We start from the raw sequence: 464,565 nt of genomic DNA, 5'->3' as shown, positions 1-464,565 counted from the left end.
AGAACTTGCCCTTTCTGGACTTCCTGGTCCTTATCGCGACGGGGCTTGTATTCCTTGTTACTCCCAACATGGCTGTGCCAAGTGACTTGCCTCGCACCAGCCTTTACGTTGGACACGGCGCGTTCTATAAATTGGCCACCCCCCTGCGGCCCCGCGCGTCTCAACGCTATCATTAGGTAGTGACTAGACGTGTGTGTGCTGTTCGGCGAATACACTATTCCTAGTTTCCTGGTCCCTTCTTCCTTCCTTTCACCTTTTCCCTCTAAATCTGCTCCCGGAATCCTCAACCCTAGCGACCGCTACTTTCTTCCTGGACATCCTGGAACTGCGACCTTCCTGGAACTCTGAACGCGCTCTGGAGCCGGACGAGACTCGAGCGAGCCTATACAAGACCCGATCCGTCCACAAGAGGAATCCTCCCGTGGAACAGAGCAAGAAGCGATCCCAGGTGAGACGGGGGAGATTTACGACAGTTTGAGACGCCAAACGACCGACACTGATACTGCTATGGAGAAAGCAGTCCAGGACCTTGTACGTGGCATGCAAGAACTAACAACTGAAGTGCAGAACTTAAAAGCGGAGAATGCTGCGTTAAAGCAACTTGTTTTGTCTCGCGACTCCGCTAACAAGGAGAGTGTGTTACTGGGTGGAGTGGTAGACAAATATGATGGCTCGGCAAAGTCCTTACGTGGATTCCTGGATTCTTGCTTGGTGCATTTTACTTTTAAGCCCTACTATTTTTCAACTTCCAGGGCGAAGGTGGGCTTCATAATCTCGCACCTCACAGGGAACGCGTTGACCTGTGCCACTCCCCTAGTCAGCTCTGGAGATGCCCTCCTGGATGATTATGATGGATTTATTCAGGCACTCAAAACTATGTTCGACCGACCAGAACAGGTTTATAGTGCTCAGGAACGCTTACTTGATTTCCGACAGGGATCCCAGGATATGCTAACGTATGTTACTAGATTCAAACAACTGGCCAAGGAAGCAGATTGATCCTCAGAAGCAAGTTTCACTCTATTTCGCAGGGGTCTAAATGAGGATATAAAGGATGAATTAGCCAGAGTGGCTCGTCCTAGCTCATTCCAGGCTCTTATGGATCTAGCCATGCAAATAGACTTCCGAATCCAGGAAAGAAAGGCTGAAAGAAGAAAGACCAAGATACCCTTTCAAAAGAACTCCCTTGAGACTTCTGTAAAAAACGATCCTGCCCCAACCCCTGACATAGATCCGGAACCCATGCAAATAGGAGCCTTCCGTGGACCTATTTCCCCACAAGAAAGGATGAGAAGGATCCACACAGGCCTGTGCATGTATTGTGCCTCGGATAAACACCTTGTTAGAGAATGTCCTCTAGACCCTCCACAGCGTTCGGGAAACGCCAGCTCCCGATCCTAGATGGAGCGAGGTTTCGGGAGAGAGATGTTTGCTCCACATCAATTCCATCCTTGAACTCTCCTGGACAAAACAATTTGGTGATACTACAGGCCTTCCTGTCGCCCTCCAAGAATAAGACCTATCCCATTCTGGCCTTGATGGACTGCGGAGCTATGGGAATTTTCATTGATCAAGACTGGGTTGTTAGTCATCATATTCCGTACGAGACATAAAGCACCATGCAGCCGGTGGAAGCAATCGACGGAAGGCCCCTCTCTTCAGGACCCATAAACCTGCAGACAAAAGAGATTCAACTTTCCATAAACCATCACCAAGACCGGATTACATTCAACATCATTAAGTCAGCCCATTACCCCATGGTATTGGGTATGCCCTGGTTACAAAAGCACAATCCGTATATCAATTGGACAGCAGGGTCACTATTCCTTGGCTCAGAGTTTTGTATGACCCACTGTCTATCCCTGGATCCCTCCTCAACACCTCCTAAAGAACCACTAAGAGAACAAAAAACACCACTCATGGTTTCCAATATTGTACAAGTCCCAGAGGCCTATCAGGGATATGCTGATGTATTTTCAACTGCCATAGGCCATGCCTTACTCCCTCACAGACCTGAAGACTGTGCCATAGATACAGATCCCTTCGGCAGAATGTGCATTCTTTCCGAACCTGAGAAAAAGGCCCTCTGAGAATACCTGAACACCAATCTTGAAAACGGCACCATAAGACCCTCAAAATCTCCAGCGGGTGCTTTGTTGTTCTTCGTTCCCAAGAAGGACACCAAGGAACTCAGACCTTTCCTCGACTATCGTGGCTTAAATCAATGCACCCTCAAAGATCGGTACCCACTGCCCCTGATTTCGGATATCCTGGAAGCTGTGAGAGGCGCCATAATATTCACGAAGTTGGATCTCCGGGGTGCCTACCATTTAATCCGTGTCCGGGAAGAAGACGAATGGAAAACAGCCTTTAGAACACCCTTTGGTCACTATGAATATCTAGTCATGCCCTTTGGACTAGCTAATGCTCCCTCAGTCTTTCAACGTTTTATGGATAGGGTGTTTTCTGACATGTTATTCCTCTTCGTCATTGTCTTATCTGGATGACATATTGATCTTTTCCAAGGATCCTCTAAAGCATGTAGAACATGTAAAGGCAGTATTACAACGACTCTTTGAACACAAACTTTTAGCCAAACCCGAAAAATGCTTGTTTCACGTTACTTCTGTTCACTACCTAGGTTTCATCCTTAGCCCAGAAGGAATTGGTCTAGACCCTTCAAAGGTAAAAGCCATACTGGCTTGGCCCGCTCCCACATCTGTGAAACAAGTTAAATCCTTCCTGGGGCTTGCCAACTTCTACCGGAAGTTCATTTCTACCTTTTCCGAGATCGTTCAGCCGATCGTTGCTCTCTTGAAGAAAGACACCCCCTTTATCTGGTCTACACCGCAAGATAAAGCATTCCAACGATTGAAGACAGAGTTCACGCAAGCCCCCATCCTGGCCCAACCCGACATAAATCGCCCATTCCTAGTGGAAACGGATGCCTCTAACTACGCCAGAGGAGCGGTCTTGAAACAGGTACTTGAGGATAAACTGGAACACCCCATTGCTTACCTCTCACGAACCCTGACTCCCAGTGAGACACACTATTCCGTCCTGGAAAAGGAACTGTTAGCCATCCGCCAAGCCTTCACTGAATGGCGACATCTACTTATGGGTGCTGGATATCCAGTTCAGGTCCGCACAGACCATCGGAATCTTCAAATTCTACAGTCGTTGGAGTGCAGGAACAGTCGTCAGGCGCCTTGGGCCTACTTCTTTGCCCAGTACCAAAACCAAATCACTCATGTTCCCGGATCACAAAACATGATTGCTGACGCCTTATCTCGACGTCCTGACTATGTAACCACTGAAGACAAGGCCTATCCTAAGATGTTTCCCCACACGATCTTTGTAGCTCAAGCAGTCAACCTCCTGGAAGAAATCCGAGTGCAAACCCAGTCCTCTGACCTCTGGAAGGATATTTCAAGGAAGAATCCATGGAACCTAAGAGTTAAGGAAGGATATTTATTCAAGGACAATGCACTGGTCATTCCTACACAGAAATTACAACAAAGAATGATAAACCTCTGCCATGATACCCTTCACTCCGGACATTGTGGTATAACTAACACCCTCCGTATTATACAAAGACAGTTTTGGTGGCCTGGAATGAAGACCGACGTACAACAGTACATCAAAGCTTGTGCTGTCTGCAGTCAAAACAAACATGATAGCAAGAGACCGGCGGGTCTTCTACTGCAACCATCGCTGCCAACAAGACCATGGGAATTCATTGCTACAGACTTCATTGTGGAATTACCACTTTCCCGAGGATACACGACCATCATGGTAACCATAGACTTGTTCACTCATATGGCTCATTTTACGCCTCTGTATAAACTACCATCCTCCTCAGAACTTGCTGGAATCTTGCTGGAACACATTTTCCGTCTTCATGGACTTCCTTCCAAGATCATATCGGACCGAGGATCTCAATACGTCTCACAATTCTGGAAACATCTGTGTCGTATTCTAGGGATCCAACGCGCTCTCTCATCATGTTATCACCCACAAACCAACGGAGCCACAGAACGTGTAAATCAGACGCTAGAGCAATATCTTCGTTGTTTTGCCACCAAGGTTCAGGATGACTGGTCTCTCCTTATGCCCTTGGCCGAGTTTGCCTACAACAATTCCGATCACTCAGCAGTCAAGGTCAGCCCTTTCTATTGCAGTCAAAGTTTTCACACGTCCGTTTTACCTTCTGTTCTTCCACATCCCACACCAGTACCGACTCTCGACTCATGGATTGAGACTCTCATCAACATACAAAAGGAAGCCAAGGAACAATTGGAAGAGGCCCAGACACGCACTAAGCGTTATGCGGACTCCAAAAGAAGACCAGCGCCTTCTTATTCTGTTGGTGATCAAGTCTGGTTATCCTCGAAACTATTACCACGACATCTACGTCCAAACAAATTAGCCCCCCGGTACTATGGAAATTAACAAGGGGGGTCCTGGGAGTCTCTCTGCCAGACATTAGTCCTGGTTGCGAGAGACTTACCCAGAGTCTTTAGCTCACTATCTTTCACAGAGAAGAAATATCCTAAACATATTAGTCTTTGTCCTGCCCTGGGGCAGTCCAGCACCGAAATGCTAGGCAATTCTCCTCTGAACAAGAGTACCAACAGCATCCCCAGACACGTGTTTCGGTCTGGTTGGACCTCATCAGTAGGGAGGAGCTGTGCCTCTTTCAGAATAGTGAGCAAGGGGTCCACGCCTGGATTCCCCTAGTAACTTAGGGTGAGACCCAAAGTTACTTGCATATGCAAATTAACAAGGGGGGTCCTGGGAGTCTATCTGCCAGACATTAGTCCTGGTTGCGAGAGACTTACCCAGAGTCTTTAGCTCACTATCTTTCACAGAGAAGAAATATCCTAAACATATCAGTCTTTGTCCTGCCCTGGGGCAGTCCAGCACCGAAATGCTAGGCAATTCTCCTCTGAACAAGAGTACCAACAGCATCCCCAGACACGTGTTTCGGTCTAGTTGGACCTCATTAGTAGGGAGGAGCTGTGCCTCTCTAAGAATAGTGAGCAAGGGGTCCACGCCTGGATTCCCCTAGTAACTTAGGGTGAGACCCAAAGTTACTTGCATATGCAAATTAACAAGGGGGGTCCTGGGAGTCTATCTGCCAGACATAAGTCCTGGTTGCGAGAGACTTACCCAGAGTCTTTAGCTCACTATCTTTCACAGAGAAGAAATATCCTAAACATATTAGTCTTTGTCCTGCCCTGGGGCAGTCCAGCACCGAAATGCTAGGCAATTCTCCTCTGAACAAGAGTACCAACAGCATCCCCAGACACGTGTTTCGGTCTGGTTGGACCTCATCAGTAGGGAGGAGCTGTGCCTCTTTCAGAATAGTGAGCAAGGGGTCCACGCCTGGATTCCCCTAGTAACTTAGGGTGAGACCCAAAGTTACTTGCATATGCAAATTAACAAGGGGGGTCCTGGGAGTCTAACTGCCAGACATTAGTCCTGGTTGCGAGAGACTTACCCAGAGTCTTTAGCTCACTATCTTTCACAGAGAAGAAATATCCTAAACATATCAGTCTTTGTCCTGCCCTGGGGCAGTCCAGCACCGAAATGCTAGGCAATTCTCCTCTGAACAAGAGTACTAACAGCATCCCCAGACACGTGTTTCGGTCTAGTTGGACCTCATCAGTAGGGAGGAGCTGTGCCTCTCTAAGAATAGTGAGCAAGGGGTCCATGTCTGGATTCCCCTAGTAACTTAGGGTGAGACCCAAAGTTACTTGCATATGCAAATTAACATGGGGGGTCCTGGGAGTCTCTCTGCCAGACATTAGTCCTAGTTGCGAGAGACTTACCCACGGTCTTTAGCTCACTACCTTTCACAGAGAAGAAATATCCTAAACATATCAGTCTTTGTCCTGCCCTGGGGCAGTCCAGCACCAAAATGCTAGGCAATTCTCCTCTGAACAAGAGTACCAACAGCATCCCCAGACAAGTGTTTCGGTCTGGTTGGACCTCATCAGTACGGAGGAGCTGTGCCTCTCTAAGAATAGTGAGCAAGGGGTCCACGTCTGGATTCCCCTAGTAACTTAGGGTGAGACCCAAAGTTACTTGCATATGCAAATTAACAAGGTGGGTCCTGGGAGTCTCTCTGCCAGACATTAGTCCTGGTTGCGAGAGACTTAAGTAGAGTCTTTATCTCACTATCTTTCACAGAGAAGAAATATCCTAAACATATCAGTCTTTGTCCTGCCTGGGGCAGTCCAGCACCGAAATGCTAGGCAATTCTCCTCTGAACAAGAGTTCCAACAGCATCCCCAGACACGTGTTTCAGTCTGGTTGGACCTCAACAGTAGGGAGGAGCTGTGCCCCTCTAAGAATAGTGAGCAAGGGGTCCACGTCTGGATTCCCCTAGTAACTTAGGGTGAGACCCAAAGTTACTTGCATATGCAAATTAACAAGGGGGGTCCCGGGAGTCTCTCTGCCAGACATTACCCAAAAACACGTGTCTGGGGTTTCTGTTGGTACTCTTGTTAAGAGGAGAATTGCCTAGCATTTCGGTGCTGGACTGCCCCAGGGCAGGACAAAGACTGATATGTTTGGGATATTTCTTCTCTGTGAAAGACAGTGAGCTAAAGACTCTGGGTAAGTCTCTCGTAACCAGGACTAATGTCTGGCAGAGGGACTCCCAGGACCCCCCTTGTTAATTTTCCCCGGTACTATGGACCATTTTCCATAAAGGAAATCATCAATCCTGTTTCATTGCGGCTCAAGCTACCAGACTCCTGGAAGAGAATACACCCAGTCTTTCACACTTCTCTATTAAAACCCTACATCCGATCCACCTGGAAAACCTGCAGACCCAGTCCTGTGATTGTGGACAATCAACTGGAATATGAAGTGTCCAGAATATGCAATTCCAGGTATAAACGGGGTCAACTTCAATACCTGGTTGAATGGAAAGGATATTCTCCTAGCGAGAGAACCTGGGAACCAGTTTCTAACCTAAATACCCCTCGATTGCTTAGAAGATTCCATTTCATAAACCCGGGCAAACCTGGTGGAACAGGTCTTCAGAGGAGGCATGCTGTCATGACCCACAGAACTTGCCCTTTCTGGACTTCCTGGTGCTTATCGCGACAGGGCTTGTATTCCTTGTTACTCCCAACATGGCCGTGCCAAGTGACTTACCTCGCACCAGCCTTTACGTCGGACACGGCACGTTCTATAAATTGGCCACGCCCCCGCGGCCCCGCGCGTCTCAACGCTATCATTAGGTAGTGACTAGACGTGTGTGTGCTGTTCGGCGAATCCACTATTCCTAGTTTCCTGGTCCCTTCTTCCTTCCTTTCACCTTTTCCCTCTAAATCTGCTCCCTGAATCCTCAACCCTAGCGACTGTTACTTTCTTCCTGGACATCCTGGAACTGCGACCTTCCTGGAACTCTGAACGCGCTCTGGAGCCGGACGAGACTCGAGCAAGCCTATACAAGACCCGATCCGTCCACAAGAGGAATCCTCCCGCGGAACAGAGCAAGAAGCCATCCCAGGTGAGACGAGGGGAGATTTACAACAACATAATTCTTGCTATGATGCAGATTGCCCACTTCTAGATTTGAGTATTTTCTGGCTGAGCCTCCTGCCCTCCCAAGGCCCTCCAAGCCCAGCCACCATAATCCATGGGACCCGTCTAGTCTGAAAGACCTTCGTTTTATACAAGATGGGATTATTGGTATACATTACTGTGCTACATCATAACTTGTGCGTGTTTGTGAGGGAGAATCATGGAAGTTGAGTGATCGATGCAACTAGATAATGCTGAATTCTGATACAGAATCCCAATCCAGATTCTCTCCCCTTTCCCATGGATGATCTATTCTGACAAAAAAATGTAATTCTACCATGTATCCCTCTTCAAGCAATGGCTCCTCCCTAACAATTAGGTCCTCACATCCTCAACACCCCACCCTACCTGAGACTGGGTGATCGGCTCCCCAGTGTTTCCCCCCTGATTGCTTGTAGATCCCTTTCTGCCACATTGCCTGCCCTGTTGTTAGCTCCTGACTTCCTTGTTTGTCTGCTTCTCTCACAGTGTTCTCCCAACTATGATTGTATAGTGCTCCCTTCTTTCCTGAAGCTAAGCCCACGCTCAATAAATAACCACAATGGTCCTACAGAACATCAAGGACTGGATAAATCTTGGGGCATGGCAACCAGAAAGCCCACAACTAGCCCCAAAGGAGCAGAAAGAACGGTTGGGTCATGCTGGAGCCTGTCTCATCAGAGAGAAGTTGGGTAACTCCTCTGAATCTTTGCAACCATGATGGCAGAGACCTCAAAGCCTATACACTTCCCGGAGAATGGAAAATACTTTGCATGGCAGATGGTCATCCTAGGGTTTGTTGTTTGCCCCAAGTTATGCCCGAGGTTAAGATTAATTCTAAACCTTCCAGCATTTACCTCTTTTGTGTTGCTTTAGGCAGCCAGAGAGGGACAGGTACACCCAGACATGGGTCCAGAGCCTGCTGGGCTTAGAACACCAAGCTACTTCTCACTGATCATGCCCAATGAGGCTGAATCAAGTCTGGAGATGCTTGTGGTCTCGTGTAGAAGGGATGAAACACTTTGGCCTAGACTGCCCCTTTTGGGTTGGGACCAAGTCTGATTTGTATATGCTCTTCCCCTTTCTGTAATGCCTTGGCAGGCTGAATCACGGAGGTCTGGAAGGTTGGCCAGAGCTATGCCACAGGTTAAGATTAATTCTAAACCTTCCAGCCAGCACCTCTTGTATTAACTTTGTGACCTCGAGTGGCATGGGTATGGCTAAACGTAGATCCCAAACCTTCTAGGCCTAGAGACCCAAGCTACTCCTTCCCGCCATTGTTAGGGAGAATTCTCAAAATGTGCTAATTCCTCTCTACCTTAGAGACCTCCAGCTCTTTTGCTGAACTTTGGGACTCTGTACTTTTTAATTCTGTTTGTTTTCTGTGTTTATTTTCCTTGGTTATGGAGTTTTAACCAACTCCATAGGCATCATCTTTTTCTTGTGTGTCACACAGCATCATCAGTGCAGTGGCACAGGACTTGTCTTTCAGATAAATACCTTCTCTGGGACCGACTACTGTCTCCCAGTGAATGTAAAGTTAAATTGACTTTGCTAGTGTTTTTAAATTGCTAGACCCAGCACACACTGCCTTACAGCAGAGTGCTGGAAATACCTAGTATTCCCTATGCCTAGAAAACTCATGTAGCCCTCAAAAGCTACCCTTTCAGAATGGCTGGTGGCAGTGGTATTACCATGATTTCCCCGGCCGCGACCCGTTTAAATGCTCTGGTAGCTGAAATCCACCGGAGCCATATTTTTCAAGATGGCGCCTGAGCCCCCTTTGTAAAAACAGGTTCCGATCGATTTTGTTCGCCATTTCTTTTACGAAAGGTCCTTCTAGTGTTTGTCTCTGCGCGCCACACCAGGTTTGGTCCCTTGGCTTCTGTACTAAAGCCCCCCTCTGGCTCCTGAGTTTCTGGGGTGGACAAGATGTGAGGGAGGTGCCCGAAACTCCCTGTGCTTAGTCTCCTATGAGACCCAAATGCACTCTGGCGTGATTGGCTGGCTGACTGTCTGGCAAGGTCAGCCACCCTGCTGAGTGAGTGGCCGTAAGGCTGGAATGAATGGGAGCAAACTGTTTAAAAGCAGGTCTCTGGGACTTGGAAGGCAGAGTCGACCACTGGAATGAAAGAACCAAGACAAGCTGTAGGAAGACGACTGCTGCAACTATTGGACCGTTGGTTTGCCCGGTGAATATCTGCTGCAGGTCCGAATTGCCTGAAACTCCCTCGACAGAGAAGCCCCTTCAAGGACGACTTCTTCCCTTGAGCTTCAGAGTGCTGTTGAAAACCGGATAGCCAGTGAGAAGGATACCAGCTTGTGGGCGTTAAGGCCCTCACACCTTAAACTGACATTTTTCCAAGCTTGTGGATCCTTCCGTGTGCAGTGCAGGAACCTCCCGACGTCCTCCGTCTTGTCCCCACGACTGAGGCCCAGGAACAGCAAGATCTGCAGGAACTGCCAGGAACAACTGCCTCAGTTACAGCTTTTCTTCTTTGCCAAGGTACTGTGCAAATGCGGTTGAGAACTCCTCTCTGCCGCGGTGAAAGTTCGTGAAACTTTGCCAACTTTGGAGTCTTGTTCGCTCCTAATCCAACCAATACCTCTTTTTCGTGCAAACTACTTCTAAGAACATTGGCAAAGGCTTAACGGTTTACTACCAGAACTGTGCTATCCTATCCAATACACTGATCCATTGACTTTGTCCCAGGCCTATTGAATTGAACTGGCTCTTGTAGTGAACTGAAATTATTTGCCCTGCCTAAGAAAGTAATTGGGCCTCATTACAATTCAGGCTGTTCGGAAATAACGATGGCGGTAAAGCCGCCGCCACCGTTGTTTCCGGACCGCCTGATCCCGGCTCCTGCGGGAGGTGATGTTCCCGCCAGGTCTGACCTGGCGGGTTTAACACCGTCCGCCTGTAGGCGGACGAGGAAACACCGGCAGCATTACGAGATGCTGCCGGTGTTTCCATGATCTCCATTCCCATCGAGTCTGATAGGATCGATGGGAATGGGGATTAACACCATTCCGCCTCCGTGATTCCCGGAAAACCGGGGTTGTAATTCCGGGAATCACAGAGGTGGAATGGTAATACGAGTCCGGCGGTAACCAGGTGGTGTTACCGCCGTGGTTACCGCCGGACTCGTAATGAGGCCCATTGTGTTTGATTCTTATAACCTTTGTCTTTTTACTCCCTTTTGAACGTTACTGAAGTGCCATTTTGCTCCCACTTCAGGGGAGCCTAACTTTTTGAGAAACGTATTGGTTTAGTACTGTAGTGTATTACAGTGTGGTATTGAGCTGCTTATTGCTAGTGGAATGTTTTCTAACTAACTGTGTAAATAAATTAATGTTGTTTTACCAAGAATCCTTGAGTAAGTGTTTCTTTGAACCACTGTGATTGCAAGTCCTTTGTGTGACACCTTGTACTGCTCACATTCCTCTTGAGATAAGCCTGGCTGCTCAGCCCTGCTACCACAAAACTGTGTAGTACAAACTCATACCAAAGGTGAGATTGTGCTTACACCTGTAGTCTTAATTGTGTGTTGTGTTCCCAAAGAGTATTACATGAAATTCTGCCTAACAGCCATCACTTCTTTTGTGTTGCTTTAGGCTCCCAGAGAGGGACATGTACGCCCATACATGGTTCCCGAGCCTGCTCGGCTTAGAGCCCGAAGCTGTCCCTCACTGATGAGGCCAAAACATGCCTGGGGATGGTTGTGGTCTCGTGTAGAAGGGATGTGACCTAGCAGTTCAGGCTGGACTCCCACTTTTGGGGTGGGACCAAGCCTGATTTGCAAATGGTCTTTCCTCTTTCTGTAATGGCATGGCAGTCTGAAGAATTATGATCTGTAAAATTGCCCAGAGCTATGTGTAAGGAACTCATGGTGGCAACAGTAAGGACAGACACAAGTGATCACAGTTCAAGGGTGTTTACAAAACTGTAAATGCAGGGTGGGAAAACACCTAACCTAAATCTAAAATGGGAGCAAGCTTCGACCATCAAATGAAAATAAGGTAGTCCTGTGGTGTCGTGTCAAAATAAAAGGGCCTATACTAAGAAAACCCTATTGCCAATCCTTACTCTAAATACAAAAAGAAGTGTGGGATAATGTTCTCAAGTAAAGAAAGAAGACTTCCCTTCCTACCCAAACTCATCGCTCCCAACCCTCCCTCTGACAGCCTTTGAGAACTCCCCAATACACCATGACATGACACCCCGCCCCCTATCAAACTCGAAAATAAGAGCCACACTCTGGCGCACCAACCACCTCCCTCCTCTGAACCCCATTCATCCCCTCCACTCCCACCCAAACTCATCACTCCCCACCCGCCCCCTGACTGCTATTGAGAACTCCCTAATACCCCTCGCCATGACACCCCGGCCCCTATCAAACTCCCAAGACAGAGGAGCATGCTGGCGCTTCAAACACCTCAACCCTCACCTTCCTCAACCCCTACCTCCGACCCAACAGCAATCATGCCTCCCTTCCTTTCCCCTCCCCATACCTCAGAGTCCCTATCCCCTATCCCATCACAGAAATGTGCAGCCCCCTGCCCACAACCCTCTCCAGCCTCACCCGCCCTCCTGGTAACCTCTCCTCGACACCAGCCAACATCCCCCCCACCATATCAGTTCCCCTCTCTAAAAGCTGCATGTCTCGCTCTCGCAAGCTGCATCTCATTCACCCCCAACACCCCCATCCTCTCTCACATCCCTACTGCTCAGAAACCCGTGAAAAGTAGAAAACAACCCTGGTCCGCCTCCATGAGTATCTACTCCTCACCACTTCTACCCAGCCTCCCAATCTCTCCCTCCCCGCTGCACTCACCCCTGCCCTCGCCCTGCTTCCACCCCATCTCTCTTGACTTCTCACCCTGCACTCCGGACCCCCCCAATCCTTGCAGACTCACCCGAGACTCTCACCCCAAATGTCCCCTCCCACACCCCTCACATATCCTCGTCCGCCCACCTACTCTTCCCAGACCCACAGACTTGCCTCCACCCTTCGTCACTCTTCCTCCTCACCACCCCTCATCTCCCTGCCTCACTGACCTTGAGCACACCACCACTCCCTGCCCCCACCACCACCCACCCACCTCTTATTCACACCCCAGCACCCACACCACACTCCGAAGTCAAGTGCATCCTTTTTAATGCCTGCTCTAAAACGAAAAACAGACACAGCATCTTCGACCTCCTCTCCTCTGACAAACCTGACCTAGTCTTTATCACTAAAACCTGGTTCTCGGACGTCTTTTTCCCTCTAGCACATGAGACATTCCCCCCCCCGGCTATTCCCTCATCCCACTCAACAGACCCTCAAGAGGAGGTGGCGTGGCAGTCCTTTTCAAATCTCACTTCTCCGTCTCACTCATTGATTCTCAGACATGCATTCCATCACGCGAATCCTTCCTTGTTAAACTCTCACTACCTTCGACTTTCTCCCACAGTTCCCTAATCATTTACAGACCTCCTGGTTACGATAGACATTTCACAACCAACCTCTGTGACTCAGTAGCCACCATGCAAGTAAATCACCCCTGCCTGACTCTCCTAGGAGACGTCAATATCTGGTAAGACATCCCCACCAACCCCATGACCCATTCACTGATAGACAGTCTTGATGCTCTCAACCTCTCCCTTCACATGAACAGTCCAACCCATTCTAAAGGACACACCCTAGATGCTATCTTCAGCTCCCATGACGTGATACATCTAGCCCCCCCTTACATCTGGTCCGACCACTTTGTTGTCCCTTTCTCCATCCTCTCCCCTGCCCCCATCCCGCAACCTGTCTCCTCCCTTCAACACAAATGCTGGAACAAACTAAAGATCATCCCTGACCTAGCCGAAGCCCTGCTTCTCAGGCCCCCCACAACACCCCCCGACAGATCTTTAACCTTCGACTCCTTCGTCTCATGGCTCAATGATTCTCTAATTCCGCTCACCCCCTCCTACTCCTCTTCCTCACGCCTCGGACCATTTCCCAAATGGTTTACTCCGGAACTGGGGAATGCCAAAAATTAAATAATTCCTCGGAACGCAAATGGCGAACAGAAAAAAACAGTCTCACCAGATCCACCTTTGCATTGCACCATCGCAACTACAAAGCAGAAATCCGGAAAGCCAAAAAAGCCCACTACAACAATCGGATTCTCAACTGTGGAAACCGCAGCAAAGAACTCCACAAAATCCTATCTGAATTTGTCAAACCCACTTGTTCCTCTTCCCAATCTACCCCATCGCAATCGCTCTGCGACTCTCTCTCCCTCCACTTCTACACCACTGCTCTCGACAGAACGACTTCCCTTAACAACAAACTGTCCCTCCTCTCCCCGTCCCATTTACCGACCACTCCAACAACCACCCCCCCTCAGCCGCAACCCCCACATTACCCACCTTTGACTCCTTCAAACCTATATCCAGAGAAAAATTTCTTTACCTTCTATCTGCTCGCAAACCTTTTAGTTACCCACTAGACCTCTGCCATGCCTCAGTCCTCCAAAGAAATGTTCTCATCGACCTCCGCAGGAGAGCATGCAAAAACCATCCTAAATGACTTTCCAGATGCCTTCAAAATTGCACATGTCAAGCCTCTTCTTAAAAAAACATCCCTTGACCCCCTTAACCCCAAAAGTTACCGTCCCATCTCAAACACAAGATTCCTTGCAAAACTCATCAACCGAACAGCATACTCCCAACTAAACGCCTTTGTCGAATCCAACAACCTCCTTGACCCTGCCCAATCAGGCTTCAGATCGCAACATGGAACCAAAACCACTCTGGCCTCAATCTGGAACAATCTTAAGATCACTGCAGACTCTGCAGGGTGCGCTGCACTAATTCTGCTCGACTTGTCTGCAGCCTTCGACACGATTAACCACTCAATCCTCCTTGACTGCCTCCACTCCCTAGGAATCAGTGGAACCGCTCTCAAATGGATCGCCTCCTTCCTCAACAACAGGAAACAAATAACCCTCCTCTCCCCTTTTGCCTCGGATGCTCGCCCAGTTAATACTGGAGTACCGCAAGGCGCATGTCTATCAGCTCTCCTATTCAACCTCTATATGTCCACCCTCCCTGGAATCATCCGCCCGCACAATATCTTGTGCTACAACTATGCCGACGATACCCAAATCATCCTTAACTCCACAACTCAGACTCCAACTCTCAGCCCGACCTTGCAGCCTGCCTCCTAGATATCGACTGTTGGATGACTAAAAACCACCTCCTTTTAAACGCTGCTAAAACCAAAATCATGGTGTGTGGCAACACTGAGCTTCAACAATGTATCTAAATCTTGTCACTACCATCTCAAAATTCTCAGTCGCATTTTCCCCTACCTATCCTTACCAAACAGACTTGCCACTGTTATGTCTATTGTAATGTCAAGACTGGACTATGCCAACTCCCTTTACCTAGGAGTCCCGGCATACCACCTTAATAAACTCCAAAGAGCGCAACAGGCTGCTGCTAAAATGCTCCTAGCCCTGGGTCCAAGAGACCACACCTCTCCAGCTCTTAGAACCCTCCACTAGTTCCCAGTCGGACAAAGGGCCACTTTGAAGGCCCTGTGCATCACTCATCATGCAGTGCACAAGACCGGCCCTCTATACCTGCAAGATACATTCAAACCTTACCTCCCGCACCCTAACATCAAGCTCTGCCCTCCTTTTAGTTATCCCAACCACTAACTCCGTCAGGATCGGAGGATCCTCTTTCTCTGCATTGGCCCCGACTCTGTGGAACTCGCTTCCACCTCACATCCGACACACCCAAGACTATATGACATTCTGCAAATTACTAAAAACATGTCTCTTTCCATAACACCAACAACAACCTTAAAGATATGTCTGAACTCCCAACGACCCAATGACTAAATACACAACGGGAATCTCTACCATGTCTTCAATGAATTCACCCTCTGATTCGGCTATAAACAACCGTATATGAATACTGAACAATGACCTCTGATCCTACCCACAGGATAGGATGGATGGAATGATGGAGGGAGCGGTTTGATGAAATGGATGGAATGGATGGTGTGGATGGATGGAAGGAAGGAATGGATGGAATAGATGGAACGGATGGACGCATGTTAAATGAATGGATCGAATGTATGGCTCGGAAGTATGTAGAATGAATGGTATGTATGTATACGGAATGGATAGAATGGATGAAATAGAGAGAATAGATGAAATTAATAGAACGGATGTGATTAAATGGATGGGTAGATGGAGTGGATAGATGGAATGGGTGAATAGAATGATAGATGAATGGATGGATGGAATAGATGGAAGGGAATGAATTGATGGAATAGATAAAAAAATGGACGGATAGAAGGGATAGATGAAATGGATGGATACATGTGGAACAAATGGATGGAATAGATGGCGTTAATGCGTGTGGAATGACTGGAAGTTATGTACACAGAATTTATAGATAGGTGTGGATGGAATGAATGGATGGAATTGGATGGATAAAACGGATGGACGGGGTGGACTGAATGGATGGAACTGATGGAGTAGACGGAATGGATTGAACGGATGGATGAAACGGAAGAAGGAGATGGAATGGATTGAATGGATGGAACAGATGGATGAAACGGATGGAGTAGACGGAATGGATTGAATGAATGGATGAAACAGAAGGAGTAGACTGAATGGCTTGAACTGATTGAACAGATGGATGAAGCGGATGGAGTAGATGGAATGTATTGAATGGATGGAACAGATGGATGAAACAGATGGAGTAGACGGAATGGATTGAATGGATGGATGAAACGGATGGAGTAGACGGAATGGATTTAATGGATGGAACAGATGGATGAAACAGATGGAGTAGACGCAATGGCTGGAACAGATGGATGAAACGGATGGAGTAGACGGAATGGATTGAATGGATAGAACGGATGGGGTGGACGGAATGGATTGAGTGGGTGGAATGAATGGATGAAACAGATAGAATAGATGGGACGGATGGAGTAGATGGGACGGATGGAGTGGACGGAGTGGATTGAATGGATGGAACGGATGGATGAATCGGATGAGAAATGAGATGAAACGGATGGAATGGAAGGATAGAATGGATGAAACGGATGGAGTAGACGGAATGGATTGAGTGGATGGGGTGGATGGATGGAGTGGACTGAATGGATGGAGTGGATGGGTGAAACGGATGGAATGGATGAAACAGATGGAGTGGACGGAGTGGATTGAATGGATGGGTGAAATGGATGGGGTGGACAGAGTGGATTGAATGGATAGAATGTATGTATGAAACGGATGAAATGGATGAAACGGGTGGAGTAGACGGAGTGGATTGGATGGAGTGGATGAAACGGGTGATGTAGACGGAGTGGATTGGATGGAATGGATGGACAAAACGGATGGAATGAATGAAACGGATGGAATGGATGAAACGGATGGAATGGATGTAACAGATAAAATGGAGGAGATGGATGGAGTGGGGGAAACGGATGGAATGGATGCAACGGATGGAGTGGTGTCGGATTGAGTGGAGGAAACGGGTAGAGTGGATGGATGGGAGGGATAGGAGGAAACTGATGGAGTGGAAGAAACGGGTGGAGTTGAGGAGATGGATGGATGGAATGGATGAAATGGATGGAATGGAAGAAATGGGTGGAGTGGTTGAAATGGAAGAAATGGGTGGAGTGGTTGGAATGGATGGAATGGATGGAATGTAGGAAATGGATGGGATTGATGGATGGAACGGATGGATGGATGGAATGGATGGACGGAATGGATGGACGAAATGGATGGAATCAATAGAGGATGGAATGGGTGGACGCATGTGAAATACATGGAGGGCATGGATGCATGCAGAACTAACTGAATGTGTGTATACAGAGCTGATTGATGAAGTGGATGGAATGATTGAAGTATATGTATATGGAATTGATGGATGAAAAGGACAGAGTGAACGGAATGGATGGAGTGGGTGCACAAGATGGATGGAATGAAAGAGATGGAGTTGATGGAAGTGACGTAAGGCATCAGATGGATGTAACGAATGGATGGAATGAGTGGATGAAGAAATGGAAGAAACTGATGGATGCACTGACTGAATGGATACATTGAACAAATAAAAGAAGAAAAGGAAGGAATGGATTAATGCATGGAGGGAATGGATAGTTGCTGGAATTAATTGATGAAAAGTGGAGGAAATGGATGGATGCAGTGATGGAGTGGATGAATGGATTGAATGGATGAAAATTACCCTACCCCCTAACTCCCATGTGCCCCACGCACATGTCTGTGTACCCTGCTTTCCTATCCCCCATGCGCTTGTTGTACATCCCTATGTCCTACCCTATTGCTATAATCCCAGCCCCTTATCACTGTGTTCATTTGTCACTGGGCTCCCTGCCATCCTGTTCCTGTGATGTCGCTATGTATCCCAATGTATCCTCTCTTCACCATATGTGCCCACCATGCCCATGTGTCACTGTTGTACTCTGCTTTCTTGTCCCCCACGTGGTTATATATCCGTATGCCCCCTCCTGTCACCATAAGACCAACCCACTGTCACTGTGTGTCGATGTGTTCCCTGCCATACTGTTCACATGCCTGGTCTCGGGCGCTTTAAAGATGAACCATCACTCTTATCACATCACTACGTCTACTCTCTTCTATACACCATCACACAACTAGAACACAGCTATACCCCTGATAAATTCGGCCTAGCTGTTTACATACGAACACTAACCCATGAACACCTCATCACCCTAATAAAATGCAGCTATCCCATGACACTCCGGCCTAGCTGCTCACATAAGTGTCCCTCAGGCCTAACACAGCCAAACCCAGTCCGGATGTCCAACCACCAGACTGCAAACACATCCAACTATTATCCTCAACACCACACCTAACGTTAGAATGCAGCTACCATCCGACATCTACACCAGCTGCACACATAACTGGTGCACCCACACACCCTATGACACCATCTATCTCTACTGACCTGAACTGCTGCTCCCGAGGGCGTTCAACCTACCAGTGCTTTGAGGTCATACCAATAATATATAGAGCGCTATATAAATTGCAAGTAACATAACATAACAATAATACATCAGCATGTGATTGCAAGGGGTCTCTCTTCCCCATGTTTTGAGCATGGGACAAGGTGGATCTCCTGAGCACAGCACACACTCGAGCCTTCCCAGAAAAAGTCAACAGTTCTGTATTAGGTATCAGGTTCTTCGATGGTTAAGTCTCTTTTCAATAAAAGTCTCTTGCCTTCGAGGGCCTGATGCATTCAACAAACAAAGTTCTGTTCCCAATATACTTTGTGTGAGAGCTTCACTCCTGGGTCCCCCTCTTCCGGACGCAGACCCATCACCAGTCGTATCCCACAAAACAACTCAACAATTCCTTTTCTCAAAGAACTTTGGGTGATGACTTTTCACCTCTGGATCTCCCTCAGCCAGGCTCGGACCCAACTGACAAGGGGGACAACTCACTTCTCCTGGTTTTCCAATATTTCTTGCATTCAAGAATCTTAATGTCTTTTTAAACAGTTCTTCGGGCTTTGCCCCTGGTTGTCGGCTTCCCTTTGCCGGGTTCACTCTCGCCAACTTTTACAGATAGTTCACTGTACTAATTTCACCATGAAGAATTCATTTCCCTTAGATTTCACAATCATCTGTCAGTCAAAGACCTTCAACGGTACAGAGGTTTTTACAAGACCCCTGTATGACCACTTTCATCTATCTCCGCCTCTTCCCAAGGCCTACTGGTTATGGTAGTCTCTACCATCAGGTAATCACCCAGAGTTTCCTGCGTGTGCACCCACGTGGCGCTGGACGCCACTGTTGCTGGTTTTTCCCTCTTTCGTCAATAGTTTCTTTAACCTTTCAAAGTTCAATTTAGCCGTTGGCTACTTTTCATTCAACACAGTTTGGTTTCTTATCAACTCTCTCCTCGACTCACGGGCTGTGATGAACCGCTTGGCTTTCTTCTCTTTGGAGTCACGGTTGGTACCTCCGAGACAAGCGTCTCTCCCCGGCTTGGTAATCAGCGGATGAGGGTCTTGCGTACCGCTGAGACCTGCTGCAACACACGCTGACAACTATTCGAAGTGTCATGTCTCCGTCTGCGGATATTTCATGGGCCTTGGTCGGTAAGGGCAAGGTTGCTTCTCTCCTTGTCACCCTCTTGGTATGCGCTGTCTTTTGCCTCCTCTTGAACTTCCGTGCTGAGTTAGCTCTAACGTTGTGCGGTCTGCCTTGCTCATCCTGTGCTCTCGTGCTCCACCTTTTATCCCTGTGGGGAAGGCAAAGGGCCGTCAGGTGTGTGTGATTGTGGTCAATTGCCCGACTTTGCCTAACCCTTGTATTGGGACATGTCAGGTAAACGGCTCTACTGTTAGTCCGTTGTCTTTCGTGTTGTGCGAAAGTGTTTGGGCCTCATTACACGGTAGGCTGTAACCATGGCGCTATTAGCGCCATGGTTGCTGCTGGTATTTTACCGTGTCCGCCTTGGTGGATGGCGGAATTACCACCCTACTCCAAGGTGAGCGGGGGCGGTAATTCCCCATTCACCAAGGCTCTTACCCATTCCCATTTTTGCCCCCATAGGGCATAATGGGAATGGGTAAGGTGCTAATTACGGTACCACAAATTGCGGTACTGTAATTAGCTCTGAGGTCCCTTTGCGGCACCCAACTTTAACGGCTGGTAAAAACAGCCGTTAAAGTCGGGTCCTGCAAAGGGAACTCGTAGTAAGGCGGTAGGGGTTTACTGGTACCGGTAAACCCCTACCGCCTACCGTGTAATGAGGCCCTTTGTGTCAAAAAGGGGGGGGCAGTGTTTTGGAAAATCCTACATGGTAGGATGCGGAAGAGGTGTTGAAAGAAGGGGGATACCGTGTCTCACCCGTCAGTGTCCCACTCCCACTCCCCAAGGACCCCCCCATCCAGGTGATCCTCCCTCACTGGTCCACCCCTAGGAACTGTACCAATAGCCAAGGCGTGTCCTGGCCACCTGGATGACAGATCCCCGGGGCCTAGCTAGGGAGACACCTTCAGGTTTTTCACATATGCCAGAGGTTAAGATTATTTCTAAACCTTCAAGCCATCACCTCTTTTGTGTTGATAACATTTTGTGTTAGCCCACCTATATTTACAATCCCACATAAAGATCTTGAACTCTAAGCACCTGGTCTTGGCATACTTCTTACTACTTCTTAATGCCAAATGTACAACATTGAAGCACTAGGAAAGTGTCTGGTGTCTCTTCCACATCTCTTTTGCTCCCAACCAAACTGCCTGCTTATCCTGAACGGACGTGTTTTTGTCCTTTGTCTCCTGCTTCCACCCGTGTGCCTTGATTTACTGTTGGTTTTAAGGTAAAGGTTTAAACAATGCCGCAAAGGAGTTGTAGCATGATTCCCAGAGTATTTTCTATAGAAGTTCAAAGTCCTAAAACGCACAAAATGTTGATCTTCTATTGCATATTCTTTCTGATTTGACTTCGAAACCTGAGCTAAACATGGAGCACCTTTGTAGTCTAGATGCTGCAGGAAAACCCTGCTCAGTTAGATTATGTTAGAAATGATGGATCAGGAAATGTTGCCATAAATAACTTATTTTAATAAGCATAGTCAGACGTACATCAACCATATATGTAATGAGTAAAAAAGAAAAGAAAAGGTCAGGCGCACACTCTAGTTCCCAGTCTTTTTAATCCTCTAACCAGTAATGACAGGGTTTGATCCCAGCAATGTTAAAAAATAACAGGGTTAAATCCCAACTGCCACAAAATGTTCAAAAAGAAATATACTGCCACAACTGCCAGTTCAAATGCACAATAGTTCTGCTCCTCCAAGTACTTTCGAAACTGGGAACTAGAGTGCGCGCCTGATCTTTTCTTTTTACTTAATGTTGCAGGAAGCCCGGGTCCTGGAGGCAGCAGCACCAAGGGTTATCATGCCCTCACTTTGAAGAGCCATAATCATGGTTTTTCCACCTCCCCCAATTTTGGGTAAGATGTGTGTGTTTGGGGTGGGGGGGGAGTTAGTTCCTGGTCTCCTGAACAAAACATTGTGGCATCACTACAAAGACCAGGATTTAACCCTGTTATTTGGAGGAGCAGAACTACTGTGCATTTGAACTGGCAGTTGGGATTTAACCCTGGTATATTTTTTGAACATTTTGTGGCACTGGGATTTAACCCTGTTATTTGGAGGAGCAGAATTACTGTGCATTTGAACTGGCAGTTGGGATTCAACCCTGGTATATTTGAACATTGCTGGGATCAAACCCTGTTATTACTAGTTCAAGGATTAAAAAGACTGGGAACTAGAGTGCGCGCCTGACCTTTTCTTTTTTACCTAATATATGTAATGAGAGTTGGGCTGATTTAATTCAGATGCCAATTTAAGCACACTATGGAACTGTGAAGCATCCAGGCATTGTAAGGTTCCTTAACTATACAGAAAATAACATACATTTTAAATGCATAGCCTATACAGTAAATGAACAAACTGTCCATTGGTCATCAGGATATATGAACTACTATCAATACACAATTTAACTCCATGTCAATCTTAGAAGTCTGTTTAAATGTAGCATTCGTATTTTTCTCAAGGTAAATTTCTTAATACCTACAATCATCCTAAATGAATGTAATACATAACCAAATCAGAGTATGCTATTTGTTCAGGCAACATCTAATGCAACCATCTGATTACTTATAGCATTTTAATATATTAAAAATGTTTGTGGTTATATGATTTCAGTGATGTCCCAGATAAACTTGATTGGCAGATCCTTCAGCCGTTCCTGAAGCACGCTATCAAACCTTTCATTTTGTGCCACTGTCATTATGTTTTTCCAGTCTCCAATAGTGCCTAGTGAGAAAGAGAGAAGATGCAAGAAGGTGAGATGTCCATGCGTTTATAACTGCAGTGATAACTGTGTGAGATGACGGCAACCATGAAAGCCAATAATGGGGGGCGTTAGAAGTTGAGGCAAAAACATATCTTCAGTACCTACCTTACAACAATATTGAGCTTCATTCTCAGGAATGTACAACAAAGTATTAGTTCAATACACAAAATAAATATATTAAGATTGTTGCCATGCTACTTAACAGCTCAGTGCTTTATAGCATTCCTACTCGGGAGGATAGCCCAGGGGCAGTACACTCGTCTTGGAAGCTCATCTGCCTGCTAGGCTCCAACCTGCCTCTGTCCCTCATTTCCTCTGCCTCCACTCTAGCACTTCATCCATCATAGTCACACTCTGAGCACAGCTGGCCGTATCGCCTACCTGCACTTAACAATGTGCAGTGTTGTGTGTGAAACCAGAAGGTGTCTCACCTACTAGTCCCTGGGGATCTGTCATCCAGGTGGCCAGGACAGAGTATCCCCTTCCCTGTAACACTTTTACCCTATCCTACCCGGTAGGATATTTAGGAACTCTACCCTGCCCCCTTTTACAACATGAACACTTTCTCACTGAGAGTCCGCTCTGAGGGAACACAGACTAACAGCCATATACCTGAAGTGTCCCAATATAATGGTCAGGCAATTATTGTCAATCACTCAGACCTGATTTTGATTGCACTTCCCCACACAGATAAAAGGCAGAGCACGAGATCACACTGAGCGAGACAAAGCACACAGGGAAATATCAGTTCCAAGATAGCAGTTTAATGTGAGGAGAAACACAGCAAAACAGAAGGGGGTTGCACTGAGGAAAGTTCCCTTGACCTTTTCAACAAGGAACCGTTACTTCCACCAAACCTCGAGAGAGAAAGCGTAAGACCAGGATACCAGGCTGAAGAATCCTGCATTGTGTGTCGGAGGTACCCAGGGCCCTCCTGCGTCAACAATGAAGGCGAGGAGAATCTCCAGCCACTGTAGTACTGTCCTTAGCTCCAAGAATAAAGCCACTTTGTGAAAGCAACACAGCCGGTGAGTTGGGGAGACCGATAAAAGACGGGTCTATGTTGAAACCAAGGTTGCAAGCAGCAACATTTTATAGCAAACACTGGAACGGACATTCTTAAAATGTGTCTGATAAAAGACGCAAATGAAATGAAACTGCTGATGAGTGATTGAACTTTAAAGCAAGCTACAATACCTTTGAAAGGTCTGGCACCGCATGGGTGCTCAATCTAAGGTCTCTGTAGGGTTCCCAGCTGAGAAGTGATAAAAGCAAATTGAAAGAGAATTAATAAATGTGAATCAAAGTGCTCCTGCATCGGGTCAAGTCAAATCCTGCGCAAAGTCAAATGTCTTGGATTTCGATTAAGTATATAAAGTTTGGGAAAAGTACATGGATTTGGTCCGAGCCCGACAGAGGGAGATCAAGTGAAAGCATTGTGCTAAAGTGGTCTGAGCCCGGCGGAGGGGGGCCCCGGGTGAATCAAAAATCACCCAAGAAGTTGTACATAAGAATCCTGTGGAGAAATTAACTTTTTAATGTTTGTTTGTCACATCAGGCCCTCTGAAGTAAGAGACTTTGAATGGCAAAGGGACTTTGACATAGAAGGCCCTGATACCGATATTTGAACTGCATCCTCCTGCTAGAGAAGCCAGAGACTGTGCTACGCTCGAGTGTGCCACCTTGTCCCGTGCTGAAAACGTGGGGAAGGGAAGCCAACAGCATGAATTTCCTAAAATATCAATTCTTTAACACTTCTCAGCTGGGGAATCTTATCAATAAAAAGATTTGCACGCTGCATGCGTTGCTTCAAAGTGTTTTTCTTTATTCTTTGTTGTGTAGACACATGGTCTAGGAGTGGTCAGCCGACATGTGTTTCGACCCAAAACGTGTCCTTCTCAAGGCAGGTTGAATTAAGGTGAGGGCTTTGTTGCCCCAGTGTTCTATAAATAGAGCCATATGGCGAGTTTATCCAGGGTTGGTTTCTGTTCTAGTCCATGGCTTTTGCCGCCGTCTGTCTGAAGTCCTGATGGCGAATGGAGGGATCTGCCTCACCTTAGCAACAAAGCCTTCACCATGCGTCTACACAACAAAGAATAAAGAAAAACACGAAACACTGCACCCAGCATGCAAATATTTTTATTGATAAGATTCCCCCCAAAAAAGGGGGAAAATAACATCCAATTGCAAGGTAACCAGGACTCTTCATTATTAGTATAAACCCGTTTGACAAGACACCACCAGGACTGCATTATTATTTCAAGGTCATAGCTTGCTCCCGTCTTTAGAATAGGTTTAGATAGGCGCTTTGAAACCCGATTGAAGTTCAATAAACACCCTTGAACTGTGATCACTTGTGCCTGTCTTACTGTTTGAAACCATGCCTTCCTTACAGTTGGCTGTCTTTAATCTAAGTGTGTCCACTTTTGTATTGTTTCCGGTGACTGTACCATTTACTCCCTTTCACAACCTGGTGAGAAAGTCCCTAAAACTCACCCCATTGTAAGAAGCATACCTTAGAAATTGGAGTCATCCACCATATTTGTGACCCAAACTGTTGGCTCCCTATTTATGCTCAAATTCCTGGGTAAAACATCATGGATTTTATATAAACTGCACCCTATCCATGTTAACTTTAGTTAGGACTGTATCCAGTTCTTGCATCTTTCATTTATGTCCTCAGCTCCCCATTTGAGCACTGCTATCCTGCTCACACCTTTACGCCCTCTGCGTCACACCCATGGCTCTGGATCCCTTCTATAATCCAGCAGATTAAGAACATCGTGTACCTACACCTATGCTGCTGGTGCAAATTGCACTCCACTCCACAGCGAACTGCCCTCAGTAATGCTTTTCCAGTCCTTTTACTTTTCCAGCCTCCTTTACTTTCTGTGATCTCACCACTGCAAACTCTCCCCTATCACCCAAGGCCTCCTGGCTGCCTGCAAGCTACTGATTCTACTTCTCATACAAGGACTCTAAGATTTTGCAGCATCCTCACTGCCCTTGTCACATGCTCATTTTCCACACTGCTTTTCTCCTCTCCTCTATCCTGCCTTCGTCCCTTCCTCCCTATCTCACCAGCTGTGCTGGCTCACTTTCTTTTTAGCGCCAAACCACTGTGCAGCCCGGTTCACCCGTTTGACCCACAAACTATGAAAGAAATAGTATTTTTAACGTAATCCTATCTCTCCTCCCTCTTCAGCCTGTGCCTTCAGATTCGGACCTTCCTGGCCTGTGACAAAGTAGCCAGTGTTCCACATGTCTTCAAGAAACCCTCTATGGACCAGAATAATCCTGTCATCAGTCTGTTTCTGTTCTTCCCCAGTAATTAAATTCTGGTGTGTGGTTTTCAGTTAGCTCACCAGTTGCATGGAAGTTAACAGTCTCGGTTGTCCACTGCAACATGTATTCTGTAGCCATCTCTCCACTAAATTGGCACTCATCAATGTCTCAAACTTTCTCACTAGTGCTCATGCCCTCTCTGATTGCTCATTTGCAGACTCCTGGAACACACAGACATCGGAACCCTGCATTCTCCCAGTGGGCATAACCCAGGTTTCCACCTTCAACCCACTCTTCCTCCTCCCTTGGTAAACTCATCCCCTCTTTTAGGTTTTCTTATCACTGCTTTTCTGATGGCACTCAGACCTTTAACTCCTCTCCTGCTTTCACCCTTTCACCACTTCTCTAGGATTTCTGACTGTTTTTCAGTCATCTGCCAACGGATGGCACTTTGCTGTCTTATGCTCAACACCTCTGAGACCAAAGTCCTATGTATCCTTGCCCAGAATTGGCCACCCCCTTTGGAAATATGTGCTCACATGACCTCGTCATCCCTACCCCAAAGCTCACAATTTTGGGGTTCTTTTTGACAGTGATAGGAATCTCCACCAGTTCATGACCTCTGTGGCATACACTGCTTTATGGTTGCCCTGAAGATGATCCTTGAGCAAAACACGCATTGCCAAAATGAAAGAGGTTTTCACATGAGTAGCAATGAGTCCCAGTAACCCTTGTATTCGCAATTGGAATAGTGTATGTATAGGATGGCTATGAAGTGGCTTCCTCTCACAAATCTGTTAAAGGTTCATTGAAAAAAAAGATTTAATATATAGCGATCAGTCCGTACACATCTTACTCAGGCTTGTTAGTTTTTAACATATCAGACAGGGTGAGAAATACAAATATCAGGAGGAATAGGACATACGCATTGTTGTTATTCAACATACAGAGGCAAGATTCCTACCCAGAACCCATTTAGAACCAGCTGGTGGATGTGGCTCATTTCAGGCAGAACTAGAGTTCAATCTTGCACAAAATATCAGCAGGAGAGTTGTTCCAGACCTATGGTCATTAGCGAGAACGTGCTCCTTCTGTGTACCTGCCAAATTTGATCTATAACATCTTTTATAGTCTTGAGCCAAGCATGCAGAACTTGTAAAACTTTGTATTGCATTCAGAGATGTACATAGAGAGCTTCTTTGCAGGTTAGATGGGCCCCTGGCATCCCATAAGTGGCACTAAGTGCTCCATTTGATTGAAACACCTCAGTTACTTGCAAGAGGTGGTATACATAAAATGTAATGTACCACTTCATGAATGCTTTTAATCCATTTTATTATGCAGCTCCAAATAATTGCCAATTATTTCCTGCTCTGCCCCCCCTCCCCAGTGCAGCCTTGAGTCACCCCTGTTTTGTCCCAGCTGTCTCTTCTTGTCACTCAAGACCTGCTTTTTACGAACAGAACACTCAAAAGACAGAAAAAACGTGTCCAAAGGCTTTGTCTTTGGGGATAGATTGGGTAAATTCACAAGTGCAGAGAAAGGGGGTACACAACATTAAAGGGTAGATTATTTGTGGATGTACCATGCCAATGATGTATGGGTGCAAGTGGGAATAAACACACCTCTAGTGTGGGAGCATTGCATTACGTGACTAAACCTGGCTTGATCCTTTCATCCACAGTAGTCAATGTCCCTCATGGGATTCAACCCCCATCGCGAGGATATGAGTTGGAAAACTCTTACAGGACTTAAGGGGAAGAAGCTAAAACCACAAGAGGGAAAACCGGTTGCTTACATTGTCTGCATGTAGGGGTTAACCGACACACAATGAAGGTTCCATTCTTAGAGAACCTGATGTCCCAGATCAAGATCCATTCTCTATTCTAAGTCACAAGAGCACATGGTTTCATCACCTCATGGCCTCCTTCGGTACACTCAGTAACAGATTATTTATCCACCCTAGCATGATTGGTCTTCACAGTTGCTCCTTGGAGTATTTGGTCACTTTCCAAGCCTTGAAGTCATAGGCACAGCAAGCATCTACCAGCAAAATATTGTACAACATCGTGGTTTTAGGGGACACACAAGACATCTCGTCAAGTTTTGCTGGCCTTAGGATCCCATCAAAGTCTTTATATGTGGACACCAGAAAGCTGACATCACTCTACTCAAATCTGGTAGTCATTGTTTCCCACCAGGGTCTTAGTGAAAGCTCCAAGCTCTGGGCAAGGAACCTCCCTGGCAATGTCACACACTGAGCTAAACTACGCAGCAACATCCTCCCGCTTCATCACTCTTTCTCTCTCTCTCTCTCTCTCTCTCCAGCTAGAACTTTCTGCCTTTCTGAAAACACACCAATTCTCTGGAATGCCACACTAGCTCCCTCTCTGGTGGCTTCCTGGTGTCTCCTTATATACTGATTCCACTAGATTAAGCATCCCAATAAGGTGCCTGATGACTAGGTTCTTTTCAATGGGTGATGTGATTGGGCAGTACGTCATGGTCCCAATTCTTTTTGGCGTGTTACCTCTCCCATTCTTACCCTCATAGTGTGTAGAATATCTCATGGTCGCTTGTTTTCACTCATTGATTGATTGGTCTCTGTTCAGTAGACTGAAGTCATAATACGGCCAGCCTTCATCTTAGAATAAGTCAAAGTCAACAATATTGCCAGGGGCCTCTGCAGTTTGGATCCTTGCACTGTCGCTGGATTCTTTCCCTTGCTAGGCAACCCTCAGTTGTGCATATAGCTCACTCAGTCTCTATTGCCCACAAGCCACTACCTCTCTTCTGTCTCCGATCCCTCTTCCATATGTGGACCATCGAATAGGGAATCCTCTTGCACACCGTACAGGCTAATGTCTGTAGTGCCATGTCTGGAGTTCAGAACACTTCTGGCATCCAGCTCCTGATGCCACTAAAGTTGCCATGTGCGGGATCCTATTATGTCACACATGTATCCCAACATCTGGTGCACAAAAGGAGAGTGTTTGTACTCCGAGTTGTTTTGGGATGTCCAGGTGGAGGAGTTCTCTGCATAAGAGCACCAGTGCTTAGATCATTAAGTTGTTGGATTTTCCTGTCTCCCACTGGCCCCTGGATCTCTCCCATAGCCTCCTGCGAAACTGCATAGTAATCCTTTCAACAATAAGATCTTACATGATGAAATCAAGTAATCAAGCAGGTGTGGCACTCTAGCTTGTTTGATATGTCCGGCTTCTCGTGGGGACCCGGACTACAATGCACCAAAGATGATCATGACCTTAGTCATCCAAATTCATTATATATCAAACAAATTGTTCTCTTGGGGTCAATAAAAAAGCTATTGCTGAATTCTCACATTCATCATTTTAATATATTTTAATTTAACATCTTGACATTTCATTGTCATACACAACAAGATGCAAAAGATATATAATCATAGAGGGAATACCAATATCTAAAACACTTTATAATGATGTTTAGCGTATTGTGTTTGTTCCCAATTAAGAACAGACGTATATTTGATTCAGCACCTAATCCCCTCACATGAAATGGAATTGTTTTTAATGCTTTTTGTAATATTGTGTATATTGAAATGATGAATTTGAGAATTCAGCAATCGCTTATTTACTGATTTGAGAGAACAATTTATATATAGGTCTTATGATCAGCTTGGACACACCATCTGCACCCCTTCCACTTTCTGATTTCCCTCCCTCTTCATTTCAGCGTATATTGGTCTAACTTCTCACCCTCACCACTCTTAGTATCCTCGTCATCTTCCATCAACCAGGCAGACTCAACCTCTTTGTGTCTGATCTTGAGATCTTACATAAACCACTCACAGCTGATGTCGCTACTGTTATAAGGGGCGGCCTCAATCTCTCCAATGCGACCAAGGCCCAACAGCTCCAACTTGGGTCCTATCTCTTTGTCAACTCACTCACTCATCCACTACATAACCTTCTAACTCTGACCCCAGGCAACTCTCGCAACCTCATATTCTTCCCCGAGTCTCCCGTCCCGCTCCCTCGTTTATATCACCAAACCTATATTCAAGCCAAACTCCATGGTCACTTACCTTGTCCAAGTCATCATCTTGCTACCAGCTCTCTCTCCTCCACTTGCTCACTCTACTAAACTTGCCTTTACAAATTTGCAGCTCTGCACAATCTCCACCCTTCAATGATCATGACACCGCCTGTTCCTTTGCCAATTCCTACTGGCATCCTCAATCGTGGATCTCTCCTGAAATCCAGCTTCTAATGACAATAACGTATCGCTTCTTACACTTTTGGCTCAAATATCGATTTCCCACCCTTCTCACTACCTACAAGAGCTCCCTACTGATGCTGACAAAAGTTCTTGACATAGTCATATATTCTTATTACACTAATCTTGTTTTCTCTCTCTCCTTGCACCCTCACAAAATATCCATGTTTCTCCAGGCCATAACCCTCGCCCAAGAACCACTCAATTTCCACCTCTCTTTTCACAAATGAAGTTGACTCCCACTTATCCACTAAAAACCACCACAAATACGGGACACCTTGTCCACCATTTTACCTGCATGACTCTCTTCCTCATTCTCCCCTCCTCTAATCTTCCCCACTTTCGCCTCTCTTTCTTACTACTCCCCCATTTCCCACACCAAGCTTCTACCCATTATTTGCTCTTACAACCCATCCTTTGCTCCAGTTGACAGCTTTGCACCATATATTTGAAGTGACGTGCACCTGTAACCTCTGCTCATCACCTTAATCAACCTAGCTCTGTTAATTGGTTTCTTTCCAGACTGTTAAAAAACAGCCACTTGCATGCCTTTCCTAAAGACCTCAATAAACCCCCATTCTACAGATGTGTCCCTCTTCTTCCCTAGCACTCTAACATTCTCACTGGCTGACCACCTTTAATTTGGATTCGGATCCAAATACTCCACAGAGACTGCACTCATCCAATCACCCCCATCGTCAATTCTATTACTACTGCCCAGCACACTCGCCTCTTCTCCATTCCGATTCCCCTAGCTCTTGCAGCTGCCTCTTACACCTTAGATCATCCCTTCCTGCTTCAAACTCTTTCCCCCACCACTCCTTCATCTCATGTGACTCCAGCAGCTTTTCTCCAACACTTCTATTTTATTTATTTATTGCATTTGTTACTCGCCCAGACCCTTGGGTATCACAGCGAGGTTACAGACAGCTTAAAATACATACATTAACGGAGCCAGTGTGGCGTAGTGATAGTGACACAAGTTACATGGCATAACGTAAAAACATGTGATTACAGTTATTAGCAGAGCAGAACTATATACATAAATGTAGACCTATTTGCCTTCTATGCCCTCCATGGTGCCCCTCAAGGATCAGTCATGGAACCCCTTATTTTGACCCTATAGTAATATTAATGTATATGTTAAACAGGGTTACACACCCATAGGTCAGAGTGCTGAAATATCAGAAGACATTACTATCTCACAGAGTGGTACTCAATTTATGGACCCCAGAAGAATGAAAGGCTGAGTTGACCCTGCTGGGATTCGTACCTGCCACAATAGGCTGTGCACAGATATCAGGGGCAAGCACTTAGCTCACTGTGCTATCTGACTGGTATAACCCTCCTTCCTTGACAAACTAATTTCCTCTTTTTGGTTTAATTGTCACCTCACTGACAATATTCAGATATTCTTCTGCTTCCTCTCCTTCAATCTCCACACACATAACCATTTTCCTAACCGCAATATACTACTGGATAGCTCTAGGCTGCCTCAAGCTAAAGTCTTCAAAGACTGAAGTCAGCTTTCTTCATGACTCCAATCACAACCTCACTCTCCCCTGTCCCATTTATTTCCCCTGACTTGTTCGCCCATGGCTTGCACCCTTGGGGTTCTTTTTAACAGATCTATGTGATCACTGCGCCACCCATAATGTCGGCTTTCAAAAAGCTGACTTCCATTACGGTGCGGCACATTGATCACATAGATCAGTTTGCTCTGCAGCCGCAAACCCACCACCTCCTGCCTCCCCTACTTACCCTTCGGCGGGAACACTTCTGTCTGTGTGTGCCGCCGACTCATCTCTGTCCCTGCGGCGTCAGTTACCTTTGACTAACGTGATCTGGAACTGGCGCTGCAGGCTACTTTCTCTTTGTTTATTAACTTTATTGTCCCCCGCAAACCCTGACTCCCACTACACCGAATAAGGGGAGAGGACACCCCCGCAACACCTACTCCCCTTATTCGGTGTAATGGGAGTCAGCCTTTTTGAACGGTGCAAAGGCGCAATAATGGATCGGTTGAAATGTTCCTGTCTGCATTTTAGTACCATCCCTTTTTGACAGGGGCCTGAAACTATACCAGTTCATCATGGCCACTGCAGCTAGACTCGAGCTACTAAACATTAGAAAAATACATTCACACCCCACTCAACTAAAACCCTTCTCTCTTTTCTTGGTCTCAGCAAATTGTTTGAGCCGATTTCTTGGACTCCGACTTTATCCTTTTTGTCAATTCAACAAAGTCCTTCCTTTTGCAACATGCATCCCCTTGAACATTGTTAGGGAGAATTCCCATGTATGGCTAATTTCCCTTACCTAGTGAGTCCCTCAGCAGCTTTGCTGGATTTCTGGGGATTATTGATTATTTTTTCCACCTGGTAAGAGTGTGAACCTTTTTCCCACTCTTACATGTGTTTTGCTATGTGTATTTCTACTGTTTGTGTGATCTTGGGCTCTGGAGCTACACCACTCCATGAGCCCCACTTTGTGTGTGTTACTCAGCACCTTCAGTGCACAGGGTTGTCTCTAAGACTTCCCACCGACTAAATTTTTCTGGGACGTACTACTGCCCCCAGAAACAGGTAAAGTTGCCATTTACGTTATGTAGTCATTTAAACTGCAGACCCAATACACCCCATCTTACAAGGAGTATTGGAAAGGTTTAATTCCTACCCCTTTTTGTCTGTACATCTCTCTGCTCTCTTAACACTAAGACTTGGCTGGTGGCAGTGGTATCTACCCTAACTTTTCCACCGTGATTATACTATATAAACAAGGTACTGTTTTAGGCTATTGTATTAGCCTCAAACTTAAACCCGCTTCACCAAATACTTTTTATTTTGGCTCAGTTCGGGTTTTATCGCCATTTCTTTTTGTTAAAGTCCTTCTTGTGTTTTACTTTGCGTGGCAAACCAGGGTTTGCCTTCTTTGTTAGCCGAACTTTGGCGGGCTTCTGTCCAGAAGCCCTGATTTGGCGTCTGGGTGTCTAGGTGGGCTGAATGTGAGGGAGGGGTTTAGTCACCCCCTGCACAGGGTCTCCTTGGAGACCCAAGTCACACTTTGTGTCGATTGGCTGAGGTGGCTGTCCAGGCCGGAAACCCCCCCCCGCTGAATGATTGACAGCCAGGCTGTCTGAATGGGGGATTTTGGCATAAAAGGCAGGACTCTTGGGCTGGAAGTCAGAGTCGCCACTGGAACTGCAAAGAACCGAAGAGAAGCAGAGAAGAAGACGGCTGCTGCAACTCCCGAGTCTTGGTGAAGCCCTGCTGCAGTCCTGAGCTATCTAACCTTCAACGACAAGAGAAGATCCAGTCCGGAGTCTTCTTCCCTTGAGCCTGGTGAGATCAACCAGCTCACGTTCCACAGCCAGAGGTCCTTCTTCTTGGTCGAAATCGCTGCACACAGCTTTAGTGGGCCGGATAGCCATCTGAAGTGAAGAGCCTCTCCTGTTTTAAAGGAGCGCACCTTTTATTCACTGTTGCTTCGCTGCTGCTGGCTTCATCCCTGGGTAGTGCAGATCGCTCCAGACGTCGTCCTTCTTGTCCCCACGAATGAAGCTCCAGGAACCATGAGTCTGCAGGAACTACCAGGAACAACTGCCGTAGCACCAGCTTTTCTTCAAACGAATAAGGTACTGTGTCCACTTCGAGGAATTGGGATGAACCCTTTCTCCTCACCCAAGGCTTGCCTTTGTCTTCCTTCCCTCTTATAACTTTTGCTTCCCTTGTGACAAAATCCAAGTACTCCTGGCAATCTCGAATCGTGAACTGTTCGAACCTTGTGATCCTCGACAACAGGACCCTGTCCCATTTGACACTGGCGCAGGTCTATTGACTTTTATCTACGTTTTAGAAAGTGTCCTCTGATTCTATCTGTCTTGACAAAAGTATTGCCTATGATTTTTATCCCCTATTCTCTTGTGTTAATTCATGTGCTAAGTGTGTTTGACTACGGTAACATTTCCTCTCGCGGGTACGCATTTCTTTCGTAAGACCGAACTGTCATTACTGTCAAAAAGTGATTGCGTAATAACCCACGGTAACGTCTTTGTTTCATAACACCGGTCTGTCAAATCCAAAGGTACTTACCTTGAATTGTTCTGCACAAGGGGAATCGGTTGTGTGTAGTGTATTTGAAGTGTGGTTTTAATTTAATAGAAGTGAAGTGTTTTGTGAACAGATAGCCTAACAATAAATGTACTTTTACTTTTTAACCAGAAACCTTAACTCAGTGTTTGCTTGAGTCACAGTAATTGTAGTCCTTTGTGTAATCTCTACTACTGCTCATTTGCTCTTGAGGTAAGTCTGGCTGCTCAGCCATTGCTACCACTTTTTCTGTGTAGTACAGGCTTGTACCAAAGGTGAAATTGTACCACCACTTGTAGTCTTAATTGTGTGTAGTGGTCCCTAAGGGCACTGCACAGGATTCTGCCTAACAAACATACCAATATTCTCGCCCACCTCTATGTACCATCTCCATGCCAGATGGCTTTCCATGTAAAATTGCTCTCTCTTTAAATGCATGCTACTTATTTATAAATCCATCAAAATTCTTGCTCTCCACTAGCTCAATGTATGCATCTCACTGTTCTTTCCCTCTTCAACGCTCCACTCCTCAACTTTTCACAACCTATCAGATCCCTTCCACCTGTACCTTCCCCCACTTGTGCGCCTTTTCCCTAGTTGCATCACTCCACTGCAATATAGCCATAAAAGCCTTCTCTTCAAAACGAGGCTCAAACCTCACCTGCTAGCAATGGAAGGGGTCCCCAATCCCTCCCACCCTTCTAGTTGAAATAGTCACCCAACCCACTTCTCCTACATTCTGCCCTCATACTACAATCTGTAATTTGTACATATGTAAATTCAGGCTAGTACTCTCAGTGTATTAAATGTTTTAATGTCCTCCATTACCCATCCCTGATTTATCCTTACGTCCCGCACCTCCAGTATGCATCATTTATTACATGTAAAGTCACTGTCTTGTAGGACTGCCTCTGCACTCTGTAAGTAATTTATTTTCAAAATAACACCCTGACACCCTGTTCCTAAATAAATACAAATAAAGACATCACTTTTTTCCCCAGGAACATGACCCACACCATCAACAAAACCTAGCCTCCAACCAAACCCTTTGACACGTTTGCAAGAAAAAAAGAAAGCAACTGCACCAGTATCTGATCAGGAACATGTCATTTGATATACTTGTGGGATCATGGCACACATTGCAAGAATGTGTTCTACCCACCCTTCCCCATAGCCAAATTATACTAGATTTGTGTTTTAGCACTAAAGGGTGAGTAAGAGCAGAAGGCATAGTGGCCTGCTCTAGCCAGGTAAAGGAGGGGAAAAATACAATATACCCCTCAAGTTGGGTGACCAACCAGTACCAGTACTTCTAGACTCTGGTAGTCGGCAGTCAGCAGTGAGTGTCGATTCTGTACATCCAGAACAGTTACTCCTTGGGAGATTGGTACCCATAACTTGTGTTCAAGGGAGTCCATGAAGTTTATCCCGATGTCTGGATCCAATTTCAGGACAAGAACGTATATTTCAATGCCGAAGTAGCTGTAATGTCCAGGCTACCCGAAGAGATACTACTCAGAATATATCTTCCACAATTTGATCTGTGGTCCCAGGGAAGTCAACAATTAGGAGGCACACAAAAAAGCTAAATTGAAGGGACAAACTCAGGGGAGAATGGACTTCTGAACAGGGGAAATTGGAATGACCTGGGAGTGGCCACAAAGTTAAGGAAGAAACCTAGGAATATAAGAGACTCACAAAGGTCCAATTACAATCCCTGTCATAGAAAAAGGAGGGGGAGATGTGATGAGCCTTGCTTTGCTCTCAGCATTGAAGGGGGAACCAAACGTGCTGAGTATTGGCAACCGATACGTGATGCAGGACCTGAGGGAAGAGTGTGGAGGATTCTCTGGCCCACTGCACCCTATCCTACGAGCCAGGCATAGACTTGTCACTATCGCCTAACTATCAGCATGCCCACTTTCAGAAGGTTGGATCAGTATTTGAAGCTTTACCAGGACATGCAAGCATTACCCACCGAAAGAACAACCCTGCAAAGCAGAAACTCCCAAGTGTGCATTTCCATGGAAGATGTTTGCGATCCGCGTAATAGAACAAACTTGTTTACGGGCATCAGGACTTCCAAACCTGATGTTCCTAAGCCCTCATACGTTATTGCACGTATCCAACGAGGAAAGCAGAATGGTGCACAGGCTCCCAGACTGCCAGGCAATCACTGCAGCCACAAGCAATGTCTGAAAGTACAATATGGCAGATCACCTTAAAGAAGGCTTGCTCCATGAAGAAATAGGCGGGCCTACAGACACAGACACCAGGGTAGGACCACCAGAACAAAACACTGCCCAGGAACACTTTGATATGGCCAACAATCCCCCCATAATTCCATCAAACAATTCAGGAATTAAATAAGTGCAGACTATAAAAACTGAAGAACAACCCAGTCGTATATGGGATTATTTTTCAAGACAACTGATTTACCCCTCCATTAACTTCACACCTAAAGCGTTGACACTCTTTTGATGCTACATTAGAATTAGAATTATGTAATCCTGAAACAATTATTACAAATATATACATGTATTAATGATATTTACACATGATCAACTATTCTGTAAATAAAGGCCTCAACACCAACATCGAGTGGTGACTATTTATGCGCTAAAGATCTGGCATAAGCACATTTTTATTTGCCATAGTTACACCTATAATCTTCACACTGGTATATGTATCTTGGGTCATATCATTATCTGCACATTGTCTCACACTTAGCAAAGCAGGTCAGGTCAAAAATGCTGATCCGTGGGTGAAATATCTGGGCCCTGGTCATCCTCCTCCTCCTGCGGTGTCCCTGGATGTTTGCTGCAACAAATGATGCATTAATCGTGGCTGTATCTGTGCGTTGGTTGTGCTTGCATGATTTATATGCATTTGTTAAGGTGCGCGTTGCCGTTTACAACTGTTATGGTGTGGCGTATCTGTTCCAGGATTTGCGAATGTTTTTTCGTGACCTGACGTTCCCTGTTCAATTCCATGAATACGTTTATTTTGTCTGCATATGGGTGGTGCGATTGTTTGACGGTGGAAAGTCTCTCGTAACGCCCACATTTTTGCTTGTTCTTCCTCATTCCATGTGTTCCGCCCCTTTTTAGGTGGTTTGGCAGGCCCGGCCCACCCGCTTCTTGGCGTCTTGCACAAGGCGTTCGTCGAGTCGCAGTGACATTGCGGACAGGCGCAGATTCCTCATAAGCCCTGCGTATTGCTTTCCATGAATCGACAAAAAGGGATGTGAGCGTGATTTCGCGCTTAAGTCTCTTGGTTTCCACGCAGAATATTCCATGAATCGGGCCCACTGTCTCTTCCACAGGTTTTTCACCTAAATCAAATCAGTAAATTCAAGAATAAAAGAAGAATTATATTTAAGCAGCAGATGTGTTATAAACAATTGAACCACATCGTTTACTAACACTATGATACAAAAAGTTTTATATGTAATGCTATTTATATGTAATGTTAATGTTGATATGAATGAATTTTGGTATAAAGTAATTGTTATGTGTATAAACACTGTCTCTTTTTTACTTGATCATGTGTAAATATCGTGAATACCAAGAATCTATGTATTTGTAATAATTGTTTCTGGACTACATAATGCTAAATCTAATATAGCATCAAAAGAGTGTTACCGCTAATAGGTGTGAAGTTAAGGGATGGGTAATCAGTTGTCTTGTATTGAAAAATATTAAAGGTTCCTTCCCCAATTGCAACTGGTCCCCCGTAAACAAAAATTGGGAAGTACCAATTATTAACACACAGTCGTACATGGGAAACATTAAGGGCATTCATTTTGTGCAAAACTAGAAATAAAAAAGCCTTTCTTAGGGCTTTGTACAAGGGGCAAAAAATAAAGTGGAGCAGTGATTCAATTTCAGTAAAACAAAAAGGTCACTGGCCCCACAAGAGTTACCATACCATTTTGAACATACTGTATTGAGCGTAATACATTTACAGAGTCTGGTCATTGGCATTCTGTGCACAGCATGGAGAGACCAGTTCAGATATTCTCGTGTGTCCCCCAGATTAGTGATTGGTTATAAGGCGTCTGTTTGTCAATTTAGACAATTTGATTGCTTCACCAAACTTCTTGAAATTATCCAAACTTAGGTGGCCTCTCCACTGGGTACCTATTACGCATTTACTGTGTTCACTGTGCTCTCCAATTTGTGGTAAAGTAGGGCTTTTTCTCCCCTCGCAGGATTCTCAAACTTAGGTGGCCTCTCCACTGGGTACCGAATACGCATTTACTGTGTTCACTGTTGTTTTGAATGTGGTAACTAGGGCTTGCCGCTCACTCCCTGTCCGCTTGCTCTCATCTGTCCCCCCCCTCCCTCCCATTCCATGGTGCTCTCTATCTCGCCTATCTTCTCTAACTGCTTCTCCATTGACTATCCTGCTCACTAAATCTGGTAGCAAAAAATAAAAAAAAGGACATCCTGGTCTCCAACCCATGCCTCCCTATCGCTGACACCTACACCAGTGCCTCCTCCAAGGAAACTCTCACTGACATCCGCATTTTTGTGCCTTCTCCTGACCTATATACCCTTCATATGGTCTCTGTGCTCTCTCCTTTCTCCTCTTCTCCCATTAATAGTGGCACCCGTTGAGATGTCCTCTTGGCCTCCTTCCACTCTTCTAAGGCCATCATTAATGTCTACACTAGTGGGACCGTCTTGGTCCAAGGCCCTCAGGCCAACCTTCACCTTTTTGATAGACGCTTCCCACGCCTCATCAAATTCCTTTCCTCTCCTGCTGTCCCCCCTCCTCTCTCCTCAGCTACCTTGCCTCCACCCTCCCACCCTGCCCCATCTTGTTCTCCTTCTTCACCTCCGCAGGGCATACTGCTGATCTGTACCCCTCCCCGGAAGTCCTTCAAGGATGGCAACCTTCTCCACATTGCCACTCTAAACTCTCGCTCTGCCGTCAAACATTCCTCTGACATCTGTCGCCTTCTTGAGGAACTGGACCGTGACGTCCTCGGTCACACTGAGACATGGTTCACGGCCAGCTCTGTCACCAGCTTTGACACACTCCTACCTGACGGTTACAAGATCCTCTCCGTGCCCAGGCCCAACCGGGGGTGTGGCCCTTATCTTCCCTGAGTGGATCCCTGCCACTGTCACTCCTACGCAGACTTACTCCTCGTTTGAATATCTTGTCTGCCGACTCTCTCTCTCTCCTAGCCATTCCCTTACCGTGGCTACTATCGGCCACCTGGCCAAATTTCCTCCTTCCTCTCCGAGTGGGCGGACCTCTCCTCCTCACTACTGTCCTCAACCACTCTACTCCTCTTTCTTGGAGACTTCAACATCCACCTGGATGCCTCCTGTCCCCCCTCTGGACTCTTTTGCGACCTCTGCGACTCTCTCTCTCTCTTTCTATTCTCCCGTCTGGGCCAACCCATTCTGCAGGGCACACTCTTGATGCCCTGATCTCTTCTGACCTTCCCCTCTCTGTCCCTCTCTCCACTCCTCTCTCCTGGAGTGATCACTTTCTCCTATCCTCCCACCTCACCTTCCCTACCCCACAAGCAAAGCCACCCTCATCACTGCCACCGTCCTTCTCGGTCATCCAACCCATGAAGTGCGTGTCAGTTGAGGCTTTCGCTGCCACTTTCTCGCCCCCCCCTTCAGCTGACTCCCACCCTAACACAGCCCTCTCCACGCTCCACTCTGCTATATCTGATACTCTTGATATCCTTGCCCCTGTCATGAAAATCTGCCTGAAGCCCAAAGCCAAATGTAACTCCTGGTATGACTCGGATCTCGTCACCCTTAAACGCAAGTGCAGGGTGGCAGAGAGGAAATGGCGTGCTTCATGTTCATCCTCTGACAAACTGGCCTGCCGCCTGCTCCAAAGGCAATACCGGCTCTCCGTTCTGACCAAGAAGAGAGCCCTTATCCAAGCCTGCATCTCTGCGGCATCTAACAATTCGGCGGAACCCTTTAAAATCTGCAAGGAGCTGGCCAACCCTGCTGCAGTCTCTACCTCTCCTGTCCCCTCCCAGGCCCTCTGCACGGCACTGGCCTCTCACTTCATTTCAAAAACTCAGGACATCCTGTCCTCACTCTCCTCCTACCACCTCCCCCCCTCTATTCCCTGCTCTTCCTCTGGCCCTTCTTCACCCCCCTCCTCCCTTCTTCTCTGCCTTTCCCCTTTTTTCTGCTGATGAGGTTTCGAGACAAGTCAGATCTATGAAAATCTCATCAAAACAGGTCCACCCCTGTTCCTCCAAAACTATCAAGGACGACATCGACGCCTTGGCTCCTGCACTGGCTGACTTCTGCAATCACTCCTTCGCCACTGGAGTCTTCCCATCCCCCCTCAAGCACTCCCTTGTGCACCCCCTTCTTAAGAAACCCTCTTCCGACCCCTCCTGCCCGGCTAACTATCGCCCAATCTCCCTTCCTGGGCAAGCTCCTGGAGAAACTGGCCATCTCCCAGCTCAATCGCCATACCGAATCTGTTGGTAGTCTTCATGACCATCAGTCAGGCTTCAGAGCTGCCAGAAGCATGGAAACTGCTCTCCTGAACATCCGTTGGGACCTGCTCTCGAACCTTGACTCTAACACTCCATGTGTTCTCATTTTGCTTGATCTCTCTTCTGCCTTTGATACTGTCAACCATACCATCATGCTCAACCGTCTCTGTGATAACCTGGGTATCACTGGTCAGTCTCTGGCGTGGCTGACCTCTTTTCCTCTCTGATCGACCCTCCCAGGTCTAACTGAGGTCCTTCCTCTCTGACATCTTTTTCTCTACCTGTGGTGTCCCCCAGGGATCTAACCTCTCTCCCTGGTTGTTCAACTAGTATCTGGCACTTCTTGCTCACCGCATCGCCACTCTCTGCCCCAACTTTCAGTGCTATGCGGATGATACCCAGCTTATTTTCAGGCTACCCTCGGCCCCCTCTTCTCCTTCCCTCATCTCTGACTGTCTTTCTGCTATCCAGGAATGGTGTGCCGCAAATGACCTCTGCCTTAATGCCAGTAAGACTGACATTCTACTCATCGGCACACCCACTCCCTCCTTCCCTGCAGCTCTCTGGCCGGCCTCTCTTGGCCCTCTTCCTGCTCCTACCTGCAAAGCAAAAAACCTCGGGGTCATCTTCGACTCCACACTCTCTTTCTCTCTTCACATTTCTGACGTCTCTAAGAAGTCACACTACCAGTTACACCTCCTCAGAGGTATCCTTCCTTTCCTCTCCTTCCCCCAGAAGCTCACTGTCTCCAGAGCTCTGGTTCTCTCGAAGCTGGACTACTGTAACAGCCTCTATCTAAATCTGCCTGCCTCTACTCTCCGCCCTTTGCAACTCATCTAGAACAGGACTACGAGACTTGTCCGTGGGACCGTATATCTCCAGGACTGCAATCGCTACACTGGCTCCCAGTGGCTGCGAGGATTAAGTTCAAAACCCTCTGCATTGTCCACAAGGCCTTCTGGGGCCAACTCTCTCTTCCTAAGTATCTTCCTTCTCAAGCTCTTCGGTCATCCGCCTCCAACTCCCTCAGGGTCAGCCGCTTCTCCAAGCAACGAGTTGGGGGTAGATCTCTCTCCGCAGCAGGGGCCTCCCTCTGGAACAGCCTTCCTGCCTCCCTGAAATTTGAGGAGAACCATCTTCAGTTCCGGAAGCACCTCAAAACCTTCCTCTTTGCCTCCGCTTTCTCTCCCCCTCTCCCCTGCTAAAATTACTGAAACTGCACTGAATCTGCAACTGGGCCACTCACCGATCTCAGTCCTTGGCCCAGCCACTCTACCCTGCGCTGCCTCCCTGGCAACCCCTGCACTTCGGGACTGTCTCTGTATCCCTACAGCCCCCCCCTTCCCAGCACTTGTCTGCACTTGCCACCAGCTCGCCCTTAGTATTCATCTTGTTATTCTACTAACCCCGTACTGCACTTTCCCCTCTCCCTTCCCCCTTGCACTTTTCCTTTCCCCTCTACCCTTGCGCGATCTGAATGACACCTGGACTAATAGGATCGTTGTCTTGTCTCCCCTTTGTTCCCCCCCTGCCTCGTCGCGCCTTGAAACACTTGTGTATAGGCGCGTTACAAATGCCATATCATATCATATCATATATCCTTAATTGCTGATTCTATTTTGGGTATATTGGCTTTCCCCAAACAGTTTGCTGATAATGCATTATTTAGTTTACAGTTCACATTTATTGAAACCAGCACCTTGCACTCATATGCCAGCCATAATGACTGACAAGCACCACCTGCCTTCCAAAGTGATTGTACTAACAATTGGGATAGTCAGGTGGTATTGTGGTTTACAATTTTTAGAATTATGAGTGGTAAGCCTCAGGCAGACCCCCTGGACATGGCAAGGTACAGACTAATATCTAAGAACCTGAACCTATCAAACTCCCAGGACGGGTAGCAGTTCAGCTGCTACATGACTATGTCGAACATCATCAAATTCTGGTCAGGCATAAAGCGTGCTTCCAGCCTCTGCATTGGAAATAATAAGTTGTGGTCTTAATACTGGATAATCTTGTACTTGACTTGCCATCTGACATGCCATCTTCCTGTCCGTCTATAGAACTTGAGCATCCTGAATTTAGCCTTAAAATGGGTTGCATCTTTTCTTTCTTACCGTCATCAGTTAATGACGAGCCACCCATTTGAGTATAAGGAAATAGTTTTGATTTTGTAGTACCTCAGAGCTGTGCCTTCTCCTAATTTCACTTAAACTATATAAACCCACAGCTGGATCTGATCTAGTCTATTAGTGCCAAAGTGTTCTACTATGCTGATGGCTCACAACTCCTGCTTAAGATATAACAACGATCATCATATCCCCTTATCAACTTTATGAATTGTATATCTGCTTTCAAATTCGGGACAATGTACTAAGCCATTCAAAGTAGTGTACAAACTGACTCTTTTAGAGAAGGAGCCAAGTACCCCCACCTCTAGCACTGCTCCCATGGTGCCTATATGTTGGGAACCAGAGTGTGAAATATGTGCAGTGCCAATGAAGATACCAATACCAAGGAGAATCCTGAAAGCAAGGTTCCCATTGATAAAACCATACCTGCATACACGACAATATGATGGCCATTTGGATGAAATCCCAGAAGAAGAGGGAAAAGGGAGCAAAAGGGAAGATTGGGGATGTCACACGAAGCAGGGCTGACACACCCAGAAGAGATGAAGAGGCAAGAGAACATAAACATTCTATAGGTGTTAAGAAAGTGTCGGAGATAAGCAACATTGCGAGATCGAGGTGAAGATGTTTATGTTACAGCAACAATGAAGATATCAAGTCTTTTTACATGTGTACAGATGCAAGAAACACAAGCAGACAAAGTATTCTTAAGGCTAGCTATGTAGTGAATAGATTGCGGCATGCACCAAATATATATATATGTATAGGAGTGAACTATGGATGATTCCACTACACATTTTAGCAGAACTGGAACCAGGGAAAGAAAGGCTTTTTCGATGTGTCGCAGTTGAAAAGCAATTGAATTACAGAGGTGAATCAAAGAAAGGTGAGGCTGGACCAGCACCAAGAAGCCAAGGTCGCTCTGGGCCTGAAGGATCAGACAGTGGTTACAAGTGTGTGAAAAGAACAAACTCCTGTTCAAGAAGACGGGCACGAGAACAATGAAGACGTCAGAGGTTTATTAAATAAGAGTATGTTAAATGCAGCAGAACTCTAAAAACATGGGCTTCAGTCATGTGGATGAGTGAAAATAGATAAGCATAATGTGCTAGGACACCTCCAGGAGACAGAGTATGCTATACTCACTCTTATTCCCAGGCACGAAGAACAAATTCAAGGCCAATCTTCAAAGGGCTAATTGACTGGCAGACAGAGTGATGATGGATAGTAGGCTAATTGTTGGGAAACTATGGTCAAGACCAACCCACCAGCACCTGGATGCCAGCCTGTGTGCTACTGGAATATGCAGAAAAGTACTGATGGATACAAGGGTGGCAACCAATTATAGAGGGCCACATAGTGAAGGGCACTATACTTTGTGTAACCAATGGGACTTTGTGTATTTGATGAGGTTCCTAAAGACCGGCACTAGATGAGGGCTTAGTCGTCCCTCCTGATGTTAGAGACCCAATCACTTTCCCGACAAGTATGGAACGTATACCTAGATGTTCCCTCCAATCTTATCACTTTCCCAAGTAGGTTTTTGTAGTTTACTATGTAGGATGATGTTAATAATGATGAGTTTTTACTATATAAACTTTTTTGTGAAACTTACTGAGCGAGAAGATCATGAGAATTGTCGATGTTGGTTGTAACTCCCTGTTTTAGACAATTGCAAATAAAACAGATGTGATTTGCCAACTTCCTAGTTTGATTATTGATGTTTGAGTATCTTCTGCATCCCCATCCATCTCAAAGTATTGCTACCTCGTCTTAAAGGGCTGGGTCGACAACCCCAGTTTACTGTCATCCTAGTAAATGAGCTATCTGTGATCCTACAAGTGGCACTTGCTGACAAAAAGAAATGTTATAATCTTAAGCGACTTAGGTACATGTTGCCTTAATTGACATTTCCCTTCCAAGTGGAGGCAGATTTAACCTGGACATGTATAGCTATGACTGTGATAAACTATTTGCAGTGTGTTTGAAACAAACACACTGGCCTCCGATGTCACATTAATAATCCCTTTTGGACATATTCTTCCAGCCATGAGCTCCTGGGATTGACATTCTATGGAGTCTCATAAGTTCAATGGGGCCATGATGCATTGATCTTTCCATGAATAAGGTCCATTTTTCTTCAGGAACAGAATTATGAAATAGCTAGTACACCACACACGTAGGCCAGCAACAGCAGGCATCAGGTGGTGTCCAGTTTGAAAAGAACTAGAATTAATGTCAGAGCCTTCTCTGTGGTGACAGCCAGAAAGTAGAATGTACTATAACTGAAAATGAAGGACTACCATACTTTCCATATGATGATTAAACCCCACCTCTTCCTGTTATTTTAATACTCAAATTTCCAGGTGTGGTGAACGGGTGTGGGTGTTGCAGGGGGGTGTCACAACCCTTGCCCAAAACCCCCTCTGGCAAACCCATTGGCGGGTGGAGTCAGGACTCGGGCCTCTAGAGCCTGGCGTCCTCTTCAAAAGCCCTCATGGGGCCAGTCCTGGCACCTATGGCGCCAGGCTCATACACCATGAACAACAATGTGCTTGAGAACTACTTTATTGTATTGTCAGCCAACATGGAGGCATCCACATAGCTTGGTTCCTAAGAACCAAGCTATGCGGTTTAGTGTTTTGGGTGTGGCAGGCCTGGAACTAGTTTCCCTGGTACTACTATACCTGGGCTATATAAACCACACCCTGACTGCAGAACATGCTTCGTGTTACTTTGCAGCTTGCAACGTGACGCTCACCGTGTCCAGCTATTCCCTTGAACCTCGGAGAAGCAGAACCTGCAAGGAGACAAAAGGAACATCATTAGCAGCAGCATCTTACCTGCAGTCTTCATCTTTAAACACTTGCAGCTACTGAGAACAGCTTCCTCGAATCTGCACGCCTCCCAGACAGAACGACCTGAAAGAGGAAGATAGAGGCACATTAAAGAAAGCTGTAGAGACATTTACAAATTACGAACTGCTCAAAAGGCTTACCTGGCTGATCGCCTCTCAGCTGGCACCACTCCGGACATTCCACTTGCGCTGAAGAACACCACGACCTACAAGGAAGGAAAACACAGTTTAGCAAAGGCAAGACTTCGCAGCGCTGCGCATAGTGCTTACTTACTGCATCATAGCGCTCTTAATACACCATCATTTACCAGCGGGGCTCAACCAAGCCAGTTCGCCACGCTGAAGCTCGGCATACCTAAGGGAGAAAAAAGAGACATTTTAAACAAAGAAAGGCATGCAGGATAGCAACAAAACTAAAGAACAGCAATAAGACCTACCAGAACAATATCAAACGGGCTGGCGTCAGTGAAGTAACTGGACCGCACTCACCCATGAAAGACAACGCACCCCTGCAAAGAAGAAGTTGAGGAGGGGGCGCCAGAGGGACTGAAAGCATACAGGGGTGGAGGGAGGATACTTACCCAAGTCGGTCAGTCTTGAACACAGTCCTCCTGTATTTTCAGGCAGAACCTTCCCCGCAGACCACATCAGGGCAAAGCTGAGAAGCATACCAGCGAGTAACCCAGCTGGATGGCGTCCCTGTGGATACTAGGTGAGCATAAGAGAACACAAAGCCTACCATAACAAATCCACCTGGGCGCCATGGAAACATTAGAAATGGACCAATTGGCCCAATTACTAGGAGAGCTTCGTGCTGAGGTTCATTCTGCCCGACAAGAGACTAATGCCCTCCGGAGAGACCTAATAGTGACCAAAGAACGCACTGAAGAGATTAGCAGGCAATACTTGCAATCACAGGCAGGACAGACGCCTCTACCTGGAAGCAATCCAACAATGCAAAACCCTGCCATATCACCCGCTCTGGTACAGATCACATTACCTGGAACAGTGCCCCTGGCACCACCAGAAAGGTTCTCAGGCGACCCACGGAAGTATGCGGCATTCATCAATCAGTGCCGCCTTCATTTTCTTTGTAGGCCTAGAGCATTTCCAAACGACCAAGCTCGGGTAGCTTTTGTCTTATCATACCTGAGTGGTAGTGCAGCAGATTGGTCGGTGCCATTGGTAACCCATGACGATCCTCTATTACATGACTTTGGGGGGCTCCAGAGAGAAATGGAAAAACTTTTTGCTCGCCATACCCAGGAACAAGCAGTAGACAATGAACTCTTGTCCCTCCGACAGGGGAATCAGGACTTGTTAACGTACATTGCTACCTTCAACAGACTGGTTGCCGAAGCTAGGTCGCCAGAAAACAAAAGAACCACGTTATTCCATCGAGGCTTACGAGGCGAATTAAAGGACGTCTTAGACCAGGTGGTTGATCCACCCAGAGACTGTGCAGAATTCATAAATCTGGTCGTACAGCTAGACCACCGGTTGCAGGACCGAAAGGCAGACCGGTCTAAGACGGACCCTCGGACTGTGTATGTTCGACTAAGGGAAAACACACCCTGTCTATCTGAAAATGCTGTAGAACCCATGCAGATTGGAGGGATACGGCCTCCATTAACAAAACAAGAGCGGGACAAAAGAAGACAAGAACAGCTTTGTTTGTGTTGTGGGAAACCAGGACATTTCCTGATGGACTGTCCAGTAAAAGCCCCTAGAAGAACAGTCGGGCCACAGAGAAGGATGAAGCTAAGGAATCGGGAAACTACCAAGCTCGACAAACGTAGAGGTAAGTTTGTAGAGTGAGAAGAAAGAATTGCTGACCTCGCACTTTGCAATACCAGTGATCTTAATTAACCACCAACAGTCGTCAAGAATGCATGCCGTTGAAGCATACATCGATAGCGGAGCAGTTGAAAATTATATTGATCAAGAACTGGCAGCAGAGATGGGGCTTCCTTTGTGTTCTAAGCCAACTATGGACAAGGTAACCACAGTGGATGGGACAGAAATTGCTTCCGACCAGTAACCCAGTGCACAGCCAGGGTAACCTTGCTGTGTCAGGACGGACATCGGGAATCTATTTCATTCGATCTCATCAAGGCACCCCAGTTCAGGCTAATACTAGAGATGCCATGGTTGGTTGCTTACAACCCTTTGATAGACTGGCGGGCACGAAAATTAACCTTCCCCGGTGACTGCTCCCCTGCCTGCTATTACCAAGAGGAGAAACCCGACGTCTGTATCCCCATGACTCCCGGAGCGACAGTATCAACCCTGGGAGCAACTAATACCTTGCCAAGTTAATACCATGATTTACAGGATGTTTTCCAAAAGCACCAAGTCAATACATTTACTGCTGCACAGGCCCTATGACTGTCAGATCGACCTTGTTCCTGGTGCACAAATCCCTTGCGGCAGGATCTACGCTCTCACAGAAGCAGAAAACCTTCATTTGAAATCCTATTTAGACCAATACCTTGCAAACGGATTTATCCGTCCTTCGAAGTCCCCCGCAGCCAGTCCTTTGTTCTTCGTACCGAAAAAGGAAGGAGACTTGAGAACCTGTATTGACTACCGCACATTGAACCAGGTCACCATGAAGAACCGCTACCCCTTGCCACTTATCCCTGAGATGCTAGACCAAGTTAAAGATGCCCAGATGTATACCAAATTGGACCTTCGAGGAGCGTACCACCTGGTCCGAGTCAGAAAAGGAGATGAATGGAAAACCGCCTTCCGTACTAAGGATGGCTTGTTTGAATATCAAGTCATGCCCTTCGGGTTATGCAATGCTCCTGCGCCATTCCAATATTTCATGAACGACATCTTAAGGGAGTTAATTGATGTGTTCGCCTTAGTGTACATAGACGACATCTTAGTATACTCAGCCTCGGAACAAGATCATGTCAGGCACATTCATTCAGTCCTCACAAAGCTCCGTCAACATCGCTTGTTTGCAAAGCTTGAAAAATGTTTTTTTCACGTCACCGAAGTAGAATTTCTTGGTTTTATCCTTACTCCAGGAGGCATCAGAATAGACGTGCACAAGGTAGATGCCATTCTTAAATGGCCTTCACCGACGTCTCTGAAAGGGGTACAAAGCATGCTGGGCTTTGCGAACTTCTACCGCCGGTTAATCGCAGACTTCTCTCAGGTTGTGCACCCAATCACAGTACTATTATGAAAAAACAATAAAAAGTTTGCTTGGACCGAAGAAGCAGAAGAAGCCTTTCAGGAACATAAACAAAGGTTTACCTCCGCTCCAATCCTGCGACATCCTCGTCCAGACCTCCCTTATGTCGTTGAAACTGATGCGTCCAGTCTCGCAATGGGGAATGTCCTTTCACAGAGAGACCCGGAAACCGGCCAGCTACATCCTGTGGCCTTCTGGTCGAAAAAGTTCTCACCTCCAAAGATGAATTATGCCATCACGGACAAGGAACTCCTGGCTATCAAATCCGCCTTTAAAGCCTGGCAGCACTACCTTCTGGGGGCCAGACACACCATTACAGTCATCACAGACCACCGAAACCTGCAATATCTCGAAACAGCCAAGGCCCAGTCCTCGCGCCAATTACAGTGGGCTTTTTTCTTCGCCGAATATGATTATGTAATCACATTTCGACCAGGAGTCAGAAACGGAAAGGCGGATGCCTTATCTCGCATGGGCATAGATGAAATAGTATATACAACACCAGACCCAGTACCTATTATACCTGAAGACAAACTCTTGGGTATCACGACAGCCTTAACACAAGCAGAACTATGAAAAGAAATCCAACGGGCAATGAATCCTGATGCCTACCTCGCATGGCAAACTCAAGGAGAACAATATACCATCAAGGACCACCTACCCTTTTTTAGGGATCGCCTATATGTACCCAAGAAGGAATTACAACAGCATATTATTTCAAACTATCACAATTCACTGATCGAAGGACATCCTGGGATCGCCAAAACCTTAGCTAAGGTGAAAGAGAACTTTTGGTGGCCTACCTGGCGTAAGGACATCATTCAGTATATTCAGTCCTGCAGTGTCTGCGCGCAAAATAAATCACAGAAACAAAAACCACCTGGTCTACCACAACCATTGGACAGTCCTCCAGTTCCATGGCACACTCTTTCCCTTGACTTCATCACTGATCTACCACCAAGCCAAGGGTTCAACACCATCCTTGTAGTTGTGGACTTATTCTCGAAGATGACCCATTTTATTCCTCTCAAAAGCCTCCCAGACGCAGCCACTTTAGCAAAAGTGTTCCTGGAGGGCATGGTTAAGCTACATGGCTTCCCTTCGGTTCTGGTCTCTGATCGAGGCAGCCAGTTTGTTTCAAACGTCTGGAAAAAATGCTGTGCAATGGCGCAGATCGACGTTCGGCTATCTACCAGTCACCATCCCCAAACGAACGGCCAAACCGAGAGAACCAATCAGACACTCGAGCAATATTTAAAGTGCATGCTGCACCACGAACAAAGGATTTGGAAAGACCTACTATGGATAGCCATTCCTCCCTTCTGGTCTGGCCATTATTTGTGACCCAGAGTGAGTGCAAGGGGGGCCTGAACCTGAGTTACCGTGCACCCACGGCCTTCAGGTGGGGCCCCCACAACGGCCCCCTGGGATTACCCACAGATTTTTTCATAGCCATTCCTCCCTCCTGGTCTGGCCAGATCCTTTCTAGATGAACCTGTGCCTGCTGCTGACTTGTTAACCCCTGGGTGGGGGGGTCTTGACAGTGTGGCCACCGCTGATCTCTTGGATACCCTAGCCAACGGCTGTGAAAGGATTTCCAGGAACATTATACATTTGACTGGATGTCGTGTTCTATTGGCCCCATCTCTGGTGCTGGTGTTTGCTCACTCTCCTTTTGTCCCAAACCCCGTCACAGTTCCACATGCATCACTGGCTCTTCCTGAAGCCCACCCCCTCCTGTTCTCTTGTGCCCCCGGCCTTTGATCCAGGGTACCTGGGCTCAGAAGGTTTGGAAGAGGGAAAGCAGCTTAGCCTTCCATCTAGCACCTGGAGCAAGCCCATGCCAGAATATCCCTCGTGTGCCAGCTCTTTCCTACGTCTTAGTCCTCTTTGGGTTCCCAATCCCCACCCAAAAGGAGAGTACTGCATGCCAGCCCTATCTCCCACAGCACCTGCCAATATAGCAAGTTGTTCTTGTCAACACCGGCTCTCTGATCTGGCTGAGATAAAAAATCTGTTACTGGTTTTGATTAAGGGGGTGAGGAGGTTATGGGAGAGGGAGGCGTGGGGAGGGGTGGAGAGGGTTCCTTAAGGGCTAGGTCTGAGGGGTCTTGTCCAGCTTCTGACATAGGGAAACATCTCTCATGCTACCGTAACCCCCTTGCCTATGCTGATCTGATTCCCGCACACATGAAGGGTCGACCAGAGGTGGTCCCACGCCTAGTGCCACCCTCAATGATGGAGCCCACAGGGAGCCTAACCATGGGGGACGAGCCCCCTCCATCGCGTAACATTGTTCTGATGGCCAAGGGCAACATGCACCCAGTGAGGAGGGTGGCTCATGCTTTAATCCCCAGTCAGGGGAGCTCTTTGTCTGGGAACCCTATACATGAAGGTTGTAGTAGCTTCATGGTGTTCCTCCATGGGGTTCCAAAACGATCTCAATCTACAAGAGAACCAAAGGATGCCCTTCTGAATAAATGCCTTCATTGGATGCAGGATGTGGGGGACTGTGGGTTTGTGTCCAGGGGCTCTATGTTAGAGTGCTCCAGACTGTCCAAGTTTCCTGCCAAAACGGACATTGTTAAACTGGTCTAAAGGGACGCCCACATGGCAAGGGATGTCTTGGCAAAATATAATCAGCACGGGCGGATGAGAAAAAGTGGGATTACAGTCAGCTCCTCCCCTGTCTCTGCACTTGGGTCCCCCCTGGGTGACCCTATTAGTAACAGACCCCTCTCTGGGGCAAATCTTACTCCATTGGGTCTGAGGCACATTGGGAGCTAAAAGAGGCATAGAGACGTTGGTTATTGATCTTTGGTCATAAGATTTGTATTGTTGCATTCAAGGAGGGTGCACCTCCTTCAGGGGTTCTGCTTGTCTATCTTTTTCTTTTTTTCTGTTATGTTTGCTGTAATTATGTATTAGAACTGTATTATTAGGATGTACTTTGATGCCTTTTAGGCCAAATAAAGTTGTTTGACTGACTGATGGTGTGGTGATAGTATGTGACATAAAAATACATAGGATAACAAATCATTGGCTCTATTAAGGCAATTCCCAACGGGTTAGATTCACATTCAAGCTTGTCTGAGAATGTGCATCTTCTGGATGTATGTGGTCCTTACTGGGTCAACTTGCAATACCAGAATTAAACTGAAAGGCCCTCTCTGGTTCCTGACAAAGGATGGCACATCCAGCTAATGCTATCCTTTATGCACAATCAGTAGTTTCAGAATTTTCCAAAGTTGGTGTCTGACCAACTACTGGTTGCAAGGATTTTCTGATGAGTGAGCAAGGCTCCTTTATATTCCTGACTTTTCTGTAGCTTAGCTTGCTGGTGCTGTTGGTGTCTTGGTAATGTGTATAGGATGTTATCAACAGCTTGTGTCCTTCTCCTAAGTAATATTTTTCAGTCTCACCAATGTCCCCAGCTCTACTGAGCTTTGGTGCACCAGGACATCCAGGATCCTTTAATGTATCTTCAGGACATACTCTGGTCTTAGTGACAAATATTCTATATTCATGTTGCCTCCCTTTACAATTGGGAATATTCTACCTGGATGGTGTTACAGAGCAGGTTATGTTTATACCTAGGCCAGATGTGAATGAACAGTCTTAATACTTTTTTAGCCTGACTTAAAAAGGCAAAGGAAATTCATGTTTTGCACCTAGAATGTGAACAAAATATCTAAACTTGTGGCAGGATAGTCGTTCACCAAAATATGGGCAATTATCTGGGGAAACTCAAAAGTGAATGTGTCCTGGGGAGGTTAAAAAATGTTCAAAGCAACAAGTTGAGTACTGGTCCTTCTTGAAGGATTCATGCAATAAAGCAAATGTGGCGAATAGGTGCAGGTTGATCTAAACAGACCATTGTTGTCTCCTGATCTTCCCATCACCTCTTCTTTCTCACATCTCCTTTTAAATCCCTCATCTTCAGATTCTCCTTTCTAGGCACTTTCAGAGCCTGCTTCTTCACCATCTCTTCCAGGACTACCCTCGCCACCACCTCCTTAAATTATATTACCATGTCTCCTTTGGCATCCCTCACCCACTTCTCCTGGACCGCTCTCATCCCATCCTCCTTTTGAGGCACCTCTATATTCAGGGCCACATTTATTGCTCAACCTCCTGGGTTTCTTGCGTCCCAGTGTCCTTGATGTTTCTCCATCCCTTTTCTCTGGGTCTCTTTCCCCAACTTCTGGGTCTTTTCTTTACTCTGTTCCGTTGGTATCACTCTGCACGCAAAGCTTCTGAGTCTGATATTCCATAGCAACCTGGTCTCTCTGTCTGTCTGTCTCTCTCTCTCTCTCCAATCTCTCCAATCTGTGGGTTCTTCTTTTGCCAGTAAATTGTGTCCTACTCTTCCCAACACCCTGGATCTCTCTCTCTCCCCCTCCCCCCAAACATGTGGGTCTTTCTCTCTCTGCAACAGTCTGGGTATCTCTCATCCTCCACCTTTATCTTCCTTCCTCAGCCTCCTCCATTCTTCCCCAGCCTCCTTTTTCTTTCTTCTGGTCTCCTGTGTCCTTCTACTTCTGCTCTCCTCTCTAAAAATGGCAAGTGAGCTCCTATTCCAATCTCCCACGCTCTTGTGTCAAGGTCTCTTCCTTTTATGAGCACTTGATCCCACATCCCACCCGTGCTCTGTGTTTAGAGAACTTAAGTGTGTTTGCCCATGAAATCGGGATTGGTTGTCTTTTATCAACTGTGCCTAGGATGGCCTCTCCCTGCTTTGAACTTGTCCCTTTCCCCTGACATGTGTTTGGTGTCGATAACCATGGATGGTGGCTCAGAACAACAAGGCATGGTTTGGGAAGCGCCACCCCTAAGATGTAGAGCCGTAGTCCAAGCCATCAGGGTTGCCATCTAGGGTTTTACTCCTGCACATGCCGGAAGCAGAACGTGCGTACAGGATCTCCCCGCTGTTGAAACATCTCAGGAACAATTCTCTCAAATGTGTAGCTACACTATACGTATGCTTTCTAGTGTCTTGGTATTCATGAATGAGCTGTTGGCTAACGTTTCTCTATGAATAGGAACAAAGCAAACCGATTTCCCTGAGGCAATAGCAGGCAGGTTCTTAACACCAGGGATCCCAGGTAATATGGACATTTTGTAGCAAAAGACTGCTGATGTTCCCACACATTGAGCCATACCATGAAGTTCCCTTAACAGAAATGTGACGAGTCCCTGCGTCCCACACATAGCATAATGAGAGTAGCCAATCCTCCTGATGTAGCCCCTACACCAGCATCACATAGCCCAAGATGGCGCCCAGCCCCTTTGGAAACACTGCGATCCACCCGTAAGGCAGGGATTTCATCACACAGGCCATTCCTTTTAACCAGGACATTTTCATCCAAGAAATAGCCTACCTTTAGGCAAGCTCAGCGTAGATGGGGATGAATGCCAGGAGCATCAAGCAGTGTTTCCGACGTACGGGCAAAAACCTCCTGTAGGCACCCAACCAAGCAAGCCCAGATGGCCCACGTGGATCAAAGAAGCTCAAAGTCTCAGTCCATTCCCTTGTTTCAAACTCCATTCCAAATGAAATCCCCTAGCTCCCCACCTGTAATGCTACAACACTATTTAGCATACAGTATTCCAAACCTTACCTGTCGAGTCCTATGAAGACAGCTCGTACATGTGATATCAGTCCGGCTACATGGAAGGGAAGTGGAATGGCGGAGACAAGCAGGAATTTGGGAGAGAACGAGTAAACCATATTGCAATTTTTTTAAAATTTTTGCGGAAGGCCACGAGTATTTACCATCTGGCACATATCACAAATCAGTCTCTGAACAAGGGATGTCCGGGGGGGGCCTTTGGGGGGGGTTGGAGGCAGGAGGTAGGAGTGAAGATGGTAGACCTGTGAGAGAGTGGAACAGTGGCATGTAACAAGCATGAGGAGGCAGGAGAGAGGACTCTATATGTAATAATTGAATTATATCATAAGTAACAGTTATTATGGATTCAGGTTTCTTTTTCATGTAAGCACTACCTTTACGCAGGAATTCTTTAGTTTCTTTATTAGTCGCAAAGTTCAACGCGTAATTGGCCAGCGGGTCTTTTTTCATGTTCCTAAATGTTGCTTGTTCCACAATTGTGTCCACAGTTTGGTCATCCAGCTGCTTTCCCAGGAAACTGCATATCTTCTGTATGACACCTCTCAGATCCTAAACCAAAACAATCTCATTACAATACTAGCAGCTGGAAGAGAGCTCACCCTATTTCTCATCAAAGAGATTGTATCAAGAAACCCTCAGACATAGGCTCCTTTCCTGTTTTGAGTTAGGCAGCATGATATTACTATGTTTCCACACTGAGCAGAGGGGACATCACACTTGATCGATCCAGCTGAACTCATATCACAACTTGCTCTATTGACCACTGTCAGTAGTGCACACGTATCATGTATCTCACCACATGCAGTCCTTCGTGAGTCAGTCATGCAGGAAAGTGGCGGGTGATGGACCTTCAAACAGCAGGGGCTTCAATACCCACAAGCTTAGGCAGGTCCTTGCCACAAATCATTTTTGAAATGTATAATGAGATGCCCATGAGCAAGTCAGATTTGCACCTGCTACCTAACACCCACCTGTTTCACAAAGCCTGAAAGATGCTAAAATGTTTATATGGAGGAAGCAACTTCCAGATGCTTACGTGTAAACGTGATTCGCATAGATTTGCTAAAGGGGACCTCAGAGAAGCTCCTGGCATCTTCAGGTGTGCTTCAGCTGCAGGCTTTGTGAATCCAGTAAAAACTAGCAGGCACACATCTGAGAGGAGTATGTGTATCCCAGCGTTGGTTCTAGTGCACATCTTTCTGAAATACTACCAATGGTCCATATGGTATATTTTTCACAACAGAAATTGAATAATAAGATATTGAATGTTTAGACAGTTGGGAATAGGGACATATGAGCCATTGCAATGTTTCAGAGACCACGACTGTGACATTAAATGGAAAAATGTATTTGCAAATGATGCATGTGCCCATTGGAAATGTTGCACTCAATAGAACCACATGATTCATAGTAGACACTGGTTTTCCACATCACTGAAGTACTACCCTGTATCCATCAGGGTAACATGCAATCACAATGCACATCCCTGTTCCTGCCCTAGACATAAATAGAATTGGAGTGCTGGAAGTGTTGCTGTCTGTCAGTATGCTACCACTTTTCAACCAGATACGTCACATGTATATCTGTGTTTATCTGTGTCTTGATCAAGAATCCGAGTGTGCTGTCAATATCAGAGTATTGCTCAAATATTACAGGTCAATGGTTAAAATAGTAGGCTTAATGGGCAGATTTGCCATTTAGAACTAACCCAGTTAGCACATATTGTCATGCCCTTTTCTACAGTGCCCCAGAAAAACGACCATGCAGTTTCCATATCGCCCATAGAAAATGGACATGCTAATTTCATGTTTTCTCCATTAAATATTAATTTGTTCAGGTATTACTGCTAGTCATGTGTCAGTTCCTACTATTATAAGCATTGTTTCTCGCCATGACGACAGGTCAGTAAGTGCATCATATATCGAGATTACCCCACAGTATCTCCCATCCCAGATGAGGGCTTTGTTGCCTTAACACATTTGTTATTGCCATCATGTGTCTAGGACTGATAGTGACATAACGCACGCACAGACTCTCTCTCTCTCTCCCTCTCTCTCTCTCTCTCTCTCTCTCTCGGACTATGGGAAAAGTCTTGAATGTCTCCTATACCAACCATTATATAGCAATTAGGAAAAAGGGACCTCACAAAGAACTGTTTAAAAGTATTCTTTGGTCATTGTTTCTTAGCATTGCACAAGCTCAAAACTCTAAAACTCACTTTGAGAGACGCTTTGCATTATACAAGAAATTAAGAGTGACAGAGAAGGCAATGGCATTTTAAGAATAAGCAATGCAAGGTTCAAACATCTTAGAGCAGGAAGAATTCAGCGACTAACGATCACAAAAGATTAGATAAACCACTATAAGGAAAAAATAGAGACAATTATTTTAACAACTCAGTAAATTAGAACGTTATTAAAATTGGCACCACGTATTATCCCCCCATTACCCCAGTATACTTTGCAAATTTGCTGTCCACCTCCCCACCATTCCTGGATCTTCTCTTTTGACATTACCCTTCACTTCGGGCCATTCTGTTTGCATCACCACCTACAGAGAACCGTAAACATCACTACGATGGCTCCTCAGATCGGTTGAACATGTCCAAAAGAAACACATTGCAAAAGATTCTCCTCCAGCTCTCCTAATTGCAACTCGCAACTGTCCCCCCAAATCCCCAAGGGCAATCATTCATCCTATTCACATTACGTGTCATCAGAAAACTTTTTTCTCTGCCTGTCCATACTTCCAGCGAAGACGTGGGCAAATTCTATTCTGACAAGATGTCCTACTGCCACAGTGGCATTTATGCTGTCTATTTTTCTCAGGTTACCCGCTAATCCCTGCCCCTCACCAACATTAATTGGAAAATATTCGGTTTCACCTATTATATAACCAATGACACGCCATGGTTGGTATCTCCATGCATAAGTGTGGATGTCATGGTTTATCCATCCATTATTTCTTTAATCCAGCAATTCATAAAGCTCCCCAAATCTCCTTTTGGCCTTTTCACAGTGATCTTTAGTCCACTAGAATAATTGGAGGGGGGACAATTCTGGACAGTTACAATCAAACCAAATGCAAATGTGTTTGCTTATCCATTTTCCCCAAACTATCATCTGTGAAGGTGCAGTCATTTGTCAAATCCCAGCCTGAATTGGTCTGCCTGAATGGTAGGTGGACCAGTCGTTCCCACATGGTGGGATGAGTGTGTTCCAGAGTGTAGGCCCTGGAAGCAAAGTGATCTACTGCCATGTGTTTGACATTTGAAAAATCATAAAACAATTGCGTGAGAGTGAATTGAAGGACCGTTCCTGGCTGATGCTTAGTGGGCAGCTAGTGTTTGCAAGTGCTCGGTAGTGTTGTTCAGGCTATATGAACCAGACAATATTTTGAATTTGATCACCGACTCCACTGGAAGCCAGTGCAGTACTTCCAGGGAGGGCTTCACCTGGTCACTTTTCTGTAAATTCAGAACACCTCTGAATGCCTTATTCTACAGCCCTTGCAATCTGTCAATAAGCCCAAAATTGATGATCTTGCACTAATATTACCAAACCACGACAATGAGCAATTGTAACTGTAGGGTGACAAACACATCTATGCAATGTTCTTGCTGTGAAAATGACATGCCTGCCCAAATATGATTCCCAGATTTCTTAGTATAATGTGATGTAATCTACTGTGCTCTACAGTGTGTCTTCTGCTATGTGGATGGCCTCTTGGTGCTAGTGTAGCAGTGGACATGGGAGAAAGCAGGGTTCTCACAGTGATAGACCAGTCTTGACTCTGCCCTCCCTGGTATATGGGTCTCTTATTTGGCTTCATCCGGGCAGAGGCAAATCACTGTCATTCATGGCAACAGAAACTAGGCACCTAAAGGGGTTGTGGGGTCTCCCTTTCATTCTCCCTTTGTAAATGGATGTGTTTTTCATTTGTTCATGTACATTATTGATCATGGAAACGGGGCAAGAGGACCCATGAAGAACAAAGGTGGAGTACGGGAGAATGCATGGCACCTTTTGAATGGCACCAGACGTGGAGCCAATTCTGTTGTATCAATGCATATTTTTTGGCTTTCTTGCAGAGTTGATTAGGCCCATTATAAGGCATTACTGGACACTCATCTTGTTAATTCAATATATGTGCTGTTGATGTTCCATGCAATCGCTTGTAAACATTGCGGCATGCACGAGATTGCTTGTGGTTGGAAACCTCAGGTACTCAGGCAACCTTAGTTCAACTGGGCACAAATAAAGTTGTTATCAGGATAGAACCACCAGATTGGTGTGTTTGGGGTGCACAGTCGAGCACTGCAAAAGAACATTGTAACTAAGTCCCCTGACGTTCCCTGTGGATACTGGATGAGGTGGTAATGGGGGACAGATGTGGCCACCCATAGCGTGATGCTGGTCTCAGAGGAGGCACACAGTGGATTCCCAGACCAACCTGCAATGCCCCAGATTAAGGCAAAGGACTGTGACTAGGGGCATAATTTTAGCTTGCAGGTCCCTTTCAGGTACTCTATTTGTGTAGCAGACCCCTCCCTGCGTGGCCCTTTGCATTATGACATGCATTACTTACGTAATAGCATTTCTGATGATTGTATCTGCTTATATTCACATGCTGTGCATATGGTCCGACATCCAGTGGTAACCGCGGAGTATTGCATCTTGTCTTTCGGGGACCGAAAGGGGACGTCAGCATAGGCGTGTCTGTAACACTATCCCTATTGTGACGTTTGTAGTACCCAAAATCCCTCACGCGCCGAGGTCCCTCCGATTGTATTTTTTCTGCCATGAGGGAGCCCAAGGCTATAGTGAGTGAGTACATAAAGAGAGAAAGTAGTAAGAAGTCTATGTTCCTTCCACCCCGAGCGGGGCGGTTGGGTCAGCGCATGTGAATCTAAGCAGATACAATCATCAGAAATGCTATTATGGTAAGTAATGCATGTCTTCTGATGCTTGTTAATCTGCTTAGAATCACATGCTGTGCATAGACTAGCGAGCAGTACCTGGAGTTGGAGGTGGGTTGTGAGAAGGAACAGTAGAGAAAAGATGTCTTAGTACTGCTTGTCCCACCTGAGAATCAGACCTAGAATGAGTGTCTAGGCAATAGTGTTTTGTAAAGGTGTGTACAGAACTCCAGGTTTGCCGCTTTGCAAATGGACTCAAGAGGAACATTTGCAATGAATGCTATGGATGCCCCAGTGCCTCGAGTAGAATGTGCTCTAGGCCTGAAGGGCAGTTCTCTATTCGCAAGAGTGTAACATAGTGTGATGCATTTGTCAATCCACCTTGAGATAGCTGATTTAGAGACAGGATCCCCTTCTCTACCAGCTGCCACTGAAACGAAGAATTGTTTAGTCTTTCTTAGTGGTTCAGTTTTCTCCAGGTAACATGACTGCCCTGCGCACGTCTAGTGTGTGAAGGCTTCTTTCGGCCATGTTAATAGGGTTCTGGAAGAAAGTGGGTAGTTCGATTGACTGGTTCACATGGAACTTCGAAATGAATGTAGGCGCAAACCTGGGATGTGTGCGCAGATCTACCTTATCTTTGTGGACTGTAAAAAAGGGGTCTAAAACAGAAAGAGCCTGTAGTTCGCTAACCCTTCTGATAGAAGTGATAGTCACTAGGAAGGCTGTCTTATAAGTCAGGTCTTTCAGACTTGCTTTATGCATAGGCTCGAAGGGAGCTCCCATGAGCCTGGTTAAAACCACATTCAGATCCCATCCAGGGGCTGCGTGAGAGATGGGAGGATAAATTCTCTTAACTCCTTCCCTAAAGGCTTTAATCACCGGTATCTTCCACCACAATACCTTTTGCTGTGATGTGGTGTAGGCTGACAAAGCAGCCAGATGAACCTTTAGGGAATTAAAGACTAACCCAGAGTCCAACAGGTGGGTTAGATACAACACAATGTGTGAGGGTGAGCAATCGATAGGATTGACACCCTTGGAATTGCACCAGATGACGAAACTTTTCCACTTGCTAGCGTAGCAATAACATGTATTAGGTTTCCTCGCTTCCCTGAGTATGTCCATGCACCTCTGAGGGAGTTGCAAGTGCCCAAACTCTATGATCTCAGGAGCCAGGCTGCTAAATTCAGGGTTTGGGGGCACGGGTGTAGGGTTTCACCCCTGTCCTGAGACAATATGTTGTACGGGCAGGGCAGCTTGACTGGTGGGGAGAGGGACATTTCCATCAGGTGAGCGAACCATGGTTGGCGGGCCCACATGGGGGCCACTAGTATCATGGTAACTGGTTCCTGGTGCATCTTGTGCACTATCTTGTTGAGAAGGGGAGTCGGTGGGGGGGAAAGCGTAGACAAATTTCCCCGACCAAGTTATCCAGAGACCGTTCCGCTTGGACCGGTTCTGGGGCTACCTGGAGGCGTAGTCTTGGCATTGGGCATTCTCCTGAGTAGCGAACAGATCGATCTCTGGGAACCCCCATTCTGCGAAGACGCTGGATACAATGTCTTCGTGCAGTCGCCATTCGTATTCTTCTGGCAGAGGAAAATCTCTGCTGAGTACATCTGCTAGAAGATTGAGTTCCCCTGGAACATGTTGGGACAACAAAAACATCTTGTGTTTAGAGCCCATATCCAAATGTTTTGGGACAGCTTGGATAGCCCTGGAGAGTGAGTGCCCCCCTGTTTGTTCAGGTAATACATTGCTGCAGTGCTGTCGGTTAAGTTTAGCACCATTTTCCCTTGCAGTTGTACCTGAAAGGCTTTCAATGCTTTGAACACTGCTAATAGCTCCAGTAAGTTTATATGATTGGATGCTACTTGAGGGGACCACACTCTGTGTGCTGTCTGCTGAAGCAGGTGAGCCCCCCACCCCATGAGAGATGCGTCTGTCGTGAGAGTGGCTTCCACTGCAGGGGTGGTGAAGGTATTCCCCTTGAGGAGGTTTTCCCTCGACCACCACTGCAGAGAGAGAACAAGGGCTGGCGAGACAACTACCAGATCCTCCCATTGTCCGCTTGCCTGACACCACTGGCTGTTGAGCCACTCTTGCATGGGACGCACGCGCAGTCGCGCGTGGGGAACCAAGTATATACATGACGCCATCATCCCGAGCAACCGCATGGCTTTGCGTACCGTCACCTCTCGACTGGCAACATATTGAGGAATCTGAGAGAGCATGTTCTGAACCCTCTCGCTGGAGGGGAAGACAAGACCATCTTCCGTCCGAATTAGTGCCCCCAGAAATTGTTTTATTTGGCTGGGGACTAGGCTGGACTTCTTTTCGTTGATTGAAAAGGCCATGCTGAAGAGGAGATCTACTGTTTTTTGGGTGTTCGAAAAACAAGTGTCGAACGAGTCCCCCGAAATGAGCTAGTCGTCGAGGTAAGGCTAGACTGGGACTGATAGTCTGCGCAGGTGTGCTGCTGCCACTGCCAGGACTTTGGTAAACACCCTTGGTGCCGAGGAAATTCCGAAGGGGAGTACTTTGAACTGTTAGTGTTTGTTCTGGATCATGAACCTTAGGTATTTTCTGTGCGCTGGCAACATTGAAATATGAAAATATGCATCTTTCATATCCAATGTTGCCATGAAGTCCCCCCCGTTTCAGCAATGGGATCACTTCTTGTAGTGTTATCATGCAAAACTTCTGGGGTTTTATGAACTTGTTCGCTGGGCGCAGATCTAGAACAGGATGCATGCTGAGATCCTTTTTGGGTACAAGGAAGTACACTGAATAAATACCCTTGTTTACTTGAAGAATAGGAACGGCTTCTATGGCGTCCTTTGCCAGCAGTGCTTCCACCTCTTGAATCAGGATGTTTAGATGGTCCGGTGAAAGGTGCCGTGAGCTTGGCGGTCTGAACTGTGGAGGTCGGGAGAATTCCACGCAATAACCGTGGGCGACCATCTTTAAGACCCACTGGTCGGAAGTTATCCCCTCCCATGCATTGAGGAAAGATATTAATCGCCCCCCGACCGGGGAGGCATGGGAGGGGACCTGGACTTGGTGGTCATTTCTGACCCGAGGCTGTGGCTCTTCTGGGATTGGGGTCTCTGCCTCTACCCTTGCCACGTTTCTGACCCCTTGAGGGATAGTAAGCAGGGCTTCCAGATGTTTGGTTATTGTTGAAGCTGCCCGTGCCATAGTTGTTTTGACCGGCACGAGCTTGTCCTCGAAAGGACCGCTGAGAGTTATACCCCTCTGGGAAGAGGATTTTTGTGTAATTTGTTGCAGAGACTTTAAGGTCTCATGCTGCTTCTTGGCTGTCTCCAACGCTTCATCAACTGCTTTCCCAAAGAGGTTTGACTCTTTGATGGGCATATTAATGAGGGAGACCTGAGTTTCAGGTCTAAACCCCGATATACGCAGCCATGCGTGTCTCTTCAGAAGAGTCCCTTGTGCAAGGGATCTGCCAGATGTTTCCGCAGTATCCAGGATGTTTTTAACCACATTCTGGTTAACCAGTTTTCCTTCCGCAACAATGGCGAGAAGCTTGGTTCCGGGACCTCCTGAAGGCCTTCTTGGAGCATGTTCCACTGGGCATCAGCATAGCTTGCTAATAGCGCAGTATTATTAGCAACCCGAATGGTATATGCAGCTGCTGACGTGACACGTTTGCCTAGGGCATACAATCTTTTAGACTCCTTGTCCGAAGGTGATTCTCCAGTGGCAAGGGGTACCCCTGCCCTCTTACGAGTAGTGGTCACCACCAGTGCATCCAGGATGGCATGCCCCTTGATATATAGAGGGTCGGAAGGAGAAGGCCGAAATAATTTTTCGACTCTCGGGTTCACAGACCTTGTCTGGGCAGGTGTGAGCAAAGATGGACTATCCGCCTCTTAACAGAGTTAAGGAGGGGAATGGATTGACTTGCCGGAGGTTTTTCCTTAATAATGTCCTCACAAAATCCTGCTCAGGCAAAGCCTCTTGAGTGGCAATTTTGAAGAATTCTGCTGCTTTTTTGAACATGGTGTTGAAAGCCATTTGGTCATCCACAGGGGAGGACTGGCGAGCTGGAGTGGAAGCAGGAGAATCGATGCACAAAATATCAGAGTCCTGATCTTGATGTGACCAAGGATCCTGTCCTTCTTGCTGGGTTTCCTCCCAGTTCTCCGTCGTCTCTTGTTGATCTTCTTCATAATTTTCGAGAAGAGAGGATTCCTCTTCTTCAGTATAAATGTCCCAGTATGTGTCCATGTGGGCCACGTCTTCCTGTAGGAAAACCTGGGGCTGAACATCTTGTATTTGAAGGTTGGGGTCTACCCAAGTCTTTTTCGGCAAAGGCTGGTCAGCAGAACTGATAATCTGCTCCAGCCGATCCATACATCCCTCGAACTTTTCAGTAGTCCATTTCGAGGACCTAAAAGGGCCTAGGTGGGGAGAAACAGCGTTCTCCGCCCTTTGGCGTCGAGAGGAACTTCTCAGGTTGTCTGAGAGAGGCTGTTGACTATCCACGTAAGAGTCATCGGAATCGCGGCCCAAGTCTGTCGAAATGTTTCCGTGGCCTGGCCCATAACTTTCTGCGGGACCGGGATAAGGCCCACCGCCGCTGTGATCCTACCGATGCTCTTCCGGATAGTAACCAAATCGTCGTGAGACAAAGCCTCCGATGATGTGGCGGTAGCTGAAACCCCGTCCACGGCACCAGAAGGCCCAGCGGTCGGAGTGCCGGGTAGAGGCCTAGTCATAACTTTCAGGCCTATCGAAGCGTTGGAAATCGTCAAAGTTTCGGACTCCAAAACTTCGGCGTGTGTAGATTGGGAAGTAGCGCCCTTATTCATTTTTGTTTGCCCAGTCGTCATGCGCTGTTGCGGATGCGGGGAAGGCTTTGGATCTACACGATACGAGGGAACTGTCGACATTTTTGACTGACCCGTTGCCGCTTTCGGCTTTTTCAACGAAGGGGTCGAAGATAGCGTAGGGGTTGTGTGTTTAGTGCGATGTTTATGTACGCCCTTGTCGCCGGGTGTAGTCCCTGTAGCAAGTTCAGAGTCGAGCCTGGAAGGGTCGGGGACGGGCATGGAAGACCTAGAAGTGTCCACCTCAAGGTCTATAACATCCGCATTGGACGTTTGGGCATCCGAAGTATCCCCGTCACTTTCGGCTGGTGTTGCGGTAGGGGAGGGAGGCTCCACGCGTGACATGCCGTACAGGGCCCACCGCTTTACACGGAGCTTGCACGCCGAACACCGCTTTTCGTTGTGCTCTAGGGGGAGACAGGCGTTACACGTCCTGTGCTCGTCAGCCAAGGATATCTGACCCTACACTTAGGGCAGAATCTAAAAGGAGTCCTTTCCATAGCAAAAGGGAAGGATGACCAGACTGAAAGGGAAAGAAGTGGAAAGGAGGAAAGACATAATAACAATATGGCCACCCCGAACCCACTCTCCCTACTGTATAGGTCGGCCAGAGGGCTCGACCACGTGGAAATCCGGCCGCCGGATCTTAGGCGCCGAGACCACAGCCGTAGATGATTCCTCCGTAGTCTTCGTCGAAGATGTTCTTATTAGGAAAGTGACTTAACGGGGCATTAAACCGAAATTCTGTAAAGATAAACAATGTCTCTAGTAAGAGCTCCGCTGTAGGGCGACCAGTTATTTGGGCGGAAAAAAACAATCTGAGGGACCTCGGCGCGTGAGGGATTTTGGGTACTACACACGTCACAATAGGGATAGTGTTACAGACACGCCTATGCCGACGTCCCCTTTCGATCCCGAAAGACAAGATGCAATACTCCGTGGTTACCACTGGATGTCGGACCATATGCACAGCATGTGATTCTAAGCAGATTAACAACCATCAGAAAGATCTGCTTCATGTTGGCCTAACTTGGGAAGATATCTGAGAGGCTACAGGACCTGGTGAACTCTGTGGAGAACTGCCATGGGCATTCCGAGGAAACGTGTAGACAGACATTACCAATTCATACTTGACAGCGTGAAACAGTCTGCCTAGAGCATCCTGGGAAGACATAAAGAGTCTCAGCCAGTACGCAGGAGAGCACTCAACGGTTGTCCACTCAGTGGCATCGGGACACAAGTATGATACCAAGATGAGGCCAAGCTTAAAATCATCTTGGTCCGCATTGCTGCACCCATGGCAGAACTGGATTGCGTTCAGCTGAAATTAAATTCAGATAACTGCTCCCCATTATGTTTACAATGAAAATATGAAGGTGTCCATGCTTCTGGATGTGGTGACCCCCGTGGCTGGGGGTCCCATAAAGGGAGCCAGCAGATTGACTGGGATGTGAGTGAAAGGAGTTGGTGAACGAGCAGCAGGGGTGAACGAGAAGGAAAGAGTAGTCTGTGGTAGAGGTATGGAGGCAAAGGAAATAAAAGGCTGAGGTAGCGTTAAACAAGAGGAGTAAAAATGAGCCTGTCGTGGAGGCAAGGAGGCAGAAAGAAGAGGTTAAGTCTTTAGGAAGAGAGAGCAAAGGGAGGCTAGGACAGTAGATGAGATTTAGTCAAGCTGGGAGAAGGAGTTTGGAGAAAGGAAAAGTGGTGGAAGAAATGGAAAGAGAAGGAAGAAAAATAATTTAAAAAGAAGGTGAAGTAGACAATAAGGTTGGTCAAAGGAACAGCAGAAATTAAGTGGAGTGGACAAAGTGAAAGGAGGTAGGAGCAAATATCTGATAGAGAAAACAAAGAAAACACAAGGATCATAAGAAAAAGGAGTTGGGAGGATGTAACAGAAAAATAGAGACTGAACGCCAAGTTAGAGTAAGACATTAGGAGGAGGTTACAGTTGATACAGAGTAGGGTTTACGGAAATTTGGCTTCAAATGAGTATTCGGCCGAATTCAAGCAGAAAAACAGATATTCGGCTTCAGCCGACTACTTAATTTCTTTTCCACTCAAAGCCGAATAGTTTCCCCTTCAAAAGACTAAATGGTTCTTGGGCTCGACCTTTTGGGCAGCTAGACTTATTGGGTAATTTATAGAATTCGGCGCAGAAGTGGCGCACGCAGCTGACGCACAGAGTGTGCGTGCGGCAGTCTGCGCCAGCCGCGTGCACCAAAACCCATTTCAGTGCACAGCGTATTCATGGATTTCAACATCCATGACCAGCCGTGGCGCAGAGCGGCGCAGCGACCCTGCAGCAGTGCCAGTAATGCCCCCAACCCCGCCCATGTGCCAAAAACATCACACAAATCCCCTACATGGCGCAAAGGCCAGGGGACCAGCATACAGCCCCCCAAGCACGAAAACATGTGGAAAACTCCCCGTGCACCCCTCGGAATACATGTACCCCGCTTGCGCGAGTGAAAACGCGTGCAAAACTCCCTGCGCACTCCTCGGAATACACGTACCCCGCTTGCGCCCGCAAACACACATGCAAATCTCTTCGCGCACCCCTCGGAATACACGTAACCCGCTCGTGCCAGTGAAAACGCGTGCAAAACTCCCCATGCACCCCTCGGAATACACGTAGCCCGCTCGCGCCAGCGAATACGTGTGCAAAACACCCCGCGCACCCCTCGGAATACACATACCGCACTCGCACCAGTGAAAACGTGCGCAAAACTCCCTGTGCACCCCTCGGAATAAACGTACCCTGCTCATGCCAGCGAAAACGCATGCAAAACTCCCTGCGCACACCTCGGAATACACGTACCCCGCTCGTGCCAGCGAAAACACGTGCAAAATTCCCTGTGCACCCCTCGGAATACACGTACCCCGCAAGCATTGGGTAAAATGCATTGAAAAAGTCCCCGCTGTGGTGTGGGATGCCTGTGGGGCATGGAGAGGGTGGATGGGCTGCCTGTGGGGCATGGGGAGGGTGGATGGGCTGCCTGCGTGTATTCCGGGGGTGCGCGTGGACTTTTACACGCGTTTTCGCAAGCACGGGCATTGTACGAGTATTCCAGGGGTGCGCGGAGACTTTTACATGCAATTTGGCAGTGTGGGCCCTCCCCATGCCCTGCAGGCAGCCCATCCACCTGGACCATGCCCTGCAGGCAGCCCACATGGCACCATGCACTTGTGAGCCCCAACACATGTCCCCCCCCACCAGTGACGGGCACCTGCCAGCAGGCCCCGACTCATATCCCCCAGAAACCAGTGACGGGCACCTGCCAGCAGGCCCCGACTCATGTCCCCCAGCCACCTACCCACCCACCAGTGACGGGCACCTGCCAGCAGGCCCCGACTCATGTCCCCCAGACATGCACCCACCCACCAGTGACGGGCACTTGCCAGCAGGCCCCGACTCATGTCCCCCAGCCGTTCACCCACCCACCAGTGACGGGCACCTGCCAGCAGGCCCCGACACATGGCCCACCAAACAACATGTCATGAGTAAACAGACCCATGGCCCTAATGCCAACCACAATCCCCCCTTCCCCCCAGTCCAAGCATGCAAACATCCACTGTGCCCACTCCCAAATTACCCATGCCATGACAGTCTTAAAAGAACCACCATGCCCATTCATAAATGCACAACGCAGCCACACAGTGGCAACACATGACTGAGGCAATGTTCATTGAGACATGCACAAAACCAATGATAGAACACAACACCAATCATGAAGTTAGGAAAAATGTATTAAAACATAACAAAGTAACATAAAGGACATCAAACTTGAAAATCAATATACAATGACAGATATGACCAAAAATAAATGGTAATCCAATGAAAAAGAAAATGAACATCATATTGAATGAAAATAGTGGTCCATTGCCAATGTCAATAAGAAATAATCCAAATAAAAGTAAACCATTGATCCATGGAAAAATTGAAAAAGAAAGTATGTACAAGTCTTGAACTATCTACAATCCAAGTCCTAAGGGTGCATGATCCCCAAAGCAAATGAAACCTACAAAAAGGTCCTATGAAGAAAAAACTATATACATGAAGTGGAGCAATGTCCATTTACTCCAAAATAAAATAAAAAACAAAGGAAACCTAACACTAATGTACTATGTACAATGGCAGCGGGCAAGTCCTACGGCTCACTCTTTGATGTTCCGGGCCAGGGCATCATCAAACTCCTCTTCAACGTCCCGGAGGCGGGCCTCTTCCCTGGCCTCGAGGTCTCGCAGGGATGCAGCCATGGCGTCCTCAAACTACCTGTGAGTTGCCTCGAGGCACTCAGCCCACCTCAATGCCCTGCGCATGGAGTTCTCTGCCATGACCATAGTGAGCCGTGCATTTTCCACCCCCACCCGCCGCCGCTCTGCATCTATCCGCTGGCCCAACCGCTACCACACGGAAGACGCTCCCAATCCAGGGTCCTCCTGCCCTCCGGCGATGCCTGCCCCTGTGATGTTGATGGCCCCGAGCCATCTTCGCTCCCACCTTGAGCCTGCTGCTGCCGTGCATGTGCCCTGCCTGTTGATGCCTGCACGTCCTCCTCCTGTTGAGGTCCAGTTGTTGGGGTCGCCACCCCTGCTGGACCTCCGACTCCTGGCTGTGGCAGGGATGTGTCCTCCACCAGTCTGGCCGCTGGGTCAGGGACAGCTCCACATGATGCCCAGATGATACTTGGGCAGGAAGATGGCAAGGAGGACGACTGGTGCATAAGGGGTGCAGTTGAGGAGGGGGTCGCTAGAAGTTCCAGCACACACACGGAGGAACCCAGCCTTGCTGACCCGTCCTAGTAGGTCGAAGTGGTCAATGAGGTATTCGAAATTACATGCATTGTCCTCACGAGAACCCTGCACGTCATCCCGAATACCACGTTGATGCAACGCCACTCCAGCTAGGACAGGCTCAACACAGCCCCGGATTGCCACGTCCGGAGGGAGAGGAAGCCCAGTAGTTGTGTGCGCATCCCCTCCCTGAAAACGGGTCTGGACGAAGGCATCCCTGCTGGTGGCGGATGATGCAGTCACAGGATTGGGGACAGGATTACACACAGGCACCTCCGCGGCGGCCTGTGCTGCCTCCTGTCCCTGTCTCTGGACTGCACCACTAGCACCAGTGGAATCCCCCGCTTCCAGGCCCCGTGCGTGGGCCTTCCACAGCCTCCTTCTCAACCGAACCCCCTACCAACCTGGATGACTCTGTGCCATCTTCCTCCATAGGCCCCTGTGTGGGCTCAGCTGTCCCTTCTGCTGCCGAGGAGTCCACCTCCGACCTCCGCCTCTTGGACCTTCCCTCGGCAGCTGCGGCCGCAGACGCGGCACCAGACTCCTCACTCCCAGAAGAGATGACAACCTGGGAGGGGAGCTAGGCCTTGTGCTTCTGGCTGGAGGTGGGATCCCTGCCGCTGTGCTCCACAGCACCGTCTCCGCCCTCTTCATCAGTTGACGCTGCAGACAGGGAGAGACAGAACACAGGCATCAGGGCACTGTACAATGGTCTGATACACACATGACATTTGCACATGAGTGGCAGTGTCAAACTTCACAGATGGCATCACACTCCCCAACACACATATCATTTGAACCGGTTATAGGTCAAATGTTTGAAAACATAAGGCTTGAATGCCTTTTTTTCAACAGTAAAAGGACTGGAAAAAAGGATCACATTTTTTTTTATGGGGGTTCCCTCTAGCCCCCCATTTTCCTTTTATAAAAAAGTTTTTTATACATGCTAAACTGAAAAAATATACAAATAAATACATTTTAAAAAATTCGATCCTTTTTTCGGTCCTTTTACTGTCGATCAAAAGGTAATTCGATCCTTTTGATCCGAACATTTGACCGGACACCATTTGAAACCACACACATGTGCAAATTAACAGGAATGTTGCAGCAGGCAGCAGCATCAATACACATACAACATCATGAACATCCGAAGGTTAGGCTGATGTCACAATGAACACGGGAGTGCCAAACACATGCACACACGCCACCAGACATACATGCATCTGTACATCTCCTTCAAACAAAAGAAAGAGATAGAGGGATAAGGAGCACTAGCGCACCCCCAAACTCAAGGGGTTAACCCTTCACAAGTAACAACACAGCTACTGCTAATCGTGGCTGCTCACTCTGGGTGGTCCCTGTTCCTGGTCCCTGTTCCTAACTATTATCCGCTATTCGGCGCAAGAGCAGAAATTACTTCAATGCAAGTTCAGTTGTAAACGTATACATATTTTATTATTCAAATATACAAAAAGATATACAAAATGTTTTAAGAACACCAAAAGTGTGCGCTCACTGCCTAATTCATAAATATTAGCAATAGATCTCTAAAAAGTAGATCACTAGATTGTAAGCGACAACTTCAATCCTTCATTTAAAACACTACGTGATTTTGGTTCAAAGAGGCTTGTAGAAGAGTACTGTGTTGTGTAGTATTTCACACACGGTCATACCTTGTTTCACACAACTCACTTATTCTCATGTTCACTCACTCTCAGAATCCAACATAAATTTCATTCAAAACACACACATCTGTACATCTCCACCACCTCTCACAGTGAAATCATGGGCAACTATGTCACATCTGCCAATCAGCCTCTGACATGTCGGTGTCACATGCATCCATGGTGTATCACAGTCGCACACATGTCAAATACACACACACGCACATGTACACCGTGCACGTACATGAAGGTTGAACCAGCATCCATGTGTCACAACCCAACCATGCCATAAAACATACACAGAAATGCTAACATGTTTGCATCCCCACATGCATTTGCCCATCATGCATTTGAACACATACACCATTGATGTGCCTCACACCTGAATGGACTCACATGCAGCAGGCTCATGTCCCTGCACATACACATCCATACATGGGCCTTTCCAGACATATGTCCAAGCTGCTCACTCCTGGCACACCTCAAAATGCACTGCGTCCAATCAGTACGCATGGACACTTACCACTTGACTCCGGATGGGTCTGCCTCTCAAGGACCTGGATGTGAAGCACTGGGCATATACATTCCAGGACCCTCATCTGGTCATTGGTAAGGCAGACCCGGCACCCCTCTGCATGCGCTGCCTCCAAAAGGCGCCGGGCCTTTCTGAGGATCCTGCACCTGAAGTCCTCACAGTGCTTCCGGACGTGCTGTATGTCGCGGGCTGCCACCCCCCCCCAAGTTGATGGCAGTCACAATGTCCTTCCAGATCCTCTTCCGTCCATCCTTGTCGGTGTGTGGTCTTCCGAAGAGGGCATCATAATGCACCAGGACTTACTCCACCAGGATACCAACTTCCGCGGCACTGAAGCTGGTAGCCCTCCGCCTCTCTGGCTGGGGGTTGCCAGTGGTCTCTGATGGTGTTTCCCCCCCGACATGGCAACCCCTGAGGCAGGTGTGGGTGGGCAACTGGGTCCTGGTGCTGGGATGTGGAGCGATGGAACTTCAGTCGGGAGTCTTCTGTTGCAGCAGGGGTGGTCACAGCAACTGGACCCCTGCAGATGGCTGACGTACAGGCACCAGATAGCAGGGCACGTGGCTAGCAGGCGCGCAGGCAGCATCAGATGGCTGGTGGGAGCTGGCTCGGTACTCTGGGGGACAGGAAAATGGCCTTCTGGGCAGGAGCGTGGTCTTCTGTGTGTTGCCGTGTGGCCAGCTTGATACAGAGTGATCTGGCACGTGAAAAAACAGCACGTCTGCGTGTAATTGGAGGAAAGGCCCTTAGCGCGTAAGTGCATCTGTGACGTAATGCGCACAGGCGTTTCCCTCCAAACGGGTGCATAGTGATTCCACACGTGCAGAAACTGCACGTCCGGGTGTCACTGCGTGTAATTGGAGGAAAGGCCCTTAGCGCGTAAGTGATGTGGCACGTGTGGGCAGGGTTAAAAGGTACGCCTAGGACGCCATTTTCTTGTACGTGCTTTTTGTGGAGAGCGAGCGGTTGATTCTTGTACTTCTTGTCGGTTCACACGAGATTACTTCACAACAGTTGCAGTTCGTACTCCTTGTTTACTCAGACAGCGTTCAATTCTTCTTTTGGTCGGGGTGTTGCCAACGCACCCACACGTGTCTTTTTCACATTCTTTTTCCAGGCAGATGGTGAGTCGCACACATATTTTTCAACTGTGGTTGCCCTGTGTGTCGCGTACCCATTCAGAGGTCATTGTAGCCTGTGTGTACCACGCATACGCTTATTTTTGTGTTTCTGGCTTTTTTCCACGCACGTGGGCTACCAGGGGTCACATGCACGTTAAATTTTGTTTTTGGGGTGCCTGAGCATTGCGTGACCCGTCATCTTCCCCAGGGGTCACAGACAGCCTTGCTAGAGCACAGGGGTACATATTCCATCTAATACCCTGCCCCCTTCACCCCAATTGGCCAGGACAATTGTTTACTGCACCTCCCATTCGCACAAGAACATCAGTGCCATGGTTGGGAGGCGACCAAGTGGTAAGGGAGGCAAAGGTGCCAGACCTCCAAGAGGTGTCCGCGGTAGGGGGCGTGTCCAGGATGTGCAGAGTGGCCCAAGAGGCCAGTGTGTGGAGGACCAATCAGGGACACCTATGCCCCCCCCCCAATGGGTGGGGGAGATGCAGCTGACACCATCCCAGCTCAGGCCCTGTTAACCCGGCCCATATTGTTCACCGAACTGGCACGGGATGACTCACAGGCCGACTTCCGTGTCATGAAGTCAAAGCCACGTGTGGCGGTGAAAGTTGCTGTCACCAGGCCACGTGAATCACGCAATGTCATCTGCTGCTCAAGTAGCCAGGGTGAGGAGGCTGCAGGGGCAGCTGCAGCTCAATCCACCCCAGCTCTGAGTCACCCAGCCGGGACAGCCGCAACAGCACCCAGCAGCCAATGCCTGCAGTGAGACCTTTGGTCATTGTGCCTTTGCCTACTTCCAGTGCCCAGTCCAGCTGCGCTTCAGCCCTTACTGACCAGAGTGGTGTAAGCCACTCAGGGTCCGCACCACCTCCCAAGAGGAAGAAGCGTGCTCTTGCGGAGCAGGCTGGGACTCCAGACGCGGCTCATCCCTCTGGCACGTCAAGGAAGCGGAGTTTCAATGATGTGGAACTAGATGCACTTGTGGGCTACGTATCGGCCCACAGCCGCGAAATGCGGGTGACTGCAGGGTGCAAGACTACGAATGCTCAATGTAGGGCCCACTGGCAGTGCATCGCGGACCAGATTAGTTCCCTTGGATTCGTGAGGCGCACAGCTGATGATTGCTCAAAGCGGTGGAATGACCTCAAACGCAGAGCAAACAAGAAGCTGGCTTCCAATCATGCCTCTACTCTGGTGACTGGCAGTGGGTCTCCACCAGAGGAGGAAGTACTCACAGAACATGAGTGAATCGCTGGAGACTTGAGGCAATGCCCAGTGAGTGGCCATGCATGTGTGTGCAAACCATGTGTATGTTGCTTGGGTGATGCGTTCTGATTGAGTGCCAGGTGAGGCTGTGTAGTTATGACTGCTATAGGTCACCCATGTGGTGCCTCCAAACCATCCCTCGCCCTTGGGTTTGGGTTTCACAGTATCCCTTCTGACTGCAGTTTTCACTTTGCACCTGATTACTGCACTTGCCCTTCAACTGCCATCATGCCACAACATTGTTGATACTGTTTTCCTGTTCATTCTGCCTGATTGATGGAATCATTTGCATGATAAACACACATTTTTGTGCTGTTCTGCCCCAAATTCACCATACTTCAGACATAGATTTCACCCCACAATGCCCCACATGTGTTTACTTATTATGGAAATGATTTCATCCATCAGGCTGATTGACTTTTATGCACCTACACATGCTCTGCACACGATCACTTCAGGGCCCTGTTTGAATGTTCATCATGACAATTGACTCCTGTCATGTTTAAGTGACCAACCATTGATGTATCCATGTGCTTGCCATCACTGTATTAGTAAACACTGGCTTTGTTGCAGCGTGTCACACATTCGTGTTTTGTCACACTCTTTTGCATGTTCTATTTCATGATGTCCATCTCACATGGATGGGGGACAGTACTGATTTCCTACCATCTGGGTGTCCTTGTCAAATCTGCCATGGCTATGCTACGTGACATCTGTGTGCTGGCATGTGTCATGTATGTGGATTGTCCATGCCACTAACAGGCTAATGTGTGATGCAGGTGCTATGCAGCATGCAGCACATGTGTTGCTTTTCCATCTTGGAGTCCTCAGTGTCTGCTTTTAGGGTCCCCTTCCACTTCATTGCCAGGGCATGCATGCCAGAGTTAGTTTCATGTGTGACATGTGTCATTTATGTATTCGATGTGTAGATTGTGATGCCTATGTGTGTCGGCTATGCTGTTCATGCCTGTCTTCATGACTTTTTTTATGTTTGTGCAGGTGATGAGGGACTAGATGCTGTTGAGGAGGAGGAGATGGCGCAGGGGCAGGAGTACTCACTGCCCCAACCAGGCATCAGTGGAGGACGTGGGGTGGTGGTGGGTGAAAATCCATTAGTCCTACAGACCATCCTGTCCACGGGTGTCTCTGGGTACACCTCTGAAGACCTCTATGGCTCAGGTGCTGAATCTGACATTGAGACAAATATCCTGTCGCAGGTGAGTGTTTCTGGCAGGGATGCTGCTGTTCTGTCCAACCCACCTGCACTGGGGGTGGACCCCTCTATGGGGCATTCAGTGTTGGAATGTCCGCCTGTGGCGGTTATGGAGGCAGGGTCACACTCCACTATATTTGCTCCTGTTCCTAGGCCAGCAGATCAAAGGAGGAATGCAGTCCTGCAGCCTCAGGCAGTGCCAGCACAGCAAGGTGCACATCACCTTGCCCCAAACAGGTGTGGTGCCTGCAAACACGGTGGGCGAGCGCCACCAGGCAATACTGTGTGGGAGAACTCTATGTATACTATTGCAGCACAACAGGGGGCATCGTGTGAGATGATGGCTCAGGCCGTGGATAGGGTGGCCACTTCCATTCTCCCCCCTGAAAGGAAGGTGGAGCTCAAGCAGCAGACAACAGAGTCCATGTGCCGCTCACACAGGGAGGACATGTTGGCGTCCAACAGGGACCGACGGACTGCACTGGAGACTCTGCGCACAGCCATATCTGCAGAGTCACAGGCCCGCACAGGTGTCCTGAGGTTAGAACACAGGTCCCTCAGAGATACTCTGGGTGCAACTGAGGTGTCCCAGAGTACAAGGTCAGAACAGCAGCTGGAGCAGCTAACACGCACAATCTCGGCTGAGCTCCAGGTAACCCGTGAGGAGATCCGGGCATCACGCGAGGCCTTGCAAGCAGAAGTCTGTGCTACCCGTGAGGTGCTGCATGGGGATCTCCGGACCATCATCCTGCAGAACCAAACCTTTCAGACCGGCATGCTTGCTGCCATGGAGGAGCATGCCAGGGCTTTGCGTGGTCTGCCTCCCATAGCACGCGCACCTTCTAATGTACCACCAGAGGGTGATGACAGCGACGGCAGTTCTACCACTATAGGGTACCGTGCAGGCCATGAGCTCATGGAGGGTATTTTTTTCTTTTTGTCGCAACATCCACGCATGTGGGTGTTGGGGTGCACCCTGTACCTCCTCCCTCCTGGGGATACTATTTAGATTTTTCCAATTTTCATTTGATTAATTTTCTTTACTTTTCACTTTTCATTTTCAATTTTTTTCTTATTTTTCATTTAATTATTTTAAGTTACATTTACTTTTCTGTTGATAACTATTTTCTTTCAGATTGTAAATTCATCTTACAGTGTGTTGCTTTGTGTGGCTCCCGCAGGCATCCACTGCGTGTTCCAGCTGGGCACATGCAGGCTTGTCCTGTGTTTGGGTTTGAAACTTGTGTTCCTGACATATATGCCGCTCCTGCTTCCCCTTTCCATGGGCTCGCAAGGTTGTGACCAAGTGACAGTAACTTACGCAGAGGCGTTGGGCTTCCATAAATTGTGTGGGCAGTCTGTAGTCCAAACTGTGTATACACCCCTAGTGGGGATTGGTGATGATTTCTCCACTGCATGGTGGATTTGTATATTAAATTCCATACAGGACATTTTACATATTTGCATGTAGCTTCTTCATGTCTTAACGAGCCGGTCTCCGTTGCAGATGCAGTTCATGTTGTATGCAGTACACTGCCACATTTAACCTTCCAGCAACACACTGGAGATGCAAGGGGTCGATGTGCTGCCTTTGTCAGGTAGTGACACTTGCATTACTTTCATTTTTTACTGTCATACGATGCCACTGTTGGGTCCTGTACTAAAGCTTTGTCTTGCTGGTAAGTGTTTGTTTATGTGTGCTGTTTCTTTTTCATTAGTGAGAGGGAATTGTCTCTGTCCTGTTTCCATTTGGGACAGTGCACTTTGTGAAACTTGTGTCATGTGTTGTGCATTCATTTGGTTGCTTTCACATTGCATGCCATGCCATGGTGTGTTGGGTAGCTGAGATGGGGTTAGGGAGGGGTTGGGTGACATGGCACTATTTGGGTGTACTATTTTGTAAGGGGGTAGTCCTTCATGCTGCATGAATGTGTGCCTTTTACTGACACAGCACTGGGTGTGTTTAAGTAGCTAGGGATGCACACAATCTAGCACTTCCAGGTAAACAATCTCAGAGTGGTATAATTGTGACAGTTGACTGTCCCTTTTGTCATCATCATCAATTGTCAGCTGGTATGTGCCAGGCCTGTGTGCACTCCACAGAGGTGGGATTTTAGGTGAAGAAATTTGCCACAAGCTGGGTACGGGCTGCCTCACCACGTGCCCTTTCCCCTCCCATGCGCAGCAGGCGTGCATGTGGTTGGGGATGTGGGGGCACCACCATGTCCACTGGCACGCCCCGCCGGGTTGCAACGTTGTGCAGGACAGATGCTGCCACTATGATCCTGCACACCACTGGGGGCGCATATAGCAGCTGCCATCCAGAGCGGCCAAGGGAGCGAAAACGTGACTTGAGCACTCCGAATGTGCGCTCCACTATGCCCCGGGTTGCAATATGGGCTGTGTTGTATCTTACCTCGGGTGGTGTGGTGGGGTTCCGTATTGGCGTCATCATGTAGGTGCTCAGAGGGTAGGCACTGTCCCCTGGGGAGATGATAATGGTTGTCATTAGTTGGGTTTTCCCATTTCTCAGTGTCTGACATGCATGCATGTGCAGAGGCATTTGTACTCACCAATGAGCCATGTGTCGCCATGCCTCCCAGCTTCCAGGTCCCGGTTTAGGGGTAACATTATGAATAGGAAACTATCATGGCTGGACCCCAGATAGTTGTCATATACTAAGGTGATGATTCCCTTGGCATCACATACAACCTGCACGTTGATGGAATGCCAGTGCTTGCAGTTTTGATAGATGTGCCGAGTGGCTCTGGGAGGACGTAGAGCCACATGGGTGCAATCAATGGCAACTAGCACTTTGGGGAAGTGTGCCAACCCGTAAAAGCCCTGGACCACGGCCTGCCTTTCTGCAGGTGTTCTGGGCATGTATATGTGCCTGCGGACTGAGGGGCGTTCAGTCATGATCGCCAACACCTGGTGTAGGCAGCGTGACTGCGTGGCCTGTGAGACACCCCCAACTATGGCACATGTCAGCCGAAATGACCCAGTAGCCAAGAAATGCAGTACATTGAGCACCTTTTCCAAGGGGCTCAGTGCTTGGGAGCACAGGGTGGGTGATGTGAGGTCATCCTCCCACTCCCTGACCAGTTCTAGGATTATTATTGGTGGAAACCTGTACCTCCCATAGACCTGCTCATCAGGCATCCCAAAAAGGCTGGTCCTGGGTAAAATAATGCGGGCCTGGCTATCCTCCTCCTCCTGCGGTGTCCCACGACCACTGCTGCGAGGAATGGTATATTCATCGTAGCGTATGAGCTTGTTTGTTGTTTGCGCGCACTTTTATGCTGCACAGGGGCCGCTTCCGCCTGCTTCCTGCTGGCGTACGTGTTTCCGGATTAGCGCGTCTTTTTTGGCGCATGGGTTTCCCCTGTTCGATTCCATGAGTACGTGTTGTTAGTGTGCGTGTGGGCGTTTTGCAGCCTTTAGATGCGGTACTTCCCCCGTAACGCCCACATTTTCACGCGTTGTTCCCCATTCCGCGTGTTCCGCCCCCTTTTGTTGTGTGCGCTACACGTTGTGCGCTTGCAGAGCGCGTCGCGCACAGCGTTTAATGACGTGTGCGCCCGTGTGCGCCACCCACGGATTTGGTGCACATCCTGGGGTAAACACGCTCAGCGCATTCCATGAATCGACAAACGGCTGCGTGCGCGGCTTTAGCACGCGTGCGCTTCGATTTTCGCGCTTGCGCTCCCCTTTTCAGCGCACATTAATTCCATGAATTACCCTGTTAGTTACTTGGGCCCTGGCCACCAAATTACACCTATGGATGCACAAAATGACAAAGTGGCCCGCTATTGAGCTGTTTTTTTCTCTCTCTGATATGTGTGTTTTATGCTTAACACAAACAGTTCTTTAGATCACAAAAAAAGAAATAAAACAAAGAATGGCTATACATATTTAAACGTGTGGTGTTCATTTACAAAGTGTAATGTTTTGCTTGCAAACTTATGTATTAAAAAGGCTTTGTATTTGGCTTTGGCCGAATAATTTTACCAACTATTTGGTATTCGGATGAATATTAACAGGGTCATTCATAGAATTTCGCAGAAAAGTGTCGCAAGCGGCTGGCGCAGAGTGTCCATGTGCGATTGTCTGCGCCAGGCACGTGCGCCAAAACCAATTTCGCGCACAGCGTATTTATGGATTTTAGGCTCCCAAACCAGCCGTGGCGCAGAGTATCGCAGCGACCCTGCAGCAGCGCCAGTAACGCCCCCAAGAACGCCGTCGCGCAAGGAAAAGCCATCAAAATGGCTAAATCATCGCAAAGGGCTGCGCTAACCCTGGACCAGTTTACAGGGCTGCCAAACAAGGAACGCAAAGCGGGTAACGTGCATATCAGGGGTACGCGTGAAGTTGTACACGCGATTAGCCAGGGTACGTGTATTACAGGGGTACGCGGGAAGTTCTACACGCAATTGGCCAGGGTACGTGTATTACAGGGGTACGCGTGAAGTTTTACACGCGATTAGCCAGGGCACGTGTATCACAGGGGTACGCGGGAATTATCACACGCGATTTGGCTGGGTACGTGTATTACAGGGGTACACGGGAAGTTTTACACGCGATTCGGCTGGGTACGTGTATTACAGGGGTGCGCGGGAATTCTCACATGCGATTTGGCCAGGTACGTGTATTACAGGGGTGCGCGGGAATTATCACACGCGATTTGGCTTGGTACGTGTATTACAGGGGTGCGTGGGAAGTTACACACGCGATTAGGCTGGGTGGGTCCTCACAGGTGTTCCCTGTACACCCTCGACGGCCCCTGCAGGCAGCCCACAAAACAGGGGACTACCCTGCACACCTGCTCATGTCCCCCTGCACCCCCACCCCCCAGCAGTGCAGGGGCAGCCTCCACCAGGCCCCCACCCATGTCTCCCACTACCCCCACCCCCCAGCAGTGCAGGGGCACCCTCCACCAGGCCCCCACCCATGTCTCCCACCACCCCCACCCCCCAGCCACCAGGGGCACCCTCCACCAGGCCCCCACTCATGTCTCCCACCACCCCCACCCCCCGCCACCAGGGGCACCCTCCACCAGGCCCCCATCCATGTCTCCCACCACCCCCACCCCCCAGCAGTGCAGGGGCAGCCTCCACCAGGCCCCCACCCATGTCTCCCACCACCCCCACCCCCCAGCCACCAGGGGCACCCTCCACCAAGCCCCCACTCATGTCTCCCACCACCCCCACCCCCCAGCAGTGCAGGGGCAGCCCCCACCAGGCCCCTACTCATGTCTCCCACCACCCCCACCCCCCAGTCACCAGCGGCACCCTCCACCAGGCCCCCACTCATGTCTCCCACCACCCCCACCCCCCACCATCCAGGGGCACCCTCCACCAGGCCCCCACTCATGTCTCCCACCACCCCCACCCCCCAGCAGTGCAGGGGCAGCCTCCACCAGGCCCCCACCCATGTCTCCCACCACCCCCACCCCCCAGCCACCAGGGGCACCCTCCACCAGGCCCCCACTCATGTCTCCCACCCCCACCCCCCCAGCCACCAGGGGCACCCTCCACCAGGCCCCCACCCATGTCTCCCACCACCCCGACCCCCCAGCCACCAGGGGCACCCTCCACCAGGCCCCCACTCATGTCTGCCACCACCCCCACCCCCTAGCAGTGCAGGGGCACCCTCCACCAGGCCCCCACTCATGTCTCCCACCACCCACACACACCCAGTCACCAGGGGCACCGTCCACCAGGCACTCACTCATGTCTCCCACCACCCCACCCCCCACCATCCAGGGGCACCCTCCACCAGGCCCCCACTCATGTCTCCCACCACCCCCACCCCCCCAGCCACCAGGGGCACCCTCCACCAGGCCCCCACTCATGTCTCCCAGCGTGCTACGTGTATTTCAGGGGTGCGCGGGAAGTTCCACACGCGAATAGCCTGGGCGCGTGTATTTCAGGGGTGCACGGGAAGTTCCACACGCGAATAGCCTGGGCGCATGTATTTCAGGGGTGCGCGGGAAGTTCCACACGCAAATAGCCTGGGCGCATGTATTTCAGGGGTGCGCGGGAAGTTTTACACGCGATTTCAGCAGGGTACGTGTATTTCAGGGGTGCGCGGGAAGTTCCACACGCGAATAGCCTGGGCGCGTGTATTTCAGGGGTGCACGGGAAGTTCCACACGCGAATAGCCTGGGCGCGTGTATTTCAGGGGTGCGGGGGAAGTTCCACACGCGAATAGCCTGGGCGCGTGTATTTCAGGGATGCGCGGGAAGTTCCACACGCGAATAGCCTGGGCGCGTGTATTTCAGGGGTGTGCGGGAAGTTTTACACGCCATTTCAGCAGGGTACGTGTATTTTAGGGGTGCGCGGGAAGTTCCACACGCGAATAGCCTGGGCGCGTGTATTTCAGGGGTGCGCGGGAAGTTCCACACGTGAATAGCCTGGGCACGTGTATTTCAGGGGTGCGCGGGAAGTTCCACACGCGAATAGCCTGGGCGCGTGTATTTCAGGGGTGCGCAGGAAGTTTTACACGCGATTTCAGCAGGGTACGTGTATTTCAGGGGTGCGCGGGAATTCTCACATGCGATTTGGCCAGGTACGTGTATTACAGGGGTGCGCGGGAATTATCACACGCGATTTGGCTTGGTACGTGTATTACAGGGGTGCGTGGGAAGTTACACACGCGATTAGGCTGGGTGGGTCCTCACAGGTGTTCCCTGTACACCCTCGACAGCCCCTGCAGGCAGCCCACAAAACAGGGGACTACCCTGCACACCTGCTCATGTCCCCCTGCACCCCCACCCCCCAGCAGTGCAGGGGCAGCCTCCACCAGGCCCCCACCCATGCCTCCCACCACCCCCACCCCCCAGCAGTGCAGGGGCAGCCTCCACCAGGCCCCCACTCATGTCCCCTATCACCCCCACCCCCCCGCCACCAGGGGCACCCTCCACCAGGCCCGCATCCATGTGTCCCACCACCCCCACCCCCCAGCAGTGCAGGGGCAGCCTCCACCAGGCCCCCACCCATGTCTCCCACCACCCCCACCCCTCAGCAGTGCAGGGGCAGCCTCCACCAGGCCCCCACTCATGTCTACCACCACCCCCACCCCCCAGCAGTGCAGGGGCAGCCTCCACCAGGCCCCCACTCATGTCTCCCACCACCCCCACCCCCCAGCAGTGCAGGGGCAGCAGGCAGTCAGGCAGCAGCAGATGGCAGGTGGGAGCGTGCTCGGGGCTCTGGGGGGCAGTAGTTCGGCCTTCCGGGCAGGAGCGTGGTATTCCGTGTGCTTACGCGTGGCCAGCTTGGTACGGAGTGATTTGGCACTTGAAAATCCTGCACGTCAGCGTGAAAACCGAGGAAAGGCCCTTAGCGCGTAAGCGCGTCAGCACGCATACGCGATTCTATTGGACCAAAGGCCCTCAGCGCGTAAGCGCGTCTGTGGCGTGACCCGCACGGGTGTTTCCCACACAGCACGTGATGACAGAGCACACGTGGAAAGACTGCACGTCAGAGTGTCATCGCGTGTGATTGGTGGAAATGGCCCTACACGCAGAAGTGACAAAGCGTGTAATTGGTGGAAATGGCCCTAGCGCGTACACGCCGCGTAAGTGACGCTGGACGTGTGGGCCTGTATAAAAGGTACGCGTAGAACACCATTTCCTTGTACGTGCTTTTCGTGGAGAGCGAGTGGGTGAATTCTGTACTTCTTGTCGTTTCACACGCGATTTACTTCACGGCGTTTCAAGTTCGTATTCCCTGTTACCTCTGACAGCTTATTCTCTTTTTTCACTTTAACTGGTTTACCTGGGCCTGTTCCCTCAAACAGTGTTACCTACTACTGTTGTCCTGTCTCCTCAGACAGCGTACAAATCTTCTTTTGGCGGGGGTGTTGCCAACCAAACGCGCTCCTTTTTCACGCTCTTTTATCTGGCAGACGGTGAGTCACGCACGTATCTAACATCTGTGCTTGCTCCGTGTGTAGCCTACCCCTTCAGAGGTCATTCTAGGCTGCGTGTGACACGCATACGTTCATTCTTGTGTTACTGGGTGCCACAGCGTAGTTCAGGTTTTTCTTTCTGCACACGTGGTCTAGGAGGGGTTGCGTGCACGTCATCTCCCTTTTTTGGGGCTCCTGTGCGTAGCGTGACCCGTCATCTTTCCCCAGGGGTTACAATCAGCCTTGCAAGAGCACTAGAGTACAATTACCATCTGGTACCCAACCCCTTTGATCCCCAATTGCCCAGGACAATATTTTACACCCACTTCCATACGCACATTAACATCAGTGCCATGGCTGGGAGGCGAGGATTCCGTAAGGGTGGCAAAGGTGGAAGAGCCACAAGTGGTGGCCGTGGTGGATCCGGTAGGGGACGTGGTCGTTACTTGCAGGGTGAGCCTGTCCCCCCATGTGTGGAGGACCAGTCAAGGGCACCCATAATCCCCCCCCTCCCGTTGAGGCTGATGTGGCTGACACCATCCATGCTCAGCCCTTGTTGGACCAGCCCATTGTGGCACCAGACCTGGCTGACTCCATGGCTGACTTCCAGGTCAGCAGGCCTATGACACGTGCGCTGGTGCACGTTGATGTCACCATGCCACGTGCATCTGTGGCAGCAAGGTCATCTGCTGCACCAAGTAGGCAGGGCGGAGAGGCTGCAGGGGCAGCTGCGGCTCCATCCACCCCAGCCCTCACACACCCAGCCCGGACAGTGTCGGTCCTAGTCCATGCTGCTGACATTCCCCCTGACACCATCACACTAGAGCCAATGCCTGCACCAACTCCCATGCTGAGTGTGCAATACCACACTCCTGATACAGAGTCCACCAGGGCTCCTGCCCCTAGTGTCCAGTGCGGCGCAGGACACATAGGATCACCACCACCTTCCAAGAGGAAGAGTGCTCGTCCGGCACAGGCTGATGCCCCAGACACGGCTACACAGTCCGGCCCATCCAGGAAGCCCAGCTTCACGGATGACGAACTGAATGCACTTGTCCATTATGTGTCCGCACATGACAATGAGATGGTCATTGTTGCAGGATCCAAGACCACACCTGCACAACGCCAGGCACACTGGCAGACCGTTGCGGACATCGTAAGTGCCCTTGGAATCGTGAGGCGCACAGCCAATGATTGCTATAAGCGCTGGAATGACCTGAAGCGCAGGGCAAAGAGTAAGCTGGCCTCAAGTCATGCCGCAACTCTAGTGACTGGAGGTGGGTCTCCAGTAGTAGACATGGAACTCACTCCACATGAGTCAGTCGCTGGGACCTACGTCACGGAGGAACAGATCCAAGGTGTGGGAGATTTGGCTGATTACGAGGCATTGTCCGGTGAGTGCACATGCATGTGTGTGTCATCCATGTGCATGGTGTGTGTGAGGGCTTCTGTTTGTGTGACAGGTGAGAGTGTGTGCACCTGAGTCGTATGGGTCAGCCATGTGCTTCATGCAATACGTCCTGCGCAGCTGCATTTGGCCATAGCAGTATCCCTTTTGCCAACAGTAGACATCTAGCCCAACTGCACGCCAGTTGCCCTTGAAGTGTCACCCTGCCACAACATTGTTGCCTGATTTTTCACTGTTCATTTAGTCAGATAGTTTGCATTCCACCACTTTTACTAGGCATGTCGCAGTCCTCTAGTCACATGTCTGACATGGCTATGGTAAAGTGGAGTGACTTTGTTACCTGGATATCATTTGTTCAAACATGTCCCTGTGCAATTGCACCATTTTGGACTGGCAGCTCCAAGTGAAGAATCTGACCTGTTTGAATAAGAAAAGCTATTACATGCGGGAACTGGACTGAATGAATAGGTGCTGCCCTCCTCTCCATCTTCACTCAATAGCAATGGTACATGCCATCTGTGTAATGGCATGTGTGTTTCACCTGCCAATCACAGGCCAATGTGTGATGCCACTGCCAGGCAGCATGCAGAAAATGTGTTCATCTTCCATCTTGGTGTCATCAGTGTGTGCCATTTGCCTGCCCTTCATACGCAGTGAGGGCGCATGCATGGGAGGGTTTTAGTCATGTGGGACATGTGTCAAACAAGTACTGGTTCTCTTGCTTCTCAGCCCTCATTGTGTGCCATGGTGCTAATGCCTGTTTCCATTTCTTTGTTTTCATGTCTTTGCAGGGGAAGACGCACCTGATACTGCTGGGGTTGTGGAGATGGTGCAGACCCAGGAGGGGTCCGAGGGCCGACCAACCACCAGTGAGGGACGTGGTGTGATGGTGGGTGAGAACCCACAAGTGCTGCAGGTCGTGCTCTCAAGGGGTGTCTCTGGCTGCATCTCCCCCGAGCTGTACTCAGGTGTTGATTCGGATGAGACCTACGTGCCGTCGCAGGTGAGTGTTCCAGGGAGGGATTCTGTTCTGTCTCACCCACCTGCACCAGGGTCAGAACCCTCAATGGGGATGTCAGTGTTGGCAGCTACGCCTTTGGTGGTTACGGATGCAGGGTCACACTCCGCGACATCTGATCCTGTTCCTGGGCCAGCAGATCAGAGGGGGAATGCAGTCCTGCAGCCTCAGGCAGTGCCGGCACAGCAAGGCGCAGTTCGCCTTGCCCCAGACAGGTGTGGTGCCCGCCGACGTGGTGGCCGTACGCCACCTGGCAATACCGCATGGAAGCAATCCATTTACGGTATGGCAACCCAACAGGCAGCATCATCCGAGATGATGGCTCAGGCCATGGATAGGGTGGCCACTTCCATTGTCCCCCCTGAAAGGCTGATGGAGCGACTAGAGCAGGCAACCGACTCCATCTGCCAGTCACACAGGGAGGACATGTTGGGGTCCAACAGGGACAGGCGGGCGGCACTGGCGACTCTGCAGGAGGCCATCTCCATTAAGTCCCAGGGCCACAGGTAAGCCCTGAGGCAGGAGCTCCTTCACCTCAGGACGACTCTTGTTGAGCTTGAGGCTTCAACACACCAAAGGACAGAACAGCAGCTGGAGCGTCTCACCCGTACGCTCTCAGCTGAGATGCAGGCAACGAGGGCGGAGGTCCGGGCATCCCGTGAGTTGTTGCATGGGGACCTCCGCACACTCATCCTCCAGAACCAGACCTACCACACCCGCATGCTTGCAGCCATGGAGGAGCAGACTAGGGCCTTTCGTGGGCTGCCTCCCATAGTGCAACCACCTCCGGATGCAGCTGCACAGGGAGATAATAGCGACAGCAGTGATACTCCCACAATAGGGTAGCCGTGTGGGCCATGAGCCCATGGAGGTGTTTTTTTTTCCCAGGATCCACGCAGGTGGGTTCCGGTGTGCATCCTGTCCTCGGACCTCCTGGGTGGCCTCCCCAACCCCCCCGGGCCCTTCAATGGCCATTTTTGATTTTATTTTTATTTTCATTTTTATATTTATTTTTATTTATTTTATTCCCAATTTTTTTGGGACGATTTGTTGGCTTCCGTGGTTCCTGTGGGCATACGCTGCATTGTGGCTGGGCACATGCAGGCTTGTAATGTTTTTGGTTCCGATGCTTGGGTTTGAGTCACACACACCCCTCCTGCTTCCCGTTTCCATGGGCTAGCAAAGGGTGTGCCCAAGTGACAGTGAATTACACAGTGACGTTGGACTCCCATGAGCTGTGTGGGCAGTCTGTAGTCAATACTGTGTATACATTCCTAGTGCATATTGCTGTTGTGTTGTACACTGCATGTTGCATTGATGTGTAACTCATCTTCTGTGTCTACCTCCCAATTTGCAGGTCCCTTCCTCATGTCGACACAAGGACCTCTAGTCTGGAGATGTGGTCCCTGTTGGCAGCAGTGCACCTACAACTCTACATGGCGCCAACACTGCACAGTTGGTAGTGGTGGGAGTGCAGGCATTTCCAGGTGGTGAGACTACTAATATTTAACATTAGTGATGTCATGTTAATGGTAGTACGTGCTCAACTTTGTTGTTGGTCCGGCATTACTGTGAGCATTTCAGGTGTTGCAAGTTTCTAATAGGGACACTGTACATTGTGACCCTAGTGTCATGTTGTGTGGATTACTTTGTTTACCTGCAAATAGCATGACATGGCACGGTGTGTGGTGTGGCGGTGCTGGGGTTGGGTTGGCTGACATGGCACTGTCCTCTTGTTGCATTTTGCAAGTGGGTGTTCATTTTAGCTGCTTGAATGTGTAACTTCACAAAACTGCATTGGTGGTGTCTGTGTGGGTAGGGATGCACACATTGTGACAATTCCAGGTGAACAATCTCAGGCTGATATGGTTTTCACGGTTCTTTCTCCAGATATTCAGGATCAGTGTCAGGTTGAGTCATCATTGATTGTCAGATGGAATGGTGCAGGGCAGTGTGCACTCCACAGGGGTGTGATTTCTATGTGAAGTAATTAGCCACTAGCTGTGTACGGGCTGCCTCCCCCCGTGCCCTTTCCCCTCCCATGCGCAGCGGCTGTGCATGTGGTTGGGGATGGGGGAGCACCACCATGTCCACGGCCAGGCCCCGGCGTGTTGCAACGTTGTGCAGGACACATGCTGCCACTATGATCCTGCACACTACTGGGGGAGCGTACAACAGCTGCCCGCCAGAACGGTCAAGGGAGCGAAAGCGTGACTTCAGCACTCCGAATGTGCGCTCCACTATGCCCCGGGTTGTAATGTGGGCTGTGTTATATCTTACCTGGGGAGGCGTGGTGGGGTTCCGAATTGGCGTCATCATGTGGGGGCTGAGAGGGTAGGCACTGTCCCCTGTGGAGGTGGTGATTGGTATCATTGGTGGGGTTGTGACCTTGCTCAGCGGATGCCAAGGGGCGCCGGGGCCACTTGTCGGAAGAACAGATGGGGGTCCTGGAACGCATATCCCCAGCGCTCCACGTCCAGGTCCTAGAGAAGCAGACCCGTCTGGAGTCGAGCGGTGAGTGTACATGCATCCTGATTGTGAGCAGTGCGTGTGGTGATTATTCGGCATTGTGCCGGTTGCACATCTGTTTGTATGGGGTCGAGTATGGGTGGGGGTGTACAGGGCCGTGGGTCTGACACATGCGAGGGCTGTAATGTGTGAGACATGGATGGTGCTTGTGTGTGTGGGCTTGCATGGCAAATGCAGTTGTGCGTGCACACATGTTTGGATGAATGTGCATGTAAGTAGACATGTCCGTGATGTCAGGCATGTATGTTGTATTCGGCTGCATGTATGTGCACTGTGTACATGTGCATGTGTGTATTTGTCAAGGGTGCAACAGTGATGCTACATGGATGCATGTTACAGCGGTATGTGGAAGCCTGATTGGCGTGTGCAGTGGCATTCATACTCACCAAGCAGCCATGTATCGCCATGCCGCCCAGCTTCTAGGTCCCGGCTTAGGGTGGACATTCGGTAAATGAAGCTGTCGTGGGTTGACCCGGGATAGTTGGCATATACTGAGGTGATGATTCCCTTGGCATTACATACTACCTGCACGTTGATGGAATGCCAGTGCTTGCGGTTCCTATAGATGTGCTCAGATGCCCTGGGGGGACGTAGAGCCACATGGGTGCAGTCAATGGCACCTAGCACTTTGGGGAATCGTGCCACAGCGTAGAAATCCAGGGCGGCAGCATGCCTTTCTGCAGGGGTTCTGGGCAGGTATATGTGCCTGCGGACTGATGGGCGTGCAGTGATGATGTTCAAGACCTGGTGTAGGCAGCGTGACTGGGTGGCCTGTGATACACCACCCACAATGGCACTTGTCCGCTGAAATGATCCAGTGGCTAAGAAGTGCAGTACATTGAGGACCTTCTCCAGGGGGCTGAGTGCTTGGGAGCACAGGGTGGGTAATGTGAGGTCATCCTCCCACTCACTCACCAGGGCCAGTATGATGTGTGGTGGAAACCTGTACCTCCCATGCACCTGGTCATCAGGCATCCCGAAAAGGCTGGTTCTGGGTGTGAATATTCTGGCCCTGACTATCCTCCTCCTCCTCCTTTGGTAGGCCACGCCCACTGCTGCTAGGAACGGTATGTTCATCCTGGGTCTGAGCTTGTTATTTTTTTAGCGCGCAAATTAATGCGTTGCGCGTGTTGTAGGCGAGCGTGTGACCCGCGCACCCCTGAAATCCAGTACCCAGTCCAATAGCGTGTGGAAATTCCCGCGCACACCGGGATACAGGTGCGCTGACGTACTTGCGTGTGTAAGTGTCCGCGCACACCTGATATACACGTACATAGGCCAATCGCGTGTACGCGCACTTTAGTCCAATTATACGTGATGACACCCTGACGTGCAGTCCAATTACACGCGATGAGACTCTGCCATGCTGTCCAATTACACGTGATGAGACTCTGACGTGCTGTCCAATTACACGCGATGACACTCTGACGTGCAGTCTTTCCACGTGTGCTCTGTCATCACGTGCTGTGTGGGAAACACCCGTGCGGGTCACGTCACAGACGCACTTACGCGCTGAGGGCCTTTGGTCCAATAGAATCGCGTATGCGTGCTGACGCGCTTACGCGCTAAGGGCCTTTCCTCGGTTTTCACGCTGACGTGCAGGATTTTCACGTGCCAAATCACTCCGTACCAAGCTGGCCACGCGTAAGTACATGGAAGACCACGCTCCTGCCCAGAAGGCCGAACTACTGCCCCCCAGAGCCCCGAGCACGCTCCCACCTGCCATCTGCTGCTGCCTGACTGCCTGCTGCCCACGTGCACTGCCATTTGCTGCCTGCACATCAGCCAGGGGTGCTGTTGCTGTGACCACCCCTGCTGGAACCGAAGACTCCCGACTGGAATTCCATCGCTCCACAGCCCAGCCCCAGGACCCAGTTGCCCACCCACTCCTGCCTCTGGGGTTGTCATGTCGGGGCAAACACCATCTGTGACCACTGGCAACCCCCGGCCAGAGAGGCAGAGGGGCACCAGGTTTCAGTGCCACCGAAGTTGGTGTCCTGGTGGAGCAAGTCCTGGGGCAGTATGATGCCCTCTTCGGAAGTTCCCGCGCCGACAAGGAAGGACGGACTCGGATCTGGACTGACATTGTGACTGCCATCAACGCGGATGGGGTGGCAGTCCGGGACTTACAACATGTCAGGAAGCGCTGGGAGGACTTCAGGTCCAGGACCCTGAACAAGGCCCGGCGCCTCTTGAAGGCAGCGGATGCCAAGGGGCGCCGGGGCCACTTGTCGGAAGAACAGATGGGGGTCCTGGAACGCATATCCCCAGCGCTCCACGTCCAGGTCCTAGAGAAGCAGACCCGTCTGGAGTCGAGCGGTGAGTGTACATGCATCCTGATTGTGAGCAGTGCGTGTGGTGATTATTCGGCATTGTGCCGGTTGCACATCTGTTTGTATGGGGTCGAGTATGGGTGGGGGTGTACAGGGCCGTGGGTCTGACACATGCGAGGGCTGTAATGTGTGAGACATGGATGGTGCTTGTGTGTGTGGGCTTGCATGGCAAATGCAGTTGTGCGTGCACACATGTTTGGATGAATGTGCATGTAAGTAGACATGTCCGTGATGTCAGGCATGTATGTTGTATTCGGCTGCATGTATGTGCACTGTGTACATGTGCATGTGTGTATTTGTCAAGGGTGCAACAGTGATGCTACATGGATGCATGTTACAGCGGTATGTGGAAGCCTGATTGGCAGATGTGACATGGATGCCCGTCTGAACACTGCGACACTTGGCAGAGGTGTAGACATGCATGCAAGTGTGGTGGTGTGTGTACATGTGTGGTGCACTTCCTGTGTTGCATGTGATGTCTGGCTCCCCTTTGGCTGCTGATGCTGTTGTATGTGTATGGATGGTGGTGGCAGTTGCGATATGGCTGTGGTATGGCTCATGTGTGCGAGTTGCAATGACATGTGTGTTGGGGATTGTGATGACATGTCTGAGGTTTGCCAATGCCACTCATGTGCAACTGTCATGCGTGTATGTGTCCATTGTACAGTGCCCTGATGCCTGTGTTTTGTTTCTCCCTGTCTGCAGCGTCAACTGATGAAGAGGGCGGAGAAGGTGCTGTGGAGCACAGCGGCGGGGATCCGACTGCCAGCCGGAGACGCAAGGCCCGGCTCCCCTCCCGTGTTGTCATCTCGTCGGGGAGTGAGGAGTCCGGTGCCGCGTCCCAGGCCGCAGCTGCCGGGAGGAGGTCCAAGAGGCGGAGGTTGGAGTTGGACTCCTCGGCAGCAGAAGGGGCAGCTGGGACCCCACAGGGCCCAACAGGGGAAGATGGCACGGAGTCATCCAGGTTGGTGGGGGGTTTGGTGGAGGAGGGGGCCGTGCAAGCACCAGAGACGGGGTCTGGAGGTGGGGATCCCACTGGTGCTAGTGGTGCAGTCCAGGCCCAGGGACAGGAGGCAGCACAGGCGGCCGCGGAGGTGCCTGTGTGCAATCCTGTCCCCGATCCTGTCCCTGCATCATCTTGCACCAGCAGGGATGCCTACGTCCAGACCCGTTTTCAGGCAGGGGATGAGCTGACGTCAACTGGTCTTCCTCTGCCTGCGGACGTGGCCATCCAGGTCCGGGTTGAGCCTGTCCTGGCTGGTGTGGCGTTGCGTCAATGGGCCATGCGAGGTGACCTGCAGTCTTTTCATGGAGAGACTGCACGTCATCTCGAATGGCTCGTTGACCACGTCAGCCTGCTGGGACAGGTCACCCAGGCCGGATTCCTCCGTCTGATGGGGCTTGCTCCGACCCCCTCCTCAACTGGACCCCCTATGCGCCAGTCGTCCTCTGTGCCATCTTCCCACCCATCAGTCACCTGGGTGCCCTGTGGAGCTGCCTCTGACGGTGCGGCCAGGCTGGTGGAGGAGGCATCCCTGCCACAGTCGGGAGTCGGAGGTCCAGCAGGGGTGGCCACATCAACAAGTGCACCCCAGCCAGCGGAGGATGTGCAGGCAGCAGGAGGCAGTGCACGGGCAGAGGCAGAGCAGCAGCAGCAGCAGCAACATGGTGGGAGACATGAAGGCTCGGGGCTTTCGACATCGGAGGGGCAGGCATCGGCCGGAGGGCAGGGGGACCCAGGACAGAGAGTGTCTTCCGTGTGGCAGCGGTTGGGCAACGCCTTAGGTGCGGAGCGGCGGCGGGCGGAAGAGGCACGGCTCACAATGGTCAGGGCTGAGAACTCCATGCGGAGGGCCCTGAGGCGGGCCGAGTGCCTCGAGGCAATCCGCAGGGGGTTGGAGGAGGACACGGCGTTGTCCCTGCGGACCCTTGGGGCCATGGAACTGGACCGCCTCCGGGACATCGAACAGGAGTTCGATGATGCCCTGGCCCGGGACACCACGGAGTGAGCCGCTGGACTTGCCCGCCGCCTTTGTATATAGTTCTTTAGTTTTAGGTTTCCTTTCTTTCTTATTATGATTTGGAGTCGACGGACACTGCTCCACTTTTTGTATATAGTTGATTTTTAGGTAGGTTTTTTAGTAGGTTTCCTTTGTTCAGTTGGGCTCATGGACCCTTGGTAGTTTTTTATATAGTTCTTTATTGCATGGAGATTTTTTAACTTTTGACTTTGGGCAAATATTTTTTGGATTCTGATTTGCAGTTTTGTGTTTTTATACGGACATGCAGCTTTTTTTTTCTCATTCACATTGTAGTTTGTTTTCTTTCTTTAGCATTCTTTATTTTTTTCAATACAATTTTGTTTCCATACTTCACTGTGTGGTATCATCTCATTGGTTTCATGCATGTCATGTTGTGTGTTTTCCCATTCAATTGCAACCATTGTGTGTGACGGACATGGGTTCATTAGCTTAATGAACATTGGGGGTGTAACATGTGATTTCCATTTCCATGTGGGTGAATGGGTTACTTGGTAGGGCTTTTTGGCTGTGGAGGCTGTCCATTACGCACATGATTGGGGATTGTGAGGACCTGGTGGGGGCTGCCCATGGTGGCTGGGGGGTGGGGGTGGTGGGAGACATGAGTGGGGGCCTGGTGGAGGGTGACCCTGCACTGCTGGGGGGTGGGGGTGGTGGTAGACATGGGTGGGGGCCTGGTGGAGGCTGCCCCTGCACTGCTGGGGGGTGGGGGTGGTGGTAGACATGAGTGGGGGCCTGGTGGAGGGTGACCCTGGATGCTGGGAGGTGGGGGTGGTGGGAGACATGAGTGGGGGCCTGGTGGAGGGTGACCCTGGATGCTGGGGGGTGGGGGTGGTGGGAGACATGAGTGGGGGCCTGGTGGAGGCTGCCCCTGGTGGCTAGGGGGTGGGGGTGGTGGGAGACATGAGTGGGGAACCTGGTGGAAGCTGCCCATGGTGGCAGGGGGGTGGGGGTGGTGGGAGACATGAGTGGGGGCCTGGTGGAGGGTGACCCTGGATGCTGGGGGGTGGGGGTGGTGGGAGACATGAGTGGGGGCCTGGTGGAGGCTGCCCCTGCACTGCTGGGGGGTGGGGGTGGTGGTAGACATGAGTGGGGGCCTGGTGGAGGCTGCCCCTGCACTGCTGGGGGGTGGGGGTGGTGGGAGACATGAGTGGGGGCCTGGTGGAGGCTGCCCCTGGTGGCTGGGGGTGGGGGTGGTGGGAGACATGAGTGGGGGCCTGGTGGAGGCTGCCCATGGTGGCAGGGGGGTGGGAGTGGTGGGAGACATGAGTGGGGGCCTGGTGGAGGGTGACCCTGGATGCTGGGGGGTGAGGGTGGTGGTAGACATGAGCGGGGGCCTGGTGGAGGCTGCCCCTGCACTGCTGGGGGGTGGGGGTGGTGGGAGACATGAGTGGGGGCCTGGTGGAGGGTGACCCTGGATGCTGGGGGTGTTGGGAGACATGAGTGGGGGCCTGGTGGAGGGTGACCCTGGATGCTGGGGGGTGGGAGTGGTGGGAGACATGAGTGGGGGCCTGGGGGAGGGTGACCCTGGATGCTGGGGGTGGGGGTGGTGGTAGACATGAGTGGGGTCCTGGTGGAGGCTGCCCCTGCACTGCTGGGGGGTGGGGGTGGTGGGAGACATGAGTGGGGGCCTGGTGGAGGCTGCCCATGGTGGCAGGGGGGTGGGGGTGGTGGGAGACATGAGTGGGGGCCTGGTGGAGGGTGACCCTGGATGCTGGGGGGTGGGGGTGGTGGGAGACATGAGTGGGGGCCTGGTGGAGGCTGCCCCTGGTGGCTGGGGGGTGGGGGTGGTGGGAGACATGAGTGGGGGCCTGGTGGAGGCTGCCCATGGTGGCAGGGGGGTGGGGGTGGTGGGAGACATGCATTGTTGATCAGTAGTGCAAGGTGACATGTGGGTTGGCTGGGGGGCATGCCCATGGTGGATGGGCTGCCTGCGGGACATGAGCATGGGTGCAGGGTAGTCCCCCGTGGTGTGGGCTGCCTGCAGGGTCCGTGGAGGTTGTGGAGCGTACACCTGGGAGGGGCCACACAGCCAATTCACGTGTGGTACTCCCCAGAACCCCTGAAATACACGTACCCTGATGAAATCGCGTGTGGAACTTCCCGCGCACCCCTGAAATACACGTACCCTGCTGAAATCGCGTGTGGAACTTCCCGCGTACCCCTTAAATACACGTAACCTGCTGAAATCGCGTGTGGAACTTCCCGCGCACCCCTGATATACACGTACCCTGCTGAAATCGCGTGTGGAAATTCCCACGCACCCCTGAAATACACGTACCCTGCTCACACTGGGCCGATCGCGTGTGGAACTTCCCGCGCACCCCTGAAATACACGTACCCTGCTGAAATCGCGTGTGGAACTTCCCGCGCACCCCTGAAATACATGTACCCTGCTCGCACTGGGACTATCGCGTGTGTAACTTCCCGCGCACCCCTGAAATACACGTACCCTGCTCGCACTGGGCCAATCGCGTGTGGAACTTCCCGCGCACCCCTGAAATACACGTACCCTGCTAAAATCACGTGTGTAACTTCCCGCGCACCCCTGAAATACACGTACCCTGCTCGCACTGGGCCAATCGCGTGTGGAACTTCCCGCGCACCCCTGAAATACACGTACCCTGCTGAAATCGCGTGTGGAACTTCCCGCGCACCCCTGAAATACACATACCTTGCTCGCACTGGGCCAATCGCGTGTGGTACTTCCCGCGCACACCTGAAATACACGTACCCTGCTGTAATCGCGTGTGGAACTTCCCGCGCACCCCTGAAATACACGTAACCTGCTGAAATCGCGTGTGGAAATTCCCGCGCACCCCGGTATACACGCACACGTATTTTTTGTCAGCGGGTGTCCGTGTTTGTGGGTACCCCTTTGCACGTCATTTGTCCTGGAGGGCCACAGTATAGGACATTCATCATGGCAGTATATAGGTGCTATTTGTTGGCACACCTTTTGGCGCACATTTCTTACAGCCGCAGAGACGCTACCGCCTGCTTTCTTGTGGCGGTCGTGTTTGTACCTGTGCGCTGGTTTGAGCGTGCGCTTTTTTGCCTTATTCTATTCCATGAATACGTGTTGTAGGCGAGCGTGTGGGCGTTCCGCGCACTTGTGCCCTGTACTTCCCCCGTGACGCCCACGTTTTGGTAAGTTGTTCCCCATTCCGAGTGTTACGCCCGTGTTCCGCCTACTTTTGTTGCGTGCGCCGCGCTATGTGCGAATTTCGCTGTGGCCTGTGCGATTTTCGCTGTGACCTGGCGCACGCTGTTAGATGGCCTGTGCGCCAACGTGCGCCGCGCTCTTTTTTATCGCACATCCGCTGGTTTTCTCGCGCACGGACTTCCATGAATCGATGTGCGCTGCTTTTCGTGCGATTTTCGCACTTGCACTGCGATTTTCGCTATTCCACTGCGATTCGCACGTTTTTGGCCACTTGCACCGCGCTAATTATTCCATGAATCGGCCTGTAAATGTACTACTTGGCACACCCCTAAAATAGAGGTAATTTCAAGGAAGTACTAAGGGGAGCGTGATGGAGCCATTGGAGAGGAAAAGTGTATTGCCACCTGTGTTGCAATGCAGGAGGGGGCGTCCATCAGGGAGGCTGGGGGGGGTTTGTTATCACAGTGCGAAATTATTCTGGATATTCAGTAATTAAACAGTTGGAAATGGGGAGAAGTTTGTTGGCGGCTATCCTTAGGGGTAATTTTAGGGAGATTATCATTCATTTTTTGATGGTCAATATCTACTGGCAGAGAACCCATAGTGACCTTCAGGTTTTTTGGGATTGCTTTCCTCCTTATTGGAAGAATGGTACATAACCTACCCGGGAGGCCAGATTCATGTAGTGGGGGATTTGAACTCAAATTAAAGGGAAGAGGTACATGCTGGAATTACCATGAGAGGTGGTGGGGGTGGAGGTGATGCCTCAATATGGATTGCTTAAAATTGAGCAGGGCATTATGTGGAGGAAGCTAGTGGAGGATGGGGGTCTATACATATTGAATGAACAGCTAAAGGCTGACAAGGGTAGTATTCCAACCTGGCATGGGAGTTCCACCCCATCGATCATTGATTACATGCTAGTTAGCAAGGGCCTGTGTGACACCTGTCTAGAATTTTATATTAAAGAAACTAGGCTGAACGACCACAATATGCCCATCGCTAAACTGAGTGGTGATTCAAAGGCTGGCAGTCCGAGTGGCAAATGCTCACTTGTGGTTAATTGTGGTGGAAATAGGCTTCAGTAGTGTGATAAAAATATCTTTCTTTTTAATATGCAAATCCAGTCAGTGGTCGAAGTGGGCGAGAATGGTTGGGAGCACTGCTCCTCTACTTTACAAAAAAAGGTTTTACTGCTCCTATATTTTTATTTTAAATAGAAACCGGTCCGGAATGGTTTTGTTTTAAAGTAAAAGTGTAGGAAGAAGTTGAAATTTGTACTACAGTGCACAGCACTGAACATTCCCTTAAATAGCAGTTGTGTTTGGTTGGGGATTTTTATTCCGCATGGAAGGGGGCGTGGTGATGGGGTTTGTGGGTAGGAGGGCAGGCCACCAAGGAACATAGTTCTATTACTTCTTGTCATACACTTCGACCACTGAATCCAGTACACATTTTTTAATACAACTCTGGAACAGAAATTAAAATGTATATAGTGAAAGATATGAACAATGTTGTATCAAAGATTATTCAGTCTCTACCTCAGTGCAAGGCAAGACTTATAGGGGCCTCATTACGACTTTGGAGGCAGCCATGCCCTTATTAAGGGCATGGCTGCCTCCAAAATCGGGTCCGGGTTCACTGAATGGGGAATTACCGGGCCATTCCGAGTTTGGAGGGCCCGGTAATTCCTCCTACAGGGAACCCGGGCCTGGACCTTCCCCATTCCCATTTGAGCCCCAATAGGGCTCAATGAGAATGGGTGCGGGAGCTAACAACGGGCTGATTACGACCGGCCCGTTGTTAGCTCCCTGGTCCCCTCGCGGGACCCGCTCTGGACATCTGGTAAGACCAGACGTCCACATCGGGTCCCGCGAGGGGACCTTGTAATATTGCGGAATGGTGTTAATGGCGCTGCCTCCATTAGCGGCGCCCGTTAACCCATTCCGCAATTGTCATAATGAGGCCCATAGAGTCTAAGCACCACCTGCATACATTTGATGTTAGTACAAGAGCAGAAAAAGCAGAGCAGGAAAGCCATTAGAGTTATAAGAGAGAGTGATCTGGACTGCACCTATCTGAGAATCTCTATTAAGAAAGAAAAAGTAAGACTGAAAAAATAGCTTAAAGACTACAGAATCCCGCTCATGCAGCGGGACAGGGAAGCTATGTTGGCAATTGCTTTTAGAAAAAGTGAAGCTCCTTTTTGGGCCTTAATTAATGACATGGAAGTCCATCAGGCAGAGGTCCAGACAAAATCAATATTAGAGGAATTCTGAATGCAATGGTTCTATGATTTGCATGAGAGTAAATCAGACATGTATGGCCAATTTATGGTAGCGGATAATGTTAATTGGCAGCTGGATTTTTCATTGGATGATGTTGAAAGGTTTATTAGGCTTGTCAGTGGCTCTGGGGCTGCTAGCCCAGATCAGTTGTCCAACAAGATTTTTAAGGAATCCCGTGAAATGTGTTGAGTATTTTACTATGCATTATTTAGTAACGTACTCTTGGAAAAAAAGCCCCCAAGGACTTGGAAGAATGCACATGTAATTACAATTTTTAAAAAAGGCAATCGATATTTCCCAGTAAATTATCGTCACATAACACTACTTGATGTGGACAGCGAACATGTTTCCGCCATTTTGTTGGAGAAATTGGAGGATTGGGTGTAGGACCAGAGAATTTTACTCAATATCAGACTGGTTGCAGAAGGAATATGTCTCATGAATCACAGAATGCGCCCCTTCTGGACATCCTGGTCCTTATCGCAGCGGGGCTTGCATTCATTGATACTTCCAACATGGCCGTCTTGCGTGACACGCCTCGCGCCAGCCTTTATAGTGGACGTAGTACATCCTACAAAAAGGCCACGGCCCTGCGCGTCTCAACGCTATCACAGGTAGTGACTAGACGTGTGTTTCGTAGCTTGGTGAACTTTTCCTCTATCCAAAATTCCTGGATCCTTATTCCCATTCGTTCCACCTTCTCCTTTTCACCCTGTTCCTGGATTCCACGTACCCATTTGTGCTCGCTTCCTCCTTTCCTGGACGTCCTGAACCTCTGAGTATACTGGAACGCTGAACGCACGCTGGAGTCTGAAGAGACTCGTGCGGGCTTGTACAAAACCCGATCCGTGCGCAAGAAGAGTTCCCCTGCGGAATCCTGCAAGAAGTGGACTCAGGTGAGACGGGGGGAATTTCATGACAGTTTGAGACGCCATACGACCGACAGTGAAACCAATATGGAAAAGGCCATTCAGGATCTCATGCGCGGCATGCAAGAACTAACGACCGAGGTGCAGAATTTAAAAGCGGAGAATGCCGTATTAAAGCAACTGGTTCTGTCCCGCGATTCTGCTACAAAAGAGAGTGTTCTACTGGGTGGCGTTGTAGACAAGTATGATGGGTCTGCAAAAACCCTTTGTGGATTCCTGGACTCATGTTTGGTTCATTTTACATTTAAGCCCTATTATTTTTCAACTCCCAGGGTAAAGGTGGGCTTTATAATCTCATACCTCGCCGGAATGCTTTGACTTGGGCTACTCCCTTAGTCAATTCTGGAGATGCCCTCCTGGATGATTATGACGGGTTCATACAGGCCCTCAAGGCCATGTTTGACCACCCAGAACAGGTTTATAGTGCCCAGGAACGCCTACGTGACTTTCGGCAAGGATCCCAGGACATGCTAACATATGTCACAAGATTCAAACAATTGGCCAAGGAAGCTGATTGGTCCTCTGAAGCAAGTTTCCCTCTCTTCCGCAGGGGCCTAAATGAGGAAATAAAAGACGAATTAGCCAGAGTGGCTCGTCCAAGCTCATTCCAGGCTCTTATGGATCTAGCCATGCAGATAGACTTTCGTATCCAGGAAAGAAAGGCAGAGAGAAAAAAGACCAAGGTGCCCTTCCAGAAGAGTTCCCTTGAGACTTCATTGAAAACTGATCCTACTCCAGCCCCTGACTGTGATCCGGAACCCATGCAAATAGGGGCCTTCCGTGGACCCATATCCCCACAAGAAAGGATGAGGAGGATCCACACGGGTTTGTGCATGTATTGTGCCTCGGATAAACACCTGGTTAGAGAATGTCCTCTAGCCCTCCACGGCGTTCGGGAAACTCCAGCTCCCGATCCTAGATGGAGCGAGGTGTCGGGAGAGAGATGTTTGCTCCACGTCTATTCCATCCTTGAACTCTCCTGGACAGAACAACTTAGTGGTTCTACAAGCCTTCTTATCATTATCGAAGAAGGAGACCTACCCCATCCTGGCCTTGGTGGATTGTGGGGCTATGGGAATATTCATTGATCAAGATTGGGTGTTTAAGCACCACATTCCATATGAAGCACAGAGTATGATGCAACCTGTGGAGGCAATTGATGGAAGACCCCTCACTTCAGGACCCATATCCTTGCAGACCAAGGAAATACAACTTTCAATAAACCATCACCAGGAATTGATCAAATTCGATATCATCAAATCAGTCACTACCTCATGGTACTAGGCATGCCCTGGTTGCAGAAGCACAATCCATACATCAATTGGACAGCAGGTTCTTTGTTTCTTGGTTCAGAGTTTTGCCTGTCACATTGTCTATCCGCGGATCCCTCCTTCATACCATCTGCAAACACTCCAACAGATCAACAAGGCCCACTTATGGTTTCGAACATCGTACAGGTTCCTAAAGCCTACCAGGGCTCCGCTGATGTAGTTTCAACTGCTATAGTCCAGGCCCTACCCCCTCACAGACCTGAAGACTGCGCAATTGATACAGAACCTTTGGCAGTGATTCCCTTTGGGAGGATGTTCATTCTATCCAAACCAGAAAAGAAGGCCCTTAGAGAATACTTGGACACCAATCTGGAAAATGGCACCATAAGACCATCTAAATCTCCAGCTGGAGCATCATTGTTTTTCGTTCCCAAAAAAGACACCAAAGAACTTCAACCTTGTCTTGATTATCGTGGATTGAATCAATGCAACCTCAAGGATCGCTATCCCTTGCCCTTAATATCGGATATCTTGGAAGCGGTGAGAGGAGCTGTAATCTTCACTAAGCTGGACCTCAGGGGTGCTTACCATCTGATCCGTATCAGGGAAGGAGACAAGTGGAAGACGGCCTTTAGAACACCCTTTGGTCACTTTGAATACCTGGTTATGCCCTTCGGGCTCGCAAATTCCCCTGCAGTTTTCCAACGCTTCATGGATAGGGTGTTTTCTGACATGCTGTTTCTCTTCGTCATCGTTTACCTGGACGATATCTTGATATACTCCAAGGACTCTCAAAAACACGAAGAGCATGTGAAGGCAGTTCTACAACGACTACGTGAACGTAAACTCCTGGCTAAACCCGAGAAATGCCTTTTTCATGTCACTTCTGTTCATTATCTAGGATTCGTTCTTAGTCCAGAAGGAATAGGAATGGACCCTTCAAAGATAAAAGCCATACTATCTTGGCCTGCCCCCACTTCTGTGAGACAAATTCAATCCTTTCTGGGGCTTGCCAATTTCTATCGGAAATTCATACCATCTTTTTCTGAGATAGTTCAACCGATTATCACCTTATTGAAGAAAGATACGCCCTTCCTCTGGACTTCAGCCCAAGACCAAGCATTTCAACGATTACACAAGCTCCTATCCTTGCTCAACCCGATATTAATCGACCATTCCTAGTGGAGACGGACGCCTCTAACTATGCCATAGGAGCAGTTTTAAAGCAGGAACTCAAAGACAAATTAGAACACCCTACTGCTCATCTCTCACGAACCCTGACTTCTAGTGAGACGCATTACTCCGTCTTAGAAAAGGAACTGTTGGCGATCCGCCAAGCCTTCACTGAATGGCGGCATCTACTACTGGGTGCTAAACATCCTGTCCAGGTCCGTACGGACCATCGAAATCGTCAAGTGCTGCAATCTTTGGAATGTAGAAATAGCCAACAAGCCTGTTGGGCTTTTTTCTTCGCCCAGTACCAGTTCCACATCCATCATGTTCCCGGATCACAGAACATAATCGCAGATACCCTATCTCGGCGTCCTGACTATGAAACCCCTGAAGATCAGGCTTACCCAAGAATGTTTCCCCACACAACTTTTGTAGCCCAAGCAGTCAGTATTTTGGAAGAGATTAGAATGCAAACCCAGTCTTCTGAAATCTGGAAAGAATTCACAGGAAGGAACCGATGGAAACTTAATTCTAGAGATGGATATTTGTTCAAGTCCAAGGCCCTGGTCATTCCCACACAGAGACTACAACTAAGGATTATTAACCTCTGCCATGACACTCTGCATTCCAGACATCGTGGTGTCACCAATACCCTTCATCTCATACAGAGATAATTCTGGTGGCCCAGGATGAAAACTGATATCCAACGCTACATTCAAGCCTGTGCAGTCTGCAATCAATACAAACATGACAATAAGAAACCGGCAGGTCTCCTACTGCAACCTACACTACCCTCTAGACCCTACGGACTTTATTGTGGAATTACCGCCATCTAGGGGCTGTACAACGATCATGGTTACCATAGATTTGTTTACTCACCTGGCCCATTTCACACCATTACACAAATTGCCATCCTCCTCAGAACTCGCTGGCATTTTCCTGGAGCATATATTTTGTCTTCATGGACTCCCTTCCAAGATCATATCTGATAGAGGTCCTCAATACATCTCTCAATTTTGGAAACATCTCTCTCGAATTCTAGGACTACAACGTGCTCTCTCATCAGGTTATCACCCACAGACTAACGGAGCTACGGAGCGTGTAAACCAGACCCTGTAACAGTGCCTTCGTTGTTTCGCTACCAAGGTGCAAGAGGACTGGTCGCTCCTTATACCTGTGGCTGAATTCGCTTACAACAACTCTGATCATTCGGCACTCAAGACCAGCCCTTTTTATTGCAGCCAAGGTTTCCACCCTTCAGTCCTACCTTCCATTCTACCACAACCCACACCTGTACCAACAGTTGATTCCTGGATTGAAACTCTCATCAATGTTCACAAGGATGCCAAAGAACATCTACAAAAGGCCCGGACTCACACTAAACATTTCGCGGACACCAAACGAAGACCAGGTCCTCCTTATGCCATCGGTGATCAGGTCTGGTTGTCTTTGAAACTACTGCCTCGCCATTTACGACCAAACAAACTAGCCCTCCGTTACTATGGTCCTTTCTCCATAAAGGAGATCATAAACCCAGTCTCCTTCTGGCTCAAATTACCTGATTCCTGGAACAAGATTCATACAGTTTTCCACACTTCCTTACTGAAACCTTACGTCCAATCTTCCCGGAAATTCTGCAGACCCAATCCCGTGCTAGTGGACAACCAACTGGAATATGAGTTATCAAGAATATGTGATTCCAGGTTTAGACGGGGACAACTTCAATATCTGGTCGAGTGGAAAGGATACCCTCCAAGTGAAAGAACCTGGGAACCAATATCAAATCTGAATACCCCTCGACTACTCAGAAGATATCATCTCATACACCCGGGCAAACCTGGTGGGACAGGTTTTCAGAGGAGGCATGCTGTCATGAATCACAGAATGCGCCCCTTCTGGACTTCCTGGTCCATATCGCAGCGGGGCTTGCATTCATTGATACTCCCAACATGGCTGTCTCGCGTGACACGCCTCGCGCCAGCCTTCATGGCGGTTGTAGTAAGTCCTACAAATAGGCCATGCACCCGCGGCCCCGAGCGTCTCAACGCTATCACAGGTAGTGACTAGACGTGTGTTTCGTAGCTTGGCGAACTATTCCTCTATCCAACATTCCTGGATCCTTATTCCCATTCCTTCCACCTTCTCCCTTTCACCCTGTTCCTGGATTCCACTTACCCCTTTGTGCACGCTTCCTCCTTTCCTGGACGTCCTGAACCTCCGAGTATCCTGGAACACTGAACACACGCTGGAGTCAGAAGAGACTCGTGCGGGCTTGTACAAAACCCGATCAGTGCGCAAGAAGAGTTCCCCCGCTGAATCCTGCAAGAAGAGGACTCAGGTGAGACGGGGGGATTTTCATGACAATATGAGGGTGGACTGTAATAGGTTTTTAATGTACTATGTTCAGAAACTGACATGGGATAAGGATGTGTTGCAAAATTTTGCTGTCTCTTTAGATTTAACTTCAGTATTTGACCTGTTATATATTGATCTGTTATAGTCAAAATTACGTATCTTGGGCCGGATGGGAGGCAGGAAATACTCAGGTAAGATACAAGACGCAAGTAGGTACAAATAGAAAGCACATTTAATTTTGCAGTATACAGGTAGACAGATAGTGAGGAGAAACAGGCAGATACATCTTTCTAGTCAGGGCTCCAATGCAGCAGTCCGCAACCAACATCCGTGGAACCCTCAGGTCCCTGCATGTTCTACATTCCATTAATTTCTTTAATTGCATAAGCTATTGCACACACTCACAGTAGATGGCATCCAAGTCACAACATACCTCCCTTTCTAAAAGGATACAACAGAAATACAACAACTCACACTCTTAAAGGCTCTCTCCAACTAAACACCAAGCTAAACAGGACAGGAAATGTAACATCTTGAGAGAAAAAAATCGCCTTTTGCCATGACTTGCTATGGCTGCCACACCTGAGAACACTCTGTCCATAAGAGGACAAATCTGTCTACACGTGGACAAAGCCAACATCTAACATCCACAAACCCTCTACAGAAAACCTTTACTCCTTCAGCCTGGGTCTGCCACCCCTATGCAATAGGACTGCCACTCTTACGTACACCATCACTCCGTGAACAGAGACTCCAACTCTGCAATAAGGAGCAACCATTCTGGCATTCAAACTTCCTGTCAAGTCACCCACAATAAATCACTAAGCCAATCAACCAATAAGCTAACAACACGGCTATGCTGACACACCACACATCCAGACCTCTAACACCACTAAGCCAATCAAACAAGCTAAACAATTTCACCATGATGACAGTCCACACTTCAAGACATCTAACACCTCAAAACACCTAACACCACCTCCTCTCCTGAAAGAAAATAATTAAAAGGTAGAATAATGACAGAAAAGCAACAAACTAGACAAGGAACCAATGAAAATACAACCAAATGGTGCGTCAAATAAGCATACAAACCAAGGTTGGCCATTCCTTCAGCCCACATATGCAAAAACATTGTCCACCGCACCTACCAAGCTAGAGCGGCAAACTATTACACTAAAATGGATCAGCTACTTCCATCTATATGCAACTATCAATTCAATTTAAAACCAAATATGTCCACTAGTCATCTCATGTATTTCCACTAGTCATTGCATGTTTCTGTAATCTACATACCACAAAACATAATACAAACACTCCACTTCAACATAAACTGGCAGGACATCTCCGGAAACCTCTATGGTCCCAAAAAATAAACCTGCTAAATGCTCCAATGTTAACTCACTCAGTATCTCTAGGCTACATCTTGTGTCATTAACACTTACACCCGAAAAGGTGCCCGAGGCCAAATACCCCAAATAACTTCAAGAGTTAAAATACTGCACACCATGTGCTTGGCCCAATCCTGGCTATTCAACAACTAGAACACTATGGCCCTCATTACGACGCTGGCGGAAAGTGACTGACCGGACCGCCACAGCGTAACTAGCGTTTCCGCCATTGCACGAAGGAGCAAAGTGCGGCCCATTCCGACCCATCGGGCACGAGCACCACGGCATGGCGGAAGTGCAAAGTCCGCGATGGCGGAAATGACCCCAAAACGGCCCACACCGCCGCCGTACGGCGCCCTAGGTGCAATACCGCCACCCATCTCAGCGGACACCGCAGTGTGCGCCTACCGGAAAGTACGGTGACCGGAAATATACGGAAACGGAAGTTAAAACATGGGCCCGGAACGGGAAACATCCCGCCGTACACCCATAAAACCACGAAATCCACACAACCACTATAAACACTACCCTGAGACACACCTCAACCCGTCATCCACCCTAGCGAAACCAAGAAAAATGGGAAAAGTAGCGAAGAAAGCGTGCGACCGCAAGCAGCAGGTCCACTTCTCCCGTGAGGAACTCACCGTGCTAACAGAGACCCTCCAGGAGAATGCCGCCGCCGTCTTCTCCACGCAAATGACCAGGACGGCACTTGCGAACAAGAAGGCCATATGGGCTCTGGTGGCACAGCGGGTAAGTGCGGTGGGGACCGCACCCCGCACCCCACAGCAATGCCGTAAGCGATGGGACGACCTGCGGATACGCGTCCGCAGCATACTCTCTGCCAACCGCAACATTGCCACAGCCACCGGGGGAGGTCCTGAATCACCCATCAAGTTGACCCCCTGGGAAGAAATCTGTGCCTCCACCATCGGAATGGAGAGCATAGAGGGAGTCGGAGGGATGGAGAAAGGAGTGCAGACATCCGAAGATTCAGGTAGGTGGCCCTAACAAAACAATGCCAAATCCACAATGTCCAATCATGTGAAGTACCATGCGTCCACATAGTGCAACAGAAACACATGTCCAGGAGAACGTCCACACACATCGGCCTGATAGCGCACGTTAAAACCCACAATAAATACATAAATAATTAAAAACCCCTAATACACGCACTACACGTGCAGCAGGCACACCCTAACTGCAGGCTGCCACACAACTGCACCCTCACTCCACACACAAATGAAACCACCTCCAAGGCCCCGACCCAAATCACCCTCTGGTACCACCCCAATGCATGTGATACAATGCCATTCCAATTCCCACAGACCCATCAATAACCCTCGGCCTCCTTTACTCCACCACAGGGTCCGATCCAAACGACGAGCTCCAGGACACCCCTACCAGCACACCTGCAAAGAGGGCCAAGACCAACGGCCAAAGACCCTCCACCTCAGCTGCACGCATCAAGACACGGCAGCAGCACAAATCAGGTGCCAGCACACAGGAGGGAACATCAACAGGCACCCCAGCAGCCAGCATGCCCACACCACCACCACCACAGGTCCCCCCAACGGATGCCACAGAAGGCACTGGCTCCGGTGGCAGCAGCACCATAGGTGACACCCCATTGATGGCAGCATGCTCCGACACAGAAGACGGGGATGTCGAAGTCAGATCCATCCATGACCTCTCCCAATCCCCCTGTCTGTCCGATCCCGTACAACCTGAGGATACCACGCAGGGGCACCCACAAGACGACGACCGGCCATCCCCCACAAGCCCTGTGGCAAGGCAACATGAGGACAACAGCCCCTCTGTGACACCCCCGCAAATGGCCATGGCCCAGCAGAGGCAACAGTCCCTCAACCAGTTAATCGTGCAACAGCAGCAACTGGCCACGCTCCTCAAGGACCATGCCGATGAATGTGGGGGCACTAAGGCAGACATAGAAACATCAACTGAGACACTTAGGGCAGAAATGGAGAGAGGTACAGAGACACTAAGGGCACAAATGGAGAGTAGCACCGAGAGCCTGAGAGTCCAAATGGAGAGAAGCACCGAGAGCCTGAGGGGGGAACTGCATGCGACGTCCAAAGACGTATGTGCCGAACTAGCCGCAGTGCGCCGTGTGCTCACTGAGCTCTCACAAACCCTTAGGGACATGCATGGACGTGAGCAGGCAGAGACATCATCCGTTGCAAGTTCCGTCCAGGGCAGCCCCCAACGTAGATCTGGGAGGAACCTGCGCTCCACAGGCAGGGGTGCCCCTGATACCCGCAGAGGGGGCTTGCAATAGCGACTGCCCACTGACAATGAGCATCTTTGGACACTGGTGTTCGGGGGGGAGGTAGGAGGGTGGAGGGGGTGTGTTGGGCTCACTTGGGTGGCGGGTCGATAGGGTGTTCAACATGATATCACATATGCCATAAACAGTGCACGATCAACCAATGAGATGTGTGGACATTGATCTTTGTGTACTAGGCCATCATAGGCGTACAGTCCATATTGTGCATGTCCCAGACACACACAGTGCCACGAGTCCCGTGTCCATGTATCAGCCACCAGGCGTGAGTGCTAGAAGCATACATCAATGAGATGCTGACGAATTTCACGGGCCTCCTGTGCCTCACCGACTCCTTGAGGTGCTGCCACATCCCCACCCTCATCCTGACCATCTTCAGGTGCATGCAGTTCTGCGTCAGGGGGCATGGGCACATTTCTACGTACGCACATGTTGTGGAGCATGACACATGCCATGACCATCTTTGCAACCTTCTCATGGCGGTACAGGAGTGCCCCGCCAGACCTGCTGAGGCAGCGGAAACGACCCTTCAGTAGGCCGAATGCCTGTTCAATGACTACACGGGTACGTGAGTGGGCATGGTTGTAGTCCTCCTCATGCTGGTCCCGTGGGCTCCGGACTGGTGTGAGGAGCCATCTCTTCAGTGGATATCCAGCATCACCTGTATGTGGATGAGAAACGTATGATGTGGAATGCCATTGCTACGTACGCACACCCCCCCCCTTCCTGCCAGGTCATTGCCGAATCACATAGCCCACATTATCATGCATGTAATGAGACTCACCGAGTAGCCAGGATCTGTTCCCTGCGTGTCGCTCCATGTAGCGTGGTATTGTAGAGTTCCTCAAGACCATAGAATCATGGGTTGATCCAGGGAATCGGGCACAACAATGTGTAATGATCCTGTTGGAGTCACACACCATTTGTACATTCAGGGAATGAAATTGTTTTCGGTTGCGGTACTGGGCCTCCATGGCATGTGGGACGACCAATTCCACATGGGTGCAGTCGATGGCACCAATGCAACCCGGTATGCCGGCAAGTGCATGGAATCCCACTTTTGTGTTCGTAATTTCCTGCTCCGAGCGTGGTAGGGAGATGTAGTCGTCTGCGTGCTGCAGGAGGGCATCGAGCACTTGCAATAGTGTCCGTGAGAACAGTGGCTGAGAAATGCCATGCAACTGTCCGACTGTGTGCTGGTAGGTGCCTGTGGCCAGGAAGTGTAGTACAGACACCACCTTCAGTAGGGGTGGGATGGCGGTTGGGCTATCTATCATGCTGACAAGGTCAGCCTGTGTCATGTCCACAATGGCGGCTATGGTGTCCCGGTCCAGACGGTAGAGGGTGTGGATCTGCTCATCAGTGAGGTTGAACGGATGTGCTCGGAGGCGTGGGATTGCGGGCTGCCTGCGTGGTGGTAGTGGCTGTGCTGGCGGCCCTTGCTGGCCCTGCCTTGGCCTCCTCCTCCTCCTGCGTCTCCACCGTGCGGCCGGTTGTAGTTGGTGTTCGTCTTCTTCTTGGAGTTGGAGTACTTGCAGTGCTATCAGGTCCCCCAGGGCCAACATCGCGAGTCCTGCCGGTAGCATTTCGGTGTGGTTGTGGGAGGAGACTGGGTGTGCAATTTATGTGTTTTCAGGCTGTATGGCCTCCACCTGTGGTGATTCATTCCACCTGTGCAAACTGCTCTCCCCTTTGGCCGAGCACGTCCCGCGCACAACGCTGCAATTCGGGGAATGGCATCTTGCTATTGCAATCATGTATTTGTACCCGATGGCCGTGTAACATTGGTTGACATGTTCGTTCTGCTGTGGTCCCATTGTTTCACATACTATCTGTGCAGTCGCGAACAGACTTGTGAAGGGTCAGTGGAACGTAGTACTCGAGTAACGGTGGGCCCTCATGCATCACTGTACCGAGTTGCAACGACGGGCGGGGTGTCCCATTTGTGGGTGAAGGCAGCTGCCATTTTCACACACAGCCGCACTCGATGGATTAATTAGTGATTTCAAGCGGCCACAGATGCCTTTTCGCCGTGATGTTGCAAATGAGGAATTCGAAGGGCGGCGCTTTCGGTTATCAGCTAGCGGCGAGGAGATGCCCACAGGTCTGACTGCAAATATAACGTTCTATTGTTCAATGTCCTTGAGACAGGGGCCATGGCGAGGATGCATTGATTGATATGAATAGTTTGGGATGCGCAATAGCGACGTGGGCGATGAGGCCGGCCGTTCCCAAATACATGTTACTTCACAACACTGGAATTACGGGCTGGGGCACTGTGGATTTTGCAGGCTGCATAACGCACAGACTCAATGGATGTTTCTAATGTTATGTCAGTAATTATTCAGGCGTTTTGATCCCGGGATGAGGGAATGATGAATGGATGCATGGGCAGGTGATTTGATACAGAGTTTGCCATGTACAGGGCTTCTTGGGATCTATCCGCCTCCCCTACGCTATGTGATGCAGGGCTGCCATAGTGGGACCATCGTCTATCTGGCCTTGTTGAGCCCTCCCTGTCTCGACGCGCCCTCAGACACTTGTGTCCATGCACGTCAACATTCCCATCTGATGGATTCTGTTTTGACAGACGCATGCACAGGTACACTCGTTTGTGATGGTGTTTGCACCTCGATATAGATGGTTATGAGTCGCTAGTGGTTTTGGGGTGGTGATGATCCTTTGGAGTGGGCTAGCATGCATATGGCTGTGGATTTAGTGTGATCATTGAAGTGAGTTGTTGGAATGTAGTTCTGATGGCCATTCTGTTCTTTTTCTTTTCTTTTGGTTGACAGGTATCTCCTCCCCTTTTGCCACTGCCATCTGTATGCCACTCCTGCAGATGGGTTTTACTCCCGACACCTGCTGCTTCGTGTTAATCAGTGGAGCAGCATTACGATCTTATGGGACGATCGCCAATGGGCCACATGCCCTTACGCAGTACTGGTGGCTCGGAGCAACATTTCGGCCTTTCAGCTGGACTAGTGCCTCCCCATTGGGACGGCCCTGCGGTTCTGTGCGCTTCCATGTTGCCTTTTCGTACGTGAATGTGGCTCTGTGTACCATGAGGGAACAGGGCGTCACACAAGTAGTGGCTGGTCATTTCTTGCGGATGCAGCCCACAATGGTGAAAAGTGTTTTGGAGTTCATGGCCTGATGGCTGTATGGGCTTGGTGATTTTGATGTGCATTAAATTTCTATTCTGATTTGGCCCGTGTAGCGTTCTTCTTTGCAAGTGATGTGGCATATGCCTATTTGGGGGGCGATGTATTGTGAGGAGATCTGCATTGGGTTCCAGCTTCGGAGTTTAGTTGCGTGGTACTGTACTGGGCGCGTTTGCCTACGAAGCCCGTGAGGTCAGGGATGGGGGCTGCCAATATGACAGTTTGAATGTTGTCATGCTCAGGGGCGGGGGATTGGGTTTTGTGTAACAGATGCCGGTCAGCTAGGTGGACTGGTGGAATGATGTGATTCTCGGAATATTGCTGGTCACAGGTGCCTGTGTTTGCGTGCGTTTCTTGGTGGGGGACTGTGGTCATGTCCATTGGGATGGCTTCTGTATTCGTGCCATCTGTGCCCTGCAGCTCCCATTGGCCCCTCTTGTGTTTCTTTTGTTCGTTGCCATGCATGGGTGACTTGTACATTTCAATGGTTGCATTGTGACTTCATTGCACCTACGGGGAGTTGTACTTTGTGGGCAGGGAGCGGTGTACAGGCACTCAGTGGGGCCGTTTACGGTTGGTTCGCGATGCCGTACTTCTCACCATGGCGGTATGGTACATTCCGCCATGCTTGATGGCGTTAGGTACATGTCCGCTAGGGTCGGAATTGGCGTACCCTTGCACCATGGTGGTTTTTGCGGTTTGGCATGGCGCGCGCGCGCGTACTTGGTGCAGTTAGCGTTGGCGTTCACTACGGTGTCGCTAATGGCTTCGTACTTTGCGGTGACGGGTCATAATCGCACCGAGCGCTATTCGATGGCGGTCTTGCATTTCCGCCATCGTTTTTCGATTTCCGCCAGGGTCGTAATGAGGGCCTATGTGTTTTGACTACAAAACTCCCTGCACTCTGGTGCTCACACAAAAAATTGCAAGAAACGCCTAAAACCATAAAACTATGTGCTAATATACTTATATACACACCTCGTGCATTTACATCATAATTCTGACACACTCTCATGTCCCCTCAAATTCTCACAAACATGTGCATAGCATGTGCTTAAACTACTACATAAAATAAATTCTAGAGCACTTAATCGCTACTTATTCTCCAAATGTGCTAACTTCTAGTGCTCACTCACACTCTCTGACACATCACCTAACTCACTGAACCTCAATTCACGCCACATTTTACTAACAGACACCTACCATAATCAACATACTATACATATGTGTGGATGTCTACAACTAGAAATGTATTCTAAAAGGTCCCACAGTATGATATATGCTTTCTAGTAAGTGCGTGGTGAAATGTCTCCAATTTAACGTAGCTATGCATTTAAAACACGTTTGGTGCGTTACTCTTTAGTGCTTTCTCTGCACTCATACACCTCATTCCACAAATGCTACACTCCAACACACCGTCAACACTGCATTCACAAACACTAACATATAATACAGTGATCTAAATTGCAATATACAGCATAACAATTGCACATTATACAACATCCACTTCTGTTAATGAACAGTCACTTTTGCTTAAATCTCCTGCACTAAAACTACTATGGCATATTCCATTCTCATGGCATAGCAGCTACTAAATAAACTGCGACCGTGTCATTACATTTTCCTTCGTTCCCACCACTCAAAACTGCTCTTGTAAAACTGTGCATGATATTTTAAAATACCAAAACCCATAACTTCCTAGTACGCCGCAGCCCAGCCTGCTGCGTTAAATAAGAAGACAAAATTACATGGGGCCTCATTACGAGTATGGAGGTAGCCATGGCGCTATTAGCGCCATGGCTACCCCCATACCGCATACCGGGTCCGGGTTCCCTGAATGGGGACTTACCGGGTCATTCCAACCTTGGAGGATCCGGCGTTTCCCCATTCAGGGAACCCATCCCCATTCCCATTGGAGCCCCCAAAGGGCTCAATGGGAATGAGGAGGGAGCTAACAACGGGCCCGTTAATAACGGACCTGTTGTTAGCTCCCTGGTCCTTTAGCGGGGCCCGCTAAGGGACCTCGTAATGCGGCAGTAAGAGGTTAATGGCACCGGCATCCTTACCGGCGCCTTTAACACCTTACCGCCGACCTCGTAATGAGGCCCCATGGTCTCTGCAGTATTCCCCAAACATTTCAAACAGGGCTGTGCTGTATCACAGTCCCTTCACAACATTAACATATCTCCCCATGAGTTGCTGCAGATGCTTTGCACACCGAGCATCAAATAGTGTCACACCTGAGAAGACACTCCCTCCTGCGCAATTACAGTAGACTTCTAGTCATCACCCTGCTCACCGTGATGAAACGTTTAAAAACATCAACCATGTAAATATCTGATAGAAAGTACCCAAAATCTCTTAAACTCAAAAACTGTGCCATGAATCTGTTACAGGTATACAAGTGGGCCGAAGGAGGACATGACACCGGAGGTTGGAAGGAACGTCTTCTCTTTATTAACTTCAACTACAAACTAACTTTTCCCTTTTAACTCCTCCCTTTCCACTGTCCTTCTCCCGCTTCCCACCGAGTCTCATGTCTCTTCCTTAAAGGGGCAGAGACCTATAACATCACCACTGGACAAATGTTGAGACGTCCGGCTTAGCACTCTTAAACAAGACGAGCAGGTCTCCTGATCATGCCCGGGGGGTGGGCGTTTGTATAACTGTGTCCTGCCGGGCCTGATGCCTCGAGTGTCTCTGGCACCCGGTGTCAGACCTCTTCCGGGGGAGTCCACAGGTCATCTTGCAGCTCCCTTGCTTCAGGGTCTGGTTCTGGAGGGGTTAATTCAAATTCCTCTCTTTTGATGAGGTGCTTGAACTGTGTACTGTTCCTTGTGACTTCACAGTCCGCATTTTGGGCTGTCACCATGGTTCCTCAAATAGCGACAACATTCAGTGGTTTCTGCGAATATCTTGCATCGGTTTTCCTTGTCATGGCCTGTCAAACGAGGCCCCTACTTGGAAGTCTGTGGGCACAGCTCTTTTTCTCATGTCTCAGTCCACCTTTGCCTGTTCTTTCCTTTCAGTGTCCCTCCTTATGATCTCTGAATCCCCTTTCTCTTGTGCCTTGGTGTTCCTCATGATGTGGGTGTGGACCTCGTAGCGTATCATTAGTTCTGCTGGCGCCTTGTTGGTGGCCTCATGCAGCGTGTTACGATAGTCTCGAAGTAGCCTGCACAGTGCTTGATGTGGGTTGGTGCCTTCTATGCAGGCTTTTTGGACTGTCTTTTTGATGGAAGCCATGAATCGCTCTGCCATTCCATTGGCCTGCCTCCATTTGGGGGTAATCCTTTAGTGCGTAAATCCCATGTGTTTTGCGAAGGCTGTGAATTCATGGCTGTTGAATGGGGGTCCATTGTCCGATTTGATGGACCGCAGAATGCCCTACTGACTGATTACTTCTCGAACGTCGCTGCCACTTGGGAGTATGCTGTTGTTGTCATCCTCTTGACAATGGGGAATCGTGAATATTCATCGATGAATAGCAGAAGGTATTCACCCGACTACATCAGCCCATAAAAGTCCACCGCTACTCTGTCCCATGGCCGGTCTGGAATGTGCGTCAGCTGTAGTGAGATGGGGGCTTCCACTCTTGCCATGCATTGACATGGCAGGCAATTCTTGACCCAGCTGTCAACCAATGAGTCCATCAAGGGGAACCATACGTGGCATTGCAGCTGCCTTTTCGTGTTATCAGATCCTCTGTGCCCTTCATGTGCCGTTTTAATGACCTCTGCTGCGAGAGCCGCGGGATGATTAGTCGACACCCTCTCAGTAGAATGGAGTGGTCTTTGACCGCAAGTTCTGTGTGTATTCTCGCTAGTCTATCTAGCTTCTCTTTGCACACCCCCGGGTGGTTCAGAACTGCACAACGGTAATCCTTCTACTTGTTGTTGCACGTCAGGCTGATTGGCAATGCCATGGATGGGTCAGCTGCAGATGCAGCTGCAACAGTCTCGAGTGATATGGCAGGTGGTAGTGCGTTTGTGGCCACGTAGTTGATGTATTCCCTAACTCCCTTACGGGTGATCAGTGTACCTGCTGGATGGCGAGATAGCCGGATTTTGGTCTCCACCCGGCCTGTGAATGCTGTTATAGGCATACTCCTGCAATCTGATTCCCCATCTTTCTATCCTGGGTGGCATCTTCGTGCACAGATTGTCAAAAAGGGATTGTAGCGCCTGGTGGTCGGTGATAAGCGTAAACTCTTCCCATTGATGAAGCTGTGGAAATGTTTACAGGCCCAGGCGGCTGCTATGGTCTCCTTTTCGGCTTGCGAGTACGCGGATTCAGTGGCCGACAGGGCTCTGCTCGCATAAGCAACGATGTGCCTGAGGTTTGTATCGGCCCGCTTGTCTGTGCCAAGATGGCTCCAAGTCATACGGGGCTTGCGTCTACTATGATTTCCATGTGCCAGTTAGGGTCGAAGTATGCCAGGCGTCGCGCTTCTTCTAGGGCCTTCTTGATGGAATCAAATGCCCTCTAGCAGTCTGCGGACCAGACAAACGCTGACTCTTTTTGCAGTAGTCTTCGTATTGATTCAGTGAGGGACGTATAGTGAGGGATGTAGCGTGCAGAGTAGCCGCCATCCCAAGCAATGATCGAACATCTACTGCTTGCGTAGGGTTCCCGTAGGTTAGTGATGTCAGGGTCAGGTGTCATGCTGTCAGCTGAGAAAATGTCAGCAAAACATTTCAGTTTCCTCTTGCTGAAACAACACTTTTGTTTTAGTGTTGGGCCTGCTTTCTGCAGTGCTGTGCAAGTCGCTAGCATGGCTGTGTTGTGGTCCTCCCCTGATGTACCGAATACTAGTATATCATCGCTGTAGTTTAGCGGGCCCTTGGTGGGTCTGATCACCTGTTTTATGGCCGCCTGAAAAATCTTGGCTGCAGAGGAGATGCCGAATGTGAGGCACCTGTACTGAAATAGACCTTTGTAGGTGGCAAATGTGGTGATGCACCTTGACTCAGGGGGCAGTTCTAGCTGGTGGTAATCTTGGATTAGGTCGAGTTAAGAGAACATCACAGATTTGTGGAGCAGAACGATCATGTCTTCTATGCACGGCTCAGGGTGGCGCTCCCTTTGTATGGCGGTGTTCGCCATCCTCACACACAAGCGCAACCGTCCACCTCCTTTGGGCACGATGACCAGGGGGGACACCCATGGAGTGGGGCCCGTCGCTTGCTCAAATATACCGTTGCCGAGTAGTTGATTGAGTTCTTTCAAAACGGCCTCTTGCAGATGAAATCCTACCCTTCTAGGGTGTTGGGGAACAGGCCTGACGGACTCATCTATGTGTAATTGGACAGTAGCCACTTTGAGTTTCCCAAGTCTTGTGCATAAGTGCGGGAACCTCGCTAGGATCGTCTCCTTTGTGATGAGGTTCGACCATGTGGAGGTGGTGTTGTGTAAACCGTCTCTCACTTGTCACCTCTCGATGCGGCCAATTGAATCACCTCACCTTCACGAAAGTGAATGTCGATGAGGCCTAGGCAGGACGCTGTATGGTAGCTGAGAAGACAGCGCCCTTTTGTCGGGCTACGGATGACATGAATGGTGGTGGCCACCGTTAATCCCTTGTGTATGAGCGGTCTTTTGAAGTGTCCAATGGAGTGAAGGGGCAATGTTGCCCCCCACTGAAAAATTCTAGAGTTGGTTTTCTCAAGTATAGGCCTCTCAGGTATCTGCAGACATTCTTGCTCGCCCATGATGTTAATTGTTGCACCAGCATCAACTAGAAAACAAAACTGTCTGTTCCCGATGTTGACTGCTATTCTGGGCACCTCTCTCGCCTCACGGTCATCCTGGATAAGGTTGAAGTATTCGTCCTGGTATGCCTGATCATATTCATCCCTTCCGTGAGAGGCTGTGAACTGCTGGTGTTCATGTTCATTGTAGTCCTGATATGCTTGTGGGGGTTCATCATACTCATCCTCAAATCAGGGGGCTGATTATAGTATTTGTAGTTGTGGGCATAGTCTGGTGGGTGGTATTCTTCCACAGCCCTGACGTATCGCCACTGTCCTGGTTCGTAGAACCTGCTTTGGTAGAGTGGGTTTTGCGGGGGGCGTCTATACATCCTGTTCTGTGGTTATGGATTCATTTTTGGGGTAGGGAATGGTTTTCCTTCCCTGCAGATGGATTGAAAATGGCCTTCTCTCCCGGATTTGGTGCATCTTTGTGAAAGTGCGGGGCAGGTACCCGAGTGTGGGAAACCCATTCCACAGCAGTAGCATTGCCTTTGTAGCCTGGGCCCTGCTTGGCTGGCCACTTTGTAGGATGTGGCCCCTCTGTCTCCTGGTCGCTGGCATGCTGGTTGGACAGCAGCAATTTGTTAATTTTTGTCCTGTTTTGCGTTGGGGCTGCCTGTCATGGAGGCTACTTTTGCGTCTACTCTCTCAAAGATTATCACCATCTCTCTCACTTCGAGGGGCTTCTTCAGCAATTTTTTTCTGAGGGCTGGTGATAGGCATCCCTCTATCATGCGTAGCCGTATCGCTTCATCAACGGAAAATGCATGAAACGGACAATGGGGACTCTTCACCCAAAGGCGGGTGATAAATTAATCAACTGTTTCTTCCACCCTCTGAATACACTGATTAAATAGTCACAATTTGGTTAAATTATGAGTTTTCTGTTCAGGGCGTTGATTAGCGAGGCAAAATGCGTTTGATCTTCTGGGGGAATTGTCTTGACAATGGTCTTTATTTCACTGCCAACTAGGTTGATAAACATGTCGTGAAAGTTTGGTGATTTCTCCTCCCCCGACCCTTTTACAAAATGGTTAAAGTGCTCCATCCATTCGATCCACCTCAGGCCTTTGTCAGATTGAGGGGTCATGGTGAATGGGAGTGGCATACGCAGCAAGGCTGCTTTGGACGTGAGCGTGGGGGACGGTGTCCCTGGGTTGCACATGGTGGCAGGGGTTATAGTTCAGGTATGGGTCACACTCTTGCGAGGCAAAATGCGTTTGATCTTCTGGGGGAATTGTCTTGACAATGGTCTTTATTTCACTGCCAACTAGGTTGATAAACATGTCGTGAAAGTTTGGTGATTTCTCCTCCCCCGACCCTTTTACAAAATGGTTAAAGTGCTCCATCCATTCGATCCACCTCAGGCCTTTGTCAGATTGAGGGGTCATGGTGAATGGGAGTGGCATACGCAGCAAGGCTGCTTTGGACGTGAGTGTGGGGGACGGTGTCCCTGGGTTGCACATGGTGGCAGGGGTTATAGTTCAGGTATGGGTCACACTCTTGCGCCTGTACTCTGTTGTGATCGACGTGTCAGTGCTCTTGGTGATGCCAGGCAGCAATTTGTGAGAAAATACCAGAGGGTGGTCCTTCTCCCGGTGTGGAATTGGGGCCTGGCAAAGTACTGAAGATGTGGCTTCGGCTTGTAGTGCACGCGAGTGCCTTGGGTTCTTGTGTGAGCTGGTCGTTATACTGGGACCTCTTGTGGGTTAATGTTTCCTGGAACGTTTGTATGGCTGGACTCCTGTTTCTTTTTTTTTTAGTGAGGAACAGGAGTTCACTTTCCTTGTGCATGCTTCCGTATCTTACTAGTGAGCAGCCATCGTGAGGAGGAGACTGGCTGTTTGGTCAGCGGGATCGCTGTTTGAAAAGGCAGGGGTGCTGCTTTCACTTACTTTACAGGACCTGCTGCACACCAGTGCGTGTCACTGACATGTCTTCTGGGACCGGTGGCGGGTTGCCGTGGTGGAGGCATGGCGGGGTGGGGGCTGTGTCACTCTCTCATGCCGGGATCGCACGCTCTATGGAGCACTGCAGTTAAGACACCTTATGCTTGTTCTCTGTCCGCCCGGGATCGGGCGTAGCCCTGTGCCATGGGATCGTTGGCACCTGGAAAATATACACGAAAAGGCATATTCTCTTTGGAGGGATAAGAGGCGCGGTGGGATCACCGGCCAGCTAGCAGGATTCTGGTCCATTGAAGACAACCTCGTCGCCAGTTGCTACAGGTATACAAGTAGGCCAAAGAAGGACACAACACCGGAAGTTGGGAGGAACATCTTCTCTTTATTAACTTCAACTATGAACTAACTTTTCCCTTTTAACTCCTCCCTTTCCTCTTTCCTTCTCCCGCTTCCCACCGAGGCTCATGTCTCTCCCTTAAAGGGGAAGAGACCTATAGCAGAGTCTACGCCGAGACAAAACTCAAGGCATGGAGAAAATTCTCTTTGCTAGTAACACTTCATCAAAATACGGCAATCCGATGCCACACATGGTTCTCCAAAACCGTGCCTGAAACTACTCTGTCAAACTCCATGCAGTAGTGTTCTTCTCTGTTGCGCACATGTTGTCATTATGCGCTGCCAGCATGTATGGGTGTCTTTTTCAAGGCCTTCAAAGCAGGAAGAAAACGTGTCCCACAACGCAAAACTTCAGAACGCAGCCTTTGGCGTTCTGACAATCGCCATTCCAATTTCACAAAGGGATGACGTCACCAGTGGCTGCAGTATCTTGGAGCTTGGCAGAGCTCCTCCTATACTATTGCTCCAACGGACATTCATCAAATGACTGGCGGTAAATGTCCATTTGCTGGCACTTGCACGGCCTAAACATCACAGAGACACTGCTGGCAGCTTCACACACCCCCCGAGTGCACCTCCTCTCCAACGTGTCAACAGTCCCACACCAGGTACTGACCTGGCAGACAACATCCCACAATCCTACTGGGTGAGTGCAATGGTGCTCATTAACTGTATTTCCATGCTGCAGTCCCCAACCGACGTCCTTGGAACCCTCAAGGCCCCTGCATGTTCTACATTCCATTCATTGCATTCATTCCGTAAGCTATTGCACACACTCATAGTAGATAGCATCCAAATCACAACACAACATTTGACAAGTGGGGACTGCATCATGGGCTACTAAGTATAATGGTCTCTCTGCATAAGGTGACAAATATACAGGTGAGAAAAAATTATGAATGCTGAATGTCCAGGAATATTGAAACAAATGTGGGTTTATGGCAAGGGTGCATGTTAACGCAGTGCCTTTTGAACTTATATGTGCCTGATATCCGAGAAGGTTTAGAAGTACCTGCTTTCATCTGTGTTGGGGAGATGAGGTTATCGTGGCCCGCTTATGATGACAACTTTATTCTCTTTGATAAATCCCCACTTGGTCTGCAGCATTTAATTGAAGGTTAGTCCCACAAAGAAAAAAGTTCTTAAATTCTGTAGGATAAAAAAGAACTGTAAATATACTTAGTTTATCAATGTGGTTCTTCTAGAAACTATGGATAGACTTGTTTATTTGGATCTCCCGATTTTGGCCCACACATATAAAGCCTTTTATCAGGATTCCTTAAAGAAGAAAGCCATAATCCTAACTGCCCAGATGAAAAGTGTCAATAAAAAATATGGGACATTTTCCTTAACACCAGTCTTAAAATGTTATATTGGTAAAGTCAGCCCCAAATTGCTCTATGGGCTGGAAGTTCTCCCCACCTGTTCTCCTAATTTATCAGCAGGGAACCACCTTGTTAAGATTATTTGATAACTTGTTTGTGACCTTTGGCGCCTCGCAGGGGTAGAAAGGCCTCAACCTTAACCATCAGCTGAAAGATACTGTATCCTTTGCTTACTTGCTGAGTAACTTGCATTGCGCCTCTAGGATTCAGGGTCACTCAACTAGTGAAGTGTCAATTTCCTAGGCTGAAGTTAAGGGCACGTCCTTTGTGGAAATCTGTCAAGCTTCTACCTGGGTCTCACCTTTGACCATTGCTCTATATTTTCATTGGAATCTCTGAGGGCATGAGGACCAGTGGTCATCCAATGTCCTCCTGAGGTCAGCCTCCCAGAGAATGGTTGGCACTTTTGATTAAAGTCGCTAGGTATGCATGTATCGCTTGGTAGGAGTGTCTTTTTTATATTTCTTGTCTGTGGTTGAATCAACTTCTTGCTGTTATACTACATGAGTAATGAATGGTATGAGGAAGAGGGACACAGAGGTAATGGCGTGATTACTTATCAGTAATCTTTACCACTCCTTTTCCTACTCTTCCACATCCTACTACCTGCACCACAAATCCCCCCTCCACAAGCTTGGTCAGGAATTTCATCAACCATATTATTAGGATAACAGGGGAATGATGGATAACTACCCTGCCTTATATGAAAGAAGAGGGGTGGCGACTGAGAAGGGGCTCAGAGATATGGCCATACGTAGTTGGAATCATTGCAAGAAAGCTAGGGACATTCATGAATACGTTCTGGGAGGAGGAAGAGAAGGAAAAGGAGTAATGAAGATAACTAGTAAGAACACTCCACTCTTACATTTCCAGTAGAATAATTTGTTCATGCATTTGTTAAAGCCACTGTAACAATGATGGTGTTTGCTAAACCTATCCAAATGCTCTAATAACTAGACTGTACTGCACTGATGATTTGCTTGTAGTTGTCTCCTTCCTTAGGAGTTCTCGGTCTTGGATTTATAAAGCTGTGTATAAAATAGTGCTGCTCTACTAGACAAAGGCAACATTAGTGACTAACCATGTTTGCTTTTCAGATAATGTAAAACCCACAATGCATTGCTAAGCGGCTCTGAACTGGAGGTAAACATCTAGCGATAGGTACTGGGTGGCAATGCGCATGTGTGGCTTGTTAGCTGAAATGGCCTATTCTACTCTCACAGTTAAGTTAGTAGGGTTTGCCAGTGCATTTTTTTAACCCGCTATAACATTGATGGTGCTTGCCATATGTGTTAGCATCATTAATGCCACTGATGATGCCGTTTGTGACGTCATGTTTGTTATTATGAGCAATGCATGGTCAGGATGCATGCCAGGTTTGCATAGCATAGCAAAACTGACAGGTCTATGTTTTAGATTTTGCACTGCAGCCATAATGTCCCTTCAGATAAAGGTATTCCACTGAATGTGCATGGTCTTTAAAGTGAAGGTTTAACCATAACTTCCATCCAATTAAAGGACAAAAGATTGTCAGCAAATGGACCCTGTCACAAACGAACCCTCAAATTGTTATTTTATGTCAAATGGGATTTGGATATCACACATCTGCCTTAAACATAACATTGGGTCACTAAATGTGTTTGGTGAAAGATACATTACTTTTTATCAATGTGTCATTGCCTTTTGTTAAAAAGCAGAGAAAAATAGAACAATAAATAGCCATGCCCTTAAATGCTGTTTCACATAAAAAGCCTTTTGTGATTAACCCAACCATACACTGTATTAGTCCACTTAATATTGGCAAATAAACACAAATGCATTTTCGAACCAACATCACAAAATAATGCCATGAAATTAACAAACATATGTATTTATTAAATAAACAGAAAAGTAATGGGAAACATTTTATATAGGCACAAAGAAATTATGTTTCCATTAGGTTAATCAAAAGAAAACGGACAAAGGTATCATCTATATATAATGAACACCTTTGCTAGCAGGGAGCCCAGCTCAGAAGTGAATTTTCTCCTCCCAGAGCCCTCCGGTCGGCCTCCTCCAACTCTCTGCGGGTGAGCTGCTTTTCCAAACAGAGATTTGAGGGTAGATCCTTATTCTCTGCAGGTGCCTCCCTCTGGAACAGCCTACCTGCCTCTCTCTGTCTTGAGCCAGACATCCTTAAGTTCCAGAAACTCCTCAAGACTTTCCTCTTCTCTTCCCCTTTCTCTCTCCCTCTCCCTTGTTAACCTCCGTTCTCTTCTCTCCTTCCCCTACTTCGTTCTCATCCCCCAACCTGTTTAGTCAGCTGACTGGTCACCTGGTGCATATCCAGAGCCTCAAAGGTCCCAGGCTCCCCCACCAGTCCTGCACTTGCCTCCGGGCCACCGCACTCTGCCTTGTATTACTGCAGTCGGAATACATTCCAAGAGAATGCCACCCACTCTGCACTGAACCCTGGCCACTCCTGGACCGGGCACACTTGTCCCCCTCCCCCTCACACTTCTGTCTGCGCACTTGTGCTGCCTTGAATGTACTAGGCTTAGCTTGTCTGTCTGTCATGTCTTCCTCTATCTCCTCCATCTCCCCTCCCTAGCCTGCTATGCCTGCATGCATAGATGCATTGATCACCAACCTTTGTGTCTTGTATAGCCCTCTCCCTCGCCCCTCCCACCCGCTTCTCCCCCCACTCTTTGTCACACACTTATACTAGTATAAATGCCCTGGCCTAGTATGCTAGTTATTGCTGTTAGATCATTCAGAATCTTCAAGGCCTATGAATGACGACGATATCCCCTTGTTCCCTTCTCGCCTTGAAGCGCTTTGAAGAACTTCACTTGTGTATAAGCGCTTTACAAATAAACAATTACAATTACAAAAGAGGATCAAAGATGCAAAATAAAAAGAACGCTCCAATCTCCCCTCTCTATCTGTTGCTCACAATACCACAAATCAATGCAGTGTGACAGTGTGACAAGGGCTGGAGGTAACCGAGGCAACTTCGAAGTAAAACATTGCAACACATACATGTAATGTGGCATGTGATGAATATGATATAAGCTGCTTGGAAGTGCACATTTACAATAGATCAATATAATGTGAAACGTGACTGAGATGACCAGAACACTATATCCTGACTCAAATGCCATTGAAGACCTTACAATATTCCCTACCATTAGCTTTCCCTTAAAGAAATGTTGTCAAAGAGACACCTATGAACCATAAGTAAACAAAAAAAGTGCACATTTTATCAAGAGGCAACATCCTATGTCTAGAATTAATGTGCTGAGAGTCACGTGTGTGTCAGGAGACACTGATTTTTAGAAAAACGATCAGAAAGCTTGTTATCCTCTGCCTGTAAACTGGCACAAGTCATCTTACTATGTGAAATCTGGCATGCCTGTAATTGGCATGGTTTTAATTTGCAAACAGCAACATTCCTTTTTTTCTCCACATACGCCACACACTATAGTGTATGATTAACACTATAGCTTAGTCAGAGACACACTAAAATAGAGATGTCAATGAATGCACCACATTCACACTTTTCAATTAGGGCGCACAATTATTTTGACAATGACTTCACTTCCCTTTTTTACTTTTAAGGTTTTAACGAGACATGTGCACCCCCTTTCACTTGTTGAGTATTTCAGGATCCCTTGTGTGATAGCCATAGGCTGCAGAAAGTTCCACTTACATCAATCAGAAGGCAAGTGTTTGTTTCAAGTCACTTAGATTTCATTGAAGAAATACATGTGAAATCCTGTCTTTAATGGTGAAGTATGTAAACCGTAGGACTACTCTGCCTACGGTTGCTGCTCTATATGGTTATGTGGCCCTTTGCCATGGCCTCCGGCATGGATCTGCAACATATGGTTCTTCAGATGTTTTGTACTACAATTCCTATCAACCCTAACAAGCCTAGCCAATGGTGAAGGGCATAGGAGCATAGTCCAAAACCTCTGGAGAGCTGCAGGTTGCAGGCCACTTTACGTATTCTGCTCATAAAACGCTATATTACTGTGTCTCTATCTGTGGTTCTTTCACCTCTCACCCACCACCTTTCTTCAAATAGCATGACAGACATTTATATTTATTATAATACAATTGTCGGGTTACTAGGTTTTTGATTGGTTGCTATAGTGAATGCCTTTGTGTCGCCTTTTTGGTAAATCATTCATTTGCAGGTATCTGTGATCAACTACAAACTGTTATTTGCTGAAATGACCTTTCTTAGTCTCCGGGTGTCTATCTGCCCTTTGCTTCATCGCCCCTATTAATTGCAGCATTTACAGATGTTATGTTTCATTTGTTCCTTGCATACTGCAGGGCTTAGTTGAACTCTCAAAGTATCCATTAAGTACCGATTACTAAACTTATTAGAGACCGGCTAAAGAGAATAAGAATTGACGTTCTTGAAGGGAGAATATTCTACAAATTCTATGAAATAATTGTTTTGCTTGCCACCTTACAGCATACTGCATTGCACCATTTAGTAGACATTTTCTGAATTCTCAAAAACAGACTTACAGCATTTTCACTGAATACAAAAATACATCAACTTTCTACCAAGATTTAGGGTGTCAACTTTGCAATGGAAGCTAGGCTGTAAGTGCAGGCCATGTTGTGCAAAATACAATATCAATAATATATTTTATATAGCAGTTCGATCTTGTGGTCTTCTGCGTCTTAGGTGGTCTACCCTTCAAGGGTGTAGTGGCCCTCTGGAGGGGAGTGAATATGCAGGTTTAAGAGACAGTAGTAAAATTTAGAAAGGATGGCTGCTTCGGAGCGAGGAGAGGTAAGTCAGAGAGAATGATTGGAAAGAGAAAAGATAGAATAGGAGGACATGGCCATGATAGAGAATATCACAAAGGGAGGACTAAGTTTCATGGGTTGAGACCACATGAGGTAGAGGTGAAGGGGGAAGTGGGAACTAAGGAAGACCTACCAATATAATCAGTGAGAGCAAAGGCAACTTGGGCATAAACAATGATTATGCACTGCAAGGAGTGTGAGCTGTAGGGGTATGAAGGCGCATGTATCGGGTGGTGGCAGAACTGTTCAGTTATGATACATGAAAGGCAAGGACTTGGCCTAGGATAAATAATGAGCAACGAAAATAGACAGGGAGGAACACCAGCACTCTGGATGTGGTTCTACCAAGACCCCACAAAAAAATCTCCACTGCGTTCTTTCAACACAAACAATTTCATATAAGTAGTGTAGGGCATATTGTGATTGCTCACCTTAATCATCTCTTCATAGGAGAGGAAAAGAATATTAAATTCATCTTTGTGGGCATACCAGCCGCTGACGTGGTCAATCCATGAACAGGGAAATACTTGTGGAAAAAGAAAAGAAAAAGTGTTATTGTAAATATCACAAAGGTATCCACCAGCAATCAACTGTGACACTGGAACACCATGAAAAAAGAAAACAACATAAAAGAAAAATTGGGTCTGCTCTTTTTTAAATGTATTATTTTTAGAAAGGTTTTCAGAAACATGACTGCATTGAGAAAAGCTTTGCCGTTTTTAGGTAGCAGGTTTCTTAGAACATCAGGATTTGATCACACTCCTGGAGAGACTGTCCATTTTCAATGAATGCCCTTTTTTTTCTAGTCCCCTACACACCTGTTACGGCACAACCATAGTTGGCTGGAAAACATCTGTTTCATCTGCATAAGAAGTTCAAGGAACTGCAATAGTTGCTAAATATTAACCACAAAGTGTTATTAAAAATATTCTGTCACTGTGAAGATTAAAGTGCCACTGATTCTATTCCCCAAATATATATATATTTAATTTCTGCCAACACTCCAAATGCACTAAGTACAATTGTGGGACACCAAACAATGGGCCAGAATGGCAAAAGAAAGGTTTCTCAATTCCCAAGGTATATTTAGACGTCGCTTTGTGTCCCTTACCAGAATTAATAACTGTCTCTTGACTCAGCTTGTACTATGAATCATGGCTCTCCCAGATTAACACTGTTTGTATAGTATCCTTAAAGCGCTTCAGTAGTAGAGTGGGATACCTTTCATCAAGCATTTCAAGAGACAGGTGGACACACCCCTTTAGCATGCCCCTGAACCCCTAAACATTTGATTCAACGGCTATAAATGTAATGACCCCCCAAAAAATGTTATATACAGTTTATACACACACAATAAGAACCCTGTTGTAGTGTATATAACATTTGGTAGAAATGTATCCAAACCCCTATACATTTTATTGAACTCCAATAAATGTGATGACCCCCGAAAAATGTTATACATTTCATATAAATTAGAAAATAATCTCAATGAATTTGATATAATTCACCCGAACCCCTATACATTTGATGACCCCCAAACATGTTATATACATTTAATATACATTTGATAAGAATTCCAATAAACTTGATATAAAAATACAACCTTGATAGCACCCCTATAGTTTGATATGGTCTATGTGCTAAATAGTCATGTGTCTATTGCCAGGTTTAAGGCTATGGCGCTATTAAAGAGTGGGGTTCTCACAATACGGATATATATCTGTTATTGTAGGCCTTGAAAACACGTGTGCTCTTCAGCCTGCGCTCATGCACAAATGCAACGTGCTGTCAAGGAAACTGTATTTATGAACAGCTACAGTTACAATCAGGAGAAAACAGCCCCAGGCACCACTAGCAATCCCGATGATAGTTATTTACCTTATGGCCTTCGAAGAAGATACAACAGTCTTGATGTAATGGACAACTTACAGACTTTGATGGCAGACTGTGAAGATTAGGAGTTTAGGAGAACATGTCTACACTTTCTGTGAAAAGGCAGCTGCCTTTCAGCACCACTGTCATTGGGCGGTCTTTTGGATATGTCCTTCAAAACACTAAGGTGAGTGTAGTCGAAGATATGGCTAATTTGCAAATGGCTAACAGTGCTGACGCTGTGGTTCTTGAGCAGCCCATGGGTGTAGAGCCTGTGCTATCATGTTTAGATATGCAACATGCTGAAATGGAGTCTGAAGACAAAGGATACAAGTCTATGATCATGCAGAATGACAGAGTTGAGGTGGGGGAGAGTGACCCCAACCCCCTTAACATGCACGCAGAAAGACATGAGTCGTCGATATCAAATTTCGTACCATCCGGTGAGTATATTTTTAAAGCAAGCGTTTGTACCTTTTTAGGGTTGTGAGACCTAACCGGGCATTAAAACCATGCTTTTCTCTTTTTGTCTACAGCTTCTAGCTGACAAAATGGACGGAAATGACGAGAGCCAAGCTGTAGCAGACACTGTCAATATTTTCTGTGTTGGCTGCTCAAATTAAATTGAAAACCGAGGAAATCTCAAAAATAAACTGTGTAAGCAACATATCACCATAATGGAGACCCATCGTGTTAAAGACGATGGGGTCACATCCATTGTGACCTGGCCTGATATCCTAGCCATTCAGGGCTTCACAGCCAGAGTGGTGAAAACACGTTCAAAACAACACTTTCACAAATGATGCGATGGGCATAAAATTGACGATCTGCAGCAGGTGACTCATGAATGTTTGCAAATATCCTATACATATATATCTTTATGTAAAATATGCTACATGTTGAGCCTAAACATCTTTTATAAATGATGCAACTAAGACAGCCGTCAACCCAGCTAAGGGCTACGAAAGGTGCGTAACAATGTGCGTCTAAAAGGTTGTGGGATATATAAGTGGCATACAAGCCCCATTTGAAAATGACAGGGGGGGTCCACTGTGTGCTATAAGTATACTTGAGAAAACTGTTTGCAAGTGGGGGGGATAAGGTATATGTAAGCCATTACAACAGAGAAATGTGATGGTGCCTCATAAACTGACCTAGAAATGTTGACAATGTAGATAATTTACATGTATTTATACTTATTTGCAGGGAATACAAAATTAACACCTGTTTAGAAGCTGCCAATTTAATGTCACAACCGCCAGCGGATGTGTGCATCAGTTAATGTTGGCTTCACTTAAAGAGCATCTAGGCAGTGTATCCCCAAGGATGTTGTGTTTTCTGCAAACACCACCATGGGCATATAAACGTGAATGTAACAATGTTCTAAGTATTGTAAACATATGTTTCAACAGATGTCACACTGTACAATGTATATCTACAGTCCAACCTCCTTCTTGACAGGCGTTGACCGTCTCATTTCAATTCCCTCCCTTCTTCTGCCACTCCACCTTCTTCCATCCCCCTCCATCTTCCCCCCTCCGATGGTGGTACCCGCCCCTGTGCCCTTCCTCGCAAAACCTTTAAAGGGGCCAACCATCTTCACTTAGCTACCCTCAATTCTCACCCTTCTGACATCTGTCACCTCTTTGAAGACGTTGACCGTGATGTCCCGGCTCTCAATGAGACGTGGTTCAAGGCCAGTTCTGTCACTGCTTTTGACACTCTTCTCCACAAGGGCTACAAGATCCTCTCCAATCCCATGACCACCTGGTCTGGGGTGGAGTGGCCCTAATTTTCCCTCAGTTGGTTCCAGACACCATCGTTTCCACTCAATCCTACTCTTCCTTTGAATGCCTCGTCTGTTGGCTGGGTTTCACTCCTACCCTCTCCCTCATTCTTGCCACTATCTATAGGCCCTGCGGATCTACCCTCCCTTTTCTCTTGGAATGGGTGGACCTCTCCTCCCCTCTCCTGGCCTCCTCCCCCAAACTTCTCTTCCTTGGGGACTTACATCCATCTTGACTCTCCGGATGAGGCCACTGTGCACTTCCGTGACCTCTGTGACTCTCTCTCCCTCCCAATTCTTCCCTCGGTCTGACCCAATCTGCCCGTCACACCTTGGATGGCTCATCTCACCAGACAGCTGTTAGGGAGAATTCCCTTATAAGGCTAATTTCCTAAACCTAGTGAGTCCCCCAGCAGCTTTGCTGGATTTTTGGGGTTTGTTTTTTTCTCCTGCTAAGAGTGAGACTCTTTCCTCCCACTCTTAGGCAAGATTTGAGGTATGTCTTTGACTTATTGTGTGCTTATGGGCTATGGGGTCTTTTACTCCATAGGGTATCATCTGTTTTAGTGTATGTGCTACACAGCACCCTCAGTGCAGTAACACAGGGGTGTCATAGTGACCCCCAAACATAGACTCCATACCCTGGGACTGACTACTGTCTCCCAGGGTGTGTAAAGTCACCATTGGCTTTACTAGTCCAAAATTGTGAACAGAACCAGTACAAACCATCATATTGTGGAAGTACTGGAAGGGGTTAATTTGATTGCCACTGGGTCTGTTTCCAAGGGGGCACTGTCCAGTCCCCCCTTGTCGAGTTTCTGGCTGGTGGCAGTGGTTACCACGCAAAATATTCCCCTGGAATATTTCCTATGGGATTTTCCCATTGGTTTTAAACGCACCACTTTTTTGGTGCAATGTTAAAGATACCGCCAGTTTATTTATTTAATATAAAATCACCGGTTGGGTCTTTTTGCCAAAACTCTTTTCCAAAATGGCTTTTGTGTTCATCTCTGTAACTCCAACCAATGTTGGGCCCTTTGTTCCACTTTTTTGGCGGGCTTCTCCACAGAAGCCCTCCAACTGGTGCCACTCTGTCTGGGTTCCACAGGATGTGTGGGTGGGGGAAATGGCGCCCTGGACTGCGTTGCCTTAGCAACCCAAGTCGCACTCTGTTCTGATTGGCCCAGTGGTGAGTCAGGCGGCTCACCACTTAGCATGTATGAGTGACAGCTGGGCTGTTGAATCAGGGTTTTTCTGCATAAAAGCAGGGCTTTTGGGACTGGAACTTCAGAGGTCGCCACAGGACCTAAGAAATCCAAAGAGGGGAGAAGCTGAGCCATCTGCAACGACGACACCACCGGTGGGGCCCTGCTGCAACGACCTCACCACTTTCCCGACGACAAGAGAAGATATTCTGCTGTAAGAGTCTTCTCCCTTTGAGCTGGTGGGGACAACCAGTTCGCCATTCGCCTTCCAGGACGTCCCTTGGTCAAATCGCCCGTGCAAAGCACCCCAGCGGCCGGATAGCCAAGCTTCACCACTTTGACCACGAATCAAAGGAACGCACCTTTTAACCGAACAAACTCCGCGTCTGGTCTTTTCCCTGGGCAGTGCAACGGCTCCAAGTTTCCTCCTCGACGAGATCTTCTCCTTCCCTGGTCGAAACCACGAACTGCACCCGCTGCCAGGAACAACTGCCACCGCTGGAGCTTCCTCACTCTTTAAGGTACTGTGTTCCGCCTGGCCTCCCTTTCTGCTGATTGCTAAAGGTGACCCTTAAATCCTTGGCTTTCCAACTGGGTTGGCCCCACGACCTTCTAACTTTACCTTTCGCATCAAACAACCTCCTTTGAACATTGCTGCAAAGACTTGAGTGCTTTTTAAACTGTGTGATCTTGGGCACATTTCACCTTGCTCCATTTAAAGTGGGCCTGGCCTATGAACTTTGGCTCTACAGTAGACTCTGCCTTCACTAACTTGCTGTGGTCTTAGAAAAGTGTTGGGAACTGTTTTATTTTCATGACCCGCCTTTTTCTCTCCCTTTAACTTAATTATTGGAGTGCCATCTAAGTTACGCGCTCACATCTGTTTTTACAAATAGCGGTGTTTTGACCTAGACTTGTCTAATAATTATTAAGGGAGGTGTGGATACTTTTTCTGATTGTGTTTGAACTTGCTTTGATCTATAGTGCTTAGTGTATTTCCTAAAGTGTGTTTTAAATAAATAATTATATACTTTTGATGCCAAGCTCTGGTCAGTGTTTGCTTGCTCTACTGTGTTTTTAGCCCTATTGTGTATCCTCTGTATACTGCCCTACTCATCTTGAGAGAAGTCTGACTGGTCAGCCACAGCTACCAGGTAAATCTGGGTGGTGCAGGTTGCTACCAATTGGGTTTACTGCTTACTCCTGTAGTCTTAATCTTCTTGCAGTGTTCCCCAAGGGAACTGCACGAGATTCTGCCTAACAACAGCCGTCTCTCAAACCCTCTAACTGCTCCTCTCTCATGGTCTGACACTCTCTCCTCTCCCCCCATCTTGACCTCTGGGGCCCCCCACTGATGCCTCTGCCCGTACTGCCAGTCTCCTTCTCTCTCATTCAACCAATGAAGCATGTGTCAGTCGCTGCATTCATCGCCACCTTCATCCCTTCTCCCACCCCTGCTATCAACACTCATACTAACTCAGCACTAGCCACGCTTCATCTCACTATTTCTATAACTCTTGACATCCTTGCCCTGTCATTAGGATCTGCATGAAGCCTGACTCCAAGTGCAACTCTTGGTATGACTCTGACTTGGCTGCTCTGAAAAGCAAGTACAGAGTTGCTGAGCGGAAGTGGCAGGCCTCAAGTGCACACTCTGACAAACTGGTCTGCCGCCTGCTCCAAAGGCAATATCGACTCTCCATCCACTCAAAGAAGAGGGCACACATCCAAGCCTGCATCATTGCGGCCACCAATGACATGGCTGAACTTTTTCAAAATCTGCAAGGAACTCGTCAATCCAACTGCAGTCTCCTCTTCTCCTCTTCCCTCCGAGGCCTTCTGCACTGCACTGGCCTCCCACTTCTCCACCAAAACTCAGGACATCCTGTCCTCACTTTCCTTTACTCCCCTCCCCCTTCCTCTCTTGCCTCCCTCGGCCACCCTCTTGCTCCCTCCAAAACTCTCCTCCTTCTCTCCCATTGTACCGGACAGGGTCTCTAGAGTAGTCCGCTCTATGAACGTCTCCTCCAAACAGGTGCTCCCCTGCCCTTCCAGAACTATCAAGGACAACATCTCCGCTCTTGCCCCTGCCTTGGCTGACTTCTGTAACCATTTCTTTACCACTCATTCTTTCCCACAACCCCTCAAGCACTCTCTTGTGCACCTTCTCCTAAAAAAGCCATCTGCAGACTCTTCCCCCAGCTGTCACCCTATATCACCCCTTTCTTGGGCAAACTCCTTGAGAAGTTGGTCATCCCCCAACTGACCCACCACACTGAATTGGCTGGCTGCCTCCACAACCACCAGTCTGGCTTCAGAACATCCAGAGGCACGGAAACTGCTCTCCTGAACACCCGGGAAGACCTGGTCTTGAATTTGGATTCCAACTCTCCCTCTGTTTTGATCCTTCTCGATCTTTCCTCTGCCTTTGAAACTGTCAATCATGCCATCCTCATACATCATCGCTGTGATTCCCCGGCATCATGGACCGGGCACTGGCCGGGCGGACCTTCTTCCTTTCTAACCAACCTTCCCAAGCGCAAACACAGCCCTTTCCTCTCCTACACCTCATTCTATACCTGTGGCGTCCCTCGGGGCTCTATCCTAACACTGTGGCTCTTCAATATCCACCTTGCCCTCTGGCCCTATTGATCTTTACCTTTGCTCATCACTTCCAGTGTTATGCCGATGACACACCGTTAGGCTTCCATCCTCTACCTCCTCCTCGTCCCCTCTCAAACCTGATTGCCTGACTTCTATTTAGGCATGGTGCTCTGCTAATGATCTCTGTCTTAATGACAGTAATACAGAGATCCTTCTCATTGGGATGCCTGCTCCCTGTTTCCCTCCCACACTCTGGCCGCCCTCCTTGGGTCCCTTCGCATCACCCTCTTGTGAGGCAAAAAACCTTGGGGTCATCTTTGACTCGTCTCTCTCCTTCTCTCCTCACATAATGGACCTTTCCTAGAAGTCCAACTTTCAGCTCCACCGCCTCAGAGGCATTCTCCCTTTCCTCACCATTCCCCAGAAGCTCAATGTCTCCAGAGCTCTGGTTCTCTCTAGGCTGGACTACTGCAACATCCTCTTCCTCAATTTGCCTCTTTTCTCCCTTTCCCCTAATCTAGAATAGGTCTGCAAGACTTATCCTCGGCCTCAAGCCCAGGTGCTGCATTTCTCTAGCCCTAAATTCTCTCCACTGGCTCCCTGTGACCGCAAGGATCAAATTCAAGGCCCTTTGCATCATCGACAAGGTTGCCGGGTGCCTGAGATCTCGCTACATCCATCTTTCTCTCCCTAAATATCTCTCTGCAAGCGTTCTTTGGTCCACTAGCGCCAACTCTCTGCAAATCAGACAATACTCGAAGCAGAGAGTGGGGGGTAGATCTATTTCTTCAGTAGAAGCCTGCCTCTGGAATGGCCTTCCTATCCCCCTCAGACTTGAGCCAGATCTCCTTAAATTCTGGAAACTTCTCAAGACTTTCCAATTCACCTCCTCCTTCCACTCCTGTGCAAATTGTGCCCCTGCTGCTGCGACTGGTGCCTGGTCCTTTATGAGTCCTGCAGGGACACAAAAGATTAAATCTAGAGGGTCGTAGATATGTTTCTGCTGCATTTGGCATAGGTATAAAATAATGAATCCGAAAATACCATGGTAGGTTACCAGGGGTTGCGGTGGTGCCCCTCGCACTCCTACTTCGGTATATTTGGGTTCGGGGGCTGCAGGGGTTTCCCCGCATACAAGAAACAATGTCGGGGACAAAACAAAAAAAAAAAGAAAAGCTCGGATTGCAAAATGTGGCAGAGTGGGCCTCAGTATTTTGAAATTTGAGATTTTCGTCTACGTTCTTTTAACATACATCCTACCCCAGCACCCCTAACCAGCACTTGCCCTCGGGCACCCTTCCCGGACTAGTCTTTATCTGGTCCACCCCGTCCATTGCACTAGCATTCCCTTTACCTTGGTTTCCCTTGGCACTTGCCCTCCTTGGCTCCCCTTAGAACTTGTACAGCTCCTTGGGTCCCTATCTCCCACAGTTTCCCCCAACCCTCCTTCCCTTCTCCCAGTCCTTCCGCCTTACCTCAACTGCCCCTTGCACTTTTTGTCATTGCACTTTCACGGTCCGAATGTCATAAGTCCTAGTAGGACTATTATTATTGTTGTTTTTTCCTCTGCCCCCACCCCCCTTTCTGTCTTGTGGCACCTGGAAACACCTGTGTGTTGGCACCATAGAAATGTACAATACATACAACTACTGGCAAAATCCCTACAAAGGGGGTTTCAACGATTTAAGGCTGCCTGTGGAAATTTCATTGAAGTTGGCGCTATATGACCTGCGACATCATTTCCTAGCCGTTGAAGGATATTGGTTGGCTGATAGGGAGCTTTATGAATTTCTATCAGCCACTTCTATACTTTGTATGTTTGTTATCGATGCATTGAACGGCAGAGTGTATGAAGTAAATGAGCATACTGCAGAATTAGTAGCCCAATGGATAACTGTATAGCAATGAACAACCCCAGATATGCAATATGAATAAAAATATAATGGTAAATATCTGAATACAAATCTAATGTTGTAAATGTCAATAGAAATCTGTTGTTTGTAAAATGTAGTTGGGTCTTTATGTCCAACTGCTATATGAGGTGAACATGTCTCGTGTGAAGCTGTCCAAAATATATGGAGGAGGTGTTGGTAGTTATGGAGGGGTTGAGGGATTGCATTTTAAACTGGGAACTGATGGTAAGAATGTGTCAAGGAGCGCTGTCAAGATGTGGCTTTCGGATCAGGAGTCCTACTCTCTACACAAGCCGTTTGAAACTATTTTAAACAATGAATGACTGTGATATCTCATAAAGATCAACAATGGCAGTCTGATCGTCTGGATATAAGCTAGTTTCAGGGAGACAATTATGACTTCCGATATATTGTAAATAAAAGGAATTGTGGGCACCACCCTGTTTATCAACTTAAACTAATTAACCACTGATAAATTGCTTAATACTTCATCAATTTATTTAGGCGCACACCAGTTCCCATCTTGCACATCAATGAAAAAAACCATATAAAACAACATTTCTTGGGTAACCTGCCAATATGCTGGATGTGCAACTGCAGAATACAATCTACAATCAATTACATACATGTGCAAATGTTTTTGAGAAAATTCTTCACTCTTCTTCTTCATTATAAACCATCAATTTATAGTTGGCACCATATTCCATCTTTAAAAAGTGAGGCTGACAGCGATTGGCTAATGCATTTCAGACCAATGGTCTGTCTTCAGGGCATCAAGCTGAAATAAGTATAACATACTCAGTCAGACTGAAATCTATTGAAAAACACAATAGCATACTACAGAACAAATATATATACAGAGAACATATTAACCACATCGGAAACAATCGCATACCTGTCAGTCAGTAGCACTGAGATGTACTTCAATGGAACAGGGTAAAAAAACTTTAAATATAATGTGTGAAATAATAAAAGATATGAACAGCTTTATATGTAGTGATCACCTCCCCAAAATGGTACAATCCACAAAACAATTACAAAAGATCTATATTAGTCAGCCAATATATGACTACACATTGGGCCTCATTACGACCCTGGCGGTAAGGGGTTAACGCCAGCGTTAGCTGCGCCGACCCCTTACCGCCAATTACGAGGTCCCCTAGCGCCATGGTGCTTCTAACACCTGCTTTTAGCAGGTGTTAAAATCCATGGCGCTAAGGGACCATGGAGTTAATTACGCCACCGTAATTTACGGTGGCGTAATTAACGCCTTCCCCACTCCCATTATGCCCTATGGGGCAAAAATGGGAATGGGGAAGGGTAAATGGGGATTGGGGACTTACCGCCCCGCCAAGGTCGGAATGGGGCGGTAAGTCCGCCAACCACCATGGCGTAAACGTAGTTTACGCCATGGTGGTAAAGTCACGGCCCAGGCGGTAACTTACCGCCTGGGTCGTAATGAGGCCCATAGTGTATCTCACCAGAGAACTAATGTGAACATGGGCTGTATTACTCATGCCAAAGGTAGTCTGTGAAAAAATCCAAACCCAATGTCGAACTGGGAATATAATTTTGTTTAAACTAAAAGTTATGTACACTAAATACTTCCAGTCTAACTGTACTACAAGTTCTCAACACTCTAAAAGCTCATCCAAGCATTACCCAAAGACTGTGCTGTATGAGACAGCCACCGGTCTGAACGTTGGTATGGTACTTAAAACGCAGACATTTTAAATGATGAATGACCGTGGTATCTGATATCAATCAACAATGGCAGTCTGACCTTATGTATATTAGCCCGTTCCAGGGAGACAATGATGGCTTGCGATATATTCTAGCCATCATTGATGTCCTGTCAAAATGTGCCTATGTTGAGGCTTTTAAATACAAGATGGGACACAGTGAAGAAACAGCTTTTAATGCATATTTAAAAGCGGGCGAGTATCCGCTAAACTAAAGATATACAGCAGTAAGGAGTTTCTAAATTAACTACTACAGATCCTTCTAAAAAAACATGTGGTGCACAATTTCGTAACACACTCCGAAGTTGAAAACTCTATTGTAGAACGTTTTATATGAACTTTTTTTAAAACCGTTTTTTATTGGTTTTCAATGCTTACAACCATATCAAATAACATCCTCAACTTTTTTTCCAGCCCCCTCCCGCCCCCCCTTTGCCTCCCCCTGCCGGAAGGGTCTGTCCTTGCCACTCAGGTTTTGTGGTCGAGTTCATGAACCAAACAGGTCTAGTATTCTTATTTTGTGTGTGCACCATTGTGCCATATAGTCACTTTGTAAGTGTGTGAGTAGTGCCCCCCATTCAATTTTGAATTTGTCTTGGTCTCCCTGTAGTTTTTATGTGGTCCATTCCATAACTGTGAACATCCAAACCCTTTGTAGCCATTCATAAACGGATGGGGGGGATTTCTGCTTCCATTTTTGCGCTATGGGAAGCCAAGCCGCAATTAGAAGTCCCATGAATATCCCCTTTTGAGTTCTAATTAAGATTTTAGACCTGGGTCCCACAGCCGACAGAGCCAGACTTTCCCATCTATCCCCTGAGGTCTTGGAAGATCTCTGCCAACTGGGATTTCACTTCGGTCCAACATTTCTGGATTCCTGGGCACTTCCACCACACATGTCTCCAGTCCCCTTCCTGAACACAGCCCCGCCACCAAGTACTTGAAGTGTTCGGGTACATGACATGTAGTTTCTCATGGGTGTAATGCCACTGGACAAGGATTTTTATCCACATTTCACTGGTTTGTATTGCCCCAATCAATTTTGGGAGTGCCCTCCACAGGTGTTCCCAGTGTGTTTTCAGGATTGTGTTCTGTAGTATTTTCTCCCATTTCTTCATATAGCTCCATTGGATTCCCTCTCAATGAGGATTCGGGAATTTGTATACATTTGAGACCAACTTCCTCGATCCAGTGCGGGTCGTTAGGTAGGTTTCAAAGGGAGCCAGCTCTATCTGCGGGGTCAGCAGCCAGTGGCATAGTTGTTCGTATTTGTATCTATCTTTGGTTGTCAGGCCAAATACGGTTTTGCACATGTCAAAGGATCTAACTTTCCGCTCGTGGAACATGTTTCCTATTTTGGTACACCCTGCCTCTTCCAATTTTCTATATGCCCACTTTTCCATCCCTGGCGAGAATTATGTGAACTTTTAAAACATGGATCTGGCATTTATTCACAGTTAAAAACACCCATAGATATGTGGACCTGGTACCCGCATTTATAAATGTGTAGAACAACACACATCATAGATCTATTAAAACTATTCCCGTAGCTGTTACACCCCATAATTCATTGGCGGTTCTGGAGAAACCTGTATACCAAAAGACTTTTTGAAAAAGAGGCAACAACTCCCCTTAAAAATGGTGATCATGAGCAGATGATTTCGAAACTCAAGGCCTTCTTTACAAAGGGGTATGGATGGAACTATAGAGATGAGATCTTTATCATCAATGGAGTGGCTCTCCAGGAAGGTCTTTAAATTGTGCAGATTCTTCAGATAGCTTCACTTCTTCCCCAGAGAGAAACCCTTTCCATGAGGATAGGGAAGTGAGGCCACTAACCAATATTCCCTTTAGGGGTGGTAACATGAGGGAGGATCTCATGGGGAGGGACTCCTCTCCTGGGGATAAGGATGCAATGGGGAGGCACAACCCTTCTGAAAACCCAACATGTAGGTTGATGGTAACGTCCAAACCTTATAAAAAATAAAATCACCTCTGAAACAATGTGTTATTGTGAAACATCAATTCGATCGGATCAAAAAAGCACTGAGGCGTAGAAGCAATGCAAAACACTACTTTTGAGTGGGATGGAAGCTAGAACGGCTGCTGTCAATCAGAAGGATGTTACATTGAGGACGTGCCCGCAATTTAAAATCAACAGCAAAGACAGACTGTGCTCATCGTTTTTCACTTACCCATTCGGCAGTGGCCTGTGCAGTTCTAGCATGCTGTGAAACAACCAGAGGGAGAACCAGGTGACTGAGGTGGCCGCATCAAAGCCTGGAAGTCTGACGCAGGGCTTCGGGAGACTACAAGAAGACTTGTCTTCTAGGATGAGCAGAGGAATAGTGGGACACCCAAGGAGTGTTTTGCAAATCGGTTGGGGAACCGACACGATAAGCTTGCAGAGACTGAGAGGTGGTGGCACAACCAGTAGTGGGTGGATCGTGCCGTCCGCTAACAGTGCCGGGACTGCCTATTGTGGCCTACAGCAGAATCACGTAGGTTACTATCATGAAAGAATGAGAGACAGTAAAGATGGCGTATCCTGCCATGGCGGGACCAAACGGTACGACAGCTATGCTGAGTCGATGCAAAATATCTAGAGGCGGAGAGAGAAGAGACGCTGAGGACATCTCAGGAAAGAAGTTGAACTAAGAAGTGTGTACCGGCAACCCCTGGTGAAACTGGTGAAGAGTTCCCCAGGAGAAGGTAACGGAAACACGCAAAAGTCCGGAAGGGTGCCAGGAAGTTACAAGCAAGTACCTATGTTGTAAAGAAGTAAAGAGAAATCTAAACCAGTTTGTGATACAAGTCCCATGCCAATTCCCTAAAACTGTGGTAATGGAAAATCGTGCAGGACTTCTAGAACAGTTCCATTGTCCCAGTGGGGGCGGGCCAAGAACTGTACCGAAGCTAGAGGTCAGGAAAACCTGCATGAGGGAGCTTGTTATTAAGAAAGGTGAAAAATCATTGGGGAACCAGCTAGGAGAAGGGAGTCATTCTCATAGTCCTCCAAGAACTTTGTGTAACTATCTGTGTTTTGTTGATCACTGAACTGTTATGGAACTTTTGTTTTGAAGAATCTGAGACGAGCCTTTGTGACCAGGGTGGTGCCTTTTTGTTTTGACTCATACAGACTTTCTGACAAGCACCTGAGTTTCTTCAGTTTAGTCAGGGAAACCCCCTTAGAGTTAGGGACAGACAGATTTCATGTATTATTTAATAAATATTTATAGCAATCATTATGGCACCACTTGCTCAGTCTCTTCATTCCTTGTCACCACAAATGGTGTCAGGTGTGGGATTCTGCCCAACTGACAAAAATGTAAAGACCCTTAGATTTACCAAGTTGTCCAATAGAGCCTCTGACCCGACAGTAGCCACCCCTGAGTCCATCGGATTCAACTTAATTATTAGTCAAGACCTAGTGATTGAAAGTGGAGAACGACAACTGATACCCACAGGCTTAATTGTGTCCCCATCGAAAGGCACACGCATACGGCTTGTGTCTAAGTCTGGCCAGCCTGGAGGCATGGACTAGATGTGATAGTGGGGGTGGTCAACCCTGATTATCTGAGGGAACATGAAGATTATGCTTGATAATCAGGGGGAAAAAGTGTACCATATAACAATTGGAGACAATATAGCCCAGGGTGTTTTGGAGGCGGCTCTGTTTCCCAAACCCGTAGAAGTCCCCTAACAAAGAATTTAAAGAGTGGGGTACTAAGGGTTTTGGGAAAGCCAGGGAACCTCTCCCTGAGGAGGTTATCCCTCTGATAAATCAAGACAGTACAGTTAATGTGGAAGTGTTAGGTCCCATTGTGGAAGAAACAGGAATAGTCCTGGATCTAGCGTTCGCACAGCAGTACAATCTGAGGCTTTTCATCAGACCATTTCTGAGGAAGAGGTTAGAGACAATGGAGGCCCCTTCTTCTTTGTAAAAAAAGGTCTCTTTTATCGGGGAGATGTTAGTCCTAAAGGAATATCGAGAACACAATTGGTGGTGCCTACAAGTCATAGGCACATTGTTTTGGAAATAGTACATGGCCACTTAACATCTGGACATCAATAAGATGCAAAACCAAATAATACCCAAATTCTACTGGTCATACGTACATGCGGACACTAAAAACCTTTTTGCCACATGTGCCCTATGTCAGAAAACAGCTCAGGACAATGCCCCCAGCCGCTTTACAATCACTTCCCATCATAAATATCCCATTTTCAAGAATAGGGATGGATATTGTTGGCCTGTTAGAAAATTCCTGCCTATTTATTTTATTTTTATTTTATTGGTCGTTTATATAGCGCCTATACACTTAAACAAGCATTTCAAAGCACTCCAATGCAGGGAGGTTTAAAAAGATGGACATTCTTAATAGTCATTGCTACATTCAGAATGGGCAATTGCAATGAGTTCAGTGGTACAACATCGGACAGGAGGAATAGAAACTATTACAACATAAGACAAAAAACGTATGCACGTTGCCGACGGTCGTTACAATAATGCAAGCGCTACACATGAAAGAGAGGGAGGGGGGGTGTAGGGTAAGACTAACAGAGAAAATAAGTGCAACAAAGACATAGGTTAGGGGAGGCAAAGAGTGGCACAACCAAAAAAAAAGAACCTAGAATCGATTTCATGCACAGGCACACTAACACATGAAAAATGGAATGTGGCTCAGTTGTTAAACTCACCTAAGATCCACTTTGTACACATGCACACTAACACATGGAAAACGAAAAGTGGCTCAGATGTTAAACTCACCTGAATTCCATTTTGTGCACAGGCACACTAACACATGAAAAACAAAAAGTGGCTTGATGTTAAACTGACCAAAATTTCATTTTGTGCACAGGCATACTAACACATGAAAAACAAAAAGTGGCTCAGACACAATGTCAATGTTAATCGAAGTAGGTAAACTGCCAACTCATGAGTGAATCTAACGATGCCATGCATTCTGGCGTGTCATGCAGGGCAGGTCATAGACAGGCTCCAGGTCCAAGTGAAGACAAGATGTGCTGTGGTGGAAGGACAAGAAGAGGGGCGGGTATGGACCAGCCAGGCCCGGACAGGCTCAGACAGGGGACTTAGGGTCGGACTTAGGTGGGCCTGCTTAGAGAACAAATATATTTTGTTCATTGTTGATTACACAACCCATTATCTGGAAGTGTTTCCAATGAAGAGCAATAACTCCCAAAAGATCTTAAAATACTGTATACCTTTTCTATTACATGTTGGTTTCCCGAAGGAGATTCTAACAGACCAGGGGAGTGCCTTTATGTCAAAACGTATGGCTGAGGTAAACGAAATCCTCCATATTACTACACTCTGCACCTCTGTATACCACCACAAACAGATGGGCCTGTGGCAGGATTAAATCAAACCCTAAAGGACATCCTCAGGAAGTTGGTTGAGGTTGATGGCTGAAATCGGGATTTGATGGTGCATTTTGCTATCCTCAAACCCCTCCAAGGCTTTTTAGGCTTCTCTCCATTCAAACTTTTATATGGACCGGAACCGAAAGCGTCCTAGATATGCAGAGAGAAACTTTGTAGGAACGCAAGGAGACTATCTTACCTCCATCCCGGATGGCCCAATGTTTGAAGGAAAATATGACAGAGGTCAGGAGCCTGGTTCATAAACACCTGAAGAAAGCCCATGCAGCTCAGAAAACTTATTATGAACAGAAGATGCAAACAAGATCGTTTTCTATTGGTCAGAAGGTTGTTGGTATTACTACCAACCTCAGAACACAAACTGACTTCAAGGTTCGCATAGCCCATATGAAATCCCAGAACAAATAGGACCAGTTAATTTTCGGGTCTCACAGCCGGATAGATAGAGGACCCACTGGAGAAAACAGCAGTGGTAATGGTGGTTCTTTTGTCAGAAGGGACTGCCGAACAGAGTTCAATACCCCCAGGGGTTACCGCTGGAAGAACTGCAGGTCCTTGCTAATAGTCCTGGTCGCCAAACCATATCAATCGTCGAGATTTTTCATAGATTTCCACAAACTCAACGAAATATCCCAGTTTGACAATCACCCCATGCCTTGGATCGACAATCGTATTGACAGACTGGGATCTGCAGCTTTTATTTCCATGATTGATCTGACCAAGCACTATTGGCAGGTCCTATTGAACCCCTCCGACAGAGAAAACAAAGCTGTCTCCACTCCTAGGTGATTATTTCAGTTGAGAGTCCTACCGTTTGGAGTCCACAGCGCCCCAGCAACTTTTCAATGTTTATGGATAAGATATGGTGGCCCTATTCCAGCTTTTGCACCACATATCTTGAAGACGTAGTTATCCATAGTCAAACCTGGGAAGAACACCAACGCCACTTATACAAAATTGTAAGGACTCTGAGAAGCAGGGTTAACTTGCTAACCCCAGGAAATGCGACCTGGCCCAGTCGGCTGTTAGATACTTAGGTACTTTGTGGGGATGGCTTAGTAAAACCCTAGGCCGAGAAGGTTAAAGAAGTTATCGAACCCCTCGCCCCTAAGAAAAAAAGAGAGCTATGAGCATTCTTAGGCCTCAACACCTATTACCAGTAGTTCAAAACCGAATTACTCAGGCATTACGTCCTGCTTGACAGACAACCTAAAGAAATGCTGAACTGCAGAACATTTGGTGGGACAAATGAGATCAGAAGGAAGATATATGCAGTGCACAACTAGTTCAACTCTCTTTATAGCAACTACTTGTTGTTAGGGAGAATTCTCATTCTATAGCTAATTTCCCTTACCTATAGAGTCCCCCAGCGGGTTTGCTGGATTTGAAGGGTTTGTTTTTTTCTCCTGCTAAGAGTGAGACTCTTTTTCCCACTCTTAGGCATGTTTGCTATGTGTGTGCTAGGATATTTTTTGTGTTTAATGTCTATGGGGTTTATCTCACCCTCATAGGAATCCATCTTTATACACACGTGTTACACAGCACCCTCTGTGCAGTAACACAGGGGTGTCCTAGGGACCCCCAAACATAGACTCCATACCCTGGGACTGACTACTGTCTCCAGGGCAGGTAAAGTCCCCATTGACTTTACTAGTCGATCTTTATGAACTAAACCAGTACAACCCATCTTACTATGGAAGTACTGGAAAGGGTTAATAGTTTTTCCCTTGTGTTCATTTTCGAGAGGGTATTGTACAGTCGCTCTCTCAAAAGTTTCTGGCTGGTGGCAGTGGTTACTACCAAAAATATTTGACCGCGAATATTTCCCTATGGGATTTTTCCATTGTTCGAGGCTACCACATTTACTGACAGCCTCTAAAATACCGCTGGTTTATTTTTATATTAACTTTACTCCGGTAGGTTTGATTTGGCAGAACTTTTATATGAATTCTTTCTCGTGTCTTTCTCTAAGATCCTAACCCATGTTGGGGATCCTTTGTTCGTCCTTTTGGCGGGCTTCTGCCAAGAAGCCCCCCTTTTGGCGCCACTGAGTTTGGGGTGGACCCATTGTGTGGGAGGGGGAGTAGGCCCCCTGGACAGGGTTGCCTCAGCAACCCAAGTCGCACTCTGCCCTGATAGGCTGGAGGGTCTCCCGCCAGGATGACCACTCTACTGTGCGAGTGACAGCTAGGCTGTATGAATGGGGATCTTTTTGCATAAAAGCAGGGTCCTGAGGACTGGAAGAGCAAGACGTCGCCACTGGAACTAAGAAGCCGAAGAGGAGAGAAGCCAAAGACAGCTGCAACGACTGAACCACCGGTGAAGCCCTGCTACAGCATCTCACCACTTTTCTCCACACGACGAGAGAAGATCTTCATCTGCAAGAGCCTTCTTCCCTTGAGCTGGTGGTGCCAACCAGTTTGCCAATCGCCTTCCAGGACCTGCCTTGCTCGAATCGCCAGTGCCCTGCACTCGGAGACCGGGTATCCAGGCACCCGTCCACCATGGCCGCGATTTAAAGGAGCGTACCTTTTAATCTGTTTCGGCATCACCGCGGTTGGCTTCTTCCCTGGGCAGTGCAGTAACTCTAACCTTCCTCCAGGACGAGAGCCTCTATTCCTCTGCTGGACAACACGAACTGCAGGAACTGCCAGGAACCACCGCCACTGCAGGAGCCGCTTCCACTTTTTCAGCTACATTGTTCCGCCAGGCCTCCTGTTTTGCAGGGTATTGCTAAAGGTGTTTGAAATCCTTTACCTACCTCCTGGGTTGGCCACCCCTATCGACTAACATTGTCTTTCACTTTCTGCAACCACCTTTTCGATTCGTTTAACAAAGACTTGACTGCAGCTACGAGAACATTTTGCTCCTACGCACTTAGTCCTGTACCACTGACTCTGGCACAGGCCTATTGACTCTGGCTAAATCTGTTAGAACTGCCTTCTCTAGATTGCTTCTCACCTAGAAATGTGCTGGTGCACCTAACTCTTATAACCACCTTTTCCTTCCCTCTTTTTAAACTTGTGAAGTGCCATTTTGCTCGGTTTTCACCTCAGTATTATACATGCTAAAGTACTGCCTTGCCTAAACTTGTTCACAATCTTATTGGGAAGTGTTGCTAGGGTGTTTAAGAGTATATTTCTGTATAACGTGTTCTTTCCCTCCCTTGTGAGAAATTGTTAGAGTGCCATTTGTGTTTGGTTTTCACTGTGCCATTTTGCTCAGTTTTCACTCTTGCTCAAACTTGTCTACAATTTAATCAGGGAGTTGTGTATACTCTTCTTGGCTGACTTTAACTTGATTTAATACTATGATTGATGTGTTGAACTAGAAGTGTGTGAAATAAATATATATTCTTTTTAATACAAAGCTTTGGTCAGTGTTTCCTTGTGCCATAGTATTGTAGTCCTATTGTGTAAACCCTGAATACTGCTCATCTCCCTCTTGAGATAAGTCTGACTGCTTAGCCACAGCTACCAACTAAATCTTTGTGGTACAGACTGATACCAAAGGGTATTTATTGCATATACCTGTAGTCTTAATCTTCTGTAGTGCACCCTAAGGGAACTGCACAGGATTCTGCCTAACACTGGTGTACAGCAGTGAGGATAAAAGTATTGGATTTACATTTTAGAGTGCTGCTAGTACCTTGGTTCAATTAACCACAAGTCTAACAATCACAAAAGTTTATTTTAAACAAAGTCAAAGTATGGAAAGGTGCAGGCAGGAGACCCTCCTTACTAATACTGCTGATTATTTAAGGTATCTGTGTAGACAGAAAGGTCTTCCTGTCAAAGGCAAGAAATCAGAAATGATTGATAGAGTGTTAGAGAAACAAAGTCTGGATAGTGGTGCTGTAGTGCCTACCCCTCCAGCAAATGTAGCAAACATTGAGGATGATAATGTTGATGATGTTATTGTTGAAGCAGATGAGGAAGAGGAGGATAACCATGTCACCCCCTCTGGCCCTCTGCCTGCTCAAAGGCCTCAACCTGTGGCTACTGGACCTTTGTCAGGCCCCACATTAAGTCCTGAATTTATCACTCTAGAAAAAATGAGACTTGAGCTAGAATTCAAAATAATTAGTGCCCAAACTGAACAGAGACACCAGGAACTAAGGCTCAAAGAAATGGAGCTCAACCATGAGCTAGAGATGAAGAAATTATCTTTGGAAAATGCTTCTCTCCCCGAATCCTTTAGATCTTCCAGTCCAAAAGGACCCCGGATGCCTAAAGAGATTGTGGGTATGTATGAACCTAAGTTGGATGTATTAGATTGGATAGCTATGCTTGAATACAATCATAGTCTCCAGGATATCACAGGAATCAGTTGATCCCCTGGTAATTCTCTAGGCTCCCCCCTGTTGCATCTGATGTGGTAATGAAGTTGGGGGAGGTGGATAGGATGGATTATGAATGTGTGAAGCTAGCTTTAATAGCTAGATTTGGGAAGACTCCTTCCCAGTACCTTAAGAGGTTTAGGACCCTCAAAAAGCATGATAGTACCCCTTGGGCTACTTGGGTGAATGAGTTTTTGAAGAACTTAGAGGGATGGATTAAGGGTTACAGAGTGGACACTTATGAAGGAATGAGAAATCTTGTAATGTTGGAGTCTATCTATGATGCCTGCTCTCCTGAGCTCAGACAGCACTTGGCTGATTCAAAAGAACTAGATTCTAGGAAGCTACCTAAGGCTGCTGACTTGTGGGTTGCCAACAGGGCTACTCACAAGGATTCAGGAGTCACTCAGAAAAAGGATGAGGGAAATCAGCCTAAGAAAGACAACAAAGAGAATTCAAATAATTCCAATTCCAAAGAGGGCCCCAAACAAAATCCTAAGGGTAAGCCACAAGGGAAACCTAATCAGGCTAGTGTACATTCTGGTCCCAGACCAGAAGGAGGTCAGAACAAGCCACCATTCATAAAGACATTTGGGAAATGTTATGTTTGTGGCTCTACTGATCATGTGAAAGGGGATCCCAGGTGTAAGGGTAAACCTTCAGGGGTCCACACTGTCTCCTTATCCTTCGCTCCAGAGGAGGCAGTACATATGGCCAGTGGAAACTTTCAACTGCTAGCTGTAGACCCCATCATAGTCTCAGCTAGTGTATCTTTAGTATCCCTATGGTTGTGGGAACAACAGAATTTAGATGTGTATAATTATATTCCTCCTGATACTAAAGAGTATTATAAAGACAGTGTCCTAGTAAATGGTCAGGAGACCCCTGCCATTAGAGACACTGGGGCAAGCATAACTGTGGTGGATGAATCTTTTGTCAAGGTGGAGGATGTTGCTAAGGCACCCAAACGCCTCACCAAGTTAGCTGGTATGCCTTTGCAGATGCTTCCCCAATTATTAGCTCCCATCCAGTTCAATGAAATGACTGTGAGGATACCTGTTAGTGTGCAATCGGAAGTGCATGGAAGGGTTTTTTTAGGGAATGACATTAAAGATCTTGGAGTAGTGTCAAGTACTCCTAGACCATCCAGCAAAAGATTGCAGGAGCTCACCAGACCTGCAAGGGAGAGGACCTGGAGGGGCTCTCCTGAGGAGATGATGGACAAAGAAATCACTCCTACTCCACTGGAGTTACTAACTGCTATTTCAAAGCAACCAGAAGCAAAGGGGTAATCCAAGACTTCTAAGAAAAAACCTGCAGAAAGCAATCCAGTGCTTCCAGCCAGGAAATCTCCTAGGTTGTCCAAAATCACACCTGTGATTCCTCCTCCAGTTGAGGCTGAGAGTGAGGTACAACCCTGTGTGGTTGAACTAGAGCCTGAGGATTCAGATCTAGTAGAAGGCCAGGATCTTATTGGAGATCTGGACCCTGTGAACCATCCTGAGCTGCAGTCTTTACTGGCAGAAGGTGGCCCCAACAGGGCAGACTTCAGTAGGGGACAAAGAGAATGCCCAACTCTGGAAGTTCTTCACAACCAGGCAGCTTCTCAGCTTGAAGGGCAAGAGCCTGGGAAGTATAGGTTACACTGGGAAGATGGCCTCTTCTATAGTGAACCAACTGAGTCAATCCCTGGAGACTACAAGAGACTTGTAGTGCCCCAAGAGAACAGACTCCAATTCTTGCAACTCACCCATGAGATACCTTTGGCTGGCCACTTGAGTTTCAAGAAGACCAAGGAAAGGCTCTCTCTCTACTTTTATTGGCCTAAAATGGGGGCTGAGGTAGATTTGTATTGCAAGAGTTGCCACACCTGCCAAACTTCTGGTAAGAGTGGCTCCAAGAACGTGGCACCTTCAGTGCCTCTCCCTGTGGTGGGAGTACCATTTGAGAGGGTAGGGATCAACATTGTTGGTCCTCTTGACCCTCCAACCTCTTCAGGCAACAGGTTTATACTTGTTGTAGTAGAGCATGCTACTAGGTACCTTGAAGCAATTCCTATGAGGACTGTTACAGCTCAGGCTGTGGCTAAGGCCCTCCTTGGTATTTTTACCAGGGTTGGATTTTAATATCCGACAGGGGGTCACATTTTATGTCCCACTACATGAAGGCCATGTGGAAAAACTGTGGAGTTACCTACAAGTTCTCAACAGCATACCACCCCCAGACAAATGGATTGTTAGAAAGTTTTAACAGAACATGAAAAGCCTGATAGGAGCTTTAGAGGACCCCTTAAGAAAAAGTGGGATCTTCTACTGCCATGCCTTCTCTTTGCATATAGAGAAGTCCCTGAGGAGGGAGTGAGTTACAGTCCCTTTGAACTTCACTATGGCCATCCGGTCAGAGGTCCATTGGCCCTGATCAAGGAGGGGTTGGAGATTGCTCCTTCCCCCATGCCAGTCAGAGTCACTGACTATGTGATAGGACTCCGGAGGAGAATGTCACGCATGATGGCTGAAGCAAGTGATAACTTGAAAGCAGGTCAGGCTCTGGTTAAGCATTGGCATGACCAGAAGGCCAACATGGTTGAGTTAGCTCAAGACCGGCTAGTTCTTGTTATGGTACCAACAAGGCAGAGGGCCTTGCAGGACAAGTGGATAGGACCCTTCAGGAGTGTGGGAAAACTTGGAGAGGTGAACTATCTGGTGGACTTCCTAACGAAGCTCCCTGAGTCTTTCACACTAACCGTTTAAAGGCTTATGTCTCGAGACCAGAATTGGGAACTTTGCTTCTAGCTTCAGCTCAAGAAGAGGAGGAGAGTGAACCTCTGCCTGACCTTCTCAGAGGCAAACCTTTAGATAAGAAAGTAGAAGGTGTTAATCACTCTTCTAATCTGACATCTGAGCAACAGGAGGAGTGCAAAATGTTGTTAAATCAATTTGCCCCTCTGTTTTCTCTAGCACTAGGCTTGACCCCTTGGGGCCAGCATGATATCAATACTGGTGACTGTTTACCTGTCAAAAGCAAGGGTTACAGAATGTCAGAAAATGTAAGACCCCACATCAAAGGAGAGGTCAACAAGATGCTTGATCTCGGGGTAATAGAGCCCTCTACTAGTCCATGGTCTAGCCCAGTTGTGTTAGTACCAAAGGCAGGATTCAAGGAGTTGAGATTCTGTGTGGACTATAGAGCCCTAAATGCAGTCACTAAGACTGATGCCCATCCTTTGCCAAGGACAGATGAGCTGGTGGATAGACTTGGTTCAGCCAAGTTCCTCAGCACATTTTATCTCACTTCAGGCTATTGGCAAATAACCATGCCAAGGAGAAAACTGCAGTCTCCACCCCAGTTGACTTATACCAGTTTAAGGTTATGCCTTTTGGACTAAAGAATGCACCTGCTACATTTCAAAGGATGGTTAACGCGGTTCTGAATGGGATGGAGGACTTCTGCATGGCATACGTGGATGAAATTGCAGTGTTCAGCCCTACTTGGAAAGAACATGTTGACCACCTAGGATATGTTTAGCAGGCTCTTGAACGGGCGGCCATCTGACTATAAAGGCAAGCAAATGTCAAATTGGTCAGAGTAAAGTGGTCTACCTTGGGCATGAGGTAGGAGGTTGTAAAATAAGGCCTTTGCTCAGCCAGATTGAAGCTGTGCAAAATTGGACAACCCCTTCTACTCAAACCCAGGTGAGAGCCTTCTTAGGCCTCAATGTGTATTACAGGAATTTCATTGAGGGCTATGGGTCCATAGCTTCTCCACTGAATGTAATCTCCTCTCCAAAATTCCCTAAAAAGGTCAAATGGAATGAAGATTGCAATCAGGCCTTTGAAAGCCTGAAGAAAGCCCTTTGTCAAGCTCCAGTTCTCAGAGCTCCTGACTACCACCAACCCTTCATTGTGCAAACAGATGCTTCCAATATAGGTATAGGTGCAGTGCTCAGTCAACTGGATGAGAAAGGTAGGGAGCATCCCATTTGCTTCATCAGTAGGAAACTGAAAGAAACTGAAACAAGGTGGGCAACTATTGAGAGAGAATGTTTTGCCATTGTGTGGTCTTTGAAGAAGTAAGTTTGGACCATACTTGTATGGATCTACTTTCATTATTCAAACAGACCACCAGCCCTTGAGATGGTTGATGCAAATGAAAGGGGAAAACCCAGAACTGCTAAAATGGTCAATCTGCCTCCAGGGGTTTCATTTTACCATTGAGCACAGGTCAGGATGTCACCACCAAAATGCTGATGGTCTCGCTAGGATGTTTATAACCGACTAGAGGTAAGAGACTCATCCAGGAGTGGATTAGATCCTCCTGTCCCTTAGTCTGGGGTGGTGAGTTTTAGGGAGAATTCTCATTCTATGGCTAATTTCCCTTACCTATAGAGTCCCCTAGCAGCTTTCCTCGATTTGAAGGGTTTGTTTTTTTCTCCTGCTAAGAGTGAGACTCTTTTTCCCACTCTTAGGCATGTTTGCTATGTGTGTTCTAGGCTATTTTTTGTGTTTAATGTCTATGGGGTTTATCTCACCCTCATAGGAACCATCTTTATACACATGTGTTACACAGCATCCTCCGTGCAGTAACACAGGGGTGTCCTTGGGACCCCCAAACATAGACTCCATACCCTGGGACTGACTACTGTCTCCCAGGGCATGTAAAGTCCCCATTGACTTTACTAGTCAATCTTTATGGACTAAACCAGTACAACCCATCTTACTATGGAAGTACTGGAAAGGGTTAATAGTTTTTCGCTTGTGTTCATTTTCGAGAGGGTACCGTAGAGTCCCTCTCTCAAAAGTTTCTGGCTGGTGGCAGTGGTTACTAACAAAAATATTTGACTGCGAATATTTCCCTATGGGATTTTCCCATTGTTCAAGGCTACCACATTTACTGACAGCCTCTAACATACCGCCGGTATATTTTTTATATTAACTTTACTCCGGTAGGTTTTATTTGCCAGGACCTTTATATAAATTCTTTCTTGTGTCTTTCTCTAAGATCCTAACCCAGGTCGGGGATCCTTTGTTTGTCCTTTTGGCAGGCTTCTGCCAAGAAGCCCTCCTTTCGGCGCCACTAAGTCTGGGGTGGACCCATTGTGTGGGAGGGGGAGTAGGCCCCCTAGACACGGTTACCTCAGCAACCCAAGTCGCACTCTGCCCTGTGTAAGTGATTTCAACCGGGCACTCCACCTAAGTCAATGCCTAGCGTGTGATGCACAGCTGGAACCCTTAATTATTTATTTATGTCCATAAGTGCTTTTATTTCTGAATGATGTACCCTTATATCACGCCCCTCTCTTTGAATCCACCCCGGTCACACTGAACCAGGAAGCAGGCTGTTTTGCAAAGTTAAACATATTTATTTTATGGATTTCACAATATATATATATATATCACTATTTTAATGGTTATACAATGATCACCAATGGGGTGATGTCGCAATAAATCTCTTTAATCACACGGAGTAATGATAGGAAAAATAATGCAGCATAGAATAATACTTTGTGTGGGTTCAATCAAAATGCAATGTGATCACTCTTTCTCCCTGCACACTACTCAATCCCCCCAATATGCAATATAAAGAGATGGAAGGAGAGAAAACAGGAATCAGGAATACAGAATTCAAAAAAGGAGTAGCAATCCCAATTTCCGCCCAGCAACACAAAAAACAGGGATGATTGCAAACTTGTCAAATGGTTATGAATTTGGCTTTGAATGGAATGGTAAAAACACTGAAAATTGATTTAATTCACTAAAATTGTTTTAATACTAGTGGGAGCCGCTTGGTATGGTATCAAACAAACACTAGCAATGAATATTGAGTAACTAGCCGGTTGAAAACTTAATTCTGAGGTCAGATGCAATGAACAGCTATTTCACACGTGATAGATTTGAGCCAAACAAAATATTTTTCGGCAAACTTTTCTGTGTGCGGTAAGTGCGATTGCGGAAAAACTATAAGGAGTTTGGATGCGGTTTTGGATTCGTTGGAAAGCTGAGGATGTTAGCTTCAATTAGACACTTCAATTTTTGTTTCTAGCATATACATTGAAGAAGTTACAGAGGTTTTTGTGGAGGTCGGGTTTTTTCAGAAAGAGTCAAAATTTTGCAAAATAAAGATGCGCTTTTAAAATTTCAAAGATTTCTTTACACTAGGGAGATTATGAAGCCGCAAACTACACGACAGCACAGCCACCAGCCCAGCGACGTCTCTGGATGGTTTCTGCCTGCCGAGACGCTCGCCTTTCTTCAGAAAATATATTAGCGCAAAGATGAATTTTAACACTACTATTACAGAGACAATCCTATGCTATCGATACTCACTACCAATGTTTGGAATGGACCCGTCAGAGATCTAGTCAGGGGTACTTTCTGGACTGGAATTCTGCTAGCACACCGGACTGGACTCAAGGCGCTCTGGTTCTGCAATCAGCAAGGCACTCTGGACACTGCACGGCGGGATTGGACTGGATCTCACGGGTTCTGGTTCGCAGCTATCTGGTCACAGCTCGGTTCTACTGGTTTGGATCTTTGGATTCTGGCAATAATTTTGAGCAAGAAAGCAGCACAACACAGCCAGGCTGTTCTTTTTGTTCCGCCACTAAGTCTGGGGTAAAATCTGGTTTCTGGATTTTAAAGGCAAGCTGGGAAGGGTTCAGCTTTGGAAGTGGGCCTTTCTGCTTTCAAAGTTCTGGAGTCTGGAATATGGATTTCTCTTGCAAAGTGCTCCGCCAGCAATCGGATGGTGGGTGAATGTGGGTCTGCTTCTAGGTCCCAAGCTATCTCTATTTATGTATTTTCTAAAAGGGTGGGTATGCTGAATTATACTAGGCACACCCCTAGGTATTCTATTGGTTAGGGGCTTTCCTCTCCCCTGATTTGAGAAGAAAACAGGGTGTCACCATGACGCTGTGTTTTATGGTCCAGGGAAAACCTCCCCTTTGTTTCTGCACAGGAAATCTATTTTCATACAAGACATATTTAAAATTTTCCAAACTTGCTAGCAATAACATATTTATATCCCATATTTGAGGGAGCAAGTATTTATCTGAGCCCTGTCACGGTGAGAGCTTGGGTGTAGATTTGGCAATTTTTCGCACTTTTGGTCTGGTACCCAATGTCGGATTTGTCCACAATTTTACACATGTGCGCATGATATCTGGGCATAATCATGTGAAGTTCCATGTTTCTGGCATCACCACAATTGCTACAAAACCACACAATCTGCAGTCATGTCCCTGAACATAGCACAGAGTTCTGAGTACTTTTAAAACGTGACCCGAAATTTCACATTAACAATCCTGCAATTTTACAATTTTTACAAATCCGCACAGTTCTGTGTCAGTCCTTTTCAAAAATATACTTTTCTGTGCTTTCAGAATAAACAAAACTGTCCCGCCCCCAAGGTTTTGGTGGCTCAAGAGCAATCCCCGCCCCTTTCCTCTGGCAGGTGGTGCCTACAAGTCATAGGCACATTGTTTTGGAAATAGTACATGGCCACTTAACATCTGGACATCAATAAGATGCAAAACCAAATAATACCCAAATTCTACTGGTCAGACGTACATGCGGACGCTAAAAACATTTTTGCCACATGTGCTCTATGTCAGAAAACAGCTCAGGACAATGCCCCCAGCCGCTTTACAATCACTTCCCATCATAAATATCCCATTTTCAAGAATAGGGATGGATATTGTTGGCCTGTTAGAAAATTCCTGCCTATTTATTTTATTTGTATTGGTCGTTTATATAGCGCCTATACACTTAAACAAGCATTTCAAAGTACTCCAATGCAGGGAGGTTTAAAAAGATGGACATTCTTAATAGTCATTGGTACATTCAGAATGGGCAATTGCAATGAGTTCAGTGGTACAACATCGGACAGGAGGAATAGAAACTGTTACAACATAAGACAAAAAACGTATGCATGTTACCGATGGTCGTTACAATAATGCAAGCGCTATACCTGAAAGAGAGGGAGGGCGATGTAGGGTAAGACTAACAGAGAAAATAAGTGCACTAAAGACATAGGTTAGGGGAGGCAAAGAGTGGCACAACCAAAAAAAAGAACCTAGAATCGATTTCATGCACAGGCACACTAACACATAAAAAAGGAAATTTGGCTCAGTTGTTAAACTCACCTAAAATCCATTTTTTACACATGCACACTAACACATGGAAAACGAAAAGTGGCTCAGATGTTAAACTCACCTGAATTCCATTTTGTGCACAGGCACACTAACACATGAAAAACAAAAAGTGGCTTGATGTTAAACTCACCAAAATTCAATTTTGTGCATAGGCACACTAACACATGAAAAACAAAAAGTGGCTCAGACACAATGTCAATGTTAATCGAAGTAGGTAAGCTGCCAACACACGAGTGAATCTAACGATGCCATGCATTCTGGTGTGTCATGCAGGGCAGGTCATAGACAGGCTCCAGGTCCAAATGAAGACAAGATGTGCTGTGGTGGAAGGACAAGAAGAGGGGCGGGTATGGACCAGCCAGGACCGGACAGGCTCAGACAAGGGACTTAGGGTGGGACTTAGGTGGGCCGGCTTACGGAACAAATATATTTTGGTCATTGTTGATTGCACGACCCATTATGCGGAAGCGTTTCCAATGAAAAGCAATACCTCCCAACAGATCTTAAAATACTTTATACCTTTTCTATTACATGTTGGTTTCCCGAAGGAGATTCTAACAGACCAGGGGAGTGCCTTTATGTCAAAACGTAAGGCTGAGGTAAACGAAATCCTCCATATTACTACACTCTGCACCTCTGTATACCACCACAAACAGATGGGCCTGTGGTACAGGATTAAAATCAAACCCTAAAGAACATCCTCAGGAAGTTGGTTGAGGCTGATGGCTGAAATCGGGATTTATTGGTGCATTTTGACAGAGGTCAGGAGCCTGGTTCATAAACACCTGAAGAAAGCCCATGCAGCTCAGAAAACTTATTATGAACAGAAGACGCAAACAAGATCATTTTCTATTGGTCAGAAGGTTGTTGGTATTACTACCAACCTCAGAACACAAACTGACTTCAAGGTTCGCACAGCCCATATGAAATCCCAGAACAAATAGGACCAGTTAATTTTCGGGTCTCACAGCCGGAAAGAAACTAAAAACTCGGATTTACAATGTAAATCTGCTAAAATAATGGATAGAGGACCCACTGGAGAAAACAGCAGTGGTAATGGTGGTGCTTTTGTCAGAAGGGACTGTTGAACAGAGTTCAATACCCCCAGGGGTTACCGCTAGAAAAACTGCAGGTCCTTGCTAATAGTCCTGGTCGCCAAACTATATCAATCATGGAGATTTTTCATAGATTTCCACAAACTCAACGAAATATCCCAGTTTGACGATCACCCCATGCCTTGGATTGACGATCGTATTGACAGACTGGGATCTGCAGCTTTTATTTCCATGATTGATCTGACCAAGCGCTATTGGCAGGTCCTATTGAACCCCTCCGACAGAGAAAACAAAGCTGTCTCCACTCCTAGGTGATTATTTCAGTTGAGAGTCCTACCGTTTGGAGTCCACAGCGCCCCAGCAACTTTTCAATGTTTATGGATAAGATATGGTGGCCCTATTCCAGCTTTTGCACCACATATCTTGAAGACATAGTTATCCATAGTCAAACCTCCTGGGAAGAACACCTACGCCACTTATACAAAATTGTAAGGACTCTGAGAAGCAGGGTTAACTTGCTAACCCCAGGAAATGCGACTTGGCCCAGTCGGCCGTAAGATACTTAGCTACTTTGTGGGGAATGGCTTAGTAAAACCCTAGGCCGAGAAGGTTAAAGAAGTTATCGAACCCCTCGCCCCTAAGAAAAAAAGAGAGCTATGGGCATTCTTAGGCCTCAACACCTATTACCAGTAGTTCAAAACCGAATTACTCAGGCATTACATCCTGCTTGACAGACAAACTAAAGAAATGCTGAACTGCATAAAATTTGGTGGGACAAATGAGATCAGAAGGAATATATATGCAGTGCACAACTAGTTCAACTCTCTTTATAGCAACTAGTTGTTGTTAGGGAGAATTCTCATTCTATGGCTAATTTCCCTTACCTATAGAGTCCCCGAGCAGGTTTGCTGGATTTGAAGGGGTTTTTTTTTGTCTCCTGCTAAGAGTGAGACTCTTTTTCCCACTCTTAGGCATGTTTGCTATGTGTGTTCTAGGCTATTTTTTGTGTTTAATGTCTATGGGGTTTATCTCACCCTCATAGGAACCATCTTTATACACATGTGTTACACAGCACCCTCCGTGCAGTAACACAGGGGTGTCCTAGGGACCCCCAAACATAGACTCCATACCCTGGGACTGACTACTGTCTGCCAGGGCATGTAAAGTCCCCATTGACGTTACTAGTCGATCTTTATGAACTAAACCAGTACAACCCATCTTACTATGGAAGTACTGGAAATGGTTAATAGTTTTTCCCTTGTGTTCATTTTCGAGAGGGTATCGTACAGTCGCTCTCTCAAAAGTTTCTGGCTGGTGGCAGTGGTTACTACCAAAAATATTCGACCGCAAATATTTCCCTATGGCATTTTCCCATTGTTCGAGGCTACCACATTTACTGACAGCCTCTAAAATACCGCTGGTTTATTTTTATATTAACTTTACTCCGGTAGGTTTGATTTGGCAGAACTTTTATATAAATTCTTTCTTGTGTCTTTCTCTAAGATCCTAACCCACGTCGGGGGTCCTTTGTTCGTCCTTTTGGCGGGCTTCTGCCAAGAAGCCCTCCTTTTGGCGCTACTGAGTTTGGGGTGGACCCATTGTGTGGGAGAGGGAGTAGGCCCCCTGGACAGGGTTGCCTCAGCAACCCAAGTCGCACTCTGCCCTGATAGGCTGGAGGGTCTCCCGCCAGGATGACCACTCTACTGTGTGAGTGACAGCTAGGCTGTATGAATGGGGATCTTTTTGCATAAAAGCAGGGTCCTGAGGACTGGAAGAGAAAGACGTCGCCACTGGAACTAAGAAGCCGAAGAGGAGAGAAGCCAAAGGCAGCTGCAACGACTGAACCACCGGTGAAGCCCTGCTGCAGCGCCTCACCACTTTTCTCCACACGACGAGAGAAGATCTTCATCTGCAAGAGCCTTCTTCCCTTGAGCTGGTGGTGCCAACCAGTTTGCCAATCGCCTTCCAGGACCTGCCTTGGTCGAATCGCCAGTGCCCTGCACTCGGAGACCGGATAGCCAGACACCCGTCCACCATGGCCACGATTTAAAGGAGCGTACCTATTAATCTGTTTCGGCATCACCGCGGTTGGCTTCTTCCCTGGGCAGTGCAGTAACTCTAACCTTCCTACACGACGAGAGCCTCTCTTCCTTTGCTGGACAACACGAACTGCAGGAACTGCCAGGAACCACCGCCACTGCAGGAGCCGCTTCCACTTTTTCAGCTACATTGTTCCGCCAGGCCTCCCGTTTCTTGGGGTATTTCTAAAGGTGTTTGAAATTCTTTACCTACCTCCTGGGTTGGCCACCCCCATCGACTAACATTGTCTTTCACTTTCTGCAACCACATTTTCGAATCATTTAACAAAGACTTGACTGCAGCTACTAGAATATTTTGCTCCTAGGCACTTTCTCCTGCAGCACTGACTCTGGCAGAGACCTATTGACTCTGGCTACATCTGTTAGAACTGCCTTCTCTAGATTGCTTCTCACCTAGAAATGTGTTGGTGCATCTAACTCTTATAACCACCTTTTCCTTCCCTCTTTTTAAACTTGTGAAGTGCTATTTTGCTCGGTTTTCACCTCAGTATTATACATGCTAAAGTACTGCCTTATCTAAACTTGTTCACAATCATATTGGGAAGTGTTGCTAGGGTGTTTAAGAGTATATTTCTGTATAACTTGTTCTTTCCCTCCCTTGTGAGAAATTGTTAGAGTGCCATTTGTGTTTGGTTTTCACTGTGCCATTTTGCTCAGTTTTCACTCTTGCTCAAACTCGTCTACAATTTAATCAGGGAGTTGTGTATACTTTTATTGACTGATTTTAACTTGCTTTAATACTATGATTGATGTGTTGTACTAGAAGTGTGTGAAATAAATATATATTCTTTTTAATACAAAGCTTTGGTCATTGTTTCCTTGTGCCATAATATTGTAGTCCTATTGTGTAAACACTGAATACTGCTCATCTCCCTTTTGAGTTAAGTCTGACTGCTTAGCCACAGCTACCAACTAAATATTTGTGGTACAGACTGATACCAAAGGGGATTTACTGCATATACCTGTAGTCTTCATCTTCTGTAGTGCTCCCTAAGGGAACTGCACAGGATTCTGCTTAACACTTATCATATGTAAATATACTTGGATCCAAGGGGGTAACACCAGTCCTGAAACGTGAACCAGAATAGAAAGACTACAAAGAGAAGGTCTAAAAAAAATGGAGATTCCATTCCCCTGCACACCTTTGTCCTTTAAAGACAGTTAATGTTTCAATAAGAAATGTTACGCTCAAATGTATACACAACCATTTTCCCAATCCAATAAAACGATTATTTATAAGCACACATTTATAGATGACTCGAGGTACACATTCTTGTAAACTTCATCTTTTTATTTCAGTGTTGCCAAAGTCAATATCCCAATGCGTTTCGGGAGGGAACACCCTTCTTCAGGAGTTGTCTACAACATTAGTGAAAACATCAAATTAGTATTTTGTAAAGGAGGAAATTATATCAATCAAGTTTTCAAAAGAGATTCAAGACACTCACTTATTCATGTCATCCTATACTCTCAAAGGTTCTTCAAAAAAATATATAACATGTTCACCAAACAATTTTAAGAAAAATATAGGTGCCATAGTACATATTCTTTATTTTGATATCATAGTTAGACATATAATGCTTAGTAAAGCGATATTCTAAATGCTTGTAGAAATTATTATCAACTCATATTCTAAACAATCATCACCTCCTAGCGATAGAGTAATGCCCTTACAGAAACCTGTTCCACCAAGGGTGACCCAAAGTGATCAAAGTACTTGACAATCTTGAAGTGGTAAACACACTCCACTATAATGTAAATCCACCAAACTAAAAAAGTATCCACCAATCTAAAAGAAGAAGAAATAAGGTCAGGGAAAGAAGTATCCATACAAGGTCACACCTGTGGAAAGGGTTCAAGCAAAGAAATGCCTGGTATATTTTTGAAAATACTCCAATCTGTTATGGAAAGAGGACAAGTTCCAATGTAGGGACAAAACATCAAAAATATAGAGTAAGTAGAGAAAGGAGCAGCAGGCCCCAATGGTGCACTCATCAGTAATATAAAGATAACTTGAATGAAAGCCTCACTACCCGATAGTTCCACTAAATCGGAAAAGCGCCGTAGTACCATGTTCGCAGGAACCTTCCAGAGTGAAAGAATATAATAGTGTTAGTAATCACCTGATCGAATCTACGTTCCAAGCCACGCAGTCAGCTGATAGCATATTTGCGAGTCGGACCGTCATCAGGTTGTAGATGAGCGTGTAAAGCCTAGTTGAAAACAAACATGAAAAACAGACTAATGGAAAAGCATGTCATCTAAAGTCCTAGCCTGGCTGCTATAGACCATGAACCAACATTGTTTAAATGTAAAAAGATGGCAACATGTTTCTAATATCGCTCTACATCGCATGTACAAAACTAATACAGTGCGATGATGTTAATGTATCTCGTATATCACCTAAAAGACATTTAATTCACAAATAATTTTTTAGATTAATAGGTACAGTCATTAGTAAGTTTAAAGACATCATATTCATTAGATTGTCTGCACTCATCCTCTGCAAAGACATAAGTATTTAACGAATAATCTGGGAATATGTATTGAAAAATTCCAGCTACAGTTTTTGTGAATTACAACATTAGCTATTGTATCCATCAGCGTTATCATTAATGAAGATTCCATACACTGTTAACATGGGAAAAGTATTTTTTTGTGACACACCCATATAAATAGGCAAATAAAGGTAAATCTTATCACAGCAGTACATGTTAATGTTAAAGAATATTTGTACCGTGCACTATCACCACCGGAGTGGTTCCCTGCCGCTCTGGCGGTTCTGAAAGAGGAGGGGAGGTTGAGTTAGGGGGAGGAAGCAGGAAAAGTGCAAGAGAGCAGTGATGTGCTGTTGGCGGCCTCAGCCGGTGGGTCCGTTGGCTGGGCCTGGGGTGTTTGCGGCCGGTAGTCGTCGTGTACTGTTGTGCAAGACTATGTGTGTTTTTGTTTTGTTTTTGCAGTGTAGTGAAGTTTGTGCGGTTTGTTGTGCTGTAGGTTTGGTTGTGTTTGGTTTGAGAGGTGTATGCAGAAAGGGAAATTGTTAGTAGGGTTGGTTAGTTTGCATCTCTATCCTGAATTGAGGCGCTCGGCTTGAGTGGTCTCCCCTGATGCTGCTCTGTCCTGATCTGGGCCCGACTGGCATATGAGGTTCCTTACTCCTCTGACCCCCACCTCTAACATGCTCTCTTATAGCTCCCCTTATCCTCCCTTCATACTCCTGTGGCCAGTGGACCTGCAAATGTCAACCTCTCAGGTAGTGTGGTGATTGCCAATATCTCGACAATTCCACACCACTGTGGTACCTGGCGGTAACTAAGGGGCGGGCGAAAGTGTTGGTGGGATTGTTTGGGGTAGTTGACTCAGTCTGTGTTCCAGTCTATCCGGTGTCACCCGTCCAGGTGCCGTGGGAGTTACCCTCTCGGGTCGGGGATGTCCGTGTCCTTTCCGGTTTAGTCATCCCTTTTCCGGTTTTGATTTCCAGATTTAGTCTGTGGTGTTGAAGAGCCAGGTTTTTAGTGATTTCCTGAATTTCAGGTGATCTTCAGTGTTTCTTATTTCTTTTGGGATGTTGTTCCAGGTTTTTGCGGCTAAGTGGTAGAAGGAGGTGCCTCCAAATTTTTTCTTAAGGTATGGTTTGAGTTCTAGGAAGATTTTGTTGCTTGATTGGAGGGGCCTCGTTGGTTTGTAGACTGTTATTTTCTTTTGTAGGAATTCTGCTCCTTGTCTGCTGATTGCCCTGTGTGTTATGCACATTGTTTTGAAGGTGATGCGATGTTTTACTGGGAGCCAGTGTAGTGTTCTTAGGGCTGTAGTGATGTGGTCTCTTCTGGATAGTTTGAGGAGTAGTCTCGCTGCTGCATTTTGGATCCGTTGCAGTTTCTTCAGGAGGTATTCTGGTATTCCGAGGTAGAGGTTGTTTGCATAGTCGATTTTTGACATGATTAGGGCGACGATAGTGTTTTACGGAAAGGTAGAATTCTTCTTGCCGTGTGGAGGAGGAAAAGGCATTTCTTCACTGTTGCTTTTATTTGTGGGTCCAGGGTTAGGGTGTTGTCCATTAGGACTCCCAGATTTTTTACTACATTTGATGGTGTTGGTGCATTTCCCATTTCCGTAGGCCACGGGATGGTGGTTTCGTTCTCTTGGTCTTTGGATACGATCATGATTTCTGTCTTTCCTGGGTTGATTTTCAGGTTGTTGGCATCCATCCAGTTGAAGACTTCTTTTAGACAGTCGGTTAGGGTTGAGTGGTCGGCATCAGTGTCTTTGATTTTTTAGATGATCTGAGTGTCATCTGCGTAGTTGTAACATGTAATGTTGTATTTTTTGAAGATTCTGATGACCAGAGTCTGATAGATTTTGAAATATAGTGGAGATAGTGAGGATCCTTGTGGCACTCCACAGTCGTTAACTCATGGAGTGGATTTGAAAGGTTTTATCCATACGGTTTCCGTTCTGTCTGCTAGGAATGATTTGGTCCAGCGTAGTGCTGTGTCTGTTATGCCTATGTCTTCTAGTCTTTTGGTCAGGGTGTCGTAGCTAACTGTGTGAGAGGTCGAGCAGAATAAGGCCGAGGTAGCGTTTGAGTCTGCGTTAGTTTTGAGGTCGTCCCAGATGGATAGTAATGCTGTTTCCATTCCTCTCGCTGGTCTGAAACCAATTTGAGCTTCGTCCAGCAGGTGGTGTTTTTCTACGTGTTCTTGGGTTAGTTTATATACGTAGGTTTCTAGAGGATTTGCTGGGTAGGGGATGTTAGAGATCGGCCTGTAGTTGGAAAGGTCATCTACGTCACCACTTGAGTTTTTCAAAAGTGGCCTGATGTATGCTGATTTGAAGATCTTTGGTACAGAACCTGTTGATATTGAAAGATTTAGAAGGTTTCTGTAGTGTTCTGCTGGCGATCCTTGCGCAAGGATTGATTTGTAGATGTCTGGGGGACAGGGGTCCATGGGTGATCCCGCTTTCTTGCTTTGATTTACCAGCATTGCGAATGCCTCTGCTGATATTTCAGGAAAGCTTTGGAGTTTGTGCTGTGGGTCCGTGTTAGGTATGTTGGGTTGTGTGTTGTGGTTGGTTGGTCGCTTTTGTATGGTTTGTCAGATGTTATTGATTTTTTTTTAAGTGGTTTGCCAGCTCGTTGCATAGTTTTTCTGTGTGGGTTGGGGTGTTATCGCAGCCTGGTGGGTTTCTCATTTCTTCAATGATGCTAAACATTTCTTTTTGTGTGTTGGTGGCATTGTTGATTCTGTCATCGTAATGTCTTCTCTTTGCCTTTTGAATTTCCTTCTTGTATGCGCGGATTTGTTTCTGGTACAGTGTTTTTTTCCCTGGGTTGTATTCTTTCCTCCATTCCAATTCCATCTTTTTGTTTTCCTTTTTCATGTCGTTTAATAGTGGGGTGAACCATTTTGCCATTGCTCTTTTTTTGATGGGGTGAACGTTTTTTCTGGGGCGATCTTGTCTATTGTATCCACGATCCATTTGTGCAGTATCTCTGCTTTCTCGTCTAGGTCCGCTAGCTCCAGTTCTGTAGTTGAGGGTTTCGTTAATTCCAGTTGTTCAAATAGGTTGCTTTCTTTGACGTGTTTCCAGTTTCTTTTGATGGTGGTTGTGAGTTTCGGATGTTGGATGTAGGCTTGGGTAGGCAGAGTGATCACGAATGGCATGATGAGATCGTCACTCCACAGTATTTGTATTGGAGGTGCCGTGGTGATGAGTTTTTCTTTGGCAAAAATTGCATCTAGGGTGTGTCCTGCCGAGTGTGTTGCTCCTTTGACTAGTTGTCGTAGTTTCATGGTGCTGAGTTGGTCAATTAGTGAGTTTTGGGAGTTGGCGTGGCTGTCTTCAAACCAGGTGTTGAAGCCCCCCAGGATTATTAGGTGTTTGTGGTTGATGGCTAAGTTGGTGATGGCTTCTATGAAGTTATCGACGAATGTTGCATCATATGTTGGCGGTCTGTATACCAGGATGAATGTAATGTCGGTTTTTGGGCTCGCTGTTAGGTGTATTACCATGGTTTCGCAGTTGAGGATGTTGAGTGGTTCGTCAGTTTTTATTTTCAGGTGTTCTTTGAATGCTATAGCGATGCCTCCTCCTTTTTTGTTTTTTCTGTTTATTTGTAGGCATTTGATGTAGGTATTTGAAGTCGGTCGGGAGGCAGCTTTGGAGTGTGATTTTGTAGTTGTCGTCCAGCCATGTTTCTGTGATGAACAGGATGTCAATGCCATTGTCGTTGAGTAGGTGAAGATCTCTGTTGAGTTTTTTGACATGGATCTTGCGTTTATTAGATTGCAGTGAAGTTTGGAGGTGTTGTTTGGTTTGGGCTTTGTCGAGATCGTCTTCTGTTCGGTGTTGAGGTTTCCTTCCTGGTCGGTCACTTGTTGGGCTGTGGGATTCGGGGTGTCAGCGTCTTCGAGGAGTTCTTCTAGGTTTTGTCTTGGGTTTTTTGTGTCTTCATCGCGTTCGTCTTCCGGGAGTTCTGGCTGTTGATTGGAAGTTCCTCTTGCTTTGGTGATGTAGGGGGTTATTGTGTCGGTCGTCTGTTTGTTGTTTGTGTTGGTCATCCTTCTTCTACTTGCTTGAGTTAGGTTGTTTGATGTTGCTGCTTCTAATGTTGGGTTGGATTGCCGTGGTGGTCAATTGTCTGCGAGGTATGGAGTTAGGTAGAGGAATTTTTCTCTTTTCTCAGAGTTGCTTCGGTTTGTTTTCCTGTCTGTGGGGGTCCAGTCTATGGTTGTTGTTCTAAGTTGCTGTTCTGGAGTGTTTGTTCTTTCATCTCTTCGTATTTTCCTTGGAATGGGTCATTTGCGCAGCATTGTAAGATTGAGAGTTGTTTAGTCTTTGTTTGGTGACGTCTAGTTGGTCCTGCTTTTTGGTCTGGTTGTCTTGTGGTCTTGTGGTGTAGTGGCGGGTGAGGGGGGTGTCCGCTACTAGTTTGGGCTCCGTCTGTAGGTGGTATTCCGGCTGGAGTTGGCGACTCGCTCAGTCGCTGTCCTAGGAGGGGAAGAGGGTGGTAAGGGTTATTAAGTCGGGTGTTATTGGTGGCTCTCTTTACTGTCCGTCTCCCTGAGCGCGGTTCACTGTGGTGAGCAGGCTGTGTGGGTTGGGAAGGGTATTGCTGGTTGGAGGGTGGCTTGGACGGGCGCTGCTTGGACCTTCGTCTTGTGATGCGAGAGGCCCTAGTCGGAGTGACCCCCCACCTTAATTCACTGGTGACTTGAGAGTTAGCTAAATTTGCGAGTGAGCTAGATTTGAGATACCTGTATAGTGGGAGAGAGGCCTATCAATGCAGGTTGGAAATCAGACAATGCAATTTGGTCACAGAGGCCCTGCTAAGTTTGAGACACCTGTATAGTGGGAGAGAGGCCTATCAATGCAGTTTGGAGATCAGATAATGCAATTTGGTCACAGAGGTTCTGCTATCAATGCAGTTGGGGGAACAGACAATGCAATTTGGGCACAGAGGCCCTGCTAAGTTTGAGACACCTGTATAGTAGGAGAGAGGCCTGTCAATTCAGTTTGGAGATCAGACAATGCAATTCGGGCACAGAGACTCTGCTATCAATGCAGTTTGGAGAAATACATGTGTGTCTCAAGCAGTTCATGGTTATGTAATGATGCCAACATCACTTAATTCTAACTGTGACACAATGTTCCAGTCAGTATAGATAAATCAGATTGTTTCCAAAGGTAATCTTTAGATAAGAATTTCAAAACACACTACATGTCATACTATATAGCATGTAAACCATCTTGTCTAATAGATTAGTGTAACATAGACCTGCTCAACCATATTAGATAATACCATATCTTCCATAGCGGAATGGTATATCAGATAAAGCAATTTCGAGAGAAATCCTTGTTCATGCCCCTCAGAATCAAAGTATCAAGCCTGTCAATCCAGTACACTTCACGTTGGAGCATCTTTTTAAACAAGTCTCCACCCCTCACTGAACCGTGTACCACCTCCAAACTGATAAAATGCATCTGTGACACATTATGTCCTTTAACTGAGGATTTCTGATGATGTGTCCTGACATTCGATTTATGTTTGACCTACTGTTTCCTCGCTTTTCTGGTGGTTTGTTCAACATACAATAGCCGCAAGGGCATTTGATTGCATATATTACATCAAGTGTAATACAAGAGGCATAGTCGTGTAATTTGATCTTCTTTCCTGAATGTGGATGCAAGATGTAACTGCCTATTATTATGCTATTGCAGCTGCCACCGTTTAGTCACGGGAATGTCACATTCTTACATTTGCCCAAACATTTTTGTTTCTGTGTAAAACACTCTGCTTTGACTAGTTTATCCCTTAGGTTAGTCCCTCTCTTAAAGGGCATCCTTGGCAGTTTAGGGAAACGATTAAAAAGCAAAGGATCATGATGGAGTATTTTCCAAATCTTTTTAACAATCCTTAAGATCTGTGTGCTTTGCTTTGAATATTTGGAAATGTATAGTAATGGGGTTTCAGAATCCCTTGACTTCGTTCTTTACAGGTCCTTCATAGATCAGCGCTGGAAACCACCTCCTCAGGTTAGCCTCTTAACTTCTATCTCTCTGTAAGCACTTCAAAAGCTTTCTCCAAGTTAGTTGGCTCAGAGATTATGCGCTTAAACTGTAAAAACTGACTATACAGTACATTTTCAATCATAGATCTAGGATGAGAACAACTATGATGTAAAATATTATTCACGTCGGTTTCCTTCCTATAGACATTTGTATCAAAACCATGTTCTGTAATGTGTATTTCTACATCCAAGAAATGCAGGGACGGTCTACTGATCTCTAAAGTAAACTTAATGCATTCATGTAGGGAATTCATGAATAAAAGGAACTCTCCCAACTCTTCAATGGTCCCTGCCCAAATTCCAAACACATGATCTATATATCGCTTCCAGCACACGATCTTGTTTCTCCAAATAGGATTGTTTAATATGTGAGTTTTCTCAAGATGATACATAACAGTTTTTGCATAGGTCGGTGCCATTGATGAGCCCATTGAGGTCTCTGCGGCTTGGAGATAAAATGTTGATTCAAATTTAAAAATATTATTGTGCAAAATGCTATTCAAACGTTCCAGGATGAATTGTTTGTTACCTTGAAAGTACTCTGTAATAATGCCAACACTATAGCCTCTAATCCATCCTCATGTGGGATGGATGTGTACTCATTTTGGACATACATTGAAAAAAGGATGCTCTGTGGTGAAATTGATTCAATTTTTTCTAAACAATTAAGGAAATGGGTGGTATCTCTTAAGTATTTATCTGTGTTTTGTACTATAGGCTGTAATAAGGGGTCCACATACTGAGCCAATGGTTAAAAAAACACTCTCCATCCCTGCGACAATAGGTCAAAATGGTGGACGGGTGGCCTGCTTATGGATTTTTGGGAGCACATAGAATATTGGTGTGAGTGTACATTTCTGTTTCAGAAATTCTGTTGTTTCAGAAGATATCCAATCATTTTGATAAGCTACATCCAATGTTTTCAATAATATCTGAGATTTCCTTAGTTGGATCTTGGTCCAACTTCACATTTGTGCATTCATCATTCAATAGTAATAAACAACTTTCCCTATAAAAAGAGGAGTCCATAACAACCGTTGGACCTTCTTTATCCACCGCTTTGATAATCAGTTCTAGATCCCTACATAAATTGTCCAATGTCATTAGATGTTTGTGCTTGATGTCACTAGAAGTTTTCTTTTGCTTAATTAATATGTTTCAAATGCTTCAACATATTAAACTCAAACAAATTCAATGCCACATTATTCATTTGCAGATCAAAGTCACTTTTTGATTTAATGTCAATCCTGTCACACATGGATGATGACACTTCCATAGGGGAGATCATCTCAAAGAAAATCTTAAGTCTCATCCTATGAAACATTTTGAATAGATTGACTGATTCAAAAAGGTAATCTGTGTTTGATGTTGGGACCAAGGAAAGACCCCAGGTCAAAAGATGTATTTGTTCTATATTGAGGGATTTAGAGTAAATATTCACAATGATATTATCAAACGTTTTGTCTTTGGCCTGAGATTTCATTTGTCCTCTCCATGTTTTCTTCCTAGATCTAAAAAAGAAGAAGACCTAGAGGCAGGTGAACTTGACAGAACCGTAGGTGTTAGTACCTGTGAAAGCGATCTACCAATTTCTATATTCGTACCTTCTCTTTCTTGTGTCCTTAGCTCCTGGCTACTATCAATGGTCCCTACTATTTGACTGTTTCCTGAATTGCTGTCAATACTCTGGTCAGTATTATCTTGATTTCTCTTCTGTCTATCTAGTGGTTTGATAATATTCCTGCCAATTATAGACAATATTGTGGAGGTGATCAAGAGTATTCTGTCTAAATGTACATATTTTAAGTTGCTCTATGTCCAGTCTATAGCCTTCAAGTTTTCAGGCCTGATCAGAAACGAGATCAGGCCCGTTTCAGTACTCTTAAACACAGACTCTGCAGTGAGCCAGTACTTAAGGTAACACATTCTAATAAAGAATGTATCCTGCAGACATATCATTCAAAGTTTGGCCTTGGGGCAGTCCTATCACAAATCTGTGATGGGATGGAACATCCAGTTCTCTAAATAAGTCGAAAGTTATTTCATAGTGAAAAGAATAATGGGACCATAGAGTTGGAAGCCCTTGCTATTATTTATTTATTTGTTTATTTGTGCCTTTATAACAGCACAAAAAGCCCTACGGCATCTAGGCACTAGTTACAGTTACAGACAGGTTGTAGGTTACATGGTTACAAAAGTATTTACATACTAAGGTTATAAGTTAAGAGGTAACATGACAGTTCCAAGGTAAAGAGTGGGAGAACAATGCCAATGTAGTACAATCATTAGGAGGTAAGTCTATAGGGCAAGGAACTTGGGTAAGAGCTCGAGACTAGATTGTATCAGTATGTTAATGTTGTAGGAATGACATATAAATGGGAATAGTGGAAAAGTATTGGCATACGCTGGTACAACCACCCTCTGCTCTATGGTGGTAGAGGCTACAACAGCTGTGTGAGGCATTAATAATACATATTAATAATACTAATAATAATATTCACATTATTCACAGGCGTAGTAAAGTGAGGTGTCATTATGACAGTTTTGTTACAGATATGTTATTACAAGCTGGTAAAGTCGTGCTCAGAGGTGCTGAGGACTACGTCAGCTGTGAAAGTTATAACGAGCAGGCATAGTACAAAAGGTTTTGTTACAGATACGTTTTTACAAGCTGGTAAAGCCACGCTCAGTAGTGCTGAGGCCTATCTCAGCGGAAAAAGTTATAATGAGCAGGCATAGCATAACGGTTTTGTTGCAGATACATTGTTATAGGCTAGAAGGGCCACGCTCAGCAGTGCTGAGGGTTACGTCGGCTGTGAAAGTTATGAGCAGGCATAGTATGACAGTTTAATTGCAGATACATTGTATTAAATGGGCTGTGGGACACCTGCAATATTATCTTACATTGTGACAGCTCACTCCCCCCTAACATGGCTTAGCCTCCACATAGACACAAACCGTCACATTATGTGCTTGTTTTTGGATTTGCAGCCATTCTGTTTCCGTGTTGAACCCAGAAAGGGAAGGGAACAGGGTAATGTGGATTTCTTGTCGCGATTTCCTATAGAGCCAAATGGGAACGCCAAGTTAAGAGTTAACATGACAGTTCCAAGGTAAGGAGTGGGAGAACAATGCCAATATAGTACAAGCATTAGGAGGTAAGTCTATAGGGCAAGGAACTTGGGTAAGAGCCCTGAGACTAGATTGTATAGGTATGTTAATGTTGTAGTTGCCCGCCATTATACACAACGCAGTCAATGGCCGCCGCCTAGGTCGACCCTCCGGCACCAGCAACAAGCCCAGGAGCACCCGAAGCCAGTGATTGGCTGCTCCTGCAATCACCCGCCCCTGCAGCTCACCGATAGGCGGCAGCCGAAGGGCGAGCCTAAGGGCCTGTCTGCGGCTGTCCGCGTCGGGCAGCAAGGAGCTGAGCAGCCTGGTCTCTTCTATAAATACTCTTCTGCACTATACTCCAGCGCAACTAATCCACTTATACTGACCCCGCCTCAGACTATTTGTGTACGGCCACCGCCACTATCCACACTCTACCCTGCACTTTTAAGTATGCCAACAGCCATTTGTTTATATGTACTGCTCTGCCTCCACACCCTTGGATGGACTATAGTCAACTGTTATACAGTATATTAAGAAACTACCCTTTGTACTGCATGCATTGTATTACACCACATATATGCCTTTTGTATGCACCACTATGCCACGCGGCCCACCAAGCCTACAGTAACGTGATGTTTGCATTTCTGTCAAACCTGCATGGCCAATCCGGCTTCCCAGTTGCCGCCCATGAATGCAACTTAATTATGTCACTCTGCAACTAGGTATGCCTCTCAGCCATTAAGACACTCTCAAATCTAGGTGTTGTGCCTCCCAGCCATTGCGATACTTTCAATCCTAGGTGTTGTGCATTTTCAGCCATTGTGATACTTTCAAACCTAGGTGCCGTGCATTTTAGCCATTGTGACACTCTTAAATTTAGGTGGTGTGCTTTTAGCCATTTGATACTCTCAACTCTAGGTGTTGTGCATTTTAGACATTGCGATATTCTCAAATCTAGGTGCTGTGATCTTAACCACTGTGTTACTCTCAATTCTAGATGTTGTGCATTTTAGACATTGCGATATTCTCAAATCTAGGTGCTGTGATCTTAACCACTGTGTTACTCTCAATTCTAGATATTGTGCATTTTAGACATTGTGTTACTCTCAAATTTAGATGCTGTGCTTTTAGCCATTGTGTTACTCTCAATTCTAGGTGTTTTGCATTTTAGACACTGCGATATTCTCAAATCTAGGTGCTGTAATCTTAGCCATTGTGTTACTCTCAATTCTAGATGTTGTGCATTTTAGACATTGCGATATTCTCAAATCCAGGTGCTGTGATTTTAGCCATTGTGGTACGCTTAAATCTAGGTGTTGTGCTTTTTTAGCCATTGTGATACTCTCAAATCTATGTGGATAGATCACCTTACCTTACCACAGGGAACATCCTCCCTGCATGACCACTACCCACCTAACTAAGTGTTAGCTCCGCATAATGTCTAGCCTATCTAGTTGCCACTTGCAAGCAGGTCAGCTACACAGAGGTCCCACTACATACACTCGGACCCTTCTCACCTATATCAACAGATATAGTTACCAAAACTCATGTCTACACTGACTCAAAATACCGAGCTCTGCTAGGACCATTAGCTTACACCTCCCGGCCTAGTTCCACGCACGATAGAAATAACAAACTACGTGCTAGACTTAACAAACTTCACGAGATACCTAGACGACTCCTCCCTCCTACAATACATGAGATGGATCGCCATAATGGTAAGGAATGCAACGCTTCCAGTATCACCCAAGCTTCAATGTACATACAAACATCTGAATCTAAGATAAAATCCAGTGTGAAAAGTACTCCTAATCTTACACATCCCAAAGAGGAAACAAAGGATCACTCCTACAAAGGAGCGCTTCTCAATGCCAGGTCATTAGTTGCGCATGCCCTTGATATAGCTGATCTAATCACTGAGGCGAACTTGGACTTTATTGCAATAACCGAAACCTGGCTACACAAGGCAGCAGGACCATCACTTATGCTAGCCGTCCCTGCCGGTTACACTATATGTAGGCAAGACCGAGAGGGCACCCGCGGAGGCGGAATTGCCATCATTTCCAAATCGAGTCTCCCGCTAAGACTAGCCCCTGCCCAAATTCTACAATCTAGTGAAGCCCTCACTGCAAAACTCTTCATAAACAATAATCAAACCCTAACCATTCACCTAATCTATAGACCTCCAGGTCCGTTTGGGACTTTCGAAGAGGATCTGCACAAGCTACTAACCTTCAATGCCAAAACCACCTCACAATTGCTGGTACTAGGGGATTTTAACCTAGGATTTAATGACCAAGCAGATGCGCACGCCGTGACCATAGCACACGCTATTAACTCCCTAGGATTCTCCCAAAAAGTCAACAACCCAACCCATACGAAAGGCAGAATACTAGAGTGGGTCGCTGACTCAAACTGTACAGCAGTTATCTCATCCATCTCGGCATTATCATGGACTGACCATTCACTAGTGTCCTTCTAACTCCTTACCTCCCGACCATCCTCTACAGTGGTCCCCATGGCACTTCCATGCCCAACAAGAAATAAAAAGAACATGACAATAGACAATGTCATACCCGCTATTCTTCCAACATTAAATGCACTGCCTGACAACCTAGACCCCAGCATACTAGTGCATGAGTATAACAAAATCATGACTGATACTATGGACAAAATTGCCCCACTTAAAATGCGTACAAGCAAACCTAAAGCCCATCTAAATAAATGGTTTACTCCTGAACTCATGGCCCTACGCCTCACCAAGAGAAAATATGAATCTAACTGGAAAATATGCCCAACTGCTGAGAACAAGGCCAACATCTATTTCCCGAAAATACAAAAATGCAGTTTGTCTGGCTAAGAGGAATTCATACAATCGTATCGCCAACTCTAATTCAAGCATGAAAGAACTCTTCTCCATACTGAAGGAACTTGAGTAACCCATTGCCATACCAGACACCTGTACCAAAGATCAGACCTGGTGCACAGATATCCAACATGCCCTAACCAACAAAATTAACACCCTCCAAAATAAAATTCAACTGAAAAAAGACTTGCTCAACCTTCCTACTCTGCCACCACCCAAGGCCACCAACAAGCCCCAGTCTAGCAAATTCTCTTTTACCAAAACCACTACACTAGAGATAGAAAAAATCATCCTCACCCTCAAACCATCGAATTGCAAAGGTGACATCTGCCCAGCACAGCTAATAAAAGACGCTGCCAGAGATTTATCACCGTTTATTTCCAAACTTGTCAACACATCCTTCGCCACAGGCATCATCCCAGCTAATTTAAAACAATCCTGGGTGCTCCCATTGCGCAAAAAGCAAACTCTTGACCCTCTCATCCCGACTAACTACCGTCCAATCACTACAGTTCCATTTCTGTTGAAAATCCTGGACAAAGTGGCCTATATACAGATTCAAAAATACCTTGAACTGCATAAACTACTTGGATCTAGACAATCTGGCTTCCGCCCACTACATGGAACGGAAACAGCCCTTATCGACCTAAAGACCCAAATAGACGTATTGAGAGATCAAGGCAAGACAGCCCTCCTCCTCCTTCTAGATCTCTCAGCTGCATTTGACCTTGTGGACCGCAAGGTCCTCTGCAGACACTTGGACTCTGCCGCTCACTTCTCCACCCAAGCTTTCAGTTGGATAGAATCCTTTCTGAGTGAGAGAACTATGAGAGTTTTTTCCCCATCGGCAGCAGCAGACCCTATACCCATCACCTGTGGAGTCCCTCAGGGATCCTGCGTCTCCCCGACTCTATACAACATATTCACCAAACCTCTGTTCGATGATCTGGACAATCTTGGTATCACCTACACCAACTATGCAGATGATACACAGATTCTCCTCCCACTTTCTGGGGATCATAGTAGGGACAGGGAGTTGGTGAATAGAGTGTACCTCATCATTCAGGCATGAATGGCTACTCATGGTCTCTGCCTGAATGATGAACAAGTTACTTCTTACCTTGTAACGTTCTTTCGATGGGATGTTCCTCCGATGTATTCCTTATCTTAGATATCTCTTTCCAGCTTTGCTGGCCTCGGAAACATTTTTCTCTAGGGGGCGCTGCGCGTCGACGTCCGCCGAGTCGATGTCCCTCGACAGCCGCCGTATCAACGTCGACGTCATCCTGCCTATAAAGTCCGCGCGCAGCGTCCGTTGCTCAGTTCCGTTTTGTAGCCCACAATTATTCTTTCTGGACTATACTAATCACCCTGAATAAGCGTAAGCTGCAACAACAAGGGAAGTAGTACTGCGGGGATGGATGGGAGGGTCGATAAGGAATACGTCGGAGGAACATCCCATCGAAAGAACGTTACAAGGTAAGAAGTAACTTGTTCTTCGAAGGGATTGTTTCCTCCGACGTATTCCTTATCTTAGATAGGCTCCCATAGCAGTATCCTGTTATTGGAGGTGGGAGTACTGACTTCATGCCTTTTTTATTGATGAATATAGTGCAATACTGCCCTTCCAAACCTAGTCTCTTCACTGGAGGAGGAATCCAAGTTGTAAAACCGTGTAAAGGTATGGACGGATGACCATGTGGCAGCCGCACATATGTCTCTAACCGGCACTCCTCTTTTGAGGGCCGATGAAGCTGCGATACCTCTGATCGAATGAGCCCTAAGGTTTTGAGGGGGCTCTTTTCCTGCCAGTTTATAACATTCCAAAATGGCTAGAATGATCCATCTGGAAATGGTCTGCTTAGTTATCAGTAACCCCAGGTTGTGACCTGCGTAGCCTACAAACAGCTGGTCTGCTTGTCTTATCCTAGCCAGTCTACTGATGTAAAAACTTAAAGCCCTTCTTGGGTCCAGCCTGTGTAACCTCTCTTCCTCTTTCCGCGGATGAGGAGGAGGATAGAAAGATGGAAGGGTAATCTTCTGAGTGATATGGAATTCAGAAACCACCTTTGGGAGGAAATTAGGCTTCACTTGCAGAACAACTTTGTCTTTGTGAAAGATTGTATGAGGGTGTTTACAAGAAAGAGCTTGTAACTCGCTCACCCTTCTAGCAGATGTAAGTGCTATTAATAAAACAGTTTTAAGGGTAAGAAATCTTAACAAACAAGAATGGAGTGGTTCGAAAGGTGTGCCCATCAGGAAAGTTAGGACTAAGTTTAAATCCCATAGGGGAACCTGGAATGGTCTTGGGGGATAAACGTTAGTTAACCCCTTTAGAAACTGTATTACCAAGGGTAACTTGAAATAGGATGGTTCTTCCGCAGTGCGCTTAAAGATGGATAGTGCTGCGAGATAGCCCTTGATAGTGCCAATTTGAAGGCCTGAATTCGCTAAATAGAGTAGGAAGGACTAAACCATTGGTGTACCACATGAAAAGGGGTCGATATTCTTTTCTCTACACCAGCTGCAAAATCTGTTCCAACGGCAGCGGTATAATGACTTTGTTGCTGGCCTCCTTGCCGAAAGCAACACCTCCATAACATCATCAGGGAGGTCCCAATCCTTGTACCTCAGCCTTTCAGAAGCCAAGCGTGAAGGTTGAGGGTTTTGATGTCTGGATGGAGAACCTGACCTCCCTTCTGTGAGAGTAGATTCTCTCTGAGTGGAAGTCGAATTGGAGGGCAGATGGACAAGTCTAGAAGGTCCGGGTACCACATTCTCCTGGCCCAATCCGGGGCAATTAGGATCATGGTTTTCCGGAATCTTCTCAACCTCCTGATCATTTGAGGAATGACAGGGACCGGTGTGAACGCGTACAGAAGTGGAAACTCCCAGTCCACTATAAACGCGTCTCCCAGAGCTCCTCTCGGGGGAAATTCCTTTGAACAGAACAGATCGCACTTCCTATTGACACTGGTGGCGAACAGATCCACCTGAGGGGTTCCCCAAAGGGCGAAGATCTCTTGAAGGACTTCCTGAGCTAGTTCCCACTCGTGGGAGACTGTGCTCTGCCTGCTCAGAGCGTCTGCTGTCAAATTCTTCTCTCCGGCTAGGTGAACTGCCGATAGAGAGATTCCTTCTTGGAATGCCCAAAACCAGAGCTGCATCGCCTCTCTGCACAGAGGTAGTGATCCTACGCCTCCTCTTTTGTTGCGGTAATGCATGGCCACTGTGTTGTCCGTCATTATCAGGACATTCTTTCCTTGTACAGATGGCAGGAACGCCTTCAGCGCAAGTCTGAGGGCCCTCAGCTCTAACAGGTTGATATGTAGTCTGGACTCGGATGGAGACCAACGACCGCTGATGGTCAAGTCGTTGGCGTGGGCTCCCCACCCCGTGAGTGAGGCATCCGTGACTACTGTTATCTCCGGCCAGGGTTGCCAAAACTGTTCTCCTTTCAGAATGTTCTCCTGACAGGCCCACCACTGAAGGTCTCGAGCCACCCTGTCGGGAACCTGAAGAAGATCTGTCATTCTTCCTGAGAATTGTGACCACTGAGTTCTCAGTGCCCACTGGAGGGATCTCATTCTCAGGCGAGCCTCTGGCACTAGGAAAATGCAGGATGCCATGAGGCCTAGCAACCTCAAAAAGTCGAAGGCTGGGAGACGTTGGGCATTTTGGAACTTGGTAACCATCTGTAGAATATCTTGAGCCCTCACCTCTGGTGGCGAGGCTTTTCCCAGGGAAGTGTCCAGGATCGCTCCGATGAACTGGAGTCTCTGCGATGGTAGCATTTGTGACTTCTATAAATTGAGGGAGAAGCCCAGTCTGTGAAGGGAGTGGCAAACGTGATTTAGCTGGATCTGAGCTTGTTCCGAAGATACAGCCCTGATCAACCAATCGTCCAGGTAGGGGTAGACGTGAATCCGTTCCCTCCTTAGACTTGCAGCCACTACCGACATTAACTTGGTGAAGACCCTCGGGCGGAGGTCAGCCCAAATGGCAGCACTCGAAATTGATAATGAAAGTTGCCAATTGCGAACCTCAGGTATTTCCTGTGTTTGAGATGGATAGGCACATGGAAATAAGCGTCCTGAAGGTCCAGAGATACCAACCAGTCCTGGAACTGAAGGGCCTGAAGGATCTGAGAAAGAGTTACCATCTTGAATTTGTCTTTCCTGAGGAATTTGTTCAATTCTTGCAAGTCCAAGATGGGTCTCAGTCTTCCGTCTTTCTTTGGAATGAGAAAGTAAGGGGAGTACCAGCCCTTGTTCCTCTCCGCTACAGGTACCGGTTCTATGGCACCTTTCTCTAGCAGGTCTAAAATTTCCTGCAAGAGGAGCGGATCTGGAGTTTTTTGAGGCTGATCCCCGGTGGATGACTCTGAGGTATGCGTAGGAGAGGCAGGCAGTAACCTTGGGCAACGGTTTCCAATGCCCAAGCATCTGATGTGATAGCCTGCCATTCTGCCAGATGTTGAGTTAACCTGCCTCCTACAGGTGTCTTGTGAGGGAAGTCCTCAGAGTGGTTTTGGGGCGGCTGATGCAGATGCCGATGGTAAAGAGGCACCTGCTGTTGCTGCGGCTTTTGAATATCTACCCCTTCCACCTTGGGTAGTTCTTCTTTGTCCCCTTTGAGCCGGTTGTCCTCTACCTCTTCCGAATGCGGAGTAGAAGCGAAAGGACTTGCCTCTCGCAGAGGATCCTGTGGAACGAAAAGGTGTCTGACGGATTGCAGCGCCTAGGGATTTTGCTGCTGCCTTTGATGTCTGCAGTTTTTCTAAACTGTCATCCACCTTTTTTCCAAACAAAGAAGAGCCTGGCTTGCACATCTGGGGCAAAACCAGACTTTCTCAACCAGGCAAAACTCCTGGTTGTTGTACTTGCTGCCATTGCTCTGCTGATACTGTCAGCCGAATCAATGCCCGTTTGGAGGGATTCGCACATAGCGTCTTTACCGTCCTGAATGATATTTAGGAACGCCTCCCTTTCTTCTCCCTCCGGGATGCAGTCAGCCGCTGTAGAAACACACTGCCAAAGTGTATGGCTGAATCTAGCAAGGGTGCAAGTAGCATTAATAGATTTTAACACCATGCTACATGCCGAAAAAACTTTCTTTGCCATAGCATCATATTTTTTATCGTCCCTGTCCTCTGGGACGGTAGGGTAAGCAGTCTTGATGTCAGTAGAAGATGCTACCTGTACCACCAGACTTTCTGGGGATGGATGTTTGGACAAAAACTCCGGATCTGCAGAAGATACCCTGTATTTTGCAGACAGTTTTTTAATTTACTGCCGGGACGACATCTGGGGGTTTCCCAGTTCGTCATGATTTTCCTTTGAAGAGCTTTATGAAAAGGCACTACAGGATCCTCCTGTGGACCTTTATCAAGAATATCCGTGAGGTCATCTTGTTGGAAAGCCTGTGAAGGTGTAGACCACCCCATAAATTCTGTGATCCTGGCCATTAAGGCTCTATAGGGGGTTTCAGCATGCTCCCCTGGGTCTGGCCTAGCGAACTCCACCTCAGGGGGAGTGTCTAACCCACTTGCCTCATGTAAGGAATCATGGAGTTCCTTTAACCTGCGTTCCTCTGAGGATAACTCCTCCTGAACTGGGGTTGCAGATACCTGCAACTCAAATGTCTCTTCTTGCTCAGATAGTTCTCCCTCTTCCATAATTGAGGACATAGTTCTCAATTGGTCTGAACTCACAAAGGGTGTGAAACCCATCTCCAAGGCCGAGGGTGCCAAACTTCTTGTAATCGGCCTCGAAAACGTCGATGTCGTCGACATCGAAGGCTTCGAACGTGGCGTCGAAAACAAAGGCAGAGGCCTCGAGGTCCTCGATAGAATTGGGATTCTGCTCGAGGATGTCGACAATCTCGACGCCACCGAAGACCTGGGGATAGCCACTTGGTGCGCCGCAACCGTGACTTTCCTTGGCGTCGACGCCGTTGTCGAAGATGCCGTCGAGTCGACAGACCCGTGTGTCGAAGGTCCCTTCGACAACGGCGTCGAAGACACCGACCTCGGCGTCGACGGATCCTTCGTCAACGGCGTCGACAGAACCTTCGAAGAAGGGTTCGAGGTCATAGCTTTACTCGAGGGTTCGTAACGCGCTCGAGAAGCTTCCTTCGCCGGGTACTGTGACACGCAGCGTTTTAGACCTTTGGTCTTTCGACCAGAGCATCGCTCTCGGCAGTCTTCGAGGGGGTCGAGGCCGCTTTCTCGAAGACGCTCATCACATTTTTGCGGAATTCCTCCCATTCAGCCCGGGAACTATGTTTCGTGGGGCAAGGGATTCTCTTAGGAGAAACAGAGGAAGAGGAGGACGAAGAAGGGGATCTTTGACGTCTCCTCTTCGAGTGCTTCGATCTCGAGGAGTGATGGGACCCGCTTCGAGACCTAGAGCGCGAATGGTGACGAGGAGACGAATGTCTCGACTTTGTCAAGGAAGAAGAAGCTTTTGAAGTCTTACCTTTTTCCAGCTTCCCCCTACGCTCCTTCAGGGCCTTAGCTGTCATGGACATACAGTCCTCGCACGCCGAACAATGGTGTTCAGCTCCCAAACACCACAGACAAACTCTGTGAGGGTCAGTCAGCGACATCTTTTTCCCACAGTCTCGGCATTTTTTAAAGCCGGACCGAGGGGTCGTCGATTCCGACGAGAAAGCCATCGAGTATGGATCGAATATCTTGAGGAAATTGGATTAATTCACTACGAAAACTGAGCAACGATATTCCGAAGCACTGAGTAACCGCAGAAAAACGGAACTGAGCAACGGACGCTGCGCGCTGCCTTTATAGGCAGGATGACGTCGACATCGATACGGCGGCTGTCGAGGGACACCGACTCGGCGGACGTCGACGCGCAGCGCCCTCTAGAGAAAAAATGTTCCGAGGCCAGCAAAGCTGGAAAGAGATATCTAAGATAAGGAATACGTCAGAGGACACAATCCCTTCGAAACGTTGTTACAAGCTGGTAAAGCCACGCTCAGCGGTGCCGAGGGCTATTTCAGCTGATAAAGTTATAATGAGCAGGCATAGTATAACGGTTTTATTGCAGATACATTGTTATAGGCTAGAAGAGCCACGCTCAGCAGTGCTGAGGGTTACGTCGGCTGTGAAAGTTATGAGCAGGCATAGTATGACAGTTTAATTGCAGATACATTGTATTAAATGGGCTATGGGATACCTGCAATATTATCTTACATTGTGACAGCTCACTCCCCCCTAACATGGCTTAGCCTCCACATAGACACAAACTGTCACATTATGTACTCGTTTTTGGATTTACAGCCATTCTGTTTTCATGTTGAACCCAGAAAGGGAAGAGAACAGGGCAATGTGGATTCTTGTCGCAATTTCTTATAGAGCCAAATGGGAAAGCCGGAACCCTAAGGGGAAGGGTATCTGACATTCCTTCAGATAGCATCACTTCTTCCCAGGAGAGAAACCCTTCCCATGAGGCTAGGGAGGTGAGGCTGCTAACCAATACTCCCCTTAGGGTGGTAACATGCAGGAGGATCTCATGGGGAGTGACTCCTCTCCTGGGGATAAGGACGCAATGGAAAGGCACCACCCTTCTTAAAACTCAACGTGTAGGCTGACGATAATGCCCAAACTGTATAAAAGTAAATTCACCTCTGAAACTATGTCTTATTGCGAAACATCGAACTCCTCGGATGACAAAAGCACTCAGATGACAAAGAGGTCAAAAATGCTACTTTTGAGCAGGACGGAAGCTAGAACAGCTGCTGTCAATTGGAAGACTGTTACGCTGGGGCCATCCCCGCTATTTAAACTGAACAGCAAAGACGGACTGCAGCGTTCTTCATCATTCACAGACTCATCAGTGAGTGGCCCGTGCAGTTATGGAAAGCTGGAAGCTGTTATGCAAACATAGGGAGAACCAGGCGACCGAGGAGGACGTATCGAAGCCTGGAAGGCTGACGCAGGGCTTCAGGAGACTGCAACAAGGCTTGTACCCAAGGATGAGAAAAGGAATATCGAGACGCCCAAGAATTGTCTTGCGAGCCGGTTAGGAACTGGTGCGATAAGCTTGCAGGGACTTAGATCTGGTGGCACAACCTGTAGTGGGTGGACTGTGCGGTCCAATAACAGTACAGAGATCGCTTATTGTATCATACAGCAGAACAGCGTAGGTTACTATCATGAGAGAACGAGAGACAATGTGGACGGTGTGATCTGTTACGGTGGGACCAAGGGGTCTGACAGCTACACTGAGTCAATCCACAATACCTTGAGGTGGAGAGAGGTGAGCCACGGAGGACACCTAAGGAAAGAATTTGAACTAAGAAGTGTGGATCCACGACCACTGGCGAAACCAGTCAAGAGTTCCCCTGGAGAAGGTAACGGGAACACGCACAAGTCCCGGATGGGTCTGGGAAGTTACAAGAACCTAAGTTGTAAAGAAGTAAAGAGAGCTTTAAAAAACATTTTCTGCTAGGGTGGCCTGTGAAATTCAACAATTGGGTGGACGGCAGCTCTCTAGAGACCACAGGTGTATAGCAGGAAAGTCATGTAGCCTAAACCTTTTAACATTATGCTCCCCAGCAATGCCTCCGCAGATACATTCCTAGAGAACAAAATATCCAACTTTACTGTGAAGCTGGGAAAACCCGTAAAAATGGAAGGAAAGTGAACTGTGGTACTCACAGAAGTTCAATACGTCAGTTTCATGGGAAATGTGTTCACAGCAGGGATGCCACATTTATCATAAATCGAACAAACCCCCTGAGGCTTTCACTGGGACGGTTCACTGAGGGGTAATCTCCAAATATACAGGATCTTGTCAGCGTCATCAACAAAAACATATCAACCATACCAGATATGGAGACTCAGTGTTATACCTAAGCCCGCAACAGAGGAACGTTTTTCTCAAGGGGCTAGACATACTGAGAACCGTGCAACATGTTGGAAGCAGAGAACTGTGGGGCAATACCAGAGTTGATATTACCAGGGAGTTTTACAGTTTACTGATTTACAGCAATTGACTCGAGTATCAAAGGGTGGGGGATAGCTATGCACCATTACTTAGAACCATGGAGATTAGAGGTAACAACAATGATATTGTGAACATTCAATACAGTAAACCCGATTACGTCCCTGTGGGTAAAAACCATTTCAATACCATCAACATTCAGATAAGAGATGATCAACAGCAGTTTGTATCATTTAAATACAGAAAAATCTGACTTTGGTTGCACTTCCAACAACTGCAGCTCAAAGACTAATAAAATGGAGTTGCAGTGGCTGTGGTGAAGAACTATGGGGACCCGAAGATTATGTAGAATATTAGGGGACCCAGGCCGGCTACAGCGATCAACCATACTTTAATGGGAGGCCTATAATATATACAGCAGTACACAGCGATATCTTTAGAAGTCTCTTTAGTCGTGCAATTCCCTTCTTACGCCGTGTCTTCGAATTAGCTAAACCACACAAAAAAATGGCTGCCACCTGCATTGCAAAAGATGTAATGGGGAGTGTGACAAGAGCAGTTGCCAATCATCTCACCAAGCAGAAAAAAGAGGGGCAGGATGGATTAGGCTTCGTTTATAGATCTCGCTTGAGTGTTAAGAGTAAGAGGTGCACATCACATCTATGCTGCCCTCCGAAACCCATCAAGGAAAGAAGCTCAAGAGCCCTGACTCAGACATCAAACTAATAAGAAACACACTGATCCTAAAATACACAGGCGGTGATGTCTTCTAAAGAACAATGTCCTTCTTACATGGTTCCTCCAGGGAGTGTGTGAAATCGGAGCTTGATCTCTTCAGCATACCACTGACCCAAACCATCATCAAGAACAGTTTAATTAGAGTTTCACAGCCAGCATTAAATCGTCGAAACCCCCTTTGTAGTGATTTTGCCAGTAGATGTCCATTGTAGGGTGGCATCTGTTGAATCGTATGCTCGTGATACATAGAACATTGTTACAATCACGTTTGTATGCCGGTGGTGGTATTTCCAAAAAACACAACACCTTTGGGAATATACTGGCTAGATGCTTGTTAATTAAAGCCAACATTAATTGCTGTACGCATCCAGTGGTGGGTTTCACATGAAACTGACAGTTTCATTTATTATTTCCTGCAAGTAAGCGCTAATACATGTACATTATCTATATTCTTAATCTTCATAGGTCAGTTTATGAGGCACCATGTACATTTCTCTGTTGTAATGGCTTAAATATACTTTATCCCTCCACTTGTGAACAGTTTTCTCAATTATACTTCTAACAGACAGGAGACATCCCCATCTAAACTGCTTCATTTCAAAAGGGGCTTAAATGCCACTTGTATAGCCCACAGGGTTTCAGACACGCATTGTTCCGCCCCTTTCCCAACTCTTAGCTAGGTTGACGATTACATTAGACACATCAATTTTCCAAGACGTTCAGGACTCAACATTTACCATATTCTACGTAACCATTTATATTTGTAGGGTATTTGCAAACATTCATGAGCCTCCTGCTGCGGTTCATCAATTTGATGCCAGTCGCACCATTTGTCAAAGTGCTGTTTTAAACATGTTTTCACCACTATCGCTGTGAACCTCTGAATTGCTAGGATATCAGTGCAGATCACAACAGTTGTGACCACATCATTTTTACCACTATTGGGCTCCATTATCGAGATACATTGCTTGCACAGTCTATTATGGCGATTCCACAGGTTTTCAATTTGATATGAGCAGCAAACACAGTAGATATTGACAGTGTCTGCTACAACTTGCCTCTTCTCATTGCTGTCCATTTTGTCAGCAAGAGGCTGTAGACAAAAACAGAAATGCAGGTGTCACCCCTAAAAAAGCCTGATCTATGGGCCTGGTAGGTTAACTATAATTATTTGGCTTCAAAAGGCTTTCAGTAGAATATAGCTCAGTCTTCCCAAAGCCTAGATTTTTACAACATTGAATAGCTCAATTCCCTGATAGATTTGAGAGAACGAAGTGTATGATTCTTCACATGAACAGGTTGTAATCACGAGCAAGAAAATATAAATATAAGAATTCATAGAGGACATGAGCACAAAGTTTCATGACACAGGTCAACACTTTAAATCACTTGGTCATCTATTGTGGATTGATTGACTATCTTTGTTGACAGTGCTTGGAAGATGTGTGGTAAATAATAATTTTCTGGAAACAGAAACATGTGATGCATGGGAGATAGATATGTTTAATAATGGGTGTCTCGGAATCTTGAAAGAATATAATGTGGCTGCTATGATTTGTAAGAATTGATTTTGCTTTTCACCTGATGATAGTGTGACTTTGTACAAACTTGGCACGTTTTCATTCATATTGCCTTAATGTGGTTATTAAATATATAGAGTGTTGAAGTTTACATTTTAAACAAAAACCCTATAATAAAATGATAATTAAAAAAGGGACTATCTAGTCCTGTGTTTTAGGTACCTCTGCTCTCCAGCAGTTGGATGAAAGTCTATCATGGTAAGTTGAAAGGCTCTAGGAACCAGCAAATCAACTGGGACACCTCATCTCCTTTAGCATTGTCTCTACTCAGTACAACAGCCCCTCCATTATAGGGACCTTGCTTAACCTTAACCTCTAACTTTGAGACCACCTGTTTGAAAACCACCTTCAGGGCAACGCCATTTCTTTTGTGTGGTAGCAAAGTTAGAGAGGTTTCTTGCAACTTCTCTATCACTTCATTGGCAGTTTTGCGTGTACACGTTGATCCAAAAACATTAACCCTCTCCCACACGGTGGTAGTTCATGTACCAACAATACCTCTGTTGTAAAAGTCAGTTTGCAAATGAGTTTCAGTGGAATCTCCTTTTCCCACTGGTTAGGGGCTTGTTCCATTATTAATGAGCAACACATTTTCCATGTAGTCTTCGACTACCACCCAGCCCAGACATTGACACAATGGTTTACAGATAGACCAGGCGTACAGGCAATCCACCCATATGTCCCTGGGGCATTAGAATCTTTCCACCCTAATTAATGTTTAACTAAATGTGGAATCTCTACCTTTTCTGCCTAATAGAGCGCAAACAAATCTGCCCTGGAGGTAGCCCTGTAAAGTAATGTGGCAGCTGGGGTTGGGAATCGTACCGTTAAGGACAGAGGATGCCGTCTTTCTATGGTGAACTCTATAACAGGTTCTGTACATCACACTTCTGACAGAAATTGTTAAGAAAAAGTACACAGAATACATAAACACCTAATATGATGGTCATTGGTTTATTAAAGGTAACGGAAATTAAGAAATACTATCAGGTGTCACAAATGAGGGACCACCAACAAAGTCAGTGTTCAAACATGGTTTAACGTGATTTAACAATGGGGTTGGCATGAAGGTTTTGTGTGCCTTAAAGCAGGGAGAGGAAGGAAGGATATCTAAACAGGTGAAAGAATCTCCATGAGTGATCAGTCTCAGTCTTGTGCAAGGTATTCTGCTATGCATCTCACAAAGTTCCACAATAGTTCTCTGCATCTTGCCTTTTAAGATAATCAAGCGAGACAACGGGCCTCATTACGACCCAGGCGGTAAGTTACCGCCTGGGCCGTGACTTTACCACCATGGCGTAAACTACGTTTACGCCATGGTGGTTGGCGGACTTACCGCCCCATTCCGACCTTGGCGGGGCGGTAAGTCCCCAATCCCCATTTACCCTTCCCCATTCCCATTTTTGCCCCATAGGGCATAATGGGAGTGGGGAAGGCGTTAATTACGCCACCGTAAATTACGGTGGCGTAATTAACTCCATGGTCCCTTAGCGCCATGGATTTTAACACCCGCCAAAAGCGGGTGTTAAAACCTCCATGGCGCTAAGGGACCTCGTAATTGGCGGTAAGGGGTCGGCGCAGCTAACGCTGGCGTAAACCCCTTACCGCCAGGGTCGTAATGAGGCCCAACATCTATTATAGTTCCTTGGGTCATGCAACATCTATTATAGTTCCTTGGGTCATGGTTCCTGAGATGTTAAATCAAAAAAGTCCTTTCCAGTTTTTTGAGATATGGCTTCCGTGATCCTCATGCACATATGTAGGCAAGATAGTTCCTTCCTGGACTAGAGTTGCTTTCTTTCCTTGTGCTGTGGGATGGTTTTCATATTGCTGTCATAGCCCCCTGCTAAGGGCAACGTCTCACATGTTGAACAGGGTCTTATTCTCAATTCACCTACATTTCTTCCATTGTAGGCTTGGCCACGAAGGGAACGCTTTCAATCTGGGATCACAGTGGGCCACATGGAACACCCGCATGAGGAGCTTTTTAAACCAAAGCTTGTTTGTCATGTTTCTTTGCTTGGATTTCTGCATAACTCCTCTGGGTATAATTCACAATGAGCTGCCTTGCTCATGATTTATTTATTTGTATATAGGGGGAACAATGCTCTTTTGATTACAAAAGAAAGTACAGTAGATAGGAAATTAGATTTGACTGGAAGCAGTGAGCTTCTTTCAATGGGGTGACTTTGAGTGGCATTCTGAGCAGGTTGTTGAGGGATGGGAGTAAATGGAAGAGACACAGGGGGCAATACATGGGTGGACATACTCAGAGTAAAGAGAACCAACATTAGACATTATTAAGTGCAGGCAGGTGGTACGGCCAGCTGTGTTAGGCATGTGACCATGATGGATGAAGTGCTAGAGTGGAGGAAGGGGAAGTGAGGGACAGAGGCATGTTAGAGACAGGGGAAAAATGTTAGCTAGAAGGCAGTTGAGTGGTAGGTTAAGAGAATAACAAATCTGTGTAGACTGTTTCTAGGTTCCCAGCCTCTGGCCCTGTTGGCTTGTCCTTTCCTTCCCTTTCATTGCCTTGCCTTTTCCTTAATTTCCCTTTCTTTCTGTTTCTTTCCTTCCCTTCCCATCCACTTCCTTTCCCAACTGCCACCTCAACTCCATACTCCCTTGCCTCTCCCTCAGACTGGCCATTTATACCCTGAATACTTGTGTGATTTCAGTGCTAAATGGGCTAGAAATTGGTGCTGCCGGTGCGGACCCTTCCCCATCCCCATCGCATCTCCATCTCTGTACAGCCAGGTGTGTGCAGGGATTCATTGGGTGGCTTGAACTCCTGCTCCAGACATGGTCATGCAAACCTTGGGCAGGCTAGGCAGTGTGTTTTTGTTGTCTCAAATTCACTGCGTGTGTGTGTGTCTGTGTGTGTGTGTGTGCGTGCGTGCGTGCGTGCGTGAGTGCGTGAGCTTTGTTACTGGGTTATGGATTTCATACCTGCTAACTTCACCTTCATCCTTCCTACTACCATTACGGGACTCAGGAACCCTCCAAGGGTCACATCATGGAGGGGTTGCCTCTCTTGGGCACCTCTAGTTCCCCCTTTCCTGGTGAGGGTCCAGTGACTGTCACACGGCCTTGACCCCAGAGTTATCTTCCCCCATCACTGATTGCCTCGCTGCAGACTCCACTGGATGGCCTTGCACTTTCCGATACTTAATTCCTCCAAAACAATGGCTGCCAGGCTTAACGCACTGAATAATTCAAAGAGTTGCCCCATTTCCCTTCTTACCCCGCTGCGATTCCAGTTTACACCCTAGTCCTCATCAGGCTGGACTAATGCTCTAGCCTCATCATGCGACTCCCTCTACTCCTTTCAGCTGCTTCTCAAGGTACCGATCTTTGCCCCATGCACCTTCTTGAACCTCCCCAATACTCACCCACCTAACTTACCCACCGACTGCATCGACTGCATGTGGGGTGGCTGCCAGTGACCAATCGCTCACTCTTTAAATTGCTTCTTCTTGCCTTCACATCTAACACTTTGGGCTACCAGCTCCAATCTGACCAACTCCATCTTCCGCCACTCACCCCTTGCACTCTGCGACCTTAAGCCCTCCGTAAAACCTCTTGTTCTCCATCCTACATGTGCAGGGCCTACTTTTACCTTTTAGCCCTTCTTGCCCCCAGAATTAATACCCCAAACCTTCTGAGATCAAGTCCACCTCCATTGTAAAAGGATTCAAGACTGCCATGACAAAGTATTTTCTTTCCCTTAATGCAATCATAATATTGCATCACCGCTGTGATCAGCCACTTCATAGTCATGCATAGTCTATACATTGTGTATCTATCCATTCATGCACATTGCATGTCACTGCCATCTTTATGCCCCACATTCTGCTACTCATTGCCTAGTTACTCTCTCATTCATTTCATATGTGTTCCTATTGTGAAGCACCCAGACAGCCAGTCTATATGTACGCATGTACTCAGTTTCTTGTTGAAACTCTTTTCTCTGTTAAGATAAAGCCAAACAAAAAATGAATACGAATAATATAATTATATTTGGCTTTGTCCCTTCAACTTTGTAAATCGTAAGGGCAAACCTTATAACAGAATCTCTGAACTTTACATATCTACTTGTAAGCATCTTCAGACATCAAACAAAAAACACAAGTGCCACTTTTTCAATTTGTGGTATTAACTGTAAAACCACTGGTCTCTTCTAATGCTTTAAATGCATAATCTGTGCACAGTACCTTCAGTCCCTGTTAAATATTGCTCCATGAATTGTCCCATGTGTAGTGGTTTGATCTCTGTTCCATCATGTTTGTTTTGCATAATCATAAAGTGGAAGTAGGAGACCATATTATCTTTTGGATTTCTGGTTACATATATAATCTGTAGTAAACAGAGCAAATATGCCAAATATGTTAAGAAGGAATTCTTGGAAAAGACACACAGTTTACAGCCGTCCTACTACAAATAGTTTGAAAGTACTCCTATGCATTCGAATATTATCAACACCCATCTACAACTGTAAAAAATAATAAGTGCAAAGCTTAAAGTACCATATACAAATGGCCTCTCAAATCGGAAAAGAGCATGCATAGGCACCACTCAGAATTAAGTGAGCTACTAAACAACTGTTCCTCCCAACTTTCTCAATGAGACCGCGCAGGAAGGTGTATTTTCCTCAAAGTATTATAAGAGACAGGGTTTGACTGGGACACACAATAGGACTTAAAACATCCCAAAAAGTACAGATTGTGTGAATCGCAACTTTTTGTGACACTGTTTTGGCTGCACCTTGGTGCTCCTATGGGAAATGGTTGATTTTAAAGCATACTAAGAGGACCCGATAGCTTGGTGAAACCTGGATAGGATTTAACGACACATTTTAACACACATTGGTAATGGTCACAGTTTTAGCTTTTGGGTAGACATGGGAACTGCATAGGTCAGGCATTGCCATAGTGTTATTAACTGGCCATCAATGGAAGCAGCTGCACAATGTTGCCTGGGCTTATAATATCAGTGCCTGGCAAATGCCTACGTATGCAAAAGACAAAACTGTTGGCTTTGCCACACTTGTTTTTAACAGGACATTAATGAGAGATATGTATAGTGCTTATGAATCAAGTGGCTGAGGGCAGACCTGGTTAACACATTTCTATTACACCAGAAGTGTGTTTAAAGCTCTAATTGAGCCATTAACTCTCAGAAGCTTTAGAAAAAACTGTTGTGTGCTGAAACGTTGAAGCTGCTAGGTTTGGTGTAAATGGAAGCGTTCAAATACTAACCGTGTGTTGTTTATGGACACTTTCATGTACACCAAAGCAAGCAACTTCAATGTAACTTTGAAGCTGCTTGCTTTGGTGTGCATGAAAGTGTCCATAAACAACACACGGGTGTATATGAACACTTCCATTTACACCAAACAAGGCTTCTTGTGGCACTCCTCCAGTTTAACGGCACCCAAAGGGTACCGTATTTGTGCGCATGTCTAGCACACATATTAAACTGGCGGAGTGCCACAAAAATAAGCTTCCAAAAAGCCAGTTTCCGAATGTGGTGGTTGCTAGGTTGGTTTCCAACCCATCCCAGCAACTGCCACATATATTCCGAAATTGGCGCATTCCTTCCTACTTCGGAGGAATGTGCCAACTTCAGAATAGCTCTTAAGTACCAAAAAGGTTGTTAAGCCTTTTAACTTCCTTTTCAGTACTTAACACCTACATGAGAATATGGGCCTGAGCGTTACATTGAAGCTGCTTGCTTTGGTGTACATGAAAGTGTCCATATACAACACACGGGTGTATTTGAACACTTCCATTTACAACAAAGCTAGCAGCTTCAATGTTGCATACTGCAACGTTGAAGCTGCTCGCTTTGGTGTAAATGAAAGTGTTCATATACACCGCATGGATGTGCTGCAACGTTGAAGCTGCTCGCTTTGAATGAGTGTTCAAATACACTGCACGAAATGAAAGTGTTCATATACACCATAAAGGTGTAAAGTAACACTTTCCTATACACCACAGTAAGCAGCTTCAACATCCTGCAATGTTGAAGCTGCTCCCTTTGGTGTAAAGGAACGTGTTAATTTGTGTTCTGGGCAGCATTTTCGTAAAATAACTAATCTATCGTTATTTTACAAAAATGCTGCCGAGATTGGATTGCGCCCGTAACAGTTTAAAACAGGCGTAATCCTCACAGATCACTGTCTTGCTCTACGAGGATGCCCATGCCCACTTGAGAATAGTAGTGGAGTCTGGGCGTCCTCTTTTGGCACAGTGAATCATGCTGTTTAGCACCTTCACTGCACCAAGATGATAATATGGGCCTGAGGATGTGTTTTAGGTGGGGGGGATCAGAAAGTGGGAAGGAATGGCCGTAGGGATTAGCACGGCCATTGGCAGTGAATGGGTGGATAAATAAATACAAACCACCTACTAGATTTCTCGTATGCCATTTCTCGCAACATTTTAGTCTTATAGACGGCACTTTTGCGCCATCTAATAGCCAAAACTGAAAAGGGGGAAGATAAGGAAAAAATTGCTTATTTGGCCCATTTCAAAGCACTTAGAGCCATAACATTTTTCAACACGGGGCAGCATTGAAGGCCAATTGTATTCAAAGGTGGTAGTTCTCTTCCAAATAATGTGTAGCCTTGTTATTTCAATACGTGATTTGGCAGGCCACCAGTGTAGGCTTCCTGACAGGGCCTACCTTAAAAGGTTGCACCTACAAACTCGTCTGAGCTATATATGTAAACCTGGTATGTAACAGTATGCAGAGAGGGCTACCTTGCCACTCAGGTGGTGTCCCCGATTGCTTAACCAGAAGAATGGTCTTGGGGTCAATATGTTAGCACCTAATTTACCTTAGAGGGTGAAAGTTTCAACCTCTCATACACCATGACCCATGAGCACTATAAAAGTTAAGTTAATGCTAGGCACATGAATGACACTTCACTCGAGGAATCTTTCCCACGACCCCAAAAACACTGTGCAACTGCTCATTTTAATTGGCAACTCGCTTGTCCCACATTGTGGGCTTCATTCATTCATGCAAACACAATGAGAGAGACCACGTGGGTATATGATCTGGCATCAATTGCCGTTTATTCCCAATCGCCCCTCCCTCATCCCCTGTGGTCACATGACTGTGGGTTACTACACGTGCCCTCACATCACGTCTTACCCATGACACAATCTCGCAGGAACATGCTGGCAACATCCACGCTCCTCGTGTCCTGCGGGTCTTCCTCTACTGCTGCTGTCAATTTTGGACTGAACCCTGGGGGGGGGGGGAGTGTTGCATGGCACCCCTCCTGGGAGTATAGTAGCTCCCAGGACTTGTGCATTGGTCACATGGTGCTAGAGACGTGACGTAGGCGTTTACCCCAAAATGGCAGCTGTTCTGCCTGCAACCAGTTGTTTCCTCTCCTGATGCTTTCCTGTTACCTTACTTTACCAGTGTTACCGCCATTACTTGCCTGGACACTTACCTCAGGCCATTTCAAAACCTTCTTTGCTTTGCTGCAGACCTTTGCTAGACAGTATGTCGACCACCATCAGTCAACACCCAAAACAGCGGTGTCCAGAGTTTTTGCCTTTTGGCTTTTCCCCCATGGACTTGCTGTCCCCCCACCCCGTCCCCTCAGTGATTGTGCCATTAACACCAAGTTGGCTTCTGGGATGGGCAGGACCTTGAAACAGAAGGTTAGCAACTAATTTCAACCCGCCCTTAACACAGGACCCCAAATCCTGGTTAAACCTGGACAGGATTTAACAAACCATTTAACAAAGAGGGAAGCTAAGAAAAACAATGCTTATTTGGCCAATTTCCAAGCCCATGGGCCAGTAAAATTGGACAGCATTAAAGGCCAATTCTCTTCCAAATAATTTGTAGCCCTTTTATTACTTGAATACGTGATTTTCCAGGCCACCATTATAGGCATCGAGACACATAAGATATGGCCAACCCTAAAAGTTGGCTCCTATAAACCCGCCTGACATACAGATAAAACGTGAATAGCACAGTATGTTGGAATACAATTTACCTTTGAGGCTGACAGTGCCAACCTCTTACACACCATGAGAACTATAAAAGTTATGTTAATGCTAGGCACATTAATGACTCTTCACTCAAAGAGTCTTCCCCATACCTCCACACACTGAACAACTACATCAACATCAATTATGCAAGCTTTTTATTACAACACATTCTAATTCTCTACATGCACAGAGGCTAATCATCTCCTTTGGCAAACAGGTGACTTACATGAACATATTTGCATGAACATTCCAATAGCCATCCCATGATTATGATCCTTGTAGGAAACGTGTGGACGATTGGATAGTTGACATAACCCTGCGATGACCTTCGCAGGATAAAAACAAAACATTTACACCAACAAATCCTACAAACCCTAATTATCCTTAAAGAAAATCACTAAAATCACTAAAGAGGCATCCACAACTGCAGATGCTGGTGCGAACTGAATGTCTGATATATGATGCCCCAAAAGACAAATAAATGCTGTCTTGCTCAGATGTTATGATTCTTTAGAGAAGCTTCTATTTGCTCTCTAACATTGCCACATAACTGCTGGCTGTGGGTGTAATCAGTGCAGGCTTCAGACTGCCCAAGTTGTCCTTCTCTTTTTTTTCTCCTCTTTATGCACTGTGGCTCTTGCGGCTCGTGGCAGGCCTGTTATTCCACAGTGCATACCTTATGTTTTTCTTTGCTTACCCTTTCATATTTCTTTTCTTGTAGATATGTGACTTCTGCTCTGACACGGACGCTATGCAGGTTGGGCTTTATTTTATGTATGTGAACCCCAAGGATCTTGTGAAATACTGAGTCCAAGGTGGGCTCATTCCATTTCTCTACCTTGTCGGGTGGAGGGGGTGCACACGTGTCACAGGCCCAGGGCAGGCTCCCTTCATTTTCACACTTTTTTGTCCATGTTTTCCCTGCTCCTGCAGGGCCAGATTTTTTACCAGAATGTGGATCATCTCACCAGAGATGTTTTTCAGTTTCTAACACTGGCTTGCTTATCCTCTACAGTAATTGCTCCTATTAGGCAGTCAGGCAATAGGGTACCTTTGCTCTTCTTCCTTGGAACCATGGGACTACTATGGGCATCATGAAGGACATGGAGGTGCAAGGATGAGTTACTGGTGTGCCCATGTCCAGTACACAGGAAAGTGGTCGTATGGGGAAGCTGTCATTGGTGATGCTGTCAAGGGCAGGGGTGTCGTGTGCAATGTTGCAATGGTTCCATGTGGTCTAACAGTCATATTGAGCAGTGTGTGTTGTGCCACAAACTGGCATCACAGATCACCCTTGAGCACCTTCTTAACATTTTAGCTCTATTAAAAACCCAAGTAGCTCAACTGCAAAAACAAGTTCCTTGATTATTTAAAAGAAGGTTTAAAATTATAGATGTGCTAACTTTTCCATTGCCTGTTTGATATCCTTGATTTTCAAGAAGATAATAGATATTTCATTAACTAAGTGGGGAGGCCCTGGTGAGTGCTCGCATGTGCGCTCTGATCTATGGGGGTGTGGTGTGCCTGCTGCTGATTAGACAGCCACAAATATCTGTAGCCTGAAGTGGATCTGGCGTTGCTTTAAAAAGTGGTGTGCTGCAGTAACATTACCAAAGTGTATCATGTACTAGGAATGATCATTGCAGAACATTTGCTATACCCACTGCTGCTCCCTCAAGCAGTCAGTGAGGGTGTTCCACTGTGCATGTTGCAAAAGAATGTTCCAAGATTGCCATTTCTGGTCTGTTGAAGGCTCAGTATCTAGGGTGATAAGCGCAAGGGGGAAAAAATGCGAAGTGCCTAAACCATCTGTAGTGAACCAGAAAGTGTTGGACAGGTTACTGACATGTTCAAAGATTTTCTTTAAATTAAAAGAAAATGTTTTAACTAGCCCTATCGCTATGAGGGACGTTCCCTACCTGGCAAACTAAAACTTAGGGTGCACTTCAAAGTAAAAGTCTTCTGTCCCTAGCCTAACTACTAACTGGCTCTACCTCGGTTGAAAACATGTAACAAAAGGACAAGGTAAGGCTTCTACAAAAGCCTATGCGTGAGCTTCTGCCAGAACCAACTTTCGCAGTGTCATGATTCTTTAGTGTGCAATGGTAACGTTTTCACAATCTTTTTGTAAATTACCTTCTGTATTGGTTTCACTCTCCCCTTGATAAAGAAAACTGTTTCTTCTGATACTTTTCTCAGGCTTTATGTTCAGGATTATTTGGCAAGACAACTCTCAGTCTCCCACCTTCGGGTATTGGGATTCCCCTAAAGTCCTTTGGTTCTCTTGTGGTTGTCTTTATTTCACAATTGCAATATTCACTAGCCTGATCGGCTATACCAGCCTTGGCATACAATGTTCATATATCCTTCACTCTGTTTTAGTGGGGTAGTGTGGCAATATCTTCTCTCACTTCCTTGTACTTCTGGCGACTTTTCCAGCCCGGACATATAATGTCTGTATCCTTTTCTACCTGCTTTAGTTGGGCTGTGTTCCAGTGAGCTTATATTTCGTTCTCATACTTGTGGCGGCTGTTCCAGCCGTAACATACAATGTTTGTAACTTTTCCCCACTGTTTTCCATACCTGCGTCGATTTCAGTACTCCGTGAAACCAAGCGTTCCAGTATTTACTAGAGTACCCAAATCAACAGAACAGCAGCTGTGTTCTGGACGGTGTCCCTTCCAGCCGAATAGGTACTTGTCGGGTGGAGCCGGTGATCCGGGCTCCTCTCCAGTTTCTGGTTTCAATGTCTTTTGCTTGAATATCGTCTTTACAGGAGATGCCAACTTCTTTCCAACATCCAGATAAGCAGACAAGGTGGTTTGGACTAGGGGTTCCATTGTGGAATGGGAGTCCTCGTCCCCACGAGGGACCTCAGTCGTAGTGAGGTTCCACTTGCCCAGACCCCTAGGGGTGGTCTTGCTTAGTGGGCTCACCTCCCTAGCCGCAACGGGGGTGTCTCCCCTCTGGGTGCAAGGGACCAATTGCCCAGATTTGTCACACCTCCCCACACAACTAATCCCAGGTACAGGGAAATCACCATCCACATGTTCAACTCGTAGTTTATAACTCTTCCCAGGAGGAAGATTGTAGGCTCGATTGAAGCGTGGGGAAAATATTGGTGAGTGTGGGTGCTTGGACTAGCAGAGCAACAAGTTGGAGAGAGAAGAAGTTACAGAAAGACGAGGATATGTGGGGAATGATGAAGGTGCAAACAGAGAGGGAGGAGGTGTGAAGGTTGCCTGGAAGGTGCAGGAAATGGAGGAGTGAAAAAGAGCTGAGATAACAGGAGGGGTGGAGTTGTGGATGCAGCTGACGGTGCGATAGGTGGAGGGGAAGACAAGAGCTGAGGATGGAGAAAAAGGAGCTGAGGGAGCAGGAGGAGGTGTGGCGAGAGCATAGGGTGTGGGAGGGTTAGCATGGGAAGAGAGGACCGAGAAAGCAAGAGGAGAAGGTGGATGTACAGGATGAGTGAAGGTTGTAGGAGAGGAGCGGAGGTAAGGTGGAGCAAGGGAGAACCAAGGAGGACAAGCAAGTATAGAGATTGGAGGGAGAAGAGATCAAGGAGTGGGAGAAGGTACAGAGAAGAACAATCCTATCCTATTTAACATATTGCAAATGGTACAGGAGCATGAACATTGAATAGTTTCTCAAAATACACTGTGCATCAAATGTCCATTAGCACCCTTGATGGATGTGGCAGCTAATCATATTGCCTAAAACGCAGACTGAATCTCCTGAACAAAGCACACATTCTGATTGCGCTTTCTGCTGCTCGTACCCAACCACCATCTTCTCACCCTCCTGCTTCCTACCCTGCCCAGCCAACACTCACTTTTCCTTGTCCCATGGCAAATCACCTCCCCGAACTCCACCACTCACACTGGCCTCCATGAAAATGGAAGAAATACTTTGCATGCAGACCCGCACTCCAGTTTAATGGAAACCAGCTTTGGTGTGGGTTCAAAGAAAATATTACTATCATCATACCCGATTAGCAAACCAGGGGTATTAATATCAATAATCGCCTGATCCACAGGACTGCAAGTGCAAATTCCATGGTCAATTATACCCTGCAAGGGGCACAGATCTGACCATTGATGACAGGTATGTGGGCCATTCTTGCTCCATTTTTATAAAAAAATAATAGACAGAAAGCAGATTGATTTCCGCCTGTATTTAGGTGTAAAAATCAGTAGAACCGGAAAACTGGAAGCATTAATTATACATTCAAGATAATCCTAACATCCAGGAAAGTATCAGATTACTGCTGACTACTCATCCATACACCCTCTGCCCCACCAACAGCACAAGGTTTCAAGTGCCGCACATGAAGACATCAACTACTTCGCACATCAAGTCAAACCCCCTGGCCATACCATTTAAAGGCCTGGCAGCAGCGACACGGCTAGATGCCAAACTGGAGCTGCAGACTGAGCTAGTGGATAAAGGCCCACCTAGCACAGAAAAGCCCAGGAAACAATATCAAGCAAATGAAAGCTTTCCAACTGAACCCTCCATTTACACCATGGTCCTTCAGGAAAGAAATAATGGTATTTTCATCCCAATTTCCAAGAGACCAAACCTGTCAGACATTCCACAAAAGAGCTATCATGGCATGGCTGCAATCAGTAGGATCATCTGCCACCCTTTACAAAAAGGTGAAAAACGCTTTACAAACCTGTCATGTCTCTGAGCATCACATGGAAGGGTACTGGGAAGAGGTTGCAGCGGATTTCATGAGTTCACTTCTCCTCGGCCAATACATGCTTGTGATCCAAGATGATTACTCAAGATATACTGATATTCAAGTTGTGGCATCAAGCTCAGCAGCTGCACCAATCCCCTTGTTTGACAAGGTATTATCTGCATTTGTGATTCTTCTAGTTGCCAAAACTCATAATGGGCTTCCATTCTGCATGTACTTTCACCACCGAAAAATCACTCCACTTTGCAAAATGTTTCGGTGGAAATATTCATGGGCCGTGTTCAGAAGACCATTTAAAGTTTCTGTCGAAAACTGTTTGAGGAACATGACAAGCGTGAACTCAAGTGGGCGGTTTTCATTGCATACCAGGGAGAGCAAAGCCATAAGCCATGATGAAGGAGTTACTTCTAGCGTGTATATGGATAAGACTCTCAATTAGCTTTTTTCATTATCTCTGCATTTAAAAGTGTATGGTTGACCTTGAAAGTTTAGTTCTTGTCTGTTCTGGAAATCTTTCTTCTTTTCAACTTTTTTAGACTTTTTTTGTTTCTCTCCTCCACTGGAATTGTGGTGGTTTGTCGTCATGCGCCTCCCATCTGTGTTTTCGCCTAGTTTTGCAAATGTATCCATTATCAATCTGTAGTTATTTTTCTCAATAAACTCTTATTATAATTTCAGGAAGGAAGGAGGCACTGCGCTGTACTCGATGTGACATGGGGAGGGTTAGTTCGCTCTCAGGAGTGCCCCGCAGAAGGCCACCAGTTGAGCAAACCATCACATAGCAGGGGCCTCTTCCAGCAGGGTCCCATAGCTGGGGCTGGCTGCGCCAATTCAGACTGGCAACGCTGAGGCTTCATTTTAGGGCTAATCTGGTTTCTGCCCCAGGGGCCGTGAGATCAAGCTTTAGGGGGGCTGGGCTGAAGAGAAAGAAGCTTCCTAGACAGAAGATTGGATGACACAGAGACATCAAATATAAGCTCCATTTGAGCTTAAGTTATGTATAAACACTCCACTTCGGTGGACATCTGCCGCAGGCACGGCTACCCATCCACGCACTCTAGAATGCTGCTACGACTATGAAAAATTCAGTCTATCTGGTCGCATAACCGCTTTGTACTGAAACACCAGACTTACCTCAACACCTCTGCCATTAGAATGCAGTGACAACCTATGCCACATTTTGGTCTAGCTGTGTACATATACAGGGTAATTCATAGAATTTCGCACAAAAGTGGCACACGCGGCTGGCGCACAGTGTCCCCCTGCGATACACTGCGCCAGCCGCGTGCGATAAAATCCATTTCATCGCACAGCGTATTCATGCATTTTAGCCTCCAAAACCAGCCGTGGCGCAGAGTGGCGCAGCGACCCTGCAGCAGCGCCAGTTACACCCCCAAGAACGCCCTCGCGCAAGGAAAAGCCATCAAAATCCCCAATTCATCGCAAATGTCTGCGCTAACCCTGGACCAGTTCACAGGGCTGCCAAACAGCAAACGCCATGCGGGGAACGTGTATTTCAGGGGTTCGCGGGAAGTTTCACACGCGATTCTCCTGGGTACGTGTATTTCGGGGTGCGCGGGAAGTTTCACACACAAATTCAGCAGGGTACGTGTATTTCAGCAGTGCGCGGGAAGTTCCACACGCGATTGTCCTGGGTACGTGTATTCCAGGGGTGCGCGTGAAGTTTCACACGCGATTGCATCAGGGCACGTGTATTTCAGGGGTGCGCGGGAAGTTCCACACGCGATTCTCCTGGGTACGTGTATTTCTGGGTGTGCGTGAAGTTTCACACGCGAATCCTGAAGGGTACATGTATTTCGGGGTGCATGGGAAGTTTCACACACGAATTCAGCAGGGTACGTGTATTTCAGGGGTGCGCGGGAAGTTCCACACGCGATTGTCCTGGGTACGTGTATTTCAGGGGTGCGCGTGAAGTTTCACACGCGATTCCATCAGGGCACGTGTATTTCAGGGGTGCGCGGGAAGTTCCACACGCGAATCTCCTGGGTACGTGTATTTCGGGGTGCGCATGAAGTTTCACACGCGAATCCTGCAGGGTACGTGTATTTCGGGGTGCGCGGGATAGTTTCACATGCAAATTCAACAGGGTATGTGTATTTCAGGGGTGCGCGGGAAGTTTCACATGCAATTCCATCAGGGCACGTGTATTTCAGGGGTGCGCGGGAAGTTCCACACGAAATTCTCCTCGGTACGTGTATTCCAGGGGTGCGCGTGAAGTTTCACATGCAATTCCATCAGGGCACGTGTATTTCAGGGGTGCGCGGGAAGTTCCACACGAAATTCTCCTGGGTACATGTATTTCGGGGTGCGCGTGAAGTTTCACACGCGAATCCTGCAGGGTACGTGTATTTCGGGGTGCACGGGAAGTTTCACATGCAAATTCAGCAGGGTACGTTTATTTCAGGGGTGCGCGGGAAGTTCCACACGCGATTGTCCTGGGTACGTGTATTTCAGGGGTGCGCTTGAAGTTTCACACGCAATTCCATCAGGACACGTGTATTTCAGGGGTGCGCGGGAAGTTCCACACGCGAATCCTGCAGGGTACGTGTATTTCAGGGTGCGCGGGAAGTTTCACAGGCAAATTCAACAGGGTATGTGTATTTCAGGGGTGCGCGGGAAGTTCCACACGAGATTGTCCTCGGTACGTGTATTCCAGGGGTGCGAGTGAAGTTTCACATGCGATTCCATCAGGGCACGTGTATTTCAGGGGTGCGCGGGAAGTTCCACACCCGATTCTCCTGGGTACATGTATTTCGGGGTGCGCGTGAAGTTTCACACGCGAATCCTGCAGGGTACGTGTATTTCGGGGTGTGCGGGAAGTTTCACACGCAAATTCAGCAGGGTACATGTATTTCAGGGGTGCGCGGGAAGTTCCACACACGAATGTCCAGGGTACGCATATTTCGGGGTGCACGGGGAGTACTACACGTGAATTGGCCGTGTGGGTCCTCCCAGGTGTTCCCTCTACACCGTCCACGGCCCCTGCAGGCAGCCCACACCACAGGGGACTACCCTGCAACCCTGCTCATGTCCCGCAGGCAGCCCATCCACCATGGGCATGCCCCCCAGCCAAGCCACATGTCACCTTGCACTACTGATCAACAACGCATGTCTCCCAGCACCCCCACCCCCCAGCACTGTGGGGCACCTGCCAGCAGGCCCCCACTCATGTCCCCCTGCACCACCCCCCCCAGCATCCAGGGGCACCCTCCACCAGGCCCCCACACATGTCTCCCAGCACCCCCACCCCCCAGCATCCAGGGGCACCCTCCACCAGGCCCCCACACATGTCTCCCAGCAGCCCCACCCCCCAGCATCCAGGGGCACCCTCCACCAGGCCCCCACTCATGTCCAACTCATGTCCCCCTACACCCCTACCCCCCAGCAGTCAGAGGCACCCTCCACCATGTCCAACTCATGTCCCCCTGCACCTCCACCCCCCAGCATTGCGGGGCACCTGCCAGCAGGCCCCCACTCATGTCCCCCTGTACCCCACCCCCCAGCATTGCGGGGCACCTGCCAGCAGGCCCCCACTCATGTCCCCCAGCCAACACGTCATCACAATCTTGATCCCTGGCCCTTATGGCCAGCCTCCACATGCCAAACACCCACCCAAGTATTGCATCCACCCACTTAGAAATGCCAATTACATGATACAACCCCAATGGCAAGTATGTAAATGAACACATGTCCCTCACATACACACAATGGGTGTCAGTGAATGTCAAAACCCATATCATGATATGCATGAAACCAATGAGATGATACTACACATTGAAGTTTGATGAAAAAAATGTATTAAAAGCAACATAAATGGAATCAAAAATAAACAAACGACAATGGGAATTAAAAATCAAAAGCAGCATGTCCGTAAAATAATGAAAAACCACAAATCATAATCCAAAGGAAAGGTGTCCAAAGTCACAGTTCAAAAAAGTAAATCCAATGGAAAAACAAAACCGAAAACCATTGCTCCATGGGTAAATTCCAAATAAAAAAATAAAATCCAACAGTCAACTATATACAGATAAACAATCCAGGGTCCATGATCCCAACGGAAGAAATTAAACCTATCTAATAATACTACCTAATAAAAAAACTATATACAAAAATGTGGTCCATTGTCCAAAAGGTCCAAAAAAAATAAAAAAGCAACGGAAACCTAACACTAACTACATAACTATTTACAAGGACAGCGGGCTAGTCCGACGGCTCACTGGTTGTTGTCATGGGCCAGGGCATCATCAAACTCCTGTTCAATGGCTTAGAGGCGGGCTTGTTCCCTGGCCCCGAGGTCTCGCAGGGATAATACAGTATCCAGCTCCAACTCCCTGCGAATACCCTCGAGGCACTCAGCCCGCCTCAGCGCCCTCCGCATGGAGTTCTCCGCCCTGACCATTGTGAGCCGTTCCTCCTCTGCCCGCTGCCGCTCCGCACCTATCTGCTGGCCCAACCGCTCCCACATAGAAGACACTCCCATTCCAGGGTTCTCCTGCCCTCCGGCCGATGCCTGCCCCCCTGATGTTGATGGCCCTGAGCCATGATGCCTCCCACGTTGAGCCTGCCACTGCCTCCGACGCAACTGCCTGTGCCAGCACAACGGCATCCAGGCTAATGGAATCCACCGACGCCATCGTGCACATGCCTTGCCCGATGATGCCGTCACATCCTCCATCTGCTGGGGTCCAGTTGCTGGTGTGTCCACCCCTGCTGGACCCCGACTACCGACTGTGGCAGGGATGGGATCCCCACCGAGTTGGCTGCGTTGGTCGGGGCAGGTCCACAGGGGGCCCTGGTGGCATCTGGGCCGGAAGACGGCATGGAGAATGACTGGCGCATAGCCTCCACAGAGGAGGAGAGGGTCGCCAGAGTGCCCGACACATGTACGAAACCCCCAACCATGGCCGCTCCCAACTGGGCCACGTTGGTACGGTGCACTTCGTGATGACGTGCGTGCTCCCCCCGGGAAGCATGCACCTCATCACGAATGACACCTGTGCGCAACGCGACACCAATTAGGACCTTCTCCATAGGGCCAGGGGTCCCCTCGTCCGCAGGTGGAGGGGAGTGAGATGACATGGACATCCCCCCTACCTGCGGACGGGCCTGGGATGGGGCATCCCTGCTGGTGCATGGTGGTGCAGTCACAGTGTCAGGGACAGTGACATGCACAGGCACCTCCACGGCGACCTGTGCTGCCTCCTGCCCCTGCCCCTGGACTGCACCACTTGCACCAGCAGGGATGCCCCCACCAGGCCCCATGTGCGGCTCAGTAGCGGCCTCCTCCTCCTCTGTGGAAACCACCAACCTGGATGGCTCCACCCCGTCTTCCGCCATTGCAAGCCCCTGTGGGGGCTCACACACCCCTTCCGCTGCAGGCATGGGGGCATCCCCGCTGCTTTGCTCCACAGCACCGTCTCCGCCCTCTTCTTCACTTTGCGCTGTGTAGAGGGAGACATAGAACACAAGCATCAGGGTACTGTACAATGGTCCCCTAGACAGGAAGCAATAGCAGATGAGTGGCACTGTCAAAGATCACTTCCATCATGTCCCTCCACAACACATGGGTCAGTGCAGGCAAAACACATGCAGTAACAGGCATGGCGCATGCTATGGACATTAGCAAACATGTCCAAGGGACTCTTGAAACATACAATGTTGTCTTTGAACTCACATGCATCATGGGTCATGCCTATCACATGCACACATTTCACCGTACTTTCATCCATCTGGACTCGTACACCCCAGACACAGTGGATGCAAGGATAACTAGGTGGCATCAGTGATTCTGAACATTGTCACAGACATGTGTCATGCATCCATGGCATTCACAAGTCACAGACACGCAGGTCAGACACACAGACATGGACACCATATATGTACATGGCATCAGCACCCATCCCTCAACCCCACCCATGTCCAGGAACAGAGACTGGCATGCTCTCATGTGTCCATTCCGCATAGGGCTCCCCATGTTGCATTTAAACACATACACCAACCGTGTGCTTCACACATTACTGGTCTCACATGCATGACCATGATGTCTCTGCACACACACACGCGTACATGGCCTATGTCACACATACAGGCAAGTATCAGACAACCAGCACACTGCAACATGCCCTGTCTCACACAGCAATGCTTGGCCACTTACCGTTCGACTCCAGACGGGTCTGCCTCTCAAGGATCTGGGCATGGAGCGCTGGGCGTACGCGTCCCAGGACCCTCAGCTGGATGTTACTCATGCTGCCCCGGCCCCCCTCCACGAGGTGCCGGGCCTTCATGAGGGTCCTGGACCTCAAGTCCTCCCAGCGCTTCTTGACTTGCTTGATGTTGCGGGTTGCCACCCCCTCCGCGTTGATGGCAACCACAAAGTCGTCTCGCCCTTCTTTGTCAGCACGTGATGATCCGAAGAGGGCATCATAATGCCCCAGGACAAGCTCCACCAGGACACCAACTTCCTTCTGACTGAAGCTGGTGGCCCTCTGCCCATCTAGCTGGGGGTCGCCAGTGGTCTCGGATGGTGTTTGCCCCGACATGGCGACCCCCGAGGCAGGCGTGGGTGGACAACTGGGTCCTGGGGCTGGGCTGTGGAGCGATGGTATCCCAGTCGGGAGTCTTCTGTTCCAGCAGGGGTGGACACAGCAACTGGACCCCTGCAGATGGCTGATGTGCAGGCACCAAATGGCAGGGCACGGTGGCAGCAGGCAGGCAGGCAGCAGCAGATGGCTCGTGGGAGGCTGCTCGGGGCTCTGGGGGGCAGTAATTCGGCCTTTTGGGCAGGAGCGTGGTCTTCCGTGTGCTTACGCGTGTCCAGCTTGATACGGAGTGATTTGGCACGTGAAAATTCTGCACGTCAGCGTGTAATTCGAGGAAAGGCCCTTAGCGCGTAAGCGCGTCAGCACGCATACGCGATTCCATTGGACCAAAGGCCCTTAGCGCGTAAGTGCATCTGTGACGTATCGCGCACGGGCGTTGCCCTGGCAGGGCTTGAAGATCTAACGTGGATTTCCATTGCTCTGTACGTGCTTTTCGTGGGGTGCGGTGCGTGTGTCCTGCAGGCGTTGGGGTTCACACGCTATTACTTCACAGCGGGTGGGTGTTGGCTACGCGTTCTTCTACACGCAAGGCAGACAGTGAGTGGTACCCTGCTCCCCCAGGCCCGATCGCGTGTTAAACTACCCGCAAGCCCCTGAAATACACGTACCCCGCTCCCCCAGGCCCGATCGCGTGTTAAAATTCCTGCGAGCCCCTGAAATACATGTACCACGCTCCCCCAGGCCCGATCGCGTGTTAAACTTCCCGCGCACCCATGAAATACATGCACACGCTATTATTCACACAGCGGATGTCCGTGTTTGTCGCATACCCCTTTGCACGTGATTTAGGGGTGTGTGGGAAGTTTCACACGCGAATTCAGCAGGGTACGTGTATTTCAGGGGTTCCGGGGAGTACTACACGTGAATTGGCCGTGTGGGTCCTGCCAGGTGTTCCCTCTACACCCTCTACGGCCCCTGCAGGCAGCCCACACCACAGGGGACTACCCTGCACTCCTGCTCATGTCCCGCAGGCAGCCCATCCACCATGGGCATACCCCCCAGCCAAGCCACATGTCACCTTGCACTACTGATCAACAACGCATGTCTCCCAGCACCCCCACCCCCCAGCACTGTGGGACACCTGCCAGCAGGCCCCCACTCATGTCCCCCTGCACCACACACCCCCAGCATCCAGGGGCACCCCCCACCAGGCCCCCACACATGTCCCCCAGCACCCACACCCCCCAGCAGTGCAGGGCACCCTCCACCAGGCCCCCACTCATGTCTCCCAGCACCCCCACCACCCAGCACTGTGGGGCACCTGCCAGCAGGCCCCCACTCATGTCCCCCTGCACCACCCCCCCCAGCATCCAGGGGCACCCTTCACCAGGCCCCCACTCATGTCTCCCAGCACCCCCACCCCCCAGCAGTGCAGGGCACCCTCCACCAGGCCCCCACTCATGACTCCCAGCACCCCCACACCCCAGCAGTGCAGGGCACCCTCCACCAGGCCCCCACACATGTCTCCCAGCACCCCCACCCCCCAGCATCCAGGGGCACCCTCTACCAGGCCCCCTCACAAGTCTCCCAGCACCCCCACCCCCAGCATCCAGGGGCACCCTCCAAAAGGCCCCCACACATGTCTCCCAGCACCCCCACCCCCCAGCATCCAGGGGCACCCTCCACCAGGCCCCCACTCATGTCCAACTCATGTCCCCCTGCACCCCCAGCATTGTGGGGGACTCTCCACCAGGCCCCCACTCATGTCCCCCTGCACCCCCACCCCGAGCAGTACAGGGCACCCTCCACCAGGCCCCCACACATGTCCCCCTGCACCACCACCCCCAGCAGTGCAGGGCAGCTGCCAGCAGGCCCCCATACATGTCCCCCCAACACCTCATGACGATCCATAATCATGGCCCCCATGCCCCCTCAATACACTGCCCACGCCACCCCAGTCCGAACACACCACCAGGTATGACATCCACCCCACAAAGAAATCACCAGCACATGATGCATCCCAAATGGCTAGTCTGCACATCAACATATATCCGTCAAACCCACACAATGACAGCATGTGAATGAAAAAACACACATTGCAACATGCATGAAACCAAAGAGAGAATACCACACATTGAAGTACCAAATGATAATGTATTAAACAGAAAAGCAAGGCAATGAAATGGAACAGAAGAACATGGAAATAATAAATGAAATCCAGCATGTCCAATAAATGAAAAAGACGCATGAAATCCAAATGAAAAGCAATCCAAAAGCAAGTCTCCAAAGTGTCAGTCTGAGAAAATAAATCCAAGGTGCAAAAATAATAAAAAACCATTGATCCATGGGAAAAAAAAATCAACAATCCAAATCCATTGTCAAACTATGTACAAAGTGAACATCCAGGGTCCATGTGCCCAATCCTTTAAATGAAACGTATAAAATAAAATCCTACCTAATGAAGAACTACATACAAGAAGTTGGGGCATTGTCCAAGCGCCCCAAAACAAAACAAAACCGAAAGGAAGCTTAACACTAAAGAACTATTTACAAGGGCAGCGGGCTAGTCCGACGGCTCACTTCTGGATGTTCCAGGCCAGGGCATCATCGAACTCCTGCTGAATGTTCCGGAGGTGGTCCTCTTCCATGGCCCCGAGAGTCCACAGGGATGACGGCATGTTCTCCTCCAACTCCCTGCGGATTTCCTTGAGGCACTCGGCCCGCCTCAGGGCCCTCCGCATGGAGTTCTCCGCCCTGACCATCGTGAGCCGTGCCTCTTCCGCCCGCTGCCGCTCCGCATCTATGGCATGGCCCAACTGATGCCACACGGAAGACACTTCCCGTCCTGGGTCCTCCTGCCCTCCGGCCGATGCCTGCCCCTCCGATGTCGAAGGCCCCGAGCCATCATGGCTCCCACCTCGTTGCTGCTGCTGCTGTGCCTGTGCCCGTGCCCTGGCTCCTGCTGCCTGCACATCCTCCACCGGCCGGGGTGCAGTCGTTGATGTGGCCACCCCTGCTGGACGTCCGACTCCCGACTGTGGCAGGGATGTGTCCTCCACCAGCCTGGCCGCACCGTCAGAGGCACCCAGGTGACAAATGGGTGGAAAGATGGCACGGAGGACGACTGGCGCATAGGGTGTTCAGTTGAGGAGGGGGTCGGAACAAGCTCCAGCAAACGGAGGAATCCGGCCTGGGTGACCTGTCCCAGTAGGCCGACGCGGTCAACGAGCCGTTCGAGATGACGTGTAGTCTCCTCATGAAAAGACTGCAGGTCACCTCGCATGGCCCGCTTGACGCAACGCCACACCAGTCAGGACAGTCTCAACCCGTACCTGGATAGCCACGTCGGCAGGCAGAGGAAGGCCAGTTGTTGTAAGCTCATCCCCTGCCTGAAAACGGGTCTGGACGTAGGCATCCCTGCTGGTGCAAGATGATGCAGTGACATGATCAGGGACAGGATTGCACACAGGCACCTCCGCGGCACCCTGTGCTGCCTCCTGTCCCTGGTCCTGCACTGCACCACTAGCACCAGTGGAATCCCCACCTCCAGACCCTGTCTCTGTCGCTTGCACGGCCTCCTCCTCCACCAAACCCCCCACCAACCTGGATGACTCTGTGCCATCTTCCCCCGTTGGGCCCTGTGGGGTCCCAGCTGCCCCTTCTGCTGCCGAGGAGTCCAACTCCGACCTCCGACTCTTGGACCTCCCCCCGGCAGCTGCGGCCTGGGACGCGGCACTGGACTCCTCACTCCCCAACGAGATGACAACCTGGGAGGGGAGCCGGGCCTTGCGTCTCCGGCTGGTGGTGCAATCCCTGCTGCTGTGCTCCACAGCACCTTCTCCGCCCTCTTCATCAGTTGACGTTGCAGACAGGGAGAAATAAAACACAGGCATCAGGGCACTGTACAATGGACACATACACACATGACAGTTGTACATGAGTGTCATTGGCAAACCTCAGACATGGCATCACAATCCCCAACACACATGTCATTTCAACTCGCACACATGAGCCATACCACAGCCATATCGCAACAGCCAGCACCATCCATACACATACAACAGCATGAGCAGGCAAAGGTGAGCCAGACATCACATGCAACACAGGGGATGCACTACACATGCACACACACCACCACACTTGCATGCATGTATACACCTCTGCCAACTGTTGCAGTGTTGAGATCGGCATCCATGTCACATCTGCCAATCAGTCTTCCACATCCCGGTGTCACATGCATCCATGTTGCATCACTGTTGCCCCCTTGTCAAATACACACACATGCACATTTACACAGTGCAGATACATGTAGCTGAAACCAACATCCATGTGTGACATCACGAACATGCCTACTTACATACACATTCATTCAAACATGTGTGCCCACACATCTGCATTTGGTATGCAAGCCTACACACACAAGCACCATCCATGTCTCACACATGAGAGCCCTCGCATGTGTTAGCCTCACGGCCCTGTACACCCCCCCTCTACTTGTCCCCATTAAAACACATGTGCAACCTGCACACTACTGGTACACCACCACACGCACAGCTTACAATCAGGATGCATGTACACTTACCGCTCGATTCCAGACGGGTCTGCCTCTCAAGGACCTGGACGTGGAGCGCTGGGGATATGCGTTCCAGGACCCTCATCTGATCTTCCGACAAGTGGCCCTGGCGCCCCTTAGCATCCGCTGCCTTCAAGAGGTTCCGGGCCTTGTTGAGGGTCCTGGACCTGAAGTCCTCCCAGCGCTTCTTGACATGATGGAATAGTCGGACTGCCACCCCCTCCGCGTTGATGTCAGTCACGATGTCCGTCCAGATCCGAGTCCGTCCTTCCTTGTCGGCGCTCAAACTTCTGAAGAGGGCATCATACTGCCCCAGGACTTGCTCCACCAGGACACCAACTTCGGTGGCAGTGAAGCTGGTGCCCCTCTGCCTCTCTGGCCGGGGGTTGCCAGTGGTGCCAGATGTTGCAGTGCCCGACATGACAACCCCAGAGGCAGGAGTGGGTGGGCAACTGGGTCCTGGGGCTGGTCTGTGGAGCGATGGAATCCCAGTCGGGAGTCTTCTGTTCCAGCAGGGGTGGTCACAGCAACAGCACCCCTGGCTGATGTGCAGGCAGCAAATGGCAGGGCACGTGGGCAGTAGGCAATCAGGCAGCAGCAGATGGCAGGTGGGAGCGTGCTCGGGGCTCTGGGGCAGTAATTCGGCCTTCTGGGCAGGAGCGTGGTCTTCCATGTGCTTACGCCTGGCCAGCTTGATACGGAGTGATTTGGCACGTGAAAATCCAGCACGTCTGCGTGTAATTCGAGGAAAGGGCCTTAGCGCGTAAGCGCGTCAGCACTCGTACGCGAATTCATTGGCCCAAAGGCCCCCAGCGTGTAGGCGCATCTATGACGTTACGTTTTCCATGGCGCATAGAAAAAATAAGCATGTCAGAGTGTCAGCGTGTAATTGGTGGAAAGGGCCGCAGCGCGTATGCGTGTCTGTGACGTGCGTGCACGGGTGTTTCCCTGTATACGGGTGCATGTTACACGTCCAATGACTGCATGTCAGAGTGTCAGCTCGTGTAATTGGAGGATAGGGCCTTAGTGCGTACACGCGGAAGTGACGCTAGACGTGTGGGCATGTTTAAAAGGTATGTGTAGAACGCCATTTCCTCAGACAGCGTACAATTCTTCTTTTGGCAGGGGTGTTGCCAACGCGTCTTTTTCACGCTATTTTTCTAGGCAGACGGTGAGTCGCGCACGTATTTAACATCTGTGCTTGCCCCGTGTGTCGCGTCCCCCTTTAAAGGTCATTCTAGGCTGCGTGTGACACGCAAACGTTCATTTTTGTGTTTCTGGGTGCCACAGCGTAGTGCAGGTTTATTTTTCCACGCACGTGGTCTAGATGGGGTTGCGTGCACATTATCTCCCTTTTTTGGGGTGCCTGTGCGTTGCGTGACCCGTCATCTTCCCCCAGGGGTCACATACAGCCTTGCTAGAGCACTAGGGTACGAATTCCATCTAGTACCCTACCCCTTTGACCCCCAATTGCCCAGGACAATAGTTTACTGCAACTCCCATACGCACAACAACATCAGTGCCATGGTTGGGAGGCGAGCATGTGGTAAGGGTGGCAAAGGTGGCCGAGCCTCAAGAGGTGGCCGTGGTGGATACGGTAGGGGACGTGGCCGGGAATTGCAGGGTGCCCTTAGCCCCCCATGTGTGGGTGACCAGTCAGGGACACCCATGCCCCCCCCCTGGTTGAGGGTAACGTGGCTGACACCATCCCTGCTCAGCCCTTGTTGGACCAGCCCATTGTGGCACCGGACCTGGCACAGGGTGACTCCATGGCTGACTTCCAGGTCAGCCGGTCTAGGCCACGTGTGGCGGTGCACGTTGGTGTCACCAGGCCACGTGGATCAGGGGCAGCTATGTCATCTGCTGCCCCGAGTAGGCAGGGTGGGGAGGCTGCAGGGGCAGCTGCGGCTCCATCCACCCCAGCTCTGAGTCTCCCAGCCAGGACAGTGTCGGTCCCAGTCCATCCTGCTGACGTTCCCCCTGACTACATCACATTTCAGCTAATGCCTACACCAAGTCCCATGGTGAGTGTTCATTCCCACACTCCTAGTCCACAGTCCACCGGGGCTCCTGCCCCTAGTGTCCAGGGTGGCGTAGGACACTAAAGATCCCTACCACGTTCCAAGCGGAAGAGGAAGAGTGCTCGTCCGGTGCAGGCTGATGCCCCAGACACGGCTACACAGTCCAGCCCGCAAAGGAAGCCCAGCTTCAATCAGGCCGAACTTGATGCACTTGTTGAGTATGTGTCCGCACATGACAGCGAAATGGTGATTACTGCAGGATGCAAGACCACACCTGCACAACATCTGGCACACTGGCAGACCATCGCGGAAATCATAAGTGCCCTTGGATTCGTGAGGCTCACAGCTAATAATTGCTACAAGCGCTGGAATGACCTGAAGCGCAGGGCAAAGAAAAAGCTGGCCTCAAGTCATGCCGCTACTCTAGTGACTGGAGGTGGATCTCCAGCAAAGGACATTGAACTCACTCCACATGAGTATGTTGCTGGGACCTATGTCACGGAGGGACAGATCCAAGGCGTGGGAGACCTGCCAGATTTCGAGGCATTATCTGGAGAGTGCACATGCATGTGTGTGTCATCCATGTGCATGGTGTGTGTGTGAGGGCTTCTGATTGAGTGCCAGGTGAGGGTGTGTGTGCCTGAGTGGTTTGGGTCACCCATGTGCTTCATCCAATACATTCTGCGCACCAGGATTTGGGTATTGCAGTATCCCTTCTGGCAACAGTAGACATTTAGCCCAACCTCACGCCAGTTGCCCTTGAAGTGTCATCTTGCCACAACATTGTTGTGTATTATTCTGTGTTCATTCAGGCTGATTGTTTGCATTCCACCACTTTCACTAGGCATTTCTCAGTCCTATTGTCACATGTGTGACATGGCTATGGTACATGCCATCTGTGTGATGGCATGTGTCATGTATGTGTATTGGACATGCCAATCACAGGCCAATGTGTGATGGCACTGCTAGCCAGCATGCAGCAAATGTGTTGGTCTTCCATCTTGGTGTCATCAATGTGTGCCATTTGCCTCCCCTTCATACGCAGTGACGGTGCATGCATGGGAGGGTTATAGTCATGTGGGACATGTGTCAATGAAGTACTGGTTCTGTTGCTTCTCAGCCCTAATTGTGTGCCATGGTGCTAATGCCTGTTCCCATTTCTTTTCTTTCATGCCTTTGCAGGGGATGGCGCACTTGATACTGCTGGGGTTGTGGAGATGGTGCAGACCCAGGAGGGGTCTCAGGCCCGACCGGGCACCAGTGAGGGACGTGGTGTGGTGGTGGGTGAGAACCCACACTTGCTGCAGACCATCATCTCAAGGGGTGTCTCTGGGTGCACCTCCCCCGAGCTCTATTCAGGTGTCGATTCGGATGATGAGACCTATGTGCGGTCGCAGGTAAGTGTTTCTGGGAGGGATTCTGTACTGTCCAACCCACCTGCACCAGGGGTAGAACCCTGAATGGGGATGTCAGTGTTGGTAGGTCCGCCTTTGGTGGTTACGGATGCAGGGTCACACTCCGCAACATCTGATCCTGTTCCTGGGCCAGCAGATCAGAGGGGGAATGCAGTCCTGCAGCCTCAGGCAGTGCCGGCACAGCAAGGCGCAGTTCGCCTTGCCCCAGACAGGTGTGGTGCCCGCCGACGCGGAGGCCGTACGCCACCTGGTAATACCGCATGGGAGCAATCCATATATGGTACGGCAAACCAACAGGCAGCATCATCTGTGATGATGGCTCAGGCCATGGATAGGGTGGCCACTTCCATTGTCCCCCAAGAAAGGCTGATGGAACAACTACAGCAGGCAACAGACTCCAGTCACACAGGGAGGACATGTAGGCGTCCAACAGGGACAGACGGGCGGCACTGGAGACTCTGCGCGAAGCCATTTCTATTGAGTCCCAGGGCCACAGGGAAGCCCTGAGGGTGGAACTCTGTCAGCTCAGGGTGACTCTTGTTGAGTTTGAGGCTTCAACTGACACAAGGACAGAACAGCAGCTGGAGCGGCTCACACGTAAACTCTCAGCTGAGATGCAGGCAACTAGGGAGGAGGTCCGGGCATCCCGTGAGTTGGTGCATGGGGACCTCCGCACGACTATCCTCCAGAACCAGACCTTCCACACCTGCATGCTTGCTGCCATGGAGGACCAGACTAGGGCTTTGCGTGGGCTGCCTTCCATAGTGCCACCACCTCCTGATGCAGCTGCAGAGGGTGAGGAGAGCGACAGCAGCAATTCTCTCACAATAGGGTAGCCGTGCAGGCCATGAGCCCATGGAGGTGTTTTTTTCCCCAAAATCCACACAGGTGGGTTTTGGTGTGCACCCTGTCCTCGGACCTCCTGGGTGGCCTCCTCCACCCCCCCTGGCCCATACATGGCCATTTTTGATTTTTGATTTTTTTTACAGTGTGTTGCCTTGTGTGGCTCCCGTGGGCATACGCTGTATTGTGGCTGGGCACATGCAGGCTTGTCCTGAATTTGGGTTAGATGCTTGGGTTTGTGTGACACACACCCCTCCTGCTTCCCGTTTCCATGGGCTTGCAAAGGGTGTGCCCAAGTGACATTGACTTACATAGTGACGTTGGACTCCCATTTGATGTGTGGGCAGTCTGTAGTCAATACTGTGTATACATTCCTAGTGCATTTTGTTTTATTGTACACTGCATGGTGTATTGATATGTGCCTCTGCATCCATCTCATCCTCCTAATTTGCAGGTCCATTCTTCATGTCTTCACAAGGCGGTCTACTTTGGAAATGGAGTCCATGTTGTAAGCAGTGCACCTACACTTTTGCGTGGCGCTAACACTGTACAGTTGGAAGTGGTCGAAGTGCTGGCATTATCAGGTAGTGAGACTACCAATTTTTTAAATCCGTACTGTCATGTTTATGGTAGGTTGGAGGTTGTGTAGCTGATTAGTATTATTGCTAAGTATTTGGTAATGTGTGTTGTTGGTCCTGCATTACTCTGAGCATTTCATGTGTGGCCAGTTTCCATTAGGGACACTGTACTTTGTGACACTCGTGTCATGTTGTGGGGATTAATTTGTTTGCTCTCACATAGCATGACATGCCATGGTGTGTTGTGTGGCGGTGCCGGGGAGGGGTTGGGTGACATGGCACTGTTCTCATGTTGTATTTTGCAAGTGGGTATTCATTTCTGCTGCATATAAGTGTGTCTTTTGATGACACTGCATTGGTGGTGTTTGTGTAGGTAGGGATGCACACATTGTGACACTTCCAGGTGAACAATCTCAGGCTGATATGGTTCTGACAGTTGACTGTCCCTTCATTCATCATAATTGTCAGATTGAGTCATCATTGATTGTCAGATGGTATGTGCCAGGGCTGTGTGCACTCCACAGGGGTGTGATTTCTATGTGAAGTAATTAGCCACCAGCTGCATACGGGCTGCCTCACCCCGTGCCCTTTCCCCTCCCATGCGCAGTGGGCGTGCATGTGGTTGGGGATGTGGGGGCACCACCATGTCCACAGCCAGGCCCCGGCGTGTTGCAACATTGTGCAGGACACATGCTGCCACTATGATCCTGCACACTACTGGGGGAGCGTATAACAGCTGCCCGCCAGAACGGTCAAGGGAGCGAAAGCGTGACTTGAGCACTCTGAATGTGCGCTCCACTATGCCCCGGGTTGCAATATGGGCTGTGTTGTATCTTACCTCAGGAGGCGTGATGGGGTTCCGAATTGGCTGTGGCATTTATACTCACCAAGCAGCCATGCATCGCCATGCCGCCGAGCATCCATGTTCTGGTTTAGAGTTGACATCCTGTAAATGAAGCTGTCATGGGTGGACCCTGGATAGTTGGCATATACTGAGGTGATGATTCCCTTGGCATCACATACTACCTGGACATTGATGGAATGCCAGTGCTTGCGGTTTCTATAGATGTGCTCAGATGCCCTGGGGGGATGTAGAGCTGCATGGGTGCAATCAATGGCACCTAGCACACTGGGGAATTGTGCCACCCCGTAGAAATCCTGGCTGACAGCCTGCCTTTCTGCAGGTGTTCTGGGCAGGTATATGTGCCTGCGGACTGATGGGCCTGCAGTGATGATGGCCAACACCTGGTGTAGGCACCGTGACTGCGTGGCCTGTGACACCCCCCCCCACTATGGCACTTGTCCGCTGAAATGATCCGGTAGCTAAGAAGTGCAGTACATTGAGGACCTTCTCCAGGGGGCTGAGTGCTTGGGAGCACAGGGTGGGTGATGTGAGGTCATCCTCCCACTCACTGACCAGGTCGAGTATTATGAGAGGTGGAAACCTGTTCCTCCCATACACCTGGTCATCAGGCATACCAAAAAGGCTGGTTCTGGGTGTAAAGATTCTGGCCCTGACTATCCTCCTCCTCCTCCTGCGGTATCCCACGGCCACTGCTGCTAGGAACGGTATATTCATCCTGGCGTCTGAGCTTGTTTGTTGTTTGCGCACACTTTTATGCTGCGCGGGACGTGCGCCTGCTTCATGCTGGCGTACATGTTTCCGGATTGGACCTTTTTGTTTTTGGCGCGTTGTAGGCGACCGTGTAAATCTTCCCGCCCACCCCAGGAATATACGTAACACGCTCTCCCAGGCCCAGTCGTGTGTAAATATTCCCGCCCCCACCCCAGGAATACACGTACCCCACTCTCCCAGGCCCAGTCGCGTGTGGAAGTTCACGCGAACCCCGTAATACACGTACCTTGCTGATATCGCGTGTGGAAGTTCACGCGGACCCATAATACACGTACCCTGCTGATATTGCGTGTGGAAGTTCACGCGGACCCGTAATACACGTACCCTGCTGATATCGCGTGTGGAAGTTCACGCGGACCCGTAATACACGTACCCTGCTGAAATCGCATGTAAGACTACCCGCACACCCCTGAAATACACGTACCCAGGACAATCGCACTGCTGGGGGGTGGGGGTGCTGGGAGACATGAGTGGGGGCCTGGTGGAGGGTGCCCCTGGATGCTGGGGGGTGGGTGTGCAGGGAGACATGAGTGGGGGCCTAGTGAAGGGCGCCCCACAGTGCTGGGGGGTGGGGGTGCTGGGAGACATGAGTGGGGGCCTGGTGGAGGGTGCCACACAGTGCTGGGGGATGGGGGTGCAGGGGGACATGAGTTGGACATGAGTGGGGGCCTGGTGGAGGATGCCCCTGGATGCTGGGGGGTGGGGGTGCTGGGAGACATGAGTGGGGGCCTGGTGGATGGTGCCCCACAGTGGTAGGGGGTGGGGGTGCTGGGAGACATGAGTGGGGGCCTGGTGGAGGGTGCCCCACAGTGCTGGGGGGTGGGGGTGCAGGGAGACATGAGTGGGGGCCTGGTGGAGGGTGCCCCACAGTGCTGGGGGGTGGGGGTGCAGGGGGACATAAGTTGGACATGAGTGGGGGCCTGGTGGAGGGTGCCCCTGGATGCTGGGGGGTGGGGGTGCTGGGAGACATGAGTGGGGGCCTGGTGGAGGGTGCCCCTGGATGCTGGGGGGTGGGGGTGCAGGGAGACATGAGTGGGGGCCTGGTGGAGGGTGCCCCTGACTGCTGGGGGGGGTGCGAGACATGAGTGGGGGCCTGGTGGAGGGTGCCCCACAGTGCTGGTGGGTGGGGGTGCAGGGGGACATGAGTTGGACATGAGTGGGGGCCTGGTGGAGGGTGCCCCTGAATGCTGGGGGGTGGGGGTGCAGGGAGACATGAGTGGGGGCCTGGTGGAGGGTGCCCCTGACTGCTGGGGGGTGGGGGTGCAGTGAGACATGAGTTGGACATGAGTGGGGGCCTGGTGGAGGGTGCTCCTGGATGCTGGGGGGTGGGGGTGCAGGGAGACATGAGTGGGGGCCTGGTGGAGGGTGCCCCTGACTGCTGGGGGCTGGGGGTGCAGGGAGACATGAGTTGGACATGAGTGGGGGCCTGGTGGAGGGTGCCCCTGACTGCTGGGGGGTGGGGGTGCAGGGAGACATGAGTTGGACATGAGTGGGGGCCTGGTGGAGGGTGCCCCTGGATGCTGGGGGGTGGGGGTGCTGGGAGACATGAGTGGGGGCCTGGTGGAGGGTGCCCCACAGTGCTGGGGGGTGGGGTGCAGGGAGACATGAGTTGGACATGAGTGGTGGCCTGGTTGAGGGTGCCCCTGGATGCTGGGGGGTGGGGGTGCTGGGAGACATGAGTGGGGGCCTGGTGGAGGGTGGCCCTGGATGCTGGGGGGTGGGGGTGCAGGGAGACATGAGTGGGGGCCTGGTGGAGGGTGCCCCTGGATGCTGGGGGTGGGTGTGCAGGGAGACATGAGTGGGGGCCTGGTGGAGGGCGCCCCACAGTGCTGGGGGGTGGGGGTGCTGGGAGACATGAGTGGGGGCCTGGTGGAGGGTGCCCCACAGTGCTGGGAGATGGGGGTGCAGGGGGACATGAGTTGGACATGAGTGGGGGCCTGGTGGAGGGTGCCCCTGGATACTGGGGGGTGGGGGTGCTGGGAGACATGAGTGGGGGCCTGGTGGAGGGTGCCCCACAGTGCTGGGGGGTGGGGGTGCTGGGAGACATGAGTGGGGGTCTGGTGGAGGGTGCCCCACAGTGCTGGGGGTGGGGGTGCAGGGAGACATGAGTGGGGGCCTGGTGGAGGGTGCCCCACAGTGTTGGGGGGTGGGGGTGCAGGGGGGCATGAGTTGGACATGAGTGGGGGCCTGGTGGAGGGTGCCCCTGGATGCTGAGGGGTGGGGGTGCTGGGAGACATGAGTGGGGGCATGGTGGAGGGTGCCCCACAGTGCTGGGGGGTGGGGGTGCTGGGAGACATGAGTGGGGGCCTGGTGGAGGGTGCCCCACAGTGTTGGGGGGTGGGGGTGCTGGGAGACATGAGTGGGGGCCTGGTGGAGGGTGCCCCACAGTGCTGGGGGGTGGGGGTGCAGGGGGACATGAGTTGGACATGAGTGGGGGCCTGGTGGAGGGTGCCCCTGGATTCTGGGGGGTGGGGGTGCTGGGAGACATGAGTGGGGGCCTGGTGGAGGGTGCCCCTGGATGCTGGGGGGTGGGGGTGCAGGGAGACATGAGTGGGGGCCTGGTGGAGGGTGCCCCTGACTGCTGGCGGGTGGGGGGGGGAGACATGAGTGGGGGCCTGGTGGAGGGTGCCCCACAGTGCTGGGGGGTGGGGGTGCAGGGGGACATGAGTTGGACATGAGTGGGGGCCTGGTGGAGGGTGCCCCTGGATGCTGGGGTGTGGGGGTGCAGGGAGACATGAGTGGTGGCCTGGTGGAAGGTGCCCCTGACTGCTGGGGGGTGGGGGTGCAGGGAGACATGAGTTGGACATGAGTGGGGGCCTGGTGGAGGGTGCTCCTGGATGCTGGGGGGTGGGGGTGCAGGGAGACATGAGTGGGGGCCTGGTGGAGGGTGCCCCTGACTGCTGGGGGCTGTGGGTGCAGGGAGACATGAGTTGGACATGAGTGGGGGCCTGGTGGAGGGTGCCCCTGGATGTTGGGGGTGGGGTGCTGGGAGACATGAGTGGGGGCCTGGTGGAGGGTGCCCCTGACTGCTGGGGGGTGGGGGTGCATGGAGACTTGAGTTGGACATGAGTGGGGGCCTGGTGGAGGGTGCCCCACAGTGCTGGGGGGTGGGGGTGCAGGGAGACATGAGTTGGACATGAGTGGGGGCCTGGTTGAGGGTGCCCCTGGATGCTGGGGGGTGGGGGTGCTGGGAGACATGAGTGGGGGCCTGGTGGAGGGTGCCCCTGGATGCTGGGGGGTGGGGGTGCAGGGAGACATGAGTGGGGGCCTGGTGGAGGGTGCCCCTGACTGCTGGGGGGTGGGTGGGTGGGAGACATGAGTGGGGGGCTGGTGGAGGGTGCCCCACAGTACTGGGGGTGGGGTGCAGGGAGACATGAGTGGGGACCTGGTGGAGGGTGCCCCTGACTGCTGGGGGGTGGGGGGTGGGAGACATGAGTGGTGGCCTGGTGGAGGGTGCCCATGGATGCTGGGGGGTGGGGGGTGGGAGACATGAGTGGGGGCCTGGTGGAGGGTGCCCCTGTCTGCTGTGGGGTGGAGGGGTGGGAGACATGAGTGGGGGCCTGGTGGAGGGTGCCCTGGATGCTGGGGGGTGGGTGTGCAGGGAGACATGAGTGGGGGCCTGGTGGAGGGTGCCCCACAGTGCTGGGGGGTGGGGGTGCAGGGGGACATGAGTTGGACATGAGTGGGAGCCTGGTGGAGGGTGCCCCTGGATGCTGAGGGGTGGGGGTGCTGGGAGACATCAGTGGGGGCCTGGTTGAGGGTGCCCCACAGTGCTTGGGGGTGGGGGTGCTGGGAGACATGAGTGTGGGCCTGGTGGAGGGTGCCCCACAGTGCTGGGGGGTGGGGGTGCAGGGGGACATAAGTTGGACATGAGTGGGGGCCTGGTGGAGGGTGCCCCTGGATGCTGGGGGGTGGGGGTGCTGGGAGACATGAGTGGGGGCCTGGTGGAGGGTGCCCCTGGATGCTGGGGGGTGGGGGTGCAGGGAGACATGAGTGGGGGCCTGGTGGAGGGTGCCCCTGACTGCTGGGGGGTGGGAGGGGTGGGAGACATGAGTGGGGGCCTGGTGGAGGGTGCCCCACAGTGCTGGGGGGTGGGGGTGCAGGGGGACATGAGTTGGACATGAGTGGGGGCCTGGTGGAGGGTGCCCCTGGATGCTGGGGGGTGGGGGTGCAGGGAGACATGAGTGGGGGCCTGGTGGAGGGTGCCCCTGACTGCTGGGGGGTGGAGGAGCAGGGAGACATGAGTTGGACATGAGTGGGGGCCTGGTGGAGGGTGCTCCTGGATGCTGGGGGGTGGGGGTGCAGGGAGACATGAGTGGGGGCCTGGTGGAGGGTGCCCCTGACTGCTGGGGGCTGGGGGTGCAGGGAGACATGAGTTGGACATGAGTGGGGGCCTGGTGGAGGGTGCCCCTGACTGCTGGGGGGTGGGGGTGCAGGGAGACATGAGTTGGACATGAGTGGGGGCCTGGTGGAGGGTGCCCTGGATGCTGGGGGGTGGGGGTGCTGGGAGACATGAGTGGGGGCCTGGTGGAGGGTGCCCCTGACTGCTGGGGTGTGGGGGTGCATGGAGACATGAGTTGGACATGAGTGGGGGCCTGGTGGAGGGTGCCCCACAGTGCTGGGGGGTGGGGGTGCAGGGAGACATGAGTTGGACATGAGTGGGGGCCTGGTTGAGGGTGGCCCTGGATGCTGGGGGGTGGGGGTGCTGGGAGACATGAGTGGGGGCCTGGTGGACGGTGCCCCTGGATGCTGGGGGGTGGGGGTGCAGGGAGACATGAGTGGGGGCCTGGTGGAGGGTGCCCCTGACTGCTGGGGGGTGGGGGGATGGGAGACATGAGTGGGGGGCTGGTGGAGGGTGCCCCACAGTGCTGGGGGTGGGGGTGCAGGGAGACATGAGTGGGGACCTGGTGGAGGGTGCCCCTGACTGCTGGGGGGTGAAGGGGTGGGAGACATGAGTGGGGGCCTGGTGGAGGGTGCCCCTGGATGCTGGGGGGTGGGGGGGTGGGAGACATGAGTGGGGGCCTGGTGGAGGGTGCCCCTGACTGCTGGGGGGTGGAGGGGTGGGAGACATGAGTGGGGGCCTGGTGGATGGTGCCCCTGGATGCTGGGGGGTGGGTGTGCAGGGGGACATGAGTGGGGGCCTGGTGGAGGGTGCCCCACAGTGCTGGGGGTTGGGGGTGCGGGGAGACATGAGTTGGACATGATTGGGGGCCTGGTGGTGGGTGCCCCTGGATACTGGGGGGTGGGGGTGCTGGGAGACATGAGTGGGGGCCTGGTGGAGGGTGCCCCTGGATGCTGGGGGGTGGGGGTGCAGGGAGACATGAGTGGGGGCCTGGTGGAGGGTGCTCCTGGATGCTGGGGGGCAGGGGTGCTGGGAGACATGAGTGGGGGCCTGGTGGAGGGTGCCCCTGGATGCTGGGGGGTGGGTGTGCAGGGAGACATGAGTGGGGGCCTGGTGGAGGGTGCCCCACAGTGCTGGGGGTGGGGGTGTAGGGGGACATGAGTTGGACATGAGTGGGAGCCTGGTGGAGGGTGCCCCTGGATGCTGAGGGGTGGGGGTGCTGGGAGACATGAGTGGGGGCCTGGTGGAGGGTGCCCCACAGTTCTGGGGGGTGGGGGTGCTGGGAGACATGAGTGGGGGCCTGGTGGAGGGTGCCCAACAGTGCTGGGGGGTGGGGGTGCAGGGAGACATGAGTGGGGGCCTGGTGGAGGGTGCCCCACAGTGCTGGGGGGTGCTGGTGCAGGGGGACATAAGTTGGACATGAGTGGGGGCCTGGTGGAGGGTGCCCCTGGATGCTGGGGAGTGGGGGTGCTGGGAGACATGAGTGGGGGCCTGGTGGAGGGTGCCCCTAGATGCTGGGGGGTGGGGGTGCAGGGAGACATGAGTGGGGGCCTGGTGGAGGGTGCCTCTGACTGCTGGGGGCTGGGAGGGGTGGGAGACATGAGCGGGGGCCTGGTGGAGGGTGTCCCACAGTGCTGGGGGGTCGGGGTGCAGGGGGACATGAGTTGGACATGAGTGGGGGCCTGGTGGAGGGTGCCCCTGGATGCTGGGGGGTGGGGGTGCAGGGAGACATGAGTAGGGGCCTGGTGGAGGGTGCCCCTGACTGCTGGGGGGTGGGGGTGCAGGGAGACATGAGTTGGACATGAGTGGGGACCTGGTGGAGGGTGCTCCTGAATGCTGGGGGGTGGGGGTGCAGGGAGACATGAGTGGGGGCCTGGTGGAGGGTGTCCCTGACTGCTGGGGGCTGGGGGTGCAGGGAGACATGAGTTGGACATGAGTGGGGGCCTGGTGGAGGGTGCCCCTGACTGCTGGGGGGTGGGGGTGCAGTGAGACATGAGTTGGACATGAGTGGGGGCCTGGTGGAGGGTGCCCCTGGATGCTGGGAGGTGGGGGTGCTGGGAGACATGAGTGGGGGCCTGGTGGAGGGTGCCCCTGACTGCTGGGGGGTGGGGGTGCATGGAGACATGAGTTGGACATGAGTGGGGGCCTGGTGGAGGGTGCCCCACAGTGCTGGGGGGTGGGGGTGCAGGGAGACATGAGTTGGACATGAGTGGGGGCCTGGTTGAGGGTGCCCCTGGATGCTGGGGGGTGGGGGTGCTGGGAGACATGAGTGGGGGCCTGGTGGAGGGTGCCCCTGGATGCTGGGGGGTGGGGGTGCAGGGAGACATGCGTTGGTGGGCAGTAGTGCAAGGTGACATGTGGGTTGGCTGGGGGGCATGGCCATGGTGGATGGGCTGCCTGCGGGACATGTGCAGGGGTGCAGGGTAGTCCCCTGTGGTGTGGGCCGCCTGCAGGGGCCGTGGAGGGTGCAGAGGGAACACCTGGGAGGACCCACACGGCCAATTCACGTGTAGTACTCCCCGGCACCCCCGAAATACACATAGGCTGCTGGATTCGCGTGTGGAACTGCTGAAATCGCATGTGGAACTTCACACGCACCCCGAAATACACGTACCCTGCAAATTCGCCTGTGAAACTTCCCGCGCACATTGGAATACACGTACCCTGCTGAAATTGCGTGTGAAACTTCGCGCGCACCGCGAAATACACGTACCAAGGACAATCGCGTGTGGAATTTCCCGCGCACCCCGAAATACACGTACCCAGGCCAATCGCGTGTGGAACTTCCCGCGCACCCCGAAATACACGCACACCGTATTTTTCACACAGCGGGTGTCCGTGTTTGTCGGTACCCCTTTGCACCTCATTTGTCCTAGAGGGCCCAGTATGGATCATTCATCATAGCTGTATATAGGTGCTTTTTGTTAGCGCACATTTTGGCGCACATTTATTTCAGGCGCAGGGACGCTACCGCCTGCTTTCTTGTGGCGGACTTGTTTGGCCCTGTGCGCGTCTTTGCCCGTGCGCTGGTTTGCCCTATTCGATTCCATGAATACGAGTTGTAGGCAAGCGTGTGGGCGTTCCGCGCACTTGCCTCCTGTACTCCCCCGTGACGCCCATATTTTCACACATTGTTCCCCATTCCGAGTGTTACGCCCCGTGTTCCGCTTACTTTTGTTATGTGCGCCGCGCTATGTGAGATTTCGCTGTGGCTGTGGCGCACGCCCTTGGATGACCTGTGCGCTGGCGTGCACCACGCACTTTTTCAGTGCACATCCAATATTTTTCTCGCGCACGGAGTTCCATGAATCGATGTGCGCTGCTTTCCCTGCGATTTTCGCACTTGCACCGCGATTTTCGCTCTTTCACTGCGAATCGCACGTTTTCGCACGCTTGCGCCGAAATTTTCGGCGCACATTAATTCCATGAATCCGCTTAATAGAGTCTCCTGCCCTAGCACCCTTCCACATGCCTGACCTCTTCAGTTGCTTACTGAAGCTTAGCCAGCTCTCTTAAGTCCTAATCTTGGCCAAAAGTGCACCCGCATCTTAAGCCTCCTCTGAGAACATTCCCATACCTGGACTTTGGTCCCCGAGGAATTTCCTACCACAAAGCGCTTTTGGGTTATACAAATGGGAAAAGGCACTATTTGAGTGACTACTACACTACAATACAATACAATAAAATACAATACAATCTAATGTAATCAATGTTCTTGTCTAGAATGGTTGGGGAAATCGCTGTCTGTTTTATCATGGCAGTGATGGTAATATGAGAAACGTCTAATTCTGAAGTTTGTTAATCACCCTGGGCTTTTAAGACAAATGTGGAATGTGCGTTGAATGCTTCCAAGTCAAAGACTTGGTCAAAACATTCCGTGGTTTCAGGAATTCTAGCTGAAATGAGCGTGCCAATCAGCATATGCGGCTTTATCCGCTAAAGATGGAGATTCAGCCCTATCTATAGTAAGCAATGCCAAAATGTTTCTCTTTTGCGCAGGCATGGGGTAGGCATTTACCAAGCACTGCCGTACTGCTGCTAACTGGACATTAATGATATCAGCTGTAAAATGGAGTGAGTGTCTGGGCATATAATAGCAGTGCCTGGCAAACACCTAGCTAATAACTACAAATAAGCCAACATTGTTGGCTTTTGCAATGCTTGTTTTAACAGGATATCAGTGAAGGATATGCATGCTGATTATAATTAAGTGGCTGAAGATATGTTTATTCACCAGTAGTGCATTCACATAGCCAGTTAAGCCATTAACTACCAGAAGACTGATTTGAAATAAAACTGGCAGGCACTTTGGGCATAAAGTTCGATGTTACTGCTTGATAAAGCTAGTTCACGGAGATCCCAGGAGGAAGCGTTTTGGGCGGGAAGTGGGAGGAAGTGGGCAGCAATGGTAATTGTCATAAGCATGGCCATGGGCACTCAATGAACGTCTAAATAACCAAACACCTATTAGCTTTGTACTCCATCTCTTTTTAGCTGTACTCCAATGCAATAGTCTGGGCTTATATGTGGCACTTTACTACCACCTAATAGCCTAAACTAAAAATGACATGCTTTCAGGATTTTGCTAGGCTTTCGGAGGAACAGCGCTGAGCCACACATGGGCCATAGAATAATTCAAAGTAAGAATTTATAAGGGATTGGATATCTTGTCAGAGAAGGTTTGAAATGAAAGTATGCAGTGTGCAGATCCAAGTACTGCCGCTGTTGGAGTGGGACAGGGGAAGGTTTATGGAACGTTGTTGGTTTCTGCCAATGAAGTCTTTCATTCTAAAGTAGAAAAGAGCTGTTGGTTTATAGGAAGGAAGTGGCGGGGAGTGATGGGGTCAGGTTGTGGTAAATGTTGTAGTTGCTGAAGGAGGAGAAGCATCTGATCAGGAGGGTATGGAATAAGAGCTGGCGAAACTCTTGGTAGTGGAATGTCTGAGCCGGGAATGTTGGAAACCCTTGGTAGTAGAAGGTGTGGGTCAGCACAGTGGAACTATTGGTAGTGGAAGATGTGGGCCAAGTGGAGGCACAATGGGAGGCCATATGGGATCAGGAAGGAGTTGCACAAATAATGAAAGAGATCTGGTGCCCGTTTCACAACATGAGGGAGGTAGGCCTTTCACTACTACCAGTGACACATCATTCTTGGTGAGAGAACAATTTTCTGTGTTTCATGGGGAACCACTGCAGAGTCATCGGCATTGACCCAACACATCTGTGGCAGCAGTGGCAAATGAGCAAGGACTGTTGCCGTGCAATGGGTGCAATAGGCTCTGAATAGCCACAATAGTGGTCATTATAAGACGTCCTAAGCCTACGCTAGGCAACGGCCTTCTGTTGATTTTATTCTTAATAAGTAACAGGACAAAGGCCCAATGCAAGCTCGTAGCTAGGCTCTCTGACGTGCCTGCTTGTCCCAGTTTCTGTGAGCAGGACTCATAAGCTCAAAATCGACCGAGTGCCATTTTATGGTACATTTGCACATTTATATGAATCCCATGCACAAATACAGTTTGAACTTTTGAAATCATACAAGCGTCACTACAAATACACCAATGTGTATCTATCCTGATGCTAATGTGATTGTGCGTACAGTATGAAAGCAGGGTCTTAGTGCAATAGCCATAAAATAATCAGTGCTGTAAAATATTTAAAATGAAGTCAATAAACGAATCTGGTACTCCAGGCTCCAACAAGTAAGATTATTTTCAAAGATAACTTTTATGGTCATATATTGTTTTTTTCACAGAAATGTTTGGCTATTTCTTTGGCTAACAGTTCTCTGTTTTGTCAAACGTGCGTCAGCAATTATATTTCTTTAATAAAGACAGACCTCACCATCTCACATGCAAGCAAAGCAAGCGTCAAAGCAAGCACAGTAACATGCATAGTAGGCAAAGCAGCCAAAAGCATGCGATGCATCGAAGAAACTCTGGCTGCCAATTACTCTAAAATGTCACCCTACTTAAATCCCATAGGGGCGATTCAAAAACGTTATTTCCTTTTCTGCAATGGGCTGTTTACTCATGTGTGCAATATGTATTGGCTGTAACTGCTCTTGGGTGAAAGGCGACCCTTTGTGAATTAGCCCATTATGTTTTAACAGGATGCTTCAAACAATAAAATCCCAAAGCATAGGGTAAAGCAATAGTTCCTACCTTTGCCTTTTTGTTTTTCAGCCCTTTAGGTACCAAGTAATGTGGGAGGTGTGTTGTAAGGAGGCGAGGTGAAGGTCGCGCATCATAATCCATGTTGTTCACGTTGTATTCGAGCCATGGCACGCGAAACATTGTTTTAATATGTTCAGTTCTCCTCAGGTGACCCTCATGATAAATCAAGCTTAAAATCTGCTGAGCCCATACAGTCCCTATAAAGTAAAACAAATAATATGGTTTACAAAGCTTATGTTACCAAGGTAAAACATCTTTCAGGAGCCACCACAGTGGTTAGATTAATAAAGCCCTAGGTTGCACCAGCTTTCATCAGACAAAAAAGAAGGCCTACTTGCCCAGTCAGCTTGACTCATCTTCTCACAAATCTGCTGTGAAGTATTTAAAATCTGCAGGGTGATGAGTACCCCTGAGGTGTATGGGCACTCTCCTGCTGCCTTTCCATCCCTGGATGAAAATCGAACCTCCTCCTTCAGGGATAAGCTGAAAGTTGTCCAGTTTGCCATTGCATCACAATCTAACTTTGGTTTGCCATTACTTCAGGCCACCCTTTGAGACCTGACACTTGGCTGACCGTCTTCAAACTGGCCACTTCTACAGTTCTTGTGTCCACTGTTAGGAAAATTGAGGTTTCTGCTGTACAAATCTTCCCTTGCCCAGCCTGGAACTTAAGAAATAACATGAACACATTGGTCCCGCCCCGGTAACCCTTTACAGCAGCTCCTTTCTCTCAAACATGTTCCTCAAATATCTTCCTTATATTCCTTCCACACCTTTCATATCAGGTTAAAAGCTCATTCATTCCCTCTCTCTAACTCTCAACTAAAGTTACCATTCTTCTCAGTTAAATTAGCATTATAAGCAATTTCTTATTTTGTACCATTTTCAGTAAACCATGTATTGATATTGATATTTTATTTCTATCGCCCTCATACACAAGTGTTTCAGAGCGCGTACACTTAAATACTAATAGAATGCAAAAAATACAAAATACAAATTTAAAAATGACCTGCATTCTGCTTCTTCTCAAGATGCCTAATAACGGCCCTTCAGTCTCTGCTAACTTCCCGTCACTGATTATTACACTATTCATTGCCAACGTTCTGCAGAAAATTGTCATCTATCAAACTATGGCCTTCACTGAACAAATTGGCATTCTTATTGGGGCATAACAGTAGATGAAGGACAATTGGTTCACACAGATTATGGCAGAGTAGCACAATATGCCTAGATGCGAGATATAGTAGAGTAGCACAAGATGCCCAATATGATAATAGGATAAGATGGGGCGGACAGCCTAATGGGGAGCAGTAATTGCTGGTCCCCCTGTCCAGACCTCCTCCACCTTGTCAGTCGCTTCTGGCTGACTGCTGCAGGCTCCACAGGCCAACACAATCTGCAGCTGCATTGCAGGTGCTGCCCTTTGCTTCTGTGCCATTGGCCGGAGGGGTTGCAACAGGCAGGGGCAGTGTAATATGAGAGTATTGGCCAAACGGGGCCCGTGGGGATGCGTGAGCGGGGAGTGGACACCAGGAAGTGGGTCGGGGAGCAAAGGAGGGTGCGAGCAGTGTGGTAAAATCAACAAAAAATGGCAAAGAACTGCACAACCTGCAAGGTGGTCTGGGGGCTTAGGCAGGGTTCTTGCTTGGCTTGCGACTGGGACCAAAAGCGGTGGATCAATAACTTATTTTTAAAAAAGTTCTGAAGTTTGTAATCCTTGTATATTTGCTACAGGAAAGTAGGTTGATGTTTAGCATAGAAAAACAAGTTACTTCTTACCTTGTAACGTTCTATCGATGGGATGTTCCTCCGACGTATTCCTTATCTTAGATATCTCTTTCCAGCTTTGCTGGCCTCGGAACATTTTTCTCTAGAGGGCGCTGCGCGTCGACGTCCGCTGAGTCGATGTCCCTCGACAGCCGCCGTATCGACGTCGACGTCATCCTGCCTATAAAGGCCGCGTGCAACGTCCGTTGCTCAGTTCCATTTCGTAGCCCACAATAATTCTTTCTGGACTAGACTAATCACCCTGAAGGAGCGTAAACTGCAACAACAAGGGAAGTAGTACTGCAGGGATGGATGGGAGGGCCGATAAGGAATACGTCGGAGGAACATCCCATCGAAAGAACGTTACAAGGTAAGAAGTAACTTGTTCTTCGAAGGGATTGTGTCCTCCGACGTATTCCTTATCTTAGATGGGCTCCCATAGCAGTATTCTGTTATTGGAGGTGGGAGTACTGACTTCATGCTTCCTTTTATTGATGAATAGAGTGCAATACTGCCCTTCCAAACCTAGTCTCTTGACTGGAGGAGGAATCCAAGTTGTAAAACCGTGTAAAGGTATGGACGGACGACCATGTGGCAGCCGCACATATGTCTCTAACCGGCACTCCTCTTTTGAGGGCCGATGAAGCTGCGATACCTCTGGTCGAATGAGCCCTAAGGTTTTGAGGGGGCTCTTTTCCTGCCAGTTTATAGCATTCCAAAATGGCTAGAATGATCCATCTGGAAATGGTCTGCTTAGTTATCGGTAACCCCAGCTTGTGACCTGCGTAGCCTACAAATAGCTGGTCTGCTTGTCTTATCCTAGCCAGTCTACTGATGTAAAAACTTAAAGCCCTTCTTGGGTCCAGCCTGTGTAACCTCTCTTCCTCTTTCCCCGGATGAGGAGGAGGATAGAAAGATGGAAGGGTAATCTTCTGAGTGATATGAAATTCAGAAACCACCTTTGGGAGGAAATTAGGCTTCACTTGCAGAACAACTTTGTCTTTGTGAAAGATTGTATGAGGGGGTTTACAAGAAAGAGCTTGTAACTCGCTCACCCTTCTAGCAGATGTAAGTGCTATTAATAAAACAGTCGTAAGGGTAAGAAATCTTAACGAACAAGAGTGGAGTGGTTCGAAAGGTGTGCCCATCAGGAAAGTTAGGACTAAGTTTAAATCCCATAGGGGAACCTAGAATGGTCTTGGGGGATAAACGTTAGTTAACCCCTTTAGAAACTGTATTACCAAGGGTAACTTGAAATAGGATGGTTCTTCCGCAGTGCGCTTAAAGATGGATAGCGCTGCAAGATAGCCCTTGATGGTGCCAACTTGAAGGCCTGAATTTGCTAAATAGAGTAGGAAGGATAAAACCATTGGTGTACCACATGAAAAGGGGTCGATATTCTTTTCTCTACACCAGCTGCAAAATCTGTTCCAACGGCAGCGGTATAAAGATTTTGTTGCTGGCCTCCTTGCCAAAAGCAACACTTCCATAACATCATCAGGGAGGTCCCAATCCTTGTACCTCAGCCTTTCAGAAGCCAAGCGTGAAGGTTGAGGGTTTTGATGTCTGAGAGAACCTGACCTCCCTTCTGTGAGAGCAGATTCTCTCTGAGTGGAAGTCGAATTGAAGGGCAGATGGACAAGTCTAGAAGGTCCGGGTACCACGTTCTCCTGGCCCAATACAGGGCAATTAGGATCATGGTTTTCCGGAATCTTCTCAACCTCCTGATCATTTGAGGAATGACAGGGACCGGTGGAAACGCGTACAGAAGCGGAAACTCCCAGTCCACTATGAACGCATCTCACAGAGCTCCTCTCGGGGGAAATTCCCTTGAACAGAACAGATTGCACTTCCTGTTGACACTGGTGGCGAACAGATCCATCTGAGGGGTTCCCCAAAGGGCGAAGATCTCGTGAAGGACTTCCTGAGCTAGTTCCCACTCGTGGGAGACTGTGCACTGCCTGCTCAGAGCGTCTGCTGTCAAGTTCTTCTCTCCGGCTAGGTGAACTGCCGATAGAGCGATTCCTTCTTGGATTGCCCAAAACCAGAGCTGCATCGCCTCTCTGCACAGAGGTAGTGATCCTAAGCCTCCTCTTTTGTTGAGGTAATGCATGGCCACTGTGTTGTCCGTCATTATCAGGACATTCTTTCCTTGTACAGGTGGCAGGAACGCCTTCAGCGCAAGTCTGATGGCCCTCAGATCTAACAGGTTGATATGTAGTCTGGACTCCGATGGAGACCAACGACCGCTGATGGTCAAGTCGTTGGCGTGGGCTCCCCACCCCATGAGTGAGGCATCCGTGACTACTGTTATCTCCGGCCAGGGTTGCCAAAACTGTTCTCCTGACAGGCCCACCACTGAAGGTCTCGAGCCACCCTGTCGGGAACCTGAAGAAGATCTGTCATTCTCCCTGAGAATTGTGACCACTGAGTTCTCAGTGCCCACTGGAGGGATCTCATTCTCAGGCGAGCCTCTGGCACTAGGAAAATGCAGGAAGCCATGAGGCCTAGCAACCTCAAAAAGTCGAAGGCTGGGAGACGTTGGGCATTTTGGAACTTGGTAACCATCTGTAGAATATCTTGAGCCCTCACCTCTGGTGGCAAGGCTTTTCCTGGGAAGTGTCCAGGATTGCTCCGATGAACTGGAGTCTCTGCGATGGTATAATTTGAGACTTCTTTAAATTGAGGGAGAAGCCCAGTCTCTGAAGGGAGTGGCAAACGTGATTTAGCTGGATCTGAGCTTGTTCCGAAGATACAGCCCTGATCAACCAATCGTCCAGGTAGGGGTAGACGTGAATCCCTTCCCTCCTTAGACTTGCAGCCACTACCGACATTAACTTGGTGAAGACCCTCGAGGCGGAGGTCAGCCCAAATGGCAGCACTCGAAATTGATAATGAGAGTTGCCAATTGCGAACCTCAGGTATTTCCTGTGTTTGAGATGGATAGGCACATGGAAATAAGCGTCCTGAAGGTCCAGAGATACCAACCAGTCCTGAAACTGAAGGGCCTGAAGGATCTGAGAAAGAGTTACCATCTTGAATTTGTCTTTCCTGAGGAATTTGTTCAATTCTCGCAAGTCCAAGATGGGTCTCAGTCCTCCGTCTTTCTTTGGAATGAGAAAGTAAGGGGAGTACCAGCCCTTGTTCCTCTCCGCTACAGGTACCGGTTCTATGGCACCTTTCTCTAGCAGGTCTAATATTTCCTGCAAGAGGAGCGGATCTGGAGCTTTTTGAGAGCTGATCCCCGGTGGATGACTCTGAGGTATGCGTAGGAGAGGCAGGCAGTAACCTTGTGCAACTGTCTCCAATGCCCAAGCATCTGACGTGATAGCCTGCCATTCCGCCAGATGTTGAGTTAACCTGCCTCCTACAGGTGTCTTGTGAGGGAAGTCCTCAGAGTGGTTTTGGGGCGGCTGATGCAGATGCTGATGGTAAAGAGGCACCTGCTGTTGCTGCGGCTTTTGAATATCTACCCCGTCCACCTCGGGTAGTTCTTCTTTGTCCCCTTTGAGCCGGTCGTCCTCTACCTCTTCCGAATGCGGAGTAGAAGCGAAAGGACTTGCCTCTCGCAGAAGATCCTGTGGAACGAAAAGGTGTCTGACGGATTGCAGCGCCTAGGGATTTTGCTGCTGCTTTTGATGTTTGCAGTTTTTCTAAACTGTCATCCGCCTTTTTCCCAAACAAAGAAGAGCCATCGAATGGCATGTTCAAGAGCCTGTCTTGCACATCTGGGGCAAAACCAGACTTTCTCAACCAAGCAAATCTCCTGGTTGTTGTACTTGCCGCCATTGCTCTGCTGATACTGTCAGCCGAATCAATGCCCATCTGGAGGGATTCGCACGTAGCGTCTTTACCGTCCTGTATGATATTTAGGAACGCCTTCCTTTCTTCTCCCTCCGGGAAGCAGTCAGCCGCTGTAGAAGCACACTCCCAAAGTGTATGGCTGAATCTAACAAGGGTGCAAGAAGCATTAATAGATTTTAACGCCATGCTACATGCCGAAAAAACTTTCTTAGCCATAGCATCATATTTGTTATCGTCCCTGTCCTGTGGGACGGTAGGGTAAGCAGTCTTGATGTCAGTAGAAGATGCTGCCTGTACCACCAGACTTTCTGGCGATGGGTGTTTGGACAAAAACTCCGGGTCTGCAGAAGATACCCTGTATTTAGTAGACAGTTTTTTATTTACTGCCGGGACGACATCTGGGGTTTCCCAGTTCGTCATGATTTTCCTTTGAAGAGCTTTATGAAAAGGCACTACAGGATCCTCCTGTGGACCTTTATCAAGAATATCCGTGAGGTCATCTTGTTGGAAAGCCTGTGAAGGTGTTGACCACCCCATAAATTCTGTGATCCTGGCCATTAAGGCTCTATAAGGGGTTTCAGCATGCTCCCCCGGGTCTGGCCTAGCGAACTCCACCTCAGGGGAAGTGTCTAAACCACTTGCCTCATGTAAGGAATCATGGAGTTCCTTTAATCTGCATTCCTCTGAAGATAACTCCTCTTGAACTGGGGTTGCAGATCCCTGCAACTCAAATGTCTCTTCTTGGTCAGATAGTTCTCCCTCTTCCATAATTGAGGACATAGTTCTCAATTGGTCTGAACTCACAAAGGGTGTGAAACCCATCTCCAAGGCAGAGGGTGCCAAACTTGTTGTAATCGGCCTCGAAAACGTCGATGTCGTCAACGCCGACGTCAAAGGCTTCGAACGTGGCGTCGAAAATAAAGGCGGAGGCCTCGAGGTCCTCGATAGAATTGGGATTCTGCTTGAGGATGTCGACAATCTCGACGCCATCGTCATCGAAGACCTGGGGATAGCCACTGGGTGCGCCACAACCGTGACTTTCCTTGGCGTCGATGCCGGTGTCGAAGATGGCGTCGAGTCGACAGACCCGTGTGTCGAAGGTCCCTTCGACAACGGCGACGAAGACACCGACCTCGGCGTCGACGGAACCTTCGCCGACGGCGTCGACGGAACCTTCGAAGAAGGATTCGAGGTCATAGCTTTACTCGAGGGTTCGTGACGCGCTTGAGAAGCTTCCTTCGCCGGGTACTGTGACTCGCGGCGTTTTAGACCTTCGGGTCTTTCGACCAGAGCATCGCTCTTGGCAGTCTTCGAGGGGGTCGAGGCCGCTTTCTCGAAGACGCTCATCATATTTTTGCAGAATTCCTCCCATTCAGCCCGGGAACTATGTTTCGTGGGGCAAGGGATTCTCTTAGGTGAAACAGAGGAAGAGGAGGGCGAAGAAGGGGATCTTCGACATCTCCTCTTCGAGTGCTTCGATCTCGAGGAGTGATGGGACCCGCTTCGAGACCTGGAGCGCGAATGGTGACGAGGAGACGAATGTCTCGACTTCGTCGAGGAAGAAGAAGCTTTTGAAGTCTTACCTTTTTCCAGCTTCCCCCTATGCTCCTTCAGGGCCTTAGCTGTCATGGACATACAGTCCTCGCACTCCGAACAATGGTGTTCAGCTCCCAAACACCACAGACAAACTCTGTGAGGGTCAGTCAGCGACATCTTTTTCCCACAGTCTCGGCATTTTTTAAAGCCGGACCGAGGGGTCGTCGGTTCTGACGAGGAAGCCATTGAGTATGGATCGAATATCTCGAGGAAATTGGATTAATTCTCTACGAAAACTGAGCAACGATATCCCGAGGCACTGAGTAAGCGCGGAAAAACGGAACTGAGCAACGGACGCTGCGCGCGGCCTTTATAGGCAGGATGATGTCGACGTCGATACGGCGGCTGTCGAGGGACATCGACTCGGCGGACGTCGACGCGCAGCGCCCTCTAGAGAAAAAATGTTCTGAAGCCAGCAAAGCTGGAAAGAAATATCTAAGATAAGGAATACGTCGGAGGACACAATCCCTTCGAAAATAGCATAGAAAAAGCCAAGTTAGTTGGCAAAACATGCATTTGCACCAGTTGGTTGATGCTGGCTAAAATAATTGTGCACAAGCAATCCGGTTTCTGTATATATTTCTTGTCACTATTAATGATTCTTAATAAATAAACCATATTTCTATGGTATCATGGAGTTCATGTTTTACTGTTAATAATAACTAAGTGCACTGAAGTGGGGGAAGGTGGTGTCTTGCGGTTTCTCCCCCCCTTCATTTGTAGACCGTAGATAATAGCAGACCAGTATTTAGATTCCTTCCAGAAAGAGTACACCATTAAATCATTGTGGGTTGGTGCAGCATACTCAAACACTGATTCACAAATCCGATCTAACCTATATAAAGTTTGGGGTGAATGGCGTTTAGTTTCTGACCAGTGAGTGAGCTTTCAGTACATCTTTTCTTCCCTCTTTGGACTTTGCCAGCTGCTTTGTAAGAGTCCCGGGCGTCTGATTCCCATGGGATTGCTAGATCTTGAAAGTCTTGTTCCAGGTACTCCTCTCCACTATAATCCACTCTCCACTGTGGTTTATATCCTCAACCTGGGGTCTCTGGTTATGTACCCACACCTGGTTGTTCTCTTTGCTGCAACTAGAGTTGAAATAGTTATCCCTACTTGGGGTCATTTGGTTCTCACTCCACCCACCTCCCTGAGTCTCCGTGTACCTCTTTCTTGCAGGCGGTGCAACTCCGGTAAGGGTTGTGGGGCCAGGTGATGCAGCCTTGGTCAGTCAGTTTCCCTTGTTTCTGTTGGAACTGTGCTCCCTTCTCTCAGCTCTTGGCGGTGGCTCTGCGTCTCACCACTGCTTGTCTCCAGCTACCTTGATGACCTCCGTTCTCAGATCTTCTGGTTCGGTGCTACGGCAGATTGGCAGGGAATTCTGCGGCCTACACTGCAGTTCATGGTACCACACCTCGGAGGAGGAGCTTTCTCAATGCGGATGAGCTCTGTCTGGTTCTTTGGGTCTGAATTAAAGACTGTGCCTGAGTAGGGTCAGAAATAATGCCAGCCATTGGCACATCCCATGATAACTCATTACATATGCCAATTCCCATATAAGGAACAAGTTACTTACCTGTAACTATTGTTCTCCAGCATGGGTCTGGCATGGATTCACATGCTCATGAATATTCCCTGTCGTCAGGCCGGGAATCCTCGGTATAGAAAAAATCAGTATCAGTTTTGTTTCTGATCTGTCTTTCTCAGTAGTAACCAATCACTGGTCTCTGGGTCATACTGCCCCCAGCCAATGACTGCCCTCTCCCTAAGCCCCGCCCCTGGCAGACATCCCCAGATTTGGTAGCACGTGAAGTGGCAGTATGACCAAGTGAAGAGCCGCAGAGGGGTAGGTGGGAGGGTTCGCATGTGAATCCATGCCAGACCCATGCTGGAGAACAACAGTTACAGGTAAGTATCGCTCTGGTCGAATGGGCCCTCGGACGGCCTGGCAACGGTCGGTTTGCCAACCGGTGACAGTGCATGGTGCAGGCGGAGAGGCATCTGGAAATGGAAGTCGTCGAGAGAGCCTTCCCTTGATTCACAGGTCCAAAGTTCACAAACAGCTGTGATGTCTTCCGAAAACTCTTCGTGCGGTCCACATAGAACTTCATCGCTCTAGCTACATCCAGCGAGTGCAGAGTCCTCTCAGCTGGCGACGAAGGCGACAGGAAGAAAACTGGCAACACCAAGGGCTCATTGAGGTGGAAGTCCGACGGCAACTTGGGCATGAAAGAGGGGTGCGTCCTCAGCACCACCCTCATGTCGTGAAAAGTCAAGTATGGAGGCTTGCAAGACAGGGCCTGGATCTCTCCCACTCGTCGTGCAGAGGTGATGGCCACGAGGAATGCTGTGTTCCACGACAGAAACTTCAACGGCACTGAATGCATTAGGCTCGAATGGGGCCCCCATGAGCCTAGTTAGCACCACGTTGAGCTCCCACACCAGGGCAGGGGCCTTGATCGGAACAGCCCTTTCATAAATTCCTTCACCAGACGATGAGACCACAAGGACTCATCGTCCTTGTGGTCTCATTCGCCCCATCGCCGGAAGAGTCGGTCCACTTGATCCTGGCGCAGTTCCCATTCGTGGCACGAGCGCAGCTCCCTGCTGAGTGAGTCGGCGATGGTGTTTTTTATCCCTGCCAGATGAAAGGGTACCAGAAACATCCCTTGGGCGACCGCCCAATGCCACAAATCCTGGGCTTCCTTGGACAGGGCAGGGGATCTGGTTCCGCCTTGCTTCCGAATGTAAAACATCGTGGTGGTGTTGTCGGTGAAGATCCTCACCACCTTGCCCTTGAGGGACGGAAGGAAGGACCTGAGGGTCCAGAACACTGCGCGGAGCTCCAAGATGTTGATGTGGAGAGTCTTCTCCTCCGAGCACCAAAGGCCTCTCGCGTGGTGACCCCCGGTGTGCGCTCCCCAACCTTCCAGGGAGGCATCCGTCGTCACCGTCACCTGGTGGGCCGGGGCTAGGAAACCTGTTCCCGCTGCCAGATGAGCGCGGACACCCCACCATCGTATCGCCTGACGGAACGCTTTGTCGAGCGGGATCCTGTCCTCGAAGCTGCCTGTCGTCTGGATCCAGTGGGCGTCGAGGAATTCTTGCAAGGGCAGCATCCGAAGTCTGCAGTGGGGCACCAGATAAATGCAGGAGGACATCATTCCGAGGAGGGACTTGATAGACCTCACTCTGGCCACGTCCGTGGCCAGTAGACGTTGTACCTTTCCTAGGATGGTCCTTATCCTTTCCTCCGACGGAGAGGCCAGCCGCGCCAATGTGTCGAGCTGTGCTCCCAGAAACAGGGCGACTTGCGACGGGACCAGATGGGATTTCGGAAAGTTGATGGAGAACCCCAGGTCCGTGAGCAGCTGGACAGACTTCGCAGTGTGCTCCACGGCGAGCTCCTTTGTCCTTGCCCGTATGAGCCCCTGCAGGCGCAGCCGCGCCGCCACCGGTGCTAGGCACTTGGTGAACACCCTGGGCGCCGATTTTAATCCGAACGGGAGGGCCTTGAACTGGTAGTGCCGCCCTTTGACCACGAACCTGAGGAACTTTCGGTGCCTCTTTAGAATAGGGATGTGGAAGTAAGCATCCTCCAAGCCCAACGACGACAGGAGATCGCCCTCCTCCAGCTGTCCCAGCACGTGCTGGAGGGTGACCATCCGGAACTTCTGTGCCTTGATGTATTTGTTTAGTCGTCGCAGGTCCAGGATGGGACGCCATCTTCCTGTCTTCTTCTTCACGAGGAAGTATCTTGAGTAGACTCCGGAGCCCCGAAGCCTCTTCGGGACGAGCTCGATGGCACCTTTCCTGAGCATCGCCTGTACTTCCAACAGCAGTTGAGGGACGTGATTTTCCTACCTGGCCATGGGAGGAATGCGGGGGCACCTCTTCTGGAACTCGAGGGCGTGGGCCAGGGCGTCCAGCACCCAACGGTCAGTGGAGATGGACTCCCACACGCCGATGAACTTCGTCAGCCGGCCTCCCACCGGGGTGCTTCAGCGGGGGCCCGACCCGACGGACGGTTCAATCTTGCTTGGAGGCCGCTTTGCCTCCTTGACCACCTTGGCGACAACGGCGGGATCCACCTGACTTGCCGCGTCCCCTGTAGGCCTCCTGCGACGAAGACCTTGCCGCTTGACGGTAAGTAGAGGAGCAGCTGCCGGCTCCCTTGGAGGCACCCTGTCTGCCTCCGGAGCTCCGAAAGGACGGCCGTCGCTGTTGGAGCACACCCAGTGCATGGGCCGTCATCGTGTCCGTCTTGATCACCTGAAGGGATTCATCAACCGCCTTGCCAAAAAGGTTGTTCCCATCGAAGGGCATGTCCAAAACCTTGGTCTGAACGTCCTGGCGGAAATCCTTCGCCTTGAGCCATCCTCGTCGTCTCAGGCAAACGCCGTTGCCCAACTGACGGAAACCGGTGTCGGCGATGTCCGTAGCCACCGTAATGGCGTGGTCCGAGGCAATCTCACCTTCCTGCAAGATTTCCAGGGCCTCAGCCCTCTTGGCATCCGGAAGGAAGTCCAACAGAGGGGCGATCTTGAACCACAACTCCCTGACGTAGCGTTGGCCGCCTTGATGGTCGTCGCTGCAGATAAGATGACCCGTCGTCCCATCGCATCCAGCTTCCTACCCTCACCATCTGGAGGGGAGGTTGAAGTCGAGGCCGATGCCACCCCCGCTTTCTTCTTGGCCGCCGCTGAAACGACCGAGTCCGGGGTAGGTTGCGCCCTAAGGCACAAGGGGGCAGCGTCGGGGACCCGGTACTTCTTCTCGTACCGGTCCCTCTTTGCAGGAGCCGTGGCAGGTTTCTTGAGGATGGCGAGCCCCTCATCCCAGATGTCATCAAGAAGCGGTACGGCGAGGACCGTCTTCCTTTTAGCCTCGTGCCGCTGGTAAAGGAACCCCTCCTTCTTCTTCTCCTCGGGGCAGAGCTGGAAGAGCTCGGATGCCCTGGAGATCATTGCATGGAAGGATCCAATCTCGTCGGGCGGGGACGCCCGGGCAGGGGGCGACGGGGGACACGTCCCGTCGTCGCCTCCGTCGTCATCCGTACCCGTCGTAGTCGTGTCCATGCCTGTATCATCCCCGTGGGAAGTGGCCGGGGGGAAGGCAGAGAAGGCCGCAGAGGCGGGAGAGGAGGCATAGGATGCGTCCTCTTCCTCTTAAGTGGTGGGCTCCCCGAAGGTCCTGGCTCCGGTTCCTCCGTCGGGTCTGGCTCAGGCACCCCCGTCGGGGGAAGGGGCAACCGAGTCCTTGGGCCTCATTACAACCCAGGCGCAAAGCGAAAAACGATGGCGGTAAAGGATTACCGCCATCGTTTTCCGCTAGGTCCGATTAAGACCCGTGACCGTTAACTACGATGCCATTAGCGGCATCGTAGTTAATGCTGCCGCTAACTGCACCAAGGATGCGCGTACGCGACCCCCCACACCATAATTACCGGCATGGCGGAAAGGTACGCAAATGCCGACCCAAGCGGACATGCACCTAACGCCATCACCCAGCCCGTTAAGTACCTTACCGCCATGCCGGTAATTACGCCATCGCGAACCAACAGTAAAGGGCCTTGTGCAGTGAATCCAGCTGCCACAGGTGCACAGAATCAGCACAGGTGGAGGCAATACAGACTCAGGAAGTACAAAAAGAGCACACCCAACCCCTTCCCAGACCCAGTCACACTCCACAATGATACCAATAGGACTAGCAATGTTGGGGCTGGAGGACCTGATAGCAATGCAAGTGCTACAAGCGCAACTGAAAGTGGTCCAAAGTAACAGTTCAATGTGCATGTTGGCAAGTCATGTTCAGAATTAGATGTAATGACTGACACATACATTGTTTCCTACATACAGGTGATGCTGGCTATCCCCTGAAGAGGTTGCTCCTTACACCAGTCCGGAACCCACAGAACCAGCATGAGGCAGACTTCAACCGTGCCCATGCACGTACCTGTGTGGTGATTGAGCAGGCATTTGGCCTACTGAAGGCACGGTTTCGCTGCCTCAGCAGGTCTGGCGGGGCACTCCTGTACTGCCATGAGAAGGTTGCAAAGATTGTCATGGCATGTGTAATGCTACACAATATGTGTGTCAGACGGAATGTTCCACTGCACCCTGACGCAGAACTGCAACCACCTGACGATGAGGATGATGAGGGTGGGGAAGCACCTCAAGGAGGCAGCGATGCACAGGAGGGCCGTGAAATGCGTCACAATATCATTGACCAATGCTTCTAGCACACACGGCTGGTGTGTGTAACATGGAGACGGCACTTGGGGCACTGTGTGTGTCTGGGACATGCACACTGTGGACTGTACACCAATAAAGCACATATACGCAATGAGCAATGTCCACACATTTGATTTGTGCAAATCAAAAGAGTGTATTATCAATGTGCATAGGTCTGAAACACCCAATCCCCCCTCCCCCTCCCCCCTGAACTCCCCAACACACCCAATCCCTCCTCCCCCTCCCCACTGAACTCTCCAACACACCCAATCCCCCATCCCCCTCCCCCCTGAACTCCCCAACACACCCAATCCCCCCTCCCCCTCCCCCCTGAACTCCCTGCAAAGGTGTGGCGGTGCCCGTGGTGAAGGGCTGGGTAATGTTCCATTGGTGCACTGGATGGCCACTATTGGCAGCCCCCTCTCACGGCACCTGGGGCCCCCCTGCCTGTGCTCCTCAGGTTCCTGGATGACCTGCGGACTGGGCTGGCTGGGGCAGAACTTGCTGCGGAGGAGGTACTGGCCTGCTCGCTACGCCGTGTGTCCATGATTGTCTGTATGAGTTCACTTATCATATTCTGCACCGCGGCTAGTTCTGCACAAATGTCCTTACTTGCTGATTGGATGGCTGCCTTGATGTTCTGAGCACATCTCTCCATGCCTGCACTTGCGCCTCCACAATCAGCAACTCCAGAGGAGGACAAGGCGGAGGATGGGGCCCCCCGCCCTGGAACGCACCCTATCAGGGGCAACGCAGACGCCCCAGGAGACAGAGACAATAGACCAAACCTCTGACAACAACCAGCTACTCATTTACAATTTGGGCAAATTTCATTTGACTCCATGTCAAATTTCTCTTTTAGCAAAGGGCCTTTCTTTCGTCCCCACTGGTGACACAGATTGGTACAGAACCGAAAATGAGATACATCGATTTTTTCGGAACATAAGACTCTGGGTCTTTTTCCAAGACCATACTGAACAAGAGATTGATCCCGACACGGGTTTACATTCCAAATCATCCTTTACACCCACAGATAGCCAAATACCCGATGATCTACGCACGTTTGAGAAATGTGTGCTGAAAGACATCAGAAAACTAAAAAGAACCAAATACACGACCCAGCATAACCTAACCTCAGGTGAGAGACGAGCTCTGAAAGACCTATCTAACAATAGGGACATGATAATCAAACCAGCGGACAAGGGGGGTGGCATTGTCCTCATGACAAATGACCAATATACCGACATGATCATGACTTTACTGAATGACAAAACCAGTTATCAAACACTCAAGAAGGACCCCTCTACCGATATGAAAACAGCAAGTTCTGAAATGGTCTCCTACGCTCAGGACAGAGATTGGATTACAGATAAAGAATCCAATTTCCTGACCACATCTTCGAACCGCACACCTTGCCTGTACGCCCTCCCTAAAATTCACAAAAACATACACAATCCTCTAGGGAGACCCATAGTTTCAGGGTGCGGCTCCATTTTGGAACCATTAGGACAATTTATCGATTATTTTTTGAAACCCTTAAGCAGCAAAACTAGATCATATCTCAGGGACACCATGCATACTATCCAGGTCTTTGAAAATTTGCCATTTAACAGTTCCCAACAGATCTTGGTAAAAACATCAAGGCACTTTATACCTCCATACCACAAGACAGAGCCATAGATTGTGCATATGAACATCTCATTTGTGAATATGCCCAACCAGGATCCTACCGAGTCCCTCCTGAATTCATCATTGAACTGTTGACTTTTGCCCTCAACAAAAACTTTTTCACTTTTGATAATCAGTTCTTTCTTCAAATCAAAGGCACAGCTATGAGGGCCACTTTTGCTCCTAGTTTAGTTATTTTATTCATGGCCTCATTTGAGGACCAATATATCTACAACCAGTTTAACCAATGGGAGGCCAATATCTCCCATTGGCATCGATATATAGATGACATCATCTTCATTTGGACAGGAGATAGTACATCCCTCCAAAGTTTCTTAACATGGCTCAACTTGTGTGATAACAACATTCAATTCACAATGGAGCACAGCACAACTTTGATACACTTCCTGGATCTTGAGATCTCATGCCTGTCAAATAAACTTGCTTGCAATCTCTTCAGAAAACCCACTGATCGCAATACCCTTCTACACTATCAGAGTGATCACCCCCAACACATAAAACAAAACCTTCCCTACGGTCAATTTTTGAGGATCCGACGGAACTGCACCCACCTTGAGGATTTTTATGCCAATGCAGACGCACTTGGTACCAGACTACGCTCACGCGGTTACCCTACAAGATTGGTGAACACCGCTTCCAAAAGAGCCAGATTCACTAATAGAGACTCTTTGTTAACACTGAGGTCAGAACTAGTCACAGACAACAAGGAAAGACTCACCTGTGTGGTCACACATGGTCCGAACACTTTTAACTTCAAAAATATTATCAAAAAATACTGGCCAATAGTGAGATTGCAACTAATTGATGAACCCATACCTAAGTTCGCCTTCAAGAGAGTGAAAAATATTAGGGAACATCTGGTTCATTCCTCTTTCTCCAGACCTTCACCACGCATCGGTCTTTGGGATTTACGCAAAACCACAGGTCATTACCCCTGTGGTTCTTGCTCAGTTTGCAGATTTACAAAGAAGATCCTTACATTCAAGTTTGGCACCCAACAATGGACTTTGAACAACCAGTCCAATTGCAAAAGCAATCAAGTCATCTACTGCATCGAATGCCCATGTGGCCTTCGTTACGTAGGACAGACCATGCGCAAAGTCGGTACTCGCATTTCGGAACACCGCTCCCGAATTCGATGCAAAAATCTTACTTCCCCATTGGTCGCACACTACCTGGCCAACCATCACACTCCAGAGGACATTTTGTGGTGGGTCCTGGACAGAATTCACACGGGTCAGAATATACCGATCAGACTCGCAGAGTTGGAAATAAGATGGATTTACAGACTTGACTCACTGGAACATGGTCTCAATGAACAAACCCCCTTTTGAAGACCATCGAACCTATAGTGACCTCTTTTTCCACTCCCGCAGGCAACATACATTATCTGGCCTTTTTTAGCCCTGGACCCTTCCTGACACTATCTCAGGGTCCCGCTTCCAAATTCTTTTCCCATCTGACGCATCAGTCACACCACTTCTCCCCCACTGCAGGAGCCCACCACCCCTTAGACCCCAGGCATGACAGGACCTCACAGACCCCGTCTCCCCGGTGCCCCTAGTGCTCACCGGGAGTTAGTCACCACTGCATTTTTTATCATGCAGCTGGTCTTCAGCAGTGCTTCACCTTCCAGGGGCATACGTGATCTCCCTTAGGCACACATTACAAGTGACACCAACACTTTTTCTTCTGCTGTCCCAGCCGATTCGACTTGAATTAGATCCCAGGTCCATTTCCGCATGAGGTGCGCGCGAGAACGACGGGCTATCACTCGTCCTCAGGGCTCTGGCAGCCTTTTCAGTCACGAACGAAGTGCGGGTCCGTAACTCCCCGACCCCGTCTTGCCACCATTGGTTGGCTCAACGCACACCTACCTGCAAATCACCCTCTTTGGCGGGTTTCTATTGGGCCTCACGTGAGCCAAACCTTTGGCTCCGCTGCTCCACCTACCCGCGCTCGCACGGCACACAACCATGCACCGCCACTGGTTAACACTAGCGGCCCTTTCAGTCACGAACGAAGTGCGGGTCCGTAACTCCCCGCCCCCGTCTTGCCACCATTGGTTGGCTCCACGCACACCCACCTGCCAATCACCCTCTTTGGCGGGTTTCTATTGGGCCTCACGTGAGCCAAACCTCTGGCTCCGCCGCTCCACCTACCCGCGCTCGCACGGCACACAACCATGCACCGCCACTGGTTAACACCAGCGCACACCCACCTGCCAACCATCTCGAAGGCAGTTTCCGATTGGGTGCAGCGCAAGTTGCCGGGAGTTTTCACTACGCTTTAGAGGCACGCTTCCTACGGTTGTCAAGACAACCAGTCCCTTTCGGTACACCATTGCCGTAGCCCGCATTGCATACGGCAGCCGCCAGAAGAGCAAGACACCTCGCGGTTTTCCTCCACACCTCATGGCCACGTCCTACGAGCGTCGCCATTCATCAATTCAGGCAAGTCTTTCTGAAACCCCCCCCCCCGCCTATCCCCCCCTGTTTTCATCTTGCCATTTTTCCCACCAATACATGGTGAGGACACTTCTCAACAGAATCAGTTCTCCTGATTTGCACCTCACACCAGTTGTCTGTAGGTGCGCACAGCAATTAACTTTGCTCCTCCTTTTTCCTCATGTCAGCCTCCCACGCAGCATCGCGCTCGGGGACAATTCCCGTTACCAATACCTACCGACTTCTGGCTCCATCCACGAGCACACTGACGTGGACCTAGACGTCTCCAGCCTCGGATTAATTGGCGGTCCTCGTTCTTTTCTCTCTTCACTTCCTCCTGAGAAGACACTGCCCAGGTAATTTCTTTTCCTGACCAGACCGTGCCCAGCTCTTTCCTTGGGTTCCCTTGGTCCCAACTAACGCTTTCCATTTTCTTCTGGTTATTTCCCTCCTTCAGGTCCCAACTGCCCTGTCCAGTGTTGACCTATGGACCATTAAGAATTTCAAATGGACCTTTCCATTTCCCCTCTTCAGCAACAAGCACTCCCCTCCCATCCTCCTACGGCTCCCATCCATTCCATCCATTCTAGGTAAGTTTATCATTACTCCTCTAGCCTGTCCTGCCTTACCCACCTGGACTTTGGCCCTCTGACCGGCGGGTAGCAGCTAGTGACCCTTGCATTACTCTTCCTAAGGGGACCCAATGCCACAATCTGTTCTCTCTGCCCCCTGTTTGGGGGGAGATTCATCGGAACTTTTCCCGAGACTTCCCTCTCCTCATAGGGGCTTGTTTGTATGTGGCTATGAGATATACCTCAGACTCGACTAGGATCGAAGTCTGTCTTCTTGACTTAATCCCTATTTTTGCATGCCAAGTAATTCTGTATAGATCCACCTCCATGTTTGATTTATTTCACGTTTTTATCTATCCTGGTGACTCATCCCCCTTCTTTTCCTTTTTTTCCATATTCTTTTTCTTCTCTGCCCTTTTCACCCATACAGGGTCCTGCTAATTATCGCCCTGATGAAGGCAGAGTACATTCTCTTCGCATGAAAAGTACCTATTTAACAATTCTGTTCCGCCAAAACGCTTTCTTGTATCAGAGGGGAAACAAGGTCCTTCACAGCAACATTTTTGGACCACCAGGACCATCTTGCTCATGTGGCTTTTTCCACTGATGGGATCATGTCACCTATGTAAAGCACCCACATTTCATGTTGCTTATCCATTCCCCCTGTAGCGTTGACAGACCCTATCCCGACACATAACATCCTCAGCTTTGGGAATTGATTCTAATCACTATAGAATACTGCTTATTTGCTCTATTTTCTTTTTATTTCGAATAGAGGTACAGTTGTACTCATCACTCTGTGTTTTTGCTTTCTGATTTAATCCAAGCATCCCAGTGACAAATAACTGATTTTTCCGTCAATATTGAAAATTGTTTTTATGTCTTTTTCGTTTATGTATTCTTTTTGATGTACTAATTTTCACCCTTTTTTTTGTTTGTTTGAAAGTGTCAATACTCAACTTACAAATGGAAGATTTACATTTATGTTTTTGATTGTATATGTTCTTCCAAGTTGGATTTTACTATATGTAGCATTTTTTGATATAAAGGTTTAACATTAATCTTTCTGAAAATCTGTTCATTGTCAAGGAGTGTTTCAGTACACATGTTTGCATGCAAAATTGATAACCATTTAGGTTATGTGGGTCTAGACCGGGTGAAAATTTCGAATTCATTTATATTTCACACTGGCTAACCCCAAGCATACCAGTACCCTTGTTTTGCTGAGCATCAGTAGTGAGGACAATTGTTGTTGCCTCGTTGATATTTCGTCCAGCGATTGCTGGAAATCAGGGGCAATGGAGGTTGCAATTGCTGGCCCAATTGGACTACTCCCCTCCTCCCCTACTCCCACTGTGCTGGGAGTGGCTGCCCATGTATCGCCAAGGGATAGCCCCTGTGTGTCGTCTCCGTGCAAGCTACATGGGGACAGGTGTGGGGAGTGAAGGTGGGCGTTGGGGGAACCTTCAGTGTCATCCTCCATATTCCCCACGTCGCTGTCGGAGCATGCTGCAACGGCAGCAGTCTCCTCAATGGTACTGCTCCCCGCAGACACATTGCCCTCAGTGGGCAACAGTTGTTGTGTGTCTTCCGTGGGTGCTATCATGGCACTTTCATCGGGGGTCATTGCTGCCCTGGGCTGTCTTTCAACAGGGATTTTGGCCTGGTGTGGTTTGGGCATGGGTCCAGCAGAGGTGGAGGGTTGTTGTGCTCTTCCCTCTGTCCTGGGCTTCTTGGCTGGGGTGGTGCCACTCTCGTCCCTGCCGGTGTCCGATTGTGAGCCTGTGGTGGAGCAGAGGAGGGAATGTGTTATTGATGGGTCAGCGAACATTGAGCAGGCATGAAGATTGCCATGGTTTTGAAGGATAGATGGTGGACTTTGTAGGCTGTGACATACAGGTTGTCTCCCTTTTGGGTGGGTTGAGCATGCAGAAATGTGTGTGTCTGCTGTGGAGTGTGCATGCTGCATGTGTGCAGGGTGTGGGTCTCCTGCTGATGTGTTGTGTTTCCCGTATGGGGCGACATTGTGATTCCCATGTAAGTGTAATTCAGGGTGTTTTGCATGGCTGAATTGGAGGCACCTACCTGTGTCTCCTGATGTCGGGGCTCCTCTCTCCATTCCACCAACGCCCTCAATGCACTCTATGCCGATCGTCGAGGCACAAATCTCCTCCCATGGCTGCATCTTGATTGGGGAGTCTGCTCCCCCGCCAGTTGCCAGGCCCAGGTTTCGATTGGCTGACAGTATGCTCCTTACTCGGAGCCGGAGGTCATCCCACCTTTTGCGGCACTGTTTGGAGGTGCGTGGGGTGGTACCTACTGCACTGACCCGTTGTGCCACAAGTTCCCATATTTCCTTTTGCGGGCTATGGCTGCTCTTGTCATTTCTAGCGAGAAGACGATGTCCGCCTTTTCCTGCAGCGTTTCTGCCAACATCGTTAGTTCTTCCCGACTGAAGCAGTCCAGCCGCTGCCGATCACAGGCTTTCTTCAGAACTTTGGGCATGTTTAGGTGGGGAAATGGGTGGGTAATGGGTTTTACAAGGTCTGAGGGTCAGATGTGGTGTGGTTGGGTAGGATGGCAATGGATTGTGTTTTCAAAGATGGCCGCCGTGCTCTTTCCCGTTCCGCCGCGATGACGCTACTTCCAGTTCCGCTTATTTACGGTGACCGCTAATTACGGTGACTGCTAATTACGGTCACCGCTAATTACGGTCACCGCAATGATGGGTGGCGGTAGTGCACCTTGCTCGGCGTAAAATGCCGGTAAGGGCCGTTTTGGGGTCATTTACGCCATGGCGTAGTTTACATTACCGGCATGGCGTAATGCTCGTGCACGATGGGTCGTAATGTGCCGCACTTTACAGCATCGGACCAAGGCGTTAACGCTAATTACGCCATGCCGGTAATGTTGGATACTTACCGCCTGGGTTGTAATGAGGGCCCTTATCTCCGAGCATAAGGACTGGATGGCTGACAAAACGGCCGCCGAGATGTCCTGCGGCGCCGGAAACGACGGGAGCGAGGGCTCTTGAGGAGCCTCGTCTGTGTCACCGTCGCCCTCGTCGTCGCCCTCGTCGGGATCCCTCCCGATGGGCTGGGCCTCCTCCACGACTTGGATGAGCTCCTCTTCAGAGGTCGTGTCCGTATCCACGACGGCCACCACCCCCTCCTTTCCAACGAGGACTTTGTGGGGGTCTTCTCGATGGGCCTGAAAGACGACTCCCTCTGCGGTGACAGGCAGACTCTGGTACCTGAAGGCGCCTCCTCTGGCGTAGCCTCCACAGGCTGAGCCAGGGCCGCGGCGACATCCTCAATCGAGGTCTTAGCAGGGTGAATTAAGGCCAACGTCACCTTCTGTATGCCTGGGGCCTTCACCTTGGGGGGAGGGTCCGAGCCTCGCTCCCCCTCTGCCGGAATCTTCGAGATCGACCGGGGCCTCTCCAGAAGCTTCGCCGGGTTCTCGGACTTCTTCTTACCTGAGACAGAGCGTTGGCTCGTGGTTGATGGCGCCGGGGAGGGTGCGCCCTGCCTGGCAGCCAAGGAGCCCGACCGTTCGGCGCTCCCGGTGCCTGCAGACTCGCGGTGCTTAGCCTTTTGTCGGGCCCCCGTCGCCGGAGCACCCTCACAGGACTTAGAAGACCGCTCAGACTTCTTCTTCTACTTCTCGCCTGGCGGGCTCTTACCTTCCAGCCAGTTGGCGAGACGGAGGTTTCGATCCTTCATGGTCCGCTCCAACATGTTCCCACAAAACGCGCAGTCCTTTTCCTTGTGCGTCTTGTCCTCATGGAGACATTAGAGGCATAACGAATGCTCGTCCTCCTTGAAAACGTTCTGAAGCTGGCATCCAGGACAGGTCCTGAATAGTTTCCCGGGCGTCGAGCTCCCTTTCTCATGGGCCATGTCCGGGGTAGGCCTCGGAACTTCTGAAATCCTCGAAAAGTGTAACTCGACAAAATCTTCACCCTTGAGGGGCGTAGAAACTCCGAAACGGATCCCCGTTAATCGGAAGTAGAAACGGTGGAGCTTGAGCCTCTATTTAACCGAAAAAATGAGAAAATCTCCTGAAAAAGCGCAAAAACACAGCAAAAGCTCGTGAGCTAAGCACGAGGACTCCCAACACTTGAACGTGCGGTAAAAATCTGAGGATGGCTGCCAGGGGCGGGGCTTAGGGAGAGGGCAGTCATTTGCTGGGGGCAGTATGACCCGGAGACCAGTGATTGGTTACTACTGAGAAAGACAGATCAGAAACGAAACTGATACTGATTTTTTCTATACCGAGGATTCCCGGCCTGACGACGGGCAATATTCTTGAGCATGTGAATCCATGCCAAACCCCATGCTGGAGAACAAATGTACTGCTTCTGAGATGGGGATAGGGGATATATTCCCTGGATTCATCACTTCTATGAAGTTGCTTTCTACAAACTGAATGAGAGCAATCAAACAGGCTCTCATAGCAGCCTTGGATCTCTTCGGTCATCCTTAGCAAGTAACCCCAGTCTCCTTCTATCAAACACTTGATGGTAACAGGAATTGTACCACCCTATTTCAAGACGGCTTATGTTAACCCACTACTGGATATCTGCAAGTCCTTTCAAACATACCCAGTCAAAATCCCAGCAAGCTATGTTTATATGCAAATCCTGAGTCCCAACATAATGGGCCTCAGACGAATGAGTGCCACAGCATTGGTGGGACTTTTATCCATTTGGGATGACCTTAATATCAATTCTGATACCAGCACCACTTAGCCCTCGTACCTTTGGATATCTGGGCAGTCTTGAATGCTGTCACTAATGCCATAATGAGCAGCTTGCTCGGACACTGGCTTGGATCATGAGATTTAGCCTGCGATCTGAGCAATCTGATAAACTGCCATGCCAGTCCTGGGTGCTGATAAATGTTTGATTTGGCATTTATATAGCACTCTATATATCATTGCTATGACATCAAAGCACTTGTGGGCCCTCGGGGACCGTAGTCCAGGTCAGTCGATGGAGTAGGGTGCTTGGGTGCACTCAATATGGAGCAGCTAATGCGATTGCCTGATGTTAGCTGCATCCTAACATTTGGTGTGGTGGTGTTGCAGGATCAGTTCAATGTGTGCAGTCTCGTGGTTGGTCTCTGAGACTGCATTCTGGCGGCATTAGGCTTGTGTAGGACGTTTATGTGTGCAGCTAAGCAGATTTTTTTATTTTATTTATTTATTTTTATCTCCCCTCCTCTTGTCTCTCGTGGGATATAGCTGAGTTCAAGCAGGATGTTGAGGTGTTCATGGAGTATTGTTCGTATGTGAGCCGAAATTGATTGAGGGGTATAGCTATGCTGTATTGTGTGTTGGTGTAGAGTGGAGGGTGAGCATAGTGATAGGAGAGAGGTTAGTGTCTGGAGTGGATGCTTTATTCTTGAGAGCCCATTGTTCCGTATCGCATTTGCGGCAGCTGTAATCAGAGTGAGATGGCACAGGAGGCAACTAGGACTGTGTAGTAGACTGGGAAAGCAGATAGTCAGCAGTCACATATCTCAGCGCCTGCCGGATGCTAAGGTTGTCATCTATGGTATCCGTTTCCCGATTCTGTCTTGGTGACTTATTACTCGCTTTCAGTGGTGTCATTGCTCAGTATCTCCTCGAACATTTGTCCGCAGTCGTTGAAATCGTGATTCATGGTGTTGCTGGGTTTCAGCGGCCCTAGATGGTCTTAATCATGTTTACGGAAAGAGACAGGTTTTTAGAGCTTTGCGGAAAGCCATGTAGTCTTGGGTGTGTCGAATGTGTGGGGGGAGTGAGTTCCACCGAGTTGGAGCCATGGTTGAGAAGGTGGATCCTCCAATCCTGGCTGAATTGGAGGTTGGAATCACTAGTAAGAGGCAGTGCTTGATCTTGGGGTGCGTGATGGGAGGTAGGGTTTAAACCTTCTCTTGTAGGTACGTTGGACCGGTCTTGTGCACTGCTCGGTGGGTAATGCATAGGGTTTTAAAGGTGGCCCTTCATCCCACAGGGAGCCAGTGAAGGGTGTGGAGAGCGGTGAGATGTGGTCTCCGTGTTCCAGGGCAAGAAATGGTGGCAGTGTTTTGGGCCCTTTGGAGTTTAAGAGTTTAAGTTGGTATGCCGGGGCTCCTAAGTATAAGGAGTTGGCATAGACAAGTCTTGAAATAACAATGGACATAATAGCGGCGAGTCCGTTTGGATAGGTGAGGTAAGGGAAAATGCATCTAAGGAGTTTGAGGTGGTAGTGCCAGGACTTTAATACATTATTGATCTGACGGGAGAGGGTTAGGCCTGAGTGCATAGCGCATCCATGGTTTTTGACTATTTCGGAAGGGGATTCAGGGGGGGGGAGTGCCAAGGGAGGGGGGCCATGGGAGTGGTTGCGGGAGAAGGGCAGTATTGCAGCGCACACCATGATTTCAGTTTTATCTGGGTTCAGAAGGAGGTGGGTTCTTATCAATTGGTCAATATCACTGAGGCAAGCTTGTTTGGGAATTCTTAGGATAATTTTGGTATTGTCGCATAGTTGTAACAGGAGAGGTTGTGCGCATGGATGATTCCTGGTAGAGTGGTCAGATAGAGGTTGAAAAGGAGAGCAGAGAGGCAGGCACCTTGGGGTACTCCAGTATTCACAGTGCAAGCAGTTGAGACGAAAGGGGAGAGGAAAGCGATTTGTTTCCTGTTGCTGAGGAAGGAGGTAATGGATTCCTAGGGAGTGGAGATGGCCAAGGAGAATTAGTGCTGTGCAACGCACGGTCTGCCGCGACCTTGAGATCATCCCAGATCGAGATCAAAGTGGCTTCTGTTCCATGGCGTGGCCTGAAGCCTGATTGCGCTGGGTCGAGTAGTTTGTTAGAGTCTACGAAGTGGTTGAGCTGGGAGTATGCAGCATGGTCAAGGAGTTTTGCGAGAAATCCGGTGTTGGAGATCGGCTTGTAATTTTTAGGGTCAATGGGTCGAGGGACGCCTTTTTTTAGAAGTGGTTTGACATGCGCTATTTTAAAGGCCTCTCGAAAGGTGCCAGAGGAGATGGAGTAGTTTAGTATGGACCTTGCAAGTTGTCCTGCGCAAGTAGAGAATATTTCTTTCAGAAGAGAGGTGGGAAAGGGGTCAAGGGGTGATCCGGAGGTTCTGCTGCCGGATAGTAGATCTAGGAACTAGTCTCTCGTGATGGGGTGGAAAGAGTCAAAGGCTGGCATTGCAGTTGTCAGGGCAGCGGGATCAGGAAGGGGAGGGGTAGGTGTGGGGCAGAGGGTTAGGGTGGAGAGTTTGGTGTTAAGGGTTCCCATCATGTCAAGTGCAGTGTTGTAGAAATGTAGCAAGAGGGAGTCGCACAGCGTTTGAGGGGGGGTGGTTTGGACAGAAGTGCAAGTAGGTTTCATGAATTTGAACATTATCTTGTAGAGTTCTTTGCTGCTGTTGCCACAGTTCAGAATTTGTTTATTGTAGGCCTTTTTGGCCTCTCGGATTTGTAATTACGGTGGTGAGTAAACATAGATCTGCTGAGAGCGGTTTTAGATGTTTGCCATTTGCGCTCAAGAGAGCTTTTTTGACTTTTAAAAGTCTTCAGGCAGGGGCGTGAACCATTTGAGGGATGGTCCTTTGCGCGAGGCTGAGGGGGTGAGAGGAATTGGTGATTCTTTAAGCTAGCAGTCAAAGGATTCTATGGTCAAGGGTCTATCATAGGTCAGTGCCGCTGGGAGACAGAGTAGCAGGTCTTCGGCTAGGTTAGGGAGTACCTTGACTTTGTTCCAGCATTTGTGATCATATGTGAGGGCTGGGAGAGCCATGGGTGGAGGGGCTGGTGTGGATAACAAGGGGGGGGGGGGTTGGGAATCTCTCTACCAGCACGAACACAGCCCAATGACCTGTTCTTGGGTGAGTAACCCCTGGGAGAGACTCTACCAAGTCTTTAGCTCACTGTCCCTTTCACAGAGAAGACATTTCCCTGCATATCAGTCTTTGTCCTGCCCAGGGGCAGTCCAGCTCCGAAATACTAGGCAATTCACCTCTGAACAAGAGTACCAACAGCAACCCCATACACGTGCTGGTGTGGATAGTGAAAGGGGTGGCAGAGTGGTCTGTCCAGAAGTGCTATGGGACTAGATATAGAGACAAGGTCATAGGAAGATCGCATCAAGAGTGTGACCACCAGAGTGATTTGGACCAGTGGTATGTCTGGAGAGGTTGAGTGCCTCAAGACTGTCTACCAGGGTTTGGGTCATGGGGTTGTTGAGCACATCGAACTAGATATTGAAATCTCCCAGTGGTGCGAGTGTTGGGTGTGTATGGTGCGGATAGAGGCAACACCTGTTCACCATGATGTTACCAAATATCTCTATCCCCTATATATGCTATCTACCTGTATCCCCATATATATCTGTATCCCCTATATACCTGTATCCTTCCTGACGCTATATATCTGTATGTCGCTATGTACGTCCCCACTGTCCTGCTCACGTGCCTGGCCTCAGGCAATTGTACTGATAGCCAGCAATTCACAGCACTACGCCTACTCTCTACTATACACCATCATTCAACCATAACACAGCTCTACCGGTGTTAATTCGGCTTAGTTGTTCACATACGAACACGACTCCATGATCACCTCATCACCCTAATAAAACGCAGTTAGCTGAGCACATTCTGGCTAGCTTTTCGATAGGTGTCCCTCAGGCCTAACGCAGCCAGAACCCAGTCTAGGTGTCCACCCACCAGATTGAACACATCCAACTGATTTCCTCAGCACCACACCTATCACTAGGAAGCAGCTATCATCCAACAACTACACCACCTGCACACATATCTGGTGAACCCCCGCGCCCTACAACACTCTCTCTCTCTACTGACTTGAAATACGGTTCCCGAGGGCGTTCAACCTAGCAGCGCTTTGAGATCATACCAATGATACATAAGGCGCTATACAAATGCCAAGTAACATAACATAACATTAATGGCAGCCAATCCGGGGGCCACCCCTTGAGTGGGACTTAGTCTGCACTTCACTTCTTGACAGATGAACTCCTGTTGTAAATAGAGGCAATAAGGTGAGTGTAATAAGAGAATTTGGTTGTCTCAACACATGTGGGCAGAACCAGTAGAGAGTCCGTGAAGGCAGTGAGGTAATCAGTGATTGGCTCTGCACCAGTGGCATAAACTGTGGTGCATTAGTGTCCTCAGCTGCTGGATGGTTGGGGAGATCCATGGTTGAGGACTCGGGGTTGAGAGAGACTGAAGTAGCAGGCACGTAGCGATCCCCAAAGTGGTCAATGATACAGCTTTGGATTTGGTTAAATAGGTTTAATGAAGTAAGCAAATGAAGGTGAGGCAGCTTGGAGTGAGATGTTGGCTTGGTCAAGGCAGGGAAGCATGAAGGTGGCATTACATTGATTTCAGAACGTAGATCAGGGAGCAGGATTGGAAAGTGAAGGTGGAAAAGAGATAGTGAATTGAATGAGAAATTAGTCACAAGGGAAGGGGCAATTGCGATAGCAGAGTAGACCAGGATGGAAGATAGAAATGTCAGAGTGTGACAGTTGCCTTGGGTGTGAGTTTGATTGTTATTTAGGTTGACTGGTAATGGGTTGTCAGAGAGAGTAGAGTCATTTTGTAGGTGTTGGTCCTTAGTTATATTGAAAATATCTGCATGAAAATACATAGACCGTACATATTTATGTTGTAGACTGCATCTTGCTTTTCCTCATTCCAATGCCTCTTCTCTGCAGATGCCTTTCCAAAAGACTTCCACTTAAGTCTTTCTCATTTGTTTCACATCTTTTTTTTTATATTTTTTTATTTGTAATTTGCAGTTTATTCAAACTTTTATTACAAAACACAAAACACAAAACACGAAACACAGAACTCAGAAAAGAAAAGAAAACAAGAAAACAGCTAATTATGATGCAGCTAAAGCAACACTTTGTTTCCTAATCTACTGATGTTTTCATTACTTCATTAGGTATAATCTTTTCCAGGAAATTAATCACTGCACATGTTAAATGAACATTGATGCTAGACAACATCTTATACCACCAATCATCTACATTTTCATTTACAGGAGCATACTTTCCTAAAAACAGTGAACGAGCTTCTACCAACTCCTCACATTCCATTATTAAATGTTTTAAGGATTCTACTGACACTTGACAAAATCTACAAGTATTATCACTTGTTTTATCATCATGTCTGACCCACAGCACATCTTTTGTGTGGTATATGTTTAGTCGTAGATGCAGGAATTTATTTCGGTGGAATCTGGAGGGAAATTGTTTTAGATATTTAGGCAAATGATCTAAGCTGTTCTCTGCTAGTCCTAAATCCAACGCGGTCTTCATACCAGCTCGATTTTCTGAGTTCTGTATCCAGCTCCATTGCCTTAGTTTTAGTTTGGCTATTTGTGGAGTAGCCATCACTGTTTCCCACTTGATGTCGGCAGAATCAACAGTTTGCTTTATTTTATTGATCCAACAGCTCAGCAGCCCTTCATGAGGTCGTTGCATTGAAGCAGTTAAAATCTTATAGGCAGGTGCAGGATTGGTTAAATCTATTTTCCTTACCATATTGATTGACCTCCATAGCATTGTTGTATATAGGGAGTCGAGGCCTAGCTCATGTCTAATTGCTGTTACTGAGACATAGGTAGGTAGTCTAAGTACACGTCTCCAGAACTTGCTTTCTAGTGTTTCCCAGCACTTAGCATTCAGACTCCACCCAGTTTCTGCACCGAAGCAGATTGCCGGAACCACCTTCTGCTTGTAGAATGTCAAAACCGGGAGTGTTGTAAATTTGCCATAGTCAGTATGAATCCGGGCTCCTTGTAGAGCGTAGGTGTTCATACGATTTTTTAGATCCATCATCCAGTCTGCCTCTCTTAGTGAGCTGTTAAAAAGTATTCCTAGATATCGTATGGAAGAGACAGTTTCAATGTTTTCCCGACTGATGGCCCATTTAAATGCACGATCTCTCCTGGTAAAGACCTTTCCAATTGCCAAGATCTTCGTCTTTTTTCATTTATTGTTAAGTCATTTGCTTCACAATATTTGGAAGCTGCAAAGCAGCCTCTGAAGCCCAATTTGTGTAAGGTCCATTAGCACTTTGTCATCGGCATAGATTGCATAGTTGATCTTATGTCCATTCACCTTTGGTGAGAAGCAGTTGATGTTTCTGAATGCTGATGGAATGTCTACAATGTATAATTTGAACAGTAGCGCCGCAAGGGGGCAACCTTGTTTGACTCCATTTGTAGTCGGTATTTTTTTTGTTAGCTCGCCTTGGGAATTCGTCCGCACACATAAAGTGGTATTTGAATGTAGGGCAATCACTGGATGTAAAAGAGAAACTGGGCAGTTCCACTTATATAGCTTACTCCACAATTTAACTCGGTTGACTGAGTCAAATGCTTGACGCATGTCGATGAAAGCAAAAAAGATCTTTGATTTTTTTTTCAGCGTCTCCAGTTTTAGCAGAGTTAGTAACAACAGGTTTACCTCAGTCCCCACACCTTTTTTACAGCCTGTTTGTCTGCAGTCCATCAAGCCCGATTCATTGGCCCATCGCGTTAGTTTGCGTTGTAGGCAGGTTGCGAAGATTTTTCCAACAGTGTCGAGAAGCGCAATCGGCCTATAATTTGAGGGATCGTTCCGACTGCCCTTCTTAAACACTGGTACAATAACCGCTGATCGCCAAGAATCTGGTATTTCTTTAAATGATGCGATTATTTCAAATAGATGGGCAATGAACTTAGACCAATGTTCCTTTTTTTCTTTTAGCATGATATTCGTTAAACCATCAGGTGCTGCTGCTCTGGAATTTTTTAGATGCTGGATTATGTACGCTATATCCTCCGTGCTCTCGATGACATCCCAAGTTACATTGCTTTCTGGTGCCAGCGCAGTAGTATGTGTAGAAGCGGCTCCAAATACTTTGCGGAAATGATCTTTCCAGTTCGCCTTTGAGATGCCATTAGACTGGGATAAATCTTGATTTAGCGTACCTTTATTTAAGATCTTCCAAATTTCTCTTGAGTTATGAGTCAAGATTAATTTTAGTATTTCTTCGCCTCTTTCTTGGTCTCTTAAACACTTGAAAGACTTCAACCAGCTCCTATAAGTCAATTTCCTCTTTTTAATTTCATGGGCAACGTTATGACATTGTACTTTCTTAAGGCGTCTGATGTCTTTTCGCAGTCTCTTTTTTTCGTTGCACACAGTCTGGCTGAAGAAGTGTTTCGGATCTTTGGGTAAAATACTACTTGGCTTTCTAGCGGTACTAAATTTCGTAAGCAGTGGTGTGAAATTTATTTTGCTTCGTGGTGACAGATTTCCTTCACGCAGATTTTGAGATAGCCAGTCTACTTGGGCTGCGTTGATTCGAAGCCTGTTCCCACCTTGATTTACCTCAACAGCGGTTCCGTAGATGCTATCTGTTGTGATTTTGTCACACATCCAGCGCAGAACCAATGGATCATGGTCACTGTTAACGCTTTTTCCTATTTCAAGATCTTCAATGTCAGCCCATACATTGTTTGAGATCCATATATAGTCAAGTGTTTTATGTGTTGACCCACCGTGCCACGTTCGTTTGGGTGGATTATCACTATTTGTCTTCCCATTTAGCATTTCACAGTCCCGGGATTCCATGGCACTAGACCAAAGGTGTCGTCTCTCTGCATGAGGATCAACTGGTTCGTGTGTGAACCAAGACGTAGACTTGCTGTCATCAAACCAGGAACAGTTTAGATCACCGCATATGATTATCTGCAGTGAGTGCCATTTCACCAGATTGTTGTCAATGATTGCTGTTAATGATTTCAAATAACAGCTCGTAGATATCATCTTTGGGTTCCAATATGTGTTTAACAACAGTAACATTTTTGGGACCTCTGAGACCCTTGGTTTAAATTCCATCAAGATCCCCAAAACAAATAGGTTGGGCATATAGGTTTCTTTTATTTCCCAACCAAAGGAACTGTTCACCATTATTAACAACCCCGAAAATGGGCGACCAAGGCGTTTTTTTCCTGCGGGTTTAGAATTATAGAATAACCATCTCTTATTGGTTCTTCTCGTAACCACGTTTCTTGTAGACATAACGCTAAGTTGTTGTCTAGCGAGAAGGGAAGATCTTGAAAGAGATGGGTAAAACACTGTGTGTTCCAAGACACCAGTCCACTCAACACTTTTCCATTCTGCGAGGCTAGTTACTTCCTGCGTTGACCAGTTGGGTTAGCACTGAGCTTATTCTGAGCTAATTTGGCAGGTCCTGCAGGGTGGATGTTGAATACGTCTTTTAGAATATCTCTCCTCTTTTCGTTGGTTGTACGACTGTCTTCGGTCATATAATTGTCCATAGACCGCTGTTTTATACTTTCATCTCTTTGGAATGAAACCTCAAACCCATATGAGAGCAGTTCATCTATTGCTGCTAGTAGGGTTTTTTCAACCGCTTGTGAGCGGATATGTAAGAAAACTTGGTCAGAGCATGTCTCCGAAATATATTCCACGAGACGGATATCATCCGACGTGATTGTACGTAATAAGGGAATCACATGAAGTAGGCGCATCACATTATTTCTGTTCAGGTTTACCTCATTTCCATCGGGAAAGATGTTCACAATCCGAATTTTCCCAGAAGCTCCTGAATGCGCACGACAATTCTCGGCATTTTCTTGAGGTTTTTGAACAGCCTGTTTTGACCTTTGTGCTTGTGTTTGTCTTGGATTTAGAGTTTTGCTTAGCACACTTCTATTTCTTGCGTCTTCCTTAGGTTGGTTAATCCCACTCAACGGTATGCTCTTTGGTACCTTCTTTTGAACTTTCCCTTCGTTAAGAGGGTGAATCATTTTGCCTTTTTTTGCTTTACATCCACAGGGTGAGTGGTCAGAAGATAAGGATCTATTTGACAGCACCCAGAAGAGTACTCCCAAAGTGCCCTCATTTTCTTCATTTGCTGCTTCATCGTCACTTATCAGCCGTCCTTCGCTGAAATAGTCCAACTTTACGAGGTGTAGACAAATTGCGAATGAATTGTTTAGTCTTGGCTGGTAGCTGATTACGACGTCTTTTCATTGCGCCGGCAAGCGTTTTGGTATTTATGTCGCTTTTTTTTATGGATAGATCCAATATATTTGCGTTCCCCTGGAATATACCAAAGGTATTGCAATGTATGTCCTTTGACGGCTCTTGTGGTATCACTTCTGAAGCGGTTGCCGGAGTGGGGGGATCGACAATCACTGCCGTTAGAGCCTGCTTGACAGATTTTACACTTTTTTTTGGCCACGGCCGGTATTCCAACATCCTTTTGTCCTGATTTTGGGGGTACTGCTATAGCACCTAGAGGTATTGATTGGGTCGAGGTGCAAGGCTCTTTGGCATACAACGCTGGGTTCGCTGGTTTGAAAAGCTCCTTTGACTGTTGTTTGTATTGTGAGTTATTGTTATCCAACTGGTCATTCAGTCGATTTTTATCTAAATGGCAAAACCATTTCATGCATTCTAAAATGGCCTCCATTAGATCAGCGAAGTTTGTGTGCTCTTTCATTGCCAAGTCGCCCAATCTATGTTGCCATTGCATAGAAAGATTGGCCTCCATTTCGCTTTTTTGTTGTAATATCGAGTAGCTATGGGTCAAATTGGATAATTTATTTTCCATGTTTGTCAGTATTGCGCCTTGGTCCCTTATTGACTCCTTCAGTGCTTTGTATAATTTTACAAAGGGTATTAACGCCAATGACGTTGCGGCTAGCACGTTGTTGTGGATCTGGATTGACGCAGCTATTGAAAGATTAGCTTTCTGGACATTATCCTTTTCTTGCTCTTTAGGTATTTGGTCTTCGTTGCGTTGCATTGAGTTCTCCTCATTTGCAATCTCGGAGACATTACCATTAGTGGGTTGCTGGTCCAATATGGCATCGTCCTGAGATTGTACCACCGAGTCAGTTTGGGCATCACTTGACCCGAGTAATGTGTCCTTTACTTGTGAAGCTTTTTGGTAAGGCGTGCTTGTTCTCCCTTTGTTTTTCCTTACTTCAGCCGAGCTTGCATTTGTTCGGCAGTGATTTGTGTCCATAGCAGGCATCACCCTTTGTGTGTTGCCTGGTTGTAAAAAGCTGTTGGTCAGCCTATCTTTGATTTGTAAATAGTCTTCAGAGAGCCGCTTTGACAAACGAGCCTCACGCTCGGCGGAGTCATGGTTCGGTGTTAGGAAAATCGTCATTTGATTTTGAATGGGCTCGGAACCTGATGGATTTTTTTTTACTGGGTCAGATTCAGGCCGCTTAATCAGGTCACTTCCTAATGCAACACAACAGCTGCGATGACTGCTCAGAGGTCCAGTTAACAAGGTCTTCGATGGAGATTGGATGGGGACTGTGTCCCTGTTGAATGTGCCTTTTGCATTTGCAGGTCCAGACGCAGTGATTTCTTGACTGCATTCCAGTTGCCTATCAGGAAAGACGAATCCCGTCTGCATGGAGTGCAGTGACGGTTGATTGGTAATGCAAGTTCGAGGCGTAGATAATAGCTCTGCTACTGCAGGAAAAGCCAAGACCGAAGCCGGGACTGCAGGTTGTTTAGTCGACTTATTCAAAGTGGCTGCAGCTGGTTCGGTTTGAATGTGGCATCGATGTACTTCAGAGACCATAATGCATTGCGTCTGGTCACACGGCAACTGGGGCAGCTGTGGCTCAAATGATACTTCTCTTTGTTCAAAGGAGCTCGCTGACACTTGTAGCTCCATTAGTTCGACATCCGTGACATCAAACGGTGACAGGAATTGTGTGGGGTCAATGATTATCCTGTTCTGCCGTTCAGACGTGGGATCCCTTCTATCCCTGATGAGGTCGCTTGCTTCGACGGAAGGTAAGGTTAGTTGGAGAGGGCGGGATGGTTGCGTAGACGCCTGGTCAGCGGGACAGGGAGTTGCTTCGAGCTGACTACGTAAGTCAATAAAAGGTAATTGTGTGCACATGGTTTGTGTAACTGCGCTTTCCTCTTCATTTGTGGTTACATTTGTGGTTACTTGGGCAGACGCGAACGCCTGTAAGGAAGGTATGAACATTGTCTTAACATTTGTTACCTCCATTTCTACACTTGCATCGCTTACCTCAACGGCAGACTTAGTTGACTTGGTAGTTGTGGTAATGCCAAAATCCTTTGTTAATTTTGACTGGCGGCGCTCAAAAAGAGTTTTCAGTCTTGTCTGAGGACCTGGCACCCCCGTTTTGCCACTGATGGCCATCTTAGTTAGCACACCGCCCGTACACCTTCCTGAGGCGGACTGGGCAGACTGGGACTCTACGGGACTCCGCGCGGCGCTTCGCGCCTGCAACACCTATTTAAGGTGGAGTCAACCAGTTAAAGGGCCAGTTTAGACCAAATGAATAAGTATTTTCTTGCACAGCAGAATGTAGCAGAATGTAGCAGCAGCAGCTCCTCACAGATCAGAATCCTGGGCAGACTGGGACTCTACGGGACTCCATCATATTATTTTCATATTTCAAGGTCTCAACTTCTGATAGGTTCGTCCTTTCTGCTCTTTCTCACTACATTTTTCAGTCACAGTCCACTGAGCTTTCTTTCTTTTTTTTCAGTTCCTGCACCCATTCTTTTCACCTTCTATCTCCCCTGCATGTCATTTTTCTTCCCACCCATACCCTTTCACCTGCCCAACTATTCCTCTCCTCTTCCTTACCACAGGTCTCTGACCCAATGTCTTTGCTTTCATATCTCTTCCCATGGCTAGTCCTTCACTCAACACATTTTGCCATGCTATGCTATGTTATGTTAATTTCACCTTTATAGTGCTGAGGGCTACACACTTTTATTGGTGCAAGCATGTCTATGATCAAAGCCAGAATACATTTGTATTAAATTGCCATTAACATGGGATTGAGGGATTGAAATCATTTACCATAAGCTTTAGCATTCTGTGTAAATGGCCAAGACAGAAATACCTTGACAGTGAAAGGGAGACAGAGGTTAAATAAAATAAGATGTTGGTCAGTCAATTAACGCATCCAGTCAGTGGCATGTCTTGGGTTTCATGTGTGGGGGAGTAAGAAACATTAAATGCCTTCAGCTGCTCAAAAATAACTTGGGTAAGGGAGTCAGAATTCTATTTAGCACAAATATAAAAATCAAACAGTATTATCCTATCTGCAATAGCTTAACAGCCAAGAAGTACTCAAAAAGGTAACGGAAAGAAAAAAAAGACCAAATAAAAAATTGATTTTCCAAGATATAAAATACTAAAATCGTGGGAGAAAAAAATCTTGGATAATGAAGTGTCAAAAGAATTAGGCACTACCAACTGAAATTTGAAAATAAGAATCTGTTTCACATGAAAAATGGATAAACACTCTCCAGGTTTATTAAATCTACCCTGGAGTAAAAGGAAATAGTCGGGAAGAACAAAGAAACTTGGTAGGATCTGAAACATCATCAAACCAGTTTCTGAAACAAATAAAATATCAAGGTTAAGCTCTTCAATTACCAGTAAAAGTTGAGTGGCTTGAGCTACCACTATGCAGGCTTTCACTATTGTGCATTTAAGAGGGACGGGACTAACGAATGGGACATTGACAGAGGAGAAGTGAGAAGAAGACAGAGTTGATATTGGAAATTCGCAGAGGTTGGCACACATTCAGTTTGAGGAGGCCTGCAGATACATAAATAATCTTACTTGTTGGGGATCATCTGCATGATGAGATAGATGAGGGAAGTCTGACACATTACCCATGTTTCTTCATTGTATTGTATTGACACTTCCAACTCATTTCTTACACCCCTTTACCTTTCTCTTCCCAAGGTTTTCTCTCTCTCTCTCATGTATTTATCCTTTCCAACTCTCCCCCAAACTATGTTCTCCCTCTCTCCAATGCCCCTCAGAATATCTTTCCGGTCCTTTTCTCTCCCCTAATGTATTTTTTTCATTTCTTTTTACGAGCTTTTATCTGGCTCTGGTAACTGCTCCTTTGAACAATTTCAGTGTTCTGACCTTTAAAGCACAACAGAAGACCCACTTGGAAGTATTTTGGGGGCTATCGGAGTCCACTGTGCCATTCACACAAGCCAGTCCTCCCAACTGCTGATTGATAATAGTCCATCATAGGGAACATCTGACACACAGGCTCCTCCATATGCATCCATAAAGTGGATATGTCATGGGAGGGAGTGGGACAATTACCATTGTAGATCTGTGCACCTGCACGCAAATACATAGACATGGTCAACACAGAAGAGAAACACTACTGCACCTAGCTAAACAGTAAAAACACTTGTCAATTCTATTGCAAGGTGTAATTTGAAAAGCAGAAACATCCCTTCAGTCTGCAAAGCATTATCCATCAGTAAGGCAATGTCCCTTAATTCTCTGTATGGAAGGAAGCAGGTGCTTGATTTGATGCAAGTCGTAAAGGGGAGAATTCAAGATGTCTGGCTGCGTGACCTGGAAGGAGCATCCATTTGATTGCTCTTGCTTCACGTATGCCATGGCATTGAGGCATTTGTTCTGTGAGTAAGCTCATGGGTGTGGGTACCATTGGATCTGAGGTCTTCAATAGAGATACCTTAAATTGATGTGCACAGTTTATTTCAAGTGCTATGCGTGGCAGCACAGACTAACAGGACAGAATTAATTACATGGAGACAGGCATAGAGGATTAAGCAGGACCACACAGTGGTGCTGCTGTGCGCATCACAAGTCAAATGAAGAAAAAATGCCTGGGAACAGCACCAATGGTGTGAATTAGTACTTTACTCACAATAATATGTTCACTACATGAGGGGGAACTACTACTCCTATTGGTATCAATGTTGATCATGTATGATATGGTATGGTGTTATTTATTTATATAGTGCCTATATACAGGCAAGGGTTCAAAGCGCTCAAGGAGGGTGGAAACATGGGGAAAAAACAACAGTCGCTCAGAGACGATTATAGTCTGCACAGGCAGAGTAAGTGCGTAAAATACATTTAACAGTATGGGATATAGCAAATAGGCCTGACGGCGATTCTGCAATGTTAACAGTGCAATTGGGGGTGAAAACAGGGGAGAAACAGACAGACAATCTTCAGGCGTGGTGCGTACGAATCGAGCCAGTTCACTGAGGGTCAGGGAGGGGAGGATCAAGTGCATCCAGTCAATTGAGACTGGGGTAAGTGCAGAGAGAGGTATTTTCTCAGTGCATTGAGTGTGGGTGGGGTATAGTGCCCTGAAGCAAATGCAAGAGAGGACTCTGGCGGGGGTTCCCGGGAACCAGTGAGACTCTGAGGTACACCTGACGGCCAGTCAGCATGCTGTAAGGAATAGGAGGGAGAGAGGGAAGGGACAGCGAACTACGTTAGCAGGGTAGAGGGAGAGGGAGAGTGAAGGAAAAGGGGAAGAGGAAGGTCTTGAGGAGTTTCCGGAATTACAGGAGATCCGGCTCAAGACGTAGGGCGGCAGGGAGGCTATTCCAGAGGGAGGAACATGTGAGTACTTGGTGGTCATGAGCCAGACACCTGACCATGTTTTGGTATTTGGTCTGAAAACCTGCATGAACACAGGAACGCATGCACCTACCTTATTCCATTGCACGCTGGATGTCTCCTTTGATTAAGTGCTACTTCATCAACCTCTGGTGCTTGTGATGTTCCTGGGTCAAATACCTAGTTGAACGACTCAACCACACACTAGAATCACTCTGCAGGTTTTCTAGAGCAGACATCTATGAATTCTAGGACTATATGCCTTGCTGTGGCACACTCAGCCTATAGCATATGGGCTTTAACATGCACGCTCACAGACCATTTGCTTTTTTCTTCCTTACATGCGATGAACATTCTTTTGCCTCAACATTACATAGCTCAGCAATGCACTTTTAATGTGTGTAGGTTCCCTCTGCCACCGTCATTGTGTATGCACAGTATGATCACACTTTTACCAACTCTCTCCACACCAGCAGCCTGCAAGATCTTAGGCACATGCATGTATATGTTAATATTAGACAATTACATTGGTCAAAGAGTTGCAACTTGGCTCTCCACTCCATACATTCACATTCTGGATCAGCCTCAGCCTCTTTTCTAGGTTGATTACCACAGTGTGTAGTTAAGGGCTTTGTTTTTGTGAGAGGTGTGCATCTCTGGACAACTCATTCTACACTTGTATCCCAATTTGATATCCATTTGTATACATTGCCTTACATGTTCCTGATTTAGTCACTTCAATCAGTCTCGCTTTCACAAACAGGTGCAATCATATGTGATAATTCTGGTTGTTGACTAGCCTACCCCATCAGTGGCTGATTGGTTGCATCCTATAAAATGTATAACACATGCTGTCACCACACTCTCCAATACCCATGGTAAAAGAGTCAGTGCTTTGCCTGGGGTTGCCCTCTTGCTCAACCGGTGATGGTTATTTGTACAATGTGCAGGGATATCTAGAGTTATACAACTGTAACGTGCACCGCAATGTGCTTAAGTACAGAGGTTGTTCTATAGGATTACCCGACGGCTGCTCTCCCCGCTCGCCTCTTCTGAGAGCACAGCGTTGAGAGAGCAGCTCGCCGGCGGTCCAGCAGTAGATTCAGGCCCCATCCAATGCTCGGGGTCCTGTGAGTTTTCATTTCATTTCTTTGCTTATATTTGTTTTCTTCTGCGCTCCGAGCGCACATTGTTTTCGCCCTGCCCCCACCCCTGCAGCCACTTCCTGGTCCACTCGTCCCTCCCACCTCCCTGCCCGCCCACCCCCCACCCCACCCCTGGGTTCGCACATCTCTCTCTTCTTAACTGACCCTCCTGGGCAGCCGCCCTGCCCGGCAGCCCCCACGGCTAAGGGCCCCTCAGGCAAAGGGCGGCTCCTGTTGTGTCTGCAGGTGTCCGCAGGGGACGCCAGGCGCCTGCCCTCTCCTTTCCACCTCTTGCTCACCCCTCCCTCCGCTCACTAGCTGTAATCCTCTGCTGTTCTACTTGTCTATTCCGCCTGCCTTATTACCGCACTGTGAAACCTAGGCCTTTTTCTCCCTCTCTACGATTCTCAAATTTCGGCAGCGCTAAATTGATTGTAACGGTACCACCTACATAATTGCACTGTGAAACCTAGGCCTTTTTCTCCCTCTCTAGGATTCTCAATTTTAGATTTGTCTTCCTTCCTTTCTTGGTATGCTTGGTGCCTTTCCTACGCTCGCCCCCCTAGTGCCGTTGTCTTGTTCCCACTCTCTCCTGCGCACTTGCCTCTCTCTGTCTTGTCTGTCTACCCCTCTGACCTCCCTCCTACTCTATGGTGCCCTCTGTCTCCCCTATCTTTTCAAACTGTTTCTCTATTGACTATCCTGCTATCCTCACTAAGTCTGGTAGGAAAAAGTTTATAAAGGACATCCTGGTCTCCAACCCAGGCCTCCCTATCGCTGACACCTACATCAGTGCCTCCTCCACGGAAACTCTCATCCTCTTTGTCGTTCCTTCACCTGATCTATGGACCCCCATATGGTCTATGTACTCTCTCCTTTCTCTCTCTCCTTTCTCCTCTTCTCCCATTAATGGTGGCACCCGTTGGTACACCCTCCTGGCCTCCTTCCTATCCTGTAAGGTCATCCTTAATGTCTACTTTAATGGGACCGTCTTGGTCCAAGGCCCTCAGGCCAATCTTCATCTCTTTGATAGACGCTTTCCACGCCTTATCAACTTCCTTGCTGCCTCCTCCCTCCTTTCCTCGGCTACCTTGCCTTCTACCTCCCTCTCTGCCCCCTCTCGGGCACTCTCTACACTTCCGCAGGGCGTATCTCTGATCTGTACCCCTCCCCGGAAGTCTTTCAAGGGGGGCAACCTTCTCCACATTGCCACTCTTAGCTCCCGCTCTGCTGTCAAACACTCCTCTGACATCTGCCGCCTTCTTGAAGAACTTGACCTAGATGTCCTCAGCCTTACTGAGACATGGTTTACGGCCAGCTCTGTCACCAGCTTTGACAGACACACTCCTACCCGCTCTGGTGGTGGCGTAGCCCTTATCTTCCCTGAGTGGATTTCTGCCTCTGTCATTCCTACGCAGGCCTACTCCTCTTTAGAATGCCTCGTCTGCAGGCTCTCTCTCTCGTCTAGCAATTCCCTTACTGTGGCTACTATCTATCAGCCACCTGGTCAGGTATCTTCCTTCCTCTCTGAGTGGGCGGACCTCTCCTCCTCACTCCTGGCCTCAACCACTCAACTCCTCCTTCTTGGAGACTTCAACATCCACCTGGATGCCTCCTGCCCCCCCTCTGAACTCTTTCGCGACCTCTGCTACTCTCTCTCACTCACCATTCTCCCCTCTGGTCCGACTCATTCTGCAGGGCACACCTCTATGTTCTGATCTCTTCAGACCTTCCCCTCTCCGTCTCCTCTCTCCTGGAGTGATTACTTTCTCCTCTCCACCCACCTCACCTTCCCTACCCCTCAGGCAAAGCCACCTTCATCACTGCCACCCTCCTTCTCCGTCATCCGACCCATGAAGGGCGTGTCAGTTGAGGCTTTCGCCGCCACCTTCTTACCCCCCCCTTCGGCTGACTCCCACCCTGACACAGCCCTCTCCACTCTCCACTCTGCTATATCTGATACTCTTGATATCCTTGCCACTGTCATGAGAATCCGCCTGAAGCCCAAAGCCAAATGTAACTCCTGGTATGACTCGGATCTCATCACCCTAAAACGCAAGTGCAGGGTGGCTGAGAGGAAATGGCGTGCTTCATGTTCATCCTCTGACAAACTGGCCTGCCGCCTGCTCCAAAGGCAATAGCGGCTCTCCGTTCTCACCAAGAAGAGAGCCCTTATCCAAGCCTGCATCTCTGCGGCATCTAACAATTCGGCTGAACTCTTTAAAATCTGCAACGAACTGGCCAACCCTGCTGCAGTCTCTACCTCGCCTGTCCCCTCCCAGGACCACTGCACGGCACTGGCCGCTCACTTCATTTCAAAAACTCAGGACATCCTATCATCTCTCTCCTCCTATCACCTCCCTCCCTTTATTCCCTGCTCTTCCTCTGGCCCTTCTGCAGCAACCCCTCCTACCTCCTTCTCTGCCTTTCCCCTTTTTTCTGCTGACGAGGTTTCCAGACAAGTCCGATCTATGAAAGTCTCGTCAAAACAGGTTCACCCCTGTTCCTCCAAAACTATCAAGGACCACATTGACTCCCTGGCTCCTGCCCTTGCTGACTTCTGCAATCACTCCTTCGCCTCTGGAGTCTTCCCATCCCCCCTTAAGCACTCCCTTGTGCACCCTCTTCTTAAGAAACCCTCTTCCGACCCCTCCTGCCCGGCTAACTATCGCCCAATCTCCATCACTCCCTTCCTGGGCAAGCTCCTGGAGAAACTGGCCATCTCCCAGCTTAATCTCCGTGCTGAATCTGTTGGTAGTCTTCATGACCATCAGTTTGGCTTCAGAGCTGCCAGAAGAAAAGAAACTGCTCTCCTAAACATCCGTGAAGACTTGCTCTCCAACCTTGACTCTAACACTCCGTATGTTGTCATTTTGCTCGATCTCTCTTCTGCCTTTGATACTCTCAACCATGCCATCCTGCTCAACCGTCTCCATGATAACCTGGGTATCACTGGTCAGGCCCTGGCGTGGCTGACCTCTTTCCACTCCAATCGACCCACCCCGGTCCAACTGGGGTCCTTCCTCTCTGACATCTTTTTCTCTACCTGTGGTGTCCCCCAGGGATCTAACCTCTCTCCCTGACTGTTCAACCAGTATCTGGCACTCCTTGCCCACCGCATAGCTGATCTCTGCCCCGACTTTCAGTGCTATGCGCATGATACCCAGCTCATTTTCGGGCTACCCTCAGCCTCCTCCTCTCCTTCCCTCATCTCTGACTGTCTGTCTGCTATCCAGGAATGGTGTGCTGCCAATGACCTCTGCCTTAATGCCAGCAAGACTGAGATTCTACTCATCGGCACACCCATTCCCTCCTTCCCTGCAGCTCTCTGGCCGACCTCTCTTGGCCCTCTTCCTGCTCCTACCTGCAAGACAAAAAACCTTGGGGTCATCTTCGACTCCACACTCTCCTTCTCTCCTCACATATCTGACGTCTCTAAGAAGTCACACTACCAGCTGCACCTCCTCAGAGGTATTCTTCCTTTCCTCTCCTTCCCCCAGAAGCTCACTGCCTCCAGAGCCCTGGTTCTCTCTAAGCTGGACTACTGTAACAGCCTCTATCTAAATCTGCCTGCCTCTACTCTCCGCCCTCTGCAACTCATCCAGAACAGGACTGCGATACTTGTCCTTGGCCTCAAGCTCAGGGACCGTATCTCTCCAGGGCTGAAATCTCTACACTGGCTCCCAGTGGCTGCGAGGATTAAGTTCAAAACCCTCTGCATTGTTCACAAGGCCTTCTGGGGCCTGGGGCCAAAATACCTTCAACTCTCTCTTCCTAAATATCTTCCTTCTCGAGCTCTTCGCTCATCCGCCTCCAACTCCCTCAGGGTCAGCTGCTTCTCCATGCAACGAGTTGGGGTTAGATCTCTCTCCGCGGCAGGGGCCTCCCTCTGGAACAGCCTTCCTGCCTCCCTGAAACTTGAGGAGAACCATCTCGGGTTCCGGAAGCACCTCAAAACCATCCTCTTTGCTTCTGCTTTCTCTCCCCTGCTAAATTCCTGACTGAAATTGCACTGAATCTGCAACTGGGCCACTGTCACCGATCTCGGTCCTTGGCCCAGCCACTCTCCCCTTGCACTGCCTCCCTGGCAACCCCTGCACTGCAGGACTGTCTCTTTATCTTTGTCTGTCTACCCTCTGTTCCCCCTCTCTGCCTCGTCACGCCTTGAAACACTTGTGTATAGGCGCGTTACAAATACCATATCATATCATATCATATCATATCATAGTCTATCCCTACTAGATGTGTTCTGCAACTTTTAGATAGTGCTTTCATCATGCACCGTTTCTGGAGTAGCCAGGGCCTGTATGTGTGTGCCCTTGCCCTGGGAGACCTCAGAGCATGTTGACATTGACTATGGGCCTATTTCTCTGGCACATGTCATGCCGTGTGTATGAATCAAGTATTGCTTGCCAATTAATGGTGCATTACTGCATGTGTTTGCTGGTGGAATCTCTCATCTAAAACTTTGGGGATAAAAAGATTGCCGGGTGCATGCTGTGCAGGAGTGTCTGACGTGCCGAGGACTGCACTTGGAAGTTAGCATTTGCCTATTCCTTAGTGTGGAATTTACAAGTGCACATAGAGTAATACAGAAATCGCATTGCAAGTGTGAACAAGTGTGCTGTTGGGCTGAGACGCTGCCCCTCTGACTGTTTGGCTCTTGCTGCTGGACTCTCATTTGATTCCTCACTGCTACAGCGCTGTATGCGCAAGAGGAAGAGCGCTTCATACGGACTTGGCGAAACGCTAATACAACCCTATATTACAACGACCACAGTAATTAACTTTTTCCATTTACTACTGTTGGTTTCAAACTTTATCAGCTTCTTTGGGACTCTGCTCTATTCTTTGTGGGCTGTGCTCACATTCTGTGGGCTGTGCTCACACTTCTTGTGTTGTGCTAGTGTTTTAAGTGTGTTTTGCTGCTTTGTTGTGGGCTGGGATTGCTTTCCTCCTCTGGCACGTATATTGTCTATGTGGGACGCTCACGTACGTTTTCTTGTTTTTTCCAGCTGCCTTGCGAGTTGTATCCGCCCCCTCTCCCCGGAAAGGCTCTACATTACCTGCAGTGCATGCGCATTGCCGCACGCACATTGCAAGTGTGAACAAGTGTGCCGTTTGGCCTTTTGGCTGTGAGGGTGTGTGGGGTAGAACCGTGGCTTCTGACAAAATATAGGCTTGCAAAATGGCAACGGTGTTGAGGAATGGAAAGGTATGTCTAGCAAAGACTACAGGTGAGATACTGAAAATGAATAATAATCCTCCTACTCCATGTAGAGGGACCGAGGTCAAATCTTTTAGGGAATCCCATGAATCTATTCAGTTTGGGGAGGGGGTGGACGGGCAAAAAGTAAAAGTTCACACTTTGAATATTATGACTGAAGAAGAAAGTACATGGAATTTGAATACTGAGGAATATGAAAACAAAAAAAAGGCTGACATTAAACAAGAGGTGGAACTCTCTTATATGCACTCACAAATACACACAAAAATGGGGGGGCAATTTCTGGGGGAGGAGGATATATCTTTTGTGCCTGCCGGCCTGTCCTTTGAACCCCAGATCCCCATTCAGTCCAGTTTTTTTAGTATAAGAGAGCCACAAAATCGACAATTCAATGAGGAAGTGAATAGTGAGACACATGATATAAACCTAGATGTCTCTATGATGGGTCAAACAGTGAAGATGGAATTGGGGAAGGGTACTAGGCTTTCCAGGGGTCCATCCACGCCTGTAAATGCAGCATGGAATGGAATTGATAACGTCCATCTCTTTAATACTCTGCCGCATATGAGGACCCTAACACCCCTCAGAATGTTCTCAGCGAATGCAAGATTCCCCCTTCCATCGGCCTCAATCTTTACTGACGTAAAGGAATCTTGGGTTGGTGAAGATAAAACCGTTATGGGAGAACAAGTGGGGCTGACAGCACCAGAGAACTTGACTAGTACTGCTCGACCTCTACATGCTACCAATTTCGTTAACATCAGGTGTCTCGCTTACGAGCTCCTCAATGCCTGAGAATAATGATAAGTTTGAGGAATCACTTCCTGTGATCTCAAGGATACTGAATCTCCTTGACAAGGGGCACAAGCTTACCCATTGGGAGATGAGAGATCTAAAAAGGATTGTAATGGAATCTCAACTAAAACTTAGTAGAGTGGAAGGTTTCATTATGGGTAAAGCTGATGACACGGACCCCTTGGCCAAGAAGGCCAGTACACCAATAGACCCTAAAACTAATTCACAAGGATGCCAAACGATGGCTGTTGGAAATGAGGGACCCAGTTTTGCGAATGTTCTATCCTCCAGGAGTGGGATCAACATAAGTAAGGAAAAAGAATGAAATAGTGTGTTGAAATTAGTATCAGGTGGAGAAAAGATGATTGTAGAGGCAGTCACTGAGCTCTCCTCTAGAATTACCAAGCTGGAACAAGGCTTACTAACATTGACTGGGAAAACCACCCCGAGAACAGCCGTGGGGATGATGTTGCCAGCCAAGGTAAAGGAAACAAATACTAATGAGACCCCAGATAGTCCATCTGCCCTAATTGATGGTATGAACTCGGGTAAGGGTTCAGGGGGTCTAGAAGATCTGTCTAAAAAACAGGAGGATGGTGGAAGTATAGGAGGGGATGGTTTCTTCCTCTCGAGGCGTCAGAAACGCCTGGCTTTAAAAGCAAAAAAGAGGATGATAAAGAAAGGATTGAAGCCTGTGAAGATGGAAACTAAGGTAAAAGAATCTAAGGTTCCAACAAATTAAGTGGCTTTATCGGATCTAATACAACTAAATGAAGAAAGCAGGATGGCTTTGCAACTCCACAATACCGATGCCACAAATCCCACTCTAGGAGCAACTCTGGGAAAAAATAAAATTAAAAAAAATCTGAAAAAAGGAGTGAAGATGTAGCAGAAGGAACTGAAAATGGGAAACCAATTATACAGCAAATGCGGGGGGGAGAATAAGGAAGTAAAACAACTCCAACTCTCTAATTTTTATAAGGTATTGAAGAAATCAACCTCCCGACAAATACTGCCACAGGAACTCTCAAGTCGGGGGCCTGAATATCTTACGCCTACTGCAGAGTCTAATAGATTGGGTTTCTCTTCGAAACCCCTGGATCAGAATCAGGTTCCCTTATCCATAGGTGTGCTGAAACCTCAGGGTCCAGAGGGAATAGAAGTGAAAATGCAATCCAAAATTGGAAATTCTGTAAATGATGAAGTGGTGCCTGAGGTACAAATGTCAAACTCAAATGGACTCCATCAGTCCCCTACTGAAAATGCTATAAAAAACTCTGATCTCCCAAACACCATTAAAAAAGTCATATTTGACCTATTACCAGATCTAGCAGTGCTTAAAAATAAGGCACTAGCGGGCAGTGATGGTGAACTAAATGGTAATTCCATCTGGGGTCATAATGAGATGCCAACTAACCACAATTTGAGGGGAGGGGGATCTCAAAGACAATACATGGATGTGGGCCAATTGGGACAGGGGGAGGCACCTGTAAGGGACGAGGGGATCTCCTCAGTACGTTTTGGCAACATGCATTTAATAACCCAACCTAAAGGGCCTAGGAATTGGGGAAGTCAACACAATATGAATCGGCTAGGCCACTCTACATCAAGGATAGTGACCTAAGGAACATAGTGTGGAGGAGTGTTTCTTTTTCTGAACATCCGAGTATTCTACTCTATAACCTGTGTGATATTGGTGGTCCATCTTCTCTATATAGACCCTGTGTCCTGTCACTCTTAAATGAGATTCCCCAACTGAGGTTGATCTCCTCGGCGGAAATCTGTCTGGTGGACTTTATCCATCCTACGTGCCTTGATCACGTGCGTATTGTCCCGAATTCTCAAACAGATCTTTGACCTGATCATACAGGAGACAGAGCAATTTAATAGGATGGGATATGATATCCTGATTTTCAGCAATGGGTGGGAGAATGGGAAGGATCCTAGCCACCAAAAAGTTAATTCCTACCGACCTAGGGATGACATACATAGATTTAAAGAAATTAACACGCTTCCCAAAGGGGGGGACCAGGATTGGAGATGGCTTGCTCAGTCTCTAAGAGTGCCCATCCTACAAATCCAAAATATGCAACAAAAACTTTAGTTGCACAAAGATAAACCATCAGTGGTAACTACTTTCAGGGAACTCTAAGGGACACTTGAACCTAATCAATTCGGAGGCTTTATGTGACAAATTTAAATCTTTTGACCTGATATGTATACAGGAGACATGGTTCACTTCGCTGCTACAACTAGATGGTTTTGAATGTAGATATTTGTTTGCTAAATCAGGGTTTCGTGGTAGACCAGCAGGAGGCTTACTCATTGCGGTTAAAATAGAAACTGGTACACTAATTCTGGAATCTGTGGAAATATCGAATCTCGCCTTGGGTGTTGTATTGAAATATGGGAATATATCGCATTGTGCAGAATATCTACTGGAATCAGTTGGAACCGTTGTGCAATGTTATCCTGTTATTAAATAAATGCATATCGTCCATGCTGCTCAAATACAGAGGATTAGACATTATAATTGCAGGGGATCTCAATTCCGAAATTAAATACGGAAAAGGAATTGGTAAAAAAATGGGCTCTTCTGTGTTAAGATCCATGTCGAACACGGGAAATATTGAGAGGGCTCCCTTTGCTCTAAAACGTAGGACAGCTAATGGTCAGATTTGGAGAAACTTATTTGACTACTGGGGGTTTACTCATATTAATGCTCTCTTTGATTCCTCTGTAAATGAGCATACATGGTCGAATGGGGTTTATAAATCCCATATCGACCAAATATTCATGTCGATCTCTCTGTCTGCCCTATGTGTGGAATTCCGTATAATTGAGACCAACATGAGTGATCATAGATTCCTTGAGGCTAAACTAGCATGGAATATGGTAAAATCCAACCAAGGAGCCATCCAGATGAAAGCTATTGTCTCGTATAATTTGTCATGATGGTAATATAAACACCTCAATACTGTTTTTGTCCATGAATATCATAGCATGACACTGTCGACTAGATCGCATCTTTTTTCTGTATCTTATTTTACGGGATATGTCAAAGATATGATACATAGGTCTGTGAAGAAAAGCAAAGGTAAAGAAAAATTGGTTGAAGAACCATAAGATGGTCTTTGTGGATAATGATAATATAAACATGCTCAATGCTTTAAGAGACTCTTCGGGACGAGAGTTCTGGTCTCTAATAAATGCGATGGAAAAATCCCAGGTGATGATGCAATCGGTCAATGTACAGGAACATACTTGGGAAAATACTTTTCAACACTTTATAAAGGAAAACTAGAGATGACAAACAAATTGATGGTCATTAAAAGGGGAGAGTGGAAATGCGAGTTTAACATATCAGTCATTGAAACTAGGATAAAGGGGGCGAATAATTCAAGGGCGGCTGGTCCAAATGGCCTGACAAATAATACACTAAAGAGAAATCCGGAACATTGGGCCAAAGTACTATACATCATTTTTTATGACTGCATTATGACTAGGTCAGTTCCACAATCCTAGAGGATATCGTATGTTGTCCCAATCTAGAAACAGGGGGATAGAACCAGTCCAACCAATTACCGCCCGATCTCGGTTATGGATGCCGACTCGAAGATATTTGCTGGGCTGGTACTACAGAGAATAGTGGATTGGGCCGATATTAATAAGATCTTACCTATCCAACTGTTTGGTTTTCGAAAAGGCATGGGTACGGAGGTTTGATTATTTGTCTACTGTTAGAGACGTCCTGTAAGAAAACAGCAACTCCAATCTATCTGGCATCAATCGATCTCTCCCTTGCCTTTGATAAGGTGGATAGGGTTAGACTATGGACCACACTGTCATCCATGGGGCTTACCTCGGGACTCCTGGCTATCCTCATCAATCTCCATGAGGACTCAGCCATCCAAGTGAGATTGAACATGTCTGGTGACCTTTCCAGACTGATTCAAACAAGTAATGGGCTTAGACAAGGGTGCCTGTTTGCCCCCACCTTGTTCAACCTTTATACCTCAGATGTAAACGCTCCCTTGATGACTTTCTCTCTGATTTCACTTAAGGTTGAAGGTTTCAAAATATGCTGGAGCGCATATGCTGACGACCTCCTTTTGATTGATAACACCCCTGTGGGTCTCCAGAGAAAACTAATGTCCCTAACTGCTTATGTAGAGGAAAATGCACTGGTTATAAATGAAAAGAAATCAGTGGTAATCTCTTTTACCAATAAGATTAAAGTTTTGAATTACAAATGTAAGATCAATGCATGCTCTTTGGTAAACGTAAGGTCTTTGTGTTACTTGGGCTTTCCAGTCTTTGGGGGTGGCACTATCCATATGTACTGGAGCTTTTATTTGGAGAAGGTGGATAGACTCATTTTTCAAATGAAAAAGGTATCTAGTAAATACTGTAAATACTCAGTAATTCCACTGATTAGGTTCTATAATCTCAAAGTAGTACCGAAATTAATATATGGTTTTGAAATCCTACCTTTTGAAACCTCTTGATTGGTGGAGAAGCTGGAATCTAAAATATGGCAAAAACGTATTTACTACCTACATAAAAGTGTGCCCCTGTCATCTATACTTTTTGAACTAGGTCTTCTCTCCCTCAATATGAGAGTATGGTGGAAAAGAATGTCATTATATCGAAATCTGATAATGTCTAGGAAAAATTTAAATGGCCCTACCGAATCAAAGTGGTTGTTAAATTTGAAGAAAAAATGTGTAAATCTTCTTGAAAATATTGATTACTCGCATAAGACTCTGCTTGCTAACCCCATGGGTGTGAAAAAAAGGTTGCAATGGTTGGATTGGATAAGGACAATGGAAGCGGTGGGTGCATCTAAGATCTATAAGCAACTTTGCCATGAGGGGAAGAAATTAGGTATGTTAGAATCCTATCTGATTACATTTCCAGACCCACTAAAGAGAGCAGTTTACTTACGATTTCGATGTAATGTTCTCCTCACGGGGGAAATACTAGAAATCAGATCCGGAGCGAGACAGCATATCCCTTGTCGCTTCTGCCACTGTGGAACGACTATTGAATCACTTAAACATCTACTTTTGGAGTGCGAAGCAATAGCTCCACAGCGGCTAGCAGCTTTTGGTAGATTCATCCACGACCCCTCTAGGGTGGATATTGAGACTCTGTGGTGGAATATGTTGCATGGTTAGACTAAATGCGCTTAAATTGGCTGTGGTGAATTTCCTAACAGAAGTGTGTGGTCTGGTAGCAACAGGTAGAAATACTGTGGAACTTGATTAAGACCCCTGTTAAAGACTTACGAAAAGAAAAACTCTATGATGGGAAAGTCAAGATAAGGGATATTTTCACTCAGTTTGACCGTTGAATTTGAAAATGTTATTTAAGTCGTTGGTTTTTCTTTTTTTTTTAAATTTATTAAGTCTTTCCTTTCTTTTTCGTTGTCATTTTAAGTATTTCTGATTTTATATGTTCTGTTGTTTTAATGTAAAAATGTTTACTCTGTTTTGTAAAGGTTTACCTTGTGTAAAACAGATACAATAAAAAAAAAGAAAAAAAAAGAAATCCATTGTCATTGCCTGGTTGTATCCCATAGCACCACGTCTTCAATGTAGTGCATGATAACTAATATTCCCAGTCTCTGCTTAGCAGTGCAGCATGTGAGTATAACATGTAGCATAGCGAACCTTGGTGTACACTGTAGATGTGAGGTTTGTTTATGGGCGTGTTGCCTTGATACAGGCCACAAGTGCTGTATCTCTTGTTGTGTCAGATATGACATATGTGTTCTTTTATTGGCCTGCCTTACATTAGTGCATAAGTTAAAGGTGTCTCAATTTGGCTTCAGATGGCCCGGATTACTGTTATCTATATTTCTTTTATCACGTATGACTACAATTATATTTTAGAAGCAGCGTTATCAAGATACACATTTGTGATGAATCCAGGGTAGGGAGACTCAGCAGAGAAACTCAGCAGATGTAGATCTTAGTGCAGTGTAGGGTATTAGTGATAACCTTGACATGACTATTAACAATACTAATTTTAACAATACCGACTTTAGTAATTAGACTGTTGCTTAGGCCATAGGCTGTGTTGCATGTTGCATGTGCACGAACATTCACACTCCAATATAGGTTTAAGAAATAAATGCAAAATTGAAAAGCTGAACAGCGGTGTGTTTTGTAGATGCTGATTCATAGTGCAGTCAGACAGCAGAATGTGCTCTGGCTGGGGCTGGTTTAAGTCAGGAAACAGAAATGAAGTTTTGTTTCACATTCGTCCGGGCTCAGTGGCATGTTGGACAACAAGATTGCCTTCAGGGGTCATCTTGTAAAAGACCAGCAAAGCCTGGAAAGTTACCAGGGTGGTGTCTAAAAGGGGTGTGTGATTGACCAGAGATATTGCTAATGGCATCACAGTGGTATTTGAGAATAGGAGGGTAAAGAGTAAAGAATCCATATGGAAATATAGGTAGATGGAAGGTGAATGAATGAGAACTTAAAGGGTAAAGGGAGGGGAAAGAAAGGCAAGAACAGAGAGACAAGGTGAAGGAGAAAAAGGAAAATTAAGGAAGTCAGATTGGTGTTGCTGGCTGGCTAGCTGAAGTGTGACAGTGCAGGCTGTCTGTTGGGAGAGGAGAGCTGCATAGGCAGGAGCCAGGCGCTGGGCTTCAGGCTGCTGTAACACTGGAGCTGAAGCCGTGGCTTGGAGGATAAAGCAGCTGTGAAAAAAGGGCTTTCACCAGTGCAGGCAGAGGCTTCAGACACTAAGATCTTGGTGAGTATATGTAATAAAAAAAGATAATTATTTAGGGCCCCTCCCACACTCTAATTATTGAAGTGTCAACCTGAATGCAAAAGAGCAAGAGCTCATTTGTTCTTGTGGTAGTCAGTTTGCCTTGGCGTAAATTGTAACTTGTTGTGAAAGCTGGGAGTTTCACTTTGTCATGCAGGAGTGCTAAAATGCGCCAGTTATATTTCCAAGGTTGCGTATAAGGAATGCATATCTTCTGGCAAGTTTGCTAATGAGTACTAGCTAGGTTCACTCAAGGGAAAGAGAAATCACTGTCCTATGGTTGGGGTTGCGAATGGAGTTTAAAAGTAAGCCAATACAATGTGAATATAAATGTAATGATGGATCATGAAATCTGTGTTTACATGTTTTTTTCGTGTTGTGCTAAATGAAAAACACTCTTCTTCTGTGTTTTGATGAAACCGAATGTAACAAAACCTTTCACAAATAAATAAGAGTGTTCGGGTTATCATTGTCTCTAAAGTTATTTTGGTTTCTATAAAAATGTGTGGGAGTTTTTTCCTCTTGCCTGGCATGATACAAAGCTTTTCAGATGATTTGCCTGTCATGGGACCAAGCCTTTCTAATTTAGCCAAGTAGTCTGCCTGTAATAAAGGGATAGTGACAGAAAGGCAGCAATAAACAGTTCTTACATTTAGGTGGAGAATGTGGGCACTTACTTTGGCTATGTACATTTGTTAGGCATGCCACATTATAGATTTCAAACTGTGCTATACCGGGCATGCTTTGAATTTTTGTGGAGAATTGTCTTAGTGGTACTGTGCGTTAAATAATATTGATACACTACTCTCACTGTGCGCTAAGTAACAGCACACTGCAGACATGACATAGGTTGAAATTACAAGCTTCTGTAATTATGCTGAAGCCAAATGTTATGCTTTAGCAACTTGGATGTCAAACTATTTCGGTTTGGCGAGAAAGATTAGTGTCATAATTTGATAAGGAATGCTCTGGGCAGCTGTTTGCAGAGGGGACTGTGCTACATTCATGCTTACACAGGCCTTTTCACTCAAATTACTCAAAAGCACATCAAGATTGTTTAATTCATCTTAGAGCCAAGGCATGGTTTGTTCTGCACAGGCTCATCGGTCTGAGAATGAAGGATGGTGAGGCCATTGGAGGCTTGCAAACTGACTTGGCAGCCATGTTTGAGAAAGTGTCTCAATTAGAAGAGACCCCAGAAAAGGGAGAGCTTAGAGCACAATTGCAGAGGAAATGTGGTGCTTTAAATATGGAGATTGCACACAAAGAGGAAAGTGGGGGAATGTGAGAGGGAAATTGACCATTTAAAAACAATTCTAGAAAGTATCCGAGCAGATAGGGATCTTGCTTTGACAGAGGTGCAAACGCTATACAAATGAAATAGCCAATCTTCTAGAGGCATGCAGTCATTAGAAAGTGAGATGTTTAGGTTGATGTCTGAAGATGATAGGAATATGGAAGTGATCAATGACTAGAAAATGCAGGTCACAGAAATGAATTAATTAATAGTCAAACTGAGGAAAGAGAGCTCTGCATTTCACAATGAAACACAAGAGTTACATACGCAACTTAGAGAAACAACATTCAGATTTTTTTAAATCCAGAGCTGTCCTCAATATCTCGTGGACAGCATGGCATGACTTTCACTGAGGCAATGCCAAGCCACAGTCTGGGAAAGCTGCCGGCTGATGAGCGATAGTTGATGGCTGGCCACGCACCTTTGCTAGAGATTGGGTCTACTTCTGTGGAGCAGAAAGAGATGGGTCAAAATGTGCCACATTTTAACCCAATTAAAATACATGAAAATATTTAGAGCTTCATTAAACCGTTTAGAAAAGATTTGGTTGTGACTATTGAAGAGCCTTTGGAATCTGTCCTCGAATTGTATCGTACATTAGACATGCTGAAAACTCGATAAATTAGGTTTTACAAATTCACAATGGATGTGATACTTGTCCTGAATGAACAAGAGAATTTAACATGGCACAACTTCGAGAGGGAGATTAGAAAACACTTCTCTCAGGATGAAGAGGGCAGGTTCCTGTTGGTAAGGGGTCTACTTGCTGGGAAAGAAATAGTTCTGGTGAACACCTACGCCCCCAATGTCGACGGACCAAATAACTTTAATTGGATCATGTCAAACCTGGGTGCGTATACCTCAGCAACAATCATCTGGGGAGCAGATCTCAATACCCCTCTAGACCCCCAAATCGACAAATCGCATGGTCCAAACAACAGAATCTCCAAGGCCAGTCGCCAAGTTACAGAGATCTGCCAGGCCTTTGAGCTATCCGATATCTGGAGACACACCCATCCAAATTCCCAGGACTACACCTTTCACTCAGCGGTCCATAACACCAGCTCCCGCATCGATTATTTACTGGTATCATCCCGTAGTCCGTTCAGCTGGGGCCCCTGCCAAATTCTATCACGATCCATATCCGACCATTCCATGGTCACACTCGAATTTATGCTATCCGAGAACCCCGAAAGCCCCCATGAACTGGAGATTTAAATCGGGTGTGCTTTTAGACCCTGTCTTCGCAGATGAGCTCTGGCAAGACATCACCACCTTCCTCGAGACAAACCAAGGCTCAGTCGACTCACCCGGCACGCTATGGGAAACATTGAAATGCTACGTGAGAGGCGTGTGCTTGGCTAAGGAAAATGGCATCCTAAAACTGATTAGGCGCGAGTTAACAGAAAGTGAACAACGCCTGAAAGACCTTGAAAATAAGCAAACAGCATCCCCAGACGCGCAGACCCGGGCCGACCTAAAGATAGAACTATCAAAATTCCAAATAGCAGCCGAACGTGACCTGAAATTCTTGGGCCGCAGACACAGGATCAGACAGTACGGGGAGGGGCAGAAACCCGGGGCGCTCCTGGTCCGCCTTTTGAGACTGGATCAGACACTCCCTCGGGTGGAATGCATCCGAGACACGAGTGGAAACCTAAGATACACTGAAGAAGACATTGTCAACACATTTCATAAATTTTACCAAGACCTGTACAGCTCTCAAATCACTAGTAACCCGGAAGAGCTTCAGAACTACCTTAATGATACTGAATTGTACTGGGTTATCCATGACCTTCGCGAACCACTGAACGCGCCCATCACACAGGGGGAAATCACTGAGGCAATAAAATCTCTCCCAAATACCAAATCACCTGGCCCCGACGGTCTCACCGGCAAATTTTATAAAACTCACACACTTACGCTAGCCCCACTACTCCTCCAAGTATACGAAGAGGCCCTAGAGTGAGGGATTCTTCCGCCCACCCTCCGCGAAGCCAATGTAATTCTCATCCACAAACCAGGCAAACCCCAAGACGATTGCGCCTCTTATAGGCCGATCTTATTGATTAACCTCGACAACAAGATTCTGGCCAAGATCCTAGCAAACCGTCTCCTTACACTCATGCCCGCACTGGTCCTGGGTGACCAAGCCGGCTTTATTCCTGGACGCAATACGACATACGGCATTCGCCGACTGTTTGGAGTCATTGCAGCACTCGACCCAACACAGCAGGCCATCGCAGTTTTGTTAGATGCCAAAAAGGCCTTCGAATCTGTCGATTGGCCATATCTCTTCGCAACACTCACACAAATGGGTCTGGGAAAACTTTTTATCAGGTTGGTCTCATTACTATATAATGACCCCCGCTCCTACATCACCCTCGGCTCTACCAGATCTCCCGGAGTTAGGTTGGAACGCGGAACTAGGCAAGGATGCCCCCTGTCGGCCCCTATATTTGCCTTAATTATGGAACCACTTGCCTCCAGGCTAAGAACGCACCGAATTAATAGAGGCCTCACCCTAGGCCCACATAGACTGATCGTCTCCCTTTACGCGGATGACGTGATGCTGTTCATCAAAGATCCCCAAACAAATCTCAATCCAATCATGTGCGAGGTGATCCGATTTAGCGGCATCTCTGGTCTCAAAATAAATCATTCCAAATCAGTAATATTTCCGCTAACAACAGCTACTCCTCAATTCCGAGACGACCACGGATTTAAGTGGGAAAGCACCAGGGTTCGCTATCTTGGCATTCTCATGTCACTTAACCATGACGAGATATTTAAAGACAACTACGGGCAAGTGTTCCAATCCCTCCGTGAGCGCATCCAGAGATGGAAGTCGCTTCCCCTAACACTATGGGGGAGGGTTTCGTTGACTAAAATGATGATTCTCCCCAAACTCCTCTATTTGTTCATGAATATACACCTAATACTCCCACGCACATTCTTGCAGAAAATTAGAAGTCTCATTTTGGAACTAATTTGGGCTGGCAAACCAGCGAGAGTCGCCTACACGACACTGACATTACCGGTGTCACAAGGTGGCCTTGCACTTCCTGATATAGAAAAGTACTACTGGGCCGCTCAGGCTCAATTTCTTAGCCATTGGTATGCCTCTGAATATGTCCGTCCACATGTTCAGGTTGAGCGCGCCTTGGCCTCCCTAGACTTCTTAACAGCTGTCATCTTCAGCAATCTCCCGGTCCCATATGGCACGCTAAATACAGTCTTATCCTCATACGCCATCTGGAGGAAAATCGCCCGTAATTACGAAATACAGATAAGATACTCCCCGTTACTACCTGTCAAGTTTATCCCTGGCATTCCCCTGACCAACGAAAAAGTTTTTCTGATCTGGCTAGATAAAACCAACATAAAATCTATGGGGGACCTGTTGCCAGATGGCGTGTTCATTACCCCACAAATGATCATGGAGAGGGGCGGCACCACCTCACTCGATATTTTCCTTTACTTCAGACTGCGTCATACCCTGCAGGCCCACTTCCCACATTCCCCAAACAACCACTGAAGTGGACCCTGTTGCACAATGTGATCCAGGCCGAGGGAGAGGGAAGGTTGGTGTCCATAATTTATAGATCACTGCTCGCTGATACAACTGTGACCGCCACAAGGGCGAAACACAGATGGGAGGCGGCACTCCATGCCACAATACCCGAAGACGACTGGACCTACATTCTCCGGCAAGCCCAAAAAGTAGCGTTAAATACCCGCTACAAGCAGACCCACTTTAACTTCGTGCATCAAACATACTATACTCCCCAAAAGAAACGACGTCACCACCCCGAAGCCTCAGACCAATGCGAAAGATGTGGCGCCCCCTCCGCTGACTTCGTTCACCAACATGGCACTTCCCGGGAATAGCCCGATTCTGGTCCTCAGTTCTACAACACACGAGCGACATAATAGGAGAGGTGCTGGCCCCTGACCCAACCGTCGCGCTCTTGGGAATGACAAAACACCTACAAGCCCCAGTGCGGAAGTTGGCTTCTCTGCTCCTAGTGCTCGTCCGGAGAAGGGTAGCCCTGACCTGGGGACGTGGCCCCCTTCCCTTACTCACCGCATGGAAGAAAGATATCCTTTACTGTCAAGACATGGATACTGAGTTCACACGGACCCTTCCCCTGCATGCGCGACCACCTGACATTTGGGGTCCATACATTAGTTACTTACTTGCTGCTACCGATGTTGCACATTCCCAATCTTAAACCCAGCAAATCACAACCCAGATAAAGGTCCAGGTCCCACTATTCACACAAGTACCCAGTGGAATAGACTTTCTTAAAAAACAAATATTCCGATGAATATTCGATTCACAAATATCTGATGTGTATTGTGTGTGCTATGAATGTATCGTTTGTTTTTTTTTTGTTAATTGAACCTGTAGACACAGGCCGTTTTTGTATGCTTATGTTAAAACCCTAAAATAAAGTTAAAAAAAAAGAAAACACTTCTCTCCATGTTGGTCCATTCAGGACACAAAAAAAGGCAGCATATACTTTGACAGCTCAGCAAGATGAATCCCTAAGACACTTCCTGCAAAACTTGAAACAGAGTTTTCAAGATTTGACGTGGGCTGTGAGATAAACTCAGTAGAATTCCAGACCACTTTCTTCTACGGTCTGCAAAGGGAGGTGGTCTCTCAGTTTGCTGTTGAGTTCACTAGGGATAAGAGCTTGCATTGGATTCTTCATCAGTCGACCAAATATTTGAGGTAATTTCACATAATGAGGTCAAAGGAAGGAATCAAAGCAGAAAATGAAAGACTGCACCTGCAGTGTTAGAAATTAGATTAGGGAAAATGCCATTACAGACCGGTCAAACCAAGAATGACACATCACATAACCAGAAGAGTGTGTCCATGCAGGGAAAGGCAGCACCCCCGGCAACTGTATTTCAATCCACAGACCCAAGCCAGAGGGATTCTTACATTAGTCCCAGGTATCTTGGCAATTCGTCAAGGGTTGGGTTTCAGTGTGATATGGTAGAACCTAATATCAAGTCAACTGCATAACGGACCCTACCAGGCATTGGGGGCACAGAGTAGGTTTAACTCTTCTACAATGATATATGGCAATCAAACAGGGCCAAGATATGTAGAAAGATTTATTGAAAATGGAAATCAGCAAAGGGAGCAGTAACAATCAAATGAAAGACAAAATGTAACCTATAGCCCTCGCTCCTATGTTCAGGCCTCCACATAGGGACACCATGGACAGGGGACAGTGATCCCACATTCCCCACTGCCTCTGTCTCGGGAGTTCAGGGGAAAAACTAACAGTGATCAGTCTCCTGAAAGAAAGCAGAATAGGTCTGACTGATATGAATCCAACCAGTACTGGCCTAAAATTCATAGGGATGATTTTTGGGATCTGGGCAGATTCCATTGCTTAGAGGCACACTTGAAAATGTTAGCTGAGCTGTGGGAAGACTGTGCGCAGGGCGAAAACAGCAGTTGAATGAGAATACAAAACATAAGAGTGACATTGTACAAGGCGGTAACAAATGAGTAATCAGTCACGATTCCTACACTGAAGGCAAAAATAATCGACCATTGTCAGAACAAAGTGAATTGCTTACTGATTTAAAATTAAGAAAACAACTAAATGATGATAACATAGGAAATAAAAACACACACAAGAAAGGAGTGTGGTTTAATTTAGAATTAAACCAAACCATTCAGTTGTGTGAAGATGTGAAAGAAGCAAAGAGAACTGCTCAGGAGGAACCCAAAGAGTAAAGGGTCAAAAGACAATATAAAAAGAACATGGCACATGAAAAAGATGAAACACACACCTTTGAACAATTGATTGCCAGTGAGCAGGCAGACCGTTATGGGGTTAATGGTGGATTGAATGTCTCAGCAATAAATGAAACCAAAATTAATGAAATGATAGGTGAAAACAGAAAAACATGTAATATGTTTTCATTGCCTGAATTCTAAAAGTACTCATATTTCCAATGGAAATACAAAATCTCCAAAGGACATGTGCAGGTGAATACCCAGAGGAGTATTTCGAGCCACAGATGTTCCAAAAGGTGAAATTAATTGATTGATTGATTGATTGATTGATTTATAGAGCGCTTTACACCAAGGCGCTGTACAATGGAACAACAAAATACAGAGTAATAACAACAAATAACAATGTGAGCAAAGTGGCAACTTGAATCATTCAACAACAAAACAGTGCAAAGAGCAATTGACTGAGAGGGGGGAGAAGTGGAGTGCGAACAGGAGAGTGAAGGGAGGGGCAGCGAAGGGTTGAGTGAGAGTAGAAGGAAGGGAGATAGAGTGTAAGATAGAAAAGGGAAGGTGGAAAGGGAGGGGAGGGATTAGAAGAGGGGAACGACGGGGGGGGCTTCAAGGTGGGGAATGGAGGAGGAAGGATTTAAGGGAAGTGCGAAATGAGATGAGAGTAGTGGAAGAGCAGATTGAGAGGGGGAGAGAGTTCCAATGCAGAGGAGCAAGTAGTTGGAAAGAGCGGAACCGGGAGGAAGCGCAAGGGGAAGGAGGTACAGAGAGCAGGAAGTGGTCAGCAGAACGAAGGGAGCGAGAGGGGGAGTAGAAGGAGAGAAGGGAGGAGAGATAAGGAGGGGCAAGACCATGAAGGGATTTGAAAACAAGGCAGAGAAAGTGGAATTTTAGTTGTAGGTGGAAAGGTAGCCAGCCTAGTCGAGAGAGTGAAGAGGAAATGGAGTCACGGGAGGTAAGGAGACAGAGGGTTTGAATGGCAGAGTGGTAAATAGATTTAAGAGGGGTAAACTGAGATGAGGGAAGACCGAAAATTATAGAGGAACAGTAGAAGAGGCGGGAAAAGATGAGTGAGGAGATTAGGAGCTTGGTAGCATGGAATGTGAGGGAGGGACGGATTTTGCTAATATTGTAAAGGTGGTATCTGCAGGAGCGGGAGGTGAGCGAAATGTGTTGCGAGAAGGTGAGAGAAGAGTCAAAAAGAACACCTAGGTTGCGAGCATGAGTGGAGTGTAACGCTCACCTGATTCCCACGGAGGCGCAGGTCTGGCTTCGAGTGCTGATGCTTCTTCAATGGTGAAGCGCAGGACTCTGAAGATGGACAGGAAGGGCCCTCTACTCTGGCTTCTCCGGCCCGCAGGAATATTCCCCTGTGCGTGAAAAGGGAGTATTACCTACTGACTGAGTTATGATCAAGCCTCCCACTCTCTTCCAACCCTCCACAATACCCTTCCACGATTCCCCGTGAAGTCTCACCTTAGGGTCAGGAAGGATGAGCTCTCCATCCTGCTTCTGATGCAGGGGCGCGTTGAAACCCAGTTACTTCACTGGATTGAGGATTGATGGGAGTTCAGGTAAGCTTGACTATTCAGGTAAGGCTCTGTAAAAGTTCTGTTGCAAGTTCAAAAGTCCAAGCTTAATAATAATGTTCATTGTCTTTTTGCAGCAAGCGCTAATGCTTATGTCTTTTTTCCCCTTAGGGGCCGGGGTTTGGAATGCCGGAGATATGGCACCGACCCGAAGTGAAACGTGCAGTTCCAGTTCCAGTAAATGGCAGGTTAGTTCTGGGTGAGCGCTCGGGAACTGACTTTGCATAGGCTCATTCAATGTCTTTGTCTTTTTTCCCCATAGAGGCCGGGGTCCGGAAAATGCCTGGAAGCAGCAAGACCCGAAATGAAATGAGGTGAGTCTTATTCCCTTCCTTCTCTCACCTCTTATTCTTGTCTTTTTCTCTAGGCTCTGGGAAGTGGCTGTGTATCCGGATGATCGCTGCTGAAGATGGAGGAACCCAGGAAAGGTGAGTGAAATGCAGCGCTGCAGCGATCGTAACGAAATTCTTTTAAAAAAATAATGTCTTCCCTTTCAGGATCGTCGGTGATGTCTCCGTGGTGCAGATTTAGCTGGTAAGGTCTCTTGTCTCCCTTTGCAGGTGACCCAGGATGCTGACAGGCGTGGCTGAAGTCCAGATGCAGGAGCTGACACGGTGAGCGTCCAGCTGCGAGGAGCAGAACAACGCGAAGCGTGAGTTGCTGATCGGGTGTGGTTTAAATAGCTTTGGAAGAAGTCCCAAGTGTGTATCCTTCCTCCGATCAGGTATGTATCCTTCCCTGACCACACCCGGGTGGAAAGTAGTCCCACAGGTAAAGTAGTTCCATTCAAGCCTCAAGAGGGCCTGGATGTGGCAGCATGGTCTGCATCAGGTAAGTGCACATGAAAACACTTGAACACATGTCTAGCTTTATGAGCCTGGCGCCTAAGGCGCCAGGACAGAGGTCCAACATGAGCCTGGCGCCCAAGGCGCCAGGACTGCGTCCAAAGGGCCCCAGCTTGGGCCCGCTGGCACTCCCCTGGGGGAAATGATGCCTGCCTCTGGGGTCGCTGGGTCGGACCTGGCTCCTTGGAGGTAGGCATCATGACATGGAGATAGGCAGATTGGAAGGAGGAAAGTGGATGAATGGGGGAGGAGAAGAAGGAGGGGGAAGAGAGTTAGCGGGGAAGAAATGGACTTCAGTTTTATCCGTGTTAAGTGAGAGAAAGCGTAAGGACATCCAGTTCTTGATGGCTGTGAGACAAGAGGAGAGTTTAAGGTGGAGGTCTGGTGTGAAGGAGTTGAGTGTCATCCGCATAGAAATGATGGGAGATGCCAAAGGAGGAGATGACAAGGGCAATGAGGGAGGTATAGAGAGAGAAGAGGAAAGGGCCAAGTACAGAGCCTTGAGGAACACCGTAAATCAGAGGGAAGGAAGGAGAGGTATGGCCTCCCCATGAAACAGCAAAGGAACGAGAGGAAAGGTAAGAGGAGAGCCATTTTAGAACAGGGCCTTTGAACCCGAAGGAGGAGAGAGTGTGGAGCAGGAGAGGATGATCGACAGTGTCAAAGGCAGCAGAGAGATCAAGGAGAATAAGTATGAAGGATTGCTTCGCATGGCGAGCAGAGAGGAGCGAGTTGAGAATCGAGGTGAGAGCAGTTTCAGTGGAATGTTTGGGACGGAAGCCAGATTGAAAAGGAGGAAAAAGAGAGGAAGACGAGACAAAGGAAGAGAGCTGAGAGTAGGCGAGGTGTTCAAGGAGTTTAGAAAGGAAAGGCAGAAGAGAGATGGGTCTGTAGCTGGCAGTGAGCAGTGGATCAGCAGAGGGTTTCTTAAGAATAGGAATGATCGTTGCATGTTTGAAAGCAGCGGGAAAGATAGATGGGGAGAGGCAGGAGTTGAAGAAAGTGGTAAGGTAAGGGATAAGAAGAGGGTAAATTTTTGGGATGAGAACGGATGGGAGAGGGTCAGAGGGGGCGGCTGTAGGGTGGGCTTTGGATAGAAGGGAGGATACTTCAGAAGGGGAAACAGAAGAGAAAACAGACATGCTTGAAGAAGGAGGAGAGGGGGGAGGAGAAGAGAGAGAGTCAGAGAGGGAGTTAATTTTTTGTCTGAGTGTGATGATTTTGGAGGAAAAGTAGTTGGCGAAGTCAGAGGGAGAAAGTGTGGAATTAGATGAGGGGTATAGAATAGGGGTAGAATAGGTATGGTACAAGAGCCAGGTGAGTTTCAAACACAAAATGCTGATATTCTCCCATATGAAGCTAATGAAAACATAAAATATTTGTGCGCCAGAGTGGAGCTAAGTAAAGGAAATCAAAATAATGAGGAAAAAACAGAAAAGGAATGGGATGAGAACACAGATGGCCCCGCTTTACAAGGGGGCCAATCAGTGGCAAAGATCTAAATTAATTCTTAGGGTGGCAACATAAACATAAAGACTGAAAAAGAGATGGACAACAAGGGAGGTAACATTTAATTTCATATGCCCCTTTGCTTAGCAAAAACCAAGGCAGGACTAAAGAAAATAAGCCCTGCGATTAGCATACTTGAAGAATTTGAAGACAGGTATTATGCACCTATTACAATTGAAGAGCAATGCAATGAATTTGCAAAGGTGGATGCAGGAGCATAGGCAACTGTGATGTCAAGGAAATTGTTGGATAGCATAAATGAAGGGAGACTCCTACAAGACATGTTGAAATTGAGACAAATTGAAGACCCTGTGTATAATTTCAAGGGGTAAGAAATATGAGTGGAAGATTCCACTGAAGTTCATATCAAGGTAGGGAAACATAGACTGAGATAAGAAGTGGTGGTCACGTCCATTGAAGAGACCCCATTCCTATTAGGAACACATTGTCTGAAGAGACGGTCACCCCTCATTGATGGGGTAAATGGGGTACAGTGGTATTTGGCCAAAAAGTCGTTGAAACCTAAAAAAAGTAATGAGCCAGGTTTGCAATGCAAAATAATATCACACCATTGCTAGATCGGAGAGAGCAGAGGTGATGTATCTTCAGAATGGCTGTGTACCTAGTGCCACTATCATTCTCATGTGCTAGGGTTAAATGCAAGGAGAAGAAAAAAACAATGATTGAAGATTCATTTGGATCCCAAGAAGAACTGGCAAACACAGTTAAATGAAAACACATTGCGGTGCTATCTAAGAGATAAAGACTGTGAACAAAGTGAGTTTTCAGAGCCAGATCAGGAAAGTATATCTGAACAATTGCAGAAATGCACATTAAAGAAAGTCAGGCCTGGATATCTGTGCGTGTGAATGGCCATCCAGAAAAGATTGAGGCAGTTTTGGCCCTGGAACAGGAAAGGAGTTTCATTAATGAGAAAGTGTTCAAACAAATGCTTGGCAGAGTAGAAAAAACAAGTTTTTAAATAACAAAATCAACAAATGTTCAGAAAAGATGGGCCTGATTTGCGACAAAGAATTGTGGGTCGATGCATGTTGAAAATTACAATAGGGTCCAAAAGCATTCATCACAACATATGGATTGTGAGTGGGACTAAAGTCGAATCCTATTTGGGAAATTACATCATGCACATAATGAGTATGGTTTTAGATTTCTTGAACTAAAAAGTCTGGTCCAGACTGGGTAGAGCAGCACCTGAATTTGAGGATAGAGGGCAAGCCTGCCATTGTGCGCAAATAATGCCATATACAATTGAGCTTCAAGTGAAGAAGGATGTTACCATTCCCGCATTCACAAGGTTACTCACAATGGCATTGAAGTACAGGAAGGGACATACATTGAAGGAGCCTGGTGCATTTGTTTGTCTAAATGAGTCCATGAGAAGGTGTGTAACCTGCAATGGAAGTTGTGGATGGTCTCATTCAAATACTTGTAAATAACATAGGATGCCTGGACATTCACTTGGAAGAAGATACATCATTAGGGATGGCAATGTGAGAATCATACTAAACTGCCGATTTAAACAACCCAGTCACTGGGAATATTCCTGAAAGCTATGCCACCTCACAGGTTTTTAGATTCAAAACCAAAGGGAATTCAGTCAGTATACGCTTATGAATCAAAAGATGTGATTTGTCGTCATCAGGATGATTCCATCTTATTTCAGGTGGCTGAAAATGAGGCAGAGCAAAATCAGTAAACTGAGGTTTGAGGCTGATGTGCCAAGGTACTTGGAGGTGGTGTCTCTCCAAAGAGATACTGCCACGCAGTTTGAAGAAAGCACAGCAATTCCTCATTGGAGGATTTTCAAGAATTGTCTAAAAGGAGCAAATCCAGGCGGCAGATGCTTGCACTAATGAAGAAGAGAAAGACCAATTCAGAAAAAAATTCATTGAATTCAAGGAGGTATTTGCTAAGGACGCCTATGATTGCAGGCATACTAATTTGCATGTTGCTACACTGCCAGAAAGCTATGGTAGGGAACCTGTATTTGTGTGACAAAATAGGCTACCCTTGGCCTGTTTAGAATCATTGGAAGAAATAATTAAAGATTTAGAGTCCAGAGGAATTATTCGATCCATTCACAGTACCTCAAACACGCCCATGTTAGGTGTGCTTAAGCCCCAAGGGTCAATGGTGTTGGTGTGCAGGCTTAAAATGGTGTTTATGTGCAGGCTTAACATAACTAAATAAGAGGGTATCTCTGTCAAGGTGGACACTCCCATTTATTGATCAAGGCCTGGCACTGATTCAAGGGTCAAAGGTTTTTACTACCTTATATTTAACAATATTGGTGTGTGCCCCTACCCAAAGATATAAATAATCTATTTGAATTTTTTATTAAGGGAACTCAATATGAGTGGGAACGTACTGCCCTTGGCTTTATCAATAGTGGAAGTTTGGGATCTTACTAAACAAAACACTCCCAGATGCAGCTGATAGGGCAACTGTGGTCAATGTGGATGATGTCCTGATCAAAAATGAAGATATAAAAGCCATTTCATTGACATTAGACATGTAGTGAGCCAGTTGCAAAAGGATGGGGCAAAAGCGACGTTGCAGAAGGCACAGTAATGTAGGAAAAGGGTACATTTCTTGGGACAAGAAGTGACAGAACAAGGGTTAAACCCACAAAAGAAAAAGGTTGAAGCTGTTACACTCACCTGGTATCCACGGGGACGCTACCCAGCCCTGGTTGGATGATTTGTACTCTCAAACCCTCTCCCGGTCCCTTGGTAAGGCCTCTAGTTAAAGATGGGTCTGCAATATCGGAGAGCTGGATTCAATACCAGATTGTCTTTATGTTTTCCCACCTCCCTTGGCCTCAACTCCTTCCTCCCCCTTGGGCATTCTCCTCACCTTAATATTGTAAAAGGTGGATTCTCCGTCCTGCTCCTCATGGCAGGGGCGCGTAGATGTGGGGGGCGAGCAGCGACCAAGTTACTTCACTGGTGCAAGCCCCCCTGTGGGAATCCAGGCCTGCTGAGACTCCGTAGGTTTGCTGTTTTACAGTATTTATATGCAGTTCTTGTTCCTCTTAGTTCGAATAATAATGTCTTGCTTCTTGCCTTTTAGGTATGGGAAGGTATTTTGGTGTTGTCATGCAGTTTGAAGATGAGCATGGGCTGGTAGGTGAAAGCGCAGTGTGCGCGATGCTGTCCGGTGAGTAATGCGCGATGCGCAGCGCTGTTTCGCCTTTTATATTGCTAACTTGTGTCTTTTCTCTCCTTGCAGGTTGCGATGTTCCTCTCCGAGCGCTGTAATGTTCCAGCAATGATACTGACCAGGAGATGACTACCCAGGTAAGAATTGTGTGGCTTTCTTCATTCAGGAGGAAATGTGAGTAAACGCTTACTAATGCTGTCTTTCTTTCTCCTCTTTCGAGGTTATGGTATTCCAGGATGCATGCAGTGCCGGATGATGGAGTTCGTACCTTCAGGTGAGTGGAAATGAAGTCAGCGATGGATTGAAGACAGGATACTGTTCCACGTAAGTTTCGTAGTGTTCTTTCTCTCTCTGCAGGTCCTTGGTTTCAGGTAAACTGACATCAAAGTGTACACAGTGAGCGTTACGCTGCCCACAGCCAATGTAGTCCAGGTAAAGTAGTCCCAGGCCTGCCACACCCAAAAGACTAGATTGCATAGCTCAGTTCCTTGTAACTGAGCTATATGTGTGCCTCCATGTTGGCTGACCCCCCCCCAAGTTAAATAGTCCCAAGTAAATATCCCATTCTAATGTTGGTCTTCATGATGGTTATGAGCTTGGCGCAAAAGGCACCAGGAATGACTCCAAGAGAGTCTTGGATGAGATTTTAAGGCCTTTGACCTGGCCCTAACTGGAAGGCTGACTTGCCAGTGAGGACCAGGGGCAAGGGTCATGACAGAAGCCATCCAAAAGTTAGAAGATCCCACAAATCTGAAGGGCTTCAAGAGTTTGTTAGGGATGAAACATTACAATAGGAAATTCATTGAAGAACATGTAGACATCACGCAACCATTGACTAAATTACTGAAGGAGGGAGTGCCCTGGAAATGGGTGCAGGAACAATGTGAAGTGGTAGCCAAATTGAAAGATTGTCTAAAAAAGGCCCTATGTTTGGCTTATCCAAATAAGAACCAAGATGCATTTCTGGAGAAAAGGGTTCACAGATCGGTGTATGTCATCGGTTTGATATCAAAAGCAGGATTCATATAACAAAACCATTGCATATGCTAGCAAAGCATTGTCACAGGTAGAAACAACATTTAATGAATGTGAAAAAGCATTGCTGATTACTGTGTGGGTATTACAACATTTCTGTCCCATTATTCAAGGAGAGCAGGTGTTTGTTGAAACTAATCATCAACCCATGCAATTCTTGCAGAGTAGAACAATCAGATCAGGGAACTTAACCCAGTCAAGAATTACATCATGGATATTGGCATTAAATGGATTCCCAGCGGAAGTGAGATATGGGCATATGGGCAGAATAAAAAAGAGTCCAGTAGCCCAGGGGCTAGCAGACTTGCATGACTGTGCAGCTGTAGGTGCTACTGGTGATACAGAATTAGAAACAAATTTGACTGAATTTGAACAATCACCATACAAACCCTTCAATGAAGAAGGGTGCAGGAATCCCCAAACTGTGTATGTGGATGGATGTGCATACCATGTAGGGGGTGATCCTGGAAATAATTGGTGGCACGAATAGGGAATGTGTGAGTCAAATGTGAAGGTATCCCACAAGTAAGTATGAGGTTAGGTTCCAAAAGTTGCCAAGTGGCAGATTGGCTGCAATTTACAAAGCAATATCCACAGCGGTAGAAAGCAAATTAAAAGAAATAGTTTTAGATACCAACTCTAATTATGCGCAGCATAGTTTTGTAGATTACTTACCAGGGTGGAAGCTGAGAGGAATGGTCACATGTAACAAAACACCATTGAAACATGGAAAATTGATTAAGGCCATCAGCAATCTTGTTTCATTGAATGAGAGTAAAATCCACTGAAAGAAGATACGATGGCACTCCAGAATAACAGGGGAAGACAAAGCTGATCAATTGGCCAATATTGGAGCAGTGATGGGTAATTGTTTCCTTTTGACCACTTGCTCAGTGAGATACAAATGGATGTGGTAACATGTTCTGAATCACAGGGAGCAAGTGATCAACCAGTGGTGCAATGGAGTGATCAGGACTTCACCAAGGCACAGAAGAAAGCCTCAATCAGAGGCCTCTTGTAAAATCATTTGTCAGATGCAGAGCAACATCCTTTAACAGAGGACTGCAAAGGAAGAGAAAAATTGAGGGTGTTATAAAATAAAAAGATAGTTCAACTGAAAAACAGATTGTTGGCCCGAGAATCCATTTCAGGTCAGATCCAATAGGTGGTCCCCATATCATTTCAGGGGTTGATGCTACATCATGCCCATGATGCAATAACAGTGGAACACAGAGGTTTCCAGAAAACATAAAATATTGAAAGAATATGCTGATCTGCTGCATATGTCCCAAGGTGTAGAATTGTATACTTGGGGGTGTTTGGTGTGTACACAGTTTCAGCCTGTCTCTCCAACAAATAGGGCACCATTACTGAAAAGAGGTATGGCACTACCCATGTGAGATTTACAAAGAGATTTCATTGGCCCGGTCCAAAGATCATCACGAGGAAACAAATACGTATGATTAAGTGCACCGACAGCGGCACTTTGTTGGTGAACCACATATTTTCGAGATTTGGTTTACCTCAAAGAGTAGAATCATACCGTGGAAGTCATTTTACCAGTGCAGTGATGACCAAGATATGGCACATTATGTGAGTAAAAAGGAAGCTACATTTTCTAGTGGTGGGGTGAACGATGCAACCGATCAATTATTGATATCCTTAAAAAATTTCTGGCTGAAGAAGTGTCTAGTTGGGATTTACGACTCCCTTTGGTACTAATGGCCATTAGGGCGACACCATCAAAGTCTACAGGCCTCAATCCACATGAAATCATGACAGGCAGGAAAATGGGTTTGCCCCAACACCTGTTGTACAGAACCAATGAGCAGGTTTTGGTGAATGCATCTACAATTCACGAATATGTGAAAGAACTGAGAAGCAATTTGCAGCATGCATTTGCACAGCAAAATCTAGAAAGGGCAAGTGAGGGTGCCAAATCATACTATGACAGGAAATCATCTGTTAGGGAATATGAAATAGGTGATCATGTGTATACATTTAATTTTGCAAAAGGAAAAAATAAAAATGCCAAATTTATGGCATCTTGGTCTGGCCCATTCAAGATTGTGGACAAGGTTTCATATAATAACGACCAAGAAAGTTGATCTGGTTGTGGAACAATTTGTCCACATGTCAAAACTGTCGAATTCCTCCTGTTCTTCGCTTAATGCAGACAAGTTCCCCTCCTCCTTACCGATTCTTCTGACGAGGATAGATGGTCCTTGCCCTTCTTTCTCCGAATAGTCTGCTTTTTCCGGAAGAGATACGGCCTCCCTCAGGTAGAAGCCACTATGCCGCCTTAATGAATCAGGCAACAAAGGACACCCTCCCGAGGACGCCAAAAAGAGGAAAAATCCAGCGGCAGAAAAAACCTCTCGTGTAACTGATTCTTGCAAGACGTCCTTGAACGAGTTGGTTTAGGTGGTTGAAAATGCCAGGTAAGTTCACATTGTCTTTGTATGGAGAAAGGTGAATGTAAAGGCCAACCTGAGAAAAGGCAGTTCCTGCGAGGATGCAGGCAGTGGAGGGCAGCAGACTCCCTGCGCTCCGACGGCACTGGCAGCAGAGACAGAGTGATGGGAATGATTGCCACAGTCTGCTGCGGTGCCAGAGCGTAAAGGAAGTTCCGAAATAAAAGCAAAAAAAAAGAAAGGAAACAGATCTGCAGAAGGAAACAGGTAAGCAAAGAGGCAAAGGAAAGCTAGAAGGGAAGCAATAGACTAGGACGGAAAAGAAAGCACGGAACAAGGCGAGGGGCTTGAGAAAAAGGCAGAGCGAAGAACCCTGCCAAGCGAGAAAACGGAACCAGCCTGGAGATACAGGATGAGACCCGCATGGAGGGGTTGGCCAGTTCCAAGAACAGGAAAATGAAGTAGGACCAAAAGGCAGCGGAGAGAGGGAGCTAGAGTAGGCGAAGAGTCAAAAAGCTGAGAGTAGAACAACAGAGCATCAGACCTGGAAGCAAAGGTGCGGATAGGGTTGCAACGCTCAGAAGGAAGAAAAGGGAGTGGTTAAGAAGGGGAAAGGCGGACATGACAGCAAAAGACTAGAACATTAAAGAGAGCAACGTGAATAGCGTGAAGTGCCTATCTAATGATGGCAAAACCTCCAGGTATTCCATAAGTGCCAGAATGGCAGGCGTGTGACACTACGAGAACCAGATCAAATCGTTTCCCCCAAAACACTAAATTAAAAGGATAGAACAGTCTGGAGAAACCATTAGGGAGTAAGAAGTTTAACAGTCACATTAAAATCAAGGTGAGTAAGTTAGTGAATGGCAATAAGGTAAGTAACTCACACAAGGAATTAAAGGGGTTCATTAGAGCAGGTAAGTAGGTGTGTTGGCTGTGGAGTGCCTGAAGGTATGAATGAGAAGTACACTGATATTAAATAGTAAATGTGTGTGTATATAATGTATATATTTAGTTCCAGGTAGTCAAAAGACAAGGGGACTTTTAAGTGAAAAGTTATTTTTGATTAATACTTAACCTGTCTATCTCTGTCCTCTGGTTTAGATTCTGTAACTCGTTTCCTTCATCAGTGTTCCCTGGACACAGATGTCCATTCAAAGGGCCGCGGGACAGAGAAGGGGAGAGTCCACAGGATCAAAAGGGGGGAGAAGACCGAAAGGGACTCGCTAGCGAAGGAGCGAAATCCAGATGGTGACTCGGCAGACCGTGGGAGGAAACAGCGTGTCATTTTAATCAAAAACATTTTGCTTTCAAAAGGTATCTTAACTTCGACATGTACTACACCAGCAAATAGTCAAGTTTTGATATAGAGCCATGGCCAGCGTCAGGGATTGTGGAGGAGGAGGCCCTGGGTTTCATTTTAGGGAACAGGAGACTATTATATCAGAACATTTATACCAGCGTGAATCCGGACCTGATCCTGGATTTTTTTTTATGTCTCTGAGGTTATGTCTGCCCAAGTGAAATAGTGGGTTCAAATGCTTTGACACGGGGCTCAAAAAGCGGTAAGAGAATTCATGGTGCAGTTGAAAAAGACATCTTTGAATTCGTCCCATTCTAAAAAGAAGAGGGGTCGAAGAATAGCTTAGTTTCTAATTGCAGCAACTGTTGTGACAATAATCGGGGCAATTGTTGGAACAACTGTGTCAACAGCTAATGTGGTGTCAGTGAACACATTGTATGACTAAGCCCGAGAGTTAGGGCAAGACTTGAAAATAATTCAGCAGAGGCTGGACAAAATCAGGTTTGAACAGAAAGAAGTGGTTCAATACATAAATCAAACCATCCTGACCCTTAATGAGCAATCAACAATGCTTGGCCATATTATTAATATTATGGTCAAACACGGTAGCGTATTACAAGACATCTTGAATGTGGTGAATTCAGTGGAAAGTCTGTTAACACAGTTCCTGCCAGAGGTTCAAAGTGGGGTGTCTCAGCTGGTACAGGGTCACATTACTCTGTATTCTGTGTCATCTGATTTCATCCATCAAATGTTGGCATGGATCACACAAAGAGAGGTAAAACAATTCAAGAGAAAATTGCATTTGAAATGAGGAGTGCAATTCCCCTGTATATAGATATGGAGCGGATGGAGATAGGTTTTCTGTTCAGTATTCTGTATATTACTCCAGAATTAATGTATAAGACTAAATTGGTGCACAATGTGGGTTTCTGACAGAGTGACAAATATGTCAAAATTGTAACTCCTGAAATGGTGACTTTTCAAACCTGGTAGCCTGATTTGTATCTAGTCCCAAAATTAGATACTTGTGTAAAATTCAGAGAGCAAAACTACATATGTCGTGGGAAACCATTTGTATCTGATGCAACAAGTGCAATTTACAGGTTGTAGGTGGATAAGGAGGTTGGTGAAGGGTGTGCTGTTTAATGTGCAAGGGCACATTAAAAGAGAATGAATTGAGTGACTAGAGCAATTCTTTAAAGCTGGCCAATGAAGTCTAAGTCCCCAGGTCAAGTCTAGTAAAGATGATGAGCGGAAAATACTGATGAATGTTGGGATATGCAGTTCCAGAATACAGCAAATTTGCAGAGGGCATAGAGAGAGGCTCGGACAATTGAATTTAGCTGGAAATTAAAGCTAATTCCCTAGTCCAAATCTGTTAAAGGAAACGTACTGGAAAATGAATGCATGTATGTAAACAAAGTCTGATCACTGTGCCATTATTTTTTAAACCAAGTATTATCAAATACCATGAATAAATGCAATAGCTAAGATTTTTGAAAGCTGGGCAAAAAAGGCATATGATATGATATGATATGGCTTTTATAACGTGCTTACACACAAGTGTTTCAAGGCGCGATGAGGCAAGGGAGGGGAAACAGAGACAGTGATCCTACTAGGCCAGGTGACATATACAAGACCAAGAGTCCTTGAATCATTGTCATCAACAAATATTAAAATGTGACAAAAAAATATGCTTATTAAAAACGAAGAGTCACTGAGTCATTGATGAAATAAAGTGTTCTCGAATACCAAGAGACAACTGTGATATCCAAGATTCTATGTGAAGACCTGTGGTGTGCATTATGCTTCAACTGCCTTTATTCTACTCTTCACAGCAGATTTAAATCTTCAAATGGTCTTTGTTTCTTTAACACCAGAAAACACAAGAAACCAAACTAAACACTACACATCCCATGAACACCAAAGTCTCTCCATTTCCTTTCCTCGTCACATTTCTGCTCTTCATAGAGCTAAGTACCTCTTTTTCCTAGTTCTAGCTTTTGGAACATATTGCACATGTTTACAGTGATTTTCCCCTAGGGGTCATCCTTCCAGGAAGGGTTGTATACAGTGGGCATAGAATGTGTTTATGATGTATTCGTAATGTTTCTTTAATGTTTACAGCATTTTCATTTGCGCGCGAAGCGCATCGTGTGAACACAAGACAGTTTTGCTTGCTGCGTCAGTGTTATTTGTGTAATTGTTGAAGGCAGAGCCGGACGCATGAGCATCGAGCTCATGGTAGGGCCACCGGTTGCACTCCATAGATCTCACCGCCAGTGTGGCGCGGCCGAAAGAAGCAGGTTTCTGGCTTTTCATCAGCCGCGTGCCTGCATGATGAGACTCATGCAGTGCGTGTGCCTCCAGTACACTCGCGCATATGTGTTAGTGTTGAATCTGGGTGTCCACGTGTTGGACCTGGGGGGGTAGTCTGTTACCCGAATCGTCCCTCATTCACAATGGTAACACATCCTGATTCGGATATATTTCAATCATTCAGTAATTTTTGATTCCATAAATGGATTGGATTGGTGTTGCCCTTGTACAATATCTTAGAACATGCCTTCCAAGTGGAACATTAATTCTTTATTCCTATGGAGGGCAGGAAAATGTAAAAACTCCTGAGGTTCTTGGCTGGTATCAGTATTTCATTGCCATAGACCGCAGGTATATATTGTTGAGCAATTAAGAAAGCATCAGAGAGATGAGTGGACCACAATGGTATAGGTATGATATATGTGTTGCCATATAATTATTTGCAGACTAAAAGGTCCATTGATGGGCTTTTTTACTCCTCTAAAGATCAAAACAACAATTGGCTCATCCAAGATCACCCACCCCAAGAAGACTGACACTTTGCTTCTTGTATGAAGGACCACTAAATATAATCAAAGGGGAAACACTAATCATGAGGTATGAAACTGTACATACGTGGTCGTTTGACACATTTAATATGTTGCACCTTCGAGCAAGACCCTAACTAGAACTTGTTTTGTCTCCTCCCGGCCCCCATTTTTGTCTTAAAATTCAGACGGGCACTCCTGAGAACAGCCCAATTATGCTATGGCAGAACTCATAGAGGCAGTAGATGACTTAATCCTGTCTTCCCTAGCCCTGAAGAAAGTGGTTTAACTGCCTAGTCCCACTGAAACCAGTCGGCTTACTTTTGGACTGTGATCTGGCACGAGATGGATTGAGATTCCACATCTTTCTGCTATAATACAGTTCTATCGTCCTACAAATTAAATAAGAAGAGGATTATGAAATATGATGACTGTAAGTTAGGAGCCTAGCAAGGTGATAACTGCTCCACGTACCAGTACTGTGGAGTTTTTAATATACCATTGAGGTCCACTCATCTCTTTGATGCTTTCTTTTAATTGCTCAACAACATGTACCGGCGGTCTATGGCAATGAAATACTGATACCAGCCAAGAACCTCAGGAGTTTACATTTTCCTGCCCTCCATAGGAACCGAATAAAGAATGAATGTTTCACTTGCAAGGTATGTTTTAAGATATGGTACAAGGGCAACACCAACCCAATCCATTTATGGAATCAAAAATTACTGAATGAACGAAATATATCCGAATCAGAATGTGTTACCATTGTGAATGAGGGAAGATTCGGGTAACAGACTACGCATCAGGTCCAACACGTGGACACTCTTCTTTCGAACAGCCTAACAGCTGCACATCTAAGCTATAAGTGATATAGCAGATCACTAGCAAATACACACGTACATAGACACCGCCCGTTAAGAAAAACCAAGGTAAACAACATAGACCAAACACAGAAAATAAGGATGGCAGAAGCAAGATATCTGGCTTTCGCTGAGGAATTGGTAGATAACATCTTGGCCAACCCTTCGATCTTGGGCACAGAAACAATACCCGAGATGGGAACGAGTAATGATGATTGGAACGAACTTGAAGTCTTAAAAAAACAGTTGATCCGAACAGAACTCCACGCAGCCATTATGACTGAGTACCTCCGGGCTCATGCAGCACCAATGGGTCTCACTGTAAGAATTGAACCTAGAATTCTTGAACAAATTGAATTCCTAAAGGACTGGTCATATATATCAAATAAGTACGCAAGGGACTGGTTAACTCTCATCATTAGCACTGCAAAAACAGTGTCGGAAAAAATTATGAAAGAAATTGAAGAGAAACAAGAGAGCTTAAAAACATCTAACAGACTGGCCTTGTACAAAAAGAGCATCGAAGATCTGGACACAGCGATGAAAGATTTCAGAGAATTCAATCTTAATAAAAAGGTGACTAAACTCAAGAAAGACCTAGCCAGTTTCTCTCAGGAGAAGATATATCCCTATATCACTGACGCATACACAAAGACCAGAGTCAAGCCCCTACACTGGCTGGCCAACACTTCAACTTGTATAACAAGAAACGCATCCAGCGATCACGTCCAAGGCCCTTAAACTGGACCTTCGAGTGGGAGCTCGAGTGGGAGCAATCAGAGCCTTGCCAGCACAAGTAATGCCATGTCCAATATGCCAAATATGAGTAACCAAACAGCCCCACAGTTTTTCCACAGGAGACAAGGCAAACCAAAAAACAGAGGCAGAGGCTAATGCAACCAACAATGGCAGAACCCGTCCACTCAAGTAACATGGAGCAAAGGACGTGGAGGAGTAGCACCAGCTCCTTAATAAAGAAGAGAACTAAAACAGTGACCTGGCTAATTGAAGATGGCTTGAGACATGAAGGAACTGACACAGCAAGGAATATCAAACATATACCTATCCCAGAACAACCTCCAGAGGCTGAACAAAGACTGATAGGAAATATGGAGAATTCTTTGGTGATGAATTTATCCCAATACGTCCTAAATGAGGACCTGTATGCACTTTTGGAAAAGGGATTATCTTTCGTCCCAACCACACAACATGACCCATTCCATATCCGAATCGAAGTGGCCCAACTAGTCCGCAAAATGTCTAAAACAATACTTTGGATCCCTACCCACTAGAGAAGATGGAGACTCAGCTACTGATCTAAGAAACCGATCTACTTTCTATCCGCCTCCGAATGGAATCTTCCCAGAATCAATCACATTCGAGAAGGCGCTTTTAAAGCGAATAGGGGAACTTGAAAAAGAAGAAGAGGTATACACATTTTACAACTTCACGATAAAAGAGAGGGAGGCGCTACGCACCTTGACCAACAATAGAAACATCATTATAAAACCAGTGGACAAGGGCGGTGCGACCGCAATCCAGGACACAGAAGATTACGATAAGATGGTCCTAACACTTCTGGATGACCAGACTAGTTATAGACAGCTAGGGAAAGATCCAACTGAAGACATACAAAAATGTATTACACCCATACTGGAGGAAGCCGTAACTGAGGGATACATAAGCACAAAGGAATGTGAATTCCTCAACCCTAGAACGCTGAGACGACCGGCATTCTATGCACTGCCAAAAGTACATAAAGAGAGAACACCTGTACCTGGCAGACCTATTGTGTCTGAAATTGGATCAATTCTAGAACCACTCTCAGAATTTGTAGACTTCTTCTTAAGGCCCATGGTATGTAAAATGAGCTCACGTCTGAAGGACACCACCGCAGTACTGAACCTCCTGAAAGAACGTCACTTTGATCCACAACAACATATACTTGTGACTATGGATATCGAAGCACTTTATACTAACATTCCACAGATGGCAACTTTGCAGGCCGTGGAAAAGGTACTACAAACAGCACAACCTCCATTGGGAACTCCCATAAATCTTGTAATGCAACTAGCAGAGATTGCCCTTACGAAGAACTACTTCTTGTATGGAGATACTTTCTATGAACAGATCTAAGGTACCGCAATGGGTGCAACATTTGCACCAAGCCTAGCAAATTTATATGTGGCGGAGTTTGAAGAACAATCAATTTATCATGACACTAACCAGTTACATCAATCTCTGGGCCAGATACATTGATTATATCCTGATGATATTCAAAGGCACGGAACAAGACCTGACTGCATTTATCTCCTGGCTGAACCAACAGAATCCATACTTGACATTTACAGCAACACACAGCCACACCTCTGTACACTTCTTGGATCTGAGACTAGAAATTAGGAACAATGTAGTTTCAACTTGCGTGTTCAGTAAACCAACAGACAAAAACTCCTTACTAACCTATTCGAGTTTCCATCCAGCTAGCTTGAAGCAGAACTTACCCTTTGACAATTCCTCAGGTATCGCAGGAACTGCACTAGCATGGCGGACTACGATCAGCAAGCAGTGCAACTAAACAAGAAACTAAAGAACTGAGGGTACCCTAAACAAATCATCAAAGAAGCCCGAGGGACTCTACTCTGGAACAACATGAAAAAACCAATGTGGTTGACAAAATGACAGCAGTATTCACCTACTCCCTGATGGTTAATAAAATAAAAAGAGAAATACTCAAGCTGTGGCCGATTCTGAATGTAGGTGAAAGCACTTTGACAACACCACATTTCGCTGTCAGAAGAGGCAGGAACCTCAAAGACGCTCTTATCCACACCTTTAGAGAACCCATTAGCCCATCACCAGAGACCCTTTGGAACCAAACGAAACCCTCGGGACATGGTCCATGTGGATCCTGTAGTGCATGTGCCAATACTAAAAGGACTAAAACATAGATATAGGGTGCGATTACCCTTGGACACTACGAGACCTGACGAACTGTAATATAAAGAATGTGATCTACCTTATCACTTGCCCTTGTGAATTACGCTATGTAGGTATGACAACTCGCCCAATCTGAATTAGATTAGCAGAACATCGCCCATGTATCTGGACGAAGAAATTATCTGTCCCAATGGTAGAACATTTTGTAAAAAAGAATCATGGTCCGAATTACTTTAAGTGGACTATCATTGAAAAAGTCATTATTCCTGCAAGAGGTGCAATTTGCACAACATCCTGTTCAGAAGAGAACAACAACAGTGGATATTTAGGTTGAAAACTGATGCTGAGGGTCTGAATGAACCAACATCCTGGCAGACTCTGGCCACATTATGAGAAATCCAACTGTGCATGCTATGCGATGCATTTATACCTATCGTGATAATCCATGAATGCATATATTATGAGTGTTAAGATTGACATACGCACATATTTGCAACATTCTATGCTGTGATGCAAGAAATGTTTTCCTAGACTATGTACTTACCTGCATTTGTATACTCTATTATGCGTGGATGTGGGGACCCGTTAAGACCCTACCCACAAGTGTCTTCCTAAATACTGGGTTATATACCATCGGAACATTAGAATGTACTTGTACCCCTAGGGGTTTCAAAAAATATCATCCAGAATGGGCTGAGAGTGTTCTAAACTGATGTTTCAAGCTTGGTACAACAACGGCTCAGTGGGTTATTAACCGGTTGAAGTTTTATTTTATCAGCTACACAGGGCAACCTATCGGTATACACATTTATGAAATTGCATTGTTATCCAGAAAGTGGGTAATTGAATATATGCTGTATATATATTTTGTGAAAACACACATCTTACACCACCTGCATAAGGTGCTTGAAATCGTGATTTACAACTCACAAATTAGGTTTCAGTACCTGGGCACCCCATATATGTGATTATAGGCTATATGTTCTTCTCATTTAATTTGATCATTTCCCTTTTTTAATTTAATTTAATGTATCCTTTCCAATCTAGCCTTCTTCATTTAGCCTCAATTCAGCCTTAATTTAATTCAACGTAACTGATCATGTTTTGCACAACCTTGCATCATTTGTTTGCCTGCATTGCGTTACAACTGAACTACATTGACCATCAATCCATGGGTGTACACGTACCCGCGCTTGACCAGTGCAACACGCTGCATACGTCCATTAAACACATGAGGTGCTGGTGTTTTCACTCGGATTAGACGCCACTCGCGATTCCACCTCCACCAGCAAAATGGTAATGTTGCGGTTTTGAAATATATGTAATGTTTTTCTCGCGCATGTAATTGATTCCGTAGTACACAGGGAGACAGCCCCCTTTTAATTAAACTAAGTGACTTGCACAGCACGGGAACAAAATCTGCACTGTATTTGCATCTAAAACAATAATGACCTGGAAATGGATGATCTTTGAGTAATGCTCAGGAACAGACGAATGGCACACTTTGTGCTAGGTCTGTCGCCTTTACTGTCAGACATGGAGATCTTTATCCAGGCGCAACAAATGCGGTCTGGGACTCTACCCTTGTTGACTTTTTTTTATTTGTGGGGTGTTTATGTGTATGTGTATCAAATATAGGGATGGACTCCTATGGAACCACCCCTATATAGCAACCACCAAAACTAGTGCATGTTCTGTATTAGAACATGAACCTTACATGTCGATGAATGTATGATATATGTGTTGCCATATTATTAGTTGTAGACTAAAACGTACATTGATGGGTTTTTTTCTCCTCTAAAGGTCAAAACAACAATTGGCTCATCCAAGGTCATCCACCCCAAGAAGACTGACACTTTGCTTCTTGTATGAAGGACCACTAAATATAATCAAAGGGGAAACACTAATCATGAGGTATGAAACTGTACATACGTGGTCGTTTGGCACATTCAATATGTCGCACTTTCGAGAACAACCCTAACTAGAACCAGGGCTGGACTGGGAACTAAAAGAGGCCCTGGAAATAATTACTGGGGACCAAAAGAGGCCCTGGAAATAAAGTTGAAAGTGGCCCCAAATGACACATTTTCAGCAAACCCAATGCTTTTCCTATGAGAAAATTTGGAAATACCACAGAAAAGAGGCCCAGGGTGCAGAGGCCCACCGGGAAATCTCCAGAGTTCCGTATAGGCCAGTCCACCCGTGACTAGAACTTGTTTTGTCTCCTTCCCGCCCCCCATTTTTGTCTTAAAATTCAGGCGGGCGCTCCTGAGAACAGCCCTATCATGATGTGGTAGAACTCATGGATGCAGAAGATGACTTAATGCTGTCTTCCGTAGCCCTGAAGAAAGTGGTTTAACTGCCTAGTACCACTGAAACCGGTTGGCTTACTTTTGGACTGTGAGCTGGCACGAGATGGATTGAGATTCCACATCTTTCTGCTATACTACAGTTCTATCCTCCTACAAATTAAATAAGAAGAGGATTATGATACATGATGACTGTACATAGGAGCCCAGCAAGGTGATAACTGCTCCACGTACTAGTATTGAGGAGTTTTGAATATACCATTATTGTCCACTCATCTCTCTGATGCCTTCTTTTAATTGCTCAACAATATATACCTGCGGTCTATGGCAATGAAATACTGATACCAGCCAAGAACCTAAGGAGTGTTGAATCTGGCCCACAGATCGGCTTTCGTTTCTGTGCGGCGGTATGAATGAACTTTAATCAAGCCAGTGCTGCAGGGCCACAGCAACGGGAATGCCTGCTCACAGAGCCTGCTCAAGGAGCCCATTGAACGAGCTGATCTGTAGTTCAGAGTACTCATTTTAAAATGGGCAGGCAGTGCGAATTAAATCGCTTGTGAGAAGCAGGCTGAATAAGTTCAGCAGACAGAATGGAGTACAGCGAACACCAGGACCAGCATGGGCCCACACATGTAGCTCCTGGCAGGGAGTAGTTAACAGCCTAGGTTGCAGAAGGGCTGTGTGAAACAAATATTTCTTGCATCCCCTTAGACTCTTCCTCACCTCGTCACAGAGGAAGTATCCTTCAGTTTGCCTTGTCCAGGTGCCCAGACACATTACATGGCATTTGTGGAGACTCATAAGATGGAGTCAGATGACAGGGGTGAGGGGAGTCCAGGTCATTTTCAAAGAAGATACAGACCTGACTCAGTTTTAAGAGAGTTTTGGGAGCTTTCCTAGTTGATGCGGTAGCCCAAGGGGTGCGCCTGCTCCAAGAGTGACTAGAAGCGCTTGAATGCTTAATTTGGGATGGCCTTAAGAAAAAAGAAACTGAATTGGATGACAGCACGTCCTCTAGCCAACCTCATAAGGAGACGGCTCTTAAGGGGAGAGAACTGACCCATGAGAGGAAGACCTCTTTGACTCCCCCAGGTCCAGTGAATGAGGGAAAAAGAAAGCCTCCTTATACTGTTGATACATCTGAAAGCTTAAAGGTGCTTTCAGCGTGCAATGAACCATGCCAAGATCAAAGAGTGGGAAACGGAAGTGTAAAAAAAAACACCTTGAGGTGCCCAAAAAGAAGAGCTGACAGACATGTTCGACCCGAGTCGATTGTACACTCCAGATCGAACGCCTGATTACCATCACCAAGAGCGGCCTCATAGATGACCCTATGGCATACGAGGCCTTTAGTGCCGGGGCTAGCATTGAGCACATTTTGTAGGCGACGGGTTGGTCCAGTGATGTCACTTTTCAGACATTCGATTGTAAGCGAATAGCGAGCGCTGCGGCGCCAGTGGTGGATAGCTTTGAACAAGCATAATGCTTCCCTCCGATCTTGACGTAGAATAAAAATTACCCCGGCTATAGGGCAGGGAGTCTTGAGTCTATTAAAGACATGGAGGCGAGCATTATCCCACCCATTTGACGCAAATTCTGTGTTAATTTTACTGTAGTGATGACTGTCAGCTATTCTGTTGTACATTGACTCTTGCTACACTCCCTAATGCGTTTCTAGTTTGGCAGGAGATGACCAGAAGGTAGTCTGAATGCCAGGGCGAGAAGGTGTTGAGTGGTAATTGATAGAGTTGCCAGCACATGCCAAGAGATTTTTTGTTCGGAGCAGTTCCGGTTCGGACTCAGCAAGTGGGTGTCAGGAATTGGTTTCTGTGTTTCGTTCTGCCGCATGTCAGTTGAAGGACATCAAAAGAAAAGAAAGAAGAGGAAAGGACCATGATAGGAAGTGGCTAGTGATGCCGAGACAGTAAATGGGCTGACGGACCATGAGAGACTCTGTTATTGGGATGTGCAGTTTTAAGTTTGGTTTGTTGTTATTTTGTGTGAGAAAAAAAGGAGAAAAAAAGAAAAAAGAAAAGAAAATATGAAGATTTAAATCTGCTGTGAAGAGTAGAATAAAGGAAGCATAATGCTTGCCTCCATGTCAAGGGCAGGGTGGCGTCCTCCCAGCAAATCAGGTAGCTCAGAATGGGATCTTTACCACACAGGGAAAAAATGAGGGAATACTAAGCTTGGAGGCGGGCCGACCATACCAATAACTGTCTGCCGCCCAAGTTAAGGGCTTGAGTAAACAGAGGGCCCCTAACAGGGATGGCAGTGCCCTGACCAGCAGGTGCGGCCCAACATTCAACGCTTATTGGGAGGCATGTTCTAATAGCAAGAATGCAGACCCCTCCTCAGGCAACATTCTAGAGAAGTCTCATCTAAGACAATGAATAATTAACTCATTGTGGTTAAGATTAAATCTCACCAGAGGCTAGCAGTTAGATGTATAAACAATGATGCGTATCAGGAAATTAGGCCGTATCGCAAGTACAGAATCACTGTTGTTATAACAAAGTCTTACCAGAGTTCCAGAGGCAAGCCGGATAACACCAACTGCTCATTGGTGAAATAATTTTATCAAGAGCAGAGAAATACTGGTGTTGTAACAAACATTACAGAAAGAAAGTGTGTTAAAGAAACTTAATTCCAGCCATAGACAGAAAACCATTCTGACAATTCAATCTAATCAGATCCATACTGAGTACAGGTGTTTTGCTAAGGAATCAGAAGGCATTGTTGGTAAAAAAACAAGCTATTGTCAAAGCACAAGAGTCACAATAAAGTAATCTCCCGTTCATTTGGGAATATTCACCTGCCAAGGGCAGGACGCTTGGTTTTAAATAAAATAAAACATTGGACACATTAACAGAGAACCTCTATAGACGTGAAGGGAGATTTGCAGGATCTCTAGCACAACTTGAGGCAAAATCCAAAGAAACAGAAGGGAAGAAAATGTCCTAACAAACATGAGGTTCCCAGAGTAACAACAAAGAGAGATTGGTAGATGTTGATTGTGAATTTTGGATCCCTCAGAGAAATAAGCAGAAAGTTATACATACAGGTTTCCATGTTGTAATCAATAAAATGTATATGATTAGATTATTAATGACTCACACCTGCTAACCCCCTCAAATAATTCAATCAGAGGAGAGGTTGGACCCAGACGATCTTTGAATTGTGCCAAATGGTCCAGTATAATGAATAGGCCTACCGCTCCCAAACTGATTGTGGAATATATCTTGCAGGACTATAACAAGCCATTTTTTAATCATTCCAACATCCTGGCATTATATAACTGTCATGACCCTTGCCCCTGGCCCTCACTGGCAAGTCAGCCTTCCAGTTAGGGCCAGGACAAAGGCCTTAAAACCTCATCCAAGACTCTCTTGAGTCAGTCATGGCGCCTTCGGCGCCAGGCTCATAACCATCATGAAGACCAACATTAGAATGGGACTATTTACTTGGGATCAGCCAACATGGAGGCACACACATAGCTCAGTTACAAGGAACTGAGCTATGCGGTCTAGTCTTTTGGGTGTGGCAGGCCTGGGACTACTTTACCTGGACTTCTTTGAGTGTGGCAGCCCTGGGGCTAATTTACCTGGACTACTTTACCTGAGACTATTTAAACCGCACCCAAGCAGCAGAACATGCTTAGCGTTATTCTGCTGTGGGCAGTGTAACGCTCACCGTGTCCAGTTCTTTGATGCCAGTTTACCTGAAACCAAGGACCTGCAGAGAGAGAAAGAACACTACGAAACTTACCTAGAACAGTATCCTGTCTTCAATCCATCACCAACTTCAATTCCACTCACCTGAAGGTACAAATTCCATCATCCAGCAACCGCATGCATCCTGGAATACCATAACCTGGAAAGAGGAGAAAGAAAGACAGCATTAGTAACCATTTACTCAAGTTTCCTCCCAAATGAAGAAAACCACACAATTCTTCCCTGGTTAGTCATCTCCTTGTCAGTATCATTGCTAGAACATTACGGCACTCAGCGAGGAACATCGCAACCTGCAAGGAGAGAAAAGACACAGGTTGGCAATATAAAAGGCGAATCAGAGCCTTACCAAGGGACCGGGAGAGGGTTTGAGAGTGCAAATCATCCAACCAGGGAGGGGTGGCGCCCTGTGGATACCAGGTGAGCGTAACAATAACATCCCAAAAGTGAGACTTATTACCTCACAAGACATACCTTTGGTTGAATTTTTGGAGGATGATCATGTGGCTCTGGTCTCTTTAGAAGTGCTGAGTTTTATATGAGATATGTGTTACGCTCACCTGGCTCCCACAGAGGCGTCGATCTGAGCTGGACAGCTGCGGTCTCCACCAATGTGACGCGTAGGGCCGAGATGACGGACTGGACTGGCCCACCTAGCTTCTTTTGTTTGGCCCGTATGAATATTCTTCTGCAAATGGAGAAAGGGAATTAACCACCCGTGGAGTTGAGCATAAATCCCCCCACCCCCGCTGTTCTCCCCACAGATCACCTTTGATGTCTCCTCTTATAGTCTCACCTGATGGTTTGAAAAGATGAGCTCTCCATCCTGCATTGAGCGCAGGGGCGCGTTGATAACCAGTTGCTTCACTGGCTCGAAGGAATTGGTGAGTTCCAGAACAATATTGACTCCGAAAAGTATATAGTTCGTAAGAGTTCACATGTCTGACTTTCACTCTTGTCCGATTCCTTGCAGTTTGCAGCTTGACCCCAGCGAAGAGTTCCTCGTGGTAGCTGACGATGTTCAGGTAAGGATTTGGCTTATCCTACACACTTCAATAAAATAAGGCCAGAATGTAACCTGTTGCTTGCTCCCTTATTCAGGTGTGGAGAGAAAATATGAAGTTCAGGGAATAATGCCTCCAGCGGTAAAATTAGGTAAGTCTATTGTGGTGAGAAGAGTTCCCCTTGTTTGTCCCTTTATCTCACCTTGTTGTCCTTTTGTTCCCCTTAGGGGCCGGGGTACGGCGACAATGCAATGGAGACTGCGCCGACCCGTGAAGAGGAATAGTACCCCGGCGGTAAGTCTATGGGGGTAGTTACTATTGCCTCTGTTTATTCCCTTGGCTCACCTTTGCTGTTCTTGTGTTCCCCGTAGGTGCCAGAGTGCGGCGGGAAAGTGCAGAAGGATGCGGTGGGTCGTGAGGATGTTGCGAAGGCCGGTGAGTTCAGCGCGGCTCTGCAGCAGGCGAGGCGGTGCGCGTAAAATGCTTCTTTCTTCCAGCTTGGAGCCGCGGTGGATCTGGAATTCAGGTAAGGATCGAAGGTTTTGCTCTTATTCTAATCTCTTCTCCTTCTGTTCCTCTCTTTTTCTAGGGGCTGCAGACTCGAGGCGGGCGTGGCAGAAGACTGGATGCAGGCTTGCAGACACGGTGAGAGTTACGCTGCTGGATGCAGAATAACGCAAATCGTCTGCTGCTCTTCGGTCGTGGTTTAAATAGCCTCCAAAGTAGTCCCAGGTAAGTATTCCTCCCCAGCCCCACCTGAGTAAAAAATAGTTACTAGGTAAAATAGTCCCTTCCAAGCCTCATTTGGCTTGGAGCTCTGCAGCATGGTCTGCATCAGGTAAGCTTGCAACATGGGCTGCATCAGGTAAGTTCTACTCTATGAGCCTGGCGCCTATGGCGCCAGGTCTGACTCTCCATATGAGCCTGGGGCCATAGGCACCAGGACCGCACCCAAACAGCCAGGGGTTTTTGGGCTTGCTCAAAATAACTTGCTGCCTGCTTCCGGGGTTGCTGGATCTGGTCTGGTTCCCCGGGGGTGGGCATCATGACAGCACTCCCCACCAAGGCCCCTCCTAAAGTCGTTCTTCCCCGTGGTTTTGGTTTGTCTGGGAAATTTTGGTGGAATCTTTTCACCAATCGAGGTGCATGCACGTGGTCACTAGGTTCCCAAGACCTTTCCTGTGGTCCGTAACCTTTCCAGTCGATTAAATAAAAAAGTTTTGACTTCACCATCTTGGAGTCCAGGATGCTCTTAACTTCAAATTTGGGTTCCCCGTCTATAAGGATGGGGTCTGGTGGCTTGGTTAGTCTTGTTCCTGGTTGCACTGGCTTCAAAGGTGACACATGAAAGACGGGCTGAATTCGCATATTAGCAGGTAAGTCCAACTTGACGGCCACCGGGTTGATAATGACCTTAATAGAGTAAGGTCCCAAATATCTAGGGTTAAAGGTCCACGTTCCCTTGAGAGGTATGTGTTTTGTGGCCAACCATATTTGGTCCCCTATGCGGTACTGTGGAGTATCACTTCTATGCCGATCAGCATCTTTCTTATATTTCTCCTTCGCCTGTTTTAAATGTGCAGATGCCTCCTTAAAGGCTTGTGTAATCGTAGCGTGTAGATGGTCCACTGCGGGCATTTTTAATTGTTGGGGTGAGTCAAGGTCTGAGGTTCGAGGGTGGTGCCCATATAGGGTATAAAATGGGCTTTGTCCAGTTCTAGAATGTATTGAATTATTGTATGCATATTCGGCGATCCAAAGAATGTTCTTCCAATTACTCTCAGTCTGATGTAACATACAACGCAGGTATTGTTCAAGAGTCTGGTTGGTCCTCTCCGTTTGACCATCGGTCTGGGGGTGGTGACTGGTCGATAATCTCACATCGATTTGCGCCAATTGACAACATTTCTTCCAAAAATGTGAAATGAATTGACTGCCCCAGTCAGAGACCAACACGGACAGAAATCCATGTATGCAAACAATGTTTTCGAGGAATTCTTTGGCCAGGATTGAGGCTGAAGGTAGTCCTTTTAAAGGAATAAAGTGGGCCATCTTGGAAAAAAGATCCACAATAACTAGAATGGTGTTAAACCCATTGCAAGGAGGTAGATCGGAAATAAAGTCTAACGATAAGGTGTGCCATGGTGTAGGCGGAATGTCTAAAGGTTGTAAGAGTCCAGCTGGTTTTTTCTTTTGACTTTTGTTTTGGGCGCAAATGCCACAAGACATCACAAATGATTTAATATCCTTTCGCCAGGTATGCCACCAGAATTGTCTTTTAATTTTAGCTTCAGTTTTTGCAATACCTGGGCGCCCCTCCATTAGGGTATCATGATGACGGGAAATGACTAGCTCTTGTAGTTCCTTGTGTGGCAGAAATAGCCGTCCTTGGTAATAAGGCAGATCATTGGTGACAGAGTAGTCCGGGCCTTTCTTTACCCAGTCCTGCAGGGCTGTAGGATCAAAGAGTTGTTGGATCTTTACCTGGATGGCCTCTAGTGTCTGTAGAGTAGTCATGCCAAGAATCCTTTTTTCTGAAATTATAGTCACTGGTTCTGGGTTCACTTCTGCCTCTCCCATCCCTATTCGGGATAAGGCGTCTGCTTTACCATTCTTACAACCTGGTCGATAGGTTATCACAAAATCGAACTCGGCAAAGCACACTGCCCATCGGAGTTGACGTGACGATTGGGCCTTGGCTGTTTTTAAATGCTGTAAGTTCCGGTGATCGGTGATCACAGTAATGGGCTGCCTGGCACCGAGAAGATAGTGCCGCCAAGCCTTGAAGGCGGATTTAATGGCTAATAACTCTTTGTCGGTAACCGCATAGTTTAACTCGGGTGCCGAGAACTTTCTGGACCAAAATGCTACTGGGGGAAGCTCGCCAGTTTCAGGGTCCTTTTGAGACAGGACAGCTCCCATGGCTAGACTGGATGCATCAGTTTCCGCTATGTATGGAAGTTCAGGGCGCGGGTGGTTTAACACAGGTGCAGACGTGAATTTCGCTTTCAGCTCTTGGAAGGCATTTTCAGCTTCTTCAGTCCACATAAAGCGTTCATTTTTTCGCAAGAGTGCTGTGATGGGATGTACGACATGTGAAAAATCTGGGATGAATCTGCGGTAGAAATTGGCAAAGCCGAGCATGCTTTGTACTCCTTTAACTGAACTTGGTGATGGCCACTTAAGGATTGCGTCCACCTTTCGTGAGTCCATTCGGACTCCCTTTGGGGTCAGGATAAACCCAAGGAATTCAACTTCTGTGGCATGAAAAACGCATTTTTCTAGTTTTGCATATAGTTTGTGCTGGCGCAATTTCTCAAGGACTGCTTGGACGTGCTTCACATGGTCAGATTCTGAAGAGGAGTATACTAGAATATCATCGATATACACGACAACACAAACGTTAATGAGTTCACGAAGGACATTGTTCATGAAGTATTGGAAGGGTGCTGGTGCATTGCACAACCCGAAAGGCATCACCTGGTATTCGAATAACCCATACTTAGTGCGGAAAGCAGTCTTCCATTTGTCGCCCTCTTTTACACGTACCAGATGGTATCCCCCCCGGAGATCTAATTTAGTGTATATACAAGCGTCCTTCACTTGGTCTAGTAGCTCAGGGATCAGAGGCAATGGCTATCGGTTCTTAACAGTTATCTGGTTCAATGCGCGGTAGTCTATGCACGTTCTGAGGTCACCTTCCTTTTTGGGCACGAAGAACAAAGCTGAAGATGCAGGGGACTTGGATGGGCGAATAAAGCCATTGGCAAGGTACTGGTCTAAGTATTGTCGTAGGTGAAGGTTCTCAGGTTCCGTAAGGGCATAGATCCTGCTACAAGGGGGTTGTGCACCGGGTATGAGATTGATTTGACAATCGTACGATCTGTGAGGAGGTAAGGTGTTTGCCTGTTCCTTTTGGAAGACATCCTGGAATTCTTGGTATTCTGGAGGTAGTTGCATGACTGCTGTGGTTACTGTGGCTAGACCTGCGTCCTGATTTTTCTTTGGGTAACAGGTTTGTGCACAATCCGGTAAGGTTATTCTCTTCTCTCGCCAATCAATACAAGGATTATGTGTTTCCAACCAAGGTATCCCCAGTATTATTTGGAACTGTGGGGCTTTGATTAGATCAAACACAATAGTCTCTCGATGCCCATCCTGACCCAATAGTGTCATCTCTGCGGTGGAATGAGTTACAGGCCCAGAGGTAATTTCAGTTCCATCGACTGTTGTGATGAAAAGGAACAGGAGTTTTACAGGAGTGGAGGACTTCAGAATCATGTGTCCCCTCTCTTTGGGGTCTAATGCTAGTGATCAAACTGTCAATGTGTACATGAATGATTTGGATAAGAGTGGGCAATGGTATTGGGTTCCTGCAGCCCTAATGAGTCCCAAGAAGCAGAAATGTAATGCCACAAATAGTCTTTAACCAAGAATGTTATCTGAAAGTTATCTCCTGGAATTCTAGAGGGCACAGACATATCTGTTCTAATGTAAACATTTTCCAAAGCCCCGGGGAAGTACCATCTTACTTTACTACAAGAAACATGGCTCTTAAATCAAATTCATATAGATGGGTTACAGGTTTTCCATCAAACTGCTGTAAAATGGACCTTGGGTCGGCCATCTGATGTCCTCCTAATTGCAATAATTTAGGGCTGGGAGAATCTGGGGAGCACACCAGAAACCTTTGGCCATTGAACGCAACTTGTGGGCAATTAATAGAACTAAACAGGAGATTAACTTTTGGTTGACTATAATTTAGAGCAAACACAGTCGAAAATTAACCCGGTATTGAAAGAAGAATATCTCAAGCCCTTTAATGCTCTCTACTCTGGGGGCCTCCCCAAGTGGTACTGAACTTTGATTACAATGATATTTTCTATATAGTTAAGAGGATCAGTAAGTCAAGGGCTGTTGGACCAAAAGGCTTATCTAATTATACATTAAAAGATGACCCTTCTCTATGGGCCTCTATTCTTCATATTCTATTTACTAAAAATTGTTCATTTGGTTAAACTCCGGACTCATTGAAACTCTTGTTTGTAATTCCCATCTACAAAAGAGGTAATCTCCTTAACCTGTTAAACTTCAAACGATCACACTGCTCCATGCAGAGAGCAACATCTTCTCTGTACTAAGGGCCTGAGCACGAGTTGGGCAGTATCCCGGCTGGCATACCGCCCAACTTTATTAGTGTTAGCACCCATCCGGTAATATTACCGCCGGATCATGGGTTGGGCGCTAACTGTTAGTCCCCATTCCTCATTGGGTCTACCGGACCCAATGGGGAATTTCTGTCACAATTATCGTGCAGTAATACTGCCATTGGTATTTTTGCCAAAAATTGGCATTTTTCCAGTGTGTTTACCCCAAGCTCGAAGCTGGGGGTAAATACGCCAGACTTGAGATTGGGTGGACCCCTAAATGCAGCAGTAACACTGTTACTGCCGCATTAAAAGGCTACCGCCCGACTCGTGATCAGGCCCTAATTCTTAAAGACCTAGAGGCCTGGGCTATAGAGACGGGCCAGTTTAGCAGATACCAGTCAGGCTTTCAAAAAGAGGTTGGTGCATCATTGAATGTGACAATTGTGAATATTTTACAGGCTAAGTTTACTAGACCTCATTCACTGAATGTCTTTCTAGAATTCATTGATTCCTAATGCAGGAGTCACCACCAATCGACGCCCTAAGGGCATCTCAGAATAGCGTGATCATGTGTAGCCCAGAAGAACAAGCAAGACTTACTTATAGCATTATTTCTAAGCAAGCGAAAGAAAATATATTTCGTAATGCTGTGTGTCTTCCCCAAATATAAGCTTAGCAAAGATTTGGCAGGTATAGATCCACATCGGGGTATGCGGGCCATTGAAGAATCCAATTTACTAATTGTAAATTGAAATATAGCAGGCTTACAAAATAAGCTAGCTGACCTCGAATTGATTCAGTGGCTCAGTACTCACAATGTGGTCTGTCTGCATGAAACATGGCTGCATGATATGCAGTGCCTGGAAAACCTTTTTTATAACATTGATGCTTTTATGGTGAGAGCAGTGCGATCTGCGAAAGGCAGACAGTGTAGAGGGCTGGTGACTATGGTAAAGAAGCAATATCCAGCTCAGGTAGCAGGATGGTCTTCAAGTAACACTGTCTGTTGAGAGGTAAAGATTGCTGGAACAGCCCCCTCTCAGGCAAAAAATCTAACAATCATAAATGTTTATGTCCCACCTAAATTCAAGCTGTTATATATGCTTAGGGAGGATTTCCTCAACCCCAAGAATTGGCTGAAAACTGAAGATGGTGATTTTATATTCATGGGGGATTTTAATGTGAAGCTGGGCCAGAATAAGGGTATCCGTCAGGATAAATTGTATGTTGAAGAGATATGCGGAATCCCCAAAAGAAGCATTACGGTGGGGTTTTGGCAATGGGAGGTTTTATGAATGAATTAATGAATAAATACATATATGCAGAGCTGAATGGAAGGTGTGTTAGGGACACCCTGTCCAAACCTACTTTTAAAGCAGGGCAGCAGTTTTCCATCACAGACTACTGCTTCATCCATTGTTTCTCATATGTTAGGGTGAAGGGATTTGAAGTCCAACACTGCTCCGAATGCAACCATAATCCGTTGTTACTTAAGTGGTTGCTAGAGGATAGCCTCCTTTTAGAACCTAAAAGATTGGATGTTTTGACCCAGTTTAATCCAATGTTTAGAATAGGGGAATTAGAGATTTTTGCCCTGCTTCAAGACTCTCAATCCCTTCGGGGCAGTCTGCTGGGGTACAAACTGCCCCTTGAATTGATAAACCTATTTATGGTCCTGCAGTCGCATATCCATCATACTGCTCTCAGGCAAAGTGACCACTACCCCAGGTAGCAGTAGAATTAATGTATCCTGGTTGGATGCAGAATGCAGCCGATCAAAATGGGAACTACATCTGTCCTCCCTGAATATGTGCCACGCAGGTGGTAAATTCCATCAGCTTAACAAAGCCTTTAGATTGCTACTGAAACAAAAGAGAAACCATGTTATGGTAAAGCAATGCGATCTCCTGGACAAGACTGGCTGCAAAAACAAATAAAGAAAAGTGGGGGTTGGTAAAATTGGGTTTTGAGGGTTTGCGTGTGGGCCCTGCTGAACACATCCCTGGTGACTTCTGGGTCTAACATTTCTGTGAGATCCATTGTGAAGCAGGCTCCCAGATGCTAGTAATCACAGACATTGGAAGGAAGACTCGTACTGAGGCACTTTTTAGTCCGGAAGAAATAGAAGTACACATTAGAAAGCTCAATAACAGTAAGGCAGCAGGTCCAGGTGGATTGAGATCGAGGTATTCAAAGCCTTGATGGACTGGTGGCTGCCAGTCCTGCATCAGGTCTTTAATTCCATCTCTACGAATGATGCCCTCCCAGAATCATGCAAGAAAAGATCAATTGTCCCTTTATTTAAAAAAGGCAATTCCCTGTACCCACATTGTTATCGGCCCATTATACTCCTAGACGTCTCAAGCTAAATTTATGCAGGTTGCCTGACTGAGCGTCTGGTGGACAGGGCATTAGACACAAGCAGGTTTTCCTTTTATATTGAATATATTGAACCTGGCTTCATGAGGCCGCTGGCCCTGCCCTATCCCTAGCCATACCCACCGGATACACCATCTTCTGGAGCGACAGACCCACTTCCAGGGTGGGGGCGTCGTGCTGATAACTAGAGACGCTCTTCCACTCAGACGATTCAACACATCCATCGATGGCAACAATAGACCTACTATCACTTAAACTCTCACCTTCACCCACTTTTACAATCACCTTCCACCTCATCTACCGCTAGCCTGGCCCCTCTCAGAACTTTGAGGTAAACCTACTTCATATCCTTCAGGATAACATATAAGCCTCCTCCAAAATGATCTTGTTACGAGACCTCAACTTGGGCCTTCATGACCCCAATGACCCACTAGCAACATATCCAACGCCCTTGACACCCTAGGCTTCATTCAGCACATCACTAATCCCACCCACAGGAAAGGACTCACACTAGGCTGGATTGCCGACCACAACTGCAAGGTCGCTACCAGCGCCAACACGCCTTGTCCCTGGTCGGACCACCACATCATCCACTTCTCTATCACACAGCCGGAAAAATATCTCACCCACTCCACTACCTCCTGCAGTACAAAGAGCTAACGGAAGCTCACCAGAGACAACATCTTGACTCTGCTCGACCGACACCCCATGCCTTCAGCCCCTGTTTTCCACCAACCCCAAGGCATTAGCGGATATACACACCTCAACCTTCTCGAAAGCAGTGAACACCAAGGCCCCCTTAGTTCCACATTAAACCAAAGCGGTTAGACATTCCAACTCGTGGTTTACCCCTACCTTCTAGAACTACGCAATCAGAAATGCAAATCCCAGCTAACCTGGCTAAGGAATACCACTGACAACGTGAAAGAAGACTTCACCAAAATTTCCAAACTAAATCTGCCATAATCACAGCTAAATCAAACTCTTTCAACATCAGAATCAGCAATGCCAATTCAGATGCAAAAGAGAGGTTTACCATCTTTAGGGAACATGAAACACCTGCCTTACCATCCACTACCCTCACCAAAGACGAAACTTGGTGCTCAGACATACAAGCGGCTCTAGTATGCAAAATTGACACCCTGAACAAGAAAATCATATTGCAAGAAGCAAAATTCAACAAAGACCCCATAGCCTCCAGCACCAGCTTTTCACCATCCTCATTTCCCCCACCACCCAGTTCTTCTTCAGAGACTTATCCAAAATAAAAGTCATAAAATTAACTAAAAGTCTGAAACCTTCAAAATGCAAAGGCAAAATATGCCCCGCATCCCTCATCAAAGACTGTGTTGACATACTAGCCCACTTCATGATGGCCTTCATAAATGCCTAGCACTATTCAAGCCCGCCTCAAAGAAGCATGGGTCCTCCCACTCCTAAAAAACATCCCTAGACCCAGCTATTCCCTCCAATTACAGGACACTCACCACTGTCCCCTTTCTATTAAATATTGTAATTGTGGACCGAGCAGCCTACCTGCAACTTCAGCAGTTCCTTGAGGACATTCAAATTCTAGGGATGCAGCAAATAGGCCTTCCGCCCCAGGGACTGCACTGAATCGCCCTTCTCGATCTAAAAGATAAGCTAGATGAGATTATGTTCTGCTCCTCCACCTATACTTATCTGCCGCATTGGACTTGGTCAACCACCAAATCCTCTGCCACCACCTCACCATCTACACCAACTACACCAACTTCTCCCCACCAGCCACTGCCTGGATCGCATCCTTCCTGGAAGGAAGAGTCATGAGGGTCTTCTCGGAAATTGCTGACACCTCTCCCTCCCCCATCACATGTGGTGTACCACGAGGGTCTTGTATCTCCCCAACCCTATCAATATCATTACCAGGCTACTATTTAAAATTCTAGACTCACTCGGCATAGCCTAAACCAACTATGCCAACGACACCCAAATCCTGATCCCACTCTAAGGCAACTATGCAGAGGATTGTGACACCCTTGATAATATCTACTCCACAATGCAGGCCTGGATGGCAGCTAAGCATCTATGTCTGAACAGCGACAAAAAGGACATTTTAATTGCCGGCCCACCAAGTGCCCTAGGGACTCTCAACAATCAATACACTTCCTTCCAGATTGACAATTGCTCAATTCCTGTCTCATCCACACGAAAAACTCTAGGGGTTTACCTTGACGCTTCACTCACCAAGTCCAGACAAGTAAGCACCATTGCCTCCTCAGCAGCCTATGCCAACAAGGTCCAAAACATAGCAAGACTCTTCCTTTCTAAAACAACAGCCTAACCATTGCCCCTGCTATCATTGGTTCCAGGATCGACTACTGCAATGTCCTATTCACAGGCACCCCCTCTGGAAACATTCACACACTTCAAATCCTCCAAAATAACATCCTTAGAGCAGCCCTGAATATCCCTAAAAGAGAACACATCTCAAGAGCGTATCACTTTCAAAACTCTATCCATTGCCCATACGTGCCTTCCCAATACAGACCCCCATACCTATCTCAAAGAATTACCAAAGCTCACTCCTCAAGACACACCAAGACCCCTACACAGATCGACTAATAGTGCCCAAAGTAAAGAGATGCAAAGCCAGTGCCTCAAGCTTCCCCTACCTTTCTGCTAAACTGTGGAATTATCACTGCCCCCCACCCCCAAAAGGGCAGAAAAATCATACAGGGTCTTTCTGCAAAGCATTCAAAACCCAGCTCTTCTCCTAACCCTTAACTAACTCGCCCTGTCCCTCACTCCTACTTACCAGAAATTGTATCCTGCTACACTACATTACTGTGTGATAATGTGTATGATAATGCTACTTGGTTACTATGTACCTGTGTTACCCTGTTATTGCAGGATGAAGACATGATTGTATGACAAAAGCATGACTATGAGAGTTGTACCTCTAACAGCACCTCAATGCCTCCGGGTTGTTTGCATGCTATACAAATAAATACCATTATGGAGGAGTACAATGGAAGGAGAACAATCAATCTTTACGTGGCCTTCCTAGACCTTACGAATGCCTTTAATCCTTTAAACCGTAACTTGTTGTGGGAAAACAGGCGAATTGGGGTTCCTTTAGGACTCCTGCAACTTATAACCCTCCTCTATGACAACTCATCAGGGTGCGGTGTTCAGGAAATCATAGATATGCAGAAAGCTTTGTGACAAACATAGGGGTAAAGCAGAGGTGCCCATTGGCTCCACAATTGTGTTCATTATTCCTCAGTGACTTTGTCCCCCCATAAGGAGTCTCAAAGTTTGACCCCTCTGCTTCTAAATGGCGTAAGATGTATCACCTTATTGTATGGAGATGACAGAGTGTTATGGATCTACGTAAAGGGGTCTTCAGAGGAGTTTAGAGCACTCCAATAAATATTTTAGGGAGCATGACCTTAAATGGAATACTCTAAAAACCAAGATACTGGTCTTTGGCAAAAATAAATAATCATACACTTGGGCCCTGGATAATCAACTGACAGAGGTGGTGGAGGAATATAAATATCTGGGTTTGATATTTTCAGGAAGGGATGGATGGAGAAGCCATTTAAATATGGTAGGTAAACAAGCGACGTTTGGTCTGAGAGGCCTTATATGTTTTTTTAATAACTTTTGAGGCAAACGCCTGGATACATGTCTCCAGTTACTTGGTTCTAAGATAAAAACTCTGCTACCCTCTATTGTGCAGAGAAAGAACAATGTGGATGTTTGGAAACATTGCTAAATTCTGGTCTAAGAAGGATTACTGCCCCCCCTCTCCCAATAGAGCCCCAGGGGATGCATTAAGACATTAAGACACAAGTTGGGAACTGTCAGCATATCACTGCAAGCCCTGCAGAGGTTCTTAGAATTGTATCTGAATTGTCAACTGGGTACCTTTGCAAACTCAAATATCAACCCAAGGCTCTGCTACAATGGAGGAGTTGGCCTTTTGAAAAGATGGCGGTTGAAAGAAGTAACAGGGCTGAACGACTTAACACGCAGACAGTGCAGCACTCTTTTCAGGACCCGCCTTGTTAATTTGCATAATTTAAGTAGCTTTGGGTCTTACCCTAAGTTACAAGAGGAATCCAGACGTGGACCCATTGCTCACTATTCTTAGAGAGGCACAGCTCCACCCTACTGATGAGGTCCAACCAGACCGAAACACGTGTCTGGGTTGCTGTTGGTACTCTTGTTCAGAGGAGAATTGCCTAGCTTTTCGGTGCTGGACTGCCCCAGGGCAGGGCAAAGACTGATATGTTTTGGAAATTTCTCCTCTGTGAAAGATAGTGAGCTAAAGAATCTGGGTAAGGCTCTCGCAACCAGGACTAATGTCTGGCAGAGAGACTTCCAGGACCCCCCTTGTTAATTTGCACTCTTTTCAAAGACAGATCTGTAAAGCTTGAGCTCGAGGCCCTTCTCATCAGAAGTGTGAATTTATCCTCTTTATAATCCTACAACGCCAGGCCAATTCAAGCGTGCCATGCACCTACTATCCCCAAAATAAAGACTGCTGAATGCCAAACTAATATCTTACGAACCAAGCTAAGTGTTACTAGAACAAGGGCACCATGCCTTGGCCTGAATGGGGTCTACCCATGTGGTCTGGGATGTGGTGAAGACCTAGTGCATTTTCTGTTGGACTATAGATTTCTAAACAATCTGAGGAAGCATTGGATTAGGCCACATCTAATCAAGAATCATATGCAAACTTGTTGGGATATTATGGCTTTTACTATGCACTGTGACGATGTGAGGTTTTTATATGACATAGCTAATTATATTAAGACGGCCCTGGATGTGGGCAAGAGATCTAGGACTCAGGCATGAGGAAATGTTAATAATGCTTTTTTGTTTTTTAACAAATAGGATTTAGGATGCAATACTGAATTCATTTTTATTGTTGTAATTGTATATGTTCATGTGTTTTAATAGATTTTATATCTGAATACAATTATTACCACTACTAATGCTTTTGACTTAGTATATAGGAAAAGATTGTAGCAGAAAGGTTCTCTCTAGTGGTCTTCCCCAAGGCATATTGAATATTTGGATCTATTTATATACAGACACCTGTACCCAAGTACAGCTTGACAAGAGAAACATGTAACTGATAGTATCCTTACTGGAAGGGGTTGTGACAGGGGTGCATACTGGTACCCTGTCTCTTCAATATTTATATATCTGATTTAGGTAAAGCTTTGGAAGGGACTTCTCTTGAGTCAACTCATTTGGGTGACACGCGTTTAATATGATTGGCCTATGCTGATGACATCCTCATTTTTGACCATACACAGATTGGCTAAAGGGGATGTTATCAACATTACACAAGTATGCAGTTGACAATGATCTAAAAATGAATAAAGAAAAATGTTATGCAGTTTTTCACAGCTAAGGTTAAGATGGGGTACAGTCGGTCTCTGGACAAAATGGTCCCTGCAACCACAGACCATTATATGTATCTAGGTATAACTATTTGCAGCAGTTGCAACATTCAAATTGACAGTTCATTGCTTTATCCCAAAGATGAAAAAGATTAATTATAAGTATGGCAGGTACTCATTGCTCCCAATCATAAAGTATTATATCCTCCTCCCACTTTCCGGGGATCATAATAGAGACAGGGATCTGGTAAATAGGGTGTATCTTATCATTCAGGCATGGATGGCATACCACGGCCTCTGCCTGAATGATGATAAAACAGAGTTAATCATTTTGGGCTCACAGGCAAATATCAACAAATTAGGCCCTGACTACTTAACATTCAGCATCGATGGCAACGTCATTAAGGTCTTGAGGGAAGTAAAAACGCTTGGTTTTTACCTTGACTCTACCATGTCATTTACTAAACAGGTCAACTCCTTAGCATTAACTACAGCCTATACCTGTAAATTAATAAGAGCAGGTAAACCCTTTTTATCAAATGACAGCTGCATGATCTTGGCGAGAGCCTTAATACTCTCACGACTAGACTACTGCAATGCACTCTACAGCGGTGCCAACAAATCCATCACCCAAAGGCTCCAAATCCTTTAAAATAATGCCCTTAGAGCGGCACTTGGCATAAACAAAAGGGAACATATCTCCTCCTTCACACGCCAGTACAAATGGCTCTCGACTGCTAATAAAATCCACCTAAAAATTATCTCTTTGACCCACAAAGTTCTAAATAATGCAGCGCCCAGCTACCTGATGGACAAAATAAAGAGATAAATGTCTAATAGACTGACACAAACTGTCAATTCTAACTGTCTGATAGTACCTAGATTTAAACTTGCCAAAATTGGCGGCATCAGCTTCCCTGTGACAGCGACCAAACTATGGAATGCGCTGCCACACAACTTGAGAGCTGACCAACCGTTCCCACACTTCAGAAGGAATTTCATCAAACATATCAATTCTAATAACCTGTAGTCAGAACTCTAACCCATTGGGATTGTATATGTGTATTTTTAGAAGTCTATCAACTAATGTCTAATCTGAATATAGCATGCTAACCTTGCTTCTTGTATATCAATTGCCAGCAATCACCTGCCTATACTCGCACTTTGTAAGCATGTATACCGTACATCCTTGCACCACTGTAAATTGATGTACCACTGTAAATTTGTTTTATCTCTGTAAAATGTGTAACATTGTAATTTCGAGATTCCTGTAACTTTGTAAGCCTTGCATATTCGTCTCTGCTGCGCCCGGTTACCTCTGGGTCTGGCGCGCATTATAAGTCAATAAATAAACAAACAGACAAACAAACAAAATGAAAGTAGTGCTGAAATGTATTCATGGTTTGGAAACTGTTATTACTGGATTGGGAATCAATAAACTCTCTGGAAGCAAGATTGTGCTCCTTTTTCCCAATTGTGTTCCATTGGTGGCCGTGCACTTAAATTTGTGCCTTTTGTCCTTGCATTGTAGGGTGGTCTGGAATGCGCTTTACATATTGAGGAAGATAATCTCTCCTTCGCCGGGTACCCTATTTTGTAATTTACAGAGGTTATTGTTGGGCAATAGTTGTGAATATCTAATGACGTAAGCTTCTTTATGCAACAAGATGCTGCACAAACTAAAGTTTACCCAGAATCAGTTGATTGATTGCCCGACTCAAGTAAAACCGAGACTTTAAAACTAATTAAAACCTGTTCTGCCCTTATCAGATGCAAGCTATACTTTAACATTGCAGGTTTCACCAAAAAGAGGCATATTACCTGTGTATCTAATTACATTTCCTAATGCAACACTAAGATCTTTGTTCATGATGACCCGATTTAAACTCCTACTAACGAGTGAAATTCAGAATATTTGTGACAACATAGAGTGTTCCACTCTGTATTGTTGTTTTTGGAGGAACGACTCTATAAGGGACGCTTTGAAGCACCTAGTAATGATTTGTCCTACTTTAGCTGGTATTCGTAGTTATTTTTGTTCAGGAAATATATTTGCCCGACCTGTATCATATTCAATCAGATATTTTTCAGATATTTTATGCTATTGTTGTTCCTCTGGATCCTCTGTAGCACTGACTTAGGATATTAATATTTTTAAGATTCTTGGGCCATATTGAATGGTAAGGTATTAATCTACTAGGAATTACGGATTCAAACTAGTTCAGCAACATTATAGCTATATTCATTGTTCTCTGTTTTCTCATCTATTCTCTACATTGTAATGTTTAATAGTATCTTACTGTGTAATCATTTGTTTCCGTAATATTGTATGAAAGATGTAATTAAATGCTTTATGGGGTGTCAATATCGAATGTACTATATGTTTTATGTATTAGAGTGATGGATATTTTTTATATTTTTTGTGAAAGGTTACAAAATAAATTAAAAATAAATGTATATTATGTCAAACTTAATTCGGTGCCATTTTCTATTCCCAGCACAGAAAATTATAATTGCCCATTTTAAAGGTGGGCAACAGTTTAAAGAGGGAGATCAAGGAGGTTCATGCATAAGACTGGCTAATGCAGGTAATAAGACTTGGCACAATTTCCAGCCATGAAATGTCCTTTGAAAGAGCTAGAACTTCCAGAGGTTCCATGTAATAATGTCCCTGCAAAAATGTCACCTAGTAAAAAAGTCGCCAAAAAATTGCAGTTTTTTGCAGAGATATGATTACATTGAATATGGAGGGAACACCCCTGCAGCCCCCAACACCTTTTTTTTCAAGGGAGCGGGGAACACCCCGCTACCACCGATCCCCTTTACCCCATATGTATGGTCACCATATATAATGTTGCCACAACCTTTTCCCAGGGACATTGTGTATGGCGACCATATATATCGGGGTAATATTACTGGATACCCTTCTAGAAATTCAACCAGGAATTTCATGAATTGGAAACAGTCCTTTCTGTGAAAGACTACTACAAACTAAGTTATCTCTAGCAACCTCGGCACTGGTACCCTTTTGATATTTGAAAAACATTTATTTTTAAATGGTGGCAGATTGATAATTTCTAATAAGTGTACTAGTGTTTTTATGAGCAAAATATAATCCAATTAAATCTGATATGGTTTGGTAGAAAAAAGCCTCTGTACTCTTTTCACTTGGTCGTATGCTTCCAAAACATCCAAACGCACTTATGACAAACCTATATATGCAAGTAGTTCATAATTATATTTCGGTCTCACCTGATTTAGGATATGTGATTAGAAATACATCACTGTCCCTGACTGGAAAATCTTTGAGTGAATCTATATATTCCGGTGTAACAAATCCTTCCAAAAAATAGATTCCCTTATGCAGAAAAAGCTTGCTCATAGATACATTGCGGTTTGCCTTGTCCATAATTGCAGTAGCTGCAACACAAAAACAAAATATAGATATTGATCATTTTTTTGTACAGCGCCTATACACAGAGTGTTTTAAAGCACTTCAAGGCAAGGGAGGGAGCAAGGGAAAATACAATTACATTCTTACAAGTCCTTGAGACATCAAGAATGTGAATTTACTATCGTACTAGGACTGGCGACATTTCAGATAGTACAAGAGCTATGACAAAGATAAGGAGAGGAGGGAGGGGGATAGGAGATGAGACAGACAAGCAACTATCATACTAGGCCTGACGACATTTCTGTAAATAATTCTTTAAGTAAATGAACAAGTTCAGCTTCACTGAAGTGGGAGCAGAAATAGCACTTCAGATACTTTAAAAAGGGGGTAAAAAGACAAGGTTATAAGAAAAGACAGCACAAATACTTGCATGGGCAGGGCAAAGGGTTTCAGTTAACTACAACCAGCAATTCTTCTCAATAGGCCTGGGCCAAAGTCAATGGTTCAGAGTCTTTGTATAGGATACCACCGTTCTGGTAGATAACGGTTAAGTCTTTGCCACAGAGTTTAGAAGAATTTGGCTAGGTGAAAAGTTTGACAAATGTTAAGGGAAGGACAAGCCTTCGAAGTTGAGAAAGTTTCCATGAACTTTCGCGATGGCCGAAAAGATTTCCGGACCGCGTTTGCACAGTACCTTTGTATTGAAGAAGAGCTGTAGCTGAGGCAGTTGTTCCTGGCAGTTCGAGCAGATCTTGCTGTTCCTGAGCTTCAGTCGAAGGAGGACATCGGAAGGTTCCTGCACTGTCCAGGGATGAGGCCAAAAGCTGAGCAAGACGTCGGTTTAAGGTGTGAGTGCCTTAAAGTCCACAGGTTGGTTTCCTTCCCTCTGGCTATCCAGTTTTCAACAGCACTCTGGTAAACATTCGACTAGATGGGGACGGTGTCCAGGTGGTTTACGAGTTGGTTGTTCCCACCAACCTCAAGGGAAGAAGTCAACCTTGAAGGGCGTCTCTGTCAATGGAGTTTCAGACAATTCGGACCTGCAGCAGGGTTTCACCGGTCGTCCAGGAGTTGCAGTAGTCCTCTTCCTTCAGCTCGTCTTCGGTTCTTTCGTTCCAGTGGTCGACTCTGCTTTCCAAGTCCCAGAGACCTGCTTTTAAACAGTTTTCCCCCATTGATTCCATCCTGGCTGTCACTCACACAGCAGGGTGGCTGTCCAGCCGGACAGCCAGCCAGCCAATCACGCCAGAGTGCATTCAGGTCTCCTAGGAGACTAAGCACAGGGAGTTTCGGGCACCTCCTTCACATCCTATCCACCTCAGAAACCCTGAGGAGGGCTTCAGCTCTAAAGCCCACCAAAGGCCAACGAACAAAGGGACCAAACCTGGTTTGGCACGCAGAGAAAAACACAAGAAGGCCCTTTCCTAAAAGAAATGGCAAAAAAGTCGACCGGAGTCTTTACAGATAGGTCTGGGTCGTCATATTGAAAAATATGGCAGACCCGATTTTTAGCTACCGTTGTTAGCGGTCAGGAAAAATCATGGTAGTTTGATCTAAACCACTGCCACCAGTCATTTAAAGTAGGAAAAGGTAACATTTGACTGTTACATGAGTGTTTTGACTCGGGGGAAGCTAGGCATCCCCTCCAGCACGATATAGTAAGATAGTGTGTGTTGGGTCAGTAAATTTAAAGAGACTATTAAAGTAAATTTAACTTTAAATGCTCTGGGAGACAGTAGTCAGTCCCAGAGAAGGTATTTAAACCTTGGGAAGTCTGAAAGACATCCCTGCGTCACTACACTGAAGGTGCTGTGTGACACACAGAAAAAGATGGTGCCTATGGAGTTGTTTTAAAACTCCATAACCAAAGAACACAAAAGTAATACACATTGAAAATGAAAAGTTCAAAGCCCCAACATATAACTATGGAGCTGATGGGCTCCAAAGTAGAGGGAATTTAGCACTTGCCTGAGAAATCTCCCTAACACTTGCCCCTCCCCCTAAAACTAAGGGACTGGATGATCTAATCCCCACCAGCATGGATCTCCTGTTGGAAGTTGGTTGAATTGCCTGCTGAGTACACCAGCAACCTTTTGTAACCCTTGCTATGAAACTTTTTATCAGTGGTTTTCATTTGTAAGCTATATGACCTACAAACCTGTTGTGGTACATATCTCTTTCTTAAGGTATAGCGGATCTGATCTAACGGTCCCTCAGAAGTTATGACAACCTCTGAACCTACAATTGGCTTTTTCAAGGGGTCCTTAGAAAGGAATCCCTTAGATCTATAGGGGCCTCCATAGTTCCTCACCACCTCTCTCACAAGAGTAGGTTGGGTCTTGGGTATCTTGCTTGGAGGGGCTGTGGTCAACCAAGGTACATTCTGCCACTTCCTCTGACATCTAACCTTACCTATTTTAGAAGTTTGCCTCCTAATACTAGGATTTACCTTGGAGTCTTCAGTAGAAGTTCCAACAGGCTTAAGGCGTTTAGCCTTAGACCTATTTTTCCTGGTTTTCCACCAGCTTTAAGAATTACCAGTTCTAACAGGCCTAGAGAGGGGTCCAATTTGTATATCCACCTCTTCTTCAGAAGCAGGGGGGGTTCAAGGACTTTACAATTGGATGGGAAATGATGGAGCTTGGTTGGGGCTCCCATTTCCCTACTATACTAGCCTCAGATTTGCCTGGGTTAGAGGTCAACTTACTAACACCAGGGCTTGCAGTGGGGTTCTCTGTAGAGGTTCCCACAGGCTCAGAGTGGTCTCTTAAGGTTGCCTCTCTAGCCAATTTGGTTTGGTTCTGTTTTCTTTCACTGGGAGGCCTGGGGGTACTTGATACTACTCCTAGAGTTTTTAAATCATTCCCCAACAGGACTCTCCCAGACACTTCATTCTGGACACTGACACGGATCCTCACTGTCATATTATTACAAAGAATGAGAGCTGTTAGAATTGGAACCAACTGGACAGGGCCGCTGGAGAATTTTGTGGGACCCTTGGGTGCATTAGCAATATCCGGAAGGCTTGGAAAGGCTTTCAGCCACTACTGTTCTGCTGGCCCTAGTGTCTCTCCTGGCAGGAGTATCCTGACCATTGACAAGAATGCTGTGCATATAATACCCTCTAGAGTTCTCTGGAATGGAGCTGTACACATCCATATTCTGTTTCTTACCCAGACCCATGGACTCTAAGGATACAGTTGCCTGAAGACCCAAGGGTGCTTCAGCAAATAGTTGAACGTGGGCACTAGCCATTTGTGCTTCTTCCTCTGGGCAGAAGGCTAAGGAGATAGTGTTGATCCCTGCAGGTTTACCCTTGCATCTGGGATCTCCTTTCACATGGACAGTTGACCCACAGACACAGCATTTACCAAATGCTCTCTGGAATGGGGGTTTCTTCTGACCTCCCTCTGGTTGGGCACCAGAGAATCACCAGTCCTATTTGGTTTCCCATCTGGCTTACCCTGGTTATGTTTGGGGGCCTCTTCTGGTTGGATAGAATCAGACATATCTGTGTTCTCACCTTTGTGCTGCTTCCCCCATCCTTTTTGGGAGTTGCCACAGAATCCTTACAAGTGGCCCTGTTGGCTACCCATGAGTCAGTTGCTCGAGCTAACTTTTTTGGATCTAATTCCTTAGAGTCAGCCAAGTGCTGTCTCAGCTCAGGAGAGCAGGCATCAAAAAAGGTTTCCAACATAAACAGATTCCTCATTCCTTCAAATGTGTTAACTCTGTAACCCTTTACCCAACCATCTAAGTTTTTCAAACATTCAGTCACCCAGGTAGCCCAAGGGGTACCATCATGCTTTTTGAGAGTTCTAAACCTCTTAAGATGATACTGAGAAGGGGTCTTCCCAAATCTATCTATCAAAGCTAGCTTCACAGTTTCATACTCCTTTCTGTCTATATCCACCAACTCCATTACCACATCAGTTGCAACAGGGGGTAGCCTAGAAAAAAGCTAAGGAATCAACTGATTCCTTGTAATGTCTTGAATCCCATGGTTATATTCAAAAGCAGTCAACCAATCCAAAATATCAAGCTTAACCTCATACATACTTACTGCATCTTTGGGCATGTGAGGCCTCTTAGGACTAGAAGACCTAGAGGACTCTGGGAGAGAACTGGTTTCAAGAGACAATTTTTTCATTTCAAGTGCATGATTCAATTCCATTTCTCTGAGTTTGCGTTCTTGATGTTTGCTTTCAGGTTAAGCTTAGATTCTTTTAAACTCTAACTCAAGTCTCATTCTTTCCAAAGAAACAAATTCAGGACTTAGTGTTGGACCTGATGGGGTCCCTGTGGTCAAAGGTTGAGGCCTAAGGACAGGTAGAGGTAAGACAGGGCCTACATTTGGAGACTCTTCTGCCTCATCTAACTCATTCACAATATTAGAGCTGGGCTCTGACATATCATCCTCATCAACATTTTCCACATTTGCTGCAGGGTTGGGGGTTTCAGACCCACTCCTCAGACTTTGGTATTCTAACAACTTTTCTATCAATTCAACCTTCTTGCATTTTACAGTGAGATTCATAGCTTTACACATATCTCTCAATTGATCAACTGTTAAAGTGACTAGGGTGCCCTCTCTGTAGCTTTCCATATCAGCCATGATAAAACAATTGCTTCTCTAGTGTTACTTAGCCTTGTGAGGATTATTTGAACAAAGGTAAGAGTAGCACTCTAAATGTAACAAGTATACTTTATCCCACCCTGTACACCAGTGCTAGGCAGAATCATGTTTAGTACCCTTTGAGAACACTAAACACAATTAAGACTGCAAGTGTAAGTACAATTTCACCTTTGGTACAAGACCCTATGTCATGACCACTGTGAGGGGGCACAAGTTGTGCCACAAGCAGGCTCCCACAAGAACCCTGAGGGCCTTACAACCACTGCAAAAGGGCTCCTGGAGCCAGTCCTGGTGCCTTTGGCACCAGGCTCATATGTAGGAAGGAAGGAAGGGCTGTTCAAACTAGGTCCCATTTATGTACTTGGGCCTTTAACTCCAACATAGAAGCACCCACACAGTCTAGTTCTAAGACCCAAGCCATGCGGTCTAGTGTTTTGGGTGTGTCAGGCCTGGAACTACTTTCCCTGGGCTATATAAACCACACCCTGACTGCAGAACACGCTTCGTGTTATTCTGCAACCAGCAGCGTGATGCTCACTGTGTCCAGCTCCTTGTCTTCAGCATCTTCCTGTAGTCCTGCAAGAACAAGAACAAGATTATTCAGTCTTATCTGATAAAACACCATCCAGCACTCAGCATCTCAACCGGGCTGCAATCTGTGAAAACCTGAATCAGTCTTACCTGAATTCCATCTCGCTACGCTGCGCTTCCATCTGGAGCACCACAGAAACATCTGCAAAGGAAAAAGAGACATATTCAGGTTCGCTTTCAATATTAAACAAGCACACGGCACTGTACTTACCTTAACGGATTCCGGGGGCCTGTTTTTTTTATCGTGCTCTCATCCACTCGCAGCACCACAGCGACCTGTGAGGAGAAGAAGAAGAAAACACAGGTTAGCTTTACAAGACAATAAAAGGCGCTGCGCTTCGCGCTTTCTCTTACCTACAAACGTCAAGCGCCCTTGCATAAGAAGCACAGGACAGATAGCTCACCCTACAAATAACTAAGATTCATTATTCAGCACTGGGCAACTACACATCCAGGGTTCCAGATCTCAGAGCCTTCCAGACGCCCCCGGGGATATCAGGTGAGTGTAACACTGTACTACACAGTAAAGTGGTAGCGATGGCTGAGCAGCCAGACTTATCTCAAGAGTAAAGTGAGCAGTAGAACAAGTTACAGAAAAGGCCAACAATTACACTGATTCAAACAAACACTAACTCAAGGTTTCTTGGTAAAAGATTATACATTTATTTACACAGTCAGTTTCAAAACATTACACTAGCAAGAGCAGCTCAATACCGCACACTAATAAACTACAAATACACAACCGGTAAGTAAATGAACAAGTTCAGCTCCCCTGAAGTGGGAGCAAAAACGGCACTTCAGATACTTTAAAAAGGGGTAAAAAGACAAGGTAGAGACAGCACAAATACTTGCATAGGCAGGGCAAAGGATTTCAGTTAACTACAACCAGCAATTCTTCTCAATAGGCCTGTCTTTGTATAGGATAGCACAGTTCTGGTAGATAACGGTTAAGTCTTTGCCACAGAGTTTAGAAGAATTTGGCTAGGCGAAAAGTTTGCCGAATGTTTAGGGAAGGACAGGCCTTCAAAGTTGAGAACGTTTCCACGAACTTTCACGATGGCCGAAAAGATTTCCGGACCGCGTTTGCATAGTACCTTTGTATGGAAGAAGAGCTGTAGCTGAGGCAGTTGTTCCTGGACCTGCAGCAGGGCTTCACCGGTCGTCCAGGAGTTTCAGCAGCCCTCTTCCTTCAGCTCATCTTCGGTTCTTTCGTTCCAGTGGTCGACTCTGCTTTCCAAGTCTCAGACACCTGCTTTTAAATAGTTTTCCCCTATTCATTCCAGCCTGGCTGTCACTCACACAGCAGGGTGGCTGTCCTTGCCGGACAACCAGCTGGCCAATCACGCCAGAGTGCATTCAGGTCTCCTAGGAGACCAAGCACGGGGAGTTTCAGGCACCTCCCTCACATCCTGTCCAGGCCAAACACCCTGGCGACAGAGGAGGGCTTCAGCACTGAAGCCTGCGAAAAGCCAACGAACAAAGGGACCAAACCTGGTTTGGCGCGCAGAGAAAAACACAAGTAGGACCTTTCCTAAAAGAAATGGCGAAAAAAGTCGACCAGAGTCTGCTTTTACAGATAGGTCTGGGGCACCATATTGAAAAACATGGCTGACCCGATTTTTAGCTGCCATTGTTACAGGTCGGAAAAAATCATGGTAGTTTGATCTAAACCACTGCCACCAGCCATTTAAAGTAGGAAAGGGTAGCATTTGACTGTTACATGAGTGTTTTGACTCAGGGGAAGCTAGGCAACCCCTCCAGCATGCTATACTAAGATAGTGTGTGTTGGGTCAGTACATTTAAAGAGACTAGTAAAGTAAATTTAACTTTACATGCTCTGGGAGACAGTAGTCAGTCCCACAGAAGGTATTTAAACCTTGGGAAGTCTGAAAGACATCCCTGTGTCATTGTACTGAAGGTGCTGTGTGACACACAGAAAGAGATGATGCCTATGGAGTTGCTTTAAAACTCCACAACCAAAGAACAAAAAAGTAAAACACATTGAAAATGAAACGTTCAAAGCCCTAAAATATAGCAAAAGAGCTGGAGGGCTCTAAGGTAGAGGGAATTTAGCACTTGTGTGAGAAATCTCCCTAACAGGTGTTTGAATACAGCTCACAAAAATGCTCCTTTTTTCAAAATTAAATGTTCATAACTCTACATCATCTAAGTGTTGGTTATGAAACCAATAAAAGCATATTTCATCTTGTGCACAGCACTGTACTTTACTGTGCACTGGGATTCATTAATTGCCAAATTGTTTTTGTCGTTGATGGTTGCTGTGGGGTGCGGAGCTCAGAAGAGCAGCATCTGGGCCTGCTGCTCTGGAGGGGCAATAGAGAGTCAACACATGCTCTTTTACCCAATGTTTAAGTTTGAAGGAGCAAATAGTCTCCCCTGCACTGTCGCCTTTGTTTGCTTTGTGAAGTCGGATCCATTGCTGAACCACAGCATCAATGAATTCTATAGAGAAAAACATTCCAATGTTTATGAGTCATGAAGGCCTGTTTGCATTTCAAATGGAGATGGGCAGGAATTTAACAGGATATAAAATAAGGTTTTATTGACATTTTAGTAAATGCTGCTTTCAGACTATAAGAACTAAATATGCAGTAGGTACTGAAATCTGACTGACACAGACTAGGGCAGGGAACCAGTTGTCTTAGGAAAGTGGATGAGGCCTACCTCATTTACTTAGTCCTTAGTTCAATTCCTCTGAGGCGAATAATGCTCATGCACAAACTGGCAAACTTAGGCTCTATATGGCCTCCATTGGTCAAATTCAGCCTTTCAAAGTTCAACCCCCATCATGATCACTGCTATTTTCCATTGATTTTGTTCAACTTTGTCTCTCTGCCCATTATTTATACTATCCTTCCTGGATGCGGCATGCCATTTCGATTGCTTCCTGTATGGCAAGACCACCAAACTCTTCATTTGATGCATGCATTTACTGCCAACACTTATTTTCATCCTTGATTAAGATACACAATTATATTTTGTAGAACTAATTACTATGCTGTTATTATTTTGTTTTATTGTAGACCAACCCTAGATATGCTACTGCTGCAGAGGCACTGGTGAATACTTAAAAACAGGCACAGACTAGGGAAAGGCACTGTTGGAATATGGCAACTGGTTGAGTCAAGTGAATGCCCTCATGAATCTGAATTCAAACCTGTACGCCTTTGGTCAACCAATGCTCTTTTGCCTGCTGTTTATTCGGCAGAAGGGACCAGCTAAAAACAGTATTTGACAACTGTCTGTTGAATCTGCATACACACATTCTGTCCCTGTTGCTTCCAAGTAAAGTGTTGGTTTGGGAAATTCAACTCTACATTCAACAACATCTACAGCATACCATTGCTGGAAAAAGAGAATAAAAGAGTGCCCGATAGTAAAGAATGATAACTGATGTGCAAATTCAGACAGGGCTGCTCATTTCCTACTATATGGGCTTCTTAAGTGGTTGACTATATTTTGGTTACGATGTAAAATGAAATTGCATGCAACTAGCTAGTAAGCACATATCATTTTAAAAGATTATTTTATTCTGCCTATTAATACAAATACATTCTTAGCACGACCATGCGGCTTTGGTTGCTTTGGGAATCTGCAACTAGAAGAGCTGTGAAAAAGGTCAGGTCCACTGTAATTATTTTCTACTGCCTCTTTTTCTTTTGAAGTTTTCAAATGTCTCTTTTTGTTGAATGCATGTGTCTTTATGTTGTGAGATAGAGGTTTGAGAGCAGTGTGATGGCAGTGTGATGGCCTTGCATAATCGTAGACAGTTGGCAAGGGATCACATTTATCCTCTCATTTGGAGCATATCTGCCATGGACACTTTATTTTATTTCTTCTGTTTTATTTTGTACTAGCAAAAGTACCCATTCTCCAAACGGGTTCTGTAGACAGACATGATATGATAACAATCCCATTGATTGTTGAAAATGAATGATCCTGTAGGTTGCTGTGCCGCCTTATCCTGGCGTGGTGGAGTTCATTGCGGTGCATTGCCATACAAATATCTCAGAAATTGTGCATCCTAGGGTCTTGAAGCATGGTTTTTGAGGTTGTTCCTCGTGTTGGGACTGGTTGAGAAAGAACATTTTTTTGTTTCCCTACCCGGTGAACATGGTTTACGGTTTTGTGGGTAGGCACCTTCTCATAAAAATGCTCTGGAAAAGTAAGTTCACCTGATGCAGCACACATGTTTGTTTCCCTTCAAAGTGAACATGGTTTATGGCATTGTAAAGCTTGTTTAGAAACAACATTTTTTGTTTCCCTTCCCCGTGAACATAGTTTACAGCTTTGTCGGCAGGAACCATCTCACAAAAATCCGCTGGAAAAGTAATTTCACCTGAAGCAGGAATAATTTGGAAACTCTCTGGAATGCTACCTGCCTTCACCTTTGCCTTTCATACATTTTTTGTTTCCCTTCCCGGGGACCATGGTTTACGGCAGGCCACAAACAAATTTTAACGTTTGCTGAAATTTGGGGAAAGGGGTGGGGTGTCCAAATGTCATGTAGCCAGTAATGTCCGTTGGGTCCTAACAGATATATATGCACAATTTGGTGCAGATTGCGAAATGGTGTGGAATTGTATAAGGAACAACGCTTCGCTAAGCCACAAACCCACAAACAAATATTGACTTTTGCTGAAATCTGGGGATGGGGGTGGGGTGTCTAAATGTCATGTAGTCAGTAATGTCTGGGGGGGGCCTAACAGGCAACTATGCGAAATTTAGTGCAGATTGGTGAAACCGTGTGGAACTGTATGGAAACATACGCAAAGCCACAAACCCAGAGATGTTTGCTGAAATCGGGGGAAAGTGGTGGGGTGTCCAAATGGCATGTGGCCAGTAATGCCCATATGGTCCTATAAGGTGACTGTACAAAATTTGGTGCAGATTGGTGAAATGGTGTGGAATTGTATAGGGAACATATGCAGAGCCACAAACACGCAACCCCACCAGATGTCATGTATCCAGTATTGTCCTGAGTGTCCTTACATGTGACTGTGCACAATTTGGTGCACAGCCACAATTTGGTGCAGACTGGTGAAACGGTGTGGAATTGTATAGGGAACATACACAAAGCCACAACCCCAATGCCAGAGACTTTTGCTGACATCTGGGGAAAAGGGTGGGGTGTCCAAATGTCATGTAGCCATGTCCGAAGAGTCCTGACAGGTGACTGTGCAAAGGTTGGTGCAGATTGGTGAAGCAGTGTGGAATTGTATAGGGAACATACGCAAAGCCACAAACCCACAAACACATTTTCGCTTCAGCCGAAATCCAGGGAAAGGGGTGGGGTGTCAAGATGTCATGTAGCCAGTAATGTCTGGAGGGTCCTAAGAGGTGACTGTGCATGATTTGGCGCAGATTGGTGAAACAGTGTGAATTGTATAGGGAACATGCGCAAAGCCACAAGCCCACAAACCAACACATTTACACTTTTATATATATGGAAGATAGATGGAATACACCAATTGGTTTACAAACAATAGAGCATTTATAAATCAAACAGTGCGATTTAATTGTAAACCATTTTAAATTGAAAGTAATTGCCAAATAAAAAAAGGAAAACACTTGCAGAGAGGAATGGAGCGAACAAGACTGCTCCCTGTTTTTAAAGTTGAGTGTCTGATCATCTACTCAACCAATGCTCTGGTGGGTAAGCATGGAGAAGCATGTAAAAGCTGAAACGCAGCAAGGTACATCACTATGCATCCAGGCCCATCTTGGAGATTGCACACGGGCACTATGGTTTGCATCTACCACCCCATGGTGGGTAGAATGGAGGGATGCAGTTACTTTGCTTTTAGGTGCACCTTCAATGGGGAAAAAGAAATAAAGGTGCCTCAATGAGATGCAGGATTTGGTACTGGCTTTCATGTCACTTCGCCAACAGTAATTACTTTGTGGTAATTTACCACAAAGTAATTACTTCGAAATGTTTCATTGATTTTCTTTTAATTTGGGGGGTTGCGCCTCTATGCCTCTATTTCACTTCATTACTGCCCCTGCCCCAAACCCTTTTTTACTCCCTAAACACAAATACCTATGTTCTTTCAATGACATTTCGAAGTAATTACTATGTGTTAAATTGCCACGAAGTAATTATTGTCTGCCAAACAACGGGATACCTGGTATTGTGTTGATCGGTACCTCATCTGTTGGCCAATATGACATATATCAAAGGCAAGAACTGCATGTTTGCTGTGGTCAGGTCGTGGCTCCAAGAGTACCTTTTCTTATTGGCCCCGGACTTGGGCAACTAGAGACATGTAAATGAAATAAATGTCAGAATTTCATGTCTGAACATTCTAAGGCGCCACCAATGGCATCATGAGAGGGTTTATAGTGATATTTTCGAATTACATTATGTCGAAAGTCATAATGTCGAAGATAAAAAAAAGTCGATTTTTTTTTTTTCCGAGTGTCAGACCGTTTATCTGACATGTCTCAAACCCCGCGCCAGGCAAAGTCGGGCAAGAAACCTGAAGTACACACACCTGACGGCCCTTTCCTTTCCCCCCCGGGACAAACGGTGGAGCAAGAGAGCAGAGTACGAGCAAGGCAGACCACACAATGAGACAGCTATCCAGGCCTGGCAGATCACGAGGAGGAGAAAGGCAGCAAATATCGAGAGGCTGACAAGGAGAGATACGACCTTGCCCTTTTCGACACAGACCTGTGAAACCTCTGCAGAGGATATCGTAAGTCTGAGGACAATAGCCCAAGTGTGCTGCAGCAGATGTCAACGGTACATGGCACAGAGTGTATCGACGCTGATAAGCAGAAGCAAGGGAAACTCCTGCTACCGTGGTATGGCCCTTGACCCCAGTTACAAGGAAAGTCAAGCGGTTCATCACAGCCGGTGAGTCGAGGGGAGAGCCGATAAGAGTCGGGCTGTGGTGACTGAAAGGCGCAAAGTGGCAATTCGAACAAAGTTCTGACAACTGTAAAAGTGTGAGGGGAGACCAGCTGTAGAGGGTACCAGCACCACGTGGGTGCTAACTCGAGACACTCAGGTCGATCCCCGTATGAGCAAAACTACAGCTACCAGAAGGCCATAGGAGAACCGCCAAGTTAGGTCAAAGTGGTCATACAGAAGGTCAATCAAAATCCCCATACAATCGAAAGCCTTTGACCTAAGAACTTTAAAGAAACCAAGGGAAGTGAATCCCGCCAGATGAGAAAGCAATGGAAGTGAATCCTGTCAACATTGAAAGTAAATGTGAATGTGAAGTTGGCATGAGTGAACCCAGAAGAGGAGTGCTGACGGGAAAGGGGCTAAGTCTAAAGTCCCAAGAATCAGAGTGTTGACAAAGGTAAACCCAACCGAGGGATGTCCACTGGAACTGTTTAAAAAGACATTGAAGCAAAAGACATTGCAGGACAAGGGAAGGGAAACACTGCTTGTCATCTGAGATCCAAGCCCGGCAGAGGGAGATCCAGGGGTGGAAGGCTAACACCCAAAATATACATAAAGCAGAACATTATGTTTGTTTGTTGTTTTCCTTGGGAAAACTATCAGGCCCTCCGGACCAGGAACCCGTAAAACCCCAAAGGCCTTGATATCGATAGGAACTATTTGAAGGGTCAGCACCCAGAAGAGGGGGACTCGGGGTGAAGCCATCACCCATCATGAACTGTGGAAATGAACTTACATTTTTTTAGAAGAACTTTTGTTTTGTCATTAAATAAGTCAAGCCCACCAAGACAAGAGACTTTCAAGGGAAACGAGACTTGGCCATCACCGGTCCTGACAGCTGGAAGTGGAATTGTTAACTCGTCCTGGGAAAGCTCGAGTGTGTGCTGTGCTCCAAGTTCCTCTCTTACCCCGTGCACAAAACGTGGGGAAGGGAGTCCCAGGCTACTGCATCTTGACATATTATATGGGAACACTTCTTTCTTTTCTAGAAAATCATCCCACACGCTTTTTGTATAGTTGTAAGGTTTGGCAATAGTTTTCTTAGTATAGGCCCCTTTTTATTTGACATGACGCCACTAGGACGGCCTTATTTTTTATTTTATGGTCGACGCTTGCCTCCAGCTTAGATTTAGGTTTAGCTTAGACGTTTTTTTCCACCCTGCACTTATTGTTCAATAAACACCCTTGAACTGTGATCACTTCTGTCTGTCTTTACTGTTCCCACCATGAGTTCCTTACACACCCTGTGCAGGGGGACGAGCCATAAGAATGTAAGAATGCTGCTTAGGACTTCCTTTCCAGTTCACAGGGTCTATGGGACTTGCCAATTTTGGACCACCCTAGGCAACGTGTTGAGCCCTTTCCCTTTCGTTGAGTCCCAGACCTGGCGGGTGATCTCTCGGGATAGGTCGGAGACATCAGCTTCTCTCCTTCAGTCAGCGTTTTTATCAAGCTACTCTGTCCTTCATGATGAAAACTCAGTGCCATAGGGTAGGCCCACCGCTAGGGGATCTGCCTGGCCCTCGGCAACTTGGCCACCAGTCTCAGATCCCTCTTTTTCCCAAGGGTCGCTGCAGAGAGAGCCTGAAATAATGCTGCCTGTGCATCCCGGAAGAGGATCTCAATATGATTTCGTGCTTCGAGTATGATTCGCTCCTTGAGCAGAACAAAGTGTACTCTGGTGATGTCTGGAGTTTGTTTAGGCGGTAATTGAGTCCTTGGTTGAGAGAAGTGATTTCAGTCAAGCTCCACGGAGGCATCTTTGGGCAGCTTCAGTAGGGATCTTAATAGATCCTGGACAAAACCCTGCAGTTCCTTGCTGGGGAGGTGCGCTGGTATCCCATGCAGGCAGATAATGATTGCACCTACAGCGACTGTAGGAGTCCTACGCGGCCGATTTCAGATCCCTGCATCGTTTTTCCAGCATCTGCACATGATGTGACGATTCCCCCATTTCATAAGCTTGCTCACAAACATTGGTTTCCACTTCTTCCAAACACGTTTCCGATTCATCTAGTCACTTTTCCAGGGTTGATAATTTATGAGTCAGGTCCGCCATACTGTTGTAGAATTCTCTTTTCATCTCCGCCAGTACTTCTCTCTTTAGTCACTGGCTGCAGGAATTCAAAGCTTTGGAGCGTATTATGGCTGCAACCTCAGTTATTTTAGGCTTTTCCTGGAGGAGGGCTGCTATATTCACAGGCTTTGCCCCTTTAGGGGGTTTTGCCATCTCGCGCCTCCGGAATCCACAGGGCTGAGGCTAGGGGGCCCCACAACTCCTCAGGTGGAAGAGCACCAGCCAGGCACAGAGGCTCAGGCTAAGCACCCGACTCAGAGACTACATTTTGAACCAATAGTAGCTTAGGGGAAAGAACACTATTCCACTAGGCCCTGCTGAACAATAGGGAGTTTTAGGTAGCAGTCCCCTTTACTGGGAGGGTGGGCTACCCAAATTCCCCATTAATATATCCATAGCTCACACACCTCGCTGGGTTTCATGCTTCTTTGCCTCTAGGCCCCTCCTCCCCCGTCGCCCACTCCCGGGGAGCCAACCGCTTCTTTACGGCTTCGGCTCATCTCCCCTCAGCAGGCCCTCTCCGCTTACGGGATAACGGTCCCAATAGACACCTTCATCACCGACTCAAGTCTGCGCATGGTGCTCCAAACTGCGAATCCAGCGTCCCCATGTCTGCCGCAGCTTCAGAAGTAGAGAACCAGCACGACAGGGACCTTTCACACCCCATCCAGGGGCAGTCCCCAAGGAAGATTTCTGATGCAGTCGCAGGGTAGTGAGTCCCTCAGGACCCCCCAGCAACAGGAGAGAGCCCCCAACAGCAGAGGGAACAGGGCCCAGGTCCACGCGTCTCACCAGGAAGTCGCTGCAGTCCATCTTACCCTCTCTTTATGTGGTCCTCCAGCTGGGGCCTTCAGCTGGGGCCTTCATGGGCGGCCTGCCTCTGAGGGGGTGGGGTGCTTGCCTCCGCCAGCAGCACGCACCAGACCTACATGTTGGGCCGGCCCACATTGGATGGGGAGACCCTCAGCGGCAAGGGAGTCGGGCCAGCTTTCAGAAAGTTGAGGCGTCAGTGGCTAGACCCGACCCTCCGGTGCCCACTACCGCAATGGAGCTCCCGCAGATCACCTCATGGCCGCTACATAGGATGTAAAAGCCTGCGCCGCACAGAGTGGTTAGCAGGGAACAATCTTGCATTAGTTTTCGGCCCATCTCACAGATTCCTTGCATAGCTAGACCGCTTGTACGGGCAGTTGTAACAGAATTATAATTTTTTTAATTGAGTTAACACTTATTACACCCAATGCAATCCAGTTTAAGACTTCATCACAGCGCAGAGATTAAAACTATGATTGTTATTTAAAGAAGAAATTAATGCTGGAGGTTGCGGAACCCCGTATTTTTAACAGCGTTAAATACGGTGGGTCATCATATACTTTTATCCAACCTTGAGTTGCAAGGAATACATTTAAGTGATTAAATCCTTTTAACTAGCCGTCATCACATTGTTAACTGGATAATTATCTATTCCCCAAACAAAACATTAACGTGTGGGGTTCCACAGGGTCCTGTCCTCTCCCATTGATTGAACTGTGCCAGTGTCAGAGAGCCGCTTATACATCTCTCTGCTGACAGAGAGGTGGACTGTAATACTGTTAATAACTGCCTACTACCCATTAGAAGCTGGACGGGTAATAACTACCTTAAAAATAATCCACTTATGACAGAAATTATGACTGGTACTGCAAACACCTCTGCCTGGAACCATGTGGTCTGGCCAAAATCATTTAGAAACTGTCCAGATCCTTCTCCACACGAGAGAAAATCGGCATAATATTTGACTCTGAACTTTCTCTCTCAAAAGAAATATTGGCTCTGTCCAAATAATGTTTTTTACTACTTAAGAAACATAAAGGATATTGCTAGCCTATCTCTCATCTAATTACTAAGCCATTAACATTATTGTAAATGTGTTTATTACTTCTCATTTGGATTTTTGAAAATAATGCTTACATCGGTTTTTGTGCTAGTGGAGAAAATAACAGACAAACAGATTTCTGTCTTCTAACTGCAAGTTCGAGAATCTGCAGAGGATGAGAAAACAAAGAATTAGTTTAACCCTTTACTCCGGCCTTCTCCCCATCCCAGTACAATCAATACCTTCTTTATCCTCCTCAAAGGGTAAGAGGCCACTCTAATGAAATCCCAAAGTGTGCAAGGGATTAATAACAATAAAGTCTCTGGATCATTTTGCACGATCTGGCTGGATCAATTGTATTCAGGGGTTTATATTGTCCAACGTTAAACACCCAAAGGTTGATCAGGTTTAAAACTTGAATCAGTACAATTGCTCTTTATAACTTCAGGAATAATGCAACAAACTTGTTTACTTCTTTTGAGTGAACTCTGAATATTAAGGCTCTTGACTTCTTCAGTGTCTCAGAATTGATCTGTGAAAATTACGTGAATAGAAACGTGCAAACCTAGCCATGAAGAGCCTCTTTAAACATAGAACTCTGTTTGGCTCGGTAATATCTTGTGTGCATATATACCGAAAACAAAGAACAAAGTCACTGGCATGCAGGCTCTGTCATTAATTGTCCCATTGAACAGTGCTCTCCATCAGGCACTGTCTGGTAATGCATGCGCATGCGCGGATGGTAATAGATTGAAACGGTGATCTTTTGACTTCAAAGCATTGCCCAACACTTAACTGAAACACGCACTATTTTTAAAACTGAAGGCATTCATTGTCACTTCTCATAAGCGCTACCTCAGAGCGTGGAACACAATAAAAATCGGAACAGTTTTCAACTTAAATCGTTAGTTAGCGGTATTGCTCGAAAACTGGAGATTTCCCTTGAGAAGTCTCAAACGGTAATCTATGCGCCATGTGCACTTCTAGAAAACAACTCATTAAGAGCAACACTATTCTTATGAATTTCTAAGAGTCCCTCTTAAGGGATAAAGAGTCCAGCGCAAAGGAATTCAGAATCACTGATCCAAATGGCAATAAAAGACTGTGATTTAGTTCAATCACGTAGTTTTCTAAAACAACTTGGTAATAGTTTGAACAGTGACTCACTGACTGATGACAGCAAGTGAAATTTGGAAGTTATAGGAGATCCAGGGACCCAGTTTGCAAGACAAGTTTTCTGTAGCCTTCATTATAGCCTCAAATAGCTGACACCTGAAAGCAAACTGCATCACAGAAACGGTTGTGGGGGCCTAGGGAGAGTTTAGTGGAGGTGAGGAGGCTATCTGGGGAGTGGGGGAGCTGGCACAGATGAGGGGGCAGCTTGGTGAGGGTATTAGATGGAGTGTTGTGAACTGGAGAAGGATCGCTTTGTAAAGAGATTGTTTATCTTCCTGCTGCCTACATTTCAGCACTGCGAGCTGCCAGAGGCTCTTGCTGAGCAGCGCTCGCTTCCCGGAGGAGGCGGAAGGCGGAGTTTGCCCGCGGTCACATGACTGATCACATGACCCTTTCCAGACACTTAGTGCAGCCCCAACCGCCCGAGCAGCGAGTGTTGTGAACTGGATAAGGATCGCTTTGTAAAGAGAACGTTTATCTTCCTGCTGCCTACATCTCAGCACTGCGAGCTGCCAGAGGCTCTTGCTGAGCAGCACTCGCTTCCTGGGGGAGGCAGAGTTTGCCCGCGGTCACGTGACTGGTCACGTGACCCTTTTCAGGCATTTAGTGCAGCCCCAACCGCCCGAGCAGCGAGTGTTGTGAACTGGAGAAGGATCGCTTTGTAAAGAGAAAGTTTATCTTCCTGCCGCCTACATCTCAGCACTGCGAGCTGCCAGAGGCTCTTGCTGAGCAGCGCTCGCTTCCCGGAGAAGGCAGAGGTTGCCTGCAGTCACATGACTGGTCACGTGACCCTTTCCAGGCATTTAGTGCAGCCCCAACCACCCTTGCAGCGTTAAGCCCGCAGCGGGGACAAGGGTGCAGCATCTGTAGTACTGTTTGTCTGCTGTTTGGCTCTGGTGGGCAAAGGAGGAGCGTGCACTGAAGGTAACTGTGTGGCAGCTTTTGCATACTGTAGCTAGAGTTAACGGCTGCTAGCTGCACCTTTAGCATAGCTGTAGTCCCCCTGGTCCGATCTCAAGTAACGTACATTCTCGGATACAGGACTCAGGGGGATCTAGTGATAAGTGGGACCCCCCACAGGAGCAGAAGTTGGGGTCTCAAGAAAAGTGCTAAGAAAAAACAAAAATATAAGAACACAAACATATACATGCCCATCTTTACACTAAACTATACTACACTTTGGCAGTACCCTTTTGCTCGGCTCGGGGCATTCTTATTAAATCTTACCGCTAATGGGGCAACAAATGAGACTTCGCAGTACCCCCTATTCAGAAGATATGTCTGATCAGGAAGGCTCATATCTGGGCAGAGGGGAGGAACCAGGGTCAGCTGCCTTTAATACCCCATCCCAACTCCAATTCAGCCAGCTCCTATTACCGTCCACGCCCTCATTCATATGCATGGTGACCAAATAATGGGGGAAACTGCTCCCACCGCCACTATTCAGAAAGGATGCAAGCGGGGTTTGGAATACACGATCACGGCGAAGAAAATTCAGAGCAGAATTAATGATCATTTCTCAAGGAAAAGAAATAAAAGTGTGAATGATGTGGCAGATTTAACAGACTGTGTGTGGCAAGCCCTTGATTGTGCTCAAGAGAGTGAAGAAAGGCTACCATGTCTAGAAAGTGTGCACAGGGAATCCATGGCATCAAATACCAGTACACAAAATGAGGTGAGGCTGTCCACAACTCAGGACCACCTAGATGGATCCGCCATAGCCTCTACCGGTGCCTCTTCCCAAGCTAGTGACAGCACATTGGTAGCCTTAAGTTTTGTGTTAAACTCCTTGGTCTCAGTATTCGAGTTCGAACTTTTACAATCGGAGGTACAAACTCAAGCAAGCTTAATACTGGAACTGTCAAATGAGATGACCAAGAGTGAATCAGCAACGGTGGCCTTAAGTAACATCATGAACACTATTCTAATCCCTACTCTCAAGGTGACACAAGTAGAAGGAGTGAGACAAGGGCTGGACATTACACACATTTTCAGCTTACTTAAAGAGGGGAAAAAGGAAAATGCCGTTACACAGGAGCTCTTAAAAGATCTTTCAATTAAAGTCTTGAATATTCAAACCCCCGTACACTCCCCCATCGAAGAGGTCCTTGAAGACAATCCAATTTTCGATGATACTCCGTTATCCGAATCAACATTCGAAGAATTTAGGAGACTTGCAAATGTAGTCATTGATGAGGCTGAGGGAGTCTTTGAAAACTCATCGATTATCAAGGACAAGGCTTCACAAGGACTCTCTGCCAGTGAAGCAAACTGGACCCCAACGGCTTGTCAAAACTACAGGGAAAAAAGAAGGCTAAAACGGAAAAAAGGGCAGATTGTGAAATCTAGAACTCCGCTGCCACAGTCGAGAAGAACTAAAAAAAAAAGTCAAAAAAACAGAAAAATCCTGGTACAAAGAACACAGGAACAAACTTGTTTTTGAAAAACCTGGCCTTACCATTAGTTGAGAAACCGTTGGAATCCATCGCACCTCCCAAACCAGTTCTTGAATCAGTTCAGAGTTCTAGTACAAACCAAAATAGCCCAACTAAACTAGTCTCCGGACAAAATGGGAAAAAAGAGCCCTCAGAGTCAAAATGTGGGTCCCAAAGGTCCAAAGGTGCAAACATTAAGTATTGGCCTGCAAACAGATTCAGTAACTTCACTGAAAAAGACATCGAACTATCAATGTCATAAAATGGGCCTACCTGATATCAAAATTGCCCCAATATTTCTAAAAAATGATGCTCAAAGGGCTCAAAAAGTCAACGTAGCTCCTGGGGCTCTAAAAGTGGCTACAAAGACCCCTGTGAAATTGGCACCAATTTTCTTGAAACCAAATGCAAAATCTGTGCCTCTCCCGGGCCTGAGTATTCCTTGTCAATCCACTCTTACCCAGGAGGAAGTATCATTAAGGCCCATTCCAAATGAGAATGATTGTTGGAACGGCTTGGGGAAAAGCAGAAATCTGGCGTCACTCCCCCCGGGGGATGGTGTTGAGGGGCAAGATGAAAACCTGCTAATAATATCAACTGGAAAGAACAAACCTGGTGTGTCTGACTTTATAATTCCTAAGGCCTGGTTCAGGCTAGTCAAACAAAATAAGAACAAATCACTTTGCAGATCAGTGATACTGACCGTGAAAAAAAAAATCATAATTTGTTTCTCTTTGCATCTGAGGATATTGAGTTCGTGAAGTTCCCGATTAAAGGCGTTAAGTTCTTCGTGGAAATTGGACTTAACTCGCAGAGAGCCCAGCAAGCCTTATTTGACAACAAAAATGAGCTTGCTAGAGATGGCCTGTTGGTTTACAAGACCGGGGAAGAGGGCAGACTGGTGGCGAAAGAAGGTGTTACAAATGATGGTGTCACGGGGAAAACAAGAGGGACAGACAAGAACATGGCTGCAGGTTCAAGCATTAATGGGAACCTAATAGCAAAACTACCAGAGATCATCTCCAAAATATTCCTAAAATTAGGAGTGGAGGAAAATAGCCTTTAGTCAAAGGGGCCTGAAATTAGTCTCATGGAACAGGCCCACGCTTCCTGAAAAAGAAAAAAGTGAAAGAGGAACCTTTGGGGCAGAATGATATTCTGTTACTACAGGAAACGTGGTTTGTCAATCCTATAGAGATAGAGGGTTTTACAATCCAAAACCTTCGGGCTTCGCAAAAGTTAAAAGGGAGACCAGCGGGAGGGTTGATGATTGCCCTCAAAAATTCCTGTATTAAAAAGATCATGCCACTATGCAACAACGATGTGGGAATCCAAGCCTGTAAAGTTGAATTAGAAATGGACACTCCGCACCCTATTGTGGTAATCATCAATATTTACTGGAATCCTGCCAGCTCAAACCTCCAGTATTTTCTAGAAATATTGGATTCCCTCCTAACAGTGGTGAAGACAGAGTATGAGGGAGCAAACATCTTATTAGCAGGGGACTTTAATGCAGATCATATTATCCCCTACAGTGGAAAGTCTGGGCAAACAAAGCAGAGTTAATTGCGAAAAGGACAGCTGTGGAGGGACTTTCTGACATCCTGGGATCTCGAAATGCTTCACGAAAAACTTGAGGAAGCGGATAAAGGAGGAGCAACTTGGCGTCAAGGGACCCTAGAGTCCACCTTAGATTATATTTTTGTTTCTTCTGGTCTATCTGGTCTCTGCTCTAGCCTCACTATTAATTGGGAGGTGGCAGCGACCATGCAATGTTGGAACTCTCGTTTGCTGACATGCAAAAGTCTCAGCATGTCAAAAATGTTCAAGAACTGGAGGGTCTTAAGGGGAAATTGAGAGTTGTAAAATATAAGGAAGGGGGAAAAAGGCTGAACAAACTACTTGAAGCAATTTCTCCCTCAGCCTGGAACGACGAATTCCATCCGGAGAAATTTGGGAACTTTATCTGGTCTATAGATCCTCCAAGTGAAACAAAGGTCGTTAGTAAACAAGAACATCTTCATATCTTTGATGAAGAAACACAAAAGAAAAAGAGAATCCTCCGACAAACATTGCGCCATATAAAAAAACAAGCATGATGATCCCATCATTCGTAAGCATGAATTAAGAACGGTCAAACAGACCCACAGAAACTGGTCGAAAAATCAAAAACATCAAAAACTGCAAGACGATGGTGAGAGAATGCTTTATTTATTAAACGCAAATAACTCCAGAAACTTCTGGGTGGTGCTAGGTCAATTAGAGACCGGGTTTAACAGTTTGATTTGTAACCTAGTCCCAGAGCATAGATGGGTTGCACATCTGCCAGAAAACTTCAGACCAACAGGGTCCACAGACTTCATCATGCCAGGAGACCCACTTTGGTCCCTCACTTTTGATGAACAGGATATTGTGGAACTCATATCAACCTCCTCCTCATTGAAAGCTGCTGGCCACAATGGCCTAACCTATCAGGTCTTAAAAAACAATCCAGAACTGTAGGCCAAGTTGCTAAATTGCTTTTTTCATGAAATCCTTTCCACCAGGGTTTTTCCTCCATCATGGAAGAATGCATTAGTTATTCCATTCTTTAAGGGGGGGTGATCGATTAAGTCCGGCAAACTATCGCCCATTTGCCCTCCTTGATATTGACAGTAAACTTTTTATGCGGCTGCTGCTAAGAGAATTTACACATTGGGTGGATTCGAGGCAGATCCTTTCACAGCACCAAACAGGATTCAGAAAAGGGCTTTGCACCGGTCTTAATTGGCTCATCTTAAACCTACTGAGCGAAAAGTAAAACGAGAAAGAGGGTACCCCCCTTTATGGGGCCTGGGTTGATCTGTCCAAGGCATTTGATCTAGTGGACAGATCTCTCCTTTGGCGGAAACTCCATAGCTGGGGGATCCCAGCTCCACTTCTAGCAATGCTCATTGAGCTCCATAAGAACACCACCATAAGACTGTGGCTGGACGACCAGGGTCACCTGTCAGATATCATACAGGTATTTAAAGAGGTGAGGCAAGGATGTTTAGAAGCCCCCCTATTTTTCAATTTTGTCCTGTCAGATTTGGGAGACTTCCTGGCTTCATCATCGCTGGTCAGCCCCGTGATTAACGGGAGGAGAATACATTGGCTTGCTTACACGGATGACTTAGTTCTGTTGGATAGATCGGCGATTGGTCTTCATCGGCTTTTGTCCAAACTGGGGGAATATGCTACCCTAAATGGGCTTTCAATTAACCCTTCAAAAACCAAGATCCTTATTTCTAAACATCCTAAGAAGAAACTAGGTTTTGGTTATTGGGTTTTGGATGGGAAAGCAGTCCCCGCGTTGAAGAACTTACCTATCTTGGCTTTGAAATCTTTGCCTCTTCCGCTCAGAACAAAGTGAATACAGCCATCCTGGAAAAAGCCACTAAAATCATTCCTCATATGAAGAAACTGAATGGAAAATGTTGTAAATTCTCACTACTCCCGCTTATTAAGTATTACATCGGCAAAGCAGTTCCAGTCCTTCTGTATGGTTTGGAAGCAAAGCATCTGCTTTGGCACTCTGATTGGAACAAACTGGGGGGTCTCCTGTGGAAATAATCTTTAGCTCTCCCAATGTGTACCCCTCTCGTGAGCCTTTGGTTTGAATTGGGTTTGACTTCCCTTGGTTGTCGAGCTGAGTGTATATCATTATACCGTGAAATAATAACAGCAGGCCAGTCCTCCCTTTATTTCGATGTAAAAGAACATCTGAAAAATGCAACGTCCAAATTACTCCATGGGCTGGAGAAAAAAGTGAGAGGTATCCTGCTCAGGCTCGATCTGACATCAGAAATCCTAGTCTGCAACCCCATGAAAATAAAAAAGTCTTTAGAAATAAGAGACTGGATTACTACTATTCATGGAGTAAGGAACCTTAATCCCACAAATCTTTATCTAAAGGTGAACAAAAAACTTGGTTCTCTCCCTCGCTATCTCCAAAAGTTTACTAAGAAGGGAGTAAGAAATAACTTCTTGAGATTGAGACTTAATTTAGCCCACACTGGGGAAATTTTGGTTAGAAGAAATCTGGGGGGTCAAGCAAAAAATTTATGCAGACAATGTGTCTCTCCAAACCAACAATTCCTAAGACATTTGTTAATGGTGTGCGAAGGTACTTGGGAAACAAGACTGTTGTTACTTAGGAGATTTGTGGCTAAAGAAGAGAGCTTAACGCATGACTTTTTCTGGGATAGGCTGATCGCTGGTCAGGAGATTATGCTCACGGCAACAATAGTAAAAGTTTTGAAAAAATGTTCAATACTTTTATAAATGCAGGACATCTGCCACCTAGACGAGCGTAACAGGGTCTTGATCGGTCAGTCCCTGGTTTTCTTAGCATCTCCTGTTTTATTATTTTTTTTTATGTATCATATTTAGTTGCCTTGTTATGTATAACAGTGGTTTGTAAATGTTTTTCATTTAAAACCAAAACAAATAAATAATAATAATTAAAAAAAGATGCCCAATACACTTTATTTTTGCATGTGTATTCTCACTTTTGGTATTATATTTTGTGGCTGTGAAGTTTTTGCCTACCCAGTTTACTGTTATATATTATTGGTCGCTCATGAATGCTGAAACTACTTTATTAACAGTTCTCTGCGATTTCCCAATTTTACTATTAAATGTGGTGGTACATCTCCATTTTTGCCTCTGAGTCAAATTGGAAAAGATAAAAATGGTGTGAAGAAATAGTTCAGTTAGTTTTCCCATGTTTTGTTTGATCATTAAAGTAATGGACACACATCGTACATTCCCCAAATTATTCCCCTCCACAATGAATCGGTATGACTTCTGACTGCCCTGTACTTCTCAGACCTAACAATTTTAGAAAAGATTGGAACCAACGCATTCCCACAATCAAATCCATTTCATTAAAAAATCTCTCAAACCTAGGTCCATGTCAGTATTTAGTTTCTCAAAAAAAGGCAGTAACCAAAATAGCCAATTGTCTCCGATCAGCCACACAGTTTTCAAACCAGTCATGTTACCTGCAGTCTTTCAATGTTTGCAGGAAAATAATTCTTCGTTTGAATTTCTAGTAGTGTGTGTGAGCAGGTATATATGATATGTGTGTTTTCGCTTTTTGTAATTGGTTGATGGTACTGTTGTAATTATCTGCGGCTATCCAGCAGCCACTCAGTGCTGCACATTGTTACCTGTGGGTAGATGTGGTACCCTGTGCAGCCACAGCTATATTCTGGCAAACGGCACATCGTGTGTTTGTGGATGTGTGGTATCCGCAACATTTTGGGTGGAATAGCATCATAGATGCATTGAGTGTTTTGGGGGATTGGTAGAGACCAGGGGAGTGGAGGAGGACCATGGGGAGTGGAAGAGAGCTGGTAGGGATGTTAGGGACACTTGTTCGGAGTTTGGGGAAGTGGAAATGCATATTTTGTATTCATAGATTTTATAGTATAGCCACGGCTAACGGGAAACTGCCATAAAGGGCTTTTTTATAACCGCATCTATTGAAAAGCACGTGCGTAGGCACGTCAATGCTTTTCTTCACTATTGGTTGGACGCATAGGCACATAAATATTTAAAGCTGGTTTTATAAACTAAATTGTTTATGCAATAATCATATTTTGATGTGGATGTTATATCTTTTGAAGGTTTGAAGGCCGGTTTAGTTTGGTTTTGGGCTGGTAGAAAAATGTATGTGTAGCCGCGGATACAAAGCAAGGTCTGCAGCCACGCCAAATTGTTACTGTTCTATTTTTGTAGCTCTTTGTGATTGGTTGTAATGAAAATGTGTCATCCATTTTGGTAGTTTTATTGGTATATAGTCCTTTTCTTTTGGTATTCATTTTGCAAAGTATAAAAGCCATAATTTTCTGCAGTTTTATCCTTTTGATTCCAGAACTCTCACTATTCACATGGCAGGAGTGTGGCTGGCTGATGTGAAAGTAAGTGTTAATAAATAATTATACATTTGAAGTTTTATTTGCATTGTTGTGTTTGTTAGTTATATTAAGCACTGCTATCAGGTGGTGTTTATTATCCTTTTTTTCATCTGCTCGGATTGTGTGGCAAGTATTATTAAATCTATTTTTAAGTTCACTAACATGGACCTACAAAATTAGATGTGTCAATCAGTGGCATTTTCATGCATGCATTTAGTTTTTGTATTCATGTTAGTGATGTTGAAGGTTTATTTGACTGCATTTGTTGTAATTCTAATGCACTTTCAGTACTCTATGAAGTACTCTTAGCTGTTTTGAGTTTTCTGTGAGGTAGTACAATTGATGGTGTTTTGCAAGTTCATTTTAGTTATTTTTTTATTTTGCTGTAGGTGCATCATTGTCATCATCCCAGTGTACATGCACCAGATGTAGAGTTAACTCCTGTGAAAGGTCAACCCATATTCAAAACATAGTGGTATTGCTGGAGATGGGAGCAGTACTTCTGTAGTCAGTTAAAGAAAAGCCTCCTTTGTGAACCTTATTTGCATTTGATGATTTTTTAAATCAAGTGCTCTGGTGCTGCAGGTGTTTTAAGACTCTGGCTGTTGGTGGCAGCACCTTTAATGTATGTAGGTTGATTGAGCACAACCACCACCCACAGCTCCATTGATGAAGGAAGAGCATATGTAGGTCAAAAAAGGCTGCAGCCTAGTATGGAGCAGACCAGCTACAAACATCTGAATGTCCATGTCTTGCTGTTTTTTTGCACAAGGTGCATTGGACTTTCTCCATTTCTTTTTTGCCACAGCATATGAAAAATGATTTTATTTTTAAAGTACTTGTGTTTCTACCTGTTTGATTGTTTTCTATCCCATGTTCTCCAAGTTTACTTATCCCACCCTGTTCTCTCTTGTTCTCCAAGTTTACTTAATCTTCCCTTTCCTTTGTCCTGCAACCACCCAGTATAACGTCCTTTGTTTATTCTTACCCAGTTTATATATCCTGTTTGTTTATTGTATGGAATTTTCTTATACTCGACTTATATTATTGTATGGTGTTTGTTAATGTAAGTTGGATTTTTTTCCCAATGACCTAATGATTAGTATGTGCTAAGAGTACAACAGTGTTGTATGCACAAATGTTGTATCTTATATAGTGTATGCGATACACTGCATACAAGATATGGGGGTCATAAAACCTGTGCATTAAACTGCGTTTCTTAAAGTGTGTGTGTTCTTTAACTGATTCTGGTTTCTTTTTTTTAGATAGAAGGATATTATTTTTTAAAACATAGATGAATACTGCGGCTACGTTGTAGCCCAATGGGTAGTTGATTATTGGAGGCGCAGTTAACCCTTGCGAAAACCGAGGAGGGCTGTAGCCGTGGATTAGTTGGACCATACCAGCGGCTATAGGCCTCAATGTGCAAAAAAGTACGCTGTTTGCACAAAAGAGTTTTTTCTAAGAATTATCTTTTATGTATATATGTATAGAAATCTATGTGACTTACCCTCAAAAGATTCATATTGTAACAGTGGCTATGAAAAAAGGTCAATGAAATCTAGACACAGCTATGAGTGATGAGTTATTATGTACTTTGTATAACACTTTTTATTTACTCTTTTTACTGGTTCTTTTGTTATTTAGATTCTATATTCAGTTTAAAAAAAAACACAGAATCCAATAGCTGCGGCTATTATATATGGGGTGCCATTGGTATATTCATGATCACGTCTAGGAGTATCAACGACTGGAGTGTTTGTTCGTGGCTATCCCAAACCCACCCAATGTGCTGGGTTGGGAGCCACAGCTTTGGAACATTTTTGAAAAAATAGTGTACACTTTTCCCGTTATAAGTGTAGTGTTTGTAAACAGTAATTGTAACATTTGAAATACTTTTTATTTATTAATAATACACATGAGTGTACATTCTTGAAAAAGGTAAATAAATAAACAAAGTTTGTTAAAAACAGGTTTACTTGGGGGGTATGTGGTTGTGGGTTTTCCTTTTCTTTCAGTTGAAACACATGATACTGTTAAGTTGTGCGTCCCATGGACGATGCGTACCTGTTTCTCCAGTGGGTCTTGCGTACTGGGGTAGCCAGGTCGTGGTAGGCTGACAGCAGGCGACAAAGTCAACTTTGCGAAGAAATGTGGTGCAAAGAACCAACCCCGGATCTGTCCTGAAAACACATGATTGAACGGGGGCCAGCTCCTGACGCCACTGAGACTCTTCCCCTATATTAACGTGGCGGCAGAACAGTGCAAGCACTGATGGGGAAGGTCTTGGATGTACTGCAGTAAACAGTGAGTGGAATGTCCAAGGCAGCAATGCAGGCAGGTCAGTGGACAATGAGCAGAAAGTCTCAAGCAGCAAAGCAGGCAGCCCAGCAGACAATGAACAGAAAGTCCAATGCAAGATGATGACAAGGGGGACTTCACTGAAGCAGGCAGATGAGGGCCAGGGACACTGGCACCCAAGCGAGGAGGTAAGCAAGAGCAGGCAAGGCAGGAAGGAGGAAGAATGGAAGGAGGGGGCTGGAAGGGAAACCCAGTAGGGGACCAGACTGAACAGGACAAGCGGGCAACGGGCTTCAGACAGGAAAGGGCAGGAAAAGGGAAAGACAGAACAGGACCTAGTACTAGGAAGGGCACAGAAGGGAACCTTCCCCCAGGACCAGGTACCAGGACAGGAACCAGTAGGTAGCAACAAAGCCGTATGAAGAGCGCAGCGGAAGGAACACCAAACTGCGTTGAGACGCGGCGATTCCCTGGATCGGATCGCTAAAATAGCGATCCGGCATTAAAGCGAGACTTGAAGCGCAAGGCGGAAACGCATGCGCAAACAGGTGCTGCCGCGAGAACGAGCCTTGGAACACAATCCCGTTCTGCATGACTGCGCTGACGGCACCCGTACCCTGCGTTACATCAGACCGATGGTATCCCCAAAGAAAGTGAGCCAAGAAAGGTGTGCCGCCTCCACAACCTGAGGTGGGATACAACCGACCAGGAATGAGCCCGCCCCCTAGAACCCAACTGTTGCCCTGTACAGGTAGATGTTTTAACACTATGCTCCCCTCCAGAATGACCAGGGGCACCCGGTTTCCAAGGATGGCGAAGAAAAAAATCCCGAACCAGACGAGGAGCCTGGACATTCCCACAGGGTTCCCATGTACGATCACATGCAGGGTAACCCTTCCAGTCCACCAAAAACTGGAGTCTACCCCCGAAAGTAACAGGAGCCACATATCTCTTGCACCTCGAATTCCTGCCTTCCCCCAACATCAATAGCAGCAGGTCGAGAGTGGGAACGTCCATAAGGATCTGATCAAAACGGTTTTAACAGGGAGACATGAAAAACGGGGTAAATCCACCAGGACTGAGGCAGACATAACTTAAATGCCACAGCGGACACCCGTTTCGTCACCCGAAAAGGCCCAAGAAAACGAGGTGCAAGCTTCGTTGGGAGATTGTGTACTGATAGATTTTTGAAAGAGAGCCATACCATATCCCCAACACGGAATGCAGACTCAAGACTTCATCGCTTATCAGCCTGCAATTTCATGCTTTCACGAGCCTTAGCAAGGGTACCAGTAGCCCGGACATGAATCCTTTGGATGTCAGCAACCATTTGATCTGCAGAAGGAACCGTGCTGGAAAGAACAGGATGGAATGGTATCAACCTTGGATGGAGGCCCGAGGAACAAAAGAAAGGAATCATTCCGGTGGCAGAGTGTACATAGTTGTTATAAACCACTTCCACCAGTTCCAGATGTACAGCCCAGTTGGATTGTGAAGCATTGCAAAAGCATTGTAAGTATTGTTCCAAAGTTTGATTAGTCCGTTCCGTGAGGCCGTTAGTTTGTGGGTGGTAACCAGAACTGAGAGCACGATGAATACCCATATGGCGACAAAGTTGCTTCCAAAAGGCAGAAATGAACTGAGATCCACGGTCAGAAATTATCTTCTCAGGAAGCCCAATCAGGCGATAGATGGAATGCAGAAAAGCTTGGGCCATGCAACCAGTTGAGGGAACCTTCTGGAAGGGAATAAAATGGGCCGGCTTAGAAAAACAATCAATGACCACCATGATACATGTATAACCTTCAGAAGGACGAAGTTCCACTATAGAATCCGTAGCAATAGTATGCCAAGGATATGGTCGAGTCTCGGGTGGTTGTAGGAGCCCAAGAGGTTTTCTTCGGGGAGCCTTGATCTGGGCACACACGGGACAACATTCCACATACTCCCTAGTCTGCTTAGCCCATCCTGGCCACCAGAATTGTTGGGAAACCAGTTCTTGAGTGGCCCGAATGCCACGATGTCCCCCAATCTTGGAATCATGAAGACCTTGTAAGACACCAGTTCGAAAGACCTCAGTGGGAATGTACAATCGGTTGTGAAAAAAGAGCAGACCATCGTTTTCTCTCACTTGAGGATGTTTTAACAACAAGGAACAGTTGGGACCCGTTAAAGTGTCCTGTAAGATGGTATGCAAGCAATGTGGGGTTGCCAACAAGAAGTGTTTTGGAGCAATAAAAAGGCTGGTCATGACAATCCTATCCGATGTTCTCTAAAGAGCGAGAAAGAGCATCAGCCTTCAAATTACGTGACTGAGGAATGTAGGTGATGGTAAAATCACAATGGGAGAAAAACAAAGCCCAACGAGCCCAACCAGAAGTATGGCACTGTAATGAACGCAGATACTGTAAATTCTGATGATCATTGCGTACATCCACAGGAAATCTTCCTCCCAGTAGATGGTGGTGCCATTCCTCAAATGCAGCCTTTATAGCCAAGAGCTCCTTCTCGATGATGGCATAATTCCCTTCACTGGACGTTAACCTCCGTGAGTAATAGGCAACAGGAAATTCAATACTTGACTGAGGATCTTCTTGTAATAAAACAGCTCCAACAGTGAAGTATGATGCGTCTGCTTCTACAATGAACCGTCTGTTCTCATCGGGATGATGCAAAATCGAGGAAGTGCTAAAGGCTTCCTTGAGTTGTTCAAAGGCAATGGTCGCGGCAGAGTTCCATACAAATGGTGTCTTACTGCTCGTCAAATTGGACAAAGGGGTGGTCAGGTGAGAGAAGCGGGGTATAAAGTGTCAATAAAAGTTAGCGAACCCTAAAAATCGATGAAGGGACTGGATGAATCGATGAATCGTGGGTCTGTCTCCACTCCTGGATGGCTTGCATTTTAGCTGGATCCATGTGTATACCAGAGCCACTGATGACATATCCAAGAAATTCAATGCTCTCCTGATGAAAAAGGCATTTCTCTGCCTTGGCGTATAAATGGTTTTGATGTAAACGACCAAGAACTTCTCTCACATGACTTATATACTCCTTTCTTTCCTTGGAAACTATCAGTATATTGTCAAGATATACCCACACAAACACTCCAATGAAATCTGAGAAAATGTCATCCATGAAATGTTGGAAAACGGCCGGGGCATTGCATAGCCCAAACGGCATTACACGATATTGAAAGTGCCCTACCGGAGTCTTAAAGGCTGTTTTCTATTCGTCACCGGCCTTGATCCGTACTAAATGGTATGCCCCTTGTAGATCCAACTTCGAGAATACACGGGCATTGCGCAAGGATTCCATGATGTCACGTATCAAGGGGAGCGGATATCGATCTTTCTGTGTGATGTCATTCAATTGCCGATAATCCACACAAGGCCGTAGGGTGCCCTCTTTCCTTTTAACGAAGAATAATGGGAATCCCGCAGGTGACTTGGAAGGAGTGATCCCTTACGAAGACAGTCGTCCAAGTATTCCTGTAGAACCTCTCTTTCGTGGGAAGACAAGGAATCCAATCTGCCATGTGGAATTACAGCATCAGGCAGTAGATCTATGGCACAATCGAAAGCTCTGTGTGGAGGCAAGGGAATAGTCCCAGGTTCAGAAAAAAACATCATAATAATCTTCATATTCAGGTGGCACAGATGACAAGGAACATACTCGGATGGTACCCATTCCCTCCGTCTGAGTAGCAATCGTAGAAGATCTTATAATAGTTCCGGAGGGACAGCACTCCTGAATACAACGATCTGAAGCAAAAGTCAGGGTACGGGATGCCCAATTTATTATGGGATGGTGATGTAACAACCACGGTAAACCCAGGATTATTGGATATGAAGGTGACTTGATCACATCAAGGGAAACCAATTCACGGTGTTCCTCAATCTGGAGTTGTAGGATCCCAGTATGTTGACGAACAGGACCAGAGGCCAAAGGAGTAACATCGATTACCTCCACCGGGGTGGCACAGCTCTTATCGAATAAGGATATTCCCTTCTTGATGGCAAATTCAGCGTCTACATAATTGCCTGAGGACCCACAATCCAAAAGACCCAACACTGTAACCAACTTGCCAGGTAACTACGATCCGGAAGGCCATGAGGGCTACTGGTTGCATGGGTGGAAGAATCGTCACTTGACCTGGAAGGACTGAAGAAGACGAAGGGCCTGTCACTGCCTTCCCCATACGTGACAGGCCTATTAGTTTTCCGACTTCCTGACAGGTCGCAAAGGACAGGTACCAAGAAAATGTCTGGCGGCACCACAATATAAGCATAGGCGGAGATCCCTCCTACGTTTCTTCTCTGCATCAGATAATGGTCCTCTAAGTTCCCCCAACTGCATGGGTTCAGAATACATCTCCGGACTGCTTGATAGTCGACCTGATTGAGGGACAGACTTTGGATAGAACCTCTCCATCCGACGTCTTTCGCCTCTTCGTTCTGTCAAAGGATGGTCAATCCGTAGGACTTGCTCCTGAAGGGACTGCAGAGTATCCGGTTCGGGAATATGGAGTAATTTGTCTTTGTATTCCTCTCTCAGGCCTCGCCTAAACAGAGTCTTTTGGGTCACTTCGGGCCATTGAGAGTCAGTTGCCAGTTGACGGAATCGACTGATACAGGTGATTATATCACTGGATCCCTGTCTTAAGTCCATCAACTGATTCTGTGCAGTAGCAGCCAGATTGGGGAACTGAAACACCTCCAGAAATGCTTTTTCAAAGGCCACAAAGACGCTGAGAATGGGACTGTTAGCAGATACCAAAGGAGCTGCCCATGCCAGAGCGTTCCCAGTTAGGTTTCATAAGATGTAGCCAATCTTACCCTTTGCTTGACTGAAATGCGATGGCCGGAACAAAAAGTGTACCCTACAGTGGTTACAAAATTCAGGCCCTCGTCTAGGATCTCGATCGAACTTCATGGGTACTGTTTGTGCCATGGGTGCCTCTGATTGGGGGTTGGTGGTAGTCCCTTGCACAACCATCTGACATACATTAAGATTCTTCTGCCGTAATGTCGCCATCTCAGCTCTGATCTCGTCTCTAAAATCCTGAGATTCATCCATCTCAGTATCAGAACTGAAGGTAAGGGGTCTCAATCTGTTAAATTGTGCGTCCCGTGGACGATGCATACCTGTTTCTCCAGCGGTCTTGTGTGCTGGGGTAGCCAGGTCATGGTAGGCGTGGGCTGACAGCAGGCGACAAAGTCTAATTTGCGAAGAAATGTGGTGCAAGGAACCAACCCCGGATCGGTCCTGAAAACACAGGATTGAACGGGGGCCAGCTCCTGATGCCACAGAGACTCTTCCTCTATGTTAACGTAGCGCCAGAACAGTGCAAGCATTGATGGGGAAGGTCTTGGATGTACTGCAGTAGACAGTGAGTGGAATGTCCAAGGCAGCAATGCAGACAGGTCAGCAGACAATGAGCAGAAAGTCCATTTCTTCACTGAAGCAGACAGATGAGGGCCAGAGACACTGGCACCCAAGCGAGGAGGCAAGCAAGAGCAGGAAAGGCAGGAAGGAGGAAGAATGGAAGGAGGGGGCTGGAAGGGAAACCCAGTAGGGGAACAGACTGAACAGGGCTAGCGGGCAACGGGCTTCAGACAGGAAAGGGCAAGAGAAGGGAAAGACAGAACAGGACCTAGTACTAGGAACGGCACAGAAGGGAACCTTCCCCCAGGACCAGGTACCAGGACAGGAACCAGTAGGTAGCAACAAAGCCGTATGAAGAGCGCAGCGGAAGGAACACCAAACCATGTTGAGACGTTGTCACGCCTCCTCCCTGCCACACCATTGCCAGACAACCTTCCAGACTCACGTCCACCACCCCTAACCATGCATGCTTCATCCGGCGTGTTCCCCATAACATTCATCGCACTCAGCAACTGAATTTCCAAGGACGGCTACGACCTTTCCTACATTGGAATCTGCCATGGCGCCTCTCTCCGGGACGGCACCTGTCCACGGGCACCCGGAGACTACGATCCAGCGCACAAAGTGCTTCCGATCAGGTGACCAAAAGCCAACAACAGGCGGCCAATCGCCGGCAGACTCCCCGTGCAGCATCGAGGGTCACGTGACGTGGACCCGCGTTTCTCTCGTGACTGTATCATGTGATTAATTTAACACATTCAAAAAGACAGGGGAAACGCGGAACAAACGCTTCACAGCTGCTTTTCGGAGTGCTGCACGGCGTTTTTGGATCTCGCTTAGAATTTGGATTTCTTTGACAACGGAACGTTTCACGGATTGCTCCTGGTCTCTTCCTCAGACTCAGGCGAACTTTAATCTTCAGGCTTCACAACCTTTGGCTTTGCACAAACTTTGGAACTTTGGATATTGGACCTTGGCTATTGTTTTCTTGGCTTTCGACCCTGGATTGTTAACGGATTGTTTACGGATCATCCATTGGCTATCTGACCTACAGGTGTATTCCATCAAGAGTGCCCACAAGGACCCTTCTGTTCCCCTAACCCTTTGAGGCATCCTGACCAGCACATTTGGGTAAGCCCTTTAGCTTCTTCCACCATATTGCATTGTGATCATTGTGACTGTCTGCCCTAATCATGTATTGCCTTAGTGTGGTCAGGGGGTCCTTCCGGTGTTCCTGGTTCCAGCTTGATGGCACTCCACACCTGTGGCCTCAAGAATTGCATTGGTAGTGATATCATTTCTATCAGTGTGGTACTTGGGGACGGAGGTATCTTCATCTACACGACCATCAAGATCATAACAGACATGGCGATTCCCTGGACCGGATCGCTAAAATAGCGATCCGACATGAAAGCGTGGCTTGAAGCGCAAGGCGGAAACGCATGCGCGAACGGCTGCCGCCGCAACAACGAGCCTTAGAACACAAGCCTGTTCTCCATGACTGCGCTGACAGCACCCGTGCCCCACGTTACATCGGACCGATGGTACCCCCAAAGAAAGTGAGCCCAGAAAGGTGTGCCGCCTCCACAACCTGAGGCAGGGATACAACCGCCAGGAATGAGCCTGCCTCCTAGAACCCAACTGTCGCCCTGTACAGGTAGGCGTTTTAACAGATACATATTCTTCTTTAGCCCAATTATCTGGATTTTTACTGTCCATGATTTGTCTTAAATGTTCAATGTCCCATTTCATTGATTGTACTTCTTTTTGAATATTAATTAGTAGTTGTTTTGATTCTGTTTATGAATCCATGATTAGTTTTGTGGGTATTTGTTGTGCTGTTTTTTTGTTTGATTCTTCTTGATACTTGAATGACTTCTTCATCTGTTTGAAAATATTAGAAATATTTGTAAACAATCGAAGATATAATACACTTTAAAAATATTTGTGTTGGCTGTATAGACATTTGATAGTAGGTAGATAAAGTATATCTGTTTGATGACTGATATGTGTTCCTTATAGTAGTATTGTTAATATCTTTTTACATAAATATAAAGAATGAACTTACAAAATCCTGAATGTGGTGTATTTTCTTCTGGTTTATTTTCTTCAGTGTCTGTTTTTTGTAATGTCTTCCCCTGTAGGATAATAGTCCTCCAGCCATTGCATGTATTTTTTCATTTTAGTTTGGTAGAAGGAAATACTGTTTGTCACTTCAGATATTAGAATTAGCAATGGAGGAAGAGTACATGAGGAGGGAAGGTGGAATGTGTTTATTTACTTTCTGATTGGTTGTTTCATTGTCTGTGTGGTCAGGTGGCTGGCAATAGAATGTCAAGTACGTCAAATGCTGTTGAATTGATGAATTTATTAGAGAATGTATTTTTGTGTGTTGAGTGATGTTTATATAGGCCTATAAAACTGTAGATTATATTGTATGATTGTATTAAGAGTTTTTCTACATAGTACATTTTTATTGCTTCAGAGTGAGGTGCAGTTTAGGAGATTGTGCTATTGTATATGTATTGTTTGATTTGCTATTTCAAACATGAAGCCAATTTCAGAAGGATTGGGTATGAGGGCTATCTCCTTGCGACATAGATCTCTTGATCAAGAAAAGGTTATGTCTGTCACATGCACAGAGTACTGTAAAGTATACGCTTTCCACAAATTTGATTTAGCTTTTGTAATTGTTTGTACTCTAATATTGCACCAACCATTCACAAATTCTCTCAAGAATTATTTTCGCTCATGATTTGCATTTTATTTGTGAGTTGATTAAGTGCCCATTTGTGTTGACATGTGGTTCCGCCATGCAGGCCTTTCTCAAAACTGGTTTAAAAGTTACTGCACTTGCATATTTTATGTGGATAAATCATATTCACCATCAACTCTTTACATTACCTTGTCATTTCTTATACTTTATACGGTTCAGAACTGAGAATTCCTCCAACTCCTATAGTTCCCTTGGTCCTGGTTCTCTTCAAGTGAAGCTTCTCAAGCGTCCCTCGAGCAAAGTCGACATTTTGCCGTCATTGTGGCCATATGCTGCGCAATAGGGGGCGCAAAGTTAAAGTAGCTTTAGCTGAATTTCCAGGGTTTTGTTGCATTAAGTTCTCACCTTAACGTCCCTGCAACAAATGTTTTTCCTTAAATTTCAAAGGTTTCGTTACAATGTATTGCTCACCTTAACATCCCTGCAACGAACGTTTTCTCCTTGAATGTATATATATATACATTCACTGAAAAAACTTTGTTAAAGCGACGTTATGGTTAAGATGCACTAATAAAAACCAATGAAATTCTGTGAAAAAACGTTAATGTGAAGTTATGGTTAAGCTGCACTAAAAAAACCCTATGAAATTCAGAAAAAAGACGTTGTAAAAGGGAAGTTACAACAGCCTAATGGTCGGCACCTCACAGGCCAACATAAAGAAACTACAAACTGTGAATAATGGAGCAGTGTATGCGGTATGTGGTCTCAGGAAGCGAGCGCATATATCAGAGGCATGTCGGATGCTGCACTGGCTCCCAGTAGAGCAAAGAATACAGCATAAGGCAAACTCCCTTGTGCACAAATGCCTGTCTGGTAATGACCCCCTGTATTTCTGCTCACACGTTCAGAAAGCTCCCATAAAATCAACTTTGCAATATAATAAATATGGAATCCTGGCATGCCCAAGTTCCAACCTAAAAAGGCTTGGAGTTACCAGCTTTGATGTTTGGGCTCCTGTGATGTGGAGCACACTGCCTATCTTTCTGATGGCATTACTATCTCTGTCCCACTTCAATAAGAGCCTGAAGGCCTTTCTCTTTGATAAAGGTATAGCCTAAGGAGACCTTGGATTAACAGCTTCTACTCTTTATGTTTCAATGTTCTGTCTGTCTTTTCAGTGCTCCGAGGCCTCCGGGTGAGTGGCGCTTACAAAACATATATAGATTGACAGCAATGGTAAAATCAAAAAACCCAAGAAGTTCACCAGTTATGGTACGCTATGCAACCATAACTCATGCCACTGCCATGCACTGCTAACACTAACACCCAGGACATCAAAGATGACATCACAAATGACAATATTGATGACATCACTGATGACATCTGCAGTGGTTGTTTTTGTTCAGTGACAGTATTCATTTTAAACTGAGGACTTCATGTGGTTATACTACATTGAAACCATGATAGACATACTCTACCAACCCTTCCACCCAAATGGTCTACGAAGTTCCCTTTAATATCATTTTTTCACTGAATTTTAAAGGTTTTAATTAGTGCTACTTATCCATAATGTCCCATTAACAATGTTTTTCCACAGAAATTCATCAGTTTATGTTACTTCAACTTAACCATAACATCCCTTTAACAAGGATTTTCACTGCATTTCATAGGGTATTAGTGCAAATTAACCATAACATCCCTTAACAATGTTTTTTCACTGAATTTCATAGGTTTTTGTTATTAATAAATCCTCTTCTAAGATATGAAAGAATTATAAACCTCCTTTCACAAACATATTGCTTGCAACGCATACTGATGTGTGTCGTTATCAGTAGTGCATGCTGGGAATGCAAGTCATGGTTGAATTGCCTAAGGCATGAGGGTCGTCCATGATCCCAGCCCCACCAAACCACCCACGTTATCCACTGCACCTACCGTGCATCCTAGTTCAGTGTCCAGTATATATTCATAATGTGACCAATGGCCAGTGCTCATGGCTTGCAGCCATGGCCAGTTTCCAAAATCCATGAGGCATGGGCTTTGGCCATGCCGCGTGCCCCAAAAAGCAAATCAGAGTAGACATTTGTCCTTGTCGAGAGTCAAGCCCACTGCCCAGGCACCAAAATCATAACACTATTTTTTGTACTTACATTTGGACACTTTCGACAAAGTAAAACACAGGACAGATTTTCAAAAGCATGCTTTCAAGTCCTTGCTAATGCCCTTGCGCAAGTTCGTTGCAATCCCGTAAAGCACTTTGGGCTGTAGCCGCGACCAGACTTGCTTTTGCCATTGAACCCTATGGCTTTGGGCATGCTGCATGCCCCAACAAGCTAATTAGAGTAGATATTTGCCCTTGCCATGGCCCAAGCCCACTGGCCAGGCACCAAAGTTATAACACTATTTTTTGTACTCACATTTTGACACTCTGGAAAAATAAAACACAAGACATATTTACAAAACCATGCTTTCAGGTCCTTTCTGATGCTCCATGCGCATGTTTGCTGCATTCCTATCCAGCAGTTGGGCTGTAGCCATGAGCAGAATTCTTTTCCCATTTAAACCTTTCCAGATTTTGAAAACCTTTATCCAATAGCCGGTCCGTGGTGGCCATGCCCACTTTAACCCCATTACTGGTCCCTCCTAGCCTTGGCCAGTGATCAGATTGACTGGGTCCGGTGTCTTCAGCCATGATCTGGACAATCTGGTCACTGGCCAAAGGTTATACCTCAGTAACCAAGGGTATATCACTGTTTTGTACCTACATTATAAAACTTCTCAAAAAATAAATCGGACACATTTGCAAAACCGTGCATTTGTGTCCTTGCCAATGATACTCACACAAGTTTGCTGCAAATCCGTCCATGTTTTAGTTTTTTTTAAATGCCAAAATGTACATACAAAAAATAGTGATATAACTTAGTCCCTGCTTGACAAAACCCATTCAAACTTTGCACAAACATTCAAGGTTGGGTCTATAATCTTTTTGCAAACTATTCAAGGTTGGGTCTATAATCTTTTTGCCACCTATTGACAAAATCCCACCAAACTTTGCAAAAACATTCAAAGTTGGGTCTAAAATCTTCTTGCAAACATGTACACAGATTTGTCAAATGGCACCAAACTTATAAACCATTCAAATATTTTGGGACGCACGCCTCTAAATGTTCCCTCTCTTGGCAAAACAGCACCACACTTTGCAGAAGCATTTCAGGTTGGGTCTAAAATGATATTGCAAACTTTCGTGCAGTTTCATTGAATGGCGCCAAAGTTATAAGCCATCCAAAACCGAAACTGCATTTCACCAACCCTGTAATGCAGAAATATGCATGGATGTTCTCAAACTTTTGTTAAGTTCGCAAACATCCCAGCAATGTCCCTGAACATCTGAGATGTGCGCAGACTTCGTAGAAGAAAAAAACACCCCATTTCTGGCTTTTTATGGTCATACCCTATGCCATCCTCATGACCGCTCACCTTCCAAGACATTCTTTCATTAGTTTTACCAGTAGAATGTGTTTTTTTTAATGTGTTTACTGCAACGATTGCCATCAACGGGCGTAGTACCCAAATCAAACATGGCATCCCTTTCAAACATTTTGACGTACCTACCATTTTGAATTTGTCAACCAGTGTGCCCGTTTGATGTCCGCGAACATAACGTGGCTCTCTGATTGGTCTAGAGGCAGATATCCTAATTTTATCTGTACCTACTTTTTGGCAATTAAAAAAAAAAACTACTGGACGGATGTACAACAAATTTGCAAAAGCACGCTTTTGGGACCCAGGTGCAGCTCCTCACACAAGTTTGGTGCAAATCCGTCAAGCAGTTTGGGCTGTAGACATGAGCATGTTTGTTTTCCATTATTTCTATGAGGATTTCAAACGTTTTGGGACCTCTCTTATAGCTTTGCCCCCAAAGCTCCCTTGACGAAAGCACACCAAACTTTGCATAATCACTGAGAGGTGGCCATATACTTTTTTAACAAGGTCTATTGAGAATTCATCAAATGGCGCCAAAGTTATAAACTGCCCAAAAAGTGCTCTTCCTATGAGTTGAGCAACTTAACCATAACTACACGGCCACTAGGTATGTTATGGATTGCAAAAACAACTTTTGTGATTTATTTATTTATGTTATGCCATTTTCTTAGGTTTAGGTTAATTCATTGTCAAATAAAGTATATGCCAACAACACAATTAGATCTCGTAGGAGCCAATTGTCATGTTCCAGCCTTGCTGCAAATAGACTCTGATGTGTCATGCTTTTCACCTGAAATCAGGAAGTCCTGGTATAAATTCAAGTTAACCATGCCCAAATGATTTCTAAAGGACCCAGCTGATCACAGATAGGTTTCTGTAAATGTGTGAAAATTGCCATATGGCAAGGGTATAGAACCCTGGCTTGTTTGATTTGTCCATAAAATGATGCGGGTGATTCTGTCTCCAAATGGGTAATCTGGTAACGAGATCCACTTTTGTTGCAGTGCCATGCCAAATGCACAGTGCACGTTTGCCCTGCTGCATCAGTAGCCTGATCCGCAGCGCCCGCTCTGCTCATGGTGCAGAGCAGGTTCAAAAGTCACAAGATGCCCACTCGAATGATGCAGCGACAGCAAAGTCACTGCAGCACAGGAGCGACATTTAAGGTATGCCCCTGAACCCAAACTACGATAATCATGATTACCTCATTCTGGTGGTAGGGTAATCTCTAAGAACAAGCTATGATTGAGTTTATGCTTTGTGGATGGCGATACTTATGATCACGGTCACCACTTCCCAATTGATAATGCGCATGGGTCAGCCCCTGTGCATCAGCTCTTCTGTGGACGGGAATGTGTATTTGGGTCAGATGAATTGATACTGCCACACGACAGGACAGAAACCCAGAGGACCCATCCTCTCTTTGATTCTCTTTGGGAGGAACGGTAACCCCCTCCCACAGAGACAGCCGCATAGCAGGCAGCTGTCTCTTGACCCAGGTATCAAAGGAGAGCAGCCATTCAGGAGGATTAGCCTCACAAAAGGGTGCTGCATATCCAAAGTCTTTATTGTCAGCAGGAGGGAAGAGGGAAGGAGTAGGGTAGGTGCTGGACACTGGAGGAAGCCTTCCACCATCTTGTTTCTTACTGTCTCTCTTTTCCTTTCCTGTCTCCCCCACTTTCTCCGGTGCAAAAAAGCACTTTGGGTGCAGGATCAACTGGGCAAAGTCCATTTGAGCCAGGAGCAGGGATTGGTACCCTAAAGCAGGCTAGCTTTAAACTAATCACCTGAGGACTTGGTCTTTAAAGGAAGGAGTATTGCACTCCTTCAGTAGAATTCCCTCAGTTCATCAAGGATCTGTCCCCTAACCACTCCCAGGGAACTTCGGGAGTGACCAGTGCTGTCGACTAGGACCAACCACTCTGCAATGGATCTTCTGTGCCAGAAGAGCAGACCTTAATATGAAGCATTCTATCCTCAAATCCTTTGCAAAGGCCTCACAGCAACCGGAGTGCCAGACCATCCAAAGCTCCTGTTCTCTTGCACCAAACTGGTTGCTCTGTGTTCCCTGCATGCTGAACAATAGGTAAAGTGCCGGTGATTGCGTTCCTCCAACTTGCAGACTATTGCACTGCATCTAAACGAAGCACATCACCTGTTAGGCCCAACGTGACTGCTCAATGCTGGAACCTGAACCGAATCTCTGGAGGGTTACTAGCTGACTCTAACCAGGGGTTACAACTAAGGCTCACTACAGCTAGCCTTAAAAATGCTGCCTAATTGATAGCACATCGATGCACCCTCAATCACCACTTTGACAACTGTCGTCCGCCTACTCAACTGCTGGAGCGTCACTCGCCGACTCCTTCCAGGGGCTAAAGCCTGACTCTGCTTGGCCAACTGCAAAGCATTCCTGGGACTGCCTCAACCTGAAACATTGCACCGCCGCAGATCAACTGCACAGAGCACCCCGATTCCCCCCTGCACTACATCTGCTTGCTGCCAGGGCCTCTACGATCCTACGTGCCCACGTACCCGAACTGAACCTGATTAGCTCGCATCATTATTATATGCTGGGTCTGATGCGTCAGCCCATGAAGAACTGAATAAGGTACTGTTGACACTGCACTGCCCCCATGGTCTACTTGGACCCTAGAGACTGGTTGGGTCACATTTGATCTTGTAATAATTAGAGATGCAGCCAAACAGAGCTAGCCCTTGGCGACTCCTTCTTCTGTTTACTCTAGGGGTGGTTGTCAAGCAGAGAATTTTCCCAATCGAGTGTGGCTGCCACACTATTTTATAATCATACAAAAGAAAATATTGGGATTAGTTCTCAATGCGCTAGCCTAAAAAATCAATCAATTTGTGGAAACAAATTCTAGTAACTTGCTAGTGTGTCAAGTATTAGAAACAAGAAGTTTAACAAAAAATGAGATCAAAAGATGAGCTGGTGCTTTTTTAATTGTTCCGAGTGTTCAATTTTACAAATAGTGTTACTTCACACTTATTGTATGAATGGATTTTCCAAATGCATATCATTTTGTAGTTGTAAGCAGAGTTCCATAATAATACTTCTCAAAGTGAAATAGTTTCAGATTGTAATTAAAGTCTCTCATTGGTGTTTCATCACACCTTGTAGTACTCTCATTTATTCTCTCGACACGTGTTTCACCATTCTGTTGTGTGAATGGTTCTTCACGAGATATGGAGTTAATAAAGGAAACAATGTATACATAATAGGTCAAAATTCAAACCCAAAAGGAAGATTTGTTCACTGTTGGTGGTTGACAAAGTAATAAAATAAATTTACAAGGACTTGTTTCAGTATAAACCTATTGCTGTAAGTATTCAACCTGTTAGAAATAATGGGTTTAACTGTGACTCACCACTTCTTTGTGATACTGCTGTAAGCAAATGATGGTTGATGCCAAAATAGTAATGTTGCAAATTTTGAATCACAACATTTTTTCAGTCAAAAATGCATGTCTGCTGAGGAAAAATGCAGATGATTGTTCTGAGGAAAGAGGGTGGACAAAATGAAAAAAAAGGAAAGATAAGTTCCAGAAATGTACTGGTTATATAAGGAGCAGACAGAGGGGGTAATTAATAGAATTTAGTGCAGAAGTAGCGCACGGGGGCAGCACAGAGAGGGAGCGTGCGCCAGCCGTATGCACCAAACAGGATTCTGGCACACCGCATATTCATGGATTTCCCAAGCCATTTGCAGCCGTGGCGCAGCGAACATCCAGCAGCGCCAGTTACGCCCCCAAGAACGCCCCTTGCGCAAGAAAAAGCTATAGAAATACCCAATATGGCGCAAAGGGTTGCGCTAACCCTGGACCAGCTTACAGGCCCCCTACACTGTAATCGCGTGAAAAACTACACGTACCCCACTCACGGCAGCCAAAATGCGTGAAAATGTACTTGCGCACCCCCTGGAATACACGTACCCTGCTCACGGCAGCCAAAACGTGCGCAAATCTCCCTACGCACCCCCTTCATTATGCGTAGTCTGCGTGACAACCAACTTGCGCACCCCCTTCAATACGCGTACCCCGCCTGTGCCAGGCACATTTCATGGAAAAAGTCCCCCCTGTGGTGTGGGCTGCCTGCGGGTCATGATCAGGGGTGATGGGCTGGCTGCGGAGCATGGTCAGGGTAGCAGGGTGGTCCCCTGTGGTGTGGGCTGCCTGTGGGGCATGGTCAGGGGTGTGGGGGGGCCTGTGGTGTGGGCTGCCTGCAGGGGGTGCATGTGGCTCCTCACCACACTGGTGCAGGAATCTGGGGGTACGCGAGTGAGCTGTCCACACGATTTCACTGGCGGGAGCGGGGTATGTGTATTCCAGGGGTACACGAATTAGCTTTTTATCCGATTTCGCTGGCGGCAGCCGGGTACATGTATTCCGTGGTACGCAAGTACGTTTTTCACACGATTTCGCTGGCGGGAGCAGGGTACGTGTATACTGGGGTATGCGAGTGAGCTTTTCATGCGATTTCACTGGCAGAAGCAGGGTAAGTGTATTCCAGGGTATGGGTCCCAATTGTGCAGTGTGGGCCCTGCTGGGTATGCCCTACCCTACCCCCCATGCCCTGCAGGCAGCCCACACCACAGGGGACCACCCTACACCCCTGACCATGGCCCACAGCTAGTCCACACCACAGGGGACCACCCTACTCCCCTGACCATGCCCCGCAGCCAGCCCACATGGCACCATGCACTTGTGAGCCCCAACTCATGTGCCCCCCACCAGTGACGGGCACCTGCCAGCAGGCCCCGATACATGTCCCCCCACCAGTGATGGCAACCTGCCAGTAGGCCCCGGCTCATGCCCCCCACCTCACCCCCATTGAAGGCAACCTGCCAGCAGGCCCCAACACATGTCCCCCCACCAGTGACGGGCACCTGCCAGCAGGCCCCAACTCATGTCCCCCCACCAGTGACGGGCACCTGCCAGCAGGCGCTGACTCACGTTCCCCCACCCCCATTGACGGCAACCTGCCAGCAGGCCCTGACACATGTCCCCCCACCAGTGACGGGCACCTGCCAGCAGGCCCCGACTCATGTCCCCCCACCCCACCACCATTGATGCCAACCTGCCAGCAGGCCCGACATGTCCTCCACCAGTGACAACAGCCTGCCAGCAGACCCTGACACATGTCCCCAACCAGTGACAGGCACCTGCCAGAAGGCCCCGACTCATGTCTCCCCACCCCACCCCCATTGACGGCAACCTGCCAGCAGACCTTGACACATGTCCCCCCACCAGTGACGGGCACCTGCCAGCAGGCCCCGACTCATGTCCCTCCACCCCATTACCATTGATGGCAACCTGCCAGCAGGCCCCGACACATGTCCCCCCACCAGTGACAGCAACCTGCCAACAGGCCCTGACACATGTCCCCCCACCAGTGACGGGCACCTGCCAGCAGGCCCCGACTCATGTCCCCCCACCAGTGACGGGCACCTGCCAGCAGGCCCCGACTCATGCCCCTCCACCCCACCCCCATTGACGGCAACCTGCCAGCAGGCCCCAACACATGTCCCCCCACCAGTGACGGGCACCTGCCAGCAGGCTCCGACTCATGTCCCCCCACCCCACCACCATTGATGGCAACCTGCCAGCAGGCCCCGACACATGTCCCCCCACCAGTGACAGCAACCTGCCAACAGTCCCTGACACTTGTCCCCCCACCAGTGACGGGCACCTGCCAGCAGGCCCCTACTCATCTCCCCCCACCAGTGATGGGCACCCGCCAGCAGGCCCCGACTCATGCCCCCCCACCCCACCCCCATTGACAGCAACCTGCCAGCAGGCCCCGACACATGTCCCCCACCAGTGATGGGCACCTGCCACCAGGCCCCGACACATGTCCCCCCAAACACCACGTCATAACAGTACAGACCCATGGCCCTAATGCCAACCAAAATTCCACCCCCCAAGACCCCAGTTCAAACGCGCACCCATCCACTGCACCCTCTCCCTAGTAAATTACCCACGGCATGAGAGTCTGAAAAGAACTAGCATGCCCATGAATAAATGTCCTACTGAGCCACACAGTGGCAACACATGGTAGAGCCGATACTCATAGAGAAATGCACAAAACCAATGAGAGAAGACTACACAAATAATATAGATCCAAAAAATGTATTAAATGTAACACGCAAACTCAAAACCAAAAGCACACATGAAAATGGAAATTATTCAGGGTCAGTATGAAAAAAAAAATCAAATCCAAGAAAAAAGTGACACCATGAAAAGCCAAATAAAAGGTGGTCCATCGCCAATGTCCAAGAAACGAAACCCAAAGGTCAAAATAAAAAAAAACATTACTCCATGGGTCCAAGAAAATAAAGAAAGTATGTCCATGTCTGCAATTATTTACAAAGAAAGTCACAAGGGTCCATGCTCCCCAGAAGAAAGAATACATATACAAAAACCAATAAAAAACATAACTGTACAATAAGGTGGTGCAAAGTCCAGGCACTCCAAAAAATAAAAAAATAAAAGGAAACCTGTGTCTAAGGAACTATGTACAAAGGCGGCGGGCCAGTTCCACGACTCACTTGATGATGTTCCGGGCCAGGGCATCATCAATCTCGATGTCGATGTTCCAGCGGTGGGCCTGTTCCCTGGCCTCAAGGTCTCGCAGGGATGCAGCTATGGCATCCACCAACTCCCTGTGAGTTGCCTCGAGGCACTCAGCCCGCCTCAAAGCCCGAGTTCATGGAGTTATCCGCCATGGCCAACCTGAGCCGTGCCCTCTCGGCCCACCTCCGCTCTGCATCTATCTGCTGGCCCAACCGCTGCCACATGGAAGACACTCCCAGTCCTGGGTCCTCCTGCCCCTCGGGTTGATGCCTGCCCCCAGGATGTTGATGGCCCACGAGCCATGATGCCTCCCACGCTGAGCCTGCTGCTTCCTCCAATGCAACTGCCTCTGGCACGACGATGGCATCCAGGCTGATGGAATCCCCGGTGCCGTCATGCACATGCCCTGCTTGTTGATGCCTGCACGTCCTCCATTTTCTGGGGTCCAGTTGGTGGGGTGGCCACCCCTGCTGGACTCCGACTCCCGACTGTGGCAGGGATGTGTTCTCTACCAGCCTGGCCGCTGGCCCAGGTGATACTTGGGCGGGAAGACAGCACGGAGGACGACTGGCACATAGGGTGTTCCGTTGTGGAGGCGGTAGCAAGAACCTCCACCACACGGAGGAATCCAGTGCCGACGACCTATCCTAGTAGATTGACTCACCCAAACAGGTATTCGAAATGACGTGCATTGCCCTGACGAGAACCCTGCACGTCATCCTGAATACCACGTGCGCGCAACGCCAACCCAGCTAGGAAAGGCTCAATCCGGTCACGGATTGCCATGTCCGCAGGAAGAGGAAGGTCAGTTGTTGTTCGCGCATCCCCTCCCTGAAAACGGGTTTGGCAGAAGGCATCCCTGCTGGTGCTGGCTGATGCAGTCACAGGATCGGGGACAGGATTACACACAGGCACCTCCATGGCGGCCTGTGCTGCCTCCTGTCCCTACCCCTGGACTGCACCACTTGCACCAATGGAATCCCCCTTCCAGGCCCCAAATGCAGGGCTGTCACGGCCTTCTCCTCAACCAAACCCCCCACCAACCTGGATGACTCTGTGCTTTCTTCCTCCATAGGCCCCTGTGGGGGCTCATCTGCCCCTTCTGCTGCTGAGGAGTCCACCTCCGCCCCTTGGATCTTCCCTCGGCAGCTGCGGCCATCGAGACGTGGCACCAGACTCCTCACTCCCAGAAGATATGATTACCTGGGGGGGTGCTGGGTCTTGCATCACCGGCTGGCAGTGGCATCCCTGCCGCTGTGCTCCACAGCACCATCTCCGCCCTCTTCATCAGTCAACGCTGCAGACAGGGAGAGATAGAACACAGGCATCAGGGCACTGTACAATGGTCTGATACACACATGACAGTTGCACATGAGTGTCAGTATCAGGCATCACAGATGGCATCACACTCCCAAGACCCAAGTCATTTGAGCCCATACACATGCACAAATTAACAGGAATTGTGCAGCAGGCATCAGCATCCATACACACGCAACTGCATGAACATCCAAAGGTTGGCATGACATCACAAGCAACATGGGGAGTGCCGAACACATGCACACACGCCACCAGACAGACATGCATCTGTAGATCTCCACCACCTGTCACAGTGCAATCATCGGCAACTATGTCACATCTGCCAATCAGGTACCCAGATGTCCAGGACACATGCATCCATGTCTTCTCACCGTCACACACATGCCAAACAGACAAACGCACATGTACACTGTGCACTTACATGAAGGTGGGGCCAGCATCCATGTGTCACACAACAAACATGGCATAGTACACACCCAGACATCCAAACATGCGTGCATCAACACATGCAGTTGTGCACCATGCATCGGAATACATACATCACTGATGTGCACCACACATGACTTGTCACACATGCAGCACGGGCCTGTCCCTGCACACAGACATCCATACATGGGCCATGTCAGACATATGTCCAAGCTGCACACTCCTGCCACACTCAACCTGCACAGTGTGGAATGGGATAGGCCAGACACTCACTGCTCTGCTCCAGATGGGTCTGCCTCTCTAGGACCCGGTGGTGAAGCACTGGGTTGATGCGTTCCAGGACCCTCATCTGGTCGATGGTAAGTTGGACCTAGCGCACCCCTGCATCCGCTGCATGCAAGAGGCGCTGGGCCTTCATGAGGATCCTGGACCTGTAGTCCTCCCACGCTTCTGGATGTGTTTCAAGTCGCGGGTTGCCATCCCCGGCGCGTTGGTGGCAGCCACAATGTCCGACCAGGTCCTCTTCCGTCCTGTCTTGTTGGCGCACGGTCGTCTGAAGAGGGCATCATAATGCCCCAGGACTTGATCCACCAGGATGACAACTTCTCCGGCTGAGATGCTGACAGCCCTCTGCCTCTCTGGCTGGGGGTTGCCAGGGGTCTCAGATGGTGTTTGCCTCGACATGGCAACCCCGAGGCCGGTGTGGGTGGGCAAGTGGGTCCTGGGCTGGGCTCTGGAGCAAAGGAACAGCAGTTGGGAGTCTTCTGTTCCACAAGGGGTGGTCACAGCAACTGGACCCCTGCAGATGGCTGATGTGGAGGCACCAAATAGCAGGGCACGTGGCCAGCAGGCAGCAGCAGATGGCTTGTGGGAGGCTGCTCGGTGTTCTGGGGGGCAGGAAAATGGTCAGCTTCTAATTTGAGGAAAGGGCCTAAGCGCGTAAGTGACGTGATCGTCACAGGTGCAGAGTACATCCGCATGTGCAAAAACTGCACATCGGCGTGTGAATGTGTGTAATTTGAGGAAAGGGCTTAAGCGTGTAAGTGATGTGGCGCGCGTGGGAGTTTCCCTCGGTATGGGTTAAAGGTGAGCGCGGGCCAGCAGTTCGCTGTACATGCTTTTCGTGGAGACCGACGCGTGTGTTTCTACTTCTTGTTGTTTCACGCGCTATCACTCTCAGCGGATCGAGGACGTACCTCTTCTTTTAGCGGGGGTCTTGCCTACACGTGTTTTTCTTTCCCATGCTAGTCAGACGGTGAGTCGCGCACGCTATTTTTCCCACTGCGGGGCCCCCTGTGTATCGCATACCCATTTTCGAGGTCATGGTAGCCTGCGTGTCCCACGGGTACGTTTATTTTGTGTCCCTGGGTGCCACTGCGTACTGCGGGAGGTTAATTCCACACACGTGGGCTACCGCGGGTTGCGTGCATGGTTTTATTGCAGATTTGGGGTGCCTGAGCGTTGCGTGACCAGTCATTTTCTCACAGGGGTCACATACAGCCTTGCAGGGGTACAGGAGTGCTGTATACATCACATACCCCACCCCCTTCACCCCAATTGCCCAGGACAATTGTCATGTACACCTCCCATTGGTACTAGTACATCTGTGCCATGGTTGGGAGGCAACGAAAAGTGAGGGGCGCCTCAGTTGGGCGTCTTCCATGTGGTGGGCGTGGTCAGGGACGTGGCTGGGTTGACCAGGGAGTAGGGGGGAGTCCAGGGTGGCCAGGGTGGCTGCAGAGGGGGAAGAGGCAGGGGTGTGCCACTTCGGCAGGATGTTCTGCCACATGTAGGTGCAGTTATGCCACCACGCCCGTGGCTCCGGGAGATGCAGCTCTTGCATTTGACACTGGCACGCATGTGACCCAGCAGTCAGTTTCATCTACTGCCACGGGCCCAACGGTAGTGGTAGCTGCAGGTGCAGCTGTGGCGACCACCACCCAGGCTCAGGGTCGGCCAGCGCATGATGCGTTGGCACCTGAGGACTTCCAGGCTGAATTCAGGTGGACAGGAGGCACAAGCAATGTGTGCGCAGGGATGCTCTGACCGAAGCACATGTCCCTGGGGCAGTGTTGTCATCTGCTGCCCTGAGCAGCCGGGTGTTGGCAACTGCATGGGCAGATGCAGCCAACACCACCCTGGCTGTGAGTCTGCCAGCCAGGACAGTCTCGGTCACAGACCTTGGCACAGCGGCTGTTGCTGCACTGGGTCCTGTCGAGAGCACCCAGCAGCCAATGACGCAAGTCAGGGCTTCTGTCCTAGTTTCTCCTGCCACTCCCTTGGTCCGACTGATCCTACTGATCAGTGTGGCATTTGCCAGTCAGGGTCCGTACCACTGCCCAAGAGGAGGAAGGTTGCCCCTGCGCAAGAGGCTGGGACCCCAGACATGGCTCCGGCCTCCAGCATGTCGAGGAAGAAGCCTTTCGGCGAGCAGGAGCTGGACTTCCTTGTGGGCTACGTGTCGGAACACGAACGCAATATGCTAGTGTGCCCAAATTGCCATACTACGCCTGCCCAGCGTTGGGAACACTGGAAGCATGTTGCGGATGGTGTTAGTGCATTCGGATATGAGGTGTGCACAGCTTAGGACTGCAAAAAGCGTTGGGATGACCTCCAACACTGTGCTAAGGAAAAGGGTGCCTCCAATTAGGCCATGACTCGGGTGACTGGCAGTGGGCCACCACCTGAGGAGGAAGAACTCACTCCGCATGAGGTGATCACTGCAGAGATCATCCCGGCAGAATTGGTCGAAGGAGCGGGAGAGATGCAGGATTATGATGCTCCGTCCAGTGAGTGTTGTTGCGTGTTTGTCCAGTCCATGTGTGGTTTGCTTGTGTGATGCCTTGTGCTTGACTGCCACTACATGCTATGTGTACTTGATTCTCATGTGCGAGTCATGCAATGCTTCACTAATGCATGCCTGTTGCGATGCATGCTGGACATGTGAATCAGACAGGGACTGTCCTCATCACCACACATGCACCCTACTCACATGCTAGTCACCCGGCTGCCCCTCTGGTCCATGTTCCAGCTCACTGACCTGTCTGCATGTAGCCTGTGGTGTCTTTCCACTCAGCACTCGGACTATGTCATTGCATGACTGACGTGCATGTGTGTTCAGCCTGCATGCGTGTACTCCATGCGGCATGCTTCCTTGCCCCTCCGCCCCCCCGCACCTCAATTTCACCATGGCACTGGTGGGTAACATGTTGGACTGCTGCAATGGCCTGTTCCATGCTCCTGTGAGCATGCACACTTCCCCTACGAACCTGCCAGACACATACAGTGGGGTACATCCTTTGTCCTTGATGCAGGGTGTCTCACTCTGACTGTGCAGATGGCAGATGCTCCCCAGGGAAATGATTGCCCATTCATGCTCCATGTGCATTCCATGCATGCCCCTATGTGTCCTTGGTAGGATGATCAGTATAGTATGTGTCCAGGATTACATACGTATCATGGCATTTGGTCATCCATTCCATGCTCACTCTGGCTCAGTCCTGCTTAACGCACATGTTTAGGGTGTCATTGTCTGTGTGGGGCACAGGTGTCCCCCTGTTGCAGGCCCCCTGACTCTGTTCAACTGGTGTAGTGCCGTCTGCATGAATGGGTGTACTACTGAGGGTTCATCATGTGTCCTGCTTACTGTCCCATTCTCATCTGCTGTGGTGTCAGCTGACTGAGATGATGCAATTAACGCTAGCCAACACTGTTTGCCAATACACAGTTCTCTGGTCAAACTTTTCATTGCCATGCAATGCCTCCCTGCATTTTCACTAAGGGGGCCGGGGGGTTAGCTTTAGCCATGCAACCCACTGCATGCACATTGCACATGATGGCTGAACTTGCCCTTACACTGCCCTCATGTTTAGTGATTGACATCAAAATGTACTTGTTGATGTAGATTGTTGGTAATGTACACATGTTCTGCACTGCACCCACCCACCTCTGAGCCATGTTACACCGTTCTACATAGCTACTCACTGCTGCAATGTCAAAGTGACCTGGCAGGTATGTTCAGATTTTCATCCCTTCACTGTTATGAAACGCACTAGCACAGGTGCATCCTGTGACATATGTACTCTGTATTGGAACACACTAGCAGGTGTATAGCAAAGCTGATAGTATAGCCCGCAGATTGACCTAACTGGTATAGGCCGCAGATTGATTATAGCCTGCCAATCGGGTTGTAATTTCTGTGGAGCTGCCTGCATGTGTGTATGTGTACACTTTCACATACATCAAAGTAAGCAGCATTGAAGCTGCTTGCTTTGCTGAATAGGATGCTCTTCATATACACCATAGAGGTGTATATGAACACGGGTGTATTTGAACACTTTCACATATACATATGCAAGCAGCATCAACATTGTGTAGTGCAACATTGCAGCTATTTACTTAGGTGTGTGTGGAAGTGTTGATTTACACGTGTTTTCAGCAGCATTTTTGTTGAATAACTAATATGTCGTTATTTTACGTAAATGCTGCTGAGATTTCAGCATTGCGCCCGTTATGTTCAACAGGCACAATCCTGAAGGTGCACTACCGTGCAGTATGGATGTAGCTATATTGGTGATGATGATTTAGTGATGCATGTGTACATGCATATTACGTGTGTCATGGTGTGTTTTGATTCACTTGCCGATGTGGCCATTTGGCTGTTCAAACATGCTTATGCAACGTGCCATCTCTTTGTTGCCATCTGTCATTTCTGCCTGTGATATGTGCCTGCCAGAGGTGGTGTGTGATGGAGCTGATATACTACATTCAGTAGATGTGTAGGCTTCGCAATTTACACGCATCAATTTCTGCTTTCGGGATGCCCTTGCATGTCAATGCCACTGGATGCATGCCGGATTTTGAGTTGTGTGTGGCATGTCTGCTTCATGTGTTGGCTGTCGATGTGATGTCTATGTGTGTGTGGGTTATGTGCTGCTGACATGTGTACTCCTGTTTCTTTTGTTCACGTTACAGGTGATGACGCAATGGAGCCAGAGGATGGTGATGTCATCCAGACACATGGTTGCTTTTACATCAGCAACCCGGCACAAGTGGGGGTTATGGGATGGTAGACCACGAGAACCCACTTGTGCTCCAGACCATCGTGTCCAGGGCTGGCAATCAGTCAAGTTCTGATAATCACTCTGAGCAAAATGTTGAGTTGGATGCACATCATGTCCATTCGTCGCCGGTGAGTGATCCTAATGTAGATGATCTTCTGTCCGCGACACCTGCACTGAGGGGCCAGACAGTGTTGGAAGGTCCGCCTGTGGTGGTCCTGGACGCACAGTCACACTCCACACCAGTTGCTAATGTCCCGGGGCATCATATCAATGGAGGGATGTAATCCTGCAGCCGCGGGCGGTGCTAATCCAGCAAGGACCACGGCTCCTTGGGTCCCGCAGGTGTAATGTTCAGCAACGCAATGGCCATGCTATACCGTGGTGGTGCACGGCCAGTATACTGAGTGGAAGCAATCCATGTATGCCCGTTCACAGCGACAGGGGGCAGCTATATAAGATCGCTCAAGGCATGGAACGTGTGGCCCAATCCGTGTTCCCCTCTAATAAGCAGGTGGAGTTATAGCAGCAGGCAGCGCAGTCCACGGGCCGCTCACTCAGGCTGGGCATGGCAGCCTCAAAAAGGGCACGCTGGGCTGAAATGGTGTCTCTGCGCGAAGCACTTCCTGCTCCGGCATAGGCACACAGGGAGGCCCTGAGGGAAGAACACCAATCCCTCAGATCTACTCTGGGTGTGCTCAACATGACCCAGAGGCAGTGGTCAGAAATTAGGTTGGAGCAGCTTGAGAACACCATCTTGGCTAGGTGCATGCCGGGAGGTGCTCCAGATGTCATGTGAGGACATGCAGGCAGATCTCTGTGTTACATGTGCTACCTTGCAAGAGGAAGCATGCGTATCACGTGAGGTGCTGCATGCTGACCTATGTGCCATTGCCACACAGGACCAGACTTACCAGACCTGCATGCTTGCTGCCATGGAGGGGCAAGCTGAGGATAGGCGTGGTCAGGCAACTGTGCCACATCCACCTTCTGATTTCCATCCAGAGGGCGAGTAGGACGATGACTTATCTTCCACACAGGTCGGGCCGTGCAGGCTTTGAGCCCATAGAGGTTTTTGTATAATCTCAACATCATTGCATGCGGGTGTAGAGGTGTACCCTGTACCTCCCCTCCTGGGTGCCCTCCCCGCCTCCCGGGTCGTATATGACCATTTCTTTTTATTTTCATAATATTGTTTGTCTATTGTGCATTCATGTGACGGTGGGGTGCTTTGTGGCTTTTGAAAGCATCCACTGTGTGTTCCAGCTGGGCCCATACAAGCTTGTCTCGTGTTTGTGGCTTGGGGTCCACAAGCATATGCCACTCCTGCTTCCTCTTTCCATGGACTTGGAAGGATGGATCGGTGTGACAGACAATTACACAAGGGCATTGGACTTTCATCATATCTGTGGCCAGTCTGCTGTACTACTTGTGTATACACCCCTAGCGCACGGAGAAGTACAGCAAAAGTACGGTTTGCTGTAGTGAACTCATGCCAGTTTTTGTGCCTAACATCTGAACTTTGTGCTTTGAAGTGAATTTGTCTGAGGCAACGTATTTGCTTCCCCCTTGGAGGACGTCTTTAACTGCAACACAGCTTTGCCTGGCCTCGTCAAGCATCTAAGGAGGTTACTGCGTGTGCCCCGTGTTACTTTGGAGACCAGTATAACTGCGTGTGCCTGTGTTACTTTGTTATCCATTAGTAAGCTGGTCTTTAACACGTTGTTTGTTTCTATCTTGCCTAAGGTGTTTCCTGAACTGTGGACCCGCCTCCTGGTTGTGTGATGCTCATTTCCTTTCCTTATATTCCCATTTACCAGCGCACCGCGCGCGCACCGAGAAGTACAACAAAAGTACTGTTTGCTGTTCACTGTTCTGTTTCGGTGTTGTGCTGCGCTATTTACACCTAAAATATTCCCCCGGTGTTCAAAAGGGGAAAAGTGAGTAGGTGTTCAAGTCGAACACTGTAGGGTGAGTTGTCTTCTTCTCCTTTTTTTCCATACTGCATACTTGTCTCGCTTTTGCTCACATGTACGTTTGAATACTGCTAGTTTAACCCATTGTTAATCTGTCCATTGTTGAATAATTTTGGAAAATCTCCTCCATTTGTGAACATGGCAGGCGGCTTGCGGAGTGGTCGGTGCAATGAATTGGGCACAATTGCACTCACAATAAATAGCATTGACTCGCTCGTTTGCCGAGGCCGCATATCCTATATCGAACCTGCTGTCCTAGATGGTCTGACTTCAGGTAATCCTGGGGAGATTAGGGGTTGTACAAGTCCTGCCTCGCATGTAGCCACAATACATGCTACTGAAGCGAGTCTTCCATCTACCCCCATTTCATCATATCAGCATGTTAATTCTGCTTGCCTTTGGCTCTTCAAAAGTGAATCACCTGGTAAATCATCAACCATCATGTAACCGAAGCTTTGTAAATGAGCCCCACAGGGACTCCCATCAAGATATCAATCATGAATTGCCGCCACCGCGTCTATCATATTCTTCTGACTCGGCTGATGTATTCATCAAGCCTTCTCAAATTGCACTGTCAGGGGGCCTACCGATACTGTTGAGAAAGATCTGCGATCTCCATGCACCTTTCCAGTGATTATTAAAATACTTGATTTACTGGACAAGGGACATGACTTGACCCATTTGGAACTGAAGGATGTAAAAGTGACCTTGCATCATTTGTGCTCCCAAATGGACAAGATAGAAGGGTTTATAATCGCTGCTGATACTATAAGATCTATCAATGGCCAACCTCCATCAAATCCCCTGTAATGCCCACCTGGTATCCACAGGGACGTCACTCAGCCTGTTCTGACCTCTTACGACCTTGAACCCTTCCTTGGAGGCTATTCGACTGGAGACTGGGCCTGAAACACAGGATTGGTAGAGTTTAACTCCCTATTGTCTCTGTGTGCTTGAACCCCTTCTTCCCCGCGGTCCAACCCTTCCCTTTGATCCACAGATCACCTTGTTTTCTTGGATAGTGTGCTCTCCATCCTGCTTTCAGGGCAGGGGTGCGTTGATTGATGCAGGCTCGTTACTGCCTAGTTACTTCACTGGCAAGAGTCTGACAGGTAAGTATAATGAGTCTTTTGAACAGTTCTCTAACTTCATTCCTTTCCTTCCTTAGATGATGGCCGGCGTCCGGGGATGGCGGCGTGCTGCTGAGATGAGTAGCACTGAAGGTGAGAGCGCGATGCACGATGCACCCCTTTCGTATTTGCATTGAACTGAGTTCTTTTTCTGTGTCTTTTAGGTGCCGCGCTGTTTTCAGCGTGGATGCCAGTTATGAAGAACAAATGCAGTGGGTAAGCGCGGTATACGGCGCTTCTAGTTCTTTCCACGCTAACCTGGAGTGTCTTTTCCCTCTTGCAGATGGATGAGAAGTTCCGGAGACAGAGTTCCCCCAGAGCAGCTGGGATTCAGGTAAGCGTTTGAAGCTCGTACAGTATTTAAAAATAAGCAAAGATTTGCAGAATGATTACTAATGCCTTTTTTCTGTTCTTTTCCCTTTTCCTTAGGAAGCGGCGTGCCGGGATGGGAATGACACTGCCGAAGATGCCCGCAGAACAGAAGGAGCGATGAATGATGGGCAGAAGCGTCGCAAGGTAAGGCTGTTCCTAACGGTGTTCTTGTTCTTGCAGGAGCTGAGCGCAGAAGAAAGATGCAGGCCTACTGGAGACCGATCCAAACACGGTGAGTGTCACGCTGCAGGTGCAGAAAACACAAAGCATGTATCTCAGCCTGGGTGTGGCTTAAATAGTCTCTGGATATCCCAGGTGTCTCTGGGTTGAACCACACCCAAAAGACTAGACTGCACATGCAGTTCTGGGAACCGAAATATGTGAGGGCATCCATCTTGTCCCCAACAATGCACTACAAGTCCAATCCCCAATGTTATCCTATGGGCGTGAATGAGTCTGGTGCCACAAGCGCCAAGTCTGACTCCAAGTGGGTCTTTGGAGGGATGGAGAGGCCCTTGAGGGCCATGTAGGTGATCGTGACCTGGTTCCAGTCTGACATCTTGGAGGGCTGGGGTCATGAGGGGCAGGAATCATGACATCCCCCCACTAACCCTGTTCCAGTTCGATTTGAAAAAGGTACCCAATCTTGTCATGAGGCATGGCCTCTCCTTACCCAGCCTTCAGTCACCCCCCTTGCCTCCGCGCTGTGCAATTGCAATCATGAAATAAAAGAACTTAAAGCATCAGTAGAGGCAATGAACCTAACATTTTCCTACCAATTAGCCAAGTTAGTCCAACCGGTCGATTCTCCTGATAGCCCCTCGACCTTGGTGAAAGTACTTAACAAGCAGTATCAGAAGGAACAGGAATGTTCATACTCAGACGAGAACTTTTCTTTGTTGTCATGTCGTGCAAAAAAGATTCACTTGAGAGCAGTGAAAAGATATGCCAAGAGGAGAAAGGAAGCTTTGGCTAAAAAGAATACCAATAATGAGGTTAACAATCCTGTATCCCTGTCATCTGACGCTTTTCACACTGAAGGACAGGAAACAGTGATAGTAATATCTGATGAGGAAAGCATTGACTTACACCAATTGTCGAAAGAAAGTCAGGAGGTACTTATACCGACCCCAAGACTGAAATCAAAAATAGCACCTAGAATTAAAAAGATTGAATCTACTTCCAAAAAAATAATGGAATCTGTAAAATCGATAACTACTAAGTCTGCTCCTCTCAACAAACTTGTCAAAACTCCTCTGACTATTTGTGAAACAAGTGCTTCCGCAACAGAAGGTAAAGGGATTGAAACTGTAACTATCCAAAATTCTAAACCAAATTTGAACAGCTATTTTCCGATTTCCGGTAGACGTTGACGATTAGAAGAGATGTTACACTCGAACATCCTATAACTAACAACGACCCCAAAACTAATAACGAGCCCAATCTCCCCCCGAGAAAATCATATAGTGCCGTATGCACTGAGGCACCATCTTGCTCAGAGACAGATTTAAATAAAAATGACCTCAGTAATCCCAATACGTCAAGTATGATAAATGGTAAGGGCAAGGTAACCAAACTTGACAATATGCCCGGCCAAAGTAATGCCAGTACCCCAAGTATGATAAATGGTAAGGGCAAGGTCTCCCCACTAGTCAATGAGTCCGTCATGGGACCCATTGTCTCTCCCAGGATTAACTCTCTATTTGATAGTGAAGCGGCAAAAACCACATTTGCTCCTAATCACATTTTCATACATGGGCCAGCACTAAGTAGATCTCTTCCGGAAAATAACAGCAAGGACCTAGGGAAGTCCCAACAGGACACACTTGAAACATTGAGGAAAGCTATATATGATGGTTCTCTTAATTCTGAAATACTAACTAAGGCGTTACCATCCCATCCACCTCAGATGGTTAGGGTGGAAGTTATGCCTCCTTCCCGAATTGAAGAGAAAATCCTTGAAACCCCACCTGCAGCGAATTCCCATCACGACATACTTGAAACAGTGAGGAAAGCCTTCTATGATGGTTTTGAAGAGAAAATGTTTGAGAAACCATCAGATGTGGATAATGAACTCTACCTCATTGGTCTAGAGGGAGACAAGATCTCTACTGCTGGGAAGCGCATTAATCGATCATTTATTTTGGCCTTATTCTCACGAATCCCCCAATTGAGAATGGTTAAATCAGAGGATATACTGAGAGTTTCTATGGCTCAGACTAACAACTTCAGAGCTATATGCTACTTGAGCTCTGAGACCATTTTGAAATTTCTCTGGTTTAACCGAGCTGAGTTAAAAAATCAGGGATTCAACCTATCTACTTTTTTAATTTGAATCAACCGCCGATGACTTCTTGGTATTTATTAACCCTGCTGTTGCTGAGATGGCAGCGACAGGAGAGTTCGTTCAAAAACCCGATTCCAATATTGATCGTGACTTACATGTGTTATTGAATCGTGTAGCTACAACAAAAGGTATCCCATGGCTCGAACCAATGCTTACTGCTATTTTGGGGCCCAAAACCTCTCCTTCTGCCTCATAGCATCTGGAAAACACTGTACTAAATGTCCTCTCGTGGAATACATGTGGCTTCGTTAACTTCATGGGTTGGTACTCTTCACTTTCCTCTAAAAACCAACCCACAATCCTATTACTGCAGGAAACAATGAAAATGGGCTCCTTTACAATACCAGGGTTTACCACGTATTATATGCCTGCAAAGCGGTCTCTACAAGGCATCATCTGGTGGGCTCGCAATTGCAATTAATAATTCTGTTAACTTTTATTCAAAGTGGATATGGGAATCAGCAAGTTTACTGGGCGTACTCGTGGATATTAACTCGTCAAATCCAGTTTGTGTTGCGATTGATGTAATGCTGGATGAACTTGATGATTGCCTTAAAAACAGATCCAGCCAACATCAATCAATTGAGATCATCATAGGTGGTGATTTCAATTGCGATTGTAGAGACCCCAGTGAGTTTGGAACATTAAAAACCTCCCATCTATCACGCGGAAGGGGAGCGAAATTTAGAGAGCTACTATCTGATTGGGATTTGGATATGGTTGGGAATAACGATATGAATTCACAAATTACATGGATTCGTGGAACCAAAACATCGACGATCGACTTCATATATGTTACTCGATCTCTATCCCTACTTACCTCATCTCTTCTCACTAGTCAGATTCTATCTAGTGACCATGCATGAACCTCCTGTACTCTGAAACTGGAGTGCGAATTTCTGACGATTGAGCCAGCTTTGGCTTTAGTGGAGATTGATCGCCCCCAAGTATCCATTAGATGGAGTCAGGGTCTGTGCCAGCAATTCGTCAGGTATGTTTCGCAAAAAATGCGATTGCTAGAACACGAAACCGCCAAAATAGAAAGGACATTAAATAATTGGCACTTCAAACTGATTAATAATGCACTCATTCATTTTAGGAAAAGGTACATTAAGAAAGATCATCCCCATCCTTTTGATTCCAAATGCAAGCTTTTAAAAAGAGGGAAAAATAAGGCACCGAGACAACACAAGACAAATGTCCTGGGAGTACTGTATTGTTGAATATGCGGATACAAATCCTGAAGGTATATAAGCAGAATCTCAGACACACTTGTATTCTCAAATACAACAGAGAGAACTGTGACTTAATAAGATCAATATTGTCACATAATACCTGAACAATTTGGCGCACAATTAAAAGTGAAAATAAAAGTGTTGTGATGGTGTTACGCTAACCTGGTATCCACGGGGACGCCTGTATGCCCTGGTTGCCGGATCCCCCCCAGATGTACTCAATTCGGGATGATGTCTTCTATGGCAGGTGGGCCTTGTTATGGTGTCTGGCGTGCACTCCGTCCTGCTTTTTGCGCAGGGGCACGTAATTTTCTGCGGGTTGAAGCGGCCGAGTTAACTTCACTGGTGCCAACCCATTCAAGTGTCTTTAAAGAGAGGAGTTTGATTATAGCAGTCTCTGAGGGCCTTTGCTTTTCCTTAGGGGTATTAATGTCTTTCCCTGATTGTTTTCCCTTAGGTATGCAGAGGTTCGCTGGGTGCGCTGCTTGAGTTCGGCTACTGCCGGGATTTATGGACGTGGAGTGTATGAAGAAAGGTAGGTGCGGCGCGCTAATGTCTTTTTGGGCTAACCTGTATTCTTTGTTCCTTTTCAGGTTACGATGGTCTTTCTGGGCGTGCGGTGATTTCCCAAGCGTAATCGGCCAAGATATGCCCAGCCAGGTGAGGAGGTTTTGGTTGCTGCTTTGATTGCCGTGAGCAACCTGATTAACGTCCCTTTTTCTCTCCCCTCCAGGTGCTTCGTTCTGGTGCAGGCGCGATGTCCTGAAAATGCTGCCAGCGGGATGGAAGGCCGCAAGCAGCCGAGATCGGAGGATGGAAGACGGCAGGTAAGCTGGAACTGCTAATGATGTTCTTTTGTCTCCTCTGCAGGTCCGCGATTCCAGGAACGCCAGGTGCTGGTCTACGAACACTGTGAGCGTTATGCTGCTGGCTGCAGAATAATGCAAAGCACGTTCTTTAGCTTGGGTGTGTATATAGCCTACCCTGTAAAGTAGTCCAGGTAAAGTAGTCCGGGCTACCACACCCTAAAACACTGCACTGCAGAGTCTGGTTCGTAGGGACTAGACTGTGCGGATGTCTCCATGTTGGCTGCAGGCCTCCACACAAAAAGTAGTCCCTTCAAGTCCCATTCCAAATATGAGCCTGGCACCAAAGGGCCAGGACTGTCTCCAGGTGAGTCCCTGGTAGAAATTCAAGGCCCTTGGGGCCCCAAATAAACCCCAAGCCCTAACCCTACCTGGCATGTGACCATGCCAGTGGGGTTCTGGGTCACAGGTCGTGACAGATGGCTATGTCCAACTGTATATCTGAGCATGCATGGCATGACTATATCACAGCTAAATTTCATCTTCCAATAAAATTTGAATCTGAGCCAGACGTACTTCTGTGTTATAGTAAGATCGCCCACTTGGAATGGTCAATGGAAGATCTCAAATGGGCCATCTCACGAATATCTTATTCTAAAGCAGCAGGTCCCGATGGCCTTCCACCCTGCCTTTACAAAGCTGATCCTGAGTTTTGGGCAGGAATTTTGAAAATGAAATTCAATGCCATCATCAATACAGGAAGCATTCCTCCATCATGGTCCACAGCAAATATTGTACCAATATTCAAAAAGGGCGTCCCTACCTTACCACAGAATTATCGGCCCATTTCCCTAATTGATACGGATGCCAAACTGTTTGCAGTTCTGCTTCTAAATTGAAAAATGTATTGAGAACAACAACCTTTACTCGAAATATCAAACAGGCTTCAAGAAGGGTATGAGCACCTCTTTGAATGCTGCTATTATGGCTCATATGATAGCGGGTACAAATGGAAATAATTCCTATCCAGTTTATATAGCCATGATAGATATGTCATCAGCATTTGACAATGTCGTATGAAATCTTTTGTGGAATAAGATGAAGAACATGCGAATTCCTATGGTACTATTATATTGGTTTATCAAACTTCACACCAACACTTCCTACAAAATTAAAATCACAGTTGATGGCAGAACTACCAAGCCAATCAGAACATCGATTGGTCTTAAGCAAGGCTGCAATCTTGCGGCAACATTTTTTAATCTGTACCTTTCTGATCTTGACAAACAATGGGATCACACAAACCTGTTCTCTGTCAAAATTGGCTCGTTGCGCCTGAAATGGGTAGCGTTCACAGATGATATTATCGTCTTCGATCCTACTCCGGCTGGGTTGCAAACAAAGCTTCTACTTTTTGAGGAATTTGCAGTTGCGCACAATCTGACTCCAAATCCTGCAAAAACAGCCATCATGAAATTTGCCACTAAACAAAACAGTAAGGGATACCAATGGCAGATTATGAATACTCAAATCTCAAGCATTACCAGCGCAATTCATCTGGGATATAATCTTTCAGCACAAAACTCAATCAAAGCATGGACAGTATTAATAAAAAATAAGACGCAACCCCTTCTGTCCCAACTAAGAAGGATCTGTGCGAAATACTGTAAATTTTCACTGATGATTGATTTTTTTGACATTAAAAATTGAAAGTGTCATCTTGTACTCCTTTGACATGTGTTTATGCGACTTGAGTGCAATTCTAGATTCTATGCAGGGGTCACTAGTAAAATCTGCAATGCATTTTCCAATGTCCGTACCAAATGCAGTAATACGTCATGAGTTTGGGCTTGTGGCATTATCTGGACATTGGAAATGGAGACAATTATCTTGCTATGCAAAAATTCATTTCCCACCAAAGAACTCATAATATGAAGATATAAAAAGCATGTTGGACTTTTCAACATCGGCTTCTTTCACCCAATACCACCTTAAAATGCAAAATCTATTGAATGACCTGTGTATTACCATTGAAGATGTTCACCAGCGTCCAGGTTATGCTAAAAAGAAGCTTTTTGAACAGGACTGGCATCTAACAATAGAAAGAATAACTACTTACAAATTGTACAAAGAATATGGCGCATATGTTAAACAACGTATCCCAAGATTTGATCACGTTTTATTTCCATGCAATCACGCTAGAAACGTGTACATATTGTAGAGGTTTAACCTATATCACACTAGGGAAAGAACCTCAAATTGGAACGATAAAGAGAAAATCAACCAAAGTAAATGTCGTTTCCCTTTATGCGACGAGCCCATCGAAACTATGAAACACCTCATTCTTGATTGTCCTCACTTTAAATCAATGAGAACTAATCGATTGATGAAATTTGTAAACATTGATTATGAGGATAGTCTTCAATTCTTATGGGCGAGAATGATGCAAAGTACGCATAAACCCCTTATATTTGAATTGGTTAGCGTGTGCAAACATATAGAAAAAGAGCTTCTCAGTTTTAACAACTAAAGGATATTAACTGTTGTGATGTGATATTTCTAATTTTAAGCTGTAATGTGATGTAAAGTTCATTTTTTCAGGATAAGAATGTAAAATGCAAATGTAAATGTAAGTGTAAATGTAATTGTAAATATCTTATCAACTTTTTAAAAGTTTTGTAAACATTTTGTAATTGAACCATAAACACATTTTTAAAAAACGTATACACCCCTGGCGGGGATTAGGGATGTGTTCTCCATGGCACGTCTGCAATCAATTTTGGTGAGTGCATTTTTGAGCTGTGCTTTTTTTTAAGTTGATTGTGATGTTTTTTCATTTCTTGCCTGTGTACGTGCTTGATGCTCTCCGTACTGTAGATGGTAGCCTGCACCCTTTGGCTGTCAATTCCACACTGATGGTGGGAGGGGGCTGGGTGGTGACAATGTCAAGTTGGTACGTGTTAGGTTCAGCCCCTGGGAATTTTGTCAAAGGTGGAAGCATTAGGAATGTGACCCAAGAACCACAACTCATGGTTCGGTCCTCACCTGAGATGTCCGCCTAGACTACTTCTACGCTCTGTTCCATTTGGAGGGCACGTTGTATCTATCTTCCCTCTTGGACTTCGCTGCAGCGTGAAGGTGCAGTTTTCCTACTGGACTACAGCTCTTTTACTTGTTTTTCACACTCTGGTGCCTTTGGTCGCTGTTTTTCTTCCTGCTACTGTCGTTGTTGCAGATTTGTCTGCCCGTCTCTCAGGCAGTTTTTTCGGCGTACTTGTACGCTTCCTCGGTTTGCGTCGGTACACTTCTGTACCAGAGCATCTATCTCTCTCACTTCTCCTATCTTTCATCTATTCCATCCATACCTTTATGTTGACTTCGGCCTTTTACCAAAACTATTCAACTCTTCTGCCTCTTAACTTGCTGTCAGCTGTTTCCGGCAATCTCGCATTCACTCTGCCTTTCCAGACTTGTGCTGTCTCTGCCTTTCTCCGTTCACGCTATCATGGATTGATTGGGTTTCAGCTCAACCATCCAGTTGTGCCAGCCTCCTTGGTTATTTTCTACTCAAGTTTCAGCTCTACCCATCAGTTGTGGTATCCTCACTGATTATTGTCTACTCAAATTCCTACCCATCCTGTTGAACCATTCTACAACTGTGCAACCTTGGAAGTTCTATCATTCTGCTTGGACATGTACTTGCTCATATTCTACATTCAAGTTATCTACTGGAGACTCTTACATGGTTTTTTCGGAACCTAGAGGCTTTTTCCCTGGTTTGGGGGTTTGGCTCCTTTGAGTTATCTGATTTGGTATTTTTACCGGTCAAGGTGGCCTCTGAGGGGGCTACACCCTATTTACACAAAAGGAAGAACAAGGGAACCAAAGGGAAGCAGGATCCGAAAGCCAGGTAGACTGGAAGGAAGAAGCCGATTGACCCCAGAGACAGTTCTTCTGAAGGTCAAGGTGATAAGGAAATTAGGGAGGGGCTTTCGTTGTCGGACAGTACGCTTGGGCTACAGTGATTGGTCACTGTCTGACATTGTCACATGGGGTACTATGTACATGATGGGTTCTGTTGGTCAATGGATGTTCCTGTGTTGGGTTTACTTTTCAGGTGTCAGGGGATTGTTGTGGTTTGACACACTGGGGTGTCCACATGGCCAATGTTCACATGTGATGTGTACAGGACACTGAGGGTCACTTAATTTCACATGTATGTATTGAATACATGTCCCTACTGACACACACACTTACACAATGCACCACCACACATACACCCATCCATGCCCACACGTGCACACAGATTGCCTTCTCTGCCATGCTGTGTCCATGCAGTGCATGATCACTTACAATTTTCGGATTGTGTACATGCGTCAATGGGTAATTTTGGTTGCTTGTCCTTTTTTATATGATGCTCAAGGTGTATCCCCAACACAATGGTCGCTAACTGTGCTGTATGCTGAGCGGTGTGTTGCAGTGGACACACACAGCACACGGTTTTGTGATTTGTGGATTTAGATTGGGCAATGTGTATGACTTTGTATGTGTGGGAGGTTGTTGTCAGGTGTGATTGTGTCAGGCCTGTTTCCATTTATCACGTGGCACTTTGTGATAAATTTGTCATTTGTTGTGCATTTGGTTTGCTCTTTTTCTGTTGGATGCCATGTCATAATGTGGCCGACGAGGGTAATGTGGGTTGGGAGGGTTTGGGTGACATACCAGTGATTTTAATGGTCTGTTATGCAGGGTGTGGTATGATATGCACATTGTATGTGTTCCTTTTGGTCACACCAAATTGGTTATGTTTAAGTAGCTAGGGATGCACACAATGTGGCACTTCTGAGGAAGCATTCCAGGGTGGTAAGGTTGTGACAGTTGACTGTCTCTTTGTCATTATCGATGGTCACCTGGTATGTGCCAGGCCTCTGTGCACTCCGCAGGGGTGGGAGTTTAGGTGAAAAATGTGGCCACAAGCTGGGTCCGGGATGCCTCGCCACATGCCCTTTCCCCTCCCGTGAGCCGTGCCTGTGCGTGTGGTTGGGGATGTGGGGGCATCACCATGTCCACCGGTACGCCCCACCGTGTTGCAACATTGTGCAGGACACATGCAGCCACAATGATCCTGCACACTACTGGGGGTGCATATTGTAGCTGCCCACCAGAATGGTCAAGGGAGCGGAAGTGTGACTTGAGCACTCTGAATGCGCGCTCCACTATGCCCCTGGTTGCAACATGAGCTGCATTGTATCTTACCTGGGGTGGTGTGGTGGGGTTCCGCATTGGCATCAGCATGTGGGTGCTTAGAGGTTAGGCACTGTCACCTGGGGAGGTGAGGATGGTTGTCATTAGTTGAGCTTGTGTATTTGTCTGTGTGTGACATGCATGCATGTGCACAGACATTTGTACTCACCAATGAGCCATGTACCGCCATGCTTACCAGCTTTGAGGTCCCGGCTCAGGGCAGATATTCTGTATATGAAACTGTCTTGGGTAGACACAGGATAGTTTGCATAGACAGAGGTGATGATTCTCTTGGCATCACATACAACCTGCACGTTGATGGAATGCAAGCGCTTGCGGTTACGATAGACGTGCTCAGTGACCCTAGGTGGACGTAGGGCCACATGGGTTCAATATATGGCACCAAGCACTTTGGGGAAGTGTGCCACCCTGTAAAAGTCCAGGACCACGGGCTGCCATTCTGTGGGTGTTCTGGGCATGTATATGTGGCTGCGGACTGAGGGGCGCACAGTCATGATTCCCAACACTTGGTGTAGGCAGTGTCATGAGCATGGGTCATGCCCCTAGATTAGCCTCTAAGAATTTGTGGACCACGGCTTATCATGCTTGGTCGGAACAAGGAAAAAACCATGTCTAGGCTATAGGGCAGAAGACACTTCCTCATTACCTAAGATGGCAGCCTAGTGGTCCTATGGGAAGTGATAGTAAGGGTCTAGTGCTTCACACTCGCTGCACATATAAGCCCCTCCCCTCTCCTGTTCCGCGCTTCGCGTCGTCTGCTTCACAGTGTACGCTTACCGCGGTGCCAGTTCCAGTCACAGTTTACCTCAGCCCATTCTTGAAATATTCTTCTCTGTAGTTTCCATTGTTCCCTCTGAGGTTAGCCTGGTAACATCCCAGTCATTGCCACAGTGTTCCATAGTGTTAGTTTTTTCAGTCAGCATTATCAGCAGTTGCCTTCACGTCTGCCGCAGCGCTGTTGCCGCGCTCATTCCTGTCAGCTGAATATTTCCGTTGAATCTCCGTCAGCTGTTTGAAGTTCGTTATCTTTTCAACCTACGTTATCGCAAGTATTGCCTGTCAATGTTTATTGTTTGCACTTGTTTTAGTGATCACTAGTTTGGCAGCGTGCATTTTCCAGTCAGTTGAATTACCTTGTTTTCGTGTCAGCTGTAATAAGTTGTTCCTCTGTCAGTCAGTCAGCCCTCTACACACACTGTAGGGAACTGCAGTCCAGTGACGTAGGGTTTAGTTATCATTTATTGGGTGTTACAAATTTTCCAGTCAGCGGAACCTACTAGGGTCATATTAGTTAGCTGTTGAAAGTTTTCTCCCTCTAGTTAGCACCCGCACATTCCGCACGAGGCTAGTGTACCAGGTAATAAAGGCAAGCACATTGTTGAGAGTGTAAAGGTGTAGTTCACCTTGGTTGTTAATGTCCAGAGGGGAATCTATACATTATCTCAGCAGTTGACTTCGTCTGTTCACTTGTCTGTTCACTTGTTCACACGCACATATAGGCTTTCCTCATTTTTTGGTTTAGGAAGGTTAGGAGTTCCTTGTCTTGTTCTATTCTTGTCAAGGGAAGTTTTCCATCTCCTTACCTTTCCCCAATAGCTCTCTCTCTCAGATCACGCACACTAGGGGTCATTACTCTTTTTAGAAACTTCCAATTCATCCCCATTCTTCAGAACAAGCGCCCCTGCGTAGAAGCAGGATGGAGAGCTCACCAACAAATAATAAAAGGTAAAGACCCGAGAGAGTTAGAAAAGTAATTACTGAATTGTGTATTTTACAAGCATATTGAGGATTGCTGAATGTTTTTTCTTAGATAACCTGACCACATCGATTTACAACGCACACTAAGAATAGTACAACCAGATTTTCCAGGGAAGTGCACCCGCAGAGTTTATGAGGTAAGCGTTACAGGCAGCGTGACTGCGTGGGCAGTGAGACACCCCCAACTATGGCAGTTGTCTGCTAAAATGACGCAGTGGCCAAAAAATGTAGGACATTGAGCACCTTTCCCAAGGGGCTCAGTGCTTGGGAGCACAGGGTGGGTAATGCGAAATCATCTTCCCACCCCCTGACCAGGTCTAGGATGACATGAGGCGGAAACCTATACCTGCCATAGACCTTGTCATCAGCCATCGCAAAAACGCTCGTCCTGGGCAAGAAAATACGTGCCTGGCTATTCTCCTCCTCCTGCGGTGTCCCACGATTACTGCTGTGAGAAAAGGGACATTCATCGCCGCTGTAGTTGCGTGTCTGTTGTATGCGTGCACTTGTATACTGCAGAGGCCGCTTCCGACCTGCCTTCGTGTGGTGGACGTGTTTCCGCCTGTGCGTGTCCTTTGGCCTGTGCGGGTTTCCCCTATTCGATTCCATGAATACGTGTTGTTCGCGCGTTCCATGTATTTCCCAGCAGTACTTCCCCAGTTACGCCCTCATTTTCACGCGTTGTTCCCCATACTTCGTGTCCTGCCCCCTTTTTGGTGTATGCACTACACATTGTGCATTTTCGCTGTGCACATCGGGATGTCGTAGTGACGTGTGCACCCATGTGCGCCATGCGCGTTTTCGGCGCAGCTCCCTGGAAAAACACGTGAACAGACTTCCATGAATTGCTTGCGTGTGCGATTCACATGCGTGCGCAGGATTTTTCTCGCTTGCACCACCGATTTCGGCACACAATTATTTCATGAATCAGCCCCTGAGTGTCTTGAATTTTAATTGACCAATATTATGCATGTATTTGTATGTATCTAACAGAGCGCATTTCAGTGCTCATGCAGATGATGGTGAGCAATTCTAAGCATAAAAATGTAATATCTTACCTGAAAGCATTGTAAAGAAAGGCCATGATAAGCCTGGTGTCCTGTTGCTTCCGAGCAAAGGCACAGGAAAAGGAAGGATATTCGTGATTAAATACGAGCTAAATTACATGTACGTGATGTTAAGTACATCAAGACGTCACACGTTATTGATATTAACGTGATGATGTGATTGCGCATGTTTTATGGCATCGGCAATTTTGATTCTCTAAATTTGATGGGGTTGCAAGCTGTTTTTTGTTAGAGAAGATAGGTATCAGTAGCAGATGAGCTAATAAAGATTATTTGTATGAAGGACAGTGTGTGTATATAAATGGAAGGGAGTATGAATGGTATGTAGTTTCCAGGGTAAAATACCGTTGTGAGAAAAGAAAGAAATGGTAAATATATTGCGAAAAATCTGAATGAAGAAAAAGGGGAGATTTGTTCAGGAATGAGATTAGTAAAGAAGAGAAAAAGAGGGAAATATTTTAAAAAAGAGAAAAAAGAGAAAAGGAGAAAAAGGTAATAATCAGAATTGTTTTTTTGAAGGAACGTGAGGGCGGGAGAGAGAGTTAGCAGGGTATGACCCTTACTCTAGACTAGTTTTAACACAACAAATAGGGCAAAAACCACTGAAAAGAAAGTTGGTTATAGCTCGTAAGAATCCAGAGGCCTACGTGGGCAAGGACAGATGTGCTAGAACCCAGAGGGAGGGTGCGAGAACTACAAGGCTGTGGTGGAAAGACAGTAAAGGAATAGAATGAATATCTAACTATCCCTGCTTGAGTGCAATGCCTCCACTAGGTAACAGTGCTGTGCCCCTTACAGACAGATAATGTTCAACAGAACATTCGAAAAAGCAGACACCAAGTCCCATACTCCGTCTAGGAGTAGTGTTAATGTGACGGGTTATGGGAAATTGGTAAAAGGTATGCTCAAACTACAAGGTAGGTCCGATTTATGCCTCTTGTATGTAGCAACCACCGTCGACAGGTTTCAGTCGCACATATGTGGGTGAAGCCACTTTCATCAGCATAGTCTCTGCTCCCATCAATCAGTACAGTCAAGAAAGAATTTGGAAACTGACCATATTGTGAGAGTAATGGTTCGACAGGGAGTCGAGTGTATATACTTTACCCCCAAGCCGTTAGTGCCGTAAGGCTGGATCACTTGGAGAGGGAACCTATGGGAAACAAAAGGAAGTATATCTAGCCATGTTAGCCTCTGAGCTAATAACTTCAATTAAATTGAATATGAATCACAAAAAATGAAATGTCATTCACATGAGCAACACCTCTAGTACTGGTATTTCTAACGGTGTAGAAAGTGGGTACACATAGTTTGTCCACATCCTATTTCAAGAGGTGGGTGAACACACACACCTCAATGTTACATGGTATAGTTAATTGCATTTAGGAACACTGGTAAGCCAGTTTAGCGTACCGTGGGGCGTTCCCAAGGTAAAAAAACCTTCTACACAGTCTCAAATAGAACAGTAGTGTAGAAAGGTAGTAGCCACAAATAGCCCCAGAATAAAGTTGGCAGGGAAAGGCTAGGGGTATAATCGGCAAAAATGTGGTAGACAGATAAGGTAACCTGTTAGGTACACATACCTTGCATTAGGTGGTCCCTGTTCGTGATGTAATTGCTGGGAGTAGAGTGCAACCACATTCATGTGGAACACATAGATCCAAGCCCCGGGTGTTCTGAGGGGAAAAAGACATGTGTTCTCATAAGAGGGACTAAAATCAGATAGGCTGTTGGAAAGTCGCAAAAATGAGGCAATCACCAGAGCCTGCCGGCATGGCGGCTAAGTATGAGTCAAAGAAAGAGCTGGAGACACGTGTTTGACTCCAGCCAGCTTCGGGCCCGAACACGTTGTGGGCTCCGAGAACCAGAGTGGTCCGTGGGCACTTACTTGCAAAGTGGGTAGGCGCGTAGAGATCCGCGTCCTGCCATTCGCTGTAGATGTTGCGCTATCAGGTCAGACAGCTAGCATTGTAAATGTACAGCTGGCTCACGTGACATCACATCGGTCACGTGAGCGGCTTCAAACGCCTAGACAGGAAGTCTGGTAGGGCTCCCAATCAGATGAGGGAGGTACCCGCAGGGTCAGGCAGTTAGAGATAAGCTGCCTGGTAAAGCGGTAAGATACACGCAAGCCCGAAGGTGAGCGTAAACCCTTACAGCAAAGTTGGGCAGAGTGTAGGACTTCTTTACCTATTAAATTGAATACAGTCCTAATGGTAGCACTCACGGGGGACGTGCGCAAAAAAGTGAAAATGAAGCTAAATCACGTGGTGCAATCAAATAGGATGTGGACAAACTATGTGTACCCACTTTCTACACCATTAGAAATACCAGTACTAGCAGTGTTGCTCATGTGAATGACATTTCATTTTTTGTGATTCATATTCAATTTAATTGAATTTATTAGCTCAGAGGCGAATATGGCTACATATATTTCCTTTTGTTTCCCATAGGTTCCCTCTCCAAGTGATCCAGCCTTACAGCACTAATGGATTGGGGATAAAGTATATACACTCCCACCTGTCGAACCATTACTCTCACAATATGGTCAGTTTCCAAATTCTTTCTTGACTGTACCGATTGATGGGAGCAGAAGACTGTCCTGATGAAAGTGTCTTCACCCATATATGTGCCACTGAAAACGGTCAACGGTAGTTACTATATACAAGAGGCATAAATCGGACCTACCTTGTAGTTTGAGCATACCTTTTACCAATTGCCCATAACCCGTCACATTAACACTACTCCTAGACGGAGTATGGGACTTTGTGTCTTCTTTGTCCAGTTTTCTGTTGAACATTGTCTGTCACTGTGTTTGTGTCGTTTTTAGACTTGAGTCCACCATGGCCAGATAGACAATCTAGTGGCTAATAAACTGGTTGATACCCCACTAGATGACTTTTCAGTTGACCATGGTGTACCATTTTAAGCTACCATCGAGTACTTCTCTTCCAATCCACACTTGCACATAGTGGAAGAGGGTGGTATAGGACCAACAAGGCTGAAAGCATTACTTACTTAAAATTGGTTAGTTTACCTCTTTTTCTATCCCCTGTTTGTAAGCGGCACAGCACCGTTACCTAGTGGAGGCATTGCACTCAGGCAGGGATAGTTAGATATTCATTCTATTCCTTTACTGTCTTTCCACCACAGCCTTGTTGTACTCGCACCCTCTCTGTGGGTTCTAGTACATCGGTCCTTGCCCACTTAGGCCTCTGGATTCTTACGAGCTATAACTAACTTCCTTTACAGTGGTTTTTGCCGTATTTATTGTGTTAAAAATAGTCAGAAACATCCTGGTGCTGTTGCACAGTAGATGAAGTAATAATATATGCAGTAGTAACATTTTCAGATAATTCAAATGCAGCTGGTGACAACCAAGAAAACATTTCAGAATCATGATTTAAACCAGATATACATGAATCCATAGTACAAATCCATTTGGATTCTTGTCGCAGAAGCCTTTCTTTGTTTCCTTCTCTTGGTAATTTTTCCAATTTTTCAAGTCCAAACACTGTAAGGTCTTCAATGTTGAAGTGCTGATTTTCTGTTTCTATATGTGCAGTTCGAAGATATCCGAGATCTTTATTGCGTATTGCTCGGATGTGTTCAAAGATCCTGATTTTTAGCATTCTGATGGTACTTCTAATATAGATTTTGCTGCATGTTATCCCGTATATTACATATTTTGATTGGCAGGTTGATGAACTGGCTAATTTGTCTTGTTTGGACATTTGGTAATAAGAAGTCTCTCTTTCCTTGATGTATATGTGGACAAAGTTTACATTTTCCACATTTGAATGTTCCTGTTAAGGGTGAAAGGTTGAAGATCTCCCTTGATGTTTGATTAGGAATAGGTTTGAGAAAGCGGGGACTTATTTGATTAACTATTGTATGCGCCCGTCGATAGCAAATGGTTGGTTGGCTTTCTAGATGTTTAATGAGGCTTGAGTCTGTCAAAAGGATGTTCCAATACTTGTTCAGTGCTTTTTTAGTTTCGATAGCTTCAGTACTGAATGTGGTGATACATTTAATTGGGACTTCTTTGTTAGTGTTTTTTGGTTTGTCCGTTAGTAGGTAGTCCCTCGAGATATGTTGCGCTTTTTGTATTGCTTTTTTAACCAGTTTAGTTTCGTATCCTCTCTGGTGAAATTTAGTTGCCAGTTTGGTAAGATTGTGTTGGTAGCTATTTGGCAGGCTACAGTTTCTTTTGGTTCTTAATATCTCACCATATGGGATATTATTTTTTGTATGTCTTGGAAGGTGAGAGGTGGCATGAAGGAGACTGTTGCCAGCTGATAGTTTTGTGTAACGTTTGGAGTTTATCTGTTTGTTTTGAACACAAATCTCCATATCCAGGAATGCAATGCTACTAGGGTTCACTTGTTGGTGAACGAGAGATTGCAGTTGTTCCAATTGAGATGACTTATGTAGCGATCTAGGGTTTTAGTATCTCCCACCCAGATGATTAAAATGTAATCAGTGAAGCTAGATCTTTTGTATGATTATAAAATAGTGTGGCAGCCACACTCCTTTGGGAAAATTCTCTGCTTGACAACCACCCCTAGAGTAAACAGAAGAAGTAGTCGCCAAGGACTAGCTCTGTTTGGCTGCATCTCTAATTATTACTTTGTAATACAAGAGCTTCCTACGCAGACCAAGAATCACTTTCAGAAAACGTGTCCCATCAATCTAAACACTCTTCACTAACCAAAACGGAAGAAGCCTTTAATAATAAAGAGGCTGAAGCAGAAGAACTCTTTCTTAAACACAGACAGTCACGACAATCCCAAGCATCTCAAAAACAGAATCAGTAATTAAGATACCTTTATGAACAATTAGAAAACGTATGCAAGCAAGAACTCAACAAGTGGTGGGAAATCAAAACACTAAAAATGCACTTAGAAGTGGGAAGAATCCCACGAGGCCTTCGAATCTGCATTTTTCCATCATTTGATGAAGAAGATACTGCAGCAATTAAAGAATGGGTAGATCCTCTGGTCAGAACATCGAAGGAAATGATGATCCGGATTATTAACCAAGCTGCATTTATTCATGGAAAGCTCCTAAAAGATATAGAACTACTAAAAGAGAAAATCAAACTCCTAAATTGTCCAGAAATCAACTACAAAATCCTTGATGAATATCTGCTAGAGCATGCTAAAGAAATTAAACTCATAAAAAAAAACATTCATCAGGAATGAAAATGACTATCTGAACAACAGAATGTACACCTTCTAGCGAAAATATGACTTGAACTACAGAGGACAAGGGAAACCTAATAAGAAACCCCAAACCATGAGCAATACCTCCACACCAACCTCGTCAGATACGGAGACAACCAGTGATCTAGAAACAAGACCAACAACTTCTGAAGCAACTCCATTAGAGACACCTGAAGACAGTCAAACCACTGGCTCAACTGAAACACAAGAAATGGATCTTCTTTTTTTAGAAGAACTATTATGAAATCGGAAGAGCTCTCGCTTACCAAACAAAACCTACAAAAGTACAACAACAAATCCAAATCCTTCAGCAAATACTATGCACCAATCCATCTCAGAGGAAGAGGAAAGACGCAAAAAAGGAAACCTAGGCGTAGAAACAAGAGCACAAAAACAAGGAAGGAGGAAATAGACCTTATTATCAATTTCTCCGATTTTCAGGTGACTCCAACACTCAAGTCAGCTCTAAGTAAAGGTCTCTCCTTGAGCCCTACATATCGAGGCAATTATTTCCAAACACAGTTAGACATCTACAAGTTCTGTAGAAAATTAAAACGCAAGAAATTCTTTGAAGAAACATCTATGAAGAAAAAAGAAAAAAATCATACAAATTCCATCACCATTATCGGAAAAAATGGTAGAGAACACCCAGATCAAAGATGCTAAAACTCAGGAGGCGAGTCTCCTGCAGCAGAAATTGTCTCATTATTCCCACACCATACAGGAAGCGCAGAGAGACAATGAGGCTCTCTGCGAAAAGAATGATGGGCTCAACAAACAAGTGGCAGCGGAAGAGCGGGCCATAGAGGCTAGTAAAGCCTTGATAGCTGAACAAAAAGCTCAGTGCTTTGCTTCTTGTTTAGAAGCAGGGGCTGAAAAGGAAAAACTAGCAAGGCTGAGAAAGAAGGTACTAGATTTAATCTTAACTGGAGGGACCCCAAACAGGTAGAGAGGGACAGGGTAACCCCTGATCATAGTACAAGGACTTCTATGCTCAGGGACTCCAACCCATTTAATACTGTGAACACTGCCAGCGTCATGTCTACCGGTTCACATGAGCCAGAAACCATGAGGTCGGCAGAATTCAATAGACCAATCATGCTGGAAATAACAGATCAGGCCCCCCCCCAGAAATTGATGGACGGGCGTCCCTGTATAGATACCCAAACATTCAGGCTGATGTCTCTGACAAGGAAGTCTCCTATGAGGGGATGGTCAGGGAATTCGATCCACCGAAATATTACTTTCCAAGGGACCAGGTGAAAAGCCTGATGAAATAAGGTCCAAAAAGAGTATCCCGAAGACCTCTACCCAATTAGGGCAGTGGAGGGTATACTCTGCCAACCCTGGGAGTAAGCAGGAGTCGGAAGACTACTCTCCTGTGCCCCACAGGAGTGGAGAAACTAGGCCCCACCATTCTGCGAGCCCCTTGCATGCTCGCAGAATCCGGGAGAGCCTAGATGATCATGAGGGGACCTCAACTAGTAGCACTCTGAGTCTGAGGGCAAGTGGACTCAGGTGACTAAGCCAAAGAAGGAAAACAAACTCAAGCGAGTTATGACCAAAGACCCCATTAGGCAGATTAAGGCACTTACTACCCCCCTACAATAAAAATTCAAAATATTCTGTTTGGGAACACCTGGAGCTCTATGAGCAGATGATGGACACTTTTCATATGAAAGGCAACCAAAACTGTATAGAGTATGTAAAATGGATATTCTACCCTGAGTACTCCCGTTTCTTTTGGGGACTGGAGGACCATAACCATTCAAGATGGTCCACCTACAGGGTGGCCATCTTGAAACACTTTTCCATCCACATAAACCCTCAGGAGGCTTGCAAAGCGGCCTACAATCTGCAGTACGGGGAAGATCATGCCCCACAACAGTTTGTGCAGGAGCTCAAACGCGCCTTTGCCCAGACCTCTAGGAGGGTGCGCAAGGACAGGGCTGTCACAAGATCTAGTGAGGCCAGGGGCAAAACATTTGGTGAGGCTCCCTTAGGATTTTCTGCATTGGGCCAGCGGCAGCACCTCCGCAAACAGCACTCAAGAAATGTCCCTTTGAGTTTGTGTGGAGGAACGCAAATATAGTTTATTACTACAACTGCCAATCAACTACATCAAAATTAGTTTTCTCTACTGAAGAAAGGTTTATGCCAGACTAACTTTTGTATCATATGGATTAATATACATAGGATGGCATGACAGCATGTGGGGCATCATACACAGTGACAGATAGATGACGTACAGTGAAGGCTGGTACATTTCTGAACTGAAGAGGCTTAAATGTTTGTGCCAATTATGCAGGATCGACAGAGCACAATGAGGGAGCCCAAACCAAACAAGGGTTGATTGAGGGGCTTTCTCAGTCCCAAGACCATTTCTGAAACATTGGGTTAAAATTATGCATTTTACAGCACTTTCTTTGTAAAATTAAGTAGAAATCCATACAGTTTGCAATTGGGTTTGTATGGAAGTACATGGAAAACCCAATAGTTTCAAGTCACCAACCAAGTACAAGAACATTTTCCAATGTATGTCATGCTGCCTTTGCACACAATATATGCTAGTATAAAAATATATTCATGCTGGTTGTTCCCATGTATGTCCATGCAGGCTGCACCAATATATGCCATTATTACCATGGACAGACTCCCAGCCAGTAAAAATTCCATGCCACAGAAAGTATGTCCAGGCTGTGTGGGATGTCTCAACCCACTAGTCCAGGCCCTGCAACATTACTGTACATTGATGGCAGCAGAATCATCAGAAATGGCCGCCGGAAAGCATGCTGCTTGCTAAAAATCACCAGAAAGTGTGCAGTAAATACCTGAAAAATAGGCCGCCATACACTTTTGCCTATGTCAGTGGTAACACAGGAGACCACTTCCAAAACCCACCACTAGGCTACCCACAAAGAAGCCTGAAATCACTTGAAAAAGCAATGCTGATTGCCAAAAAGAAACACAGAGCTGTTTGGAAATCGGTTTTCTTGATTGTCAAAAATGTGCAAAAATCATGGCTCACAAACCACCTAAAAGATCCAACCTCCTTGTTGGGTGTTCCACATTATTCTACTGCAAGAATCCACATAAATACAATGTCAGCAAGAATCACATGTTATCAGAACAAAAACCTCTTTTAAAGATACTTGATGGAAAGAAAGCTGTCAAAAATGGGTGAAGTACCATTACTCACCTCTGTCAGAAGTCGGCGATTTAAAACCTATCATGTGTAAAGTTGAACATTGAACTCAAACTATGACAAAGAAGAGAGTTCGATCAAAATGCCATATAAGAGTGCCACACATTGATTTTCATGTTGAAAAAGGACTGGAAGCAAAGATGGGTTTGCTTATTTTAAATGTATACATTTTTTTCTCAAGGAACTCTGTTACAATTGACCAGAAGGTAACCTGATTCAGTCAAAACTTCCAAGAGGCCTTCTTCCCCTGGGAAACTCACACCTTGTTCATTCCCACCAAAAGGAGGATATTGCATTGGCATGTTAATCAGGAGGGGTAGAGATTTCCTCTCCTGCCTGGAGAAAGAAACAATGGATTCCTTGGGCTGAATAGGAATGCTAATTTGGGTGTGACTGACAACAAACTGCTCTGGCAGGAAGGCAGGCCATGTGACCCTCTGACTCAGCCCAGCTCTGGAGGCGGGCCAGACTGAAATTGTTGATTGAAGTTGGTGTAAATGTATGTTTTATAAAAATACTCATAGCAAAGTGTACTGAATTGACAAACATATGAAACTTAGAGATTGGTAAAATGGAAAATTCACTCACAGTTTAAGACTAAGCTGGAATCTGTGCGATGTTCTGAGACTGAACCTGGAAATTATTCATATTGTAGCCATTGTGTTTATGTTGGGAACATGAAAAGTTACAGGAATGGTCCCAGATGGGATGTGTATGCATGTGTAAAAATTGGTGCAGAACTAATATTGAGAAACCCACCAAAGGCGCAAAAAGGTTGTCAGTGATGAACCATAGCTCGTAGGAAAATAAGAGTTGGACAGAAACGTACATTAAGCAATCTGTCATGTAATTATTTATTATTAACAAGTTGTGCATCTTGGAAATATGTGTTTGGGGAAAATAGATTTTTTAAGTAAAAGTAAAGGGGAGGGATTTCCTTTTGGCCATAAACGCTGTGTCACACTGACACATATGACACACTGCTCCTGTCTCAAATCAGGAGAGGGGAAATTCTCTGACCTATCAGATCCTTAGACGGTTAGGCATAGATAATCAGCCACCCAACCAACTTTGGAAATACATAAATAGGGACTGCTGGGGACAGGCAGGGACACACTTTCCACTCATCAACTGATTTCTTGGCGAAGCACCCTGGAGGAAGATCCAGGCTCCAGACATAGATCCAGAAATCAGACTCTAGAACTTTGAAGCAGGAAGGCTCAATCCAAAAGCTGAACTCTTCTCAGCTGGCCTTCAGAATCTTTTGCAACCTGATTCTAACCCCTAAACTTCCAAGGGGCACCACAAAATCCAACAGCCTGGCTAAGCTGTTTTGCTGTTCTAGCTAAGAAACTGTGTTAGAACCAAGATCCAGACCCGCAGAGCAGAGCTGTAACCCAGAACCTGCCAGATCCAGTCCAAATGGCTGCGCAGACCAGAGGGCCTTGCTGAGAGCAGAACCCAGTGCCTGAGACCTGTCCGGTGGCGAGAGAATCCCAGCCAAACCCTTGACCAGATCTTTGACGGGCCCACTCCATTCCAAAGCCATGGGAGTGAGTATTTAGTATAGAACTGTCTATAGTCATCTCTTAGTTTAAGGTAATCCTATTCAATCCATTCCAACCTATCCAGAACTGCATTATAGAATCTTGTGTCCATCCTGAATTCTTCTCATTATATAGCCTGTGATAATTGTAGCGATAATCATCTGTGCGCTTATATTTTCTGAAGAAAGTCAAGTGTCTTGGCGCACAACAATCAGAGTGGAAGGTGCCCTGGTCTGGTGGTTGTCCCGTTGGGTATCTTGTACTTTCATAACTCCTAATCTTTAAAGCGCAATCTTTCATTTTGAATCTTGACTCTGTTTTAAGAAAAATCTACCTTCACAAAAACCCCTGTAACATTTGAACCGTACGTCCTAGAAACGAAATTCAAATGTCATTTTGAAACTATTCAGCTTTCCAACGAACCAAATATGACATTCCAATTCCTTATAGTTTTTTTTGTAAATGCGTTTCACGCACGCAGAAATGCAATTTGGCTTAATTTCTGTCACGCCGCCGCCTTCGGGTGGTCGCTGGCGGCAATGAAACGCTTGGCGTTGGCAGCGCCATTAGGTGGTGCCGGGGTTTTCCTTCCCACTTCCTGGTTTGGCGGTCTAGTCTTTTTGTTTTGGTTCGCCATTTCTGTATTTAGCCTCGCCCCTTCCTGGGCTCTGTGCGTTGCAACTTTGTTTCTTTCGCTCTGTTGCCGTGCTCCTTCGTACTTTCACTCTGCTGCCTTTAGTGTTGTTGCTTTTCGCTTCCCCCGTGCGCGTGGATCCCTTTTCCCGTGCTGGTTCTGCCCTGCCTTTTCTCCCCCCTCTCTCTCTCCCTCCTCTCACGGTTTACGTACCTGCTTGTGGCTTCCCTTCCTTGTCTGTTTTCTCTCTCTTGCTCTGGCATCTATCCCTTACCTTTTCTTCCCGATCCTGCCTGCTGCCATCCAGATTGCTTTCTTCATTTCTGCCCCTGGTAGCCTTGCAATCCGGTACCCGGACCCGGTGTACTTACTACGTAGTGGAACTCGCTTTCCTGTCCTGAGTGCTGCCATCCGCTCCTTCTCCGATTCTGCTTCGGATCCGGACCTTGTTTTCCTGCTGCATTGTGGAACTTGTACCTCTGTCCAAGAGGCTGTCTTCCGCTCCTCTGCCTCGGAGCTATTGCCATCTAGTCCGGACTACCTTGACATCCATCACGATCTGGACGAGTCCATCTGCTGCTACATCCATCACGTTCTGGACGAGTTCAGTTGCTGCTACATCCACAGAGAGGTTTTTTTTAAGCGGCTGCTTTTTTCCTCTCCAATTGGGCCCTGCGGGAAGGGGGTCGGCCGCTTCCCTGTTTAGCAGGGAATCAGGGTGGCTTCTTACCGCAGACGACCGTATCTCTTCTCAAAGAAGATAAAATCAAAGAAGAAGCTTTCCAGGCGAGAAGTTTCCTCAGAAGATACAGGTGAGGAGGAAGGGGAGGTGGACATTGATATTTCTGATAACTCACGTATCACGTCTGAGCCTGACAATTTCACTTCATGTAAAAAATAGCTATTTCTTGCTTTCCACTTCTGAATTTCGTTTTCTATCTGCTAATCATTCTACAATAATGGCTAGTGTTGACCTAAACCAATCCCAAGCCACTCTCACTAATTCTGAGTCTTAGTTAGCGAATTAAAATCAATTTTAGCATTTTCCCATTCATTACAAATCACATTCAAAAGCATTTTGACCTGTTTTTAAAGCATTCCTGTTCTCTCTAAGCTTACTGGGGGAATTTGGATTGAACTGCATGGTTGATTGTTAGTCCTGATACCTGTGTGCCCTCATTCCATCTCTTCATATTGCATATTGGGGAGAGTGAGTAGTCACAGGGGAAAGAGTGATTACATTGTCTTTGGGTTAAATTCATATCAAGTTTATTTCTGTGTTGCAGTCTTTCATCTCATTGCATTTCTTTGAACCCACACAAAGTATTCTCTGCTACACTATTCTTCCTATTTCTACTCCTAATTGATTAAAGAGATTGTCGATATTGTAATATTACCCATTGCTGATCATTGTTCATATTCATAAGTGTGATATTCAAATATTATTCATATTCATAAAAGTGTAATCTATATATTGTTTCATTCTTCAAATAAATCTTTTAATTTGCAAAACAAACCTATTTCTTGGTTCAGTGAGACCGGGGGAATTCAAAGAGAGGGGCGTTATATAAGGGTACATCATCCAGAATTAAATGAACTTTGACATAAAAATATATAAATAAGGGTTTCCATTAGGCATCCCATACTAGGCATTGACTTAGTTTGGAGTGCTGGATTGAAATCACTTACAGCTGACTGAGCACCATAAGTGTTATTACTGGCTAGATTGGCCTAAATTCAATATGGGCCAATTTAACCAAGTAGTATGTTTACCTTAACCTTGATGCTTAGTTCTGTGCATCAAGGCTGAAGCAAAACAAGCGTTTGCAATGCTAACGGTTTGGCCTTTCATGTTGGCATGGGAAAGGCACTGCTGTATTACTATTGCCTGGCCATTGATGGTAGCAGATGCAAACTGGTTTGAGTACCTGAGCCTCTAATAGCAGTGCCTGGCAAATGCATACTACTTTTGCACAAGCCAAAACTGTTGAATTTGCCAATGTTTGTTTTTAACAGGACTTCAGTGAAAGACACACAGGGTGCAACCCCATTGAGCAGATCAGGCTTTAGCCCCCTCACAAAATGCTGGGCTTTTTTGACTCGACCTGCCTGCATGGGCGGCGCTAGCCCCTGATTAGGGAGGGCTAGAGCCCTCCCACTTTGAGGCAGAAGGCCTCTTTCGGTGTGTTGCCAGCTCACAGCACTCGTTTAGGAGCGGCAGCAGCATCAAACATGCAGAGCACAAAGCATATCCATGCAATATCAACAGACTGGCCCTCATTACGTGTTCGGTGGTAACCATGCCGCTATTGGCGGCATGGCTGCCGCCGAAATCGCGTCGGGGTCCGGGTCCTCGGAATGAGCACTTACTGGGCCATTCCGAGTTCGGAAGGACCGGTAATTCCTCCCTCCAAGGACCCGGACACGGTCCTTCCCCATTCCCATTTCAGCCCCCATAGGGCTGAATGGGAATGAGAGAGGGAGCAAACAACGGGCCATTACGAGATGGCCCGTTGTTTGCTCCCTCTTCCCCTCGCGGGACCCGGTAAGCACGCCTGGTTTTCCCAGGCGTTGCTTCCTGGGTCCCGCGAGGGGACTTCGTAATGCGGCGATACGGAGTGAATGGCGCCGGCACCTTTTACGGCGCCGTTCACTGCGTACCGCCAGGGTCGTAATGAGGCCCACTAACTTTAATTAAGTCTTCACTTCTGGTCTCAGCTTTTAGATGGCCCACATCTCCAGAGATTAGCATAGCATCAGGAAAGTAAACAGCCTCTGAATTAGGCTGAAAGGTATGAATGCTGGCCAAAGGGAAGGTGAAATAGCTATTCAGTTTCCCAGCTGGGTTTAGGGAATTGGGGGGGAAGTGGGAGCAGGGCTGGTTAAAGATGTATCAATGCTGGTGGGGGCCCATTGATTTGTGATGTTTGGGGGGCTATGTAAAGATGCACGCCGGCACTTATTGATTTACACAGGAGACTTTATTATAGGTTGTGCGTAGTATACATAAGACCCCAGCCATCCTGCTGTATTATCCTAAACCCACTGCCTCCCCTCAAACCTAAACGTTCCCATCTCAGAACCACCATATATCATAGAGCTCTCAAATTCTACACATTCCCCTGGTCCTTGCAGTGGCTTACATAACAGGCTCCCCTGGCTGTACAAATTGCAAAAATAGGCCAAGACACCTGTGGAGTGCTTAAATCGATAATGAAGTCAAAATAATACAGCGAGGTGGTTAAAAGCTGCAGATTTTCAGTAGGTTTCCATGTCATAAGACTGCCCCCATGGGGGCAGCTGCTTAGGGTCCCATTTCAACTGCAAACGGTGAAATACCCAGACCCCATCCCTTAGTCGGGAGAGTGACAGTGCAGTGGGTTTATTGGCCCCTCACTGGCCCCACTCACTATCCAATTTCAAAACAGTCATCCACACCCTGCCGGGCTGACCAACACAGTCGTGGCCAGACGGAACACAGCAAAGACATTAAACGGTGCTTGGGGTTCATTGTTAACAAAGACCCAACCATTACTAATATAAAACATTTCACGTTTAGCAACTGCATTCATGTTTAGGTAATTGAAATTGTGATGTTGGGTTAGCACTTGCATGCCAGGGGAGTGATTAAAAGGGAAGTGGTGAAATGCGAAATCTCATTCTCACAGCAGTGTGACATTTCAGAAATTAAGGAGTTAGTTGTTTCTAATATTGAAGCTTCACCAGAATAGTCTCATTTGAATGTGGAAAGATGTTAGTTGTCCCCAAATAAGTAAGTTTGCCCCTCCCTCGCAGCCCCTGAAGTTAGTGCCTCTCCCAACATTTGAAGTGCTAGTCCCACCCCCACAGCCCATTTTGGCCCCCAACATTTTAGCCTATGTGCACCTCTGATGCAATTACACAACCCTTTAATTACGTGGCCTGCATTAGGGATCGGATCGCACACACATTCACATTCAACACTTTCACCCATGCATTCATCCACCAATCACACAACTTACATGCACACATACATAAAACCCAAAACAGCATTGACACAAACATTAACATCAACATGCACACATTCATTCATACACATATACATACATCAACATGCACGCATTCATTCATACACATATACATACTCATTTAATTTAAATACACATATATACACATTCAATTTAAAAAAAAGAACACTTACCTTACCCCCACACATCCGACACGCAAACATGCTGCCTGACAGGAGAGGACTCCTCTCCTATCAGTCAGTGTGATCATGCTGAGCAACATAATCACACTGACTGACAGGAGAGGAGTCCTCTCTTGTCATTCAGCATGTCTACGTTGTCAGCTGAATAATGGGAGGCAGCAGAGCTCACTTCTGAGCCCTGCTGTCTCCCATTATTTTGATGTTTGTTGCGGAGCCAAACGGCTTTGTAACAAACAGCAAAATCATTGCAGGGGTAGAGGGCAAACAGCACAGTCCCCCGTGAGAATAATGGATACGGTTGGACTGTGCTGCTTTGTACTCAGCGGAGGGTGCCGCAAGGCCCCCCACAAGTGCAAGGCCTGGGACAGTTTGCCCCTCCTGCCCCCCTCATGACGGCCCTGCGCACGGATAGCAGGGAGTTTGCAACCACCTTCTTTCATGCCCTCCCCAAGTTTATTATGACCCAGCTGGTGAGGGACTTCCAAGAGAAAAGAACTCTGGACTGGGTCATAGAGCAGGCGACCCGCATTTATGAGGTCCAAAAACCTGCAGAAAATAAAAATCTGAACAAAAACCCCAAACCAGCCAAAACCCCTGCTACTGCTACGGTTGCGGAGGTGAAGGTTGCCCCCATTTTAGACCTAGAGATGGGGGAGCCTACAAATACACCTGCACAAAGTCAGCAGAATCAAAGACCCAGAAGGCCTTCTGGCCAGTCACAAACAGGTGGCAGTCAGGGAGGTAATCCCGCTAATGGGACTCCTAACTCCCCCATTATATCAGCCCCTGATACATGGGCAATCGACCAATCCTGGGGTATGTATGGACTCCCCCGGCCAAGGGGGGGAATCCAACCAGGTAAGTGGTGCCCCAGGAAACTTCTCTCCTAACTTCCCTCAGGAGGGCAGGAATTCCCCAAATGCTGTGTTAAGCTTCTTTCCCCGATACCCACAAAACCCCAACCTGCAGGACAACCCTCCTTTCCTTCCCTGCTTTCAGGAACCCAGACAACCCAATCCAGGAGAAGGGAGGCCAAGGGTGGAGGGTTACCAAAATTCACCATATCCAGGGTACTATGGGAGAAGGGATAGTTACCCTTCCCGTGATCCACCTAGGGTTGACCAGAGACCCCTGTACCAGCTGGAACGAGTGTCCCAACTGGAGCACCAGGTCCAGAACCTAACCAAGGATCTAGGTTGCATGTTGAGGGCTCAACAGAACCCTCAGACAAACATGGTGGCTCAGAACCCCACAAACCAAGGATCTGGCACCCTAGAACAATGACGTGGCGAGAACCCTGACAACTTACCGGTTCCAGAGGAGGAGGCACTGGGGGAACGGGGTGTACAGCCCTAGAGGAAGCTTCCTTCCTTACTCGTGAAAAGCCCCTGGACACGCAGGAACCAGAACCAAAATCTCTTGCCCCTGAAAATCTGCAACCCAAGGAACAGAGGGTGGGTAGGAGAAATAAAGAACTCAAAAAGACCCATTTTGTGGAGGAAGTTAGTGACCTCCAATTTGAAGGAGAGGAATCCTCAGAGGATTCTGGGAAAAAGAGCTTCTCCTTCAGGGAAGGGGGGCTCCGCCCAAAGAAAAATGGGTTCCAAGAGATCTAGATGAAGACTGGGTGAGAGTGGGGAATGATTCTGAATCGAACCCCAGAATGAGCATCAAGAAGACATAATATTAAAAGAGGATTCCCACACTTCCCAAAGCAGTTCTGGTGACTGTCTCCAAAAAGGGGGGGGCAGCCCAGAATCAGAAAAGGAGGAGCCCGAAACTCCTTGAATCTCCGAGTGCACATTTGATTCCCAAACTCCTACACAGAATTATGCCCAAACTACCCCTATGACGTTTTCTCAAAATATGGAAATTGACTGCCCAGCTTGCCCACAATGCCCATTACCTTTGTCAATTGGAGGAGAAAGAAGGTAGATGTTATGCCCCGGTCCAAGTGCAGGGGCAATGTACATTTTTGCCACTGGTGGACACTGGTTCCCAAGCCACTCTTCTGTCAAAAAGGACTTTTGATCAGATTAATTCAGGAAGGGGGAGAGATACCAGATCCCTCTCACCCATCTTCCTGGACAACTCCAGAACTTCAATGGGAATGAAATTCCTGTCGAGGGCACTGCGGATTTGGAAATAAGAATTGGGCAACATAAGGTGAAACACCCTGTCATAGTCGTGACTCCAGAGGGCAAACCCTGTCTGCTAGGGAATTACATCCTGCGAAGGTTGTCCCCCTTAATATACTGTGTGAACAAGGTCCTCTGGACTCAGACTAGCAGGCCAATAAAACTGAAACAGAGTGTCAACCATGTTAGTTTAAATGGCACATGCCACATGGTTGAACAGAAACCTGATCATATTGAGTTTAATTTCCAGAATAACCAAATACCTGACGTGACAGTTATTGCTGTAGGACAACAAAATGGTGATGGCAGTCTACACTGGAAGGAAATACTTTGAAATTTTAAACCAATTCACAATCTGAAAATCCCAATTCCATAGCCAAAAGTGATGAGAAACTAGCTCAAAGTTTAGCTGATATTCAGAAAATTAGAGAACAGTTAGTCATCCCTATTCAGTTAGAAGAGGGGAAGGAATCTGTTCTCGCCCGAGTGTGCATGAACAACGGTAAGAGCTTCATCAGCGAAGCCATGTTGCGAAAGCTCCCAAAAGATCCAGCCATTCCCACATTTAAATTGATCGATAAGTGGGAAATGGGCCTTGAAACTCCCAATTCCAAACATCTCCTGCCTAGCAGGTGTATGCTCAAAATCTCCATAGGAAACAAAAGAATAGTGCATAATTGTTGGGTCGTGCGAGATGTCCCTGCTGCATTTTGTTTGTTTGTTTGCTTGTTTAGTATTTATTATGCGCACCAGTCCCTAGGGTATAAAGGCGCAGGAGATAAGAAAACGTACAGCTTCGTGCAAGGTTACAGGTTACAGAATGTCATACATGTGTAAGGTTAACATGTAATAACTACAGAAATAGCCGTCATGGATAGCTGTTGTGGCTGGCATGTCGTTAAACAAACAAGAGCAGGTTCATTCAATCATTTAACATTTGGTCGCTATCAACCAATTAATCACGTTTTGCCTGAATTTGGTGAAGGATTGTTCTGTTCTCATTGTGATAGTAAACTCGTTCCACAATTGCGCAGCTTTGACTGGGAAGCTAGTTCCACCTATAGTGGTGAGTTTGAATCGGGGTACTTGAAGGCGATTAGTGTTGGCTAGTCTAGTTTGTCTTGTAGATTTCGTTCTGGAGAATCTGTCGGCTAAATATTGAGGGGCTTTGTTGTTTAAAGCTTTGTGTGTGAGGGATACTGTTTTAAGTCTTATTTTCTCATAAGTGGTAAGCCATTTGTGTTTCCTTCTTGTTTCTGAGATGTGTTCTCTCTTAGGGATGTTCAGTGCTGCTCGAAGCGCATTGTTTTGCTGTATCTGAATTCTGTTGATAGTGGATTTGGTTGCTCCAATGTACAGGGCATTACAATAGTCTAATTTAGAGATGATTAGGGCTCTGGCTAGGGTAAGGGAGCTATTCTGAGATAAGAATTGTTTCCCAGCTCTAATAAGTTTACATGTGTAAGCTGTTGAAGAGGCTAGTGTATTTACCTGTTTGGTAAATGATAGGGTAGAGTCAAGGTGGATGCAATTTTCGTCGAAGATGAAGGAAGAGTAATTTGTGCTTAGTTTATTGATGAGGGAGGAGGTGCCCGAGATAAGAAGCTCTGTTTTGTCATCCTTCAGACAGAGGCCATGGGTGGCCATCCATGCATGAACGATGCTGTAGATTCTGTTCACCATTGCTAGGTCCTCGCTATAGTTCCCTGAGAGAGGAAGGAGGATCTGGGTATCAACTGCATAATTAGTGTAGGTGATACCCAGATGGTCCAGTTCATCAAACAGGGGCTTATTGAAGATGTTATATAGCGTTGGTGAGACGCATGATCACTGTGGGACGCCGCAGGTGATCAGGATGGGATCCGCTGCTGCTGTGGGAGAGAAGACCCTCATGGTACGGTCGCTAAGGAATGATTGGATCCACAGTATTGTCTCAGTAGAGAAGTGTGCTGCTGTGTCTAGGTGGTTGCATAGTACCTTATGATCAACTAGGTCGAATACAGCAGATAGGTCTAATAGAAGGAGTAGTGCTGGTTTTCCAATGTCTCGAAGTTTACCAATTTGGGATTTTAAATCGATGAAGGTTTCTGTGCCGTGTAGTGGTCGGAAACCGGATTGACGAGAGCCTAGTAGCTGGTTCAGTTCAAGGAAATTCTGGATTTGGGTGTATGCCACCTTGTTCAGAATCTTCAGGAGGAACAGCACAGTTGTGATGGGTCTATAATTGGTAGGTATAGCCGGGTCTAAGGTTTGCATTTTAAGAAGCGGGAGTACCCATGATTCCTTAAGGTTTCTCTGGATGGTACTGGTGGTAAAGGAGGCATTAATCAGCTTGGTGATGAATGGTGCTAAGTCTCGTGCAGCGTCTTTGATCAGTTGTGCTGGGCAGAGGTCTCCTTTACAGTTTGAGGGTTTTAGTCCAAGTATTACTTTCTCCACCTCTATTATGGAGACTTTAGAATAGTGGAATTGGGAGGAAGGTTTGGTTTTTGGAAGTGTTATTATACTAGGCAGTGTAGAGGTGGCTAATGTCTCTTTTTTTAGTTCGATTTTCTTTTGGAGTTTACGGACTTTGTTGGATAGTGCATACTGGATTTCAGAGCACCATTTTTTATTTTTTTAGACAGTTGTTTTGAGGAGTTATGGGATTTTATATCTCTCTAAGTATGGAGAATAACACTTTCATGCTTGACTTGGCTTGTGTGATTCTGTTATTTGCTGAAAGGATCTCCTTTTTATATTGGGATGAAATATTGATTAGTTTCTATTTGTTTCCCGGCATGGGGTGAAGTTTCCAAGTATTTTCACATTTTCTTTTTTCTTGTCTGAGTTTTTTTTTTTCATAACAACATTTTATTGGGTTTTTATAAATGAGCATTACATTGAGTACAAGGGCAGCAGATCAACAATCGCAAAGCATAATCAAGTGACAATGACTCTCGGTGGAAGTAGCAAAGCAAAGGGGGGGAAGGGGCATATTGATGGAATGGGTGATCATGTCCGTGGGCCAATTTGTCCTTGGTTGCTGGGGGGCCTTTGGTGTGTTGGGTTGCTGTAACCCGAGACTGGGGATCAGTGGAGTGGGTTAGTTTGGAGCCATCTGGTTGGTGGGGGCCTTCTGGTGAGAGCCGGATATTTGGCAGCGTAGACCATGAATGGGTCCCAGATGTTTAAGGCTCTATTCAAAGAGCCAGATCGGATTGCCGTGATTTTTTCAGCGACTGCTATGTCCCAGCATTTCGCCCACCAGAGAGCCACTGAGGGCCCTTCTTTGTCTTTCCATACCCGGGCCATTGCGATTTTCACTGCTAGAAGTAGGTGAGAGCATAGACGGGGGATATGGCCTGAGAGTGGGAAAGCGCCCTCACCAGTGTCGCCCAGTAGGATGATTCCAGAGTCCCAGGGGGTGGATAGGCCGGAAATGTCCTTGATATATTTGATTACCTCTCTCCAAAACAGTTCAGCCTTCGGGCATGTCCATACCATGTGGAATATTGAGCCTGGTGTCGCAGATCTGCGCCAGCATGATCCGGGGATGTTCGGGTTGGCCCTGTTGATTTGTGTGGGGGTTATATAGTACCTGTAGCAGAGTTTGTAGCTCCCTTCCCTATTTGTGATACAATGCAAACTTTTATGCAGCCTAGTCCAGATTTTCCCCCAGTTTTCGATATCAATTTCTTTGCCCAGGTCCTTTTCCCATTCAAGCATATATCTTTCTTTTATAGATGGGTCTGCCCTATCTAGGAGTCGGTAGAGGGTTGAGGTTCTGCCTTTGCTAGTGGGGGTCGTGAGAGATAGTTCCAGTGCGGTTAGTTCTCTGGAGCATTTCTCTCTGGTCGCTCTGTGGGATAGCCAGTGTCGGATTTGGACATAGAGGAGTCTTTCTTGTTCGCTCACCCCGAATTTTGCTTTACATCTTTCGAATGAAATGGGTGCACCTGCCTCTAGGAAATCACTGGTTATTTGCAAGCCTCCCTCCCTCCATGATTGGAAGTTCTGTGGGGTCATGCCTGGTGAGAATTCTGGGTTGTTCCAGATGGGAGTTAGAGGGCCCAGAGAGCCACGAATGCCCCATTTTTGGACCGCCACCTTCCATCAGCAGGCTGTAGTTCTAGTCGTTATTAAGGGGCCGTTAGTGGCTTGGGGTTGTATGTTGGGTAGGTGTGGTAGTGCAGAAGGTGGGATCGGACACCAGGCTTCATCGAGATGCATCCATTTCGGTGTGTCAGATTCTTGGACCCATGAGAATGCGTGGGATAGTTGCGCCACTAGGGTATATCTGGCCAGGTCTGGGACTCCCAACCTACCCTGTGCTATCCCTCTCATCATTATTTGTTTGCCGATGCGGGGTTTCTTCCCCCCATACGAATTCTAGGATTTTCTTTTGTAGGGCTATTAGGGCTGGACCGGGGATCTGAATTGATAGTGCAGTGGTACAGCCATCTGGGAATTAGATTAATTTTGATAGCGGTAATTCGCCCAAACCAGGAAATTCCCTGGGGGTTCCATCTTTTAAGATCCTTTTGGAGCTCGACTGTGTTAAGTTGAGACAATACTGGTCAGAGGTTTGTGGAGCACTAGATAAGATGGCAGACCAACTGGTGGAATGGACACTGCGGATCTGCATTTTGGGAGCGGAAGGAAAAATGAACCCAACGTGGCGGAAACTACTGAACCTAAGCCTACTAATAGCGAAAAGGGTCATTTTAATGAGATGGAAGAATGCGCAACCACCCGCATTAGAAGATTGGAACAAAGATGTGGTATGGGTGAACGATACCGAAGAACTAAACATAGACTCAGTTATACCCCCCTGCAGGGCCAGAAACATATGGTCAAGATATGAGCAATACCTAGCGGAACTGACAGAAGCTGAAAATCTAAGCACGGATGGACATTGAACTGTACATGATGAATGCTTGATTAATCGAATGTTACAAATGTATGTGCATAACCTGAGTGCAAATATAAATAAAGTTGTTAAAAATGTTTTAAAAAAGATCCTTTTGGAGCTCTTTAATCAATTGCAGGAAATTGCTGGAGTACAAGCGTAGTGGATCATTCTGGATCTGTACCCCGAGGTAAGCGATTGGGCCTGTTGACCATGGGATCGGCATGAGGGGGCTGAGGGAGGCTTTTTCTTGTTTAGATAGGTTGACCGAGAGTGCAGCGGATTTATTGAGGTTCACCTTGAACCCTGATAGTGTCCCGAATTCTGTGATTTCCTCCCACAGGGCGCCCACGGATACTGCTAGATTTGATGCAGTTATGAGGACATCGTCCGCATATAGTGCTATTTTGTATTCTTGATTTTCCACGAGTACCCCCCTAATTCTAGGGTTTTGTCTGATTTTTGCTGTGAAGGTCTCCTTGGATAGAGGGAAGATTAGTGGTGAGAGTGGACAACCCTGTCTGGTGCCCCTGGATATGTGGATTGTCTCAGACCTGGTGCCATTGACTCGCAGCTGCGTGGTGGGAGATTGATAGTTAGCCATTACCCATGTGATAAAGCTTGGGCCGAAGACGAGGTGCTCAGTCGACCAGATCGAAGGCTTTGTTAGCATATAAAGAAATGACAGCCATTCCCACCTTTAGTCTATGAGTGCTTTCAATGATATTGATCGTTCTCCTAATATTATCATGGGTCGATCTCCCCGGTATGAAACCCGTTTGGTCTCGGTCAATCAGGGATGGCAGGATCGGGCCCAGCCTACTAGCCAGCACTTTGGCAAAGATTTTGCCGTAGTTGTTGAGGAGCGAGACTGGGCGGTAAGAGGCGGCCAGATCAGGGTCTTTCCCGGGTTTGAGCAGCAAGACTGTGAGCGATTCCGCCATTGAGCTGGTGACTGACTTCGAGGATAGGAAGGAGTTGAATAGGGCTGCCATTTGGGGTGCTAGAATTAAGGAAAATTATTTATAGAAGTTTGCAGACAGGCCGTCAGGGCCCGGGGCAGTGTTTTTGAGATTTTTTATGGCTTCCATGATTTCTTCACTAGTGATGTGAGATTCTAAGGCTTCCAGCTGGGATGTGTCATTAGAGGGCGTTACGCACAGATAATCTGGCAGATTGTCTAGTGTGGTGGGATTCCCTGCCATAATAGATTAGTGGTGATTGAGTAGTTCTCCGATTTTCTCTGCCTCGGTGTAATGCAAATTTCTGTCTGCCCCTCTTAGTTTCAGGATGTTGTTCCGGGAGCTTTTTTGCAGTTTTTGCACTAGCACTTTGTTCGCCTTATTACTTTTGCTGTAATAAAATTGCCTTGTAAACGCTAAGGATTTGGCCGTGCGATCGGCGCAATGCATTTCAAGTGCAGTTTGTGCCCTTCTCAGGGTTCTTTCTGTTTTTCTGGAGCTGTGTAATTTCATTTCGTTCCCCAGTTGCTTTACTTTTTCCTCCAGTCTGGCCGATATGATGTTTGAGATTCTTCTCTGTTCTGTTCCGGTGCTGATTAATGTGCCTCTGACGAATGCTTTCATGGCATCCCAGATGATGTTCATGGGGGATTGCTCAGTCGCATTTTCCTTGAAGTAGTTGGAGATGGTTTCTTCGGTTTCTGCACTAATGCATATATCTAATAAAAGTGAGTCATTGATCTTCCAGTGTCTTTCAGGAAAGTGCTTTTGGCCTGCGATGGCTAGATTAGCCGAGACTGGGGCGTGATCCGATATCATACAGGTGTGGATTTCGGCGTTGTTAAGACAGGGGAATACGACACCAGAGATTAGTATGAGGTCTATTCTTGAGAATCCTTTGTGGACAGAGGAGTAGTGGGTGTAGTCTCTCGCAGTGTCGTTGAATAACCTCCAGGCGTCGACAGTTTCGGTTTCTCTGAGCAGCTTGGCAATGGATAGCGCATGCGTGAAGTCTGCGTTTGTGGGGGGTAGAGTCTTATCCATTTGTGGGTTTGGCATGCAGTTGAAATCCCCGCCCATGATGAGGTGGCCTTCGTGGAATGCTGTGATGGTAGATGTTAGGTTTGCTATGAAATTAGCTTGAGATGTATTGGGGCCGTAGATCGAGACAATGGTGATAGGGAGTTCTTCGAGGAAGGCCTTTAGGAGGAGGAAGCGCCCATCTGGGTCTCTTTTTATGGTGATCTTTGACAGTGGGATTTTGTCGCTTAGAAGAATTGCTACTCCTCTCTTCTTTTGCCCAGAAGAGGCGAAGTATCTTCTTTTATACCTGCTGAATCTCACCCGGCATTCGTCTTCTTGTAGCAGGTGGGTTTCTTGGAGAAGTATGATGTCTCCCGATAGTGGGCCCAGTCTGTGTTCCACTTATTTGCGTTTGCGTGGCGAGTTTAGGCCTTGGACATTCCAGGTGAGGATTGTTATATCACTGGCTGCAGACATTGGCTTTGTGTTTTGCGATAGATGAGTCTCTGTCCATGATCCCCCCTCGGGGTCGAGAGTCTGATAGTGAAGGGTGATTGCTGCATTGAACTTGTGGAGATATCGTTGTTGTTACATCGTGCTGCTGTCTTGAGTGTAAGGCCGATGTCCGTAGAGGAAGGTGCCACCCTCCATGGCCTGGGACCGCTGAAACCCATTTATCCCCTCCTTCCCCCCAAAAACAAGAACAGGTAGGAGAACTGTCATCCTACTGCCAATGGGGAACTGGTGGCACCTAAGCGCATGACAATGGCCAACTGGGCCACTGATAAGGAATGTGCTGGAGCTCGAATGTTGCTCCCGCACCGTCGGCGAGAATGCACGTGGTGTATTTTGTGGGCTTCATCCTATTGGACACATTGGGCCTCATTACACGGACGGCGGTGGACCAAGGTGCTATTAGGTGCTATTAGCACCTTGGTCCATGCTGGTAAAATACCGGCACCGCCTTGGAGGAAAGGGGAATTACCGCCCTATTCCAAGGTTGGTGGGGCAGTAATTCCCCCTTCCCCCATTGCCCTTCCCCATTCCCATTTTTGCCCCATAGGGCATAATGGGAATGGGGAAGGTGCTAATTACGGCACCGCAAATTGCGGTACCGTAATTAGCTCCCTGGTCCCTTTGCGGGTTGGTTATTAACGCCTGCAAAAAGCAGGCGTTAAAGTCTCCAACCCGCAAAGGGACCTCGTAGTAAGGCGGTAAGGGTTAACGGTCACTGGTACCATTAACGGGGGCCGTTAACCCTTACCGCCATCCGTGTAATGAGGCCCATTGTTTCAAGCCCGAGAGGGGTAAGTGGTGTACCTCACCTAGAACGTGGTGTCCTGCAAGGGATGTGTGCCAGAGGCTTAAGAGCCGGTGCACTGCAAGGTTGTTGATGGTTGGTCATCCTGGTTTGTTATCTTTCTTGGGGGGACCTCGGGGTCTGCGTCGCCTGCCCGCTTTTGACCATTCTCCTATTGAGGGTTTGTCCTGCTGGGTGCAGATCGGTTCTTCAGAGCCGGACTCGCCGTCCGAACCTCCGAGGCCCATGAATTTCATTGCTTCTTTAGGTGAGCTGATTTGCTTCTGAGATCCGTCCCATTTGAATCTGACCGAGGCAGGAAATCCCCATTGGTATGAGGTTTGTTTTTCACATAGCCATTCCGTTAATGGTCGCATGGTTTTTCGTTTTTGTAGTGTGGAGGAGGCCAAGTCTTGATAGAGTAAGATTGTGGCTACCCGGAAAGTTATCCGTCGCATTTGTCTAGCCTCAAGCATGATTACTTCTTTTAGCTGGAAAAAGTGGACCCTGACAAGAACGTCTGGAGGGAAGTTGGTCTCCCGTCTTGGGGATGTTCTATGTACTCAATCCAGCTCCATGGGTGAGGTGTCCAGGAGGGTGATTATGAACCTGAGGAGTTCAGAGGCATAGAGTTTTAATTCTGCGTCTGTGATAGAGGTAGGTATGCCTCGTAGGCAGATGTTATTCCTCCGAGAGCGATTTTCTGCATCTTCCTGCTTGGCTTCTAGGAGGTTGCATCTCGCCTCTAGGGCTGCAATCCGGTCCCTGTCCAGTTCTCCTTCAAATCTTTGGTCGCAGACCTCAGATTCCAGTTTGGCCATTCGGTGTTCTATTTCGCCCACCCTCTTGTCCAAGATCGTGATTTTCTTCGTGAACTCTTCTGTGCTTTTGTGTATTTCTTTAATTAGAGCTGATAAGAGGTCTTGTAGGTCGGTTTTGGTGACCATTTGGGAGGTACCTTGGGTTGAAGAGGGTGCCGCAGTCTTGAGAGTGTTGGTGGAGTCTTCTGCAGGGTCCCCCTTTTTAGATTTGTCGGCCGCTGAGTTGGCCATCAGGGAGACAATGTCTGCTTGTTTGGATGCTTTGCTGCTTTTAGACATGCTGATACAGTCGGACCTCTGTGATAGAGTTTTTTTCCGGGTGGGATCTTTGGTGTCACCTTGCAAGAGCAGAGTTCGGGAGCCCCCGCAGAATTCCAACACAGCCAGACTCAGTATCGGAAGGTCGGCTATATGAGGGCGGATGTGAATGATGGATTTCTGCTCTCAGGTGGGCACAGCGGCCTCAAGTGTTTGCTTTTGTGGGTCCAGGTGAATGGAGAAGGGGGTAAGAGGTGGTGAGCAAGATGACTGGATCACGAGGGGGTGGTTAGGACCGGCTGCAGTGATCCAGGAGTGTCCAATAGGCGGGGTGACTTGGAGCCCGATTGGCGTAGGGCTGTAGATTATGCGCCAGGCGTTTCCACTCACCCTTCCCCGCTCCTTACCTCATAGGGTCTGCTTTGGCGAGGACAGCGGAAGATGCTGAGACCTCAAGGGCCCCGGGGAGCGGTTGATGTAGCAGTCCGGTGTGACGGGCGTTGGAAGTGCTGGGAGCTCTTCGTTCCGGACCCGCTGAGTCGTGGGTGTGATTGGAGGTCCCTAGAAGCTGCAGGGTAAGAGGCCTCCTGTGCGACATTCGTATGAGTTTCGGGGCACTGATCCGGAGTCTGGCCTGACACTTCGCTGGGAGATCACTGCCGTGTAGATCCAGGTGGGGGTGCCTGCACAGTGTGCCTCCCTCTGCACGAGGCCTCAGCGGGCGTGAGGACCCGTGCCCAGCGCTCACAGGCGGGGGGGGCTGCGAGTGTCAAGGAGTTCCCCCCTTCTCACCTGGATCCGTTTCTTGTTGGGGTCCTTGGTCGCTGTCTTCTTGCGGACGGACCTGGCTTTTACTAAGGCTGCTTGAGTCTCCTCCGACTCCAGGTTGCGTTCACTTCCGGGATCGTGGAATCCAGGAATCCAGGAGTCTTGAATGGAACCGACTTGCACGGGAATCCAGGAAACAGGAAAAAGGGAAAGGGCTAGAAAGAGGAAGGGAGCGAGGACAAGGAAACAAAGCCGCGAACTAGGTACACACGTCTGGTAGCCACTTGCGATAGCATTGAGACGCGAGGAGCCGCGGAAGGCGTGGTCTATAAATAGAATAGGCTACGTCCAGCGCATGGAGCGGAAAGAGGTGTTTACGCTGGACGGCCATGTTGGGAGTATTAGGGAGTGCAAGCCCCGTTGAGACAGGGACCAGGAAGTCCAAAAGGGGCGTGCTCTGCGGATCATGACAGCATGCCTCCGCCGAAGACCCCTTCCTCCAGGTTTGCCCGGGTGTATGAGGTGAAATCTTCTGAGTAGTCGTGGAGCTTGATATTTGATATAGGCTCCCAGGTCCTTTCACTAGGAGGATACCCTTTGCACTCGACCAGGCATTGAAGCTGGCCCCTTCTGTACCTGGAATCACAGATCTGAGATATCTCATTTTCCAGTTGATTATCAACCATTAAAGGAGGGGGGTCTGCAAGGTTTCCGGGAGGAAGGAATGTAGGGTTTCAATAGAGATGTATGAAAAACTGGATGTATTCTTTTCCAGGAGTCTGGTAGTTTAATCCGGTATGAGACAGGATTTATGATTTCTGTGATGGGAAATGGACCATAGTAACGGGGGGCCAATTTGTTTGGCCGTAGATGTCGGGGTAGTAATTTTGAGGACAACCAGACTTGATCACCGATTGCATAGGAAGGTCCTGGTCTTCTCTTGGAGTCAGCATACCTCTTGGTCTGTGTTCTGGCCTTCTCTAGGTAGTCCTTGGCCTCTCGGTGTATGTTGACGAGTGTTTCAATCCAGGAGTCAACATTAGGTACCGGTGTAGAGTGAGGGGGAACTGAAGGCAAGACCGAGGGATGGAAGCCATGACTACAATAAAAAGGGCTGGTCTTAAGTGCTGAATGGTCAGAGTTGTTATATGCGAATTCAGCTACGGGTATCAGGAGAGACCAGTCGTCCTGAACCTTGGTGGCAAAACATCGAAGATATTGTTCCAGGGTCTGGTTGACATGTTCTGTGGCTCCGTTGGTTTGAGGGTGATATCCTGAAGAGAGGGCACGTTGAATTCCTAGAATTTGACACAGATGTTTCCAGAATTGTGAGATGTATTGAGGTCCTCAATCAGATATAATTTTGGAAGGGAGTCCATGCAAATGGAATATGTGTTCCAAGAAGATTCCTGCCAGTTCAGAGGAGAGGGTAATTTACGCAGGGGCGTAAAATGAGCCATATGAGTGAACAAGTCAATGGTAACTATGATGGTAGTGTATAGTCTGGAAGGTGGTAAATCCACGATGAAGTCTGTAGTAATAATCTCCCATGGTCTTGTCAGCAATGTAGGTTGTAATAGAAGACCCGCGGGTCTCTTCTTATCATGTTTATTTTGGTTACAAACGACACAGGCTTGGATGTATCGCCGTACATCAAACTTCATTTTAGGCCACCAAAACTGTCTTTGTATAAGACGGAGGGTATTGGTGATGCCGCGATGTCCCTAGTGGAGAGTGTCATGACAGAGGTTTATTAATCTTTGCTGTAATTTCTGTGTAGGAATGACCAATGCATTGTCCTTGAACAAATACCCATCCCTGGTCTTTAGATTCCATAGAATTCTTTTTGACGTATCCTTCCACAGATCAGAGGATTGAGTTTGAGCTCGAATTTCATCCAGAAAGTTAACTGCTTGAGCTACAAAGATTGTGGGGGAAAACATCTTAGGATATGCCTTGTCTTCAATGGTTTCGTAGTCAGGACGTCGAGATAAGGCGTCAGCGATTACATTTTGTGATCCAGGAACATGAGTGATGTGGTGATGTGGAACTGGTACTGAACGAAGAAATAGGCCCAGCGCGCCTGACGAATATTCCTACACTCCATTGATTGTAGAAACTGGAGGTTTTGATGGTCCGTACGGACCTGGACTGGATATTTTGCTCCCAGAAGTAGGTGTCGCCACTCAGTGAAGGCTTGACGGATGGTTAACAGTTCCTTTTCCAGGACGGAGTAGTGCGTTTCGCTGGGAGTCAGTGTTTGTGAAAGATAAGCAATGGGGTGTTCTAGCTTATCTTCTAACTCTTGTTTCAAGACCGCTCCTATTGCGTAATTAGAGGCATCTGTTTCCACTAGAAAGGTCCTGCTTGTGTCGGGTTGGGCTAAGACTGGCGCTTGTGTAAAGGCTGTCTTCAAATGTTGGAAAGCCATTTCTTGTGATGTAGACCAGTTGAAGGGAGTGTCCTTCTTCAGGAGGGCTACGATCGGTTGTACTATCTCGGAAAAGGTGGAGATAAACTTTTGATAGAAGTTGGCAAACCCCAGGAAGGATTGCACCTGTTTCACGGAGGTGGGACTGGCCAGGGCTTTGAAGAATCCATACTGATTCCCTCTGGACTGAGGATAAATCCTAGGTAGTGAACAGAGGTGACGTGAAACAGGCATTTTCCGGGTTTGGCTAAGAGTTTGTGTTCTCGGAGTCTCTGTAGTACAGCCTTTACGTGCTCTTCATGCTTTAGAGGGTCCTTGGAGAAGATCAATATGTCATCCAGATAGAAAATGACGAAAAGAAACAACATGTCTGAGAACACCCTATCCATGAAACATTGGAATATCACTGGGGCATTAGCTAATCCAAATGGCATGACTAGATATTCGTAGTGGCCAAAGGGTGTTCTGAAGGCGGTTTTCCATTCGTCACCTTCCCGGATACGAATCAAATGATAGGCACTGCGGAGGTCCAACTTGGTGAATATTACTGCGCCTCTCATGGCTTCCAGGATGTCCGATATCAAGGGTAGTGGGTACCGGTCTTTGAGAGTACACTGATTTAGGCTGCGGTAATCGCGACAGGGTCTGAGTTCCTTGGTGTCTTTCTAGGGAACAAAAAATAACGAAGCACCAGCTGGAGATTTTGAAGGCCTTATGGTGCCATTTTCGAGGTTAGTATCCAGGTAATCTCTGAGAGCCTTTTTCTCAGGTTCGGAAAGGATGAACATTCTGCTGAAGGGAATCACTGCTGAGGGTTCTGTATCTATTGCGCAGTCTTCAGGTCTGTGTGGCGGTAAGGCCTGGACAATGGCAGTCGAAAACACATCAGCGTATCCTTGATAGGCCTCAGGAACTTGTATGACATTAGACACCATGAGCGGTGTCTGTTTATCTTTAGGCGATTCCTTTTGGGATGTTGACGAGGGTTCCAGGAACAGGCAGTGTGACATACAAAATTCTGAGTCTAGGAACAATGATGTCCAGTTTATGTAAGGGTTATGTTTTTGTAGCCAGGGCATACCCAATACCATGGGGTAATGGGCCGATTTAATGATATCAAACCTAATCAGCTCTTGATGGTGATTTATTGAGAGCTGAATTTCCTTGGTCTGCAGGCTTATGGGTCCTGAACTGAGAGGTCTTCCATCGATGGCCTCCACCGGTTGCATGGTACCTCGTGTTTCATAAGGAATCTAGTGGCCCGCAACCCAGTCTTGATCGATGAAGATCCCCATAGCTCCACAATCTACCAAGGCCAAAATGGGATAGGTCTTGCTCTTGGAGGGTGATAGAAATGCCTGGAGAATGATCAGCTCGTTTTGTCCAGGAGAGTTAAAGGATGGAATTGACGTGGAGCAAACATCTCTCTCCCGAAGCTCTGCTCCATCTAGGATCGGGAGCTGGCGTTTCCCGAACGCCGAGGAGGCGCTAGCGGACATTCCCTAACCAAATGTTTGTCCGAAGCACAATACATACACAAGCCTGTATGGATCCTTCTCAACCTTTCTTGCGGGGATATGGGTCCACGAAATGCTCCAATCTGCATGGGTTCTGATTCAGAGGCTGAACTTGGGTTATTATCCATCTTGACTGTGCTCTCAAAGGTCATCTTGGTTGGATTCCCCCTAGACTTCTTTTCAGCCTTCCTTTCCTGTATGCGGAAGTCAATCTGCATAGCAAGGTCCATTAGTGCCTGGAATGAGTTTGGTCGAGCTACTCTGGCCAACTCATCCTTTATCTCATCATTCAATCCTCTCCTAAACAGGGTAAAGCTCGCCTCAGAGGACCGATCGGCTTCCTTGTCTAAATCGCGTCACATAAGTGAGCATATCCTGCGTACCCTGTTGAAAGTCTAACAAACGTTCCTGTGCAGTATAGACCTGTTCAGGACGGTCAAACATGTTCTTTAATGCCTGTATTAAGCCATCAAAATTCATCCAGGAGGGCATCGCCAGTGTTAACGAGGGGCGTAGCCCAAGTCAAGGCATTGCCGGATAGGTGGGATATAATGAATCCTACCTTGGCCCTGGGAGTAGAAAAGTAATAGGGCTTGAAGGTAAAATGGACTAGGCATGAATCCAAAAATCTGCGAAGGGTTTTTGTCGAACCGTCATACTTGTCGACAATGCCGCCCAAGAGGACCCCTTCTTTAGTTGCAGAATCCCTGGATAGGACCAACTGTTTAAGTGCAGTGTTTTCCGCCTTTAAGTTTTGGACTTCGGTCGATAGTTCTTGCATACGCTGCATCAAGTCCTGGACGGCGGCTTCCATGACGTTATCTAGATGGGTCGGGTGGCGTCTCAAACTGTCAAGGAGTTCCCCCCTTCTCACCTGGATCCGTTCCTTGTTGGGGTCCTTGGTCGCTGCCTTCTTGCGGATGGACCTGGCTTTTACTAAGGCTGCTCGAGTCTCCTCCGACTCCAGGTTGCGTTCACTTCCGGGATCGTGGAATCCAGGAATCCAGGAGTCTTGAATGGAACCGACTTGCACAGGAATCCAGGAAACAGGAAAAAGGGAAAGGGCTAGAAAGAGGAAGGGAACGGACAAGGAAACAAAGCCGCAAACTAGGTACACACGTCTGGTAGCCACTTGCGCTAGCATTGAGACGCGCGGAGCCGCGGAAGGCGTGGTCTATAAATAGAATAGGCTACGTCCAGCGGGTGGAGCGGAAAGAGGTGTTTACGCTGGACGGCCATGTTGGGAGTATTAGGGATTGCAAGCCCCGTTGAGACAGGGACCAAGAAGTCCAAAAGGGGTGTGCTCTGCGGTTCATGACAGCGAGCTTTGGTCTTCGTGCAGGGAGGAAGGTGGGAGGAGCACTGGGGCTCCGAAACTCGGACGGAGAGGCAGGATCGGGGATACCTCGAGGTTGATGATCTTTCCCCGCCTCTGTAGCGGGATGTGTGCCGGTGACGGGGCTCGCCACAGTAAGTCCATTACGGCAAATGTGTGGCGGGTGCTGCCCAGGGGATCAGGAGCTGCCGCCGCTGGACATGATCAGTAGGTGCAGGATAGGAGGCCAACGAAGCGGGAGGGTCAGCTGGGGATACTAGGCGGCTTCAGTTGCATAAGCGCTCCTGCCCCTGCCCCCTATGGAGAAGCCTCCGTCGATCGTGTCGATGCCCTCATCTTGGAGCCGAGCGGGTCCCGGGAAGAAGAACGAGCCGAATTGCAATAAATCGGACTCGGAGCGAGGACCCGCTCGGTTGATAGGTGCGGCGAAGGTTCATGTGGGATCTCTGTTAATTGCTTCCCATAACGGGGTCTGGAAGCGGCAGAGATTATGGTGGCGCCGCGGGCCAAGCAGGAGCTCCTAGGAAGCCATACCAGTCACGGCGGCTCCAAGCCACGCCCCAAAGTCTGAGGTTTTTTAGGAGGGGGGGTGAACCAATTGTTCAGATGGCTGTGTGGTTTGCTATTTCTGAGCTTTAGTGGGGCAATATTGTCAGGGGTTAAGTTCATGACTTTGTAGAATTCTTCGACTAGCATGTTAGGGTCTGAGTTGTCTGGCATATCGTTTAGGGGCGGCAGGATACCAGGGAGTATTTTGTCTAACGTAATTTTTTAAATATTTCTAGTGAGTGTGGGTGGCGCACAACGTTGTTGTGGTTTAGAGATTTTTGTATCTAGTGAGAGTGCTATTAGGTGATGATCTGTCCAGATCTGAGGTGAGATGGTTAAGGTAGTGATGTTGCAGTTGTGGTTAGCAACCCAGTCTAGGATTCTCCCTTTAATGTGAGTGGGCTCATTCACTCTTTGGGAGAAGCCTAGTTCTGTCAGGATGTTAGATGCTAATGTTGCTTGTGGATCGTTGATGTCATTAAAGCCTATATTAAGGTCGACAAGTAATACTGTTTGGTAAGTGTCTTTTAGATTTTCTGAGAGAATGGTGGAGAAGTCTTCTATGAATGTCTTGATGGGACCAGGAGGTTTGTATATCAAGTGGATGTTAAGTGTTTGAGAGTTGGTATTTTGATAGACATTATTTAGCAACAGTCCGTGGCAGGTGAGGGAGCAAGTCTCATGGCAAGCTTAGTTTTAGCAATAATGGCTAGGCCGCCGCCTCGAGCTTCGCATCTGTCCATTCTGAGGATGGTGTAGTTGTTTGGAACTGCTAAGGACAATGCAGGGCCTGATGCCTCATGGAGCCAAGTTTCCGTGATGGCTAGAAAGTCATAACCTTCGGTGGAAATCATTTCACATATTTCTATAGCATGGGCTACTAGAGATCAGGCATTAATTAGGGCGCCTTTAAGTTTAAGTGTGGATTTGGTTGGAGGGAGTAAGGTGATACTTGTAGGCACTGTAGGGCTAGTCGTTATGTCTCTATTTATTTGAAGGTTGTAAGGTTGTTATGCCTTATATGGTTGTGGGAGTTAAGTTTGGGAGTAAGTTCGGATGCTGCATTGGATCGGCGGGTGTTGAATTCGTATTTAGTAAGAGGATAAAAGATTCTAGGTAATCTTGTGCGTAGTCTAACATTTCTCATGGCTATAATGCACTGGGTAGTCATCTGTTGAGGATTATGATGATGGCTAGCAAGCGTGGCCGATAGGAGATTTTTAGCGGAGTTTGTTGTGACTCCTGAAACGGAGGACATGGTGTGCAATAATGCTATTATGAGTAAAGTGCCCAGGTGTACTAGGTTGGACGATAATATGTGCATTGTTGGATGTAGGATATGTGCTAGGTCTGTGTGATAAGGCTAGCTAGTCAGTTAGTGTAAGGCAGATAAAGTAGCATCATGGTGGTAAGTTCATGTAGGGCAGTTGTTTAACACAGTGCTATGGGAGTAGTACTTATGTTGCACAGTCTAGGCTAGAAAAATGGTTTAGGCTGTTTGTAATCTAAGGGTGTCTGGCCATATGGGCTCATGTTTCAACAGGGTCATATGTTATACAGCATTCGATGGTTAGGCGTGCGCCTGAATTTGAGTGGCCCTAAAGTGCCTAAAATCAAATTCTAAAATGATAGCAATCGCAAAAGTTAAACAGTCATTAGCGGAGGTGAGCCTAAATATGAGAGTCCATAAAAAGTGCCTAAAATTCAATTCTGTGAAAACGGCAGGAATCACACACAAGTTATGCATCAATCTTTGGCTGGAGTACGCCTAAATACGAAAGTCCATGAGGCTGCAGAAATCACAACTGGTCTATGTGACAATCACTAGCATGCCAAAGTTCAGATCTATAATGATGACAGAGAATCACAAATTATGCATCATTATTGGCTGAAAGTCCAAAAAATGCCTAAAATCAAATTTTACTAAAGGTGATCGGAATCGCACAGAATATGCATCAATCAAGGCTGAGGTGCGCCTCGATGCCTAAGTCAGTGTCCGTAATAATGCATAGAATCAAATTTAAGAAGAAGCGACAGAGATCACAAGTTATACCTTATTCTCTGGCTTAATGTACACCTACGTTTGCTACCAGGCATGGTAGGGATTGGCTGCCGTAGTTATGGTAGGCCAGTGAGTAGTGTAGGTTACATAGTACACGCGTAATAGTAATAATTACTTAGCTGGCATAGGCAGTGGAAATAGTACAGATATATAATAGATAATAGTTGGATCATGGGTGTCTTGAGGGCCATGAGATAGCGGAAGTCAGGCAGGTTATGGCAAAATACTCTGATGTCAGTGGGCTGCTTGGATGAGGCACCGAATTGTAGGGTTAATGATAGTGTTCCGTGTAGGGATGGAACAGAACTTGAGGCACTATGAAACAAAAATATCCATGCGCTAACTCTTACTGCAGAGTGTGAATCTGGGTGCTGTGGCCTTTGAGGAGTCGTCATGCAAGGCATCGATGGGTCGCCATATTCTCTTTAGGCAGTGACATTCTTAATCGGTTTGCCATTAATTTGGACCTGATCAATTATAAACCCTGGTCCCGACTAGGGGGTAATCCCATGGACTTTGGCAATTCAGAAAAAAGCATTTCAGTCAGCCCAATTACTGCTGTGTGCAGTTGAAGTTCAAATTGGAGAGGAGGTCACCATCCCAGCATGGAACCAACTATTCCTACTTGAATTAAAAATTTAAAGAGGACAGAAACTGCAAAATCTTGACACATATGTACACCTCAATGCCCAGCTCCAACAGCAGGGGTTGGGGTTAACCCCAACACCATTAGTTAATGTAGAACACAACACCATTATAATATTGATGCATAACAGCAACCTTACGAGTATAACTCTGGGCGCAGGCACCATTGTTGGAATGGCGATTGATGCCTGACATTTTTTCATGGATCTAGGTAATGAACTGATAGGACCAATCCCCAATGACTGTTTTGACAGTGATAGTGACAATGACTTACCACCAGACAGGATCTTCACCCAGCAAGGGGGGGAACGTCCTGGTGTACTCTTCCTGCCCTTACAGGGAGGAAGAGGTGACTTATGACATCAGGCAGGATGAGGTGATCTTCCAGGTCCCCAATGACATCCTTGCCTACCTGAAACCCTCTGTCCAGGTCAATACTCTCACCAGGGACCTCTCCACTCAGCTGGAGGAGACCGCTGAGATAGCAAAACCGGAGGTCTTTCCAGATTTCAGGCAAATGGTTGAAGAGCAAGAGCGAGTCAATCTAGCTGATGCCTGTGAGACTCCAGACAAAAAGCAAAAGTTGTAACACATTTTCTTAGATTTTCAAGATCTCTTTGCGGTAGACTCATATGACTGTGATTGCACCGAAATACATACAACAACAATACCCACGGACCCTGGAATGGCTCCAGTGTTTGTGAAGCAATACCGCTTGCCTCTCGCATCCATGGTGTCCATCCGGTGCTGGGGATTTTAAAACCGAACGGCCAGTGGAGACTCTGTGCTGACCTGAGGGAGCTGAATATAGGGGTCCACATGTCCCGATGGCCTCTCCCCTACATTGACCAAGGGCTGGCCCAGATCCAGGAGTTAAAGGTATACACTGCCATTGACCTGACCAATGTGTACTGGACCGTGCCTGTCAATAGGGAGGACCAATACAAGCTGGCCTTTATCTTCGGGGGCAGCAATACACCTGGACCCAGACTCCCTTCAGATACATCAAATGCGGCAACGAAATCAACATCTTCCTACATAAGGACATGCCCGACTTGGGTGAAAGGGGTAACATGGCCTATGTGGATGAGTGTCCTGATAAAAAAGCTCAACTGTGGAGGAACACATAGTGGAAATCCATTGTGTTCTGACACAGTTGAGGGTTGCCGGAGCAAAACTTTCCTTCCAAAAGGCACAGTGGTGCAGGACCCGTGTCAACTTCCTGGGGCATGAGATAACTCCTGAGGGTCTCTGTCCCCAGGAGAAGAAAGTGGAAGCACTACTAAAACTGAAAGACCCCACAACTCTGCGTGAGCTAAGAAGCCTCCTTGGACTGACTAATTACAGTAGGAAGTTCATTGAGGATTACGCAGAGATCACAAGACCCCTGACCCATCTGTTGAAGGGGGGGGCAAGTGGGAATGGGGTCCAGAAAAAACGGAGGCAGTAAAGCAACTCAAAAGAAGCCTCTCACAAGCGCCTCTTACCCTATCAAAAACATGGAGTACTTCTTGGAGACAGGGTTCTCGAATACATACTTGACAGCAGTATTATATCAAAAGCATGACAAGGTCAATAAAGTCATCTCCTATGCATGCAAGACTTTATCCTCTGTGGAGGAAAAATTCAACAATTGTGAGAAGGCACTCCTGGCAATGGTGTGGGCAATGAAAAATTACCACCCGTTCATCCAGGGGGAACACATCATAGTGGAGACTCCACACCAGCCTTTGCAATATCTCCAAAGTGATAGAGTCCAGGCCAGAAATGTAAGTAATTCCAGAATGACTTCCTGGATTCTGTCAATGCAAGGCTTTCCTGTGGAGGTCAGGTATGGCCAAAACAAGAAGAATCCCCTCGTGCAAGGTCTGGCTGACTTGCATGATTGTGCCAGAGAAAACTGTCTCGAGGATGAGAGTCTTAAAATCCAGGACAACATGAAGGCGTACCTGAATTCCCCGCACAAAATCTATGAAGAAGACAAGTTTGAGGGAATGCCCACTCTTTACGTGAACGGGTGCTCCTACCATGTTGACAACAACGGGGAAAAGGAACTGGTGGCCAGCGTTGGGAATGCCTGGGTGAATGATGCCCCGCAACCCTCCGCTGGATACAAAATCGGTTCCTGTAGTAGTCAGGTGGCGAAGTTGATGGCAGTTTATCAGGCCATCCTCACTGCCTCCAACACCAACTCCACGAACTGGTCATAATCACTGATTCAGATTATGTCCGGAATGGGTTCGTGGAGCACCTGGTTAATTGGAAAACCAGAGGCATGCTATGTGCGAATAATAGACTGCTCAAACATGGCAAGCTCATCCAAACTATTGATGATCTGGTCACCTCTAGTGGGATGACCATCTATTGGAAGAAGATCAAGGGTCATTCCCGAATACAGGGGGCAGACAAAACTGGAAACGACATAGCTGATCAGCTGGCAAAAACCAGAGCCATCCAGGGGGAGCTCCTCGAGGCAGAGTACCTGTTGAGGAAAATCCAGGTCACTGCTATCACTAGGTCCCAGATAAATGCCTACAATGAACTCTCAACTGCCCATTGGAGTAAGGAGACCCCAGATGCTGATTTAATCACGGCACAAAAAGGGGATCCGATTATTGGTAAGTTTTATCAACACATTGAGGACCCTGAGAACTTTCCACTGACGTATACCGATTACATTGGGAAAGAGGACCTCAGGGTGTTGATGAAATATCCAAACATTTTCTGAATCCATGATGGTTTGTTGGTAAGGAGATCCATATCTGGCTGTGACCAGTGGGTGGTCCCTACCTCACTCTGAAGCCTGATGCTAAATCACGTTCATGATGCAGCCACAGCCGGTCATCGGGGGTTTCACACTACTTTAGAAATCTTGTGAGAGGTTGCATACTGGCCACACATGGGGCAGGACCTCGACCAATACTTGAAGGAGTGTCTTGTGTGCGCACAATTTCATCCAACTTCACTCACACACCGAGCTCCCCTCAAGAAGAGGGGGATGACACTGCCTTGCTCAGATTTACAATTTGATTTCACTGCGCCTGTGATTCGCTCCTCTAGGGGGAACAAGTACATGTTAACAGTAACCTGCTTGTTTACCAAATGGGTGGAATGTCTCCCGGCTCCAAATTGCAAGGCAGAAACAGCAGATGCCCTAACGATCAATCACATCTTCTCACGTTTTGGCCTACCCCAAAGGATTGAGTCAGATCGAGGTAGTCACTTCACCAGCACAGTGATGACAAAGATGTGGGAGATACCTGGGGTAAAAAGGAAACTTCACATTGCATACCACCTGGCCTTTTAGTGGTTGAGTTGAGAGGTACAATGAAACCATTGTGAGCATTCTAAAAAAGTTTGTGGCAGACTCTGGACCAACTTGGGACATCTGATTATCGCTTGTCCTGATGGCCATCAGATCTACACCTTCTTCCGCAACTAAGACATCTCCATTTGTGCTGATGACTGGACGAAGGATGGTGCTACCTCAGCATCTGCCCTATAGAACACAAGAGCAGACACTGATTAACGCCTCCACAACTCATGAGTATGTTGAGAACCTAAGATAACCTAAGAAAACACCTTCAACATGCGTTTGCGTACGCTCAGCGGAATCTAGAAAGATCTGCAGAGGGGATGAAGACTCAGTATAATCTAAAAACAACCAAAAAGGTATACCAAGTAGGAGACATGGTGTACTTGGGAAATTTCCAAAGAAACCAGACCAAAGAGTGCTTATTTTTGCCTAGCTGGCGAGGACCTTTTGAAATTGTATACAAAATTTCCCCCGTCGCCTACAGAATCCGCATCCCCAAAGGCGAATTGACAGAAGAGAAATGGGTCCATATTAATCAGCTAAAGAGTTGTCACCGTAGGCACATTTCGCAACAAATTGAGGAGTCTAGAAAGAATCAAACAGAGGAGACATCGAAAACATGAGAATAAGGAAAAGAAGAACCAGAAGGGAAATTACCAGGATTTATAAATAAGATTATGTAACAGGGAGTATTTTTCTTCATTATCAAGTGTTATCATTAAATGCCAGAGTATCCCACTGCTGTCAACCCGATTGGAGGGCAGTTAGTGGGAAATTGTCGTAACCGGTTTGTGTTCTCTTTCATAGATTCGTACTGGTTGAGCCTATCTAAAAACCAAGGAGGACCTCCCCGGCCACCTGGAAGGGAGAAACAAAAGGAGATCCGGGAGTGTCACTCCACACCATGAAAAGAAGATCCGAGGGAAAGCGGGGGGGCTGTCTTTCCACGTTCCGACCAGAGACAACAAGAGGAGCAGGACGCACCGCTCTCGGATGGAAGAAGGAATCATACGTGGCTGATCCTGCCTTGTCCCATGAAGGAATCCCACTTGCCCGATTCTCGCTTGACTTGAAATCTTAGAAGAGTCAGGGGAGAATGTGTGGGATATATTGACACACTCAACAGCATTTCCCCACATCACCAAGCTGCAGTTGCACAGAAACAGCCAGATGGCTGTGCTGGCTCCTGTGAGCGCCATGGCTCCAAACTGCATTTTGCAACAACTACCAAAAATGGCTGCACTGTCCTGCCAAGCATATATTGGGCAGGATGGAACAAAGAGGGCACATTGGAGGAGATTGCCAGTGTGTTCCGGCATCAACAAAAGGAAGAAAGTGGAAAAAGCAGCGTTGCTTTGCTGCAAAAGCCAAAATCTCCATTGCAAAGAAACCCTTTTTCACCTTTAAAAATCGGTTTTGATGCCAATCCCCTTGTTCATTAAAGCCACTGTGATTAATAAGCCCTACAAAGCCCTGTGTGTTTCACTGTGCCTCAGAAAAACCAGGCATGATTCTGAATTGACAAGCCCAGTGAAACCAACTCTAAAAAAAAGAAATCAACCAGGAACTTTACTTTTACTTACACAGGAAACACGTTCATTTTCTTTGCAAAAGTATCCAAAACTCAGCTGTTCAGAGAGAGAGAGACTCTAACTAGCTGAGCCATGTCTGTTTCAATGCATCTGTGCTGCAGACCAACTCCAGCATTTCAAGAGAATAACTATAGCTGCAATGCAGTGTGTGAATCTGCTGGAGATGAAGAGTTGATTTTAAGAAGGAAAGGCCAGCTGCAACACGTGTAAAAAAATGGGCTTTTGCAAATTAAAGAAAAACAAATGCCTGTGTTTTGGAACAGTACACTGGTGAATGAAAGCTTGCCAGTCCTTAACAATATGAAGGGGTTTGTTGTTGGTGAGACTATATAACATGGGTTATTTTATGCAACCAGCTTGCTTTAATTCTGGACCTCAGATCAGAAATTAAAGATTAAAACTATGGTGGCTGGAGATGCAAGTTGAACAGGTGTTCTGCTTGGAGGGGTGGCACCAAAAGGAGGGCTCTCTCTCAGCAGATACTGAGAACCCCCTGATAATTACGGGGTTGAACAGACTTTTGTCTCTGGTGGGACCCTGACAATGAAGTTCCCAGGGAAGGAATTCTGAAGTGTAAAGGGGCAATATAACTTCAATCAAGGGAGAACCCCCCACCATGCTTTAAAGGAAATGATAGTTGGCAGCAGTTGAAGGACAAAAAAAGAAAATTGACCCAGGATCAAAGAGACTGCCATTTGTCCCCGAAGACTGTTTCAGGAATAAACTTTAAAGACTTCTATCTCTGCAGCAAGACTTTGAAAAATTGTAAAAATGTTGCAGTTTAAAAGTGTTTTTTTTGTGCTTTCTTTAGAGATGTGGTAGAACTCACTGACACCTTGGGTATTGAGGATAAATCGAAAAGTATCAGTGTTGCATACATAACATTTTGTACATACATCTGTGGGGATAATTCGCATCTGTGTATAACAGTGGTCTTCAAACTTTTTTGGCTCAGGCCCCCCCTGAGCCAAGTTTAGGCAGGCCGGGCCCCGCTAAAAGTGCTGGATGGACAGTATGTAGAAATCACTATGAACTTTTGCGTGCCGTCACCGCACCCTACTCCCAGTACAGACCCTGGGCTCTCCCCCACCCTACTCCCACCACTATCCCAGTGCTGCCGCCCATCTTGCTCCCAACACAGTCCCATAACACAAACATACACACATCCATACACATTTAAATAAAAGATAAATCGCCCTAAACGTACCTTCTGCAGGGGCCTGCGCGTGGTTGCTATAATGCTCCGCTCCAGGTTGCTGTGCCCGTATGTGCGAGGAGGCGCAGGAGCACCCCCTCGCACATACATACATGCAGTGCCCCAGCCAGCATTTCCAATGAGCTATGCAAGGCTGGCGAAGCAAAACACCCCCAACGTTGCATGGCTCAGTGGTCATGTGCGGCTGGGGAAATTAACTGTCAAAGGCAAACAGTGTTTCCTTTGACAGTTCAGCTGGCCCAGGAGCACTCCCTCAGCTGGACAAAGCAGCTGAGGGAGTGCTCAGTGTTTCACGGCGCTGGCTCCTCGGCTCCTCCATAATGGGTGAGGTGGCCATTGGGTGGATGCCACCTCACCCATTATGGATGAGTCGGGAGGCTTGGACTGGCCTATAGGGCAATATGGCGATGACTGTACCAAAAATGCAAAATGCTAGTGTAGGCCAATCAAAATGGGCCACTTGTTTGGCCAATGTGGGCCAGTTTGAGGAGTTGCTTCACTATGCAGCTAATAGTTTTGACCATTGTTGCTGAATACATATTCTTTAAATATCACAATTAGTTTACATTTGAATAAAAAACAACCCCTTGGGTACTATTCAGTCTGTGACTAAAGGACTGAATATCCATTTGCAACTGCTGGCCATGTTTTCATTGGCGCCTAAGACTGTTTTATGGTCCATGTGATCTTCCCCCTCCCATCTAAAAAAAAAAAAAAAAGGTTTTTTTTATTTTTTTTTTACACATTTCATGCTGGGCTCTGGCGCCCCCCCTAGGAGGCGGGCGCGCCCCACAGTTTGAAGACCTCTGCTGTATAAAGTCATGGAATTTTAGGCTAATCTTCAATGCTAAAAATTACCAAAATGTATCAGAAGGGCGAAACAAGGTCCCACAGACTGGAGGATTGGACTGATATGTGCTGAACATAATATGTAACCTGTGTATATAATTTACTAAGATATTGCAATTGTATAAATTCTGTTTTTTGGCAAAATCGAATTTTAAGTAAAGTAAATGTGGGAGTTTTTGGACATTGTAAAACTCAGCTCATAAATCTGACATCATTCCCTTGAAAATCCAACCAGTTGAGAGCGAGGTGGAGACTAGCACCCCTGCCCAATCCAAGTAGTTTAGGGGCGTGCTTAGTTAACCCTGCCCAGCCTATACTTTGATGATGTCATTATGCACTATAAATAAGGGTCCTTGACAAGACTCTGGGGAGACACTCTACCTGATTTTCCTGCGCGGCGTCCTGTTCCCGTCATCTTCAAGATCCAGATCCCAACTACAAGGCCACAACATTGCTAACCCTACTCCAGGGCCCACTGCAAAACCCAAGCATTGCTGATCCTGCTCCAGCAAGGCCTCAAATTTGAAAACCGCTAAAATCCCCAAATAACCAAAGGGGAAAGCGTGGTGTTTTTGGGAAGCATCCTGATCCCACTAACTGCATGCTTGCTACAATCCTGCCATCCAGCTAATCTGTAGCATCCAGTGACCAGAATTGCCAGTCCAGAAGTGCTACCCGGCGACCAGAACTGGCCAGCTGTTTTGCCAGGGTCCCTGCCGTGTACTGACCTAAACAGCTGGCGGTGTCTAAAATGCAAAAACTAAAAAGTGGACTGTGAGTATCAATTGCCAACCCACCTACCCATAGCCTAATGGGCCTCATTACGACTCAGGCGGTAAGGGTTTTACGGCGGCGTAAACAGCGCCGACCCTTACCGCCTGAGTACGAGGTCCCTTAGCGCCATGGCGGACTTAACACCTGCTTTTAGCAGGTGTTAAAATCCATGGCGCTAAGGGACCATGGAGTTAATTACGCCACCGTAATTTACGGTGGCGTAATTAACGCCTTCCCCACTCCCATTATGCCCTATGGGGCAAAAATGGGAATGGGGAAGGGTAAATGGGGATTGGGGACTTACCGCCCCGCCAAGGTCGGAATGGGGCGGTAAGTCCGCCAACCACCATGGCGTAAACGTAGTTTACGCCATGGTGGTAAAGTCACGGCCCAGGCGGTAACTTACCGCCTGGTTCGTAATGAGGCCCATTGTCTTTGTCCTCATCTCACTCTCTAAGTCACCCTATCCTGATACCTTGTTCAAACTCTCAAAATCATTCTTGCAATCCTGCTCTTGATTTCTAGTGCTAGCGCCATCTCTTTAGTAATTTTGCGTTGTGTAAATCCTAAGCCCTTAGTCCTATTTTGAGTGATCAGCCTGGTTCCGCCAGGGTTGGGCGCTGGGGTCATAGGGTTGAACTCGCAAATCAACCCTGGAGCTTACTGTGTCCCTCTTTGGTGGCCTAGCATGAATACTTTAGTGTGGAGTAAAACTGTTCTTGTCAAAACTGATTTCCTTTCCTTTTTTGCCGCTCCATTTTAAAATCACTTCAAATCAGTGTATTTCACCCATTTTTATTAAAAACCATTTGGGTAATTTCAGACGGGAATTGCAAAGTTTGCAAGGTTTCCAACGTGTCATTTGCTGCAATCTGTGTTAAATCTGCCACTCATTTTCGAACTGTATGCTTTTGGTAATCCATTCTTTGTGATTGTTAGTGTCTTTGCATTGTTGCTTTAGTGAGGAATTATATTTGCTTCAAGGTTTTTCACACACATTAATTATTTAATTATCCATTTCCGAGTGTAATTTTTTAACATTGCCAGGGGTTTAAAATCCGTTTTTCTCTCTTATTTGGGGAGGGAAGGTTGGGTTTGGATTCTGTTTCCTATTTGTCATTCCTGATTGCCTGCTGCTTCTGTTTATCCACTCCAAATTGATTATTTGTGGGTTGAGGGAACATTGCAAGGGGAAATTCAAACTTAAATGCTATCTTACCTAAACCAAAAGTGCTCCTATTCTGCTGTGCTGTACATATGTTCCACTAGTGAGTTAAACCCAGTGCACTGCTCACCTTCTCATTGTTATTATCACCCCATTGGTGATTTCTGCCCCATATTAAAAAGTATGATTTCTTTTAATTTTCAAACAAATAAATAAATATTGTATTTTACCAACCAGCCTGGTTCATTGTCCATTGTGACCCAGGGTATTTGAAAAGGGGGTATGATATGAGTGGTGTACCATCTCAATATTGAATCTAACATAAAAAGATAAGCATTTCAGTTGTGTGCTGCATACTAGGCCGAGACCAAGGTGTGTGTCGCCTGATTAAAATCCTTAACAAAGCCAGGGGAATTCTTCGATCATGTGGCGCAGAACAGCAAACTGCTGCCATCTGGAGGGGTGCACTCTCAGGAATTCGGGCAGATCACACCACTCAGTTTAAAACCCCATAGCATACACATCTCGTAAGACAACAAAGCCAGTCGTCGACCAGTTGCGCACTGTCGATCCGTCCATGGGGGGCGTCCCTGGTAGACAGTTCCAGAGGTGAAAGTCACTGTGGAATGGGTTGGGGGTGCCCACCAGCCTCCGGAGTCTGTGTCATGCAGTTATCATGACCCCCATAGGGTCAGTGGGTTCCAGTTTCAAGATCGAGGAGGGGAGGATCAAGGAATGGATGTCCCGGTTCCCTGCTGCCAGGCGCTCCAGTTTAACATGAGGATGAGATCCGTGAGGATCGAACCAGAACATGGAAAAGTGAGCTTGAGCTGCTAACCAGTATCGCTCAAGATTAGGGGCAGCAAATCCTCCCAATGCTTAAGGACTGGCTAATGTGTCCAGTTTCAAGCGGGCTGCACCAGAGTGCCATAGGTTTTGATCACTAAAGTGAGTTTCTTGAAAAATGCAGTCCCCGGCCAGAGCGGGACGTGCAGAAATCTATGTAGAAGCTGTGGGAGAATCACCACCTTGAGGAGTGCCACTCGTCCAGCCACTGTGATCAGCAGTCTCGCACAGCCGCCAAACTTCCGCTCAAGTGAAGAGTGGTAACTCCCGTAATCGTGGTCTTGTATGCTGAGGCCCTGTGACGCGTCACTACAACCTCTAGGTGCTTTATCTCAGAAGGAGACCAAACAAACCCAAGAAGTTTTCAGGGGACTATGGTGATGTCTGTCAGTGGGAACAGTGAGGACTTTCAACAGTTAACGTTCAACCCGGAAAGTTCACCAAAGAGGAGGACATAATTTATGATCGGCGTCAGGTTCACCTAAGGGGAGCGATATAGAGCAGTGCATCATCTGCAAAAAGCAAAATGATATCTGGGTCCCCCATGAATCTTATACCTCTATGGGCATGTCTCTGGCAAATCCTGTCTGCCAGAGGTTCAATAGCTATCGCAAATAACAGTGGATAGAAGGGGCAGCCCTGTCTGGTTCCCCTGGCAATCCCAAATTGTGTGGAGAACCGGCCCCCGGTGCAAACCCTTGCTACAGGGGATGCATAGAGCAGTTTCACCCAAGACAGGGAGAGGGGGCCGAAATTACCCTTCTCCAGTACAGCCCACAAAAACCGTCAAGAGACCGAGTCGAAGGCCTTCTGCATGTCTAAGTTTGCCGCCACTGCTTGTGTCTCTGGATCTATCCGGCCCAGAATGTCAAAGAGATGCCGTAGGTTGAGTGCCGTGCAGCGCCCTGGAATAAATCCCACCTGATTGGGGTGAATTATAAACATCATGTATGGAGCTAGCCGAAGGGCCAGCACCTTAGCAAAGTTCTTGACATCACAATTTATAAGGGAGAGGGGCCAGTACGAGCCACACTGTGTAGCTGGTTTGTTGGGCTTTAATAGTAAAGAGGTAATTGCTTTGCGAAGCAAGGGGGAAGTCTACCAACCATGCACACCTCCTCCCACACGGCAGATAGTCGGGGAACAAGGCACCCTTTAGAGCACTTATAAAAAATAAAAATCAGTGGTGAGGATGTCAGAGCCGGGGACCTTCCCCATCGAGGGCGAATAAATGGCTCCCAGTATCTCCTCATTAGTCATTGGGCGGTCCAGCGCCTCTCTAGCCTCATCAGATAACACCGAAAGCGGGAGACTATCAAGAAATGATTCAATATCTGCCAAGGGGGCAATGTCATTATTTTCATAGAATGCTTCGTAAAAGGAGCCAAACTCCTCATTTACTTCCTGAGCAGAGTGGGCCAGTGTACTGTCTGTTCTCTCAATGGAAGGAATATGGAGAGTACCATTTTCCTGCTGGGCCAATCTGGCCTATAGTCTGTCAGGACGTTCCCCCTCACCATACTGTCTGGCAAACTTGTCTAGGAACTTACGTTCCTAGTCTGCATGGGCCCTGATGGTATCCAGGGTGGACCCTAGCTCTGCAAGTGTGTCAGTAGATGGAGAAGAAGCATATTGCGCTTTGAACTGGGCAAGTAGGAGCTTGGTCTTCTTGATTGATCTGAGGATTGATACGAGGATCCCGTCCTCTTTTGATAGGGTGACGCCACGTATGTGGACTTTGAAAACCTCCCACAGGGTAGCTTGAGAATCTACCGTCCCGGCATCGAACTCAAAAATAATCATTGATACATGAACTAAGCTCTGACTTAAAAACCGGACGCAGCAAAGCATTGGGTTTCAGTCTCCATGAGCGTGCCGTCCCACACCCTTCACCCCATTTCAATAAGATCATGACCGGAGAGTGATCAGAGAAGGTCCTAGGAAGGATTGACACCTGCCCTATAATCCGACAAGTACATCATCTGACAATAGCCATTTGTCGATCCGAGAATGCGAATTGTGCACTGTCGAGTAGAGGAAAACTCATGGGATAGAGGGTGTAGCAGTCTCCATGTGTCAACCAATTTTAGTGAGGCCTGCGCCTCTATGATAGTCTAAGCCGCTCTGGACAGCTGGCGTGCTCTGGCACTAGACCTATCAAGGTCAGTATCCACTATGGTGTTGAAATCACCCCCCCCCCCCCCACAGGAGAGGAATAAGGGGAAACCCGATCAGTAAAGAGGCGAGTTGGTAGTAAAATTCAGGGTCATCGATGTTCGGAAGGCATACGTTTCGTATTTGTATTTGTATCGCGCACCGAACGCTGAGGTAACGCGCTTGAAAAATTGGGTGTTACATACACAGAAGAAAAAAAAAGGTGTTAAGCAAACATAGGCTGGAAGATTACAGAGGGAGGATGAAGTTTCATCGGATAGGCTTATTACTAAGCCAGTTTTTTATTCCGGATTTGAAATTCGGGAAGGATGGTTCTTGTCTGAAGGGGAGAGGAATGGAGTTCCAGCGCTTGGCTGCTTGGACTGGGAAGCTGGCTCCAGTCGCAGTTTTTAGGTTGAACCTAGGTACTGAGAGGCAATGGGAAAGGACAGATCTGGTGGGTTGAGATGGTTGGTACTTGCTGAATTTGTCAGACAAATATTTGGGAGCTGTGCTCGAGAGGCATTTGTGAGTGATTGCCAGGGTACAAAGTGTAATTCCATCTCAAACTGACAGCCAGTTGGCATCCCGTCTGATAGTAGAAATGTGGCTGGATCTGGGAAGGTTTAGAGCTGCTCTGAGTGAGTTATTTTGCAGGACCTGAAGCCTGTATAGGTTCAGTTCGGAGGTCCGTAGGAAGAGAGTGTTGCGTTGAGTAGGGCCACCTCCCGCCCTAACAATGACCCGTACAGTAAGACGTAGCTTCCCTGGGGTTCTATATGTATTACTTTGTGGATACATTTGAGAGACTAATGAAGCAGGATCATCACACTGCGGCTTTGAATATAGTAGGTGGTGTAATAGCGCTGGGAACCCCATGACCTGGCAAACCTATCACATCCCCCAGCCAATGCATATGTCTCTTGCAAAAAGAGGACCCGAACTATGTCGTTCCACATAAAGCTGCAATTTACACATCTTGAAAGGATTGCCCAGCCCCCTGACATTCCAGCTTGTGAATATTAAGCTCTCATCCACCATCTAGTCGGTGGCCGCATGACAATAGGAGCCTGACCAAAGCCAGGAGGGCATAGCTCACGGGACAGGTTGACCCAGAGAAACAAACACATCGTCTCTCCAAGCGCAAGTCCAGCAACTTTTTAACTTTTTGCCCCCACCGAAACTCCGCACAGCCACCCCCCTACCAATCAGAGGAGTGAATCCCAACCTGCCCAACAACCAATGACAACAACAGTTGCAACCTTGCATGGGGGGCTGTGCGCCGAGAGCAGCCCAGCCAACATCTCAACAGAACGTTACATAATAAAACAAGTATGTAGTGCCGTCACATTATAGTAACAATAAATAATATCAGAGCGACTTCCCACTATATTTCACAAATAAGAAAACAACAGCAAGATCAAGAACTAACTCCTGGTCAGATGAACACCTACACTAATAGGATGATTTTAAAGTGGTCGGGTTAACCAGGGAAGTGTTCCTCCAGAAATGTCATGGCCTCCTCGGGTATTGTGAAGAAGAATACTTTCCTGTTATGCTTGACCCTGAGCTTGGCCGGGTACATCATGGCATATTTCACCCCCAGGTTGCACAGCCTCTTTTTCACCGCCAAGAAGGATTTGCGCTTGTTCTGCACTGCTGTTGAAAAGTCAGGATATAGATGGAACCTGCTGGAGCCCAGCATTAGCTCCCCCATAGCCCTGGCTGCATTCGAGCAATGCATCTCTGTTCCGATAGTTGAGAACATGGGCGATTGTAGGGCTTGGAAGAGCCCCAGGTCTGGGTTTGGGAGCCAAAGAGCAGTGAGCCAGCTCAATAGCAAATTGCAGTGAAAGTTTAGGGCCATCCAGCAGTGTTAATAAAGTTTGTTGAACAAAGCCTTCCATGGGACCATTCTGGTTGTTCTCAGGGTTGCCTGTGATGTGTATTTTATTACGTCTCAAGCAAGACTCACAATCCTCATTTTTCTTACTGATGGACTGCACCTGCCTGGAGAGCGAGGATACGTCTGCCCTCAATGCCGTGATGTCGTCTTGCGTTGCCCCAACCCTGGTCTCAACCTCGGTGACTCATGCATCAGTCTTCTCTATACAGGATTTAATAGCGCAGATGGTGCCACTCATGTCATCTAACTTGGAATGCCGGGTGGTGTGCCCCTTGCGCATAAAATCCATCATGCGCTGCATTTCAGTAGGTTCCTCCTGTAACTGTGGATCGCCGGCACCCCCCTCAGTGCCCCCATGAAGCTTAGGTGCTGCTTTAGTGTAGATGTTGATAGGGCTCTGCTTCTTACCACCACCCTTGGCCATTATAGCAGCTAAATGCACCCGGAAGGAACAGGGATGTACAGGAATAGGGCGAACAAGAGCCAATCTGAGTTGTGTGGCAGCAAAGACCCCAATGGACAGCCTTTATCTTGCTCAGAGCACATACAGGGTCCCTGGGTGACAGCCCCCTTCGAAGTTGCAGAATCTGAACAGGACAGTCCGGCCAAGAGGTTTGTAGGGCCTGTAAGGGGGCTGTTTATCAGAAGGGGTGAGGATGATACCACTGTGAAGAAAGATGGACCAAGCAGCCGTCACGGGGCCACCCATCAGAGCAACCCAGCGGCCACCCTTGGGTTAGCGCTGACACACTCACCACCGGCCACCAGATATCCTCTGCATGCACCACCAGGGGAAAGAATGAGGGTTCTCCAGGGGGGCACCCCAGATACAGCAGCAGCAGGTGGAACAATTGTTCTTAATCCGCCTAAGTGTGAAGGGGTCCCTCGCTCAACGAAGGGCGCTTGGAGTAAAGAGGTGTAGTAACATAGCGTGCACACAGCTCAGCAGCCGGCTCAGTGGAAGCACCCAGGCGTCCCCAGTCCCAGAAGGGCAGAGCACCCAGGCCAGCCGCAGACAAGTTGGAAGCAGAAGCAGAGCAGGGAGAAGCATTCATACAAGGCACAAGTAGGATGCGGGCCACAGTAGATTAATGCCACAATCCGGAGGACGGTCCAGTAAACATATCTGGGGATAATCCAGCAGATGGGGGGCCACCTGCGACAGGGAGCACAGCGGCTCTACACCAAGATACCAGTGCCACCCTGGTGCACACCGACCCAAGCAGCCCTCTTCAAAGTCAGTAGAGTAACTGAGGAGGATCCCAGGCAGTGGGAGCGCAAACGCTCATTAGCAGAGGGAGTCAGCCACCGCACAGCCCCCAGTCCAGTCTCCTGCAGCACTGGATCACAAAAAGAGCAGCAAGGTCCCACAGGAGTCAGGCCAAGAATCCGTCGGCAGAGATCCCGACACGGGACACCAAGCTCCGCTTCAGCGTGGCAGCCACGTAAGGGTAGCCTCTGCCGGGCGAACGTCTCCCAAGCCAGGCTCCTCTTCGTGCAAGCAACCGAGGCAGCGTGTTGGGGACCAAGAGTCCAATTGCCGCAGCCCTAGTCCCACGAAAACCGCTGCCCCTACGATCACCTCACCAGTCTTCAAAGTCGCTGCTGCACACCTTCATCAGGAATGTGTTACGCACAGTTAACATGTAGATGGAGTGGGCCTCCAAGCCGCGGCCGCACGTTTCATCAAAAGATCAGCCTCGCCACGAAACCAGCATGCCAGCCCCTCCAAACTTGAGCCGACCATAGCAGAGGTGATCCGAAGCATTCATTTCTCTGCAGTAATTGAGTTAGGCACACCGGTACCAAGTACTTTGTCAAGATGAGGTCCAGGGCGGCAGAGCCTGTGACTCAGGCTGCCAGCTTTGCTGCGCGTGCAACAGTGCCCCTACCAGTCCAGATTTTTAGTTTGGGCTACTGTGTGTTGCTTGCAACACCGATAATCCGAAACTATCGTATTAGAGTAGCGATAGGGAGAAATGGCATACGCGGAGGGATACACAGCTTGTAGGTGTTTGGTTATTTGCCCACACATTGACTGCCCATGGCTATTCCCACCCATGCCTGCATCTCCCCGCCCAAAACACCTTCCCATGGGATCTCTTTGAGGTCCCATTAATAAAGACTTAGCATCAAAGTTTGCACTCAAAGTGGATGCCAGTGTTTTTGTTTAAAACAGTCTTCTAAGAGTTAATGGGCCTCATTACACGTTGTGCGGTAAGGGAATACCGGTACCGGTAATGAATTACCGGTACCGGTAATTTCCCAAGCCAATCACGAGCTGGACCTACCGCTATTAGCACACCCGTTAATTACGGTGCCACTAATAGCGGCAAGCCTGCGTGCGCGCGACCTCCATGCCGGAATTAGCACCATGGCGCTAATACCAGGGCATCACAAGCCATGCGGACATGGCATTAGCGGCATGGAAAACACCTAAAAACCCCTTACCGGCATGGCGCAAATAACGGCATCGAAAAGCACCCGTTAAGAGACCTGAGCAGTGTACCCATCTGCCACAGGTGGGCACAATCAGCACAGGTGTATGCAATGGAGACAGGCAGCACAAAAGAGCACACCACACCCCTTCCCACACCAAGATGGTCCCAATAGCAGCAGCATGACATGATGGGCTGTAGTACATGATAGCAGTGCAGCACCAACAACAACAGCCAGCACCAGAGGTGAGCCGTAACAGGTACCCATTCCTCACACCATACAGGCGATGACAGCTATCCACTGAGGAGGTGGCTCCTAACCCCTGTACGGAACCCACAGAACCATCAGGAAGAGGACAACAATATTGTACATCCTTCCAATGACAGTGCTCCGCTGCCTAAGCGGCCTCGGTGTGGCACTCCTGTACAGCCGTGTCAAAGTGGCAAAGACAACCATGGCATGTGTAGAGCATCACAAAATGTGCATATGATGGAATGTGCCTATGCCACTTGAAATTGACATACAACCACCAGAAGAGTATGATGTGGCTGGGGATGAGTGCGGGTGGAATGCCCCGGCAGGACATGAAAGAGGCAGTGCCAAGGAGGCACACGATGTGCATCAGCATCTGATTCTGGAATCTCATCATGCACCAAGGTGAAATAGCATGGACGTAGATGGGAATTGTTGCCCTGGTGTATGTTTCGAGGCCCACAAAGGACCCTGTCCACAATGAATGACACATACACAATAATGGAGACCACGCTTGGGTTTCAAACTCAGAACAGTGTATGTTGAACATAATGTGCTACTAAAGTGCATTACCCCAACTCCACAAATACACCCTTACCCCCCTCCCCCCTCAACACACCCAAATACACCCTTACCCCCTCCCCCCTCAACACACCCAAATACACCCTTACCCCCCTCCCCCCTCAACACTCCCATGTGAGTCTCATGACGTGAATGTGTCCATTGCCACATGTGGCACCCGAATCCTGGTGGCCCTATTTGCCAGTGCCTGCATCGTCATCTGGTGGTTGTGAAGCCGTGCGCCGCAGGTTCCGCATAGACCGGCGTAGGGGACTAGTATGGCGTGAACTCCCAGGCAAGGAGGGGCCTGGTTCTTCCTGGGCCGTGAGTGGGCACCGACGCTCAATAGCGTCTGCTATGCAGTTCATGGCCTGCCGCAGTTGGGCCATTTCACTGCAGATTCGGTTGGTGCATGCCTCCATGCCCTCCCTTGTCTGCTGTGCAAGTGTAGCAATGTCCTCCCTCAGGCGGGCTGTCTCTGCCACATGTTGCCCTACTAGGCCACTCATCTCGGTCTGCCTCTGAAAGATGGTCGAGAGGTCATGTCGCATTGTGGGTGCTGGTGGGATGGCTGATGCACCTGGACCCATTGCACTTGCATCAGGAGAGGATATCTGGGGGCTCCATAGCCTTTCAGGGGTGGGTGAATCTCCATGACTACCCGGACCTGAAGAGTACCTCGGGCTTGACAGTAAGGGGCTTGTTGGTCTGGGGCTCTGGCTATCAGCATCAATGGCAGGTGTTTCCTCCTCATCTGAAGGTGGGGCAGGGGCTGCTGCTTCACCCGTCGAGCTGGTGGCAGCAGAGTGCATTCCCTCGATGCTGCCCTCACCTGCTGGGAGACACACTTCCGTGGGTGCCACGACGGGAGCAGGCATGGCCTGTGGATGCGTGCAACTGGTGTTCCGGCTGCCTTTGTCCCTGTGGTCAAGGTCACTCGCCCTGGCTGCCCTTGCGGATGTGGCGGTGTCCCCTGTGGCACCCTCCTGGCTTTTTTGCTGGATGTGGGAGCAGGTGTGGAAGTGCGCGCCTCCTCAGTGTCAGTGTGTGATCCTGTAAGGGTGGGAAATGTTGACAACCATCAGTCATGGGTCGACCTGCCTTGAGCTAAATGAATACGTCATGCCGTTCTATGCATTTAGGGCTCTTTAGTGTGGATGCAGGTAATGGGGATGTTGGGTGGGTCATGCATGAATGGCCCTGTGTTGTACGGCTATGTGGTGATGCATGCATGTCTGTTTGTGGCTGGATCCACGGCATTCATATGGACATGATTGGGGGGAACATCACACTTCACTGTGCATTGTTTGATGCATACACTCACCTCCATCGGACGAAACGGCCACGCCATGCTCCATTTGTCCAACTCCCTCGATGGATTCCACCCAGATAGTTGATGCACACGTCTCCTCCCACTCAGTGAGCTTGATTGGCGATTCACTGCCTCCTCCTGTGCCCGTAGCCAGGTTGCGGTTAACGGATAGAATGTTCCGCACACGGAGCCGGAGGTCATCCCACCTCTTTCGGCAGTCTTTGACTGTGCGGGTTGTGGTGCCTACCGCGCTGACCTTGTGGGCTACCTCTTCCCAGATGGCCTTCTTCTTCACAATGGTCTCCCGACGCATGTCGTTATTGAAGACGACCTGAGCATTGTCTGCTAGTGTCTGCGTTAGCATAAGGAGCTCCTCCTTGCTAAATTTCTCCTTGCGTTGCCGCTCAGACAATTTTTTAACGGCCTTGGGCATCTTAACGGTGTCCTTGGTGTATTTTCCAACGTGGTGCTTGGTAAGGTGTCCTGGATAAGGAGGATGGCAATGGATTGTGTTTTTAAAGATGTCCGCCATGCTCTTTCCCGTTCCGGTGCGATGACGCTATTTCCGGTTCCGCTAAATTACGGTAACCGCTATTAGTGGTGACCGCTAATGGCGGTCACCGCTATTTGCGAAGTCCGCTATTTGCATGTGGCGGCAGGTCGGAAGTGCTAACAGCGCTTTCGACGATGCCGTTAAGGGACTTTTTGAGGACTTTTGCGGCATGGCGGTAGGCTCGTGCCCGTGATCTCGTAATGGCACGCAATTTGCGGCCTCTTGCGAGGGCGGACACGCTAATTACGCCATGCCGGTAATTAATGATTTTTACCGCCTACCGTGTAATGAGGCCCAATGACTTACTTTTTCCATGCACTTGCGTGTTCTCAATGTCACTGGGCCTAGTAAGATTGTTCTTTTGTTCTCCCTTGTTCATCTCCTTTGCCTTGTCACGCTCTGAAAAACTTCTGTATGAGCGTGATAGAAGAACAAGTTACTTACCAACTGTAACGTTCTTTCGACTGGATGTTCCTCCCACGTATTCCTCATCTTATGATAATTCGTTATCTCCAGCTTTGCTGCTTCGGACAAAATGTTTCTCTCTCTCTCGGCAGAGGGCGCTGTGCTCGAGGTTGTGGCGTTGATTGTCCCTCGACGGGCTCCGTACACTGTCGACGTCACCGATGTTCTGTTTTTTCGATGAAACATATAGGAGGAACACCCAGGCGTGCCCCATGACTGATGCACTCTTCGTAAGAGGAAAGTGTAAGAAAAACGTAAACTGTACTGCGGGGTCGGATGGGAGGGTCGATGAGGAGTACGTGGAAGGAACATCCAGTCGAAAGAATGTTACAGTTGGTAAGTAACTTGTTCTTTGAGTGGATTGTGTCCTCCCACGTATTCCTCATCTTATGATAGACTCCCATAGCAGTGGCAAATTAGGAGGCGGGAGTACTAATTACCGTTTTCATGGACAGAATGCAGAACTGCCTTGGCAAATAACCCCTCATTGGAGGAGGCAGTATCCAAGCAGTAATGCTTGATGAAAGTATGCATTGTTTTCCAAGATGCAGCTGAACAAATGTCTGCTGCCGGGACTCCCCTCTTTAGAGCCGCAGAAGGAGCCATTCCCCTTGTAGAATGGGCTCGAAGCCCATCTGGTGGGTCTTTTCCCACCAATCGGTAGCCTTCAATTATGGCCAGAATGATTCAGCGGGATATGATCTGTTTTGTTACTGATAAACCCAGTTTATGACCAGTATAACCCACAAAAAGTTGGTCATCTTGTCGTAATTTAGACATCCTTGAGATGTAAAACTAAGAGCCCTCTTGGGGTCTAGTCTATGCAGTCTCTCCTCTTCTTTACCCAAATGAGGAGGAGGATAAAAAGTTGGTAATATTATTTTTTGTGACAAATGGAAGTCAGAAACTACCTTTGGTAAAAAGGAAGGTTTAACTTTAAGGACTACCTTATCCTTATAGAAAGTAGTCTATGGCGGTTTGCATGAGAGAGCCTGAAGTTCACTAACCCTGCGGGCTGATGATAAGGCTACAAGAATGACAGTTTTTGATGTTAGAAGCCTCAATGGACAGGAGTGCAGAGGCTCAAAAGGTATGCCAGTCAGAAATTTGAGTACTAGATTTAAATCCCAAGTTGGGACATGAAAAGGTACTGGAGGGTATACATTAGTAAGTCCTTTTAAGAATTGAATGATTAATGGTATTTTGAAATATGAAACCTCTTCCGAGGTGCGCTTGAAAATGGACAGTGCAGCAAGGTATCCTTTGATTGTTCCTATCTGGAGCCCCAGATTGGCTAGATGTAACAGAAAAGAAAGCACTACTGGAGTGCCACATTCAAAAGGGTCCACATCCTTATCTTTGCACCAGTTACTAAACCTGTTCCAGCGACATTGGTACAAAGATTTAGTTGCTAGCCTTCTGGCCGAAAGCAAGACTTCCATTACGTCATCCAGGAGATCCCAATCCTTGTATCTCAACCTCTCAGAAACCATGCGTGAAGGTTGAGTGTCTTGACCTCTGGATGGAGAACCCGACTTTCCTCTTGCGAGAGAAGATCCTCTCTTTGTGGATGACGTATTGGTGGGCAGATGGACATGTCTAGAAGGTCCAGGTACCATGTCCTCCTAGCCCAATCTGGGGCAATTAAGATCATGGTTTTCCTGAACTTTCTCAACCTCCTGATTACTTGAGGAATCACGGGGACTGGGGGAAATGCATACAGCAGTGGAAACTTCCACTCCACTACAAATGCGTCTCCCAGAGCTCCTCTTTGAGGAAATTCCGTTGAGCAGTACTGCTCGCACTTCTGATTGATCACGGTGGCAAACAGATCCACTTGCGGGGTTCCCCAAATGGTGAAGATCTCTTGAAGGACTTCCTGAGCTAGCACCCACTCGTGAGAGACTGTGCTCTTCCTGCTCAGTATAAACAAAAGAGGGACTCCAAAATGTACAGGCACTCAAATGGAGCAAACAGACATCTATAAACACAAGGGTGTGCCTGAACATACAAAGTCAAAAAATATCATTTGTGGAGCTAACAGTATTATTCTCATGGTAGCCTAAACAATAGATTAAATCAAATTCAAAATTTACTGGTCTCTTCCTGCTCAGAGCATCTGCCGCTGTGTTCTGCTCTCCGGCTAGGTGAATTGCCGATAGAAAGATTTCTTCTCATATTGCCCAGAACCAGAGCTGCATTGCCTCTCTGCACAGTGGTAGTGACCCTACACCCCCTCTCTTGTTGAGGTGGTACATGGCCACTGTGTTGTCCGTCATTATCAGGACATTCTTTCCCTGTACAGAGGGCAGAAAAGCCTTCAGCGCTAGTGTGATTGCCCTCAGCTCCAAAAGGTTGATGTGTAGTTTGGACTTCGATGGAGACCAACGACCGGTGATTGTCAGATCGTTGGTGTGTGCTCCCCACCCCGTGAGTGAGGCGTCCGTCACTACAGTTATCTCCGGCCATGGTTGCCAAAAATATTCTCCCTTGAGAATGTTGTTGTTGCAAGCCCACCATAGAAGATCTTGAGCAACTGCGTTCGGGACTTGCAGAAGATCCGACATATTCCCTGAGAACTGGGACCACTGAGTTCTGAGTGCCCATTGAAGGGATCTCATTCTCAACCTGGACTCTGGTACTAGGAAAATTCAGGATGCCATGAGGCCGAGCAACCTGAGAAAATGGTAGAACGATAGGTGTTGGGCATTCTGGAACTTTGTTACCATCTGCAGAATGTGGAGAGCTCTCGTCTCGGTAGGCGAGGCTTTTCCCGAGGACGTATCCAAGGCTGCCCCGATAAACTGGGGCTTCTGGGATGGTATCATGTGGAACTTCTTGAAATTGAGGGAGAAGCCCAATTTGTGAAGGAAGTGGTAGGTGATCGAAAGATGTTCCTGAGCTTGTTCAGGAGAACATGCTCTGATCAACCAATCGTCCAGGTAGGGGTAGACGTGAATCCCCCCTCTCCTGAGACTCGCTGCCACCACCGCCATTAATTTGGTGAAAACCCTCGGGACGGAGGTCAACCCGAATGGCAGAACTCGAAACTGATAATGAGAGTTGCCAATCGCGAACCTCAGGTACTTTCATGTGCCAATCCATCCCAAGCACAGAAAGTAAGCATCCTGAAGGTCCAGTGATACCAACAAGTCTTGGGAGTTGTAGAGCCTGAAGGATCTGAGAAAGGGTCACCATCTTGAATTTGTCCTTCCTGAGGAACTTGTTCAAGTTTCTTAAGTCCAAGATGGGTCTCAATCCTCCGTCCTTTTTTGGGATGAGAAAGTATGGGGAGTACCAACCCATGTTCCTCTACGCAACAGGTACCAGTTCTATAGCACCTTTCTCTAGCAGGGTCAAACTTTCCTGCAACAGGAGCGGATCTGGAATTTTGACGTAGTTGGCTCCCGGTGGATGATTCTGAGGCCTTTTTTTGGAAGGGGAGACAGTAACCTTGAGCTACTGTTTCCAGTGCCCAAGCATCTGAGCTAATGCCCCGCCATTCCTTCAGATACGGAGAGATCCTGCCTCCCACTGGGGTTTTGTGTAATAAGGTCTCAGAGTGATTTGGAGGCGGCTGCAGGAGTGGCTGAGGGTAAAGATGCCGCTCCTGAGGCTGGATTCTCACCTCTTCCTCGTGCTCCACGAGGGACATTTCTTTTGCCTCTTTGAAAAGCCTGTCCTCTTCCTCTGCCAAAAGAGGAGTAGTACCGAAAAGAACGACCCCTCCAGGAAGATGAGTCGGAATAGGGTTTTTGAGGCTGGCTCATTAAGGCACTAAGCGATTTAGCTGCCGCGTTCAAGGTCTGAAGTTTTTCAAGGCTTTCATCAGCCTTACTGCCAAACAGCCTTGAGCCATCAAAGGGCATGTTGATGAGTCTTGCCTGCACATCTGGTGCAAACCCCGACTTCCTCAACCACACAAATCTGTGTAGCACAGTGCTTGCAGCCATGGATCTGCTGATAATATCAGCAGTATCCAGTCCAGACTGGAGACATGCCCCCATACCTCCTTCCCGTCTTTGACTATATTCAGGAAGCCTTCCCTTTCCTCGCCTTCCGGAATATGATCAGCCGCCGCCGAAATACAGTCCCACAGGGTATGGGTAAACCTTGCCAGGGTACAGGTGACATTTGAGGATTTAAGGGCCATGCTGCCTGAAGTGAAATCTTTTTGGGCCCAAGCATCAACTTTTTTATCCTCTGTATCCGGAGGAATAGTGTGATATGCTGTCTGTTTTGATATAGATGCTGCCTGAATCACTAGACTTTCTGGAGTAGGATGCTTGTTTAAATATTCAGGATCCGAACCAGCTGGTCTGTATTTCTTGGGAAAATTACTATTTGCAGCAGGAATGCTCTCAGGATTCTCCCAGTTCTTCTCAACTGTCCTCTGAAGAGCCTTGTGGAAAGGGAGAACTGGATCTTTTTGAGGACCTCTGACAGTTATATCTGTCATGTCGTCCTGTTCGAAAACGGGTGAAGTGTTACCCCAACCCATGTATTCAATCACTCTGGTCATAAGACTCCTGTACCCCGAGTCTGCATGTTCTGCAGGATCGGTCTGGCAAACTCTAATTCTGGGGAGGTGTCAATTCCGCTAGCAGAATATAAAGTGCCACTTATGTCTCTCATTTTAGACTCTTGATCTATGAGTTCCTCAGGAACTTTTCTTGTGCCATATTGGACCCCAAAGGGAGTGATTTCATCTTCCTCCGAGCCAGATTCCTCATAAATTCAGGACATAGGGCCTCATTACACGGACGGCGGTGGACCAAGGTGCTATTAGCACCTTGGTCCATGCCGGTAAAATACCGGCACTGCCTTGGTGGAAAGGGGAATTACCGCCCTATTCCAAGGTTGGTGGGGCGGTAATTCCCCCTTCCCCCATTGCCCTTCCCCATTCCCATTTTTGCCCCATAGGGCATAATGGGAATGGGGAAGGTGCTAATTACGGCACCGCAAATTGCGGTACCGTAATTAGCTCCCTGGTCCCTTTGCGGGTTGGTTTTTAACGCCTGCAAAAAGCAGGCGTTAAATTCTCCTACCCACAAAGGGACCTCGTAGTAAGGCGGTAAGGGTTAACGGTCACCGGTACCATTAACGGTGACCGTTAACCCTTACCGCCGTCCGTGTAATGAGGCCCATTGACTTAAAAAGGTCTGATCTGGGCAATGGAGTAAATCTTCTTTCTTCCTCGACAATTTGTGTCAAAGGAATGGAAATATCCTTTGAAGCTGTCGAGGGAATCTTCGATGGCTTCGACGATGACTTCGATACAGGCGTCGAGGACGCTTTTGGCTTTGATGCCGAAGCGATCGACGCCGATAGCGTCGACAAAGTCGTCGAAGTCTTCGATTACTTATGTTTTTTATATGGCACCGGAGAGGTGCTCGACTCTCGAAGTGTCTTCGGCGACTTGGCGTCGACTCGAGTTTTTCGAGTATCCTCGACACTAGTTGTTTTTAACATAGTAGTTTTTGACTTCCCTTTGTCATCCAATGGAGCGACCTTGGGGGTATGGCTCTTCTGAGGTTTATTCGAGGGGGTCGGGGCCGCATTCTCGTATACCTCCATCATCTTTTTACAAAATTCCTCCCATTTTCTGGGGGAATCCGATTTTGTCGGACATCGAATTTCTTCGGTCGACTCAAAAGATGAAAAAGAGGAGATCTATGTCTCCTCTTCATTTTTTTAGACGAGGAAGAAGAGTGTCTCGATCCACTACGAGATCGAGATCTCTTGGAATGCCTATGGCGATCCGATTCCTTCGAATCGGATGCTTTTTTATGTTTTTTGGACAAAGCCTTCTTAGAGGCTTCCCTCCCCAACGACAGTTTACCTCTCCTCTCACGAAGAGCCTTCTCGGTCATGGACTGGCAGGAACCACAGTCGTCGGTTCGGTGACTTGAACCGAGACACCAGAGACAAACTCGGTGAGGATCCGTGATCGACATTTCCGATCCACATTCTACACACTTCTTGAACCCAGTCTTGGGTGTCGAATGAGTCGAAGAAGACGACATTTTCTTCCCAGAAAATCTCTAAGCGCGCCGTTCTCGATAGCAAAGCAATCGGAAAAACGGAACTGAAGCAACGGGGGCGCGGCTCGAGTTATTTATACCATCGGTGACGTCGACAAGTGTAGGGAGCCCGTCGAGGGACAATAGTCGCCACTACCTCGAGCACAGCACCCTCTGCTGAGAGAGAGAGAAAATATTTTCCCGAAGCAGCGAAGCTGGAGATAACGAATTATCATAAGATGAGGAATACGTGGGAGGACACAATCCACTCAAAATAAAATTTCAATTCAATGTGAGTTGTAAACCCACTACTGGTGTAATAAAAATATCTTCACTAGGTCCGAATTCAGCCACTGGATTTAAAAGCACTATGCGTGTCCTTCAATTAAGACCAGTGGTGTCACTATAGGGAGGTCTGGGGGGGACAGTGCCCCCCTCTGAAACCCGGTGCCCCCCTACCTAAGGTGAGCAGTGACTGTGTTCTCTGATCAAGGTGTTATTTGTGACACTGCCTGAGGCAAATGTCTGCAGACCACATGGCAATACTCCTTTTGTCTCCAAGTGAGCAGTGATCTAGCAGCTTGCAGCCCCTCCCATCAGAATGTAGTCCCTGAAAGTGCTAATGATGGGCCATTAGTCACTGAATTGTTTCGTGTCTGCATTCTGATGGGAGGTACAGAGAGGTGTGGGTAGTTGGTGTGCACAAAAGCCTCTCTGCAGGAGTGCTTGTGTTGTCACACATTAACTTTCATAGGTGCCCCCCCACGTTTGTCTTTGGCCCCCTCTGTGCCCCTCCTAAATTTGATTCCTGGCAACGCCACTGATTAAGACCTGTTAAAACCAAGCACTGGCAAAACCAACACTTTTCGCTTGTGTATACATATTATTCATTTGCCAGGCACTGCCAGTAGCAGTACGTGTAGGAGCCGAATATGGCATGTGTCATATGCCAGTGACAAGCGCCACTGCATGTCACCACTACAAGTGACACGTGCCACTGGCAGTTGTCACCTGCCATGCCCCAAAAAATGGTTTCACATGCCACGATAAAACAAATATCAGATGTGGCGTCTGTCTCTTCGTTTTTCAAATTATAATCCTCCTTTTTAAAAATAAATATGGGGAGCACCAATTATCATGGCTAATCCCCCACACTAACGTGAGATGGGGGTTTAGATTCTATTAAAGACAAGGAGGCGATTATTATGCATTCTAATCTTTACTCTGAAACCACAGCAGCAAAGAAAAAACTTTACAAACAAAAAAGTTTAAAACAGAACTAAACAGAGTTCAATGTCAATGCAAGGGGGAACTCCCCAATCCATCATGGAGGACAGGTCATGCCCTGCAGGAGGCCAATGAGCAGGGACCCTTCCTTATATAAGTCCATTACTCTAAACCCAACCCCTCTTTCTGTAGCTGTCTTGAACCAGACGTCCACTGCACAGATCAGATGATAAACGATGAAGGCAAATCCAGCGAAGCTCTCGTACCACGCACTCCATAACTTGAAGCTGTGAGCCACCCTCCTGCTCAAAATCTCAACTCGTAGCTGTAAAACAAGCAAGAAGGGTGGGTGGATGGGAAGACCAACAAACCAAAGACTGTTCTTTCTTAAAACATCTGTGTACATGCGTGTCATAACTGTCATATCATATCATACCCAGGGTGGGTGGGTGGGATAATAATCGCCTCCTTGTCTTTAATAGAATCTAAACCCCCATCTCACGTTAGTGTGGGGGATTAGCCATTCTATGACAAGACAGGAGGCTCATATTATGCAAGTTCAAAGCCCTTGCATCTTACTAGCACAACATCATCAATACCATAGACAATATAATAAAATAATAGGAGAAGAAAATTATTTAAATACTTTCATTAGATCAACCAACTGGCCACCAGAGAATTGCCCAAGACTAGGCTGCTTTAATAACTGTCATATAAGGCATAGCCAAATCCCCTGCAGACCAACAACTGGAAGATGTGCCAATTCCAGCTTTCCTTACAGGTCACCAAACCCAACTAGTTAAAAGAGGGGAAACACTGAACCAAGTTTTCTACACTAGTAGGATGGGCCATCTCATGTGTTAAAGGAAGATATCGCATAAAAGACAGGGCATGTTACATAACTACACTGGGGAACAAGTGGGAAGACAAACCTTCATAAAAAGGTAAAATGGGAGTAAAAAGGTCATTTATTAATCTGTAATAGGACGACCCATCCTGAGCGGAGATGAAAAGCAATAGACTTAACCCACAATTGTCTACAGACATATGAATAATAAAGAAGGTATGTCTTCTGGAGGCGGAAGCAGAATGGAAGAGCAGGCCCCAACTGACCGCTAACATGCCAAATTACCCAAAATGGAGACCAACAGACCACCCAAGCTATTGAAGAAGGACTTTGCTACCATGACAAAGGCAGATATTTACAACCTGACCTATAAGAGACTAAACTTGGCAAAGAGAAAAATTTATCTTATATCCAACCACTACCATTATAGTGAAATCTGAACCCCTTTGCAGATGTGCCCGATGCTTGATCTTGTACCCTCCTCCATGGTATGACTCCCCTAGAGGATCATAAACTAACCGAAGGAGGACCCTCTAAATTCCAAAAACTCAACAAGTACTCTAAACTGTAAAGAACTGATCCTTAAGCAGTTAAAATGAAGTCGCTCCCCAGAAGAGAACTATCCTCTAGAGCTGGCACCTTATTGCAACCAACAATCTCCTCTGAAAACCTAATAGGTCTACCTGCCATGCAGGAGACTAGGCGACACAAGTCATTAACTAAATATATATATATATATATATCCCAGCCCTCTGGGAAACGCACTGACAGACATGGATGGGAGATTAGTAGCGCTTCCAAACCCCTCTATCCCACCAAGGGAAATTGAACCTCCCCAAAGGAGGAGAACCCTTCCCCACTTATCTAAGGAAAACCTTGCAACCCAAAAGAAGGCTACCCCGAGGACCACGCTAAAGCCTCGCTTTACACCCTTAAAATAAATAAATACACTCTTGCACTTCCAAACAACCCCCTGACCATGAAATGGGCTCAAATGAACTTATGGAAATATCAGGCATTAGCGCAAAGGAAGTAACTGACGGGGGGGAAATGCTCAGTGCGAGTCTGCACTGGTCACGAGTCAAAATTCCTGTAAAGGAAAACAGAAACCATCGGGTATACTCCAAGAGGTGTAATATCCTGATGCAACCCTCCCCAAGGATGGCGGGAAGGGGAATGAGGGGGAAAGCACTCTGGGGTAATTATCATGCCCCGTAAATGAAAAGGTCGTGAAAGCATATTGGGACCACTGCCCATCAGACCCTGAGGTCAGAGTCTCTGTGTGTTTTGTGAGGCTGAGCTTGCCACCAAGGTAATCAGGGAAGGAATATTAAGCACATTACCCATAGCAAAATAGCACTTGTATAGTGCTACGAACCCTCAGGTATACTAGTATTACTCATCACTACTACCACCAGTGTGGTGTGAGGTGTTTATTCAATGATTGCAGCGGGATAAACGACTGATTTATACCCTTCCAAGATAGGAACCTGCATCAGTAGGCTGATCACGGGTGTGAAGCCAGCACTCCATTCGCTGCACTGTAGAAAATATATGTACATAACAAAAGAGGCTAAACAACTCTCCTGAGTATATCGAAGCCTTGCTATACTCCTCTAGCAGAGGAGAAATTGTAACACGCTGCCAGACAGACAGCTGAACAATGGGCCAAGCTTTGGGAGGAAGCCCATGGGGCAGGCGCCAGAAAGTTATTATTTGGCAACTCACCCACCTGAAATCAGCAAGTGTTTCCAAACATTTCATCCAAGCAGAAAATGGTTGTCCAACGTGTCTTGCAACAAACTGAACAGTTACCCTCGAGCTGGCTTGTCTCCACCAATAGTTCAATAGTAAAAGAATGTCCAAATGGGACAAATAGGAAGGGAACACTTCCCCACTAAAGAGAGCGTCAAGCCCTGCAGACCTCAAAAGGGGCATAAAGTATCATTTTCTCCCCTCATGTCGAGAGAAAAACTCTCTGCAGCTTAATCAGCACGAGCATTGGGTGGAGCAATTTTTATTGGGGAAAGCAAAAACCTAAGGAAAGGACTGAGTTGTCCCAAATCTAACCAAGGTAAAGGGCATCAGAATTTTTACTAAGACGAAGGTTAACACCATAGTGATGGCTAGAGGGAAGGTACAACCCCCACATGAGTCTGTTATAACCACCTCCTCGCAGTCTTTTCTTTAAAGAACTTAATAAATAAATATAAAATATAAAAATATTGAAAATATTGAAAATATTTAAAATATCCAAAGAAGAGGGGTTACGCCCTCACAAGGGTCCGAACCCCCGGCCCTTATAGAAGGTGATACTTACTGAACTATCCGTCTTACTGACAATTCTGGAAACGCAAAAGTGCTCCAGTCAACACTTAAACATATTGTTTAGCAAAGAGTACACTGAGTAAGTGCACCTCAACTGCTCGCCCCAGCAGGGCGTGGCAACCAGCAGTACACGAGGGAGTACCTCGCAATAGAAACCAGGCAAAGCCTGAAACCGAGCAGGATACGGCATGTTTACAGAAAAAATACAATGACAACTACCATATGCAGCACTTAAACAAAACTGGCGACCTTAAGGGAGGGATACACTGAGCAAGTGCACCTCCAATTGCTTCGCCCGAGTAGGGCGTGACACTCAGCAGTACACGAGGGGGTACCTCGCATAAAAAACTCAGGCAGAACCTGAACCGAGCTGGTTATTGCACACACCGGTAAAGGTAATTACCAAAGTCGCTGACTTTAAGGGAGGAAAACACTGAGTAAGTGCAGCTCAAACTGCTCACCCAAACAGGGTGTGGAACCAGCAGTACACGAGGGGTAACCTCGCATTAGAACTCAGGCAGAACCTGAAACCGAGCAGGATATGGCACACACCGGTTAAGGTAATTACCAAGTTGCCTATTTTAAGGGAGGAAAACACTGAGTAAATGTATCTGAAACTGTACACCCAAGCAGGGTGTGGACCCAGCCGTATACGAGGGGTCACCTCGCAGAAACCACATAGGCCACCTCGCCGCCGAGCAGGTGGCTGCACCTATCCAGGGAAGATACTGACATCTGCCAACAGCAGCCCTTAAACAAAAAACTCTGCCAGGATTAAGGGAGGGGTGCACTGAGCATGTGAACCTCAAACTGCGCATCCCAGCAGGATGAGGCAACCATCAGTACACGAGGGCTAACCTCGAATTAGAACTCAAGCAGAACCTGAAACTGAACAGGCTATGGCAGCTACAGTGAAGGCAAATCCCCTATGCCCTGTGCAATGTTTAATAAATTAATAAGTAAATAAATAAATAAATAAATAACAGCAGATTGCATCGCATGAGGCTCTTCAGTAGGCTAACTAGTGTTAATATAAGCTGAAATATCAATTCAAACACAAAAGAAAAATCAATTCTTAAATATATATATATACATATATATATACACAAGTAAATACATATACATAAATATAAACATATACACACATACATATGTGTATACCGCCAATGGGGGTATGGAACCCAGGGCCTTCTGCATGGTAAACCTGCAACCCTCTTATTGAGCTATGTCGCGTGTGCTGCAACAGAAGCCTTCCTGAACTCATATCCACATAATATAAAAAGTAAACCTAATAAACATATTAAACAGAAATAAACCCCCAAACAAAGAAAACATGGCGTTCAACTTAAAATAAATAAAGAGGACAGCTGCCCGCTGTAGAAGTGCTCACTAAAGAGCTTCACCAACTACAATAAGGCCCTAGCGAGCCGCCTCTCAGCCGGGTCCCAAAGCAGGCAAAGCGTGTAACCTCCTGACTTCATACACGAGCAGCGTATAAAATGGAAACAACACACACGCGACGCGTGTGAACTGATTGACCTGCAAGGCCAGTCTTAACCGCCGTGACGCGCGCCGGAAGAAGCTGAGCTTCTTGAACAGACCGCGCGCGTCACAAAACAAGCTGAGGGAACGAGCGTGCTGGCTCCGGGGAGACCGCCGCTTAACCAATAAACAAACCCTCTCTTGAGGGAAAAACATTTCGCGCGTCGCCGCCCAGTTGTTAAATGAGGCGGGCGACGCGACCAAATTAAAGTAAACAAGGCGCGAACGCCGTTATAGAAGGCAACAAGAAACCATTAACGAGCGGAATGCTCCATACGGGGCACCGCTACAATGTAACACTCTGGACTGGAGGAAAGCGTTCGAGCGCGAACGCGACTTTCAGTAAGTAATGCAAACACACATGAAATGGCCATTTCTCCAGAACAGTGTTATAAATCACCAAGGCTCTTTCAATATTATTCAAAGAAAAACACTCTAAACTCCATAATTTCACACTAAGGCAACAACTAGGAGGAGTAGACTTAGCTGTGGATTTCAGCAGCAAAGAAAGAGGGGTTGGGTTTAGAGTAATGGACTTATATAAGGAAGGGTCCCTGCTCATTGGCCTCCTGCAGGGCATGACCTGTCCTCCATGATGGATTGGGGAGTTCCCCCTTGCATTGACATTGAACTCTGTTTAGTTCTGTTTTAAACTTTTTTGTTTGTAAAGTTTTTTCTTTGCTGCTGTGGTTTCAGAGTAAAGATTAGAATGCATAATATGAGCCTCCTGTCTTGTCATAGAATCCTTTTTTGTAAAAATAAAACTGAAAGGCGCCACGCCCATTCGAACTCAAGACCTCATGATATCAGGCGTAGCTCATTAACCACTACATCACAAGTTACGGAACCGTTCAAATTCTATCTCTAATGTGAACTATCACATTTAGCTCCTACCCCTTCTCGCCATTAGAAGCCCATGTACTTGAACTATTTTACACCCACTACCAGCAATGTCCAGTTAATACCACTACGGTTATGACTAGCAAGTGCCTTTCCCGTGCCAACACAAATCCCAAACTGTTGGCATTGTTTAAGGTTTGTTGAAACTAAGCTAGTAAATAAAATGTAACTTGACTATCCAGGACTGGCCTGTGTTTCTACGTCACAAGCACACAAGACCCCAATCACGTTTTGCCTTTTAAAAATAAGAACTAACCGGATTCCACTGGACGCTTCACTAATGAACTCTCGCGCAGCTGCTCTGAGAAAGCAAAGCGAAAACAAGACAATGGACAGGGGTGCTCCAGCCATTCAGAAGCCACATATGTGTGCGGTGGATCACGTGTCACACATTGACGTACTTTTACTTCCACAAAACAGCTTAACTCAAAAATGTTTGTTTAGGTTTAGGTTGCACAACACGGATACAGGTGCGCCAGAAACCTTTAACCCTATAATCTCTCTGCGATGAAAGTGCAACTCGTGCTCTCTTACTAAATGCCTACGATATCTTTACTTTATATTAACAGAGACCAACAGCACTTACACATAGTGGAAATGTAATGCACATTTAGCGGCGCCACTGCCCATACCTGCCCATTTTGTAGACGAAAAACCCAGGAAAGACGTCACAGACGGCGCAATATTTTACACACAAAAAAACAAACCCGATGTCAATATGAGCGTCACGGCAAGTGGCTATAAACATACTTCATTTTCTGTTAAAAAAAAGTGTACCTTACGCAATAATTTAAAACTACACTGATTTTTTAACATTATTAGCATACGCCGGGAAACTCGAAGACACAACGCTCATCCTCGGAGACGCAGAGAAGAGCGTAAAAACCTTGATTTTCCGGCTAAACCCGGAGGTTAGGCAGGTATGGATGCAGCCTCGGTTGCTGACAATGGGAGGGGTGTTTCTGTGGCTGGCCATGTTCTTTAAGAGGTGCGTATCGTTGTGAAGGGGAGGATGCATGAAGGTGCATTCTGAGTGGGACAATGACACTCTGATAATGTCATTTAAAGGTATTTCCTTTCATTGTATTTTCTTCAGTTTTACTAGAACTGTTGTAAAACACAGTGTTGCATGGTGCAGCGGATGAATGGAAGGACTGATTGGGCAGAGAAGGGTGCGGGGCAGAGGAAACATAGTTCCACTATTTTTTTTTATTTTTTGTTTTACATTTCGACCACTGGTTTTGTGCATTGTTAGCATGCGCCGGGAATCCCGGAGACCCGGAAAAGAGAGTAAAAACCTTGAGTCTCCAGGCTAAACCTGGAGGTTAGGCAGGTATGGGACCAGGCATACAACGCCATTGAGCTAATTGGCCCCCACCCCCAAATGTGAGCTGAAAGGCGGGGCTGGAGCCCAATTAGCCCAATGGCTGCAACGCCATACTTCTCTGTTAATCAGAGAGGGGAAAGAAGCCTTTCCGAGCATAGTATTTGCATAAACACAGCAAAACTTTAAAGCTGCTAGTTTCAAGAGAGGCTTCCCTCACCACTCTGCCTAACAAAAATCAAATGGACACATCAGCCCCCGCCCCACGGATGTGTGCAAACATTATATGTTCTTTCACATCTGAGGGGAAGGGGCTGATGTGCACACTTGTTTTTTGTTAGGCAGAGACGTGAGGAAAGCCTTTTCTGAATGCGCCTATACAGCAAAAAGGTGTTTCAAGGACCAACAAAAGAGGGGGCTGGCCAAGAGGGAAGAAAATAACCAAATACGGTCATACTAGGCCTTATGTCATTTGGTTCGTGCAAGTGCTGTAACAAGAAGTGCAGGGGAGAGGGTGGAGGGAGAAGTGCCAGTCAGGGCAGAAATGGCCCAAGGGTTAGGCGAGTGCCAGGGAATGAAGAGCGTGCAGGGGAAGTAGGTCCAGATGCTAAGTGCGAGGGACGGTGTTAGGGAGAATTCTCTGTTTAGGCTGAATTTCCGAACCTAGTGAGTCCCCCAGCGGCTTTGCTGGATTTCTGGAGTTTGTTTTTTTCATCCTGCCAAGAGTGAGACTCTTTTCCTCCCACTCTTGGACATGAATGTGGTTGATTTCTTTGAATGTCAATGTGTTCTATGGGCTATGGGGTCTTTTACTCCAGAGGGCCTCATGTGTTTTGCTATGTGTGTTACACCGCACCCTCTGTGCCGTAACACTGGGGTGTCCTAGAGGACCCCCACCATAGACTCCATACCCTGGGACTGACTACTGTCTCCCAGGGCATGTAAAGTCACCATTGGCTTTACTAGACCTAAATTTACTAACAGAAGTAGTAAACACCATCCTATTGTGGACATACTGGTAGCATAGCTCTCAACCATTTGTGTTGCAAAGGTGGGTGAAATCACCCGATTTTGTTTTTGGCGGGTGAGACGCCCATTGAAATGAATGGGAGTGCTGTAGGCTTGGCGGGTGAGTCAGCCGTTTACAAGGCGGGTGACACCCGCCAAAAGCGTGTGAGTTGAGAGCTATGTGGTAGGGGTAATTCAATTACCCCTGGGTCTGTTGTTCGAGGGGGCACTGTCCCGTCCCCCTCGTTGAGTTTTGGCTGGTGGCAGTGGATACTACTTTTTATATTCGACCGCGAATATATTCCTATGGGATTCTTCCCATTGTTGGAGGCTAATACATTTTCGCATTAGTCTCTAACATACCGCCGGTTTATTTGTCTTAAATAAATCCACCGGTTGGTATTTTCTGCCAGAACCTGGTTTTTAAAATGGCGTATGTGTTCGCCTCTGTAATTCTGAACCAAAGGTTGAGCCCTTTGTTCCACTTTTGGCGGGCTTCTGCACAGAAGCCCTCCAGAGTGGTGCCATTCTGTCTGGGTACCACAGGAGGTGTGGGAGGGGGTTTAGGCACCCTGGACTGAGTTGCCTTGCCAACTCAAGTGGAACTCTGGTGTGATTGGCCAGAGTGGTGAGCCGCCCCGCTCACCACTTAGCATATTTGATCGACAGCTAGGCTGAATGAATGGGGGTTTTCTGCATAAAAGCAGGGCTTTTGGGACTGGAACTTCAGAAGTCGCCACAGGACCTAAGAATCCGACGAGGGTAAAGCTGAGCCGACCTGCAACGACGACACCTCTGGTGGAGCCCTGCTGAACCGACTCACCACTTCCCAACGACAGAGAAGATCTCCCTGCTGGAGAGTCTTCTTCCCCTGACTGATTGGAACAACCAGTCCGTTGCTTTTTCTTTGCTTCCAGGACGTCTAGTGTTCGAATTGCCCGTGCTGAGCACTCCGGCAACCGGATAGCCACTAACCACTGTACCGCAACCAAAAGGTGGTGCCTTGTGAAGGAGCACTCCGTGGCCGGTCTCTTCCCTGGTGGTGCAACGATCTTCAACTTTTCCTCAACGACGGGATCCTCTCATCTTCTGGCAAAGCCCCAACTTGCATCCACCACCAGGAACAACTGCCCCCGCCGGAGCTATCTCTTCACTTGCAAGGTACTGTGTCCGCCTGGCTTCCCTTGAAACGGTTAGCGTGTGGTGTCTTAAATCCTTACCTTTCCATCGGGTCGCCTCCAGACCTTCTTAAACTTTTGTTCTAAACTGGTCCAACCTTTCTGTGACATTTTGCTACAAAGACTTGAAGTGCATTTCCACTGTGATACTTTTGGGTCATACAGCCTTGCCTCTCTCCAAGTGGGCCTGGCCTCTGAACTTTGTGATTTACAGTAGACCCTGCCTTACTTGCCTTGCATTTGTTTCGTAAAAGTGTTGGTACTGAGTTGGTTTCATACCCTGCCTTTTTCTCTCCCTTTCTAACGAATACTAGAGTGCCATCTAGGTTAAAGCATTCACCTCTGTCTGCAAATAAGTGGTGCCGTTGAACCTAGACTTGTCGAAATATTGTTATGGGATTGATATATACTTATAGTAACTGTGATTGAAGTTGTTTGCCATATTAGTGCCAGTGTGTTTTCCATAGATGTGTTTTTAAATAAATAATTATATATCTTTACACCTAAACTCTGATCAGTGCCTGCTTGTTCTACTGTGTAAATTGCCCTACCCTGTATACTCCAAATACGGCCTAACTCGTCTTGAGAGAAGTCTGACTGCTCAGCCAGAGCTACCAGGTAAATCTGGGTGGTACAGACTTCTACCAATTGG

At 47.2% G+C, this 464,565-nt stretch overlaps 1 protein-coding gene across 1 annotated transcript; it reads right to left on the bottom strand.

The window, feature by feature from the left end:
* Window positions 1–21,894: 21,894 nt before the first annotated feature.
* On the bottom strand, window positions 21,895–460,728 carry LOC138453629 (amine sulfotransferase-like). The gene is made up of 8 exons (XM_069606655.1): window positions 460,660–460,728; window positions 385,851–385,998; window positions 323,602–323,769; window positions 223,235–223,443; window positions 186,591–186,732; window positions 124,801–124,895; window positions 54,835–55,009; window positions 21,895–22,461 (listed from the first exon to the last, which is right to left on the bottom strand). Exons 3-8 carry the CDS (start codon window positions 323,756–323,758, stop codon window positions 22,337–22,339), a joined length of 903 nt encoding a protein of 300 aa, XP_069462756.1. The 5' UTR covers window positions 323,759–323,769; window positions 385,851–385,998; window positions 460,660–460,728; the 3' UTR covers window positions 21,895–22,336.
* Between the last annotated feature and the right edge of the window lie 3,837 nt (window positions 460,729–464,565).

This window comes from Ambystoma mexicanum, chromosome 4p (genome assembly GCF_040938575.1).
Source record: "Ambystoma mexicanum isolate Mex_15411 chromosome 4p, UKY_AmexF1_1, whole genome shotgun sequence".
Taxonomy (NCBI): domain Eukaryota; kingdom Metazoa; phylum Chordata; class Amphibia; order Caudata; family Ambystomatidae; genus Ambystoma; species Ambystoma mexicanum.
This window is presented reverse-complemented; position numbering and strand designations above follow the sequence as displayed.

Excerpts from the sequence above, each read along its gene's own strand:
- LOC138453629 (XM_069606655.1), bottom strand. The coding sequence starts at position 323,758 with ATGGACAAGGCAAACCGCAATGTATCTATGAGCAAGCTTTTTCTGCAT. Across the intron at positions 186,733-223,234 it reads TGAAAAACAAAAAGGCAAAG|ATTATATATGTAACCAGAAA; the intron begins GTAGGAACTATT and ends TGTTTACTACAG. Across the intron at positions 55,010-124,800 it reads CCTATGAAGAGATGATTAAG|GATCTGAGAGGTGTCATACA; the intron begins GTGAGCAATCAC and ends GTTTTGGTTTAG.